The sequence below is a fragment of the Macrotis lagotis genome, chromosome X (assembly GCF_037893015.1).
Source record: "Macrotis lagotis isolate mMagLag1 chromosome X, bilby.v1.9.chrom.fasta, whole genome shotgun sequence".
NCBI classification, from domain to species: domain Eukaryota; kingdom Metazoa; phylum Chordata; class Mammalia; order Peramelemorphia; family Peramelidae; genus Macrotis; species Macrotis lagotis.
Genome location: NC_133666.1, coordinates 656,036,354 through 656,613,069, shown reverse-complemented (window position 1 = coordinate 656,613,069; position 576,716 = coordinate 656,036,354). Strand labels below are relative to the sequence as shown.

General features: G+C 44.2%; 3 protein-coding genes and 2 long non-coding RNA genes across 22 annotated transcripts; 3 read left to right on the top strand and 2 right to left on the bottom strand.

Moving 5' to 3' along the window:
- Nucleotides 1–43,043: 43,043 nt before the first annotated feature.
- LOC141497682 (uncharacterized) lies at nt 43,044–44,461 on the bottom strand. Its single transcript, XR_012471409.1, has 2 exons — nt 44,289–44,461; nt 43,044–43,256 (listed from the first exon to the last, which is right to left on the bottom strand). It is a non-coding gene; the product is annotated as an uncharacterized LOC141497682 (long non-coding RNA).
- A 64,578-nt stretch (nt 44,462–109,039) lies between these two features.
- FBRSL1 (fibrosin like 1) lies at nt 109,040–399,031 on the top strand. 15 transcript variants are annotated; one of them, XM_074205178.1, is made up of 20 exons: nt 109,040–109,564; nt 194,777–194,980; nt 237,897–238,001; nt 252,948–252,983; nt 321,258–321,287; nt 368,902–368,947; nt 374,094–374,439; nt 374,891–375,129; nt 376,721–376,938; nt 378,731–378,787; nt 380,413–380,508; nt 383,674–383,745; nt 384,208–384,237; nt 384,546–384,617; nt 387,248–387,380; nt 388,419–388,520; nt 391,859–391,936; nt 392,512–392,595; nt 393,478–393,685; nt 397,306–399,031. In XM_074205178.1, exons 1-20 carry the CDS (start codon nt 109,253–109,255, stop codon nt 398,477–398,479), a joined length of 3,642 nt encoding a protein of 1,213 aa, XP_074061279.1. In that variant the 5' UTR covers nt 109,040–109,252; the 3' UTR covers nt 398,480–399,031. The 15 variants fall into 15 exon arrangements, with proteins under 15 accessions (XP_074061279.1, XP_074061281.1, XP_074061280.1 ...); XM_074205180.1 differs by having other exon boundaries at nt 374,888–375,129; nt 378,731–378,781; XM_074205179.1 differs by having other exon boundaries at nt 374,888–375,129; nt 387,251–387,380.
- On the bottom strand, nt 259,971–261,524 carry LOC141501305 (uncharacterized). Its single transcript, XR_012472203.1, has 3 exons — nt 261,361–261,524; nt 260,852–260,938; nt 259,971–260,116 (listed from the first exon to the last, which is right to left on the bottom strand). It is a non-coding gene; the product is annotated as an uncharacterized LOC141501305 (long non-coding RNA).
- Nucleotides 399,032–468,838: 69,807 nt separating the features above from the next.
- CHFR (checkpoint with forkhead and ring finger domains) lies at nt 468,839–506,074 on the top strand. 2 transcript variants are annotated; one of them, XM_074205176.1, is made up of 17 exons: nt 468,839–468,987; nt 472,065–472,164; nt 476,321–476,430; nt 478,318–478,377; nt 478,514–478,726; nt 481,186–481,350; nt 485,132–485,291; nt 485,909–486,063; nt 486,165–486,327; nt 490,878–491,020; nt 495,445–495,567; nt 495,778–495,861; nt 496,865–496,935; nt 498,280–498,367; nt 500,469–500,576; nt 501,396–501,468; nt 502,533–506,074. In XM_074205176.1, exons 1-17 carry the CDS (start codon nt 468,888–468,890, stop codon nt 502,573–502,575), a joined length of 1,959 nt encoding a protein of 652 aa, XP_074061277.1. In that variant the 5' UTR covers nt 468,839–468,887; the 3' UTR covers nt 502,576–506,074. The 2 variants fall into 2 exon arrangements, with proteins under 2 accessions (XP_074061277.1, XP_074061276.1); XM_074205175.1 differs by having other exon boundaries at nt 481,183–481,350; nt 502,533–506,071.
- Nucleotides 506,075–506,553: 479 nt separating this feature from the next.
- On the top strand, nt 506,554–544,382 carry GOLGA3 (golgin A3). Of its 3 annotated transcripts, none has more exons than XM_074205172.1 (24): nt 506,554–506,631; nt 509,751–510,064; nt 513,051–513,293; nt 515,135–515,247; nt 516,323–517,005; nt 519,165–519,276; nt 520,081–520,387; nt 520,966–521,168; nt 524,483–524,620; nt 528,571–528,732; nt 529,146–529,514; nt 529,963–530,040; nt 530,342–530,605; nt 531,159–531,253; nt 532,768–532,984; nt 533,709–533,852; nt 534,179–534,376; nt 535,294–535,410; nt 535,701–535,840; nt 536,892–537,024; nt 537,583–537,705; nt 539,024–539,188; nt 539,983–540,143; nt 542,581–544,382. In XM_074205172.1, exons 2-24 carry the CDS (start codon nt 509,935–509,937, stop codon nt 542,786–542,788), a joined length of 4,503 nt encoding a protein of 1,500 aa, XP_074061273.1. In that variant the 5' UTR covers nt 506,554–506,631; nt 509,751–509,934; the 3' UTR covers nt 542,789–544,382. The 3 variants fall into 3 exon arrangements, with proteins under 3 accessions (XP_074061273.1, XP_074061275.1, XP_074061274.1); XM_074205174.1 differs by having other exon boundaries at nt 506,555–506,631; nt 513,051–513,170; XM_074205173.1 differs by lacking the exon at nt 506,554–506,631 and adding an exon at nt 507,112–507,235.
- Nucleotides 544,383–576,716: the final 32,334 nt, after the last annotated feature.

Sequence of the window (576,716 nt, the reverse complement as noted above, 5' to 3'; positions counted from 1 at the left end):
GGAGGGCTTCCTGCCCAGGAAAGTGAGTGAGGGCCCCCAGATGTGTGCCTGGCAGCTGGCCAATGTTGGGCATTCTGAATCAAGTTCAGACAAAACAGAAATAGAAATACAACAACACATGCCTGCTTTCTCTCTCTTGGTAGACTGCCCACAATCTTGCTATTCTTCTTCCCCAAGTATACTAATGGGGGGAGTCTGGGGAAGGAAGCTCAGCAGAGACTGGGATCTTCCTGCCCAAGGGAAATCATGCTAGGGGATCTGGAAGTGACATAAGGGGCTGGTGAGTCCAAGCCCTTCATTTTACAGCTCCAGTAACTGAGGTCCAGAATCTTGTACTCAAGGTCATAGGTATTAAGGATTATCCGATGATATCTCAGTCTCAAAGAGATCACAAGCCAACCAGTTTAACCCCTTCATTTTACAAATCAGGAAACTGAGACTAAATGATTTTAGGGGACTTTTCCCCAGAAAGCCTTACCTTATTCCTTCTATACTCCTCTGAGATTAACCCCAATTCACACTATCTGTCATCTATCTATCTATCTATCTATCTATCTATTAAGCATTATTTCTTACAGCAGCATATTGGGCAGCTAGATGGCACAGTGGATAGAGGGCATTGACCTTAGAGTCAGGAAAACCCAACCTAAGACACTTGACACTTACTAGCTGTGTGACCTTACCCTGACTGCCTTGTATCCAGGGTCATCTCTAGTCATCCTGATCCATATCTTGCCACTGAATCCAGATAGCTCTGGAGAAGAGAATGTGACTGATAACTTAGCACAGCACCTCCTCACTCAGATCCAAATCATGTGCTTGTCTCCAGTGTCGTGTCATGGTCTTCTTCGAGAACAAAGGACAAAAAAAAATCACATCAATTTCTCACATACTTCTTAAAATGTGAGCTCATTGTGGGCAGGGACTGTATTTTTTTACTTTCTTTTTATCCTCACTAACTCACTTTTTAATCCTCTATGCATGTGGTATCTAGCCCATAGATAGCTCTTAAGAAACAATTGTTGACTAACAGACCAAGGTCACGTGAGTATAAATGGCAAAGGTAAGCTTTAAAGCTATTTTCAAAGCCAATATTTTTCCCAGTCCACCATATTGGATGATAATGGAAAGAGTCCCTGTTGGTTTCTCCCCTGCCAAAGTCAGAAACGGTTAGAGTCATGACAAGATCAAGGCAGCCACCCTGTTCCCTTGATGCATTCCTACATCTTCCTCCTGACCCCCATGGCTAAGTAGTTAGGGCTTTGCCATACATCAGCCATCCACCTATAGATGATTCACCTAACATATATATATGCTTTGGTTCACCCCATCTCTATAAAGAGGAGGTTGGACCACCAGATGGTTAATAAGGATCTGTGTAAGTTTAAATTATAGGAACCCAAGCCATCCTTTGGAAAAGGCCCACCTGAGCCTGGAAATTGGAAACAATAGCAGCCATGACCTTAAGACCTCAGGCAGACAGTAAATAAACCTACCCCTACATATGTAAAGAAGCCCGAGTATGCCCAGTCCTCAAGAGAACTCTGAGTGTGGTAGTAAAGTATGTTGGACAGGGATCCAGCCTTCAAGTTGAGGAGATCTGGGTTCAAGGGTTGCCTTTGATGCATCCAGGTTGTGTGACATTTAGCAAATCACTTAGTCCCCAAGATCCCTCAGGCAGCTGGAAAAGACTTAAATTGCAGCATAATCTACCACCACTGAGGAGTTCTTCTCAGGAGACAGGCAGACAGAAATCCACATAGGTCCACAAGAAATCAGTGAAGGTCCCTACTCCCTCCCCTCCTCTTCCTCTGCTGCCATTCCTTCTGTGGGCCTGTGTCACAGGGGTTGCAGGTGAGGGCGTGGTCAACCTCTTTGCTGATGGTGGGCAGTGGTGGATCAACTCCTCCTCTGGCTGTAAACAGGTGCAGATGATGGGGTCAGGTCTGGTCTGAATGGCACAGAAAGTAAGGGGTGGGAGGTATATCAAGTCTGTGGGGAAGGGGGGAGGGAGGAAGCAGAGAGAGTTGGAATTTGGGCTGCCCCATTCTTTTGAAAACTCTTTGCAGAGCAGACATAATCAGTTTAATGGGATTAGAAGGGGTTCAAAAGTCTGTCTTCAGCGTTCTTGTTTCCATAGAAACAGGCAAGCTCAGGGCCTGGTGTTTGCTTGGGACAGACAGGAGGGTGCTTTCTTTCTATTCTCAGGTCCTGGAGTGTCTGGTGCCTTTGAAATTGGCCCATGGAGCACTGCCCCTGGTCCCAGACTCTCCTGGGGAGCTTCCCATCCAGGAAAACTGCCATTACTCAGCTAGAGTCCCCCACCCCCACCCCACACTCCAACCATTCAATTTTAATGATCATCATAAATCATCTTGGGCCCCTGATCTACAGATAAGAAGGGGCCTTGGGGAGTAGATTTATTTAATAAAAAGCAGTTAACTTTAGGATGGTCTGAAGGGGTGGGCACTAGCCCCTATAGGAGATCAGGGAAAACTGGGAGTAGAGGGTGGTGTTTAGGCCTGCATCTCCAAAGAAGAGTTCTATAAGGCAGGAAGGCATTCCAGGTGTGGAAGACCACCAAAGCCATGACAAATAGACTGGACTTGAAAGGTCATGTGATGGAAGAGAAAATGGCCAGTTTGACTGTATCCCAAAATGAGAAAGTGATGTCCAAAAAAACTGGAAAGATACGGGTGGGGTCCAGATTGGGTAGGCCTTTAAAGGCAAACAGAAGGTAATTCAACCATTGACACTGAATTGGGGTCAGATCTGTGCCTAAAGAAAATCACTTTGACAACTGTGTGAATGGATGGGAGAAGGAAGAGTCTGGACCATGATGTTTTGGATTCTTGGTCTTTCTATCTCAAACAAGACCTTGACATCAGAGAGGTGATCCATGAGAAGCAAGTAAATTGGATTTGAGTGAGGTGGGACTGTGCTAAATCATCAGACTCATTTTCTCCTCCAGATTATCTGGTTTCAATGGCCAGATATGAGTCAGGAAGACTGTAGATGGCCCCGGATGTGAGGCAGTCAGAGTAAAATGATTTGCCCAAGGTCACACAGCTACTGCCAAGTGTCTGAGGTCACATTTGAACTCAGATCCTCCCAATCCAGGGTTGGTGATATATCCACTGTGGCCCTAGCTAGATTAGAGTCAAGAAGACCAACCTTGAAACTGTTGATAATCCAAGACCGAGGTGATGAAAGGACCCAAAGTAAGGAAGGTGGTGACTGAGTGAGTGGTGAGAAGGGAGAGGATGTGAAAGATGCTGTGGAGGCTAAAACAGCCAGAGCAGCAACTGATTGAATATACAGGTTGAAGTAGAGTAAGAAGCAGGAACTAATATGGGGGTTATGAATTTAAGAGACTGGAAAATAGTGACACATTTGATTTTTTTTTTAAAAAAAAAAGGTATATCTGGAAAAGGAGAGAATGTGGGGGAAAAGATAGTGAACTTAATTTGGGAAATGTTAAATTCAAGCTGTCTCCAGGATATCTTCCTGGAAATGTCCAGTTACAAGCAATTCATTACATAGAATGCAAGATCAAGGAAGAGATTGAGGTATAGAGGCTACAGCTCTGGGCCTGGAGTCAGAAAGACCTGAGTTAAAATCTAGCTTTGATAGTTATTAGTTGTATGACCTTTGCCAAGTCACTTAACTTCTGTTTGCCTCAGTTTCCTCAACCCTAAAATAGGCATAATAAAAGCTTCTCTCTCTCCCAGGATTACTATGAGGATAATATTTGTATAGTGCTTAGCACATGTTACTATTCAGTTGTTCGGTCATATTCAATTCTTTTTTTAAAACTATTTTATTTTGAGTTTTACAATTTTCCCCCCATTCTTGCTTCCCTCCCCCCACCCCCCACAGAAGGCATTCTGTTAGTCTTTACATTGTTTCCATGCTATACAAGGCATATCCAATTCTTCACAACTGTGGACCATGGATTGTCCGTGGAGTTTTCTTGACAAAGATACTGGAGTTATTTGCCATCTGCCATTCCTTCTCCAATTATTTAAGGCACTACTATATTACTATACTATATAAGGCACTAGGTACTATATAAATGCTAGCTATCATTATAGACATCTTATTTACAGAGAGATCATAATTAAACTAAAGGAGATAATGAGCAGAGGGAGGGCCCAGGATAGAAATCCTCATCCAAGGGATGTAACATGGATAATATTCCAGTAAAAGAGATTAAAGAAATTTTACTGAAGAAAATTCAGACAGGTAGAAGTCTCAGCCAAGAGAGAGAGTATCTGGAAAGAGAAGTTGGTTTACAGCATCAGAGGAAGGGGAGAGGTCAGAGAAATGTGTGAACTGAGAAAAGATTATCAGATTTGACAATTAAGCTGTCATGGGTAATTTTAGAGAGAACAGTTTCAGGTGAGTCAAGATCAGAAGCCAGATTGCAGAGTTGAAAAGTGAGTAAAAGAATTTAGACTGGAGACTGGTAGAAAGAACCCAGATAGGGAATCGGAGGCCAGCATTCTTACCTCTACTCTGCTGGCAGCAAGTCATGGGATTGCAGGCAAGTTGGTTCCTTTGCTACCTTAGTTTATTTGGCTATAAAATTAGGGGATTAAACAGTGCATTTGAAACCAAAGCTGTGGTTGAGTCTTTTTTCAATCACATCTAACTCCTTGATCCCATTTGGGGTTTTCTTGGCAGAGATTTTGGGATCGCTTGCCACTTCCTTCTCCAGCACATTTTACAGATGAGGAAACTGAGGCAAAAAAGGGTTTAGTGACTAGACCAGGGTCACACAGGTAGGAAATGTCTGAGTCTGGATTTGAACTCAAGAAGAGGAGTCAGGCTGACTTCAGTATATCCTTCCATCCACCTTGCCACCTAGCAGCACTTGGCAAAGGATTTGGCTTCAAATTCCTGTTCAGATATTTATTTGTTTATTTGTTTATTATGACCATCTCCTCAAGTCTCTCTTCCCTCCCTCAGAAAATGAGGAAGTTAGATTAAATGATTTCTTCAGGCCCTTGCAGATCTGACATGCTTTGATTCTGGTCTGTCCATGAAGGTTGACACCTTCCCTGTAACTTAGATGTATTACAGAGCGTTCCTGTCCCCAAGGTTATGTTCCAAGGCAGGCTTGAACCAGGTCGTCCAGCTCTGAGGCCTGCCCTACATCACCCTATAACTCCATACTCCTCTTAGCCCTGATTGCCTCGCATCCAGAACCATCTCCAGTTGTCCCGATTGATATTAAGCCACTGGACCCAGATGGCTCTGGAGGAGAAACCGAGGCTGGTGGCCCAGCACAGGCCCCCTCATGGAAAATTCAATTCGCATGCATGTCATAGCATCACCTCCCTGATGTTCAGATCTCTTTTGAGATCAAAGGACAAAAAAAAAGAAATCAAAAGACAAATCTCATCATCTTTTACACGTAGTTACAGTTATCAGGCTACTTGTAGTTTCTTCCATTGCAATGTAAGTTCCCTGAGGACAGCGGCTGCTTTATGTTTATCTCTGGATCCCCTAGTAGAAAGCCTGACACATTTGGTATTGTTTGGTCCTTTCAGCCCATCTGACTCTTCATGACCCCATTTGGGGTTTTCTTGACAGAGATACTGGAATGCTTTTGCCATTTCATTCTCCAGATCATTTGACAGATAAGGAAACTGAGGCAAACAGGGTAAAGTGACATGCCCAAGGTCACATGGACAGGAAGTGTGTGAGACCAGATTTGAACAGAAGGAGTTTCCATTTCTCCCATTGACCTTTAGGGCTGAGAGATAAACCAAGGGAGTACAGGGAGTAGGGGATGGCCAGGGATTGGGAAGGTTCTGGAGGGCACTTCGGATGGAGGAGAAGCTCTTTCTAGTACTCGGTGTCCAGAGCTGCCGTGGGGAGGCCCCGGCATCTCAGGCTTTGCCAAAGGAAGGCACGGCCATTCTCCTTGATCTCATCTTCTTGCCCTAAGTCTTTGAAAGCCATCTGTGGAGATTCGTGAAGGCTGCTTGTGTTTTAAGTGAGCCACATCAGTGATCTGGACTGAACAGATGGGCTGAAAGCAAAAGGCTTATCGGGATTCAGCCGAACAGCAACACGCCCTGCTTGGAGAGCTCTGGGCTGGGGAGAGGAGGCAGCCTCTTTCCCCGCAGCCCCGGCTCTCCCAGCTGTTCCTCTCCACGGCTGCCAAGATGGCCAGGAGAGTCATGAGGCCCGGGTCCCTGGCTCCTCTCCTCTTGGGTGGCAGCCCGCTGGAGTGAAGACAATGGCTAGGTACTGCCCGCTGCTCCTGCTCCTGCTCCTGCTCCCTGGCAGGTGGCTCCTTTCCCACTCCCTGGTCATGCCCCACTTCCTCTTTGGTGGACATGAGCCAGGGCTCTGATCGGGGCCTTCTCCTCCCACCCTCCCTATTCCTTCTTCCTTGAGCATCTCGTTAAATCTCATGAGTTTAAAAATCATCTGTGGAGAGAGAGAGAGAGAGAGAGACAGAGAGAGAGAGAGAGACAGAGAGAGAGACAGAGAGAGAGACAGAGAGAGAGACAGAGAGAGAGACAGAGAGACAGAGAGAGAGACAGAGAGAGAGACAGAGAGAGAGACAGAGAGAGACAGAGAGAGACAGAGAGAGAGAAGGAGAGAGAGAGGGAGGGAGAGGAGACAGACAGAAGGAGAAAGAGGGAGAGGGAGAGCATATATTAAGCACCACTGTGCTATATTTTCAGTCCTAGCACTTTCTCACCTCCCAAGTCATCAGCCCCATAATAAACATCTCTAATTAGGTGTCCCATAGTCATTTCAAGTTCAGCAGATTCAAAAGGGAAGGAAGAGACCAAGTAAACATACACATATATGTACATAGAGTACGTATTTATTAATGTAGTATAATAACAATGCATCTCTATATACTTGTTGAGCTGGGGAGCGCAGTGGTCAGAATTGTGCTTTAGAAACACCAATTTATACATAATCTGTATATGTGTGTGGGGTGGGGTGAAATAGTAGCCCTCTCTGTTTGGGGGGAGGGAGATAGTTTAAAACCAAATGTAACAATATAAATAAAATTAAATGTTTAAAAACCTATCAGTTGGTTAGCTGTGGGGAAGATGAATTGGGGGATATAAATAATATATGTCTATAGTACACTGAATTGTCTATATGTAGGCTCATGTACACATAAGTCTATGTAAACTTATTTACGTGTGTGTATATGTAGGTATAAGTGTGTGTATATACATTTATATATATTTACATTATGTCTGTGTGTATGTATACCTCCTCCTCTTTTCCAGGCTCTCTGCTAAGTGCTTTTACAAATATTTGATCTCCACAACAACCTTGGGATTATTGTTGTTGAGTCATTTTTCAGTTGTGTTGATCTCTACATGATCCCATTTGGGATTTTCTTGGCAGAGACACTAGAGTAGTTTGCCATTTCCTTCTCCAGCTCATTTTACAGAGATTAAATGACTTGTCCAGAGTCACACTGTTAGGAAGTGCCTGAGGCTGGATTTGAACTCAGGGTTTCCGACTCCAGACCCAGGGCTCTATCTAGTGCCACCAGCTGCCTCTAAACAGAGTTCATTTTCCTCCCTCCCTAACTCCCCTTCCCAAACCCTCTCGACTCAACTTTCCCATTTCTGTGAAGGGCTCCCACATCCTTCCAAGAACCCAGGTTCTTAATTATCCTTAATTCACTCCTCTCCCTCAAACCTCACAATCAATAAATTGTCAAGTCTTATTCATTCCACCTCCATCTGTCTTTCATCTGGTCCCTTCTCTATTTATGGAATTACTTTAGTCCAGATTCATATTACCTGTTGCCTGAACTATGGCAATGATCTCCTTATTGGTCTTCTCTCACTCTCTCTCCCTCTTCAGTTCATCCTCCCCACAGCTGCCAAATTAATATTTCTAAAGCATAGTACTAACCACATCTCTCTCTAGCTCAATAAGCTCCAGTGGCTCCCTATTGCCCCCTTTTAAGGCCCTTTATCCCCTGGCTCCAGGCTGATTAGTCATTTCCACCTCCAGTCTCCTTCCTCTTGCCCTGACTATTCCATTCATGAAATAACAGTCCTTCTTCTTCTCAGTCCTGGGGTTTTTTTCTTTATTTTTTTTTCAACTTTCAACATTCATCCACTTGCAGGTTTATGTGTTCCACATTTTTCTACCACCCTTCCTTACCTCCCATGGTGGCAAACAGCCTGGAAAAATTGTACAATCATGTTTAACATTTTCTATATTAGTCGTGTAGTGAAAGAGGAATTAAAACTAAAGAGGAAAAAACCATGAGCAAAAAAAAAAAAAAAACCATAAAAGAAGTTTTAAAAAGTGACCATAATAACCTTTGCTCTACAATGAGACTCCAAAGTTTTTTCTCTGAATGTGGATGACATTTTCCATAACAGGTTTCTCAGAATTGTCTTTGATCAATGAACTGCTGGGGTTCAGTCCTTCTTGAGGTCAGTCCTGATTCCTCAAATTACTCCCCTCCCCCAAATTTTGCATATGCTTTTTTTTTAAAAATTAGTTTTATTGATATCTTCTGTATTTACATTGTCTATATTTTCCCTTCCTCTTCCCGAAAAGTGTCCCCCTTTTTTTTTCATTTTTTTTTTAACAATTAGGGTTGATCAACTTGCCCAGGATCATACAACTAGTAAGCATTTGAGGCTTGATTTGAATTCAGGTCCTCCTTACTTCAGGGTCAATGTTCCATCCACTGTGCCACCAAGTTGCCCTTCTTATACTTTGCATCCATGCTTGGAGCTCTCGTCATCTACATCTCTGACTTCCCTGGCTTCCCACCTTCTGCAAGAACACTTCCCAGTCCACCTTAATCTTTAGTGCCTTCTCTCTGAGACTGCCCCCAATTCATCTCTCAGTTTTGTTTGCAGCTGTTTGATACCTCCTTCATTAGTCTGTGAGGTCTCTGAGGGCAGGAATCCCTAGTGCTTAGTCTCTGGTACACAGTAGGCACTTAATAAATGCTGGTTGACTATTTTTATATTTACTTTTCTACTTTCCATTTACTTTTTCTAAGGGCTTCCCCCTTCCCTGGTAGAATAGAAAAAACTGAGTACAAAGCCAGCTTCAGACACTTACTGGTTGTGAGACCTGGTTAAGTGGTTTGACTTCTGCCTGCCTTAGTTTCCTCATCTGTAAGAGAGAATTAATATTGTCACTTACCTCCCAGAGTTATTATGAAGATCAAATGAGATAATTATTGTAAAATGCTTATTATAGTCCTTGGCACCAGTAAAGGTTATATAAATGTGATTATTATTATTATTACAATAATTGTCATTAAAAGCAACTAACTCACAGCTGGTGACAGATTTTATTGAAACTCCTGCTGAAATCTAAGTATGTTCTGTCTCTAGTATTTCCCTATTTGGACTAGCAAGGCCTTGGAGATAATATTTTCTGTCCCTGATGAGTGATGATGGTGATGATAGTTCCAGGGAATGTTTCCTTTTGGCCTTAATATCTCCAGTCACACTAACAAAAAACTGGCACTTGATAAAGATGCTTATTGAATTAATGATGAAGGAAGGATAGAGTTCAAATCCCACCTCAGCTACTCACTAACTCTGCAACCTTGAGAGTCACTTAGTAACTCTGGGCCTCATCCATAAAATGGAGAATATTAGTTTAATGTTCTGTCATTTTTCAGTCATGTCTGACTTTTTGTGACCCCATTTGGGGTTTTCTTGGGGTTTTCTTGGCAAGGATAATGGAGTGGTTTGTTATTTCCTTCATCAGCTCATTTTACAGATGAGGAAACTCAAGTTAAATAGGGTTAAGTGACTTGCCCAGGATCACACAGGCAGGAAATGTCTGAGGTCAAATTTGAACTCAGTGGGCTAGATGGTACAGTAGATAGAGTGCCAGACCTGTAGTCAGGAAGAATATTAGTAATAACTTGCCCTTCACAATGGTGAGAATCAAATGGGTTAAAGTATATAAAGGTTTCAAACCTTAATGTGTTATATAAATGGCCATAATTATTATAGGATCATCAATTTACTTGGAAGGGGAGACAGACAAGGAAAATGAGGCCAATGTACCCTAGCTATTTACATGTTTTGTTCCCCATTAAAATATAAGCTCCCTGAAGGCAGGGACTATTTTTACATTTCTTGCTGCCCCCAGTTCTTTTTTTTTTTTCAGGCTTTTTGGTAAGGCAAACGGGGTTAAGTGGCTTGCCCAAGGCCACACAGCTAGGTTATTATTAAGTGTCTGAGACCGGATTTGAACCCAGGTACTCCTGACTCCAGGGCCGGTGCTTTATCCACTTCGCCACCTAGCCACCCCTGCCCCCAGTTCTTAACATAGTTCTAGATTAATCAAAGTGATCAACTGAAGGTCCCAGAGATGATATGGGCCAAAATTAAGATTAAAAGCCCCCCCCCATCACTCCAAATCCACATTGCCCAAATTGGGATTCTCTCAGTCTCTCCCCTTCTTCAATCTATTCTCCACATGGCTGCCAAATTGATATTTTTTAAAGCTCAGTTCTGACTGCATCACTCCCCATCTCAATAAACTCCCTTGGCTCCCTTTTACCCTTCAGTAAAATAGAATACTGTCATTGTCGTCATCATCATCATCATTCATCACCAGGGACAGAAAATATCTCCAAGGCCTTGTTGGGCCAAACAAGGAAATGCTGAGGAGAGAATGAGATTTCAGCAGAGGTTTCAAAAAATCTGTCACCCTATTGTTATAGACAAGGTGAAGAGTTGTGAGTTAGCCGATAGAACAGTTAGGGGAATTTGGAACTAGTTGAATGACTAGACCCAAAGAGCAGTCATTAATTCATCCATGTCAGCTCTAGCAGAATGCCCCAGGGATATGTTCTTGTCCTTGCCCTCTCAACACTTTTGATCAATGATTTGAATGAAGGCATAGCTGGCAGGCCCCTCAGATTCTATGTAGATACCAAACCAAGAAGGATTATCAACATACTAGAAGACAGAATCAGGATGTTTTTTAACAGATCTCAGCAAAGGGCAGCTAAGTGGTGCAGTGGATAGAGCACCAGTCCTGGAATCAGGAGGACCTGAGTTCAAATCTAAACTCAGACACTTAATAATTATCTAGCTGTGTGGCCTTGGGCAAGCCACTTAACCCTATTGCCATAGAAAACAACAGCAACAACAAAAGATCTCAGCAAGCTGGAACAATGGCTGGACTCTAAGAAAACAAAACACACAATATTAGGGATCAATTTTTTAAAGGTTCTCCACCAAAGCCCTGCTTCAGTGTCTCCCTCTCCTTCGTCCTGGGCTCTTGAAAATTATTCCAATGGAGCATAAGGTCTGGCAGGTCCTTCTGAGGAACTGGAAAGGTTGTTCAGATCTTGCCCCTGGAGAATGGGCTGGATGTCTGTTGCCTGAAGTCCAACTTGGCTAAGTTTGGAAAGGTTCAGCCCAAGGCTGACTGCAGAGCAAAGGAATTTTCAACCACAGTAATCTTGGCTCCCATACTACCTGCTAAGTTGGAGAGAGTTTAGGACCTGCACTACTGTCAGGAGGACCCACACCAAGATCACAGATCCTTAAATCAATTGAAGTAGATGTAAATATAAAACTCTACACTAATCTATTTTTGTTAAAGAACAGTTAGCTTCCCATGTGTAGAATGGGAAGAGACGTGGTTTGTAGAGCAGAGATCATTTTACACAATATCTTAGAGATGATCCATTGTGAAAGACTAAGATAGTCCGATCAATGCAATGATCCAAGACATTTCCAAAGGATCCATGATGAAAAAGGCTGTCTACCTCTGGAGAGAGAACTGATGAACTCTGTAAATTGAAGTATAATTTTTATCATTTCCCTTCCTTTTATTGCAGTGTGGTTAATGTGAAAATATGCTTAGCATGATTTCACATAAAACTGATATCATATTGCTCACCTCAGTGTGTAAGGATGGGGCTAAAAGAGAGAGAATTTGGAAGTCAAAAAAATTTTAAGAATGTTAAAAATAAATAATTTTATTTAGAAAAGCATTTTGGTCTAATAGAACTCCTACAATTATTATAGAGCAGATGACAATGAGGGGCCTTAGGACCCCAAGTGAACTAGGGGCCCCCAAAGCCCCAAGCACAGCCAAAACCCTGCTAGACATGAGTTGACAGGAAGTAGAAATAAGAAGTTAGGTTCAGTGACCACAGACTCAATGTGAGTCATAAGTGTGACTTGGAAACCAAAAACATTATTAAGGTTTGCATTAAGAGAGACTTATCAACCATCACGTATGAACACCTAGAATGTGGAGAGGAACTGTGGCATCCTAGGGATTGATCAGGAATCAGAGTCAGGAGAATCTAGGTCAAGTCCTGTCTTGGACTCCTCCTAACAAATCACAGATCCTCTCAAGCCCGTAGGCAGCAACCAAAAGTTTGATGCTAAGTTGTGAAGAAGGTGCCTGCTTGCAGATGGTAAAGGAATTCTTCCTGGCCCCCTCCAGAATCAAAATTCCAGTTCTAGGCCCCATTCCTCTACCAAAATATGCTAGGAACCTGTAATGGGTCCTAGGAACACATGCAAGGAATGCAATCATTCCAACTCTCAAGGACCTTCCATTCTATCCAGAGAGACATGGTACCCTGACAGAAGTCTATATGGAATAAAAAGACTCTATCTTGGATTTATTCTCTTCTGGACATACTGTATGATAAAGATGATGATATCTGTCCTTCATTCTAGAAGAAAATCATGTATCAGGGAGGTGATACCATGACAAGCACATGCATTGGATTTGAGTGAGAGATTGTTGGGTTAAGTCACCAACCTCACTTTTTCCTCTGTACCCAATCTGGGTCCAGTGGCCAGGTATAGATCCAGATGACTGGAGATGGCCATAAATGTGAGGCAATCAGAGTTAGTAAGTATCTGAAGCTGAATTAGAACTCGAGTCCTCCTGACTTCAGGACTGGTGTTCTATCCGCTGAACCCCCAACTTCTCACTTAGCATCAGACATGCTGTATATGCCACAGGAGAATCAGTTGAAGGAACTAGAATATTTAACCTTATAGGAGGAGAAAATAGGGGTCTTTTATGCATTAAAATGTTATCATATCAAAGAGGGATTGAGAAGCAGTGGTGGAAGTCAAGAGAAACCAAAAAAAAAATGTTCCAAAGTAAAATCTAACCACCTCTTTCATCTCCATAAGGGACTCCATTTGGAGTGTTCTTGACAAAGATGCTGGAGTGGTTTGTCATTTTCTTATCCAGCTCATTTTATAGATGAGGAAACTGAGGCAAACATGATTAAAACTACTTTGTGACCCCATCTGGTGTTTTCTTAGCAAAGATACTGAAATGGTTTGCCATTTCCTTTTCCAGGTCATTTTGAAGATGAAGAAATGGAGGCAGAGTTAAGTGACTTGTCCAGTGTCACACAGTTAGTAGGTATATGAAGTCAGATATGAACTCAGGAGGATGTCTTCCTGATTTTAAACCTAGTGGTCTATGAAGTATGGCACCATATAGCAGACACTCTTGGTACATGGTAATCAAAATATTAGTTGACTGACTGCCTTCAGAGACTATGTGTTTACCCTCCTTGGAACCTAGATAATCACTTCTTGGTGGTGGGGTACCCCCTTGAACTAAATGATCTCAGAAGAAGCTGGATTTGGACTTGTGTCTTGGATTCTAGTCTTGCCTCTTCTACTGTAGTAATAGAAGACAAAATATTTCCTTTCCCACAGCCTCAGTTTCTCCAGGTATAAAAGGAGGGAGATGGCTCAGATGATGTCTAAAATCCTATTTAACTTTCAAGATACAAGTAGATTCGGTAGCAGGTCTTTGCCCACTCTTCCTGTCTTTTTCTAATTAATGAACTGCTTCATGGTCATGAGCACCCAGACATCTGCTGGGAAATGTTTCTCAACTGGCTCTGCACATGTTTAGCACAGCACATATTTAGTTTATTTTCATCAGTAACAATTTCTCCATCACATTCTTAAGTTTAAACAATCAATAAAATAGTAAATCAAGTACTAATTTATTATATTTACAAATTACAAAGGTATAAATGCTCACACAGAAAATTTCCAAGGAGGTCCTTGTTCCAGTATAGCCTTGTAACTACAGGATTTCCATATTAGAAAATAATGCATGTTGGTACATAAATAGCCTTCTTAACAGACTAGGTAATTTCTGAGATTCCCCTTGTGATTTAATGGGCACATCACTGGGCTCACATTCACTTATACCTTGGTTCAAATACTATTGGTAAGACTTACTGTTTGTGTAGATGTGGGAAAGGCTTTGAATCTTTCTGTGCCTTAGTTTCCTCAATTGTACAACTAAAATAACATCTATCATCCCTCTATCACAGGGCTCTTGTGAGGCTCAAATAAAATTATGTACATAACGTGTATGAAATTTGCTTAGCAAAATGTAAAGTACAATATAAACATCAGTTATTCTATCCTCTAAGTTCCTTGACAGCAGAAAGAGGTTTCTCTAAATCTAGGGCAGAACTATCTCTCCAGAGAGGGAAATCAGTAAGCACTTGTCATTCCAGCTCCTATTCTAGTCTGAAACCGATGGAACTTCAGCAAACCCAAACTGGTCCCTTTGAGAATTCCTTTTGGGAGAATGGAAGACTTGTGGTCTGGACCCATGACAGGAATGAGGAAAGATCCTAGGATTAGAATCATGGATTTGAAGTTGGAAGAGACCTTAGAGGTTTTTCTCAAAGTGTTATTTTTGAACTGGAAAGCAGATTGGCATAAGACAGGTTTAGACCAAGATTTTACACCACATACCGCAACAAATTCCAAACAGAGAAACCAAGTAAATATAAAAAGTCTCACTATAAAAAAAATTTTTTGATGAATAGAAGATTATAACTTTTTATAGTTATATACAGGGAAATGTTTCATAACTAAGCATGGAATAGAGATGATATTTTTATAGATAATTTTGATTATATAACATGAGAGTCAATGCAGCCTGAATGAAAATAAAAGTTAAGGACTGAATAGGGGAAAGCTTTGTGTTAAAAATCTCTGATAAAATCTGACATGCAAAAAACTACAGGATATTGAGATAACTCCATAAGATGAATAGCTAACTGCCAATATACAAGTAGTCCAATGATATGGGGGAAGTGTTTTCAAAAGATAAAATGTAAATTGTTGACAAACAAATAAAAATGTTAAAATTGCTAAGGGTATAATTATAACATTATCAAATAAAATTATTTAAATTACTAATGGTATAATTGAACCATTGTACCCATTGTCTGTAAGTTATCATTTCACTCATGGAACTGATAAAAAAAAGATCAAAAATGAAAAAAAAAAACACTAGTCGGGTTGTGGAAAAAATGAGCATACTAATATGCTACTGGCAAAAGCTATGACTTGGTCCAACCATTCTGGGAAGAAAAAAAGTAGACATGTGAAAACAAGTTACTAATTGTTCATATCCTTTGATCTAAAAATCTCACTACTGAGTTTATATCATCAGGACAGAAAGAAATGTCCCACATGTACCAAAATATTCACCATGGCACTATTTGTAATAGAAAACTGGAAACAAGTTTTGTTTTCATTAATTGAAGAACAGCTGAACAAATTGTGATATTGGAATGAACTTCATGAAGTGAAATATTATTTTGCTATAAGGAATTTTAAATAAGAAAAATTCAAAGAAATTTGGGAAGACTTCCATGAAGTAGAACAGAGAACAGAAAGCAGAGCAAGGAGAACAATATAAACAATGACTGCTACAATTAAAAAAAAAAATCCTCTTAGAAGGCGTAGATCCACTTAGGCAATGCTGGTTTCAGATGACTAAAGTTAATACGTTCATTCTTCTTTCCATTACAAATGCTAAATTATAAAAAATGGAAATTTACTTACACCGTCCCTGCCAATCACTAAGGTGGTTTGTTTACAATATGTTGATTTTTTTTTTTAATTGATGAACTACTAGGGGAGGAGGACTTCGTTGGGCAGTGAATAGTGTGTTAAAATGTATTAGTGGAGTAATTAATTAATTAAAATAAAAACCCAAGTGATGTTTTCAAGATTGTATGAACATGGAAGGTAAAGAAGGGACACAGTCCCCTCCCCCAAACCGTAAGGAGACCCAAAGGCCACAAATAACTGAAGTTGCTGGAGGAGAATGAGAGTTAATGAGACCTGCTACCCACAAAGGACAAAGAAGAAAAAACCCTCCCTCCCTCTTTCCTGAGGCCCCTTTGCTTCTTGGTATTTGGGGAGTTGTTATTAGTCCCATTAAGGGTTGACCCTGTGTGTGGCCCAAGACCTATTGTGTCCTCCAGAATTCTCATCCCAAGCCAGTCTCACCCAGCCCCCCCCCCCCAACCTGTCTAAACATACAAAGAGAAGGAGAGAATGGAAGCAAAGGTTCCTTTTGCCTGAAATCTCCAGATAATGAAGACAAAAGTGTGGTCTTTTTGTCCCTGTTCTGAATGATCTCCATCATTACTCCAATTCACCATTTCCCTTAGCCTGTGTAAGTAAGTACTGCTCCTGTCTCTCTATCCTTATCACAGTTGGATGTTTCTGGTGCAAGTTTCCTGTTAGAAAAGGAGAGAGGTGCAGAGGAGTGAGGAGTGAGAAGTCTGTCTCTGGATTTTCCTTTCACAAATGGAGAAACTGAGATCCATACAGGTGAAGTAACTTCCTCAGAGTTAGAAGGGCAAATGAGCCTGGCCCCTTCTGTGACTTAACGGTCCTTAAAGTCAGGGCAGCCCCAGGGTTCTCAGCAAGCAGGGATCCTTTCAAAGTCATTGCAAAATGGGTCAGGAGGAAGTTTGGTCTAGACAGAGCTAATCACAGGTTCTATTTTAGAGTGTCTAGGGTCTTCTGCAGGCCTTCAGTGTCTAAGCTCTCACCCTGCTTGACCCCTAGGACACTCACAGAGTCAGCAACTGGCTGATCTGGCTGGAAGAGGAACATCAAGATGAAATGTCTTGGAAGCAGGCCTGGTGATTTAAGAAACACAAGAAAGCTGTGATTTTCCTCCTGCAAATTTGAACTCTGTGGCACAATGGTATCTGTCTAGAGTCCCTAGCCAGGCATTTAATTTTAAAAGAAAGGGTGATGCCTTCAGTCAACTTTGTCATTGATCTCCACCCAGCCCCAAACTGGTAAAACTTCTCAAATCCCACCCTCTGACTTAAGGACCCAAGAAAGTCAGGATTGGGAAGGATTTGACCCAATCTGATCAGGATTTACTTGATATGGTCTACCCAGTGGTGCATTTGAACCAGATCTTAACTGGAGAGCTGATTGTTAAACTTCCAGAATGAGAATTCACATCTCAGAAACCCACAAATCCTACAAACCAAAGCTTGATTTATTGTTTTGTTGATTGCCCAGACTCAAGATAAGTGATGGAGAAAATAATGCAGATTAAATTTTAAACTACCCTTATTTTTTCCAGCGAACCAGTTATTAAATATTTACTAGCACACCCCTGGATAGCCTTCAAAACTGTAAGTATAGTTAAAAATTAAAGTCTGGTGCAGTGGGCTCTTAGAAATCAAGCCATAATTTTTTGGAAATAACCCCTACAGGGATATCATGTGTTACACTGTGACTATAGCTTAACAAAAATGGCTTTCCACAGTCACAGTAAAGCAGTGGAAGTATCTGTTGGTCAATTTGATTATCCCTCTTTTGGCATTCTGAGCCAAATTTCAAGGAACTAGAAAAATTTTCCAGTGTCAGCTCTAAATAAATTTCTTTTCTTTTTTTTAGGTTTTTGCAAGGCAAATGGGGTTAAGTAGTTTGCCCAAGGCCACACAGCTAGGTAATTATTAAGTGTCTGAGACCGGATTTGAACCCAGGTACTCCTGACTCCAGGGCCGGTGCTCTATCCACTACACCACCTAGCTGCCCCTCTAAATGAATTTCATCATGATCCACCATCATTTGAAATTCATCAAAAAAGTTGTCCTGGTCCAGCTGGACCCACAAGCTGTGACTCCATCATTGGCCCCCATATTGGACAAGATGAAGCAGAGCATGTGGTGGAAGGAAGGCTTGAGGCACAGGGTACATGTCCAAACCAGCCCAAATCCATGATCTTGTCCTGGACCTTCATGGTGCCACACACATATACATGCCAAAGCTCTGAACTCCTCTAACAGTCCACAGAGCCAATCATCTGGCCTTTGAAATAACATCTGAACATATTTGGTGGCCTCATCATAGAGGCATCATTCAGGGACTGGAGAATCATTATTTCATTTGAGTTCTTGACTTTTGCTTGCGTGTTTCTTGGACCCTTTGGACAGTCTGGTGAAGCCTATTAGCTAATCTCAGAATCAGGTTTTTAAATAATTATATGAAATACTAAATTTCAACTTGAGGTTAAACATGAAAATAAATATATAATTATATATATTTTTTCCCATCCAAGCTTCTGGAATCCCGGGAAATCTAGTCCATGAACCTCAGGTTCTTAAATTGATTTAGATGTCGTCTAGTCTAACTTTCTTCTTTTACAGAAGAGAACACTGGTTCCCAGAAAAGTGGTAACTGGTTCAAGGTCACATAGCTGTTAAATAAGACTTTGTTGCTGTTGACGTTTCAGTCTTATCCAGCTCCTCATGAGCCCATTTGGCAAACATACAGAAATGAATTACCATTTTCTTCTCTAGTTCATTTTATAGATGAAGAAATCAAGGCAAACAGTTTGAGTGACTTATCCAGGGTCACATAGTAAAGTGTCTGAAACTGAATTTCAACTCAGGTCTTCCTGACCACCTAGCTGCCCCAAGTGAGACTTAATTAGACTACATGTCGGATTTTAAAGGACTTGTGATGGGAAAAAAAAATTCAAATCCAGAGAAGAAACTATGGAATTTAAATAAAGACCAAAGTTTATTATCTTCAATTTTTAAAAAAATTATCTTATGCATTACATAATTTTGTTATCTCTAATGTTTTCTTCTATTTGGATATGATTCTTCTCTCATAAAATGTTCATTTTCTATCTATGTTTAGCATGGTTACAAATGTAAAGCCTATATCAGATTGCTTTGGGGGGAGGGAGGGGGAAGAGGGAAGTGAAGGAGGGGGAGGGAGAAAAAATGTAAAACTCAAAACCTTGCCAAAACCTTGCCAAAAAAAAAAACCATTGTATGTGGTTGGAAAAATAAATAAAATATTTATTTTTAGAAAATAGACTACATAGCAGAATTAGTACTTAAATGCAGAGCCTCTCATAAGAAGTATCATGGTACACTGAAAAGGAGGCTTTGGATTAAAACTCAGAAGATCTGGATTCAAATCTTACCTCTGCCACTTACTATACTACCTTTGTAACTCTGTAAGTCACTTCAATTCTCTGGGCCTTGATTTACTTATCATAAGATGAGGGACAACAGATAAGATGAACTCTGAACTCCATCTATTATCCCAACTTGAAGACCCTCCCAAACGAGGGTAGCCAGAAACCAATTCCCCTAGAGTGAACTCCTCTTGGGCTCTGTTCTTTGATCAAAGCACATCCTTTAACCCAGTCCTATAACTTGTACTGGGGCGAGTCCCGGGCCCAAAGTGATTCCCATTCAACTCACCTAGAGATGCTCCAATCAATCCTACAAGATTTTTCCCCTCTCTTTTGCTCCTTGAGATTTCATCAGCTAGCCATTTACAACTCAGCCTGTGAAGACACTCTAGCCCATCTTGTTGGTTAAGTAATGATAATAACCAGCATTTATATAACACTGTAAAATTTACAGAGCTTTTTATATATGTAGCATCCCTCTGGGCTCACTCTCCTAAACTGAACAGTGGTGATTGTTGCTTCTCTCAGGGTTCTAAGGGTAACCTGCTGAGGTAGCTGCTGTTCCTAGTTCAGTAAATTCTGAGCCCCCACCAAGGTGTTTCCCCTTAAGAATCAAACAATTGGCATTACTTGACTTTTTAGGAAAAAATTTACTAAAAATTTATAGAAAGAACAATTTATTTAAATAAAAATTAGGAGTGCACTCTCCCCTTGTACATATAAATTTGAAGTCAAATTTATAAAAAATATTAGGGAAGTTCACCATAGGGTATAGTACTGCAATAGAGGTGTCTGTTGCTCAATTGGACTGTGTTTTCACAAGGTACAGTGTCTCCAGAGGATGGATAGCTCAGTTGGTGGTGCTCCCCAAAGGTTCTCAGCTGGATGAGATAGATGGCCCATTGCTGGGGCAAGTCAATCAGGTTGCCTATCAGCCATGCTGGTTATTCACTAGGCTCAGCTGTCACTGGACTAAACCACTCAATTGCTATCCTACAATCTCTCCAAACCTCAAATTGCTCACAAGACCACTTGCCTGACCTCATCCATCTCTGGATTGCTACTCGGTCACCTCCCAACTCTCTGGCTCCATTGGACTCTGCTACTGATTCCAGTCTCTGGTGGTGCCTCTGCCAGGACCTCTGGATCTTCACAGGTCACATCCTGAACATATCCACTAGTATCAAAAAAGAATTAACTGCCAAGAAACAGTCATTTGTGTCTCCCATCAAGGTCAGGTAAGGGAAAAGGAAAACAGTCATCTTACTACTCAGCAGCTCCAACCATTTCTGCTTCCTCATCGTCACAAAGGGAGAGGCTGAGAGAAGGTAGGTGGAACCTTGAGTAAGCACACTCAATTCCTGTTCGGCAGCTACTGAGTCATCAGATTGTCTGTCTACAGATGACTAGAAGACTTTATATCATCAAATTATACCTACATGGCTAGGAAATCAAACCTCAACTTCTGTCAGATTTTCCTAACATCCCTTGGAAGGTTGTAGAATATCCTTGTATGTTCAAAGGTCAATCCACTGCCCTACATATTCCCAGATTCATTTCAGTCTCAACAAAGCTGATGTAGATATTACAAATAGTAATCTCTTCTTTATAGATGATGAAGGATCCTGAAAGATTAGGTAACTTAGCACATAGCTAGCAAGGGTCAAAGTCAAGAACTGAACAAAGATCTTGAGGTCAAGTTCAGTATACTGTCTATTAAGACAGTCTGCTTGATGAGGAAAAAATGCAAATGAATCATGGGGTGTGGGCCCCCTACAGAACACATAGCTGAGCTAAGTTTGAGCACATTAGAAAGAGTTCATAGACTCCAGGCTGAGGCTGTTTTTGCCAAATTTCAGCTCTGTGCAAATTAATGAGTCTGTGTTCTAAGGCTCTGAAAAATGGGGTTAATTATGGAAATGGCGACCCTTTCCTATGGTAGCTCAACCATGCAAAACCATAATATATCACAGAAATAGGAGGAACACTGTTTGCAGATACCCAGCAGCAAAGAATAAATAAAAATTTTTTTAAAGAAGATCCATCAACCCAAATTGAACTTCATGTAATGTAATGACATAAGCAAGATTAATTTGCCTAATCCATCATTTTGTAAGTCATTCCCTTCTGCCCCCTCACAAGCACACACATCCTCACACATTCAACCCATTCAATATTGTACTCCCCAACCGGCATGGGCAGAGGCTAACAATGAGAAATATTCATAGATTCATGGGAGCACAGATTCAAAGTTCATGGTATATATCAGAAAACTAAAGCCCAGAAAGTCTAAGCTATATGCTCAAGGTCATATCCTGGCAGTAAACGGAAAAGCTAGGAGTTTAATTTAAGACTTCTGACTCCCAACCCAACTAGATGGCACAGTGGATAGAGCACTAGATGTGGATCCAGGAAAACCTGTATTCCAATTCAGACTCAGACACTTATTAGTTGTGTGACCCTGGGCAAGTCATTTAAACCTTGATCTGGCTAGGTTTCCTAAACTGTAAAATAGGGATAATGATAATAATAATAATAATAATAACCTTACAAAGTTGTTGTGAGGATAATAATTTATAAAATGCCCAAGCATAGTACACATAGTAGGTATTTAATAAACGATTTTTCCCTTCCTTCCTCCTTTTTATTGTACCAATAAATGTAAAAAACTACACTTGGGGTAGAAGGACCACAGTGGATAGAGCACTGGCCCTGGAGTCAGGAGGACCTGAGTTCAAATCTAGCCTCAAATACTTAATAGTTACCTAGCTATGTGATCTTGGGCACTTAAACCCATTGCTTTAAATAAATAAACAAACAAACAAACAAACAAATAAATAAATAAATAAATAAATAAATAAATAATGATAGTAATAATAATAATAAAGAACTACACTTGGGCTCAAAAAATTCACAAGTACAGGATGCAGCTCATTTCTACAGGAAGTCTTCCTGACTTAGCTGTCTTCCAAAAGCTTGTTCTCTAACTCCCCGGTTATTTATTTACATTTACTCTCTATGTTCTGAAATATGTACTTGTCTCCTACTTCAGAAGGTGAGTTTTGATTGGAAGGATCATTTCTTCTTTCCATTTGTATTCTATCTATTTGTATGCCGGTGGCTGGCATATTATTGTTACTCCATCATTTCAGTCATATATGATTCTTTGTGACTTCATTTTGGGTTTTCTTGGCAAAGATACTGGAGTGGTTTGCCATTTCCTTCTCCAGCTCATTTTACAGATAAGGACACTGAGGCAAAAAGAGTTAAGTGACTTGTAAGTGTCTGAGGCTGAATTTGAACTCATGAAAATTAATCCTTCTAATTTCAAGCCTAGTGCTCTATCCATGGCATCACTTAGCTGTCCATTGTAGGCACTTCCTATATAATTATTTATTCATTGAGAAGGAAAGTATAGATAGACAGACAGACAACAGATTATGTAAGAAAAGAACTGGTGTGGAGGGAAAAGTTTTAGTCAATCCCAAACTCAACATGAGTTAAAACCAATCTGAAAAGCTAAAATAAACTAAGGCTGTATTAAAAGAAGTGAAGTATCCAAGATGGCAGAGGTAACAGTCTTCCAGTATTCTGGGGTGGGCTGACCATGTCTTCAGCAGATCTCAAAACAAAAGGTAAAAAGAATAGGGAATAGGGGAAGACTAATGCCTATTATTATACACTGAACTCCAGAAGGATTCATTAAGCGCTTATTTTATGACAAACCCTAGAAATACAAATACAAAGTCAGTCAGTTCCTACTATGAAAGAGCTCAAATGGGGAGGGGAGGGGGAAGAAGGTCAGCTGCAAGGCAGAAGAAAAACTCTACTCTTTGTACATAGAGGAAGATAAGGGTGAAGGAAGAGGGGCAACGGTGACAGGCATCCTGCACAGTCCAAATCCTTTGACAGGGAGCAAATGGATCAGGGCAGTCCATCTCATCCTAGGGTAAGACAATCTGGAGAAAAGGCTCAACAGCCCCTAGAGTCCAAGGACTGGGTCCAGGAACAGGTAGTGAACATGTCCCTCTCCAGGATGTTGGGTCATGGGGAAGAGCCCAGTCACTTGGGGCCAGGTCTTTCTCAGATCATGATCTGGCAAACAGTAGTTGTTTTATCAATGTATATTGAATTGCATTGAAATTCTGGACCCTGAAGTTTACCTGCCTGACCATCCCCTCTATTGGTCTCAGTTTCCTCATCTGTGAAATGAAGAGCTTGGGAGGGTCAGATGACATTCTCTATGGTTTCTGCCAGTTGTAAATCAACAATCCAGTGCCAGGCAGCCCAGATAGCACAAGAGCCAAGCAGAGAGCCTGTGGGTATGGCCTGTTGGGTGCTATGCATTTTTCCTGGGCATTTGGGGGTTTACTTTGTACAGTGAAGAAGAGACCTGAAAAGGGGACCAGACCATTTGGAAGGGACCAGGCTCCATCTTCTCATGAAAAAAAAAATGCCTTGCCCTTCCATTTATCACCAACCCCCTTCCACTCCATTTGTTATATCTCTGAAGCTGCCCCAGCTCTTGTCAGATGTATATCCAACTCCAGAACTCTACATTCCAGTCTGCGATGATCGATGAGGTTGGGGATTTGCATTCCACTGCCTCTGTCTATGAAGATTGGCTTTCGGCAAATGAAGCTTCCCCACGACCCTGACGAATCTCCCCAAATGATAGTCAGCTTCACACTATTCCTCATTTAGCTCTGTTCCCTGGGTGATGGAGGAGCCAACACTCTGAGCATCTGTGCAGAAAAGAGAGAACTCTCTCAATGGAGAAGACAGGATGTGGAAAAGTAATTAATAAGGAAAATCATTACCCCATCACCTCAGCTAATTAGCCCGTTTGTTGACTAAAACCCACCCACCCCAAATTAGGCAAATTGCCCGAGAAAAGTCTTGGCCCATCTCCCAAAGACCCAATCATTATCTCCAGCTGCCAGGATGTGACCCACTCCCTAGCTGGGTTTCAGCATCAGCTTAAGGAGCAAAGTTCATTATCAATTTGAAGAAAACCACCCTCTCAATTCCTAGAAGCCCTTTGAAGAATCTCAGAGCTGGAAGGTCACCTTTGAAGACATCTTAATCCACCAAGAGGCCTCCCCAACCCAACATCTCCCACCAAGGCTTTGAAGCTTTTGCTTGAATACCTCTTTAGAGACCTCAGTCTCCTTTCATAGCTTTCATGATTAGAGGATGTTAAACCTAAATTTGCTACCTTGAAAGAGGTACCATTTTCAACATGTTCTTCTCTCCAGGGCCTACCAGAAAAAAGGCAAATTTCTCTTCTGAGATAGACTAATAATATCTAAGACAGAGGCAGCTACTGAACAGAGCACTGGCCCTGGAGTCAGGAGGACCTGAGTTCAAATTCCATCTCAGACACTCATTAATGGCCTAGCTGTGTGATCCTGGGCAAGTCACTCTACTCCATTACCTTAAATAAATTTTAAAAAATATCTCAGATAAATTATCATGAACCTCCCTCCTGTTCTTGGAGTCTTATTTTCTCCAGCTACTATCTATTGAGGGTAGCTAGGTAGTGCAGTGGCCCTGGAATCAGGAGGACCTCAGTTCAAACCTAACCCCAGACACTTGATACTTATAGCTATCCTTGGGCAAGTCACTTAACCCTGACTGTGTCACATCCGGGGCCATCTCTAGTCATCTTTATCCACAGTTAGCCACTGAACCCAGATGACTCTGGAGGAGACAGTGAGACTGGTGACTTTGCACAGAACCCCCCTCACTCAAATCCAGTTCACCTGATATCACCTCTGATATCATGAGCAAACAACCACCACCACCATCCATTGCAGCTAAACTGAGCAGAGATCTCCCAGGTCAATGAAAGGTATGCTCCAGGAAAGATGCTAGGACCCCTGGAATGATAGGGATTTGATGGAGTTGAGACGCTTTCCTTGGTCTCCTATCCATTTTACAGATAAGGAAAACTGAGAGCCAGAGAAGACATGATTTACTCATGCTTGATATATTCATTCATTCATTCATTCATTCATTCAAAAGGCTAGCACATCTTATTGCAACTCCAGTGCTCCTGTTTCCAAAAACAGTGATCTTTTCTGCTGCACCAAGAAGGAAGATGAGAAGGGGTTTTCCGTACCTCACATGTGGTTCTCAATTCCCTTCTTGAATAGCCTGGTCCCTTCCAAATGGTCTGGTCCCCTTTTCAGGTCTCTTCTTCATTGTACAAAGTAAACCCCCAAATGCCCAGGAAAAATGCATAGCACCCAACAGGCTATCTATACCCATGGGCTCTCTGCTGGCTCTTGTGCTATCTGGGCTGCCTGGCACCAGATTGTTGATTTACAACTGGCAGAAACCATAGAGAATGTCATCTGACCCTCCCAAGCTCTTCATTTCACAGATGAGGAAACTGAGACCAATAGAGGGGATGGTCAGGCAGGTAAACTTCAGGGTCCAGAATTTCAATGCAATTCAATATACATTGATAAAACAACTACTGTTTGCCAGATCCTGATCTGAGAAAGACCTGGAAAAGAAAAACCTATTTCTCTTTGAGGAGTCAGGTTACTGCTTAGAGATCTGGCCTCAGAGACAGGAAGACTGGAATTCAAATCCTATCTCATATACTTATTAGATGTATGACCTTGGTCAAGTCATAATCATCATCATCAACATATACACTTTTATATAACTTTAAGGTTTGTAACGCATTTACAAATATTATCTCATTTAATCCTCATAACAACTCTGAGAAATAGTAATAATATTAATACTATTATTGGTATATTACATGTATTAATATTATATATTATATATAATTATATATTATATATTAGTAGTAGTAATAATAATAATAATAATACCATTATTATTTTTCAAAAAAGGAAACTGAGTCTGGTTTGCCCATACTCACACAGCTTGTCACGTTTCTGAGACAGGATTAAAGTTCAGGTCTAACTCTATCCAATATATGTATGAACTCTTTCAGTCTCAGTTTCCTTAGCTGTAAAAATATGGGGAAAATAATAGTTCCTACCTCTCAGGGTTGTCGTGAGGATCAAATGAGGTATTTGTAAACAGCTTTGCAAAATACTAAATGGATGGCGATGCTAACCCCAGCTCTTTCTTTACCCATTTGGAATCTGGCTCAATGTGAACTCCCAGAGGGCAGGATCAAGGCCTGTGTACTTGGCCATGGACAGGATGTTCTGGGCAGGGCAGAGAAAGATCTGGCAGCTGCAGGGCCTGGCAGACACAGCTGCGTCCTCTGAATCTGAGCCTGGCTTGGAGCACGTGGGGGGCAGGGGAAAAAGGGACCAAGAGGGAGCAGGAGCACGGTATGTCTGGAGATGGAGCTGAATTTTTTCTCATTCCTACTCCAATCCAGGAAGCCTTGGTGGCCCTGAATACAAAACAAAACCAGACCAAACCTGTGGGTTCTGGTTATTGTCAGAGAGGGACATTGGGAGTACCCTCCAGGAACTCAATGCCATCTCCTTAGATGGTAGAACCTCACCCTTCTTAAGAACCCCAGGCTTCTCAGATTGGAGCAGGAAAGGACCTTAGAGACAGTCTCATCTGACCCCCTCATTTGTCAGATAAGGAAATTAAGGGAAGTAAAGTGATTTGCCCCTTTCCCCTCTCACATAGATTGGGAACAGAAGATCCAAAATTCAAACCCAGGTCTTCCACAACCAGCACTTTTCCTAATACACCTGTTTGGATCAAGGTCCTTGTCACCCAAACAAGTGACTCTGATAAAAAGAGGCATGGTTTTGAGGCAGCAAGGTTTGGATTCCAATCTTGTCTCTCTTAATTTGTGGGATTCATCTTCTCAGTAGGCCACTTCCCTCATGACTTCAATTTTCTGATTCAAATAAATTGTTAATCAGTGTCAAATTCAATTAGAAACAGATTCCTGAGGGCAGTATTTTGACATAGAAAACCACAAATTGTATTATCTATGTGGTATTGTATTTTATTAATTTCATTAAGTATTTCCCAATCACCTTTCAATCTGGGTCAGATTTACCTTAAATCCTGATTCTAAGTTTTAACCTGAGAATCTTTAACTTGGAATCTGAGAACTTGATCTTTTAAAAAATATTTTGATAATTTCCATAGACTTGGCTTCCTTTGTAATCCTATGCATTTCATTTTATTTGTTTAAAAATATTCTGAGAAGAGATCCAGAGGCTTCCTTATCCTGTCCAGGAAGTCCATGATGCATAAGAGATTAGGAACACCTGATCCAGTGGGAGACCTCTGGATCTCAAAGGTTCCTTCCCATTCTAAGGTTCTTAGATTTTTCAATAAATATGGTGCCACTCTATGTTCTAGCTTTATTATTCTCCTCCAGGGACTCTATAATGCAGCCAAATAAGATCCCTCTCTGTCTCTTGAACATGTACAATACTTTCCCAAGTTCATGTCTTGCTCATTATTTTTTCTGTCTGGGATGTCCACCTTTTTTCCCCTCTCTATCTAGGTGGAGCAGTGGGATTTAAGACTGGACTTGGAAGCAAAAAAGACTAGAGTTCCGATTCTGCCTAAGACATTCCTTAGTTGTGTGATACAGTGCAAATCACTCTCCCACTCTCAGCCTTAGTTTTTTTCATCTAGATAATAGAAATAGAAATAGTACCTAGCAAGTGGTGTTCTGGAAGGATCAAAGGATTGAACATGTTAAATCCTTGCAAATCTTGAAGCTATATAAATTCAAGGCAATTATTGTTGTTTGCTATTAGCATCATCGTTTCCAAACCTTTGTCACTGTTGTCATTTCAGTAGTTCCCAACTCTGCATGACTCTGCCATTTTCTTGTCCAAGAAACTGGAATGGTTTGCCATTTCCTTCTCCAGCTCCTTTTACATATGAGGAAACTGAGGTGAACTGGGGCGAAGGGACTTGCCCAGGGTCACACAACTAGTAACTATCTGAGGTCTGATTTGAACTCAGGTCCTCCTGACCTCAGAGCTCAAGCTCTATCCATGGTGCCACCTAACTGCCCTACATCCAAAGTTTCAGATGCAACCTCCTCCACGATGTCTTCCCTGATCCCTTTTATCAGTATCACCTTTCCCCCTCCAAAGTCACAGTACTTTTTCCTGCTTTTCCAAAGGCCCTCGCTATGTAATATTGTCCATCACAGTTATGCCTCAGACTTTCATCTCTTACTCCCTTCTCAGACTATAAAGTTTCATGAGAACCATAATTGTACATTATAACAACTGGCATCTCCCTCAGAGTCCAGTCAAGAATTTTGCATACAAGAGGTGCTTAATAATCATTTTCTTGTTCTTTGGGATAGACAAAGAGATGGATAAATGAGAACAGAACTCCTCTGTAAAGAACAGAAAAGAATTCTTCAGCTCAAAGATACTGATATAAATTATAATAAACCTCATAGAGAAAGACAGCATGCACACACACACACACACACACAGAGAGAGAGAGAGAGAGAGAGAGAGAGAGAGAGAGAGAGAGAGAGAGAGCTGTCCATGGACTTACATGGAATCTTAGATTTTAAATTGACAGGAAGGGGCCTTAAAGGTCATGTACCCAAACTGTCTCATTTTACAAATGAAAAAACTAAGGCAAGAAAGATGAAGCACAAAGTCAATGAGATAGTAAATGGCAAAGCCACCATGTAAATCCAGGCTCTCTGACTCAAATCCTGCCTTCTTTCAGTCACCCCTCCAGTTGCCTTTGATACATTCTGGGTTAAATTGCTGAACTCTCTGTGACAAAACAAAGAAGGGAGGCTTGATTAGATAAAGGTTTTTATCAAAAAACACTAAGGATATTTGTCCTTCATTGTCGAAGAAGACCATGACAAGCACATGAATTGGGGGATGGGGGGTCTATGCTAAGTCACCAGCCTTACTTTCTCCTCTGGAGTCATCTGGGTCCTGTGACCAGATACAGATCAAGATCCTGGAGATGGTCCTGGATTGGAGCAATCACGTATGCTATGGTGGCCTCAAAAGTCAATGCAATCTTGGTTTGCATCTTCACAGTTAAGGGAGGCTTCCAGACCTGGATCAAGGACCTAACAATCCTGCTGTTCGCTGCCCAGTACAGTTCATATCTAGAGTACTGGGTTCAGGTTTCAGCAACCCAGCCCAGTTTAAGGACACTGATTCCAAAATGCTCTTTTCTCATGGACAAAGAACTGGAAACTAAAGAGGTGACCATCAATTGGGGAACGATCAAACAAATTGTGTGAACATGATGGAATATGATCATGTCATAAGAGATGAGAGAAAAAGAGATTTCAGAGAAACTCAGGAAGACTGGTATGAACTGATGCAAAGTGAAAGAACTAGAACCAGGAGAACAAGGTATATAATAACACTAAAACTGTAAAGACAAGCAACTTTAAAAAACTTAAGAGTTCAAATTAATGTAGTGACCAACTAGAGAATCTGAGGGGACCAGGAAGGATTCATGCTCCCTACCTCCCAACAGAGAGAGGTCATAATATCAAGATGAAAAATAAAATATAGCCAATGTGTGAACTGGTTTTGTTTGGCATTGCATTTTACTTACACAGGTTTTATTTTTCTATTTTCTTTTTAAAATGGGGGAGGGAGGTAGAAAAAAAGAATAAAAATGCTTTTTAATTGAAAAAAATTAGGACATTGCAATAAGCTGGAGAATATCTGGGAGAGTGAAGGACCTTAAGTCTATGTCATGCAAGGATCTTGTTGAAAGGACTAGAGATGTCCTGGAGACATTGAAAACTCAACAGTTTGTCTCCCCTCAAAACTTCCCCTCTACCAAGCTTCCTTATTTCTGTCAAGTACATCACCACTCTTCCAGTGAGCTAGGTTCACAATTTCAGTATGTCCCTGATTCTTCACCCCCTCTCTATCCCAAGTCCCTAGGTCCTTCTTTCCATTCAAAGCCACACAACCCTCATTCAGGACCTCATCTTTGCTCATCTGGACTACAGCAGTAGAACCCCTCATTAACTGGTCTTCCTCTTTCATCCTCCCTCCAATTCATCTTCCACCCAACAGTAAAAGAGAAATCATTTTCTTCAAGGGCAGGTCTGACCAAGTTGCTTTCCCTGTCAATCAACTCCAATGGTCCCGGAAGATAAAATATAAACTCTTCAGGCAGGCTTTTAAATCTCTTCAGGATTTGGTCATAAGCAATCTTTCCAGCCTCATTATCCTCTTATTGAACCCTTTGATCACACAACTGGATTTCTCTGAGTTCCTTATGCACCACACCCCATCTTCCAGTTCTGTTCTTGTCTATAATTCACACTCTCACCCTTATATTTACCTCTTAAAATCCCTATCTTCCTTCAAAACTCAAATCACTGCTTCCTACCCAAAACCTCTCCTGTACTCATCAACTTCTAGTACCCTCCCTCAGTAATGGGCTTGAATTTGACATCTCCAATTAATTTTTTCTATTATATTCTGAATACACCAATTTGTGGACCTATCCTCATCTCCCATCCCTACCCTTTGGATTGGAAGGGACTATTCATTTTTGCATCTCCAGCTCCTAGCACTTAGAAGCTGCTTTATAAATGTTTCTTGAGAACTGAAGACTCAAAGAGGTCTGAGAACTGCATTCATATATTTGAATGACTCTTCTGGTCTGGCCCTAGATGGCAGAACCAGGGAAAAAAATGGGAGGCTATGGCAAAGAGGAAAATTAAGAAAATCTTGCTAACATTGGAGCTGTCCCAGAGGCAGTGGGTTCCTCTGGTTGGCCATCAGAGTTGTGGTTGCCTACTTGTTCTCCAGCTTATTGCAATGTCCTACTGCCTATATGCTAGGGGGGGATATAGGTTGGTCTGGATGGCTGCTGAGGTTGGTCCCTTCCAACTTTCAAATTCTCCAGAAAATGAGCCCCAGCATAAACTGAGAACTAGGTCATCATTTATATATATATTGAATTCCCCGTTAGAATGTTAGCCCACTCCTTTAACTCCAACTCCAGTCCCATGGTTTTTCCCCCCCCTTCTTAGTCTCCCTAGCACTTAGTACAGTGTTTGGGCCCTGGTAAATACTTAAATAAAGGCTTCTGGACTATTTGAATGCCTTCCAAAACCCCAAATTCTATCAGCTGACCCAGAGCACACACCCTTTCAGCCCTCCCTTTTACTCCTCTCCAGAGGCTCCTTCACAGGGGGAAGTTTCAGCAAATTCATGTTCAATCAACTGTTACAAAAACAAAGTTATTTTATTGCAGAATGAGATAGCAGATACAAACTGTTCTCAGGCAGATGAATCTAATTTAGAGACACCCAGCCTCATTATTCTGTTCAGTGGGGCTCAGTGCAGCATCCTGATCCTACTCGGAAGTAAAGCTGCTCCCATTTTACTTGCTCATTTTTCTTTTTCTCCTGATCTATTGTTGGTCTGTCCCCTGTGTCTGTCTCTGTCCATTCATCCGTCCCTCTGTCTTTCTATTTCTGTTCTGTCTCTGCCTAAACATCTCAGTTTTTTCAGCCCCCAGAACCCCTCTTATCTTCTTTGGGCCTTTTATCTTCTGCAATCATACCTTTTGGGTCCTTCAGACTTCTGGCTTGTATCTCCTTCAGCTTCCCAGTGTAGGTCCACCCCTGGTTCCAGATTGAAGCTGCCCTCTCCACTGCCACAGAACACTGACTCAATGGTTCTGTTCGCTTTTGGATTCCAATCAGCATCCAGTCTCTCTTCCGACCCTTCACCAAGTAGCTTCCTCTCCAGGGGACCGTCTTTGCTGTGAAGTCTTTCATAATAGCAGCTCCCGGCAGTCAATCCGCTCCAATCAACCCATCCTTTCTCTCCCCTCCTCCCCAATCGAGTTCCAGTGCAATTGGCAGCCAGGGAGAATGTTAGCCTGGTTCTGCCAACCGCATTCTAAAGAGGTCTTGCTGTTACAGGCATCTTGTGGACTCAAATGATTATAACTGGGTTTATTTCATCAATAAAATGGGGACTACGAGCTGGGTGTTCTCAAGTGGAGACAGAGAGACTGAGATCGCCATCCAGCTAGAGCTCTGACTCAGGTGCAGTGGCTCAGATCCTAGGGTCCTAGATGTTCAGATTCTGGGAGGGACACAAGCAGCTCTGTGGTTCCAGAACCACATTTTCTCTGGCTCAGGAATAGAGGAGGGAGATCCATTAAAGACTGTGGGAAATTTTCTAGACTGAGTGTTTCTGTTCCCTCAAGTTCAGAGATACCTGAAAAAGATGTGACCAGTTTGAGGGTTCCCCTAAGATTTCTTCTTGTCCTTAAACTAAAGAAAACATGAGGCAGAAGCTATAGGGTCAAATCTCTGCTCTGCTATTTACTATCAGGGACCTTGGCCAAATCATTTAGCTTCTGGGCCTCAAACTATAAAACCAGGAGCCTGGACAGGATGGCCTCTGAGGCTCCTCCCAGTTCTAATGCCATGAGAAACTTGAAAAGTTAGACCTATGTTCAATCTAGAAAAGCTCTAGGGCAGATAATCCTTCCCCTCTTTGAAAAGGTGGAAGAATAAGGGTATATATAATGCTGAATAACATGTTAGTTTGTTTTATTTTCCCCCCTATTTTGTATTCTTTTATTATTGAAGATGACTCTCTGGGAAGGAGCTGGGGAAGAGTTCAATTAGAAAATACTGGTGATGTAAAAACAAAAAGTTGATATGTAATTGGGAAAAAAGAAATTATTAATTTTTAAAAGGGTGGCAACCATTCCCACCCCACCCCAAGTCTTAAGACAAACTTGAAAGCTACCCTCAAATATCTAAAAAGTCTTTGTATGGAAAAGAGATTAGGGTTTGCAGCAAAGATTTTGACCTAGAATTGACATTAGAGATATTAGATTGATCATTAGAGCCAATGCCTTCATTTTACAGATGAAGTAAAAGACGTTGGGGATGTCAAACAACTTGCCAGGATCATGCAAGCAGTAAATAAGAGAGGGAGAGTTCTGGTTCTTCTTCTAAAGAACTCTGCTACCTTGGTGTTATTCCAGTCCCTTATCCCAACCCATGCCCTCCTCCTTCCCCTCCCTTTCTACCCCTTTGTTCCAGGGTAGAGCCCAGAGATACTTCTATACATCATCTAAACCAGTGTGGACTGGAATCAGAGGACTTGTGTTCAAATTTCATTTCTGACGTTAACTACATGCTGGACCTCACCTAGCCCACCAGGTGGTATTGTGGATAGAATGCCAAGCCTGGAGTCAGGAAGCCCTGAGTTCGAAACCAGCCTCAGCCACTTACTAGCTGTGTGACCTGGGCAAATCCCTGAAACCCATTGGCCTCAGTTTCTTCATCTGTCAAATGAGCTGGAAAAGGAAATGACAAACAACTCCAATACCTTTGCAAGCAAACCCCAAATTGGGTCATGAAGAGCTGGACCTGATGGAAATGACCAAACAGTAAAAAAGACCATAGTTGCCTCTGCTATAATAAATGAGTTCACCTTTGGGGTCTCTTTCAACACCAGATCTGTGATACGAGGAACTGGGGCTGTCCATTAAAGACATGGGTTATGAAGAAGTGAGTTCTTCATCACTGGAAGGATGCAAGTAAAGTCTGTATGAATGATCGCCAATTAAGGCAGCCGGAGGGAATATTCCTGGACTAAGGGGAAGGTCAAGGCTAGATCCCTCAAACTCCATTCCATCTCTGAGATTCTGATGACGTTTGTCCTTCATTCCTGGGGAGGGAAGGCAAAGATCTGAGATTGAATGGGATTTGAGTGAGGGGTGTTGTGTTAAGTCACCAGTCTTATTTTCTCCTCCAGAGCCATTGGGGTCCAATGACCAGATATGGATCAGAATGACTGGAGATAACTCTGAATGTGAGGCAATAACGGCTAAGTGACTTGCCCAAGGTCACACAGTCTGGGACTAGAATTGAACTCAGGCTTTCCTGACTCCAGGGCTGGTCCTCCATCCACATCATCTTGTGATCCTTCTCAGATTCTAGGCTCTGAAATTCAACCTTACCACTGGGGGACCACTCATTCTAAGAACAATCATTATTCTCCTGCCCAGAGGTCATTTGTCCTGGCTAGCCCCCTTGCCTTCCACTGAGACTCCAGGTAGCCAGGGGTAAATGACTCTGTGGCTCTTTTCTGTCCTTTTCTCCTTGATTAGGGGCCAGCATGAGGGAACAACTGAGCCCCGCTCTTCTCTTCCCAGGCTGGAGGCGCCTGCGGCCTCAAGGGAGCAGGAGGCAGCTTCAGTCTTGGCAGACATAGAGTCTTATCTTGGCAGTGACTCATCTCTCCTCCTCTCTGTGAGGGAGGAACAAAGGCGTTCAGTGCCTGGAAGGGGTTTCTCTTTTCACCTTCTGTTTATTGACTTAAACTCCAATTTATAGTGGACTCAGAGACTGCTGGACCATCCTGTGGATGTCTGATGTCAGCCATCGAACAGTCATCGGAGAGAGGGGAAAGAGTAAGACCCTTCTTTAGCACTATAAGCTGTGGTGGCTGCTGGACAGCTGCCTGGAGCCCCTAGGAGAGGCCCTGGTCCAGCCTCAGAGTGGGGCAGAGAGGAAGGAAAGAGGCAGGAAAGATTGTCAACCTCTTAGTGATGGATGGGGAAAGTAGGGAACAGAGAGGGTAGGTCACTTATCCAAGGTCACTTGGTTCACTAGAAGGGCTTCAAAGAGGGCTTTGATCCCACCTTGGACAAGGGAGCAGCTACCAATCCCAAGAGAGTTTGGCTTCCCCTGGATGCTTTGATCCAGAGTCCCTCCCTTCCTGCCCAAGACAATAGCTTCTTTAACTCCAAAAGGTCAGTCAAATGGGCTAGGTCATGCCAGGTCAGACAGGGTGGGCTGGGTTGCACCATTCCCCATCTTCTCTTCTCCCCACATGCTGGTCTTCAGGCACTAGCTATGAGTGTGGTTCGGGGTTCTTGGCAAGAAAAACTCCCCTAAATCCAGAGTACTGTGTTGGACTGAACTATGGATTTGTTGTTTGTCCTTCATTCTTGAAGAAGACCAGGGAAGTGATGCCATGATAAGCATATGATTTGGATTTGAGTGGGGGGGGGGGTGCTGTGCCAAGTCCCCAGCCTCACTTTCTTCTCCAGAGTCATCTGGATCCAATGACCAGATATGGATTGGTTCGACTGGAGATGGCACTGGATGAGAGGTGATCAGGGTTAAGTGACTTGCCCAAGGTCACACAGCAAGTGTCTGAGGCTGGATTCAAACTCCCATAGGGGAGAGAGAGAGAGAGAGAGAGACAAAACCATGGATTTTTTTACTCAGAGCCAGTGAAAAGGAGTAAGCCCTCAGGTGAGCAAAGAGTAGAGGGCAGCCCAAGACAGAACACCTCTACCCCAAGGTACCAGCTAGGGTAGATGAGTTTCAAGATGCTTCTTTAATGTATTCTTTCAAACTGAGCAGCAGTAGGACAACAATACTGTTTGAAATCCAAAGCCCCTGCCCCTAGTTACCTTTGGAAGAGAAGGGAATAAAATGCTGGCTGTGAAATTAGGGATTGGAATGTGAGATTAGAGTTAAAGGGAGGGGACAATTATATTGCAAATATCTTAGCCCTAACTAATGATTCTCCCATTAGAAGGTGAGCACCCCAAGAGCAGGAAAGGTTTCTACCTTTCTTTGAATCCTCAAAATTTAGCCTTTTGCCTGCCAATGGTAAGTACTAATACAGACCTTTTTGATTTGACTACTGTGGACTTTAAACCCTCCTTAATACTAAACCTGGCTCTGCTCCCCTTTATCTTGGAGTCCTACTGGTCAGATGCCAGGTGCCAAGCTTCACAGAATCGAACTATCCCAGCATGCCTCGGAGGATATAGGACAAGAGATTGATCAGGTTCATTCTACGTATCGGCAGAGGAAAGACCAGGGAGCAATAAGTGGGCAAAGTTCTTAGAGATAGGCTTTCTTTATCTCCCAATTAGAACTGGTTTAAGGTCCTCATCACTGAGGACTTCCAGTAGAGACAAGATAACCACTCCTTGGTCATGTTGTGGAGGGGAGCCCTGTTCAGACATATCTCTTTAATGCTGAGATAATGTGAGTTCATAATTTCCTGATGGAGTGAAAAGATGCTGGGAGTTTTTTGTCACGGGCTCAAATCCATACTCTTTTATTGTCTCTGAGACTTGTCACTTAGTCTTTCTGTGCCTATTTCCTCATCTATAAAATGAGGAGACTGGACCAGATAACCTTCTAGCTCTAATCTATGCTCTTCTGATTCCACAGGGGCAGGGAGGGGCTGTGAGGCTTCAAGCCCCAGTGATCCCTGGACATCCTGTTTGTGACTATAAATGAGATTTTGTTATTGTTGCTGCTGTTGTTCAGTCATTTCAGTAGTGAACCTACCTGGGTTTTCCTTTTATTTTTTTGTTCTTTTGGGGGGGGGTTTTCTTGACAAAAATATCTGTCTCCCTCTTTAGATGAGAGCTTCTTGACTGAAAGGATTATTTTTTCTTTTCCATTTGTACTCATACCAGTGGCTGGAACATTGTTCAGTCATTTCAGTCATGTCTGACTCTTTATGACCCCATTTGGGATTTTCTTGGCAAAGATACTGTAGTGGGTCACCATTTCCTTCTCCAGCTCATTTTACAGATGAAGAAATTGAGGCAGACAGGTGAAGTGACTTGCCCAAGACTACTTGGCCAGCTACTAAGTGTCTGAAAGATACCGTCTCTCATTCCTATCCTACTGAGCCAGCAGAGCCTCCTATATGGGTGAAAGGAGATGGAGGAGGAAGAACACTTGGGAAGATGACCTTAGAGACAAAGAGATCCCAGGTTAGAGATGTAGGAGCTGGGGCTAGATGGTCTTGCCATTAAAGCCCATTTTCAGTCCTCATATCAGAGACTACCTTATGGGTTAAGTTCAATTCCAAAAGAAGCCCATCTGAAAGAGGTCTCACATTTTATGTAGGGGGGGTGGGGGGAGGTCCTAGAAACCTTTCCATCTGGTCTGTCTCAGGAACAAGGCAGGACAGGACCCAAAGAGAAGCAGCTCTAAAACTCCTTGAGTGATTTAAGAGGCCCCAGTTCACCGCTCTTTCAGGGTCATTTGGAACTGAGTCAGAACTGAGATGGGGCAGCCAGAACCACCATGACCTACTGTGTTTGGTGATGGATGACCTGTAGGGATTATTAGGAATGGGGGAGGAGATAATGCTCAGCACCCCTGTCTCAGCATCTCTTTTGGCTTTCCCATACTGCTAAGCTAAGGGAGAGGGGAAAAGGGGAGTGCTTCAAGGTTCCTCTCCTGAGGGTGCTACATTCTGCATGAAGCCTTCCCTGACCCCTCCAACAGAAATGACTTCTCTAGTTCCAAACTGCCTTCTCTCCTCACTTCTTCCCCACTTCTATCTCCCCTCTCCCCACATAGAACTTAGCAATTCCCATTTTTTTGGTCACTTTTCCCAGATTGCCTCTAGGTGTGGACTCTATTTTTTCTCTAAGGAACTGGGCACTTCAGAACCCCCAAACTAGGTTTTACACTTCTCTGTCTCTTCCCCACACTCCCCTACATCCTGTAGATTACAGATGTTTCTTGAATAAATGATGGGAGAGAGATCCAAGGCCTACTCAAAGTCCAGACTTTAGGGCAGAGGGAGGATACTTGGTTATTTGCCCAAGCTGGGTGAGAAATTTATCTTTAGTGCCTTCGCTCCTTAGCCCCAAGCCTAGGTCTTGGGGCCTATGCTTGGCCCCCGGCTGCCCTGCTCTTGGCCTGGAGCCCAGTCTGTACCACCCTCCTTCTTCCATCTATTTCTGTACTTATCTCCCCTTCCCCCTCTTAATCTATGATCCAATGTTCTATGACCTATTTCTTCACCGTCCCCCACCTCCATCTATTTCTGTTCCCCTAACCCTCCAGAAAAAAAAAATAATAAAGTCTATTCCCAGCAAGGGGTAAGTTGAGAATGAATCTTTCTAACAAAATGCTTCCCATTGAGCTTCATAAATTCCTCATCACAAAAGGTCTCATATTTTGAAAGGAGGGGACAAAATCTTAAACCAAGGGTGGACTTTCAAGGGGAAAAGAGATAGGAGATGCAACAGATGAATTGAAAAGAACACTTGATTTGGAGTCAGGGGACCTGAGTTCAAATCCAAATTCTACCATTTAACTACCCAAGTGACCTTGGATTTATTTCAAGTTTCATTTCAATTCTTAGAGATTCAGTTTCCTCATCTGAAAAATGACAAACACAGGGACACACAGAAACAGAAGGATTTGGGGCACTGGGGTGACTCAGTGGATAGAGAGCACCAGCCTTGGGATCAGGAGGATTGGAGTTCAAATCCAACCTCAGACACTAGTTAGGTGATCCTGAGCAATTCACTTAACCTCTATTGTCTCCAAAAAAAAAGAAACAGATTTACCAGATGGCCTAAAAGGTCATTTCTACCTCTAGGTCTCTCTTCCAATTCTAATCACTTCTAAGATCTCACTAGTAGACTGTTATCTACTTCAACAGCAGGAAGACTCCACAGGGTTATAGAAATCATTGAATCTATTATCTCATCATTGTGGGTACTCCCTCCAAACAACATAACACATCAGTGAGTGCCGAGGCAGATAGGGGAATCCAGATGTTTTCTAGTAAGCCAGACATTAAAGAGATTTGCAAAATGTGTCAAACAATTCAACATTTTTCACTAATTTTTGTTTTGTCCTAGCATTTAGCACAGTGTCTAAAGACACAATAAATGTTTAGTGATTGAACACTTTGAGAAATAGTAATTTTTCATAAAAATATGTTACTTATGTTCATCTGTTTACTGTAAAATCATCTTTAGCATATTCACTGTTATTTTTCTGTTTATGCTTATTTTTGATGAATTAACAAATACTTTTAAATTTTCATGTTTTACTTTCTAATGCAGCAAATATTGTATATATTAACAACAGGAACAAAATTTGGGTAGGGGACTCGTCAATAATTTTTTAAGAGCATGGGGCGGCTAGGTGGCACAGTGGATAGAGCACCGACCCTGGAGTCAGGAGGACCTGAGTTCAAATCTGGCCTCAGACACTTAATAATTACCTAGCTGTGTGGCCCTTGGGCCACTTAACCCCATTGCCTTGCAAAAAAACTAAAAATAATAATAATAATAATAATGTTTTAAGAGCATAATGGTTGAGAATGGCTAATTTGGGGAAACTCCAGGACAAGGAAACTCTCCCTATCTATGCAAGCCAACATTCCTCTATTAACTGTAGTGTTAGTGACTTTTGTAGAACACTGAAAGCTCAAGTGATTCACCCAGGGACCACATAACTAAAGTGACCATTGTCATCATCAGGAACTGAACCCGGGTCTCTGTCACACCTGGAGTCGGGAAGATTAATTTTCATGAGTTTAGATCCAGTCTTAGACACTTGGTAGCTGTGTAACCCTGAGCAAGTCACTTGTTTGCCTCAGTTTCCTCCTCTGTAAAATGAACTGGAGAAGGAATTTGCAAACCACTCCAATATCTTTGACAAAAAAAATTCATATGGAGTCACAAAGAATTGGAAACAACTGAAAACAATGAACAACTTCATGGCTAAAAAGCAAGCTTTCTAACACTGAAAAACAGAAGAAAAAGAAGGGAAAAAAACTGGTTCAACAGAACTAATCAAAACATCGAGCAAATCTGATGGTATAAGCAATATTCCACATCCAGAGTCCCCCACCTCTACAGAAAAGAGGAGGAATACTTTATCATCTCCTCTCTAGGTTCAAGCTTGGTTACCATAGCTACATAATATTTAGTTTCTGGTTTTTGTTCTTTCCATTTACACTACTGTTGTTATTATGCATAGTTTCCCTGAATTTACTTGCTTCCCCTCTGCATCAGTTCATATAAATCTTCCCAGGCTTCTCTTCATTCACCCCTCATTTTTATAATGCATTTCATCACATTCAAGTAACACAATTGGATTAGCTGTTTTTCCAGTCAATGGAGACCTACTTTGTTGTCAGTCCTTAGATACTACCCACACAAAAATAGACATGCCTGTGAGTGTAGACAGACATACACACACAGACACACACACACACACACACACACACACACAAAATACTGCTTTGAAAATTTGAGTAGATATGAGACCATATAAGGGATTTCAAAAGAGAACTTTAAAGTATGAAGAATCAAGAGCAAGAAATTTTTGACAGACTCTTATTCCTAGTCACACAGTGTTAAGGGAATTCAAAGAAGGTCTCAGCATTTTGAATTGTAACCTCTTTGTGGCTTGCACACATAAAGATGGACTGGAGGGAATATCCCCATGAAAAAGATAATCACTCCATTGCAGTAGTCCTTATGCCACTTCTCATAAGCAAGTCTTCATTGATAATAGTTTAACCCTTTTTTTATAAAAAATTGGATTAGTCCTGGCTTCCTCCAAGTCCTAACTAAAATCCAATCTTCTGCAGGAAATCTTCCCCAATCCCTCTTAGTTTTAGTGCCTGCCTGATCCCCATTATTTATTTTCAATTTTCCTATATATAGCTTGTTTGGAGATCATTGTTGGCACATGTCTTCCTCATTAGACCATAAGTTCCTGGAAAAACAGGGCTTGGCTTTTGCCTTTGTATCTTCAGAACTCAGGATGGTTACCTGTCACAGTGTAAGTGTTAATAAATGTTGCTCTGCGACTGCGTCCAGGAGAATTGCCTGGAGAGAGTGCCCAGAGGGACAGGGTCGGGACTTGAACCCATAACTTCTTAAGTCTGAGGACTGTATTCTATCCACTTCACCATGCAAACATTTTTACATCTACAATTGAATAGGACTTAGTGACATGGGGTAGGTGTCTCCTATCAGCACCACGTGATAATGCATAATTTGTTCCATCTTTTTTCAGTTGTGTCAGACTCTTCAGGACCCCATTTGAGGTTTTCTTTCCAAAGATACTGGAAAGGTTTGCTTTTTCCTTCTCCAGCTCATTTTACAGATGAGGTAACCAAGGCAACAGAGTGAAGTAACTTGCCCAAGGTCACACAGTTTTCTTGGCAGAGATATTAGAATAGTTTGTCATTTCCTTCTCCAGTTCATTTTACATTTGGGGAAACTGAGGCAAGTAAGGTAAAGTGACTTGCCCAAGGTCACATGGCTAGTAAACAAAAACTCATTTGAACTCAGATCTTCCTGACTTTGGACTTGGCGGTACACACTATAATACCGACTACAATAATACATAAAAGCTAGCATTTATTTCAGGCTTTAAAGTTTGCAAGCACTTTACACATGTTTACATTTCCAACAGCCTCAGGGAGTGCTGTCAGAGTTCTGCCTATTCACATCCCAGACTTTTATTTCTTTCTCCTTCCTCCCCAGGGTGACTCAGACAAAGCAGAGTAGGATCCCTTAAAATGAGAGACACAGATCCTGAGTCACTGGAAGACCTGAAAGGCATTCCCTACACCTTGCTTCTTCAGGCCTCTTCAGGGCCGGGCAGCTTGGCCAGGAGGTACCCCTGTAGGGGCTGGGTCCAGAGTAGGGGAGGAAAGAATGATGATGCTCAGGACAGGGATGCACCTAAATAGGTTGGAAGGAAGAACTCAGATCTTGGAGTCAGGAAGAGCTGAGTTCAAATCCCACCTCCGCCACTCCATAGTGTGTGGAGGAGGGTGGAGAAAGGTCATTTCATCATTCTCTGCCTCAGTTTCTTTCTCTGGGCATTGTGAATGATAATAATGGCACCTGTCTCCTCATTTGGTGGGAGGATCAAGTGAAATAATATGTGGAAAGTGGTTTGAAACTTTTATGTTAGCTAGTTATTATGTGTGGATGGGTGTTTGTGCAGAGATGGAGGAAGGCTTCAGAGGAGGAGAGAACCTGGGCAGCGGATTACAGCCAGGGAGAGGGAGGCCAGCAAGGTTACCCACTACTCATTTATACACACACACACACACACACACACACACACACACACACACACCTATTTACACTTAGATATACACACTCAAGCATGCACACACATACACTTGGGCATAAAGACTTTTGCACACTCCAGTGCACACTTTCACACACATACATTCACATGCACACTGACTCTCACACACCCATATTTGCACAGTCAATACACACTTTCATATTCACATACAGTAACACTCATTCATACACTCTTGCACATACTCCCATTTACACACACAGTCACACACACTCAACACACACTTATACACAGTAATACTCATATAAATTATGTACATACACCTGCATATACACTTGAACATGCACACACACTCAACAACATTATCTTTTCTTTTTTGGGTTTTTTTTTTGCAAGACAATGGGGTTAAGTGACTTGGCCAAGGTCACACAATTAGATCATTATTAAGCACCTGAGACTGGATTTAAACTCAGGTCCTCCTGACTCCAGAGTTGGTGCTCTATCCACTGTGCTACCTAGCTGCCATCTCAGATCAGGAGTGGAGCCTGGGATTTTGAAGTAGCTGGACACCTGTAGAATGTCTGGCTTCTCTTTGCCTGCAGGGCTCAGTTACTGGCTGCCATCTGAGCCTGGAAGAAGGAGGGCTGAGGGAAGGGGGAGTCTCTCCTCCGGCTTAAACAAGGGACAGGACATCGCAGTAACAAACAGTAGTGACCATCCATGGTGGATGATCTTCCAAGCACCAATTCTTCTAGCACCTTGATGTGTCTGACTATCCATGACCCCCTAGCACACCAGGCCCTACCATTACTTTCCTTGGTATTCAAGACCCCCTCCCAGCTTTCCAGCCTTATCTTTCCACTGCTCCACTATATCATAGGTGTCAAACCAAAGTTAGCCTCCCAAGAGGTCCACACCATTCAGAACCAGATTACAATGAGATTGGGAAACATTTAATGAAATAAATGAAAATATAGTAATCACAGTCACTCGATTTCCTATCTAATGGAGTCTGGTAAAAGATCATGCTTTGAGAGGAGAGGACTCTGACCTCCTTCATCCAAGGGTGACTTGAATATAGGTCTCACTTCTCTGCCTTGGCATCAGTTCAACTCTTTTTAGGTGAAGTAGAGTCTTCTGCATTCTGAAAGATCAGGAGAGTCAACTCGGCAAGGTCCCGAAGTGTAGGAATCATTGAATCTATGCCAGACTTGTCAGCCAATCTTTTTACTTTCCAGACTCAGCCAAAGGAAACTGAGACTCACCCAGCATTTGGAAATGAAGCTGGTGGTACCAATGCCATCCCTATCCTCCATTCAACCACTAAAGTGATTTTCCTAAAATGCGGGTTCAATCATGTCCCTCCCTACTCTGCAAAATCCAGTGGCTCCCTAGCACCAGGATCAAATATAAAATCGTTTGTTTGGCATTCAAAGCCCTTCAAAACCTAGTCCCCTTCCCTCCATCCTTTCCAGTCTTCTTACATCTTAGTCCCCTTCCCTTACTCTCTGATTCAGTAACACCAGCCTCCTGACTGTTTCTAAACAAATCCCTCTGTTTCTATGACTTCCTTTAAGGCCCAGCTAAAAGCAGCCTTCTAGAGGAAGCCTTGCCTAATGCCTCTTCTCACCAGGTGCTTTCCCTCCTTTAATGAATCCCTAGTTATCCCTTCTATAACTTACTGGTACATAGCTGTTTGCTTATTAACATCATCCCCATTAGATGGTAATGAGAGGGGGCAGCTAGGTGCACAGTGGATAGAGCACCCGCCCAGGAGTCAGGAGGACCCAAGTTCAAATCCCATCGCAGACATTTAACAATTATCTAGCTGTATGACCTTGGGCAAGTCACTTTACCCCATTGCCTTGCAAAAACCAAAAAATAAATAAATAAAACCATCTCATGAGAAAAAAAAATTGTAATGGGAATGGGCAGGGACTGTCTTTTGTCTCTTTTTGAATCCACAGAGAGTAAAAAGGGCCTAGTTAACTTGGACGTAGTAAACTTTTACTAAGTGTTTCTTGACTAACTGATCCTGTCAAGAAAACTAGACAGGAAAGAATACCAAGGAGAATGTTGATGGTAGATGAGGTCTGGCCCCAGGCAGAGTGTTACTCAGGGGCAGGATCTTCCATTAAAAAGCTAGAGTTGGTTGGGAGCCCAAACCCAAGCTTACCTGCCAGATCAACCCACACTGGGCAGACTCCTAGTCTCACAAACCATTTATGTGGTTTGGTGAGAGGCATGGTGGTTGCTGTTGACTGGGCCTTTCCAAGAGCAACAGGAGGAGGGTGCGTGAATGGCAAGGACGTTGGAGACACTTCCCATAGCGTGTGGCGATGTTGTTGCTTGTCCTTCTCCAAGACGATCGATGACATCACAGAAGTGATGTCTTGACTTGCCTGAGTTGGACTGAAGTGAGGCAGAGCTGCAAAGCCCTCCGCTTCCCTCTTTCCTTCTGCCACTATTGAGTACAGTGTCACTTCCCTGCTGGTTTATTTTTCCAACTACATGCAATGGTAGCTTTCAATAATAATTACATTTTTCTCCCTCCCTCCCCTCCTCCCCCCAACAGAAAACAATCCAACATAGGCTATACAGGTATAATCATGCTAAGCAAAGATCCATATGAGTTATATTGGAGCACACACATGTTGGATGCACCTTCCCACCATTTTCCATTATGGTCAGGGTGCTACTGTGCAGATCCCTCTGAGTAAAGAAAGACTGAACCTCACTGTACCCCAGTGGTTTCCATTTAGTAGTTCACTATTGATGTTATTTGTCCTTCATTCTAGAAGAAGACCATGACATCAGGGAGGTGAGGCCATGACATGTACATGAATTGGATTTGAATGAGGGGTACTGTGCTAAATTACCAGCCTCACTTTCTCCTCCAGAACCATCTGGTTCAGTGGTCAGATATGGATCATAATGACTGGAGATGGCCCTGGATGGGAGGTAATCAGGATTAAATGACTTCTCCAGGGTCACATGGCTAGTAAGTATCAAATGGTTGAGACTGGATTTGAACTCAGATCCTCCTGACTCTATCCACTTGCACCACTTCACTAACCCTTTGGTGATTCATGACTAGGGCCTGGAAAATATGACAACCCCAAAAGACAAGTTCTGGGGACCCCTTAACAAGTCTTAACATGCCTTGAACAATAAATAATTGCAAAATCTTGTGAGTAATAAATTACCCAGAAGGTTCACATGACATTTTTGTGGTTGTCCTTTAAAAAGGATTCTGCTTGGGGCACACCCACACTCTTCTATGACTCTCTATTCCTTTGCAGAAAAGAGATTCCTGGCTCTGTCTTCTCCAGATTCTGGTGGAAGAAAGGAATCTGGAGCATTATCCAGCCTATATCTCCTTCACAACCTCCCCCAGCAAAGTGAGGGGGCTTGGAGGGGTGCCCATAACCAGCTCCTCCAGAGCCTGAGGAAAAGCCCCAACTCCCCCAGCCTAGGTATGGCTCCATTCAGTATGGGAAAAACATATTCCTTTGGTCACAATGGGAAGTGAGTGAAGCAAGTCTCGACCAACCTCCTTAAAATGAGGTTAATGTTCTGAACTCAGTGGAGAAATGACATGTGAGCTCAGGGCGGGAAGCATCTGTGTATGTAGCCTAGCATGTAAAGCCACCTCCAGACTCTTGGGTTACAGCCGGTCAGTTCAAAATATAGACCATCCTATCATGACCTACATTCTACCTTGGTCCAGACACACAGAAATACACATACAGACCATACAGATGCACATGTAACTCTCATACACATTTACACATATATGTACAGGCTAATACATACAGAAATTCACTTTCACATTTCAAATTATATGATAAGCATGTACATATTCACACTTAAATAATTTCATTTCATAGGTCCATAGACAGGAGAACTAGATGGTACAGTGGATAAATCACCAGCCCTGGAGTCAAGAAGACCTGAATTTAAATCCAACCCCAGACACATGACCCTATGTGACCTTGGACAAGTCACTTATCCCTGATTGCCTCACAACCAGGGTCATCTCCAGTCATCCTGATTCATATCTGGTCCCTGGATCCAGATGGCTCTGGAGGAGAAAGTGAGGCTGGGGACTTAGCTCAGCACCCCCTCACTCAAAGCCAATCCACGTGCTTTCATAGCATCAATGCCCTGATGTTGTGGTCTTCAAGAATGAAGAACAAACATCATCATCATCATCATCATCATCATCAAAAGGAGGATTTAGATACAGAAGGAAGATAACAGATTATTGTTTGTATAGATGAGGCCAAAGAGATGTGACTTGTGCAAAGTAACCCAGATAGTCAGTGGCAGAGTTGAGATTCAAAGTCTAATTCTCCAATTCCAAATTCAACCTTCTTTCCCAGTCATCATGCTATACATACATAAACCCACATATAATTATACATATATATATAACATACATGCATATACTCATTGATAATGTAAACCCATCTACTAACTTTTCAAACACATATCTATGTGTAAACTGCACAGGAAGTGAATGATTCTGAAGGTCTTGGCTTTTCACCATTGAGCTATTCAGAAGCACAGCCATGGGGCCATTTAAGTCCCATCAGCCCAGTGTGTCTTTCCCCAGGTCTGGAAATGCCTCTCATCTGTTACAATTGTAAAGAAGCAGTTTTCATAACCAAAATAGGCCTTGAGAAGCCCCTGGGCAGATGGACGCCCTGAGGATGGAGCCCCAAGACACCAGCATTGCTTGTGGTCCATGACTGCCTTCCTGGGAGAGGAGAAAAAGGGGAGGGGGTGAGGTAGAGTCTATTCCTTTGCTTTGGATTTTTAAAAGATGTGTAAAAGATTGTGTCTCCAGACAGAGCTGTAAATGGAAATTATGAATGCATGGGAAAGCAATATGAAATAAGACCTCAAATAAACATTGTCATTTATGAGATGAAAATAATGCATCAATTTACTAATACAAATTCAATTGTGAAGCCATTAGCTTAGCTATTCAAAAGCCCTATGCAAGATGACCCTGGGTCAGGGCACTGTAGGGAGAGATCTCAGGATAACAATCCATGGGGAAAAGACACTTTTCATGAGGAAGGCCTATGAGGGATGGGCAGGAAAAAGAACCACCAAACCAACTGACAATTTCTCATTTTAACTAATTAGTCTATTAATTAGTCTATAATGTTGAAGGATTAAGAAGGCTATCAAAATGTAAAGATAGCAAATTGCAAAAATCTTTTAAGATCCTTTAAAATGTTTGTGGTTTCTGAATTTTGGTGCCCTGGAATAAAGCCCTACTTGCCCCGCCCTGGTTATAGCTCCATCTCCAGAAGTTTACACGGTGGCAGAAGAATCTGGGTAAAACATAAAGCTCATGCTTCCCAAGAATTCTCTTCTATTCCATTCAAGAAATATTCATTGAAAATTATCTATGTTCCAGGCGATGCACTAGGTTCCGGGGAGATAAGACAAAAATGAAGCAATACCTACCTTCAAAGAGCTTATATTCTTTTGAACATCACAGACACAAAATATACAAGGTAATTGGTTTGGGGAGAGTGCTAACAAGTTGGGAGGGAGGAGAGAGCTGAGTCTCAAAGGAAGCTGGGGATTCCAAGAAGTGGAGATGAAGAGAGACCATTCTAGGCACTGAAGATAGACTGTGCAAAAGTAAGGAGGTGGGAGACGAGCACAGTAGGACAGATTGGTTAAGATGACAAGTATGTGTGACAAGGAGTGCTATGCAATCAATCTGAAAAGAGAGACTGAAGTCTGATTGTGAAAGATTAAATGGCAAACAGTTGCTTGTTTTCTATCTTAGAAGCCAAAGAGAGCTACTAAAACTGGGGAGTTGCATTTCCACCTTAGAAATATAACATGTGGCAGTTTTATGGAGAATTGCTTGGAGAGGGGTGGGAGTGGATGTAGGGGGATCAACTGGGAGGCTATTGCAATAATCCAAGTGAGAAGTAATAAAGGTCTTAGCTGGGATGGTGCCAGTGTAGATGGAGAGAGGAAGATGTACATGAGAAATGATATGGAGTTAGAATAATAGATTGGAGCAACTAATTGGGTGTCTCTCTACAAAATTAGTTAAGTGAACTGGGCAGTTAAGCGGTATAGCGAGTAGAACATAGGATATGGAATCAGGAAAACGTGAGTTCAAATCTAGCTTCAGACAATTAGCCGAGCAAGTCAGTTTCCCTAGCTATAAAATGGGGATGATAATAATAATAATAATAACCTCCACTTCCCAGAATTGTTATGAGGATCAAATGAGATAATATTTGCATGCCTGGCCCATAATAAGCACTATATAAATGTAGGCTATTATTATTCATTGAGAAAGAGGGATGGAGGAGGTAGAGAGGTAGGTTGGGGGGTTTTTCACCCAGAAGTTTTTCCCTTTCCTTCAGATTCCCCTTTTTCTGATCTTCAGTCATAAACTGTCTGGGCTGGAAGGCTCTTCAGAGTCTCTCTTTTCCACTCTATAGCCGACAAGTGGCCATCCAGCTTTTGTTCAAAGGCCCCTTGGGAGACCCCGGTGCTGCTACCTTCTGAGCCAGCTCAGGTCCCTCTGGGATAATTCTAAGTGTAAGGTAGTTTTTTCTTATGCTGTGTAGAATGAAATCTGCTTCTTAGCAGCTTCCACACAGGGCTCCTAGTTCTGTCCTCTGAGGTCAGTCATTCAGTCAATCAACAAACAGTAAGCACCTCCTGAACCAGATACAAAAAAAGGGTAACACGAAAAGAACTGACATGGTGACAGTCTTTCCAGTCTTGGTAGTCATTATTATTAGCCAGTATTTATAAAAGACTTTAACGTCTACAAAGCACTTGACATATTTCAGCTCATTTTAGCTTCATAACAACCCTAACAGATGAGGAAACTGAGGCAGACAGTGATTAAGTGACTTGCCAGGGTTCACATGGCTAGTCAGAGTTTGAAGTTGGATTTGAATTCATGTCTTCTTGACTCCAAGCCCCAGGCTCTATCCATTGCCACAGGTAGTTGCTAGTCATGAATGAGTGTTCTCTTCTCCACAGTAAACATCCCCAATTGCTTCATTTGCTCCTTTTAACTCCATCCTTGTTACCTTCCTCTCTAGGTTCTCCAGCTAATGATGCCCTTCTTAAATGATCCTGTCCAGTTAAAAAAAGGCTGACTGAAGAATTCAGAGGAGCATGGGAAATTTTATGTGCATTAATTCAGATTAAAGCAGGCAGAACCAAATGACATGCCCAATGACTGCAAAAAGGGACATGGGAAGAAAAAAAAAGAAAAAATTGATCACTGTGTAATTATAATGACCAAGATTAGAACCAAAGAATATATGAGAAAATTCCCTTTTTTTGCAGAGGTAAGGGTTTGGAAGTTTGGAGTTTTAAAGTTCTGACCTCTTCAGTAGGTTTAAAGGCAACTCTGCACTGAGTTTGTTGTTAATATGTTGAGACCTTAAGAGGATGGATGGATTGCCTAATGGGATAGGTTAAAGCTTCCAATTCCATCCATAGTGAGAGCATGCCCCTGCATTTCCAGTCTAGGTGAGATGGGGAGATGATAGATAGATAGATAGATAGATAGATAGATAGATAGATAGATAGATAGATAGATAGATAGATAGATAGAGATAGAGAGATAGATAGACAGACAGATAGGTAGATAGGCAGATTAAATGATAGATGATAGATAGATATGGATAGACTAGACAGAAGATAGTTACATTGATAAATAAGTGAATGATACATAGATAATTGAATGGATGGTTGATTGGATAGATAGATGGACAGGCAGACAGATGGATAGACAAATGGATGGATGGATGGATGAATGGATGGATGGATGGATGGATGGATGGATGGATGGATGGATAGATGGAGGGATGGAGGGATGGATAATTGGATGAATAGACAGGTAGATAGATGGATAGATAGATGGGTGGATATGGATAGACTAGACAGAAGATAGTTACATAGATGAATGGATATATAAATAATTGAATGGATGGATGATTGGATAGATAGATAGATAGATAGATAGATAGATAAGCAGAAAAGATAGCAGGCACTAGATAGACCAGATAGTTTATAGACTGTTTAATAGATTGATAGGCAGACAGACATACATGAAAGAGAGAGGAAGGGGAGTGAGGAAGAGGAGAGAGAAGAAAGGAGAGAGAAAGAGAGCAATAAAAGGATAGAGAGGGGGAAAGACAGATATATGTGGCAGGTAAAGGAGGGAGAGGGAGGGAGAGAGACAGAGACAGAGAGAGGTAGATGTTTCTTCAGAAATGAAGAGGATATAAAAATGAAAGCTACCAATAAAAGGATTCTTAAAGTAAAAATAAACTGGGGCCCTGACCACTAAACTCAACACTCTGGTTGTGAGCTGATCAGGGCGGCACACCTTACTCCTAAATACTATGCTTCTCTTAATTATGGGCTGTCATGTTAGACTACTGATTCTTATGGAGCTTACACACACACACACACACACACACACACACACACAGTCATTCAGAGTTCGCTTTCCTCTCCTAAGAGCATCCTCATTAGATGAACTGAATGAGACTCCCAGCCTGGGCTAGGGATGCTGAAGGGGCAGTTGGGGGCAGGGTCCAGCTGGTGTTAGTAGAGGGTTATTCCCCAAACTGGCTCAGCTATACTCCTTGAAAGTCAGCCCTGAGTCTTTTGTTTTCCCCTCTGGGTGAATGGATTTCTCAATCTTGGCTTAAGTGCCTCCCATTTTCGGTTTATCGTACACTTTAGAGAACCTCCTAGCCAAACTAGTCAGTCTGAGTTCAAAACCCAGCCCTGCCACTTCCTGCCTCTCTGAGTCTTCCCTGGCAAGGGAACAAGGTCTGTCAGGTCTCTGAGTGCTGAATTCTAGGCTTGTATAGGTGGTCTGACATGGTGGAGTTGTGATTTGAACCCAAGCATCTCTTTCTTTCCACCATATCATGAGGAAAAACTTCTATTTTAGCTTCTGTTCCATTAGATAAACCCTTTACTAAGGGCTATGAGTGGGGGCAGCTAGGAGAATACAGGACTTGGAGTCAAGAAAGCCTGAGTACAAATCCAGCTTCAAATGCTTCCTGGCTGTCTGTCCCTGGGTCAGTCATATAACCGGGCCTCAGTTTCCCCCTCTATAAAATGAATTGGAGAAGGAAACTACTCCTACATCCTTGTCAAGAAAACCCCAGATGGAGTCAGATAAAACTGAACAAATGTGCACAAGGTGATTAGAGAGCTGGCACTGATTCTAGGAGGTTGGGTTCAAGTCCTGCCTCTGATACATACTGACTTTGTGATCTGGGCAAGATAGCTAATCTCTCAGGGTCCCAGGTAACTCTACAGAATTCAGTGTTGCTCCTAACTTTTCCATTTCTCAGTCTCTACATCTGCAGGCTACATATGGGCAAGGCATCCACCACCCACCCCCGCTGGCCTCCTATGATTGGAGCATTAGTCCTGCAACCCTATTTGAAGAAGCACTCATGCCACCCATGCCCCTCAAAATCCAAATCAGCTTGACTACACAGACTCCTTCTAGACCTTACCCTTTCAAGGGGTACTCCCATTCCTTTTCCATTCATTTTATGAGTTATTTTTTCCACTAGAAAGTAAGTTCCTTAAGGGCAGGGATTGTCTATCTTTTTGTTAGAATAGGAAGCTATGGGCAGCTAGGTGACTCAGTGCATAGAACACGGACCATGGAGTCAGGAGAACCTGAGTTCAAATCCACCCTCAGATACTCAATAATTACCTAGATGAGTGACCTTGGGCAAGTCACTTAACCCCATTGCTTTAAATAATTTTTTTTAAAAAAATAAAGAAATAGAACAGGCAGCTAGATGGCACAGTGGGTAGAGCATGGCCCTGAAGTCAGAATGACCTGAATTCAAATCTGGCCTCAGATACTTACTAGCTGTGTGACCTTGGACAAGTCCCTTAACCCTGATTGCCAGGACTATCATCCTGATTCATATCTGACCACTGGACTTGGAGATAAGGAAAGAGAACATTCCAGGCTCTGGTTAGGATATCCAGCATGAGGAATACACATCAATCAGCAAGCCTTTATTAAGCACTTACTGTATACCAGACATTATGCTAGGTTCAGCAAAGGAACCGGAGGAGCTTAGATTCTAATGGGGGAGACAAATAGGGGCAAAAGAATATATGGTCTATTCTCAGGATGAATACAAGATAGTTTGAGGAGGGCAGGCACTAACAATGATCAGATAATTCAACTCTCTGATTGGAAGGTGAAAGAAGAAACCAATGCCTTCCTTTAAAGAGGACAGAAACTGGCCTCTCAGATCACTCTACTCTGCATCCACATCTGGTTTCAACTTCATGTAACAACAAGTCTCCTTGCCAGATATCTCATTCCCTACCACCTTTCTGCCTCATTTTTGTGTGTAAATGGTAAATTTAGGTAAGAGGTAGGGCAATCCAATGGGGAGAGTCAGACTTCATTAGATTGTAAATGCCTTGGTAGCATAGAATGTCTTTTTTTTTCCTTTTAAATTATATCCCAGATGCCTAGCACATGTTGTTGTTCAGTCATATTCAACTGTTCATGACCCCTGTTGAAGTTTTCTTGATAGAGATACTGGAGGGATTTGCCATTTCCTTCTCCAGATCATTTTACAGATGAAGAAACTGAGGCAGATAGGGTTAAGTGACTTGCCCAGGGTCACACAGCCAATAAAGTGTCTGAGGTCAGATCTGAACTCAGGTCTTCCTGACTCCAGGCCTGGTGCTCTATCCACCCATGGGTCACCAACTGCACATAGTAGGCACTCAATGTTTGTTGGATTGGATCAGTAAAAGCCTTTTATGGAGGGAGTTAATTGAGCTGAGTTATGACAGTAACCAAGGACAACAGGAGTTAGAGGGGAAGAGGGGGCTGTTCCAGGCCTGGGGGACAACCAGTGCCAAATAGGTCAGTTTGCCTGGAATGGAAAGCACTTGGGGAGAGGTTGGAAGAGAGGATAATGGGTCATGAGCTTGAGAAGGTAGGCTGAGCCAGATTGTAAAGGGTTTTTACAGGAGCATCTGGAACCATCTCCTAGTAAGCTGATTGTTAAATTTTCAGCCAGCATTTATGCTTTGGGAAATTGGCAGGATACAAATCAAAGTTTGATATGGTTTTGTTGATTATCTGGACTTAAGAAAGTGTTGGAGAACATGAAGATTAAATTTAAAAATGTGTTCTGCTTTTGTTGTTAAACATTTCCCAGAAAATTTCTGGCTTTCAGTATTAGAGGTTTTTTTTTTTTATTTCATTCTAGAGGTAATAGGGAGCCATTGAGCTTCTAAAGCAGGGGAGTAACATGATGAAATATAACCTGACTTTCTACCTGTACCACTGAAAAGGTGGTAAATGGAGCTGAACTCATCCCTAACTGGGATCTAAGCAGTGGAAGGAGGAGATTGCCTCAATGTCCAGAAGAGCTGATTCCAAGCCCTGACCAGGTCAACATTGCTTCTAGATAGAACCAAATAGGAACACTTTATGCTTAATAAATTGCCTTATTGACAATGTGTAAATTTTGCTGAAGTTAAATGTTTACAGAGTATTCCATTGACCAGTCTCATCTCAGAGGTAGACAGAACCTCAGAGACAAGAGTGTGTAAGGCAGCATGCATTGTCAGTGTTTGCTGAATCGAATTGAATCTTGTCCATACTCCTCATATTACATAGGAGGAAGTTGAAATCCAGGTAGGAGTGGAGGTGGGGATGGGAGGGGACTTGACCAAGGTTCCACGACAAGTCATTAGCCAAGCCAGTTCTAGAGTCTGACTCTCCCCATTGGACTACACTGCCAATCTCACCTTAAATGCTTGTCACTAAAATCTTTCTCTTTTCTAAGCCTAGGAAAGGGCAGGTTTGTGTGAGAGGTGTCTCTTAGCACGCTTACTGTGTCCTTGGGTTTGCTTTCCAAGTTGGAAATATCAGGTGGTTTCCATTATTAAATATTTATCCTCCTCTTGGTTCCTGTGTCATGGAAACACCACACCAGGATGAGCAAGGAAGAGGAAACACCAAGTGGGAGGAAGGATGCTGTACCACTGGGTGGGCTGGTCTTCATTTCTGCTAAGTCCAACACCTGGGCTTCCTGTTAATTTGTAAAGGTGCAAGGTTAGCAAAGTCGGAAGGCAGGCAGCAATGCCATCCAGACCCTGGGCTCCAGGTTCATTTCTGCTATCATTTTTGGAGCTCCTAACTGGGTCTGAGTCTTAGTATCCCCTTCTGTAAAATGGGGCTCATTGCCTCTGCCTTACAGAGAAGGTAAGAAGAAAGATGAGGATGGGAGATGTGAAATCCCAACGAAATGAAGAATTCAAATGCAAACTCTGCCATCTACTCTGTCTGCCTCTGAACAAGTCACAGTCTTTTTGGTTCTCAATTTCCCCATCTGTCAAAGGAGGAAGTTAGACTAGAGGCTTTCTGGTTCAGACATAACTCTATGAAACTGAGACTTTGTGGTTTGATGCTATCGTTATCTACCAGCTCCATGAAGTCTTTCCTGATTCTTCCTCTATTCTCTCTACCCCCATTGGTTGGTGTCCTTTCTCCCAAAACTACCATCAACTAATTTTGCATAGAAACAGATATGCACACTTTTCTTCCCCATTTGAAAGGAATGTCAGCCCCCAGAATTGTTTTCTTTTTGTCACTGTCCTTGTTTCCTGACCCAGTACCTAGAACATAGTAAGCCCTTAAGAAATAAATATTTGTTGGTATATAAATTGGAGAGAACATCATCTTGGAATCAATATCAAATACCTTACCCCAACAACCCCATCCAGAAGGCAGGAGCAAAGTTGAACGTTGTCTTTCCCATGTTGCTGATTGGTCATTTGGGTTTTGTCTGACTCTTCATCACCCCATCTGGGGTTTTCTTGGCAAAGATCATGGAGTGGTTTGCCATTATCTTCTCCAGCTCATTTTTATAGCTGAGGAACTGAAGCAAACTAGATGAAGTGATTTGCCCAGGGTCACCTAGCTAGCAAGTGTCTGAAGGCAGTCTTCCCCATTTCAAGCTTAATGGTCTATTCAGGTCTTTCCCAATAGCTCAGCACAAGCTTTATAAATGGTAGGGACAAGCCCAGTACTTAGTACAGTGAGTGGCAAATAACAGGAGTTTAATAAATGCTTACTGACTGACTAGTTGGTTCAATAGGGGCTTGACTTGAAGTCAGGAAGACCTGGATTCAAATCTGCCCCAGACTGTTCCTAGGAATCCCAAGCTCCCTTTAAGATTCATTTCTGGTCTTTCTAGCACCACCATGACCTCATCAAGACCCTCCCTTGGTTTGGAACATAGGTTAGGAGTAGGAACTAGACCCACTCAATCAATGTGAATTCACTAACAGAGGGAGCTGCCAAATGAAGAACACCCACCTCCCAGTAGTGAGTCAGGAGCTTTCCCTGCAACTGAGTAAGACATTCTTAGAGAATGTCCAATAAGAAAGCAGACTTGAACCCAGGTCTTGTTGGCTTTGATTCTACCTCTCTATTCTCCATGCTTCTATAACCTTTCAAAATTAAGTACTTGGAGAATTGATCTGAATGAAAATCAGATATGCTGTTTATCAAACCTCCCTCCCAAGTGATCCATTCCTTCCAAGTACTGAGAATTCCTATGCTCCCCTGGCAATGGCAACCTACAGAGGGTCAAGGGTTGAGGAGATGAGGTGGCAGACCCCCTCCTGGCACCTCTCGGGTCTTTTGGATCCAACTTGATCAATGGTTCCTCTCTCTAGTCTGTTAGGGAGCAATCCTCCCAACAGCTCCCCAAACAGTACCAGCATCTTGGCATGGGGAATAGAATCCTAGATAAGGACCCTGAAAATCTGGTTTCAAACTCTATCTCTGTGAAATCCTAAGTGAGGCATCCTCTGAGCTTTGGTTCCCTCCTCAACAAAATAGAGGCAATGATTGGAGAGAAAGGCAATGTGCTACAGTGAATAGAGAATTGGTCTCAAGGCTTGTACATCTGGGTTCAAATGCCAGATCAAAGACAGGTACTGCTAATTTTTCAGAGCCTTGGACAAGTCTCCTAAGACTATCCATTGTAGAATCATATTTTTAGAGTTTTCTCTTCTAGGAAGTTTCTCCAAATCAGTGAAATCACAGTCCTTCGCCAGTCACTGTTCCAATTATCAGGATGATGAGGTAGTTGTGTGGCTTAAATGAGCACCACACACACACACACACACACACACAGACTTTTATGATTGTTGTTTTCAGACTCACCTTGAGAGTCACGAAGCCTACAGATTCTGGTTCTTGGTCCTTGAGATATTAGATGTTAAACCGGGTCTCCTTGGGGTGGATCATGGGTTTGTAGCCAGAGGATGTCTTGGACCTCATCTAGACTTAGCCCCTTGTTTTGCAGATGGGGAAACCAAGTATTCCCCAAGGGCCCACATGAAGGAAATGGCAGAACTGGAATTTGACACCTGGGTCCCTGACTCTTAAATCTCACTTTCTTTCCACTGTGGGTATCATGCTGGCTCTCTTAGACCCGGAGATGCCAGTGCCAGTCTGAGGCAGCTTGTCCTTTTGACTCTAATCACTAGTCATGTCAAGATGTTCAGGGTCATGTCAAGATACCCTTCCTCTCCAGATTTCTCATCCCCTGCTTAGAAGAAGGCCTTTCTCCTTTGCTCCCCCGAGGTCACATCAGGACAGAGGAGTGTGCCAGTGGAGGCAGGCAGCTCTGGCTAGGAGCCTGGGTAACGAAATCCCCCAGGGGACCGCTGGGACACCTCCAGGCCAGCACCGGATCCCATAGCAACATGGCAGAGAGCTCTGGGGCTCAGCCCAGAGAAGCCCAGCCCAACCCAGCCCAGCTCCCCAGCTCCCTCCGTATTGACATTGGCTCTGGAGCTAGGCAGCCTGTTTATCCAGAGAGACTTGGAAACAATGAGGCTGATTCTAATGCGCCAGCTGGGGAGGGGGAATGGAGGGCAGGGGCCCAGAAGGGCAGAGCAGACCCAGAGGGAGGCTTTGAATATTAATGCCTTTGCTCCCACTCCACACAGTCTGCAGGCAATTAGGACCAGGAGAAAAGGAGGAAAGCTTTCCTCCAAGCCCAAGTCTCATGACAGATTGAGCCTACAGCGAAGGAAGACTTGCAGCAAGAAGCTGAAGGAGACCTTGGGGGTCATCAAATCCAGTCTCATTCCATTCCACTTATTTTACGGGTAAACTGAGGCCAGAGAGGTCTTAACTTAGCCAATATCACTCTAGTAGAGTTCAGATCAGAAGCCAGGAACTCAGGGTAGTCACCAGTTAGGGCTGGGGTGGTAGAGCAGGTGTCTTATTAGGATATGGTGATGATTCATGGGAAATAAATAGGTCAACAAGCCAGTCAATAAACAAGAGCTGGGGATACAAAGAAAGGCAAAAAAAGATGGTCTCTGCCCTCAGGGAGCTTACAATCTAATGGAGAAGTTCATATGCAAACAACAGATAAGCAAGTTATATACAAGATAAATACCTCAGAGGAAAGGCATTAACAAACAGGAAAATCAGAGAGAGTTCTTGTAGAAGCTAGGTGTTGAAAGAAACCAGGACATAATAGAGAGACTCCTAAACTCAGCGAACAACCAGAAAAAAATGCCCAGAGTTGGGAGATGGGGAGTCTCCCTTCAAGGAACAGCCAGTGTCACTAAATCACAGAGTACCTAGAGGGAATCAGGATGGAGTTTGGGATTAGAGAAAGGTTTGGGGTACGTAGCTTGGAATGTGATCTGGGTTTAAAAAATGATTTGTTAGGGAGAAACTAGGTAGTGCAGGAGATAGAGCACTGGCCCTGGAGTCAGGAGGACCTGAGTTCAAATTCAGCCTCAGACACTTAATACTTACTTAGCTGTGTTAACTTGGGTAAGTCACTTAGCCCCATTGCCTTGCCCCCCCAAAAAAAAGATTCGTTAGCTATGATTGAATGTAAATTATAATTTAATTATAAATTTGAGATTAGAGTCAGGAGATTAAAGGTGAAGGATGAGATCACTGACAAAGACAATATTGAGACAAGAGGAGAACCGGTCACCTTGGGTCTCCCCAAGATAAAGTATCTAACTTGATTATCAAGAGAAAGAGATGGGGAGGCATGATTTCATTCAAGCAGCATTTATTCATCTCCTATTAAATACCAGGTTTATACTAGGCTGGGCTTGGGAAATGAACAAAACCAAACCAGACCCCATCCTCAAGGATTTCACCTCCTGCTTGAAAAGAAACAAGACCCACGCAATAATCCACACAAAATAGATGCCAAATAATCTGCCCAGAGACATAGGTGACATGCAGGAGTCCCATCTAGCTAATTGGCTAATCCATCTGTGCCCAAGAGACTACTTTCAATTTAATCACTGCCCAGAAGGGGTGAACGTGAGGGTTTGTCCTGTGCTAGAGTAATACATTTCAGAGACTTGGAGTCACCAGTCTGTTTTTCTGAGACTCTTCCTGCCTTGATGGAAATCTTATTCATTTCAAAGATTGGAAGCTTTCCAGGAGGATAAATGGATTGATTCCACCCATACTTTGAGAATGGAGACTCTGTAGCTGGGAGGACCCCAACTACAGGGGGTAGCTACATAAATAAGCAAAGGGCTTCCAGGCTCCTTAGGGAGAAAAGAAAAACAGGTAGAGTAGACTCGGAAGATAAAATCTGGGATATGAGGCTTTAAGTACTGAGCCAGAAGCTTGGACCAGTAATTTAGTCTACGCAGTGGGAAAGACAGGTAGGAACAGTCCCAGTTCTTACCCTCAGAGGACTCCCAGGTTGGGGGGATAAAGAGAAGATCCAAGCCGTTCCTTGGGGGCTCTTACTGTTTGGGGGAGAGACAGCCACGGGCCTTGCCCTCAGAGAGTACATAGTTTGGGATGAAAAAATGAGACCAATCTTCTGATGCATGCAGGGAGAAGATGAAGATGAAGATGGTGTTGGGAGTACAGGCAGCCTGATGAGATAGACTGTGGGCAGAAAGTAGCATGGAAACCTGGGCAGAAGAAGAAGAAAAGGAAATAAAGTGGAAAGATCACTGGCTCTAGGAGCAGAAAACTCAGCATTCAACATCCATTCTGCTGTATACTAGCTGTGAGACCCTGGCTAAACCATACAACCTATAATTGACCTTAGTTTCCTCTAAAAAATAAGGCTGATTGACTATGGCATCTAAAGTGCCTCCCTTCTTAATTCTGTGATCTTCTGCTCCTACCACCAGAGAGCTTTTTACATACCAGGTAGTTCTTTTATAGCCCCCCCCCCCTCCTACTGCCCCCTTCCTTGATGGCAACCACAGAGTATGACTTGGATCTCAGGAACTGACACTCCAGCTTCCATGGACATCCCCTTGCTGCCACCACCCAGCTCAGATGCCCTCCATTCTGAAGCCTAAAAAGGATTCTTGTAGCTTCAGCCTCCTTTGGAAACTCCCAGAAAGGCTTCCCCAACTCTTACAGGATGGCTGGGGGCAGGGGGTGGATGGGGCTAGCATCTGTTAAAAATATGTCACAGTCTCCCTGCTTGTCCTTGGAGCCCAGCCATAAGGAGGATAAGAATAGAGGATGTGTATATTGTACTTAACGATTTAAATTAAAAAAAAAAAAAAGACTTGCAATGCCTTTTACCTACATTTTTTCATTGGCACTTACAGAAACCCTTACAAGCTAGATGCTAAAGGTTTTAGAATCCTTGCTTTAAAGGGGGGAAAAACATGAACCCTGCCCTCAAGGAGCTTATAATCTTTTTTAAAATCTTTTTAAAAATTTTATTTAAGGTATGTGGTTAAGTGGCTTGCCCAAGGTCACACAGCTAGGTAATTATTAAGTGTCTGAGGTCAAATTTGAACTCAGGTCCTCCTGACTCCAGGACCAGTACTTAAATCACTGTACTACCTAGCTGCCCCCCAGAGTTTATAATCTTTAAAGCTAAAAGAGTGAAAAGTGCGAAATGGGAACCAGGAACCAGTACATGAAGTATTTCAAATGATCATAAATTTAGAGCTAGAAGGGACCTAAGAGGCCATTTAGTCTGACCCCTAATATGTAGATAGATAGATAGATAGATAGATAGATAGATAGATAGATAGATAGATGGATAGATAGATGATAGATAGATGGATAGATAGATGATAAATTAGATAGATGAAATAGATTAATAGATAAATGCTAGCTAGCTAGAGATAGATGAAAGCTAGCTAGATGAATAGAAATGGATAGATGGATAGACATAGATATGAGGACTAGATTAATAGATAAGTAGATGGTGGCTAGCAAGAGACGGACGAGAAGTAGATATGAGAAACAGATGAATAGATAAGTAAATAGATAGATGAGATAGATAGGTAGCTAACTAGATAGATTGGATAGGATAGGTGGAGGGACAGATGGATGAAAGATAGAGAATAAAGCACAAGGACATTAAGTCATTTCCCCATGTTCACACAGATAGAAACTGAGGCAGGAGCAAAATGGTGTTCTCCTTGTGCTAGTGCCCACCTACTTGGTACTATGCTGGTCTGCCTGGGTCTAGCAGTAGGTGTAAGAGAGTCTCTGAGACAATACAACCAGACAAAGGTCATACACCTTCTCAGAGACTCCTCCCATGAGGGAGAAGCTATTCTCTCCTGGGTTAGCCCCTTCCCACCTCTAAACCCCACTTGTTAAGAAGTTTTTGTTACATCAAGCTTCCACTTGTCTCCTATGATTTCCAGTTGCTCTACCCTCGGAGACCAAACAGAACAAGTCTATTTTCTCTTCCACACACAAACCTTTCAAATACTAGAATATAACAATTCTATCTTCCCCACTCCCAACTCCCATCAGCCTTCTCTTCTCCAGGTTTAATATTCCCAGTTGCTTTAACTGACCCTCATATGGCAAGATCTTTACCTACAATGGAAAAATCAGTCTTCAGACAATAGATCAATCAATCAAGCAAGGATTTGTTAAGTGTCTACTTTCTGACAGGAACCATATTAGTCAGTCATTGGAGACACACACACACACACAAAAAATGACACAATCCCTACCTCTATGGAGCTTTTACAGGAAGTCTTTGAATTCAAATTACATTTATTAAGTACCTACTAGCAAGGATGCACAGTGGATAGAGTGCTGGGCTTGGAAACAGGAAGACACTTCCTTCTTCCCCAAACAAGTCACTTAGTTCTGCCTCAGTTTCCTCATCTGTCAAATGAGCTGGAGGAGGAAATGGCAAACCACTTCAGTATCTTTGCCAAGAAAACCTCAAATGCAGTCACAAAGAGTCAGACAGCATTGAAAACAATACAGAAGGCATTGGGCTAAACTATTTCCAGCTTCCCCTTAATTCCAGTGCTTTTTCTCTTTTGATTATCTCTTATTTATCCTGACTATAGCTTTTGGTATATGTGTATATATATATATATATATATATATATATATATATATATATATATATATATATATATATAGTTGTTTGCAGGTTTTCTCTCCTATTAGACTGAGTTTCTTGACAACAGAGACTATCTTTATGCCTTTACTCGTATTTCTAATATTTAGCATAATGCTTGAGAGTTTCATAAATGCTTATTGACTGTCTAACAAGGAAGATGGTATAGATTTAAAAGTCATCTATAGATAAGTACAAAATCCATGTAAAACACTGTGTGCTCTCCAGCTGCCCCAAATCCTTCTTGAAATGTGGTACCTAGCCAAAACTGAACATATAATGATCCAGAGGTGAATGACCACAGGAGAGAATATCCAAATGTCCCAGAATCACCCTATTTAACAAAGAATTTAGTTAAAGCACAAGAGAGATGAAGTGATTATGCCCAAGGGCACCCAGGTGGTAAGTGAATGAATCCGTATTTGAACTTTGGTCTTCCTGAATCCAAACATTGCTAGAAAGGTTTGTCTCTTAACCACCATGGCTGCCATGTTCCTGATGATATTTGTCCTTTGGTTTTTTTTTTAAGGTTTTTGCAAGGCAAATGGGGTTAAGTGGCTTGCCCAAGACCACACAGCTAGGTAGACTGCATCTGAACCCAGGTACTCCTGACTCCAGGGCCAGTGCTTTATCCACTGTGCCACCTAGCCACCACTGTCCTTTGTTCTTGAAGAAGTCCATGAAAACAGGGAGATGATGCTATGATAAACCCGTGAACCAGATTTGAATGAAGGGAGTTTGTGCTAAGTCACCAGCCTCACTTTCTCCTCTGGAGCCATCTGGGTCCAGTGGCCAGATATGGATCAGGAGGACTGGAGATGGCCCTGGATGAGAGGCAGTCAGGGTTAAGTGACTTTCCCAAAGTCACACAGTAAGTGTCAAATATCTGAGGCCAGATTTGAACATCTGTCCTCCTGACTCCATGACCAGTATTCTATCCACTGTACTAGCTGCTCCTGTTATACTTTTGATATATGCTGAGCTTGCAGTCCCCTATACAACCTATTACTCAGCTATTCTCTCTTCTCCCATTTAATAAGGTTTGTGAAATGCAAAAATGAGATTTTAGAATTATCCTTATCATATTCCATGGAACAACATTTGACTCAAATGCTCTAATGTCCTCAAGATCCTTTGGAAGATTCTGATATAGCTATCTAACCCTCCTGGTCTTGCGAAATCTCCAAATCTGAGCATCTAATTAAGAGAGGCACCTTTTGCTTCTACTCTGTCCAAGGCAGCACCCAGTTGCCCAGGGCTGCGCACTATTCAGTGGGTGAGGTTACCCAGAAGTAGACAAAGGGGTTGGAGATGGAGTGCAGGATAGGTCAGAGCAACTCAACTTGGGAGAAGAGAAGCCTCAGGGGAGACTTGATAAACTGAGAAATGTCTATCTAAAAGTAGTTAAAGGGTAGTCCTGTAGAAGATGTGAATTGTTCTTTGTGGCGGAAGAGGGCAGAAGTCATAAGTGGGACTTTTGTGGAGTCAAAATTCATCTCCTTGTATGGAAAATCTGAGTCTCCTTTCAAAATTGCCTCAAAGTGGAATGTGTTACCTCACGCAGGGAGTTAGGAGGGGACACTTATCACTTGAAGGTCTCAAAGAAGATACTAAAAAATTGTTTGCCATAGATGTTGCAAAGAAGATTCCTGCCAATATATGGGTTCAACCAGTTGGCCTTCAAAGTCCCTTCAAGCTCTGTGGTTCAGTGGAAAGGACACTGACTGTGGATTTCAAGGACCCTGATTCTGAGGCTGACTAGCACATGGGCTTGTTGATTGATTAATAACTGTTGAGAACTTGGGAAAGTCCCCATGCCTCAGTTTCTTCACATGTTAAAAAAAAAAAGAGGGTTAGGGGAAACTAGGTGGCACAGTGGATAGAGTACAAATCTTGGAGTCAGTAGGACCTGAGTTCAAATCCTCCCTCAGACACTTAATAATTACGGAATTGTGTGACCTTGAGCAAGTCACCTAAATCCATTGCTTTACAAAAACAAAAACACAAAAAAGAGGGTTAGACTGGATAGTCCAGTTCTTCTAGAAGTCTATGACTCTTAACTCTGAGGGAGCTCAGTGCCCCGACTATGACCCCATCCAGACCACAAGGCCTTAATTTTCTCTTCAAGGACCTCATCAGTCCTCCCAGGTGATGAAGGAACAAGGAGCCCTAAATCAACTAGGCCAAACTGAGACCCAATGGTGAGGTTGTCAACCACCAAGTCTGGTCAGAGAAAGGGTGATCCAACCCTTCATTGCTAAGTATTCATAGGGAGAGCCTCCATCCACACCCCCACCCCCACCCTACCTCCCACTCCCCCAAGGAAGGAAAATTGGCAACAATCTTGAGCTAAAGGGCAAAAGGATTTTTTTTTTAGGCAAGAACAAACCCCATGAATGTATTTTCAGACATTTAATTATAACCCTTTCAAAGCAATAATTCCCATAACAGATGGGCATCTGTCAGTAATATCCTAACAACAGGAGACACCATGCTCCGTCTGATGTTATTAACACTGGTTATTATGTGTGTTCAAAAGTCACGGACTCCAGGAGGAATATTCATGTAAAAAAACAGAAGCTAAGCATAGCCATGGCCCAACTGAATTCAGCCAGAGAGCCAGCTTAATAACCCAACATGCTGAAATGTGTGATTTTTCCCAGAAATGTTTATACAGAGCCAGACGCACCTCTCCCCGAACTCTGGCTCGTCAGCCAGCCTGGGGATGTTTACAGGCCCCTTGGTAGAGCCTGGCAGTCTGCCTGCCCAGCCCCACACACAAAAGAAACTCAGTCTTCCCTCAGACCCATCACCTGAGACACCTGGAAGGGAGGGATTCCAATCCGCCCTGAGGGGCCTTTTATTAAACTTCTCCCATGGACCAGATTCTGTGCTAAAGGGAATGAGTACTGAGGCACACAAGTCCATGGGTCTGGGTTTGAATCCAAGTTCAGCCACTTATTAGCTATGTGACCTTGGGTGAATCACCTAAAGTCTCCAGGCTTCTATTTCCTCATCTATCTACTGAGAGGCTTAGATGATGATCTCTCAAACCCCATCTGACTACTGCAAAACTCTCCTAAAATTTCCATTTAATTTCTTAGACCATTCCATGATATATCAAAATCACAGTGGGGAGAGTCATGATGTGGAAAGGATAGATATGCATGATGTTAATTTATTGATGGAATATGTGTGTATGTAGGGAAATGTTATATATTTACATATATATGATGGTAATTTATTTCCTCCATGAAAAAAATGCTAAAAAACATAAAAGACTTGAAAGTGTCCATTGACAAAGACTTAAACAGGCAACAATAATTTATGATTACTATTATGCTGTCTCAGGAAGTTGATACTTACAATAACAAAACATGAAATATCTTGTGAGACAATTGAAACCGCGTTTCCCACTCTACTTTTGTCCATGTCAGACCAGTGTTTTGGGACTCCTCCATAGTCCTCTTCTCCTACAAGGATCCAGTTGTGGAATATCCTTCCTGCTTCTGGTCATCTCCTACTGAGGGACCCATGGGATCCTCACCTCTGGAACTAGCAAGGTTGCCTTTCTAAGAACGGACACATCCTTCTTGGGTTTGCCCTTCTTTTGTTCACCGATGGTTCCTGAAGGAGCACTGGACAAAAGAAGCAACCAGAGACCAAGACACGGGGTCAGCTAGAATATGAGCCCTCTTTACTGGACTCATAGCTACCAATAATCTCCACAAGAGTGGGGAAGGGTGTCTGTCCCTCACAAGAAATCCCAGAGGTACATGATGCTAGATTATGGGCTTAGAAGGAGAACAAGAAAAAATGAGAGTGGAATTCCTACTTGTGTAGTCTATTGAGTTGGCTGGCTTTTCCTTATTCAGTGACCTATCCTCTCTAACATAGTTTTTATTTGCTTATTCATTTATTTATTCATTCATTTATTAGGCTAACTTGACTGAAAGTCAAGTGAATGACCAGATGTCAGAAATCAATTAAGAACAGCTTCCTCTTGGCCAATCCAAAGGGAGGAGTGGTGGACCCAAGAGACAATTCACCTCTGGTTTATGCATCACCCCAAATCAACAAGACCTTTGGCACTGAGGCACGCCTATCCTCAGAAGTTTTCACACTCAATCCACCCTTGCATACCCATCCCCACACATACTCTGTGAGATGCTTTACAATTTAACTCCTTCCAATCTCCCACTCTCCTCAATCATATTTTTGGATTGGGCCCATGACTTAATTGATAGAGAGAGACCTAGGACCTGTAGAAGGATAGGGGAAGAACAGGAAGAATTTTCTCTCCCAACTCAAAACTGTACTCCTTTTGCAACTTAGAGATTTTATTGGTCAGTCAGCAAGTAAACATTTATTATGCTTGTACTATATACCTGGCAATGTTCTATGCTAAATTCTGAGGATACAAATATTTTTTTAAGGCTTTTTTTGGGATTAAGTGGCTTGCCCAAGGCCACACAGGTATTAAGTGTCTGGGGCTAGATTTGAACTCAGGTCCTCCTGACTCCAGGGCCGGTGCTCTATCCACTGCACCACTTAGCCTCCCCAGATACAAATATTTTTTAAAAGATTTTATTTATTTTGAATTTTACAATCTTTCCCCTAATCTTGCTTCCCTCCCCCCACCCCCACCCCCACAGAAGACAGTCTGTTAGTCTTTACATGATACAAATTTTTTTTTTTAAAAAAAGATTGTTCCTGCCCACAAAAGAAAGTTGAAAAGACAGTGGCCAGCAAAGGGAAAGAAACAATTCTCCACTGTGGGTGGAAGAAAGATGGAGGCATGCCCAAAAGACCAAAACTGGTAAGAAATGAAAACATGGCTCATCTAACTCAAAGAATTGGGATCTGAATCCAAATCCTCTGACCCCATATCTTCTGCTGTAGCATATCTTTATTCTAATTCAATTCAGCAAGCATGGCTTTTTAATTCTGAACTTAACAAATATAGATATGAAAATCTCCATGTATGAAGATGCCAGTGCTAATTTACCATCACTAACCCTCTTCTCCTTTCTAATTTCCTGCAGCTTCCCCTCCCCAGCCCATACCCCAATGATGTTAAATCTTTCCTTCTCATCAGTAAATATTGCCAAGCAAAACCAGTCTATACTTTCATTCTACACTTCAAGTGAGCAACTAATTGCCACAGTGGGTAGAATACCAGCCCTGAGGTTAGGAGGAACTGAGTTCAATTCAGACCTCAGATACTTAACTAGTTGTATAACCTTGAGCAAATCACTTAACTCTGATTGCCTCAAATCCAGGACCATCTTGAGGGATCCTGATTCATATCTGACCACTGAATCCAGGTGTCTTCAAAGTTGAAAGTGAGACTGGTGACTTAGCACAGCCCCCCTCACTCAGATACAATTCATAAGCAAATAATAGCATCACCTCTCTGATACCATGATCTTCTTTGAGAATGAAAGACAAACATCATTATCATCACAACCCAAGTCCATCCTGTCTCTGTCAGGAGGTAGGAAGCCTGTTTCATCATTGGTCCTTTGGAATCATGGCTATTCACAGCATAAAGCAGAATTCTTAAGTCTTCCAAAGTTGTTTTTTTTTCTTATAATGTTGACATTGTTTAAATTGTTCTCCCTGTTCTGTCTACTTCACTTTGCATTAATTCATACAAGTCTTCCCAAGTTTCTCTGAATCAATCCTTTTTATCATTTCTTTTGGCATTTCCCAGTTGCTGGATACTCCATTACTGTAGTTTCTAACTCCTTGCTCCAACATAATATACTGGAATTATTATTTTAGTATATGTGGGACCTGTCTCTTTTTTCTTTTTCTTTTATCTGATTGGAATGTAGACCTACTAGTGGTATTGTTGGGTCAAAGGGCATGCAAAGTTTACTAATTTGGGGGTGAGGGAGGAAATATAGGTCCAAATTGCTTTCCAGAATGACTGGACCAATTCACAACCCCACTCAAAGGGCATCAATGTGCCTGTCTTCTCACAACCCCTCCAACAATTGTTATCTGACAGGGACAAGATAGAACAGCAAGCCTTTACATTGCCACTCTTCTAGGCATGGTAATAAGAGACACAGAGATCAGTCTTTTGGCTATACCATGTTCCCTTATCTCCCAGGCAGTATCTTCTCTTTTCCCAAACTAAATTAACCCAACACTTCTTGTCTGCCTGTTCTTCAGTCAGGATCAGAAGCAGGATTCTAAGGGGTGTCCTAGAGTCAGCTCATCACCTGCTCAGCAGAACCAATCGTTAGAATTTCTGTGTTAACATTTTATTTTATTTTATTTTTTGGCTTTTGCAAGGTAATGGGGTTAATTGACTCAGCAAGGTCACACACTTAAGTAAGTATTAAGTATCTGAGGTCTGACTTGAACTCAGATCTCCCTGACTCCAGGACTGGGGCTCTATCCACTGTGCCACCTAGCTTCCCCCTCAGTGTTTACATTTATACCTCAGAAAAGTTGGGGCAGCTAGGTGGCACAGTGGATAGAACGCTAGCCCTCAAGTCAGGAGGACCTTAGTTCAAATCCATCCTCAGACCCTTAATAATTTCCTAGCTGTGTGACCTTGTACAAGTCACTTAACCCCATTGCTTTAAATGAATAAAACTAAAAGAAATTGACAAAAGCTGAAAATCAGGGCTTGATTTGTTGGGGTGGGGTTGGTTATCGAGACTTAAGAAAAGTATGATAAAATATCAATAATGCAAATTAAATTTAAAAATGTGTTCTGTGCAGATTTTTTTCCCCAAAAAGAGTCAGTTGTTAAATATTTACCAGTACTTCCTTGATTTGAACCCAAGTCTTCCTGTCTACTCTGTACAGTCAGCACTTAAACCAAAGAATCAATGGCTCTAGAAGACAGCACCCTTGGCTCATTCTGGCCTTGGCTCTGGACTTTCCAGATCCTGACAGTATCCCTGGGACACCCCGCTTGCTGTATTTTCAAGCTTCCAGAACATAGTTGCTTGGAGAGTTTCATAATGTTTTGAAATGCTGATGAGGTTTTAACATTAAAATTAATGACAGAGAGGCTGTGGTCTCTCCAAGAGGGAACAAGGGCTGGGTGCTTCTCCCTTGAAGAAAGAGAATGAGAATGGAGATATAAATAGAGAGGGGCTCCACTTTCCCTGACAGAATCCCTTTAATCATGGAAAATAGATTTTAAAGATTAAAGACCCCCAGCTTCAGGCAGAACCGTTTTGGAGTCATTGGGATAAGAGAAGCCTGAAGCCCTCATGTCAAGAGCAGGGAGCTGAGTAGTTCACCTTCTGAGCTGGGGTGATGGATGGGAAAGGAGGCAGGGTTGCTGCTGAGGGGGGAGTGGATGGAAGGGAGGAATAGATAGAGAAAGAGAGAAATGAAAGAGCTCCCAGGTGGCAGTTCTCCCACTGGAGGAGAATTCCTGCAGCTTAGAATAAGAACCAATCACTTTCTCCTGAGATCAATGACATCATTTCCCAAGTGAGTCAGGTCTCCCAAGGCGGGAGGTGAGCTTCCTGAGGACACAGTCTGGCTCTGTCTGTACTTTGTTTCTACCAAACTGGGAGCTGGGAACACAGTGAGCTTCAGAAACCAATTTGAATTGAATTCAAAATCTCCAAAAATCCAGACCCTCCAAGCTTTATTAGCAGGTCCAGGATGGGGGTGGGGGGAAGTGTCTGTACCCTATCAGACAGAGTAATCATTTCTACAGTCAAACCTGGCTCAACCAAATGCTTTGAACCCAACCTACTGACTAAGGTCCTAATGGATAGCTTCACCATTTCTATTCAGTTTTATTTTGTACATTTGTCTTCCTCCATTAGACTAAGTATAATTTGTATCCACAGTGGCTGGAACAATACCTGGCACATTAATAACGGTTCTCTCTCTCTCTCTCTCTCTCTCTCTCTCTCTCTCTCTCTCTCTCTCTCTCTCTTTGTCTGTCTCTGTCTCTCTCTAGATATCTAGCTATCTATGTATCTACCTATCTATCTACCCCTCTCTCTCTCTCTCTCTCTCTATATATATATATATATATATAGAGAGAGAGAGAGAGAGAGAGCTATCTACCTACCTCTCTGTCTCTCTCTCTGTCTCTTTGTCTCACTGTCTTTCTCTCTAGCTATCTAGCTATCTGTATATCTACATATCTACCTCTCTCTCTCTCTCTCTCTCTCTCTCTCTCTCTCTCTCTCTCTCTCTCCCTCCCTCCCTCTGTGTGTCTCTCTCTCCAGATATATATATATGTATATATATGTGTGTGTATATATACACACATATAGCTATCTACCTACCTCTCTGTCTCTCTCTTTCTCTGTCTCTGTCTCTCTCTAGATATCTAGCTATCTGTGTATCTACCTATCTATCTACCCCTCTCTCTCTATCTCTCTATATGTATATGTATATATATAGAGAGAGAGAGAGAGCTATCTACCTACCTCTTTCTCTGTCTCTCTGTCTCACTGTTTTTCTCTCTCTCTCTCTAGCTATCTGTATATCTACATATCTACCTATCCCTCTCCCCCCCCACTGTTTCTCTGTCTCTGTGTCTCTTCCTGTTTTTCTCTGTCTCTCTCTTTTTCTAGCTATCGGTGTATCTATCTATCTACCTACCTATCTACTTCTCTCTCTTTAGCTCCAGACAGAGATACTGGCTAAACAGTGACTTCCTGGGTCTAGCCTGACTAGTTCCCTTAGGTGGGGACCTCTGAGCTCCCAAAACAACTAAGGCCTGTGAGGTTGGGATAGAAGAATCATAAGATCATAAACTTAATGCTACAAGAGATTTTAGAGTTTGCCTAATTCAATACCCTCATTTATAGATAAGGAAACTGAGTCCTGGTGAGATTAAATTTCATATAGGTAACAAGCAACAGGTTCAGGAGTCTTAATCTGACACTGCTGCCAGGTCCCTCTCTCCACCCACATCTGGGAAGTTTCTTAGGATTTAGAGTTTAAAGGGGTCCATTTTATTTTACAGATGAGGAATAGACCTAGAGAAAAGAAATGCCAGACTCAACATCACACAGGGAATAAGTGGCAGAGCCAAAATTTCAAGTCAGGTCCCATCACCCAAATTTTAATTGTCATTGAATATTGCTTCCATGGTGATAATGATGTTAGTGGTCAAGTTGGGAATGGTGATAGTGGTAGTATTAGTAATAATTCATCATCATGATGGTAGGGGTGGTGGTGATGATGATGATACCGATGATAGTGTGGTGATGGTAATGATGATGGTGGTACTGGTGGTGGTGATAGTAATGACGATGATGGTAGTGATAAAGATGATGATGATTACTCACATCTAGAACAATGCCCTCATTTTATAGATGGGAAAAGTTCAGAGTTGTGAAGGGACTTACTCAAAGTAGTTAGTGGCACTGTCAGGATTTTTTCACACACCTCCTACAAATTCAATTTGCAATGCACTCTATATGTGTTATTTCATTTGAATTTATCCACAGCTTTATTAGTTGTGATGGTAAATTCTTCAACTTGAAAAGGCTACAAACCAAGACTAAAGAGGAGGGAGTATTGCATGATTTTTTCACAGACGATTATATACTCATTACAGCTTCTGAGACTGAGATGCAACATGATAAGGATCTATTCTCTGCTGCTTGTGCTAATTTTGGCCTAAACCAAGAAAACATGAGTTCTCCACCAGTCAGCCCCACACCATCCCTTTGTGGAATCATCAATTATAGCAAATGGAGAAATTTTGAATACTCTTCATTTACCTTGGCAGTATTCTTTCTAGGGATGTACACATTGACACTGAGGTTGATGTTCAATGTTTGAAAGGCTCAGGATGAAAGTATGGGAGAGAAGCGGTATCAGACTACCAAATTGAAAATCTACAGATCTGCTGTGTTGACTTCCTTTCTGTATGTCTGTGAAATCTGGACAGTCTACAGGCACCATGCCAGGAAACTGAATTGATTCTATTTGAATTGTCTTGGGAAGATTCTGAAGACCACCTGGCAGGAGAAGATACCCTTTCTCAAATGAAATTGTCAGCCATTCAAACTCTACTACAGAGAGCACAACTCCAATGAGTTGATCATGTTGTCTGAATGCCAAATGTATGCTTGCCAAAAAGACTATTTTATGGAGAACTCATACAGGGCAAGCCCTCACAGGGTAGTCAGAAAAAGTGGCACAGGACATTCTCAAGGTTTCTCTTAAGAACTTTGGAATTCATTGTCCAACATGGAAGACCCTGGCACAGGACAGCCCAGCATGACTTACCAAGTGAATGAAGGCTCTATGCTTTATGAGTGAAGAAGAACTGCAGGAGCTAGAAAGAGACACAAGAGACAACCCAACCAGTGGCAGAATAACCCAAGCTGGTAATGATCTGATCAGCCAGTTGAACACACTGTAACTTGACTCTAACATTGTGATGTCATGTTGGTCCTCTTCAAGAACAAAGAACAACAACCATTAGTTCTAAAGTCAATCAACTCATCAGGAAGAATTCATTGATTGCCCTTCTCAGAAGGCCCAGAGTTGTATTTTGTAGCAAAAAAAAAAAAGGAGATGCAGAGCTAATCATTGGGAAACTTACAATATTAGGAGGGATACTGAATGGGTGGTTGAGAATTGCCCCACTACCTCCTTCTGCAAGAAAAGAATGTTAACTGAAGTTCCCCTCTCTAAGAGAAAAGGTGGATCTGGCAAGTCAAATTCAAGTTTCTCTAATTCTGATTCTGCTCCTTTTTTTCAGTTTCTAACACAGGGTCATCTTCCTTTCAATCAATCAATAAGCATTTATGAAGGTCTTTCTATATGAAAATGAAATAATGCCTGCCCTCAAGGAGCTTCCATTTGATGGGGGCAACGTGAATATATATGCATCATCCAAGTATATACATGATATATATTATTTCCTTCTAATAAGAAAGATCTCCTATCTGGGGCTCCACTATAAAACATTGGGTCTCTGGTTCTCCTCTGTTCTGGATTGTTCTGTTCTGTTCATATCCAGATGTTAACTTGCCCTGGAACAGGACTTTCTGGTGTTATGCAACTCCTCACCCTCACAGACATGGAAACCCTTTCCCTAGGGGCAGGAGCAGCTGTTTCTGTCAACTGTTCATCCCTTTCTGATTAAAGTCCTTTGTCAGGGAGGGCAGAACCAGTGACTGGGAAGTTTTAGGGGTATTACTGCAGTCTAGAGCTCTCTTTCTTTCTTTCTCATATTTTCCAGAAGGGAGAGATTGTGCCTGAGGATTGAATACTACAAAAGTAGTAAAGGCCAGCAAAAGTACAGTGGACAGCAACTGAGGCACTGAGCTCAACTCTGCTAGGTTACTTCCCACCTCACCTGGGTGACTGTGAGTGGATTATTTTGCCACTCTGAGCCCCAATATCTGTAAAATGAGGGGATGGGACTAACTGCTCTATGAGTCAGTCAACAAAAATTTGCCAGACACAGGGGTAGACCTTTAAGATCCTTTCTAGGGGAGGCTAGGTGGTGAAGTGGATAGAGCACTAGCCCTGGAGTGCCTGGGTTCAAATCTGGTCTCAGACACTTAATAATTACCTAGCTGTGTGGCCTTGGGCAAGCCACTTAACCTTATTGCCTTGCAAAAACCTAAAAAAAAAAGATCCCTTCTAAATCTGAGATCCTTTTAGAAACATAAAAGACTGTGTTTAATTTGTGATATTGACCTTGAGATTTAGAAACCTTCAGAGTAGGGCAGATAATTTTGGACCATAGGAATTCAGGAAAGAACAATAGACTTAAAGTCCAAAGACTTGGGGTACAATACCAAGAAACCAAAATACCTTAGAAAAATCATTTCACATTTCTGGGCCTTCAGTTCCCTTGTCTGTAAAATGAGGAAGTTGGACTAGTTGTAATCTCAGGTTCCTGCCAGCTCTAAATCTATGATCTTCCAGCCTCTCAGAGCCCAGCCACTATCAGATTATACATTATAGACAAGATTGGCATTGTTTAGAGAGAGTTTCCTCCCCAGGAATTACTCACCCTCATGAAGTCACAGGACTCTCCCCCCAACTCTTAAAAGTACTAAGTGAAAGCTCACTGATCTGGAGTTAGCCATCTAGTCTAATCCCTTTATTTTACACAAAAGGAAAATGAGGCTCAAGAGGTCAAATGATTTATCCAAGGTGGCATAGCCCTGGATTTTACATTAGGTCCCTGAAGCAGATTCAGGAATCTTTTTAGGATTTCTCCTAGATGCCAGGGATACAAAACACATGAACAATAGCTCATACCCTCAGGGAGCTTACCTCCTGAAGGGGAAGGAGAATAATGCAACATTTTCACAGATAAGTATATACAGGATCATAGAAGGAGCAAAGAATACTAATAAATAAAGGAATCAGGAAAGGCTTTCCATGAGCAATGGTGGGAAGAAAGGGGAAGGGAGTTTTGAAGAAGGGATGCTATTTAACTGGTCAGTGCCAGAATTAGGGAGTCAGTCAGATGACTTTCACTGTCCCTGAAACCACTGAAGTCCCCACTTCTGGCTTCCAATGAGCTGTAAACCATCTTCCTGACTCTCTTTGCTGCCTAAACTCCCGAGTCCATTGAATGAGTGGGTAATTGAAAAAGAGAAGCAGAGTCTCCAAAGCCCCCAATGACTCAGAGAGATGAGTCAAATCAAGCAGACCTTTAGAGAAGTGAGTCACCGCTGAGTGGGAGACAGCTCCCAATCAGTGTTTGAAGGGCCTTGGGCAGCTCCCCCTCCCTCCTCTCTGCTCTTACCTTCTGTGCATCCACCTTCTGTTCTTCTGATTGCTTGCATTGCACATCCCAACTGGTCACTTAGCAACAGGACTAGGTCTCTCCAGGCTAGGACCAGACTTGGCCCTGCTGTCTGCTCTTAAAAATATTTTCCCCCCTTCTAGGTTGTTCTGTAAACTAGATGGAGTAATAAAATCCTACTATTTTTAAGTTGGAAGGGATCTCAGTGGACATCTAGTCTGACCCGTGACTGAAGAAGAATCCCTTCTGCTGTTTACCTTGTTTTTCAATTGGGCTGTAAGACCTCCCAGGAGGATCAATAATGGTCACTGAGCTATAGCGCTGTCCAAGGTTCCCTGACCTTATTCCCCTCACCCCTACCACACATCATGGTTCAATCAGTTCCATTTTGTTCTCTGCCCCTGAAAGTTCTGAAAGTTCTCCCCCCACTACTTACTCTGGTCCTAAATACAAACCTAAAATTAAGAATGAACAAAAGATTGTTTTATATATAATTGGGGAAATTTTTTTTTAAAGAATGAGCAAAAGACTGAAATATCATTTATCAAATACTTTCAAGGTGCCCAGCACTGTGCTAATATTTAAGGATCCAAACACAGAAAGCAAGACATTCCCAGCCTTCAAGGAGTTTGCATTTTAATGAGGCAACAATATACATAAAGGGGAGGTAGAAATAAAGGAATGTTTGGGAAATGACTTAGAGGCTTTTGGGGGAGGAAACAAAAGGCAAAAACTTGCCTATCACAGCTTAGTGTGGTTCCAGGGGCAGACTTGGAGCAATGGAGGAGGATGACTGGATTGAAGAGGAAAGGAGTTTGCAAATGGCTAGGAAATGGTTCTTAGCAAGAGTATCCCTAGATGCTGCTCCAAAATCAGTTGGGGGGGGGGGGGAAGGGGAGGGAGAAGAGGACTTGGAGGAAAGGGGAAGATGGCCAAAGTCATTATGTTTATCTTCAGGTATTTGGAAAAGGATTATTAGATGTGTTCTGCTCAGTACAAGGGCAAAACTAGAAGCCACAGTGAAAAAGAATCAGATTCATCCTGCTAACAATTGTCACTGTTGTTCAGTCACTTCGGTTGTATAGGATTATTCATGGCCCCATATGGGGTTTTCTTGGCATAGATACTGGAATGGTTTGGTATTTACTTCTCCAACTCATTGTACAGATAAGGAAACTGAGGCAAACAGGGTTAAGTTGTCTAGGGTCACACAGCTAAGAAGGCTGGATCTGAAAACATAGGAAGCTAAGTCTTACTTTCAGGCTTGGTACTGTACCCACTGTACTACCTAACTGCCCCTATCAGTTATCTCAAAATCAAATGGACAACTTTCGGAGGCTCAGGTTGGGCTAAGTAGTCTCAGACCTTTCCCCCTCTGGTCCTGAGCTTCCTGAGCCTGGAACAGTTGTCCAGGTTGTGGCTTATCCACAGACATTTTTTTATCTCAGGTCAGCATCCCTCAATCAATGCAACATAAGCATCAGTTATCATCTACTTATCTGCCAGATCCTGTGCTGCATACCAGGGAAGCAGAGACAAACATGAATATCTTAATTCTCAAGAAACTTGCAATGTAGTTGGTGAGAAGCCACTCACACCCACCTATCTCACACCCACTTCAAATGGATAGAAAGAGGTGCAAAATTGTTGGTGAATTAATCCAACCATTCTGGAGAGCAACTTGAAACAATGTTCAAAAGGCTATAAAGCTATGTATACCCTTCGATCCAGCAATACCACTGCTAGGTCTATATCCCAAAGACAAACAAAAAAATGGGAAAGGACCTAGAAGCACAACAATACTTGTAGTGTCTCTTTTTGTGGTAGCTAAGAAGTGGAAATTGAAGGGATGCCCAACAATTGGGGAATGGCTAATCAAGCTATAATATATGATTGTAACAGAATATTATTGCACTATAATGGGGCAGCTAGGTGATGCAATGGATAGAGCACCAGGTCTGGAGTCAGGAGGACCTAAGTTCAAATCTGGCCTCAGACACTGGACACTTTACTAGCTATGTGATCTTGGGCAAGTCACTTAACCTCAATGAATCCAGGGCCATCTAGAGTCATCTTGATTCATATCTGGCCTCTGGACCTAGATGACTCCAGATGATAAAGTGAGGTTGGTGACTTAATACAGTACCCCCTCATTCAAATCCAATTCACTTACTTTTCTTGGCATCACCTCTCTGATGTCATGATCTTCTTTGAGAACAAAGGACAAACCTCATCAATGTGTTTTAAGAAAAAACAAGCATGATGATTTCAGAAAAACAGAAAAATTTACATAAACTGATGCATAGTGAAGCAAATAGAACCAGGAAACACTACTATAATACAATATAATACACAATAATAGTAATATTGTTTGATGAAGAACTGCGAATGATTTAGTTATTCTCAGTAATACAATAATCCAAGGTAACCCCAAAGGACGAATGATGAAGTGTACTATCTGCCTCCAGAGAAAGAACTGATATTGTTTGAATACAAACTGAAGAATCCTTTTTTTCACTTTTTTCTTTTATTCTAGTCTTCTTACACAAAATGACTAATATGTAAATGTAATAAATAATTGCATACCTATTTCCTTCCCTCAGAGAGGGGGGGAGGAGAGGGAGAGAAAGAATTTGGAATTCAAAACTTAAAATGAAATGTTAAAAGAAAAAGAAATAGATGCAAAATAATTATGGGAATGAAGTGTGAGGGATCAGAAAAGACTTCATATATAAGGTATTGATAGAGTTAATCCTTGAAGGAAATTAGGACTTCAAAGAGGCTAAGGTGAGGAAAGAGAGAATTTACAAAACAGGGGCAAGAAGTGCAAAGACATAGAAATGAGCAATAACTAAGATGCCATTTATAAGGAAAAGGAAAAAGGTCAGTTTGACTGGACTGCAAACATGGATGAAGGAAAGTGGTGTGTGATAAGGCTGGAAAGGTTCAAAAAGGCCAAGTTGAGAAGAACTTTAAATGACAGTTTATATTGGATCCTAAAAACAATTGGGAGTTCTTGGCCTTTTAGGAAATTCTCTTTTTTTAAAGTTATTTTTTCTCTTCCTCCTACTCTTCTTCCTTCTTCTTCTATTTTTTGTTTTTTTTATTCTCCTCCTTTTCCTTCTCCTTCTCTTCCTCTTCCTCTTCTTCTTCCTCCTTTTCTCCCTTTCTTCTTCTTCCTCTTTTTCTTCTTCTTCATCTTCTTCTCCTTCTTCTTCTCCTTCTTCCCCTTCTTCTCCTTCTTCTTCTTCTCCTTCTTCTTCTTCTTCTTCTTCTTCTTCTTCTTCTTCTTCTTCTTCTTCTTCTGTCACATAGCATTGTGGATAAATATTTTGCATATATTCCTGGAACCAGGAAGGCATGGTCTCATATGCCACCTCTGACACACAGTAAGTTTGTGACCCTGTATTTGCTTTAGGCAGTTCACTAAGACAAGTTTCAGAGGTGGTTACTGATCTGAGGGAGTTTCCTCATGTATACCAATGAGATCACCCAATGAGATCCAATAGGCCTATCTTATCCCTACCCATCATCATTATCACCATCCTTTCAATCAGCCCCACCCCCACCCCATCCAGAAAACCTTTCTCCACTATCCCTGCCAGGCTGCATTCCTCCTTTGGAGCTGATCTCAAGAGTGATGTCTAAGGAAGAGGGAGCACCAGGCAGGGAGCTCAACTGTTCATTTCCCATTATTGATTCTGAAAGATCTTGATGCCTTTTAACTCTTGCAGATCCTTTGAACTCCCAATGAGACTGCTTCAGAGGAGACATTTAAGCCTGTATGATCTGAAAACCTTTTTCCAGCAAATAGGATCAATCACTAGCTCTGGAAACAAGCATCTCTGTCCACAGCAGAAGGATCCTGGCTGCTTCCATCTGAGAGGATACACAGTCTGTTCTTCCTGCTGGGTCCTGGGCTTTTGTAGCTTGAAATCAGCAACCAGATGTGGCCCCTTTGAAGCAACCAGGCACAAGAACTTTCTGCAAACAGTTATATAGTCAATAGAGAGTTCAGTTGGATGTTGAGAAAGTCTGGGTTCAAATCCCTGAACCACCTATTTCTCCTTGGATACTCTCTTCTCTGGGTTTTCATGATACTAGTCTCTCCTGATTCTCTTACTTCTCTGACAATTAGTCTTCATTCTCCTATGTAGTATGCGCTATTATTCTCATTTTCTAGAGAAGGAAAAAGAAGTTCCAAAGTGTAATAGATTGAGGGCCAGACAGTGTCAGGAAGACCTGGGTTCAAATACAGTCTCGGATTGATGTGGACTTTGAGACTCTGGACAAGTCTCTCTATAAACCTAAGTCTCAGAAGAGCAGTCAATTTGTATTTGTAGCTAGAATCTTTACACCAGGAATGCCCTAGCATGAAATGCCCTAGGGGCTGTTGATTGGCGTTGACGGAAGGAAACACATGAAATTAAAGTTCAGAGAATCTAATCAAAGGTCATACAACAAGGATTAGAACCCAGACCTCCTAGGTTCTCAGTTCAATACACAAGCCCTTTTGCAACACTGTCCCTTTGCAATAACTTTGTTGTTCCATATGAAACAGCTCTAGAGAGTGGGTTGTAATCACCCAGTCAAAGGGTTACTCAATATTCTTTATTTTCCTTTCATGAAAGACATTGATTCTTGCTATTTAGGTCCTGAGGATTTCATTGTGCTGTGATTAAAAACTAATCTGGAATGCTCTGATTGACTCACCAGAAGACATAGGGTTTCATCATTGGTTTTCAAAAGAGACAATGCCCTTTCAAATTGCCATCATCACTTTTGAAAACAAGAGAGAAACTCTCTGCTTGTTCAAAGGCTCAGTGGGGCTCAGACTGCTATTGTGGCAATGTGAATCAGACACAGAACTAGGACAGGGCTGCCATCAATTTGTCCCGGGGCAAGAAATGTCTTGGATGCCCATGGCAACCTTCTCCCCTATGACAACTGTCCAGGGGTCTTTTATCATCTGCTTCCTCCTCTTTTTAGCCTCACCTCATTCTGGGCTGGGCTTCTTCTCAGAAGGTACACCTTCTGCCCCAATTGCTCTGCTTTTCTACCATTTTACCCCCCTCAGAAGTGAAGAAGTCATGGTTATTCTGGTGTTCCCTTCCCCAGGGCCTTATCTTTCATGAACATCTCCTCATCACTATCTCCAGAATCACAGGAACTTCCTGGTATCCAGGGTGGGCTGCTCCATCATCTAATTTTTCACAGGCACAAACATTGCCAGTTACAATTCAATTGAGAGCAAATGTGGGAGAGTAGGGAAAAATATATACATCAGTAATTTGGTTGATAAATGGAAAGAGACACAGCAACCCATTAAACATAAGTGGGCATCTGTGAATATTAACAGTTTTTCTCCAAGGGAAGCTCTTCATTTCTGCTTTATGAAAGGTCTGTCACTGTCTTCCAGGCCAGGTTTCTCAGTTCCATTAAAGTTATCCCTCTGCCTTCTTCTTTTTGAGTTGGTTGGAAAGAGCTAGGAGGAATCAAAGAGGTTCTCTTGCAAAGCCTTACAGATACTTCTCAAATTCTACCAGCCTTCCCACATTTTTCAACCCTATTTGACGGATTTCCTAGACCTTTCTGCACTGACCAGGGTGCTGAATAAAGTTCCTCTGATAGCAGGACCAGTCAGTAATTTGAACATAGTGACTACAGAAGAGAGAGAAATAGACCACGGAAGAACAGTATTTTAATTTTATATTAATAACCTGGCATCCTTCTTCTCCAACTCCCAAAACGTTGTTCTCTAGAAGACAATCCTTCAGACATAAAATTACAGATGTCATAACTTCCTCTCTCTCCCAGGCTTTTGTTTTCCCATCATCCTCAATTCCTTTAAGAGATTCTCCCATGGCCTACTTGCCAGTCCCTTCAGCCTGCTCAGGTTACACATTAGTCTATCAATAGTTCAACACTTTAGTGAGACTTCAATCTCATTGGCATGTGCTGTTCCTCTAACAGAGCAGATTATCCCAACACATATAGGTGGCCAGGCTCTGTTGATTTAGGAGGTGAGGGAAGAAACCCCAGATGGTTGTTCCTGTTTCCCACTGGGGCATCAAGAACAAGATGAGGAAGTCACGGAAAATAAACAGTCACATGGAAGCCGGTTTCCTCTCTCCTGACATGATTCTATGTGCAAAGACCTCCCCTATTTGTTTCAAGGTTTGTTAAAAGATAGCTCATCCACCCAGAGTTTTAGGAATCCCAGAATGGCACAGTTGAAAGGTCATCCAGTTCAACCCATTCCTGGACAGAAATCTCTTTTATAATCTACTTTGCAGGGAGTCATTCTGCCTTTGAAGATCTCTGGAAGTTAGTAAAAACTCTCATCCCTATTCAAATACATTGAATAGTATTTCATTCTCCAATGGCCCTCCCCTGTAGATCTTTTCTTCTCCAGACTAAACATATCCAATTTTAGTTTTGTTTTGTTTTTTTGAAACTGGGTCTCTCTATCTCACTTCAGTTAGATAAGAAATGGTCATTCATGAGTCCAACCCAACAGAAAATAAACAGACCTAGTGTGGACACCCAAGTGGCTTTTTATTATTATTATTATTATATTAATAATTCTTATTAATAAGTGTTATGTATATTTCATTTTAAGGTTTTCAAAGTGCTTTTCAAATGCTATCTTATTTGATCCTCACAATAAATTTGAGAGGTAGGTGTTATTACTATGTTCATTTTACAAATGAGGAAACTAAGGCAGACAGTGGAATAAGCAACTTGTCCAAAGGAAGCAGGAGGAGAAAAGGAACAAGAATTTTTATAGTAACTATTAGACACTGTGGGCAACTAGGTGGAACAGTTGATAGTGCACTGGTCCTAGAATCAAAAGGATGAGAGTTCTAAGCCAGTCTTAGACACTTGCCACTTATTAGTTGTGCGACCTTGAGCAAGACACGTAATCCTGATTACCTCACATCCAGGGTCATCTCTAGTCATCATGATTCCTATCTGGCCACTGGACCCAGATGGCTCTGGAAGAGAAAGTGAGGCTGGGGACTTAGCATAGGACCTTCTCACTCAAATCCAATTCATGTGCTTGTCATGGTATCACCTCCTTGATGTCATGGTATTACCTCCTTGATGTCACGGTATCACCTCCTTGATGTCACGGTCTTCTTTGAGAATGAAGGATAACAACATTAGACACCAGACACTGTTTTATGTATTTTCCACAAATTCTTTTCATTTGATCCTCACAGCAACTCTGTGAGATTATAATAATAATAATATTGTTTCTCTGATTTTATAGTTAAGGAAACTGAGATAAGCAGAAGCAAAGTGACTCAAACAGCAAGTAAGAGTCTAAGGTCAGATTAGAACTCAAGTCTTTCTGACTCCAGACCAGGAACTTCTCCATTGTGCCACCTGGCTAGCTCTGCTCTAGCTTGGAAATCAAGTGATTCACCAGCTTCAATTTCCTCAGGAGGAGGGACTACAGGAGAATACCAACACATCTGGCATCTGAAGTTTTTTCACCTGAACTCAAGGCTCTTCACCATTTTAACTGTTTTGCTCTGGCCACTCTCAATATTATCTATGCCCTTCTTAAGATGTGGTTCCCAGAACTGAAGCCAGTACTCCAGATGATGTCTGAACATCATAGAAGATAGCAGAAGCATCAAGACCCCATGCCACCCAATGGGACTGGAGATCTCATTACTTTTCCTGGCTGCCATATCCCACTTTTGATTTCTATTGAGTTTGTAAGCCATGATGGATCTCGACAGTGGAACTTTTGTCTAGTAGGCTTTGAACCTGGTCTCAAAGGTGCTGCCCATTTTTAACTAAGTCACATTGTGAAAGAATGTGCCAGGACTCTCTTTCCTTCTCTCCACATAAGGGAGATCTTGGATCCAAACAGCCCCTTTTCTAGACCATTTTTCCTGTCCCAATAAGGCTCATGATCAGCCCAGAGTCTAAGCATTTAAGTTTACAGATCTGAGTATTTATTGTCCCTCATGCATGATTGATGTTTGGGTTTGTCTCTAAGGAGAACCATGTGCTAATTACTCAAGAGTAGCCCGACAATGGCTTTCCCAGCCACCACCCTGTGGTTTCTCTGCCTTCTGCCCAGGACTTGTGTTAAAGGTTAATGGGCTACATGTGGTCCTCCCTCTCAGCTCCTGTGCTGAAGGAGTCATCAGCCATATTCACAGGGCTCAGACCCTAGAAACTTGCTTTGCTGTCAGCAGCATCTCCTCCCACACCATTGCATGGATGGCCTAGTGAGTTTGCATGAAATACCCTGCCTCTCTCTGGGGGCAGATGTGGCTTTTGCTCCTGAGACTGCAGGTGTCCCCAAGCAGAGGGGATCAGGGATAACAAAATGCTCAGAGAAGTGTCCTCCACGCCCAGTCACCAAAAACAGAAAGGCAAAAGCACTTTCTTCTGCAAGGAAGCTACTCCACAGCCCTAAAGTCTCTTGGGTCCAAGAATAAATATACCCATGGAGCTCTGCACTGGCATCTGATTGGACAGTCTTGAGATCTAGAATTTCATTTCACTTGTCTGGTGAGTTCATCTAGACTGACATCTCCCTGTGGACAGGCATTGTTCTGTTTTGGGGGAAAAAAACCACACAGATAATCTAGAAAACATCAGTAGCTTTTAATTCCTGTTAGCTATAGGAGAATCAGTTGTAGGAGCTTGGAGTGTTGGCCTAGAGAAGGCAAGTCTTGAGGGGGATGGGAGAAGAGACTAGGATGCTAACTTCAAGTTTCTGAAAGCCTAGAATATGGAAGAAGTTTAGATTTGTTCTTCTGCCCCAGTGAGCAGAATTTAGAGTTCTAGAGGGAATTTACAAAGAAACAAATCTAGACTCAATTTAAATTTCTAACAGCCAGAGCTAGGCCAAAGTGGAATGAGTTCATGAAAGAGATAGTAAGTTCTCTTTCATGGGTGATTTTTTTTCCCATTCCCATTCAATTCTATTTTATTTTCACTTTCCAATTCTTTCCAGAATCTTACCCCTTCAAGAAAAACAATCCATTATACAGATATGTATAGTGATGCAAAACAAATTATAAGGGATGTCTTCAAACAGAGACTGGATAACCACTTGCCAGATATGTTGTCTAGGAGATTCTTTCCTAGGTATTGATTGGATTAAGTTAGTCTCTGAGAACTGGTGGGTGACCTTTCCTTCCAGGTCTGAAATTCTTTGCTTCTGTGAAGCTTCCTATCCATTGTGTTTACAAAGGCGAAGCAGAACCCTGCAAAAGCATCATCTCTTCTCCAATATCCCCAATGAGCAATTGTCCAACTTCTGGGTGAAGATCTCCAAGGATGGGCCTCTACCATCTTGCAGGTAGCCAATTCCATCCATTTTCAGACTACCTTCATTGTCTAAGAAGTCTCTTCTGACACCAAGTCCAAACCTACCTAGATTCTCAAAAGAGTCTCATTGATTGATTCTAGCTCATCTTTGGAGAAAAGGAAAAAAAAAACACTACTGATCATAATGATGCATGAGGTGTGGGACTCATGTGGGAAGGAAAGCAAGGGTTAAGGGGTCACAGGTCTTCCCTCCCACAGGTTCTTGTGGGCTCATTTATGGAAGTTCTTTGAGAGCAAAGCTGCATCTCAGAAGGGGGAAGGAGGGGAAGGAAGGGTATAGTCGGCTTGCTTGGTTGGCTTTGTTTATCTTGAAGGAGTTATTTAGACTCTTTGGACCCAGATTTGCTGCTGCTTTCACTCCTTGAAATTCAGGCCATGAACTTTCTTTTTTTTTTTTCTTGGCAAATATGTTGTGGGGAAGGAGGACAGAGTCTGGGATAGTTGAATGATAGAAGTGGGATACAGCAATGGAATCCTTAAGACTAAGTTTAGATACAGTGAGGGATGGGGAGGAAAGGTGGGGTAAGTACTGAATTTGAAATCAGAAGACCAGAGTTCAAATCTGGTTCTTCTATATGGCATGTCACCCCACCTCCCATTTCTGGGTCTCTGTTTCCTCCATTGGGAAATGAGGACATTGGATTATGTAACCTCTAAGATTTTTTCTAGTTCAACAACGTCTATGATTTTGTGAATATTCATGATCTGTGGCCATGGAGACCTTGACCAACATGGAAATACGGAGGAATTTCTTTCCCTCTATCAGGGAAGGTAGTAGACTCCTCATTCCTGCTTGCAGCATGGAATCCCTGCCCTGGCTGATCTCCAAAGATTCCCACCCTTGTAACCAATCACTTGGATCTTTTTGGCCTAAAGGATCTGGCAAGAAGCAGAACCAATCTCCCCAACCAGCCAGAAGGCATTCCCCAGTGGGCATCCTAGAGCAGTCCCAGCACAGCCAAAACATGCTGATTTTGTGGATGGACAGATGGACCAACAGATGGACAGACTCTTTGAATAAGATCCAGAACTGATTTAACATTCAACAAGAAAAACCTCAGCATGATGGACTAGGAAAAATATTGGACCTAGAAGTAGCAGGGTCCTGGGTTCAAATCCATCCCCTGATATTTGCTATCTGTTCTGAACTTTGTTTATTCATCCATAAAATGGTAATAATACCTAGTACCCAGAAATACTGTGAAAAATCACATAAAATGACATGTACAAAGTGCTTTTACAGACCTGAAATCACTATCTAAACATGAGTTATTATTATTCCATGTTGATAGCATGATGTTTTGAGAGGTAGCATTATACAATAGAAAGAACAGTGGCTGTGGATTTGGAGGTTCTATGTTCAAATCCCAACTCTGATACCTACCACCATATCATCTTGGCCAAGGCACTTCAGCTCCATGGACCTCAGTTTCCTCATATTTAAAATGAGAGTGTTGGGTTAGATGGCCTCTGAGATTTTTTCCAAATACAGATCTATAATTCTATGATCTATGACCCAGAACACATGCCAAAACCTCTCCCCACATGTACAAAATATTTATATCTTGGCCTCAAATCAAGAAGATTCAGCCTCAGACAACTTGCTATGTGACCCTGAACAAGTCACATCAGTACCATCTGCCTCGACTGTAAAATAGAGATCACAATAGCACCTACTTCCCAGGATCGTGAGGATCCAATGGTCCTCACACAATGAGATCCTATTTATAAAACAGTACAATGTCAGCAGATTGTGGATGTTTAATAAAGACTCCTTCCCTTCCTCTTTCCCCTAGCAGAATGTCTAGGGAACAGGGAGCATGCTTTTGTCTTTTTTTTCTATACCCAGTGTCTGACATATGTTTGGTTGATGTTCAGTCATTTTTTTAGTTTTGGGGGCTTTTTTGGCAAGGCAATAGGGTGAAATGACTTGCCCAAGGTCACATAGCTAAGTAATTATTAAATGTCTGAGGCCAGATTTGAACTCAGGTACTCTTGACTTCAGGACCAGTGTGCCACCTAGCTGCCCCCCTTTTTTTTTTTTTAATAAAAACTTCACTGGATGACAGTTGACCTCAGAAAAGGAGCAAACTATGAATTAGCACTAAGCTTTATCTCACACATCCCAGGGCTGTCTGAAACACACTTTATATGTTCCTGATGGGGATGTGGATCCAGGATGAGATGTCCTCTACCCACTCAAGGTGAGGGTTTCCCAATGCCTTCCTTCCTCCTCGGAAAGCTAACTTCCTGAGTCCATTATCTGTTACAAACAGAAGGGTTTAACCAATCTGCCTATTGATCAGAGAGAGATTAGAGTTCATCTCTTCCCCCCTGCCTCACATTGATCTGCCCCTTCCTGATGTCTGAATTCTTTGCCAGTTTTGTATGGCAGGGGGGAGGGCCCTGGGATTACTCCATCACGGGCTGCCAGCACTAGAGGATCATCTCAAGTGGTGTGATACATAGTCTCCAGGGCCTCCCGGGCCTGTTTTCGCTTACACCCACAGAGATAAACAGAACTATTTTTTGACAGAATCATGTTTGATAACACACCTGATACTTGGGCTCTGGCTGCTTCAGGAATGGGTTATGATGTGAAACTAAAAGATCTCCCTGGAAGGGCTGATGCCACAGGTCAGGGACCTTTCCTCAGGGGGCTACGGTGACAAATGGAGGATTAAGGGTAGAGACCCAGGTAGCAAGTCTAACTGTATGCTAGTACATGTTCAATGGACAAGGAAGTAAATTGACCCAGTTCAATTTAATTCTAAAAGGATTTATTAGGGGCAGCACCAGCCCTGGAGTCAGACTGTCCCCTGAGTTCAAATCCAACCTCAGATACTTAATAATTACCTAGCTGTGTGATCTTGGGCAAGTCACTTTAATCCCATTGACTTGCAAAAATAAAATGCATTTATTAAGCCCCCATCTGTGCCAAGCATAAGAGGATGAACTTGAACATCAAAAACCAAAGTGAAAATCACTCCTGCCTTTCCCCTAGGAAATGCTTCATAGAAATAGAAGGGAATCTTAATCCTGATTCCTCATACCAAAAATGACTAATCTGTAAACATGTTTAACACAAATGTGTATGCTCGCCGCTGAGGGGAGGGGAGTGGATGTACATGTATATGGATGAATGTTGAAAAACTTTCAAAACATGTATTTGAAAAAATAAAATATCCAGAAAAATTTTAAAAAAAAGAAAGAAATAGGAGTCCAGAAGCTGTGTTTAGGTGCCTTCTGCAAGTTTGGGGACTACATTCTCCACAAAAATGCCTCCCATCAGAGCTTTCCTCCAAAGTCTTATAGTATTCTGGGTTCTCAAAGGCTACCAAAGCTCTAGGTTAGTGGGATCCAATTCAAAATAGAAATGGATCCCTGTGGGCTGAATATTGACCTAGAAAATCACAGGACAACATTATCCATGATATATTATATTTTTATTTATTTAAAAAAAATTCCTAATTTCATTTTAAATTGGTTCAGAATTACAATTCCTGTAAAGTCAGAAAGGCCCTGAAAACAGACTCAGTGACAAACCAGATGCTATTAGTACCCAAGGATCAGGCAGGCTAAGTTTGGAAAGATTCATTCTCAGCTTAGGTTAACCAATTGGGGTGGGAGGGAAATGAGTTTTTTTCTCTCTGCTGAGTTCCCCTAAATTGATAATTACCAATTCTATGAGGGTTGTGGTGAGTGCCAATCTACATCTGTAGTGCATGTGCCCATACCTACAAAATAATGGATCTTTTTTTTTTAGGTTTTTGCAAGGCAAATGGGGTTCAGTGGCTTGCCCAAGGCCACAGGGCTAGGAAATTATTAAGTATTTGAGGCCGGATTTGAACTCAGGTACTCCTGATTCCAGGGCTGGCGCTCTATCCACTGCACCACCTAGCTGCCCCAATAATGGATCTTTGATTCAATCAGTTACCAAGCATTTACAAATACCTACTATGGGTCAGCCACTGGGTATATACTTTGGCATCCTGATCAGATTTTCAGATGACACCACATTGGGAGGTATGGATAACACAGTGAATATTAAAGGATCACAGCAGGCTACAGCATTGGTCTGAATATAACTCAGGGTTCAGTAGGGATGACTGTAAAGTCTTACACGTGATTCAGGAAATTGATTTGATAAATATAAGAGAGAGAGAGAGAAGGCATGGTCAGGAAGCAGTTTGCCCACAAAGATCTGGGGTTGTTTCTGTTAGTTTGCTAACTCAATGTGAGTCAATAGCATGATATGGCAGCTTACTCCTCCAGGCCTCCATCCCCTATCCCCCACAAAAAAATGCAATTTTGACCCCCATTCCAAGGGACACAGGACACAAGGGACACACTTCTAGGAAGTGATGGTCAGACTGTCCCATGGCCAACTAAGATAGCATCTGGAATATTGTTTTCAGTTCTGGGTAGCATGCTGATAAAAATGTGTAGGCAACCAAATGTGTCAAGGACCATAAGTCCATGCCATATGAGGAACTAAGGATGGTGAGCTTGGAAAAAAGGAAAAATAGGAGTGGGATGGTGGAAATGATGACTGTCTTATGGATCAGACTTGTGAAGATACTCCAGAGGAAGTTGAAGTTGGCAGTCTCAATAGACTTCCTAAGCATTAAAGCCTCCCAAAGTGGCTGTCTCATGAAGTAGTAAGTTCATCATCATCAGAGTTGGACATTCACTTCTCAGAAATGTCACTTTTTTCTGGCCAATAAGAGAATTTGTTGTGCTTAATTAAATAATTTTGTTACATGTATTTTGTTTTTCTTAAAGAAGTGAGGGAAGGTGGGTGGGGAGAGAAAAGATTTTCATTGATTGAAAAAAATGTGATCAAAAGGTATTGCAGGAGAATTCTTATTCTGGTACAAGTTAGGTGCTTTCTGACTTTGTCAGGTTATAATTTTGTTTCTGTGAAGTAAATGATCTTGTTTTACCCTTTTTTGCTTCTCCAGCACTTAGTATAGTGGCTGATACATCTTATTAAATGTTGATTGAATTGGACTTCTCTACATTGGACCTCAGTTTCTTCAAATGTAAAAATTAGATTAAGTGATCTCTCAGGTCCTTTTTAGTTTATACAGGATGATTATGACTCAGAGGAGGCTCATTGCCTTCTCAAACCCAGCAGTCTAACTGCTCCATTGGTCTGAAGACTGTTCCCTGCCTAGCAACAGAGCACAAAGATGGATGATTTATGGTTTTAAATGAAACATTGCTGATAACTCACTGGCCATTGTTGGCATTGCCTCTGGGACTTGATTCCAAAGTGTCAAAGACTTCTGAATAGCATTTTTTTCCCTCTCTTCCCCTGCTTCTCTTTCCTTTTCCCCTATAATTTGTTGCAGGAAAGATACTGCTGTTCACAAACATTAAATAAGTGGCGCATGAATAAAACTCCTGTCTTTCTCCCCCTCCCTGCCCTCATTGGAATGTCTGCTGTGAAAAGGGTTTGGGATCAGTTGGATTTCCTGGGGGTAGGTTCAGTCATTCTACAGCGATGAGACCCCTCCAATGCTACTGGAAGAGAATTATAGATTCTGCCTAAAGGGTCCTCAGTCCCACTTGTCAGAGGTCTGGTAGTTGGACTGGCATGACTAAACCTGCCCTAGCTTCTCCTCCCAGCACCTGTGGCAAGGTTCTCTCATGTTCACAAGGCCATGGGTCCAGAAACCCCCCCCACACACACACACACACACACACAGAGTCTGGAAATGTATGACCTCAGAACTGGAAATCTCCAGTGACAGTCGTGTCTACTGGTCCCAGAGTCTGCTGGTCAGGGGGATTGATTATTTCCACTGGCTAGAGTGAGCTAGTCACTCTATCAGCCAAAGAGTAAATACACAAGAAGTATGTGTTAAGATTTCATTGACTGATTCCCTCCATCCCATTTAATTTACTTTTAAAAAAATATTTTATTTATGCTTCAGTAAATGTGAATAATAATAGAACTTATTTTATGGTGCTGTTTTGAGGATCAAATAACCTTATATTTATGTAAACCTCAAAGTGCTAAATAAATGTCTTAAAAAAAACCTCAAGTATTTATTATCTACCATGTGCCAGATACTATCCTAAGCCCTTTATAGATATTATGAAAATTTATCTTCCAAACAACTTTGGGTGGGGGAGGGGGGTTGCTACTATTATTTTCATTTTATAGATGAGGAAACTGAGGCAGAAAGAAGTCAAGTGAGGCTAGAAATTCAGGTCTTCTTTACTCCAAATGCAGGGCTATGTTCACTTGGACACCAATATCAGAGTTACATCTGGATGTGTCATCCCCACCCCCAGGCTAGAATCAGTAGTTTTTTTGAACAAACAGTTAAACCAAAACAACCCACACCCTGACCTTGTCTAACTACACTTGCAACATTCTGCTCCCATAGTCCCTTCACCTTGTAACCAAGCCAAATCGTTGAAGAAAAAAAACAAACTCTACAGAGGAACTGTCTCATCTGACAGTGTACCAGAGGTGTCAAACTCAAATGGGGGCCACTAAATTATACAAAAGGATTCCTGCCAGCCAAATATTGACTTTAGAAACCACATATTAACATTATCTATGTTAATGTTCTAGGGGATTAGAGGATAGGGAGCTGGACCTGGAGAAGGGAAGACTGACTAGTCTTCCTGAGTTCAAATCTGACCCCAGACAATGACTAACTGTGTGACCCTGGGCAAGTCACTTCACCCTGTTTGTCTCATTTTCCTCATTTGTAAAATGAGTTGAAGAAGAAAGTAGCAAACTACTAGCTGTGTGACCCTAGGCAAGTCACTTTACCCTGTCCACTTCACTTTCCTCCTCTGTAAAATGAGCTAAAAAAAGAAATGGCAAACCACTCTAGTGTCTTTGCTAAGAAAATCTCAGATGGGGTCACAGAGTTGAACACGACTGATATGACTTTAACAACATTGCATTTTTCTTTGTTTTCTTTAAATATTTCCCAATTTAATTTTAATCTAGCTCATGATGCCCCAGTGTGTTTGAGGCTTCCGTTGTCCACAACATTCAGCCCTCATTGAATCCCATCTCTTTTCTGAAAGAAGGGAAATCATTAGGACAGAACCTTAGAGACCATTTAAATCCCTCTTTTCATTTTACAACTGAGGAAACTGAGACCCGGAGAGGAGAAATCAGTGGCAGTGATGGAATTTGAATAAAGAACTTCAGTCCTCCTTCCACTGGCCAGTCTTGGGATTTGACCTCTAGTCCCACACTATTTAGATAAATTTTAGAAAAGTGATTTTAACCTGGGTCCTTTAGGGTCACAAATTCAGAGCTGTCCACTATGTCAGGTTAAAAAGAAGGGGTACAGTATTGGTGTGTGAAGGGAAGAAGCGTGGAGACTAAGCAAGACATACAGAGCAGCTCCGGGTGGAGAGCTGCTACAGGGATGAGGTGATGACGCATGGAACCGAGGGGTCTGGAGTAGAGAGGCAGCAACAGCTGGAAGAACAAAGATGTATGAGCTCTAAGTTATACAAGCCCAGCTGGGGGAGCCTGAAGGCATCAGTGATGTCCACCTGGCTCCTACAGAGGAAGAGTACAGCTTGTCTATCCCAGGACACCATGGGCTGGTGGTTTTGTAGTCTTCAGCTCCAGTTGGCCCCAGTTCTGAGTGGGTTTTGCCAAGTTTCCCACAGGAGAGGGGTACTTGAATATAGAGTAGATGGCTGCTAATTCACCATCAGATAACCAAGAGGAGGTTGGGAGCTTCTTGCTTCCTTTCAGAGAAGTTTTTTCGAGAGACAGAGGGAGGATCAGGTAGTGAATTCTGGGAATGGAACCTGGGAGGGCTTCCCTGGGATGCCCAACTTCCCCATGAGGTTTCAATCACAAGAACAAAGATTTAAAATTGTGAGGGACAGGGGGCAGTTGGGTGGCACAATGGATAAAGCAGCAACCCTGGTGTCAGAAGGACCTGAGTTCAAATCTGTCCTCAAACACTTAATAATTGCCTAACTGTGTGACCTTGGGCAAGTCATTTAACTCCATTGCCTTAAATAAATAAATAAAAATTTAAATAACAAAATAAAATGGTGAGGGACCTGAGAGTCTGACAAGTTCTACACCTTCATTTTACACATGAAAAAACTGAGGTAGAGAAGGTAAATGACTTGCCTAAGGTAACACAACTAGTATCAGAGGCTAGAATGGAACTCAGAGATTCTTGACTCCAGTAGGTAATGGTCCACTGAATAGAGTGATGGATTTGGAGTTAGGAAGACCTGAATTTTAATCTTTCCCTCAGATGTTTACTAGCTGAAAGACCTTGGGCAAGTCATTTGATTTTCAGTAAAATATAGATAATACCACCTACTTCATAGGATGAGTATGAGGACCAATGAGATAATATATGTAAGTTCTTTTGAAATCCCAAGACTGGCTAATGGTACTTAAAGTATTATATTGATACTATTATTATTATTATCATCATCTATTATACTGTGCTACCTCTCAATCAACTAAAAAATATTTTGCTGTTGTTCAGACACAGTCGTGTCTGATTCTTCATGAATCCATTTGGGCTTTTCTTGGCAGTGGTTCACCATTTCCAGATTACTTATTATGCTGGGCATGGCTACAAATATAAAGGTAAGACAGTTCTAACCGTAGAGAAATGTATATTGTAAGGAAGGGGAGAGGGGAAAGAATAACACATTCACAGGCTAAGTCCTCTCTGGACTATCATTTCCCCCTACTCCCTGGTAACATTCTCAGGTTGGGTCCCCAGAGGGACAATTTCATTGGGGCTGAAAAATGCTCTGGGGATCTATCCTTCTAAAGCTATAGCTCACAGGCCCCCATATGGGCACTTTTCTTGAACAGTCAGCACAAGAAGCTTAGAACAAAGGCATTTACTGAGATGGTACAGAATGTACAATGTTAAGAAAACATTCCCCACCATTAGCCTGGAGTACATTTACTCACAGCTACATGGAGTTCATTGGAGTGAACAAATAGATAGCAGACAAATAGTACTGGGGAATGGGGGAATGGGGGTGATATTCACACATAAGAAATTCATATGATTTAGGCAACTCATTCCTCCAGCACTACAGGGCCTTTTTCCATGGTAACCTCATGCTGTTCCTATTGAATACAGCATCTTTTCAGGGCAGGTACCTCAGACGACCTCCTGATTTCTGTATTTCAATTCCTGACCATCAGGGCTAATTCTCTCTTCAATCCATAGCTGGTTTTCATATTTACTGCTAGGAATTATTTGACCCCCCCAAGGCTATCTCCTACTCCAACTCTATTTTGGTCTGTTCCCTGATGTGGTATCTCCCTCTGTCTGAGTAGCTCCCCTGCTGATGGGGGTAGAGAGAGGAGAGAAACATCCTTCCTCATTCTCCCCCTCCACCCCCAGCCCTACAAGCTTCTGGGAGATATGAGCTACACAAGCCCAGCTGGGGGAGCCTAAAGGCATCAGTGATGTCCACCAGAATACAAGGCATCCTCTTAAGAGTCCCTATTTTGCCATAGCTGACTTTCTCTGATGTCACCATCACTCTTTAGAGCTCTCTCATGCCTCGGTTACTTAGAGACTGTTTCTCCATTTTTTTTAAAAAAAAAAGAACAATCAGGGTCATGAGGAATTGCTAGTAAGCCTCTCATACCATCAAACTTGACTGAGAACCATGTTTACTATCCATTGATAAGCTTTACAACACTATTACCACTCAGCTCCTCAACTGACCCGGGAGCTGGGCAGGAGTCTTCTGATCTACTCTCCCCACTCTGTAAGTAAATCCAGACAAACCCTCTTGAAGGAGGTGAAGGGAATGGGGGATCCAAGAGACAGGGGTGAAGAGGAAGGGTATTCTAAGCATGTATGCAGAAACCGAAGTGGGAAATAAAATATTGGATGCGAGGAATAGTAAGCAAGCCAGTTTGGTGAGAGTGCAGGGAGTAAGGGGTAGTCATGTATAATTAACCTAGGAAGTTGGCCCGAGGCCAGGTTATGAAAGGTTTTAAATGCCAAACAGAAGAGTTTGTATTTGGTCCTCCGGGTAATAGGGAGCCACTGGAGCTTCATAAGTAAGAAGAGCATGATCTGCTCAGAGCTGTGCCTCAAGAATATCAATTGGGAAGCTGAGCAGAGAGAGGAGATCAGAAAGCACGGAGACTGGAGGCAGGGAGACTAATGAGGAGGCTCTTTATTTGCACATGGTAGAGGCCAGAGGTGATGGGAGCTAAAATCATGCTTTGACTTTCATTCAGAGGCTTGTCTTTGCTCAGAAATGGAGGGATGTGGGGCAACTTGGTGGTTCAGGAGATAGAGCACCGGCCCTGGAGTCAGGAGGACCTAAATTCGAATCCAGACACTTACCTAGTTATATGACCTTGAGCAAGTCACTTAACCCCATTGCCTTGCAAAAAAGAAATGGAGGGTGTTTTGAGGTCCCAGGAAGACATCCTGACTAGGAGCAGGGGTGAGAGTCTCAATACACAAGCAGAATCAGGTCTGAACAAAGCTAGCAGGATGTGTCCAGACTGAGCCTGGGATCCTATGGATAATGGGGGGGGGGGGGAAGAAGGAAAGGAAAGCCGGGGAGTCCAATCCAACAGCTTTGGCTTTTTTGTTTCAGCCCCAATCCCTACAGAAACCCTCCTATCATGCTCAGAGATGTTCCAAATTCTTTCCATGCCTCACTTCAACCAGTCAGTCAGCTGGTCATCTTTTGCCCTGCCCAGGAGGCAGGGTAGTTCACTGGAATTGTCCCAGGGAAGCCACAAAGGAGAAAACAATACTGCAGCTGTTTTGGTTAACACGCCAAACCCATACAAATCCAGAAGCCAATTCCTCAGGTTGGAAGGGAATCAGAAAGTCAAAGAGAGAGACTTGGACCTAGAAACTATATAGTAGACTAGAGAATTGGACCTAAAATCAGCAAGATCTGTGTTCAAATCCCACTTTGACACTGAATATCTGACCTTTCCTGATCCGGTCCTCTTCACCCCTTCCCCATTACTTTCCAGCTCCCTCCCCTCATTACCTTGCATATATTAAGGTGTGTATATGTTGGTTCCTTGATAGAATATCTTATATATTCTATATATTCTTACATCTTCCTGAAAACAAAAACTATATGACTATTGTCTTTGTATTCCCAGGCTACCATGTGCAGCATGGGAGACACTGGCACAGGACCGGCCAGCATGGCATGCTCTCATCAGAGAGGGTGCTATGCTCTATGAGTAAGGCAGAATTGAAATAGCTCAAAGGAAACATGAGACACCTAAGTTTAGAATAACCACCCCAGGTATGATAGAGCATTCCAAGCTCCTATTGGTCTGATCAGTCACAGTCAAATATACTAGAATTTTTCTCTAACATAGCGATTTCTTTTTGGTCTTCTTTGATGATGGAAGGACAAGAAATAAAATCAACCAAAGGCACTCAATAAATGTTTAAAGGAATTGGATTCTCATTGAGGGGATTTACTCCAGATTGGATTACAGAGTGGTTTCTGAAGACCTTCGGACTCTAAGATTCTGTGAATTAGAATGGGGGAGATAGTCTTGAGAAACCTCATGTCCAGAATGAGAGGCAAATGTTCCATTGTTTTCTGCTCTGATCCCATATGGAATATTCTATCTACTAGATCTAAATACTCCCTTTTACGGGAGCTCATTGAAAAGATGTATCAAGTCCTGCAACAGTAAGCAAGATGGCAACAGTATTGGAGTCCATGCCATACAAAGAGGACTGCTGGAGGGAAAGGGAGATTCATGGTCTGGAAGAAAGCCAACTTAGAGGAACATGGACACTGTCTTCCAGTATCTGAAGGGTAAGCATGTAGAAGAAGGAGAAGACGTCTTCTGGGTGGTTCCACAGGGCAGAATAAAGAACAGAGAGCATGAGAAACTAAAAGGAAAATTTAAGTTCATATAATCATGTCGTTGTCTTTTGTTCTCAAAGAGGACCATGACATTAGGGAGGTGTTAGAACCTACTTTCTCCTCCAGAGCCATCAGGAGGGAGGCAAGATATAGTTATAGATATAGTAGCAAGAGTACAATTGGAAATGGGCCAAGATGAGGTGGGAGACTTTGGCTTTTTCAAGTTAAGGTCTTCAACAAGTCTCTTCAGTCAATTGTTGACTGAAGCAACTCACATTCTGTGATTAGGTTTAGGTAAGAAAGGGATGCAGCAAAAATGGTCTCTTTTGCATAATCCAAAAAAAATCATATAATGCATATAATTGGATTTGAGTGGGGGAGGGGTGTGTGTGCAGAGTCACTAGCCTCACTTTCTTCTACAGGGCCATCTGGGTTCTAGTGGCCAGATATAAATCAGGATGACTGGAGATGACCCAGGATTTGAGGCAATCAGGGTAGAGTGATTTGGCCAAGGTCACACAATTTAGTAAGTGTCAAGTGTCTGAGGCCACATTTGAACTTAGGTCCTCTTGACTTCAGTGCCAGTGTTCTGTTCACTGTACCACCTAGCTGTCCTTTATTAATAAGTATGGGTTACGCTGGGAAGAAGTGACTTCCTCTTCACCATGGGTGAATAGTCCTATGCATTTGTCCCATTTGTCTTCAAGGGGCTCTTCCTGTTCAGTATGGGGTGACTGGATGGCTTCTGAGGTCCCTTCTAATTCTGAAGTTCTGTGATTCTGTATCCTAGGAAGGTCTTTCCAAGGGGAGAGATGGGAATCTTTGCCAGCCTTGGAGAAAGTACCTTCCATTGCCAAAAACTCTGCATGGTGTCTTTAGGCTTGTTGGACAGGGTCAATGACACCAGCTGGGGCTCATGGGCCATGTGCCAGTGTCTTTGGGAGTGCTGTAGGCTTCTCATGGTTTCTTCCATGACTCCCATGTCCTTCATTCTCCTGGAAGGAGGAGCCCTGGGATCAGGCTTCCACAGCAGCAGCATCATTGGACTGATCTGGTTCTGTAATAGTGCATTATTCAAAAAGTTCATGACTTCAGAAAATATCTGTGGTTAATTTAATTTTCAAATGTACAATTTTCACCATGGGGAAGATTCCTGTGTTGTATCAGCAAAAGCAGGATATTTCTGGAAGCTATATCCTTTGGGGGAATTTGAGATGAATGTCCCTAGATAACTTAGTTTTTGGGGGGGGGGGGTTTAAAATTCTCAGACACACTTGTGGCGCAGCAGGCAGATCATTGACTTGGGAGTTAGTGCCCTGGGTTCTAATCCTGGCTCTGTGGCTACCTGAATGACCTTAATGATCATTTTAACCTCTTTCTGCCTCATTTTCCTCATCTGTAAAATGAGGGGCTTGGACCAAATCCTTCTAATTTTAGCTTTAAGTTCAATAAGCAAAGGGTTCAATGATCATTTATTGGGGGACATTTTGGGGTCAGATTAGATGGTTCCTTCCAGATTATCCTGAGATTCTATGACTGAAGCTAAGTCTTTAAAATCTACACAGCAGCTTTCTTTTTCACCAATCTAGTGATTATCTTTCAGCTGATATATAGACAAGCACATGTGCAGTACCCATGAGCAGACCCCAATGCATAAGGATACATAATATGTCTAATTAGACACGCACTTTCATTGGATCCTTCACATGGAAAAGGAGTTTGACTCATTATATGTGCTGACAAAGGACAGAACTAGATTGGGTTTGTAAAAGGGAAGATTTAGCAACTCTTTCCCAATGATATGAAAATGGAAGGGGCTAAATGGGGAAGTAGGGAGCCCCTTTCCCTGGAGATATTCAAGCAAAGGTTGAATGATCACTTGTCAGGGATATCATAGAGGAGATTCTGGACTAGCTGGTTTCTGGGGTCCCTTCTAGATGAGAGCATCTGATATTCTGGCACTCAGAGAAGACTTCAGGATATCTCTATCTGTAGCAGCCACTTTGGATATCTCCAGCCTGGGGATTGGAAATTTCTTAAACTCTTGATTTCTATTTTCCCATCTATAATTACTAAAAATAAATTGATGCTTTTGTAATGTTTACAAGGTTGACAAAACACTTCCTATATAGGAGTTTTTTCAGTAATGACATATTATGATTCTCATGTAAAATGAGAATCCATCTGTAAAAGATGGAAAAACTGAGATTTAGAGGCTTACTGACTTGTCTAGGGTCACATGAGTAGCAAGGATAATGACAGGATTGTGGGTGGAGAGACAGAAGAGACCTTAGAGATCATTGAATGCAACCCCTCTATTTTATAGACAAGGAAAGTGAGACCCACAGACCCACGTTACTTGTCCAAGGTCATGCAGGTAGTAAATAAGAGAGCTGGTTTTTTTAATCTAGGTCCAACAATCCCAAATCAAGTAGCGGTCCTTCTACTAGAACACACTGTTGGATTGGAACCTGATCTCTTCTAGTCTCCAAAATGAATGCTCTTTCTACTGTTTTAACAAATAGAGGAACATTGAACTTGGGGTCAAGGGCATCTTGGTTCAAAGAACAAGTCAGTTAATTATTAGCTGTATAAACCTGGATAAATAAACTTTTTTTCCCCTTCAGCCTCACTTTTCTCATCTGTAAAATGGGGTTGACAAAAGCAAACAAAACTTGTAGTTTAGTCCTTAACTTTGAGAGTTTTTGTCCAGTTCACAAGAAGGAATATTTGCATGTTTTTTTTTTAATTTTCCAAACTCCTTTGCACCCTTGGTATTCTCCTAAGACTGAAATGGAGCCGTTTCAGTTAGTCTAACCCTTCATGATTCCATTTGGTCATCTTGGCAAAGATACTAGAATAGTTTGCTATTTCCTTCTCCAGTTCATTTTACAGATGAGGAAACTGAAGCAGAGTTAAATGATTTGCAACCTGATTTCCCCAGGGTTACTGATGTCATTTGTCCTTTGGCCATGAAGAAGACCACAACATCAGGGAGGTGCAAGTGAATTGGATTTAAGTGAGGGAGAACTATGCAAAATCACCAACCTCAGTATCTCCCCTGGACTCATGGTTAGATATGGTTTAGGACGTTAGAAACTCACAGTTAGTAAACTTCTGAGGCAGTATTTGAACTCAGGTCCTCTTGACTCCAGAGCTGACATTTCATCTGCTATGTCATCTAGCTGTCCAAGACCCTATGAGGCAGAAGATATTATTTATCCCTATTTTAAAGTTGATATAAGTTCACTGATTAATTCTAAATTACTTTGCCTTGAAATTTTAATCACCGGACCAAAGATTTAGAGATGTAAAGGACCTCTTAATGGTTTTCAAGTCCAACTCTCATTTTACCAAAAAGGAAACTGAGGCACAGGGAGGGAAAGGAACTGGATTCAAACTCAGGTCTCCCTAAGTCACTGAATTCTGGTATTCTTACTCTATGCACTCTAAATAAACATCAATTATCATTATTATACCAAGGTGCCTCTCTCACTGAGACTAGAACAATATTAGATGATTCCCAAGGATCCTTTCAACTTTTCTTTCCATGGTATACATCCAGAACAGGAAACTTAAGCTTTCCATGGAAATGTCTTGGAAAGAATCCCAGCAAAGCTGTGTTTGATCTTTCTCATCTGGGAGTCAGTCCTTTAGGCTGGGGAGCAGTTGACCCCATGGTCAACTGACCCCATGAAATGGTAGGAAGCCACTCACTGGAGCTGTCTCTGGTATATCTTGACAAAGAAGCCAGCCACAGGAAAGGTCCCTTTGAATAAGCATTTTTAAGCCAATTCAATGGAGAGTCTGGAGTGGGGAAGACTTGGGAGAGACTTCTTGGATCCCCATTGCTATGGAAAAGCTTCCAAGAGAGGGACCAAGGTGGGCAAGAGTTCTCTTGGGGTATGAAAGGGGAAGGAGGGACACATGTCATCTAATAGCTTCCAATTTTAACTAATATTTCTTATTAACTAGGGAGGCTAAACTCAATTATTTCTATTTGCAGGAGTACAAGCACTGTCAGCACCCTTGGGAAACTCTCCAGCTACCTTATCCTAGTTACAATTTCACTACTTACAAATCTTGAAGAAAAGAAAGTTCTTTTTGCCAGAGATGTGTTCATCCTGGGTGGTTTCTATCTCTCTAAAGTTGTTAGAAACTCCTAATACCAGGAGGGAGCAGGTCTTAGGCACACAACAGGCAGTTAGGGGGATAGGTAAATAGATAGGCAGTTGATAGAACACTGGCCTTGGAGTCAGAAAGATGGGAGTTCGAATCCAGTCTCAAACATTGACTAGCTGTGTGACTTTGGGCAAGTCACTCAAGCCCGATTACCTCGTATCCAGGGCCATCTCCTGTCCTCCTGATTCATCTGGTCACTGAGTCCAGTTAGCTCTGGAGGATAAAGTGAGGCTGTTAATTTAGCACAGTCTCCCCCCTCCTCCCAAATCCAATTCATGTGCTTGTCTTGGCATCACCTCCCTGATGTGGTCTTTTTTCAAGGATGAAGGACAAACATTATTATTAATAACAGTATTCAATTGGGGTCATGGGACCTAAGTTTGAATTGTATGTCTGCCATCTCCTAGTTTGTAATTTGGGGCAAGTCATCTAATCTTTCAGAGCCTTAGTTTCTTCCATCTGTAAAATAAGAGGGCAGGACTAGATGACCTCAGATCTCTTGAAGTTCTAAGTCTCTGCTCCTTGCCCATGATGATTTCATCAATGCTTTTGTCAAAGTTTCTTTTGGAGGGCACTTCTTCAGTCTTTTCTGAGGGCAATAGGGGGAAGGGAGGGAGAGGAAGGGTAGCCTTGGAAGTGTCCTTTGTCTTCATGCCTAAAAGGAGTAAAGATTCCAGTGGACTCTCCTGCTGTGTGACCTTGGACAATTACCCTCTCCCTCAGATTTTTTTAACTTTAAAATGGGGATGATGACAGTCACTAATCCCCATGGTTGCTGTGAGGATCTAAGGAGATCACATTTATTCAAGGCTGAGCAAAGTGTCTGGCTCATAGTAGGTACTTATCAATAAATCTCTCTTTCCTTTATTCCCTGCCTTCTCCCACATCTAACAGCTTACCATCTTTGAGATGGAGGAAGAAAAAAAGGTGTAAGCATTTTAGATAACCCAGTACCTCTTCCCACACAGAAAGCTTGATACATGAGTAGAGAGAGAGAATCTGCCTCTTAGCTTCCTTCTCTTTTTCAAGGTGGAACTCAGATGCCCAGGTTGTGTAAATGATAATCATATTGATAAAATATCGATACTTTACTATACTAGAAAAATGTTAATAATGTATAATAATAATTTGGGAGAAAAGAAGGAAGCCAGACTTTCACTGGCCTAGGGAACTTCTGGTATGGAAATTTCCTCTCCAGTGTAATATTCTTTAGAGCTGCTTGGAGTCCGAAGAACACGTGCATGGTCTCACAAGCTAGTGTCTATCAGAGGCAGAATTTGAACCTAGGTCATACTGACACTTGGGTTGGTTATCTATCTGTGACTTGTCAGTTCCTCTGTAATAATATCATGCTGTAAGTTTTGTAAAACCCTTTACAATCCATCTCTTTGGAGCTCCACATCCATCCTGTAAGCTATAGGTATTATTATCTCCATTTATCATCTCATTTAAAATGAGAAGGGGTCTGATGTAGATCTGTTAAAGCAAATTTAGTTGAAAAAGCCAAGGTCAGAGTGATCAGGGTGACTAAGTTCAAATCCTGGGACAAGTCACATAACTTCCCCAGGTCTCAGTTTTCTCCCCTGTAAAACAGGGGTTCTTTCTAAATCTATAGACTCTATGACTGACTTTCTCAGAGACATACAGCTCATAAATGTCAAAGTCAGGATTCCTGTTTAGATTTTCCTGACTCCAATTCCCAAGCGCTGTATTCACTGAGCGATCCTACCTGTTCCCAGGTGGCAAAGTGGAAACAGCTAGAGAACACATGACCACACCTTGCTACTGTAGACTAAATGAAATGTATAAATCCCGAGTCCCTAATGTTGCCAAAGCAAACACTTCACTTAGTGCAAAGACCATGAAGGGGGTTTGTCAGATACTCTGAGTTTATCTATTTCCTGGGAAAATGACTCTCAGCTCCCAAGCTCCTGTACTCTCCCTAAAGCGGTGAAAAGCCTATTTGAACCCAAAAGCAGCAGATGGCTTGAGGCTGATTTATGGGGTCTGATGTAGATCTGTTAAAGCAAATTTAATTCTGAATACAATTTCATGTCAATTAACTTTGTTCCTAGCCTTGTAGGAATAGCAGTGGAGGGCTTAGGCACCACAGCCAAGTGGCCAAGATTTATGGAGCAGCCTCCATGTCCTGGAAGTAGCTAATTATTTATAATGATTCCTGGGGCTTTGACAGTGATCAAAGCTGGCAGTGAAGGCCAAGCCCTGCCTGGGAGGGCAAGGGTGACCGGCAGTGTACAGGACAGCTGAGAGTTCAGGTGGCTAGGGAGGGCAAGGAGTCAACGCAATTCAATAAGTCTACAAACATTTATCAATGGAGCAGCATAGGCAGTGTGGCAATGTGGAGAGGATTAGGGAGACCGAGGCTCCAGTCCTGTCTCCTTCACATACCACCTATGTGACCATGGGTCTGTCAATTAACTCCTAAATGTCCTCAGGTATTCTCTCAAAGTTTCTAAAATTAAATAAGTGGCCAATTGCAATAGTAGAGGGAATTTCCTCAAGGAAGGTTCTTTACCCTTAAAGAAAAATTACAAAAAAAAAATGCTTTAGGCAATAGAGATGCAGAGACAAAAGTGAAATTAATCTCTGCCCTCAAGGATTTTTACAATCTCCCAGGAGGAGAGGACAACAGGTTCCTCATAAAGATTACACAAGAAAAAGCTGGAGCAAATGGATTTCTAAAAAGTATTTTGAGATTTGATGTGTATTCTAAAACCTTTGGTTCCTTTTTAATTTCATGTATTTTATTTTATGCATTTAAAAGCATCATTCTGAGAAAGAGGTCATAGGCTTCATCAGACAATGTCCAAAGGGGTTCATCATAGAAAAATGGTTAAAAAAAAGAAAAAGAAAAAAAGTTTTTGTAAGAAGTCTTTCCTGATCTCTCTTAGTGGCAGTGCCTTCTCTCTGTGATTATTTCCATTTCTTTTGCACATTGTGTTCATATAGTTGAATATATGTTGTCTCCCATGTTAGACTGTAAGCCCTTGCCTATCTGGTATATGGTAGCTGTTAGATGCTTACTAGCCTGACTTCCCTATACTAATGACTGCATCACCAAGGAAGATTTTACAAAGGAGGTGGCCCTTAAGATGAAGCCAAAAGGGTCTGAATCACTCAACAACCAATTAGTAAGCATCCATTATGTCCTAAGCCTTGTATCATAAAGAAATGGAAGAAGTTCAGACCTTGAAAAGATCACCTTCTAAGGGAAAAGGAGAAGGGAAGGCATTCTAGGGATGAGAATGACTTTTAGCCAAGGACAGAAGCGGGAGATGGAGTAACAGTTTAGGGGGTCAACTACCACTCCAGTTTGGCCAGAGGGGAAAAAGCTCCCACCCAAAGTCCTACCAGATGAGCAAATGAACAAATGCTTTGACTGTCCTACTTCACCCCAGAGCTGGAGAAGGGGTAGAGGTGCTTTGACCTGGACCCAGTTGAGGGGTCTTAGCGTCCCCTTGACAGGAGCTGAGAATGAAACCATTAACTGGATGGGAGAAAGAGATGATTAAGTTAAGTTAGAATGGGGACCATATACTATTTCTGTTTAAGATTCTCTAGTTTCTCAGGTGAATGATCTGGTATTCTATTTCAAGATTGAATGAATGATGCCTTTTTGCTCCCCAGTAACATTGCTCTTTTTCTAGCCCAATTCACACTGGTAAGGATAGGTGAGGCACAAAAAGACAGTTAAGTGGTTCAGTGAAAAGAATTCTAGAACTGCAATCAGAAAGACGTAGGTTCAGATCCTACCTGAGTGCCCTTAGTTATGTGAACCTGGATAAATCCCTTAACTATCTCATCTGTAATATGGTGATAAAAACATTTATAGTATTCATCTCACAAGTCAAAGTGTTGTTATAAAGATCAAATCCGGTCAAGTGTCTAAGGCATTTTGCAAACCATAAAACACCATATTAATATTAGTTATTATTATTTCTCCCCAAGGAAAATTAGGCAGTAGAAATTGCCAATTCCATGGCCAGGGGGCCAGGGTCTACACCTTTCTGGAAAGGGAAACATAAAGGCTGCTGAAGCTGAGGACAGGTGAGGATAGGGATACGGCAAGATGACTTAAGAATTCAGGATTGATGGGGTCAGTGTGGTCCCTAAAACACAGGACTAAAAGATCATAGGGCAAGAATTGGGGCAGAGGCCTCTGGGGTAACTGCAGAGCTTGTACAGTCCTAGGGAATTGCCTGTTTTCACATCTATCTGCTTTCATTTCCCAATCCATTATCATTCACCCAGAGTTATAATGTGATGAATATCATTGTGTGCAAAGCCATCTGATGCAGAGAAATCACTATAGCTGTGGCTTCTATTTGCAATATAAAATTGACTTGGTTGGTGAGGAGTGGGGGTGGGGGAAGACAGAAGGTGATTCATGCAATTTATCTCCAATATGGTCTCCCTGGAAGCTTGATTAATAAAACTCAGCATCCTGACTTTGATTATTTAATCAGTCCTTTGGATATATGTCCGGCAAAAGTGTGTTTAGCCACAAAGATGGGTAAACATACATTTCCTTACAGATGATAAATCATCCAGATTTCACCTTCCTCAGGGGGTTTTCAACCCAGCCCTTGGGCTGATGCTCCTCACACAGCTGCCTTGATACCACTGCCCAGAATCTGACCCATCTCCTCCAAAGGAGACCCATTAAAACAAAATCAGGTAGGGAAGTATTGTCATTGGGAGGGATTTAAGAAACTGCCAGGTCTGCTTGGTTCCCCCATCCTGGCTGGCCAGTCAATTTTGAAAAGAATAAAAGAGAACCACTGGAGAATTGGAAGTGAATATTGATGGTCTCCCCCCTGGGGAGATTCTAACAAACCCTGAAGGTAAACTACCCTAATCTTCCCTTATCTCCCTGCTAATTTCTCTCTCTTTAAGACCCTTGATCTCCTAGAGAAAAATTACTTTGGAAATTGGGTGGGAAATGAATTGTCCCTTTCCACCCAATATTAAAAAGTAATGTAACCTCTGAAGTTACCCAAGAGATTCGTTGTGGGAAAAGAAGCTAAGTGAGAATGAGAAAACCCTGACACCTGACCCCAACTCCAAGTGCTCAATCACTCCTAAAGTCTCTTCTGCTGGTGGTCATCTCCTGGAGACTAGCTGGTGTCACCATAACAATTGTTAATCTCACATAGTCCTGGACACACATTAGCTTTTTTGAGGCACAAAACAACTTGTTAGAGAGAGAGATGTTGGTCAGTATCTTCAGTTGTGTCTGATCACTTCTCAACCTCATTTGGGGTTTTCTTGGCAAACACACCAAAGCGGTTTGTCATTTCCTTCTCCAGCTCATTTGACTCATGAGGAAGCTGAGGCAAACAGGATTGACTTGTCCAGGGTCACACAGTTTTCTTGGCAAAGATACCAGAGTGGTTTATCATTTTCTTCTTCAGCTCATTTTATGAAGTAACTGGGTTCACAGGGCCAGTAAATGTCAGAGACTGGATTTGAACTCAGGTCATCCTGACCCCAGGTCTAGAGATAGTAGCTAGGAAGTCAGAAGTGGGGATTTGGACCCAGTTCCTAATGACTCACCCTTCTACCACAGTTACCTCATCTGATTGTCCTAGGTGAACATAAAGGTTAAAAGTGGGAATTAACCCCAAATCTTCCTTAAGCCAAATCTAATGGTCTAGCCTCTGATGCAGTGAAGTCAAACTCAAACAGAAACAGATCCCCTGACTGCAGCATATGTCATATTGTAATTTTTATTTATTTTGCTAAACCTTTTTCAATTACATTTTAATCTGGTTTCCTGGGGCAAATTGGAGCTCAGTGGCTAGCCCACTGGCCTGGAGTGTGACACTTCTGTTTTACTCCAGATTGTCTTTGGGTTGCCCACAGAGTCCATGACTTAGTGGGACCATCCTGGGCAAGTCATTCAACTCCCTCTGCCTCAGTTTCTTCACTTTTTAAAAAAGAAAAAGAGAGAGGAATAACTATACCAAAATTAAAGTTAAGGCAGATAAAGTTTTGCAGACTTTAAAGCAATGCAGTCATCAATTGTGTTGTGTCTCTCCTGCCTCTAGATCTCATAGTTCTTTTCTTTCCCCCTTCATAACCTTTTTAGAGGGTTTTACAAGGTATTAAAAATGAAGGAGGATGTGGAGTCACTAGAACTTTCCACTCACTCTGCAACTTTTGGCCAGAGAGAATAGCCTGAAAGTGCCATTGGGACATCCCTAGCTTCTGAACCTATCCCCACACTAGATGCCTGTCTCTACCTCATTGCTCCCTAAGCTCCTCTTTTCCCCCTAGTCCTTTGTTTTGGGGCAGTGGGCACCAGGTTCTCTGTCTCTGGGGCTCCCACCTCACAGAAGCTTTCCCACTGCTATTTGTTGGCAAAGTTTCTTCACAATGGTTCACATTTTTTTGTTTAGGTTTTTGCAAGGCAATGAGATTAAGTGACTTGCCCAAGACCACACAGTGTCTGAGGTCGGATTTGAACTCGGGTACCCCTTCTCAACTTCTTTGCTTTCCATCTTTGAATCATGGAATCCTTCATACATCCCACTTGAAGCTTTCCTCATTTCCTCTTTACCTTTCTCCTCAATGATGAAGAGCCATCCTGAGTGCTCCTTCAGGTATCCTAAGGGGAGACTGACTAGAGGGAGGAGAGCCCTTCCCAGGAGTCTAACTGCCCTGGGGCCCTAAATGTCAGGAGAAGGCCCACGTTTCCCTGACCAGAGCAAGATTCAAGTATTCTACCTAGGGATTTGACCTGGGAAGGAGGGGGGGAGAGACAGACACACAGACAGATTGGAAGAGAGGGGAAGAAGTCCGTGGAAGAGGGGGGAGAGAGGGAGAGAGGAGAGATTGGAAGGAAGAGGGGGAGAGAGGGAGAGAGGAGAGATTGGAAGGAAAAGGGGGAGAGAGGGAGAGGGAGTTTTTCCTTTTCATGGGTCCTCCACAGCCCCTTAACCTTAATGAGAGTGAAGGGGGGTGGGGAGAAAGGTTGATGGCAAATTCTACCAGGATTGGGACAGATCTTAGAGGATTTGGGACCACCAGACTGGAAGAGGGGGTGTCTAATTGGGAATCAGGCTGTTTAACAATAAGCTTAAAAAAAAGCAAACCTGAGGTCCAGTGCTGTCTTTGACACTTAGTGGTTGGGTGGCCCAAGGGCAGGTCTCCTGAGCTTTATCGATGAACTAACCTCATTTCCCCCAGCTTAATAAACAAATTCCTCCTAATAACAGCTCAGAGGAATTGCCTCCTCAGGTTGTCTTGAGGTTCCAAGGTGTTGGAGTGAGTGGGAGGTCGGAGACGGCAGGTTGGTGGAGTAGGGACTACCAGAGGCAGATTAACAGAGAGGGTGTAAGAGCTGTTCCCTCTTAGCTCCAGCTGCCATGAGGTTCCTGCTTCATTTGCAATGGATTTAGGGTGTTCTCTGATCCCAGATATTGGGCTGGGAGCCGAGGAACACCTTGGGGATCCCAGACAGGCTTTTGCGGGTGGGGGCCGGCGTCGGGGGGAGACCCTGCTTCCCAATGCAGAGCTGAAGGTTACCTCCTCACCCGAGGAGGTAAGAGGTTTTTCTTTGAGATTGAACGTCCCCGGCTCATCCAGGCCCGAGGGAAGAGGTTCTTTTCTCTAGCTGGTCCCCAACAGACGGTCAGCGAGGTCAAAACCCAGCGTCAATCCCCTCGGCTATAGGGCACCTAAGAGCCTCTGCGTCCAGGACCCTCGCCAGGGTCTCTCCTCCACCTCCCAACTAAGGCAAGGGGGCTACAGTTCTCTTGGAGGGGGTGGAGCCTAGACCTTCAGAAATGACTGTTACGCCCTGGGAGGTCAGGGCCTGGGCCACCCAAGAGGAAGGAGAGTCTGGATGGTCCTGTTACCGAGGACTCACCTGCCTGGAGGGAAGCTGCCTCGGGGGGTAGCCAGGCTCATTCCCGGGGAGGAGAGGGTTAACTCTGCGGGGTCCCCAAGAACGCTCCCTCCCCGGTGAGAGCCTGGGAGCTGTGGCGCCCCCTCCCCCCAGCTCAGTTAATGGAAAACACGGTCCCCGGAGGGGAGGGCCCTCTCCCTCCTCTGGGTCTGAGGACGCCCGGGGAAGGAGGGGCCGCCAGTGGGGGCTGCTCCCCTCCTAGTGGGTGAGGGCCGGGGAGGCTGAGGCACGCGCCCCTCTCCGACCCTCACCCCCCCCCAACCCGGGGGCGCCCCGGGTTCCCCACCGTCACGGGGGCACCCTCCGGGAGGGATGGGGCGGGGCGAAGGTGGGGGAGGGAGGTCCCCCTCTACCGAGGGGCGGGGCCACAGCGGGTTATTCCAAACACACAGGGGGGGGCCGAGATGCTTGGTTTCCAGAGGGGGCGGGGCCGCTCTTGAGTTCTGCCTAGATTTGAGGGAGGGGGTCCCCGAGACCCCGAGGTCCAGACGGTGCCAGCTTTCTCGCCGGCCTCTTTGGGGAGGTGGGGGCGGGGGCGGCAGGGGCGGGGGCTGAGACCCGGGGGAGTCGCCCACCCCCCCCGCCCTCCCACGGGGACGCTAGGAGGCGGCCCCCCGGCCCCGCCGCGCCCCCGCCCGGGCTCCCCGGCCCCCGAATAAAGTCCCTCACTTCCTTTGGTAATTACAGGCTGGCGGAAATACGTCAGTTGTTATCTGCTCCGGGCTCTGCTGCACTGTACAATTCAGGAGAGGAAATTTCCCCCTCCGCCCGCCGCCCTCCCCAGCGCCCGCCGCCGCCGCCGCTTCTGGCCCTTTAAGAGCCCGGATCCAGCCCCGCCGAGCCGCCCAGCCCCGGACCGGGGGCGTTCCGGGGGCCCCCGCGGCCCGGGAGGAGGCGTCGCGGCTGGGGGGGCGACCATGGGGAGACAGATCCCCGAGCCGCGGAGGGGAGGGCAGCCGCGCTGAGAGAGCTTCCCGTCCAGAGGCCGCTCCGGCGGGGGGGCCCGACACCCCCCCAGCCCGCCCCCCGAGGGGCTCCCGCCGCCGCCGCCCCCGAGCCGGATGAAAGTTCCCGAGAGGACCGGGGGGCAGAGGCCGAGCCGAGGCGGGGTCTGCCCAGGGCCCCCCCCAGCGGCCGTGTGACCTCGCCCCCTCGCGCCCCCCTCGCACCCCCTCCGGCCCGCGGGGCCTCGGGAGGGGCCCGAGGGCCAGGGCCGCCGGGCCAGCCCCCGGCCCCGTGCGGCCCGCGCGGCCCTCGCTCGCTACAAAGTTGCAAAGCCCCCGCGTTCCGGATGGAATTCTGTGTGGCGGCTTAGTCCCGCGGGCGGAGAGGAGGAGGGCGCGCGGGCGGGAGCGGCGCGGAGCGAGCCCGGCCAGCCCGGCCAGCCCAGCCCGCCCCGCCGCCCGGGCGCCCCGACGTGGTCCAGCCCGGGGGGAGGGGGCCTCTGCCCGGCTCTCCCGGCCCCCCGTCTGGACACCATTTCTCCGGCCGGCCGAGACTCGGACTTAGCCGCGGGCGCCTGGGGGGCCGGTTTTCCTTCCGTTTCCCAGAGCCCCGTCCCGGGGGGGCTGGAGTCAAGGTCACCGAGCGGCGCGGCCGGGGCCCCGGAGATGGACGGGAATGTCCGCCAGAGCCGCCGCTCGCGCTCCCAGAGGGACCGCGTGAGGCGCAGGGAAGCGGCCGCCCGCGAGGCCCGGAACCAGAGCCCGTCGTCCGGCTCGGACAGGGAGCCCAGCCCGGGCAAGGAGAACACCAGCCAGAACTGCGCGCTCCCCCGGGGCGCCGCGGCCGCCCTGCCCGCCACGGCCGCCCCCCGCAACGCACGCCCCCCGCGCCGCCGGCGCCGGGAGTCCAGCTCCCAGGAAGAGGAACTGATCGATGGCTTTGCCATTGCCAGCTTCAGCACCCTGGAGGCCTTGGAGGTGAGCGCGGGCGCGCGGGGGGCACGCCGAGCTCCCCCTTTTCCTCCCTCGTCCGGGGGCGCCGGCTGGAGAAGGGAGGCTGTTTACTTTCTGGCCTTGGTCCTGGGAGGGGTCGGTGCGTCGGGGAGGTGGACTCCGGAGGGCCCTCCGGAGCCGGACGGCCCCCTCCTGCGCTGGGGTGGGGGCCCCCCCACCCCGTAACACGCGGCCAGCCCGGGACCACCGGGGTCTCTAAACTTGGCCCCGGTTAGTGCAGCCGGCCGCTTCGCTGAATGTCAACACCGGCTCCCCCACCGCCCGCACCCCCGCCCCCCATCCTGGGGGGCCTGGGGAGGGGAGGACCCGAGCGTTCCTCCGATGGGTGTCTAATTGGGAATTTCCTGAAGCCTCCCTTGTGGGGCAGCGCTCCCCGCTTCGGAACCGGGGTGGGGGGGCGGAATGAATGAGGTTTTAACCAAATCCTGCCGAGGGCCGGAGCCCGGGCTTTAGGCTGGGCCACGGTCACCCGGCCCTGCTGGCACCGAAGGGTCCAGACTAATCCTTGGAGATCGCGTCGTTCGCCGAGGCCCTTTCCCTCGTGCTGCCCAATTGTTACTTTATCCGCAGCCGGGGATAGTGGGGAAATGGATACTGTGGGATGTTTTCTGGGGGATAAGATGTTGAAATGGCTGATTTCCACTCCTTCGTTCCCCCTCCCCCCACTGTGTGTGTGTGTGTGTGTGTGTGTGTGTGTGTGTGTGTGTGTGTTTAAACGAGATCAGTGGCGGGGGGGGGGGGGGACTTCTAGAAAGCCCCACTTCATGTTGACGACGGGTTTGCCAGGGGGTTAATAAGGTTGTCAAAAAATATTGCTTGGTCTGGAGAACTTCTTATGAACAATATTTGCTGAGCAAATTCGCCTCTTGTCTTAAGTAGAGAAGGAAATGAAATATTTTCTGAAGGATGACAAACCAGGGCTGGGGCTGGCCTCGACTCCTTTTGGAGTCTTGAGGTTTTTTTCCCCAGAAGGGACGGGAGGTGGGGGGAGGGTCTGGTGGTATGGGTGTGTTATCTAGGTGGGAGGAGGGGAAAGGCTGAGCCCTGTCCAGTTCCGAACCCGTGTCTGGGAGGGAATTACCTGCTCAGGTGATAGATTTCCTAGGCCCTGGGTGTTGGCTGCGGTGGGGCTCTCTGTCAGTGGGAGAGCTCCCGCTGACCTGGGCAAACTTTGCCCTTCCTCCCTGGAGCAGCTGAGGCTTGGGCCTTGGGTCTTTCCACAGTTTCTGTCTCAGTAGATTAGCAAAGGTAGATGTTTTATCTGGCAGCTTTACACACTTGGTCTCATTTGATCCTTCCCTCCTTCCCTGAGGTAGACCATAGGATCTGTATTTTTATTCCCATTTTACAGGTGAGGAAATAGCTCAGCCAAGAGAAGTGAGGTGGGGAGGAGGAGATGGGGGACTTTAATGCAGCCCCAAATCCCAGTCTGCACCTCTTCCCACTCTTTGGCTGCCACTGACTTTGGGATCTTGGGGGGGGGGGTGCTCTGTTTTTCTGATTTTCTCTTTGATGGTATTCCTGGTGTCCCTAATCTAGCAGCAGGGTCTCAGTTTCCTCCTAGGCCTGCCTGGGCCATGGCTCAGGGATCACAGGATTTAGAACTGGCCAGGATCCTAGAGAACTGGTTCTAGTCCCTTCTTTTTACATATAAGGAAACCTGGATCCAGAGAGCTTGTCATAGTCCAGGGTTTGACTCTTGATTTAGAGGGTTGGAGAAGTTCCCTGGAGGGACCAGGGGAGAGTGGGGAGTCTCTGGAACTGGTCCATGGGGGGGGGGGGGGGATTGACCTTTCTCAGACTTACCATACCCTGAACCTGTGGGATTTGCTCCCTGTTGGGGGGACTCTTCTTAGGTTGCAGTCATTTATATTTTTCTTTCCTCTGTTTGAAAGGAAGTTCCTTGAGGGCAGGGTGTGGCTTTTGGCCTCTTATTCCCATTCTCTAAGTGCCTTTTGATTGGAGAAGTAGAGTTGGGTGAGTAATCTGTTTTAGCTGTGTCATCACTTTTATATTAAGCACTTGCTGGATACCAGGCTTTTGACTAAGCACTAAGGATGATACAAAGAAAGGCAAAAGCTTTGAATTCTAAGTTTGGATCAAAATGATTTGATGATAGGCTTCCAAGGCAGACTTCCCTCCCTTTACATATGGGGACATGGAGGTCCCCAAAGATTCCCTTGAAGGGAAGGGTGGCAGGGGCTCTGATTTTTTTTTTCGGTATTGTGTGAATTGTGCTGAACCTCCTCCCTGCTAGAGCTAATAGAGTTACAGTTCATGAAGTTCTGATCTTGGAGTCCAGAAAAAAACTCTCACCCAGTTACTGGGAAACCTTTGTTCCCATAAGGCCTAGTTTTGGTTGCCATATACACTTGAGCCGTTATTATTCTCTGTTATTTTTGACTGATTATTGAATGGAAGTCAGGCTCTGAGAGGGATGCCCAGGGAGATAATATTTATCCGAGGTGTCTGGCTGGAGAGTGACATTTAAAACAGAAAGCTTCTTGGGGTTAGGGGAACCACTGATGACTAAGAATAGCCCTCCTCCTTGTCATAGCGAGAGAATTTGAAAATGCCCAAACTTCCTGTAGCCAACCAGCATCAGTAGCCTAGAGAGTAAAATTGAAGGACTTTTCACCTTGAATGCTGCCTTACTCTTTGAGTTTAGAATATAAGCTCCCTGAGGACAGGGGTCAAACAGCTTAGACTTTGACCACAGGTTTTCCCAGACTTGAGCCCAACACTTTCTCCACCACATCACACTACTTGAACATGGAGGGTTCTAGCTGACTGATTAGGAAGGTATGCTTTTTTTGTAAAGCACGGGAAAGAGAATGTCAATGTTGATTTAATTGGGATGTGCTGTTAGATGAGTAAAGGGGTATGGGGCCCTTCCAAGGAAGGGGGGGCATCATTACTATGGAGTTAGGAAGTTAGGATTTAAATTTCACCTGATCCTGAGGGAGGATCATGGCCCCCAGAACTAGACTGGTAAGATCAAAGGAGAAAATACCAAGTATTGGAAACACTTTAAAATCTTAAATTTCCTCATTCATATTAACTATTACTAGAATGGGTTAGGTGTCACTGTAATTACTACAATCAAAATTAGGGTCTTACCCCCTTCCCCAAAACACCCGGGTCCCTTTGGGAAAGCAATACAGTCTCCTTTAGGGCAGATCCAGTCTAACCCTCTCATATTACTGGAGAGAAAACTGAGGTCCTACGAAGGTTAAGTGAGTTGTCCCTCCGGGAGTAAGGATTAGAATTGGGTTCTCCCAACTCCAGGTCTTTCCATTGTCCCACACTTATTCTGATCTTTGTCATTGACCCATGGTACCTGGTTATCTGAAGTCTGTCCTTGGGCATGCCCAATGGATCATCTGTGAAAGAACATTTCCCAGATCTGAAGGCTTTGGTGACAGATGGATCATACTCCTCTGACCACAGAGATGCAGCATCCCATTAGAGGATCTCCCTTTTTTGCTAATTTTTGGAAACTCTGAGGACCTTATGTCTGGGAAAAGACTGGTGACTGACTTCCTAGGGCCTAGTTTCTTCCCCTTTTGTATGTCCTGGCCTCTGGTTATCTGCTGAAATCTTATGGATCCCTTCTCAGAATCATGATTGTAAATTCATAAAACATACTGATTTGCAAAGGAAATGAATTCTTTTGGAATTTAGTTATTAAAAAATTTTTAAAATAAAGGTCGGATTAAGAAAAAAGTCCACTGTCTCCTATTTTTCTGTCTTCTTTAATTCAACCTGAAATTTTTAAGTAGCTATCGTGCTGAGGGAGAAGGAAAATAGCAATCCTTGCCCTCAGAGATCTTACCTTCTATTTAGCCCCTTTCCCTAAGCTTGCGCTATCACCTTGGACTTCTTGGGAAGTGGTGATCTAAGGATTGGAGAAAGAGGTAGGGGAAAGGGACTGGCTACTGGTGGGCATCCCCTCCACCCCTTCTGTCTCTCCCAAAGTCCTTTGGTTTTCTTATTTGGTTCAGTCATTTTTAAGTCATCTCTTACTCTTTGTTGACCCTTTTAGGTTTTTTTGGCAAAGCTACTGAGTGGGTTGCCATTTCCCTCTCCAGTTCATTTTACAGCTGAGGAAACTGAGGCAAAGGGAGATGTGACTTGCCCAGGGTAACACAGCTAGCTTCACTATCTCCTTATGTGGAGGGATCGATATATGTGTCTGAATCCTGAAGCTTTTATCCTCAGGAATCTGTTGGTCATACTCCAAGACTTTGTGAGGAGATGAAAAACAGGAGGATCCTGGGCTGTTCTACTTGTGCCTGAGGGGGAACAAGAGGCTGGCTGGGGGGGGGGGGGGCATGCAAAAAAATGCTAGTTGTGGAATTCTGAAGTCCTGGGTTCAAATCTCAGTTTTAGCACCTGTTTGATCTTGGACAGGTAATTGACTCTTTTAGAACCTTGGTTTCTTCATCCTTCAAATGGGGAAGTTGACTTCCATAGACTCAGGGATCCATAATTGCTAAATTTAAGATCCCACAGCTGTTGATGTTGTGTTTGATACACCTTGTTGGGGGGGTGGGGGGAGGCTGAAGGTTTGTTGCTAAGAAATGGGAACTGAGGTGACTTTTGGCCTCTGCCCCACCAGTGGACTGCAGGGCCTACACTATTCCAGAAAAAGGGTTGGGCTCCCTGCCTGTCTGTGTATACAATCACACCTTGTATGTTCAGCAATTTCCATGTTTATCCATGTTCTCAGGTGCTCAGGGAATGCCTCTGAGATAGAGTTCCTCTCCTCAGCCCCACCTCCCTCAAGGCGTTTCATCTTGGAGATTTGCTGCAGATGGAGGGAGAAGTCTCTCCTGTCATTATCTTGGCCTCAGTTTGCCCTCCTGTAAAAAATGAAGACTTAGAATAGTTTCTGAGGTTTCAGACCCCCTGTGTTCTGAAGGTTCTCCCAGCTCTGCCCTTCTGTGTTCTAAGGGTCACTCCCAGCCCTTGACATTCTGTGTTCTAAAGGGCCTCCCAGTACTACAATGGTGTGTTCTAAGGGCCTCCTCAGTTCTGATATTCCCAGTTCTAAGAGCCCTCCTAACCTTGATACTCTTCTAAATATCTTTCTGGTTTTACATTTGAGTGTTCTAAGGGCCCTCCCAGTTCTGGACATTCCCAGTTTAAGAGTCCTTCTAGCCTTGATGCATGACCCTTCTAAGTTCTTTGATTGTGTCTTTTAAGAACCTTCCCAACTCTGACATTTCTAGTTCTAAGAGCCCTCCAAGCTTTGATACCCTGTTCTAAAGGCCTTTCCAATTCTACAATTGCATGTTCTAAAGGCTTTGCTGGCTCTTACCTCTTCTGTTCTAAGGACCCTTCCAGCCCTGACCTGACCTCCTCTGTTCAAAGGGCCCTTGCTCTGTACTTTGGTGATAAGGAACTATAGAAAGTGAGATCCCCTACTCCAAGTGAACCTTGGGCACCAAAAGTGAACCTTGGGTGGAGAGAGGGGAGAGGACAGGTGGGGGGGGGGGGCTGAGGAAGTTGGGTCCTTGGAGCCCCATCCTGCTGCCTGGACAGATAAACACCCATTTCGTGCAGATGAAACTGCTAATTGGGTTTGAAGCTGGTTGGGTGAATCACGGGAGAAGTATCAGATGGATGTGGAGATGGCATTTAAAGCTGCTTTGATCCTCTCCGATGTTCCTTTTAAGTAGGAGAGGCTGGCTAAAAAAGGAACTTGGTTGGAATGCTAATGAATCAAAGTCTCCAGCCCCAATTGTTTACTAGAAACTGCTCTGGATGAGCCAGATTTCTTCTTTGGGTGCCACCCTATGGAGGGGGCCAGCCCCCATAGCTTCCAAGGACTTCTGATTTTCTCTGCCCCGGGTCCAGAGCAGGGGGGGAGGGGTGCCCTAGAAGCCACTTCTGGGACTCAAGTCCCGTGGGGCCTGGCATCCTTGCCACTCTGTGGTTGAAGTCAATGGCTTTGGCATCAGCCCGACTTCAGTCTTGCTAAATAAGTGACCTGGGCCAAATCACTTAACCTCTTGGAGTTTTCTTTTCCCTGTAAAATGAGGGAAGGAGGTTGGGGTTAAGTCCCTCCCCCTCTGCTTCCAGTTCCAAATCTTTGATTTTCTTAGCTTTCTCCAGAACTGACACTGGGCTGGGAAATAATCAGTCAACATTGATTAAGCTCCCAGGTGGGAGTTCCCCCACTGTGTGAGTCCTGGGATTACAAAGCTTGCAAAAAAGACCCTGTCTTCATAGGGGTCTAGAGCAGAGAACCCTGCCTCCCTCCCTTCTTTGCCTAGGGCTGGTGGATGAGGGACTCCAGACATTGCCTATATCTGTCAGCCTTGCTTGAAATGTTAAATTTTTAGCAATAGCTCCCCCTCCAATATTTGTTATCAGAAAGGAAAGGGGAAAGGGAGAGCTGTTGGTTTTATTTATTTGCAAATGAAGGTAATAGTAAACAAAAGATGAATAAAAATTAATAAAAATGACAACAATGCTAGATCAGCTTCCTGTTGGAGAGGAGTAGCTAGAGGACCCAGTGGAGATAGTGGTCCACAAGACAGAAGAGCTGAATTCCATTTGACCCCAGATACTAATGACCTTGGGCAAGTCATTTAACCCTGATTACCTCACCTCTAGAGATGTCTGTAGTCATTCTGATTCCTAGCTGGACAATGGACTCAGATGGCTCCAGAGAAGAAAGTGAGGCTGGTAATTTAGCAAAGCACCCCCTCACTCAAATCCATTTCTTCTGCATGTCCTGGTTTTCTTAAAAAACAAAGGACAAATATTACATTATTATCCTATTGGATACTTTCAGGCCTTCGTTCTTCCTAATAGACTACCCTAGAGGAAGCAATTGAGGAGGGGGCTTGGGGAAGCAGGTCTGGCCCTACCCCATTCTCCCAGTGAGCTGCCCACCCTAGAGAGAAAATTTTGTAGCATCAGGTTCAGACCTAGTGTCTGGAAATAGGGAGAAAAACAAGACTTGGGTGGGGATGCCTGTCTGGTCCCCCTGGGATTGAATTTGAATAATAGTTTTAAAAAAATAGTTCCCCAGGTAAAGAACCTCTCTGCTTTAGACTATGAGTAAATGGGTCAGTCTCTGTCTTTTAGATCTGCACTGGAAATAACTTTGGTTAATTGAGAAGCTTCCCTGATATTCAGGGAAGACCACCAAAAAGATAAAGGTAGCCATCCCTCTTTTTCCTCTGCTTCTTCCCCGCCTGCCCCCTTTCCCCTATGAAAGTGTTAAGGTGATCAGGTGAGATGTCATTACCATCTAGAATGAGGAAATGGGAGCAGCTAGGTGGTGTAGTGGGTAGAGCACCAGTCCCAGGTTTAGGAGAATCTGAGTTCCAATTCAACCTGAGAATTGCCTCCAAAAGGGGGGGAAAAAAAGATCCAGTTATAAGATCAAAGGGTTAGAATGGGAAGGGACAGGCTCCTGGAGGGAGGGGGGCCAGGGAGGATAAGTGGATCTGAAGGGACATGGGTCATCTTTGAACCTCATAATAATAACTGGTATCTATAGTCTCAATCTTAAAGAATTTTCCTTTATTATCTCAGTTGATATTTCCACTTGATAGGTGAAGAAACTGAGCTCTCCCTGTGTTGTCTGCTTCAGTATCTGTGTTAGGGTCCAGGCCGATCCAGCCCTGGCTTGGCTGGCTCCTGCAGCTTGGGCCTCTATTAGCTTTGACCCTTGGCTCTGTGGGAGGAGAGAGATCTTTTCAGAGGTTGGCTGGGGGCCAGGGTAGGTCAGTGGGATCTCTGGCTGGGATGTTTAGATGAAGAAACTGGGAACAGACAGGAGCCCTATTTGAGAGAGGAAACAGGGAGAGCAGTTGCCCTTTTGGAGAGGCTTGAAGGCAAAATCCCCTGTAATTCCCCCAACTGCCCATTTCCCCAGTAACACTGTGTGTGTGTGTGTGTGTGAGAGAGAGAGAGAGAGAGAGAGAGAGACAGACAGACAGACAAGCTTTGCTTAGGGACATTAAAAACCCCAGTGAAACCCAGGGAAAAGTCCCCTCTATGCAGAGTAAGAATTAGTCATGGGCCAGCCCTTCTGGCAGAACTCTTAATCTCAGTTGTCTCTGGTCTTACTCTCTCTTTCCCTGCCCTATCACCTTAGTACCCTTAGGCTGCCCAGAATCCTCCCCAGACCCCTACTTGTCCTGCCCTCTCCACTTTGGGTCTCTACACCTGTTGCTTGGAAAGCACCTTGTCCTAATGACTTGGTTCCTGACTTGGAACTTCATGTATTCTTCCTCCGGGGCTAGTTCTGTTTTCACAGGTGCCTCCTTTACAGTCTCAACCCAGAGAAACTAGTCTGTTAATGGTAGAATTCCAGGCCTATCTGGGAGGGGCATGACCTTGGGGAAGGGAGGGGTGGGACCCAAGCTGCTTGATTGTGATGGACTGATACCTATTTCAGGCTCTGCAACTCAGTAATCAGGGAGGAATCCAAGGATCATAAATCTGGAGCTGGAAGGGACCCCAGAGACCATCTAGTGAAGACCAACCTCTTCACTTTATAGATGAGGAGAAATGAGGCGATTCACCCAAGGTTATCAGATATTCCCTAAGAGAGATGGCAAAATTTGAACCCAGATCCAATATGTCCTTGTTCTTTCCATTCTACCATACTGGCATACTAGATTGGACCTCAGAGAGATCATCTAGACTCCCTTGTTTTACAGATGAGGAAACAGGCCCAAGAAGTCAGTGGCTTGCCTGTGTTCCATGGCTACTTCCCAAGGCCTCTTGGCAAAGGACCTTTATTGCCAAAGGGCCTCACTCTGCCTTCCTATACAGTGTTCTGTGTGTTGTTGAGCAATGTTGGGTTGGTTTGGGTCTCCCCCAGTTAAATTTGGGGAGAAAAAGCCCTATCATTAGGGAGATCAGGAGAGACTTTCATGTAGGTGATGCTTGAATTAAATTTTCAAGATTTCTCTAAGAGATGATTCCAGACAGTAAAGGACTTTGTGAGGATGGGACATGGAACCTTATATGAGGTGAGGAGACCTGTTGGTGGGTGGAGTGGTGGCCTATAGTCTGGGAGTGATGTACATAAAGCTAGAAAAGTAGATTGTGTTATTTGATCCTAGAGGCAATAGGGGGTCACTGGGGTTTATTGAGTAGGGGAGTGATTTAGGTATTAGGGGAAACTGGCGGCTGTGAATAGGATAGATCTGAGAAGAGAGAGACTTGCGGAGTTGGGTGAGAGGTGATGAATACCGGAATCTTGACTTTGACCCATGGTCTCAGAGAAGAGGGGTCCTTGTAGGGATGACAACCCTCCAGTATTCTCAGGGGGTGCAGGAAGACCTAGGTAATTAGAGTTGGGAAGGACCTCAGGGCAGAACACAAGAGCACAGGCCCACAGGCATGGTGCCATTTGGAAGAGTTGATGCTTAGGGAACAAGACTCCTCCCTGGAGATGGAGGGAGAGAGACAGATCCTTCCTGTATTAGGGCTAGATGTCCAACCTACCTGTTGCAAGTCTCAAGTCTCTCCTCATTCCAGTCCAGTCTCCATTTACCCACCAAAGGGAGTTTCCCAAAGCTCAGGTCCAATCCTGCTAGCGCCCCCCCCCCCCCCCCCCCCCCCCCCAGTAAACTATAGTGGCTCCCTATTACCTCCAGGATAAGAAGGAGGTCAATGGAGACACTATTATTTGATCCCAGAGGCAATAGGGAGTTACTGGAGTTAATTGAGTAGGGGAGTGATGGTTTTAGGGAAAACTTTGGCAAGTACAAAATGCTCTGTTTAGCCTTCAAAACCCTTCCTCTCCCAGCATTCTCCTACCTTTCTATTCTTATCCTTTCTGCCCCACACATATTGTGATACTGGGCTCCCTGATTTTCCAGGAATAAAACACACCATTTTAAGCTCTAACTTCTAGAATTTAAATCCCATCTTCTACCAGAAGCCTCTCCCCTACTTTTCCAGGCTCTTCCCTCTTAATTATTTACTACTTCTACTGAATAATAGCTTGTTTGTATATCTTGATTTGCTTATTGTCTCCCATCTTAGATTGTGAGCTCTTTGAGCCAGGATTTGTCTTTGGCTCAGTTTGGATTCCCCGAGTTTAGCCCAGAGCCAATCATCCTGATTCCTTGGGAAAGGGATTTTCCTCAACTGAAGTGTTCTGTAATGAAATCATTAATCTGGTATCCTCACCTCATGGTACCTTTTACCTAAGTTTCTTGACTGAGGTGAGAGTGTAGAAAAGGATGTGGGAGAAGATCAAAGGAGCTGGGTGGCCTAGTGAATACAGCTCTGGATCTGAAGTCAGAATTCTCTTCCAGAGTTCAAATCTAGCCTCAGACACTTCCCGGCAGTGTGACCCTGGACAAATCACCTCATCCCATTTGCCTCATTTTCCTCATCTGTAAAATGAGCTGAGAAGGAAATGGAAAACCCCAATGGGGTCACAAAGAATCAGAATTCACAGAACAACAAAGGAGGTGATACTTCTTGCTTCACAAATAACGGGAGATTAGCAAAGCAAACCTTCATTTTCTATCCCATCAGCTGGTGCTGCCCATGCCTGGAATGCTCCCTTTTCACTCCTGCCCCTTAGCAGTGGTCCTGGCATGCTTCCTTCAAGACTCAGGCCAGATGGCACCCTTCCCCCTCCCCAGCTGCTAGATTCTTCCCCTCCATCTAGGGTAGTTATTCAGTGTATGAGAGAGTAGAGGGGCTTTGAGAGCCAAGGAGGAAGACCTGAGTTCTAGTTCCACTCTCCCTCCCTGCCTTAGTTATGTTTCACGATGTGTAGCCCTGGGTTGGTCACTGTCCCTCTTCCAGGTGCCTACCTACCCTGGCTTGAGGAATTTACCCACCTGGGTATTCCACCTCTAATGAAATCACTGGGCCAGTCTTAGTTTCTTTTATTTGAATGCCTCTCCCTTGGAATTGAATGGGATCTCCTCCTTGCCTCTCCTTCCTAGGAGACCTGGGTTCCCCTCCTCCAGGCAGGGACTTTTCCTGTTTTAAAAAAACCTTTTTTTTTTTTTCCTTCAAATCCCCTGTTGATTGATTGATTGCTTTAAGATTTGCAAAGGTCAAAGCCAACTATTGTTCTTGGAATAAATGAGGACATTCCTGAGAAAACTGGTGGAAAATTAAATGAACCAAGCTAGTTGTGAGGGGTGTGGGCTGTAGGTGGGTTTTTAATGGTCGTTATTGGTTTGGCCCCTGCAGGCCTGGGTAGGAAGGGACCTCAGTGGTCATCTCCTGACTTTCTCTGGGGAGGGAAGGGAGGTCATCCTTTTCTTGGACTGAAGAAGAGAGAGGAGGGACTGATTGTTGAACAAGCAATTAGCAGCAATTAGCACAACCTTTAAATGGGGGGGGGGTATAAGGCCCCCAGGGCTCACTTCTACCTGACCAGCTTCCCAGCTTTGCCTGTTTCTCCTGAGACTGAATGGGGAGTCAGTCAAAGTCACCATCTGGTCCCTGGGTGTTGAAGAGGGAAGGGAGGGTCTCTGGTATTCTGGAAGGGGTGGGGGTGGAGGATGGGGGGGATTACTTTTTTCCTGGTTCTGGTTCTTGCTGATTCTCTACCCCCACCTCCCCAAACTGGCATATTTTGTGATAGTAGTGAGAGCCAGCATTTATATAGCCAGATTTACTCATTAGATCTTCATAAATATCTCGATGAGCGAAGTGCTATTATTGTTATCACAGTTTTATTTAGTCCTGTCCCCCTCTTTGTGACCCCAATTGTGGTTTTTTTTGGCAGAGATTTCAAAATGGTTTGCCATGCCCTTCCAGATGAGGAAACTGGGGCAAACAAGGTTAAGTGACTTACCCTGGGTCACACAGCTGAGGCTGTATTTGAACTTGGGAAGATGACCTGGCCCTTTACCCACTTTGCTGTGTCTTCCTACAGATTTATAATATTGGGGGCAGGGGCTGTCTTCTGCTCACCCTATTCATGGAGCCAAGCTGGAGTCCCATGATAGACATGGGGCATTTTGCCCTGCTTGCCAGTGGCTGAGGGGGTGCCATTGATCTTTGGAGTCTCCAGAGGGTCTTGAACCCAGGGAACTGGCAATTTGCCTAAGTCAGTATGGAATAGTGTTTCAACCCCCTTGTCTTCTGTAACTTCAAAGGAACTGGACATATTTGACCAGGGCTGAACAAGACTGAGGGGGCAGTAATGATAACTTCTAATATTTGAAGGGCGGGAGAGTGTCTGTTGTCTCAGTCTCTGTGTCTGTTGTGTCTCTGGGTGGCTGTGTGATGCCAGTGTGTATATAAAGGAAGGATCAACCTCTGTCTTTGTGGGTCAGAGCCAAAGGAGAAGACTTGGGCTGAATGTCAGGAAAAATTTCCTAGCTTGAAGAATTGAAGTCCTTGAGAACAGTGGTTATGCAGGAAAAGAGCTTATAAAGCAAGGTCTAGAAGCTTGGTTCTAGAACCTCCCCCCCCCAAGTTGGGGATGAGATGGGCCTGGAAAGTAGGAATGAATGACAGGACCCCAAGAGCCTTTGAATGACAGATCTTTAATTGTGAGTGATGGTTGGAGACCCACGCATGGGTTTCAGAAGTTGCTCTCACCCTTGAATTCCTCATCTCTGTTATCATTTAGAGTGTGACAGGGAAGAAAAATGAAGACTTTGGTGCGGAATTAATTGAATTGCATGGGAGAGCTTGTGCTGGGCTTATTTTGAACAAAACCAGCCTGTGTGGCCTGGTTGTAAAGGCATTTTGCTGATGGGAGGGGCTGGGGAAGCTGGATGCTCGGGAGCTGATGGGACTGGGGGAGGGGGAGCTAGATGCTAGTGGAGCCTCCTCCAGAATCTGGCCTGGAATCCCCAGCTGCTGAGGGCCTGGCCCCCAGGAAGGAAGGTCACTTTCTCTCCAAAGCCTAGGGGGAGCAGATGGGAGAGTGAGGGCCATCCTCTCCTTCCTGACTCCTCTGACTGATAGGGTGGTGGCCGGAAATGCCACACCTCTCATTCCTATCCTCCCTTTTTTCTCTTTCTGTCCTCATCAAGCCCTCCGTACTCACCTGTCCCCCAGCAGAGCCTCTGTTTGCTGCAGATGAGAGTGGTTTGAATTGGAAGCTTGGTGGGCAGGGCTGCCTTTGCCCACCCCCTTCCCCTGGTACCCCAGGACCCCGTTTGCTTGGGCCCTGGGCAGCCCTTGGAGCCCATCTTCATTGCTACCTTTCTGCCTCAAGACCCGGGGGTGGGGACCACTCTGCTCCTGCCTTCTGATTTCTCCTCTGGACCACCCAAGACTGGCCTCCTGAGCCCCCAGTGGTGGTGCTGGGTTAGAAGGAAGAGAACCGGGTTCAGATCCACCCCTACCAACCCATGTGAAGGGACCAGTCCTCCAGAGCCCCTCTTCTGTTTCCAAATCTGGATCCATCCTATGACCTCTCTGATAGCAGCCTCAGGCACAATGTAGGTCTCCCCCCCCCCCCTTGTCTAGATAGACTGGCTCATCCTGGTGTCCAGACTCCTATTTGTTTGCTTAATCCTAGCTGTGACCCTCGTTATCTGTGAGCGGGCAGCTTGTTTAACCTTCTGTGCTTCCTTAGTCTATAAAAAAGGAGAGACCAGCCCTTGGCCTGCCTGCTTCCTGGGAAAGCCATTCCCAAATGGGGGAGGGGGCCTGGAAAATACATTCCCTGGAGTGGGGCTCTGGGACATCCTCTGGGGAGCATTCCTCTGAAGCCTTGAGACCTGCTCTATGGCTTTGCTTAGGAGCTGGAATGTCCCCCCGCCCCAACCCTCCCTGCTGCCTCTTGGGGCTGAAAGGAGGAAGGCCAACATTATTCATGACATCAGTGGGGATCCTGCTGACGGAAGGGGAAGGAAGGGGTCCCAGGCCTGGGAGGAACTGGGAGTAGGTTGGGGCTCTTCTCTTCTCTTGGCCACATCCCCTGCCCAAGGTCTCCCTCCCAGAGGACACTGGCCCGAGGCCTGTCCAGTCTCAGGCAGAGCCACAAGATGGGGGCCTGGCTGGGCAGGAGCCAGCTTGGAGGAGTCCCTTTCTCTGGGTTGTTGGGTAGCCCCAAGGGTTGCATTTGCTCAGCTCCCAGGGGCCTGTTGGAGCCCCAGGAGAGGTTTGCTTATCATGGGGAGCCATGGTTATGATAAAATTGGAAAGCCGAGCCCTAGGGACTGGGCTAGGGGCCAGCCTCTCCCTGGACAGGGGTATAGACCAAACGCCCCAACTTTCCAGGCGGCAAGGAGGCTCAGGATTCTCCCCCTCCCCAACTCTATATGGCTGTGACTGTTCCTTAAGAAGCAATACTTGGGACTTGAGATTTTCCTGGGACCTGCTCTTAGCCCCCTCCCACCCCCAAGCAGTGTGGTGGAATCAGTTGGCAAATAAACCTTTGTTGAAGTTTAAATTAAGAGAAGTAAATGAAAAATTACAAGTGCTCATTCTGTATTAGGGTCGGAGTCAGGAAGACTTGGGTTCCTATCCTGCCTCTTATGCTTAGTAGTCTGTGGGACCCTGGGCAAGTCCGTGACCCCCATCCTCCAGCGTCATCTGGAAAATAAAGGCTCGGGGACTCCCAGATTGCTTCTAGCCTGAATTCAGTGATCCCAGCTTCAGCTGCCCCCAGTGACTCTTCTTCATTTTCCTCCACTTCCTCCACCCCCACCCCCCACTTCAGGATAAATCTGGAGCTTGCTAGTCTTTCTTGAGTTGGGACTTTTACAGGACCATATAGCTTAGAGTTGGCCCCTCTCCCACCTCGAGAGAGGTGTGCCATTTCTTAAGATATCTTAATGAAAACCAGAGAAATGAAGTCTCTTGGCCAAGGTGTCCCCCTGTGGTCCAGTTCCAGGGCCTGGGATTCACATCCACGGCCCTTCCCATGTCCCCACTTGGCTTCCTTTTGATTCCCACCTCTTCTTTCTCCTTTTGGGACTCTGCCAGGGCGGCCCAAGGTTTTTCAAGCTTCCTCCACCCCCTCCCCGCTTTTGCAAAAGCCGGCCTCTGTAAGAGTGAGCCAGCCATCCTGCACCCACCCACTCGCCATCTAGAATTCCTAAGGCATGAGAGAGCGTTTCTTCCTGAGCTCCCATGAGCAAGGACCCCTCCCCACCTCCCCTGAACTGGAAGGGGAGCTGTGGCTTTGGGGAAGCCGGGGGTTAGGCCCTGCTGTTGGGGGGGAGTATTTGAATGAGAAGGGAAAACATCGATGGGGGGGCTTTCCCACTCCATCCCCCCACACACACACATAGCCACCCAGCTCCTCCTCCTCAGGCATAGAAACAGATGCCCAGACTTCCTCTGTTTAATCTTCATCCCAAAGACCTCCCAAAGGAACCCAGACGGCGCTTCTGCATCACTGGTACTGGGTGACTTCAGCATACGGGGGTCTGGCTGCCTGGGTGTCTGTGTGAGTGTCGCTGTGACTATGTCTGAGTATAGGAGAGAGTATGTCTATCTCTGCAGGTATCTCTGTGTCTGTATGTCTCCTTCTCTACCCCCTTCTCTCTCTCTCTCTCTCTCATATCCTTCACCCCCCACCACCGCTGCTTCATCATTGATTCATGGATTTAAGCACACCCACATGCCATCTCCAAGGTTCCCCACGACCTGCCAGGGGACATGTTGTTCCAGACTGTGATGGGGTGATGTGTCCTGGGGCTGCTTGTGGAGGTTCAGAGTTGGAACTGCCCACTTGTTCCTATGACCCAGATCTTTATCTTGTTTATGTTGACCTGGGGGTGGAGGAGGAGAGGGCAGGACTTGGGCCTTGTCCCCTTTCCCGGGTGCCCTGGTGCTTGCTTAATCCCCACTCCCCCCCCCCCATATTTCCCTGGTAATCAGCTCGGGAGGCACTCTGGCAGTAATTATAATAATAAAAAGGGCTGGAGTTTATTAAGCCTTCCCTATGTTTTTGACCTTCTGTGGACTGGACTGGGGATGGAAATGAAGACAGCCCGTCATCTAACATTGATCATTAACATTTATACAAGAGTAGCAAAGTGCTTTACAAATATCATCTCATTTGATCCTCACAACCACCCTGAGAGGTGTTTTTGTTGTAATTCAGTCATAGCCGGCTACTGTTCAGTTGTGTCTGACCCCATATGGGGTTCTCTTGGCAACGAATCTGGAGTGGTTTGTCCTTTCCTTCTCAATCATTTTGCACATGAACAGACTGAGGGAGACAGGGTGAAATGACTTGCCCAGGGTCACACGAGTTTCTGAGGTTGGGTTTGAACTGAGGGAGAGGAGTCTTCCTAACACCAGATCAGGAGCCGAGCCTTCTTGTACAGAGTGACTTGCTCAGGGTTATCCAACCAGTACATATCTGAGACTGGTATCAGGCAGAGATACACCCAAGTGTGAGGTGGTATTTTTAACAGCTGCATCTGACCTCAGTTTACTTATCTGTAAAATGAGAGGGTTGTATTTTCACTCTGAATCAGAATGATTTCCTCTAGAACTGGTCATGCCGGATTAACTTCATTTTCTTTTCTAACAGATTGCTAACTGATCAGTAATAGGCCATGAAGAGTATATACATTTGTAGTTGAAGCTCCAGAAGATAAATTCCTCTTGGGGCTAAGGATAGGGGTTCTGGAAGGCCATCATTGGGAGGCAGTGAGATCCAGGGGTAGAAAGGAGCCTCCTTTCTCAGGAAGTCAAGAGTTCTGACATCTGGAGTCAGTGTAAAACATCTTTATTCACTTTGTGATCTTATGTACTTACCTCTCACAGGACCTCAGATTTCTTCCTAAAAATAATGGTGCTTACTATTTTTATTTTTTTAAAAAAATTTTTCTAACTATGCAAAGTTAAGTTTTCTACATTCATTTTTTGGTAAGGTTCCATTTTCCCCTTCCCTCCGCCCTCCCTTTAATATCCAGTAATCTAATATAGGTAATACCTATATAACTATGTTCAACAGTTCCATATTGCAAACAAAGAATCAGAATAAAAGAAAAAACCTTGAACATATTTTAAAAATTGAAAATAGTAATCTTAGTCTGCATTCAGATTCCATGGTTTTTTCCTCTGAAAGTGGATGGTATTTTTCCATTACAAGTCCTTTAGACTTGTACTACTTGTACTACTGAGATGAGCATGTCCATCGTAGTTGATCATCACATAATATTGCTGTTAACATAGTCAGTGTTCTTCTGGTTCTGCTTACTTTACTCAGCATCAGTTCATGGAAGTTTTTCAAGGTTTTTCTCAAGCCTGGCTGTTTGTGATTTTTCACAGAACAGTAGTACTCCATCACCCGTTCATATGCCACAACCTGTTTAGCCATTCCCCAGCTGTTGGGCATCCACTCAATTTCCAATTTCTTTTACCATTACAAAAAAGAACTGTGATAAACATTGTACTTGTGAGTTCTTTCTCCTTTCTTACGTTCTCTTTGAGATACAGATTTAGTAGTGGTATTGCTAGATCAAAGGGTAGGCAGAGTTTTATTTCCCTTTGTCCATAGTTCTCTCCTGAAAGGTTGGATCAGCTCACAACTCTATCAACACAGCATTCCCACATCCCCTCCAACACTGATCATTTTCCTCTTGTCATATTGGCCAATCTGATAGATGTGAGGTGGTGCCTCAAAGTTGTTTTAAATTGCATTTTCGGGGCGGCTAGATGGCGTAGTGGATAAAGCACTGGTGTTGGAGTCAGGAGTATCTGGGTTCAAATCCTGTCTCAGACACTTAATAATTACCTAGCTGTGTGGCCTTGGGCAAGCCACTTAACCCCATTTGCCTTGCAAAAACCTAAAAAAAAAATTTCATTTTCCCTAATCATTAGTGATTTAGACTATTTTTTCATATGGCTATAGATAGCTTTAATTTCTTCATCTGAAAAGTATATATTATACAAATACTACTATTTATATATTTATCTGACAATACTGTTTATTCTGTATAGTGCCTACTATGTGGCAGGGACTGAGATGAATGCTTTATAAATGTAATCTGATCCTTACAACAATCCTGGAGCGTAGGTGCTAGTTTTATTCCTATTTTACAGTTGAAGAAACTATGATAAAAGAGTTTAAGTCATGTGCCCAAAGTCACATGGCTTAGTGAGTGTCTGAGGCAGGATTTGAACTCAAATCTTCCCAACTCCCAAGTCTTTTGCTTTGCACTTTAGCTAAGGGCTGGGGAACATCCAGCCTGTGGTCTGGGGCAACCTTGGCAACTACAGGTGGGACTCAAAATTCAATAAATCTTGGGGTTTGGGGGGAGTAAGTTAATTAAATGTTTGACCAGCTCTAACAAGCAAATGACCTAAGTATTCAGTGAAGGAGAATCATTTTTAGATTAGGAAGGATGGATTTCATATTCCCAGGGTAGGCAGAGCAAATACATAGCTGCCTTCCATGGGTGTGAGTCAACTTGGATATGATTACTTGTGTCCTGGAAGATGTTATTTAGGGGGGAAAACCCCATCAGAGATGGGAAGAGGTCTGGAAAGACTAGAGACAGGTATGGTCAGGGGGCTTTCTATTCAGGTACGGGTTCAACTAGGTCTCTTCTAACTTGGAGGCTTACAATGTGATGTAGTGGATTAGAGTATGGACCTCTACCCTAGTTCTGTAACAAGGGGAAGTGTCCAAAACTCAAATTCTGGTCTGGAAAGAAAAGGGAGAGATATGGAAAGTGAACCACTGGGCAACCCCCCAAGACGGGTCAACTCATTTTAGACACATGGTCCCGGCTGAGGCTGGAGCAGGAAACTGAGTCTGAATAAAGGAAAAAAGGGATAAGACCTTGGTGGAAGGAAGAGTTCTTGGGATGCTCAGAACCAGTGGGGTGGCTGGGAATGACTGAATACTTAAAGTAACCAAAAGCTGCCCCCTAGCCTCCATCCTTCTTTTCTTTCCCCTTGTAGCTACAGGGGATCGAAGGAAAGAGCCACATCTGTTTTAGGACCAATGAGATGATCAATTCAATAAACGGACATTTATTAAATTCCTTTTATATACAGCTTTCATTCCTTAGTTCTATAGGTAATTGAGTACTTCCTATTGAGTCCTGAACATTTGAGGTTTGGGCAAAAGACAGTTCCTACCCTCCAGGAGCTTACACTCTCGGACTGGTAGTTCTGTATCTGGTGGGTCATGTATTGAAGAAATAAAAATGTAGATCTAGTTTGGTTATTAAGTGCTGCCTCCCAAGGTTGCCAAAAGCAAATGGTTAAGTGCTTTTGTACCTGACCTTGGCTTAGTTGTCAAAAAAACAAAGACAAAAACAAAACACTCCCTGCCCTCAGGGAGCTCACCTTCCTCAGATCCATGCTGATACTCTATTAAATATTAAAAAGAGAGGAAAGAGATACAATCCAGGCCCTCCAAGACTTAACACTCTGTGGGGGATAGACCTTATGCTTAGATGAAAAGTAGATTCAAAGTCAGTACACAGATGAGTAAAATAAAGGAAAAGAGGAAGGAAGCATCAGGGAGAGCTTCCTGTGGGAAGTGGCTCTGGACCTTGACCTTTCAAAAGGGTGAGGAAAGGGTGAGCATCCTAAGCAAGAGGGTGGGGGGCTCAGCTTGTGCAGAGTCCCAGTAGGGAAGTGGCCTGAGGAATCTGGGGTACTGCCAGCTGGCTGGAGGACAGAAAGAAGGCAGAATCACCCAAGTCCCGTTTCACTTCTCCTTTATTCAATGAAGGAGAGTCATTTTTAGATTAGGAAGAATGGGTTTCATTTACCCAGGGTAGACAGAGCAAATGGATTAGCTGCCCTCCATGTATGTGAGTCAATTTGGATATGATTGCTAATCCCCTAGAAGATGTTGTTTAGGGGAAAACCCATCAAAGATGGGAAGAGGTCTGTCTGGAAAGACTAGAGATGGGTATGATCAGGTATGGGTTCAACTAGGTCTCTTCTAATTTGGAGGCTTAGTGGATTAGGGTATAGACCTTGGAATCAGAAAGATTTGAGTTTAAATCCTACCTTAGACTGTTAAAGCTGAGCCAATCATCCAATCTCAGTTCCTTTCCCGTTAAAAAGAGAGAGTTGGGACTTCATGACTTTTGAAGGTCAAGTACCTGGACCTGATGGAACTTTGGGGGACCTTGCCTTTCCAGTTTCAAGTACACATAAATACCCATACCCTTACAAATACTCCTTATTCCAAGTCCTAGGCTCTCATTTGGAGGTTAGAGGAAAAGTGAGAGGGAATAAGAATAGGGACTGTTCAGCCACTCAGTAGAGACCTGGTGTATGGACTTGAGGAATCAGAGTGGAGATTCCTTGGAAAGGGGTTGGAGCCACCCATTGAGGCTTCTGTGCCTTCTCTGACCCCTGGAGTCTTTCATGAGCCGGGCTTCACCCTTTTGGAAATGCAAGAACAGTAGCCCCTGAGATGCAAACTGAAGGCTACCAAAAAGACATCCCTCAGAATCAATAAAGAGGTTTGGGCTAAATGGAAAATCAATCTGTATCAGTGATCCTAGTTTAAATAAAATCCCTCTCCTGCTGGGTCTCACTCAGCGGCCTTGGCCCGGAGAGCCAAGAGATTGAGCTGAGCAAGACCCGTTTTCTTCTGGGGGTGTGGGTGTGATTGATTAGGTCCCTGCCTCTGCCCCTGATTAGCTGGGGGGCTTGAACGGGTCAACTCTGGTGGCTAGATCTCCAAGGAGGTGGAAATGCAGGAAGTGGAGGAGCCACAGATGCTTCAAATCCTCATTTTGTTGCCATATGATGGTGTTTTTAAACTTCTGAGCCTCAGTTTCTTTGTCTGTTAAAAAAGGAGATTAGATTAGACAAGGAGTTCTTAAACTTCCCTGGATCCCTTTTACAGAATCATCATTTTTTAAGTATAAAATAAGATACATAGGATTACAGCATAGTTTATGTGATACAATTATCAAAATATTTTTAAAAATTTTAAATGGTTTCTTCTGCTTTTTCTCTGCCTCTCACTTTCTCATTCTGATTTCTGAATAGGGGGTGACAGAGAGTAGGTGAGTCCTGGCCTTAGCTAGAACCGCCCCCCCATGGGTTTTCTGGGTTTGGAGGAGACACAAAGCATCTCTGTGTGTGCCCGACTCTCCCCATCTGTTCCTCTGTGTCCGGCTGCTCCCTCTCTGGCCCCAGCCAGAGTGAACAGTGAGCCAGAGGGATAGGATGAGGCAGTGCTGGTGATGTGACGGGACCGTGTGGTTCTGCCTGGATCTGAGCCTGCTAAAAGCCTCCTGTCCTTCGGGGCTGACTTTTCCCCTCTGAGTTGGAGATTGGAATTTCTGGGGACAGTAGGGGAATAAATCTCTGTGCTTTTGGGGAGTCCCTTTCCCCTCCATTGGAGACACATTTTGCTCCCTGGGACTCAACTGTTAAACACTTGTGACCCTCCCCTACCCCCTTAAAATTTTTTTTCTCCTCCTTGGGAAACAGAGGGATATAGATAAGAGCTAGTCTGGGGCTGTCCCTTGAAAGTACTGTGGTTTCAGGTAAAAAAGACTGACTTTATTTATGCAGAGGTTCTGGGTTCAAATCTTAGCACTGATGGTTATTACCTGTGTGATTCAGCCTTCATGGACCTCAGTTTCCTCATCTGTAAAATGAGAGGCCTGCATTAGAACCTGGATCTCTCCTGGCCTTATCCCCTTCCCCTTGAGACAAGCCACTGGTAGGAGTCGGGAGCGGGACTAAGAGTCTAGATTCTGGGTCCTAGCCAAAAAGATGGGTTGTGGATCCCCCGGGGAGGTCAGAGCACCTGCCCTCCCTTCCCTGGACAGCTGCCTCTCTGATCACTGGAATTTCAGGAAATGACTATGTTTCCTGTATGGGCCCCAAGCCTGCCCCCCCCCCCCAAGTCTGAGCATCTGCTCTGCCCACCTCCATAATCTTCTGCTCAGGGGAGGGGGCCAGCGCTCCGTCATGGTTGGGAAGCCCAGCATCAGGCTCTTGCCAAGACTTGGGAATTCCTCACACACAACAGCTTTGTCCCAGATCAAAGGGGAAAATAGCTTTGGGGTAATATAGAAGAGCCTATATTTAAAGTTTGGAGAAAAGGATCTTCAGAGGCCATTTAATGCAACTTTACCCTGAGGGTTTATAAATGAGGAAACTGAACTCCAAAGCCAGGCAAGGATTGACCCAAGTTCATACAGGTGATTCGAGGCAATTATAATGTCATCTTTGTGGTGGGCAAAGCCCTTAATAACCTTGTCCTCTCCCATCTTTCCTGCCTCTTTCCCCTTTACTCCTCCAGCCCCCTCCCCTTTCTTCATCTATTGGTATGACCCCCTTGCTTGCTGTTCATATTAAAACCCTCCATCTCCAGACTTCCAACTTTTGCGCTGGCTATCTATTACCCATGCCAGAAGAGCTCTTCCCCTCTTGGCTTCCTTCAAGCCCCAGTGAAAAGCCCTTGTTTTATCAGAAACCTTTCTCAGTACCCCTTAATCTTAGAGACTTCCCTGTATCCATTAACTCCAATTTATCCTGTATCTATCTTGTTTTCCAGAATTATTTGCTTGTTATCTCACCTCATTAATTAGATGGTGAGTTTGTAACCTTTTCCCTTATATTATCTCATCGATCATCACATTGGCTCTCTGGTAGGTAGTTATGAGTCTCATTTTACAGAGGAGGAAACTGAGGCCACCTTGGATTAAGGGTCTTGCCTAGGGTCATACAGCTAATGAGTATCTGAGGTCAGATTTGAACTGAGGTCTTTATTCCAGTGCTCTATCCATGGAGCCACTTAGCTTGCTGTTATCTGATTTTTCCTTAATTGTATTCCTCAACAATTTCCCCTTCCCTTTCACCACCCAGGTCAAATGAGATAATATTTGTAAATCACTTCTTTTGTAACAAGCTTTATAACACCTATAATGTATAACATTCTTTATAACAAAGAAAAAATAAAAGAAAAAAACGACCTGTTTAGCAAAAGCAGCCAAAGTATCAAAAAAATTCTGACAATAACTGAAGTTTTCCCTGTCCATAACCCCCACTTTCACAAAGAACCATATGAGGAAGCAAAGTACCTTCTTATGTTTTCTCTTTGGGGCCAAGCTTGGTCATTATAATTTCATAGCATTCAGTTTTGGTTATTTTATTGTTTCCATTAACCTTGTTGTAGATATCAATTCATAAAAATGTTTCTGTTAAATTGTCTTCATCTTCCTTCATAGCACCATAACATTGACCTGTGTTCATATACTAAAATTGTTTGGCCATCTCTTACCTTCTTCCTCCTTTAGAAATAAGAACAATCTTAATTATATGACTCTGACTAAGAAACTTAACTCTGATTGCATATCCGAAAAAAAAAATTGATAAAGGTCCAATGTTCCTGGAAAGGCCATAGAGTCATTGAACTAGAATTGGAAGAATTCTGTCTTTTTCTATTTTCATCCTCACACCAGAGGAAACTGAGGTGTGGTGAAATTAAGTGATTTGGACACACCTGATATGTAGAGCTGGGATTTAAACCTAGGGCAGTGCCCAAAGGCAATGAGTCTCCAATTGGAGGACCATCTCCACAGACTTAGAATGGCCATGGTGGATCTTAGAGTCAGGTGAGATAAAAACAGGTTAAACCCAGTTTCAAAAACAACTTTCTCCATTCCCTCTTATCAGACAGCATGATATAAATGAAAGGAATGTACTGGACTTGATGTTCCAAGGCTTAGGTTCAAAGGCTTTCTTTGCTCTCCGGGTGACTTTGGGAAGCTTACTTATCTGTGAAGTTGATCATAAATCATAGGACCTCAGGGACTGAGTGTGGCCAACATAAAAGGAATCTCTCCCCACTTAGTCTTTCTCCTGTATTTTCTTTAAGGTTGACATGATAGCTCACGTACTCTGCCCTCCATATCAATAGGGCATTGAGGTTATCCTGGCATCAGAATGACTGAAATGCAAGCTCAATCACATTCCTTAATGGACTTTCTGGAGGGTTCTCTCTGCACAAAACAGCAGCTAATAATGGTCTTGACTTCACCGTTATGATAATCACATCCTTAAAATGGTGGAGGAATCGAAATGGGGTGAGGGGGGAGGACTGTATTCTGCCTCTGGTTACGGGGTTAAACATGATGGAAAGCTTGGGCAGGGGAAAGGAGTGTCCACTTTGTCTTAGATTTTGTGTTCAGGACAGAGAAAACTGAACCTAGTCTACCAGGCACCTTAGATTTTGGGAGGAGAAATTTCAGAGGTTAGAGATAGGATGAGGAGGACAAAAACTAAAATTCAGTAGGACAGGCTATGAGCGGCCCAAGAGATAGGAGCTGTAAGTACTGAAGTTTAGAAATAGAAATAATTCTGATGAAGAAGAAAAGAAAGGGGCTATCTAAGAATAACCAATTTGGCTGTACAGGGCTCTCTCTAACCAACGGAGAGCTGGTGATTTATTTGTTTGTATAATGCATAGGAAAATGGAAGCCAGGACAAGTAATAGAATAAATATAGACATTAGACTAGATTGGGCTTAGAAAAGCCAAGTCTTTAGAGGAAAGCAAAGGAAACCAAAACACATACACACTAAACATATAAAGATAAATCAGGAAGATCAAACAAAGACTGGATAGGAGCTCAGGGGAAAATTAGAGATGGTGTAGAGATCTGTTTACCTGGGAACTTTAATTTTCTGAACTGAAAGTCTAATGTTTAGGCAAAAACAGAACAGGAGTAGCCAAGAGAGAAGCGGATAACTAAGATATAAATGAGGACATGGATAAGCAAACAGCTCCTACCTGTCCTTGCTTGGTTCTGATCATCAAGGCCAGATGGCTTTGGATCTCTGACCTAAACAGTTGTGGGGAAAAGGAAAGAGGTTGGGCAGTTTCCCTGAGAAAGGAAGATACTGAAATCTCTACTTCCAAAGTTGGTCTTCTTCAACTAATTCTTGGCAAAATTCTAGTACATTAAAGAGATGGTTAATGAAAATCTAGAAAAGGAAATGGTGGTGATAAGGAACCAGCTTGGCTTCTTCAAGAACAGGTCATGCCAGACTAATCTCATTTCCTTCTTTGGCAGGGAGATTAGATTGTTAGATCAGGGGAATGCTACTGTAGATGGATTTTATTTTTGATATTACTGCAAAGCTTTTGCCACAATGTCTTATGCTGTTTTTGCAAAAATCCTGGAAAGATACTCTTTAGATGTATACAGTTAGATCTCCATGTTCAAAACTTAGGTGAATGTTTGACTCCAGAGGGTAATGAATCATCCATAGTTTTTTCTGTTTTGGAAGGTCTCCAGTGGAGTATCTCAAGGATCTGTACTCAACTTTGTTCTTTTGGATATTTTGATCAAAACTTGTATAAACGCAGATAGGGCACATTTGTTAAATTTGCAGATGGTTTAATGATGGCAAGAATCCCTAGTGGATTGGACAGTAAGATCCTAAAGAGACCTTGATAGATAGAAACATTGAATCAGGAAAAAAAGGGAGAAATGTGAGTACTAAATGGAAAATTTTGCACATGGATTGAAAAAGTCAGCTTCTGTGTTGTTTTAGTTTTTTGTTTTTGCGTGTGAAAGAACTGTGGTTGGATATCCCATCCCTAAAGGAAAGAAAGGCAGGAGGCTTTTGTAGACTTCAAGCTGGGAAGTTCACAGGCTGATAAGATGGTAGGCTGCCTCCTCAGCAGGATGCTATCTAGATTTAGCTCCCTGTTCAGCTCATGTCCAGAGTATTAAGTTTTAGGGACCACACTTTTTAGGAATAACTGTTTTTGCTTTGTTTTCCTGGTATTTCACATAAGGCCTTGCCCAGATTAAATGCTTATTAATACATAGGTTTTGACTAAGTAACTGCACACACAAGCAAAATTCTGTAAAATCAAAAGAATGGTCCACACTCAGGAGATTATAATTGTTAAGTTATCCGGCCAAAGTTAGTTTTTTACTGTTGACTCCGGTTTCCTTCCTATCTCCCTCTGACTTTGTGTTCCTGCCCTGGCAAATTCTCCTTGACCCTCTCTCCACTGGCCCTAAAGAAGGGCCACCTCTTCATTTCCAGGCTACCTTTATATATCTGGTTTTCTGCACATGGCCCAGGCCAAAGATTAGGCAAAGACCAGGAGGCCACCCTCTGTACCAGCTCCTCATCCACCAGTGTCCCTGTTTATAAACAAACCAGTGTTCAAATTAGGCTTGGGAATTTTTTTAGTGTTCATTCAGAACACATAAGACCTGTCTCTAGGAATGTGAAGGGCCATCACTTAGCCTTGTTCTGCCTGGCCCCTGGGGGCAGACCCAAGAGCACAAGTGGGAAGGGTATATAAAGAAAGAGATTTAGACTTCTTGTCAAGGGTTGCATGGGGAAAGAAAGCTTCTTAATAATAGAGCCATCTTCAAGAAGAAGGACCTGTCTTCTTTTAGTGCTTAGAGCAGGAGCTGGTTAGGGAGGAGAAGGAAGAATTCTTTATTTCAGGTAGTTCTTAGTCTGAAGCCTTTGAGGTCCCTTGTAACTCTTGAAAGTCCTGCTATGGCTCATTTTAGAGAATGCCATCCACCCCACCCCCCACCTACATGATGCTAGGGGAAAAAAAGGGGGAGCTTTACTGGGAAGCTGGAGAAACTGGTTTTCAACAGAGAGTGCTTGGATCCCAGTTTCTTCATCTAGATGGGACAGGGATTGGGAGGGGATGACTTCCTTTAAATCTGTGATCTGATCTGGAAATATGGTGAGCTTGGCCCCTGTCCTTGGGGTAGAACTCATCAGGAGGACTGAATGAACTTAGGAGGTGGGAATTCAGAACCTACTTCAAATACTGAATAGCGGTGTGACCCTCAGTCTCCTCGTTTGTAAAATGAGTAGAAGTAGACCTCGATGATCTAAATTTATTTTCCTGTGTTTAAAAAGCTAGCCCTTTGGCCTTTTCTGGCTCCAGCTAAATCTGGGGTCCCATGATCTACCTGTTAACTCTTCCCCAAGTCTCCTCCAACTCCCCTAGGACATTGGAGAATTGCCCCGAGTTCCCTCTCCTCCCCAGCTCCCACCAGCCTCCCCCCTCCTCTCTTTTAAGAAAAAGCAGCCTCTTGAAATTAGAAGCATTTCAGATGTTGGCTCTGGAGCTACTTTAGCATGCACAGTTTATTTTTAGTGCAAACAATGTCAGCCAGATTTGTACTAATTGTTGGCAGCCACACGTCCCAGTCTCCCCCTGCCCGCCTCCCAAGGATGACAGGAACACAATGTTTGCTGATTGCCCGCCCCTGTTAGAATAAGTAGTCCATTAATTACAGAATCGTGGAGTGGGGAGGTGGGGAGGGGGCTTTCGGTGGTGGTGGTGGGAGGTTGGGGCTCATGGGATACCGACTCTAGCATGTTTGGTGCTGGGACTCGTAGGCCTAGGGACTGTGCCTTAGAAAGGGGTCTTGGGTTGGACAAAAGGAAAACAAGTTTTCCCTCATCTGGGGAATATCAGCAAGGGATGAATGGATCCCAGAGAGGCCACTGCAGCAGCCTTGTTCTCTTGTTCTCTCCTTCTGGTTCTGTGTCTAACCATACACCAGTCATCTGCCTCATGATGCCCTGGAGGTTCCTTTCCAAGAAGGGGAGCCCTTGGGGACCGAGTTCCCTGAGGTGGCGTGTGGCCTGGGTGCCCTTGTTCCTAGACCAGCCTGGATTTATGGTTCATAGAGAAGGATTTGAAACCTTCTCTTCTGATGTCTCAGTGGATAGAGGGGCAGACCTGGAGTCAGGAAGACTTATCTCCCTGGACAAGTCACTTCATCCTGTTTGCCTCAGTTTCCTCAGCTGTCAAATGAACCGGAAGAGGAAATGGCAAAGCGCTCTAGTATCTTTGTCATGACAGTCCTGAATAAGGTCACAGAAATGTTGGACACACAGCGGTGAACAAAAACCTCAGACTCATTCCATCATTTTCCATTGCCTTCCCAGAGTTCATTTGGGATGGGGGGGAGTTAGAGAGGGACAGGAGAGTTGAGGCGCTAGAACAAGCTTGGCTAGCTAGGGGGAATTAAAGAGTATTTCCTCGAGGAGGTGTTGTTAGATGTAGTCTCTACCTTCTTTCTAGATAAAATGACTTCTCTGGTCTCTACTTTTCATCCCTCTCTGCCCAAGAGGGTCCCTCCTCATCTGAGCTCTTATTCCTAGGCATTATGCTAGGCAGGTTAGCCAAGGACTGATTCTTAAGAAATTACTTTTGTACCCTTTGCTGTTTGCCTTCAGAGTGTGATTTGACTGAGGGCCTGTGGGATTGATATCTGGGGTGTCCAGCTCACCCTGCACACTGCTACAAAAGCGGGTTTTCCTAAAATGTCAGCCATCCTGTGATCTCTCCCCACCTCAGTAAACTCCAGTGGCTCCCCATTACCATCAAAATCCTTTGGTTCCACATTTAAAGCTCCTCTCTATGAACCTTATAATGGTTGGTTTGCCATTTTTTCCCTCAAGCCTGGGACACTCTTCCCCTCTTCGCCTCCTGAAATTTTTCCTTCTTGACTCTGAGCTCAAGGCTGCGCACCTTCATTCTGGAGGAGGCTTTCCCTGGATCCTTTCTGGACTATATCCTTCCTCTCTAAATTTTACCTTTCATTTTAAATACACTTTTGGCCTTTATATTCCCAGACCTCCGTGTTATTTCTGGTATGCAGGAAGCATTTCATAAATGTTTGTTATCAGTTAATTTTTGGGCTGTTGGATTGAGCAGGTAGAATTTTCCTAGAACTACGAAGGGCAAAACCTTTGTTCCTTCCAAATTTCAACCCATGTTTGCAAGGCCTGACCCTGGGGCTTGGATTTGGAGGATGTCTTCTCCTCTCTGAGGGTTTTCTGCATAAGGAAATGAGGAGCCCGGGCATAGTAAAACTGGGAAGAGTCCTTGCCCCCTTACTCCTTGTCAGGATCTGACTTCTCCCCCTCCTCCTCCTCCTCCACTTTTTCCATTCATGGAGAAATTGAGGTTTGGCCCATGGATAAACCAGAAATTGGTGCCTGTTACTGTGTTCATGCTATTTCAGAAAACCCACAGTTGGGAAAGGAGGGGAGCAGAAGGAAAAGGGGGGGGAGGGTAACAGATGAGGATGGAGGATTGAGAATAAGAAAATTCTCTTGCTCCCCTTTGCCCATGAATTTTGTCATATATCCCGTCCATGGTATTTAGGGGACTGAATGTACTTTTCCATAATGTAACTAGATGTTTATAAAGGAAGTTTCCTTCCTCACAACTCTGTTGAGTTGAGTAGTATAAGGATTAATCATTATCCTTCCTCAATAGTTTCAACAGCTGAGGAAACTGAGGCACAGAGAAGTGGTATTCTATTGGAAAGAATATTTAATTAGATGAGGATTGAAAGACTTAAGTCCTTGCTCCTGGCATGACCTTGGTTAATTCACTTTACTTTCTGCATCACTTATGTGGGGATGATGCAGATACCTGGAGGCTTTAACTCATCGGGATTTGGGGGATCAGATGAGAAAATGCAGGTCATGTTCCCTCCCTCCTCTTTTGAGGTTCCAATTCCCCAATATATACTGCGGTTTGGGCGTTTTGCTCCCCAAGGGGATTCTCTGAATATCTTAGGAGATGAGGAGACTGAAGTGGGAGAGGTCCCTGGTGTACCTTCCCTTTCCCCTGAGGGTAACAATCTGCTGCTTCAGAATCTCTCCAGGCCTGGCCTTCCCACCTGAGCCAAACCACTGAAGACCCCTCCCTCCCTGGCCAGGCAGCCCCCTCCCTGATGCTGATGTTTGTTCTTCATTCTCAAAGACCATGATTTCAGGGAGGCGATGCCCTGACAAGCACATAAAGTGGATTAGGCTGGAGGGGCAGTGCAGAGTCCCCAGCCTCACTTTCTCCTCCAGAGCCATCTGGGTCCAGTGGCCAGATATGCATCAGGAGGACTGGGGAGGGCCCTGCATGAGAGGCGGTCAAGGTTAAGTGACTTGTATAAGTTCACTCAGCTAGAAAGTATCCAGTGACTGAGGCTGGATTCCAACTCCATTCTCCTGATTCCAAGACCAAAACTCTATTGCCATCTAGCAGCCCCCAGACCCCTCCCTCCCTGATTGTAAGGCATGGGAGACACTGGCTCAGGACCGCCCAGCGTGGCGTGCCCTTGTCTGTGAGGGGACTGCGCTCTGTGAGGAAGGCAGAATTGAAGCAGCTCAAAGGAACCGTGACATACATAAGTTAGAGTACCCACCCAGGTGTTCACATGGACTATTTGTGCCCAACCTTTGGTAGAACATTCTGAGCTACTCACCAGCCACGGTTGGACACACTGTAAATTGTCTCAAACTTAGTGATGTCGTATTGGTCATCTTCCATAAAGAAGGACAAAAACCAACCAACCTCTCCCTGAACAGGCAGACCCCTCCCCTTCCTTCTTAAACCAGGCTGAGTGTTCACCCTTGGGCCTCCTAGGAAAGGAGCTGAGGAGCTGCCTGGGCCCAAGAGAAGGCTGCAGGCCTGTCTTCTGGCCACTGGACATGGGACCGGCTACATGGAACTCTTAACCTCCCCTCTAAGTTCCCATACTTAGGCCTGGGAAAGTGAACTGAGCTGTCTGTCAAATGACCTGACTTCTCATCTCAGCTATGAAGCTTAACAGAGCTTGGGTGACCACAAGCTCCAGCCACTTCCCCCTCTGGGCCTTGGTTTCCCTGCCTATAATGTTTTGGGAGGCTTTTTTTTTTTTTTTGAATCTCTCCAGGGTAGGCTTTCCCATCTGAGCCAAACCACTGAAGACCCCTCCCTGATGCTGATCCTACCTTCTCAAAGAAGACCACAACATCCGGGAGGTGATACATGGCAAGCATGTGAATTGGATTTGAGTGAGGGGAGATTGTGCTAAGTCACCAGTCTCACTTTTTCCTCTGGAGCCATCTGGGTCCAGTGGCCAAATATGGGTCAGGACGGCTGGAGGTAGTTCTGGATGTGAAGCAGTCGGGGTTAAGTGACTTGTCCCAGGTCACGTAGCTAGTAAGAGTCAAGTGTCTGAGGCTGGATTTGAACTCCTATCCTCCTGACGCCAAGGTCAGTACGCTATCCACTGTGCCACCTAGCTGCCCTTCTTACCAGTATAACGGGGAAAATAAGACTTCCCTTAATAGGACGCTGCAAGAAAAACTTTATAAACTTTGAAGTGTAGAAATGTAATATTATTATTATTGTTGAGTTAATTGCCTCTCCCAGAGGGGCCAATGCCACGATAAGGAAAGCTCTTCCCTTGGTAGAGGAAGGAGATGCCCGCAGGGCATTTCCCAGCATTTTCCTGGGGCTGGGCACAGGCTGACACCCTCTCAGAGTTGCCCTGCTGGGTTCTTGTGAGAGGAAGCTCTCCCAGGGGCACTCCTGCTTCCTCACTTTGCCGGCAGCCTTTCGCACATTATTGGCCCCTAATCAAGGTTTTTCTGAAACCACAATGGGATCCTGGGACATGGAGTCATTGATAAGGGGCCAGGCAGACTGAGCGTTGTGACTCAGCCTGGCCCTCTATCGCTTGGTTGCAGGGCCTGGCTCTTCTCCTGTGACCAGCTTCACCTGTTTTTAACTTGGGGACTAAAGGAGACCTTGATACGGAAATTCTAGCAAAGAGAATCTCAGAGAATTCTAGAGGTGACTCATATTTTATAGATGGGGAAACTGAGACTTGATGAGTTGAAATGTCAGACCCAAGGGCACATGGGTAGTACAAAATGGAAGATTCTAGACTGGAATCCAGATTCTCTGCCTCCAGAAGCAGTGCCTTTTATCCTCTTCCACACTCAGCCTCTTAGCTAGGGAAGACCTCAGGCCTTGTACCTCACTAAAACTTTGCTCTAAGCATCCATAGTAAGTTCTGCTTGCAAACCTTCGATGGTGGGGGGCTCACCACCTCCTAAGACTCATGGTTAGGAAGTCTTTGCTTACATTTGGTCTTCCACCACTCTTCCTGGTGCCTTCCTGGGACAACCTCATCAAACTCAAGAGATGACCACCGTGCCCCTATCTCTCTCCTGGGCCTCCCCCATCTTCAGGCTAAACACCCACACTTCTTCAGACACTTCCTAGATGTGGGATAGGAATGCTCCATCCTGGACTGGCAGAGCATCAGAGACCCTCAAGCCAGATCCCATCATTTTACAGATGAAGAGACTGAGGCTCAAGGAGAAGGACCCAGGCTCCCACTGCAAGTTGGTGTGTTCATAGTATTTCTTCCAATGTGAAATCCTAGGCTTTTGCTAATCCTTGTCTGGTCTTATGGGAACTTCATCAGGTCCTCATTCTCTTCATTTGTAAAATGGGGGTGAGGTAGGGGTTGGCTTAGCTCCCAACTCTGAGGGATCTTGGTCTAGAACCTGCTCCCTCCCCATGTATCAAACACGGTGTTGGAGGTAAGGGACGAGGCAGTGATGAACTTTGGCCTGGTCTAGGCTTTCAGCAATTGGTCCTTACGGTCAGGGAGAGTAAACAAGATCTGAGTACACAGAAAGTTAAATTCCAATATAAGGTTTAAATAAGCGTTCCAGACAGTAGCTGAAGAGCTGTCACCAGGCGCCCCATGATTAATGGGCAGATGGAGTCTGCAGACATAAGTGATACGTGTGGTAGCTAGGAGGGAGAGGGGAGGGGGCATCGCTCCAGACTGCTTAGGCCCCAGGTGGTCAGGGAACGTTCCATGGAGGAGGTGAGGTTTGAGATAGGCCTTGAAGGATGAATGGAATGGAGAGAGGCAGAGCAGAAAGAGCTGAAGGACATCGATAGGGAAGTCCCTGGGCATAGCCAAGGAACAGTGGAGGAAAGAGGAATGTTTAAGAAGGGAGCCCAGGGTGGGCAGCTCGGTGGCATAGTGGATAGTGGATGGAATGCTGACCCTGAGTTCAAATGTGGCCTCAGATATTTGGTGCCAACTATGTGACCTTGGGTGAGTCATTGCCTTACCACAAAAAAAATAAATAAAAGGTAAGTCCAGCCTAGAAAGATAAGTTGGAGACTACATTAGGGGAGATGTTGAATGCCAGGCTAAGGGGTGTTCTGTGTGTAATCTGCGAAGAGTCACCAATTACATTTTCGTAACAACAACAACAAATCATAGTTAGTATTCACATAATGCTTTAAAGTTTGGCTCTAGTTTTGTTTTTTAACTTTTTTTTTGAGGCAAGCAGGGTTAAGTGACTTGCCTAGGGTCACACAGATAGTGTCTCAGACTGATTTTGAACTCAGGTCCTCCTGACTCCAGAGCTAACACTGTCTGCTACACCACCTTGCTGACGCAGTTCCCAACACCTGCTCCATGGCGGTCTGTGTCACCTTTCACTAGGGCTCTTTTCCTCCTTTTCAAAAGGATAGTGGGAGAATCTCTCCGGCCCTTTTCAGCCTGCAGTCTGAGAGATGGAGGACGTCAGGCTTGACCGGTCTGTGTAGCAGTCGGCCTTTGCCTGTTGGTGACACAAGCCAGAGCTTCCTGGGAAGTTAGGATACACAGAACTGTTCACAGAATACTGAACTTGGAGCCAAGATTGGGTTGGGATTTTAGTCCCACTTCTGAATTCTTGGGAGTTCTGAGCTCCCTCTTCTGTCACATGAGAGAGTTGGACTAGATGAGCCCTGCTGCTCCTGGCCCAAGAGCCAGTCCCGGGGCCAGCGTTAACTCCGACTGCAGCCGGGCTCCCCTTCCTCCCCATCCTTGCCAAGGCTCTAGTTTGAACTGGCAGCCAGGCAGCTAGCTTGGGGAGGGAGGGAGATGATGGAGAAAGGGGGAGGTTGTGAATCAGTTGATTTACACTCTAGGCAAGGGACTAAAGCAGTATAAAGACCTTCATTCTGAGAAAACCCCAACCCTGATTCACTGATTCTGTTGTCCAAAGGGATGGCAGAGAATATTCTACTACACTGAACCAACCCTCCCCTTTGACCTCACTGTCACATACGAACATAAAATGCTTTAAATGAGCTGTTTGCTCAAACTGAGAAGCCTTGTAACAATGTAGGCATGGAGATGTGCAAATCATCTGCTCAATCCTTTGGTGTATCCTTGTGGAGTCAAGTCCTTACCTCTTTTTAAAAGTCTGAAATTCTGAAGTGTGCTCAGGGAGACCTGGGGTCAACTTAGCCCATATTGGATGGCAGCTTCCAGGTTCTGCTCCATCTCTACTGTTCCTAGACAAGAGAAATCCATTTTGGATCCATTGAAATCCGGGGTGGGGAAGAGGGTCTCCTAAGACCCTTTCTGTGCAATTAGCTGTGATTATCTTATCATCAGTCTTTGGGGTGAGGGAATGAAGGCTAGGTTACCACACCAAGGTGGGCTGCCTGGCCAGCCCTCACTGGGCTCTGAAATGACCCTCTTCCTAACCCCCCCCCCCCCCAGACAGCTGCACAGGCTCCTGGAGCCCTAATCCGCAGAGCCTGGTGCCGATGACAGAGCCTCTTGTCATCCTCACAGGCACATTGGATTAGGGCTTTAGCAGATGTCCCATTTCCTGCCCCCTGGGAGCTCCCTGAGCCGTGTCCTCTCCCCTTCCTGCCCCTGCAGAACAGGACAGCCGGAGAGCCAAGAGCCACAGGGCCGGGCAGGCTGATTCCCAGCAGTGGGTGGTACCCATGTTAAATATACACCTCACACGTGCGGCCCCAGCCAGTCTTCCTGGGCTACTGAATGCTTCCATAGCTATTAGGTCATCTGAGCCTAACAATAGCCCAGTGAGGCAAGCAGGAGCTGGGTGTGGTGGAAAGAACGCTGGGGATCAGGAGACCCGGTTTTGAGGCCTTGCCTTGCCAATGGATAACTCTGTGACCTTGGGGAAAGTCAGCCTCTCTGAGTCTCGGTTTCCCCATCAGTAAAATGGGGACAATAATAGTTATCTCACAGTGCCCTTCAAACCTTGGTTAAATTTGAGACTACGATTGCTCTGAGTTTCCCTGACATGGAAGACTCCCACTGATGGCAGTTCCTATTGTAACTTAGAGCCTTAGTGGGAGACTTGGCCCTTGGCCACTTATGCCAGCTCGTCCATGCCAGAGCCAGCCAGGGCTTCCAGCTTCCCAACCTGACCCCCTCTTCCTCTTGGGTTCTGCTGTATTTTTTTTTTGTTGTTGTTGTTCCATTGTACATAAGAGAACATGATAGAAGCAAAGGCCGCTCTTCCCATGAGGCATCTCAATTTGGGGATAGGCCTTCTTCACTGGGTGGCCCATGAACTTCTAAAAAACCGTCTGAGTCTATTTGATTTCTTATAATTTTGCATGTATTTAAAAATCATGATTTTAGGAAGGAATCCACTTCCCCAGACAGCCAGAGAGGTCCAGGACGCAGATAATTTTCCTTGTATGGGCGTAAAAAAGGAAATTGAGGCTCCATGGCTAGTTTGTGTCTGAGGCAGGGCCTTGGACCAGGCCTTCCCTATGGCTCCTAATCTATGCATCTCACCATGTGTGGTTTTTCAGATGAGGAAGCGAGAACTGAGAAAGATTAAATGAAGGTCACATAGCTAGGAAGTTGGGACCACAACCCAGGACCTCTGGCTGTTGGTTATATGCTCTGCACTAGCCTCCTTGCCTTTTAACTATCTGAGGTCCTCATTGTAAAGCCCTGGTGCACAGTAGGTGCTAAATAAATGATTATTTCCTTCATTCATCAGTTAAGGGAATAGAAACAAAGCAGGAAGAGAGATGCTTGGCCTTGCCTGAGAAAGTTAGCACTTTCTGTCAGGTAGTAGACATTTATGAGACACCTACTGTATGCCTAACAATTAAGAATATAAAGGAAGATAAAAGTCAGTCCCTGCTATCAAAGAGCTCAGAAGGCAGACAGCATATAAATGGATATGTGCAAATGAACTGTCCTTTATTGAACGGGAGGGATGTGTAGCATTAGGTGGTTCTGAGTTCAAATTTTTGCTCTCGACACTTGCTAGCTGTTGAATGTTGAATAAGTTATCCCACTGGAGGCTTTCATTTGGAAATCCTGGAAAATGGGCTTCCCTGAGGTTGTGTTTTTAAAGTCCAGGAGAAATGGGGGAAGTTGTTCTTCTCATTACCTGTAGGCTGGCTGCTGCCAGGGATCTGACCATGCTGCAATACCAAGCTGCATGATCCCTCTGGAAAATCAATTCACCAACAACAGTTTTTATACTTTTAGTTATTTTCAGTCAATGAAAATCTGTTTCCTTCTCTCTGTTTCTCCTTCTCTGCCCCACATGAGGAAAGAAAAGGAAAACCCTAATAACAGATCTGCATAGCCAAACGAAAACCATTTTCAATGTTGACCATGTCCAGAAAACTGATGTCTCAGGCTGTACCCCAAGCCCATCACTTCCTTTGTGAGAAGCAGGTGGTTAACAGGTGTCAGCCCAGGTCCTGTTGAATTGTGGTTGCTGTTCTGCAGTGTTGTTGTGATTATGGGGGGCTGAAGGAAGGGGAAAACATCATATATCATATGGTACCTACAATATGCCAAAGACTTGACAAATACCATCTCATTTTGGTTGTATAAGACATCAATCATTTATTAAAAGCTCCTGCTGTATGCTGGGAAATGTTATTGATAGGTGGATGGATGGTTGGATCAATGATGGATGGATGGATAAGTGGATGGATGAATAAATGTATGGATAGATAAATTATGAATAGATAAATGTGGGGATGGATGGATAAATGGACAGGTAGATGGATAAATGTGTCGATGGGTGATAGGTGATGGATGGATGAAGTTGGATGGTTAGCTGTTTGGATAGGTGAATAGCAGACGGATGGGTGGATAGTTGAAGTGGGTGAATGGATGAATGTGGGTAGGTAGATGAATATCGATGGATATGTGGGTAGATAGGGATAGTTGGGCAGCTAGATAGAAGGGAAGTGAGGTGGATAGATAGTCAGGAAGACCTGAGTTCGGATCTGGCTCCCTGAACTGAATCTCTGTTGGGCTGGAAGCTCCTTTCTCTAGTTGCATTTGCCTTGTCAAACATCTGTCTCCCCAAAGCCCTGTCTTCCACTTTAAAAACAGTCAGCAGGATTATCTGTGGCTCTTAAACATAGAGAGCAAACCCTGGTTCTTTCCCAGTCTCCGATCCAGCCTTGGGGCAAAGCCTGTCTCTAACGTTTAAGCAGCCGTGTCTCCCAGAGGCCTTGTAGAACTCAGCAGACCCGATGGGAAGCTGCGGCTCCCTTTCCTCGGGAAAGTTTGCTTTCTGAGGCATCTCCTTCCCCCCATCCCCCCACTCGGTGGTGGGCTCCAGGCCAGCTCCGGAATTAATTTTAGAGGTGACTTCCTAGTTTCCAAGTGGAAAATGTTTTTGCTCTTGTCCCTGTGCCCTAGCTGGAGAGAAAGGAGAAAAATGAAAGCTCCTGAGGCCCTGCATCTTGGGGCTGGGCCAGCCGGCCAAACTGTTTTTCTTGAGAGCTACTAGAGGCTTCTTTTTCCCCAGCCACAGCCGCGGCCACACCCACACCCACAGGAGCCAGGGCCTTGGTGGCAGTGGCAGCTGCAGCTGGCGAGTCTGACATGAGATGGGGTTGCCAGGGCTCGGCTTTCTGGGGGCTTCCTTCCCTCCAGGGGGGCTGATGGAGCAGGTGAGTTGAGCTACAAAGGGTAGGGCTGAGATTGAATAGATCTGGGGCGGTTCCCACCTTGGGAACTGGGGGCTTGGGCTGCCTCTCCCCTTCCCCTTTTTAGTCTTGGTTTCTCACAGATTGTATAGATTTCTTTTCCTCCAATGGAAATGTTCCACCTAGTTCTTTAATGAAACAGAACCCTAGTAACTATAATTCAGTTATCAGTGGATGTGGATCAGAGTGGCCACAGAACAGTCTGAGCTGCAGATGATAAGGAGCAGTTATTAAGCACCTGCTGTATGCCAGACCAAGAACCATAAGGCAGGCCCTGCCCCCCAAGGAGGTCACAGCCCAAAAATGGGGGACAACATGCAAGCAAGAGACAATTGAGATCTGTATGGATTAAATTAGGAGTCATCCACAGAAGGAAGATAGTAGTTCATTCCCAGCCCAATTTGCTTGCCCTTCCCTGTCTTTGTGAGACTTGGATTGTTTGGTTGTGTTTTGCTTTTGGACTTTGTCTTTTTTTGTGTTTTTTTTTTATTGTTGTTGTTGTCATCTTTTTAACAAGGCAGTGGGGTTAAAGTGGCTTGCCCAAGGTCACACAGCTAGGTAATTAAGTGTCTGAGGTTGGATTTGAACTCAAGTACTCCTGACTCCAGGGCTGGTGCTCTATCCAATTTGTCACCCAACCACCACTGGACTTGCGTCTGAAAAGTCTCTGCCTGCATTACATACAGCCTCTGAGATCAACCTTAACTCTTGGGCCAAGAAATTTAATTGAATTTTTGCCTGTAAACACCCGTTTATGTATTTATTGGGGGGGTTTGCAAGGCAGTGGGGTTAAGTGGCTTGCCCAAGGTCACACAGCTAGTCCGATTCTCCTGACTCCAGGGCTGGTGTTCTATCCACTGCATCACCTAGCTGCCCCCAACACCCATTTATTTAAGGAGGAGAAAAAGAATACTTTGAGGAATGAGAAGGTATTCTGTGGTCTTTACCCTTCAAATTGAGAAACTTCTTTCTGTATGAATTTAGTTTATTCTGGGCCAGAGCTGCTTCCCCTTTTGATTCTGTGACTGACTGAGGCAGAGGGTTTCCTGGGGGTTCTGGGGATGAGAGAGAGAGAGAAGACCTGTGTTCATGTGGCATCCCTTCCAGAACAGTTCCTCCCAAGGGAAGTTTATAGGCCAGAAGGATGTTTATGTCCATGTTGCTTATCAGAGATAAAAGTGGTTTGGGGTGGGGATGGACAGCCCTGTTATCAGGGGATACTCATAAATGAGTCAGTCCCCCACCCCAATTCCAAGATGGGGGTACTCTGGGTGGGGCTGGAGAAAATGGATCAGCTGTTCTGTCCCCTATATATATACAGCTTCAGCTGCCTAGCTGAGAGAGGCCAGGGAATGACAGGTGGGCAACCACAATTGGGCCCACTTTGGCCCAGGCCCAGGAACTTGGGTCATTAGTTGGTGACTGAGGGTACAAATGAGAAGAATCATAGGATAGCAGCCTTAGAGCTAAAAGAGTCCTCAGAGGTCTTCTAGGTCAACCTCCTCTTTTTACAGAAAAACAAACGGAAGATCAAAGAGGATAAGTGACTTGGCCAAGTTCACAAAGATTGTTACGTTGGACTGTTTAGAGCCCAAAGCTGAAGGAAGTAAGAAGGGGGAGGTGGTGCTTCCACTGTCACCCCCAAATTGCTGCTCTCTTCCTCTAGCTGCTTAGAGACAGCATTCTACCAGGCCCTCTTTTTTCCCCTGCTCTCTCCAAATTATTCATACTTCCCAAGGCTCCTTCTTTGGTTCCAGTGGTTTTTAGGGCCAGTTCCAAAGCCCTTCTTCACCAGGGTCAGTTCAGATTCTGGGCTGTTGTGATGGTAGCGGATCTGGGGAATGGGGAACGGGAACCCAGCCCAGCAGCAGCTGCTCCTGCAGAATCCTTAATAAACAGCATCAGAGGAAGGTGCAGAGTATGTGCAAGGGAGAGGACAAGGGAGGGCTGGGGGGGGCGGCTGTGGTGTCAGCTCTCTTTTCAAGCTGATCCCCACTTGACACCTCTGCCGTCTTCCTTTTCTGTGGTCTTGCTGCCTTCCCTGTGGGCTTCCTCTAGAGGGGCTGGGCAGTTGGGGGCCCAGTTCTAAAACCTTAGCCGAGTTTCCCATCCCCCTCAGTATATTCCCTCATCCCCCATGGGAGAGGAAGACTAGACAGGAAGAAAACAGGATACTTGCAGATGCCTTCTCTTCTCTTGGTGGGACTGGATGCAAGAGCTAAGAAGAGATCCAAGAGATCACCTCCATTGCGTGGAACTGAACTCCCCTTGGTTTATTAGATGAAGCCTAAAAAAGAGGAAGGGTTGATCCATTGCAGTATTTTGAACCCAGCCCCACTGCCACCTCTTTCCATTATATCATGTTGACTTCAGGTGGGGTACTTTTTTTGACATAAGCAGCCAGGTTCTTTAGTTTCAGACAGTGAAGCATATTTTCCGCTCTCTTAAAGATGGTCACCTCCTAGGCCAAGGAGAAGGCTTCTGCTTAGGTTCCAGAGCCCTATATTCCCCATCCCCCCCTTCCTGTCAAAAAAAGAACACAACCAACCAAACAAAAACCAAAAAACCCAAATCTCAGATGGATCCCTCCAATGATTTTGTAAGACTCTAGATATGGTTTGAGTTTCTTTTCCCTCCCTACTCAGCCCAACCCTTATTATCACCCCCAGCACCAAATAAATAAATAAAAACAAAATGAAATGAAGTTGGGTATCTTTCTGCCTTACCAGTTTGGTCTCTAATTGCAGACAATCAGCAGAAATCTCTTCCCATTTATAAGGATTAGTGTTGACTAACTGGTTTGGGGGGGGGTGGTACTCAGAATGGAATTGGCCTGGGGCAGTTCCCCTCCAATGTCAAGCCTTTAGCTGTGAGGTATGTTTATCTAATAACTTGTAGAGCATCCTCAGGATGGACCATTGGGGGTGGCTCATCTCAGGTAGAGTTGCTGCTCCATCTGGGGGGACCTGATGTCGTCATGTCATGGAGCTTTTATTAAGCTCTTAGTGTGTGCCAGGCCCTAGGTTTGGCAGGAAAAGCTCTTCTTCCCTAGGCTGAGTGCCTAAGTGATAAGCCTTTGTTCCTTCTTCCTCCTGTGCCTTCCTTTATTGCTCTAGTAATAGCTTCCTAACTGGTCTGCCTGCTTTCCAGCTCTCTTCCTCCTCAATCTGTTTTCCGCAGGGCTGCCAAAATAAACTGTCCAAGTCACCAGCCTCTCTCTTGCCCAAAAAACCTCCAGCGGCTCCCTATTACCCATCAGATCAAATGCAAGGCATCAAAGCCCTCTGCCATCTGGCCCCCATCTACCCCTCTCTAAACCCATTTGCTCTGTGTTCTTGCCAAACTAGAGGACTTAAGGTAGTCTCCATTTTTGGCAGTGACACAGGCACCCCACCTTCCTTCCGCCCCCTGCCCCTCCCCCACCATGAAGTCCCTTCCTGCCTTCATCCTCTCAGAAATCTCATTTTTGAAAACTCAGAGCTCTCAGATGTCACCTCATGGTCAATCAGTCTTCTCATCCCCTTCCCTCCTCCTCATCCTCACTATTAAGAATATTACCTAAGATTTCAAGATTTATGAAGTATTTTTACATTTATTATTCACTAGCTGCTAATGCCCCCATAACGTTGTGTATATTTGTTGCATTTTTTACCTGTATAATGAAGTTTTCCTTAGTAGAAAGGGAATAGAGCCTGCTATATTCCAGACATTCTCGCATGAAAGTACTATTAATTATTATTATTCTATTTATATATATGTAATATTATATAATAGATGACATTATATTATTATATTGAGAAAACTGAGGAAGACAAAGTGAGTTGCCCAGGGTCACACAGCTGTCTGATGTTGAATTTGAATTCAGGTCTTCTTCCTCTTTGTCCGTTAGGGTGCCACCTAGATACGATGGACTATTTTTGTCCCAGCACTAAGCTGGCACTTTGGAAATGATTTTTGGATGGTTGTCACAATAGTCCAAAGGCATCCAGAGGTGTAGATGGGATTATTACCACCACGTGACAGATAAAAGAAAATGAGGCTTAGGTCATTAAGTGACTTTCCCAGGGTCTGCTACCTAATACATTTCTGACTTCTAGTCAGACTTTATCCACAAGGCTCCAGTGTAGTTTCTCAGGTCCTATTATCTTGTTATCTCACATGTCATAAAGTGTAAAGTCATTTAAGTGACTTACCAGGGTCTCACACCTGATAGATTTCTGATTTTTAGTCAGACTTTATCCACGGTGCTCCAGTGTCGTTTCTCAGCTCCAATTACCCTGTTATCTCCACATATCATAAAGTGGTAGAATACCACTCCCTGAGTGATTAAAGATAGCACGGAGTGGTCCTGGATTTGGCACCAGGAAGAGCTGGGCTCAGTTCAGACCCGAGATACTTCAATACAACCAGCATGTATTAAACTCCTACTAGGGGCTGCTGGATGCTGCGCTAGTCAGTTGAAGACATAGAGAACAGGGATGGTCCCAGCCTCAAGTCCAGGAATAACAGAGAGGCAGAAAGGCCCCCACAACTAAAGGCTTCCCCAAGGAGGGGACTGTGGAACTGAACCCTGTAGAGCTTCCTTAATTTACAAGGCAGAGGTGAGAAATCAGAGCAGCTGAGAGGAGAATACAAAGCTGAATTTGGGGCTGTTGGGAACCCAAGGCATTGAGTCTCCCCATAGTGCTTCACCAGCCTTGGGGGAACCTCTTTCCCTGTCTTTCAGACGTGGGGACTGTGAACTGTGTCCTTGGAGGCAGGTTCTCCCCTCCTGGCCCACACCCAGAGTCATACCAGCTCCCATCTGGCTGGAGCTCTGAGGTTGCCCTGCGGTAGGTAGGTCATTGGCCTGGTGCCTGAGACTGCTGGAATGAATCCTGGGCCCTCATTGCTGGGGTAGAACTTGAAAGTATTTTTTCCTGATGGTTCAAGTTCTGGTAAAAATGAATTCTCTTTCCCTTCTCTGTTGCCCAGATGAATGAGCACCAACTTGTCATTTGATGACCATCTGAGATGTCCACGTATGTAGGATCTTGGCATCATAGAGTTGGAAGATCTCATCCAACCCCTTCTCCTTTCAGAGAGGAAATGGACTCATTAAGTGCCTACTGTGTACCAGACACCGGCGTGGGGGGTGGCACCATGATAAATATTGGGGATGCAGATAAGGAAAAAAAAGACAGTCCTTGCCCTCAGGGAGCTTACAGGGAGAAATCCAGTGCACTAAAGGAAGCTGAAAAGGTGGGAAGGGGGAGTGACAACCCAGCAGAGCTTGGAGTGAGCTGGCAGGTTCTGCAAGTTCAGGGCCTTCTACAAAGAAAGGCTTTGGGAGGAGTTTAGGTCTCATTCTTTAGCCTCCCAGTCCAACTAAATGAGGTTAGAAGGTGTAGTGTAACTAAAATTGAATCATGCAGCATGATGAGATCGTAGGTGATCAGCCTATTGGGGGGGGTATGATTGTAGAATTAGCTTGAGTAGAATGGAAAAATAGCTTATAGAAGGTTATGAAGATGAGAATTTGAACCCCCAAACCCTCTAACTTTTGACTTTGCCTTAGGTTTGGAGTCAGGAGACTTGACCTTGAAACTTAAAGGCTCTGTGACTCAGTTCTAAAATGGGGATAATAGTATTAGTACTTCTTGCCTCTTTAGAATTATTTCAAGAAAAGTGCTTTTGGATCTCTTGATCACACAGGGAAGTCTCAGGTGCCATGAGCTATTTCACATTTATAACAACTGACTTAATTGAAGATAATAACCGGTGACTTGGAGGGGATAACTGACTTGCTGGATGAACAATCTGGAGCTAAACTATCAGGAATCAAAGAATAGGCCAAATCTGTTGGGAAATGATGAAATGTAAAGTCCTGCCTAAGGGTCCAAAAAGTCAGCTCTATAAGTGCAGAATGGAGGTGACTTGTTTATAAAGTAATTCATGTGGAACAACTTCAGGGGGAAAACCCATGGTACCGTAGGCTTCCTAGGAAGGGAAAGGGAAGGAAATCAGTATTTTCTATTGTGCCTCTGTGTGCCAGAGGCCAGACTGTGTGGCTTTACAAATATTATCTCATATGAGTCAGGATTGGTGTGAAGTGTAAGCCGCAAAGACTTGGTTCTTGGCTCTGTGGAAAGGCCTGGGATCGAGGGGGGGGGTAGTTCTTGCTGCCCTCTGCCCTGACTCACTATATTTGGAGTACTGTGCCCAGGTCTGGAACACCCATAGCTCAAGCAGATCCAGAGGAGGGCATTCACCGCAGTTAGGAGTCTGGAGACCTTGCCACGGCAGGATCGGCTGACAGAAGGGAAGGCGTTTATCCTGGGGCAGCAGAGTCTTAGGCAGGGACAGGGAAGCTGTCATCAGGCCTTGGAGGGTTGCCATAGGGGAGAGGGAGAGGAATTAGCCTTGTTCTGCTTGGCTCCTGGGGAGTCCTTGGGGGAAGTTGAAAACAGGCACATTTAGGCTTGACAGGAGGAAAAACTTCCCTACTCAGCCTGATGGGTGCCAGGTCCAAGTGCCTGGGCACTGTTCCCAAATCTCCACAGAGCTGCTTGTTCAGTTGGGGCCCAGGGCAGGCAGACCCGCTCCACCCTCCCTCTGAGGGGTCCTCCCTCCCGGTGTCCTTGGGAGGTAAAATGTGTCAGAGAGGACGGGGGAGAAGTTTGGCCACTTGTCAGAATCTACAGATGACCCAGGAGAGAGAAAGGCCTTTTTCCCTGTTAGACTGGACAGGAAACTGGAAGCTTTTCTTTAAAGCAAAAAGAAAAGGGTATTGGGAGAGTCATTCTGCCTGGGGGCTCCACCTGAGCCTGCTGGTCTCTAGACTCTGGTGGGGGGGGGGTCTCCTGTTCTGGGTCTTTTTTCTCCTGATGCCCTCTCTATAGCCCTTTCTATGGCAGGAACAGCTTTAATAATTAGGAATGTTTTTGTCAGAGTAAACCATTACTGTAATTTCCGCCCTTGGCAGTGTAGTCCAGGGTGAAGAGTCATGTGGCTTTTTGGAGGTCCTGGGTTCAAAGTCTCTGTGGCCTACTTAATCTTTGCCAAGTCATTTTATTTAACAATGTTAGATGGTGTCTGAGGTCCCTTCTGGACCATGAGCTTGTACTTGGGAGGGTATCGAGGCACAATGGAAAGGGAGGGCATGGCATCTGAGGCCAGATTTGGATTTCTCCTGCCTGTGTGGCTTTGGGCAAATTACTTAATAACCTCTCTGGGCTTCAGTTTACTAGTTGGTAAATTGATAGAACCCAGCTTAATCTCCAAGGTCCCTTCTAGCTCTAAATTTATGAGCCTGTGAACCCTCCAGAGACTCATGATAAATCCTAATTTCAGGTTCTTTGGAGACTGTGGGATTCCTTGTTCCACATCTTGTAGAGCCACATAGCAACACCAGGCAGCTTTTCTAATGTCTATTTTACAGATGAGGAGACTGAGGCTGAGAGCTTGTTTCTCTTTCTCTAGGTTAAATCTCCCTAATTTGTGTGTGTGTGTGTATACATATACACACACACACACACACACACACACACATATATGGGAGAGAGCAGTTGGTTTGCTTTATCAAACCACTTTTATTGACTTTCTGGATAATCAGGAGAACTTGGCCATTTGCCAGGTGTGACTCCTTCCCCAGGGAGGCCCTGCTGGCCTCCAATCCAGCAAGAAGCAAAAAGAAGAGGGAGGGAGATCTCCAAAGCAAGATTATTAGGGAACCTTCTCTGAGTAGCAGAAGTTCTCAGGGCTGAGTCTGTCCTGCCCAGAAAATCAGCAGGATTCCACCTCCTGCAAGGAAAGATGCCAGTATGTCTTCCTGTTTGCCTTTAAAAGACCTCTAATACTGAGGCAGTGACTTGGCAAAATGTGATTTCTGCAGTAGATGTGAGTTCGAATCCAGTCTCAGACACTTGATACTCACTAGCTGTGTGATTTTGGGCAAGTCACTTAACCCAGGGCCATATCTGACATCATCACTCGCACCTTCACTTCTGCCTCCTTAGGTACCCACCCCAAGTCATTCAGAGACCCAGAGCAGCTTACTAATAACCTTTGCTCCTTGAGGGCAGGTATGATGCTGGAGGAAAAAATGAGGCTGGTGACTTAGAGCAACTCCCCTCACCCAAATCCAACTCATGTGTTTGTCATCACCTCTTGGAGAATGAAGGGCAATTCAGGAGCTGTTTTTGTTTCCCCAAAGAGCAAAGCTGCCTCCTGGATGTAATTGAGGACCCAAAGGGACCTTCCAGAAGGTTTCTCAGGGCTGGAATTTGCCCCAGTCTGTTAACTTTATCATCAGATTCAAATTCTACCTCAAGATATTCAGGAACCCTGAATTATCTTGGTTGAACCCTGGGCAAATTACTTTACCCTTGCCTGCCTCAGCTTCCTCAACTAAAAATAATACTCGGACTTATTCCCATTGAGCTGTGAGAATAAGCTGTATCTAAATGCTAACTGTCATCATCGGTAATAAACAGTTTCCCACCTGATCCTCCTCCCAGAGTGACACAGTGACCCTGAATTGTGTTGAGCCGAGAGGCGGGTGGACCACATCATCTCCCTTCCTCTTAGGTCTGGGAGGGGCCAGTCACATTTTACCTTACACACAGGTGAGACTGCCTACTCAGCAGTGTGAGAGAGGTCAGTGGTGACTCACTGGCTTGTATCCCTGGCTGACCTGCGCCACCTCACCCCTCTGCCAGTCTTAGCTTCTGACTATCCCGAAGCAGAAAGAAAGGGGGTGGGGGGAGGCATCTGGAGAGCTTAGCCTGGTTCTTGGCAAACAGTCAGCACTTATTAGATGCTTTATCTCTGCCAGGCACTGGAAAGAAAGACACAGAGAATGGAATTCCTGTCCTCTAGGAGTCTATTAGGAGGAAATCAAGAGCATTCATTCCATAAGCATTTATTAGGTCCCTATCCTTTGCACTGAACTAAGAGATGGACAAAAACCACCCGCCAAAATCATTCCTGCCCTCGAAGAGCTTACGTTCTAAAAGGCAAAGTTAAGTTTTAAGCTGCTCTGGATCTCTGAACGACTTGGGGGGGGGGGTTCCTAAGGAAGAAAAGAGTGAGTGAAGTTCCAAGATGTAGGGGTGGGGGTTTCAGATAAGCGTCGATGGAACCACAAACAACTCAACCTCACCTGGTAGGAAGAACAATCAGGGTCTCTCTGCCAAGTTCTAATTACTTTTTATCTCTCCATGGCTGGTGCCCCAGTCCAATTGGTATCTTTTATTGGCCCTGCAGAATAATACCTCAGAGTAGGACTAAAAATAGTGACATGAAAATTACTGGGGACATGAGTCCAAGGACAGCTGGGGGTGGGGGGGGGTGGCCTGGCTCCTGCTTGGAGCCTGGGATGGCCTCCAGAGAACAAAGATGATGCCTTTGTCCAGAGGGTATTTTTGCCTTTTTCAGAGCATCTCTTCAGCCTCCACCCCCAGTCTAATTCATTCATCCTAGGATAGGGATCTTAGGCAGAGTCCAGAGGAGAGAGACTGAGTAGTACTCTGTCTGGGAGTCCTAAGTGGTAAGCCCTGACTTCAAAACCTGTTCCAGCATTTTTCCTAGCTATGGAGCCTCAGACAAGTCCACTTAACCTTTTTCTTCTCTTTGAAATGAGGAGGTAGGACTAGTCTCTTCAGGCCAAATATATGATCGATCTCTCTGAATCAAAGACCTGGCTCTTCTCACCACTAAGGGTTCTTTCCTCCCTCCAAGGTCCATTTTGAGCCCTCTTCATTCCATCTCCAAGCCAGTGACTCCGGCCTCTTTCCTGTTCCTCTCAGAATTCACTCCATCTCTCAGTACCGACATGGTGACATTCCATGGGTGGAACTCCCTTCCTTCCCATCTCCACCTCTTGACTTTCTCAACTTCCTTTATGACCCTGCTGATAAAATCTCACCTTTTACAGGAAGTCTTTCCTGATCTCTCTTAATTCTAGTGCCTTTTCTCTGACAAATTTTTTTCCCTGCTTTTTCTGTATATGACTCTTGTACAAACAGTTGTTTTCCATGTTGTCTCTCCATTGTGTTTTCCTTGAAGACAGAGATTATCTTTTACCTCTTCTAGCAGTTAGTGCACCTAGTACCTACTAGGTGCCTCTTTCTTAACTCCTTTCTAGACTGAGGCATGGGGTATGATGGGTCTGGGTTGTATCTCATTCATCTTACCACCATTTCTCTTCCTCCCCCCTAATTTCAGTGAATTGAATTAATGAATATATTTCTGAATGTATGTAGCTCAATTTGACATTTATTGAAGGGATCATAGGGTTAGATATTGTGCTTCTGCCCTCCAGGAGTAGAGGTCAGAGGGAGGGATAGTACTCCTGTCCAAGGGAGCCATGCACAGAAGATGAGTATAAATTGCAAAACAAGTGCAAAATTGTTTGGGGAGTGGAAATAGAGCACTGACCACAGGGGATGGTAAACAAATACAATAATATGGGGAGCACTAAAACTTTGGGGGCAGCTTGGTGATGCAGTGAATCAAATATTGAACTTAGAAGCAGGGAGATCTGAATTCAAATTCAGCCTTGGACACTTAGTGTGACCTGGGCATGACTGAACAAGAAGAATTGGGAATAATCAGAACCAGTCTTTCGTAGGCATGATGCTTTAGCTGAGCCTTGAAAGAAAGTAAGGATTTAAAGACACCAAACCATGTTCCAGTCAAGGGGGAGAAAATGGAGGAGGGGACATAACTGTGCAAAGGAACGTCGCCTCCAAGGAACAGTATATTGTCCAGTGTGGCTAGAATGGACAAGTGATGTGTCCAGTTGTTTGTTGTTGTTTGTCCTTTGTTTCTGTCTCTTGATTTTCAGATAAAAGTGAGATAGAGCTGCACAGGGTCATCAACCTCAATTTCTCCTCCAGAATCATCAAGAGTCCAGTGACTAGACATAGGTCAGAATGACCAGTGATGACCTGTAGTGTGTTCGATAAACCCTTAATGGTAGACTGAACGGAGAACTGAAGTGATTGCATCTTATCCTCGAGACAAGAAGCCCAGGAGGGTTTTGAAGCAGCTGCTATGATGAGATCTTTGTTTAGAAAGGTTATTTTGACAGGTGCTATGAAGGATGGATTGGAGAGGGTGATGATTAGGAGACCAGGTGGGATGTAGTTAAAGCCTAAACCAGCATGGCAGCCATGTGAGTGGAGAGGGGGACGGATGTTGGGAAAGTCAACAAGATCAGTCAGCTGAGTGGATATGGGGATGAGGAAGAGGGAAGAGTTAAATGAAACCAAAAGATGTGAGCTGTAACCCCCTACTTACCCCTTAGGTAAGAAATATTAGACCAGGGAGGGTGCCTTTAATATTATAATAACAGTCATTTCTTTAGTAATAATTCTTCTTAATTTATCCAATCTTCTAACACTTTGCACTTTCCTGATGCATTTAGCATTTTCTAATTTGCATTATTATTGAAGGTGATATAGAAGAAAAAGGAACCAGAAAAGAAGTTGGACCCATCGTGGGGGGTGGGGGTGGGGGTGGGGGAGAGAATCAAGGGAGAGACCATGTATTACATTGGAATTCATACAATGCCAAGAAGACTACACACATACACACACCATACTCACTGGATGGAGCCCTTGGACCCATTGCCTTGGATTTATATGTGAGTGTCAGGGCATAGATTGAAGGGCATCTGAAGCCACCTGTTCCATCCCCCTCATTTGGCAGAAGAAGAATCAGAGACTCAGGTGGTAAATTGCCTAAGCTCATTGTTCTTTCCACTATACCAGGATACTTCTCAAAATATAGTGGCTGACATAGGGCATAATGTGAACTTGTCTTTACTGTGGACTTCCCACTTATTTGGGCAGGGACCAGATATTGACTTGAAACTCCCTGAGGGTAGAAACTGGTCTTTCTTTTTCCATTTTTGTAATTTACTTAGCATTATCTAATTCATAAATATTTGAGATGGAATGAATGAATGTGTCATTGGATGACTAGGAAGCACTCAGTGGGTTAATTCATAAATTTTATTGATTTTTTTTTGTTTTTACATAGCCTAATTTTCTGTATTTCTTTTCCACTCAAGAGAGCCATCTTTTATTTAACCCAAGACTTTAAAAAAATTAGCAGAACTGATCTGTGTGTTTGTTCAGTGTTCCACACTTGTTGACCTCTGCCAAGGAGTGGGAGGGGGAGGGCATGTCTTCTGTCCCTTCTTGGAAAGAGCAAATTTGTTCTTTATAATTTTTTAACATCTACTTTTAGATGTTGTGACATTTTCCATTTGTATTATTCTGGACATTGTATATATTGTTTTCTTGGCTCTAATTCACTCCACTGTGGATTAGTTCATATAAATCTTCCCATGCTTCCATATTTGTCTTTTCTTTCTATTTTTTTTAGAGCACAGTAATATTCCATTACATTTATGCATCAGAATTTGTCTAGCTATTCCTTAATAAATGGGCAATTTACTCTTTCTGGTTCTCAAAAGGTGCTGCCAGAAATAGTTTGGCATATAGAGAGACTTCCTTTTTATTAAGTTACTTGTCTGTCAGTGGGATCTGAGTTCTATTAGAGGAATTAGAATATTTTAGCCATTTTGTTTGCATACAGTGGCTTTCCAGAATGGTTGTACCCATTCTCAGCTCCATCAACTATGCCCTAGTATGCCTATCTTTCCACAACCCTGCCAACATTGATTGAAATCTAAATAACCATCTTTTGACATCTTTGCCACATATTGTTGAGTGTTGGTTAAAAAGGACCCTAAAGACCTTTAGCTTTAAGACCTAATGTGAAGCACTCAGAGACTAGGGGAGAGGCGTGGATAGACAAGAGTTGTCGCTTGGTCCAAGAGTTTGTCTTTCTTTTCATTATCCCATAGACCTAGTCCTACTTTGAAAACCTTTCTCTCCCACAAAGCCACTAAAAATACCTTTCTCATCTCATCAGCCTCTGCTTGTTCTGACTGGTGGTCTTGTCTTTTGTCACCCTTGTTATTCACAATTTTCTTTCCTTGTTCTCATCTTGCTGGTACCAGTGACAAAGCCAAAGGAATGCTGAACTTGTACTCGTTGTCCTACCTTGGACATTTAATGTGTATTAAATTGAACAAGTTAGTGCAGAAAAAGATGAGTTACTCTTTAGATATCCCATTTCTAATTTGGGGTTTCTGTTTTATCTTGCTTTGGGGGGGTTGATTGCCTGCACCAGTGGAAAGAAGGGAGAGGGGGCCAGTATTCATGGGAGGGGGGCAGATCTGCAAGACCAGCCCGCAGCAGGGAGACACCGGCTGCCGCTAATCTCCCCTTGCCCCCTGGGCTGGACCAAGGATGGAGAGTTACCTTTTCCAGAGCTGGTAAGCCATCGGCTTCCGAGTCACCCAGGCTGACGCTCTCACAAGTGGCCCATGGGTGGGTGTGCATCTTGCACGCGTTGGCTGCTTTTCTTCCAGCTCTGATGGGGAAGTTGGCCTCCACACACTGTTCCAGTGTTTCCTGGCAGAGTGGGGAGCCCCAGACCTGAGAGTGGGCAGGCACCTGGTCCTCAGCTCCCAAAGACGATTGTTTGACCCCCTAGCTCAAGGCCAGAGAGCATCTTGTTGAGCATGCATTTATCTCCTTTAGATGACTTGGTCAATAAATTAATACTTACAAGGAAGATGAATTAGCATTGAATCCTTTTATAAGGGAGGGGGAATAAAAGCCTTCATTATGTGATCTGGAACATTCTGTCATAGTTTAAGGCCTCAGTGAGAGATTCGGATTAGTTTCTCCAAAGTCTCTGGCCATCACTTTCCAAGTGATGAAACATGAAGCTTTTGGATCAAATGCTCTCTTCCCCAACCCCAGTCTAGGATTCTAGGAGAGAATACTGAATAATTGTCACTCAATTACCAGTAGAGAAGACAAACGCTCCTCAGGAATGCTCCCCCTGGCTTTCTGAGCCTTTTCTAAATAACATTATTTTCTAAATACATATTTCTCTCTTTCCCCTCCCCATCTTTTTTTTTTAGGTTTTTGCAAGGCAAATGGGGCTAAGTGGCTTGCCCAAGGCCACACAGCTAGGTAATTATTAAGTGTCTGAAGTCGGATTTGAACTCGGGTCCTCCTGACTCCAGGGCCGGTGCTTTATCCACTGCACCACGTAGTCGCCCCTTCCCTCCCCATCTTTTTAACCAAAATTAAAAGAGAATGAGGAGGGACAGGTAGGAGGCACAAAGGATAAAGCACTAACCCTGGAGTCAGGAGGGCCCAAGGTCAAATCCAACCTCAGACACTTAATAATTCTCTAGCTGTGTGACCTTGGGCAAGTCACTTAACCCCATTGCCTTGCCAAGAAACCCCAAAACAAGACAAAAGAGAATGGGGAAAATTAAGGCAAATAATAATAATAATGAACAGTTATAACATTATTTGCCATTTGCAATGTACTTTATATCTACTATATGATTTGCTCTTTGTACAGATGGAGAAACTGAGGTTAAATAGGTAGAGGTTAAGTGATTTAGCCAAGGTTATACAGTAAATAAGGGTCTGAGGTAGGATTTTAATTCAGGGCTTTCTGACTCCAAGGCCAGTAATCTACTCACTGAACCACCTCACTACCTCACATATCAATAAATTGAATAGTAAATATAATATTCCATAGTTGCTGTTTCTACCTTTGCATCGAAGGAAGGAATGGACCTTTTCTCAATTTCAGGACCAGCTTTGGTCATTATAACGTGAGTTTGGCAATTATGTTGTTATTGTTCCTCCCATTGACATAGTGGTAGTCATTTTGGGTATCATTTTCCTGTTTCTGATTTCATCTCTCAGCATCTGTTCTCTCAAACTCTACATCCAGCTCCCTCTTTCCACACCTGGAAAGCACTCATCTCCATCTCATCAAGTCTCTCTGCTTCCTTTAAGATGCAGCTCAGACCCTACCTTCCCAGATTCCTGATAATTCATTGCGATGTGAATATATGTGTTTATCTACTAATATATTAATTTTATATTTAGACTGTCTATTTTTTTATGTGTCCTTGTCTCTCCCCATTAGAATGCAGGCTCGTCAAGAGTAGAGATTGATCCATTCTTTGTATTTGTGTCTCCATGTTGAACTGAATTGAATTAAACTGAATTGAGGTAATGAGTGACTGCCAAGGAAAAAGGAACCTGAGAGCCTGTAGTAATCTTACATAACTACCACATAATGGGACTTAATAAGTATTTGTTGATTGACTAATTAATTTGTTTTCAGGGCTTTTTTACTTCAGAAAGCCCTGTTGTGAATAAGAATGCTTGGACTTAGCTGAAATCCTACTTTTTCTCACTGGGAATATGGTTACTTCAAAAAGCCCAAAAAGTTTTCGTAGTTTAAAGCTATAACAGGAATTGGGGGGCGGGGTGCTTATATAGCTTCTCACAGTTCCCAGCGATTAATGCCTAACAAATGAATATTGCCTGGATTTGCCAGGCTGTAGAATTTCTGAGTCAGTGGGTATGGATGCTTTCTTTGATCACTTTTGGAGCTTGGTGACACATCATTATTTCTTTGAAGTCGCCAACTTCTCCCATAAGTACCTCCAGTTAGCAGTCAGTGAGCAAGCATCCACTGTCTTCCTGTGTGATAATAGAGGAAAAGGAAAAAATGAGAGTTCTAAGAGCTCGCATTCACTTGAGTATGATCTTGAGTCTCCCTCAAGGTCCTTCACTCCCATGGCTGGGGCTTGGAGATAGACCGTCTATTCTGGAGGCTGTTGAATTGACCGTTGAGCTTCGGTCAGGTCCTACCTACCATGCTGAAATGCCTTTGGCCACTGGCCAGCGGCTGGACCTTGATGTCTGCTGTGTAAGCATCAGCCTGGCTGTATTCAGAGAAGTCAGTCCCCCCCAATGGCATTCAAAGGGGGATGAGCCGGGACAGCTCTCCAAGACTGTCTCTAAAGTTGTATGTTCAGTGTTGTTTTGGGGAAGACCCACATTCCAGCAATCCCAGCACCTTCAAGAAGGGAAGTAAGAACCTCAGCCAGTTTCTTCCATAGCAGTATCCAGAACATCGTGCTCAATCCGGAGGGAGAAGAAGCACCCACCAAAGCTGGGGTCACTAGAATAGCTTGTTCCTGGCTGTTGGTACTGGCTGTGGTGGACCTGGAATATCAGAGGGTCACCACGCCCAATATCCAGTCAGTTGACAAGTCTTGGCACTCCTCCCTCTTCAAGACATCCAACACCGGCATCGCCACCCCAGCAGCCACCATCTTGGTTGGCGCAAGCCCAGCGCCTGTTGTCGTCTAGATCAGCAGCCTCCTACTTGGATTCTCAGCTTCCAGTTTCTTCAGTTTGTCCTCCATAAATCTTCCAATTGGATCAACTAACCATGTCACTCTCTCCTGTTCCAGGGGTTCTTTGGTTTTCTAGGATAAAGTATAAAAACTCTCCTGGGGCCGGGGGAGAGTTTAAAGCACTTTATTACATAGTACTTATATTCCTCCCTGGGTCTATTTTTTACCTTACCTACCCTAAGACTCTTTGCATTCTGACCAGATGAACCTCTTAGCCATTACTGAAAGTGTTCTTAAATCTCCCACTAATGTGCCTTTGTTTCCCCCATTCTCTCCCTTTCACACCTGCCTCTAAAAATTTGGGACTTTTTCTGTTCTTGTGTCTCTTCCTCTGGGAAACTTTTCTTGATCCCTTTACTGTCTAGTTATTTGGTTCCCTCTAGTTCCTCATTTTATTACTTTGTCTAGTACATATTTAAGCTCCTTGAGAGCAGGAAATATTTTTTCAGCAGAGGGTTTTGCCCATAGTAGTCGCCTGTTGGATTGAGAAGGTGGGGAAGCACTGATGGGGAATTCCTTTTTTTCTTTTTTTCTTTTTAATTATTTGATGATTGTTATTGCTGTCTTGTTTTATTCTTTCCAGTATCCATCCTATCTGCAAATGAGGCTGGGGGCGTCTTCTCCCCTTAAAAACTTGGGTCTGAACAAAATCATTTTGTTCATTCTTTGTTATTCAGTTTTTTGGTGGTTATATATTTATTTTCCTGGCTTTACTTCTTTCACTTTGCATGTTTTCACGCTCCCCTTCATCCTCTCTCTTCTGGAACAGTAATATTTCATCATATTCATGTACTACAGTTTGCTCAGCCATTCAAAGGCATCTACTTTGTTTGCAGTTTATTGTTACCACAAAAAAAAGTGGTGATATGAGCATTTTTAGGTATACGGTCTCATTCTGTCAATGATCCCCCTTGGATTATCTGAGACAACTAAGTCAAATCGTGGGTAGAGTACTGAACTTGGGAAGAATTGAATTCTAACTTTGTGATGACATTGGCTGAGTCACTTAACCTCTCTAAGCCTCGATTTCCTCATTGGAAAAATGGGAATAATTGGTGTTCCTCGAGTAACAATCTTGAGATCAAATGATTATATTTGAAAAAGAGCTTTGCAAACCTTATTATATATGGAATGATTGGATGTCTGGTTCAAAGGGCATAGACATTTTAATTACTTGACCTGCCTAATTCAAGTTACTTTCTAGAATAATTATAACATTTGCATTAGTACCTACAGCTTTGTCCCAGAATCTCAGAGTTGGAGGAGACCTCAGAGAGCAGCGAATATACCTTTGCCCAAGATTCCTTAGACCTTGTGAGGGTGAATCCACCTGTCTCCAGGCAGCACTCTTGGTCAGTATTAAGATTAAATTTGCCTTCTTCCAATTTTTGCTTAGTTCTATCCCTGGGGGGCCAAGTAGAGCCAAGTTTAATCTTTCAGCCATTCATGTGCTTGAAGAAGCTGACAGCTTCAGCTCCCCTAGTCCCCCAGCCTCAACCTTCTCTGAACTAAATATCCCCCGCCTTCATATGGCATGAATTCCAGGCCATTTCTGCCTCCTTTACTCTCCATCTCTCAGTGTCTGATGTGCTCCCTTTACAAGTAAGGAAACAGAAGGGAGAGAAAATGAGAGACTGCAGAACGTAGACTGGATTTGAATCCTGCCTCAGAATTTGTTTCTGTAGATCCTTTCTGTGGCCCATTGCATGAGCCACTCTTCAGGGACTATGGGTTTGAATTGCTGGGTAGGGTCTGGATTCAAATCCACATTCTCTCTATTGCAAAACTGCTACCTGCCCCTTTTCCTTTCCATCTCTGTCTCCTTGTCAGACATAAAGACCCCCCCATAAATAGAAAACAATGAGATTCCTCCCTCACACCCCCATTCCCCACCTCTCCAGTGATAAGACAGACAGCCTGGGCCCACCAGGGAGGTTGGGGTCACTGGGGGTCATGGCTGGATAGAGGCCTCCCCATCCATTGTCCTTCAGGCCCCATGGAGAGAGACTGTGTGGTCATATTGAGATGGAATTAATTCCTAGGGGGGACCATTGGCTGGGCAGCTTTGCCAGAACTAGAGGAGGCATTCTTTCCTGGTCCCCAGGGGAGGCTCTGGAACGACTGGGCCTCAACCCCTAGGCCCTCCCTCCTTTCTCTTTTGAGGCCCACCCTTTTCTGGGCACCTGCAGGAGTTGAGTGGCTGGTGCTGGTAATCGGATTAAACAGGGCTGGTTGTTGCTAATCCCTAATCCTCTTCCAAAGAAAAGTACAAATCTTGCTGCATATTTCTGGTGTTTGTGTAAGGGGGACAGATTTTCTCTCCAGGGAGTTGTGGCAGATGAATTGACAGTTTGAGAGGCAGACAATTGGATCAAGACCGCAAACATGCCACTCCGGAGCTGTTTAAGTCACAATCAGGGGAGCTGTGAATTTCTAACCATGCACACCTCCCTGGGGGGGAAGGGAGGAGGGACTAGGTTGTGTGTTTGTAAACAAGGCGATGGGTCTGTGGGTTCCCACAAGGCGGCTGAGGGAAGTCTTCTGGGGCACCCGGAGCTGGGCATCTCTTAGTCCAGTGAGTTCCCTTTGTGTGTCCATTCCTCCCTCTTCCCTAAAGAACGGTGTCCTTTGGAAGAAACAGAGCTGGGAAGCCTGGAACCAGTGGTATTGTGGAGGTGACATGGCGGGGGGTGGCATGGGAAGGGAGATGCTCTCTGAATCCATGCTTTCCTTCTAAGCTCAACTCAGATTCTACCTCCTCTTTGGAAGCTTTGCATGACTTGAAGGCAATAGGGTATAATGGAGAGAACTGACCTTGGAGTCAAATCCTGACCCTGCACTTTACCTGGAGCAAGTCTTGATTTCCTCATTTATTTATAAATAACAAAATGGGGGGGGGGGGGGCATTGAGCCAGTCTACAGGCATTTCTACTTCCTTTTAAGATTCTCCCAGCTGATCCTTTACTAGCCCTTCCTCAAATCGTCATGGTACTTTGTACACTGCCCAGTCACCCTCTGCTCAGAGCAACTGGTCTTTGAAGGTAACCCAGAAGGTCAGAAACACAGAAGCCCAGGGAGGCCTAACCCTTTTTGTGTGCGACTCGACTTTTGTTGTTGTTCAGTTGTACCCAGCTCTTTCTGACCCCATTTGTGATTTTCATGGCAGATACTGGAGTGGTTTACTAGTCCCTTCCCTTGCTCATTTTACAGATGAACCGAGGCAGATAGGCTTAAGTGACTTGCCCAGGGTCACCCAGCTAGTAAATGTGTGAGGCTGGATTCTGATTCCAAGCCCAGTGACTGCTCTAGTCACTCTGTCACTCAGCTGCCTCGATGGAATTCTGTTATATTGGACTGAATTTAATCAGTGACTTAGCAACAAAGAGAAGTGAACATAGAGCTGGAAGTAGAAATAGCATGGGATTCGGATTCAGATTCTGGCTAATCTATTTCTAACCTCCATGAACTTGGGCTCTGAAACTGTTTCAGTTTTCTCTTTTCTGAAATGAGGCATTTGGTATTCCTATTCTTTAAGAACCCTGGCATCCTTAAAACCTAGGGTCCTCTTCAATTCAGGAGGCATTCATTGCTGATCAGCAGCCCAGGAGAAGGAAGGAGGTTCTTGTCCTCAAGAACCATCCATTCTCTTGGGATAAAAACCTGAAAGCAAAATGAGAAAAGAGAAAATTAGAATTTCCTAGGTTGAGGAGATATCCCTCTTAGTTGAATCATACCCAAAGAGGATTAGGGCTCCCTGAGGATTTGTTTTCCGACCTACTGGGTTACATAGACCGGGTGCTATAGGCTGAGGGTGACTGAAAACTAATTGGCCAACTATACCAGGTGGTCCTAAGCAGGATAGGAGCACACCCCCTTTAGAATGTAAGTTTCCTGAGGGCAGGAGCCTTTTCATTTTTGTCTTTTCATTGCCAGGGATTAGTGCAGAGTTTAGCACCTGGTAAGAGTTTAATAGATGCTGATTGATTATTTGGATTGTTTCCAAGGCCTCAACTAACCAAGACTGTCAGTACGCCCAATCCCATGTGTTCCACACATTGGGTGAGGAAATGAGGGCTGAACATCTGTGGGAGGACCCAGGGACGACTTGCGGGTACCTGGGGAAATCTCTCCTTTCCACCTTCTACCCAGACCTGAATAGCCTCCAGCAGACTGGATGATGAAAGGAGGTGCGCCTCTGATGCAACTCTGTCGAGTCTGCCCCTCATCATCTCTCCCAGGCCCCCGCTTCAAGGACACTTTTTGTTTCTGTGGCCCTTTAAATAAAAGCACTTTCCTCATTTCAGCATTACCTGGGAGATGCAGGCACACTGGCTTTATCATCTTCATTTTACTGCTAGAGGGAAAGTGATACTTCAACTGAATCTGGAGGTTTGAGGAAAGAGTGAATCTCAGGCTTGGCAGATAGGGGCAGGAGATGGGAAAGTGTGTGTGTATTTTAACAGGGAGAGCCACCAGTTCTGTGAGGGCCCTGCCGACGTAGGAAAGGTCCAAGGTTCAGGGCCACAGCTCCCTCCCTGAAAACAGGTGCCAGGCAAACAAGGACTCTGGCCATGGTGGCCTTGCGCCTCTTGGCTTTCATCCGCTAGGCTTGTGTCTCTTAGGATAACTGGGGCAGGGTGGTCCAATGGGAAGTGTTGCTGGGTTTGGAGGGAGGGGATCTTGGCCTCTGTGAGAGGGTACATGTTCCATAGACTCCATGAATTCAAATAGAGTTTAAAAGTAAAGAGCTGGCAAGTAAGATTGTGGATTTGGATCTGGCTTCAAATCCTACTCTGTTGGCCATGGGACCTTGAGCTGCTTCTCTACTGTTCCAGGCCTCCGTTTCTTTTGTAAAGTAAAAGGCTTGGGCTGGATGACCTCTAAAGCTCTTGCCACTCTGGATCTGTGATCCCTCCAGCTCTAAATCTATGGTCCATTGTGTTGGCTGGGCCGAGGCTGCCGTTGCCAAGGCTGTTGGGACTGCCTGGTATGCAGCTCTAACAACCAGCCTTGTACACAGTCTGTCTCCTCCCCCTCTCCCATTTGTCTTCTTTTCCCTTTTGGGGGAAAGTTCTGGCAGAAGGCAGGCCCCAGACCCCCAGGCAGCTGCTGCCTGAGCCAGGGTGAGCCTGGCCACTCATCTATTCACCCACCAAGAATCCAGCCAAGGTTTGTGGTTAGAATCACACTTTTGTTCCCAAAGCTAATGATTTGGGGGGCTTTCAAGGACTCCTTTGATGTGCTACCCGTCTCTAATGAGTCCAGTTAAGTAGCAGAACCACCAGACTACTGCTAATGTTACCTTCACCAATGACAGAACTGGAAATGGGCTGTAGCCAGCTGGGGTGCCTCACTAAAGAATACCTTTGGGATCCTATAAATACAAAATGTAAGCCTTGGGGCAAATAAGTGATGCAGTAGATAGAGAGCACTGACCCTGGAGTCGGGAAGACCTGAGTTCAAATGCAGCCTCAGATACTTTCTAGCTGAGTGACATTGGGCAAATCATTTCATCCTGATTGCCTTAAAAAAATTGTATATCTATTCTGGAGATTGGGAAGCACTTGGGGTATCACTAGTAATCGGTACTTGAAGAACTAGTAATTTTAAGACTTGAAACTAGGGTGGGAGAGCATTTTGGTCAGAGGGCATCTTGGGCAACTGCGTGGAGGTGGGAGATGGATACTGTTTGTAAGCAAGTCGTGGTTGTATTTGAACAGTTTTATACATTGTGCACTTTACAGTTATTATCTCATTTGATCCTCCTAACAACCCTGGGAGATAAGTTCTATTATGATCCCCACTTTATAGATGAGGAAATTGAGACAAAGAAAGGTTAAGTGAATTGCCCAGGTCACATGGCTGTTTAAGTGAGGCTGGATTTGAACTCAGATTTTTCTGACTTAGGCCTGGTGCTGCATCCATTGTGCTACTCAAATGCCCCCCTCTGCACTATGGACCAATGTGCCTACAAGATAGAGAGTTATATGGGGGAAAAAATGTATTTGGAGAAACAAGCTGAAAGCAGATTGTAAAGGGTTTGGGGTGGTAGGTGGATTGGAGAGGGGAGGAAGGGCTTTGAATAGGGGATCGGTCCCACAGGCCCCAAAAGGTTGAAGGCATCTCCCCTCCTGGAAGATTAGACACTCTCCCAGATTCCAAAACAGGATAGATAAGAGTGGGTGACATTGGCAGCCAGTTGGACAACGTTTTTCTAAATAACTGGGTTATCTGTGGGACAGTAAACATACTGTCCTAGAAATCCGATGTGTGTCTTATACCAGATGACCCTCAAGTTCCCTCTTAAGCTCTAACAAGTCCCTGAAAACCTTGTGTCCCAGTTGACCCCAAGCTGAACCTTCCTCAATAATTCAGCTATTAATCAGCTGGAAACCTGAAGGATTGATGGGCTGTGAGTGATTGGGAAGTTTGTGTTCCATCGATTCTGCCACCAAGCCACTCCGTAAGTGGGGGGGGGGGATCTATAAATTGATGCTCACTTCTCTCTGTGGAGGGATTGAGAACCCATTATTCCCCCTAGGCTATGGATGTGAAGGAAGTACCTACCTCCACCCCAGGGATCATGTGGCCTGGAGTCCCCATTCCTCCACCTTGGTCATCCAATCTTTGAGATCTTGTACCATGTTATGGTGGAGAACTTCTGAGCCCTGGAGAAAGGATTGACTTGCTTCCTCTTAGACAGTGAATTTTGAGAATTTATGGACTGGGAATTATGAATAGTGCTCCTGAATTTTGATCTTGCTTCTTGGAAGTTTATAGGCAGTTGGTTCCCTTTGTTTCTTATCTAATGCAGCTAGGTGGCACAGTGGACAGAGCACCGGCCCTGGAGTCACGAGGGCCTGAGTTCATATCTGGCCTCAGACACTTAATAATGATCTAACTGTATGGCCCTGGGCAAGTCATTTAACTCCATTGCCTTGCAAAAGAAAAAAGTTTAGAGACAGTATGATACACTGCTTCTGAAGTAAGCAGACCTAGATTCAGGCCCGGCCTCTGCCTTTCTACTGATAAATCCTTGAGCTTTTTTCATCTGTAAAATGATGGGTTGGAATTGGTTGTAATCATTGACTTAGGAGGTAGAGGGGTTGGATCTTAGAGACCTACTCACCTTCACTTTATTTCTTTCTTGGGGGGTTTTGTTTGTTTGTTTTGCAAGGCAGTGGGGTTAAGTGGCCTGCCCAAGGCCACACAGCTAGGTAGTTATTAAGTGTCTGAGGTCAGTGGTATTTGAACTCAGGTCCTCCTGACTCCAGGGCCAATGCTCTATCCACTGCGCCACCCAGCCACCCCACCTTCACTTTAATAAGGAACTGAGTCTTGAATTTAAGCAACCTATATAGGGTCATAGAGCTTCTTTTTGGGTCATTTAAGTAATTTCTGAATCCTTATGATCCCATTTGGGTTTGGTTTTTTTTTGGCAGAGATACTAGAATAGTTTGCCATTTCCTTCTTCAGCTCATTTGACAGATGAGGAAACCGAGACTAAGTTAAGTGACTTGTCCAGGGTCATAGAGTAAGTGTGACACATAGTAAGTATCTGAGGCCAGATTTGAAATAAGGAAAGATGAGTCTTCCTGACTCCAGGCCTGGTACTCTACCCACTGTATCATCTTGTTGCCCTTAGCAAATATCAAAGGTGGGATTTGAACCAGGTCCCAAGCCAGTGTTCTCTTACACAACTCCTCCAGATCTTCTGATCTAAAAAGTAAGCAGCAAAATTGCAACCGTCACCTTCCTAGATAATAATGACAGTAATGATAACTAGAATTTATATACTGCCTATTTTGCATCAGCATTGCACTAAATGTGTTAAAATTATTCTCATTTGACCCCCACAACAACCAGTAAGTGTTATCATCCTCATTTTTCAGAGGAAGAGTATGAGGTTAAAGGACTTGTTCAAGGTCAAACAGCTAGAATGCCCTATCCCTTCCCTTCTTTCTCTTAGTCTTCCCTTTGAGTCAGCTTATATGTAGTGATAATCCTAGATGGAACTCTTAACTAGAAGCCAGATTTATTTCATTTTCAGTCCTAGGACTTTTCTCCTGGCCTGGTTTGACCTGCCTCTGGAGCCCCCTTCACTACCCTTGGCTCGGTTCTCTGGTATTCTTTCTCGGGTAGTTGGGGCTCCCTTGAATCTATTTAGTTTACCCCTGCTGTTCTCAGAAGTGGGGTTTTTTCCCACATCGCATCGACGTGTACTTTTTTGCAGATACAATCTGACTTTTTTTTGGCAGGGCAAAGAAACTGACTTTGAATGCCAGCATCAGGGGTTTGGGCTTTATTCCACAAGTAAGGGGGCTGCTCTGCCAAGGAGGAGAGGAATGGGGGGAGTTGTACTCTCACTCCTCCCAGTCCTATTAATACTCAATCTTCCCCATCCCCAGCCTAAATGTTCCTTCTTGGGAAGGAAGGAGAAGAAGCTGGAAGTTTGGCCACCATCAGTTATTTGGCCTAAATGGAAGAAAAGGAGCAGACATAAGGGTGTCTGAGATGCCCCACCGACTTTGTAAGGAATGGGGACTGGACTTTCTGGTGGATCTGTGGAAACCTTGACTGTATATTAACCTGCTGGGTCCTCAGGGGCAGCTATCTCATCTCCTGGTGCAGGAGGCTGGCTTGATCTGGGTTCCAAACCTGCCCTGATCTCCATTCCTTCTAATGAAAAATGAAGTGATAACTTAAGGGGCTTCTTAACTTAAGGACTATGGACTTTGTGATATCAGTTGGTTCCCTTTGTTTCTTATTTAATGCATTTATAAACATGAATCTGAGAAGGGTTCTCAGGCTTTACTAACTGACTAAGAGATCCATGAAACAGAAAAGGGGAAGACTTGATGGCTCAAGACTTCTCCAGTCTGTGATCCCAAGAAACCCCATGATTTTACAGATGAGGGAACTGTGAAGTCCTGAAAAGTCAAGGGGATTTTGCCAGAATCAGGTGGTTTTAGACCCAGCACATATGATAGATGAGCCTTGGAAGGCTGAGGGTGTGTGTCTGTGTCATTCTCTGTGTGTGTACCCTCCTTATTAGCTCACTGTGAAGTCATAAGATCACAGATCTAGAGCTAAAAATGGGCCAGAGATGTTCTAGAATTCTAGATCTGCTGTGGGAAGGGACCTCCAAGACCATTAATCCATCCCACATGACAGGATTCTCCCATGGTAGATAAACCAGGGGGAGGGGAGGTGTCTTCCATCCTCTGCTTGAAGGCCATCTGTAGATAAGGAAACTGAGGCTCAGGATAAAGGAAGCCACTTGCCAGAGATCCACATAGGTTAAAGTAATGGAATTGGGTTTTGAATCCAAGTCTTCAGGCATGCAGCAAGCATTTATGAAGTGCCTACTGTCTACCAGACACTGCTAATTAGTAAGGATACCAAGAAAGGCAAAAGGCAAAAAACTAACCTGCTTAGTGGTGGAGACAACTAGCTGCAAACTGCTCTGTACAAGTTACATATAGGGTAAACTGAAGATAATTAATGGAGGGTGGACACTAGTGAGAAGGATAATCAGGAAAGGCTTTTTTTTCTAGAAGATGAATATTTGCTGCTGCTCCTCCTATTCTCCTAAAGAGCAGGTCCAACCTGGACTCTTTTGCTGCCTATTCCAGGTATCTAGGTTTGGTTTTTTTTTACCCTCCTTTCTGTCTTCTCCCCTACCTTATCCCCATTGAACTGGAGGCAGTACCCAAGGAACCTCCAAATTGACATTAATCTAGGTTGATTTGGGGATCTTTCTAGAGTCATCATATTAAATGTACCCACATAATTAACAAGGTCTGTTGGATTCAAAGTAGGAGATAAGTCAGTCTTAACCAGAGTTGCTAGTGGGTTCTGTGCCATGCTTTTCTTGGTGGTTTTGGGGGTTTGTTGTAGATGAGGAAATTCAAGGAGGCGGGTCTTAGGGAGAGGAAAAGCATGGAATGATTGGATCTGCCTAATAATTATCCACAAACCAGTCCTGAATGTGGACTCAGTTTTAATCCCTCATCTGCCTGTTTACAAATTGTTTGACCTTGACCAAACCCTTCTAAGTCTTCATCCCTTCTTAGATTCAATAGGCATTCAGTGTATCTGGTACTGGGTTGACAAAGAAAAGATGCCCTCAGGGAGTTTGAACTTTTAGACACAAACTGATGCTAAGAAAATGAGTAATAATTCCTGGAAGAGAATTTGAGTTAGGAAAGGGCAATCCTGAAAGGCTAGTATAAGAAATTGGGTACTAGAATTTGACAGAAGCCTGGGCAAAGTCACTTCACCCTGTTTACCTCAGTTTACTTATCTGTAAATTGAGCTGGAGAAGCAAATGGCAAACCTGAGCAGTATCTTTGCCAAGAGAATCCCAAATGGAGAGGACTGAAAAACGATTGAACTACACCAACAGATCTGGACTTACCTCTCCTGTTCACTATATATGTTTTATATTACCTTAGTTATTTAGATGTTTTCCCTTCTGATAGAATCTATACTTCAGACTGACACCTCTCTTATCTTAACACAGGGACTGGCCCCAAGGATTTTATTCATGTTTGTTGACAGACTCATTACTTTCTTCAAACCCAAGAGACCACCTCCTCCAGGAAACCTTTCCTAACTTTTTTTTTAATTGATCCTCCCTCCCTATTATGAAGTATTTTGCTTTCCCCCTCTACTTCCTCCTTCCCCCAAAAGAAAAACAATCTTAGAATGAAATCAAACATCACTTGTAAAAATTTGCTTTTTCCTCCTGCCTTTTTAGTCCAATTGGCAAATGAGCAGCATAATTCATCTGTGGCCTGGAATGATGATCATTGATGGAATTCTTAAGTCTTTCAGAGGTGTTTGTTTTTAACACATTTTATTGCTCCTCCAGAACTATTCTCTTTCCTCTGTGTCAGTTCATTTAAGGCTTCCTCGGTTTCTCTGAAACTGCCCTTTTAATTGGTTCTTCCCCTCCTCAGCTCTGGCAGTGCATGGAGGCCACATCCCTCATGCAGGACCTCAGTTCTAGGCTTTCTGGGCTAGGCCTTAATTCATCTAAAGGGGGGTACATTATTTCTATAACTAGACTATCTCATTCTTGCAGACAGGTCCGTGTGTTTTCTATATGCAGTCTCACACTGGGCTCAGCCCAAATTCCCTCTTTTTAGTAAATTAAAAAAAAAAGAGCAAGAAAACATTCTTCCCGCTAATACAGCGTCCCTCAGCCTCAGGATTTCTGGCCACGTAATCATCCTGCCTGCCTCCGCCTAGCATGAATCTTAGATTGGAGAAATACTGCCCGACGGTTGAGTTTCTTCTGGGAATGGAAATTGGTTATGGTGTCGGCTCAGGACATTAATCATCTCTGACCCTCAAAGTATGAAAAGTTATTGTCCTTTCACTGAAGATAAAGCATGTAATTCACAAGGATTTTTTCCGAGTGTTAAGTCAAGAGTAGAAAGCCCATATATCTGTCGCTATCGGCCCTCTCGGAGGAAGGCACGGACCCTGGAGTGGTAAATGTGTCGTTTATTCTGGGACCCAGTGGAGGCTGCATCTCAGCTCGGTGCCCGTTGGCAAATAACGCGGGGTGTATTCTGGTGCCTCACAGAGCTTTTTAGTCAATCATCTGGGAGTTACTCTAGAGTCTCTTAGGTGGTTCACTAATGTCCATTAGTAAATGATCATGGGATTATCCGGAGGTCTCTTGTAGTTTATGGTGCCCATGAGCAAATGATCTCATATTTATTCTGGGTCCTGGATGGTGGCTCAAAGTGATTCCAAGATTATCCTGGGGGTGGAGGATTGTTTGTTGTCCTTCAACCATGAGGGTTTCTTGGCAGATATGCTGGAGTGATTTGCTATCTCCTTCTCTAGCTTATTTACAGATGAGGAAGCTGGGGCAACACAAGTGATTTGCCACAACTAGTGGTTTGCTGTTTCCTTCTCCAGCCTATTTTACCAGATGAGGAAACTGAGATGAAGTGGCTTACTCAGGGTCTCATAGCTAGAATTTGCCTCAGATTGGGCTCTGGTCTCCTGACTCCAGGGCAAGCCCTCTATCTACTGGACCCTCAGCTTCCTATTAATAAATGGTGGCAGGGGCAGTTAGGTGGAGCAGTGGATAGAGCACCAGCCCTGGAGTCAGGAGGACCTGAGTTCAAATCCAGCCTCAGACACTTAATAATTACCTAGCTGTGTGACCTTGGGTAAGCCACTTAACCTCATTGCCTTGCAAAAACTAAAAGCAAATAAACAAATAAGTGGTGGCTCCTAAGATTCACTGATAAATGACTGGAGATTTACTTGGGTACCACTGAGTTTTTCTCAAGCTCCTTTGATGGTTTTCCCAAGCCTTTAATTTCTAAGTGACCCAGGGTTTGTTTGTTTTGTTTTGTTTTTTGTAGAGCACTTGGTCTGTGCCTCAGTCTCCCCCAGATTGGGAACTGCCTGAGGACAGGATCTGGTGGTGGGCCCTGAGGAAGGTTTGAGCTGCACTTGGGTGTACCTTCTATTGGACACAGACATCCTCTCCTCAGTACCACACTGGGTCTTGGGGAAACTTGCCAGAATCCGGAAACCGGCATCTGACTTTGGCCAAAGATCTAGCTACCTCTCTCCAGGCCCAGATCCTTGGCCCAGCAGGAGTTGGGGATAGGAGGAGGAGAAGGGAGAGTGGTTTACAGTGTTTATAGGAGTTTAGAATCTTGGTTGAGAAGAAAAATGCAGATGGTAATTTCATCATTAGCTCCAAATTACAGGGTAGTGACAACTTGACGAGGGGTGGGTGAAGATCACAGACTGGAGTCTCTTACATCTCTCCTCTTCTGGGGCTTGTTCCTTCTTGCTTCTGGCCTGAGCCAGGCAACCTCCGGAAGCAGCGCCAGCCAGCCAATCTAGCCAGCCTTCATGGAGGGGCTCTGCTTAGAAGGCTGGAAATGACCCATCTGAAAGAGCAGCCTTATCCTCTTGGCCTCCCCTTTCTCAGACCTCCAGGAGGAGAGACCCTGGAGGACTGACAGCAAAACACCAGCATCTTCATCATCATCATCATCCTGATTATCAGCCTTTAAAGTTTGCAAAGCAATTCATATCCTTTGTCTAATTTAGTCCTTACCTCTACCTGTAGGACCATTAGCAAGAGCTCTGAGACATTATTGTCATTATTTTTCCCCATTATTTTATTTTGCAAACCTATTAATGTTGTTGTTCAGATCCATCCCACTTTTTGAGACACCATTTGGGGTTTTCTTAGCAAAGATCCTGGAAGAGTTTGCCATTTCTTCTCCAGCTCATTTCACAGATGAGGAAACTGAGGCAAAGGAGTGAAGTGATTTGTCACATAGCTAGCAAATGTCAGAGACTGGATTTGAACTTCAGCCAATTTTCTATCTGCTGTGTCACCTGCCTCCTAAACCTCCTCCTTATCATTATTATTTTTATATTTCCTAGTAATTAGAAGTAGGATTTAAATCTGTCCACTTTTTACCATTGTGCTACCGGGTGACCATCCCATAGTCTCTGAGTTCTTAACTTTGCCTTTGCTTTGAAATACTTATATTGATGTTGGGATTTCTACCTGACCTTGAGGGCAGGGTGGGTGTTTTTTTTTTCCTTTGTTTTGGGGGTTTTTTTAAGTCTTGGGGGTCCTTATTTGCAATGAATGCTTAATAGGAGTAAAGATTTAGAGTGAGAAAGACCTCACTTTTCTTTTGAGGAAACTGAGGTTAAATGACAGTAAGATATGAAGGCAGGTTTGATCTCAGTTCTTCCTTAACTTGCTGACTTGAATGAATGACTGATTGATTAATTGGTCAGTAGATTGAAGCCATCTCCCAGGTGATGTTAGGTTTCCTGAGTAAGATGGCAGGAGGGGAAAGTCAGGGCCCAGTCCTTCAGTGCTGGGTTATAGTTGGACACCGACCCCACCCTGTAGCCTTCCTGGAATGATGCTGATTCTCTCTCTTTGTTGGATATAGCCCAAGAAGTTTGGGAGGAGCTCTGTGTGAATCTCATCTGCCCCCAGAGGAGACTGAACAGCTAAGCAATGTACCTTGTCCCTCACCAGCCATGTTCTCTCCCCATAAACTGCCAAACCAAGTCCGGAGATGTTAGTATTCATCCTGAATATGAAAATTGTCTTCAGGTACTTGGTTTGCACAGAGGAAGAAGATTAAAACTTGACTCTACTTGCATTCAATGGGCAGAATTGGATAGATTGGATACGAAATGACAGATTGAAATGCAGGAACTATATTCAGTTGGAATGAGATGCTCCCTAGTTCAATCTGTGAGCTCTTTGGGAGGGGGGACTGTCTTTTGATTCTTTATATTGCCAGTATTTGGTTTCCACAATCACTTAATCACCTAACAGACAATTAAATTTATTGACCATTTGAGGAGGTGTAAGTCTGCAAACCAAGGCTGGATATTGGGGAGCACATTCTCCAAGGATAGCCTGGACTGTTTGGTCTTTGGGGTCAGATGTCCTGAGTTCAAATTCTATCTCTGCCACTTTACTAGCTGTGTGTGTGTCTCCTTGGACCTCAGGCTCTTCCAACTATAAATGCAGGAGCCTGTTAGACCCTACTGTGTTTAAAGTGTTGAGGACATATAGAGAAAAACTATCCTCATATAGAGAAGCCTATCCTCAGGGGGTTTCTGTTCTCCTGGTAGGGATCTGCTATGTCCGGGTAATTCGAGGGCAAGGGTAGATTGGAAATTGAGAGAGAGGACCTGGTAGCCAAGTTTATCCTTGACTCCTAAATTATCATTATAGGAGGGTCCGACTAAGTGGAACTTAGGAGTCTTGGGAGATGACTCTCATTTGGAGTTGGGGCTGATAAATGACAAATTTGACCCTATTCTGGCCCACACAGACTCATGATAGAGAGGCGCCCAACTCGTGACAAGAGACCAGATTCTAGCCCCTCTTCTTTAAAGGAATACAGTCACTGCCCTCTCACCATCCTAAGGCTGCTATGGGCCTTAATTAAAGGGGATCACGAGTGGAAGCCTCATTTTGGAAGTTAAAAATGTGCTCTCATTCATTCCATCTTTACACACTTATTATTAAACACTGACTGTATGTACAGCCCAAAGTCTTCCCTTTCTTCTTTTGATGATCTATACTGGTGCTGGGAGTGGGGGGGAGGCAGCTCCACTAGAGGACTTCTGCTGGGGCACCCTGTTCCTGTTCTACCCCGAACCTTGAAACCGAAGCCAGAGCCTGTGTGGGCCAGACCTGAGGAGGCCCGGGCCCTCCCTCTCTGCCCATGACCTATTTGCCTCATGACTCTGGCCCCCAGCACAAAGGCTCTCTTCAAGCCCGGGGTGGCCGTGACAGACACAGGATTGTCCGGGCATGCTGAGAGGCAGAGAGGTGGGGCCGCTCGGGGCCTTGCCCATGGAGCCGTGGCGCCCCATTGTCCAGAGCTGGAACCCAGCCGGGCCTGGTCTCTAGGCCAAGAGAGGAGCTTTGGGTATAGGAGGCCCCAAGCCCGGAGCTGATCATGTAGTCTTTTGCCAAAGTTAACATCTTTCTGAGCCTCTTCTGGTGCCTCATGGGAAACTCTGCCTGACCCTTGCCAGGCTCCCTATTTCCCCATCCCTCCTTTGGTGGCTGATTCATTTTCTTAATGCTTCTTATTTTGGGCTAACCTCAGGTTTTTTAACTTGACATCTGCCCTTATTCTAGAAACCTGTTGTCCCCTAAGGTCATTTATCCCCTTCTCTTCGCCTTGTCATCTTCTCTCTGGTCCCTTTCCCTTTTCCCTTCTCCCTCCTCCCTTTTCCTCTCTGCTAGATTCAGGCTTGACCAGAAACCACAGCTGATGGTTCATTTCCAGGCCCACCCACAAGGCAAGGCCTCCCCCCTTCCTTTCCTCTAGGCCCCATGGATGAAAATGCCTTTTTAGAGATGTGGGCTGTAAGGCTTGGGGACTTTGAGTGGGACTGCTGGCATCCACATATAGGGATTTGGAGTCAGAAGACCTGAATTCAAATCTCAGCACTGCTACTAATTTAGTTGGGTGACCTTGAAAAGGTTTTTTAGCTTTTTCTATAGACCTGATGCAATGGACAAGCTGGCCTGTCCAGCTCTGAATCAGTGAGTGGACAGGGTCCCTGATAGACTGTCTGTGACTTGGCTAGGTTGAGGGTGGGGGGCTAATCCTGCAAACCAGAGGGACCTGTGACCAGGAGGCTTTGGACCAGCCAGGCTCCTGTTTTGGATGTGGAGAGTTTATGCACAATCACTGCTGGACTGGACCTCAGAAGCCATCTAGTCCCAACCCCGGGCATCTAGGCAGCCCAATAGATAAAGCACTAGGCCTGGAGTCAGAAAGACCTCAAGTCCTGAAACTCAAAAGTGTTCAAATCCTGCCTCAGTTTTCTCATCTGTAAAATGATATAGAGAAGAAAATGGCAAACCACTCCAACATCTCTGCCAAGAAAACCCCCAAATGAGGCCACAGAGCGTCAGATATAACTGAACAAAGACTGTAAGTCCAATCCCTGCTTCTTTATCTTAAGAGACAGGGAAACTGAGACTGAAAGGAGTTCACTTATCCCAAAACAAATGGGGAGCAAATGACAGAGATGGCTTTTGCCATCTAGATTATCTAACTTCACATCTAGTATTCTTAACTTTAATGGGATCCACATTCCCATGAGAGTGGAGGAAGCTCACAAGGTCAGCATAGTAGACCCTTATAGTATGATGTCCTGGATAGAATGATGAGATCTGGAGCCAGAAAGATTTACATTCCATTTCCATTCATTACATTCCTGCCTCTGATGCTTTATTTGCTATATGACCCTGAGTAAGTCACTTGAATTCCCTTCCTCATCTGGAGAATGGGGATAAAATGAATCCCTTCCTCTCTGGGTGATTTGTAAGTATCAAATGAGATAATATTTGCAAAGCACTTTGCAAACCACTAAGTGATTTCTAAATGCTAGCTAATAATAATGATAATGATCATAATAATACCCTTCAAGAAAAATAATACCCTTCAAGAAATTCTTCAAAGAAATAATAGCATTTCCAGAGTGAAAGGACAGAAAGAATGGGGGCAAAGAGGAAGAAGCTCTGTCCAGACTGGGCAGGAAGAGAGAGAGAAGCTCATGCTGGGGATCTCAGGTTTCTTCCAAACTCTTGGATATGTACACAGTAACCAAAGCGTTCACTACCAGTGAGTGTCTTGGCCTGAAGCTTTCCTAATGAATGTTGTTCTTTTCGTCAACCTCTCTAGTGTGCTTTAAGGGGTGGTTTCAAACATTTCCAGCCCAGATCCTATGGGGACTCAGGTCCCCACAACCAAAACAGACCCTCCCCTCTTACCCCAGCCTTGATCACCATCAGTGGGTGGCTGGTCCTGTGCTGGGTGCTTGGTCACTTTTTGATAGACTCTGTAAGTGGACGTGATTTTCCAGGGATGGCCAAAGGGAGGGCAGAGAGACTTGGCCCTGATTAGGACCGACCCAGATCCTGGGCAGTGGAGCACTGTCCCTGACCAGAGCGGAGGGGAAGAGAGTAGTAATCTTTTACCGATTTCACAGGTCAGGGTTTTGACAGGGTCACAGACTTGGTTTTCTGTTGGACGAGCCCTCACCTTTCTGTCTCTCCCAGCCTTCCAGAATCACCGGTCCTCAGAGGACCCTAAGAAGGCTTTCCCCTCCCAAATAAGTCCTTCTCTAGAACCCAAGATTCTTTGTCATCCAGCCTCTTCAGGGAGAGAGGACCATCCCAACAGCCTCCATCATATTGGCCAACTCTCAGTTTTTGAGAAATAGTCTTGCCATCAAATCTGACTTTTGCCCCTGAAGATTTTAGACTTTGCTTCTGTCTACCAATCATCTCATGGGCTCTGCCTTTTTTTAAATGACAGCCTGTCAAATAGCTGAAGACAGACAAGCCTCAAGTGTCTCCTTCCCCTGAGTTTCTCCTCTATCTCTTTTTCTTTCATTGGCATATTCTCTTCATATTTAGGTCACCCCCTTCTGGATACACTCCTGATCTGTTTCCCTTCTAAAATGTGATGGGTCACCCAGCTCTGGCTGATCTAGAACCGGACCCAATCCTCCAAATGGTTTCTGACTGGCACAAGAGAAGAACTTGGCATCTCCCTGAACCTGGTATCCTTGTCTCCGCTAATTACAATCAGGGCTTCCTTTGAGGATCCTGCTAAGAGATCTGGAGTTGCCAAGGCTGAACCCAACTCTAGACTGCTCTGTAGTTTGCAGCGAGTCAGGGGTCAGGACTGTGACCATAAGCAAACTTAGAGTGGGGGAGCAGAAAACAAGGAGGGAGAAAGCTCCGGACATAAGAAGTCCAAGGTCACATCAGTGGTAAAGATTAGAGGTGAACTTTGAACCCAATTCCACTCTATCCCACTGCTCCCTGATAAGAAGTCCAATAAGATCAGCCTGCCTGTCCATGTAATTCCCAAGATTCTAGAGCTCATTTATGTTCCTTGATCTTAGTCATTGCCTCTGGCCTCCTGACTTTCTTGTTGACAAGGAAAGTTTTCTGACCCTGAACTAAATGATGGAGATGGGAGTTCAGGTTCTAATAGACTTGGGTGAGGGATCCAGTCAACTTGCAATTCCCTCAAATTTACAAAGGGAGAAACTTAAGGGTCCCAGGAAGTCTCCAGATTTTCTTAAGATCACAAAAGCAATAATAAGGGCAATTTTTTAAAGTAGTATCCAGTGTATATTGAAAAAAAATTATTCATCTGATTTTTCTTGAACCTCCTCTGTTCTGAGTGTGTCCTTGCCTTTGAGGAAGAAGTAGGATCAAGGATATATGAGGATGTATTAAAAGGGCTCTGAACATCAGAGAGGGCCTTTCTGGCTGCAGGAATCAGAAAAAGACTTTGTGGAGGAAAGGGGGACCTCAGTGAATCCAAGGGAGTTCCTGAGGGAATGGTCCCAAGTCTTGGTTCTTCATGGGGGCTCTGACTTGATTGAAGACCACATCATATCCAAGACCCTCTCTTGTTCTTTGCCTTCCTATCCATAAAATGTTTATTGGATTAGGAGACTAGGAAAAGCTAAGGTACTAGAAAGGGTAAAACCATATAGCTGCCCTCAAGGAGCTCCCATTGTAATGGGAAAGAGAATATGTAAATAATTTGGAGTTAGGATCCTTGCTGACTCCTCAGTTTGGGAATTATCTCTTGTCACAGATCAAATTATCTCTGATCCCAGAGCCTGTAATGTAGGGCTAGAGACATGGGGGTGACCAGGCTCTTGCCCAGCATCCTAAAATATTCTAGATGTATATGGTAATCTTAGGAAGGATTAAGTGGCCAAAGCTGAGGCAGTCAGCTTGAGTTAAGCCTTAAATAGTTTCTGAGAAGGAGAAATGAAGAGAGTTCATTCTGGCCTTGGGAAACAGCCTTCACATGGGAGTGTTAGGAGGAAGAAACTAAAACCAAGAGAGATCATTACTGGGCTTAACTATTATAGTGTGGACAAAGGCATGCCATAATGTTTTTGTTGTTTGTCCTTCATTCTCAGGGACATGACATCAGGGAGGTGGTGCCATGATAGCCAAGTGAATTGTATTTGAATGGGGGGGGGGGGTCATCAGCCTCACTTTCTCCTCTAAAGCTATCTGGGTCCAGTGGCCAGATAGGAATCGGGATGCCTGGAAATGACCCTGGATGGGACTTGCCCAGGGTCACACAGGTCAGATGTCTGTCCAGTGCACCATCAAGCTGTTCCTAAGTGGCTGAGGTAGGATTTGAACCCAGTCCTCTGCCTCTTAAATCCAGTGCTCTGGTGTGCTTTTAAGTGGTTTAGATGTTCAAGACCACCACCTCTGACCTCTCCCACTTACTCCCTAGCCTGTCCTTTTCCCCTGGGGTTGTCCAAATATTGTGAGAATGCCCCAGCCCAAACCTGGACTATTTAGAGCAAGCTGTCATTAATTCAGCTAATAAATCACTAGGCCAGAAACAAGAATCTTGCAAGATTAACATCTACAATCAATAGGGAATTACAGTATGGGCTTTCACAGCCCAGACTGGGCTCAGGCAGCCCGAAATTTATGGCTAAACAAATCTGCTTATAAAAGAATGTGTTGACTGGAATTCTTTATAGATCATTCCTATTATTGTTGGATATGCATCTTGGGAAGTTTCACTCAGGAGATTTGCTGCCACCAGGCCTGGGAGCCCTCCCATGAGTGGCAGGAACCCAGACATCTTCCTGTGGACCCTGATCTTTTGAGGGGAACTTTCTCTTCTGGCTCATGAAGCAGATGGGATGGTTCCCAGTTTTACAGATGAGGAAAACTGAGCCTCAAAGGAGAAAGCTTGGCACAGGCCATATTTGGCTTGGAAGTGAATATTATCTCATTTTATTCTAATAACAGCCCTAAGGAGCAGGTATATCCAAGGGTTTTTATCTCCATTTTACAAATGGGGAAAACTATGACTCAGAGACATTAATGAACTTGCCCTTGTTTTATAGTTAAACTATGGAGGTAAGATTTACACCCGGATCTCACCCTCAAGGACCAATAGACTTCCCAGTGAAGCAGGTTTTTGGCACTTGAGTCTAACCTAGTATATTTTAGCTTATTTGATTTATCATACACTTCTAATCCTTTAAAATATTTTTGGATCCTGTCATCTCATGTGCTAGTTATTTCTTCTATCTTTGTGTCAGCTAAAAATGATCCCAAAGCTTAAAGTCTTACTATAATTTTGTAATGGTAATTATGGTTAAAAAAAACCAAACAAACAGGGCCTGTGGTTTCAAAGTACTGCTAATGGAAGGTAGATAGAAATTGAGCTGAGAGGACTTGAGTTCAAATTTAGGTGTTTCTTGACAATTGATGAACTTAGAAATATTTAGCCTGAGGAAGAGAAGCTTCAAATGAGGTAGATATGGTAGCTGCCCTCCACCATTTGAAGGGACTCAGACTTGAAAGAGGGATTAAGCTTTTCCTAATTAGCCCCAGGGAAAAGAATTTAGAAGTAAATGAATAGTAGTTTGAGAAGCAGATGCTTAGAGCTGTCCAAAGGCAGAATTGAACTGTAGTGGCTTCTGCCTTGCTTAGAGTGAAAGGCACGGGCTTTGACCAGAGGCTTGGGATATTTTATCAGGAGAAATGGGTTGGACTCCATGAGATGGCCTTTGACTGTGATTTTGTTCCTTTTGTGGGGGGGGGGGGGGACTTGGTTTTCTCACTTGTTTTATGCAGAAGCCCTCTGGCTTTAGGGAGGAATGCCCCCCAACAGTGTTAGCTGGGAATCGTCTGGGGTCAGAGGACTCACACTGTTGTTAGGGTTGCCCCCTAAATTTGAGCCAGAGACTTTCTTTGATTTAATGAATCCCTTTCGTGGGTGGACTGATGAATTTCAGAATCTGAGCATGGAAAAGACTGTTTTAGGGTAAATCCATAAGAATGGAAGCTGGCACAGGACTTAGCCCAGTAGATGCTTTCTTTTTTTTTTCTCCTTTTTTTAAGGCAATGGGGTTAAGTGACTTGCCCAAGGTCACACAGCTAGGTGATTAAGTATCTGAGGTTAGATGTGAACTCGGGTCCTCCTGAATCCAGGGCCGTGCCCTATCCACTGGGCCACCTAGCTGCCCTCCCCAGTCCATCTAGTTTATGCTATTATTCCTGAGGGGATGGATTACTCAGCTAGTCACATGGCCCAGGGGCCTATCAAGATTCCCATTCAAAGCAGAAGCTCTTTCCTCCAGTAGATGACTAATAAGTGATTATTGACTCGGATTCCCTCTGATATATACAGAAGATATTTAGTTCAACTGTCCCCCCCTTCACTTTGCATATGAGGAAACTGAGGCACAGAAGTGTAAGGCAGAACCAAGATGGGAGTCTTAAGTCACTGCAAAATAAATAAATAAACAAACAAACAAATAAATATGGTCATTGCAGTGCCCACTGTTCCACATTGCCTATGGTAGACCCTCTATTCTATATCTGAAGGTCTTTCGATGTGGGCTAGGAAGACACACAGAGGGTTCTGAGGCCCACAAACCCATTCCTTCACTCTGTAGAAATCCGGGGACTGCACAGGAGGTACACACATCCCAGGACAATGCTGCCAGGCCACCGTCAGCCTAGGCATCTTGGAGCCACATCTGGGAGAGGGAGAATGCTTACCCTTGCCCATTGGATTCCTGTGACCCTGGGCTGAAGGTAGGGTTGCCCTGTCCCTAGGTCTGTCTGTGGTGGGCGGTCAGCTCATGGCTCCTAGGGCTCCAGGGGCTGATTGCCATAGGGCTGCTTTCAACAGGCATTGGTGACAACAGGCTGTCTCTGCCTCTCTGTGAGTAAGTGTCTTTCCTGACTAAACTTTGGGCAAGAGGTAAACTTTAGATTAGGAGTCAGGATCCTTGCTGACTCCCCAGCCTGGGGTCAAGAGGACCTGGGCCTTGGATTCTGAGTCCTCTCTTGTCGCAGATCAAATTATCTCTGACCCTAGAGCCTGCATTTAAGGATAGAGACATGGGGTGTCCAGGTTCTTGCCCAGTATCCTAGAAGCTGGCTCAGCTCTTAACAGGAATCCTGAGTTGGTGCCCTACCTCCAATTTGGGGAGTAATGAAAGTGATTGACATCAAGGTCCCCAGCCCTTTCTTTTTTTAAGGTTTTTTTAAATTTTTTTTTTGTTTTGTTTTGTTTTAAGTGGCTTGCCCAAGGCCACACAGCTAGGTAATTATTAAGTGACTGAGGCTGGATTAGAACTCAGGTACTCCTGACTCCAGGGCTGAGCTCTATCCACTGCGCCACCTAGCCACCCTTCCCCAGCCCTTTCTAAAGAGAAATTCATCTTCCATCTAGTTTATGCTATTATCCATGAGGGGATGGATTACTCAGCTAGTAATATGGCCTAGGGGCCTATCAAGATTCCCATTCAAAGCAGAAGCTCCTTCCTCACCCTTTTCCTCCATCTGCCTGTGATGGTACCCTTATGAATGACAGCTCATTTACTTAGAACAGGAAAAGCCTTCTGGCTTGTCAGAACTCTGTGTAAAATAAGAGATCGTGGGCTAAAGACGCTTTGTTTTAATATAAGATTGTAGAGACTTCTTGCCAATGTGGATAATTTTGGAAATTTTAGATCTAAATCCTGCTCCTGAGAGGGTGATTCTGAATAAGTCAACTCTGGAGAGACAATTCTCTCTGACTTGTTAGTTGCAGAAACCTTGTTGATCTGCATTGGTCAAGGAGATTTCCTTGAAGAAGAAATGACTGAATAATTCCCCGTACCCCGCCCCCAACCCCCAAGAAAACTAAAAATAAAATAACCCACTTAGGGACTAGACCGGGGATTCCCAACGTCTTTTGGTCCCCTTGGCTTTCAATAAGACTTTTTGTACCTTCACCCTCATCCCATTCAATATAAAAGGAAATAAATTCTAGCCTTTTCCGTGTTTATAACAATGCAATTATAAATTATGTTCTAGTATTTTCTATATGTATGTAAATTTGTTTACATTTTTATATTGATAATATAATGGTAATATTATAGTATTATAGTGATTTACAAATAAATGGATTTTTTCATAGATAACTTTATAACTTTATTGAGCACATAATACCTTTTCTGTATCCCAAATTTGTTTAAGATGCAGCAGAGCAGTCCATTAAGTGAGTGAGACCCTCCATCCTTCTTTCTTGTCGCCCACAGCTTTCTCTTGGCAGAGCTTTTTTTGGGAGATTTCCGCATGTTGTAATCAGCTTTCAGTTGCGTATCTTGTTTTAGATTTGATTGACAGTGGTACTGAGAATCCAGATTCCCCCAGAACTGTTGTTCTAAGTAGAGTTTTAACCTTCAGAGCATGCTTAGTAATCCTAGGGTAGGTTTCTCTGAGGCTACACCAAAAAATTGCATAACCTCATTGATTAGAAATCAATTCTGAGTGTCTGGTTCTTGCAGAAATCAATTAGTTCATCATTGACTGCTAGGCTGTCATGGATTTTTTTCCCCCTAGCTTAGTATCAAGTGGACTTAACATCCACACTCCATTCATTGGGTTTGGCTCAGTAGAAATTATTCTGGTTTATACCAAGAATCCTCCTGTCCTTTCTCTCTCCAATCCAAAATGGTTTTCAATATCATTTTCTGGGATATTTAAACAGAAAAAAATGCTATTTACCCAATGCCCAGCTTTCCCTCTAGCCTCATCCCATAAGCTTTCAGATCTCCATGGGAGAAACAGACATTATATATCAAGTCCAACTCTGACCCTTGTTGTTTGTTGGCTCCCCCATTAGATTGTAAGCTCCATGAAGGCAGCAACTATCTTTGTGCCTCTTTTCGTATCCTTAGTGCTTAGCATAGGACCTGCTTAATAAATATTCATTGATTGACTGGTAGAACTTAAGCCATCTTCCCAAGGAGCAGAGCCAGGGACCATATCCAGTACTTCTAGTTACAAAAAAAGTTATTCAATAGGCATTTAATTAAGAATCTGAAAGATGCTGCAAGGAGCTAAAAATGGTCCATGCGAATACCTGGGATGGGGGTGGGCTAGGGATACCAAGACTTCTATTCTTCGATGTTTAGATTTGTCTAAGCTTTGGCTCACATTCTTCAGTCCTTCAGATGGTTTGCTCATAAACAAACTCTTCTGTGAACTAGGTATATTAGGTATTATCATTCCCATTCTACAGATAAACCAGTTGAGGTTTGGAGGAGTCAATACTAGCAATTAGCAGCAGGCATGACTATAGAATGAGAGTTGGAAGTGATCTTATAATAAGGTTGTCTAGTTCCACCCTCTCATTTTATAGGTCAGAAAACTGTTGGAGGATGTTGGAGAGGGTTAATGTCTATCCTGAGGTCCTAGGTCCCCGTTTGATCCCAGTACCTCTGCCTCCAAATTCTTCTATAACCTGTAGATATAGCTGCTTTCATTATTGTTCACACCCTGGGCCTAGGATGGCAGTGATCACACAATCAATAAGTTTTTCATAAACAAGCTCACTTGGAAAGGTCAACCATTTGGAGTTGTGGATTATCAAACTTCTGGAGTGGTCAAACAAGATGGTGCCAGGTCCAAGTTGCCTATGTAAAGGGCAGGCCGATGGTGTTAGGGTGGGTGAGGCAAGTTCTGCCTTCTTCCTAAAAAAGAGGAGGGAGCATCCTCTCAGGTTCGGGAGCAGGTGGGGAGCTGAGGGTCAAGGATGCAGGTCTGTTGTCTGAGGCCAACAACTCCCAGGGGGTGCCATCAAGCATGGTGTGGAAGTGGTTGACTAAGGGATGAAAAGAAATTTTTTTTAAAGACATCATGTGCATGCCCCATTCTTCTCTGCCAGCCAACGTCCCAGTGCTTTGCAAAAGGAAAGAACTCCCCTGTTCTTGGCTCTCTCAGAAAGAGGGCTATTTGTGTGATGGTGGTGGGGGATCCTTTTCCCTGAACTAACTGGAGAAGCCAACAGGAGCCGAGCTGCCTCCTTTTAGTGCCAGCACTGGATGCTCTAATGACCAGACCCCGGCCTCATCTCACAGGGAGGCACTGGGACTCAACAGAAGGACATCGGGGGCCATGAGGCCACACACCCCTTCCTCATCTTACAGATGAGGAAATTGAGATTCAAAAACACATCATCCATAAATAAAAGAATTACAATCTGAACCCAGATCTGTTGGTTCCAAGTCCAGTCACCTTTCTACTATATTAGGCTGGCTCCTTGAGTTTCCTTAGGGTAGGGAGAGACATGGAAAATTAGTCATCATTGATATAAGACTTCCTATATAAGCACTTTTGTTTTAATAGTATTTTTTTGCACCTTTTTAAAAACAAACATTATCTCATTTGATACAATAACCTTGCAAAGTAGATGTTAGCACCCCCATTTTTCATTGGGGAAACTAAGGCAAATAGCCATTAAGTGGTTTGCCCAGGGTCACATAGCTAGTGTCTGCAACCAGATTTAAATTTAGGTCTTCCAGAGTCTTTGAATGAATGAATGCTCATACATGGTCATTAGTCCTCCTCCACTCTTGTTGGCTAATCACTTAGACCTTCTGTTCCTTGAAATGGCAGAAAATTCCGTTTATCCTTCCCAAATAGAGGGCAGTAGACAGGGATCTGGCCTCTACCCGCTGGATCTATGGAGTTATTAGGGATGTCTAATTTGAAATAGATAACTCATGGTGGGGAAAGACAGAAAAGCATGGCTGCATTAGTCACTTCACTTAGGGACAGGAAGATACGGGTTCAAAGAATATCCACATTCACACACAGCCCCCAATGTATTTAACCATTCATTTTTCCTTTCTCAGGGAATGAAGTAGCATTGTAGTTCTACTCTATTCGATGAGATTTATGGAGCTGAGACAGCATGGTCTAGTACATAGAGCCCCAAATTTGGAGTCTGAAAGACCTGGGTTCAAATACCCCCTCAGAATTTTAGCTTCATGACTTTGGGTGAATCACTGTTGGTCTCACTTTCCTTATCTCTGACATGATGGGGTGAGACCTCCTTCCGTCCTGGAGTTTGTCACTAATATTTATAGGTCTGTCCTATGGAAGAACTATTAATCTTGTATTTGAATATTACAAGAACAAGGAGCATGATGGAGAAGGAATATTGGAATGAGGGACAACCTGTGAAAAGTTCTAACTGTCCCATATTGGGATGGAGGGCCTTGGGAGGCAGTAATCTGTGTCTGTCCTGCAGGTGGGATTTTCTTTGAAATGTTGGTTGGCCCAGAGGACCTTTAAGTTTGGAATTCTTTGATTCAGTGCTTCTGAAAAATGGAGGTGCCCAGGTGTGTGGGTGTGTCATTCAAACAATTGACCAACATTTACTTAGCTCACCTGCCCTTCCTCAGACCTTGTGCCTAGGGAGAAGACGGCCACACCCTCCAGAAGTGCCAGGCCTTCTCTCCAGTTCTGACAGGTCTCTGGGAGAGGATTATATAGACCTGGAGAAAATCCTAACTCATTTTCCATCTTCTCAGCCACTAACAGGACCGGCTTTTGGGGGTTTTTTCCCCCAAGAATTGGGGAATGAGGGACTTGGCTGTGGCCACTAAGGGTCCTGGCCCAAGTGATGCTTGGTTCTTGTTGGCCCAGAATTATGATCCCCTCTCATTCTGACGTCTCCTGTTCCTGTTTCACGTGTATCTCCACTCCAAGGTTAGCGTGGCCTTTGGCTGCCCCTGGGAAAAGGCAGTGGTCATCATAACTACATTACACTCCCTGGGTCAGACCAGCCTGGCCCTACTCTGGAGTCTTTATAAAGTGGATTCAGTCATGTTTGGACCCATCGGGGGTTTTCTTGGCAAAGACCCTTCCTTGCCCAGGATCACACAGCCAATAAAGTGTCTGAGTCTGGATTTGAATTCTGTTCTTCCGAACTCCAGATTTGGTTTTGTGTCCTTTCCTGGATATTTTTTATTATCAATATTTTTTCCATGATTACTTTCTGAATTGGAGCTCTTGTGTTAGGGCCACTTTCTTTGTATTTGTGGAAGGAGTGATCTGGCCTGCTTTGGTTCTGTTCTTATGAACCAGAGTGTGATTAATGAGCATTATATTCTTCCAGGTCCTCAGGAGCAGGGCCAGGCTGATCTGATTCAGGGAGCACCTTGAGTCGACCGCCCAGTGTCCTTTAGACTCTACCCCGGGCTTGCATTTCTCTGCCCCTGCACATAGCAGCTTCTCCCTAGTCTCTGAACTCAAGGGTTTTCTGTGAGCTCTTGGGCTGGGCTTTTCCTTGTGGATCCCCTTCCCCAAGCACCACGGGCCTCTGACTTAGCACTGTACCTGCCTGAGACATTGTAAGCGCTTAATAGGTGTTTGCCCACTTTGTTTGCCTGTTTATCTCTCGGTCTACATCTATCTGCACCCATCTATCTACTTTATCTATATCCATCTATCTTGCTACAGAATTCTATCCAGCGTTATATCCATCTATCTATCCATTGATCTCCCTCTCTCTATTTCCTGTGTGTGTGTGTGTGTTTAAAGACATATATGTACACACACATCTGTATGGATCTGGACAGTCAATGCATTTATTTTTTTCTCTGGCTTTTTTTTTTTAAATTTAAGGCAATGGGGTTAAGTGGCTTGGCCAAGGCCACACAGCTAGGCAATTATTAAGTGTCTGAAGTCATATTTGACTCCAGGGCTGGTGCTCTAATCCACTGTGCCACCTAGCCACCCCATTGTAATTTAAAATCTTAAGGAGCTTCCTGGAACTGTTCCCTTGCATGGGATCATACAGCCAGTATATGTCAGAGGTGAGACTTGAATTCTGATCTTTGAGGTCAGTTTTCTATCCATTTTCCCCCTCTCCACAACATTTTATTTAAATATTAGTGTACAAGAATATACCAGGTGGTTTCCAGAGCTGGGGGTGAGAAGACAGGAGCAGCTTGCGGGAGTAGAGGTGGGGCATCAGCATACTTCCTATGGGAGGTGGCACTTAAAGGAAGGTAGGAATTGTGGTCGGCAGAAGTGAGGGGGAAGAACCCAGTCGAGGGGTGAGGAGGAGGAAAGCAAGGAGGTCTGTTCGTGCTTCCCCAGCACACAGCAGTCACTGCTAGTTAGGGAACTGATCAATTTGGGGGATTTTCATGGGGTTTAGGATGAAGGATGATGATGATGATGAGTAAACTGAGGCAGGCCTTTCCCAGGGTCACACAGCTAAGTCTCCCAGTCTGCCGCTGTATCTACCTCCCTACCTTGCTGCCTATGGGATACTTTCTCAAGGTGCTCCCCCGGGAACAAGGGGGAAATGAGGAACCATCATCCACCCATGTCTGTTTTAGCACCTACACATTAGGATTTTGCCAAGGACACACTCGTGACCCTCTTGGTCTCTCCTTCTGGGGTTTCCACATTTGACTGTTTTTGTCGGAAGCCTATAGATGGAAGGATTAATTAGAGACGGTCACCACTGGATTTTCAGGGCCGACTCCCTGGGGCTCTCCTGCTGGGGTCTAGGGAAGTGGAACCAGAAAGTGGGGCTGAGCCTGGGAGCCCCAAGGAGGGGTTGGTTTCCTAAATTGATAGCCTGTAAGAGGAAGACATGGTTTCTGGTGGGAGTAATTATAGATTTCAGAACTTGAGCCCCAGTGACAGAAAAGGCCCAGCTTGTACTTGAGGCATGGGGATGATGAGGTCTGCAGGCTGGGACCCCCGAGTTCTGGGGGAAGGGCTCAGGGCGGGAGTGAGTGACCAGAGGGAGGCTTGGGGAGGTTCCTTCCGTCCTCCACAGCCATCCGAGGGGCACCAGAGACCGGACAGCCAAGCGGATCCAGGCCTCCCTTTGTTCATTGATTTCCTGGTTTGCTGTTCGCCCAGCTGTGACTCCAAGCCAGCTGTGGACGCTTCTGAGTGCGAGCCAGAGAAGGGAGGGCAGGGAGGGGAGCCAAGCTTGTCTGTGCCCACCCTAGGAACGTGGGGGGAGCAGCGGGTGACGGCGGTAATAACAGTGTGTGCGTGCACACACACGTGCACACACTCAAGCACGCACACACACATGCACACACACGTGTGCACGCGCACACACGCGCACACACACACAATTATCCATGAGGAGCTCAGGTCTCATGGAACTAGGACCAATCTCCAGAAAATTCTACACTCTTCATTTCATGAGAAGGTGGGATGAGGAGAAGGCAGTAACCATTTATAGAGCGTCTACTGTGTACCAGAGCTAAGCATTTTACAAAAGTGATCTCACTGCCCTGTTTCCGGTATTGTTGCTCGGATGAGCCACACTCTTCCATCAATCATCCGGGTAACACTCATTTATTAAGTACCTATTGTATGCTAGGAACTGGAGATACCAAGACCATTCTGTTCTGGGGGGAGCTAGGGAGGTAAAAGTAGATCTATACAAATATATTCCTCTGTACATCTATATAAGTGTGATCTGTCCAAAAGGATTTATTAAACATCTGATGCATGCCAGACTCCAGGGAAAGGGCTGAGGATTCAGATGCAACCATCCCTGCTATCCTAGATTAGAAATGGGAGGGATCTTAGAGAGCTGAAAGGGAAATTGAGGCTCATGACTTGACTAGGGTCACCTAACATCCTTTTATTCCCATCTAAGGCATAAGGAGTTGCTATTCAACCAGGACACGTCCACATAGAAGTTCTTATGTTCGGCTTTATTTTGTAACTTGTCCCAAAAGTCTTGGTGTGGTTTTTCTACTTTAATACCAAGACTTTTGGGGCAACTGTTATTTAAAAAACATAATTGTATCTGAAGTCCAGTTTCATGAGTCTGGTTTATCTTCATTTGCTTTTGCATATTGAGATGAGGTCTTAATGGTAGCAGCTTTCATGTGAAATAATCTTCTTTACTCAGTATATTATTTCTGTTGGATGTAATGATCATAAGAACCAGCTGTGTATCTGTCATTCATGCCTTCCCTGTTAGAATGGAAGCTCCTTGAGAGCAGGACCTGCTTCTTTGTCTTTTTACTCCCTGGACCATAATGACAGAAGCTTAAGGATTTCTTGTTGAGGAATTGATACAGAGCTAGTGGATCCATCTTCCTCATTTTATATGCGACGGACTTATGTGCCATCAGAAGTTAAACCATTTCACCCAAATCATGCAGCTGTCTGTAGCAATGTCTGTATTTGAACTCAGGTCCTCCAGAACCACTTGCCTTTATCTTTTATTTATTTATTTATTTATGCAATGCAATGCAGTGGGGTTAAGTGACTTCCCCAAGGCCACACAGCTAGGTAATAAGTGTCTGAGACCGGATTTGAACCCAGGTACTCCTGACTCCGGGGCTGGTGCGTTATCCACTGAGCCACCTAACCGCCCCATGCCTTTATCTTTTTAATAACACCCAGCATTATTTGCAAAACTTGTCAAATTCTCATCTAGATAGATACTTGGATCAAGTCACTTAACTGCTGACTCTGATCTATAAAATGGGGATAATGATCCCTTGGGGTAGGGGGGGGTGGAGATAGAAATGAGAAAGGAACAAAGGTTTATCAAGGACCTACTATGTTCCAGAAACATTGTAGGTGCTTGTTTGATTCTTATGAAGTAGGATCCCCATTTTACAATCAGGGAAACTGAGGTAGATTGGAGTTATGTGACTGGATTGGAACTCCAGTCTTCCTGACTCCAAGCTCCACATTCTGCGAGGGTGTTGTTATGAAGATCAAATACAATAATGATTTCCTATGTTTGCCAACCTTTCAATACTATCTAAACAGGACCCTTGAACCCTGGGGCCAGCTCTCTATTCTTGACTCCACCTTGTCTTCCTCTTGCTATACACATAAATGCCAGTTAAAATTTGGGGAGACTGGAGAAATTTGATTTAGATTGAAGGGATTTGGGGGTCTGCAGCAGATAGTGTCTTTCTGAAGTCTCATTGCACTCACTTATCTACCTTCTGCCTTCCTTCTCTCCTCCCCTGCAGAAGGATATGGCCCTGAAGCCTCAGGAACGCAAAGAAAAGTGGGAGCGACCGGCCAGCAAGAAGGCCCGAGAATCTGAAAACTGTCCTTCGGCTGAGCCCAATGAGAATGGACACGGCCCCCGGGACGCGGGGAACTCGGAGCGGGAGACTGAGCGGAGCAAGGAGAGAGTGAAGAAGAAGATCCCCTTCCAGCTCTCCGCTCAGGTAGGCAGGCATCCTCAATAGGGTGCAGGGATTGGGAGAGAAGGGGGGACCCTCTCTCGGGGTCCTGAGGGTGGGACAATGGGGAGAAGTCAAGGCTCTAACAGTTTGGTTGGGGCAGTTATGATGAGTCATTGAGTGCTAGGAGAATTCCTTTTGAACCTCAGGATGTGGGGGCAAAGCTGGGGAGAGAGGGGGGCACTGGGGTCGGCAGAGCCCAGGAGGAAGATTCTGCCAGTCTCCTGCACACAGTAGGCATTTAATAAATATTCATTGTACTGTAATGTATTATGTTGGGATCCCTGAATCTTGACCTCCACTTCTTCCTAACAATTTTGTGAGCTAAGCCGGAGATGGTCTGTAGAAGCAGTGACCTGTCCTCCCCCTGCAGTTTATTATCCGTGAAAGCACTTGAGTCTCATCTCTTTCTGACTGGATGGGTTCTGAGGCTCTGGGAGTCTGGAGCGTCACCAGGGTACCCTCCTCTCTCTATTCCCAGGGAGCGACTTGGTTTTCGGAGCTGGGTTAAAGATTCCTGGTCACATGTGGTAGGGGAGAGGGTTGGGTGGGGAGGGGGCTGGATTGCCGAGAAGGCATCTGTGCCCCATCTTAGAGACTTAAAACCTGAGACCCTCAGAGACCACTGTGTCCCGTGCAGACAGGGAAACTAGGGCCTGACAAGGTCATAGGATCCTAGATGGGAAGCTCGAAGGGATCCCAGAGGCCAGCTAGTCTAGCCCCTCAATTTACAGGTGAGGAAACTGAGACCCAGAGAGGTGACTCACCCAACTTCATATGGGGTAGATTTGAACCCAGCGCACTCTGCCAGGGTTTCCTTCCCATGGAGGAATTGGGGATCAATTTGAACTGCTGGCGAGTCTAAACCTCATTGGTTTCTGTAGAGCCATGGATTTGGCAGCCTTTGGGAAAGGGATGCCCTAAGGGCAGCACTGCCATCTTCCTTTTGCTGTGATTTGCTGCTGCCACCCCTCTGGGAGCTCATTGCTGGTAAATACAGAGACTGGCAGGGGTTTTACTCCTGTGCCTTTTGCCCCAGAGGGGTTCCCTTTTCTTACTGAGCCTTTAAATCAGCTCCCAACCTTAGGCACGATAGGCCAATGCCTATGTCTTTGCCCTTGCAGTGGCCAAGGGGACATTTGGGGTAATGGGCCTGGTTTTAGAAAAGTGTGGTTTCAGCTTAGGGACCTCTTAAGGAAGGGGTGACTTGCAAAGCCATGGGTTCTTGGTTCAGAGGTAAAATGCCCATGCCAACCTGGGGCTCCCTGATCTTCCCATCCAAATTGTCCATCCCAGTCAGTTAGGAGGCCCAGTAGCCACACTAAGTTTTACAGTGGAGGGATTTGAATAGTCATCAGCAACTTTTCGGAGGACTCAAAGTCAACCTTGTGACCATCAATCTCCATCTATTGGTGTTTATGTGAGCTCCTGCCCCAAATCTGTCTGGCCTCCCTTCCAAAATTTATATGGAAGTTTGTGTGTGGGGGTGGTGGCAACTCCCTGAGGATAGCGACTGCTTCATGTTTCTCCTTTTATCAGCACCTTGCATGCCTCTGACATAATGTTTGCTTTATAAAGACTTATTAAATGATTGCTCCAAGCTAAGGGTTAGTACCGACTCCCAAAGATGATGGTCTTAGGGTGCGAGGAGCTTGGAGCTAAAAACTATTCGTTAGTTAAGAGTCTGGTAGAGTGAGGCTGCTCTTGATGGAGTTCCATGGAATCCATTCCCCTCACTTTACAAGGAGGAAGCAGATAGAGCACCCAAAGAGAGGCAAGAAGATCTGAGTTTGAATCTTGATTCTGTCACTGTGTGACCCTGGGTAAGTCATTTTTTAGCCTGGAAGTAAAAATAACACTTTACCTTCCAGGATTGTGAGGATCTATAGAATTGCTTTGCAAGTCTTCCTGTTCTCTAGACATACCACAGACTACTATGTCATTGTTATTATTGCCATTATTGTTAGTGTTATTACTGTTGCAGATGAGCAAACTTGAGCGTCGATGCAAAATGGGATTTGGAACCTTGGCCTCTGACTCCAAAGTTCTTTCTCCTCTTAGATGACAGATTGTGAAACAGCAGGTTTCAAGAGGAATCTCATTTGGGACTGGAAAGACTTGTTTTTAATACCTTTGTCTGAGCTATAAATAGTACCCACACACATTCATATTTATAAAAGCATACGCATGGGTGTAGGCATCTACCTGTTTACACACACACACACAGGCACATCGGGAAATTCATGGAGTCCTGCTTCAAAGGTACCAGCGGAGAGACTGGTAGCGACTGTAGTAAGACATTCTATCCTGTGTTTGCTCAACCCAGAACAAAATGGCAAAGAATGGAAGGGTTTCTGCCTTGAAGGAGCAGACATTCATACGTTGGGGACCTGGAACCAAATTCTGTTCTGTTCCATTGTTACGTGAAAGGTGTATCATTTGAACAGGGCCAGGTGGTCAGGGCTGGGTCCAAGCTTGCTTTCTGCTCATGGCAGGACCTGGGACCAGTGATGGCACCAGGTCTCTCCTAAGAGGGGATTTTACAGTTACTGATTCATTTCCCCCGGATGACAGTGTACCATTCTAGGATACCACAGTTGGACAGACTACACCTAGACCGGGTATTAGAATTGAGGCCAGAACACCTGCATTGGACTTGCTCTGCTGCTTGTTGGCCCTGTGGCCTTGGGCCAATTGTCCCTCTTTGATCTGTACTTATCACCTCCATCTCATCACAAAACACCGTAGTAGCCCCTTGCTCTGCCATGGTTTCCTGCTGCCACTGATAGAATGTCAGATCTTGTTTTGGGGGCATTTGAAGACACTCAAAAATTGGTTCCAGCCTTTTTTCCCCTACTTATGATTCCTTCAAAGCTGAAAACTCCCAGTTAGGATACTGTCATTTTAGAGTTGATGGAGCCTGGTCTTTGGAGAGAGGTTAAAGGACTTGTGTGTGTGAGTGGAAAGATTTGATCTTTAGATAAATCTATGAATTGTTATTACCAGTACTGCTCCTATTTATTATTACTATTTTATCACCAATTCTGTCACCAACATCACCACCACCATCACCCAATCAATACCACCATTACTAGACAGTGAAACCTACTCTGCCTACTTGACTTGTTCCAATGAGGTATTTAGTGTCTGTTGAATCAATCATTTGAATGAATGAATGCATGCATGAATGCAAATGCAGCTGAACTAGATCCACTCATGTCTTTCCCATCTCTCAACCCTGTTTTAGAAAGGACAGGATGTAAGAATGCTTGCCCATGATGGTGGTGTTACTATATCATAGGAAGCTCCATTGCACAAACTGGTGATATTTCCTCCAGAAAGAAAAGACTCAGGGGAGACCTGATATTTGTTTGTTTGTTGCGAAAAATTTTGTTTTGGGGGGATAATGGAGCAGACTACTTATTTAAACTCTTTGGATGCATCCCATATCAAAATCTTGAAGTAGGGAGCACTCATAAGCATAAAGGGGGGAGAGGTCTCTTGTACTACCCTTACCCCAGTCTGTTCTTCATCTTCTCTTTAGCATTGGTTCAACTCCTTCTCTTAGTTAGAGATAGCTCCCTGTACCTTTGAGGAAAGGTCTAACTTAGTGCCCCTTGGTCCCTAAGGTCTGTCTTGAGGACCCCTTTCCACCTTCTCTTCTTCTTCCTGCCAAGGTCTAGCCTGGCCAACATCTCCTGCCTCCCATAGTCTCCGCTGAATCTGGAGACCCCCCTCACTGTGGCCTAGCCTGTGTAAGGCTCTCTCCCCAGAGGTTTAACCCTGGTGGCACCTTGCCTCGCCACATGTGTTTGTGGAGTCCCAGAACTGATCCTGGGAATCCGGAGCAGTTTCCTGATGAACCCGTTTCTGCAGCTTCTCCCCCTTCTCTCCCAGAAACTCTGGGCTCTCTTGACTTCAGCCTTGCCGAGGCAGGAATCCGGAGTGCGGTGTTTACTTTCTTCTCCTTCCTCTCCTTAGGCATTTGGCCCCAGTTCAGTCTCAGGGATTAAGTATGACTCGGTAGTCCCGGTGCCTAGAATAATACCCAGGGGGTGAGGTTTCTGTTTTTCAAACCCTTGACTGACTCTTTTTTTCAAAGGTTGGAAATAAGATCACCCTTCATTTCCATGGTGAGCCGAGTGAGCCCCATGCCTCCCTATTCTTGGGGTGGTAGGCAGGGCAAGGCCCTCCCCAAGGGCTCTCTGTCTTTGGAAAGTTTATCCTCTCCTTCTGACCCAACCCCCCAGCTCTGGATATACTCCCACTGACCATAGCTTCTAATGGGCTGCTCAGAGAGGGCTTGGGGTCCTGGTTGGATTTCTGGCTTTCAAACCAGTGACAGTGAAAGCGAAAATCTGGAGGGTGAATGGTGGCTTCAGTCTCTCTTCTTCCTCTGTACCCCCCGTCCCCAAATTCAGGGGAGATGGGAGCAGCTCCTTTGTTTCCAGGCCAGAATCCAATGGTTGGACAGTTCCAGATGTTTGCCCAGAAATGCAGCTGCTTTTCTGTTCAGTAATTCAGTCCCTCCCTCAATGACTGGGTCAGTGAGGAGTTTCTTTTGAGGAAAACAAAAGCGTCTTGTTTTGGGGCCTGCACTTTAAACCCCAGCTGGGGTTTGGGCTGCTTGGGGGGACGGGTCAGCATAGTTCCGAGGGCTGTGGGTGAATGGGAGACGTGTGCCCTCCCACACTCGAGCATGTGCACAGAAGATGCGTGTGCATCCTTGGCTCGGGACCAAGACAGGAGCATGGGCAGGTCCAAGCCAGAACAGGGGTGGGTAGGTCAGACTGGAGCCTAACGGGGTCCGCTGGCCCCTAGTGAGAAAGGGAAGTGGCCGTCAGGGATTTGAGGGTGGAGAACCTGGGTTGGAATCCCTCCTCTCACTTTTAAACTTGTGTGACCTTGGCCAAAGTTTCATTCTCCCCATCCCTTAGGGTGCCAGTTCCTTATCTGTATAGAGAGGGGGTGGGAGTAGATGATCACTGAGGTTCTTCTCTGTCTATCTCTGATCCTGTGATCCAGTGAGTGCCAGATTTGAAACTAAATGGAAAAGAGGATTGTCATGCCACCCCTTGAGTGATAGGACCTGGGTTCAGATCTTCCTACCTTCACCTTTGGTCCCTTCTCTATAAAATGGAAACAGTTTGGACTGATTGGCTTCTTAGGTCCAGCTAGACCTCATCTGATGTTCTGTCCTGTTCTTCCATATGGTGCCCATGCTGACCAGAAATACCATCTTCCTCCCCAAGATGCAGGCTCCATTCAGGCCCATAGGTCCCTGACACGTGATCCCTCCCTGGCTTGAAGGGGGGACAGCATGCACATGGGGTGTCAGTCAAGTCAGACCATGAAATCATGGGCCAGAAAATCCAGTATTGTGTTCCAGGGAATATTGTTATTTATGTTTTAAAAATGACATTTAAAATAGGAATGAGGACTCCCACCTGTGATTTCATTGGAATAAGGAACTTCTAGAAGAGGAAACTCAACTCTACCTGGTGCTAGTTGGTACCTTCTCTGTAATTTGGGTGCCCTATGATAGCTCAGGTCACTCCACCCTAGTTTGACCTTGTATGTGCATAGGCCTCTGGGAGTCCAACAATGAGAAATCAAAACTACAGAATCACAAAAGTTGAGAGTTGGAAGAAATTCCAAAAGGATTTCCACCCCCCCCACACACACACCCCATATCTGCAAGTGGCCAAGCAGCCTAGAAACCTGCCCCTGCCCCTGCCCCTCCATTTATATTTCTCCTTCATTATAGAGAGAAGCGGAGATGGGCATTTGGCTATGTCCCACAACTCCCTCAAAGCCCAATCCCATCTCGGCCCTGGCCTATCTCCATGCCTGCACTCACTTTGTCCACTCATTTGAGACAGGCATTCCTGCCTCCATTCAGCAAATATTTGTTAAGCATACCTATTGTGGACTGGCCTAGGCCCTGGCCTCCTACGGGCACCTCCCTAATTCTGGAGGCCTCAAATTCCTCACAGTGCCTCATACCAACCCATACTCTATTCAATCTGTCAAAAAAATGTCCATCTTTAAAGGAATTCCGTGTTGACTCCAACTCCACGCATTGTAGTGTCTCCCTGTTGTCTCAAAAGAGTTGTCGTGGAGTATTTCGGTCAACTCTGATTCTTTGTGTGGCCCTCATTGGGGTTTTCTCAATAGAGATGGTTTGCTATTTCCATCTCTAGCTCATTTTTATAGAGGAGGAAACTGAGGCAGACGAGTTTAAGCGACTTGCCCAGGGTCACATAGCCAGTAAGCATCTAAGACCAGATTTGGACTCATATCCTCCTCTATCCTCAGTTCCACCTAGCTGCCCTATGTCCATATAAAAGACTAATTGGACATTGAAGGTCCCTTGGATCCCAGCTCCCTCCCTTTTCATTCTAATTACACTCCACCCCATCTACCTGTTTCCTCCCATCCTAAATCCATTGTGTTATCTGTGCGTGGAGCAACTTCTCATCTTTACCTGCTGGCTCCCCTGCATCCTTCAAGCCTCAGCTTGCTGGTTTTCTCCAACTTCCACAGCCTTCCCTTCTCTGGCTGCTTGATCTTCCCTTAGAATGCAAACTCCTTGAAGGCAGGCACTTTGTATCTCTAACACTTAGGACAGTACCTACCCAATAAATATTGATATTTGTTTCTAAAGTGGATAGAGCCCTGGTCAGGAGTTAGAGGCTTGAGTTAAAATCTGGCCCACCTATTCTCTAACTCGCTGACCGTGGGACAAGTCATTTGATCTGGAGGTCTCCATCTGTCTGACAGTAAAATGGTGATCGAAATAGAGCTGTCAGGGTGGTTGTGAAGGTCAGAGGAGATGCTATTTTCAAAGTGCCCCTTGCCTCTTTCTCTGACCTTAATTTAATCTTTGCTCTTACTTTTTAATAGGAGGCTGAGGCACGACTACTAATAGCGCCTGTCATTCCCGGGGTGCAAAATTGGGCCTGTATGAGTTTTCTGGAGGAGGCTGCATCTGAGTTGGGCTGTAAAGAGCTTTAAATGGATGGAGTGGGTGATAGGAAACTCTTACAGGCCTAAGGGAGTAAGGAGTGGGCAGCTAAGGTGGTACACTGGATAGAGCACTCATCTTCCTGAGTTCAAATCTGACCTCAGACACTTACTAGATAGGTGACCTTAGCCAAGTCACTTTTCCCTATTTACCTCATCTGTAAAATGAGCTGGAGGAGGAAATAGTAAACTGTACTGTGGACACAGGAGTCTTTGCCAAGGGAATCCCCAGTGGGGTCCTGAAGAGTCAGATACAGCTGAACCACAGCACAGGCCTGAGGAACGTTGTGAAGGAAGGCATCAGTGTTCTGTTTTACCTGAGATTTAGTCCATCAACACTAGGGAATTACAGTGAATTTTTGAGCTAAGAAATAGCCAGCCCAGATCACTGTATGAGAAAGATTAGACTGGGAGCGAGTTGGAGATTAGATTGGAGAGCTGTGTGCTGAGGTCCTGAGATTGTTGAGGAGGCTGTGACATTGGTCTGGGTGCAAGGAAAGTAAGAAATGCCCCAAGGTCATGGCAGTGGGAACTGAGAATGGGCTGTGAGTTGGTAGGAATTAGCAGGCCTTGGTGCCTGATAGGATATTAGGACAGAGGAGTCCTTTGTTGTGCCTCAGTGGAGGGCCACAGATACGATACACAATACAGACCATCTGACTTGGTTTGTTTCTTTATGATTTTTCCTCCCTTCTTTTGAAGCTCCCTTTTTAAAGTAAGTCACACTTCTCAGGGATTTGGGAAGAGAGATACATGGGGAGATACAGGTGATTTTTAAAAATAAGTTATTGATATACAGTCTAAGAAGAAAGAGAGACAATAATCTTTTATTATGAGGGAAAGGAAGGGGAGTGGAAGTTAAATAACCCTAGGTTATTAAACTTGGAGGCAAGATAAATGGAGGTGCCCAGACCCAAGATTAGTGAAGTCAGAGGTGAATGGAGCAAATGAGGGAGAATGGTAATAAGCTTGGTCTTGGCAACATGGGAGCTTAGATCTCTCTAGAGCAGGGGTGGGGAAACTTTTCTGCCAATGTACAAAATTTAAAAATTAGCCTGCTATATTTGATGAAACATTTAATTAATTCACTCCTAAAAAGCACTTAGATTTATTGAATCTTAACTGCCTGTGGTTGCTAGCAGTGCCAGATCACATGATTCCTAGGGTCCACTGACTGGACATTCCCTGATCCTGGTCTAGCGATTGGAATATAGACTTAATAAATGTTGATTGATTGGTTTTAGAACTGGAAGCTGGGTGGCTAGGTGGCGCAGTGGATAGAGTACTGGCCCTGGAGTCAGGAGTTACCTGGGTTCAAATCCGGCCTCAGACACTTAATAATTACTTAGCTGTGTGGCCTTTGGGCAAGCCACTAAACCTTATTGCCTTGAAAAATCTAAAAAACAAAACTGGAAGCCATCTAGGTAGGAAGCAGAGTCTTAGTGAGCTCAAGGTCAATCCGGGTAGGAAGGGTCAGACCTGGATTTGAACCCTTGACTCTAGGCATCAAACCAGCGCTCAGCCATAGACCCCTGGATTTAGAACCAGATGGGATTGCGGGGACCATCCAATCTCACCCTCTCATTTGGCAGATGAAAAACTGAGCCTCACAGGAGTTAAGTCACTTGTCCAGTGTCCTGACAGATCCAGCAGGATTTGAACTCAGATCCTCTTAACTCTAGTCCCTTCCTCCTGTCCCTTTGCTGCCTAGTGCTTGGAGGTTGTGTGCCAGTTTGCATTCCTTCCCGGGTTTAAGAATCTTCCTAGAAGTGACAAGCTGAAGCCAGGGCTGTGAATTAGTTTTCCAAAGGAGAGAGAATGGAAGAGAGGACCTTTGGGAGAGCGTACCCCCTAGGAGGGATTGGGAAGGAGAGGAGTTGGGTTAGGAAAGTAGCAGCTTGTACTGGGGCTGGGGCAGCTGGGGGAGCAGGCAGTGGGGCACAAAGGGTGGGCATCCACATCAGAAACTACAGAAGTCAAGGAAGATGGGAATGGGCACCGGCCAACGTAACAGTTTGGGGCCATTAGTGGGCAAGGAAGCCAAGATTGTGGACTTGGGGGAGGGGAGGAACAGGATGGTGAGGAAGTAAGCCTGGAGGGATTGTCTACTTGGAGGCGTTGGCAACACCCGGGCAGGACCTGAAGCTTCAGTTACAGCCTGCACCAGACTCCAGTGTAACTGGGGAATGTTTGCAAGAGAAATAAAAAACAGAATAAAGGTGTTTGCCCTCTGTTCTCGGAGGACCAGACAAGCGGGCGAGTTTGGGTGGGGGGCTCCCCCAGAGCCTCCAGAGCCCCCCAGGCCGGGGCCGGCTTGGGGGAGGCGGTCGGGGTGAAGCGACCTGCCCAAGGTCACTGTCAGGTGCCCATCCTCCTGGTGACTACAGTAGCCACGTGATGGAGTGGGCATGGCGCTTCTCCATCCTCAGGGCCGGTGCCCTCGTGTCTGCAGTGTCGGAGAGAGAAGGGGGCAAGGCCAGGGGTGGGGGGCAAAGCTGGGGGTGAGGGGCGAGGCTGGGGGGATGAGGTCGGGGGTGAGGGGGCAAAGCTAGGGGTGAGGGGCGAGGCTGGGGGAGTGAGGCCGGTGATGAGGGGGCAAAGCTGGGGGTGAGGGGTGAGGCTGGGGGGGGATGAGGTCGGGGGTGAGGGGGCAAAGCTAGGGGTGAGGCTGGGGGGGCGAGGCCTGGGGTGAGGGAGCAAAGCTGGGGGTGAGGGGTGAGGCTGGGGGGGCGAGGCCTGGGGTGAGGGGGCAAAGCTGGGGGTGAGGGGTGAGGCTGGGGGGGCGAGGCCTGGGGTGAGGGGGCAAAGCTGGGGGTGAGGGGGCAAAGCTGGGGGTGAGGGGCGAGGCTGGAGGGGCGAGGCCGGGGGTGAGGGGGAAAAGCCGGGGGTGAGGGGCGAGGCTGGGGGGGCAAGGCCTGGGGTGAGGGGGAAAAGCTGGGGGTGAGGCTGGGGGGGCGAGGCCGGGGGTGAGGGGGCAAAGCTGGGGGTGAGGGGCGAGGCCGGGGGTGAGGGGGCGAAGGAGGGTCTGTTGGTTTGGAGGATGAAGGGGGAGGGGCGGCTTCGGCAACAAGACGGGGGGAGCAGGAGACCCCCCAGAGGCCTCACTTCCGGGGGCGCTGGGTTCCAGGGCTGCCCCCGGCCCGCCCTCCCGCCGGTGGGGGTGGGGAAGCGGGAGCCGGAGCATGCGCGCTGCGCAGCGGGGGCGGGGCGAGCTGCACCTGTCTGGCGCGGGAGCAGGTGGCCCCTCCCCCCGGGCCGGGTCTGCGGGCCCCGCGCGCCCCCTGCCGGCCGGAGCCCAGGCTGCAGCCGCCGCTCCCGAGCCCTGGCCCAGGGGGCTCCGGGCTGCCTGGGCTGCCCGGGCTGGCACCCCGAGGCTCCACCTGTGCCCGCCCCGCCCCACAGAGAAGGGAGCGGGCCGGGGTTTGCCCCCAGCGCTGTAGGCTGGAGGAGTGGCAGTGCGGACTTGTAGGCCTCGGGGGCAGCTTGTGTGCGGGGCCCCGGGGCCCGCCTCCCCGTCCTGGGCCGAGCCCAGACACACACAGCCGGCCCCCGGGGCCGAGCCTCGGGCCGGGCCGCAGCTCCCCTCTTCCCCAGCCTTGTTTCCGCGGGGGGCCGGCTGGTTGGGGGCAGCCGCCGGCCCCGGACTGAGGGCTGCCCCCCCCCGGACTGAGGGCTGCCCCCCCCCGGACTGAGGGCTGCCCCCCCCCGGACTGAGGGCTGCCCCCCCCCGGACTGAGGGCTGCCCCCCCCCGGACTGAGGGCTGCCCCCCCCCGGACTGAGGGCTGCCCCCCCCGGACTGAGGGCTGCCCCCCCCCGGACTGAGGGCTGCCCCCCCCGGACTGAGGGCTGCCCCCCCCCCCGGACTGAGGGCTGCCCCCCCCCGGACTGAGGGCTGCCCCCCCCCCGGACTGAGGGCTGCCCCCCCCCGGACTGAGGGCTGCCCCCCCCCCGGACTGAGGGCTGCCCCCCCCCCCCCGGACTGAGGGCTGCCCCCCGGGAAAGCCCTTCCTCTCGCCCTGCCTGACCGGGAGGCTGGCCTGGGCCCTCCCGGGGCGGGGCAAGGGTGGAGGGTCGGGCCGCGCCGCCCCGGGCCCACACCAGCAGCACGGAAAACAAGCAAGACCCCAAACGGACGTGAAGCCCCTGGCCGAGGGCTCCCTTCCTTGTGACCCGGGGCAGTGATGGGAAGGGGCAGAGCTGGGACCCCCAGCCCCAGAGACAAGTGAAGTGCTGGAAATGCGCCTGCGCCGGGGGGCCCTGGGGCGAGGGGGGAGGGGGAGGAAGAGCCACAAAACAGCCCCCAAAGGCTTGAAGCACCCCCTGCAGAACCGTCAGGCTTGAAGAAGGGCCTGGGAAATGGGCCTCCCTTGCTTCTTTTCAGACTGCCACTGTGGAAGGTTGTCTAGACTGCCCCGTAATTTGGTTCAACTGCCTTTTTTCCCTCTTTACCTTATTTTTTAAACGGGGGGTGGCTGGCGAGTTAAGGGGAGGGAAGCTTTCCGAAAGGGTAATGGAGACAATAGTTAACGTTTCTCTAGTTTTTCCAATTACTATTTGTTTTCACTATTTGATGAGTGTATCATCTAACTGGATAGCTGTTGAGTCAGAACTTTGCAGCACATCTTGTTAGTCAAGGACAGAGATCAAAAGAATTCTAACCCATAGCAAGGGAGCCCCGATGACCACTTGCTAGGGAGCCTGGAGAAAGGGCTTCACCTTGGCCTTGGTCATCCCATGCCCAGAGGCCATCCAGGGCACCATTACGCAGGGTCATGCGCAGTCATCTTTGGTCATCTCTTAAGACCTGGGTCTTCCTTAGCCTTGGACTTTTTTGGAAGGGGGTCAGGAAATTGGTTCTGGTGACTGAAGCCTGTACCTTCCCCCTCTAGCTATGGGAGTTGGCCTTTACCTAGGGCCAAAGGTAGCCTTCTGACCCCCTAGACCTGAGAGTCAAACCCCACCTGCCTTTCTCCTTAGTTTTTTTAGGTTTTGGGCATTTCATACAATCCCTGAATCTCAGAGAAGCCCTCAGTAGCCATCCAGGGTCCATTGGAAGACCTTCTGTGAAACTTTGTCTTCCAGCTGTCTCATTCCCCTCTACCAAATCTGGGTGTTCGGCCCTCCTGTCTTGACCCCCCCAACCTCCCTTGCCCAGCCCCCACCCTGGGGGGCCAAGCCGAGCCAAGGTTTCCTCCACTTGTCCAAGATTCTTTCCCATTCTCTCATCTTTTGACTTGTGAATAGTAAGGGGGAAGGGGCAGAATAATGAGAATGGGAGACCATCCAGGTAAGTTTAAGTCATGGGTTAATGACCTAACATTCAGGGCATAGAGCACATTTTCTGAGGTAAAACTGTGAAGTTGTCCCATTATATTTTATAATCATATTGTAGCTATCATTTAAACAAGTGAATTTCAGTGATTTATGCTGGAATCTGGACTTCTCTCTCCAATAATTCTATCTTAGTTGAAGGAAGTTGTAGGGAGGATTCCATGCTACCCTTGTCTTTGAACCACATGAGTGTCTAGCGGCAGGAAACGATCCTGGGGGTTTTAGTGGACCACAAGCCCTGTATAAGGCCATAGCCACCATGCTCAGTGCAATCCTAGGTTACATTAAGAGGAGAGAATTTCCAGAGCCTTGAGGTCATTCTCTTTGATCCTTAGTTGAAAGAGGGGGAGGGGAATTGAGGAGGGTCCACTTGCTCTTTTTTGAAAGAGCGAGTGAGAAAGAGAAATCGGATTTAGTTTCAGGGCATAGAGCAAAGCACTATGGGGATGGGAGCTGCAGGTGTAGGCTTGACAGAAGGACGGACTTCCTAGCAATTAGACAGCTGTTTGAATGAGGAGTGGGAGGCCACTAAAGGTAGTGACTTCTCCGTCAGTGGAGGTTTTTATGGCAAGATTGGAAGACTCCTCTACTAGGTTGTCTTGCCTTGGGCCGGGTTGGTCTTTGTGAGTTTTTCCAGGGAGAGGTGCCCCAAGCACCTTGGAAATCTTAAGATGACACCCCAAGAAGAGGTGAGGGACTCCTGTGCTGTTGGGTTGAGAAGTCTGGGGGCAGGTGTGGGGGTGGGACTTGTACTCCGCCGTGGCCTCTTCGTTCCAGTTTAAGCACCGTGTTGGTGCTTGTGCTCCTCCAGGTCGCCTGGGAGGGTGGTGTGGGCTGGATAACTGGAGAGCTAGCCGATACACACGGAAAGCTGCCTTTGAACTTGCGGGTGTCTGTGGGGTCTATTGTAAGATGAGGTGGGGGAGGCAGACTCAGGACTAGTTAGGCAGTAAGGGAGATTTGAGTTCCAACAGCCTCACTATGGGAACATCACTTACTTCCATTTATTTGCCTCAGTTTCCTCAAATATAAACTGGGCATAATAATACCTACTTCCCAGGGTTGTTGTAAGGATCAAATGAGTTAATATGTTTTAAATGTTTAGTATAGTGGTTCACTATAAGTTTTCTATAATTGTTCACTGCTATCATTCTCATGAGGATGATGCAGGTGGACAGATGAGACACAGTGGAGAAATCACTTGAAATCAAGATTTATCTAAGTTCAAATCCAGCCTCAGACTGCGTGACCCTGGGCAAGTCACTTCACCCTTTTTTACCTCTGTTTCCTCATCAGTAAAATGAACTGGAGAAGGAAATGGCAAACCATTCCAGGATCTTGGCCAAGAAAACCCCAAATGGCATCACAAAAGAGTGTGGAAAGTGATTGAACAAAGGACAGATAGACTCTTTGAAAGGGAGTTGGTATTTCCTACAACATTGTGGAAAAGAACTCTGGACCAGGTGTTACAAAAGCCCTGAGTTCAAATCCTACCTTAATTAGCTAGCTCTGTAACCACTGGCAACTCACTTACTAAAATCTTCTATAAAATGAGGATGCCAATATTTTGGGGACCTGCCTTGAGGACTTGTTAGAGATTTCAAAGGAGAATTATATACTATATTTTTTAGAGACTAATCTTTGATTTAATTGATACAGGGGAGGAAACAGGTGAGAATTTCTTCTCAGGTACAGAAACTTCCTCAATTGAAGCAGACCCCTCCCTGCCATTGGCCAGTCTTTGAAAATTGTCCCAATCACGGGAAGCTTTAAACGTTAGACTTTCTTCCGATCTCTTTTCTCTTGGGACTCTGAAGAGAAAGGGAACCCCGGCTTGTCCCCTAGCCAGGCAGCCTCCACCCCAACCCCACCCAGGGGTTGTTTCCTCTGTTCTCTATTCCTGTTTAGCTCAGACACACTTCTGTGAAGTGAGAACAGAGCCAGTGTGGGTGTCTAGATTGTTTCAGGAAGTCAGACTTTCTTGGTTTAAACCAAAATAGACCCAGCCACTGAAGAGTAGACTGTGGGCCTTGGGGGAGGGCAACGAAGGCCTGGATCAAGACTCGGTGATGTTTGCCAGTTCTGCCCCCCACCACACACACACACACACACACATACACAGACACACACACACACACACACACACACACACACACACACACTTCTGCCCCAGATCAGAGAGGCTTCTTCTCCCTGTCTCTCATCAGCCAGAGGGAATTTGAAGCCTGGGCTCCCTCCGCAGCTGGTGCATCTAATCCATCACAGATGTGCACTGGGATCCCTCCCCGTCTCCGGCAACATCTAAATGGAGATAAATAGGACTTAGGCAGCTATAAATAACCAGCAGTCACGCCTCTGGATGGCTGACCTCCTCTTTAGCTCCCCCAGGGCAGAGGGTCCGGGGTTAATCACACATGGGGAGACGGAGCTGCTCGGGAACCAAGGGTCAGTATTGCCGGTGCCAGGCTGCCCCGGGGAAGGAGGGTCCACGGGTAGGCGCTGCTCATGGCCTGTGGCTCACAGCTCTGTGGTCGGCGGTGAGGCGGCCACCCCAGGACAGCAGGGGACGTGGAGTCTCTAACCTGCCCTGTGCCAGGCTGCCACAGCTAGCTGCTGAGCCACAGGCCTGGAAGGGCCCCTTGAAACAAAAACCCAGCCATTCAGGCGTGAGGAAGGAGGCTCACAGGCTCTGAGTTTTGATAGAAGCCACTAGGTGGAGAGAGGAGCTACTCACCGACTGATCAGTCGGCGGGGATGGAGAAGTTGGAGCCATTCTTGTGACGTCCAGAAGAAATTCCAGGATCCCCCAAGCATGGGACCCCTTCCCCCATATTTCCTCCTCTTCCCCCAGAAATTAAAGGACTTCTGAGCTTGGGAGGGAAGCCCTGGGCTTTTCCCCAATGGGTACCACTCCAGTGATCCATACCCATGACCACTTGCAAGTTAGCCATAGACTAATCCAGATTTTTTTATCTTGTCGTCTCTTTATGAAGCTGCCCCCATCCCTCGGATCCTTTCCATTTGGACTTAAGTTATTCTCTTCAGGCTCCTCCTTCCAGCTCCTAAATGTCTGAAAAACATTTGGTGGACTTGACCTTTCTTGTACTCTGTACTCTTTGCTTTCCTTCCGTGGGATATGCTCTTTCGGAGAGTATCAAGGCTTTTCTTTGCTAGCCCGTAGCCTGTACATATTGATTCCCTTGACAGTCAGTGGAACCGGAGATTCCCACAGGTGAGGGTGCACATCAGGGATAGGAGAGAGACAACCTGTGCAGAGTCCCATTGGTCAGAGATTAAATATTAAATATTATATTGGGGAAACAGTTTTTTAGAGCGAGTGAGGCATGCAATAATTATGAAATAAACCTAGAATGAGAAACTAGAACCTGACTGCAAAAGATCTTAAAAAAAGAAGAGTGGGGTTTGGATTGATCCTACAGGTAAAGGAAACTTCTGAAGATGCTTGAGCGAGGGAGAGATGCTATCACTCCTGTGCACTAGCAGTTTGCTATTGTGAAGGATGAGAGACTAGAGTCAGGGAGACCGGTTAGGAAATTAGGAAAGTCCTTAGGGAGGCTAAACCCCTTTCCCAAGGCTATTCAATCAACTTGAGAGAGAAGTAGACATGACTAGCTGCTAAAAGGGCAGAGGGGAGCATTGATCCTGCCAGGCCAAGCTCTTCTCCTTCCTCCTCTTTTGGTTGAGCTGGGGTGTCAAGGAAAGAGAAGGAAAACTTGGCTCTAAGTCCCTGGGGAAGTAGAGAACCCTCCCAGGAAGGGTGAGACCTTCTGAAAACCTAGTTCCTCTCAGACAAGTATATATAAAGAGTCCTTGGAGGAAATCATTGGGGAACCGGCCAGTGACATGTCCTCGGGGACAGGCCACACTCACCTGGGTGAGATTCTGCAGAGCTTGGCAGAGAAGGGCTGGTCACCAGGCGGAGAGAAGAGAGTGCTTGGGGAGGCCCGGGCTCAGGGAAGTAGATCCTCCTCAGAACCCTGTCAGTCTCCTGTTTGTCCATGTTGTCTCTCCTGGGAGACGGGAGCTCTTTTCCCTTTTGTCCCATCAGTTCATAGTCCGGGGCTTAATAAGTGAGTTCATGAATGAATGAATCAGGACGGGCCTGGCATAGGAGGACCTGTGTGTGGCTGTGCATTGTTATGTGTGCGTATCCCTAGACATAGCTCTGTGTGACCACATGCATGTGTGAACCGTGTGTAAGCATGTATGGTTATACACATGGGCCGCTGTGTATCTATAGTATGTGAATGTATGAATGTCCATGAGTGGGAGGGATGGGGAGAAGGAACATATTATATTAAGATTTGTTTCCTTGGGAGGTCTCTAGAGCACCATAGGTGAGGGAATGGGAAGGATGGAGGGGAGCCAGAGAAGGGCGTCACCATGGTTTGATAGATGGCACCTGGACTAGGGAAGAGGAACTCAGGTGTCTGGTCCTCAGTGTGTCACCAGTTCACTGTGACTTCAATAGGCCAACTATCTGAGTCTCAGTTTCCTTTTCTGTAGAGTGGAAAGATTAGACTGGAGGCTTTCATCCGCTTCTGATAGCCTGTGTTCTGGGCCGTCCCAGCTCTGACATCCTGTGTTCTAAGAACCGTCTAGGTCCTGGCCAAACTGTTTTCTGAAGGCCCTTTCATCTTCAGTATCCTATCACCTACGCTCTGTAGATGGTACACCTAGAAGAGACTCCCCAAACCATCTAGTTCAGCCCCTGCATTTTAGAGGAGGGGGAACTAAGGCCCAGGGATGGGAAATACTTTGTCCAAGGTTTCTTAGGCAAGAAGCACAGGCATCATTTGAACCCGGCGCCTTCCCTTACTTGTTCCCCCTCACCATCTGTGTGCATGTGTGTCTATGCTCGTCTCTGGCCATGTCTCTCTCTGAGAGTCTCTATCTCTGGACATGTCTCGTTCCTCACCAAACCACATCACCTCCGACTTTTTCTCGTCTTCAGTCTTTGCTTGTTCCTTTCCTTCCTGGGTAAGGGGCAGGCGGAGGACAAGGGGTTTGAGGTCGGCTCCTTCTGAGGGAAGCTGGGGATGGGGTTGGGATGGTGCTTTAGATCCTCCTTGCTCTCCTGGGAAGTTTCTCCAGGTGGGACTGAACTGGTTGCCGGTGAGCTAGGACTGGCAAAGGTGGGGACTGCATCCCAGCGGGCAGGGCAAGGGTGGTGGCAGGCAGTGGGGGTGGAGGGAAACCTATTGACTCCCCTGGATCTGCCACCTCTCTGCGAGGTGTCTGCAGTCTCTTGTTGGCTGGCGCCCAGGGAGCAGGCATGCGGGCATCCATCTGGCAGACTGGCTGACGACTCTACTTCCACTCAATGGTTGGTGGAGCGCTGGTGCCACTTAGTGGGGGGAGAATTGAATTGACAGCGTATGTGTCGGGAAACCCAAGAAACAGGCCAAAGCCCGGCCCTCCTCCCGGCTGGTCGGGAGGTCTCGGAAGCAGCTGCCAGGGTGTCGGTGGGTGGGGTGTTTTGGCAGGGGCTACGGGGAAGGGGTTTTCTGGCCACAGAGTGTGTGTCAGCACCAGCTGTTCCCAATCACCCCTCCACGCCCACATACCAACACTAAAACTGTTCCTTTGTGTTCCTCAGGGAGGGAGAGGGGGTCTGCACAGCCCAGAACCACAGTGAAGAGCCCAGTCACCTCCATGTCACCAGCTGACCAGTTAGCATTTATTAAGTTCCTACTACATGCTGTATTTAGATGAAAGAAAAAGTGCTAGATTAGCTCAAAGAGACAGAGGTGGAGGTCGCACTGCTTTGTTTTTAAGGGACCCTCATATTGAAATGGCCTCTTGTGTTAGGGGTCACACAACCTCCTAGGGTCCAGCATGGGAGAGAAGACTGAAAAGCAAACAGGCCACTGTAAAAAGTTCTGGTGGTCAGACCCACCCCAAGCCAACATGGGTTTTCTTAGGGGCTGTATGAGATCCAAGTCAGAGAACTGGAAAGAGACTTCAGGGTTTACAGGGAAACTGAGGCCCATGGAGGTTGTCATGGGCTCATCGATCTGGAACCAGAAGGGAATATTGGAGGGGTGATCTAATTTAACTTAGTCATTGTACAGAAGAAGGAACTGAAGCCTTAGCGATGTAGCTAAACTTAGGGACCCAGATCTAGGGATCTTCTCCGGGGGGCAGTTGAGGTCAGAGATGGCTCTCCCAAGGTGGTACGGGCAGGTCTCCGGCTCAGAGCCAGTGCTTTCCCCTCCTTGGATGGAGGGGACGGGGCCTTGGGAACCGTTCCCCACCTGTGAGGAGGCCAGCCTCCCTGAGTCCGAGGTCCCCACTGTGAAAGTTCCCAGTTGTAAATCACCCCATGGTCAGCTGAGACCCCTATGGAGAGCCGGGGGGACCTTCTTTTGACTGTCTGGTCCAGCTTCCTCATTTGATAGATTTGGAAACTGGGGCCTGAGAGGGGGAAAGGACTGAGTTTCCTAAAGCAGCAGAGGCATTTCCTCCAACTTTAAACCCTGCCCTCTCCCTTTTGCTGGCCATATTCTCTAGGGAGCAGCTTGGAGCTAGAGATGAAGGGATGGGTACAAAGTTGGGGGAACGGGGCCAGGAAAGAAGAGTCTGAGGAACAGCTCTCAATCTAAAGTTCTGTAGTGCTCGCTCCTTGTACTCTGGGGACGCTCAGGGTAAGCCCTGGTTGGACTCCCTAGCTCCAGTGCCACTAAAGGAGACCTTCCCTTGTTTCCCCCTTTGGCAGCATCCCCCTTGGTTTCATATTTATCTGTATGCTTGTTATGTCTTTCCTGCACTGGCCCTTCGAATGTAAGCTTTCTGAGGGCAGGGATTCTTTAGTTTTTGTAAAGTGTTGTGCAGATTTTTTTAATTAGACCTAACATTTCCTTTACACCTTCTCATAGAGCCTTTCTGGCTGGAGGAGGTGAAGGAGAGAAACCGTGGACGGGTTCAGGGTCCAAAGGTGGAGCCTTGCCAGCCCATGCCAGGAGTTCCCAAGTCTAGGAGTAGAGTAGATGGTTTAAAGAGGGGCAGGGGGTTGACCCTGCCCAGGGAGGAGGGGTCAGGCTGGGGGGAAGAGAGTATAGCGTGGCTGGACCCCTTAGGGGCAATGGGATCTAGTGGGATGGCCTGCTGAACCCCCAGAGTCAAGTATTCTCCCACCTCAGAGACACTTGCTGTGTGACCCTGGCTTTAGGCTCTCTGCCTCGATTTCTTCATCTGTAAAATGGGGATAATAATGCCTACCCTGCCTGGCTTCCTGTATGGAGACCCTTGATTAGCTTTTCAAATCTTTGTGCAAAAGGCTGCTGTATTATAAAGGGGAGGGAGAGAGGGAACTGAACTTGGAGTCTGGGGGGGGGGGGTCCTAGGTTTCAATCCTGCCTCAGACATTTTAAAACTCCCCTTTCTTTCAGCCTCAGTGTCCTTTTTTTTTTTTGTAAAATACAAGGGGGGGGGGGGGTTGGACTGGATTCTTTCCCGCTGTAGAGCCTGTGACTGTAAATGGCAGCTCTGAGCTCTGGCCCTTGACCTTGGTCCATGCCCAGTCTCGGTCAGTCTATCAACAAACACTCCATAATGGGGATAGATTACGAAGAGAAACAGCCCCGCTGAGGGAGAGGCCTCTTTTTCTGGGCCACGTAGTGAGCTGTTGTTCTTCCCTATCCCCCTACACCTACCCCCCCCCCCAGTTCTATGGATTTCCTGTGGAAAAACACCCCTCATCCCAAGGAAGCCCCTGGAATCCACTGCCGAGCCAGTATTTGACTTGCTAAGGGCCAGCAGCTCCCACAGGCCGGGAACGTGTCAGAAGAAATAAATTTACCCTTTAAGAAACAGAGGGACTAGCCAGACTGGCCGGCCTTCAGCATTTTTCTTGGCTTGATGGAAACAGAACTGGTATGAGGGTGGGAGGGGTCCGACACTCTTGGCTTCACCTGAAGCCTGTCTCCAAGAGGGACAGGAACAGATGCTTGGGATCTGGGAGGGGAAGAACCTTTGGATGTCAAAGGGAACCGTGATCATCAGGGACGGCCAAAGAGAGACAGAGAGACAGACAGAAGACTGACAGCCGGGGTGATTCATTCCTGGACAGCATCTGTGTTTCATCAACATGTATAGCTCTTCCTTGGCTCCTTTAAGTGTGAAGCTGCCTTCTCTACCCCCTGGATCAGAACATTTATCAATGATCCAGGCTCTTCCACCTAGCTCAGGGATTTTTTCAAAATATGCATCTTTAACCCTAGTCATGCAGCGCTCCCTTCCCCTGAAATTCATCTTTTTTTTTTTAAACAGGTTCAAGATCAGGCCTTTTTAGCTGAGGTCCTTGAACTTTTGTTTTAGTTTTTTGATAGCTGTTTCGTAACCCTGTGGACCATACTGTTGTTCATGAGGTTTTCCTGGCAAAAAAAAAACTGGAGCAGTTTGCCATTTTTCTTCTCCAGTGGATTAAGGCAAACAGAGTTAAATGACTTACCCAGGGTCACTAAGCTAGCAAGTGCCTGAGGCTGGATTTGAATTCAGGTCCTCCTGACTCCAGACCCAGTGTTCTATCCACTGAGCCATCTAGGCTGCCTCAAGAAAGTTTAGCTGTAACTAAAGACCTGGAGATAGACAACCAAGGACCTTTAGCATCAACTCAAGGGGAAGAATTAGATTAGAGACCCTGAAGGGACCCGATGCTGATCATGGAGGGGTCTGAGAATTATGTTAAAGTCCATAAAAGAAGACTTTCAGTGCATAAAATAAAATAATCAGACACATTGGAACAACATCAACTTTTCTCAGACTTGGAGGATTCCCCACCATTCTTGGATCTTCCTAAGTCTGGTGACTCGTTTGACCCTTTGGGTTCGTTCGACACCGTCCCTTGTTTTTCCCCCTTCTCTTCTTTGCTGTTACCATTCAGTCAACAGATATCGTTAAATGCCTACTCTGTGTCAGACACTGGGCTGTATACATAACAAAGGTACAAAAGAGGCAAAAGACAATTCCTGCCCTCAAGGAACTTACTGGAGAGTTAAACATGTAGTTTTTCAAGAAATAATTCACTCCTATAGTCTGCCAGCTTCCAGAGGGCTGATACGGATTCATTTTTTTGTCAGAGTGCCTGACACCTAGTACATAATAAGTGCTTGTGGATGAACTGATTCAAGGGAAAAGAGAAAATCATAATTATTATTATTATAGTGCCTACTATGTGCAGCTTGGTGACTCAGTGAATAGAGCATAAGACCTAGAGTTAAGACCTGTGTTCAAATCCAGCCTCAGACATTTCCTAGCTATATGACCCTGGAGAAGTCACTTTATTTTATTTTATTTTTTTTTAGGTTTTTGCTTGCCCAAGGCCACACAGCTAGGTAATTATTAAGAGTCTGAGACTGGATTTGAACCCAGGTACTCCTGACTCCAGGGCCGGTGCTTTATCCACTGTGCCACCTAGCCGCCCCTTGAGAAGTCACTTTAACCTCAGTTTCCTCATTTGTAAAATGAGCTGGAGAAGTAAATGACAAATCCTCCAGTGTCTTTGCCAAGAAAATCCCAAATGGGGTCATGGAGAATCACTTGCTCATTAGATATCAATAAAAAGTTGAAGGGTTGTTCCTGGAGCAGTCAGGTCTTCCCCTTTCCTTGAAAATTCAACCCAACTCATAGTTCTTCCCTTTCCTTATGTAGATATTCCCTTAGGGCTCAGAAGCCAAGGGTTCAGACCTTTTAGAAATTGGGATTTAGGTAATGCTATGGATAGAGCACCAACTCTGGAGTCAGGAGGATCTGAGTTCTGGGTAGACAGGGGTGGATCATCTGTCAATCAATATTGATCAACAGATCAATAGTGGTCTGGTTCTTATTTCTCTGACCTGGGTATAGAACCCAATTGAGATAGGGAATGTGGGGTGGGGGTGCCTTCCCAGAGCAGTGAGGACCCTTGTCCAGTCCTAGCTGTGTTCTGAGGGGCTTCAGCAGAGGCAGGTGAGTGGCCTGTGCCGAGTCCACCACTGACCAGACGGAGAGAACCTCCTGTACATCATAACTTCTGTCTCAAGTTCTTTGCATTAAGAGAGGAGGGAATGCTTGCGTTTCACAGCAAACCACAAAATCAATCCCACCAGGCGTGGGGGACAAGATTTCTCAAGAGTTCCTGCTTCCTTCATTCAGAAACTATTTATTAAGCACCCGCTGTATGTCAAACACTAGTTCAGAACCTTACTGTATAAAGACAAAGATGGGCTTTCCCATTCCTTGAGGGCAGGAATTGTCTTTTGCCTCCTTTGTACCTTCATTAAAGTCCAGCCCAGTGTCTGACACAGAGCAGGCATTTAACAACATCTGTTGACTGAATGGCAATAGCAAAGAAGAGAATGGGGCTTTCCATTCAGTGGTGATGTATGCAGACACACAGCACCAACTAGGGATTCAAAGAACAGGCTTTTGTAGAATGTGGCCCTGAAGCTGGTCCTTGCAGGAAACTGAGGTTTGAAGAGGCAGAAGGGGGAAGATGAGAGCACATTTGAGATAGGGAGGTCTTATAAGGAACAACAAGTTAGCCAGAGTGTATTGGGGGTCCCAAGTCTCAACGAGGAGGCTGGCGATGAATGCTAGGGGAAGCATCTCGTGTTTTTATTCTCAAGGGAGTAGGGAGCCAGGGAGAAGGAGAGTAAATCTATGATGGGGAGATTTGGCCCAGGAGTGGAGCCCGGGACTGGACTGGTGGGTGGTCATTTTTCATCCAAGAAGGTAGACAGATGTTCTCCCTGAACACTGAGTCATCTCAGGGATGAGAAGAGACAGGACAATTCCGAGCTCCCTACAGGATTGAGAGATATTCCAGTAGTGAGAGCTGGGAACAGAGCACAGGTCTGGGGTGTTGGAGGGTGGGAAGAGCTTGGAAGCTCCTGGCAGGAGGAGGGGTGTGGGGGGGAGCTGGAGCTGTTGGATGTCTAAGGGGAGGGAAGTGTAGCAGTCACGAAAAAACGAGGCAGCAGGGCAGGGGGCCAGAGACTCCCGTGTTACAGTTGGCAAGACGAAGCTTCCTGACTTTTCTTGGCTGTGAGAAGAGCAGGAGGAGGATGAATAACTAAGTCTCTGAGAAAGAATGTGTCTGTGTGTTTATATGAGAGAGATAGAGAGAGAAGAGAGACAGAGAGAACTGTGTGTCTGTGTGAGCCGGGAGAGAAGAGTTCCCTAGCCTTGGCCGGGAGCCTGGAGAATGGAGGGTGTTAAGCTTGGCTCCACTTAATCCTTGGGTCAGGTGTCAATAAATAATCCGACAGCGTTGGTTCCTCCAGTTAGTGTTGGCCTAGGATCTGGATAGGCCGGGGGCCCTGTGTGGAGATGGGAGCTGGTGTCCTGTTTCTCCCTCCTGTGACCTCTCACGCTAATTCCGGGGAAAATTCCAACCAAGAACTGTCCATCGGAAGCCTCAGGGCTCTTTGTTTCTGCCCCGACTTGATGGTGGTCCACGGTGTCCGACTGCTATTGACATTGAGGATGAGTATTCTTCCCATCAGATACCAACAGATTCCAAACCACTAAGCAAAGGGCCAGGGACAGGTTGCTGCCCGGAGGGATCAGCTTGATATCCCCAGAGCCTCGTGGGACTTGGACCCACGGCTCAGGTTAGAAGAGTTGGAGATGAATTGGCTTCTCCCGGATGAGTATGTGCAGAGGCCGCCAGGCAGCCCTCCAACCTCCCAGGGGATGGATGGGGCAGGGAGCTGGGAGATGAGGATGTTTACATAAAGAGAAGAAATTAAACAGGAAAATAAAACCATTCTCAACGGGCTATTCATGCCTTTCCAGATCCTGGAAAGGGTTGTTGTTTTTTAACTCCATCTGATATGTGGCTTTTCAGGCCTGTCCTGTTTAATACTCAGAGCATTTCTCTAGCAACAATTAAAATGTTGACACCTGGCTTTGCCAATGTAGATTAAGGTCTGATTTTCAGTAATTATATGTTCTTGCCGACAGTCTACAGCAATCTTACCTTCCATGTGGGTATGATGATAACACTTAGTAATTCAATAAAAGAAATCCATTCACAGGCAATTTTTTTTGCAAGGCGATGGAGGGTTAAGTGACTTGCCCAAGGTCACACAGCTAAGTAATTATTGAGTGGCTAATGTAGGATTTGAACTCAGGTCCTCCTGACTCCAGGGCCAGTGCTCTATCTTTTGCATCTCTTAACTGACCCTTCAAAGACAATTTCCAAATGGAACATCAGGGAGCATCTGGGAGTTGACAGACCCCCAGGCTGGTGGGCCCTGCTTAGAGGGGAGGGGTCCTCCTGCCTCCTGGCAGTCATTAAGAACAGAGGTCAGGCCTCACCTGCCTAGGCTGGCCGATTGACACTGGTAAAGGAAGTCAGGCCAGTTCTGCGTCTAGGTTCCAGCAGATGGATTGGACCTGCTTTGCTCATTAAGGGGGGAAGGCAGGGTGTGCAATGCACTCCTAAGACTGAGAGCAGGGCGGCTAGGTGGTGCAGTGGATAAAGCCCCAGCCCTGGAGTCAGGAGGACCTGGGTTCAAATCCGGCCTCAGACACCTAATAATTACCTAGCTGTGTGGCCTTGGGCAAGACATTTACCCCATTTGCCTTGCAAAAAAAAAAAAAAACTAAAAAAAAAAAGACTAAGAGCAGCCTGGCCCCCTTCCCAGATGACAGAGATGGTGCTTTCCCTGGATTTCTTCCCACAGCCCACCTCTATCTCCCCCTACCCCCCACAAGTACAGGGAGGGCCTAGTTAAGTCCAATGATACCAGATATTCATTCATTCATTCCACTCACTCTTTCATTTCTTTGTTTTTTAGACATTTAAAAATACTTCATATGTTCAAGGATTTTATTAGACATGCTGTAGAGATTGTGGAGGAAAAAACTATACACTGAGCCTCTCCTCCTGTGGGTCAGTGTGATGTAATGAAATGGAATTTTGTCCCCAGAGACAGACCTGGATTCTCTGTCCCCATTTTAATTCTATTGCCTTCTCTCTGCTCATTATTTTCTATATTCAGTATACAGTTTACTATGTATATTTTTTTGCATCTTGTCTCCCTGATTACATTGGAAGCTCCTGTGGGGCAAAGACTGTCTTTTCCCTTTGTATCTTTAGAGCTTCCCACAGTGCCTGGATAGAATAGGTTCTTAATAAAGGTTTATTAGTTGATGGATTTAGTTAGAAATCCCAGTTTTGTCACTTGATAGCATTTAGATAAGTCCCCTTTTCCTTTTGTAAGCTGGACTCACTGGACTGCATGATCACTTAGGTCTAGATTTCCCAGCCAGAAATCCCATGGCATTTTAATAAATAATTGGTAAGTATAAGCCACATGGGACCCATCTCCTCCAGGAAGCCCTCCTTGATACACTCCAACAGTTTTCACATGCACCCCCCCCCCCCAGTTAATAGTAGGTTTTTGACGGGCAATGAGGTTAAATGACTAGCTCAAGGTCAGGTCCTTATTAAGTTTCTGAAACCGGATTTGAACTTAGGTCCTCCTGACTCCAGGACTGGTGCAATTAATAGTAATTTTAAAATATTTCCCTCCTCCCTCCCCAAGACAAGTAATCTGATATAGGTTAAAAATGCATAATCATGTTAAATATTTCTATATTAACTCATGCCCCCTTATGTTGCTCTAATGTGTTTGTGTTGTAGTCTTTGGTATAGTGGTTGTAAGCAGGTAGGTGGTGCAGTGGTTAGAACACTGGACTTAAAATCAAAAAGACCTGAGTTCAAATCCACCTATACATCTTTATTAGAAGTGTTACTCTAGACAAGGTACTTCTCACTGTCTCTATTTTCTCATCTATAAAATGGGGGCCTTTCAGATTTGTTATCAGGATCAAATGAGATAATATTTGTTACATAGTAGGTGTGCATTGACTCTCCCTCTCTCCCCTCCCCTTTCTTCCCTCCCTCCAATTAGGTCTTCTTGTCAAATATAATGGAATTGTTTGCCATTTCTTTCCTTCTCCAGCTCATTTTATAAGGAGGAAACGAGCACACAGTGTGTCCAAGGTCACACAGATAGTAAGTCAGGAGGACCTGAGTTCAAATTCTACATTAGCTACTTAATAATTACTTAGCTGTGTGACCTTGGGCAAGTCACTTAACCCTCTATTGCCTTGCAAAAACAAAAAAAGGCTGAATTTGAACTCACCTAACCATTTCAAAATGTACTTTTTGTCATCTGTAACAGTGTGAGACTAGATCATCCCTCAAATCCCTTATAGCTACAAATGGACAATTTTGTGACATCCTTCAAACCAAGGAGTCCCACTGTGAGAAGGATGAGCTGTGAAGGCCAGGGGCCTTGTTGCTTTGCTGGCTCCCATGTTTGCCTAGGACACCCCAAGTTGACACAACCATATATATAGATATATATGCATTTTGTTGGGAATTTGGGAACATATTGTTCCCAGTTACGTTTCCAGGTCTCTACTCCTAAGAGACCAGGGCCTCCAGTTTCCTGATGGACATCTCAACCAGGATGTCCTGGTGAGTGTCTCAAATTAATCATATCTGAAACTGAACTAGCTCTCTTCCCAGCCCCAGTGTCCCAAAGCCTATCCCACCATAGTGTTTCCCTGTTTCTACTCAGAGTAGCACTCATCTTCTGTTATGCAGCCTAGATTCTTTCCTTTGTGTCACCACATCCCCAGCCAATCAGTTGTCAAAGCTTAAGTAAGGGCATCACCTTCACAATATTTCTTGTAAGTCATCTGTATTGCCCATTATTAGACAAGTAATCTTTGGGGAGCCAGATTTTGAAATATATATATATATATATATATATATATATATATATATATATATATATATATATTTGCACATATCACATTCTCATCTCCTTGGGAATAGGAATCATTCTTTATTCTAACACCCCTGGTACCTAATTCAGAGTAAGCACTTAAATATTTGATTGATTGATAGAGGCAGCTGGATGTCACATTAAATGGATCCCTAGATCTCTCCAATCTCGACTCAGGCACTCCCTAGTTAGGTGACCCTGGATCAGTCACTCACTCTGCTTCAGTTTTCTCAACAGTAAAAGGGAATTGTAACAGCTTCCTTCCTCAGTCAAATGAGATATTTATAAAGTACTTAACACAAGCCTGGCACATTAATAAATGTTTTTCTCATTGATTGCTAATAGTCACAGACGTTCCTGGGGAGTGGGGAACCGAGTCCAGAACAGTACCTGGAGCTGTTAAATAATCCTTGTGCATTGATAATTGCTTGCTGTTTGATGGGTGGGGCCAAGAGGGCAGTGATTTTGATGAGATTGGTACCCTGAGCGGGGTGGGTGTCCTTGGGCTGGGCAAAGGGATTCCAGCAAGGGAATGGGGACTCTCTAGGGGCTCAGCTTAAGGAGCAGGCGGCAGCAAGCTTCAGACAGGGCCTGGCTCCCAGGCCTTCCCCAGCCTGGTTTTTTTTCTTGCTCATTTCCTCCTTCACAGGAACAAAGAGGCTGGTTTGAGGACTGTTGGAAAGCCTGTTCTCGGGGAAATGGGATTTTATAAATGTGACATTTTCTTCTTGAACATAAAATTGGGCTTTTCACATAGCACTATTAGAGTATAGAGCTTTAATTATGCCCTAAATCCACTCCTTTAGCCCTGGGCTCACACGATTAGCGCAGAAGCCGCGCCAAGAGAGGCTGGGCGGGGCGACGGTTCCCCCCATGTGAAACTTCATACCGTACAAATTATTAAACGCAAACCTCAGGAGGAAGATTGTAATGAAAAATTCAGCATCCTCATCAAGCCGCCTTATTTTGCTCCCTGAATCAATCCAGAAGGAAATGGGGCTAGGGCTGGTGGGGGAAGGGAGGAGTCCTGGAAAGAATATCAGCAACTGGAACAACCACTGTGGCTAGGTAATGCTGGACGAAAGAGCCTTCTTTGCCCTAGGGGGTGGAAGGCAAGGTTGGCAGAATCCACTGCCAGCTCTCTCACCAGATGCATCAGTGCCCCTCCCTCCCCACAGGCCCCTAAGAGGAGCCCCCTGGAAGAACAGGATGGCAAAGGATGATCAGTCTGTTCTGGGTATCCCCTACCCCTTGGTTCTTTGCCCCCTTCCAAGGCCCAAAGACTAGAAGATGAGCACGGGCCAACTTGGTATCATGAGGAAGGGGGGGGGATCATCCATCTAAACAAAAGCTATTCCTTTCCTTAATAAAATGATCCATTTGGGATAGGAGCAAGCTTCTCAGCTGCAGGTTCTCCATTTGCACGTATTATTGTGGTTTCTAAGTGACTATTTCTCTGGTACTTTTTGTCACTGTCTGGGTGAGTGAGCATTTCTCTGACTTGATCCCTAGATGGCTATAACCATATGATCCCTAGAGGACTCTGTCTTTGATGGGTGAAGTGTGCTTACAGCACTGGGTTAGGCTTTGTTAACGTGTAGCTTTTGAGTCGGACTGACTCTGTGATTGTATCACACAGTAGGCTTAGGGAATATGTGTACTTCTGTCCCTGCAAATGTGTATCCGTCATTGCATGTAACTTTGAATATAACAGTGTGAAATTTATGGGTATTTCAGTGACTGTGATTTTGCAAACTGGTGTGTTATGGTGTGTTTCTGTCTGGGTGTGACTTGTGCCAATCTGTCATTGTATCTTGGTGAGCTTTTCAGATAATATCTGTCATTAAGTGCATCTGATGATGGATGCTCTGGAGGTGGGATCTGGACTGAACCTAAGATTTTATGAAAACTGTGTTACTTGTACCTTCTCTACAGCTTAGAGACTTCCAGGATCATGCTGCCAGAATGGGTCAGAGGTAGACAGATGGACTCCGGTTTTTCTGCTTTTGACAGCAGCTTGTTGCCTCATGAACTGGAAATAGAAAGACCATCTCCTCCTAAAAAAAAAAAAATCCAACAACCCCTTATCCACCAGAAAGTTATATTCTTTCTAGGGAAGCAATATTTACATGGTGGCTCCAGTTTGGGATCTGGAGTCTGGAAGACTCAGGTTCTTGCTAGCTTCGTTACCCTGGGCAAGTCACTTCATCACCAACTTGCATTAGTTTCCTTTTCTGTAAAAGTAAATAATAGCACCTATCTCCCATCCAGGATAGTGGTGCAGATCAAATAATATATTATTGTAAATTCCTTAGCAAATCTCAAAGTAAATGATCAGAATAATAATTTACAGGGAGGCTAGGTGGAGCAGTGGATAGAACACCAGCCCTGGAGTCAGGAGGACATGAGTTCAAATCCAGGCCTCGGACACTTAATAATTACCTAACTCTGTGGCCTTGGGCAAGCCACTTAACCCCATTGCTTTGTAAAAACTAAAAAAAAAAAAAAAAAGAATAAGAATTCACATTGATAGAATGTTTACCATGTGCAGGCTCTATGATAATCCTCACAACAATCTTGGGAGGAGAGATACTATATTATCCCCTTTTACAGATAAGGAAACTGAGACAAATGGAGCTTAATTGATTTCACACAGTAGGAGTCTTAGGTCATCTTCCTGACTGCCATCCCAGGGCATTATCTGCTGTGCCACCTGACTGCCCATAACATATATATGTGTGTGTGTGTGTGTGTGTGTGTGTGTGTTAGCAGCAACATCATCATCATTATTGTTATTATTCTTTCATACAGTAGATAAATCTTTCGAGGAGTTTGTTCTTATATATGACTAAACTCACCTGTGACTTTATGGCATTGTGTGTATGTATGGGAATGGTATCTGGGAGTGAATATGCTTGTGTCTCAAGAAGATTGGGATAGAAACTATTATATTCGGCAAAATCCCCAAATCTCTCCATAATTCTCAGAGCCTGAGACAGACAGACTAAGTTTCAGGAAGGATGTGTCTGGGGACGATTTGGAGCTCACTCAGTTTCTATAAATATGAGAAAAGGGATTGAAAGCAACTGTTCTGTTACCTTGGAAGGGAAGGTACAGGAAGTCAATCTGAAATTGCCTTCTTGATCTTTCTTCTCCTTCCTTTCTTTTTTTCCCTTTCTCTTCCATCACCTTCTGCTCTTTCAATTCTAGCCTTCTTATGCCTTGCTCCTCTTGGTCCAGTGACCCTGGTCCCTTGCTATCTGCTTCTCACACACAATTTTTCCTAACTTCTTTTCCAAACCCAGATAAAATGGCAACCCCTACAGTAAGCCCTTCCCAATTCCCCTTAATGCTCGTGCCTTTCCTCTTGTCAGTTATCTCTGATTTATCCTGTCTTTAGCTTATTTGTTCAGAGTTGTTGGGTTGTTTTTGTGTTTTTTTTTTGTAAAATCCCTCCCCCATTTGGACTGTGAGCTTCTTGAGGGTAGGGCCTGCCTTTTATCTTTCTTTGTATCCCTTAGCACCATTATAGCCATGCTTATATGCAACCCAGGTTATTGACTGATTTTTTTCCCCTTTGCCCTTCCCCATCCGCATCTCCTTCACCTTCCTTTCCCCTTTTCCTCCCCGTCCCTTTCCTCCATTCCCGTTCCTGCGGTCTGGTCTGCTTAGACTGGTTGACTCTGCAAGCATAAACCAGAATGAAGGAGGGGAGGAGGGAACTGATGAGGAGACCAGATGGTGCCGGAATCCCCCGCGGATAGCCAGCTTGTATTTCAAACCCAAGCTCTGCTTCTCCCATTCGCTCACCACAGGCTCTGACAGATCAGAAGAAACGTTCTTAGCTTGATGCAACCGGATTCTCTTCTGGCCAAGACCGAAACATCTGGCCCCCAGCAGGGCCTCCTTCCAGAGGGCCCGGGCAGGCGTGTGTGCGCACATCTGGCCGGCTGTGCGCTCTTGTGGCAGCAGCGGCAGTGGCTGTGTCCCCCTGCAAGCCCTGCCGCCGTTGGCTTTGTCTGAGCCCAGACAGCAGACCGAGGCCAAGCCCCATCTCGGGGCCTGTGGACCTCTGAGACAAGCCTTCGAGTTAAGAACAATTTAACCTCCTCCTGTGGGGACATGTGTCTGAGAGGTGTAGAGCCTGGGTCTGGCTCAGGTAGAAACACCTCCCTGCCTGATACAGTAAAAAGGGACCTGAATTTGAAGTTTAGAATCCGAGACTCAGACCTGAGAGGGACCTTAGAGATCATCCAGTCCAACTCCCTCATTTTACATTTGAGGAAACTGAGGCCCAGGAAGGTGAGATGACTTGGCCAAGGAGGCAGCATTGCAGCTAGGCTAAAAGATGTATCATAAATACGGAACTGTAAGGGATGGTCACCACTTCCCCATGGTTGTCTCTGAGTGTTGAACTCTGTATCCTGAGACTTAACCCAGTATTTAACCACATAGAAGGAATTTAGTAAGTCTGCATTCATTCATTCATTCATCTATCTAATCCCAGGTGGAGAAAAGGGGCATATCTGAATGTCACAAAGAGAATTTGAACTCAAGTTGTCCTTTTATTATAGAGGGCTAGCTAACTATGGCGATAATATGAGGTCTGATCTAACTCCAGATAGAAGTCAGAGAAAAAGTCATTTGGCTTTCTCAACATACCATCCCCATCCTACATGAATTCCAAAGGGTAACCTCAGTGTCCCATCCAAACAAAAATACACTTTGGAATCAACATTGATGGGGAAGCAGTGCTGTCCGGTGAATTTGGATCCCAGAAGCCCCCAGATCCAAATCCAACTTCAACACTTCAGCATTGTGATTGTGAAAAAGTCATCTAACCTCTCTCTGAGCCTCAGTTTTCTTCTCTGTAAAGTGAGCGGGGGAAGGGGGCAGTGATAATATCTGTCCTACCCAACTACAGAAGTTATTTTGAGCTCAAATAAGGTAATTTGTATACCATGCCTTCATTGAAAACCTCAAAGTATAAAATAAATGTGTGCTATCCTTTCCATTATTTTAGCTCAAAGTCGAGGGTGGAGGAGAGAAAACATTCTGGGTAGAACAGATGTTGAGTATGAGGGTAGAGATTGGGAGATCCCAAAGTACATGGAACATTCTAGAGGAACAGGAATGCTGGGTTGGCAGTCAGGTCATTGACATTTCCGGGAGGACCAACTCACCAAGGACTTTTCATCCCTTTTCCGTTACTTGTGATCCCCTCACATCTGAGCCCTAGAGCTGTGAATGGGCTATCCTCATGCTCTAAGGACCGATCTAGGTGACAAGAATGTGAGTCATTTAATCCAACTTCTTTTTAGGAGTGGTTGAACTTTCCTGAATCTGCTCACTTTACACAGTCATTCTGAAGAGGGTTATAATCTTCATCAGCATTTCCCCTTCAGCTTCCTTTCCTTGTCAAGAGAGCTTTGTAACAATAAATTTGTCTAGGCACTGTGTAAGCACTTGACAAATATTATCTCCTTTGATCCTCACAACAGACCTGGGAGATAGGTGCTATTATCATCCTGGTTTTACAATCGAGGAAAACTGAGACAAACAAGTTTAAGTAACTTTTCCCAGGGTCACAAAGCTAGTACATGTCTCAGGCCACATTTGAACTCAGGATTTCCTGATTCTAGGCCCCTAAGTCTATTTACTTTTCTATCTAGCTGTCCCAAACCATTTGTTTGTCTACAGTCAAAAGAATTGTGTCTCCTTGTCATGGGAACAGAGACCAGAACTGTCTACAACAAAATGCCTGGACTCCTACCTTGTTCTTCTCCATCATTCACATGGCATTTATTAAGCTATTTCTGTGTGAGGGCAACTGGGTGCTTCAGTGGACAGAGTATTGGTCCTGGAGTCAGGAAGACCTTGGTTCAGATCTCATCACAGACAATAACTCCATGACCTTGAGCAAGTCACTTAACCTTGTTTGCCTCAGTTTCCTCATCTATCAGATGAGCTGGAGAAGGAATTGGCCGACCATTCTAGTGTCTTTGCCAAGAAAACCCCACGTGGGTTACTAATACAAAGAAATAAAGAGCTCTCATTCTAATGGGAGAGGCAACATATAAATAGAAATATACGTATTATATACGGAATTGTTAAAAAGTTATTTTTAGAGCAAAGACCTTAACAGTTGTGGGAGAGCAGAAAAAAATTTCCTTTTTTTTTTTTTTAGGTTTTTGCAAAGTAGTGGGGTTAAGTGACTTGCCCAAGGCTACACAGCTTAGGTAATTATTAAGTGTCTGAGGCTGGACTTGAACTCAGGTCCTCCTGACTCCAGGGCTGGTGCTCTATCCACTGTGCCACCTAGCTGCCCCGAAAGTTTCCTGTTGAAGGGACATTTGATCTAAATCTTAGCATGAGACACATTGTGCTTTACATCCATAACTGCAGACATAGGCAATGGCACAGACTACATTCATTTTCCTACTTCCTTTCCTTGAAATTCTCCCGTGGAAGTTCAACTCAAAGCTCTGGGCTTTCCTGACTCTTCCTTAAGCATACTTACTAGCTGTCTTCCCTTTCTCTTGGAACATGATCCATCTATCACTTCTTTCAGTCTGACTGCCACCTCTCCAAAGACATCATCTGTATCATCTTTGTACAGTTTTAACAAAAATGTTACCCTTACTCACACCTATCATGCCCTTAATTATTGCCTTTCAGTTGTCTCTGGACCTCAGAAACTATTACTTAACTCATTGCCCTACTGTATAACTAAAAGATTATTGATGTAGAAGAGATGGACCTTTGTCCTAAAGAGAAGCATCACATTGTTACATATACCAAGCCATTTGCCAAAGTCATGCCAGCCCACTCTCCTGTTTAATTCTGAGCTGTTTTTTTTTGTTGTCCACTTACCCTCTATACCAGTGAATTTGCTCTATGGGTTGGCCACCCAACCATAAACCCTATTTGGAACAATAAATATTTTTCATCCACTTGATTTTTCCTGTATGAATGATTGGATGGATTCTGTAGCATTCTGGGACTTGATGTAGTTAATACACTTTCATCCATTAAAAAGGATGTTGTCTGTAGGATCTCTATTCTTTCATTTGTCTCTGCACTGGCTGCTTTCCATGATAGCTATCATGCCATTTTATGCTTTGAGATTTATAAGCAGAAAGTCATCAAACAAGCTTATCCTTGTTGCTTCATTTTTTGAGTGGTGATGATGATAATGATGTCTAGTATCCACCATAATCTGTGCCTTTACCTATCTTATTTCCTTGGAATGAAATATAATAATAGCTGTTATTTATGTTCTGTTCTTAGGTTTGCAGAGGTCTTTTTACTCATTTGGTACTCACTACAACCCTGTGGGGTAGGTGCTATTAATGCCATTTTATAAATAAGGAAAGTGAAACCGCAGAAAGTTATGACTTGTCCAAGGTCACATAGCTAGTAAGTTGGAGAATTTAAACCCAAGTTTTCTTTCACTCCTTAGAAAATTTTTGACAGACATGTTGCCTTTATAACTTTGACACAGATGTGTTATAGAGCTTGTAATGTTCTGTTTTGCTGTACCAAATCAAAGCTATTTTATAGCCAACACATAATAAGCACAGTGGGATTTTTTTATCCCATACTCCTATCAGTTATTTGGGCAACCATAAAGATGTAGTTAGCTGTGCAGTCCTTGTGAATGCCAGCCTGTTCAGTTCTCAAACTTCATCAAACTAGTCCCAATTGCCCACGTAGATATTGTTATAAAGATTCTGTCAAGGAGTGAAAGTTGATCTGGAAGTTTGTCATTAGCTGTGTTTTCTCAGGGTTGGGTTTTTTTTTTTTTTTTTTGGTTGTTATACATGCCAAGGATTTTGGTTTTTTATTTTTCTCTCCAAAGTGATTGGTATCAGCCCCTCTTTCAAGTCTCCTGATCACCCTCTTCCCACCTCTCCCTTTCTATTTAATTGGGTCTGATCCAGCCATTAATCCCATCTTTCCTTTTGTGACCTGAATTTCTACTTCCTCATGCAAAATCCTAGAGTTAGAGAACAAATATAGCAACTTTGGTGAAGAAAATGTGTTCCGAGTTACCCCAGTTTAAATAACCTGTTATTTAGACAGTGGACGTTGTTATTCTTTCTTGTTTCAGTGATCTAACTAGAGTTGAACTCTTCCCAAGCTGTTTGTAAATTTATTTCCCTTCTTATTTTTTTTTTTGGAAGGCAATGGGGTTAAGTGGCTTGCCCAAGGCCACACAGCTAGGTAATTAAGTGTCTGAGGCTGGATTTGAAGTCATGTCCTCCTGACTCCAGGGCCGGTGCTCTATCCACTGCACCACCTAGCCATCCCCTCCTTTCTGATTCTTGAGTGAAAACTCTTTAATGTCCTTCATAACCAACTTATACAATAATAAATGAATGCAAAGCCTAAGCATTCAATGATGTGGCAATCACTCAGCCAAGTACTGAGGGATACAAAAATGAAAAGGGGAAGGCAGCTCCTGCCTTCCAGGGTCATCCTAAGATGGCATTTCTTTGCTACTATAACACCCTTTTGACAAGTATCAAGTTTGTAGTGTGCTAAAAATCTTCCCAGTCCTTTTTTTTCACTTGAATTAACATGTAACCCCATAACCCCAATAGTATATTTGGTTAAAAAAAATTTACCAGGTGTAAGACATGATATTTAATTTCACCTTATTAGATTTATCTCAATAGACCTAGCATATTGAGTTCAGAGAAGACTTCTTGGAGGAGGTTTCCCCTAAGTTGGTCTTTGAATAGAAAGAACAATTTCAACAGATGGGGACATTTGATATATGGTGCCCCTGTGAACAAAGATACAGAAAGAAGGGAAAGAAGGGTAAAAACAGTGTATGGAGAGTATATTTGGAGTAGGGAAAGACTAGTGGTAAGTAGCCTCATGAGCTGTCTATTGTAATAGTCTAGGAATGAGGTGATGGGTCTATACCAGGGTGGCATCAACGTCAGGAGAAATGGGGATATATATGAGAGCTATTGGGAAGGTTAAAATTAGTTGGTTTTGACAACAGACTGGATGGAGGGGATGAAATAGAGTGCGGAGTCGAAAATGGTATCTTGCTTATGAATCTGCAGTATTGGAAACATGATATGGTGCACAGTAAGGTTATTAATTTGATGAGCATTTAGCTAAACTAGATACTATGTTAGGGACTGTGGATACTGAGAAAATATTAAGTAGAAACTGTCCTCTAGATATTAATATTCTATGAAGGAGATTGAGAGAACCATAGACAAAACAAATGAGAGAGAAGTCTGGGAAGAGAGGTTGAGGCCCGGCTTGGGAAGAAAACTTGGACACCTTTGTATTTTATCCTCTAGATGTTGGCTTTTAAGATGACTATCATAGCATCATAGAACTTAGACTGAAAACTAGAAAGGGAACTTGAGAGTTCACCTAATCCACCTATGTCTTTTTATGGGTAAGAAAATGGAGTCCTTGAAGGTTAGATGACTTACTTGCCCATGGTCACAGCAAAGCCGAGATTCAAATCTCCGAGATCCTCCACCTTGAACAGTCCATCGCCATCTCCAAGCCACATCCATTGTCTGAGCTGCATTGCAAGGGATGGATTTGGGGTTCGGTTCTGAAAATGAGAATTCCCTTGATCAAGAATCTTGGGGTGCACAAGTCTGGTAAAGGAGCAAACAATGACCAGGGCACGTCTGCCAGCACCACTGAACTGACTAGCTGGTTGTTGTGAGCAGGGCCTTTCTGGTCCTGGACCAGAGACAAAGGGCTTCACACCTTGACCCTCTGTCAATCCACAAATCCCCACTCACAGCAAGCTTCTTTCCTTCCACTCTAAAACTCAGTAAAATGAATCAGGGATGAAAAAAAAAAAAGATTGTGGAAGAGGCCAAGCAAAGAAAATCGAATTGCAGTGTGTGAAGTGATTTCAGAAGGGGCCTGGGGAATACGTGGTCTCTAGACTGCCAAGTTAGAGCAAGTATAAAATCTACAAACAAGCCGGAGATCTGTCCCGGCTGATCTCATTATGAGGCCTGCTTGGGATAGATAAATCCTGTTAGAGTGTGTGAAGGGTTGGATTTCCAAGGGAAAACTCCCAAGTAACATGTTTAGCTCAGTTCGGCCTTGTTTTGATACATGGGCGTTTTCAGGCTTAAAGGGAGTACATTTTTAAAGGAAAAACATTTGTCTGGTCTTCAGCAAAACCAGAGGCAGTGAGGTGGCAGGATGCCCCCTTGTTCTGGAAACAGATGCTTATAATTTCAGATCTTGAGTCACTGGAGGTGATGAGTCGATGCTAGGGCCTCTTTGTCAGCCCCGATGTACCATCCCTCTCTGGGCTGCTTTCCCCTTCACCAGTCATTTTTCTAACTTTGTATTCCTATCCCTCCTTCCGTTCTTCCTTCTCTGGATTGACTTCCCCACCTAATAATAAATAATAACAAGAACTAGCATTTGCAAGGCGCCTTACGTCACATTTAATCTTCACAAGCACCCTAAGAGGTACGTGCTAGTACCCATTTTACGGACAGACAGGGAAACTCAGGTACCTTGAGATTAAATGTCGTCAGTGGTCACCGAGCTAAGTTAGTGCTGGAGTGAGGATTTGAACTCAGTTCTTACTGACCCAAAGTCCAGGATTCTTCCACTGTGCCATCTAGTCCCCTCTTTTCTTTTCCAACCAAAGGCCTTTTTCAACCTCCCCCCACCCCTCTCAGTAACAGAATTCTCTGCTTATCTTCCCTGAGTGAAATTAATGCAGATTAAGCTCATTGTCCCAGCCCCTCTGCTCCATCCTCACTGCCCTGCCATCTAGGCTCACCATGCCAGCTTTTCTCCTAAGCTCATCTTCCTCTCTCCCCCAAACTTTTTTTGCCCACGGTTTCATCTTAGATTCTTTGCTCCAATCTCTTTGTGTTGTGGGTTGGCTCTCTTGATTCTGGTGTGGCTGGGGCAGAGCCAGGTCAGGCTGTAATACCTCAGGCAGAGTATCATGGCAGACCTAAGGTTAGGCCTGGTGAGGACAGGCCATCATCAGGTCAGAGTAGACCCCATTGAATCAGTAAATTCTAAGTTTCCTCTTCTCCCCAGTGCTAAGTGCCTAGAAGCTCAGGACTTATGGGGGGGAGGAGGGGGAATTTTTCCAGAAAAGGAGATTTATTCCCAAGTCCTCAGAATACAAACCCTTCTGTCAACCCCTACTAGCCCTTTCTAGATTTAGGCCCATGTGGCTCCATTCAGGGAGGCAGACAGTAGAGCAAATGCTGCCTATGTGACCTTGGGCAAATCGCTTCACCCACATGTCCTTGGTTTCTTCATCTTTAAAAATGGGGGGGGGCAGCTAGGTGGTACAGTGGATAGAGCACCGGCCTTGGAGTCAGCAGGACCTGGGTTCAAATCCATCCTCAGACACTTAATAATTGCCTAGCTGTGTGACCTTGGGCAAGTCACTTAACCCCACTTGCCTTAAATTTTAAAAAAAGTGAAGGAATTATTAGACAAGTTCCCCTCCTGCAGTAAATCCTATGAACCTGTGGTTTTTCAGCTTCAAGTCCTCATCCTGGCATTCTTCCCAACTCAAAGTACAAGGCAGGTCATTTCATCTCTCTGTGCCTCAGTTGCTTCATCTGTCATGAGAAGGTTGAGCCAGTTAGTCTGGACTAGTCCCATGAGCTCAAATGAATGCCGATTACACATTTCTTAGGTTCTGACTGTATCTGGGCTCCTAAGAGAACATCGGTCCCTCCTGCCAGCCACCCCCTCCTCAAAGAAATAATTTTAATGATGAATGTTTCTTAACCATGTGATCAGAGCTAGCTATGTTTTTAAGAGCTGGGTCTAGGAAAATGGCCCCCGAAAATTGCACTCCCCACCCTGCCTGCCATAGCAGCTGTAGCTTCGGAGCTCGTGGAAAATGAAGGCAGATGATTCAATTTGGCCTGTGCTCCTGTGTGTGTGTTCGAGATAATGAACAAACCCATCGTGCTGGCTGAGACTGCTGCCGCCGGAGCCCAGGGGCCTCCCCGGAGGAGGCACTGTGCTTTGTTGGGTTAATGGGGGTGAGGGTCGCCCCAGAGCTCAGCACCTTTCAAAACAGCTTAAGAAAAGAATTTGTCTCCCCTGGCCCCTGGGCTCCACTCCCTACCCACTCAGACTGGAGTTCTTGATAAATCGAAGTGTGTTTATTAGTAATGACCAAGGGCCAGGACTGCCAGGAGGTTTCTGGGGCTCCGGGAGTATCTCAGCTCTCTCTGCTCAGGGAACCGTTCTCTCCCTTTGCCTTTTTCCTTCTCAGAGTCCTTCTGTCTCTGGAGCCAGGACCTTACCTGAGACTATGGGTGGCTTGAGATGTTGACAGTGGACCAGAGGATCTGGCTGCCTCTTTGTGGTTTTTCATTGTACCCCACCTTGGGTTGTGCACCATAGCAGGAAGGACAGCAAGCACCTAGTTCAATCCATACCTGAACAAGAATTCTCTTGAAGATTATGGGTTTATAGCTTAGAAGAGACCTTTGAGGTTCAGCCCCCTTCATTTTACAGTTGAGGAAATGGAGTTAATTGAGGTTAAGTGCCTCAACCATAATCACACAGGTGATCCTCAAAGACTTCCCTATCACTTCCCAAAATGTCTCATTTCACTCTAGGACAACATAATAATAAAATAATTATATTTCTATCTCTAATGAACATTTTTTGCAGGCAGTATCTCATTTGATAGGTACAGGAAGACAGGTACAGTTAATATCCCCACTTTACAGATGAGGAAACTGAGGCTGAGAGAGGTTAAAGCTGGTTGTCTAGAGTTATATACAGGATTTGAATTCAGATGTCCAGCATTCTATTCTCTAAATTCTGATGAAATGAGGAAGCTTTTCCTAAGCCCAGATTCTCCTCTCCATTACACTCCAACCCATTGATCCAGTTCTGATCTCTAGGACCAAGCAAACAAATCTACCTCTGAATCAATGAAACCCAGGTCTTCTGATTCGACCAGGCTTTCCCATTCCCCCATGTGGTCGTGGTTTGTTGTGTCCCATGTAGGTGGTGCCATGAGAGCATGATTCTAGCAGTGAAGACTTCACCAGAGCATGGTGAAGATGCTCCAGGTGCCAGCAATGATGCCACCTACTCTGGCACACATTTTAATCTGTAAAACACTTTGCACTGACTTGGTACTTCAGTCTCACCTCAGCACCCCCGTGAGGTGGGCAAAGCAGGTGGTATTTTCCCCATTTTTTTAGCCAAATGATGATGTGGAGGTTCAGTAAGCCATGAACTTCCCTGGTCCCCTAACAAGTGAGGGGCAGAGTGAGGAGCCAAACGAGGGGCTCCAGCCTCCATCACTGTTGCCAGTAACAGAGTTGGATTCCTAGAGACTCATTCATTTGTTCAAATAGCTTTTATTAAGCATCTACCACATTCAGGGCTTTCAAGGAACAGAGAGAAGCAAACCAGGCCTAGCCTTATTCTTGAGAGAAGCCAGAGGTGAGGAGAGAGGGGCATCCCAGGAATAGGAGGCACCCCCTGCGCAAAGGGAGTTAGAACGTCGTGGATCAGGAACCTCAGGTCTTCAGCCTGTAAAGGTAGACTGCAACCACAGTGGGAATTGTGTTGAAATAAATGGCAGTACAGAGTACCGACTGAGAATCAAAGGGGGGCAGCTTCATCCTAGAAACTTGGTCATGGGCCTTGCAGGATAGAGCTGTGACCCAGGATGGGCCCAGAGAATCCCTCCAGGGCCCCAGACTTGGGACTGGACATAGGTAACCTCTCCCTCTCAGGCCCAGGCCATTCCCCAGATGGTGTGGTATGGTGGAGTGAAATGAGAATGACCCAAGCCCAAGAGGGAGGCCAGGAAACCTTCTATGCCCATAGAAACTGAGGCCTTGGGGAATTGATCTCTCAGGCAGGGGATCTCAGGGCTCAGCTCCTTGGTCCATTCATTAATCCCCTGACCTGCTTTGCCTCCATTGAGAATAATTGCTTATGTATTAAAGCAGTGTGACTTGGTGGCACTGTTGAGGGCTTATACTGAGTAGATGAACACTATTTGGCAGGTGGATGGTGGATCCTCTGGCGCCATCACTACCTTTGCCTGAGTCAGGTGAGAAATGGATTGCTAAGGTCCCTTCCCAAATGTGACATTGTTCTTTTTGTTTTTTTCTCATTGATTTTTTTTCCAATTACATATAAAGATAACTTTCAACATTTCATCCTTTTGCAAGGTTTTGAGTTCTACATTTTCCTACCACCCTCCCTTCCCACCCCTCTCCCCAGGGCAGTGAGCAATCTGATACAGGTTGTACAGTTACAGTACAGTCATCTTTAACATTTTTCCATATTTTTAGTCATGTTGTGAAAGAAGAATTTGAATAAAGGGGAAAAGTAAAAACCATGGGAGAAAAGAAATTTTAAAAAAGTGAACATAGTGTGCTTTGCTCTTCATTCAGAGGCCATGGTTTTTTCTCTGGATGGAGATGGCATTTTCTATACAGCTAATATTTTTTGTTCTAAGGGCCCTTCCAGGTTTGAAATTCCATGTTCTAAGGGAAAAAAAACAAAGACATCAAAAAAATCTGCTTAGGAGATTTAGGCTGGGAGCATATGTATGTATATGTATATGTATGTATGTATATATATGTGTATATGTATGTACGTATATGTGTATGTGCGTGTGTGTGTATGTGTGTTTGTGTATATATATATATATATATATATATATATACATTTATATATATATATATCCTTTCCTTAGGAGGAGGTCCATGGGAAACCCCTCCCTCATTGTTCCCTGTGGACCACCTAGCTAGAGATACCTAAGTTGCCCAGTCACTGCTATCAAATTACCACATACTTGTTAGCCCCTGGTGTGAAATGAAAGAACTTTAAAAGGTGTCCATAAGATGGATCTGCATCCTGCATCAAAATGACTGTAAGATGTGAAGAAAAATCACAAAATAATGACAGCTTTCCTATGTGGGAACTATTAGTGATGGACTCAGCTTAGGGGAGGCCTTCAGCATCTTCTGGAATAGACTTGAGGGTCCATCCGCCTGGTGTTTGGTGGCTGGGAGGCAATTTGGGGAATGATCGTGTTGACTCTTTTTTTTGGAGGAGGGTGGAGGGAAGGGAGCTTTTGTGATCCTGGGGAGTTACTCAAGTGTTCTAGACCAGGTCCTTCAACCCAAATTAAAACAGATCCCTGGGGGCTGCACAATGACTCAGAAAACCACAAATTCCCAATATCTGTTGTATTATATTTTTATTGTTAATCTCTTTTAACTCAGTTCAGAAATCTTGTGAGTCTTGAGTTTGACATCTCTGCTCAAAGCATCTCTATAAAACTATTAAGAGAAGCTATAGAGGAAGTTTTCTTGCTTGGAAATTCCTCAGAGAAACTTCTATACTTTGAAAAAAATTAATGATGGAAAGGGGAGGAAGCAGTGGTAAGAATCACTGTCATTTTCCAGTGTTTCCTTCCCTAACCTTTTCCCTTTCTTCTAGTCTTGAGCAATTCAATATGCTTACTGCTCAGGTCCCAAAACAAAGGTCACATTCTGCATCAAAAACCTATATTGATGAGTAGGCAGACAATCCTTTGATTGGAGTGCCCTTAAAGGGTTAACCTCCTCTTCCCCATAGGCTTCTGACCTACTCTGTACACATGCACAGAAATTCTCTCTTGGGGTTGAAGACAAGGGTAAGGGGCTGGAAGGTGAGGCTGTAGCTCTGACATCTTCTCCTCCTTGTCCTCCAGATGAAGGTCCCTTCAAACAAGAGTGGCAGCAGGAACAGTGAAGAAGACAGTGTTCGCGAAGCCACCAGCTCCCAGTGGAGCAGCTCCCGGGACCAGCTCAGTGATGTAAGTCCCTCCCACCCCGGCCCCTCCTGGCCAGCACCAGGCAGTCTGGCTGGCTCCTGGGCCACTGAGCGCTCATCAGTGAGTGGCTCCTGGGATAGCGCAGAACGGGCTATTGAGAACTTACAGAAAGATGCTTCACCACTGCCACCCCCACCGCCCCCCATACCCTGGCCCCTCTCTGTTTTAGGGCTGAGGGTGGCATAGCAGTACACCAGCCCAAGGAACAAGAGACCAGGCACCAGGGGAGTGTGCCTGGAGTCCTGGAGAAGTCACCGGCAGGGCCGCCAGCTAATTCTATATGCAGGCTTTTTTTGTGTGTTAGCAATTAGCATTTTGCCTTCATTAAAACATGATTTTTTACTAATTAGGCCCTTTCCCGTTAGGAGGGATTTAAATGGAGAACAATAATCAAACCCTGGCACGAGCATGTCTGAAATATTAAATTTAACATTTCAATGGCGAGCCGCAGCAATCCCCGGGCGCGAGGTTTTCATGTTGAGTTCTATTAATGTGAAATATGCTTCATAACTAAAACCTGTCACAGGAACTGGCTCGCAGCAGCCAAATCCAATTGGACAGTTAATTTAGCTTTCAAATTGAAAACACCACCTCGCTCAGGATGCTGTGGCCCGCCTGGGAAGGGAGGAGCGGGGCGGGACCGGGGCCTGGGGTGGGGGGGGAGGCTTTGGCCCGGCCTGATGTATTTGCTATTAGAGCTCTCAGGGCCCCCTCTTGAGAGGGAGGGAGGAGAGGGAGATGTGGAAATGGCCCCCACAAATGTGTTTAAAAGCTGAAAGTATTTATTAAAAATGTCAGCAGAAAAGTGCTTCTGGCAGATTAAAGTGGGATTCTGGCTGACAGTCTGACAGGGAGTGTGATGGGGAAAATTCTCTCTCCATGTGTGGAGCCTTGAATGGGGCTTTGTAAACAACCCACGCAGAGCCGAGGAGGATGGGAGGCTCCATCCCAGCAGAGGCGAGGAGGATGGGAGGCTCCATCCCAGCAGAGGCGAGGAGGATGGGAGGCTCCATCCCAGCAGAGGCGAGGAGGATGGGAGGCTCCATCCCAGCAGAGGCGAGGAGGATGGGAGGCTCCATCCCAGCAGAGGCGAGGAGGATGGGAGGCTCCATCCCAGCAGAGGAAGGGAGGATGGGAGGCTCCATCCCAGCAGAGGCGAGGAAGATGGGAGGCTCCATCCCAGCAGAGGAAGGGAGGATGGGAGGCTCCATCCCAGCAGAGGAAGGGAGGATGGGAGGCTCCATCCCAGCAGAGGAAGGGAGGATGGGAGCCTCCATCCCAGCAGAGGTGAGGAGGATGGGAGGCTCCATCCCAGCAGAGGTGAGGAGGATGGGAGGCTCCATCCCAGCAGAGGAAGGGAGGATGGGAGGCTCCATCCCAGCAGAGGTGAGGAGGATGGGAGGCTCCATCCCAGCAGAGGCGAGGAGGATGGGAGGCTCCATCCCAGCAGAGGCGAGGAGGATGGGAGGCTCCATCCCAGCAGAGGCGAGGAGGATGGGAGGCTCCATCCCAGCAGAGGCGAGGAGGATGGGAGGCTCCATCCCAGCAGAGGTGAGGAGGATGGGAGGCTCCATCCCAGCAGAGGAAGGGAGGATGGGAGGCTCCATCCCAGCAGAGGTGAGGAGGATGGGAGGCTCCATCCCAGCAGAGGAAGGGAGGATGGGAGGCTCCATCCCAGCAGAGGTGAGGAGGATGGGAGGCTCCATCCTCCCAGCAACCAGAGGCATGAAGGGAGGAGGCCAGGGGGCACCCATGCAGTGGCTTGGGCAGGAAGTTTAGATCATCCCAGCCCTGGCCCCTGCCCACCCCCAGACAGGTGTGGGACCTGGAATCACTGCTGGGAAAAACACTGGTGCCCATTCATTCAGTCTGTGGAAGGGAAAAACTTGGGAGATGGAGCCAAGACCACCGCCCCCAAGCTGAGGTAGCTCCAGACGGCAGAGGCCAATTAGCCCATCACCAGGCAGTTGTGATCTCTGACTCTGGCCAGATACCAGGCCAGGTGCTGCAAAGATAACAGCAGTTATATAGAATTGTGCTGCTTGCAGAACACTTGGAAATCATTGCAGCCAGTAACCTTTTATGAAGCGCCTACTGTGTCCCAGATAATACAGTAACCACTAGGGAAAAGATAAAGGCAAAAACAGTTCCTCTTCTTGAAGCACTCACAATTAAATACTATATATGTTATCTTTTTTGATACTCAGGATAACATCAAAGTAGGTTTACAGATGGGGAAACTGAGGTTGAGCGGTCACAACCAGTAAGGTCTTCCCAGGTCTAAAATCTCCCCTCTAGCCAATATCCAGACTGTCCCCCTATCAAAATTATAGAGACGTTAGAAACGTTTGATAAACATCTATCCCTGTCCCCAGAAGCTTCCATTCTTTTGACCTCCCACCGCTCTTGGTCCAACAGCCCTGCAGTCCCTTCTCTAGGTTCTCCCCTCCAGCCTTCCTCCTCCTCCCTCCTTTGGCCTCTTCCTCCGGTATCTGCCCTCTATCCTTTAGCCTCTCACTCTGCTAGGTGGACCACTTTACCTTCACCATTGAGGAGTAGGTAGTTACTATAGTGTTGTGTTGTTGAATTTTTTGACTTGGCAAGGGTTTGGAGGTACCCCCCGCCCGTCTGAGCCCCAGGGACTAGCTGAGAGGGAGGAGGGTGTCTCCATGGGGCAGGGCCAGGCTGCTGTAATTTATTAGAAAATTTTTCCTCTAGAAAAGTGATTTTCTCTTTGGCTCAGAGATGTATCCCCTGGGTCCAGTGAAGTCACCCTAGCTTTTCTGCCACCTCCTCTCTCCCCTTCTCCTTCCTCCCTCCTTGAGGAGCTGGCTCAGACTCTGGGACATCCCCCCCATCTTCTAGGCTGAAGAGGTCAAGGGAGGTGTTGGTCGGGCATCTGACCCAACACGTTCCTGTTAGAGAAAGAAACTGGAGCCTCGGTCACCAAGGTCACCCAGGCGGTAAAGAGCAGAGCTGGGGATGCAAACCCATTCACCTTCTTCAAATTCAGTTTATATTTCGTGTGGCTCCACACTGAAGAAGACCTATGTGTCTGATTCTGGGCCCGATTCAGCTTTGGCTGAATGTGACTCTTGTCTTCCAGATAGGTTCTGGTAGGGCCAGGCTCCAGTGGCCAGGTAAACTGAAAATGAAGGGGTCTGAGGGAATGGGATCCTGGGGCCGGGGTGGGGGCCATCCAGTGCCCCGGGGGCAGGGGGCTGGAAAGCCAGGTACTGAGGGTCATGTCACCTCTGAGGTTGAAATTGAATTTAAGGACCGGGAAATGGTTCAGGTGAGAGGAGAGAGTAGAAAATCCACCTTCCCTGTGAGCCAGGTCTCCCTGTCTGTCTGTCTGTCTGTCTGTCTCTCTCTCTCTCTCTCTCTCTCTCTCTCTCAGGGAGGGAGCACTTCCATCACTGTGGAATTAGAGCTTCACTCAGGCATCTCTTGGGGGTCAGAGCCCTCCTTCCCACACACGCTCACAACAGAGGGGTTCAGGCGAGGCCTTACGTAGGAGGAACCACCTGAGCCATACTTTAAAGGATGCTGAGGATTCTAGGAGGCAGATGTCAGGCAGGAGCATGAGCCAAGGATCCGAGAGAGGGAGGTCTTGTTTGGGGAACAATGAGTGGGCCAGGTCAACTGGAAGATGGAGACAGGAAAAAGAGGGTAAGGAAAATGGGAACTAGATCAAAGAACTTTATCCTAGAAGTTATGCAACATGCCTGATAAGTGGTCCTGCCGTGGAACTTTGTTTGCAGAGTTCAAGGGTGAAGAGAGTCCCCTGCACCCTGCAGAGCCCCATTAACTTGAACTATTTTGGAAGTTTTTCTTGACCTCAGTCCTAAATCTGCCGTGTGTGTGTGTGTGTGTGTGTGTGTGTGTGTAGCATTTTCAGTCACATCCAATTTTAATTTACCATTTTCTTCTCTAGCTTGAGGTAAATGGGATGAAATGACTTGCCCAGAGTCACCCAGCAAGTTAAGTGTCAGGCTAGATTTGAACTCAGGAAGATGAGTCTTCCTGACTCAGGGCTGGCCAGAGAGGGAGAAGGGAGAAAGGAGGAGGAAAGTGAAGCCTGCGAGAACCCTTAGAACTCATCAAGGTGAACTGCTGTCTAGATATTCTTCCCCACCTCTTTGCTTGCCATGGTGATTTTTAAAATCTTACATAGAAGACCTTACATTCCCCCTTGATTTCATCTTAGTAGGTTAAGTCCTCTTAACTGCCGAGATCTGTGTCTTCTAATGTGTTAACTAGGGTTCCCTGACTTTTTGTCCCCTGAAACTGGACAATCATGGATAAGCATGGATATCTACACTACTGATAAAATCAATAGGGCAGACCCAACTACAGATCCTCTGGTCTCTTCACTAAAGATCTCCTACCAAATGAACATGGAGTCATCGTTAGAACTCAAGAGGTCCAGCAAACACTGGATAGCCAGCCAAACAGTCAAACCCTTCTCCCACACTCCTCATTTTACAAATGAGGAAACCAAAGTTCAGAGACATTAAGTATTTATGAATTTCAACACAGCAATAGAAGCTCTGGGGATACGAGTGGCCCCTTCTCCTCCAGGAGTTGACTGATTTTATTCTGTTTACATTTTGTTCTTACATATCCACTGTTTGGGTCAACCATACAATCAGCTGTAAACCTGCCTAATTGTGTTATTTCTTAGCTTTTGTCTCTATATGATCTCTATGAATCCCATATCAACTACTTTACTAAAAATCTAAGTAAGCCAAATCTGACATTCCTCGATCTGCCGTCTAATATTCCCATCCAAACATGAAATTAAGTTAGTCTGGCATGACTTGTTCTTGTGAAGCAATGTTGACTTTTCAGGATCTCTGCTTCCTTTTCAGAATATTATGAAACTTTCTTATTAATAATCCTTTCTCTTGCCAGGAATTAAGGACAACTTCACTGGATGGTTTGCAGATTTTTCTCTTTTCAATTTTTGTAACAGGAAAACATTGGCTCTTCTCAAGTCCTTAAGTTCTGTTGTATCTCTCCCATTCTCCAGTCTTTCAGAGGTCACTGATAGTGGTTCATCAATAACCTCTGCCAAGTTTTTTTTAATACCTTTGGATACTAATCATCCACATGTTGTTCATTTCTCAGTCATGTGTGACCCAGCCTGCGGTTTTCTTGCAAAGATACTAGAGTGGTTTGCCATTTTCTTCTGCATCTCATTTTAGAAATGAGGCAAACAGGGTTACGTGACTTATCTGGGATCACACAGCTAAGAATCTGAGGCTAGATTTGAACTCAGGTCTTCCTGACTCTGTGCCTAGATATGACTATTTCCACTACAACAACCAACTGCCCTTGATCATCCATACCTACTTATTTTGAATTTCAGGCATTTTCAGTCCAAGAATCATTCTCTCTGTTGTCTTTTATCACTTCCCATGCATACTAAACAATGGTTTCAACCCTTTTAAAATCTTTTTTTTCCCTTTAAGCTATATATTAAAAAAAAAAACAACCTAACAAACCCTTGTGGTCCCCTTAGTCTTAATTGCTGCCTCCACTCATTCTAGGTTTTAGGGGTGCTAACGCTAGACTTACCATATTGTCATATCTATCTTCCATTATCGGCCCTCTTATTTAAGAATCTTAAGTTGGCTAACTTGTCTTCTTGCTTTCATACCAATCTCTTTTTCCTAACTTCTTTTTGTTATTTATTATATTTGTTATATTTTTTTAGGTTTTAGCAAGGCAATGGAGTTAAGTGGCTTGCCCCAGGCCACTAAGCCAGGTAATTATTAAGTATCTGAGGCCGGATTTGAACTCAGGTCCTCCTGATTCCAGGGCCAGTGCTCTATCCACAGTGCCACCTTGCCCCCTCCAATAGCAATCTCTTTAGATAATCTGACTACTCTCACTGTTCTTTCTTTCAGAATTCTTTCCCTTTATGTCCTTAGAACTTAATTCTTGAGAGCATCCCAGTGTTTAAGTTTTCATTTTCATAAAGATTCATTTTTTCCTATCACCCACTGAAAAAGCAAGAAACATAAAAATTCCTGTTGAATAGAGATAGCTATATAGATATAGATATAGACACATGTCTGTCTCTGAAAAATGCCTGTGTTGGCTATTTGTGTACTCACTAAGAACATTATCTCTCTATTTGAAGATGGACAACCAGGTAGCACAGTGGAGAGAGAATTGGATAGGAGTCAAGACATTTAACTATGTGACCTTGGGCAAATCACTTAAACCTTGTCAGCCTTGGTTTCCATGTTTGTAAAAGGAATATAATAACAGCTCTGACCTCCCAGAGTTCTTGTGAGAATCAGATGATATGTTTATAAAGTATTTTTGTAAACCTTTAAAGCATAACATTAATGGTGGTAGTGGTTTCATAATGGATTTTCTAGAATGATGGTTGGTCTTGCTGAACAGGTTCTAAGTCTTTTAGAGTTGTTTATATTTGCAAAATTATTGTCATTTTATAACTTGTTCTCCTGGTTCTGCTCAGTTTGCTTTGCTTCAGTTAATACAAGTCTTCCTAAGTTTCTCTGAAATTGTCCCTTTAATTATGTCTTAAAGTAATCTTCCAATATATTCATCTACCATAGATTGTTCAGCCATTCCTCATTTCATGCGCACCTCCGCCATTTCCGGTTCTTAGCCATCTCAGAATGAGCTGCTATACATACCCAATGTCCCAAATGTTTTAGCATAATTTAAAGTTTTAATAGCTTAAGACTGCTCTAAGACTTTTGGGACACCTTATATTTTTGTATATATGGCTCCTTCATCTTGATCCTTTAATGGTGGGAGTTGGGAGGGAATTAATCACTCTGGTCTTGCTGGGTCAAAGGGTGCCCCCAGCTTTAGTCATTTTTGCTTCCCGTTGACTGAATTTGTAGTTTAGTCTGAGGTAGCACCCCTCTCTTCTGTCTAATTTGACTGACACATGCTGTCCTGAGATCTAGAGGATATGTAAGGCAACACCCAGCTTCACTTCTGTATCCCAAATTCCCTTCCAGTGTTCCCATTATTTAAATCAGGTCATAATAACAGTTCTCTCTTATTGATTCCTCTATCTTCTGGAGCATAAAATCATCATTAGGCAAGCCAGTAACTTGATTTGGACAAAGAGTGAGAACTTAACACTTGTTCCTTCCTTCCCCCACCCCATCCCATTTCCATTCCCCAGCACCACTTCATCATCTTTTTGCAAGGCTTAGGGGAGGGAGAAAGGATTCAATAAGCACTGTATGACAGACATATTTTATGTTTGTATTTATATGTCACTGTGACGTGTGTGTGTGTGTGTGTGTGTGTGTGTGTGTAGGTATATATAATATGTTTGATCATCCTTACAACTCTGGGAGGTAAATATCATTATTATCCCTCATTTTATAGATGGGGAAACTGAGGCACGGAGTGGGTCTCACAGTTAGGAATTGTCTGCCATCAGATTTCAACTCATTTCTGTCTGCAGAACCATCACCATATCCACTGCACTACTTAGCTCTATGCCTTAATTACCTACTTCTCATTTCATTTGGCTGTATCCTGGTTCCAGTCAATGCTCCCTCCTTTCAGCAGACCTTTCCTTATTCTCATTGTTGTTTAGTGTTCTTTTCTCTTCCCCAAATCACTTGGTATTGAGTTTGTCTTTATTTCATAAAACATGATTATGTACCTGTTGGTAGGGGTGTACCACCTCCCCACCAATACCACCCTGCAATGGGATGATGGATTGAAGGTCCTGAGCCTGTCCTGGAGAAGAGGAGACTAGGGTGATGAGGGGTTGTTGTCCTGCTGGGAAGGGACCAGTTCTGGGGGGGTCACTGAGAAGAGGCCAGTCAGTGCTGCTATTAGAAGGAACTTGCTGACGGTGGGAACTGTCCCAGAGTTGAAGAAGCAGAGGTCGGGAGTCATCATTCTTGCACCCTGGACCTTAGGCTCAGGTGCCCCACAGAATCCGGTTATCCTCATTAGATTTGATGGAGTTTGAGAGTCTCTCTGGCCAGACTCAGAGACGTGCCCCAGGAAGACAGTTGACCTCTCCATTGTAGAGGTCTGGGTAGTCAGGGACCATTCATCTGTGTTGGGGGTCACTGCCCTCTAGCCATCCAGACGCCATGACCCCAGACAAAGCTTTGGCCTGTTTCCCAAACAGAATTTTCTTCTGCACCCAGGGGCTGGAGAATGGGGAGCAGGGAGTGACCTCATTCTGTAAGTGTGGGGCCCTGGACCCCTACCAATTGTATTCCGGCTGTTGTGCCAGGGTCTGTGGGGCATCGGAGTCCACTAAGGCCTTTACAGGAAGGCCTCTCTCCCTGACCGGTCCCTTAACAAGGGATGGGGCTAATGGATTTTCTCCCAGACTTCATTGAATGGCTCTTCCTTCATTATCATTTAAATAGGACTGGGTTGGTGGGGCAGCCTGATAATTGGGCCGTGGTGGGGGGTGGGAGGTGTCCTGGATAATGGGGACCTGAGGGGAGGCCCTCCCGGATAATGGGGACTTTGGGGGAGGGTGGGCCATTCAGATAATTAGGGCCATGGGGGCACTCAAGGAAGACTGGGATTGGGGGGAGAGTTGCCGGGGGTAATTGTTGTGTATTCTCAATTTTGTCACCACACGATGGGAACACGGAGTAATAATTGTATGTGTTGGGGGCTGGAGAGATAGCAGGACTGGCCTAGTTAGCAGGAGCTCTGGCCTAATTGCCCGGGCCTGATGAATGAAGACGGATTCCAGGCACAGCTTGGGCTCAGTGTGAGGGCTGGGACAGAGGACCAAATTGCCAATTATGGGTCCTGGACAGGGCTGGCAGGTGGGGCCTCAGTGGGGGGCTGGGGGGCCTTGGAAGGAAAGAAAGCCTCCCCAAGGGGGGTTAGGGACTGGGGGAGGGCCTTTGGACAACAGCTGGACCGGCTGTCCCCTCCCCCAGGCTCCTGGAGAACTCTGCCAGAGGGGACAGGAGCCTTTGAGGAGCCCCAGGATGCCTGTTCCCCCTAATCTTGGAGTCATCGATGACTCTTCGACATCCCTCTCTCCCTTTCGCCGGAGGGCTGAAATGGTCCTCAGAAGCCTTCTATCCAAATCTCCTCATTAAACTTGGGGAAACTGAGGCGCTGAGCGCCTGTGGGACCTGGGCAGGTCATCAAGTCCTGTGGCTTCCTCCCCTTTTGTCACTCTCTCCACTTCTTCTGTCCTGGACTCTTAGGAAAGCATCTTTAGTGGTTCCCCAGCCTCTCCAGTCCATCCTTAAACTCTTAGTGTCACAGACTGGAACTGGAAGGGACCCCAGACACCATGCACTCTGCCCTGGACCTTAGATGTTAAGGGATTTCTAGGTCCCATGGGTAGATAAGTCAGTGTCAGAGGCACCACCTCTCTGGGGCACCTGACACTGGGGATGCCCTCCTAAGATAATGCATCCTCCCCTAGGAAAAATGAGAAGGCCGGCCTCAGCGGACTCTGATTTCTCTTCCAGCTCCAGTCCATTCTCATTTCCGTCCTTCCCCCGAGTCTTGTCCTGGGCCTCCTACCTCTGGAAAATCCTCCAGGAGTTTAGTGTTGGCCAAGGACCTGCTTCCCTGACGTCAAAAACGGCTGCCCATTCTGGTCACTGTGCAAGATGCTGGGTGCCGCCCACTGCCATAAATTTTCTATTTTGCCTTTGAGAGAAATATTCCGGGAATAGGCAGCTTTCCTCCCAGGCAGGGGCCAGACCCCTGGCATCTCTCAGAATTATTCCACACATAAAATGCAATGAATCAGATGCCGCTGGGCTGAGCTAGCACAAGCTCTAGTTTCCCACTGGGGAAGGTCCAGAAAATCTTTTACCCTGTCCTTGGACTGACCAGCAAGGCTGGGCAGGCTTTAGTTATCAAGCATAGGGACACAACTGTGAACTTGGAAGCAGAAAGTCCTGGGTTCAGATTCTGGTGCCAGCAATTTTATGACCCCATGTCAAAATCATTCCTTCAACTTATGCTAGGATTTGGAGGATACAAAGGCAAAAATGAGCAGTCTCTGCCTTAATGGTGCTTACAATCTTATGAGAAACTAAATGTGCACAGAATATTAAATGTAAAGAAATACAAAATAGATTTAAAAAGTCATTAAGGAATTGAGGATACTCAGGGGGGATCAGGATAGGAGGTGACATTTGAGCTAATCTTTGGAGGGAGCCAGGGATTCAAGACTTGTATGAACAATTCAGGGATGTTCTTTTGGCTCCTCAGTTTCCACAGCTGTCAAGTGGAAATAATAATAACACCTGTCTTAACCAGGAGATTGTGAGGATCAAATAGTATAATGTAGGAAAGGTTTGAACAGAGATCATGCTCTAAAAGGTTGATGACTTGATTGTTCCTGATCGTCACCTTTGATTCATCAGTATAAGGTATACAAAGATTCAGTGGGGCAGTGCTTCTTAATCATTTTGTGTGTCCCAGGCCCCTTTGGTGTAAGTCAGAAATTTCTCTTTAGCTTTATATAGTATTAAGAGAATTGTCTGGGCACTTGATAGGTAAAAGGTAAAAAAAAAAAAAACAGGTAAAAGATGTACCTGTAGTTCCCACAGTCCAATCAGAGGCAGGATTTTGACTTCAAGTCCACTTGATTCTGAGGCTGAATCTCTTTTTGTCCAAGCCCTCTCTCATCATCATCATCATCATCATCATCATCGATCAGTTCAAGAAAAGAAACTTTAGTGTGACACTGGGGCTACTGCAGTATTCACACGAATCCATCATCTCATTGATTTTAAGGATTTGAAGCCACCAGTGCCAGCACAGCTTGTGTGACTCTCATCCAGGCCATCCTATCAGCTCACCCCAGGTGGTCCCACCTGTGCTGTTTTCCTGGAGCTCTCTTCTGACCAGTCACAGTGGGGTGCCCTCGCTGTACCTCTCTGCCTCTTACCCGATGGCTGGCCCATCTTCTCTTCCCATAACACATTTCCCGGATGACAGCTTTCATTCTTGTTCTTTTCACGTTCCTTGTTGGTTATGGCTGCCTCCCTTCTGTGGGATCTTCATTTTCAATTCTGGGTCAGCTCTTGCTTTCCATGTTTTATATACAAAGACAAAAGCAAATGAGTCCCTGCCCTCAATGAGTTGGTATTCTACTGCAGAGTAGAGCGAATACAGCGTTCCTCAGATTGAATTTTGTCTATCTTTTTAATTAGGACAGGTAGGTGATGCAGTGGCTAGAACGCTGAACCCAGAGTCAGACACTTACCAGCTGTGTGACCGTAGATAAGTCATTTCTCCCTGTTTGCTTCAGTTTCCTCATCTGTAAAATGAGCTGGAGAAGGAAATGGCAAAACCACTCCAGTATTTTTTCCAGGAAAACTCCAAATGGGGTCACAAAGAAAACTGAAATCAGCAACAACAACAATCTTTTCAATTTTTACACATACATACAGCCCTGAGTGAATGGGTCCAAAAAAATGTAGGGGCTAGTGGGGGGTGGGGGATTGAAAGGAAATGAATGAAACCCAACTCTCAGCAGGACTAAGGAATCAATGAGGCAGTTCAGAGCTGGGCTTTGACTGTTCCAAAGAAACACACCCCTCCTGCCTTCCCCACCTCCCTCCAGAGCTTCTCCTCTGAAAAGGGCCTTCTGTCTGCCCGGGGAAGACAGGGCCTCTCCCCAAGAGCCTGGATCCTCCCAGAGGACCGGTCATTAGCAAACAGCCCCAAAGACATTCACTTCTCCTTGGCTCATAGTTGCTGCCCCTTGGGTTCCCCCCAACCCTTTCCCTATTTGTTTATATCTTCTGCTGACTGTGGAGTCAGATCTGTCAATCCATAAGCATTTCTTCAGCTTTTACTTGGATAGCTAGGGTAGAGAGGGCAAGGGACCCCTGAGTTCAAATCTAGCCTCAGACACTCTTAGCAACTTGGGGCGAATCTGTCTGTTTCAGTTTCGTCCTCTGTAAAATGGGGGAAATAACAGCATTGACCTAATCAAATTTTAGTGAACTTCAGGGCTATAGCATCATCATCATTCAGAAATACTTAAAGTATAATTACTTTTCCTTAAAGTAACTTGCATTTAAGTGCTATATCATCATGATCATTATTTTATTTTAGTTTTAGTTTTTGCAAGGTAGTGGGGCTAAATGACTTGCCCAAAGTCACACAGCTAGGTAACAGTTAAGTGTCTGAGGTCATATTTGAACTCAGGTCCTCCTGACTCCAGGACCGGGGCTCTATCCACTGTGCCACCTAGCCTCCCCCATCACCGTCATTGTTGCATGCTAGCCACTGGAAATTCAGAAGTACCTTAAAGTAACTTACATTTTCTAGGGGGAGGCATCTAAGCTCTCAGAGTTCAGAAGATAACCACCTCTTTTTCCAGACGAGGAGCCTGAGATCCAGAGAGGACCACAGATTTGGAATCTCATAGAGGAAGCATAGGATGATTGATTTAAAGCTCAAGAAAGAGGTCATGGGGCAGCTAGGTGGTGCAGTGGATAGAGCACCGGCTCTGGAGACAGGAGGACCTGAGTTCAAATCTGGTCTCAGACACTTAATAATGACCTAGCTGTGTGGCCTTGGGCAAGACACTTAACCCCATTTGCCTTGCAAAAAAAAAACTAAAAAAAAAAGAAAAGAAAGAGGTCATCTAGTGGAGGCCTTAGCAATTCATTAACCCGCCCCAAGGTTCATATCTCTAAAGCAGTGGAGCCAGAATTTTAACCAAGGTCCGTTTTCTCTAGGTCTGCAGCTCTTTCCACAGCCCCATCCTGTCAATGCCTTTCCTTTCCCTTTAGAGCCAGGGATTTTGTACATGTCCCTTTAAATAAAAAAAAAGTTTTACATAACACTAAGACCTTGTTAATATTCAGGAGAGGTGGCCAGCTATTGCAGGCTGAAATCCAAATTGGAGGGGCCATATGAGAAAGTGAGAGCCCTGGAATTTCTAGGTCAGGTCTGGAGACAGTGGAGATGGGGGCTTTATTTGAGGTGGGAGGAAACTCCATCCCTGGTCTATTTGGTCCCATTCCTCCAGCTCCCCATTCTCTCTTCACTCCAGCCCCATCCCTAGTTCTCATCTCCAATTCTAATAGGTAGAAACCACAAGGAACTTGTGATTTGGGGAGGGGGCAGTTTCCACTTGGGAGAGGGTCCAGACAAGTATCTACCCTTTATTTATTTCCAGCCCTGGAGAGGTTTGGCAGTGAGCTCAACCTAGCATTACCTCACCCATCCCTCTCCTTCCTACGCCCCCCAACCCTCACCCCGGGCTGTTCCATCTGGATCCCCCCCTCCCCATCTCTGTTTTTCAATTCAAAAAGCCATTTCTTAAAAGGTCTATTCCTCAGGGCATTCTTTTATACTTTTGAGTTGGATGTCTGCAAAATTATGGTCCAGGAATTATATCTAGCCTACAGCTTGTTTTTAGGAGCTAAGAATGTTTTTAAAGACAATAAAAACCATTTATAAGTCAGTGAGCCAAAGCATTTGTGTGCTGACCCCTGCTCTTGAGTGATGATTAGACCCATAGAATTGCAGCATTTCACATTTGGAAGAGGTAGCTTTGGCCATATGATCCAACCCATCCATGTACAAAAATGAATCTCCTTTGGGGCACTGACTTTTGCTTGCAAATATCCAAGGATGGGATCCTATTATCCTATTATCCCCATCGTGTTCTTTGGTATGACTAATTAGAGGGAAATTTTTCCCAACATCAAGATTATATTTGCTGCTTTTCATCTTCCCCTGATAACTCCCACTTTGACCTATGGTTCTGATGATAATAGCCATCAGAATAGATGATGATGTGTTCCTTCATTCTTTTGAGAAAGAAGTAGGGGCCTATGGTGCATGTCCTAGGATTTGGCAACTGTGTGGGTTGTTTTCTTTTGTCTGAAAGGGAATGGTTGGGTCACAGCGTCTAACCATAAATTACTTTAATCGCAAAAGGTGTAAATAAGACAATAATAAAATTTTCCCATAAAAAGGGGAGGCAGTTGGTTGGGATACCAAGGTGAAACAATACCATCTCTCCCCTCAGAGAGCTTTTAATTTAAGGTTGTGTGTTTACTAATACAAGAAAAAAAACATAGCTGTATGATAAAGAATAGAACGTCCGGAGTGTCCCCAAAGTCTTGGTGCAGTGTTGAGCTGTTAAAGTATAGAAACTGAGGAAAAATTAATCAGTTTAAGGTTTAATAACTTAAAACTGCCTCGGGACCTTGGGGATGCCCTGAATAAGGGTGTATAGGAAGACCAAGACTTATATAAAGTCAAGGCATAATATAAATACTTTCAAGAGGATGGAAGATAAGAGAATTATGGATCTGGAACTAGAAGGGGCCTCAGAGCTCATCAGATCACCCTCCTTCCCATTTTCCAGATGAGTTACCTGAGGCCCATGTTAAGGGTGCCTACAGAATTTGAACCCAGATCCTCAAATCTCTTCACTATGCTAAACTACCACTCCTCCCAGAAATGGAGAGTTTAGTGCCAGCAGATAGTGTGTGTGTGAAGGGGATAATGTGAAATAAGGTTGGAAGGGTTGGGCCAGGTGGGAGAGAGCCTCAGGTGCCGTGCCCAGAGGTTGTATTTTGCCTTATGGGCAGTAGGGAGCCATGGAAGGTTATTGAACAGAGAAGGGACACAGACCCAGTGTTCTGGGAGAGCGTTCAAGCTGAGATATCTAGAAGCGAGGGGCTTTGAGAGCAGTAGTTCCTGAAATCCTTCAGCCAGGGCTTGGGCCATTTCAAGAGTTCAACTTTGCAAGCGTTTATTCAGCCCCCGTTAGATAAGCTGGCAACTAGGATTGCAAAGACAAAGCCAAGACCCCTCCCCTCAAAGAGCTTACATTCTAACAGAATGTTCTAACAGAAACTTAGACCTTTCCAATTCTGCTATTTCCTGTGGTATGACCTGCCTATCATTGACTGGCTGTCCTTCCTCCCACAGAGCTCTGCGCAAGCTTTCTCAGGACGAGGCTATTCCGTAAGTCACTTAATACCTCTTTGTGTCTTTCTGTTTTTGATCATTGCAATCTAGAAAACTAAGGAATGATGGGGAAATTGGGGAGGGGTGGTGGAGAGGGCCTGGGCTGCTCAGGAGCACTCACCTGTGTTGGTGGCGTTCGCAGACTAGCTTCCTTCGCCGCTTGTACAAGGTGACCAGAGGTGTCCTTTGGTGTGGATGTGGGCAGGGAGCATACCCCAAGGATATTGATCTGATTTTAACCTATACAGAACCTGAGCTTATAAGGTAGGAAAAGGATGAGGCCATGTCCTTGTTCAGGTCGCCATCTGCCTCACCTCCAACCCAGCTTCTCCCTCTCTCAGTTTCTCTCCTGGACCTGGCTCTCTCCTAGTTCCCATTTCCATCGCCTTTGGAGCCAAGTGGCAAATTTCCAAGGAATTTTTCACCTTGAAAAGCATCTTGGCCAAGTGTGATTTGACGTCCACCAGATATATTTTAGGTGGTCATCAAATGTATGTCAGCTGCTTGCGTAATGTGTGTCTGAGCTCTCCCTAAGAACACATCTGCCCATAACAGTGGGATCTGGGGAAAGTGTTCTTTTTCTCCAGCAGCTCTTTCCCAGAACACTTTTGAATCACAGTGGGGACTGGGTCAGCGGGGGTTAGATATGGCTATTTGTTCTGAATCAGAATAGGAGAGGATCAGCGCTGTGGCCCGGGGCCTCCACTTCATATGAACTGGACGATATTTCCTATCTATCTCCAGAGGTCAAAGATGGGGAGAAAGTTGGGGGTTCATAAGGAGGAAAGGATTGATCGCTTTTGTATGCTCTGTCACAAAAACACCCGCTCCAAAATGTACACCCTGAGTCCAGTACCTCTCTCTGGTAGGAGGTGGTGCTGTCTTTCATTGTAGTCCTCTGGAATCATGGTTGGCCTAGCCTGTCTCAATGAGATTAACTCTTTGAAAATTGTTCACTTTTACCTTCGTGTTGTGAGTGATAGTAGGTTGACACAGAAATTGTTCCTCCTCCCTAGAATGCTTCTCTCTGTTAGAATGAGCTCCCCAGGGGCACAAGAACTCAGACTGGAAGGGCCACTGCTCCCCTCCTCACTCTTACTGGGCTCTCATCTGAGGAACTGAGAACATTTTAAATGACCCAGTCAGTTTTGTTACGATGCTGGAAGCATTTGTCCTTGAAACATCTTAGTCCTACAAGATGAATTGAAATTGAGAGTAATCTTGATTCTGGATGCTTGATTCCCTAGCCCTGGTTATCCTGACCAGAACCAAGGGCCAGACTGACCATGGACAGGTACCATGACAAGCCAAACTTCAGGCCACAGGCCAATGTAGAATGCAACAAACTAGGTTCCCTGAGGGCTTAGAGTTTTCATTTGGTAGGGTTACTTGGAATCTAGATGGCGGGGAGGCAGCAGAGCTGGAGAATCAGTTTGGGGAAGATCAGCTGTAACCTTATGGACCTCTTCCAGCTCAGCAACCTGAATCAGTGAAGGGGTTGAGGGATGTGAAGAAAGACCTAGTCCTGTTGTTAGAATGGACAGACCTTCCTTGGCCAGTCTTTGCTCTTTTACATGTTTTCTCTCCGTCTCTCTCCCTCCCGCCCTCCCTGCATTTGCCCAGTCCTTGCCGTCCTATGTTCTTTTGTTAACTGCCGGCCTTCATGCATACTCACAGACCAGCTCTTAGCAATAGAGAGCCTGGGAATTCAAACCTCTGCAGGCCGTATTGGGGATGACCGGTGGGCCATAACACAGAGACAGTTCTTTCCTCACATTCAAGCACACTCACACTTAGGGATACAAAGATATATGTGTTCTTGCTCTTCAGATTTCTCCCCTGCAAATGATTCAGTTGTCATTCGGGTAACTCCTTTCAAAGGGAAGGTGACCTCCAACCTCCCTGATTGTTCTTTTTTTTCTTCTTCTCTCTCCTTTTTTACCTTTCCCATCTCCTTTCTTCTTAGCTCTCCCTCCTCTCCCTTCCCCCCTCCTAATCCTCTCTACTTCCCCTCTTCTTCCTCTCTTTCCTTCTCCCTTGACTTTCTTTTCTTCTTTCTTACATCTCTTCCCCCAGATCTGCTTCCCATTAAACAGTATCCTGCTTCTAATTAGGTTGAAAAGTGCCTATAAATTTTCCCTGGTTGCCTTGTCCATAAATAGACTTGGGCCTGGCTGACTAACTAACTGGCTAGTTTTCCTAGGGCTGAGTCAGTGGCCCTGGTTTGGGGTGCCAGGGGGTTTTGTGGTACCCCACTGTTTTTATGGCCAGAAATCACAATGGGATGACAATTCATACCATCCTCTTTCCCTAGTGCTTCCTGAAACCCTCCTCTGGTTCTCCCTGTTCAGTTTTATTTTGTCTTCTCTTCTTCTCTACAAGTGACTGTCGTCTTCTGGTTAGGCCAGGGACCAAGAGAGGAACCCCAAGGTCAAAGCTGGGCCCTCAGCGAGGTGCTGCTCTTTTTGCTGTCTCCAGCCGCAGCTCCCAAGGCCTGTCGTTCATTTTCTTCAGGAGTCATTCCAGGAACCTCCCTTGCTTTCCTCTCTCCTCTCTTGGTGGATAAATCCCACAGAAATACCTTGCCTTTGTTTCCACCCAATTTCAACACTGATGGCTCCAACTCTGGAGCAATCTGATGGAAAATTCCAGCCTAAGGAAGGGATTAAAGCTGGGTTTGCCTGTTTTGCTGCTGTGTTCAGGCCTACTGAAGGCCACAGAAGTCCATCCTTGGACTTCTGAGGAATCTTCATTGACCTTCCCCCAAAGTCCCCCACCCCTGCTCTTTGAAGCAGGGCCACTATAAACAACAGGCAACTGAATTTGTAATAGTCCTTGTCGGATCCATAACCTTGGTTTTGTTTTTCAGAAGGGAAAAATGTTCAGTCAGTCAGTGAACCAAACAGTATTTTTTTTGCTATGATACAAAAATAGTCGAATAACAGACTAATGTGGGACACAAAATATGTTATAAAGGTAAATTAGCTTCTAACAGAACTCTGTCAGCAATCAGGATAATGGAGTGGTTGACTCCATTTAACCAGAATTTCTGTGTTAATGGTAGTATCCCATTGTAGAAGGACCTGACATAACTTATTTCCTCAAGTCCTAACTGAAATTCCACCTTCTACCAGGAACTGCTCCTGGTCTTCTTTAAATCCGATACATTTCCTCATTTGATTATTTTGTGTCTGTCTTTTTGTACTTGATTGTTTGAATGTTGTCTTCCCCATTAGTGCCTGAGGGCTTTGAGGACAAAGATTGTCTTTTGCCTTTTTATCTTGCCAGAGTATATGGCACATAGTAGGAGTTTAATGTTTTTTGAGTGACTCAGTGGTCCTGATGAAAAGTTTAAGACTAATACATTTCAGGGGCAGCTAGGTGGTGCAGCGGATAGAGCACCGGCCCTGGAGTCAGGAGGACCTGAGTTCAAATCCAACCTCAGACACTTAATAATTACCTAGCTGTGTGGCCTTGGGCAAGTCACTTAACCCCACTTGCCCTGCAAAAAATCTAAAAAAAAAAGTAATACATTTCAAACACCCCAGTTCCTCTTAGGTCCATACTGCCCCTTTCAGGTTGGAGTCTCCAGTCTCCTCACGTTTAAGAGACACCCTGGAAATTATAATGGACCCCCTGTCTCCCAAAATAGTAGGATAAGGACAGGCATAGGCCACAGTGAGAAAGTGTGGAAGCTTTTGGTGGCTCTCTGGTCTCAGCTGCAGTGGCCAACAGGACAGTAGGGTCATTGCTTCCAAAATTTCCTCTTTAGCCTCAGACAATTGATAATTACCTATCTATGTGACCTTGACCAAGTCACTGAACCCCATTGCCTTGCAAAATAAAAAGAAAAAAAAGAAAAACAGAATTTCCTCTGTAGGGTTTGCATTTGTCTCCCATATTAGCACGAGCACTATAGATAGATGACCCCAAAGGGGGCACTTGACTATCACCAATATAATTGGTATTGGTCCTCCCTGCCCTCCTTTGTTCTTCAGAAGGAATACCAGTCACTCCTGCTTCTGATGTCACAGCTATCTAATGAATACTGACTGTATTGGTATTGATGCTAACTGGAAATTGTCCCCTGGCCTGATGGGCTTTTTGAAAACACTGGCCCCTGTGGACATCTCCCCTACATGTCTATGAGCTGCCTTCTCTTCTAAGGTTGGCACTAAAGTCCATCCCAGCTGACTAGGAATGGAAGAAGGGAGGATGGAGCACCCTCTGTCACATAGTCATCCAGCATGCCTATTTGACCCATCATGGTCACACAATCATAGGGCTAGAAAACTCCTCTGAGATGGGATAATCTATCTATGGAGTCACAAGGCATGAATTCAAATCCTGATCATCACTACCTCTCTAGGCCTCAATTTCTTCCTCTCTACAAACGAGGTGACTTCTAAAGTCCTTTTCCATAATTGGCATCAGGGTGTTCTAAGTTCAGATCTTACCTTATACACTCTAAATCCTTGTGACCCTGACCAAATCAGTTAACTTCTCTCAACCTCAGTTTTCCTACATCTAAAATGAGAATAATAGCATTATCCTCCAAGAATTGTTATGAGACTTAAATAAGATAATGTCCATTAAGCATTTTGCAAACCTTAAAACAATGTATGTTTTAGCTCTTGTTAATTTTAAGTTTTGAATTCTGAATTTGCCCTTCCCGTACCTCCCCCTCTCTCTAAGATGGTAAACCATCAGTTATAGGTTATATATAGGCAGTTAAGTAAAACATTTCCATACCAGTCATTTTGTATAAGAAGATATGAATAAAAGAAAAAATGAAAGGAAGAAACTAAAAATTGGTATACTTCAGATTCTTCAATATGAGTTCTTTCTCTGGAGGGTGGGGTATAGTATGATAGTAGATTTCATCATTATCCTTTGGGTTTGTCTTGGATCATTGTATTCTAAGAATGGCCAAGTCATTCATAGTTCTTTATTGAACAATATTGCTGTTACTGTGTACCACAGTCTCCAGTTTCTGCTCACTTCACTTTGCATCTGTTCATATAAATGTTTCCAGGCTTTTCTAAAATGCTTCTGCTTGTCATTTTTTTTATAGCACAATAGTATTCCATTACCATCATATACCACAGTTGTTTAACCATTCCCTAATTGATGGCATCCCTTCAATTTCCAATTCTTAGCATCACAAAAAGAACAAAATAAAGTTTTCTAAGAACAGAGACTTTTTTCTTTTTAGATTTTTATTTCCAGTCTAGTTCCTTGCGTTTAATTTAAAAAACAAAAAAATCCAACCTGTGATTTCATTCCTGGCAAGGGATTACTTATAAAAATCAGCCCCTTCTCTGAAATTTAGCAAGTTAGCTGGTACTGAGAGGCTGTAGGGTCCTATAACTAGAACAAGAGAGGAGGAAACTGATGGATGAGGTGACTTAGTGTCACCAAAGGTGAGAGATGGGACTTGGCCCCGGGCCTTCCTGCCATTCCCCCCTCACCCCCCACCCCCTTCCCATTAGCCAGGTGGCTGACAAGTGACCGTTCAATTCAGCTTTTGATTGAAGACCCTTGGTGATTGGAAGCCCACTCTATGCTGAGGCAGCTTGTTTGGCCTAAAAGTTTCCCTCTTCCCTTAGACACAGTTCCAACATCCCCAGTATCTTCCTTTTACCAGATTAAACATCTCCAATGCTTTCACCTGGTGGGGTATCCAAAGCCACCCCTTGATACTCTTCTTCAGAAGCCTGGTGCAGGTTTTCTTATTTCTCTTATTTCAGTCTCAATATTCTGAATTTTATGTCTTTCCTATTAGGTCAAAGCTATTTCTGCTTTGCGGCTATAAGACCTGCCCTGTTACCCGACCCCTACTCCAGCCTGGCAGGGTGGGGAGGGGGCTGTGTCCCTTTATCCCTTAATAAGAGAGAATCCCTTCCCCACCATGCTGCCCCCAGCCTCCCAGGTGCAGCCTCTGCCCGGTCCTCCCTCCCTCCCGGCCCTCCCTCCCTCCCGGCCCTCCCTCCCTCCCGGCCCTCCCTCCCTCCCGGCCCTCCCTCCCCCCTGGTCCTCCCTCCCTCCCGGCCCTCCCTCCCCCTGGTCCTCCCTCCCTCCGCCTGGTCCTCCCTCCGACCTGGTCCTCCCTCCCCCCGCCTGGCCCTCCCTCCCCTCCGCCTGGCCCTCCCTCCCCCCCCGCCTGGCCCTCCCTCCCCTCCCGCCTGGTCCTCCCTCCCTCCCGCCTGGTCCTCCCTCCCTCCCGCCTGGTCCTCCCTCCCTCCGCCTGGTCCTCCCTCCCTCTGCCTGGCCCTCCCCCCGACCTGGTCCTCCCTCCCCCCGACCTGGTCCTCCCTCCACCTGGTCCCCCCCACTACTCAAATGAGTAACAGAAGCAGATGGCCCAGCAGGAGGCCATCAGAAACAGTGACAGCCCCGGCCTCTCCCTGGAGGTTGAAACCGCTTTACACAGGGCCCCAGGGGCCTGTCCAACTGAAAGGATGATTTGTCTGGCCCCGTGTGTGGCCTCCCGAGCCCTGCTCACTGCCCACCTCCTGACTGTTCCCCTCACTTCCTCCCATGACTCCTGATTTCCCACCCTGGCCCCAGGGCCCTCTCCTGCCCCCCCACCTTGACCCACTGGCTGACCCTTCACTGTGTCTGCTGCTGCCCATCTCCTCCTTGGTCCTCTGATGACTCCACTGGCTGTAGATTCACATGCCCTCTCCTCCCCTCCACCTTATAGGCAGGTCTTAACTCAGGATTGTCTCCAGGGAAAACTAGGGCCAAGCTTCTGGCCTTCTCAGGAGATCAACCAGCCATCAGGTGCATTGGGCCCTTCAGGACAGCCACTTAGGCTCCCCCACCAATCACCATCTTCCATTTGTCCTTCTTCCATCACTGAACCTTGCCTGTTGGTAAAGAGAGAGGAGACCATCCTCTTTGAAGACCACCCTCATCCTTCTTAAGATATCTTGGGTCTGGGGCAGCCTCTAGAGACTATCTAAAGCCCAATGCTGCTGTTTTACTGAGAAGGAAACCGAGGCTTAGAGAGAGAGGAATTTTTCAATTTTATCACCATTCATTTACTGGTCTCTCCGTGGCTGAGCATCTCATCCTTCACTGGCTCGTTCCTCATTGTCCCTTGGACTCTGAAGCTCCCATCTCTGCTAAGGAAGGTATTAGGAAATTCATGGTACCATCAAAGAGAGAGGGAACTTCTGCAGCCTACACTCCAAGAAAATTGCAAGGGATAGTTCTTAAGGTTTGTAAAATCTTTTATCTCATTTGACCCAACTATGATGAGGAAACTGAGGCACACAGATTTAAGTCATTTGCCTAGGGTCACATAGCTTTAAGGATCTAAGGCAGTATTCGAACTCAGGACTTAATGACTCCAAGACCAGCTCTCTGTCCCCTGTATTGCCTGTGTCTCTAGTACCACTTCCATGACTGCACTGGGTTCTAGGCTGCTCTCTTAGAATCCTCACCTGTTCTTCCCACATGTAATAAACTGCTTGATTGTAAAATGGCTTGACTCCAGTTCTGAGAATCTCAAGGACACACTGTTGTTTGACACATTTTTTATGTTTGGCTTTTTTTGATTCTAATGGGTTTCACCACAGCTCCTGAGCTCCTGTCGCCTCAACCCCAAGGTTCAGCCCCACAAGATGGGGCTCTTCTCCCACTACTGTTTAGTTACCTTCAAATTGCTTCTCAGGGATTTGGGGTGATAGATTTGTCCTCTTTGTCCCATAGATACTCAAGTCTCTTTCTCCCTCTCCCCTACTCCCTGTCTCTTCCTCTGTCTCTCCCTCCTTTCTCCCTCTCCCTTCCTCTTTGTTCTCTCTCCCTCTCCTGCTCCTCCTTCTTCTCCCTTTGTTCTGTCTCTGTTCTATCTTTACCTGTTCTGTCTCTTGTCCTCCTTTGCTCTCCCTTCTCTCTCCCTCTCTGTCGTCTTTTTTTCTCTGTCTTCACAATCAATTTTCATTCTGTCAAAAAGTTTACAAGCTCCATTTGTGAACCAGAACAATTCAGTTTAGTTCATCAAGCATGTATTAATTGCCTACTCTATGCAAGACATGCTGTCAAGTCATCAATGTCATATAAATCATTCAATAAACATTTATTCAAAAACAAAGGCAAATTGAGTTCTTGCCCTCAGGGTGCTTACATTCGAATAGGGACACAGCATAAAAAAAAATAGGCACAAACACATAGTCTAAAAGTAACTGTGGAGAGTATAGGTCTAAGACTTGGAAGGGAGGAGTGGGAGAGCTCTAATATCTTTTTATATCCAAATAAAGAATTGTACTAATTTTTAGTATACCTGACATTTTTCAAACACAGAGCATTGTATCTTATTTGACTCTCACACTAACTTAGATTGGTCAAGCAAGCCATTATTACATACCTATTTTAGCCTATTATGATTTCTATTTTCCTGTGCAGAAAATATGAGGTCCATGGAGTTTCAGTGACTTGACCTTGGCCATGATACCACTAGTAGCTGTCCAAGGTGGTAATACAGCCACCCTCCAAAAGGGTAGAGGCCTCCCTATTGCACAGCAGCCAGGATTTGGGGGGGGGAGGCTTTCCTTTCCTTGTTCTGCCATACTCGCTACAGGAAACATGGGGCTCTGAGGGACTCTAATTTACTAGCAAACAGTTATCAGAGGACAAGCCTCTGGGCATAGACTAGATACCAGAGATGGAGTAACAAGAAAACATTGGAGCTTGGCAAGCAGCCGATGTTGGAAGAGCCCCCATGGGGCCTGCAGGCTGACAGCTGAGAGACCTTGGGACCAGAGAACCTGAAGACCTCAGTATCTCAGCCCCCCTCCCCGCCAGATGAAGGAGCCTCTATCCATCACTTTCCCAGTTTAGGGAGTAGCCTGGCACAGTGGAAAAATCACTGGCTTTAGAGTTGAGGGCCTGGCTTCAAATTCCACATCTTACAGTTGCTACCTGTGTGACCTCAGACACGCAATTGAAGTCCTCAGTTACCCAGGGCAGTGGTGGGTGGTGTGGGTACATCTATCAAAGAGCCAGTGTTTATTTAGTGCTTTCATTGTGAGGAGCACTGACCTCAGTGTACTGGGATTCAAAATCACAAATAATCCTTCTTTCAGGAAAGGGAACACTCAGGATTATATGAATAATTGTTTTTGTTTTATTGGGGTTGAATCAGGTGCTCCCCAAGACCTCATGGGTCAAGAGTGGGCACACTGGTGGGGAAGGAACTTCCAGGCCTCTTTAGGATTAATCAACCATGGTTGGGATTTCTCCCGGGTTCCCATGTTTAGTGGGGGGGTGCCATTGAGGACTAATGAGGGAGAAGGTTGAGAACCTGCCCAGCATCTGACCACATGTCATGATCTGTCCCTTGGAGTGGCATGACAGTCACAGCCAGACCCACGGGTGTTATGAAAGCCCACCACCAATGCAAGGAGCCAGCATCCAGAGCAGCTGGTACAGTTCCGGCAGGCAATGCCAAAATCTCTCTGCTGGCAAGGTTCCTCTATTTGTACTTAACTGGCGGTGTGTGCTCAGCAGTGACCTAAGCCATGACCTGGACCCACACAGACATCACGTGCCCCCTTCCCCACATAGTCGTCCCAGCACCAACACAACGAAGGAGATCCCAGACCAACCCTGCCACCTTCATAGCTGATCCAAGCTTTGTCGGATTTCTCAAGCTTTTAGTTACTTCTCATTCACCAGGTTTTTGTGTCTCTGTGTGTGTCTGTCCATCTGTCTTTTGGTTGTTCACTTGTAATCCCACCAAATAGGTGTTCTTATATCTAGAACAACATAGTAGGAGTTTGATATTAATTGATGATTGATTCATTTGCCTAGATTTTAGTAAATCGCTAAAAACATTCTCCCATTATTCTTATGGGAAAGATGAAGGATGTCATTTGTTGGTGGATTCCAGTCCTCCTGAGTGGTTATTGTTTCAGTATTACCTTAGACAGACTAAACAGATGGACAAGTTGGGCCCCAGTTAAGCATGCAGAGTGAGCCGACTCGCCTCTGGGAAATTTCCAAGTTCCCCCTTATGACCCCAAATTAAAGGCTTCATCTTTCTAATATCAGTATTCTACTGGTATGGTTATCTGACTCTGAGACATGCAGTTCTACCATCTCTGGAGAATTAAAAATGTGTATCAGACGGGGGAAATGGAGAGGTTGTGAGTGGACTACAGGACTGATAAGGAGAGCTGGGAAAGAGCGTAAGATAGGAGAAATGTATATTCAATGAAGAAAAGCTGGCGGGGGGAGGACTGGGGCTCTGCGTAACTCTGGATTCCTATGAAATATCATTGATTATGTCAAGGGAAAGTGAGGAAGGTCATAGTACATTGGAGGATCTCCTTGGGGTAAGCTCATTTGGAAGGAAATGGGCAGGATTCTCATGGGTCAAGATCAGCGTTTTTGGATGGCATAGCTGAGTCATTGATGTAATAGGTTTATTGGAGTCTTGTATAATTATAATTAATAATAATAATAATTGGGGCAGCTAGGTGGCGCAGTGGATGGGGGGGGGCGGCTAGGTGGTGCAGTGGATAGAGCACCAGCCCTGGGGTCCAGGAGTCCCTGAGTTCAAATCCAGTGTCAGACACTTAATAATTACCTAACTGTGGCCTTGGGCAAGCCACCTAACCCCATTGCCTTGCAAATAATAATAATAATAACAATAATGATAGTCTTTCTGGAGTGATTTAAGGTTTGCAGAGTGTTTTAAAAATCTGAGTTTCACAGTAACCCTGGAAGGGAGCTGCTGTAATCACCTCCATTTTACAGATGAGGAAACTGAGGCAAGTAGCAGTTAAGTGACTTGCTCAAGGTCTGAGGATTTGAACTGAGATTTTCCTGACACCACTGCCTCACTGCTTCACTAGAATGAATAGCATTTATGAAGCCTGTACTGTGTATAAAAAGCACCTCTATAATAGAAAAGTAAGGCAATCAAGAAACCCATAATCTAATGGGGGCCTTTGGGTCTGAGGTTCCCTGAATCAGTTTTCTTCACTGTAGCATTCCTCCCCAGCTGGAATTATCTCCTGAACTTTTACTATAGAGATCCCTTCCCCAGGCAAGGGACAGACTTATCAGGAACTTGCCTAGGTGAAGCACCAGAGATGCCTGGCCACAGAATTTGCAGAGGAAAGCCCTTACCATACGCAAATTCCCAAGGGTGGGATGAATACTTCATTTTCCTGATGCATTTCCTTAGCAAATTCTGCTCTGTATCTTTCATGCAAAGTGTGGGCTGCTATTCTTGGGCCTGGTGGGGAGGAGGCAGAGAGAGGTGAGGAGGCCTTCTCCAATGGCAGAAATAGCATCCCTAAGATCTCAAGGTTCAGACAGCCCCTGAGCCCCCTGAAGAACTATTTTCAACCCAGTGGTGACAGCGAAACTTCCCCACAGTTGGGTTGTCACCATCTATGTCTTCAGACTCTATGTTCTTGAACTTGGGGTTCTTTCTTGGAGAACCCAGACTCAGCACCCCTTGCAGAATGCTCCTAACTATCCCTGTGATTTCTGCTTTGTTCCCTACCTACCCAGTGGCTTTTGACCACTGACCAGTCAAGTGAGGGTAAGAACCAACAGTCTGTGTGCCAACGTGAAGGAAGGAAGAAGGCAAATAGATAAAAAGAAGGAAGCAGACAAATAGATATATGGATAAATAGATGATAGATGATACACATTTTAGACAAGCAAACAGATAAATGGATCAAGAGACCAAACAAAAAGACCAAGCAGGGAAGGAAGGAAGGAAGGAAGATTGTTCAAGCACTGTGAATACAAATAGAGAAGCCAAATAGTCTTCGCACCCTAGGAGCTCACCAACTAATGGGGAAACACTAGAAGTCAGTTGGAAAGGTCCCTTGCTCCTCAGGGGGCAGTAACAAAGGAGAGGAGAATGCTATTTCCACAGATAACAATCCATTCCTGCCTAGAACTTTGATAGCCAGAATGCTCTTTTCTGGGACTTCAGTAGTTGTGACTTAAAGCGACAATGTCCTAATTGCATCTCCACCATGGCCATTCCCTCCAGATGGCAACAGGACCAGCTGTAGTCTTGCCAATGCCTCTGTTTTGGGGTTCTTGATCTTAGCTACCCATTGACAATGGTGGATTGGGATTAGCTATTGCTACTTTAACCCTGGGCAGGCCAGACCACTCCCCCGAGAGCCTCAGTTTCCTCCTGTGTAATATGGGGGGTGCTAATGTCAAAAATGAGAGTAAGCTGCTGTCCCTCACAATCCCTCCCTCCTTCACTCCCTGGACTCCTTGAAGGAAGCCTTCAAGCCCAAGGCAGGGAGAGATTCGGCTCACCCCTTCTCTCCTGGGGACCCTCATTTGATCCCTCCTCTGGTCTTTATTTCTTTCTCCCTTAAGTCTGAGGAAGAAAGTTAATGACATCATAAAGCTGGGGACTCTATAAAAGCCTCTGATTTACAGTCTGTGATCTGAGCCTGTCCTGAGGCTGCCCATTAAGGGGGAGGACAGACAACGAGGGCCGCCTGCAGCTTTCGGATCCCTGGCCCCTTATTTATGGCCAGATTACAGGGTTTGGGTGTGCACCATAAATCAAACAACTTATCTTTATAGTGCATGTAATTAACCCTTTAATTATTGCCTTCCTGCCAGAGCTGGGAGGAGCTCGTTAGGAGAGTAATCAAAGGCACATGGCTTAGGGTTAGGAGTCATTAGTTTTTTTTCTTTTCTTCCTGATTAATTTTTTGGGGGGAAATGGAAAAAAAGTCTTATTTGGTGTCTCGATGTGGGGGTGGGGCTAGAATCATTGGGGCACTGATTGGTCACTGGGAATGTCCATCCTTAACTATGCCCCTCAGACCTCTTCAGCTGCTCTATCCTCCCTTGGGGAAAGGATGATAGATCAGGAGATGACGGAGAGCCTCAAACATCCCTCTGCAGCCCCATGACCTAAAGCTTCTTTGGTCTTGGCCTCTGTGACCTCAACTTAAATGACCTCAGCCTTCCATGACCTCTGCCTTTAGGACCACTCTGATTCCCAAGGGCTCCTGGCAGGGACAGCTCCCTTGCCTGTTTCTCCTCTTCATTGTTAACCACCATCGGGTTCCCCTTTTCTCTCTAATCCCCCTTGTCTTCCCCCAGCCTGGCCCCTTAAAGACATCAAGCCTGTCCAGAGTTATGACCCAAACAGTATACTAAAAGGGAAGCATGGTGAAGCCAATGAGTAGGGGAGAGGAGCTCAGAAACACAGAATCATAGGGTTAGTTATCCAAGCCAACCTGTATAAAAGAATATCCTGCTACCACTATATGGTAAGCCCCTGCTTGAAGACCTCCCCCGACTGGGATGCTACCCCTACTCTTAATTCCTCTCTGAGATCATGTTTCTTCATGACTATTTTTGGTATGGGTGAAGGGCTGCGTAATTAGTCAGGAAGACCCGAGTACAAATCTAGTCTTGGACATTTGCTAGCTGGGTCACCCTGACTTCACTCAGCTTCAGTTCCCTCCTCTGTTAAATGGGGCTAATAATAACTTAGACCTCATAGGATTGTTGTAAGGATAAAATGAGATATTTTTTAAGCTCTGAGCAAACCTTAATTTTAAGCACTTCTAAAACCCTTTCTAATGTTCAATCTATGATCATCTTTTGTGTGTTTTATAACACTTTGTTAGTGGAAGTTTTGACTTTACCTGTGCTATCTGAATCCTAATCCTACCTTCAATCTTAAATCTACATTTAAGAGGGCAATCCTAATCCTATCTACATTTAAGAGGGCATTTTCTGTTTTTTAGCTGTCTGCCTGTGCTTCCTGGTTCTGAGAGCAATTAGGGATCCTAGCATGGCTCCAGGGGTTGCCCATCCTAAGTGACCCTACCCAGGTAGCTAAGAAATGATTGGTATTCACCTGTCATTCCAATTAAATATTATTAGAAAAACTGGAAACCCAGTAACATGGTATGTGTCTCTGGCTGCTATGCGTAAGAGATGAAACATGGGGCAGCAGCATATTTTGGTGGGCATAAATAGATCATTGATAGAGATTGGCCATGGGGTAAAGAGAGAGACCATTTTCAAAGCCAAGGAGAGGCCATGAGTCAAGGGTAGGCTTTGATGGGGTAGTGATATGGCAGGTCTATCTAGGAACATTGATAGGGCCAAGATTTACTCTTGATTTGATTTATTTGGACTGGTCACTTTATTTGTGTGGAGAACTCTCTGCTCATCTGGTAAATCTTAGAGAACTATCTGGGAAGTTGAGAGTTTAAGTGACTTGCCTATGGCCATTTGGCCAGTAGGGGTCAAAGACAGGCCTCAGACCCATATTTTTAACCTTGGTGGTGGGAATAAACCAGAGACTGGGGATGGACCACTGGCAGAATGAGGCTTGTACTTTGGGCAGGGGAGATCCTTCAACTCAAGTTCATGGGTGTAGGCTAAGTCAGGTTGGACCATTGGACTTAGCAGGGATGGATCACTAGCCAAACAAACAATCCACAAGCTATGAGCTAAAGCTTCCACCCAAACCTAATCCCTGACAGAACAAGCCTCGCATTGGTCCTTCTGGCTTGTTGCCATGGTGATGAGATGACCATCTCTTGAGAGCTGGTCTTAGAACGACACCAGCCCCCTCGACTGCATATGGCACCATCTCCTCCCTGGTTTCTTTGAGTTGAGACACCCCCCCCCCAATTCTGAGCAGACTGAACCTGGGGTGGGGGTGGGGAGAAGGAAGGATGTGACATCCTTCCCACAAGGGCGCTCCTCATGCAGGTAGCCCCTCCCGACCTTGAGCTGCTGGGAAATTAGCGTATTCCATAAAAATAAAATTACCAGGAGTAATCGTTTGCTGCGTTTAGAAATTAACTGCTTTACAGACACTTGGTGAAGATTTAAGGACTTGGTGTCCCTTCCCCGGGACTTAATTCCTGCTCCGTATCATAAAAAATTATATAACTTTATATCATCCCAATAAAACAATACTTTCCGGAACCCAGTATATTATAAATGGTCACAGAAAAACCCACTGCACAGAATTGCTGCGGTCTACTCTGCCAAGCACTTCCCAAGGTGGCAAAGAACCCCTCCCCTGGCCCTTGATGCCTTTGGACACGCGGGGACCATAGGTCTTTGGGAGACCTTCCAGAACATCAGATGTGGAGATGGCATCCCAGTCTCAAACACTGCCTCTGATGCTTAAGTCGCTCTCACCTTGAACCAAGCACTAGGTCTCCTCTCTTCCTCTGTCTCTGTTTCTCTCTCTGTCTCTTTTCCTCCATATCTTTCTCCTCTTTCTTTCTCTGTCTCTCCCTCTTGTCTTTCTCCCTCTATATATCGCTGTCTCTCTCCTCTGTTTCTGTCTCTTTTCCTTTCTCCCTCCCTCAGTTTCCCCTTCTACAAAATAAGGCAGTGGGATTAAGTGACTTCTAATGTCTCTTCCAGTTCTAGAGGTAGGAACCATTGTGGGGGAGTGTGGTGTGGGAAGGGTCTGCTCAAAATTTAGGTGCCTGTTTTCTACTCATTAAAATGAGAGGTTCCCTTCATATTCCCCACTAGACTTCTGGGAAGCATTACAGTGTGGTGGAAAGGACCTCAGATTTAGGCCTTATTTTAAAATGAATATTGACTTTGATGAGAAATGCCCAACATTTGGGTCTTGGGAGACAAGACACTTTCGGGTGGTCTCTGCCAGTCCATTGGGTGTTCACTTCTGGGCACCACACTCTAGGAGTTTGCAGAGGAGGGCTGCCAGAACAGTGAAATGACTCAAATCCTTGCTATCATGAAAGCCCCATTGAAAGAGTTGGGAGTGTTTTTTCTGATGAGGTCTGGTGGGTTAGGGTAGGGGTATGATAGTGGACCTCAAATCTTTGAAGAGTGATTTCATTGTTTGATCCCATAGGGCATAACCAAGAACCAGGCCAGGGCAAGTGACAAGGAGACAGATTTATTTGATCAGAGACAATTTCCTAATGAATTAGAGTTGTCCAGATCCAGTCTCTTGATGGAGGAGTGGGATTTCTCACTTATTCGGGTTATTATACTAGGGGTTGCTCTTCATGTATATGTTGGGGTAGATAATTCTGAGGTCTCCACCATCTCTAAAATGCAGCTATTATCTCATGAGATGTCCCCTGGGGGGTCCCTTGTGGCTAAAAATCTGTGATCTTGTGAACCGTATCCTGCTTCTGAACCAGTAAATTCCCCATCAGTGTCTGGCCCCAGGGGAGAGGCATTTTTCTTGGGCAATATCACCCACTGTTGGCCTGACCAGCATCTCCAAGAGCTTCCAAAGGAATATGGCCGCAGGGTTCCCACCCTTCTTGGCTTTTTGCAAAGCCTGTGTTAGGAAGTAAGAATGTTTTATCTCCAAGAACAAACGCTCTCATTTTTCTTTATCCTGAGGAAGAAACCCATAATTAGCCTACCAGCTGCTTACAGCCAGGCTCCTTTGGAATTCAGACCTGGGAGGGGGGGGTGGAGCTGAGAGCCGAGGAGCAGGGCCAGGAGCTGGTCCCTCCCGGTAGGTGTCACGGTGCTTAGAATGCCAGGCCTGGAGTCAGGAAGAACTAAGTTCAAATCCTCCTTCAGACATTTAACAACTTTAGCAGCTTGTGAGCCCCTGCACACAATTTCTCTGTGCCTCAATATCCTTATGAGTTGAAAAGAGGAATAATTCTAGCACTTGATGCAAAATGTCATTGCAAGGATCCAATGCAAACCTTCAGGTGCTTTCTCTCCCACTCTCTCATAGATAGATAGACATGTACACATAAAATCTCTCAATACATATATACCTATATGCATTTATACATACCTACCCTAGTTATAATTAGTGCCATCCAGGAGCCCCTAAGAAGCTCCAGTATAGAGGTGCTCGTTCAGTGGATATCCTCCAGGAGAAGCTCCCTGGACCCTGGGAAGGACATTGCTGTATGAGTAAGGCCTTGTCAGAGGATCATACATTGAGAACCAGAAGGAACCACATAGCTACTTTCATCTAGACCTACATTTTTTCAGAAAAGGAAACTCAGTCACAGAGAATTTCAGTGATTGGACCATGAGTACACAGATGGAACCAGTGATTGAGCTGGCCTGGAACCCCAGTTCTTTTAATGCCAAATGTGGGCCTCTCTCCACTTTACAACAGTGACCTGGCATGGATCTCCAGTATCACAGAAGCTTAGATATAGGAGACCATTCTAATTAAGGCTAATAGGTTCCCTATTACTTCCAGGACTAAGGCTTTCCTAACCCTCTCTGAACAAGAACCCTTTCTACAGCATTCCCTACAGATTATTCTTTTTTTTATTAAAGATTTTATTTATTTTGAGTTTTACAATTTTTCCCCTAATCTTACTTCCCTCCCCCCACCCCCCACCCCCACAGCAGGCAGTTTGTCAGTTTTTACATTGTTTCCATGGTAAACATTGATCCAAATTGAGTGTGATGAGAGAGAAATCATATCCTTAAGGAAGAAACATGAAGTATAAGAGAAAGCAAGATCAGACAATAAGATCTCAGGGGTTTTTTTTTTTCCTAAATTTAAGGTAATAGTCCTTGGTCTTTGTTCAAACTCCACAGCTCTTTCTCTGGATACAGAAGGTATTCTCCATTGCAGACAGCCCCAAATTGCCCCTGATGCACTGATGGAATGAGCGAGTCCATCAAGGTTGATCATCACCCCCGTGTTGCTGTTAGGGTGTACAGTGTTTTGCTGGTTCTGCTCATCTCACTCAGCATCAGTTCATGCAAATCCCTCCAGGCTTCCCTGAATTCCCAGCCCTCCTGGTTTCTAATAGAACAATACTGTTCCATGACATACATATACCACAGTTTGCTAAGCCATTCTTCAATTGAAGGACATTTATTTGATTTCCAATTTTTTGCCACCACAAACAGGGCTGCTATGAATTATTTTTGTACAAGTGTTGTTTTTACCCTTTTTCATCATCTCTTCAGGGTATAGACCGAGGAGTGGTAGGCTGGATCAAAGGGTACGCACATTTTTTTTTACAAATAATGTTTTTTATACATTAATAAAATATTCTTGTTTAAGAGTAAACAAAATACCTCCTCCCCCCAAAAATATAGATTTACTTGAGCACTAAAGGGGAGTGAAAAAATTAAAATTAAAAAAAATAATAGTAATAATTGTAGGTATGGCCAGGTGGCGCAATGAACGGAGCAGCAGCCCTGGAGCCAGGAGCACCTGAGCCCATATCTGGCCCCATATACCCAACAATCACCCAGCCGTGTGACATGAAAGCCACCTGATCCCCACTGCCCTGAAAAAAAACAAAAAAAAAGAAAAAAAGACCCAAAATAAAATAGTAATAATAGTAGGAGTGGCTGGGTGGCGGACAGAGCATTGGCCCTTGAGCCAGGAGCACCCAGGTCCAAATCCGGCCTCAGACACTCAACAATCACCCCGCTATGCAGCCCCAGGCAGGCCACCCAGCCCCATTTGCCCTGCACCCCCTCCCAAATAATAATAATAAAAATGTGCTCCAACACCAACAACTCTGTCACAGATGGATCACGTTCTTTATGATAAATCCATCACAAAAATTACTTCCATATTTTTCCACCGTTGCCATTGCTGATCGCAACTCCCTCCTTTCGTATTTCTCCACTACCATGTACTATATTTTCTCTCTCCTTTCACTCTGACTGCTGTAGGGTCGCTGAGTGGTGCAGCAGACAGATCCCCGGTCCTGGGGCCAAGAGGCCCCAAGCCCTTTAGGCCCAGCATCCACCTGGCCCTATGGTCCTGGACAGGCCATCCAATCCCAGCCCCTTGCAAGAAGTAAAAAAGAAAATGTTCTAACTGACCACTCCCCCCCCAGGGTCCATCTTCTCCATCACTCACATCCCCCCCTTCCCCTTCTCTCCTTCTTACTCCAGATGTCTATACCCCATTGAGTAAATATGCTGTTTCCTCTCCTAGCCACCTCTGATGAGAGCAAAGATTCCCTCATTCCCCCTTGTCTTCCCCTACCGATTATTCTCACAAAACCTCAGGCAGAAGATGCCTGGAGCAACCTGACCAGGAATCCTCCGCTTTATCCCCTCCCGAGTGGTCATCCACCTACTGCTTAAATCCTACCAGGAGCAGGAAGCTCAGTGGGTTTAAATTGTTAGCAGGTCTAGCTTGAGAAGACTGCTAGGATAGAGTACTGGGCTTGGAGTCGCGAAAACTCATCCTCCTGAGTTCAAATCTGGCTTCAGACAGTTAGTTGGATGACTTTGGGAAAGTCACTTCACCCTGTTTGCCTCAGTTGGTCATCTATAAAATGAAATGGCAAACCACTCCAGTATCTTTACCAAGAAAACCCCAAATGGGGTCATGAAGAGTCAGGCACAACTTAACAATTTTAACAAAGCCAAAAGACAGTGAACTGAACTCATCCTGCCATTCTGTCCATCAAGACAGACCCCATCTCAAATCCAGTCTCAGACACTTAATTACCTAGCTGTGTGGCCTTGGGCAAGCCACTTAACCCGGTTTGCCTTGCAAAAAAACTAAAAAAAAAAAAAGATAGACCCCAAGTGCTCATAGTCACTGTGCTAAGAACTGGAGCTACAAATAGAAGCGATTAGAATGGTCCCTTCCCTCCAGAAGCTTCCACTCCAATGGGGGAGATGGGGAGCCACACATAAATCAACCAACAAGCATAATTAAAAACATGGTCACTATCCAGGTAATAGCAATGCAACAAAGGGCAGAAGTTCATCTCCCACTTAAGGAGCTGATAGTCTGTAAAATGGTGCCCTCCAAGTGATTTTGGTCACTGAAGCTTTGGTCCTGCTTCAGCTCCTGATGCCCAATGACACAGGTGTTTTTGGTGATTTCATCTGCTATTCTAATAACCTAAATGCAGGTTAATTCTGGCAGGATTTACTGGCGGTGGATGCGTTTCTAGCGCAAGTCCCCCCCCATCCCCTACTCCCACGCCCATCCGGAAGCGAAATGCTTCCTCCCCAACAGCTCATGAGATTCTCTTTAGCACCATAAAATTAGTTAGAAAGTAATTTTCTTAATTTGGTTCCTTGCAACCAAATAAATGAAAACCCATCTTCAGCCGAAGCCAGGGGATTTAGAGTTTTCCTTTATTAAGGAGAAATGAGTGTCTATAAACTCAGGACGAGGCTGGGGAAAGAGGAAGATTAACCCAGTAATAGGCCTTGAAGCCCTGAGAGCCTGGAGATGTTAGCTTGCGGGAGAGGGGAGGGGAAGGTTTTGTAGGAGATTGTGGGGTGGACCTGAGGAGAGAAAGATGTGAAGAGCTAGGAAGAAGGATGTAATTGAATTGCACTGCCCAGACCTTGGCAGGAATATAAGGTTCAGCCCTGAGCACCCCAGTTTAAAATGGTGACCACAATGATTAGGAAAATCCAGGTGAAAGGGCCCAGGATAGAAAATATATATATATATATATATATATTCCCTACTTTAATGGTATTTTTTTTAATTTATTGAAGGCAATGGGGTTAAGTGGCTTGCCCAAGATCACACAGCTAGGCAATTATTAAGTGTCTGAGGTCACATTTGAACACAGATCCTCCTGACTCCAGGGCCAGTTCTCTATCCACTGAGCCACTGCTCCTCATTCCCCACTTTAGTCCATCTTCCACTGCTACCATTTGGAATTTTCCTCACACATAAGTTGGCAATGTCGCCATCATCCTCAATCAGTGAACTCTATTGGCTCACTATTAGCTCCTGGTTTGATATAAAATCCTCTGTTTCAGCATTTCCCCACTAGAATCCCTCATTAGACTGGAGCTCCATGAGGACAGGAACTGTATGGCTCTCAGATCTGGGCATTAGAGATACAGACAACACTACCATCACCATGGTGGCAGTGGATCCATCTAACCATCCCCAGCCAACACCTTGGAAGCGTCTGCCCTGTAGTGCCAGATTTTCACCCAGGTCAATGAAGATTAGGTGGCCATGGCCAAGCTCTGTGGTATAGAAGGCAGAGCTTCAGACTTTTCATCCAGAAACCTTGGGTTCAAATCTAGTCTCAGACCATTTTTAGGAGCCCCACCCTGGAACCTGGCTGAACTCTGCCAGATGCTGAGGGATGCTTTAGTCTCTGCTCAGAGACAGTCACCTATAACTGAGGGGGATGGTGTTAACAAACTGCCTTGAAATATCTTTGGGAGCATGTTATATACTCTTATATAATAAAATCTCATTGACAGAGCACCATAAGGTCAACAGAAAACTTTACATAAAATATCTCAGTTGATTATATAAAGCATACCACTCTTAAAGTATAGTAGAATTTTATTATTGCTGTGGTTATTTTAGTCTGGTGTTTTGAAAAGAGCTAATTGCATGACCTTGCGCCTGTTATTTCCCTTCTGGATCTCATTTAAACATCAGTTAAACGAGGAGGCTGTGCTCTTTGGTCTTGGAGACCCTTTCCATATCTGAACAGCTATGAGTGGGTGACTTTGTGGATGGCACCAGGTGTCTGGGGGAGCTGACCTGCTTCCTCCCCAAGGATGGTGATGGGCTTGGCCTCAGGCAGACCCTAGAAGGCCTGCTGACTTTCCCAGTGTTCCCTCATCTCTGGGGATGTAATTAACTGATTCCCTTGATTGCCTGCAGGGAAATTTTTTAAAATTGACTTAAATTTGTTTATATTGCATACTGAAAATTTCATAAAGTGTTTGCTGTCTGGTGGTTGGAGTCCCCTTCCCCCTTCCTGGTGTGGCCCTTGACTTTCCTTTCTTTTCATGATTGCAACAATACTTGAGAATGCATAGGACCCTCCATGGATAGGGACCCGGTTGTCTAAAACCCATCAGACCCCTGGAGGGACATATGGGCTTTAGGGGGACATCAAAGCTCTTGGTCATGTCTGTGTGTGTGAGGGTGGAATGGGGAGGAGCACAATAAAGAGCATTGACTTTGGTTCTCAGAGACCATGAGTTGGAATTCTGCCTCTGACAAGTATTACCTGTGTGACCTTGGGCAAGTCACTTAAAACTACTTCTGCCTCAGTTTCCCCAACTGTAAAATGAAGGGGTTGGACTTGCTTGCTCTTCTCCAACCCACCCCTAACCCATTTTTTTAAGTTTGGTTTCTTGCTTTTTTTTTTTTTGCAAGGTTAAATGACTTGCCCGAGACCACACAGCTAGGTAATTATTAAGTGTCTGCAGCCCCATTTGAACTCAGGTCCTCCTGACTCCAGGGCTGGTGCTCTATTCACTGCGCCACCTAGCTGCCCCGGCCCTGACCCACTCTTCTGTGTCCATAACCCCCATCTTATACACCTGCCGTGTGTGTGTGTGTGTGTGTGTGTGTGTGTGTGTGTGTGTGTTCACAGACACATTCTTCATCCCCCATATTCCACATGCTCTGTATTCTTACTTTATAACCCTGAACCTCATTTTGTCTCCCTCACTGGGAGACACACTGGAACCCAGCTGGGCTGTGTCTTATTCTAAGTGATCCTTTAGCCTCTGATCAGAGACAGTCAACCAAGCAAGTAAACCTTTACTAAAGTACCAACTTACTGGTAGGAAATCTACAGGAGGCATGTTGGTTAGTTGGAATCAGAAAGAAGTAGATTTGAATCTTGCCTCAGACATTAGCTGTATGACCTGGATTAGATCGTCGCTTTGTGACTCAGTTTCCTCATCTGTAAAATGGGGAGTGGTAATGCCTTCATCCCAAGATTGTCGTAAAATACTTGATAAAACTTCTAGACCTCTTGCTATCTTCCTTTAAAACTTAGAGATTTCTATAAAACATACAGATTTCTATCAGTTCTATCTTCCTTAAAACTTATAGACTTCTATCAGCACTACCTTCCATTTTCTTCAACCAATTAATACTTATTAAGTGCCTACTATATGTCAGCCTACTGAGGGTGGGGAGACAAAGACAAGAATTAAAGCATTGCTTTTCAAAAACTTGCATTCTATTAGGGGGAAGTGACATCTCAGAATATACACATGTATATGGAGTGTCAGGTCCTGGTTTTAGGGCAGTAGCCCCTGGGGGGAGGAGGGAGGTTCTGGGAAGCCCTCATGTGGGTGACTATGCCAGAGTGGAGCTTTGATGGAGACTGGGCAGAGGGAGGGACTGAGGTAAAGAAGAGGTGCATCCAGGAGGGGGAACAGCATGTGCAAAGATAGGGAGAGAGGAAATGGAAGGCCAGTGTGGGAAAGGCAAAAGGAATTGGCCTGAAGAGAGTCCTATGTAACAAGTCTGGCTTTGGAAGTGATTTCCTTTTTTCTTTGAAGAACAACCTAGACCAGGAAGAAACCGAGGCTGCTGGATCTTGCATGTGCCCTGCCCTGCTCCTCGTGCATCTCCTCCTCACCAAGGGCTTGGGATGCTCCAAGACCACCACCTTCTACAGAGACTCCAGCATGCTTTATGGATCGCTCTGCTCTGTCTGTCCCTAGATCTCAGGGTCTCCCACAGTCCAGACCCCTCCGGTCCAGACCCCTCCGGTCCAGACCCCTCCGCACACTCTCTCTTTACTGCATTAGGCAGGGGTGTGTGGATGGAGAAGGAGCAGACAAGTGAGTAGGGATTGCAAGTCCCCTGATTTCACAGATTTTTGCTATCCCCTCACACAGCCAGGCAGGGGCCACCCCATTCTTTACCTCAACAACATCTCAATACTCTCTTAGCCATCTCTTAATTTTTTTTCCCACCTACTGCAGCTTCAATCACTTGTACCTCAGAGGCGTTATGTAAATGGCGGAGGTACTTGGCATTTGAGGGTGGGTGCATTTAACTGTGGACCTCAGCCTGGGGTTGCAATAGAAATTCAGATATTTGGAGTTGTGGATGTGAGAGGATTATGAAGAGAAATACTGGAAGGGTCTTGTCTTTGAAAAGCGTGTTGCTGAAGGAAACAGAATTAGTCTTTGACCTGACCTTGCTTAACATGAGCCGCTCACCACATTGCTGAGAAAACTGGATTAATTCAGGATCAGAAGTCCCCAAGTTAAAATCCCATCTCTGATGTGGTGTGAATTCACATCAGTAAGAAATAGATGATCTCCTGGGATCTTCATGAGGACCCCAACTGGAACTGGAATCCACTACCCAAGAAAGGAGACCCTGCCCCGGTGGAAGGTCATTGTAAGATTATCCCTACTATTAAAATCTCCAAGAGGAGTGGGACAGAGAAGTTTGATGGAAGAAACTCAAAATCAGAGAGCCTTAGGTTTAAATCTTAACCATGACACCAGCTACAGGAATGTCAGAAAATGCTTGACCTTGCTTCATCTTTAAAATGGCATTAATGTTTAGATTGCTTTCCTCTTAGGGTTTTTGTAAACCTAAAAAGTCTGCTATGATCAATCAATCCTCATCAAGTATTTATTAAGAGCTTACTTATGTACTAAGGGTTGTACAACGTGCTGGACACCAAGGTGATCACCCTTCAGGGAGTTGGCTCTCTATTTCTGTTCAGGCTTGGTTGGATTATGCAATGGAGAGAGATGCCACAGTTTTCTGGCTGACAGTACATAAATTATCTCTCACTTGGCAGCTTACTTGTCCAAACCCCCAAATGACCAAGTGACTGAGAGACTATTTCCATGAAGTCCTAAATAGTGCTGAATTCTCTCTAAGGTTCACCTTTATTCTTAAAACCTTTTGTTTTGGTTCTAAGATTTCTTTCCAAAGAAACAGAAGAGGGCTATGTATGAAAGTACATCTCTCTATTATATAAATATATTTATATTTAAGTATGTTATAAAAATATATAACGATAAAAATCCAACATGCCACATCCAAAATGACCTGTTTGTCATGTTTATTTTCTTCTAGACTTCTGTTCTTTTTTTCTGTATTTAAAAAAAAATGGGGGGGGCACTATAGCTAACTCCCTTCTGTTCCCCATATCACCCTCTCCTCAAGCAAAGTACAATCCTTGTAACAAATAATCATATTCAAACTAAAGAAATACATACATTTGCTGTGTCCAAAAAGTTGTGTCTGTTTTGCATGTTGGCTTCTTGACTTATCTGTCATGAAGTGCACAGCAGACTTTTTCCATTGATCTTCTGGCCTTTTCTTTCATTCTAATAGAGCCCCTTTTTCTTCCTAGCATGGTGAGGTGTAGGAGAAGAGGGAGCTGAGGAGGAAGTTTCTATTTGGGCTAGAGGAGACGTCACCCATTCTTGGAAGCAGGTGGTTTTCCCAGACTATTGTCCCCATAGCACAGAAATTTAGACTCCCCTTTAGCCCTTCAGCATCACAGAAACAGCTTAGCATCCAGTCAACAAACACTGAGTTTTACCCTTCCTCTTGACTCTGCCTGAATTCATCTAAAGGCGATGACATTACTTGCCCTGTGTGCACTGATCACTAGTTATAGCTCTGCGGTCCTTGCTGCAGTGCTGCAGTTGCTATCCCTAGATCTCCTTGGAGTGCATCTGTTCCTCATTTGCGTGACCATCCTCTCATGTCATTCACAGCTTCTCAGGCATGGCCTCCGGCCTTGGAGTTTTGTTATTCGTAATCACAGGCTCTGTTTGGTCTTCGCTCGGCTAGGCTCCCCTGTATTTGTACACCACACACACACACACACACACACACACACACACACACACCTCCCCCTCGGCAGGGAGAAATAATGGTCCTGATGAGCTCTTATCTTTTTGTCACACTCCTTCCAGTGAGGGAGACAAATTGATTTATGTCTGTGGCATCCCGGGCCTGATAGTGCCATAATTTACCACTAACTGTGGCTTTGACACAATAGTTTTGTAACCAATACATAATGCATTTTGCTCTGCTCAATACAATCCTTTCCTCCACCTCCATCGCTTTTTGAGTTAATGGACTGGGACTCCTTCAGTGCATCGGCATCTATACCGGTGAGTGGAGAGCGAGCCCACTTGTTCCTCTGGCTCCCAGCTCAGCTCCCGGGCTGGGAGTCACCTTGGAAAGAACCTAGGTCTCTTGGGAAAATCTACCTTGATTTGGCTGACAGACCCCGCTATAAAGTCATGGAATTACTGAATGTCAAAGCCTAAAAGAGGGTGTCCTGCCCAGCTCAGGTCTGACCTCTACATTCCCCTGTAGAGATGGAGATTTCATTTCCCATAAGACCAAGGTCTTCTTTCCATGTAGGACAAAGTCTTCTTTTATATCTAGTCTAAATTTCCTCTCTGTAATTGTCAGAAATCATGGGGTCTCATAGGTGGCAGGGTCCTGAGAAACCATCCTGTCCAACCCTTAATTAACAAAACCCATTGCTACTAACCCACTAAGAGGTCACATAACCTTGCCCCATTAGTTCCCTAAGCTGCCCATTCTCTCTAATTAGCCCCAGGGCCAATATCCCTCTATCCAGACCAAGTCCAAGCCTTAGTCTTGTCCCTAGTTTGGGACCTCTGGGAGCAAGCAGAACAGGGGCCCTCTGTGTGATGGTCATTCAGATACTCTAAGGGGCATCTTCCCAAGCCTCCTTTCCCAGAAAAACATCTCTGGGGCCTTAAACTGATCCTCCTTTAGCCCCTTTGCCACATCTTCATAGTGACTGCCTTTGCCCACCCCTATCACCCTCCCCTGGGTTCCTTCCAGCATATTGACTTTCTCCTGCCATGAAAGAGGGTACCACAAGCCTTCCACTCCCAAATGGGAGCAGCCAGAGAGACATGTAGGGAGGGTCAACCAAGTTAACACATGGATGAGGCTTGACAAACCCAAAAACATTATGTAAACACTGGCTAACATTGTGTGGTGTGGTCTGATGTGGTAATACGACATCCAGACGATGAGCATTATTAAGTGCCTGCTGCATATCACACCCTGTACTAAGATTGAGAATATATAAAAAAAGGCAAGACAGTCTTAGCCCTCCAAGAGCTTACGATCTAGTGGAGGAGAAAAGGAAGCAAACGGGTACATAATGAACAACTCACTTAGCTGTGATCAAAGAATGTGATGCCTTTATCGCTGAGGACAACACAGACAAATAAGAACTGACCTCTGCCTTCATAGGCATGGTTAGAGCACTGGGTCTGGGGTCAGGAAGCCCTGGGTTCAAATCTGGCTTCAGACTCTTCCAGATTGAATGACCTTGGGCAACTCACTTCACCTCTCTGCTTCAGTTTCCTCAACTGGGGGTGATAAAAGTAGCTGCCTCCCATGGTTGTGAAGATCAAATGAGATATTTGGAAAATGCTTTACTGGGTGCTAATAAAAATATATGTGTCATGCACATACACATGTATACAAACATCCATGGTATACACATATATGCCCATGCTACCACATGTGTTGTGTTCAGACACTCCATTACCAGTTAGAAGATGATATGGTGCCTAAGAGTAGGGCATGCCTTGAGTTCAGATGGGGGAGCAGTCCCTTCACAGTCAAGGAATGTGGGGAAACTTCACAAAAAGATAACTACTCCCTTAATTTTCCAATTGAAGAACCTTAGACCCTTAGACCAGGGTCTCCTAGGTAGGAAGTAACAAAACCGGAATTCAAACTCTAACTTGAAATCCAAATGAATTTGCACTGCCTTTCCAAAGACCAGTGTGGGTCAAGGATTCCAACTTTGCCAATGAACAATCTGCAGAAGTCAATGTTCCACCCATATTCTAGGCTGCCAATACCAGTATTCTTTCTCTTGTCACAAAATTTCTCAATGACCCAAATAGCAAAGGTCAAGGATATCCCAAACATCCCCACTCTCAAGAGTTCTTGGTTACAGAGAAATCTTTAGATTTCTCTACGCCGTTTTTGGGAAATCATTTTTATTCTCAGCTTGCTAGTTGTACCTCAGGTCTAATTTATTGTCTTTGCTCACCTGTTATAGTCAGAGTAATGGCTTCCTTATATTTGACCCAAAGTAAAGAAAAGACCCATTGTCCACCCCTGGAGAACTATCTCTAAGCTAGTCAAAACACTCTGTTTTGCCTATTTCTTGTGCTCAAGGACAATACTAATGACTAGAGTAATTGAGTAATGGCTAAAAATCATTGGATAGTAAGAACCAAGAGAGAATGAATGACTCTGCCCTGGAGATGGAGGCCCCCCACACCTCCTGGCAAGGCAAAACCAAGTTAGCATGGAGGGGGCCTCCTAGGAAGTAGAAACAAATACCACTCCTTGGAGGGATAAACTGTCCTTCTCTACCATTCAACCATCATTTCCTTGGGACATGAAAAAAGCTCTTCATGATGCTTCTCTGTCCAATTCTCCCTCCCACCTAATTAGCAATCTCTCCTTCAAATATACCTTATTACTTAACCTGCACAAATTTGGTTTCTCCTGGAGAACCCTTGTTGGTCACCCATACAGATCCATAGGCTTTGCAAAACCATTAACCATGAACCACCATCATTTACTCCAAAATCTGGGGTCCAGGGAGTAACTGGATCATGGGGTCTTAGAATTAGCCTGTCAGGGATCTTAAAAGTTATTTAAGCTTCTTCATTTATTGTTCAGGAAACTGAGGCTCAGTTATATTGTTAGCTAGTATCTGAGACACTTTGAACTTGGGATTTCCTCACCCTGTGACTAGCACTCTTAAGCCTCTTGGCTCCCTTGAAAGAAAACAGTTTGACCATGTATGGACATGAACCCTCAATCTTTTTTGACCTGAAAACAGAGAGGGGCAGTGAGGAGCAAGGGAAGGAAATTACATCCACCAATCAAAATTGGTCCAAGCTCCTTCAGTCCCAGGATGTCAAAACTGGTATTGGAGATTATCATGCCCGGCCCTCCTATTTTACAGACAGAATTCAAAGGGAATGGGACTTTCCCAGAGCATCATTCATGCAGGGATGCCAATTTGGAGGAAAGCTTGCATTCAACCTTGTGCATTAGGGAGGGAAATTCTAATTAAAGCCTTAGCCAACGGAAGTCATTTCTTCTATTGGTCTCATTCATCAAACCTCCAAATGCTTGTTGGTAACCCTTGTGGGCTTCCTTCCTTCCTTGACGGAAACCGTGACCCGAGGCAAAGACTGGGGAATCCTGAGACACTAGAGCCCGCCTGGTCATGCCAGGCCCCGCCCTTCAGGATGTGACCGAGAAGGGAGTGTCATCTGCCTAGGCCAGGCATAAGCATGAGACCTAAGCAGCTTCATCACAGAATCTCCAAAGGACCCTACAGCATTAGCCAACAATTCGTCTTGTGTGGGTAGATCCAGGGGTGGAGGGTGGAGGTAGCAGGACCATCAAAGGCATCCCAGGATGCTTCAATTAGTTCTTAATAATTACAGGGATAGGCCCAACATCATACCCTCCACTACTTTCCCCCTGGATTTTCCTAATTCAGACTCTTAGGGTCAAACAGAAGAAAGTTAGTTTAGGATTGTGGATTTGGAGCTAGAAAGGACATTTGAGGTCACCTAGACAGTGGTTCTTGTTCTGGATTGACAGGCTTTTATAGTAAAGGTCCTTGGAGAGATTTCAAGGATCCATGAACTTGAATGGGGAAAAAAAATTAGATTTATTTTCACTCACCTGTCATTTAAATGCATTATTTCTTTCTATTTCGAATTTTTGGAAAAATATTCTTCCAAGAAAGAGTCTGTAGTTTCACCAGATTGCAAAATGGGTCCATGACACAAAAAGAAGTTAAGAGCCTCTGATACTTCCAAGTCAGGAAACTGAGGCCAGGGAGGTTCAGTGACTTGAGATTAAAATTTAGGACTTGCAGTTAAGTGGTGCAGTGGATAGAGCGGCAACCCTGAGTTCAAATGTGACCTCAGACACTTAATAATTACCTAACTATGTGACCTTGGGCAAGTCACTTAAACTGTTTACCCTTTGCCTTGCCAAAAAAAAAAAAAGGAGAACTTAGATCCTTTGACTCAACATTGGGAATTGAGGTGATGAAGTGGATAGAAGGCTTGATTTAGAGTCAGGAAAACCTGGATTCAAATCCTGCCTCTGATATTATTTACCTATGTGATCCTGGGCAGGTCACACAATTCTCAGCCTGTTTGCTCATCTGGAAATTGAGGCTACCTCCCAGAATTTGGGGGGGAATCAAATGGAGTAAAGCCAATGCATAAGTGCTAATCAGTTATTGTTATTCTTCCCAGTGTCTCTTCTCTGTGATCTAGCTTTATATACTTGACGACCGCTCAGATGCCTCCATCTCCCTAGCTTTTTTTTTTCTTCTTTGGACTAAACCTCTTTTTTCCTTCCACTATGCTGATTTCTCATATGATATAATATTGAGGACAAAACCTAAGTTCAGATCCCTCATTCAGCTAGTTACTTTCTGTATGACCATGGACAAATCACTTTACTTTTATCTGAACCTTTATTTCCTCTTCTGTAAAATAAGGTATCCTTTCCAACTCAAAATCTATCATTTTACGAAACTCATTTGCTTTCCTGTATACATGTACTTTAGTATATTTTGTAAATTTAGCAGTTTTTTTGTTCATAGAGGTGATTTGGTGAATAGAGCACTGAGCCTTGAATTCAAATGTTGAATTCGAATGTTTCCATGTTGTGTGATCCTAGACAAGTCACTTAACTGTTGTCTGCCTCAGTTTCCCCATGTGTAAAATGGGGATTCTCTCAAGGTTGTTGTGAGGATCAATTGCGATGTATTGATATCCTACTCAGCACAAGGCTTGGTGTATATAGTAGGTATTTAATAAATGCCTGTTCTTTTCTCCTTCTGGAAGATGGCCCCCAAAAGTGAACAGAATACCCCCGCAGGGAACCGACCAGGGTCCTGATCTGCAGTGTGGCAGAGGTTTCTCCGAGAGTATTGAGACACTGTATATGCCCCACCATCCACTGGTTTTTTTTATCTACGTTGTTGGAAGCCAAGGTTAGTTGTCCTGATTTCCAGTGTGGACTTTGTAGAACTAGTTATCTTCCCATTTCCAGGTGCTTTGATAGGTAGGACATGATTATGTTCCTATGGAAGGACCCTAAGAGGGCAAGAAAACCCTCCATACCTTAGACCTCAGAAAAATCTTGGATCCCTTGTGTTTCCAAGGAAGAATTGGGGAAGACCTAATCCCCTGTTGGAAAGGGAGGTCTGGCCAAAGAAGGATTCTGAAGGTCCTGGCAGCCTCATGATCCCAGGCAAGGAATCAGAAGGACTGAATATTCCTGTTTTTTTTCAGTGAAGGGTTTGGAAGCCCCAAATTGTCTTATCTTTTGAAGCAAAGACCTTGGAGGCCCTGAAACCCTGAAGTTTTTAAAGGAAGGTTCAGAAGGCTCCAACATTCTCTTGTCTCTGGGGAGGATTCAGGAGGTTCCCCTATCTTCTTGTCTCCAGGGGAGGATTCAGAAGGCTCCGATATTCTCCTGTCTCCGGGGAAGGTTCAGAAGGCTCTGACATCTTCTTGTCTCCAGGGGAGGATTCAGGAGGCTCCAACATCCTTTTGTCTCCAGGGGAGGATTCTGGAGGCTCCCAAATCGTCTTGACTCTAGGGGAGAATCAAGAGACCTGGATGTTACTGTTTTCTGGGATCAGGCCAGTGACAGACCAGGCACAGGACAGCCAAGTGTGCTGTCTAATAAGGTTGTATAATTCTGATATAACAGCCCAGCTCTGTTGTACTATTAAAGCTTTAAAATATTAATGCTCGTTAATGGCATCGCTCAGCCATTTTATATGATTAGTTTTACGCCTCTCCTGGGCTGGCAGGAAGGGGCGTTTTTAATGAAATGTTCCCTGCTCGCCTGACCCGCCCGCCGCGTGCTCAGAGGCCGCTTTTACGAGGCAGGTTTACAGCGTCCATTACTCTGCTCCCTGAGCTGTGCCGCCGTCCTCGCTGCTGCAGTAATTTCTAGAGAAGAGATAAAAATAAGTCAGAGCGTTCTCCACGCGCAGGGGAGCCCAAGCTCAGGCTCTGACCTTTACATTGTCATACCCGGATTGATCACGGCGCCAGCAGGAGGTGGTGTCAGGCCTGCGGTGTTGCTGGAGGAGGCCAAGGAGGGTCTGTCCTGGAAGGCCGGTAGCCCTGTGCCTTGGGGGCGGGGGCAGGGATGGAGAGGGAAAGGAGGACGAGGAGGTGATTAGAACAGTCTGAGAAGCCTGGGGTTGCCCCTGAGCCCAAGCCCCCAAAGAGGTTCTCATACAGCAATGGAAATATGACTGATAGAGCAGGTGTATTGGGTGCCCGTGTGTGTGTAGCTGTACATATGTATATTTATGTCTATCTATATCCGTTTCAGTGAATATGGCAAAGAGTGACTACGTGTAGATTCCTCTGTATGGAGGTTGTTTGTTCTGAGAATCCCCTCCAAATTATGGAGATGTTTCTTACCTGAGCAAGGTTCTGTGGGGACATCCCCTAGAGGTTCTTAATCTTTTTTGTGTCCCTCCAGCAATCTGGTAAAGTCTTTGGGATAGAAGGTTTTTAAAAAAAAAAAAAGCACAAAATAAAATGAAAAGAATTACAAAGGAAACCAGTTGTATGAAATAGTTATCAAAGTGAGTTGTTCTCAAGTTCTCAAGTCACCAGGTTAAGAACCCCTTTGTGTGAGAGTTGGAGGGGCAGTCTGGTATAATAGGCTGGGTATAAATCTTGTATTTAGGAACTTTGCTTTCCTCAAAAGTCAATGACCTTTTCTTCATCTTCATTCTCTAACACCTCTCTGTGGCTTCTGACACACAGCATCACTCTCTCCTCGTTGGTCCTCTCTTCTCTAGGTTTTCAGGACACCCCTCTCTCCTGTTTCTCCTCCTAGCAATCAGAATACTCTTCTCTGCTTCCATTGCTGGGTCTTCCTCCAGGTCGTATCTATTTACTATGTATGAAATCCTGTAAAATGAATAAGTAACACAGCAAACACACACACACACACACACACACACACACACACACACAGAAAGTATCAGCTGGCATGTATACAAATAAACATTTATATCCACAGAAACATACATTGCATTTACTGATACACAGATCTATCCATACATATGCTCAGAAAAACATGACTACTCAGATCCCCTACCCACAATCTCTCTCTCTCTCTCTCTCTCTCACACACACACACACACACACACACACACACACACTCAGTTTTCACTTTTCACAGGTCTTTTGATAGGCTATGGGAGTCTTTGGTGATTTTGGCCATCATGAATCAGCTTGTCCAAAAAATGTGTCACAAACCCTCAACTTAGCTCAAGTACCCAATATGTTGAATTGCTCAGGAGTTTTCAACTTTTGCTATATCCTGGACTTACCATCCAGGGAAGCCTATCACCCTTCTCAGAATCATGTCTTATTTAGTACACTCTGAATAGAAAGAAAGGCTAAATTTCAGTTAGACCTTGACAAGAATAATGATAAAATTTCTTCTCTCCCCCACCCCACCCTAGTACTCAGACCCTCTAAAATCTTTACTTTAGATTCAGAAAACCTTGTCTAAAAAGAAGATAAAAAGCAGCTTTTTATCTTATAGATCAAACTTTGGGGTTTAATGAGAAACACCCCACACCCATCAGAATGACCCATGACTCTTGACTGCTTCCTTGAACTGCCTCAGTCTTTAGCCACCCTTGCTATTTATCATATGTCTTCTCTAACTTTTTCTAAAATCTAAGTTAGTTAATGAGCTTCCTGTTTATGCACATGGTGTTATTTTAGGAAGAGCTCTTACACCAGGATCAAAGAAATGATTCAGATCCCACTCTGATAACTTAGTACTTTTGTGACCTCAAATGTAAAATGAAGGGAGTGACCTAAACTCCCTTCTAGTTGTAAGCATACGATCCTGTTTGTGAATTCCTTCTTTTATTGTCTCCAGATATTCATTGATTTAAAATGTACCTTTTTACGATGACTCTCCTTAAAGAATTTTAGTCCATGGAACCTTATAGATCCTTTTTCTGAATCTTTGAAATTAACTCACCCAAAACCTGTCATAAATGTCAGACTTCCCTTTCTCACACTCTAAGATTGAGCAGCTACTTGAACCCAAGGTTCCCATCATCCCATCATTTGCACCTCAACAAACAATGCCTCTCTCTTGATGAGAATAAGAGAAGTTCCCCATGCTGATGATTCCATGACCTTTTCAAGAATGAAATTATTAAGGCAACTCAAGAAATTACTAGCTACCCTGCTTTTAAGAGGGAGGAGAAGGGAAGACAGAGACTTGTCATTTTTAGTTCAAGATATTTTGGTCATATGTCTCATTGGAGCATGAAAGTGACTCTAGATTCTTGAAGACTAGACCAGTATGGAGCCTAAGCCTTGAGAGTTGTCACAAATCAACCTCCTCTTTATTTCTATGTCCAAGAACCATCCTACCCACAGACAGAGAGGTTGACCATTAAGATGACAGATTCTTTGTCTGAAATACCTAGTGAAACAGATAAGATTACAAATGGACCTCCAGCCCTGTACAATTGTCACCTGCCTTTGCAGTGATGGCAACAGAAAGGGAAGGGATGACTTCATCTGAGACCATCTACCATTGTTAATTTTTGAGGGGGTTTTTTTGTGTGTGCTTGTAGGAAATGATCTTTTACACTATAAGCATGAACCATGCCCTTATAGTAGGATTCTGGCTATAAGTGGCAGCAGAAGAAATAAAATAGTGACTGCTAAATAGAAAGCATTAGAAGGGTCGTGGATTGGGAGCTGGAAGGACACTTATCGAGGACATGATGTCCAATCCAGTCATTTCACAGTTAGGAGTCAGAGTCAGGCAATGGAAAAAAACAATAGGTTTTGAAATCACGGGGCCAAGTTAGGAGTGAATAAAGAATTTTTTCTACTCCTTTATTGCTTTGGGTGCCCATGGGTTACAAGAGAAATATCATTTCATGGTACAAGTGATCACTATGCCTCACAGCATTCCTAATAAGATTGAGTAAGGGACCTCCACAAAGGGAGTCATGGAGTATGTTCCCTCAAAGTGTTTGATATTTATTAACCATGGAAAAGTAAAGGACTTCTCATCCTGAGTGACATAAAGATAAGCTTTAGGAAGATTGACCAAAAATTCAAAAATTGGAAAATATGTTTGTGGTTCAGAAATGAAAGGGGTCAGGGGCTTATAGGTTGAAAAAATGTAAGCAACTCCTTCCCCACCTCCACTTCCCCATTGCACAAAAAGTAGGAGCTGTCTTTGTCTTCTTATTGTCTAGTACTATGTCTTTCACATAATGGCACTCGATAGTTCTTGGCAAATTTAAATTAAATTGAGAACCCGCCCAGTTAGAGTTCAGAAATATTTTCTTCAACATGAGAGATTGGAGGCACTGAAATTGGTGAGCACTGAATCTCATCATCTAAAAACAAGGAGGAGATGGTATCACCATAGGAATCACTATAGAATTAATGGGATATATAGTCAAAGGTGGGGGGTAAAGATGAAGATGCTTGTGAAGTTACACTAACTCCACTACCAACTTATTTAACTGAGCTGCTGTGGCTGAACAGGAAAATGGATAAAAGCACCAACATTGATGATTACCATTTTTGGGAGGAGTTTGACTCACCTAAAACAGTTGCCTAAATCAGCAAAATTTTGGCAGAGTGGAGAGACATGCAGCCAAGCACTAAAATACAGGTATTATTACTGGGGCAGCTAGGTGACCCAGTGGATAGTCAGGAGGACCTGAATTCCAATGTAGCTGTGTAACCTTGGGCAAGTCACTTAAACCTATTGCCCCCCCCAACAAACAAATAAATTAATTAATCAAATAGGATACAGATATCATCTGTTAACTATTACAGAGGAAAGTGAGCAAAAACCAGAGTAATGTCACCTCAGAAAAGTGGAAAAGAGTAAACAGTGAATCTTCAAAAAGCTTGAAATGAGACTCGGCTAAGCCAGATCATTCCCTAGAGTCAATGAAGCTGGATGGAGGCCAACAGAGAGATGTGAATTGGATCAGATCTGCCACTATTATCAGTAGTGACATTATCATCATCAGTGAGTGACATTGAAACTGTGAAATGAAGCTGGACTTGACTGAAGAGGGAGAAAAGCCGTGCTGCAGGGGATACAGCTAGAAAGACACTTGGGGATTAATTTTAAAGTTCACCTTAAAGGAACATAAAAGATAATGGAACAGATTTTTCCAAAAAGTCATTAGTTTCTATTTTCCATCTCTGTATAGTCTTGATGAGATTTTTTTTTTGTAAATACAGGGCCAATTTAGGAATTTGCTTTAGTTGGTGGTGCATATTTGTTTTAGGGAATTTTGCTTTTCTTTTTTTCCATTCCATTGAGGAAGGATTATTTCCATTATTTTTTTAATTAAAAAATCAGTTTAAATAAAAAGAAAAACATTTCTATGTACTTAACAGAGGAATTCAGGATGGAAAAAATTAGAAGAGTCAAGTAGACATTAAAGGAAACCATTTGCCCTGAATCCTATACACTTGTGACCCCCTTCTCTATTACATAGACCCCCTTAGAATTGAACTCAACACAAGCAGCCAGGCTGACAGGGCATCCTCCCCAGCAGTGAGTGGCTCAGGTAAGGGGAAGCTGGAGGCAACCAGATTCCCTCCCAGCTATGCCTGTGGGAGATAGATTGTGGCTCCAGGTGTTTTACACAACTTTTCATTTAGCTTGTAAACAAGCCACCAAAATCCTTTCCCAGGATGATGAAAGACCCACATTGACAGTTATGAGACGTAGGAAGTTGCCTGGTACTCCCAGGGGAGGGACAGCAGTGTCTACCTACATCCAGCCTGGGTTCCAGGGCATTGGAGCCTTAGGCTGGTATCTCGGGTAGTCTGGGGCCTGGCACCAGGATCCAACATTCTATCATTAGCATCTAGGAGGGTCCGCTGGTCCTGGTGTCTACCCATTTAAATTACAGGAGCTAATATATTCAGAGCTGGGGTCCAGTGTCAAAGACTGGTGATGTTCAGCAGCCACTATTGCATGTGAGTTATCTTTCCTCTTCTCCAGGAAGAGAAGCAGCATGGGGTTGTTGATGCAAGGGCCAGAGAGTTGAGAAGACCCAGGTTCAGTTCTACCTCCAACACATGATGTGGCTGTGTCACCCTGGGCAAGTTACCTCTCTGAGTTACAGAGTAGATGCTGGCCTTTCTTGGAACGGGGAGCTTCCTTATCAAAGATTTCCTGTAACAATAAAATCATGGGTCCCATCTGGGGGGGGGGGGATTTTTTTTTTTAAACAACAAGAACCAAGTTCCATCCTAACCAAAACCAGTATGAGACATGCACAACCACGTGTGTGCTTCTCTGCATTGAGGCCACTATCTGGTGGCCTCTGAATTCTCAGAAATAGTCACCTCAAAAGCTGGTGTCGCACCCACCGGCCTCACAACGGGTCTCCTTCCTCTGTCTAGGGAAGACAAAGGAAGCACTGACCAGGGAGCTCAGAGTCTTAGGGAGAAAGAGGAGCAGGTTCAGGTTCTGCTTTCAGAGAGCTTCCACTATTGGGGGGACAGAGGAAGGAAAAGCCCCTGTGCTCTCCATATAAAGGTAGGGCAGGTTTCACATTAAAAAAAAAAGATAAGTGACTTGGATTCAGAAAAACCTGGGGTTCAAATTTTTTAAGATTTCACAAGTTGTGTGGCCATGGACAAGAGACTTCACCTCTGTTTGCCTTGATATACTTCATCTGTAAAATGGAATATTCCTCAATGGAATGATTGTGTTTGTTTTTGGATCTGCCTGGGTGTACATGTGTGGCTGCATGTGTACATGTGTGTGTGATTGTACATATTTTTGTTTTTCTGCATAGGTGATTGTATCTAAGTCTCTTCCTTAGCATTGCTGTGTCTTGGGTGTGAAAATGGTTTTACCCTATTTTGAAAGATAATCATTGTGATCCAGAGAAGGGTTTGCTAGCCTTGAATCCTTCCTTGTAATGCTCATGTACTTGTGAAATTGGATTCATTATGGGTGCTAATGGATGTGATAACCTGCACCTTGTGTTGAAGTATACCCGTGTGATCAGAGATGCCGACTGGGTCTTCCAGAACATCTGTTCCCAGTGCTGACATGAAGAATATATGCACAAGCAGGAAATTGGCTTTTTACCCACATCAAGGCCTCCAAATCAGAGATAGACTATGAAGCTAGGATGGATATGGTGATCCTAGTCATTGTGGGACCATTGGACAAACTCTGCAGATTGTTCCAGGGCCAGACTGAATCAGAATGTGGACAAGTTAGATTTTGACTAGGACTGAAACCCAGAGGTATGCTCTTTCACGAGAGACCTCCACTTTCTCAGTGTGGGTATGCTTGGGGATTAGCCAGAGTTCACCATTAGCCTGGAGATTAGCTAGAGATATCCATCAGTGTGGGCATTGGAGGAGATGGTGGTCAGTTTAAGGTGAGAGTGTGGAGATTGTCATTTGTCCGTTGTTCTTGAACAACAGGGAGGTGATGCCATGACAACAAGCAGTGAATTGGATTTGAGCGAGGGGATGCCAATGGCCAGATGTTAATCAAGATGACCAGAGATGATCCTGGATGCAAGGCAATCAGGGTTAAATGACTTGCCCAAGGTTACACAGCTGTGGCAAGTGTCTGAGTGTGGATTTGAACTCAGGTCCTCCTGACTCCAGAGCTGGTGTTCTATCTACTGCACCCACCTAGCTTGTGTAGGGATTTGGTTGGAAATGTAGATTACTGTGAGGATTGGCTTTAGATGTTAGCAAGTTTGAGAATTGCCCAGAAACAGTACTAAAAATGGACCTAGGTCTGCAGTATTGGTCAATCGATATAGGGATTACCTCCAGAGACAGTGGCCAATGTGAGAATTAGACAGATAGACTGGTCAATATGATGACTGGCCAGATATAGTGATTAGAGTCAGGACTGAATACCAAAGACATTGATCAGCATGGGAATTCATCAGAACCTGGTCATTATGGAGGCTGGATCTGTATAGCGCCAGTATAAAAAGCAGCCCAACACAGTAGTTGGGGACATTATCCAGGCAGTGTCAGAATTGACCTGGATAGTGGCCCTCATTCGGTGTTACTGTCCTTGGGTGTTAGAGGGTTAGATCCACCCCTAGTTTTGTGCTTAAGACACCCCCTCCCCCAGCATGGCCCTGGGATCCTTCTACCCTTCCCCCATCTCCCAGGCAGGCCTGACACTATCATAAAGGTGTACCCAGGTGGCTGTTTGAGGCTCCTCCTGAGAGATGATTAGAGCCAGATGAGTCTGAACACAGCCCCTTTTGTTAAGGAAACAAAGGCTAGTAATTGGACTCACGTGGAGGGAGGAGCCACTTAGCATAGCCCAGTAACCAGAACAGTCTGTGCAGGGGTTTGGTCAGTTGAGTGGTTCCTTATTGCTGGGCGGGCAGACCATCTTGGACCAGCTCAGCCCAAACCCATATAGGGAGGCACAAACCCAGGATGGATTCACATCAGTCTCAAAACAGACAGGAAGTCATCAGCAGGGATGAGATGGTGAAAGTTCACTCAGGTCTTCAGGGGAAAACGTGAAATCTATGAGTGATTTCTATCCATTTACTTCTCCTGCCCAGCGTGGGGGTCAGTCCTGACCCATTCATCATCCTCAAACTTTTGTGCGACCTCCACAGCCTCTAGGGGCACTTGGCACAAAAAGCAGATGTGAACGGGTGGTTCTCACCCTGGACCTAGCCTGCAGAGGGTTTTTCTGGTTGCTGGTAGGGGACTGGGAGATGCTACTTTCTATAGACCGATGGTCAACAGCACCTCCGCATACTGGAGCAGGTGGCCAGGCCCCAAGCATAGGTCGGTCAAGTTCAGCAAAGCACTGGCAGAGCTCCCCATGATGAACATACAGGGGGGGTGCTGAGTCTTCAGGAGAGGGAGAGGAGAAGCTGAGGGTCAAGGTCCAAGATGAAAAGAGATCCACCCATTATCAGAAGAAGGGTTTAGATGGAGAAGAAAAACACAGACTTATGCGTGGGAAGGGTCTTCGAGAACAAGGGAGAGAGATCCTCTGTGCAGGATAATGCTTAAACCTTGGGGAAATGGATGGATGGATGATTCCTTCAACACCAGTGATATCAGAAATGGCCAGTGATAGATGCCCAGCTGTGAAAAAGGAAGATGGAGAAAGACGCCATGACCAGGTTCTCCAGAGCAGCCACCTTGCTGCCCGCTGCCGCTGGGCGGCTGGGGCTGCGATTGCTAGTCTCAAACCAAAATTCAATTATGCAGTGCAGGCAGGGTTTGCTGTGACACAGAGGGTTAGAAATTAATGTTAACACTGTTTCTGGTTAAGACTTTTTGTGTTGATAAATAATTCATAAGGCAGTTAGCTCTCTGAGGCTGACAACCCAAGGATGTATTAATACAGTCGACTCTGCGAAAGGTCAGCCCTGTACGGGGGAGCATCTCAGCCATCTTTTATTCATTTCCTGACACAGACTCATTAATTATTACCGTCCTGGAAGGGCTACACGGGAGGAGCGCTAATGAGAAAAAGGATATTGGGTTGGAGATCTGACACTCACTCTTTGAAACGACTTCTAAAAATCAGAACAATGCTGAGCTCTCGGCCAGGCCAGGCCGGCTCTTCCAGACAGAGACCCTCTCTCTAATGGGGACCAGATGGCAGCCGCTCCATCCGGCTTGGTTTGGAGACGCTCCCTGCTTGAGGGGTAGGGGGATGGCGATTCTAGGGAAAGTTGTCTGGCCCCAGGACCGTGGATGAGGACCAGGTGTCCAGGCAGCAGGAGAGAGGCTCGATGATGCTTCCCTGCCCTGGGGCATTCCCAGGGGTCCCCAGAGGTGGGGAGCAGGACACAGATGGCTCAGAGAGGGGAGCACGGCTGGGCCTCTCTTGTCTGTTTTCTGTGCAGATGGCAGAAACTCTTTTGGAAAGTTAGCTGTAAACCCTGAACTATCCCAGAACCAGGGAAGCCTTGCTAATTAGCTCCCTTAAATGGGGCTCCCTTGCTGTCTTCAGTGCCTGGGACAGGAAGATGGTCACTCACATATAGTCTTTGACCAGTCACTTCAGTTCATGAGATCATTGACTGAAAGCTGGGAAAGACCTCAGAGGTCATCCAGCCCAATTCTGTAATTTTATAGATGATGACTTTTAAGTCTGTCAGCAAGCATTATTAAGCCCCTACTATAACCAGTGTCTGGGGACACAAAGAGACAAAAGACAGGCCTTACCCTCAGGGAGCTTACAATCTAAAGAGGGAGGAAACAAGCAGGCAGAGATCTGGTCAAGATATACAGATTATCTCATTTGATAAATTGTGAAAATTGAGGTGAAAAGAGTGGCCCAAGGGTAAGGAAGAGCTCCAGAGGGGAGGAGCCACCTCAGAAGTCCTTCCCCTAGCCTTCAGGTAATTTCCCAGAAATCTTGCTCTTATCAATAGTCCTGACCTGTGACTCCATTATGAGAGGGAGCTCCAAATGAAGAAAACCATACAATTTCTGAGAACACTGTCTACAAAATAGTTTTCTGATAGTGTCTCTGAGGCAGGGGGAGGTTAAGGGGCTTACTGAGTGCCAGCCAGGACTTGAATCTAAGTCCTACCTGACTCTTTCTCCATTACATCATAAAAGCCTAGAAGTTGGGAAGGGGGTGTACCTCAGCCATAGAGAGCCCCAAAGATATGTTTGACATAGGATGACTCACTATGGATTCTGGAGACCCTTGAGAACTAGCCTCTGTTCTGGACCTCTGGGGAGTCAGAGGAGACTCTAGGTCCTTGTGAAAGATTCTTCCAGAAGGGATGACAAGATCCACATTTCCCTAGGGAGGATTTTTCCCTATTCTTTACATGGGGAGCAGCTAGGTGGCACAGTGGATAGAGAACCAACCCTGGAGTCAGAAGGACCTAAGTTCAAACCCAGCCTCAGACACTTAGCTGTATGAACTTGGGCAAGTCATTTAACCCCATTGCCTTGCCCTTCCCCCCCTAAAAAAGGACCTATTTAGATGGGTGGGGGTTCTAAGTTCTCCCCATCTAGCCTGAGCTATTACCAGCTATCACCACCCAGTAGCTCTGGAAATGATTTCAGGGGGGTGGCAGGTGATGTCTAAGGAAATAATCATGTGAGATCCCCTCCTGCCTTGGGACCCCCATCCTTTTCTCCACTCCTCCAAGCCAGAGGCTCAGGGCGTACAGAGGCCCACTAGGGCCAAAGACTTACACACATCCACATGTAACAAAACACCACATCGCTGTATGTGTACCACTCACTACAGCTGTGTATAAATTTGTTTAATGGGTCTCTAACTCACCATCAGACTCATAAAGGCAGCCACTGTACAGGCTATTAGGCGGCAGTAACTTAATTGCTCGTTAATTGGGTAATTAGTGCTTTGTTTTGCTTTAAAGCCTAAACACTCATAAAAAGTGAATTAGCTGAGTAAACAAGAATGGAATTTTCATGATATGCTGTCCTAGCAATTGTGCATAATTAATCAGCCTTTGATTATGATTCCTGTCCTGTCCTGGACCACTGGGTCAAGTTTGGGGTGGGAGGGAGCAAGAAGGAGGGCAGGGAGACAGAATAGTCCTAGGAGAGTGGGGCAAGGTCCAGGAGGGCTTCCTGGCTGTCATTGGTCAAAATTGGAGGATTGGGGCATCAGCTCTTTAGAAGACATCTAGTTCAACCCTCTTCTTATACAGATGAGGAAACCGAGGCCCCAGGAGGTAAACTGATTCTCCCACCCCCCAGGTTAAGTCGTAGAGATGGGACTAGATCCTTGGTCCTTTAAAAACAAATACATTGGGGAAAAGTGATGGACCTGGGTTCATATTCATATCACCTTAGGCAAGTCATTTCCTCTCCCTGGACCTGAATTTCTTCATCTCTAATGGTGACCCAGTGAATAGAGCCCTGGACTTAGACTCAGGAAGACCTGAGGTCAAGTATGAGCTCAGATACTTATAAGTTGGGCACAAGTCATTTAACCTCTGCCTCAGTTTCCTCACCTGTAAACTGAAAGAAGTGCACCCACCTCCCAGAATTGTTGTGACACAGGTAGTACAGAGCTCAATACATAATAAACTCCTAATAAATGTTTGTCAATCTATCCATCCATCCATCATCTCCATCCATCCATCATATATCTACCTACCTATTTATCTTTTCATCCATCCATCTATTATCTATCTTCTTGTTTATCTTTCTGTCCATCCATCCATCTATCTATCCATCCATTTATCATGGATCTGTCTATCTATCCATCCACCCATACATAAAGAAAAAGTGACAAGTTTGGAATTGTAGGACTGGGATTAAATTCCCTCTCTGCTCTTATTACCTGTTTATTTTGGCCAGATCACTTTACCTGTCTCTTGCCCTCAGTTTCCTCAACTGTAAAATGAGAAGTTGAATGACATGGCCTCTAGGGTCTTTGACCCCATGAATTTGTGAGGTGAGAAGACTCCATCACAGAGCTGACTCTCTTTCCACGTTAAGATTCTACAGTCCTGGGCCAGGGTCTAGTGGGAAGAATCTCTGCTATCGTCACTGCGCCCCTGCTCTTGGAGAGTCCTCCAGTGGACTTTTTGTGATGGAGAGGTGTTGGATACATGCTTAGCCTAGCACTCACTTCTCATGGGCTTGATGAATTGATCTAGGTTTAATTTCTGTGTTATCTTTGCAGGAGTCAAAGAAAGGAAAAGAGCATAAAGTCAGGGGTCCTTACCTGCCTCAGGTTCAGCCACCTTGTGTTTCCTTATCTTTCAAATGAGCAGGTTAGATTAAATGGTCATATATTTAACACTAGGAAAGGACCTTGGGGATTCTTTGACAGATGAGGAAACTGAGCTGAAGCAGGTAAAGGACACTCGGGTAGAAGTTAGGAGAAGTATTTAGCTGGGACAGTCCATCTCTCTACTACTGCTGTCTTGGTAGGCGTTCTGCCTCCCGTTCTTGTCCCTAGGAAGCATGCATCTTTCCTGGAACAGATGGGTCCCAGGGGCTCTCATTTCTGCCTGGGTCATGGAGTCCAAGACTCCCTAACATGTCCTCATATGACCCCATGTGAACTTGGACAAGCCATTGAATTGAGCTCCTCCATTTTCTCAGTTTTCTCATCTGTAAATGAGAGGGTAGACTGAGGTCCCTCAGAACTGAAGATCCAGGATCCTGGGGAGGAAGGAGATGGGGCTGGACCCCTGACTCAGGACCAAGGAGCCCAAAAATCCACCATCTGAGGGAAGGCCTGAAATCCTTTAGTCTCAGAAAAAGGAACACAACAGCTGTACTAGTAAAGAAAAGCTGACGGGTAGAAATTTAAAAGTCAGTGACCCACAGGAAGCCTTCCGAGTATTATTGGATCGTGCCCAGGATCAAAAAGACCAGGCTCTGGAAACAGCTCCCTGCGGTGTGTTAACTGGCAGTTACAGGAGGCATCCCAGGGAAAGAGACGTCTTTGAAAGCCTGGAGCATGACGAGGACGGAGAAGCCCCCCGAGTGCAGCAGCTGAGACCAAGCCGGACTCTCTGGGCTCGGTAAAATGTTTAAAAGAGAATCCTAGACTCAGAGGAGTGTCTGCTGAAAGGGCACCTAGGCCAAGCTTGGAACTTTACAGCTAGGGAAGGTGAGACTTGGAGAAGCAACAAGATGTCAATGCCAGGGTCAGATAGACCTTGGATCTCTAGCACTGCCATCTAGGCTAGCCAGCTGCCCCATTTTACACATGAGGAAACTGAGGCCCCAAAGATAGAATGACTTGCCTGGGGTTAGACTGGTAAGGGCACAGCCAATATTCAAACCAAGGGCCTCTGGCTCTATCCCCCTTTCTTCTTTACAATACTTGCATTGGTTGGATTACAGCAAACATTTTGTTCTCAACACCTCTTTACACTCTTAAAAATTATTGAAGCCTCCCCAAAGAGCATTTGTTTATCTGGGTCATATCTGTTGATCTTTTACCAAATCAGAAATTGAAGTGTCTATTAGTACTATAATGAAGATAGTTTTGATCTCATAGACTTCCTAAAAGAGTCTCATAGACTTTTAGGTACCCCTATGGGTCCCCAGAATCACAATTATAGGATTATATCTATATTGAGTGGGAAGGGACTTCAGAAGCCATTTAGTTCAACTGTTCAACAGATGAAGGAACTGAGCCTAGAGAGTATAGTGATTTGCTCAGGATTTAACAGGTAATAATTGTCAGAGGTTAGAAGACCCAGGTCTTCTGCCTGATTGTCAGGGATAGGGAGCTCTGAGGGATGCTAAGGAACTGGATGATGGCCCTAGGGAATCTTTGACTTTGCCCTGTGAGCTTTAAAAACTGATCCCAGAATTGGAAATTCTAAATCTATTTTGATCACTGATCCAGGAAAGAAACCAAAGAATCAGTAAGGATGGTCTCCTGACAATGGGGACCCACATGCTCATCCCACTAAAAAAGGCAAACGCAGAAGACATGGAGAAAAAAATAAAAAAATATTCTCCTACTCAGGTGACCCTGTCTCTCTTAGGCATGGGTCTCAGAATCACACAGTATCCCCAATACTTGATCATCCAACCTTACAGTGAAGGGAGGAGCCCATTATTCCCTTGCCAGGCAGCCTTTTGGATTGAAGAAATATTACCCCACCTGTAGACTAAATCTGTGTCACTGTAACATTCTGACCCCCTTATTCTAGAATCTTGTTCTTTCTGACTTTGGGGGGCCACTCCTAAGTTACAATTCACCAATTCAGTTCAACATTTATCTAGTATCTTCTCTGAACAGTTCCTTCCCTGATGGAGCTTCCTGGGAAGATATAATGTGATATGTGAATGTATATAAAACTGAGAAAGGAAGAAAGTAATAAAGGGGAATTGGATGGGAGAGGATGTTAGCAACCAGAGAGGCCTTGGGTTGGAGGTGGCAACTGAATTATATGCTCTGAGGGAAACTTGGGACTTGATGGTGTAGGTGAAGGTGAGGAAGGTGTGCATTCCAGAGATGAGAAACCCTCTGTGCTTTTAAAAGTAGATGACCATGACTTGGGATCAACTAGGCCACCATTTTTAAAGGAATGAGGAGTGTAGGGAATAATAGAGTGTAATGGAAAGAATGGCAGCTATGTGGTACAGTGGATAGGAGGCTGGGAGTCGGGAAGGCATGAGTTCAAATCCAACTACAGATATCATTAGCTATATCCCTGGACAAGTCACTTAACCTTGTTTGCCTCGTTTTACTCATCTGTAAATAAACTGGAGAAGGAAATGGCAAGTCAATCCTGTATCTTTGCCAAGAAAATTGCCTATAGGGTCACAAAGAATTGGACACAACCGAAACAACTAAACAACAATGGGAATAATATAGAATAAATAATTAAGAATACTACAGAATAACTAATGGGAAAATATAGAACAATATTGGAAATAGAGAACCAAGCCAGATTAAGGGGAGCTTTAAATGTCAGACTAAGACATTCTCCAGGTTAAAGGTCCCTTTTTCCTTCAAATGACCTTTACAGGGCATGGTCTTCATCATTTGACTGTCTTGCTTGTTCCTTCCTTCCCTCATCAAGCTCTGTTTTTAGATGAAGGAAGAGAGTGAAGATAAGATACATGCAAATTTAGGGAGAGATAAAAGGTCAGACCAGATACAAAAATCTTGAATGAGGTTTTTTAAAAGAGAAACAAAATCAGTGTTTCTCTCCTTAACAAGGAGTCAAAAAGCATTCGCACCTTTAGTTAGAAGACTACTTAGGAATTAGAACTAGAAGAGACCTGAGAGAACCTCCAGCATCATCCTTCCATTGAGGGAGTAGAGTCCAAAGGAGTAGCCAGGTTATATGGCTGATCAACAATAGAGTTCATATTCAAAGCCTAATTCTGTAATGCGCCCAAGCTAGGGGTCTTCCCATTGCTACTAGTTCATTGAGAAAGGAGACTCTCCTATGTGCCTCCCCAACTAGAATCCTGGGACTGGAGAGACCTTGGATATGATCCCCAATTGTTTTTATATTCCTGTATTCAGAAGATGAAAAGCAATTTGGGTGTCAGAGGACCTAAGTCCTCTGACATCTTACTATCTCTGTTTCCTTGATTTAAGTCCCTTAGCTTCCTTGAGTCCCGGTAATCTCATCAGTAAAATGGTGGAGGGTATTAGACTTGATGGCTCTCTGTGATCCTATAAAGCCTCCATTCCTCCCATTTACCAGACAGCCTGCGTTCCATATTATTCATATTGGTTACCATCCAATCTGTATTGACAGTACCCACATTTAGGGTTCGAGTGAGATAGTATTGCTAGAGCACAACAGTGCCCAACACATCGTAGGTATGGTGTAAACACTTCTTTCCTCCCCAATTCGAGCACCCACCCAATACCAGCTTTAAAATCGAAAGGCCCTGGGTTCAAATCCTGTGCACACTGGCTGTATGACCTTGAGCATGTCACTTAAGCTCTTGGCATCTCTAGTGCTGTCCTACATTGAAAGGAGTTTTCTTCACCCTTTTGTTCCCCAAACCAGTGAAATAACAGCCTCAGTCCCTATTTCTCTCTCTTTGTTATTATTAGGGATATTAACCCTCTCCCCATGCAGCTCACCTGCATTTGGACCCTCCAGGCCCTCCCAGCCTCCCCTTGGAAGAGCAAAAGAGGAGGAGGAGGAGGAGGAGGAGGGAGAGGGAGAGAACTTGGGCCGAAAACATGCTCAGCTCTGTTTGAGTAGCGCTAATTTATATGACTTAGGTGGGCGTAAAAGGATGAGAAATGACCTTTTCAACATGACTCCAGATATAAAAACGATCTTACAATCTTATTATCATGAGAACATTTCGCCCGGTATTAAGCTCCATAAATTACCTTTTCCCCAAGCTAGTAACCCTGTGTCCCCTGGGGGCCAGTGGCAGAGGAGATGCCTGCTCCTGGCTCCTTATTTTAGCTGAATTGCTTAATTGGTGTGTGCTCTCCATCCCCGATTGAGTATTTGGAGCACAAATGAAGGTTAGAACCTTTGCGCTAGTTATCGACTGAAGGAAAATTGATTCACGCTCAAGAGTGCAGTTGGGAGAGAGGACTCGTGATTCTCCCCAGGAAGGAGGGCACCGGCTCATTTCTCGAGCCTCCCACCCCCCCACCCCCAATATTTCTCGCAAAGGTCAGGCCAGCTGAGCAAAATTTGTAAAACTCTGAACCATTGTTCAGGAACCCAAGATTATGTTGCCATAGGGAGTCCTGGGAGTGAATAAATCAGAGGGGGGGTAGACGGGGCCACCCCCTCCTTCTTTATTTGCACTGCTGTACCCACATACACACATATGTTCAGAACATTTGGGTTGGGCTCACAGATGGAGGGGTATTGAATCAGCTGGGTTCAAATCTGATTGTTGCTAAATTCTGATCTTTCACTTCTATGGACCTCTTTTTCTCATTTTTAAAATGAGAGATTAAAACATGACTATGAGTGGAAACTGGTTTTGTTTTTTCTTTGTACCCCTAGGACTTGGGCACATTGGCCAGTCTATAGTGGGCACTTAATAGCTTGTTGATTGGTTACATAGTTCTTATTCTCTTCTTTTTTTATTTAATTTTATTTTAAGGCAATGGGGTTGCCCAAAGTCACACAGCTAGACAATTATTAAGTGTCTGAGGGCAGACTTGAACTCAGGTCCTCCTGACTCCAGGGCCAGTGCTCTATCCACTGCACCACCTAGCTGCCCCAGTTACATAGTTCTTAATATATGATTGATGATGGAAGGGAAGAAGAAAGGAAGGAAAGAAAGGAGAAATAAGGCAGCTCCCAGATGGCGGGGTAAAGGCGGGGACTCGCCCGAGCTCTCCTCCAGACTTCTCCAAATACTTTTAAATAATAACTCTAAACAAATTCTAGAATGGCAGAAAGTACAAAAAGAGAATATTCCAACCTAAAGCAAGGTAGAAGGTCGTAGGAAAGGTCTCTTGCAACAGGGTGAGAAAGAAACATAATCCAGTGCCAGTCTTGCCAGCACAGACCAGACACCAAAAGAACGTGGAGCAGACCTCGGACCACTGGATCAGAGTCAGAGGTGGCAGTCACCAGACCTCTTCAGCCCATAGACAGTAAAGGGATAGGACAGAGGTCTGAAGATTTACAAGGTTTCCTTTGTTGATACTATTGCAATGCCTATACTCAGATCTGGGTGTGAGAGTCACAATCCCAGGGTAAGGAGGACCACAACGACCCTGGTCACAGTTCCAGGTTTGAAAAGAGTGTTTCGTGGTCACTCAACAAACACAGGACCATACAATAGAGTAAGAAACACATCTCTCCCTAGAGACTACCACCTTGGAAGAGTCAAAATCTTACACATTGCTGGGGTTATCTCTGAAAACAGCTGCACAGTGCTCCCTCCTCTTGGGAAGGAGAGCCCTACTTTTAGCAGCAAGTTTAAATTCAAGAAAGAGATGGAAAATGGAAAAAAAACCAACAGAAAAAAATTCTGTCCATAGAAAGTTACTATGATGACAAGGAAGATCAAATCATACTCTCAGTAGATGACAATAGTCAAAATTCCTGTATACAAAGCTTCAAATTAAAATACAAATTGTTCTCAGATCGTGGAATTACTCAAAAAAAGATTTTATTATGTAAGAGAGAGAAAAAATTAGGAAGCGATGGAAGTAAATCATGAAGAAAGTGTCATCAGACTGATAATGGAGACACAAAATAGTAATGAAGAAAATAACATCTTAAAATACAGAATAGGACAAATGGTAAAAGAGGCACAACACTCCAGTGAAGAGAAGAATGCCTCAAAAAGCAGAATTGACCAAATGGGAAAAGATATATATTCCTTAAGAAGTAGAATTGACCAGATGAAAAAGGAGGCACAAAAGCTTATTGAAAAAATAATTCCTTTAAAGTTAGAATTGGACAAATGGAAACTAATGACTTTATGAGACATCAAGAAACAATGGGGAAAAAAGTCAAAGGAATGAAAAATTAGAAGAAACTGTGAAATATCTCAGTGGAAAAACAACTGACCTGGGAAATAGATCAAGGAGATATAATTTAAGAATTATTCGACTATCTAAAATTTATGATTTAAAAAAAAGCTGTAGACATCATCTTTCAAGAAATTATCAAGGAAAACTGTTCTGATATTCCAGAACCAGAGGGTAAAATAGAAATTAAAAGAATTACCTCCTGAAAGAGATCCTAAAATGTTGTTATAGCCAAATTCCAGCCCTCCAAGATCAAGGAGAAAAATGCTGCAAGCAGCCAAAAAAAATTCAAATATCATAGAAGATAACACAAGATTTAGCATCTTCTAAATTACAAGATTGGAGAGCTTGGAATATGATATTCCACAGAGCAAAAGAGCTAGGATTACAACCAAGAATCACCTTCCCAACAAAACTGAGTATAATCCTTCAGGGGAAAAATGGACATTCACTGAAATAGAGAACTGTCAAACATTCTTAGCAAAAAGATCAGAGCTAAATAGAAAATTTGTATTGCAAATACAAGGTGAAAAGAAGCATATAAAAAGTAAACCAGAAAGAGAAATCATAAAGGATTTGATAAGGTTAAACATTTTATATTCCTACATGGGAAAATGATAAGTCCTTTAAACTTTCTCATTATTAGGGCAGTTAGGAGTATACATAGAAAGCAGAGGTGTGAGTTGAATGTGATGATATGATTATTTTTTTAAAAAATGAAATTTCAAGATGGAAAAAATAGAATGAAGTGGGAGAAAGGGAAAGAGAGAAGTAGAATGGGATAAATTATCTGACATAGAAAAGGCAGAAAGGGGTAAATGGGGAAACTGGGAAGGGGGTGGAACATGTGAACCTTATTTTCATTGGAATTGCCTCAGAGGGATTAATATATATATACACTCAGTTGGCTGTAGATATCTTTCTTACCATACAGGAAAGTAGAAAGGGAAGGGGATAAGAGAAAAGGGGAGTAAAGGGGGACTGATAGAAGGGCAGTTTGGGGGAGATAAATGTCTGAAGCAAGATACTTTGGAGAATAGACAGAAAAAGGAGAAAATAGGTTGGTAATCATGATTATGAAAAAAATTGCAATGAGTTTCTCTGATAAAGACTTCCTTTTAACATAGAACACTGAGTCAAATTTATAGAAATAAGAGCTATTCCTCAACTGATAAATGGTCAAAGCATATGAGGACAGTTTTCAGACAAAGTAATCAAAGCCATCTATAGTCATATGAAAAAAAAGATTTAAATCACTTGATGAGATGCAAATTAAAATAACTGATCTACTACCTCACACCTATCAGATTGCTCAAGATGACCAGAAAAGGAAAATGACAAAATATTAGAGGGGATATGTAAAATTAAAGTATTAATGTATTATTGGTGATGTTGTGTACTAATTTAACCATTCTAGAGAGCAATTTGAACTATGCCTAAAGGACTAAAGCATGTATACCCATTGATTAAGCAGTATCACTACTATGTCTATACCCAAAGTGTACAAAAATATTTATAGCAGCTCTCTGAGTGGTGACAAAGAATTGATGGAATGTCCCATCAATTGGGGAATGGCTAAACAAGTTGTATGTGATTGTGATGTAGTACTGTTGTACTTTTAAGAAATGATGAACAGAGGGGCAGCTAGGTGGTGCAGGGGATAGAGCACTGGCCTTGGAGTCAGGAGTACCTGAGTTCAAATCCAGCCTCAGACACTTAATTACCTAGCTGTGTGGCCTTGGGCAAGCCACTTAACCCCCCATTGCCTTGAAAAATCTAAAAAAAGAAAGAAAGAAAGAAAGAAAGAAAGAAAGAAATGATGAGCAGGACACTCGCAGAAAAACTTGAAAAAATAAGGGAGGAGGGAAGACTGTATATTACTGCTTTCTGGTCACAGATCTCTAAATGACTATCACACCCAATTACTCACTCATGAGTTTGGGAGTCTCTTCCAGCTCTAAATCTATGATAACTGCCAATTATTTCTAATTTCCACCTTTTTTTTTTAATCAGAATTTACTGTCCATCCATACAAATAGATGTTGGAAGCCTAGCTTTGATGCTGTTCCTGCCCTGGGCTGACCCATCCCCTGGTCCTTGGTCTCAGCATCCAAGTATGCCTGGACAAAACAGAACTTTGTGCTCAAGGCTTCTGGTCTGAGAATTAGACAAGAGAGGCAGGAGCCTATGTAGGGATCCTTAGGGCCAGACCTGGCTTTAGCATGGCAAATGAAACAAATTTTACTTCTGGCTCACTCCAAGCCACTTTACTTTCTGTATATTCACAGTTTCCCAGTTTGAGCCTTCTTGCTTCAGACTTCACCTTCATACTATAAATCCCCAAGGCCCCTTATAGAGATTATAAATTCTGGGGCTGTTTCCCATTCCCTTTATTCCCACTTAATGAGTTGGCTCCATTAGGGTATCCTACACATTTGCTTCCTCATAGTTGTCTGGGGCTAAGAGGCTGGATTTCCAGGAGGGCCTGATTCTGAGGTTCCCAAAGAGGCATCCCTGTCCCCATCTGCTCCCTTCTGTCCTCCATCATCAGACTTAGACCCAGTTTCTTTCCTTAGCAGATATTCTCTGGCTTAGAAGTGACCTTGCTTCCTAGCAGGGCTTATCTATGCATGGAGCTCCTCAGACGCTTTAAAAGGGAAAGAGATTTTCGATGTGACAATTTTGCTGAACAACACTCCTCCTGGCCGAGCAGTAAGCCTCAAACAAGTTGGAGTGGGAAGGAGAGGCAACCTTCAGTGTTTAGGATTGCTGATATTCCCAAAGTCCAACCCTGATCCTCTGGTGCACATCCCTCTCCGACCAAAATGTTCCACACTTTCCAACTGTCCTGGACTTTTATGTGGCCTCCCAGCACACTCCCAAGTCATTGGCTCACGACATGGAAACCAGACCCTTTAATTTGCGAATTTACCTTGGTCTAACAACACTTCTGTAGGATCAAATAAAATAGCATATGAGAAGTATTTTGCAAACCTTAAAATGTCACATAAATGCCAGCAGTTCTCTTGGAGTACGGCCTTCTATGGTCTACATCTCCTGGAAAGAGCCCAAAATTTGGAATCAAAGGGTTTGGTTCAAATCTTTACTTTTTATATAACCTTGGGAAGATCACTGCTGAACCTCAGATCCTTGTCAGCAAAATGGAGATTTCCAGTTCTAAAGTCAGTGTCCTGTGATCCTATGATGCAGATATTAGCTTAGCCTAGCTCATGGCCTCCAATCCCAACCTTTAATTACTACTACTATTGAACAATAGATTCTCATCTGATAGATCTGCTTACAAGATTGCTTGTTGCTCCAAGGTAGGAGAGAGATGGGATAGGCTGGGAAGAAAAAGAGACTGAACTTGTTCCCAGGGGCTTTTCCCCTATTCCCAATAGGATCTAATAAGTCATTTCACCCACTGGCACCAATATGCCTTCTACTGGGTCTTCCTTGAAACCCTCTAGGGTATATTCTGCCTTGTCTCTCCTGTTTCTTCAGCAACATTCTTCTACAATTTTTGTTGCTTTTGTTAAAACATACCTTTACAATGCAAGCTGAAAGAACCTAGAGTAGGGAAGGGCCCAAAGAGCCTATGATTTGATCACAGAAAATCACCCCAGTGGAGCATTCATTCCACAGTGCAGTGCCCCCCAGGAGTCCTCTTGAAGGGTCTCTTGGAGTCTGATTTTGAAAGCCAGGAATCAAGTGACAGAGACACTGGTTCAAGGCCCTCTGTTTCCACCCTCCCCTCCAGTCCTGCCCTTCTTGGACTCTGAGCTTTGTCACCTTCCAAGACACAGAAGAGCTGAAATATTGTACTGGGAAACTGAATCCCAAAGGGAAGGTTTTCCCATCTCATGAATTTTTCATGTCTTTGTTTGAAAAATCCCCGGCTGACCATTGCCTCTAAAGCTGAGTAATTAACACTCATCCTGTGAAAAGGAAAGGAAGATGAGGCTTGTACTTATTGGGGCTTAATAGCTGTTTGGATTTTTTTTTTTAATCTGGGACTTGGGGGGGGTTGGTAAATTCCTTTCATTTCCCCCCCTCTCTTCCCCAACATAAACCTTCCGGACTGGCTTTGACAGGGAAGGCAGGTAGGAAGATCCCAACAAGAAGGCCTTTCTCCGTGGCTCAGTAAAGTGAGAGGATCAAAGGATTTTGATCTGAGGACTTTGGAAAGCACCTCTCTAAGAGGAAACCATTAAAGGGTCCAGAGAGCGTAAGAGAGAGGAGAGAGACTTGTCCAGAGTCACACAAGAAATGAATAAAAGAGTTTAAATTCAGATTTCAGCTTCCATTCCCTCTTCCTGGGTTCTTTCTTTTTCTCAAGAGTAGAATAGGAAGAGACTATTGTGTGTGAATCCTGGCTCTGCCACATACTCCCTCTGTGACCTGAGACAAGGTATTTGACTCCTCTGGGTCTGTTAACATCATTTGTAAAATGAAGGGGTTGAACTCTTCAATAGTCTTTGAGGCTTCTCCCAACTCTCAGTCTGTGACCCCGTGATTCTTTTCTTTGGAACAGGACTTCAGGCTTCTCCAAGTTAGTTGGGTTAGATGCTAACTTAGATCAGAAGGAGCCAACTTTTTCTTGTCCATAGGGCCCAGGGTCCTACCCCTCAAGTTTCTGCTCTGTTCTTGGCTAAGAACGGACCCTCAATTCTTCCCCCCTTCTCTTTCCACTCCCCTGCCTCCGTTCCAGCTGCATAAAGGCCAGGAGATTAGGGTCAGCCTAGACATGCTTCTGTGAGGAACCCAACACAGGCAAAGCTAATCCTGACTGCTGGGTAAGACACTGGAATCCAAGTGTCTTCTCTGAGGCTTTTACTCCAGTGAGAACAGAGCCATGTTGGGAGACTTCCAGAAGCTGAGAAGCTAGGAGTAAAGGGAGAAGCTGGGTTAGAGAGGGAGGGCAGGCCAGGCCAACCAGACAACAAACATTTATTAGGAACTTTCTTTGTGCCGGTTTCTAGGGATCCAACAAAAGTCCTTTCCCTCTCCCAAAGTCCCACAATCTTTGCCCTCAAGTATCTCACATTCTAACACAGGAGACAATATGTCATTGTCAACAACCTAGGAAGTAGGTGCTACGATGATCCCCATTTTACAGCTCAGGTGAGGGAAAGTAACCTATCTAGGGTCAAACAGGCTGGATTTGAACTCACATCTTCCCCACTCCAGGCTGAGTACTCTACCCACTGCACCATCAGCGACATCTTTAGAAAGAGTTACTGCTTGTAGAGACAGCAGAGAGCTCAAAGTTGCAGGGGTCCCCATAATGGGAGGCCCGTTCCTTCCCCTTTGTGAGCCACATCTGTCTTTGCTCTGAAAGGATTCTTCCTCCCCATAGGAAATGGAAGGTCCAGGTCCCAGGGTCTTGTCCCCTTCCACACTGGGCATCTCTACCCATACTGGGGCAAGGATCTCCCTGCACTTCTAGATCCCACCAGGATCCCGTTCCCCCTTCCAGCATGTCATGGCTTTCCCACCTATCGTGTAAATTTATGTCACACCTCTTCCCAAACGGAGATGTACTCCTTCAGTGCTCCTCCAGGTCCTTTCCCTGTCCTTTATTGGAATCTTTACTTCCCCCAGTCCCTCGCAAGGATTGTGTCCTCTCTATATCCAGTAGGGGTTCATACCCTTCCACAAAAGGGGTCTCTATCCCTCACCTTTCTCTTGCAAGTATCTATTCCTGTACCTTCAAATTATTTAGGAGGTGTCTGTCCTTCCTAGGAGTGGTCTTTCAACCTTATATAAGAGCAGGGGGAGAGTTCTGTGCTCCCCTTGAATCCTATTTTCCTCTGTAATGCAGACTTTTCACGAAGGGATCTCTATCCACAGTGGGTTTGGGAGTAGGGGATGCTGGATCCTTTCCTCTTCCACCGACAGGGTCTGTACCCCCCCCCCCCGCAGCCATTTGTCCACATTTGCTGGCAGTCTCTGGCCAGGGCCCCCCAAGCCCGAGGCCCCCACCCATCCACCCCAGTAGGCATCTGTGTCATCACTCCCCTTCAGCAGGCCTTGGAGGTGGGGCCCAGACCAGAGGGAGGGCCTCCCCCCAATCCCTGCCATTTTGAAGGTCGTCTTGCCAACAGCAAGACAGATGTGAGGGTTTCTTTCTCCCCCACCTCTTACTCTGATTAATTGCCTCATTCAATTCCGACTATTGCAGTTAAACATTAATTCAGCAGGACTTAATAACGTATTCATTTATGACCCTGCCTGCTCGGGCTGACAATGATGGGCTGTTTTTGTTAATTATAGGGATCCATGAGCCCCGTCCTCTACACGCTCGCACTGACGGAAAACACAGCTCTGGCACACGCGTGGTCTTTGATGTCAGATAAATCAAACCTCCCCAAGGAGCTGGCTACAGGGCGAAATATTTCTTCCTAAATATTTTCCACCAAATGCGTCTTCCTGCCGACGCTGCCACATTGGTTTAAGAAACAATCCAGGGAGATTTGTCAAGGGGCTTGGGGGTGGGGGAGAGCAGTGTCTTGCCCGGATTTGCCAGCATGATTGCCCTGGTCCCCTGGTAGGACTGGAGGAAAAAGCCCCTTCCTCCTAGATGAGAGAAGGCCTTTGTCTCCTTCCGGCACTAATTAGAACTCTCTCTAATTAGAAGGTTTTCTAAGCAGCCTGGGGATTCTTGGGTGAGGAGTTCAAGGGAAGGGGTTCACTCACAAAGAGTCTCTGGCCTCACAGCCCTAAAGTAGCAGGCAGGCATCACTGCCTTGGCTGGAGTGCGACCCACCTTACGCTGGAGACATCAGTCGCCCCATCTCTGAGTGGTGCTGATGTCCAGGGCCTTCCCTGAACAGGGAATGCACTTGCCTAAGTCCCAAAGGGGCGGAGGTGAGAGTGCCAGTCTTAACGGGCACATGTCCCATGGAGTGTCGTTCTGCATTTCCCTGAGGCCAGATCACCCACCACTAAAAATGACAGCTTAATAGGGATTGCACTTTCCACCTCGCGGCTTTTGCCGCGTTAATTAAGCGGGAAGCATCCGGATTGGTGGTGCCTTCCATGGCTCTGCTGGGAGGCACTCTATTTCTGTCTTGAGCTGTCTCGGCAGATGGGGGGGAGCAAAGCACTGGCATGCGTCCCCCCCCCCATTCCCAGTGATGTGTCGCCCTCCTTCCCAGGCTTAGACCAAATCGAGAAGCATGGCACCTTCTGTTAGCCACGCCCAGCCTGTACCTCTGAGAATCACTGTACTAAAACATCACCTTATAGGGAAAACTAGAGTCGAGAAGACCTGAATTCAAAACCTACCTGAGGTATTGAATAGCTGGGTTGGCTTTGAACAAATCACTTAGCCTTTATTCACCTCATCTACCTTATCTATAAAGTAGCCCCTATCAGCCAAGGCTGTTGCTGAGTATGAAATGAGATCATGGTTGGTTAGGTCAGATTAATAAATTCCTGTTTTTCTCCCTTCTACGGGACCCAGACTGAGGGATAGATATCCATCTCTGCTGATTCTCCTGGTGTCTTATTAGTAAGGTAGTTTAGGAGTTCTGCCTTGAAATATGATAGTTCTGTCTTTTTAAGAGTTTCCAAGAACTACTGACTGGCTATCTTTGTTACCTCCAAGCTGAGTTCAAAGATGCTATGACCTGCACAGGATCTATATATCATAACACATATATATTATATATATATATATTAACAATATGTTGTATTATAGATGCTCAATAATTAAGATAGTTATAGATAGAATATCATATATTAACATAATAACATGGTTATTATGTAAATAAAATAATAGTCATATAGATATAGTTTTCATATATTATGATATAACATGCTTGTTTATGTTATATTTTACACGTATTACATTATAGTTTATATAATTTTGTTTCATATATTATATGATATGAATACAATATAAAATGTATCAGGATATAGAAATATTAAAAATAACCTCCCTTGTAGTTTCATCTTGTCAGGTTCCTTAGGGCTCTTTGAACTTCATCTCAAAAAGAAAGAAAAGAAACAAACTGGATTTAGAATCAAGATGACCAGTGTTTAAAGGCTGACATAACTCTTTTATTACTTGTGTGACACTGGAAAAGTCATTTAACCTCTGGATCTAAATTTCCTGAAAAACGGAGGAAATTAAGTCAATTGGATTCTTCAGGTCCGTTTAAATTGTCATTCTATTCTAGATGGGAATCCCTAAACAATAATACTAATAATTATTATTCATAATTGATGTTCAATTATTTCAGACATTTTGGGGGGATTTTCTTAGCAAAGATACTGGAGTTGTTTGCCATCTCTTCTCCAGCTTATTTTACAGATAAGGAAACTGAGGCATACCAGGTTTAAATGACTTGCCCAGGGTCACACTGCTCATAAATACCCGAAGAAAGATTTGAACTCAGGAAGATGAGTCTTCCTGACTTTAGCCCTAAAACTGTCCACTGTATCACCTTGCATTGTTGTTGTTATCAGGATATATCATTATTATTATTAGACAAGGCAACAGAAGCCACTTCTTAGTCATTACTGCTAGCTTTAAAAACTAAATACCTACCAAGAAATTCCCCGGGGGCCAGGATTCCACATCACAAAGACACAGTCTTTCGTGGATAAACAACAAACAAATATAGATCTCCCAACATTACTGCCAACTCGACCAGCAAAGTGTGTCCTGGAGCCAGAACATTCTCAAAGACCAAACCATTTCCTTCAAACTCCTGACCATTACATCAATCCATAAAAACAAGCTAATGGCATTTTTAATACGTGCTCCCACACTAGCCACTCATAATCTCTGAGATAACATGAACCAAATATCTTTTCAGATACAAAGACCTTGCAGACATCTGAAGGCTAGCCCACAGACTAGGAACATCCTTATCCTCCTATCTACTGCTGCTTCTGCTGACCCTAGGAAGAACTCAGTGACCCCCTCACAGATGAACTTTCATCTCAATGCTTTTACGGTCCTACGATGGTTAGCCCACTCAGTAGCTCCTTGAACATCAAATCTAAAAGAATGATAGGATAGCAACCTGTCCCAGGACCTGTTCTGTCTTGTTGAAAAAAGATAAGGACATGATCATAGTGATTTTTAAAATAGCTGACATTTATGTAGCTCTTCAAGAATTGGAAAGAGTATTTTTTAATACAGAGTATCATGGAAAAGAGCTGAAAAGAGAGCCATCTAACCCAACTCCTTCATTTGCAAATGAGAGAACTGAGGCAACATCACAAGTATAAGCCAGGGAAAATGTAGTTTTGTTGTCTGACTCGTGATGACAACACGAGCCATGGGATGCCAATACTATTCATTGGGTTTTCTTGGCAAAGATACTGGAGTGGTTTGCCATTTCCTTTTCCAGGAGTTCAGTGACTTACCTAATTTACAAAATGCACAAGGAAGAACTTGCCTACCTGACTCCAACAATTCTCCTATTCTTCCTCCTATGCTTTGCTGAGCTCTGCCATATGATAGGATAGTTTCACCTAATTATCTCATTATTCTGTCCATGATAAACTACTGGAGATCATCCCATTCACTTTAGTGAAAGCAGTAGCCTGAGGCCAGGGGAGTTGGTCTTCTGGCTTTTAAAGTTTCTCCCGTCTTCTATCCATCCTTCTCTCAGCTGACAAAGGGATTTTCCTAAAGCCCAGTTCTTAGTAGATGATACCCCTATTCATTAAACTTCAGTTTGTCCTGATTTTTCTCTAGGATCAAATATAAATTCCTTGTCTTGACTTTAAAAGCCCTTCCAACCTGCCTACCTCCAGTGTACCTTTCCAGTCTTCTTAACACCTGTTCCCTTCCCATACTCAAAATGGACTTCTTGCTGTTTCCATCTCCTATCTCCATGAGGTTGCTTTGATTGTCTGCAGTGCTTTCCCTCCTTACCTCATGTTCCTAGATCCTTTGATTCTTCAAAATGCAGCTCAAATATCACCTTTCTTGGGCTGATTCTCATCTAATGCTTCTCCAAAAAAAAATACCTTGAATTTATTTTGTATATAATTTATTTTTACTAACAAATGTACACGTTTTCTCTCTTGATATGATGGAAGATCAAGGATTGCTTGATTTCTTTTTTCATTTCCCCCTGCATGTGGTTTGCACTTGTTGACTAGTGGTTTTATTGATTAAGGAGAAATGCATACAAATGACTCCTTGTGAAACCCCTTTTTAGTGAGGCAGTTGCCTTGTTGTCTCTAAATTCTCCAAAGCACAGCTCAGGGAACCTGGACATAGGCTGGCATTCATCCACTCTGGAAGTAACGTCCATCCCAAGAAACAAGTCCTCTCTTCGGTATTCTGCATTAGCTTACGATTTTTTGCCTAATCTTCTCAGTCGTCTGAGCTGCTCATGACCCATTTCACAATCAAGGATAGATGGTATAGACATTTCTGGAGTTAGGTGAATTCAGAATAACTTCAATGACCAGAAGTGAGGGGTAATCATTAATAGTTCAGTGTCACCTTGAAGGGAAGTCATGGGTCAAGTACCTTATAGATCTATCAATCTAGAGATTTCTGCTCTCCAGCATGTATATCAGTCACTCGGATCAAATTTATTGATGTGAAATTGGGAGGGATAGTGCTTTTCATTGAGTGACAGAAAAGTATCTTAACAGGTTAGCACATTGAGCCAAATCTAGTAACGGATGAAATCCAACAGGAAGAAATGTAAAATCCTACCTTTATGATTAAAAAAAATCAATATCATCTATAAGTATAAGTGGAAGAAAATGGAGCGTTCTTGTTGTTGTGTCTGACTTTTTGTTTCTGCAAGGACCATACCTTACAAATACCGGCCATGGGATTTTCTTGGCAGAGATACTAGAATGGTTTACCTTTTCCTCTTCCAGTGAATTAAGGCACAAAGAGATTAAATGGCAGGGTCACATAGCTTTTAAGTGTCTGAGACTGGATTTGAACTTGGTTTTTCTTGACACCAAATCCAGTGCTCTATCCATTGAGTCATCTAACTGCCTAGTTTAGATATGTACCTAGGGAACAGTAAAAGAGATATTGGAATTTTAGATTTCTGCTTTCCCAGATTACAGTAACAAGAGAAATATAAGAGGCCTCACCATCCTTGACCTTGAGCAGATTATATTTTGACTATTATGGTTACCATATTTCAAGGCCAATTGACCAACTGGAGCATGAAGTAGGATATTGAAGGAACTTGAGATCTGGCTACATGAAAGCCAGAACAAGCTAGGGACTTCTACTTTGAAGAAGAAAAAAAGGGAAGGCATAATAATTGTCATCTTATTTCTGAAGGGCTGCTGGAGGGAAAGAGTATTTGATTTCTTCTTCACCTCAAGGGGCAGAAAATTGGGTGGAATGAGTAGAAATTTCAGGGAAAATTTCAGGATTTTGGTTTAATACTAAGAAAAAAAAATCTAACAATGAGAGCCATCCCAAGAAGAAATGCCTTTGGAGGTAGTAGATCCCCCTTGACCAGAGCCTGGATATAACCCCTTGTATGGGTGTTGTAGACTCTTGTGGGAGAATGGTTTGGACTAGATGGCCTAACAGTCTGTGTAGTGAGGGAGGAAGGAGAGGTGGCCACCTACTCCTCTGGAATCAGGAGTTGTCATCCTCAACAACTGACATACTTCTTGTATTACTGACAGCTCATGGTTCATCCCTTCCTTCTTCTTAGATAATACCAAGCTTTCTGCTGTCCAAACTAACTTATCCACGATTTCAGATGGCTCCTTTTATGGAAGCTCCTTGCCATATATATGCTCTCTGTATCCTTATCTCTGTTCTGAACTTAGGAACTTGGATGTAGAATTGGGAAAGATTGTAGAATGTTAGAATTGGGAGACCCTTAGAACATAGGATGTCAGAGCTGGGGGGACCCTGAGAACAGGGGAATGATAGAACTAAGAAGGCTCTTAAAACACAGGATGTTGGAGCTGGGAGGGCCCTGAGAACACAGAATGTCAGAATTAGGAGGGCCCTTAAAACAACAGGTCCAGATTGTTTATTTTACAAGGGAGAAAATTCCTCATTTTCAAATGAGAAAATAGTTAAGGCCTTATAGGGGTAAGTGATAAACTTGGGATGCAGATCCTGGGTCCCACTCTATCTCTCAGAGTTCAACATTATCTTTCTGCACTGTGAATTGGGACCCTGGCCAGGTCCCATCTGATCTGGATGACTCAATTTATTGCATGTATTAAGCATTTATTAAATACCCACTGTTTATCATGCACCATAAACAGCATCATCTGGGATGTCCTGGGCAAGAATTATCTAGCCTAGAGTAGATCCTGTTGGTCCTTTTCCTCTGAACCCACTGGGCCCACAGGCCAAGGACCCTCTCCCCTGCCAATCAAGGACTGTCTCCTATATCACTGATCACTAAATTGGAAATGGTGTTTTACGGCAGCAATAAAGGAATGGTACAGCGTGAGGTACGTTTTTATACAACTCTATGAACTTTGTCATTGAAAACATTATAGCCTTGAATGTGAGAGCGCGGTGGAAGGCAATATAATTTGATTACCGATATTAATCACATAGAGTACAACATATAAAACCAGTAATGCATAAGTCTGACTGGAGCCAGAGAACCCTCATGTGCATCTCAGGGAGATTTATTCTCAGTAATATAATTCATTTGACATGAAAGTATCATAATTGCAGTTGCTAGGAAGACTTTTTTTTTCTTTTAAGGAAAAAGTAGCCCCAAATTCAAGAGTAGCATGTTCTTTACCTAGCTCCTCTTCTGCACTCCAAAACGGACAATTGGCTGAGTTCACTGTCACAGGATTGTAGTCCTTGAGTTGGAAGCAGCCCCTCAGGTAGTTTAGTCAGCTATTGTTTTATTCACGGCAGAACCGAGGTCCATAGAGAGGAATGGGTTTATCAAGGTCACAAGAGCCAGAGTCAGAATTGGAACCCAGATCTTGGTACCCAGATCTAGCACTGATCTTACTACATTATTTGGACCCACTTTTCATAAACCAGCCAAACTGAGAAGTTTGGTTGGAGTGTTGGGAGGCTAGGTGTTTGTATCCCTTACAGGTGTCCCCTCCCATCCCATCCCCCCCCCCCCCCCAGGGGTCTCCTGTCATAGTACATTCAGAAAAAGTCAGTAAGAAAGATTAAATTAGATTCAAATCAAGTCCTGGTGCTTATTACCTTTGTGACCTTGGGCAAGTCGCTTCATCTATCTGTGCCTTAGTTTACTGCTCTATAAAATGGGTGGGAATCACCTGGACTACCTTTCCTCTGAGATTTCTTCCTGCTCTGGGCTTGAGATCTTATAATTAGGTGATTTGGGGGTGCTGAGTTCTGCGAGTATGTCCATGTATTACTTTGGTTTGGGGGGGGTCACCTTTTGAGCCTCTGATCTCATCACTTTAACCCTAAACTCTTTCACACTTACCTGCAGTCCCTCAATTTGGGCACTTCCTTGAGCCAGGCATATTACAGCCCATCCCTACATTCTCATCCCTACCTATAAGACCACCTGTCTGTTTCTTCTCACAGCTTCAGAGGGGGGAGGAAACTTAGGCCTTAGTGTAATATTTAGATCTTAGATCTTAGATTGATTCTTATTGCAACAATCATTCAGTACAATTATTTTCTAAGCTCTTCCATTGTTTCTGGCACTGTACCAAACGCTGAAAATAGAAAGATAAAAATGAAATTGATTTCCATTATCATTTGATCAGACAAGCATTTTGGGTCTGGTACTGCGCTAAATGGTGGAACCACATTTCATCCCCAAAGGATCTCCCCTTGCCTTCAGGGAGTTTACATTCTGTTAGTCAATCAACAAGCATTTACACACTGGCACAGGGCTACAGAGCTGTAAATGAGACAGCCCCAACCCTCAAGGAGCTTGCATTTCTTCAAAGGAGACACTGGAGAGACACATACATAAGTAAAAAATCAAAAGAGTATAAATTCAAAATGGCAGGAAAGGAAGGAGGCGAAGTACTAATGGCAGGAAGGGTAAGTCTAGTCCAGACGAACTGGTTTACTCTTGTGAAAAGCCAGGAATCTTCAGAGAAAGCAGGTGAAGAGAGACTCCCTCCTAGCCACAGTGGGGGGGAGAAGTCATCCACTAGGATGTAGCTGGAGCGGCAGTCACCCATGACTGGTTTCCCCTCCTTTTGTGAAAACAGGAACTTGATGATGATAGACTCAGCCTGTCGAGTGACCTGTTTCAGAACCTATAGTAATCACATGCATATGTATGTATGTAGATGTAAATTCAGGCTGGCACATCCGTGTGTTTGCACACATAAAGCCTTTTGTCTAGGTGGTTTCAGAGGCTCACGCTGTGTCTTTCACATAGTAGGTGCCTAATGAACCTTGGTTTAATTGAATTGAAACGTGTGCTTACATACACATACAGATATATATGTAGACTGATCTCATGTGTCCTAGTGGATAGGCGTTCCTGGATCCACCACATGCATCCACATGCATGACCACCAGAACACGCATGATCACATGCATTAAGTTTTGGGGGTGGTTGTGATTTTACAGTCAGTGACATTTTCAGAAGACATTTGAGCTGCACGTCTCCTCTCCCCCACCCCCTTCCTGGCACGCTCTAACGGGCTCAGCTCTGACTAATATTCCATGTTTCACTCACCAAATAATCAAGCCGTGTTCAACTCCTTCCTAGTACAGTGTTCTCTGAATTATTGAGGGTGTTTGATGTCAGTTAGCATCTGCGACAGAGGCCTCGAGCTCTGAGAGGAGAAGGAGGAGCCCCCTCCCCCATCCTCCCCTGCTTTACTGAGAAGACACAGCCCAGGCTCCCTCTCACTGCCCTTCCAGCCCACCTAGCTGGCCTTGCCCAACAGATTTCACCCATATTTTTGTGCCTATTTCTCTAAGCTTCAGTCTCTGAAGCTCTCTTGTCTCCCTAACCTCACCCTTATTCTTTATCCCTTATTCTCTCATCCAGGGCCATCTTCTTTTCTGTTATCCTCATCCTTATCTGGCCACTGGACCCAGATGACTCTGGGGGAGAACCTCCTCACTCAAAGCCCCTTCACTTGCCTGCCCTGGCATCACTCCCTGATGTCATGGTCTTCTTTGAGAACGAAGGATAAACATCAAAATCACCTTTTTCTCCCTGTTGGGGCTTATTGACCCTAAAAGAAAAATAGCCCCAGAGTTGCTTTTGTCATTCCTTTTGTAAACCACCACCAACCCCTTTCCTTCCCCCTCCTACGTCTGAGTCAAAGCTCTGATTGGGGCAAGGTGATTGATCCTTTGTCTCAAAGTAAAAAAGTTAGAGTGCCCTGCCTCCATGGTAGTGGCCTCATTCTCAGGGTTTAAAGATGGGCTCCCCAATATAGTCACACGTAACTCTTTGCTCAGCTCTCACCATCTTTGTCAACCTTGGGTTCTCTGTTGTTCTCATCCTTATCTGGCCAATGGACCCAGATGACTCTGAGGGAGAGCCCCCTCACTCAAATCCAATTCACTTGTCTGACATGGCATCACCTCCCTGATGTCATGGTCTTCTTTGAGAGTGAAGGACAAATATCATCATCACCTTTTTCTGCCAACATCTGAAACCCAAAGATTTGAATCTTACCATTTTCTTTCTGTTCCCTTCATGGCCAACCCACTCATAGTTTAATATCTCCTGCTTTCATTTCTCAAACCATCCACCATTTGGGACAAAATTTTACCAGTCTCAGTTCACCTCAAGTGGATATATTTGATGTACCTACAAATATTCACATCCATAAGGAGGAAGGTGAAATATTTGGGTACTAGGAACAGGCAGCCACACTTTATCACCAAAACTCTTTACTTCTTAAAACTGTACCTCTGAAAACTGATTTTTCCTTATCCTCCATCATCTTCCTGTGTCTGTTCAACTTTCTCCTCCCTGAACTCTGAGTTACTGAATTCAATAGCAGACTCAGGCATTTGATTATCCATCCTACACTGAGGCCTGGGAGATAAAGTCTCAGAGGGTAGCAGTTATATTGCCTTTGTCTTTGTATGTGCACACAGATAGACACATATTTTGCAACCACCCATTCACCTTCACTTTGGAGATAAGGGAACATGTTTCAAACCCTCCCTACCTCATTTCACCTAGATTGGGAAGCAGGTGAAAGATTTTCTTTTTCAGACTCAGAGGTCCAATCATCTCCAATAACTCCATCTAACTTGATTTAGCCTCCTACCAATTCCTAATTTCTTATTGTTTTTAGCTGTTATTGCATATCCAAACAAAACCCAAGGCCATTGTGTGTGGTGGGGACACCTCTTTATAGCCCTGGGGTTGGAGAACTCAGTCACCTCCAATGCTTGGAGAGGGGTGTATTGGGAGATATTCTCTGCCACTGAAGGCCAGCCTTCCTACACTAAGATCCTACCTTCTACCATAATCCTTTCTCAACTTCTCTTCATTCCAGTTTCTTCCCTCCATTGTTTCCTATTGATTCTGCCCATAGCTTGCTTTGTCTGTTTTCATTTTGTCTCCCCAGTTAGATTGTAAGCTCCTTGAGGGCAGGGACTAAGTTTTGCCACTTTTTGTGAGATCATAGTGGCTAGGATATTAATAAATGTTTATGGATTGATTGGGCAGGAAAATGTCTTTAAAAGCAAATTTCTAAGGGTATTGTAACCAAGCCAGAAAAAGGGGTGGCCTAAGTTAGTTCTGAGCTGCAGGAGCCCAAGCCAGGATGTGAAGCACTGTCATGCAAAGGGCGATGAGCCATGTTCTGGGGCGCTCCAGAGGACAGAACCAGGGTGGAGCAACTAGAATGGCCCAGAGTGGACTGGACAGCAGGTTCCTCCGCCACCCCACCCCCCGATCTTAAAACAAAGGCCGAGTGATTGGATGGGGTGGGGGGACTACTCCATTACTGAAGTGATTCTTGGTTAAATGTGGATGAGTTGAATTAAATGTTCTTGGTTTCCCTTCCACCTCTGAGATCCAGAAGATCAACCCTCTGGGTTGGGGCATGTGGGCAATGGATGTGTGCCTATGGCTTCATCCCCTGAACCTTGATCCTGTGCCCAGACCACCCTACCCCACCCCACCCCCCATGTTCTTCCCCAGGGCCTGGCTTCTGAACATGGACCTAATGAACTCAAAAAGAAATGAAATGATAGGACTTGGGGACTGTTCCCTTGAGACTTGAAGGATCTCATAAATTCAGTCTTTGAGTATACTCCGACTATCTGGGCAGCATGAGAGAGGGGTTCCATGATCTGTATTGTTGAAATAAATGTCTAAACTACTGTCATAGATGGGATTCATTGGAGTGATTGTCAGACACCATTTGAGATACTAGGGACAAAGAGACAAAAATGAAGCGGTCCCTGCCCTCAAGGGGCTTACATTCTATCAAGGAGATATGATCCTATTTAGAATAGGACCTAGGAGACAGCCCCATAGCATCTATCCCTCTGCCATCATTATAGACCCTTGCAGCTCTTTGGAGGTTTTCAGAAAGAAGGCCAACCAACCAGCCATTCATGCTAGGCCAAATAGTTATAGACCAAAAAAGTAGCCTGATAATTAGTGGTTAGCAAAATGGCTTTACAGTTTATAAAAAACAAAAACCTGGGTTCAAGTTTCAACTGTGATATTTTTTTTCAGGCCCTGTGACTTGGCAAGGCACAGAAATTCTCACTCTGAGACTCTTACTTGCAAAATTTGTCTTCTGCTTCGGTTAAAAGGGAATTTCCTCCTCACTGGAAGTTCCCTACCCTAAAAAAAATCTTCAAAATGAATAAGGTTTTTATTCAGTGGGTTTTAGAGTGCACACACAGAGATACTTACATACATACATACATGTCTAACTAGAGGCACCCTTTAGGAAGGGTCACTTGATGACGAATTTAGGGCAAAAGACTCACCTGGGACCTAGTCCCCAGAGATCCAGGTTGATGGGTGACAGTTGGGTGGTTTTGTCCATGGGGATATTGCTTCCTCTTTCTAGTCACTAATCAGAGGGGGGGACCCCGGGCTGACATCCAGCTAACCAGAATGGTTCTTCATCCATCTGAATGGTTGGTTCCCATCTCTCCCTCTTTCCAGTGGCAGCTCTGGTGCCTTCCTTTCTCACACTGTCCATTTGAAGTTGAGTTGCCAGTGGTTCCTTGACAGAGGAGGTACCTCTACTAATTCCCAGACAGCTCACTCAGTGGTACCAGGACCAATCACAGCCAGTGCCATCTGTGATTTAACCGTGTCTTGGAATGCCCGGCTCAACCACCTTTCATCCTGCACCCCCAGCACATCCCCTGTCTACCATTTCCCAGGATTTCAAAAGCAGACATATTTGCTTTTCTTCCTGAACATGAGATTTCCATTAGCAATCAGGCAGGAATGGGTAGGGCAGACTAGGAGGATCAAGGTGTGTATTTTGTGTTCCCGAAGTAGGTGGTAACAAGAGACAGCAAGGATGTTAAATAATGATTTAAGAGTTTCATTTTAAAAGCTTTTTTTTTAACATGAAGTTTTCTCTCTTTCTCTCATCCACAGTGTGACAGCGAGAGTGATATTGATGATAAGGTAAGATTTGAGTTTTTCCCCAGAACCTTCCTAGTTGAATGGAAAGAAACATCCTTTCTCATGAGCCCTCTCATGCTGACTCCCACCCAGTCCCCAGCCCAGAGATGGGATTTTCTCTTCCTTGGGCTCAAAGGACACCTCCCTGGGTTATCTTTCCTGGGGGTTTATTGGCCCTCAGTCCTCATAGGGGTCTTGCTTACTCCTCCTTAGCTTTTCCAGAGAGGGAATGCAACCTTTGGGTTCTTGGCAAAAGCCCCTAAAAGGAAAAGAATCAGAGAAGTAAGGAACAGGATAATCTCTGCTTCTCTTGTCTGTGTATTCTCTTCCCATACCCACCCCCCAATCCCTTTACCATGGGTCACCCAGAGATCTCAGCAACACACCTTGAGTCCCCACAGGGAGGGTGATGTACCTTCTCTTTGTCAGAGAATGGCAACAGTGGATTTCCACAGTGATGGTTTGCTCTCATGCCCTAGGATCTGAAAGAGGGCCAGTCCTTGTGTACATAGAGAAGGCGGGAAGTGACAGGGTGGACCATGTGTGTCTTTGGGAAGGAATATGTTTGGATATCCTCTGTGGGTGGGGGACATTATATGGGTGGATGGTAGAACTGTTGATTGGTGGCTTTTCTGACCATGGAACAAGAAGAAACACCAGACACCACCCTTTCTCCGAGAGAAAATTTTCCCTTCCCTCTCTGGACACCATAGGTCGGTCCCCAAGCATTCCTTAGACACCATGTGGGCCAGGCTAAGGTACTTTTGAAGGTCCTGAGGCTACCCTAATTTGGTGTGGCTTTTCTAAAACCTATTCCCAAGGAAGAAGCCAGGATGCAGAGGGTATAGAATTTGGGAAAAACAAACCAGCCACAACTCACTTTATAGGTACTTCAGGTTACTCCATGGCAGACATGAGTAAGGAGACATAAGAAAGGAGGTGAGAAGGCACATACCAAACCCAGCTGCCCTGTCACCTCGGTGGTAAGGGGAGGGGAGAGGCATCCATCACAGGGTGTGGGGCAGAGCCCTGGGTGCTGACAGACCAGCGCCGGGCAGACCACCAGCGAGTCCCCTGGATGAAGCTGTAAGTGACGTGTGGCCATATTGGGCAGACTCGCCATTAACGACATTCTAAATTGCCCCGGCGCCCAGGCGAGCGGCGTTTCCCACCAGACTGACGTTTGCTACATTGGGTTTGACTTCACCTTGTAGTGGAGAAATTGAAATCTGAACTACATTGATTAGCTTTCCGAGTGCACAATCGGAGGTTACCTTATGAGGAAGCAGCTATGAGCTGGGCAGTCCCCATGGGGGAGTGGGGGTGGAGAGGTGAGCAAACCACATCCACCTGCGCAGCTCTGACTTTGCCGGGGCCTGAGGCAGAGCAGGGACCCAGGCTGACTGCCAAACCCAGTGATTCCCTGGGTCTACTTCAAATCCAATGTCCTCTCCATTGTACCATTCTGCTTCCAATGTGGAAGCCCTGGCTCGAAATGAGGAATACCTGGATTGAAATGTTGTCCTCACTATTTATTTGCTAACTGGTTGCCTAAAGACCAATCACCTAACCTTTCAGCCTCAGATACTCACCGGCTGGGTAAGTCACTTAACTTCTTCCTGCGTCTGTTTTCTCCTCCATAAAATAGGGATTAATAACAGCACCTACTTCTCAGTATTGTTTTGAAGATCCAGTGGGATATTTGTAAACCACTTAGCTCAGGGCCTGGAACATATAGCTAATATAATTAAATGCATTTTGTATAGTGCCACATAACAATATAGAAGTGTTTTCATTGTGGTGGTTTAGTCATTTCAGTCACATCCAACTCTTTTGACCCCATTTGGGGTTTTCTTGGCAGATCCTGGAGTAGTTTGCCATTTCCTTCTCTAGTGCATCTGACAGATAAGGAAACCGAGGCAAACAGGTTGAAATGACTTGCCCAGGGTCACCCAGCTAGTAAATGTCTCCTCGACTTGCACTCTGTGCACTTAATTCCATATAAATACTAGCTAGTATTATTTAATGAGGAAATATTTGCAAAGAGCTTAGCATACCATCTGGCAAATAGTAAGAACTTCATAAAATGCTTGTTTGCTGCCTAGCTTCCCTCAAGGCTTAGCTCAGGTACCACCTCCTTTCTTACTCTCTGGCTGTTGGGGCTTCCCTCCCTCCAATACATCTTCTGTTTATGTATTATAATAATAATAATAACAGTGGTAATAAATAGCCAACATTTAATAGCATTCCCAGGTTTTTGAAGTGCTTTGCATCCATGTTCATTTGAGCCTACCAGCGTTTAGTTATCCTATGGAGGTTATCCCCATTTAACAGATAAGACAGACCCGGATGGGGTAAACCGTTTGCCCAGGGTCACACAGCCAGCATCCAAAGTGAGATGTGGTCCAGGTCTTCCTAACTTGCAACCAAGAAGCCTTCATCCCTTAATTCTCTCTCCCTCCTCAAATAACCAAAGATGGATGTTAAAATCTTAGATCCCCTACCACCACTACCCTACCCCATAAAGATCTTTGAGCACAGGGGTTGGGTTGTTTGGGGGGGAGGGTTTTGTTTGGCCATTTCATTTCTAACCCCTGAGAGTCAAGCTGGCAAAGTAGACAGAGAGCTGGGCCAGGAAGATCTATATTCAAGACTTAAGCTCCGACATCTCCTGGGGGCTCTGTGACCCTATACAGGGCCTTTAACTTCTGAGTGGCCAGGAAACCTTCCAATGCAGAAAAGGGGTGGCCTGAGGTGATAGCAGGAATTTCCTTCATAGACTGGCAATATCCCAGAGTCAAGCCCATCCCCATCACTAAGGGTCTTCCAGTATGGTTTTTTTTCTTTGCAAGGCAATGGGGTTAAGTGGCTTGCCCAAGGCCACACAGCTAGGTAATTATTAAGGTCAGATTTGAACTCATGCCTCCTGACTCTAGGGCTGGTGCTCTATCCACGATACCTCTAGCTACCCCAGGGCCTTACAATATGGTAAATATTTAACAAATGTTTGTTGAAGCAGTGACTTTGTGAGCCCCCAGTCTCCCCCCCCCCCCATTCTGGATGCCTTCAGACCTAATCATTCAGGGCAAGAAGAATGGGAACTATGCTTTGCCAAGGGCAGGAGGGAGGGCTGGGCTTCCCTCAGTTTCCGGCATCATTCTCTTCCCTGGCAGTTCCTGTGATATGCTGTCCATGCACTATAAACATTGTTACTGAAAATATATACTTCCTTTTAATAGCAACTGCAGCATTAACAGATAAGCAATTACCGTTCATTTTCAGGAACTATAAAGTCCTCATTAATTCAAGATTTATGTAGTCAGAGCATTTAGCCCAGGAATAACACCACCGAGAATTGGTTTATACACATGTAATGACGGGGCTTACGGCTCACTTTAGCCAACATTTCCATAATAGAGGGTTATAAACCATCGAGGCTGGCTCCTTCGATGTCTCCTTCCTACCTGGGCTGTTCTGCTTCAGGCCCCGGAACCCAGCTACCTGGCCAGGGGTCAAGCCCCCCCATGAGGTCAGCTCCCTGGGAGCCAGCCCCACTTCTTGGCTCCGTCTAGAATGGCAGTTGGAAGCTGTGGGGGGACATCCTGTGCTCTGCCCGGCCCCAAAGAGAGCTTGTCAGGCCAGTCCCTCCCCTTTCCGGGCCAACCTCCTGGCTACTGCTCCTCCTGATGAGAGAGAGATAGGAGGGAGGAACGGAGGTAGAGAGAAGGGGGGAAAGAGAGAGAGATGGTGTGGAGAGGGAGGGAGGGAGAGAAAAGGAAAAGAGAAAGAAAAAGATGGTGATGAAGACAGGGAGGGAGGAAAAGAGAAGGGAGGGAAAGAAAAAGATGGTGATGAAGACAGGGAGGGAGGAAAAGGAAAAGAGAAGGGAGGGAAAGAAAAAGATGGTGATGAAGGGGAGGGAGGAAAAGGAAAAGAGAAGGGAGGGAGAAGGGAAGGAAAGAAAGAGACATGGTGATGAGAAGGAGGAAGGTAAAGAAAAGAGGGGAGAGAGAGAAGGGGAAGGGAAAAAGAGAGATAGAGGGATTCCATGGCTTTGTGTTCCGGATTTAATGAGCCATCCCTTCCACTCCCTCCTTGTGAGGCCACACTGCTCCCTCGGCATCTTTAACTCCTGCTGGAGGAGGGGGTAGGGCAATGGCTCTGGATTGACAGGCCACAGGCACGGAGGCAGGGCTACCCGCCGGACCCCTTGCTGAGACTGCTGCCAACCTCCATGAGGTTCACTCTCTGATTGTACTATCACTGCCTCCTCCCATCCCCAGAGTGCTCTATGCTTCCTTGGTGATTCTCCCCCCCCCCCACAACCTCAAATTATACCATTTCTTCACCCCGGGAAGCTGACTTCTCTGCATGGCCCACCCCCTACTACCCTTAAGGTCACTGCCTTTTTACGCCAGAGAACAAGACCAGCTTGGCCCTGTCCGGGTCAATGAGCAGTGAATTCCTTGGCCAAAAGATTTGCCCTTAGTAGATAAGCAGAGAAGGTGGCACAAGTGTTAGGCTGCTTTGTTTTGTTTTTTAAACAGCTCTGCTAAGAAGGTCAGTCAGTCCACATATGTGCTGGGCAATATGCTAAGGTTGCAATAACAGCAAAAAAAAAATCTAGTCCCTGCTCTCGTGGGGAGGGGGAAACAACATGGGAACAACTAGGTATCAGCTAATTGTTGAAAAGCCCCTCAAAGAGCTTAAATTCTTTTTTTCAGGAAACTACATAGGTCATGAAATTAAAGAGTAGGGGTGAGAGGGACCAGTGAGAATCAAGGCTAGGGCTAAGTGAGGAGTCTTCCTAATAAGGGATTCAACGTCTCAGACATAGCCATAGCATCCAGTTTTTTTTAAAAGCTTGAAAAATGAATCTTGGCGTGTGATCTTTTCAGTAGAAGTTTAAAACCAGGATAAATTGGATGTATATAATATATTATGTTATGAATATAAATACAATAGTACAACTATAAATTGGGTGTGTTTTAACTCGAATTATTTCAAAGTAGTTTTAAACTCTATTATCAGAACTCTGCACTTTTCCTAATCAAATTTAGTTGACATTGGCCAGCATTAATCACCTTCAATATGGGGCAAACTAACCTGGGAGTCAGAAAATTTGGGTTCACACCCCCTCCCTCCCTGCCCTGCATGAGGCCCTTTACCTTATCTGCTCTAAGCAACATCCCAAGATTAGAAGTAGGAGAGCAAGTACCAGTCTATGCCAAAAGAGGGATTTTCCTCATCCTGTAAATCCCCCATACCAAAAAAAAATCATTGGTGCTGGTGCTAGATCACTGGGAAAAATTTAAGTAAAACATTCCTTGGCCTCACAAAGTTGCCTTTCTATGGAAAGGGGGATAGTGAGGGAGAGAAAAAAGTAAAAAAAATAAATCATGTACAAAATAACCGTTAGGAGTAGAGCCCTAACCACTAGGGAAATCCCAGTCTCTCGCAGGATGTTCTAAGCCTTAAAGAGAGCTAGGTCTTGTTTTTTTTCCTGTGAATCATATTTTTGTGTACTAGATATTCTAAAACTGGGACCCATCTGTACTTACACAAGTGAGAACACTGTTGTCAAGGTCCGGTCTGAAACCCTATGTGACTTAGAGATTTACGACCAAGGCATCACCATGCTGGAGATGAATTCTCCACCAAACTTTGTGGGACTGACCTAGGAGGAAGAATCTCACCAGGCAAATACGTATAGTGGGCAGAATCCCATAAGAATGCCACAGGATAGAATTGTGCCCCATTTGGGAAGACAGAGACCTCAGAATGCTCATCAGTCAAGACCAGGAAGGAGTTCACTAGTTGGAGGCAACCAATTGCCTTGGTTTTAATCTATTATTCTTGCCTATGACCTATTTGGCTCTGTTTGCTTTTTCTCCTTTTAAAGGACTACAATTGATGTCAGCACTCTCTAAATTGGGCTCCCTCTTAATTTGGCATCCTGAGACAAAGCCTTAGTCACTCCAGCCTAGTTGCAGTCTGTGCGTTGCTCTCACTATGGCCAGGCTGGCCCCTGCCCACCGATCTCAGGGCTGCCTCACTCACAGCTCTTTTCAGCATGTTGGGAAGCTCTGCTCACCCCGTCATCTCCAATAATCAACAGCCCACCCGCCGACACTTTGACAGACTTAATGGTTTTTTATACAAAAATGGACAGACTTAATGTTTCAACTGTAGCAATCATCCGTCCTGATCTCTTTAATGAAATTAGATTAAGCGCACCTGGGAAAATGCTGAGACGGCACATTGCCTTCATCACCTCCTTTAATTTAAAACCAATTTGCGGGGAAAATACTCTGTGAAGCCCAAGGCTGCTTGGAGAGAGACAGAGGAGGAGGGCAGGGAGGGATTTCTGAAATCTGTCTGGATGGCTGCTGGCAGTGTTAATTCCTCTCCCTGCTGCGCTGTGAAATATTAACAGCCTTAAGGAACAGATTGGGGAGTTTAGAGACTCGCTGCCATGTGGCTACCTCAGCACCAACCCACCCACTGCCTTTCTTCAGCAGAAGAGAAACAAAAACAGAAATCTTAAGAGGCGGGATCCTTTAGAGGCCTGGGAGCCCAGTCGGTCCAACCTCAACTCCCTCCCCTTGCCATGGATGGGAACAGCTTCAGCTCTCCTCGCAGACTCCCCGCAATGGCATCCACCATTGTTGCCGAGATCTCTGCTGGGCGGGCTGGCTCTCCCTTCTGCAAGGATTGGCCAGGGGATGTCTTCCCAACCAGTTCAGTTCAATATACCAAGTATTCATTAATCACCTGTTAAAATCTAGGTGCTCTGGTTGCAAAAGTAAAACTGAAAAGCCCCTCAGAGAGCTTACATTCTTTTTTTTCCCCCGGGAAACAACACAGACCATGGAATTCAAGAGTTAGGGGTAAGAGTGACCAGTGAGAATCAAAGCTAGGGTAACTGGGAAGAATCTTCCCAATAAGGGATGGCCATAGCATCATCAATTTTTTTTTTAAAGCTTGAACAAGGAATCTTAACATGTGATTCATGCAGTCACCCTTCTCACCCGGGCTGGACCCATAGTTTTTAGGGGGTCTTTGAACTTGAGCCAAAAAAATTAACTGCTTTATTTTCATGAACTTCTTAACTGAAATTTAGCATTCTGTTCAATTATTTTAAAACATGATTCTGAGAAGGGATCCTTAGGCATCAGTAGTCTTTCAAAGGAATCTCTATAGCCTTCTTTTCCATACACATCCACAAAGCCACACACACACACACACACACACACACACACTTAAAAGAACTTGGAAATTATGTTGCCCCCATAAATGAGGTAGCTGTTATCTTAGAAAAGATCATAAAGAGAGGTCTTGAATCAACCACTACTAAGATTTTGTGTGCTGGCCACTAGGGATATAAAAACAGAAATGAAATAGTTACCGCCCTCAAGGAGCTTCCATTCTTAAAGAAAACAACATATTCCCAGAAAGAAAATAATTACAACTCTGGCTAGAAAGTCTTGCTGACCCCCTATCCTTCTTTCCTCTCACACTGGGTTCTCTGGCTTGTGGGTGTTTTCCAAGTTTCTGCTCCCATTCCCCCATCTCCTTATACATAGCTCCTGGTCTAGTCATCTTTGAAGACCAGAGGTCACTGGAGTTGGGTTGGTGGGAAAAGGATTTCTAGAATAAGAGGACTAGTTAGACTTTCCCAATTTGGAAACCCTGGAGCCTGGGTGGGGTGTTTAGGGTAGGGAACTTGAGATGAGAAGTCTGTAGGAAATAAGGTTAGAGAAAAGGATGGTTGGAGCCAGGTGTGAGGGGTCTTGGATTCACCACCAAATTACATTCAACACATTTTGGCTTTGTGACCCTGGGCAAGATGATCCATAACCTCTCAGTGCCATGGACAATGTTGTAAGAGCCTTAAATTATAGAAGACATGCTGATCTGCATTGGAAAAGGGAATTTCCTCACCAGGACTTCCTTGCAATAAGCTCAGAAAAATCAAAAGTAAATTTATATATCATCTTTGAACTTCACAAGAGCTGTGGGGGGAACAGGTGCTGTCATTTATCTCCATTTCACAAATGAGAAAAATTAAAATAATTTGCCCTGGACTCTAAGTAAGGAGGATTTGAATTCAGATCTTTTTGATTCTCAGGAATAGCTCTCTATCCACTAGTTGCTTCTGATGGTCTATGAAATAGAGAAAGCCCATATACAGTATTACAGCTATGGTTTCAATGACATAGCTCCATCCTCCAGTGATGCTGACACTCATACATTCTCCAGGGATGCAGGTCGAAGCCCATCATATCTCCCTCCTCCTGTGCAGATAGCTATGCAGCTCAACAATGGCAGCAGCTCAGCTCACTGGTATTGTGTGCTGAAGTTTAACCAGTTCTGATTCCAGGGACACTGTTAGAGGGAGGGAGGGAGACTAGACATTATTAATCTTCTGTCTACAGATCAAGAATCTGAGTCTTAAACAGAGGTCTAACAGGTGACATGACTTACCCAAGGTCTCAGTTTGTAAATGACAGGATCAAAATTAAAGCCCAGTGGGGCAGCTAGGTGGGGCAGCGGATAGAGCACCGGCCCTGGATTCAGGAGTACCTGAGTTCAAATCCGGTCTCAGACACTTAATAATTACCTAGCCGTGTGGCCTTGAGCAAGCCACTTAACCCCATTGCCTTGCAAAAACCTAAAAAAATAAAGCCCAGGTAGTCTGAAACCACTTAAAAATCTGGAATCATAGAATCCTAGGTCTGGAGTCCCAAGAGTGAGCTGGAACCACCTAGTCCAACTCTGTCATCCTGCAGAAAATGAAATCAAAGCCCAGAAGTCAAATTCATGGAATCCTGGCCCTAGATCTGGAAGACTTTAGAAACTGTGGAGGTATAATGGTCTCATTTAACAGATAAGAAAAACTAAGGATCAGAGAGCCAGCCTTCCCAAAATCCCATTGCCATGATAGAATTTGAACCCTGCTCCTCTCATTCCAGAGCCTTCTCTCTTTCCATTATGTCAGACAGGGTCCCTTCTCAAGGCCATGCCAAGGCAGGAATGAACAGATAAGGATCTGCACCTGTCAGGTCTGAGGAGGGAAGGAGAACTCTTGGCTAACTGTAGGAATCTCTGAAGACTTCACAGAATAGGGACCTAGAAGAATGGTCAAGACATTGCCACCCCTGAGCATGGAATGGAAAGTGGTCACCTTTAACTGGCAGGCCAGATGGCAAAGCAGGCGATGTTGGACAGAGGCTGGATAAGTTGTGGAGAGCCTTGAATGCTGAGACAGACAGCACATACTTCTTTTATTGGGTGCTTTTAAAAGGAGGACAGAGAATGTGATGGGAGCTTTCAGGTGTATGTATGAGAAGCAGGGAAGCCTCCAGGGTATTTCCAAACTTAGAAGGAAATGAAGCTGCTTTGCACAGAGTAGAGAGGAAGGAAAACTTGCAGAGAGATTGAGAGGAGAGAAATCCACAGAACTTGGAAAATTATTTGTAGAGGGCATTTTTGTTCTAGTAGGGTTTAAGCTAAGATGATCTCTGAGCCAGCTTGGAAATTGTTACTAGATATGGGATGGTCTACTGCAGGATGGTAGAACCATAGAGGGGGCAGAGTTGAGATTCTCTGTAATAGGAAGTTCTCCTTTTTCCATGGTCTCATAGAATTTTTTTTTTAAGCTTGTAGGGCCCTTGAAGATAATCTCATTTCACAGATGAATTCAGTTTGGGATCCTTGGAGCCTGAGGTGGCCTGAACCTTCCCTCCTCTCTCCCTTCCCCCTAATAGCAGATTAGAAACAGCTAGTCAGAGCAAGGAGGGGGCTGTCAGAAGCAGGCACATGGACCTGAAAAGTCAAATTTTGTTTTCTCTTTTTGTGGGCTACATAGAAGAGGGATGCCCGAGAATCAACTGTTGAAAGACTCCCATCCCAGATGTCACTTGAGGAAGGGGAGGATATTTAGACTTTTTTTTCCCCTGAAGCCTGAGTAAAGGAGACCTTTTCTTGTCATCTGTCCCCACTCCAACTTGAGAGTAGGGACTATCTTTTGTCTTTCTCTGTCTGGCATGTAGTAGGCGCTTAATAAATATTTGTTGTCCTTTGACCTGGCTAAACTCTAAGCCCTCTCCTCCCTTTCTACTAATCATTGAACCCCCTTTATGTCCTGGGTCCTGCTTGAATCCTTAGCAAACAGTTGTTGTAGCATATTGATTCAAAGAGATTTGACTAAGACACTGCCCTGTCCCCTCACCTGCTTCATAACAGACTGGAGACATCCAAGAAGTTTATTAGAATAGATTTAGAGGGCAGAAGGGCAGCTAGGTGGCACAATGTATAAAACACCAGGAGGACTTGAGTCCAAAGCCAACCCTAGAAACTTGATACTTAATAGTTACGTGACCCCATTTGTCCTTTAAAAAAAATTAAAAATAAAAAAATAGCAACGGGGGCAGCTAGGTGGCCCAGTGGATAGAGCACTGGCCCTGGAGTCAGGAAGACCTGAGTTCAAATTCAGCCTCAGACACTTAATTACTTAGCTGCGTGTCCTTGGGCAAGTCACTTAATACCCAAAAAAAGCCAACAACAGCAAAACAGAAATCAGATTTAGAGGTCAGAGGACCTTCTTATACTTACTACCTGGGATACTTGAGTAAGTCTTCCTTTTAAAATGAAAAGGGGTCAGAGCCAGATGACTTCTAGCCCTGGGCCTATGAACCTTTGCAGATTGTTCCTGCTGAGAATTCCATCCTCTTCCCAAACAGCCGGGCAGACAGATAGACAGGCTGACAGTCCTGAAATGTTTGGCATCGCCTGCTGAGGCCAGTTTGGGAAGCTTTGTTTCAGGCCAGGCCTCTGACTGCTGCTGGCGGCCCCAGGGAGCCCCCCCACCCAGAGCCTAGGGGGTGACAGCTAATCTGGGAAGCCCCGTAAAGAGCCCCCGCTCCATCCCAGGCTTGTCAGAGGATTCGTTCCACAGCTGCAGGGGAAGGAGAGGTGTAAACTGCCAAGAACCATCTTAATGACGGCTGGAGCAGGAGCCAGATGCCAGATGGCAGCCTCCGCTGTGGCTGTGGTTGGTATTTAACTGCGTTTTTATTGGAAAAATATGGGGTGAAAAATTGTGTGGGACTCATTAGGCGGCCTGCTGCGATTGTGACCGGCCTGCCAGTCTGCTCGGGGCTTGGGGCCAAGCAGTCTCTTAAGCCTTAGCTACAGCAGCCCCCAACCCTGGAGGAGAAACTTTTCTTCTTCCTCTTCCTCACTGTACTCACCTCTCCTTTACTCCCTTGCTTCCTCCTCTTATTTTTCTCTTTCCCCTCTTCCTCCCCAGAGTACCTCCCATCCCTCCCTTTTCCTCTCCCATCCCAGCTCCAGCCAAGACAGAGGCTGATTTCATCCAAAAGCTCCAGCCTCAGTCAGAGGCCTCCTGGACCCCCCAGGGGAAAAAAAACACCTGATTAGGCCTTTGTAGCCCCAGCCCTGCCCTGCCTGCCCCCCTCTCTCTCTGCCCCCTCGCAGCCCATGCTCTGCCCTGGGGCCCATTGGGCCTGGCTCTAACCATACCAGCTTGGCCCCAGGCCTACTTAGCCTTACATTCACTTCTGGTCCTCCCCTCTCCTTCCATTTCCTACTCTTTCCCCCCCACACCTTCTCCTCTGAGTCCAGGCTACAGAGGAGTTTCATTTTCCTCTTCCTGCATATAAACTAAAAATATTGAGTGTAAGACCTTGGGAGGAGAGACTTGCTCTTTTTTCTCTGGTGCAAAGACATCTAGGAGATGCCTTTGATTTCCTTCTCTCCCCCCAACCACTATCAGTTGGCCCTTAAAGACCAAAAGATAAGAGGGAAGGAACATTGCCTGGTGGGCTTTTCTCTACCAGCTTTTGTGGAATCTTAAAGCTAGAGAAGGGAGGCCTCCTCCCCATGTGCTACTGCTCTTGAGAGAGAAACAAAAGTACAGAACTCCTCTTCCTAGCCTAGGCAGGTTGGACTCGGGGAACAGGGTCATTGACTTCCCTGGGTGAGAGGAGAGACAGAGCAAGAAACACTTGGCCCAATCTTTCTAAGGAGGATTTGAAAACAAATGGAAATTCACTCCTGTGTAATACGGGCCATGGATGACCAAAAGGTCCATCCTCCTCCAAAGAAGCCACCGACAGACCTGGAAGAACAAAAGTTCCTTGAGGCAGGAGCTGATTCATTTTTGTTTTGTTTTTAGGGTTTTTTTTTTTCCTTCAAGGCAAATGGGGGTAAGTGGCTTGCCCAAAGCCACACAGCTAGGTAATTATTAAGTGTCTAAGGCAGGATTTGAACTCAGGTACTCCTGACTCCAGGGCTGGTGCTCTACCCACTATGCCACCTAGCTGCCCTGAGCTGATTCATTTTTGTCTTTGTCTTTCCAGAACCTTATTGAGTATCTGAAGCATAGTAGGCACTTCATAAATGATTGCTGAGTTCAATAAGAAACCTCTAAGAGCCCATCTTAGCCTAGATCCAAACACTGACCCAAGATGAAGCTTGAAAGTCGTTCCTGTCTTCCTCTCTTGATTGGTTTCTTATTTCTCATCTCTCTCTCTCTCTCTCTCTCTCTCTCTCTCTCTCTCTCTCTCTCTCCCTCTCTCTCCCTCTCTCTCCCTCTCTCTCCCTCTTCCCCTCCCCCCTTTCATATAATTATAATACTGGAGCTCTCTCTCACCCAAGCCCCTCCGTTTTCATTTAGAAACAAACCCAAAGAGCGTCAGAGCCTGGTAGTAAACTGCCCTCTTTGTCCCCCCATGTATCTCTCAGCTCCATGAGACAGTGCCCTCATTTGTAGCCGATCTAGACCCAAGTGGCTGTCAGGTTCCTGGGTCCTGGGCCCACTACCTTCCCCAGGAAGTGGCCCCACTGGGGGTCCAGGAGGCCTCCCCAATAGCAGGAAGCAGATAGCGTGCTAGGGCCTCCTTGGGGCTGACACAGGCAGGTTTGGGAGATTTCTGCCTTTTAGAGGTAATTTCTTTTCTTTCTCTAGTGTGTGGGTGTGAATCACGACTGTTTCTCTGCTTAGCCCTGGAAATGCTCAGCTCAAACAGCCAAGTTTTCTCCCTTTGAAGGAGCTTTTCTGAGCTGTGAACTGTGTGAGCTTTCTAAAGAGCATCCATGTCTCATCCCACAGCTGCCTCGCAGAAAACACACATACACACACTCATTGAACATGCCTTCTTACATACACACACATATACACACAACCTGACTCCCTGCACATATATTCACACTTCATCTTTATACACACTCACTCACTCACACACAATCTGCCTTTTCATCCAAATCCTTATCACCTTCCTATCCATGCACATCCACAAAGCAATACACACCATCATCCATCAGTCCATCACCACCTGCTGGAGGGGGGCACCCATCCAAGGAGTCTGGGTCCCTAGAGAGACAACCAGAGACATGGAGAGATGAGTGTTTTTAGGATCATTGGCATTTTTTTCCAAAGGGAAATGGGAACAAAGACTCAGGGAGCACCAGTGCCCCTTAACCTCCCCTGACTGGAAGACCTGCCTCCTTGGTGTGTATCACTGAGTGATGATCTCCTCAGCCTTGGCCCGCTGTGACCTCTGGTCACCAGAACCACCCCCACCAGCCCGCCTGGCAGGTCCAGACATGAGCATTCCACTTTTATCCTCTCATCCAGTTGTGACCCCAGGCTGTGACCCCTCAGCAGCTATCACAGACAGACAGCTGGCCTTGCTGTCTAAAGCCTCCTGTCTCTTTCTCAGGGGACAGAAGGTCTAAAAAAAAAATCTACTTCTAGGGAAGGGGACAGGTTTTGCCTCCACTTCCCTTTTTGATCTAGAAAGAATTAGCAGATGGCTTTTGTTGAAGGTTACTTTTTAGAACTGATCTGGATCACAGATGAGCACATGGGGATCCATGCAGTAGATGAGGCACTGTGAGCCACCTAGGACCTGGGAGTTAAGAACACAGAGGTCGTGTCTCAGCTGCCAGGAGTCTGACCTTGTTGAAATCTCTCTGGGTCTATTGTTAAGGGAAAGAGCATTTGTTTTATAGTTGGAAGATCTGGGGTCTGGATCCAAGCTTGGCTAGACAGCAGCATACAGTGAGTGGAAGGAGAACTGGATTTATAGTCAGATTTGCAGGTTCAAATCCAAGATCTTCAGGGCCTTCTATGTGCTAGTCATTGTACTTGGGACCCTTGAAGTTCTCATTCTGTGATCTCGATTCTAGGCTTGAACAGAATGGAAGAAGCTTTTAATGAGTACTTGCTATACCATACTGTTGGGAATGCAAATAGAAAATGGAGGTAGCCCTTGTTCACAAGGAATGTTCTCCTCCTCTTGCGGGGGGAAGGGGAACATTTCTAGGAAGATTCATCATGGATGGAAAGACCCAGTGATCCTTGGAGCTCAACAGCAGAGTTGATGGCAAGACCTAGAGGTCTCTTAGTTGGGAAGGGGAGACCATAGTGGGCCTAGGTAAGTAGGGCTTCACTATGGGTAGCTGGCTGATAAAATCCATGTAGTGGGTGAAATTGGAGAGCATGAGGAACCTTGAATTCAAGGAGCAGGGGTTGGAGAATCTACTCCTCTCCTACAGAATTGTCCTTTATAGTAAAGGCCATCTGGGTCAAGGCAGGACTGGGGAGGCTCTGCAAGTAGGAGGGTTGCCCACTCGACTTCCAAAGAGCCCTGGTTGGTTCAACTGTGCTCATTCTTGGATGGTAAGGGGTCTGAACTGTCGCATCCTCGGCTCAGGAGAGAAATGAGATGCGTGCACACGGGCTTTAGTCATAACTAACCTCTCACCCAGACTTTCTCGAGCAGCTCTTCAACACTGAATGGGAGGGTCAGACCAGGCAGGTAGCCTCCTTTGGGGTAGGCTGAGGCCATCCTCCGGTCTCCTTTCCTATCTGCTTGCTTCCCCTCCCCCTCCCCTTTGCCTGCTTCCCCTTCCCCCCTTGCATCCTTCTTCCACTGCTATGAAACATCAGGGGCTCCTCGTGCTGAGCCTGGCTCGTTTGCCAACACAGCCTTAGCCGGGGCCTCTGGGGGACAGCCGATTATAGAGGAGCCCCGGAGGCCCAAAGCAGCAAGAGGAGAGAGGGCTCTGCAGATGGCTTAATGGACTCATTTGTAACCACCACAAGAGCAGGGAGATGAGCTGTTGCCACGTTTTAATTTGACAGCCAGAAGCAGGGTGAGGGCCCCTTAGCTCAACTCCTCCCCTATTGTCACTAAAATCCCCAGCCACTTCTTTCACCTCCTTCTCCACCATACCCACTTACTGAGGCTGGAGATGAGCTGGGGGAAGGGCGGGGTGGGAGAAACTGGGGGGAATATACGTGTTGGGGTGCTCAGCCTTGACTAGCGGGATACTCACTGCCACTTCGGAGGAGGCAGGGATATGTTTCATCATCCCAGGGCTGAGAACTATCTCTCCCCTCTCCCCATCCCCACTTTTAGGATCAAAAGGTGAGAGAGGAAAGGACCCCAACCCAGAAGGCTGAGACTACCCCCACCCCCATCTAACCAGAGGTGCTCCTGAAGCAAAAGACAAAAACCAAACAGTCCCTGCCCTCACAGTGCTTTCATTCTATGGGGGGCGGGGAGAACAGTGCCCAGAAGACTAAATACACATGCTTACCAAATAAATATAGTCATTTTGGAGTTTGGAAGGAGGTACTGGCAGCTTGGAGAGGCCTCAGGCTGAGATTTGAAGGGAGGCTGGATGTTCCAAGCATCAGGAGCCTCTTGTACAAAAGCACAGAGTTGGAGATGGGATGGTGTGTGTGAGGAATGACTGGAAGGGCAGTTGGGTCCTTAATAACTAGAGTGGAGAGAAAATAGGATACTCTCTCTAAGGTACTGGATTTGGATTTGAAAGACCTGGATTCAAATTCTGTCTCAGAAAAGTATCACAGTAAATTCTCATTCTGTGATCTCAATTCTAAGCTGGAACAGAATTGGCCTTGGAGTCAGGAGAACGGGAGACGCTTGACTCTTACTTTGTGACCTTGGGGCAAGTCACTTAACCCAGATTGCCTTGAATCCAGGGCCATCTCCAGTCATCCTGATCCAAATCTGGACCTCAGATGCTCTAGAGAAGACAGGCTGGTGATTTAGCACAGCCCCCCCCCCCCCCAATCCAGTTCACAGGCTTGTCATGGCATCACCTCTCAGTTGTCCTGATGTCACAGTCTTTTTCACAAAGGACAGACATCATCATTATGACTCTGGGTCTTGCCTTTTCTTAGCCTCAGTTGCCTCATCTGTAAAATGGACTAGATGATTTCACTTGATGGTGTCTGAAGCCCCTTTCAGCTTTAAATCAGTGATCCTAATTAAACTGGACTGGACTCTGGTTTCTGCTCCAGGCTCTTGGCTGGACTCTGGGCCCCAGGCTCTGGGCTCCAGGCTGTTGGCTAAACTGGCTGTTTCTCCACTCAGACCTTGGGGGACGTGAAGCAGCAGAGATTATTAGTGACAGCCGGACACTTTAACACTCAGAGAAGAAGTTTGATTTAATAGGGTCCCTGTCATTTACCATTTGTCTGTGGGTCCCAAGAGAGTACCCACTGAACAACTGCTTTGTCCCCAGAGTGCTTTTTTTTGGTTCATTTTGTCTTAATCCTGGCCACAGATTGTGGGTCTCGGGGCACCTTGGCCAGCAGGAGGGAGGGGCAGGTAGGAGCTAGTTGCCGGCTGCCCGTCGCCTGCAGGCCTTTGGGTTGTTCATGGATGTCAGCCCTGCTGCCAGTCATGGTAGTGGCTCATAAATAGGAAATTAATCCTGGGACTGTTGACAGTGCTGGGGCTACTCCCTTACCCTAAGGTGGTGTCCATCTGTGTCAGTCAGGAGTGAATAGAGGCCAGGACTTAGAGGTGAAGGGTAAGCTGGGCTTCCATTGGCTAGTTGGGGGAGTGGGGACTCAGTGCTTACTCAGGGGTAGGAAAGGATAAACTGAATTTGGAGGTTGGCTTCTCCTGCATAGAGGAAATAGGGAAAGGAAAACCCTAATGTGTGAACTTTATCTAGTAAAAGAGATACTTTTGGCTCAGACTCAGACATGTTAGCACAGATGCAAAGAAAAAAAAAACATGAATTCACACATTCAAAGAAATGGAGGTGCCATGCCCCCATTTACCCTCATTCTTGTTTCTGACAATCAGAAGGAAAAGGCCCCTGTGTTTCTTCTCTGAGGATCTTCTCCAAGATGGGAACAGCCTGGTAGACACAGGACATTGCACCCACCGCCCCACACACACACACCTCCCTAGCACTATCCTCTTCTTGTCCTTCACCTCTTATTCTTCAAGTCATTAAATTCTTTTTTTTTTTTTTTTGCAAGGCAAATGGGGTTAAGTGGCTTGCCCAAGGCCACACAGCTAGGTCATTATTAAGTGTCTGAGACCGGATTTGAACCCAGGTACTCCTGACTCCAAGGCCAGTGCTTTATCCACTGCGCCACCTAGCCCACCCCCATTACATTCTTCTTGAAGGCTTTCTGTCATCATGCCCATCATGCTTGTTATACTGAAGGGAAGATGTCAGACAAAGAAGGAGCCTACCCTCTGAGAGCTTAGAATCTTGGGAGGCAGAAGGAGAATAGACCTAGGGTCATATATTCTGAGAGCTTTGTGTATGGGATTACCAGAAAAGGAACGGACATAACTCCTGCTCTGAAGGAGGTTGTGGTCTGGGAGTCTGAAGGAGATGAAGAGCACCCCAGCTCCTGCCATCACACAAGCACCTATTCAACAAGGAATTATAAGCAATGGGTCCTGGATTCTTGGTGTTCAACATCAAAGAAAGCTTCCCTTTTGGGGAGCTAACATTCTGTCAGAGGAGAATGTGCACCCACAGAAAAGTGGGTGATGGAGATAAGAAAAGACCTCATGGGAGGTAGAATGTTAAAGGTAGATAGGAGCCCTAAGACATGGAGATGAGAAGGGAAGGCATTCCAGGTATGCCTAGGCAAGTCCTGAATGTGAAAGTTGGATTAAAATATTGAGGAATAGCTCACAGTTGGGAGTATGGAGGAGGGAAGGATTCAGAGGGACATCCCAGGAGATGAGCATTCTTGTATCCAAAAAAGACTCAAAGGGTAGCAGAAGACAATGTATGGTTGCATTGTTTGTTTATGGATTATATATGGATTATGGATTATAAATTCCAAAAAGGGAACCAGGTTTTGGGGAAGATGATGAGCAAAAAGAAAGACAGCAGAGGACAAAACCTTGGGAACTGTCTCTGTCTTTAGAGAACAGAATGAAAAAGAGCTACTAAAAAAAAAATAAAGGAACTATGATCAGGGGAATAGTAGGAGAACCAACATATGGCAGCATCACCCAGAAACCAAGAAAGGAAAGAGTATCTAGAATGATGTGATATATGACTGTTGAGTGCTTTGCAAAAATCCAGAACCATAATCCTAGATCTTTGTGAAGCATCCAATGATCATATATTCTGGGCTAGAAAGGACCTTAGAGGTCATCCATTCTCAACTCCTTTTCTTTACAGATGAAATGAGGCCAAGGACTGAAAAAGCCCATGGGATTTTTTGGCTAAAAAGTCACTGGTGACTTAGCCTACCTATCCAGTTCAGTGGGGAAAAAAATGATAGATTTGGGACCCGAGGGCCTGAATTGATATACTGGCTCTGCCACTTAGCAACAGTATGACATTGGGTAAATCACTGACCCTCTCTGCCATATTGTCTCCCAGACTATAAAATTGAGGCCATTGCATTCAATGATCTTTCTTCCTTCTCTCAGCTGAATCTAGAACAGTCACTTTCACTACTAACCCTCCCCCCAATTTGATTAGCACAAAAAGTTTTCCCAAGTACAAGGGGCACAGAGTTGGAGTTTTCTTCCCCTCTCCTACTCACCCCTAAAGTCAAAGGACCAATAGATCTTCCTAAATGTTTAGATTCCTCACCCTATGACCACAATGGTCGCTCTCACAATAGAATTGGAGGGGTACCATTAGGAAACCCTTAAATCTGCCAGAGAAAGTCTTCATAGACAGGGAGAGAGGACACAAAGCCAGCTGCAGAGAGATGGAAAAAGAGACAAAATCATCAAACCTCTTGAGTTGGAAGGGACCTCACAGACCATCTCATATCAACCATACCTGAGCAGAAATCCTCTGGACAACATCCCTGACAAAAGGGAGTCATCCAGAATCCACTTGACCTCTAACAAATGGGCACATGCTATCTCTTGAGAAAACCTATTTCGCTCTTGGAAAGCTCAATTGTTTGGAAATTTATCCTTATATCAGTCTGAAAAAAAATCTGCCTCTCTGTAATTTCCTGGAAGTCCTATTTCTGCCCTCTGGAAGCAGGCAGAGGAAATCCTGCAACTATTTCAATAAAGCAATCATCCCTCTCCCTTGGTCTTCTCTTTTCTAGGCTAACACCAGCTTTTTTAATCAATCTTCTTCAAAGCCTTTCTATAAACCCATCTTATCAATGTCCTTTCTAAAATCTAGGAGAGCAAGGCAATTATCATTATTATTATTACCCCAGTAATAATAATTGGCATTTATAGATTTGTATTATTTGTGAAGTTCTTTACCTGTACTGTCTGAACTCATACTAGTCATGCAACATTGACTCTTATTGTTAGGGTTGAGTTGATTCAGTTGTGTCTTCATGACCCCATGTTTAGTTTTCTTGGCAAAGATCCTGGAGTGGGTTGCCATTTTATTCTTCAGCTCATTTTACAGATGAGGAAACTGAAACCCACAGAGTTAACTGACTTGCCCAGGGTCACAGAGCCAGTAAATGTCTGAGATCAGATTTGAACTCAGGAATATGAGTTCAGACTGGACACTATCCACCATGGTGACACCCATGCCCACACCGTAAGTACTATTAGATATTCTTGTCTTGCTTTCACAGATAAGGAAACTGAGACTCATATTGTTTAAGTGACTTCTCTTTGCCCTTGGTCACAAGACTATAGAGAAGAGGGGTTTGAATCTAGACTTTCCTGAATTGCCACATCTTAGTATTATTATTATTATTATCATCCCCTGCCACCTCACTCTGCCTCTGCTTTTTCTTTAGAAATTAAACCTAAGTACATTAGAAATTATTGACTTCCAGTGTCAACTAATATTGTTCTTATCCACCAGACTCCTTCATGATTTTTTTATATGAATTACTATCTAATAGCCAGGTATCCCCCTCCCATATTCATGGAGTTGTAGAATAATCCTTTATATTTATTTCTGTTAAATTTCACTTTATTAAATGAAATCAATTAATATGACAGACCAAATATGCCTTACAAACCAAAAAGCACTATACAACTGTCAGCTGTTACTGCTGCCACCAACACCACCACTACCACTATTGGCTACTACTACTTCAAGATTTGATATATTCTAACAGTTAGCTACTTCTCCCACCTCTATATTCCCTGAAGATTCAGTTAATTGGCAATCTCTCCTATCCATTATACATGTACAGGATCTCTGGAACTTTTTACTGGACATTCATCCATCCAAGTTGACATTGAGCCATTCGTTATTCTATTCATTTGGCATGGTCATCCAGCTACTTCAGAATTCATCCAATTCTGCCAATGTCTCCATCTTGAACACAAAAATGTCATCAGTGACTTTGTCAGATACTATGTTGAAATGCCCATATACTTTGTCCATGCCTTTCCCTTTATCTGCCAGTTTGGTAACCCTGTCATTAAAGGAAATAAGGTTAATAAGACTATGGCCTGTCCTTGATAAAATTGAGTCTGGTTCATTGCGATCAATGCTTTTGAGTTTTTGGGTGTTCATGAATCATCTCTTGAATGCATTTTTGAATTTTTATAGGGATCTGAGCCTGTCATTTAAAGAATCAATCCTCTTAGTTTCTTTAGAAAATTGGAGTTTTCTTTGCCTATCTCCAGTCATGCAGCTCCTCTCCTATTCTTTATAGTTTTCCAAAGATCATTGATAGTACTTGAGTAGACAATTGTGAAAGTTCATACAGTATGCTGACCAGCCAGGCATGGTGACTTGAAGTCATTGAAGCTACTTAGGTAGCTTTTTTTAACCTTCTCCTCATTTAATGTCACTTTTCAATTTTCCTGTAAATTATTTAATCCTTCATAAGTTAAGGAGTGTTCACCTTGGAAAAGAAAGCAACAAAATTCAGATTCTCTCAGTCATCCATTATCATTGCCCCATCCATGGGAGCAGCTGGGTAGCTTCTCTTCTGTAAACTTCCTCTTGTCCCAAGTATAGCTTTAGACAAAAAAAAAATTTTTTTAATTGTTTTCCTTAGGGGCAGCTAGGTGGCGTAGTGGATAAAGCACCGGCCTTGGAGTCAGGAGTACCTGGGTTCAAATCCGGTCTTAGACACTTAATAATGACCTAGCTGTGTGGCCTTGGGCAAGCCACTTAACCCTATTGTCTTGTAAAAAAAAAAAATTCATCTTTAGATTCTGCTTATATTGGGCTTTCACTCCCTTAATGCTGTTGTTACACAACTGTCCCACTCTTTCTATTCATTTTCAGTTATCTGTCCTTCCTTCTATCTTCTACACCTACCTTTTTAAGATCTGAGTCAGGGATTCCCCTATGTGGTCACATCTGTCTCTGGCTTCCCCTTTTCTTCCTCGTTTAGAATCATTGACTTTTGTGCCATCAGTTTTGTTTTGAGAGCTTTCTATCCCTCTTGGGACAGCTTCCCCAGAATCTGAAGCCTGGCCGCCTTATCTAGCCTTTCTCTAAAATCATTTTAAATTCATTCTCCATAAGTATAGAGTATGCATTAGGTCCTTTCCCTCCTAATCTGTTTTAAAATAGAGAAAAAGGAAAGAAGTCAAAGAACGGGAGACAGAGACCTAGACAAACAAGGGAGATCAAGAAAGACAGATTTGGCAAAAGGAGCATTAAAGGTAGAGCCAAAGTTTGCAGCAAATTAGGGAGGTGGGGAGGGTCATTCAGCAGGATTTTGTTGGGCCTTGTGCCCAGACCTCCATTGGAGACATCTGCTAGTTGACTGGGAAACAAAGATGAGTGGTTATTGCCATAAGCTGGAATTTGTTGTTTTGGGTCCTAGGGAAGTCAGAGCTAAACTGGATGAACAGAAACTTGAGAGAAGCAAGGCTAATACCTGGGAATGTGATGGTTGGGCCCCAAAACAGCCCTTATATTTCCTCCCTTCCCTGAATAGCCCTGAGGGTCAGGACACAATTTCATTCAAGTGTAGTCACTGAGTGTCCACCTTCCCCAAGGAATCCTCTAACCAGCTGATCCCCTGGTCCTTGCACATCACTTCCTAAACCAGAATGGTCAGGGGTCACCCCCTGAGCTGACCCCACTCCCCAGAGTCCATTCCAGTGAAAGAAAACAGCTTCATCTTGAGTAGACCCTCCCCAGACCAACAGTAGGTCAAGGAATGGGGGAGGCGAAACCATAAACCGTGAACTGTGACATCTAATAGCACTCACACCCTCAGCCACACGCCATCTAGTCATTTACCTTCTGCTTACAGAGTGCCAAGGAGGGGGAACTCACTTCCACCTTGAGTTTGGTGAGTTCTGAGTATTAGGAAATACTTGCTTACATTTAACCAAAATTAGCAGTTTCCACCCATAGTTCTTTGGGAGATAAAACAAGCTGACTGTGGGGTCAGGGGACCTGGGTTCAAATTCTATCTCTGCCTCTGATTACTTATCTGGATTTGGGCTTTTGTTTTTGGCCTCTGTTTTCTCATCGTTAAATTTAGGGTTTGAACCAGATCCCTTTCAGCTCTACTTCTCTGATCCTAAACTTGATCTATCTTAAGAACAATAACCCTTCAGAAATATGAAGGCCGTGATCATTTACACACACACACACACACACACACACACACACACACACACACGATACAGGGACTAGTGGGAGAGGGCATATTTTTAATTCTAGATTTTGATTATTAATGAATGGGGAGAGACATTTATATTTCTAGTTTTTGATTACTGATCTTCAGTGAAGGATTCTTCTAGGATAAAGATGGTGAAAGAGGGCACAAATTGGTTTTGTGCCCAAGAGTACCATGATTCTGTGGCCAGACAGGACTACCAAAGGACATTGCTCCGATTGACTCAATACAGTTCAGCAGCCGTTTATTTACTATCTACTTTATGGGAGGGATTGTCCTGGGAGCTAGGGATAGTTACAAAGACAAAAAACAAAAAGAGCATCCCTTCCCTCAAGAAACTTTCATTCTAATGAAGAAATCGATAAGTATATACAACATAAATGCAAAGAGACTTTTTTGGGGGGAGTAAGCATACTAATCTTTGGTAATCTGGAATGAAAGATGGGAGGGAAAAGTATATGAGAATCATTTGAAAGAACTGGGGGAAATGCTAAGGATAATGGGACATAATCATCATCTTCAAGTAACAGGGCTGCGATGGAGAATTTTTGTGTCTGGAACCTTCAGTACCATCGGGGGAAAATGTTTGGAAGTGCTAAGAGACCACTTTGGGCTAGGAATGACTTAACAATGAGAGTCATCCAGAAGTCAAGAGAGTCTAGAGACCATGAGTTCCCCCTTCCTTTGAGTCTGCAAGCAGAGGTCAGAAGAGAGGTTGGAAGACCACATGTGAACTCAGCTATAGTGGGGATTCCTTTTAATTATCAGCTGGACTAGATGGATTCCCTTTCAGCGCTTAAATTCTCAGATTCTGTATAGTGGAAAAGGCATTGGATTTGAACCTCAACTGTATTCCTTGCTTCCTTAGTGACTGTGGTCAAATCTCTTCAGCTCTCAAAAGCTCAGTTTACTTATCTGTCAAAGGTACCTTCAAGTCCCTTCCAGCTCTTAAGTAGGATCCCAAGAGCAGAAGACATGTTCCTCTGCTGTCACCCTGGCTTCCTTTCCAACTGAGAAGGAAAACAGACATTCCCCTTCTCCCAATCCAAATTTCAGTGACATCATACTAGGATTCCCGAGCCTCAGCCTCAGCCTGGGATCTTGGCAATCTCGGTAGATGAGAGAAAGGGGGCTGGGCTCCCATCTGGCCGGGCATCTGTTTTTAGGGAAGACAGGAATCCAGTCACACACTCCTCTTCCCTCCCCCACTCTAATCTTGTGTGCCTCTGCCCCCCACCCCCTTCGGTTGAGAAGAGAAGCTCAGCCTGTGTTCTTTGTGCCCCTCTTGGTGACGCTCCAACATCTGGTACCCACCTATGCCACTCACAAGAATCCAGGGTTGGGATGGCTTGAGTTGAGACAGGATGGGCCCAGATGAACTGAGCTGATCCGCTCTGAAGGAACCAGTCTTTTCAGACCAAGTGAGAGTAGACAGGCAAGCAAATGGAAAACATGGGGAGCTCAATTAGAGCTGAAAAATTCACTGCATCCCTCTGCAGCTTTGTTCATATATTTTTGTGCTTCCTAATTGGATAAACCTGTAACGAGCATTAGAAAAATGTTGGTTTTCTAATGAATATGCGGATCTCCCCTAGTGTTTCCAATTAGCCAGAGTCTCTAAAATGGGCCTTTTCTTCCTTGGGAGAAGGGGGTGAGTGAATCTAGTTAATTTGGGATCTAGCCTCCTAGTGCCTCCTCAGCAGCTGCCAGGTCATTATTCTGGTTGTGCAGGAGAGCATGTGGACACACACACACACACACACAATGTCGGTCACACAGTCACTCCCACTGACAGCCACATTCTCAGTCACCCATACACACACACACACACACAGTTGTACACAGTTTTACAGAACCACACTTCCATTGTCTCACGTAAGACACGTACATACAGCCACACTCACTATCTCCTGAAAACTTGTGTACACACTCACACACCATTTCTCATCTCTTTAGAGCCCAGTCATATTTCACAGATGTCTATTCACACACATTCACAAGAATACGTAGTCATATTTACACATTCATCCTGCTCATGCATAAACACACAATTTCACACAGTCAAATAGTTTGGTTGGTGTTTTATTCTTTTTTTTATAAAGTCACACTCAGACATTTCACACAAACATTTGCAGTCACATATGCTGAGAGAGAGATGTAGTCATCTCCCCACAAAGTAATTATTTTGGGGTCCTTCCCCATGCCCTTATTCTCTCCCCCCCTTAGCCCAAACAGTTCTGGTTGGCATCAATGCCAAAGATGTTGGCTTGTAACTTAGAAAAATTCTCTTGTGCCTTTTGTTAGAGTTTGTCTTGGAAAAGGCAGGATCCATGAGCCTGGTAATGAAAGGTCAGTGGTTTTCAAAATAGCTCAAAGGCCCCAAACCCCTAGACCAGGTGGGTTTTTATTTGTGTTGGCTCTAGAACATGTCAGACAGCTTTTTACTTAGAGGTGGAAAAAGCCAATATCCGCTGTCCTGCAGGGTTTTTCCCACCTCATCTCCCATCTCGTGTCTGTCTAGGACACTGTCACTTTTAGTCTCCGTTACTAATCTTCCATCTGCCCTCTCTATTCAGCGCTATTCTGGCTTAAACTTCTTCGAATGGGGGATGGGGAGGGGTAGAGACTAAACATATTGGTCTTTCTTCGAGCTGCCAAAGATAGCAGAAGAGAGTGTGTGTTCTAATGCCACAATATTGCCAAGGCCCCTAATGTAATAGTGCAGCCACATTCCATAACGCGATGGGGCAACCACTGGTAACTGGCCCAGTGTTGCATACAATGAATCGTTGTGTCGGCCTCTTGCGTGGCCAAGCCATAAGGCAGACTTTCAGTTGATGAGGAAGATTAGCTTCCTGGTAGACCCCCAGGCTTATACCCACTCCTGGTGACCCCAGAAGCCCTCCGCTTGCCTCTCCTTTCCTCTCCCCCCAGCAGTGACATCCACCACCGGCACCCCCCCCCCTTTTGTAGTGATGACAAATGGAGCTTTAATGCTGTTTGGTGAACCACTGTATCGATATTATAGATGAATGTACTTCTGAGTACCACTATTAAGTCCCAAAATGGATTATATATATTTGGTTTAGAAACCTAATATTTAATATTAGTATACTCTCCAGTGGCTGGCATGATATCTCTTGATAATCTATTCCCAACCCATTTCTTTTTAGATTTCTAACCTCATTAAATCTTTCCTATTGGTTATTTTCTATTCTAAACAAAATTAAAGACGTACCGTCTTCAGGTTTTAAAGAGTCTCATTTTATTCCCAAACTGGGTAGAAAACACAGAGATAAACATTCTTCCCGATGATGAATTTTAAACTGCTTTTCCCGTCAACTGCAATTGCTAACCACATGGAGGGTTGTAGCCGCCTGAGGAAGCCACAGTCAATGATGCTTGAAATGGTGTTTGTTGTAGGTGATCAAGCCCTCCCATGGTGGATCGGCTCCCATTTGGGGATTGGGAAGGAAGGGGGGAGTCATGGGTTGTTGGGATACAGGGACGGCCTCAGTTACCACTTTTACCATTAGTGAGTGGATAGAAGGTTGGATTGTGGGGTCAGAAAGACGTGGCTTTAAGCCCTGCCTGAGACACTTAATAGGTAGGTATGAGACTTAAGCTCTCAGGGCCTGTTTCATCTTTAAAACGAGTGGGGTTGGACTAGCTGTTCTCTGAGCAGGACTAAGCCTATGAGCCTCTGAGTCAGGAAGACTTGTGTTTCGAACCCTGCCTCCGTTACTAGCTATGTAACTTTGCTATGTGGGCAAGCCTCAGTACCCTCTGCTATCAAATAGTCATGATAATACTTGGGTTGCTTTGACACTCCGATGTGAGCTAGCATACAAAGCATGCAGCAGCCCTTAAATAACAGCTGCCGTTGGTGGTACTTAGGGTAATCATTGCTCTGGAATCAGAGCCATCCCTTGAGGGTCTCCACCCTGGTCTGGTGACCTTTGCTCTATTCTCTCTGCTTCTGCAGACTAAAGTCTTCCTTTGTCCCTGTGGTCTGACCAAGAGCCAGGATGACATGGCGCTGCCCAATGGGGAACTGGTGAAAAAATATTTCTCTGTTCTTGGGTTTTCCTGGACCTAGAGGAAAGATGCAGAATGTAGTCCTTAATGGCATTCACAGTTCAGGAAGGGGATGGGACAGAAACCCAAATAGCTATATCAAAATGCTCCAGGGAACAAGAGATCTGACAGATTTGAACGTTTTTCTCTAATCATGTTGGTCTCTACCCATCTTCCCTGGAAACTTCTACCTATGCCCTCCTATAATGGGGCACGGGAGTCCTTGACCCGTTTGCCTCCTGTTCCTTCATCTGAAAAATGAGCTGGAACAGGAAATGGCAAACTACTCCAGTCTCCCTGCCAAGAAAACCCCAAATGGAGTCAAGAAGAGTCAAATGTGATGGAAGCGAATGAACAGGCTGAGTGACTGTTTCTTAACCTCGTAATATGTGCTTATCGCTGGAGAAGAACATAACCCCTGCTCTCAAGGTGTTTGCACTCTAATTGGGAAAGATAAAATACGTAGGAGGGTCCATATAGCTTCATTGATTTTGAGTGAGAAGACACTATCAAGGTTAAGTCCAACCTTTCATTTCACATAATAAGGAAATTGAGGCACATAAAGGTTAAGTGACTTGCCCAGAGTCTCATAGTTGTTAAGTGTCTGAGACAGAATTTGAACCCAGGCCTTTCTGTCCATTATATGTTGCTAGACCTAACAGATTTTTAAATCCGAAGTCCAGTCCCCTACAGGAGAGGTGCCTGGAAGAAAAAAAAGTAGTGAACTATGATAATCATGGGACCAAGGTCAGAGTTCCCCATGCTGTAAATCAGGAGGACCTAATGCCTAGGCCAGAGAGCAGATTGGGTAGGGCTATGGGTTGGTCTGCCCTGAAGCTCTTAAATTGACTCCCAGAGTTATAAAATTTGTAACCAGAAGAGAATTCATTTCTCACTTTACAGGTGAGGGAACTGAGGCTCAGCAAAGTTCAATGATGTATTATTTGAAACCAACTCTCCCTGATACTGGGTCCAATACCCTAACAGATCAGGCCATCTTGATTGTAAATGGAGGGGAGTGAAGAAGACTTGTATCATTTGATGCCAAGAAGGCAGAGCTAATCAAATAGGCAGGAAAATCTCCCTAATCATCATAGCCACCAACAGTGGACCATTGTATGACAAGGACTAACTAGATGGCCTTTAGGATCCAACCCGGACCAGAAAGAATTGAGTATGAATCCTAGCATTGTATGAACTTAGAAAAGTGACTTCTCGCTTGCCTCATTTGCAAAATGAGGATATCATCACTTGTCTTGCTTGCTTACTCAGCCACTGGGCACCCAGGCTGATCCTGGCAGATCCAGATAAAGAAAAGATTCTTCATGCTCTCTCTTGGACCCCCCCCCTTCCCTTTATGTTTGAAGGGGTTGCCATCCCTGAAAGCTTATCTCAGATATCTATTAAGTCCCTCATTTAAAGCTTCTTGAAGACAGGAACTATATCACTTTTGTCCCTACTAGGTAGCCCAAAGTTTGCTTGGGCCTTAGTAAATAAATCCTTGCTAATTGATTGAGAGTAGTAGGTATACAGACCAGCTTTCAAGAAGACAGCTCGCACAGTCCAATTTAAGATTTAGGGATGGGAAGAAGAGACCATACCCAATACCCAGACAGCTTTGATACAAGTATGAGATGATGAGAAATACATACAGGAAAGGAAATGGCTGGCAGCCACCACCTAGCTCCTTTCTCCCACCTAATTCTCTTCCCTCCCTTAGCTCCCCAGCCTGTCATTTCAATTTCTTAAATTGGAGGTAGTGAGGGATTAGAACCTTTCCTTGGTCTCCAGTGCCATCCTGCTATGGAGCCAAACACTCCCTTTCTGCCTCCCCTCCTCCCACTCTCACACTTGGGGACTGAATGGATTGCTCTCCCAGGGGATGTTGCCTGCCCCTAGGCTGGCAGCCAGCATCATCCTCCGAGACTGATTATCCTCAGCTTGCACTAACATTAGATCCCTAGGCCCAGGATAAGGGGCACCTAGGGCAGGCTGGCATGTGTTGTGATAACCCCTCTGGGGTGTACTGTGCTTTCACAAAGTGCTTGCCTGAGCTCAGAAAATATATCCGATTTGGAAAGTAGCTCATAGGCTACATCTAGTCTAGTCAAACCTGTAGCCGAACCAGAATTCCACCCCCACCCCAGGCCCAATAAATTACTTAGAGCTGAAAGAGTCTTTGGAAGTCACCTATCCCAGTGCTGGCAAACCCAAATAAGAAAGGTAAGGGGGCTGCCGCAATATCATTCACAAGGATCCCTGCAGTCTGTCTTGACTTTGAAAGCCATGTGTTAACAATTTTTTGTTGTTATTGAGTCATGTCAGTCTTGTCCAACTCTCTGAGATGCCATTAAGGGTTTTCTTGGCAGAGAAACTTAAGTAGTTTGCCATTTCCTTCTCCAGGTCATTTGAGGAAACTGAGGCAAATATGGTGAAGTGACCTGCCCAGGGCCACACAGCTAGGAGGAATTTGAGGCAGGATTTGAACTGGGTCCTCTTGACTCCAGGCCTGGTACTCCATCCACTGCACTACCCTAGTTGTCCCATCTATATTCTATTACATTTTTATTTTGTTAAATATTTCACAATTAAATTTTAATCTAGTTCAGTTGCACCTAAGAGTGTTGTAAGCCACAATTACACCAGGGGGTTCCCATGTTTGACACCTGATCTGCTCTAATATCCTTCCCCCAATTTCTAGATGAGAAAGCTGAGGCCTAGAGGGGGAAGATGACTCTCCCAGGGTCACACAGCTAGTGAGACAAGGTCGTAATGCAGGTCTTTCTGAGCACTTCAGATCATCTAAGGTAGTAGGTGGTCAAGCTGAAACTGTGTCTGGGCTCCTCTCCAAATCCCCTCTAAATTTACTGTGTGAGTTGCACCCCTCTGCCTCTGATAGAGGCACCCCCACCTAGAGCAAGCTTTGCAGAGATTTGCCAACCTTTATTTCTTCTGAACCTTGAAATAGTTGAGCAAAGGAGGTAGGCCAGGTATCACTCCCCATTGCATAGATGAGAAACCTGCAGTTCAGACTACTGAAGTGACTCTCTGACCTCCTCTGTCCCGAGGTAACAGGTGGAGGAACTTCTGGAATCCAAGTGGGGGTCTCCTCCTTCATTCATTCAGTTGTTATTTGTGTAAATACTAACGGCTTGTAAATAGCTCTAAGTGACACAGGCCCTGCTTTCAGGCATCTTAGAAACCAGTGGGGGCAAGGAGAAGGCACAAATAACTGTGAATCCAGAGAGAACAAGATAATTACAAGGGAGAGGCCCAGGCAGAGTGCTGTGAGAAACCTGAGGAGGTCGAAATCATCACTCCTGCCTTTCTCTGGAGGGGGAGTGTGACAGGGAAGGCCACCTGGAAAGAAAAGGGAACTTCCATGGAGGGAAATGATAGGATGGGCAGAACTCATTCCAAAATGAGAGAATGGCAGCCGTCAGGAATGGCTGGAACTGAAAGCAAATGAAGAGGAACAATGAGAAGTGGGGGGAGAGAAAGCACCTACTGTGTGCCAGAAGCTCTGCCATACTCTGAGGGGAGGGAAATTTTGGATCTGTGGAAGGTACTGGATGTCGGCATCTGGAGTTCATACTTTATTCTGAAGGCATTGGGCAGCTTCTGAAGGTTTCTGAGAAAGATTAGAGTGGTGCTTTAGGGAAAGGTTATTTTTACAGCTGTGAGAAGAATGGATTGGAGGGGCTGGAACCTGGAGGCAAGGAGGCTGCCAGTTAGCAGGCTATTATATATCGTAGATTAGGTGAAAAAAGAGGGAGGGATACATATGAACAAAAAATATATTTCTAGCAACTTAGCCCGATGGCAAAGAATTGTTCATTAAGGGAACGCCCATCAATTAGGAAATGGCTAAGATACAGTATATGAAATATTATTGTTCTATAAGAAATCATGAGCAGTTGGATTTCAGAAAAACCTGGAAAGACTTACATGAACTGATGCTAAGTGAAGTGAGCAGGAGACCATTGTACACAGTAGCAGCAACCTTGTGTGAGGATCAGCTATTAGAGAACTAGCGCTTCTCAGCAATATGGTGATCAAAGTCAGATCTAAAAGACTGGTGATGAAAAATGCTATCCACTTCCAGAGAAAGAGCTATGGAGTCTGAATGCATACTATTTTCACTTTTTTATTTGTTTTTTACTTTTCCTTTCTTGTGGGTTTTCTTCCTTTTGTTTTGATTCTTTTTTTCACAACATGACTAATAGGGAAATATGCTTAACATGATTGTGCATGTACAGCTTACAAAATGAAAGAGGGGAGACAGGCTGAGTATGTGGAGGTTGTAGTAGGAGCTGAAAGGAAAAAGTTGTATGTAAAGAAGAGATAGAGAGGGCGGCTAGGTGGTGCAGTGGATAAAGCACCGGCCCTGGAGTCAGGAGGACCTGGGTTCAAGTCCGGTCTGAGACACTTAATCGTTGCCTTGGGCAAGCCACTTAACCCCCACTGCCTTGCAAAAGGGGGGGGGGAGACAGAAATAAGTGGTAAAACCAATGAGGGGAAAAAAAGTAAGATGACAAAGTTGTAAACCTAGGTGACTAGGAAGGTGATGGTGCCATTAGGAAAATCAGGGAGGGCAAGAGCAAAGAGAACCAAGGCAGGAAACCTGTTTCTACTGCTCTGATCTCCATCACAACCTTGGGAAGTAGGTGCTGTTTTTATCATCCTCCTGTTACAGTTGGGGACACGGAATCAGACAACTGGCCCGTCTGCCTCACTCCATCTCTAGCATCTTCTGGTCAGCTCCCAGGCTCGCAGAGCCTTCCCTCCCTGCACGATCCGGTGGTCCTTATCTTTTCCGCCTCCCCACCCTCCCGACGGAATGTAAATTCCTTGAGATTAGGGTCCTTTGTCCCTATTAACAGATAGGTGTTAATGAGTGTTTGGGGAATTAAGGGGAGCCCCTCTTGGCCTGGCCTGGAGCAGCCGGGCGCAGGTTTATCTGGAGGCCAGGGCTTGTTTGAGGCAAATAGTGAGAGAAGCGTACTGCTGGAGTCACTGAGGCCGGAGGGCTGGCGTGGAGGACGGGTGGCAGTGCCAGGGCACAGGGCAGTGCCAGGGCACAGGGCAGGCCAGGCGAGGCCGGGGCTGCCCAAGTCCCTGCAGCCTTGAACCCAGAGGAAGGGGGCTGTGCCCGCCTGCAGCCCTCCGGGCCCCCGGAGGGGAGGGCCGAGCGTTTCTGGGGGAGTCTTGTCCCAAGGGGCCCGGCCCGTTCCCGCTTCCCCGCCTCTCTCCCGCTGCCCCAGCCGGGGTGGGGGAGGGGAGGGGGCGGGGCCGGCGGGCGCCCGGAGCGCGGGGGGCGGGGCGGGGCGGGGCCTCCGCGGCGGGGGCGGGGCCCGCCCGGGCGCAGGCGCGCTGCGAGCCGCCCCGCCGGCGGCGCATCCGTGCGTCTTGGCTGGATTAGTCGAGCCTGCGGGAGCCGAGCCCGCCCGCCCGCCCGCGCCGCAGCCCCGCTGCCCCGCTCCGTGTCCAGCCGCCCGGCCTGCGCGCCGGCCCCCGGAGCCGCGGAGCCCCGCCAGCGCCCGGCCAGGGCCATGGCCCCCGCGCCCTAGCGCCGCCGCCGGCCCCAGCCCGAGGATGCGCGCCCCGCGCCCCCGGACCCTGGGCTAGGGAGCGGGGGAGGGGCCGCGGCGCGCCCCGAGCCCCTGTGGAGCTGCCGCCCGAGCTCGGACCCGGCCCCGGCCGCGGAGCAGGCCCGGCGCAGCGGTGAGTGCGGGCGGGGGCGCCCCGGGCCGAGCCCATGCAGAGCCGGAGCCCGGGGGCGCGGGGGTGCGGGGGAGCCGCCCCCCGGAACGGGGCCCCGGGCCCACGTGCGGCCGCCTTTGTGCCAGCCCGGGGCCGGGGGGGTCTGCGCCGCTTCCCGGGGGCCCCGGACACAAAGCCTGCCCGCCCCGCCGCCGGGCCCGGGGGCCTGCGGGGACCCCCTCGGCCTGGGGCTGGGGCTGGGGCGACCTTCGCGACCCCTTGACCTTTGGCCCCGCCCGCCACCTGCCCGGTCCGAGGTGGGGCAGCCCGGGGCAGAGGGCCCGGCGCGGGGTCTGCCGGCTGCGCCCCGCGAAGCGCTTGGGACCCCCGACAGACAGACAGACGGACGGACAGAAACTTGTCTTTCCGGGACCCCGGGAACCGGCCGAGCGGGGTTCGGCGGCGCCGGCCCGGCCGGAGGCAGAGCGCCCCGGGGCGCTGCCCGGGACTGGTCTCCCGGGGCCCGGGGGGCACCTATTGTCTCAGCCCGCCGATGCCCCTGGGATCTGGGCCGCGGGCCCGGCAGACTGTGCCAGCCCCCCTCCGCCTTGGCCGGGGCCCCGAGAAGCCCTCGGAGCCCCCAGGTGCCCCGTGCCCCGGACCCCCCGGGGAGACCCTGGCCGAGCTGGGGCCGGCGGCCGCCCGCGCCGATCCCGAGGCACGGCCAGCCCTGGGCGTGTGTGCCAGGAGAGCGGGCAGGGCAGGGGGCATGATGGCGGACCTCCTCGGGGCAGCCCTCCGCCAGGGAGTTTTCCCAGGATGATGGGCTCCACCTGGCGGCACCGAGGGCCGCTGCGGATGCGGGCCGTGCGGCCTCGGGGGCCGGCTCCGAGATGGAAGAAAGTAAGCCAGAGGCTTCCCTGCCACAAAGAGCTTGGGGGGCTCGCTGCTTGGCCGGCCGGCCTGGGCCCCGGGACCGCCCGGCCTGGGCCCCCGGACCCACCCGGCCTGGGCCCCGGGACCGCCCGGCCTGGGCCCCCGGACCCACCCGGCCTGGGCCCCCGGACCCCCCGGCCTGGGCCCCGGGACTGCCCGGCCAGCCTCTGATCCTTTGTCTTCCCGGTCAGTGCGCTTCAGCCCCGTCCGGCTGGCTCCGGGGTGTAATTCCGGAGGGATGTTGGCCAGTTGTGGGGCTTTGGAGCACAGCGATCAGACCTTCCTGCAGTCGGAACATAGGGTCCCCTGTTTTCTGTATGGGAGCAGCCGCTACTGTTTGCTTTGACTCTTCCCTGAAAGGAGAGCACCCCAGGTGTACTTGGGACCGGGTGGATATCCAGAGAAAACTCTTTAGGGGATTTATTTGCGTAGGTGAAAAGAGTTCTCCTGTCTGGCAAAGAGGAGCCAGGGCTCTGAATTCCTAGCATGCTCCCTGTGAAGTCACTCATTGTCCAGCCGCACAGAACTCCTCTGGGATGCGGGGGCAAGAACTGTGAGACCTTTAAGCCAAACCGTCCTCATTTGGGTCGTCTCATTTCAACTTCACACCAGGGTCATCCCACACACTGACCATGGACCAGTCACTTGAACTTTGACCCTGCTATCTAGAACTGGCTACCCTTACTTAGAATAAAGGATCTTGCCCCCTAGTATCCTTCCTTGCCTTTTATACTAGAGTCTGGAGTTCCTTTCTCCTGGAAATGTCATGAGAAAGCCCCACAAAGTGGCATTATTCATATGTCCCTGAGCTCATTCGTTTTATCTGCAGCTGTGATGATAAGGCAGGCCGGGCTTGGCCAGGCCGATAAGATGCCTGTTGTTAAAAGTTCCTGCAGATCTGGGTAGGTTAGAGCCCCTCCCTGAGCTGGAAGCTAATGAAGATTTTAATGGGGAGACCTCTCAGGGATTAGAGAAGCTCTTTTATCTCCCCTGGATGCTGTCACTCCCACAGCTCTGAGCCATCTGGGACTACAGGATTTGGGGGGGGGGGGGATCCATCCTGCTGGCAACAGCTCAGCTGTAGCATCTTCTCTGAGAGTCTAAATACAAAGAGGTCTTCCTCCTAGAATCTTAGAATGGAATATCGTACCCAGCCGGTGACTCTTGAGCCTCTGATAGATCACCTTCAATACTGGGGTGAAACAACAACCTCCAGATAGTCCCATTCCACCTTGTGCGCCTGCTTCTGCCCGCTGGGGCCATCTTCCACACAACAGACCCTCAACCTATTAAAAGCAGATGCTAATTAGAGTTCCTCCCTTGCCCGAGTCTTCTCTAGGCTAACTATCCTCTGTTCTTTCTACCAACCCCAGTGGCATTCTATTCACCTCAGTAAGCATTAGCTGCTTGTAAAGACCAGGCCTAGAAAGATAAAAACTGGATGGTCTGCACTCAATTTTTATTCTTCTGGGAGAGGGCAGCTGGAACCCTCTGCTCTTCTGGTCACCCTTTTCTGGGAGCTATCCAGCTTTTCAATACCCTTCCTGAAATACCATTTTCAGACCAAGCATAGCACTCTAAATGAGGTCGGACCAGGGCAGAGTGCATCGGGACTATCACTTCCTTATTCCTGGAAGCCAGGCCCCTCTCAAGATAACATTGGCTTTGTTCCTTCGAGAAGCCTTGCTGGGCTGCCAAATCGTCTGAACCGCACCAGCTCACGTTACATCATACCTGACCTTGTACACCATCTGCCTATTCAATCTCTTCCCCCTCCCCCCCCCCATCAGAATGTGAGCTCCTCATGGGCCCAGGCTGGCTTCTCTCCTGCCGGCCCCCCGCTGCCTCACCCCAGCTCTGATGAGGAGGACTTGCTGGTTTCCTGGCTGGGGTCAGTAAGTCAGGACTGGACCCCGTGTAGAATGAGTGTCTCCCAGTGTGATCTCTGCTGAGCCCTTTGAAGTTGAACACAAAAACCAGAGAGCAGTTCCACAAAGAAAAGGCAAATCTGAAACCTCAGATTGTGGTCAGATCAGGAGCCATCTCTTAGCAGGAGAAAAGTGAGGAAGTGGTCCCTGTCCAGCCTAGATGGGATGGAAGGGATGAAGAGGGCCATTGATCTTGGATTGAAACAGGAGGGCTTGGTGAAAGGGAGGATCTGGTAGAATTTACCAAGTCAATACAATGGCATTGCCAGAGAGATGAGCCCTTTGGAGCTGAAGAAAGGCCTCACAGTTTTACTGGTCTCTGGGGGAAATGACTCAAAGCTCCTTGGGGGAAAAAGACTGGTTGGTTGTGGGGTTTGTGTGACCAGGGCACTGACTTGAAATGACTTGTCCAGCATCTACCAGCTAGACAGTGGCCTGGGTGAGATTCAAACCCAAGTCTTCTGACTCCACATCTATTTTCCATTGTTCCTCACTGCTTCTGAGTGTGTTTGACCAAGGACAGATCTGAGTATTCACAGAGGCCTAAAGTAAGAACAACCTTTAAAGGGTCTGGTTTCCAGGGCTAACCAGATGAGGCTAAACTTATGGACAGGGTCCTTGATGGCCAAACTCTTTCCAGAAGAGCCAGAGCCAAACTTCTGGGCCCTGAGAAATCGGTGTCTGGCTCACCCCATCCTCCTGCTAGTCTGGAATCTGGACACAGACACAATGACCCACGACCAAGTCTAAACCATCAGATGGAGACTGAAGAAGGGAGAGACCTTCCTATGGGTCCTGTGACTGAACTCAGCTGTCATCACAATTAGAGACATTATTTCTCTCACACTTTATATCCATTACCTGATATAACTCTGTGACATAGGGACTGCTTCCCACCTTTTATAGATCAGAAAACAGAAGTTTTAGGAAGGAGATAATTACTTACACAGGGTTGTATAACTAACTAGTATCAGAGAGTCGACTGGTGCACTTCTGACTTCCCTTCTCCCCTCCTAAGTCTTCTCCATGTTCCCACCTCAGAGTCCTTGGATAGGGCATGGGGACAGGACAAAGTGAGCTCTGTGCTTATGTTGGAGCAAGGGGAAGAGAAGGAAATAGTCATTTACTGTGGGCTACGTGCTTTATAGTATCATCTCATTTACTACTCACAGTCACAGGGAGTAGGGACTATTCTGGTCCTCATTTTACAGTTGAGAAAACTCAAGTGTAAGACAAATGTCTGGAGCTGGATTTTAACTTTGGACTGAATGGAGGCAGGGAGAGCAAAGCTTCCCGAGGCCCTTTACTCCTCTGGGATCAGGACCCACCTTTTCTGTCTTGGGTGCCTCACTTGTCATCTGTAAGCCCTTGAAGCATTAAGGTCTTAATTAGTGATAATGATTCATTCCAGGGGTTGGAGCTGGCTTTCCAGTAGGACAGGTCGTACAAATAAATGTTAGTAGAAAGCTAGCTAGGCATAGTGCTTGAGGAAGAATCAGGAAAGCTCTCAGTTCAAATCCTGACTTAGAAACATTTACTAGCTGGGTTACCCTGAATAGATTATAGGGCTTCTCTGACCCTCACTCTCTTCCTTGATAATGTAGAAATTTTTAAAACCTACTGATCCTAGAGTTGTGGTTAAGACTCAAATGAGATTGTTTAAGTAAAATTTTCTGGGGGACTTGTTGAAAGGGAGAATTTACCATTATTCCATTTTGCAAAACAAGAGACATAGGTGTAGAGAGAGAAAGTTACTTTCTCAAAGGCACACAGTACTAACTGGTGCTAGATCCCTGATCTTCGGATGCCAGTATTCTTTTCTCTGGATTCCATCTTCCCTCTCTAAGGAATATTTGCCTTCCTCAAGATAGCCCAGCTCTGACCCCTGCAGAGTATGGCACAGGGGCAGCCGAGGGTGATGTGTGTCGAAGAAGGTGAATGTCACTGATAGATTATAGGTCGATGGAGTCGAGATTGTTGGGGCTAGAAGAAATCTTAGCATCTTCTCCCATCTTGAGGGCAGGAGACTCAAAGTGACTTACCCAAGGTCACATTGAGAGCATCCACAGCAGAGTTGGGTTCTTGGAGTGTGAATTCAGTGCTCTTTTTCCACTTGCCAAGCTATTGTCTAGTAGGTGCCCAGCTGGCACAGACCAACACAGAGGCCTCCCCTCATCTATATACTTCCCTTAAGTTTGCCAAATTCATCTTCCTAAAGGCCCAGGTCACTCCCCTGCTCAGAAATTCTCAATGGCTCCCAGTTGCCTCTAGGATGAAGGACCAAGTCCTTAGCTTGGCGTTCAAAACTCTCCCCAGTCTGGAACTTTCCTCTGTTTATTCTCTATTCCAGTTAAATTGATCTTGGTCCTCATGCCTAAAATCTGTTTCCTCCTTACATGGGTTTCTCTGAAGACTCAGCTCAAGCGTTCCTTCCCTCGTCCCTCCACTGGGTAAAGCTAGTGAACTCTCTAGTGATCTCAGTCCCCTGGAGATGAGTTCCCAGAGGGCAGGGACCATTTCATTTCTGTCCTGGTAGCCCCAGGGCCCAGTGGGGTTGGTAAATGTATGACAGAATTAATTAGTTGAGTTTCTAGGACATCATAGTGCAGGTGTCCTGAACTTGGGAGAGAAGTTGAGGTTAGAGCTAAAGATCTGGAAGTCATCCCCAGAAGTGAGCATCCACCCACTCTCTACCCTTTGACTCTTCCTCTACTCCCCAGAAGCATTAGAGACCCCAGGAAGGCTCTGGAAGCTCTAAAGTAAGACTTGGCCAGGGTTAGAGGTTTAAACCCTAAGATTCTCTTAGATGGAAGATCTGAACCTCCAAAGTCATAGATTTAGAGCTAAAAGGGTCTTTTAAATCCAAACCCCTCCCTGGAAGGAAGGGGGAAGGAGGAAATTGAAGCACGGAGAGGTCACAATGTCTGATACTGAATTTGAACGCAGGTCTTCCTGCCACCAAGCCCATTGTTGTGTCTATTTTGCCACATGGCTGCACATCTTGGCCTTTGTCGGACAGCCTTGTACTCTAGGCACTGTGCTGAGTGATGGGGATACCAATCAGTTAGCAAGATAGTCCCCTCTGGGGTGGCTAGGTGGCACTAGCCCTGGAGTCAGGAGGACCTGAGTTCAAATCCAGCCTCAGATGCTTAATAATTACCTAGCTGTGTGGTCTTGGATGCCACTCAACCCCACTGCCTTGCAAAAACCTAAAAAAAAAAAAAGATAGTCCCCTCTGGAAGCTTACCTTCTATTGGGAAAAAGCCATATGTAAAGAGGAGCTGTGAGGTGGAGTTGAAAAGAATTGAGTTGCTTGGGTCAGCCCTGAGAAGATGGGGGTCCCTCTTGAGGTCATCCCTGTCTGCATCCTCCCAAGTGTGGGCAGGGGAGCAGAAGCTGACTCCCAGAGGCAGCCACCCGAGGCACATCCTCCCCGATATGGGGGATGAGAGGTAGGGGAGCTTGGCTGGCAGTAAAGGTCACCCCATTGAGTCAAGCTGTCCCCAGAGGCTCTTTGCTCGTTATCAGCCCAATGACCCTGCCTCTGCTCAGAGAGATAAGTAGAAGGAACACTTCTCAATTCTGATTCCAGGCCTGGCTTCATTTCATTAATCCTGGGCATGGTGGGTTCCCTGGCACCAGATGCCAGAGGGGCAGGACTATGGAGGGCTAACAGAGAGGAACAAGTCCTAATCTTTCCCACTTGCAGAATCTCTGATGCTTTGCAGTCCTTATGGGAAGGGCAGGGAGAGACTGGAATGCTTCTTTCCCTTGTACTCTCTTCTTGGGTCATGCTCCATGCTGTCAACCACTGGATCAGAGGAGCAGAGGGTGGACATCACTAGCATTCTGCTGCAGCATGACACAGGGGACTGTGTGTTGACCTGTCATTTCCAGCCCTGAGAGCTGACCTTGAAACATGTCCTTTAACCTTCTTGAGCCTCAGTTTCCTCATCTGTAAAATGAGGGGATTATTGGGTTAGTTGGCCCCAGCACCCATCACATAGTGTTGTCCCTTCCAGCTCTAGGATCATAGGATCCAAGTTTTGGAGCCAGAAGAGACCTTAGAAACAACGGAGTCTAACACTTTAATTATACAGAAGGGGAAACTGAGGCCTGATAGAGGAAGCAATTCATTTACTATCACCAGGCTGGTAGTCAGGACTTCCTTGGACACAAAGTCCAAACCTTCATCCACTGTGCTAGACCCTGGAAATCCAAATTACTCTTCCATGGCTAAGGAAAGGCAGAGCTATTTGGAGCAGCCCCTATCATAAGAAAGCTCTAGCTCATCTAGCTCTCTTATTTTACAGATGAGAGAACTGGGGCCCTGACAGAATGAGAGGCTTGCCCAGGGTCACAGAGATAGCAGATATAGCAAGGTTGGAATTTGAAATTCGTGGTTAATGTCCTGCCCGCCTCCCCAGGCTACTGGTCCCCAGATGAGTTCTCTTCATCTTCTAGTCAACCAGGATGATGCTTGTTGATATTAAGAGCCGATTTTTGTATAGTTCAAGAAAGTTTACAGGCACCATGTGTAATATCTCATTGATTCATCAACAAGTTATGATGAAGGCTATTATTGTTAGGTCTTCACTCTTCACTGAAGCCTAGGAAAAATCACTTGCAGCTAATGACTTGAACCCAGATCTCGCTTGATTTTAACCCAGTGACCTTTTAGCCGTAGCCAGAGGAGCTAACACCACAGCCCCACGGCTAAACCATCCGTCCCAGAACCTGCCTGACAGCCCCCCAAGCTGGGCTGTGGACCAGGCCCCTCCCTTCCCTTGCCCTCCCTCAAGTTGGACTCTTGGGGCCTGGCTGATGGCCTGCTGGGAGACACTAGACTGTGACAGAGAAACTGTCTCCTTCGTTAGCCGTCTTTGCTTCCCTCTGAGTAATTAAGGCTTCACAGATGTGAGAACATCTGTTCATCTGAGCTCCAGTCCTTCCAGGGGTTGGGCTAGCATTTCTGACCCTGGTAGCAAATGCTGTGTCGTTGATGTGTAGTGGAGAAGGGATGAAGTCTGAACTGAATCCTCCGCAGGGTTTGGAAAGAAAAAGAGGGGCCTAAGGGAGCGGATGAGAGGACCTTGGGAGCTTAGCTAGCCTCTCTCCAAAAGAGGCTCCCTTGTCTCATAATCTGGATTATTCAGCTCGTTGGGTCTTCCTCTTTTTTAGTTTGGGTAGTCATTGCTTGCAGAGGGCAAAGAAGAGTTTCAGATTTCTAGAGCTGGCGGACACCTTATAAATCAACTACCCGTTTCATCATATAGTTTGGAAGACAGGCTCAGGGAATATGGAATAATAGCCAGGAGACATTGGGCCAAGAGACGTAGACCTGAGTTCAAATCCAGCTTCAGAGGCTAGCATTGGATCAGTTTCCTCAACTGTAAAAAGAAGATAACAGCATTTCTCTTACTTCAAAGAGTTATTATGAGGATCAAATAAGATAATATTTCCTGAGTATTTAGTGTAGTGTCTGGCTTGACAGATTTGCTTATTCTCTTCTCTCATCCTATTCCCTATGGGAATCAATGCCTCTTTCTAGGAGTCAACTCATCTTTCAGTAGTCAGCATTTCTCAAGGTGACTTGGAGGATGAGGTTGGTAGTCAAAATGTTGTGTCCAGTAAAATCTATGGAGTTGGATGCTCCTTAGGAATTATCAGTCAGAGGATCACAGATTCAATCAATCAGCAATCAGATCAGGGAATTCTGGGAGGGAACTTTGGAAGCCAGTTGGTTCAGCCCTGTCATTTACAGATGAGGAATCAGAAAGCAGACGACTTATCCACACTCTCAGCAGCTAGAGGCAAAGCTGAGGCTTAAACCTACTCCTTTAGTTCAGTAGAAATTGGACTGTTTTCATTGCCTGTCCACTTGACAGCTCCCCACCATCTGCTTGTGACGCCCCCTGAGCCTCTCTTGGTTCATCCATAGAATGGAGATCATAACTTTGCCCTCTCCTCCTTGGGCTTGTTTTAAGCTGGAGCTTTATGAACCAAGCTTTGTATAAATATGATGGACAATTCCTGGCTCTTTGTCTCCACCTCCAGGGTAAACCGTCTTTCCACTCCCCTGTCTGGTATATACCTGTTTGTATAAATGAAAACTCCTTGAGGGCAAGGGACTGTTTTTGCTTTTCTTTTGTCTATTTTGTGCCCAACCCAACTCCATTAATAAATGTTAATCAACAAACTGATTGAAGTGTCTGAGCCCTGGCTGTTCCGTGCACCAGAGCTGGAGCATCCATAAGCTAGGGTTTCTGTGGGCATGGCTCAGTGTCTGCACCTGTCTGAGAAGGGCAGACAGAAACTGGGCCTGGGGAGGCCCTGGCTGCCATCAGGACCAAACCAGAGAAAAGCCCCGGGTGAGAAGGGAGACTCTTACCCCCAACACTGGTCCCTAGGGAGGAAGGCCTGGCCAAAAGAATCCAAGTCCCTTCTGCCACCCAGCGCCTTTCCTTGAGGGGCAGCTCTCATCCAAGAGCCCACATAGCCTCATTAATACAAATTTCCCTGAGCTTTTCATTTCAGGCCTTAGTGAGGTCCAGTGGTTGAACCAGGACTGGTAGTAAAAGAAAAATGAAGTAATTGAGCTGTTCTTGAGCTAGTGGGGGTGGGGGAGCCACGAGTCAGGAAGGAGAGAGAACAGGACACCCCAAACCTTTGGGGACCCTCCGGCTCCAGCTCGGCTGGAACCTTGCAGAAAAAGTTCCTGCAGTGGTTTTAATTTGGCAGTTTCTTTTGTAAACAAACAAAGGAGGCCTCGGGTGGCTGGAGAGAGGGATAATAGGAACCTGGTTGGGGAAAAGAATTGAAGTGGGGGAATGTGTCCCCAGAGCCTAGTAATTGGGAAAATGCACACGCCGGCCTGGTTTGCCTTGTGGGGGCCCTGTTTGAGGATCAGTGGCACCTGACTTAGCTAGCTGTAGCCTGGGGGTGGGCGGGGGCACTGCCTGCAGAACGCTGTACCTCAGGGCTCACAACTATGGTTATTCTTGAACAGGCGGGTGCCTGGAGACCTGCCCTGTGGAGGGACCACAAGGATGGGGTTGATGTAGGCCTTTCTCTGCTTGTCCTGCTGTGTGTTTCTGAATGTAGACAGGCCCTATATGTACATGCATATTTGGACAGGACAGCTAGGTGATTAATTGATGAATAGATCAGGAATCAGGATCTGAATTCGAATCTAGACTCAGATGCTAGTAACATCAGCCTGGACATATCACCCTGGGCAAGTCACTTTAACTTCTGTTTGCTAAAAGTTTCCTCCTCTATAAAATGGAGACCATAATCTCCCTGGATTGTTGTTGTGAAGATCAAATGAAAAATAGTTGTGCTTAAATATTTGTAGCCAATGTAGGCACGTTGTCAGTACTGTATAAATGTTAGTGGTGATGATGTGTGTGGGGGGGGTCACACCTAGCATACCTGTCTATATTTTATTGAGTATGAGTATCCTTCTTCAGCATCTCTGTGATGTCATCCCATAGGCAGTCCTAGGGTGGCACATTGGAGAGCTTCTAGGATGAGTGATTTTGCTTTTGGAAGGAATAGTAGTTTAGGGGGTATAGATTTGGGGTATAGGTCCTTCTTTGGCTGGTTTCTGGATAGGCTGTCGTCTCCTAATACATGAAGGAGAATCATCGTGAGGCCTGTGCAGCCTCCCAAGCTGGGCTGCAGCCCCATGTGAATGAATGCACATGTTCTTGCCTACATATGAATGGATTCTCTCACATCTCTCACATCCTTGCAGGCTACTTGAGCATAGGGCCGTCGCCCCTTCCCCTTTAGGAAGTCCGGTGGGGAACTGAAACTCAGGCCTGGGGGGGGGGGGGGATTTATACCTATACACAAACTCTATCTCTGTCTCTCTCCCTCTCTCTTCTTCTCTGTTACCAAAGGCAACTTACTCTCATGATCCCTTCCTCTAGATCCGTGATCTTTGATTTCTTCCCAAAAAATCAGCAAGCATTTATCCAGAATCTGTTGTGTATCACATACTGTGCTTATGATCCAGACTTAACATGAGCATGAACAACTCTACATCTGCACCCCTATCTTCTCCTAATTTCCTAAACTCTCCCCATCCCCCTCCCAACCCACGTCTAACAAGTACCTCCATGAACTCTTCTAGCCACCTCCCTCCTGGGGGACCTGGGTTCAGGAAAGAAATCATCCTACACTTAACCCCCTCCTCCCAGCATGTGCGTGCGTGCACGTGCACACGCGCGCGCACACACACACACACACACACACACACACACACACACACCCCTGTTTTCTCATCATAAAATGGGAGGGGTGGACTTCTCTAGCCCTCTTGAGGTCCCTTTCACTCCAAGGCCTGTGAACTCCTCAATCCCCACCTTTCTCTCATGGGGTTTGTCAGAACTTGGTCCAGTTCCTGGTTCTCTGGATTAACTGTGGTCTTTATAAACTGTCACTTGGGGTTCATCAATCCCTGCACGCAGCCCAGCAGGGCATGATGCATGTTTTTCTCATCCCAGCTCCAAAGTGCCCTTGGGGTTCTTGTTACATGATGCCAGTGACTCAGTGAAAGAAGTTGAGCTGGGGGGGGGGGTGGCCTTCCAGGGAGATAAGAGGCAAGGCATTCTCTTGCCTAACCCTCTCCCCTCAAGTTCCAAACCTGTATCTCTACCTTGCCTGCAGGATGCTGTCATTTGGGTGTCCCCTGGCAGTATAAAAACACCCCATGGCTAATGATCCAAGATCTGGGGTTCTCCCAGCCCTATTACTTCTTTGCTCAAGAACCTACAGTGGCTCCCCATTGCCTCCTGGATAAAATATCAACTTCTGTTTGTCATGATCTTACTCCAGCTTACCTTTCTAGACTTATTAAAATAACAACAACAACAACAATAATAATAATGACACTAAATAGCTATCATTTACATAGAGCTTTAAGTTCTGCACAGTACTTTACAAATACAACATTTGGATCCTTACAGCAGCCCTGAAGGTATGTACTGAGATTCTGCCCATTTTACAGATGACACGCTTAGGTGGAGTGAGTTGCCCAGAGTCACATAACTGGTAGGGTTTTGCAGCCAGGTCATCCTGGTCCAGTGCTCTACTAACTGCCACTAAGCTGCCTAGTATGATCAGTTGTTATTTTTTCCTCCCATACTCTTCCTTCAATCTCTGTTGTGTTGTCTGTAAAGTGGGGGTGCTAACAACATAAGATTGATGTGGGAGAAACCTATTAGGTTTATATAGCCTAAGTAGTTGAACTCTTTCTGTATGGGCAGCCTTGGACAAATCACTTAAACTTTGGTCCTCAGTATCCTCATCTGTAAAATGGGTTGAACCAGATGTTTCCTGGGATCCCTCCCATCTCTAAATCTAGGATCTTGTAATAATATAAACTATTTTATATAAATAATATAATTTAATATATGATTAATAATAGAACCATCTCTAAAAGCTATAGAAATCTCATCATTGTTACTGCCCTTTTTGTGTTTTGCTGAATGAAATCACAACCCAGTGTTGTAAACTGATCAGTTCCCAAGTCACTAATAAATCTGCCTTGTTAGCCAGTGTGTGAACCCCTTGATTGTTGTCCCAGTAAAACCAGGCCACAGTGGTTCCGAGTCCCATCCCCATCTCTCCCTGCTTGGAAGCTGTGATTCTCTATCCCATACTCATTTGTGCCCCCCTGGTATTGGCTAATGCTTAGCTTCTGCCTCCATTTTGAAGCCTACATCACATCTGCTAATAATGTAGAGTGGCCATCAAACTTGTTAGGCCCTTCAGTCACAGAATTTAGATTTGGAAGGAACCTCAGCACCCAACTCCTTCAACCCCTATGGGAAAGAAACCCCATCTATGACATACCTGCCCATCCTGCGCTTGAAAACCCAAGGAAGGGGAAGCCCACTGCCTCCGAGAGTAATCCATTATACTGCAGGACTGCTCTTATGAGACAAGCTATAACTTCCACCCTTTGGAACCAAGCAAAACAGGTCCAATCCCTTTTCTGCATCCAGTTAGTTAGTTAATCCAGTTAGTTAGATGTCTATTCTTAATGAAAAACCCTAGTGGTGACAAGCTGGTGACTTATCTCTAGCTCTGAACTTGGGTATGTCCTGAAGGATGATAGCCTGACTCTCCTACAAGATCCCAGGTCCCTGGATTGCTATTTAGGAACTATGGGGCAAAGGGCAAGTCTTTGTGACTTGTCTCCAGCCAATACCTAGGCTGACCTTGGACCTCAGCTGTCTTTTGATATATGAGAGAAAACCCCAGCTTTGATGTCAGATCCTTGCTCTGCTATGATCCATGGCTTGCAGAATGAATGTGGGCATATTTGACAGTTGAAGGTGACTGGGTCTAGTCTGAGATTTGTTCATTCAGAAAAATAATGGGGGGCTGTCTACTTTCTCATATCCTGTGTTTTACTCCAGGCAGGTCATAGAAGACATTACCTTTCTGAATGGTGTATAACATTAACCAAAGCTGAGCTGCCTTCTCTCCCCTAAAGCTCCCCTGCTTCTACTCTTGGTCACACTTTCTCCTGTTTAGAGTGGTAGAAAGAAATAGTCTTAGATAGAGACCTTTAAACTACTTTCCCATTCCAGCCTTTATCTGTCATCTTTTCAAGCTTGTAGTGATAACATCAGCCAGGGAATTCCATTTTAGGAAAGCTCTAGACAAGCTCGAGCAGGTAGAGGAAGGCAGCCAAGATGTGAAAGCATTGTAAAAACCTGCCATATGTAGAGTGGGCTTAAGGAACCCAGGAAGAGAAGCGCCTGGATAGGGAGAGAAGATGAAATCAGTCTTCATTTATCTCAAGGACCATCAGGTGAACAAGAGATGATAAATTTGTTCCCTTTGGCTCCTTTGGGCAAAACTAGAAACACTTGGGGGAATTATAAGAAAGCAGATTTCAGTTTTATATAAGTTAAACTTTTCTACTGGAAAGAGTTTTGGAATAAGCTAGTCTAAATGTAATGAGCTCCCCATCCATCATTGGAGATATCCAAGCAAAGTCTGGCTATAGAAAGCTTCTGATTCTGGATGGGAGAGGGTCCAGCTTAAATGCTAAGGGCCTACTACCCTACTCTTGAGATTCTGTGACTTTAAGATTTTATTTAAGGCAATGGGCTTAAAGTGACTTGCCCAAGGCCACACAGCTAGGCAATTATTAAGTGTCTGAGGCCGAATTTGAACTCGGGTACTCTTGACTTCAGAGCCGGTGCTCTATCCACTGCGCCACCTAGCTGCCCTGAGGTTTCTGTCCAAACAGAATTGAGGAGTCTCCCCAGTGCTGTTGATGACTCTAAAGGAAAGCAGGGGAGGAGAGAATTTCACAAGATTTGGTTTAGAAACTGGGCCACCATCTGACTGGTTGCTTGGGGTGAAGAGGAGGAAACAGAATCCCCCACTCCTTCCACCTGCATCTGTGATGTTGGAGGTGGGGGGGAGATATTGACACCAAGACTCCCATGGTTGGATAGAAGATATCTTTGGGCCACCAAGTCCATACTCTTGCCCAAGAGTAGCATGAAACTTCCAAATTGTTTCTCCTGCTAGACTGTACACTCTGGAAGGCAAGGAGTTTCAGTTCTTATGTGTTTTGTTTTTTAATTTTTACATCCCCAGTGTCTTATGCATGAGGACATTTAATAAATGCTTATTAATTGACTCGGAGCTAAGCAACTGTGCTGTTTATGATCAGTTTTGGAAGACTCCCTGGAACAAGGCAAACAGATTATGAATGGGGAGGGACAGAGTTGTCACAACTGAGTTTATTCAATTTATTCACTGTATATGGGGAAGAGGGGCCATTGGGTGTGTTCCCACCAGTGTGGACCATTCCATAGGGTCTTTTGCAGACCTAGAAGGATCCACATGAGGAAATAGGGATGTTGGTAGACTTTTCCTTAGGTGACACATGGTCTTTTCTTCCCCAGAGAACACAGAGGCTCAGACCAGGCCTTCAGACTCTGAGCCTTCTCCTATCACACCCCAGGAAGTAATGGGGGAAAGCCTGGAGTCAGAGGAGGGCATAGGATGATGGATTCAAAGACCCATGAAAGCACTCTAACATTTCCTCCTTCCTGTGTTTCAGGCCTCCATAGGCTCCGAGAAACTCTTCGCTCCAGCAGCTAGTAAAGGTAAGAGATGTCACATACCCCTGCCTCACCCCATCCTGGGAGGTCCCAGGGTGGCCATCTCCATTTGTCCCACTGAGCCTTGAGGTTTTGCCTTTTCCTGGAGAGGGTTGTTGCTTCTATCCAACAGGACTTTTTTGAGTCCCAGGACAGAGAAAGGTAAAAGCAAACAACCCTGTCAAAGCCTCTAGAATGAATTGGAGCAATACCACCAGAGATCCAGCCTGTTTAATTATTCATCAGGAGTGCGCCAGCTAAAATTGGTTTTTGATTTAAAGCATCCAGGCATCAGATGTGTTGAGGGAGGTAGTACCAGATGGGAAGCAGCGGAGGGGCATCAAGGGGAAAGATTTGTGTGTGTGTACACACAGAGGTTCATTCATCTCACCTGTACCTAGGTTAGCCCAGTTACCTGCATTGCCCCCAAAGATTCCAACCCAGTTTAATTGCATTTTCAGTAACTAAGAGGCATGAGCTCTGCCCTTTTTATTTACAACCCTGGGTTACAGAACTAGTTGTGGATAGGGGAGAGGTGAGGTTTGGGTTTGTCCTCCCAGGACTCATTCTCTGCTGGTAGGAACTGTCTGACCTGCTTTTTACATGCTATCCTACCATAATTACCTAGGATACCCTTCTACATTAATTGTTATTGGGGAGAAGATGTAGGTAAAAGGAGACCTGGTCCTCTCTTACCATATGGCATAAGTCCCTGCCCCCATCAGAGCCTTCTTGGTGAACTTTGCTGTAGCTAATTAAAAACCTAAATTAAAATAAGCATTTCATTCATTTTTTTTTCCTTAAGAGAAGGCAGAGCTACTGGGTTCTCTTGTTATCTATATCAGGAATCGTCATACTAGAAAGTACAGAACATGGCTAATGGAGAATGGATACCATATAAGTAAAGAGACAGTAGGAGAGCACCTGGCTGCCTTGGATCATTTCCCATCCCCAGTCTCAGATGAACTGCTTAGATATGGCAAATGAAAGAACTACCCCGAGGCCTAGAGGAGGGCAGGTGCGGCCTTGATTTAAAAAAGAGAAAGAACAGAGTCTGCATATGCTAGGCCAGTGGGGTTGACTTCAGTTATTTGAAAAATTCTAGAACATACTATTGAAGTGATGGTTAGTGAACATGGAGAAAAAGAAGTGATGGTCACAAAGAGCCAACCCAGCTTCATCTGAGACAGGTCATGCCAGGATAACCTTGTTTCTCTTTTTGGATGAGGATAATAGACTAGCAGGTCATGGGAAAGCTATATGTACAATTTTTAGAGGTAGTAGCAAAGCTTTTGAGCAAAGTTTTACATAGTGTTTGAATAGATGGGATAGAGGGATGTGGCCTGGATGACTGTTCATTTGAATGGCTAACTGCAGAGAGTGATTCTTTGTCTGTTTAAAAGGTCTGCAATGAAGTGCCCTTGGGGGGGGGTTGCCTTTGGGATTGTACTGTTCAGCATTTTTCTTTTCAAAATTGGTATTTCTTAGTTGGCATCCTTATCAATATAAGAGGTCACACAAAACTGGGAGGGAAAACACATGGGAAGGCAGATGAAGGATCAGAAAGAATCTCAACAGCCTAAGATGCTGGGCTGATAATTATCAGAACAAATGCAAAGTCTATCTGTTGGTTCAAGATATCAGTTTAGAAAGTACAAGATGGAAGAAATATGGTGAGAGAGCAGTTTGAAAACAAAATGAGGGGCTTAATGGACTATGAGCCAAAAAAAAGCTCATTACAGTCTAGGGAGCCATTTAAGAGAGAGGCATCCCAAGTAGGAATAGGGAACCTCTGTCCATGTGGAATGAGTTTTCTGGATGCCACATTTTAGGAAGGATATAGAACTGGAGAAGAAGTATACAGAGGAAGTTAAGTAGGATGTTAGTAAGGATCACTTGAAGACTATAGAAGAGAAGATGATGGGGAGGGAGTATTCATTCTGTCTTCAATGATTTGAAAACCCATCATGTGGTTGAGAGATTATCCTTGTTCCCAGAGGTTAAAACTAAGAACGGTTGGTCAAAGGTGCTGAGGTGTATAGCTGTTGGTTCAATTTAAGAAGGGGGGGAAGACTTTAAAAAGAACTAGAACATCTCAAAGGATGATGTACTGCCTGAGTAGTGTTAGCTTTCCCTAGCTAGAGAGCTAGCATGGGATTGGACAACCAGATGGCATCTAAGGTCCCTACCAACTACAAGACTCTCATTGGCACACTAGGGCAGCCAGGTGGGTACTGGACCTAGAGTCTAGAAGACCTGGACTTCAATCCTGCCTCAGACATTTACCAACTATGGGCAAGTCACTTCACCTCTGCCTCAGTTTTCTCATTTATAAAATGAAATAATAATAGCACCTACCTTGGAGTTATTGTGAGAGCCAAATGAGTTGATATTTATAAAGTGCTTTGTTAAACCTTAAAGCACAAGTAAATGTTAGTTTTGGGTTTATCTCAGCATAGGAGTTACAGCACTCCTTGAGGCAGTTTGAGTAGAAGGAGGATCTTTAGGCATATTGTCTCTAAGGAGTGTTTTAAGAATGCCAAACTTTGCCTAGTTTGTGTTGGGCTAAATGGCAGAGGGTCTTGAATCCCAACAGGAATATTCTCTCAGGCAGTAGGAAGCATGGGAGATTCTTGAGCAAGGGAGTTTGCATAGAAACACTTTGTGGAAGCTGGGTCTGGCAGCCAATCTGGAGGTTGGATTTGACTTCTTCTCCTTCCCCTTTCTGCTCACCAATCCCATATGCAAAGACAACTGAAATTTAATTGGAAACAGTGGCAACAGGATTGGAAGAAATAGAAGATTGCAAGGAAAGGAACAGGTTTCTTAGGAGGAGGATGAATTCATTTGAGGGACTGGTGGGAGAAAAGGTGGACTTATGGACCACAGCTTTCTGGGAGGGAGGGAGTCTTGGGACAGGAGCAGTCAATATAAAGATAATTTGCTTAGAAATTAGGATTGAAACCAAAAGTGTGGATGTTAGGAAGATGAAAGTGTAAATGTAGAGAAAGAAGACAGCACCTTGGAAAGCCCATGCTGGTTAAGTGGGGTAGAGAGGAGAAACCTGGGAAGGGGTCAGAGAGGTAGAGGAAGAGCCACCAAAGAAAACCATGTCCTGAAGCCAAGAGCAGAGTACCCAGAAAGAGGGAATAGCTGGGGACAGCTAGGGGGCACAGGGGATAGAGCACTGGCCCTGGAGTCAGGAGGACCCGAGTTCAAATTTGATCTCAGACACTTGATACTCACCAACTGTGTGACCTTGGGCAAGTCACTTAACCCCATTGCCTTGCCAAAAAAAAGAGGGACTAGGTGTCATAAGGTTACAAAAAAAGTCCAAGGATTTGGTTTTAGGAAGTAGTTCTGTATAATAGGTTGGGGTTCAGAAAGACAGACCCCACCAGATCAAATCCCTCAAAACACTGAAAAAAGTCTTTTTCTTTGATCTTTTATGAGTCCCCATTTCCTCATCAGTCAGATGAAGGGGTCAGACCAGAGCCTTGTAGCTCTCAATCTGTGTTCCTATGATTGTACACCTAAGGGACTTGATTTCCATACCTGTAAAATGAGGGCGGTGGGTTTTGTGGTCTCTGGGGTACCTTCCAGCACTAAATCTGCAAGCCAATCTATTTTGTACTCCACCAGCCCCAGGAAGTGGGGGTTCAGACTCAATTAGTGGGATCTTGAAGTGAGAGGAGAAAGCAGATTAAAAGGATTGGGATCACTAGGTAGAAGCTTAGGACAGTGCTCCAGAGACCAGTAAAGCTGTGAGGAGCCAGACTGGGTCTGGGCAGGAGAAATCTGTCATGGGCAGAGAGAGGCCAGAGGGATCCGGAGAAGGGTGAGCACAGACTAAGGAAGGCTGACTTGGGTCACATCACTCCCCTTCATGCACTCCAGAGTCAAGGTCTTTCTCCAAGAGGGTCTGGGGTCCGTGCCCACTTCTCATAATCCCTAATATGGGTGATAGTTCCACTCTGGGGTCACTTACTGATTAAGTAAAGCCCACCAGCTCAACCAGGTCTCCAGGCTATTAGGGACCCCCTAGTCATTTCTTCCTCTGATAGAGTAGGGGATCCCTGAGTGGATTAGCAAAAGATCAGTAGGTTTGAATTCAGGGAACCTGAGTTGAAAACCCCATCTCCCAGTGACTGCCTGTGTGACCTTGGGCAGAGAGAGTAGCTCTCTGCCATTTTGAAGTCTCCCTTGACCATGCCGGCTGGCTGCTACCCGTCCCTCCTCTGAACTTACCGTGGGACTATTTTTACCAGTTTGTCCATTAACATTTGACTCTTAAGACCTTCTTGGTCCAGGCCCAGACCAGGATCTAGGAAAAGAAGCAAAGGGGCCCTGGGCTCGGGTCTCCAGGCCAGACTGACTCCAATCCTGGATCTAGGAAGCTGGAAAGGTGCCTGGTGGGAGCATTCCTCAGCCCCTCCCTCAGGACCCATTTGGTCTTCCTTTACATCCCTTCTAATTAACTTGCTTCTTGTGGTCGTTTAGAAGCTGCACGTTTCTCAAAACAGTAAAACAATTTTGAGAGAAATATGGAAGACAGCAATGCTTTTTTTTTTTTTTTAGATTTTTGCAAGGCAAACGGGGTTAAGTGGCTTGCCCAAGGCCACACAGCTAGGGAATGATTAAGTGTCTGAGACCGGATTTGAACCCAGGTCCTCCTGACTCCGGGGCTGGTGCTTTATCCACTGCGCCACCTAGCCGCCCTGACAGCAGTGATTTTTAAAAGCAAGTACAGGCCCCGGAGTCAGGAGGACCTGGGTTCAAATGTGACCTCAGACACTTAATCATTCCCTAGCTGTGTGGCCTTGGGCAAGCCGTTTAACCCCATTGCCTTGCAAAAGCTAAAAAAAAAAAAGCAAGTTCAGGGTCTCAGAGAGCCCAGGGGTGGGGGGAGTCCAGCACCTAGCCTAACTACCCCCACCCTGCCCCCCAGCTTCCCCCAATAATCTTTCACTGCACCCCAACCCCCAGGGTCCCCATGGCAGTCTGCTGTGATTCATTGTGCTAAGGGCTTGGATCCCGTGTCCCTGTGCTTTCCCAGGAGACTTTGTCCTCCTCGTGAGGCTGGGATTGGGGTCCCTGTATGCTCCATTCTGGGGTCAAGCCACGGTGGCTCACCCTCTTGTCTCCCTTCCAGGTTTCTCGCTGAGTGAGAAGCCCGAGGCAAAGGCTCCTGTTGGGCCTAAGGTCTCAGGGCTGGAGCGGAGCCGGGAGCTGAGCACCGACACCCCGTTTCTGCCGCCTGTGCCCAGTCCCCCAACCCCCACAGTCACCACAGTTCCTATAGGCCCCCCCTCCAGCACCCGAGCCAGCCCCTTGGTGAAGAAGGAGGCCCCTCCCCCACCCCGCCTCACTCCACAGCCTCAGCAACTGCAGCCTGCACCCCCACAGCCCCGGGCCCCACCCCCAGCACACGTGGGGCCCCCTCTGGGCACCTACCCCAGCCACCCCCCGGCCACACACAACGGCCTGCACAGCCTCAGGTAAGGTTGGCATCCTCATCTGGGGAGGGACCTCAGGGTGGGGGGACTGGCCTACCATGGGGAAAGCAGACCCGGGACAGGATAGCAGGGGGAGGGCTGGGTCAGGGCGGTAGGGGGTGGGGGGTCAGCCCCATTTCAGGGTCCAGTGAACTAACTTGTCTTTCCTTTGTCTCCATGGCCTCCTCCCTGACTCGGGCATCTCCTGTCTCTTTCCCTCTTCATCCTTCCCCTTCACCCTCTTACTGCCTCTTCTCTCAACTGTCCCGTTCCCCCATCCTTGTTCTTCTCTCCTCTGTCCGCTTCCCACCACTTTCTTGGCCTCTATCCATCCCAACCTCTCTGTCCCCATCTCTTTCTCCTTCCACCCTCCATCTCTCCATCTTTGTTCCTCACTCTTTGACCTTTTCCCCTCCCCATCCCTCTGTCCTTTCCCCTCCCGTCCCCCCAGCAGGAGCAGCAGCGCCAGCAGCGCAGCCAGCCTCGGCCTTCCCAAGCACGTGGCACTGTCCCCCCACGGGCCGGGCCCAGCCCTGCCTCTGTCCATCTCCAACCTTGCTACCTCGCACTTTGCGCTCCGTTCCCAAGCTCAGCATCAGCACCACGCGGCGGCCATGTTTGCTGCCCCCCCCACGCTGCCCCCTCCCCCGTCGCTCCCCACCAACAGCCTGGTTATCCCCGGACACCCAGCCGGTATGTCCCCAGGGAGCCCCCCGCAAAGATGGGCAGTTAGAGGGCTGGCAGATCCTAAACCTGATATGGGGGGAGGACTTACCCATAGAGACTGGCCCGTCCTCCATGGACGGTTCCCCTGACCAGGGTCCCTGGCTGGCTGGCCTTGAACTGGGTCAGAGACTAGGAAGAGATCCAAAGCCTAGTTTTTAGGGCTGGAGAGTACCTCTGATATCATCTCATCTGAACCCCTTCCCCGCCCCCCCCATTTTATAGATGAGGAAACGGAGGCCCAGAGAAGGGTCAGAACTGAGATCTATGTCCTCAGACTCTAACCCAGTCTTTCTGCTCCCGGAATCTTTCCCCCCGAATCACCAATACTTCACACATGCACACAACCCTAGCAGTCAGAGACTAGCGTGGGGCTTTGCTTGTGAGGAGTCCCTCAGAGGCAGGCAGTCTGAGAAAGACACTGACCCCAGCAGCCAGGAACCTCTCCCTGCACCTGGGGCTGCCGGGAGAGAGCTCCCAGGTAAAGAAGTCAGAGGAGGATTTCTCCCCCAGTGATGATCTGTGTTGGTCCTGGTTTGGGATGGTGAACTAGTTAGTACGTGTTGTATCATCCTGGCAGGGGAGGGGTAAGGGATACCTGGACAGGTGAACTTGGTTTTGTTTTTACCCAGATGAGGATCTGTGGGGGAAGTTAAGAGTTCTTTCACTAGGTTGTGGGTCCCAGAGCTCCCCTCTTCTGAATAGAGAACCTGAGGGAGTGCTGGGAGTATCAGGGGGTCCATGTTTCTTGGGACAAGAGCTGTCCCTAGAAACCTTTCCTGAAGGAACAACTTCCCGGGGGGATGGGCTTGTTGGGGAGCCCGTTCTGGGGCGGGTTCAAGAAGCCTTTTATTCCCCAAAGGAGAAGGAGCTTTCAAAGTTTAAATTAGCTCTTTACCCAGAAGAGGGAGATCCCAGCAGGGCTCCCCCCTGAGTTGGGGAATCTCAGGGAAAATTGTTAACTGCCTTGGAAGAGTAAAGAAAGGGGGAAAGGGGAGGGAGGCCACACCCCAAGCCCCACCCAACATGTCAGCAAAGATACCTGTATGCCAAGCGTTGGAAGGGGCGGGTGGGGGGGTCTCTGTGGCAGTGCACCTCCCTGGGTGAGCAATGTCATTGGCAGCTCATTCCTTGGGGTAGAGGGCCTGGCTGGGGGGCTCTCCCTCGAGGGGCAGGCAGAGGGCCATTCTGGGGGGTCCTCCCTCGAGGGGCAGGCAGAGGGCCATTCTGGGGGGTCCAGGGGAGCCCTCTCGGGGGCGGGGCGGGGGAGGACGGCCCTTGTTTTCTGCTGGGATGACTCATGGTGTTCTCTCTTGTCTTTAGATACCAGCCTGTTGATTTCATTCAACCAACCAATCATGTATTGCCAGCCTCATTCGGGGATTCTGATTGGTACTTTGTCACAGGCATCCCTCTTACCTCCACCCTTGAGTCCTCACGTAGAAAACACCCACAGCATGGCCTGCCGAAACAGGGAGTGCCAGGTGAATATCTGCCCCCCGCCCGCCCGCCGGGACTCACGGCCGACGCCTCTGTGTCTCTCTCTCTTTTTCTCTTGTAGATCACGAGCTGCTCAGGAAAGAGCTGAACACGCGTTTTCTGGTCCAGAGCTCGGAGCGGCCCGCGGCCTCAGGGGGCCCGGGCTCGCCACTGCGGGCGGAGTTCCATCAGCACCAACACACACACCAGCACATACACCAATACACATTCGCCCCCTTCCCTCCCGGCCCGGCCTCGACGCCGCCGCTCCTCTCGCCCTCCGCGCCTGCCCCCGCCCCGGTGCGTAGCGGCAAGCCCCCTGAGCGCCAGGGGGAGAGCGAAGGAAGGGAGGGCGAGCCGGGACCAGGAGGGAGGTGGGGAGGAGCTGGCTGGCCCAAAAGCCAGACTCCGAGGGGTCCAGGCACATGCAGACACGGACACACACACACACATTCATACACACACATTGACACACAAGGGTGTCCAGTGGGACTGCCCTTGGCCCCTCCATCCTTCCTCCCATCCTCCCTGCCTGGTGTGACCCAATCCTGCGGCTCTGTTCACACACCTTTTCTTGCAGCCTGGTCCAGCAAGAGACACACTCTCTCCCTCACACACACAGACACACATAGATACACACACACTCATACACATGCACATGCTTTGTTGGGTGGGGCCTTGGATTTCAGCCTCTTCTCTTTTTTTCCCCTTTGGTTTTCCTTCTCAGAGGCAGCTGGTGGTGGGCGGTCCCTCAGACTCTGAGGGTCTCTCTGTATGTTAGTGGCACCAGAGCAATGCTTTCTCCTGCTGCCCCCCTTTTGTCCTTGGCTGCTTGGACCCTAGTTATATGTGCGCTTCATGTCCTCTGTTGCTGTGTCCTCAGACCTGGTCCTCGAGGCTGTCTCTTCTTTTCTCCATCAGTGTGTCCCTAGAAGGGCTGTTGGGAAGGTGATTCTGAGGCTCAAGCTTTTCCTTCCTCTGCTGTGGCCTGATTAACACTATTTCACCCTGTCTCCAGGGCCAGTGGACATCTTTCTGTCTGTCTCTTTCAAGCGCCATGCCTATAGCTCCTTCCTTTTTCCTATGTCCACAACCCAAGGTTATGATTCCCCAGTCCCTGTGATCATGACTACTAACATTATTCTCACACACACAAACATACAAGTTCCTTGACTTGGAAATATGGTTCCCTCGGCTGTCATCAGATGGCCTTAGATTATGTGGTTCTCATGGCCTCTGTGTCCAGAGGACATGCCTCCTAGCTCCTGCACCCTTCAGTGTGATGATTCTTTGGGCTTTAGAATATAGTATAGGGGAGTGGGGGTGTCAAAGTATTGATTTGGGATCAGGCCTAGGTTTCAAGTCCTGGCCCACTGTGACCATAAAGCAAGCCAGTCAAACTCTGAGCTTTGCTTTCCCCCCTTGTAAAATGGAGGGGGCTGGGCTAGATGACCCCTAAGGGTCCTTTCTAGTTCTAAATCTATCATCTTGGCACTGCTGGCAGCTGATAAAGGGGCACCCACTCTTGCTACTCTTGTTTCTAAGTGAGTTTTAGTGTTTAACATTCTCCCCACATATATATAAACACAAAATGTTCTAGTAGCTCAAATTTTTTTTAACTCTATGTTAAATGTTCCAGAGAAACTCAGAATATAGCACCACGTGGGCTTACAATCTGGATCTTATCCATGGTTCCTGCCTGATGGGGGCCTGCCCCAGGGAGCAGTCCTAGCACCATCGATTAGTGGCAGAGGAGGGTCCACATTGTTGCTTTCTTGTCTTGAACTGGGACCAGTGTGGGGTAATGACCCACTGTTATCCTGGTGGTAGTCCTGTGACCTTTGTATCCCAGAAAACAGAACCACCTAAAGCTATGGGGCTAGCTTGGGCCTGAAGCGCTGGCATAGATCTTTCTTGGGAAATTTGGCCGGGGTGGGGGTCAGGTCACAGAGTGAGCAGCCAGAGCCATTTTCCCTGGGGAAGTTGGTCTTGTGGCCCCTGATTGCTCACTGATAGTGTGTTGGGGATGAAAAAGAGCGGGGACATCCATGCTGGGGGAGGGGCCTCATGTTTTCTCTCTTTTTCCTTCTAGTTTGACAAATACGCGCCCAAGCTGGACAGTCCCTACTTCCGACATTCCAACGTGAGTGTGAGTGTCCATCAACCTCTAGAACTCTCTGTGTGCAGTGTATGCAGCCCTTTCCCAGTTCTGTATTTACATTATTCCTTGCCCCACTGTGCCCATAGACTTTGCCTAATGTCTGCCATCATTGTGCCCTGCCCTGTGTGTCTGCCATCTTTGTCCCCTGCCCTGTGTGTCTGCCATCTTTGTCCCCTGCCCTGTGTGTCTGCCATCTTTGTCCCCTGCCCTGTGTGTCTGCCATCTTTGTCCCCTGCCCTGTGTGTTTACCATCTTTGTCCCCTGCCCTGTGTGTCTGCCATCTTTGTCCCCTGCCCTGTGTGTTTACCATCTTTGTCCCCTGCCCTGTGTGTTTACCATCTTTGTCCCCTGCCTTGTGTGTCTGCCACTTTTGCTTCTTGGGGCTGTTATTTACTGTCTTATCTACTTGTCAGCTTTAGTGGCTAAGAATGTCTTTTCCAGTGAAGACAGACTCCCCCACCAACCCTCTTACACCCAACCCATAGAGTTGCCTGGTGCCACAGCCACCCTTTGCAAAAGCCCAGGTTTTTGTAAGACTCTTTTGCAGGGAACTACATAACTTTGTGGGCACTCACTGAGCAGGGTTTCAGGGTAGAAGATACCTAAAGCTTCTCAGGCTAGGCAGGGTAGAGACTCCAAGGCATTGTAGCCCTAGAGGGTGTTGGGCAGGAGAGCAGGAATAGTCGTATCTGACTCTTATCTTTAGCTGCTGGGGGAGCTCATCTCCCAGTTCTGTTTTCCTGAGAGACCTGGGGTTTTCCAAGTCAGCAGGCCTAGTATATGCAGGGCCCACGGGCCTCTGTGATCGGGGTCCCCTGGACCTGCTGCTGCTGCTGCACTTAGGACTGGTTTCTCTCACTCCTGCCCTTTGTGCTGGTCAATAGCTTGTGGCTGATGTCTTCGTGCCTCTACTGCAGCCAACTGAGCAGGATAATCAGGTGTTGGATGGTGGTCTTGGTAAAGTTGTCACCGCATGTGCGTGTGTGTGTGTGTGTGTGTGTGTGTGCGCGCGCCTGCATCTGTCTGATCTCAGGAAGCTACCATGCTGGTCCAAGGTGGGTCTGAGCCCACTTCAGTGCCTGGGGCTGCTCTGTAGAGCGACTCTAGCCTGTGATGCTTGGACCTTATAGGGGATGCACCTTCACAGGAGTAGCTCCTGGCCTTCCTCCCACCATCCTTTTTTTCTTCAGCCACTGTAGTAAAGGGAAAGGAATAAGCATTTTTAAACTTAGCACCTACTATTTGCCAGAATTCTGTTAAGCACTTTCAAACTATCTTCATTTGATCCTTACAACCCTGCAAAGTGGGGAAACTGAGGCAAACAGAAGGAAAGTGACTTGCCCAAGGTCCCACAGCTAGGAAAGTGTCTGAGGTTGGATTTGAACCAGATCTCCCTGACTCCAGTGCTGTGTGCACAGTGGCAGCCCCAGTTGCCTCTTAAGGGTCCTTGGAGGGGTGGGCCTGACAGCTGAGTTTGCTTTTTTTCCCCCTGGAGGTACAGCCTGGGGGTTTCTGGCCTGGCCACCAGGCCTGTTCCCCCTCTTCTGTCCTCCTGGCATTCTTGTCTTAACTATGACCTAAACCAAACTTCTCTTCTCTTCTTGTCTTTACAGTTCTTTCCATCCTACCCTCCTGCCATGCCCGGAATGGCCCCCTTGCTTGCCCACTCAGGCCCCTTTGGGTCCCTACAGGGAGCCTTCCAGCCCAAGGTACCAGCTGCCCTGGGGGTGGGACTGAGGGAGGGCAGGGGCATGTCCTGGGGACTTGTGGCCATGCCCATGCCTATGCCTATGGGGGCTGCATGCAATCTACTTGACCTGGACACCCCCTCTGAGCCGACTTTCTAGTCGAGCTCCTTCCTGCCCTCCAGATGGCAAGGTGTCTGATGTACTTAGAGCTACACGGCTATGACCCAAAAAAGCATGGGCTGGTCTAGAGCTGGGCATCCCAGTGTGTAACTTGGCTGTAAGTGATTATGAACCATCATCAGAAAGAGTGTTCAGGAAATGAACCCTTACCATCTCCAGCCCACTTGTCACCCTTGGGGAGGAAGGAAGAAATTTGTAGCCAATGTTGTAATGTAGCCAGGCAAGGCCCACCATCCCCATGGGGCTCCTTCTCTTGCCTGTTGTAACCTCAGCATCAGCATGGCCACAGAGCTCCCCAGCTGGGGCTTGATACCATAGCTAACAGACTTTTTCAGAGGTCCTTTAGATCTGAAAGGTGCCAAAGGCTGGATTGGATGGCCTCAGCATAGGCAGAAACATCCAAGAAACTTCCCTTGTTGTCTCGAGTCTAGAGTGCAGTCTTTTTTTGGGGGGGGGGGTGTTGTTTGTTTTTTAACCACAACAGACCCAGTAGAAAGTGGAGGGAGTCTCTGCCCCCCTTCTAGAAATCAAGCTCTGAACCCCCACCCCAAGACAACACCTCTCTCCCTCTCTGGCATCATTTGAAAGGCTTAGGCTAAGATCATCCTGCTGGACAATCTATGTAGCTTGATGAAACCCAAATCTGTAACTAGGAATCTTCACCCATCTGCCCCAAAGCCAGCTCTGCTTGTCATGAAGGTCCAACAAGTACCAAGACCTCAAGCATGTAGGAGAGGATTACACTGGCATTTTTGGCTTTCCTTGAAATTAATCCAACCAACCAGAAGGCCCCAGAATAGTTTCAGAACCTTCACCCATCCTTTGTTTTCCCTGAAACATTTCAGGATCTTCCCTCTGCCTTTCCTAGATGAATGAGCATAGGGTGTGATGGACTTGGAAGCAATGTGAACAGTTAATCTCTAAGAATTTAATTGAGTCATACCCCACCTTGAGAGAGAAAGGATAGCATGACATTTATAATGCCAGCTGACTCTAGGAGGCAGAACCCTGTTCCTAACCTGGGGAGCCACATTTCAAATCTTCCAAAAGGAGAGAGCATCCTATATTTACCAGAGGAAGAAGGTGCCAACCAAACTCATTGAGATTGTCACATATCATTTTTTCCCCTTCGAGATCAGAAAAGGCAGAAGATTTCATGTCTGTTTATACATTGGGGAAACAGACTGTCGGGGGATCACAGTATAGTATGTGAAGTATCAGAAGAACCCAGCCCACTTTGCTTCTGGTTTCTTTTATGGATAGTTTTCTGCATTGAGAAGGTTGGAAGCAAAAAACCATTCAGTGTTGATCAAAGAAGATTGTGGCTTTCTCTTGTTTGCCTTATCGAGATCTCGTCTAGGAGAACAGCCAGGCCCGTGGGGCCTTGCTCAGGTCAGAGGCCTAGCCAAGCATTTCTGTGTTGTTCCACAGACTTTAGAAACCCTCCTGAGTTACACCAAGTCTTAAGCTTAGCACTCAGGATGATTTATGGAGCCTGCCCACCATTGGGAAGAACTCCCCTTGGTTACTGTCTCAAGGAGGCAGAAGGAGAAGCAGACCCAGAAGCCATCTCACCAAAGTCAGACAGGAGACCAAATTCACATCTAAGCCAGCTTGGGAACTGAATTGGTGTACCAGGGCAGAGGCTGTGTCCCCTTCTGAATCTGACCTTTTCGACCCGTGTCCATAAAGGTCCCGAAACTGGGGATTCAGAATCCGGTCATGAAGCCTTGTCAGATATTAGAGCCCTGAGTAGTACTGCAAACGGCTGCAGACTCTCTCCTTCCAGAAGACATCCACTACTCGGAAATCACAGAAGCCCAAGAGCTGGAAGGGTGACGTCTTTAAGGGGTCATCTAGACCTGCCCGCCCTTTGAGACCAATGGTCATTGAGTTTTTGCTGAAGACAGCCAAATATGGGAGTTTCAAGACATCCCAGCACTAGTATTCCTTCCTGATGGCCCTTTGGAGATGCCCAGGCTCTCTTCCCACCAGGGACAGGTGCTCCCATACTTATAGTCCCTGGCACACTCTGAATGCCTAATCCTTTTGGGAAGATGGCAGGGTAAAGCTGGTACTGGCTGAAGTCTCCATCCTCTCTCCCTTTGCTAGAGGCCCAGGATCACTGTGCCCCCTCCCCTTGGTCTAGCATGGACTTGTAATGATGTATCATTTTGAAACTTTTGCAAGAAAGGTACATGTGTATGTGTGATTGTGTGTGTGTGTGTACGAGTATCTGTGTGTGTGTCTGTGTACACACACCTATGAAGAGTGCACTTGCATACGGTTGCCTAGAATCATAGCTGGAGAGCTCAGGGATGGCCCAGGTCTGCAACCTCATTTTACAGATAAGAATGATGATCAGGGTCACATGGGTTGAAAGTGGCCAAGCTGAGGTTCACACCCAGATCTGCTGGCATCATGGGCCACCAAAGAGCTGTAGAGAGAACTTAGCAGTTCTAAGGCGTCCTCTGCCTTGAACATTTGCTTGCAAGGGTGACTTGTGTTTGGCAGGACTAGTGAAGAGGATGCTGGGAACCTCATTTCTTCCCCCTCTACCAACATCCCTGATTGGCATTTAAAATCATCTCTGATTCAATCACTCAACAATTATTATTAAAGAGCTACCATTGATGTGCCAGTCACTGAAGGATAGAAAGACAAAACTGAACAGTCAGTGCCTGCCCTCCAGGAGCTTCCCTTCTATGAGAAGAGAAAGTATTATACATAGGAGTACATCCTCGTTCTATTCAAAGTCAATAATACTAAGTAGTTATTTCTTTTCCCCAATCTGGAAGGATTTCTGGAAAAGGTGGTACTTGAGCTGAATCACATACCAACCCAAGCCTGGAGATACAGGAAATTCCCTATTGGATTGCAGGTCTCCATGTCTGCTTTAAAAATGTCTTGCAAGATGGGAGCTGGCCCAAATGCATAGTGTAGCTAGGATCTCCCTTTAACCAGCTTGCTCCTGACTTTTTCCTCTGCTTTCTCTCTCCATCTCAGACATCAAACCCCATCGATGTAGCGAGTCGGCCAAGCACTGTCCATCACGCCCTCCTACAGAAAACCCCAGGGGTAGGTACCTGAGTCTCTTTTTGATCTACTCTTTCACAACAGCTAATAGGGAACTATATTAAACCCATGTACAATTTATACCATATTGTTTGTGGCCAAAAGGAGGGTGGTAGAAAAATTATGGAACTCATAACCTCGCAGTTGGGTAAATGTTGGGGTAACTGAAAAATAAAATACAATAAAGTGTATAAAACCCTTTTCCCCAAGGTCTAGAATGTATTCTCCCACCTCCTGCCCACTTTTGTATTGAGTCCATCTCCTGTTACATGAAATGCCATAGAGGGTAGTGAAAGGAACCTGGGATCTCCTGGGTCAGGCTACAGCCTGTCGCCTCCAAGACAGATCCCAGAGTACCAAGACCCCAGACATTCTGGTCCTCTGCCACCTTCTCTGTTCCTGCATCCCTCCATCCAAAGGGGGCTGTAGAAATAATAATCCTTTTACATTCTCTCTTGGTCACAGGTAACTGACCCCTACAGGACACAAGTCAGGGTAAGTGAGAGAAAGGGTATCTGTGTGTTTGTCTTGTGTGTGTAAAGTCATCCAGCAGATCCTTAGGGAGTAGAGTGTTAGAAAACCCAGGGGAACAAACATTGGCCTGCATGGGCCTGGATCCCTTTAACAGCTGGACCTGGGCCTCTAGTAGTACTATCTCTGGCCACAGCTGCCACCCCCAGATTTCCATTGAGTCATTTCCCCAGAAATCCAAGCCAAATCTCAGGGAAGAAGGGGGAGAGGGTGAGACCAGGAATTCTACCTAGCCTGCGCTTCCAACCAATGGTTTTTGTCTCTCATTGCAGAAACCAGGAAAATGGTGCGCTGTGCATGTCCAAATCGCCTGGCAAATCTACCATCACCAGCAGAAGATCAAGGTGAGCTTCCCTGTGCCCCCTCCAAAAGAGTCCTCCTAGCCAAGCCCAGGCCTATCAGAGGGTTCTGACCTGCAAGGTAGGGGTCACCAAAATTCCCTCAGGGCCTGATTACTCTTATGTGTAATGCTTTCTCTTCTGCTAGAAGGGAAGCTCCTGGAGGGCAGAGACCATTCAATTTTATCTTTTTTATCCTTCAGTGGATGAATGTGGCTGTATGAGAGAGGAAGGGGAAAGGGAGGGAAGAGGGAAGGAGCCAGCCACAAGCTTTTATGAGCACCTCCAATGTGTCAATCTTCTTAAAAGAGAACCCAGAAGAAGCAGTTGGGAAGAACCAGACTGGGCCAATACAAAGTTTAAGTCACTGTTCTCACCCTGGGAAGAACTGTCCCAAGTCAGCCAAATCAGGTCCATAAATGAGTGTTTATATGTGTATGAGAACCCAGCTGTTTCAGGGAAGATGTCAGAAGAAGGCAGTTTGTGACAGGAAAGGCATTCTGAGGTGAAGAAGTAGGGCGTTGCTGGGGGTCCTTGACCAGAGGTGGGAAGTCATAAGACTTAGTCAGAAAGAGATTGGGATTTGGACTAGGGGGCCCTGCTCCATGAGTGTCTCTGTGACCCCTGGAGCCTCAGTTTCTTCCTTTGTTCAAGGGAGGGGAGAAGGTCTATTCATACTCTGTAGAGATGGAGATGGAGGAAAGTCCTATGGGTTTCTTGATTGCAAAAGCATTTATTGATGACATTGAAGAAAGCAACTTCATTAGAGTAATGAGAAGAGATTCTAGGTGCTCAAAGTCTGAGGTCACAGAATGGAGAGGGAGTGAAGGCAAGAAATGTCACCAAAGAAAGAGGGATAGAGGGGTCAAGGCACAGGTCTCTAAAAACTAAGCCTTGTGCCAATATGCTCTTTTTTAGGTTTTTGCAAGGCAAATGGGGTTAAATGGCTTTCCCAAGGCCACACAGCTAGGTAATTATTAGTGTCTGAGGCCAGATTTGAACCCAGGTACTCCTGACTCCAGGGCTGGTGCTTTATCCACTGCGCCACCTAGCCGCCCCAATGCCAGTATGATCTTATTGGATCCTCATAATTCTAATGAGGGCTCTTAGGATCCCCATTTTACATATAGGGTATTGAAGGAGACAGGTGAAGTGATTTTCCCAGAGTTTCACTTTCAGGAAGTCTCTGATGTTGGATTTGAACCCAGGAATTCCTGGCTCCAGATCCAATGCGTTATCCACTGAGCCACCTAGGCACCTATGGGGGCAGGGTTCAGGGGAATCGGTTCAGCAAAAGCAACAACACACTGACCTTTTCTTATGACCTGTGCAGTCAGTATACCACAGTTGTAATCCCCGCCCCCCATCTCTTCAAAAAAGGAGCTTTTTAGGACTGGCCATATCAAAGCATGTTTATAGGAAGAAGGAAAAGAGCCAGTGGAGAGGGCGAAATGGGTGGTGTTAGAGATCTGTTTTCAAAACAAGATTGGTTAACAAAGCATCATCCTGGGGAAGACAGGTTGAGGAGAGGGAGACATTCCATCCACAGGGAAGGGGGGGGTGATCATCTTAGAAACACAGATTAAAACATTTTTCTCATCACCTCAAAAGCACCATCAGACACCTCTTTTACATTCTTCATCAGGAGCAGCTTTTCCCAGAAAGAGAGGCTTAAAGGGAAAGGAGAGCAGCAAGAAGAACTAGACTGAGTTCAGACAGCTGATGTCATAACTTGAGCTCTCTATGTAGAGTGGAAAGGGCCTTGCATTTTAAGTCAAACGACCTGGGTGGAGATCTCAGCACAACTATTGGCCTCCTATAAGACCTCAGGAAAGTCAGAGACATCCTTCCAAAACAAGGGTGACCTCCCCTGGTCCTCGGTGGATTAAGCTGTAAAAGGACTTTGACCTACAAGTCTGTGATTTTAGGTTTTTCCTAGTGTACTATTGGTCTTTCACTTTCAACCCATGGAAGTATGTGAAACAGGATCTGTGAGCCTCTTATTTCCTCCTTTGTACATGGAAGGTTTTTGTGACTCTAGATTAGGGACTCTTGGGTGGGGAGAGGAGGCCAGAACCAGAGGAAGATCATAGAGACCAGTGTAGACAGAAGGGAACAGACAGATATGACAAGGAAGGAAGGAATGACTAACTGTCCTTTTGGAGAGGCTTGGGAAGTGACATGGGGAGGGGGAGAAGCAACACTTAGGTCTCTTATCCCAATGAGAGAAGGGATTAGGGCTGGGAATAAGGAAGACAAGGCACCAAATAGAAAAGTTAGGGTGTGTCTGTCAGCCCACTGTTCCATGGTGGAAAGCTCTTCTGTGTCTACCACATCTGGAAGGCTCTAAAATCCCACTGTTGTCATTTCTGAACTCCCCACCGAATGCTCACTCCTTTTCTTTTCAGCTGTGTACTCATTTACATGTTGTCTTTCCCAGCAGACTATGAGCTCCTTGAGGGCAGGATCTGTTTGGCTTTTCCCTGTGTCCCCAGACAAATTTCTAGCATATAATAGGTCCTTAATAAAAATGTTTGTTGAACAACCAACTGACTGACCAATTGGCCTAGGGGAGCAGAGCAAGGACTTTGCCCAAAGAACATCCCATCTAACAGATATCCCATGTGTCTTTGTAGCAGATGCACCTGGATCCCCACAAGCTGGAAATTGGTGGCAAACTGGACCTCTTTAGCCGTCCACCTGCCCCAGGGGTCTTTCCTGGGTTCCATTATCCCCAGGACCTAGCCAGACCACTTTTCTCAACCACAGGTAAGAGATACTAGTGGGGACTTGTCTGTCAGTTATTTCTATTGCCTGTGTTATAGCCCTCAAAAGCTTTTGCTTAGAGGGCTCAGTTTAGCGGGTGGAGGTCCCACTGTCCAAGGAGGGCAATGTTTAGTTTTTGTTCTCATTCAGCCCCCTCCCTGTTAAAAATTCGTGGTGGAAACATCAGGAAAATGTGTCTTCTGTGGTTCTTTGGGATACCTGATAGGCCTCACAGAAAGGTTGAAATTGCATCCTAGTGATAGAAAGGACCCAGGGGTCAGGCCAGAGAACTGCCTGGCTGAGCTCAGAGTCTTGTTCTTTGGCCATCTTCATGACCATGAGCCTCCTGGTTGGGGGGCTTGTGTATTTAGTCTGATTGGATGCTCTTGGCTTCAGCAAGCACTCCTGGGGGTGGAGGGGGTGGACTTGATCCCTTGCCCAAGGATTTCTCCAGCTTGGGATTTGTGTCCAGAGTGGTGAGACAGGAGGGAACAGGCCGTGCATCCTTGGGCCAGCAGCCAGAGCCCAGCTGGAGGCAGAAGGAGCCAAGAGGTCAAATGGCCTGGTGCCAGCTGTGGAGCCGGCCAAGGAAGCTGCTGAGATCACTTCATTTCACTCAGTGGGGGTCAGGGCTCAAATCCTGAAGCAGCCAAGCCTTCTAGCTGGGCAGTCTGACTGAAGGCAGTGGGGGCTGGGCAGACTCAGAGGGCAGGTGGGCAGCAAACAAACTAACCAGCCCTCTGCCAAGTCAGCTCCTAGTCAGAGCCTGCAAAGGACTGGGAGGCTGAGGGGGAGAAACAAGAGGCCAGAACAGATCTCCCCAAGAAGCCAGCGGGAAACTGTTCAGGCAAGCTGCCCCAGGTCGCTCTGAAAGGAGGACCAGGTGATGGGTATGATGTTTGAGGCTGTGAGACCAGCACGCCAACCAATTGAACAAGCTTAGGGTCCTGTCCCAGGGGTCCTAGGGTACCAATGGGGACAAATGACAAGGAGGAGGCAAATTGAGATTCAGTGCTAAGGAATAGTTTATTTTACCATTAGAACTGTCCCGGAGTGGAATGGGCTGCTGCCCGTGGGCCATCAGGACTCCCTCACTGGGCTCTTCTCAGGGATGTGAGAGACGGAAGCTGTGTTCAGATACAGGTGAGACGAGATGCCTTCTGGAGGTCCCTGCTCTCCAGATCTAAAAATTAGGTGATTCGAGAGCCAGGGTTTGAGTGTTTGAGCCACATGGCTCAGTGGATAGCACACTTAAGTCTGGAGTCAGGCAGATGTGAGTTCAGATTGACCTCAGTCACTTATTAACTGTGGGATCTTGGGCAAGTCATTTATCCTGTTTGTCTCAGTTTCCTCTACTGTAAAATGAGAGTTATAATAGAACCTCTCCCCCAGGCAGTTATGAGGATCAAATGAGATATTTGAGCCTAGCCCTTAATAAGACTATATAAACACTAGTTATCATTATTATTAACATGACTATGGGCAAGTTGTAGGAGCAGGGGATTCTGAGTTATAAAGGACTTGAGGGATATTTCTAATCTGGTCCCTCATTTTACAGATGGGAGATAGAGATTACCAAGAGGTCAAGTGATGTGACACTTCCTCTGAGCCTCAGTTTCCTTGTTCATAAAATGGGAATAACCCTGACCTTGTTTATGCCACAAAGGAAACTCTTTCATAAGTCTTGAAGTGCCATGGAAACGTGAGCTGTTTTTATCTCAGTCCGGGCAAAAGCTGATAATGTGTAGACACTGAAAGCTGCCCCTCACCCCACCCTCCAACCCTCTGAGCTCATTTGACCAGAATTTCTCTCCTCCTTAGTCCTCAGAAGAACAGTCTCCCTGTTGCTCCCCTCCCCTCCTGTCACTGAAGGGAGGTCTCTGTAAAGGCTTTTTTTCTTAGCACAAAACAATAGAATCCAAAAGCTAGAAGCGACCTTTGAGAACCTCTCATTAGTAATGGCAGGGAAACAGGCAGGGGGTAAATTTGCCAAACATGTGAGAAAGTGAAAAGAATCCTGGAGAGCCTCCCAAGCCATTCTTCCCACTCTTCCTTGGCATGCCCAGAGTTCTTTCTCAACTCCCTGAATCTACCCTTCATCAATTATGGGCTGCAGGAATTGCAGGGGACTTGAAAGGTCAACACATCAACCCCCTTTCCTGTTACAGATGAGGAGCCCGAGTCCCACGGAATAACCCAGCACCTCACAAACAAAGCATGATTCAAACACAGGTCTTTTGACTGTTCTTTTAATTATCCAAATAGCTGTTGGAACTTTCTGGTACTCAGTCCCTCTCTTTCTTTCTCTCTCCCTCCCACCCTTCACTCTCCTGTCCTCCCTTCCCCCTCAACTTGCCTTAGGTTTAATTCTGGGGGAATCAGAATTCTGTTCTGGATCTGATTCCCATCATCAAGGTGATACTGCTCATGTTGAAAGCCATGTGGCTACACCAGCTTAGACGTTGAACTATGTTAAAAGGAAAGACAGGTCAGCCCTATATGACACACATCTTAGATTTTAGGAGCACATTCTACAGAGGATTTGAGAAAAACAAAGCTCCAGATCTCTGGGAGGATGGGATGTTTTTTGGTGCACAATAAGAGGCTTCAGAGTTTCTTTCCAACTCTAGGTCTAGAGTCCTATGGGGGGTCCCTGATCCCATTGCTTAAAGGTGGACAGGGAAAAGATGACCAGTAACAGAGCAGTGTCTAGGCAGAACAGCTCAACTCTTATTACTTTGCTCCTGACTTCTCAGCCAAGGAGTAGACTTTTGGACTGAAAAAGATGGAAATCCCCTAAAATGACTGTTGAGATAAGTAGAGAAATATCAAGAACCCATTTAGCTAACTACCCTTGGGTTGAAGTTACCAGGCCCATATAAAGTGCTCTTGCTCACAATATTGGGAGAAGAGTGGACTTGATGGTCATCTTTGAAAGACCATGGAGAATGAGGGTACTTGAGGACTAGAGAAAGGCAGCTGTCCTGGTTTTCAAAAAAAGGGAAGAAAATGGAATCTCCCAACCTTGGATCAGTGAGCTTCATCCCAATTCTATGTGTTATTAAAAGGATGACTAGAGAGCATCCAGAAAAAAAGAAGTCATTGTGACTTCAACAACAGGCTGTGCTGGGATCATATGATTCTCACAACAACCCTGGGAGCCAAGTGCTGTATTTTAAACCCCATTTTACTGATGGGGAGACTGAGGCAAATGGGGGTTGGAGGGGTTAAGTGACACACCCAGGGTCACACAGCTAGTAAGTGTCTGTGATGAGATTTGAACTCACATCCTCCTGATTCTGGTCACAGTGCCCCATCCACTGCACCCCCTAGCTACCCTTAGATGGAGATCTCCATGGGAGTGTCCCAGGGGTTCTGTGCTCAACCTTGTACTGTTTCACAGTTGTTAATCTGTGACTTGGCTAGAAGAACATATAGCCAGTTTATTAATTTTGCAGGTGACACAAACAAGGGAGGGATAAGCAACTGGGTGAGAGGGAAACAAAAATATTGAACTGAATCTAAAAGTTGAAATTTACTTGTGGTGATTGTTATTCAGTCATTTCGGTTTCTGTGTCCCCATTTGGGTTTTCCTGACAGAGATACTAGAGTGGTTGCCCCTTTCCTTCTCTGCCTCATTTTACAGAAGAGAAAAACTAGGGCAAACATGGTAAAGTGACTTGCTCAGGGTCACCCAGCTAGTGTCAGAGGCCAAGCTTGAACTGATATCTTCCTAACTCTGGGCCTGGCACTCTAACCACTGTGCCATTTAGCTGCCCCAAAATTTAATAAGGACAAATGTAAAATCTTTCTTTTTTCAAAATTTAGTAGGAATAAGTGCAAAGTCTTTCACTTGGATTATCATGTCTAGATGGTGGTTCTTCTGAAAAAGCAACGGGGATGTTAGTTGACTGCAGGTGCAATATGAGTCAATAGTGTGATGTGGCCACTGGGAAAGCCAAAAAAAGAGAGAGAGAGAGAGGAATGGTGGGATTTTTAATTTAGTTTAAACAAAATTGTATAGCTATTTCATTTTTATGTTGCCTCCATTCCCCAATGTGGTCCCTCATCCACTTGTCTAGGAGTGAGAAAGGAATTCATGTAGACTCCATTATGGGGCAGACACTGCTGTGCTAAGACTTTACAGATGATTTCATTTGCTCCTCAGTTGATATAGGAGCCCAAAGAACTTTGTAGACAAAAGAATAGTGACTTACAGCTTGTCTCACCTCATTCATCTGTCTGAATCCCATTTGGAAAGATTGGAAGTATAGGATAGAGGTCAGGGACTGAACTTTTAACCCTATCATCCCCTGACCTCACTGGGCCTCAGTTTTCTCTTTTGTAAAATGAAGAGACTGGTAGAAGACCTGGGAGGGTCCTGCCCACTTCAAATTGCTGCCTCTGGGTTTCTGGGGTATCTCTTTTTTTGGCAATAGCCTCTGTCTGATTGGAGCCTCTCCTCCCTTTTCCTTCCCCAGGCACTGCCCATGCAGCCACCACCCCATTTGGCCCCTCCCCCCATCACAGCAGCTTCCTGCCCACTAGCCACCTGACAGGTGAGTGGATGTGTGTAAGCCCAGCGAACAGGCGGTGGACAGGTAGGCTTATCGGAGGACCCCAGGAGGAGAGCTTTAAAGGAAGGTCCAAATGAGCTGAGGTGGATTTCAGAAAGAAGCAGGTATTCCTGCTAGAGGAAGAGCAGAATAAGCCTGGTCGATAACAAGTGTTTGTTAAGGATCTACCTAATGAGGGCTTACAAAACCAAACATGAAATAGTCCCTGCCCTCAAGGAGCTTCCATCTAATTGTGGTAGCTACCTTGTTGGGCAAGCATCTGCTGGGTGTGTGGCAATGTCCTAGGTGCTGAAGACAACATAGAATAAAACGGTGGCTCTGTTGGCCCCCACACGATGACCAGTGATGTTCCAAGGATGCCCCCCAGTGACCAGAGAACAGGGATGTCTCTAGCAGCTCCTTTCCTTAGAACCCCAGTGTTCCTGTCCTGACTGGAACAAATGCATACCTTGGGGGTGGTAAGGGAGTGACCGAGTAGTCCAAAGCCAGGCCAGGCCTTCTGCTCTGAGCTAGACTGTGCATGCAGATCCTGAATCTCCAAGCCTTTGCCTCTGCAGACCCCTTCAGCAGATCCAACACCTTCAGTGGCCTCGGTAACCTGGGAAGCAACGCCTTCGGAGGCCTGGGCAGCCATGCACTGGGTGAGTCTGGGTGTGGGAGAGGGAACCAGGCCCCAATTTAGTTCATGTCAGTGAGCATTAAGCCCAATAACATACCATGCTCAGGAAAGAATAACAATCATGATAAAAGGCAATGGAGTTGATATTTTTCTTCGATGCTTAAAGATAAAAGATAAAAAACAGAAAAAGGAAAAAGCCCATCCCTGTCCTCAAGGAACATCATTGCATTCTACTGCAGAGACCTAGGACAGAGCTAAGAGTGATTTGGAGAAAGCCACAAAGGGGCCAATGGTTGTCAGCCAAATCCCTGACCATTTGAGCTCCTCCCAAAGTGAGACAAGCTGCCTTAGGAAGTAGTGAGATTTCCCCTCCTTGGAGATTTTCAGAGAGAGTCTGGATGACCATATCTCAAAGATTCTAGATCGGATGGAAGAGACCTAAGTACCCAGCTAGTCTTGCCCCCATTTTGCTGATGAGATGATGAATGCCCCATAGAAACAAGGGTAGGATTTGACCCCCAGCTGTGTTATTTCCACCACACAGACCATTGTCTCTCAGGGCTCTATCTGCCCACATCTATAATTTTGTGACTCAGATCTTAGTACCAGTATTTACTAACTATGTGATCTGGGCAGCCTGAAAATCCTAGGATTTGGAGTTAGAAAGAATCAAAGGGGTTATTCTAATCCATCACAGTCATAGATTAGAAAACTAAGGCAAAGATGAAGCTTGTCTATTCTATTATCTTTGCGGGGAAGAGGAAAGCCAGGCCTTTGCCTGGGTTCTAGGCACCTCTTTCCCCATGGCCATCTTGGCTTGTACTATGTCTCCCATTCAAGGTCTCCAAACCAATCCCTCTCTCCAAGGCTCCATGACTAACTCTGTGCTGTTTCTCCCATCTAGCTCATAATAGCATCTTTGCTCACAAGGAAACCCCAACCCTGCAGAGCTTTAACAACTCCCACGAACCTTGGAACCGGCTGCACCGCACGCCACCCTCCTTCCCAACACCTCCACAGTGGCCCAAGCCTGGGGACCCAGAGCGAAGCTCATCCCTAAGCAACCATGACCGAGACCGTGACCCTGAGAAGGGCAAAGAGGAACGAGATCGGTGAGTGTCTGGTCTGAACTAGACTTCACTCTGCCCTCCCCTCACCCACTCTCATCCCCAGTGACTCAGTTTTGCCCCTGTGGGACCTGAACAAAGCATGTCATAGTCTTTGGGGATACAGTGACAAAAATAAAGACATCCCTACCCTCAAAAAGTTTAGTTGGGCAGAAAAATGTAATAATTTATGTCTCCAGGGCAACCTAGCCCTCTCAGTAGCCTAGACTGACCACTCAGCCCCTCATTGTCTCAGCAGTCCTTTGCCTCCATTATAATCATAATTGTTATTTGTAGAATATTTTAAGACCAGCAAAGCATTGGTACAGCTATTTGAACCTCACAAAGAGCTGGAAGGTATGAGAACTTGGCTCGTTATTGTCCCCATTTTATGGGGTTAATATCAGAAAAGTGAGGCTCAGAGACACTGTGGCTAGTACATAGCCACAATGAAAGATCCAATTCAAACACTGCCTAGCATGGAGAGGCAGCTGTGCCTACTCGAAGCATGCCAGGATGAATAACATATGTCCTTTCAGAGACTAGTGTCACATTCTTTTGGGCACCAGAGACCTCTCTCCATACACTGATGCCCTTTGGACAATGGAAATATAATTTCTCTAGGGCAGCCCATACAGCTGCCAATGCTATCATTTCATATTCTGTTGGGAGAGGGAGAAAGGGAGTTGCAGGAGAGTCAAATATCCAGAGAGAGAAATAAAGCAGAGTGTTCTGTGACCCACTCCCCTGCCTGTCCCCAATCCTAGGCAAGCCTATGAGCACTTAGATATTATTGGAAGCTATTTGGTGCCCAGCTCTAGGCATTTTGGAGCTGAGGAAAGAAAAAGTCAGAAGATTTAGCTTAAAAGCTAGAAGGGTCCTTAGAGCTCATTGACACTTGAGAAAGCTAAGAGCCAGAGATAAAACAACTTGGGCACAGTCATGCTGAGGTGGTGTTGCGATGTACACTCCTCCTCACTAGAGTCCTGTGCTCTGTCCACTCAGAGCATCCAAAAGACAGGGCAGGAACTTGGAGACCTCACTCTATAGAATTTGTTTGAAGGGCTGTCCTGTGATAGAAGGATTCAACCTGGCCCCAGAAGGCAAGCTAAGAAAAATATGCAGAAGCTTCAGAAGGGTCTGGTTCAGTTCAACAAAAGGAAAAAGTTGTCACTGTGAGAGCTGTCCAAAGAAGAGCCTGCGCCCCTTTGAAAAGGGTACAAGTTCCTGGAGGACCTTTGATGGGGATGTTGATGGAGGGCAGGCACAATTCTTGTTCAGTAGCACTAGGGTCCCCCACCATGTGGAAATTCTTTAAGAGCAGAGAAAGACTAGATTCTGATTGGACTGATCAGGGAGGTCTTTCCAGAAGAGACAAGACTTGAGCTGTTCCTTCAGGACACCGTGGTGGGGGGGGGGGGGGGCCTCAAAGCATTTCAAGAGGGGAAAATATGAGTAAGAGAATGCTGAAACTGGTCTGTACAGATAAAAGGTGAAGCAGTTAACCTTTCCAAGCAGGGAGGGGGAGCTTTGGAGGATTCTATAGGTGTGTAGCTTGAATAGAGTAGGGAGAAAGCTGGCTTTGTGGGCCTTGAAAGTCAAGATGGAAAGTTTATAGATAGTCAATCAGCAAGCATTTATTAAGTGCCAGTTGTATGCTAAGAGGCCTACATGAAACAGTCCCTGCCCTTAAGAGGTTTACATTCTATCAGAGAACACATGTATACCAATGAAATGTGTAAATTGAAGGGAGTTACTAAGGAAAAGGAGGCTGGGGCAAGTTGGTAATGTGTTCTGATGCCATATGACAAGAGCTATGGAGCCAATGAATGTTGGAAACCAGAGAGGAGTGATGGAGGGCTCCAGACTCTGCTTTAGAGATTAGTTCAGCAGCTGTTTTGAAGGGTGGATTGGAGACCACAAAAGAAATCACTACAAAGAGGCCTGGGCAGAACTGATAATGGCCTGGAATCAGGTGGAAGAAGTGAGAATAGAAAGGAGAAGAGGGGAGGAAGATGTGTAGTTGGAGATAGGATCAGCAAGACTTGGAAGCTAATTAGATTCCAAGGGGGAAGAGAAGGGTCAGAAATGACTCTCAGTTCCTGGACCTTGGTGCCTGGAATCCCACCCCTGCCAGCAATAGAAAGAAGAAACCTGAGAGAGGGCGGGTTCTGGAGGAAAACTAATTAGGTCTATGTTGAGATGATGGGCTGTCCAGGTGAAAGTGCCAAAAGGGAGGGGAGTAGGCATGTGAGCAGAGATCAGAGGTAGGTTGCAGAATCAGGAGTTCTTTGTGTAGAGGTCCTAGTCTAACCCCTGGGATTGAATTAGTCCCTGAGAAAGAAGTTGGGGAGAGTCAGAATAGATGGTCCCTTAGCTTCCTTCTGAGAAGCAGAGGGCCAGAGTGGCAAGAGCTTTGGAATCTGGAAGGCTAGAGTTCATGGCCATGGGCCAAGTCACACGATCTCAAGGGAGGGCTTTTCTATTAACGGAATTGCCAAGACCCATGTGTCTTGGGAGAGGGGAATGGTGGACAGGTAGGTTCTTCCATCTTCTAAGAGTATATTAGAAAGTAGAATAGCAAGGAAAGAACCTTGGGAATCAGTGACAGCTAGCAAAAAGAAAAGGGTCAATTAAAGAGAGACAGAAAAAAAACTAGCACAGCATCTTTATTGTCAAATGAAGAGAACATTAGCTGGTCAGAAACCACCTTCTCTGCCAAGTACAGAAGAGAAGCAGAATTGTTTAAAAACCAGAAATGCCCTGGTGCTGCAGGGAGGTGAAGAAAAAAAAGTGTGGATTTGTTTGTTGGCTCCCTAGAAAGAAAAGGGTGACCTGGTAGGTGGAGTGAGGCCACATGGGGAGGCAAGAAGCTCCAGGGGAGAATCCTGGCTCAGACACTGGCTGAGTAGGGGGCACTTACCCTGGAGACTCTGGGCAAGTTGATGATCCCCTCTGCTGCCACCCCTGGCCAGTAGAACGATTAGACTAGATGAGAGAAGTTCATATGTTGACACTGTGAGCCAAGACAGGTTCAGTGGATGGTGATGATTGAGGAGTAAGTACTCTAGAAGACCCCCAACAGGAGAGAGTATGGACTGACATCTGGGCAGTGTAGTGTCTCCCCGCTGCCCTCTCTGCCTTCTCTTCCTCATCCAATATGATAGAGGAAAAGGTCAAAAGGGAGTAAGCATCTAAGATGCTGGCTGTGTTTAACCTTGGGCGGATGGCTCTCATGGGGTCTCACAACAATCTGAGAGATAGGCGGGTTTAGTGACTGGCTTTGAGTTCAGGTCTTCTCGGCTCCTGTGCTTCCGCTTCAGTTGGGCCGAGTGGGAATGGTTGGCCTGAAGGGCCGGGCTCGGGAAGGGAATGAGGGTTTGGGGGAGTTCTCAGAGCTTACTGGTGCTTTGGGGGCACCCGAGTAGAGGCTGGGGAGTCAAGTAGGAAGGAGGTGCCCCCGGTCAGCGGCCTCATCTAGGGATGCCCAGTGTGCAGGCGCCCCCTGCCCACCCAGTGACCCCCAAGGCTCCACAGGTTGGGCGGGGGGCAGCACCCTCAAGCCGTCCCCGGGGAGGGCGGGGAGCCGGGAGCCCCAGCCCCTGGCAAGGCCTTTGTCTCCGCAGGGACCTCATGGACAAGGGCCGCCACTCGAGCCGCTCCTCCCCGGCCTCGGCCCCCGTGACCCACCCGATCAGCAACCTCATCCGCAGCAGCAGCCAGAGCTCGGAGCCCCCGCGGCCCCCTGGCCCAGCCGAGCCCCCCGACCGGCCCGAGCACAAGGTCAAGGAGAGCCGCTCCCCTGCCAAGGAGGCCCCGGGCCCAGAGAAGCGGCCCCCAGAGGATGGGGCAAAGCCGGCTGTGCAGTCCGTGTCCCCCTACGGCAAGGCCGGCCCGGCTGAGGGCCTCAAGCCGGCCCCGGCCAAGGAGGCAGAGCGGCCCCCCGAGCCGGGCGACCCGGCCAAGGCCAAGGGCGACGTCAAGGTGAAGGAGGAACGCAAGGAGGAGGGCGAGGTGCTGCTGGTGGGCACCGAGCCGCCCCGCGAGCCCCCCGGGCCGCACGCGCTGCCCCTGGCCCACGCGCTGGCGGGCGCCGTGCCCTTGGCCGTGGGTGGCGTGGGCGTGCTGGAGCGGGCACGCGTGATGACGCCGCTGATGGGCGTGAGCCCGCTGCCCGCCCGCGAGCGCCTGCCACCGCCGCCCACCTTCTCGTGGGAGCCGCTGCGCGACCCGCTGCGTGATGCCTACCGCGGCCTGGAGCTGCCCCGCGGTGTGGACCTGCCCCGCGGCCTGGAGCTGCCCCGCGGCGTGGACCTGCCCCGTGGCCTGGAGCTGCCCCGCCGCCTGGACCTGCAGCTGCGGCCCGACGCGCTGCACCGCCTGCCGCCCGCCGCCTTGTACGAGCCCGAGCGGCCGGGCTACCGCGACCGCGAGCCACACGACTACAGCCCCGAGAGCCTGCTGGAGGCGCGGCGCGAGCAGCAGGAGCGCGAGCGGGAGCGGCTGCGCGAGGAGCTGGAGCGGGCACGGGCACACCACCTGCACGCGCCCGGCCTGGAGCCGCTGCCGCACGTGCCACCCTTCGTGCCACACCTGGCCGGCGTGGCCTACCCCAGACTCAGCCCCTCGGCCAGCGGCCTGCACAACGGGCTGCTGGGCCCAGCCGGCCTGAGCGCGCCGCCGCCGCTGGTGCCCGCGGGCACACGTGCCGCCTCCCCGCGCAGGACTACGCCCCTGCCCGCCGCCGAGGCCCGGGACTACTCGCCCTCGCGCAACCCCAAGGAGGTAGAGGCGCGGTAGTGGCCCGGCCAGGGCCGCGGGCCACGCGGGACTTCCTTCCGAAATGCACTGCTGTAACTTTTTTATGTAAATTTGTAGAAGCACAGTTCCATAAATCCGGGGGGTTATACAAACTTTGCGACACAAAGGGTGTGTAGCCGGGGAGTGAGTAGATAGCAGATCCTGGTGATTGGGGTTCGGGCACAGAGGGGGCTAGGCCAGGCCGCCACGCGACATCCTTTGTACATTGTTTTTCCCAAATGTGAGAAGCGTTTTTAATGCATTTGTATTTTTTTTTAATTTTGTGCTCTTGACTCGCTTTACAAAAAACGGAACTCGCTTTTCTTTGTTGTTCTTAGTTCAATTTGCCGTTCAGAAGTCCTCAGCTTGTTACTGAGATTATTCCCAGGGTTTCTTAAAGTCTTATTTATGGAGAAAACTGTTATTTCATACAGCGCACTGTGAGGCTCCCAGACAAGACCACCTGGTCCTTCCCTCCCCTTGGTACTTTGGAACCGAAGTTACAGATATATATTAAAATAATTATTAATAATAATAATGTACAAAACCGTTTGTTTTTTGCCTTATTATATTATGCAGCAATCTAAGAGGGATTTTTTTTTGACTTTTTGTTTAAAACAGAAACCAAGGAAACAATTGTAAATATCCTATTAATATAAATGTAAAACATGGAACTCTTAACATGAGTAGACTTTCTCAAAGAAAAATGGTTTCTAGAACCACTCTGGTTATTTGTTAAATAACAAGGCTACAAAACTCCTCCTCCATGGCTCAGAAACAGTCTCTAAAGGTAAAGGTGGCATCTCTGACTTCGCCTCTGCCAGAGCTCCAGGGTGGGTCTCATTGGGTGATTGCTAGGGAAGAGCAGGGGGGCAGTTTCCAAAACGCAGGCACCTTACCGTACCCCAAAGCAACTTGTGGCATTGAAAAGGGGACAGAAAAGTCCCAGGAAGAGAAAGATTTTTGCTTCTCCTACACATAGAGATGGGCTGGTATGGGTCAGGAAGGGATATGATAGAATGGGGGGGGCAGGGAGCAGAGATACTCCTCTAAGGATAGGGGTGTCCTTGCTTGAGCAGAGAGGAAGGCAGGAGGGACTAGCAGAAACTATTCTCTATGGACCTTTATGCTAATTGTGCAGTGTTCTTACTGGAGACAGTAATCAAGACAAGTAGAATTTTAGGAGTGCTCAACAACAAAAAAGTCTACTGGTTTGTTTGGGTTTTTTAAAAAATTAAAGGCAGAAGAAATTCTGATATATTCTCTCTAGTACATTGAAGACCATCAGCTGTTTGTTTCCGTGTGGTCCTTTTGGCCTTGGCCTCTATGGCATGACTTGATTTTGGTTTCCAGTTTTACTTTCGTGCATATATATATAAATATACACACACACATATATATATATGTCACCATGTTTTCCTTGCTGTACACCCTCCTTATGTGTTTATTTTCCAATGCCCATGTTTTATATAGACATATCTCTCTCCTGGGTGCTTCACCCTCGTTAATCCTGCCATTCACTGCTGTTTTCTTTCCTCAACGCTGTATTCTCCATCCCCATCTTCCCCACCACGACCCCCTGTAATTTTAAACTTTCCGTTTCCTTGTAGATCAATGAAGATAAATACAACATTGATTTTGGATGAAAAGATGGTTGAGTGTTTCTGTGTCTTAGCTTCGGCCTGGTTTACCCTGAGGCTAATGGCTTATCGACAGATGTGCTCAGCCAGAGCTTTTCAGGGGATGGGGTGGGGAATGAGGGATGGGGCACCGGGAAAGACTGACCAGCCCTGCACTGCAGAAGAGGAGGAAGACTTTGACCTGCAAAGGCTTAGCTCATCCAAGTAGAGCCCATCTGCTTTGGGGCAGAAGTTCACAGTGAATTCATGCAGGACACAGTCCTTTATGGGTCCCCCTAGCCCAGCCACATTGTGACACCCTGGTCAGCAAGAAAACCTTGATGAATGATTGGTTCCATGAAAAGGTTTAGTAGGCCCCAGATGGCTTCGGAAGCCAGACTTTCATTGTCATTTACAATAATTGTTATTTGTGTGATGCCCACCGAGTGCCAAGAGCAGAGATCAGCACCCTATCCAGTCTCCTTGATCATGGATAGAACCCACTAAGTAGAAACTCTTAACCTGGGGTCCACCTTCTACGCACAGCCCTGTTTCAGGGCTGCTGGGCCCCTCGGCCCCTCTCATCTACTGGGCAAAATAGTGTCATCCAAACTGAAAGTTGGGTGAGGTCCTTGGGGCTTCATTAGGTTTTCAAGAAAAATAGTTGCAAGCAACATCAATACTTTAAAACTTCCTCTTCCAGATAAAATATCATGGATTTGAAACTGGTTGGAATCTTGAACATCTAATCCAGTTTCAACCCCTATCCCCCCGCCCCATTTTACAGCGGAAACAGGCTCAAAAAAAAAGAGTGATTTACCTGAATTCACAAAGCTGATCAGAATTCAAACTCGTGGCTTTAAATTAAGTTCTCACTAATAATCTCTTGCTGACTCCAGACTCGTCGCTTCAGAGTTTTGACCAAATGACCTCACACTTGGAAAAGAAAAGCATGCTTTAGTTTGAGATGTAAGCCACCTCCTGCTCTTATAGGCCAAAATCTATGAGGGAGAGCAAATTTGGGAGGTGGGGAGAGTGTATTTCTTGTGAGCAGAACTAATTTTGGTGTGGATGTGGTGCTTGCCTATGGGTGTATGGATATGCATAGTGGGAAGTACCAGAGCTGGGATTTGACACTAGTTCTCTAACTACAATTTCCTTCCACTAAGATATCATAGTTAACATTACTAAGGCCAAAGAAGGGCTGGTTTGGTGAGGTAACTGTGTCATTGGAGGGAGACTGCCCTTGGGGAAATGGGGAGGTCCATTGAGAAGACCCCATACCCTCCAATTGTCCCAGGCCTCTTGGGGAAAAGAAAAGTAGGAAGAAAAGAGGCTGATTCATAGGAAGAAAAGAGGCTGATTCAAGAGTATCCCATTCAGAGGGCAAGAACCACCGCATAGGACAGGGCAAAAGATCCCTATGGCCACTGCTGACCAGAAGCAAGGAGTTCCTTACGACCAGTCCTCCCTCTCCAGTGGGAAGCATGTTGCCACAAGAATGCATCCTGCCAAGAGAGGGGCCCGTTACATGAATCTCCAGATCTCAGAGTTGAGAACAATTACAGAGGCGATCTAGTTTAAACTAGACTAAACAAAATTGGCGCCTCTGGGATAACATTTCACGAAATGCATGAGAGATCGTCCAGTGCACTGAACAGCATTGGGGTGGGAGCTGGTGAAGCCTGGGTTCAAGGCCTGTTTCTAGCACATACTGTCTGACCTCTCTAAGACCTAAAGTGCAGGGAAAGTACCAATCTGGATTGGGAAGGGGAATTTCCACAACCAGGAGAACCCTATGTCAGTGAAAATAAAGAGAACGAATACAAGAGGGAAGGGATTAGGCAGACCTCTATGCTATTAATGCAGGCTAATATCACAATAAGTGTGACATTATAGTAACCAGGAAGATCTGGGTTCAAGTCCCACCAATTCCCACCATGCAGCTGGTATTCTAGATATCCTAAACTTACACAGTACATTCTATCCCTGGCCAAGTCTTTGGACTTCACTTTTAACTGCTTCCTCATATAATTTGCAGAGAAGATGCTAATTTGCAATGGTTGAAGGAATTCTTAGAGAGTGAAAGCAAGGGGGGAAGATCACTTTCTTGGCTATCTGCTTCTAACAGCATGTAGAGGAAAATGAGGGATGAAAATTACAGAGATACATAGAGGTACAACAAAAGAAATTTTGGAGGATGCCTGTACATTTTGGACTAGGTGCCATCTGTTCTCTCCTAATTCTAAGACTGAGGCTGTACGATCTCTCAGAACTCCCAAAGCTCGCCTTTAGGGAAGCAGCAAAGCCTTGCTTAAAATACACACACACACACACACACAGATTATATCGAGATAGCCTCTGTTAGCTTCTCTGGAGATCTCATTGAGCTGAAAATTGTTGGAAAAGACTGAAAAAGAAGAAGGGAAAGGGAAGGAAAGGAAAGAGGGAGGAGGTGGGAAAAGATGTTATTTCTCTCTCCATCTTATGAAGTCTAATGGCTACTGGTTAAAGATGGAGTTTAGGTTCTGGTATCCTCTAACCCAGCCTCATGCCCTCACTCAGAATTTATTGGGCTAGATTTGTATTAAATTTCCATTCCTCCTCCCCTAATCTCCATCTCGTCTTCTCTAGGCTAAACCTACCAGTTCCTTGAATGAGTCAATTCAATGTCCTTCACTATCCCAGTCATCCTTTAAACTGTGATGCCTAGAATGAACACAATACTCCAGATACGGGCTGAGGGAGAGGCCATTGCCTCCTTCGTCTTACAATTGGGGGGAAGGGGATCTGGGTATCCATGCAGTGGCTATTGTAGTGTTTTACAATTGATAAATCTGGTTCTTCTACTGATTATGAATGCCAGTTGCATTGATAGCTCCTGTTTAATTCACTTCTTGGATCTTCTTGCTACCAGAAGAAGGTACAACACCCACTAATGAGTGGGTGAGGACCTCAAGCCTGGGCCACTTGCCCACTCAGAGAAGTCCACCTCCCATACTTCCTGGAGGAGCCCAAATCCCCAGAAACACAAAACAACTTTTCAGAATATTATGACACTCTCTGGCCTACTAGAAGTAAGAACAGAAAAGGGGAAACATAAAGTTCTTTTCTGGGCAACCCTGGTTGTGTCTATCAGATCTGTGTTCCAGTTTGAGGACCAAAAAGAGTACCTATCATGAGTGATGGAGAGGACTTATTGGTTACCCTCATTCCTCATTCTGGAGGGCAGAGGAAAAAGAAGTGGTATGTGGAGGAGCTCTGAGTTTGGCAAAGTTGGAGTCACCCAAGATGTTCTGTCTGAGGACAGACCCTTTTTCCCTTCCCAAGGGGCCAGTTAAGCTTCACAAGAATATGGGAAGGGGGTGCCAACCAGCCCTGGAGTCAGGAGGACCCGAGTACAAATCTGACCTCTGACTTTAATCCACACTTAGCTGCATGACCTTGGGCATGTCACTAAAACAAAAGAAAAAAAAAAAATATATATATATATATATATATATATATATATATATATATATATATATATATATATACACACATGTGGGAGAGGGAGTCTGAGATTGTCCCAGAAGGGTCCCCAGCTTTGTGAAAAGGGTTCACCAATATACTTTTGATATAGGAAAACAAAAAAAAAAATGTATGGAAAGCTAATGTCCCCAACACCACTTAACTATACATACTATTTAACCTAGCTATACCACTATAAAATCTATAGAACGCAAAGAGATCAAAGAAGAAAAAGACCCATGTGAACAAAAATACTCATAGCATCTTTTTTGTAGCAACAAATCATCTTGTGCCTTAAGAAATAAGCCATTTCAGAGACACTCGAGAAGACCTGAATAAACTGTCAGAATAAAACAGAACCAGGACATGTCTTGCAATAGCTATAACGTTGCCAAGATAAACAATATCATAAAACTTAAGAACTCAAACCAGCTACTCCTCCAGAGGACAATGATGAAGCCAGCTACACACCTACTGAGGAGCGGATGCGGACCTCAGAAGCATGGTGAGACAGGCCTCTTTCTTTTGGTTGACTAAACATGATTGTTATAGAGGTTTTCTTTTTTTTTTTCTCAATGGGAGGGAAGAAGAGAGGGTATAGAAAAAAGGCAGCTTCCACCCCCCAAAAAGAGAGGAAAAAAGAAACCTCCTTTTCAAAAAATACACAGAAGAAAAAAACAGAATCGCAGGAAAGTACAACAACTTTCAAAGTTACATGTTAAATGTACTTTACATTTTAAAAGGTAAGATGAGGAATAGCTAGGTGGTATAGTAGCCAGAGCACCAGCCCTGGAGGAAGGAGAACCCAAGTTCAAATCCAACCTCAGATACTTACTGTGTGACCCTGGACAAGTCATTTAACCCTGATTACCTCCAAAAAAAAAGAAAAGTGAGCTTATATACATGAGAGAGCCACAATTTTGTTTATAATCCTATTTTTCTATTTTACTATGTATATGGAAATGTCCATTTTATTCAGTGTTTGATAAGTCCAGGTTATACAAAAATAGATTTTTTAAAATAAAAGACTAAAAAAAAATAAAATAAAAGACTAGAAGCTAGAAAGGACCTCATTGATCATGTAATCCAAACCCTTTATTTTATAAGGAAGGAAAATGAGGTTTAGGAGGAGAAAAAGAGACTTCTCCAAGGTTTCACAGTAAGGAGTAAGAAGTAGTATTCTTCCAACACAATATTCTTCCCATTACAACACTGATATAAATTGGTAAATTCCTCCTACAGCTTCCACTTTGAAAAGGAGTTTAGACTTGTTGCCCTTCATTCCCCTCCTGGCTGTGCTTCTGATTTGCTGGACTCTTAATACTATGCCCCAGGCGGGAATCATCATCTCCACCCCCTGCATGCACACTATGCCTTTCCTGCTTCCTTTTTTGTGTTTTCTTCCCCAGTTAAAATGTAAGCACCTCGAGGGCAGGTCTTTTTGCTTATATTTGCATTAGTACAGTGCCTGGACATAACATTTAATGGTTGACCCCCCAAGGCTGTCTTAAATCAAGGACCCGAAGAATTGATCTTAATGCTCATTCCTAAGGCTAGTTCTTGAACCCAGGACTGGAACCTGGCTCCTAAGGCTTGGTCATCTGAACCTGGTACCCTTAATCAATATGACCCTCTTGTCCCTTTCCCAAGAAAGGACGCAGAATTTTGAGCCTTATGTATGTGGACTGTCGTAAGAATAATGATGAGATTGGTTGTTAACCTATAACACTGAGTTTGCCAATAACTTTCCATATTTTGTCATGAGAGAGAAAATGGTACGATGGAAAGAAAACTGGCTCTGGAGTCTCTGACATTTTATTACCTGTTTGACCTTGCATAAAGCACAATCTTCCTAAGCCTCAGTTTCCTCACCTGTAAAATAAAAAGGATGGACTCTGGGATTTCTTCAGGTTTTAAGTCTATGATTCTATGGTCTCACAATTACCTTTTAAATAAATATTTCTGGGGGTGGCTAGGTTGCACAGTGGATAGAGCACCGGCCCTAGAATCCGGAGTACCTGAGTTCAAATCCAGCCTCAGACACTTACTAATTACCTAGCTGTGTGGCCTTAGGCAAGCCATTTAACCCCATTGCCTTGCAAAAAAAAAAATCTAAAAAAAAAACTCTTACAACTCTAAATCCATAATAAACTTTATAAAAAAAAGAAAGAAATATTTCTGGTATTACTAGTACCTCTTTGTAGATAAACTGTAAATATAGATATGTGAAATAGATACACACATTATATAGACATTTATGTTCATATGAAATGGACTATATAAATATATGTGTATGTGAAATAAGACTTAATATACATATATGTATAGTTGCATAGATATGAAATGGACCTCAAAAAGCTATTTGACCTCTCAATGATTATACAATGAATGCATTTCAGAGGCTGTATTCAAAGCTTTCTCTTCTAGCTAAGTGGTACAGTGCATAGAGTAGTTAACCTGAAGTCAGGAAGGTATGAGTTCAAATTTGACCCTATATGCTTCACCTGGGCTAATAACTGCTGTCTTGGTTTCCCAGTTTGTACAATGGGAGTTGTGAAAAACAAATGAAAAAATATTTGTAAAACCAAATGTTATACATTATCATTACTATTGTTATTATTTTCCTGATTTTTAAGACTAACGTTCCTTTTAATATCCTGGCTGCCTCTCAAAATTAATAATGAGCTCACTTTTCATGTTTGCAAAGCTCTTTCCTTACAACAGTGCCATGAGGGATGCAGGAAAGTATTATCATCCTCATTTTACAGATGAGAAAATTGAACCTCTGAATCCTCAAATCAATTTCCCATGATAAGGCTGCTAATAAATAACCTGAGGCAGGATTTCAACCCTTCTCCTGCCACTGATGCTCTCTGTCCTATGCACCACACAAGCCTACCCACCCAACCCCTTCCCCGATTGGAGGAACCCTGAGTGAGGCTCATGGATGTAAGGCAGGCAGTAATCATTTATTAAGCACTTACCATGTGCTAGATGCTGCACTAAACATTGCGAATTCAAATATTAGCAAAAAGAAAGATAGTCGTGCCCTCAAGAGGCTTACAGACTAACAAAGGAAGACAGCACACACACACACACACACACACACACACACACACACACACACACAAAAGGAAGCTGAAAGGAGAAGGGCTGTAGAGGACGGATATATAAGTATCCACTCCAGAACAGGGTATTGGAGTCAGGAAAATCAGAAGCACAACCTGGAGGGGAACGAAAGTTGGTTAAACCTGGGCTCCTTCAAAAATGGAGGCTCTGGGAGGAATTCACTAATTATTCCAATGGTATGATGAAAAAAAAGCAACTCAGTGGATAGAGTGCCAGACCAGAAGCCAGGAAGACCTGAGTTCAAATCTAGCCTCAGACTCTTGGCAAGTCATTTAATACTGTTTGCCTCCATTTCCTCATTTGTAAAATGACCTAGAGAAGGAAATAGTAAACCACTCCAGTAAAAGAAAATCCTAGATGTGGTCTCAAAGCTTTGAAAACAACTGAACAGCAAAATCTTTTATTTTCACTTAGAGTGGGAAGCCACAATATTTTTTAACCTACTTTTTTTTCCTGTAATGGAAAGAGCACCAAACTGTGGTCAGAAGATCTGGGTTCAAATCCCCTCTCTGATGTTTATTGTACAACCTTAAAGATGACACTTTTCTCCCTCTGTATTTCATTTTCCTTTCCTCTTAACCCAAAGGTTTGGATTAGATGCCCACTAAGACCTCTCCTAGAATTGGTAATATGATCAGAAGAAGCCAATGCCAGAGAGGACAGCTGAACAGAGTAAAAATAAAGCTGGGTATTGGACATTAAACCCACACAATCACATGGGTGTGCCAGTAATTGTGACTATGGTTCTATTGCCTGGCTAATCAGTTCTCTGGTCAGCTGAGGACCCTGGAGAGCAGAGACTTGGTGGGAGGAAGGAAGAACCTCATTGCCCTTGAAGACACAGCGGTTGATGTTTCCTGGGATGGCTGAACCTCTCTATAGAGAGGGGAGGGGGTAGCTCACAGAGTGCCAGAGCTGGAATGACAAAAAGACCACCTTATCCACAGGGTTCTGCCCTTGGCCTTTCTCTCTAAATACTTTCCCCTAAACAATCTCCTTTCTTCCCATGGAATCAACTTGGCACAGATAGCTCCCAAATGGACAGCTCTGGTCCTGACCTCTCTTCTGGGCTCCTGACTCACATCTCCAGCTACAACACATCTCATCTTGTATGTCTCACCAGCATCCCCTTAGGGAGGTGCATGGTATAGCAGAAAGTGTGATAGCTTTGGAATCCAAGCATCTTAGTTCCAATCTCTCTCTGCCATGACCTTGAACATTTTCATTCTGCAGCCTCACTTTCCCCATCTGTGAAGGGACTGGGCCAAAATGATCTCTTAAGATCCCTTGTGACTCTAAATCTTTTATCTAAAACAAAGATTATTCTTTCTTCCTCTAATATTGATGTGCTTCCAACTTCATTATTTCTACTGAGAGTATTGCTGACCTTTCAGGCACCTTTAGTCATTTTGACTCTGTATTCTCCCTCACCGCCTACATCCAACTAGTTACTCAACCCCTCCAGTTCTACTTCCATGAGGTGGCTCCCACCATCTTCCTTTTCTCTTCACATTACCACTCTCCAAGTTCAAATGCAACCCTTACTAGCTGTGTGATTCTGGGCAAGTCACTTAACTGTTGCCTACCTCAGTTTCCCCAACTGTAAAATGGAGATCATGATAACACTTCTCAGAGTCACAGCCAGTATAAAATAATCAATATAAAGTGCTCTGTGAACCTTGGAGATTATATCTATATCTATATCTATATATATATATATATATATATATATATATATAGTCACTATTTTTAATGAAATGTTCTGGTTCTGCTCACTTTACTCAGCATCAGTTCATGCAAGTCTTTCCAGAATTTTCTGAAGTCTCCATCACACTCATATACCATATTTTGGACAGGCCATTTTCCAATTGATGGGCATCCCCTCATTTTCCACTTCTTTGCCACTACAAAAAGAGTTAACTTCTTCACAATCCCTGGACAAATCTCTAGAATTGTTGCATTCTCCAATTATAGTTAACCTAAGCGCTTAATAAATGTTCATTGACTGACTGCTAAGGGAGTTTCCTCAGCAGATTGAAATTCCTTCAGATTTAAATAGTTTCCCCATCATGAAATCACAAAAGTTGCTCTGCTCCTTACTATCTGTGTGACACTGAGCCAATCATTCCCCCTTATGGAGAGACAATTTCCTCATCTGGATGATCCCTGGTGTCTCTTCCAGCTCTTGACTTGAGGATTCTATGAACCTTTGCAGCTCTTATGACCAATAACATTGAAATTAGGAATAAGGCAAAAGAAAAGATGGAAAGACAGAAGGTCAGGATCCAGGACACTAAATGGTCTCTGAAGTCTTTCTCTATTCTATATCTGTTGTCTTAAGACACGCTAGCCATGTTGGGTAGAAACCCATAGAGTGGCTGTTACAACTTCATTCTTTACTGCTTAACAAGTCAACTCCTCCCTTTGCCCCCATCAACTCCTGCCTTCCCTTTCAGTAAAAAATCTTGACTTCTACTTTCCTTAAAAAAAAAATTGGGGGAAGCTAGGTGGCACAGTGGATTGAGCACTGGCCCTGAGTTCAAATGTGTCTTCAGACACTTAACAATTACCTAGCTGTGTGACCATGGCAAGTCACTTGACCCCATTGTCTTTCAAAAAAAAGGCATTTGAAACCACATCCATATAAATTCTAGTTTATCCTGCCTATAGCTTGTTTGTACATAGCTGTATGCTGTTTTCTTCCATTAGACCAAGAGTTCCTTGAGGGCAGGAACTGATTTTTACCTTTCTTTGTATTCCAAAGTGCTTGGCACACTTCAGTCATGTATGACTCTACATGACCCCATTTGGGGTTTTATTGGTAGAGGCATTAGAGAGATTTGCCATTTCCTTCTTCAGTTCATTTTACAGATAAGGAAACTGAGGCAAATAGGGTTAAGTAAGACTTGACCAGAATCACAGTTACTAAATTTCTGAAGCCAAGATTTGAACTGGTCTTCCTGATTCAAGCCTAGATACTCTATCTACTGTACCACCTAACTGCCTCCTTTAGTACATAGTAAACTTTTAATAAATGTTTATTGACTAACTGACCATGCTATCCTCAATTCCTTCCTTCTTTCTTCTATCCTGTGAGAAAAAGATGACTCTTCTCCTTCCTAAGGTGAACTCCCCCCACACACTTTGGAATCCTTGATCCTATCCTTTCCCAACTCTTCCAGATTATTCTCTTTACTTTTCCTCTTTCTCTACTTCACCTTCTTAGTTCCCTGTTGCCTACAAACATGTACATGTTTTCCCCATTTTTATTAAAAAAAAAACAACCTTCATTTGACCTTACTACTCCCTCAAGATATTATAAATTGTCTTTTCTGCCATTCATAGCCAAATTCAAAACTGTCATCTATACTTGATACCTCTTTTTCCCCACCATCCTCTTATGTCTTAACCTCTGATAATCTAGCTTCTGACCCTATCACTAGCCTGAAATTGTCCACTCCAAGGTACTATCAGTTCTCATCATCTTTAATTTATCTGTAGTTTTTGACACCATTGAGCTATCAATCAGCATTTATTATTTATGTTCTATGTGCCAGGCTAGTTCTGGGAATGCACATACAAGCAGAAAGAAAAATAGTGACTGCCCTCAAGAGTCTTATATTCTAGAGGGGAAAGACAAACTTTAAAAGGAATCTGATAAGGGGATGAAGAAAGGTAGGTGCCTAGTTCAGAGGCTTGATAGAGAAAATCTGGAGTGTATCCTGGAGAGAAATGATACATGAGTGACCTGGACCTCCTTCTAAGCACAAAGATTCTGAAAGAATTCTAGGGCTAGGGTGAACTTTCAGATCCAGAAGAGATTTCTGGATTAGGATGGAAAAAAGTCCAGAGTGCAGCCAGAAAAGGAATAAGGATTACCACCTCCTCCTGAATATTTTTTCCTATCTTGATATTGTTCTCTTCTCTTCCTTCTTTTCCCCCCCCTCTACTTCCCTCTTCCTATATGCTAGATGGGGTAACTCTGGGCCTTCTCTCTTCTCTCTCTCTCTCTCTCTCTCTCTCTCTCTCTCTCTCTCTCTCTCTCTCTCTCCCCTTTTTATTTGGTGATCTCATTGTTTCTAAAAGGATTCTATTATTACCTCTGTACACCCACACCTCCACCCTAAATCCCTTATATTCATCAACTGCCTACTGGTCTTCTCTACATAGATAACATCTCATACACAACAGGTCTAAAACAGAATTCATTTTCCACCCTAAAATCACCCCTCCTCCTATTTGTGTTGAAGATGATACCATCCTTCCCATCACCCAAGTTCACAGCATTGGACTCACCCTTAGCTTTTCTCTCTTCTCCCTCTAAATCCAATCAGTTGTCAAGATTGAGCCTTTCTCCACAAACTTTCTTGCATCCATCCTCTTATCTCCATTCGCATGGCCATTCCCGGCGTTCAAGCCCTCCTCCATGAAATGAACTACCATAATTTCCTTCATATTGGTCTCTTTGCTTCCATTCTCTTCTCTACTACATTAAAATGCTGACCATGTCATTCCTTTGCCCCAAAATCTCAAGTAGCTCCCAAGGATTAAAAAAAAAAAGTTTTATTCCTTAGCCTGGCATTTAAATCTTTCCACAATGAGTCTTACCTATTTTTCCAGAAATAATCTCTTATTCTCTTTCACATATTCATGACTCTAACCAAATTGTACTCCAATATGTTCCCAGAACTCAATATTCCAATCTCCTACCTTGTTGCCTTTATATACACAAGTTATTTTCCAATTCTTTATAACTTTATAGTTCCTGCTTGGAACTTCTCTGATTTCCACCATGCCCCAAGAAACCTACTGGGCAAGCTTCATCCTGTAAGATCAAAGCTGCCTTAGTATTCGCATTTCATCACTACCTCTGATTGGAAAATGGAGCCATAAACTCCCAAACCTCATTTAAGGTGGGGGCAGGGTTATTTTTTAGTAGGCTTTCCAATAGATATTTTCTATCCTCATTCATAATATCTATAATTATATCTATGTAAATAGATACAGATATTCTATATCTCTTTAAGAACCAAATGGAATTGGTGGAGTTGTCAGTTTTAACTTTAGATTTGGAGAGACAGGTCAAAAGAAAGACTTGAGAGAAGCTGAAAAGGTCTTTTTATTATCATAGCTAGAGAAGAGTTGAAGACAGAGAAATAAAGGAAATAGTTTCCCAGAGGTACTATTGTAATTTTTATCTTGTGAAAAGAATGAAGATGATTCTTACAAAGAGACTTTATTTGGTATAGTGTTCTCCAAAGTCATCTGTATTTAGAATGAGGGTTTGAGGTGACTCTAGCCGTGATCTTTCTCATAGGTAAAATATAGTAAATTATATCTTCATTTTATTTGTCTTATTATTAAATTTATATTTTGTAACTTTAATCTTTATTTAACCCTAGGAGATTCAGGAACATAGAAAGTATGAAAAACTGCTATTAGGAAAACTGGATGTCTCCAGTTTAAATAAATAAATAATGTTTAAATAAATAAATGATGAACTGGGGTGAGGGCTCAGAACTTAATTGATTAAGGAAGGAAGAAAATAAAGCATTTGCATAGTTCCTACTATGAGCCAGACTCTTCATAAAAATGATCTCATTTGGTCCTCACAACTTCATCAAGCAGTTCTACAATTATCCCCCTTTCTAGTTAAGGAAACTGGGACAAAGAGAGATAAAGTGACCCAGGGTCATGCAGTCATTGAGTAAATATCTGAGGCCAGATTTTGAACTCAGGTCTTTTTGACTCCAAGCCCAAATCTATAGCCATTTCTCTGAGATATACTGAAAATTATATTAATGAGGCAATATACAAACATCATCATGGATTACCCCAGTATTGGGGATGATACAATTAAAGGTGGGAGTGTGTCAAGTGTGCTGTATACACCAAAACCATAATCCTGTTACATACAACACAAATTCCCCTTCACTTCTATCTCTCTCAGAAGCCTCCAAGGTCAGTTCAGTCATCTTCTGTGAATTCCCATATCCCCCGCCCCATATATTTTCCTTTCTGTATATATGTTGAAACCTTCTAATATGGTTCTATGAGGAAAGGGACATTATTTCCTTATCACTGAGCATGGCGCCATGCTCATTAAGGAATGGTTACTGAATTTAACTGGACTGGATACTACACCATATGCATACCAACTGAAGAGAAGATTGACTGAAGAGATCGATACCAATCATTTGGAAGAAGCATAGTCTTTTCCTGCTTGGCTCTGGAATCTAAGGCCTAGATAATAATGTATAGAAATGTCACTGATATGTAGAAAGTTCACTAGAACTGAGTTGAGAAGGAAAATAGGCAGCCAGCCCTCAGAAGCAGTAGATTTCTCCTCGATGGAAGAGTCAGTCAAAACTGGAGAGGTGCCCCTGGCGATTACCACAGTGAAGATTCTCACTCTGTGCAACTGGGCTGGCCACATGGTTAGAATACCAAATGGACACTAGTCAAAAAGGCTATTTTAGGGAGACTCACACACATTTCAAAGGGGATCAGAAAAACATGATACCTGGAAACCCTGAAGGTCTCTCAAGAACTTTGGTATTGGGGCAGCTAGGTGGTGCACTGGATAGAACACCGGCCCTGGAGTCAGCAGTACCTGGGTTCAAATCCAGCCTCAGACACTTAATAATTACCTAGCTGTGTGGCCTTGGGCAAGCCACTTACCCCTATTGCCTTGCAAAAACCTAAAAAAAAAAAAAAGAACTTTGGTATTGATTATATAGCATGGGAAACATTGGCCGGACCACCCAGCATGGTATGCCCTCATCAGAGAGGGCACTGAGCTCTATAAGCAAGACAGAACTGAAGCAGTTCAAAGGAAATGTGACATTCATAAGTTTAGAAAACCCACCCCAGGTGTTCACTTGGACTATTTGTGCCTGACCTGTGGTAGAGCATTCTGAGCTCACATTGGTCTGATCAGTCACAATAGACACACTGTAATCTATCTTTAACATATTAATGTCATTTTGGTCATTTTCAATAATGAAGGACAAGAACCAACCAGTTCCTCACCAATTCTACTCTCCTGTGGCTAATGGTCCCCTAAGGGAGCATGCTTCTAGATGATGGGAGAAGGGCTCTCTTGAGAAAGATGTTGCCTTGGGAATTGTATTTCTTGGGATGGGATGATACTTTCTCGAAGACAATTTTCTTTCATGGATCATGCTCCTCTGAGATTTGGCATGGAGTTTTCATATAAACAATACAGCCTCTATGGTAACTGAGGTAGCTCAGCAGTAATTCATCTAAAAATCTCATTTTAATAATCTCAAAGGTTAGTGTACATCAAAACAGCTAAAGTCTCTAATGTGATCTTAAACTGCCTTAAGAAGTTCCTAATATTTCCTTCCTAGCCCATGATTTTCTTCTTTTCCCCCTTAGTCCTAATTTCTCATACAGAAAATGACTGATGAACATAAATTTACATGTACAACATTCACTAGACTGTTCATTGCTGAGGGGAGGGAGAAGGGAGGATGGAAGAAAATTGTGTAACTTATAAATATGCAAGTGGATGAATGTTGAAGAACTTTCATAATGTGTACTTGGAAAAATTAAATATCAATTAAAAAAAGTTCCAGAATGAGAGCAGGAGGGAGAGGTTGGTAAAAGCCTCTCCATACTCTGCTCCAATCAGAGTTTTCATGTTCAGTCCTGGGTATCATATTTTAGCAGGGATATTGGAGAGTGAACAGAGGAGGGTGACCAGATTGGTGAGGGGTCTCGAAATCCCACCATTTGGAGAACATTTGAAAGAAGTGATCTTTTGCCTGGAAAAAGAGAAAACATAGGAGACTGTTTTATGATGGTGGAAGGGACTGGTTTGTGGAAGAAAGATTAGATTTTTCTTCCTGCTTGCCCCCAAGGAACAGAGCCTGGAACAAAAGTTGGAGAGAAGCAAATTGGGTTTTCCAAAGCTACTAACCCCAACCCTAATTGCTACAGCCTTTCCTCAGTGTTCTCATCCTTTTTAACTGCTCTTCAGTCTTTGACATTGTCAATCAACTTCTCTTCCTTGATGCTCTCTTCTCTCTGGGTTTTCAGGACCTGTCTTGGTTCTTAGTGGAAAAAGTATTTATTGAAAACTTAAGTGTGCCAGTACTGAAGAAACAGATAGAAAAGGGAGGATAGTCTGTTCCTAAGGACTTCACTTTCCATGGAAGTGGGGGAGGTTTAGAGTCGACCAAAATTGGAATGAGATGACTCAAGAAGCAGTTTCCTTTGCTGGAGAGCAAAATTAAACGTTAGGTAGGGCCGTCATGGATGGTTTTCCGTTTGCACTCAGTAACTAGGAAGAGGCCTTTAGAATCTGAGATTCTGATTCCTACCTTCCCTTCTAACACCTTCTGGGTCCTTCTCCTCTTGCCTAAATAGAGAAGCCAAGACCTTTGTAAGATGGAAGAAAACCTACCAGTCAGGAATGCTCTGGCCCCCTAGGCTCTTCCAGGCTAGGGGTGGAAATGTGCCGAGGAGGCCCAGAGCACCTGGAGGCTTCAGCCAGGGAAGTCAACAGCCCTTTGTCCTACAGCCTCTCCAGACAGGGCCCTGCCAAAATCCGAGCCTGGGACTTCACTAATGAATGGGTTTAATTGTCTGCCAAGCCCCAGTCCAGTCCAAACTAACAAATTAAAGTTTATGACCCTGCGGTCTCATTTACAACAGGATAATGCTGAAACCTGACTCTGTGAGGGCCTGAGAGAAGAGAGAAAATCCCGGCTACTTGGTCCAGGAAAAGCCGACACCCTGTTAATAGGGAAACCGGCTGGTTCTTTGGCTCTGGAAACCCCCTCCGGTCCTCTGTCTTCACAACCAGACAGGCCACCGATGCCTGGTGATTGAAAAGATCTCTAAGCCAACTCTCCTGATTTCCCACCCCAGCCCTGGCTCGGATGGGGGATGATTTTGTTCTCATTCCTATATACTTACCTGTGTGTTCTCCCTCCTCCTCCTCCTCGGGTAAAGTAGAATCTTCCTAAAGCACGATGCTGATCAAGTTACCATGCTCAAGAAGTTTCAGGGGAGGGGCGGCTAGGCGGCACGGTGGATAGAGCACCGGTCCTGGAGTCAGGAGGACCTGAGTTCAAATCCGGCCTCTGACACTTAATAATTGCCTAGCTGTGTGGCCTTGGGCAAGTCACTTAGTCCTACTGCCTAGTTAAAAAAAAAGGAAAAAAGAAGAAATTTTAGGGGTTCCCAACTCCTCCAAGACTAGACATTTAAATACCATCATGATCTGGCCCTGACATACTTTTCCAGGGTCTTTTGTGTAGGCTCTACTGACTGTCTCTTGGCTCCTGGCATTTTCTCTGGCTGTTCCTCATGTCTGAAACACTCTCCCTCCTCTGCTCCAATAACTGACCTCCACTCTGGTTGCTTCTTCTTTTTCTATCAGGGTTAAGTGACTTGACCAAGCTCACACAACTAATAAGTGGGCCCATGTTCTATTGATTTCTTTCTTTCTTCTTCTTCTTCTTCTCCTTCTCCTTCTCCTTCTTCTTTCTTCGTTTTGGTTTTTGCAAGGCAATGGGGTTAAGTGACTTGCCCAAGGTCACACAGTCAGGCAATTATTAAGTGTCTGAGATAATTTGAACTTGGGCCCTCTATTTGCTATACCTCCTAGCTGCCTTCCTAACTTCTTTTAATGTTTGTCCTTCAGTTTCAAAGAAAGTAGGTCATGCCATGACAAACCCATGATTTGTATTTGAGTGGGGGGGGTGCTGTGCTATGTCACCAGCCTCAATTTCTCCTCCAGAGCCATCTCCTCCAGAGCCATCAAAACAGCTAAAGTCTCTAATGTGATCTTAAACTGCCTTAAGAAGTTCCTAATATTTCCTTCCTAGCCCATGATTTTCTTGCTTTTTTCCTTAGTCCTAATTTCTCATACAGAAAATGACTAATATGTAAACTTGTTAAACATAAATTTACATGTACAACATTCACTAGACTGTTCATTGCTGAGGGAAGGGAGAAGGGAGGATGGAAGAAAATTGTGTAACTTATAAATATGCAAGTAGGTGAATGTTGAAAAACTTTCATAATGTGTACTTGGAAAAATTAAATATCAATTAAAAAAAGTTCCAGAATGAGAGCAGGAGGGAGGGGGGTGGTAAAAGCCTCTCCATACTCTGCTCCAATCAGAGTTTTCATGTTCAGTCCTGGGTATCATATTTTAGCAGGGATATTAGAGAGTGAACAGAGGAGTGTGACCAGATTGGTGAGGGGGCTTGAAAAATCACACCATTTAGGGAACATTTGAAAGACTGAGTCCAGGGGCCAGATATGAATCAGGTTCACTGGAGATGGCCCAGGTTTTGAGGTAATCAGGCTTAAGTGACTTGCCCAAAGTCACGCAACTAGTAAGTGTCAAGTCTGAAACTGAATTCAAACTCCCATCCTCCCAACTCCAAGGCCAGTGCTCTATTCACTGTGCCACCTAGCTGACTTTTTTTAAGTTCCCATCTAAAATCCTATCACCTACAGAAAATCTTCTCCAAACCCTTTTAATTCCAGTGTCTTCTCTCTGCTGATTAATTCCTATTTAGCCTGTATAGAGCTTATAGAGCTTGCCTTGTATGGATTTGTTTGCAAGTAATCTCCCCACATTAGATTGTAAGCTCCTTGAAAGTAGGGACTGTCTTTGGCCTCTTTTTGTATCTCTGGTGCTTAGCACAGTGCCTGGGAATGCTGAATTAACATTTATTGATTAGTCATTCTCTGGAGTTTATCTATTGCTCCATTCCTAATCTCCATACCTTCACACAGGCTGTCCCATAAGCTGGGATAAGTGGAGTGAAGAGTTCTAATTCAGCCTCAGACACCAACTATAGGACCCTCAGCAAGTCACTGAATGTCTCTTTGCCTGTTTCTCTTCTATAAAATGGGGGTAATAACAATACCTGTCTCCTAGGGTAATTGGGTTTTTTTTTTTTTAGGGGTTTTTTTTTCTCCTAGGGTAATTGGGAAGCTCAAATGAGTCAAAAACTGTAAGGTACTTAGCTCAGGGCCTTGCAAATAAACATTAGCCATTATTATGCAATTCTTTTGAACCTTGGGTCATAGATCATTTCTTTTTTTAAAAAAAATTTTATTGCATATACCAGGCTTTATTGATTAAGATGGTAGTATGGAAAGAGGAAAGGACAAAATGGTCTATATTCTTGTTCAATAAGTGAACTTTTCCATTTCTTTCTTGGTTATTCGTATTCTTCAAATGCATGCTTAGACAGTTTAAAACCCAAATAAATTTCTCAAATCAAGAAAAACATAATCTCAAGTCAAGGAAAGGGTATCAGTGATCATTTTTGAAGAGAGGCCTTTCCTTTCCAGTCAGATTCCTATAGTTACTTTTGTTCATACCCTCCTCCTCAAATTCCCTAGTATATCCTTAGCTCTGTACATCCTGTAGCTGTACATCCTGGGAGAATGTAACCTCCATGAAGGCAGGTACTGATTTGTTTGGGGGAGTTTCCCCAATTTTTCTTAGTATTCTCAGAATTCAGCACACAGTTGGCCTATGGTAGGTAGGCTTGCTCATTGGATTGGATTGAAGTGAATGGTTCTGTTACAATCCTGGAAGACCTTGACCTGTGACTGTGACAAGGGCTGCCCACCCCCCCACCCCCAAGGTCAGAAGCAGACTGCTTCAAGCAGGCCTTCCTTAGGGAAGATCTAAGCCCTGTGTGTGAAGGACAAACTCATCTTTCACCCGAGGCTTTTATCTGCAGACTCTAATGTCTGTCATTACCTCCCCACCAGCAGCCAGAATTCCCCTTAGAGCCTCCATCTCTCATAAATTATTAATTATTTTAAATGAATGCAGCTGCTGGAGAACCTCAGCCCATGCTGCCTGTAACATCTCGCCCTCCAGGCTCCTCTCCCTAGCAGTTGTTTTCTGTGGCTCTGTTCCTCTCTCCCTCAGGTTGGAGCCAAACTGCTGCACCCCCCTCCAAAGCTGAACACACCCCCATTGCCCGGCAGAGAGACTGTGTGTGGCCATGTGGGAAGGAACTGACTTTGGAATTAGGAAGGCCTGGGTTCAGATCCTTCCTCTATTACTTACTAACCCAGTGGGGGTGGGCAAGCCACTCGGGGTCGTAACTAGGGAGAGGCCAAGGGTCTTTGGCAGGTGTGGGAAATTCAGAAGAGGAGAGAAGAAAAAGAGGAAGAGGAGGAGAAGATGAAGGGAAAGAAGAGGGAGAAAGAGGAGGAAAAGAAGATGGACGAGAAGATGAAGAAAAGGAGGAGGAGGAGGAGAAAAAAGGAAATGAGGAAGAAGAGAAGAAAAAGAAAAAGGAAGAGAAGGAGGAGGAGGAGGAGATCAAGGATGAAGTTGAAGACAAAATGTAGGATCAATATTCATATGATGTTTTATAGTTTACAAAGCACTTTCTATATGCTATCTCATTTTATCCTCAGAACAATACTATGAAGTAGGTGTCATTATTGTCCCCAATTTACAAATGAAAAAACTGAGGCTGATAGAGTTTAAATGACATGCCCATGGGTCACATAGCTAATAAGTGTCTGAGGTAGGATTTGAACTCAGGTCTTCCTCACCCCAAATCCAACACTAGATCCACTACTCCAGAGGTCCCCAACACTCCTAGATTAGAATGTAATTGGAAAATAGTTAACAAAAAACAAAAACACTATAAAATATAGATAACATTTTAAAATTAAATCAATACATGACCCACAAGGTGTCCTTATGTATGGTTTAGTGGCCTCTGTCTCTCTGAATTTGACACCAATGCACCTACTCCCCCACCATGAGGTTCAAATGAAATCTTTTGTAAAATGTTTAACATAATTTATAAAATAGCCATTAAATAAATACTCTTTACCTTCTGAATCCAGAGAAAATATTATGGAGTTTGAACAAAGACCAAGGACTATTACCTTTAATTTAGAAAAAAAAAAACTGATATCTTATCATGTAATCTTGCTATCTTTTATAGTTTATTTTTCTTCCATAAGGATATGATTTCTCTCTCATCAAAAAACAATTTGGATCAATGTATACCATGGAAACAACATAAAGACTAACAGACTGTCTTCTGTGGGGGGTGGGGAGAGGGAAGCGAGATTAGGGGGAAAATCGTAAAACTCAAAATAAACAAAATCTTTAAAAGGAAAAAATATACTTATTCTCTTCCCTTCCCCAAGACACATTTCCTTCACCTCCCTCCAGTAACTTACAAAGCTTTTGGCATTCCTGAGGTACACTAAGAGGCTCATATTCCATTGAAAGGGGTCTCCAGGATCACCTAATCCAATTTTCTCATTTTCTCATTCTCTCTTACAGATGAGGCAACTGAGGTCCAGAGAGATAAGTCTCTTTCTCTGAGTCAGAGTCAGGTTCTCCAGTTCTGTAGCCTGGGCTGTTTCCCTGCAGTGGTATGAGGGGCTGATTTAAATCCTGACTATGTGATCTTGGCAGGGTCATTTTTCTCTCTGGACCTCAGTTCTCACAAAATCCAGAGTTCCTTCAAGTTCTAAATCTAAGATCCTGTGATCACATGTGGGACTGTAGTGAACCATGTCAAGAGGTGGCCTCCAAAACCTATAGTTCTGATAGGGGTAGAGACTCCCAAGGAAATAACTAGTCTAAACCTGAAACAGCCTTGGGAGGAGGGGGGTGTAGAGAAATCATTCATCTTGGAATCCCAAGACCTGGATTTGCCAATAGCTGGACATTTGCTATGTGATCTGACCAAGTTTTGCGTGATCCTGAGCCAATCATGTTATCTTTCATGAAACTCAGTTTCCTCATCTGTAAGAAGGATATATAATTCTTGGAACATAATAATGAATAACAAAAAGGATTCTGGGGGAAAATCAGAAGAAATCAGTTCCTACTATTAGTTTGAACTTATATGAATCCCTTCCTTCTCCAAGGTCTCAGTTTTCTCATCTGCAAAATGAAAGCATTTGATGCAATGACCTTTCAGAACCCCACCAACTCTAACAATTGATAAATCTAATAATAACAACCACTGATGTTTACCTACTATTTTAAGGTTTAGCTGTGTAATTATTCATTATTTCATTTGCTTCCCACAAGAACCCACCCTCAGTCCAGGTAAATACTATTATTACCCTCATTTATAACTTGGGGAAATAGCTTTCAAGAAAGTTAAGAGATTTCAGAAGTCATCTAGTCCATTCCATAACTGAGAAGGAATCTCTGGTCCTGGTGATTGGGACATTGGTCTGTCCCTTCAGTTCCTCGACCCTATTCTTGCTCTCCATTATTTTTCAGAAATCACCTACAATGATCGAAGTATCACATTTTTTCAAAGCCCTTCACAGGTAACACATTCACACCCAATGACATGAACTTATTAAGGACAGCTAAATGCTCTCCTCACTTTTCTTGAGTTTCAACTTCATATTCAACCATCTTTCCTAAACTGAAAATCATTCTCCTTTGGTAGAGAAAACAGAAGCAAAAGAAGAGGATTGAGTAATACTTCCTTTCTTTCATGTCATGTCCTCCTCCCAACCACCCTGACCAGAAGTTAGTATATAGTTTCATAACTAGCCTTGCCATGGATGTGGAATAGTGGACACACAAAGACTCATAGAACCTTAAAGTTAGAAGCAACATTCTTGGAGTCTCTGAGATACCCAGAATTCGTGGATTATATACCAGAAGTGGTCATCCAGCATTTGTTTGAAGAACTCCAATAATAGGTTCACTTGCTACTTCTGGAGGTGGCTTAATCCATGATCAGATAATTCACTATTAAGTTTTTTTCCTTTCATCAAGCCTAAAGGTGATTCTTTGTAGCATCTAAGAGAAAACTTATAGTGACTAGAGTTCTCATTCCAAGCACCAACCAGACCTGCCCAATCTTTACTTCCTTGATCAGATAAGAAGGTATTCAGAATGGTACAGTCATAGAGATTATGGAGATAAAGCCCTTTATTTAGTTTTATAAATATATATATATCACTCTGTATGTTCATATATACATATATAAGCTAATATATATAAATATAAATGTATACTATATAAATATTCTGTTATTATTTAACTGGCTATAATTTATTAATATATTATATTAGAAATGTATCTACATATAATACACATATGAGCTATTTTATAAATATAAAATATATTGATATTAATGTTATTAATTATTTAACTGTTTATTAATTTATTAATATGCTGTATTAATTTATGGTTGCATTATATTATATTCATATGTATTATATGAATATATTCATAATATATTCATTTTATAGTGTATGTTATATTCACATGTAATGCTATATATTTATTTATATATGTATTATATATGACATATTTATTTATATAATACCCCATCTATGTGTATTTATATATTTATGATTCATATATTCATTCATATACATATCAACAGGGCTAGGTGTCGCAGTAGATAGAGTACTGGTCTTGGAGTCAGGAGGATGTGAGTTCAAATGTGACCTCATACACTTGACACTAACTGTGTGATCTTGGCTAAGTCACTTAACCCTGATTGTCTCACATCCAGGGTCATCTCCAATTGTTCTGATTCATTTCTGGACACTGGATCTGGATGGTTCTAGAGTAGAAAGTGAGGCTGGTGACTTAGTACAGCACCCTCTCACTCAAATCCAGTTCATGTACTTGTCATGGCATCACTTCCTTGATGTCTTGGTCTTCTTTGAGAACATCATCATCATCATCATCATCATCCTTACACACAATACACGCATACATACATATAAGTAAACATACATGCACATGCACACACATAAATATATATTTATAAGCTATTATTACTGGATAGACTATGGACAAGTCACTTCCCCCTCTTTAAGACTCAGCTTCTTCCCTTGTAAAATGAGAGGATTGGAGTTCATAGATTCTAAGATTCCTCCCAGTTTTTTCATCCTTTGAGGTGAATCTTCAGGGACTTGGCTCGTTTTTCTGCAAACAGACAGCTTCATGTGGCCTGACCCGAGTCCCTGACAGCAACCGACCAAGGAAGAGGAAAAACAATAAACAAAGGAGAAACCAGACCTCTCTGGACAGATGTTTCCCTTCATCCTGCCGTGGGGAAGGAGAGGTAGTTGGTCCCACATCACCTTCCTCTCCCCAAACCCAAACATCACTGTGGCTGCGGTGGGGAGCTGAGGCCTGGCCTTCCCCACAGATGTAACTCATTGGCCTCGTCTTCTGTGGGGGAAGCCAGAGTCTGCTTGGCCCATGGTTTGGTTGCCCCCTCCTCCTCCTCCTGCTGCTCTGGCCATAGCCCCAAATGAAAGGATTTCCTGGCCTCCAGTCATTCCTGTAGTGCAGGGCCTCAGTCTGGCTCTGTTTGGATAATGCACACTCCAGGACTCTGAGGGCCTTAGGTACACAGGGACAAACCGGACTCTTCCTGCTGTTTGCTCAGGTCCGGCAGGACAGGCCGGGCCGATTGGAGACCAGGCTCTAGGCAGACTCTCGCTCATCAGTCAGAGGCAATTAGACATGTACACACCAGTAATAACAGCAATATTTCTCCATTCATGGCGCCTTCCACCCGCAGACCTCAGGAAGCACGCCTTCCCCTCCCATCAAAGTGGGGAAATGTGGGGAGGAAGGCTAAGAATTGACCTTAAAGGGCCCGAGCTCAGGAACTGTAGCCCCAGATCCGGTTCCAGTGAGCTGTAGATAGGCATTCAGGGACTGGCGGCTTTTGAACCAATGGGCCACTTCTCTCATCCTCCCCAAATTGGCAATACCAATGCCACATATTAGGAGATGATTCAGCTCGGGAGCAGTAAGAGCCATGGCCCTGAAGTCAGCAGAACTTGAGCTCAAATCCACCTCAACAATCATCTTTCATCCAGGGCCATCACCAGTCATCCCCAGAGGAGCCAGTGAGGCTGATGACTTAGCACAACATCCCCTCACTCAAATTCAATTCACATACATTTCATGTCATCACTTTGGGAATGAAGGACAAACATCATCATCATCACTGTCTTATGACCAATGTGTCTTCCTGCCATCCCCAAACATCCCATGCTTCCATCACCTTGTGCAGATAAACAACCTTTTAATTTTATTGTTTTGTGAGGCAATCAGGGTTAAATGACTTGTCTGGGGTCACACAGTTAGTAGACAACCTTTTCTTTTGATTTTTTTTGGGGGGGGGGTTGGACAAGGCAATGAATGGGGTTAAGTGTTAGATAATTTTTACATGTCTAAGGTCAGATTTGAACTAAGGTCCTCCTGACTCCAGGGCTGGCTGGTGCTATATCCATTGTGCCACTTAGCTGCCCCAAGACAACCTTTTCTTGAAGGAAGAGTTCAGAAATTCACATTCACAGGATTCACTCCACAAGTCAGAATCTAATTGTAAGACAAATCAATATTCTTAAAACATAAGTCAGATGATGACACTGTGGCTCAAGAATCTTCAGAGGTTCTCTGTTGCTTTTAAGCAATAAATAAAATAGGAAATTCTTTCTCTGATTTTTAAAGACCTTCACAGTCTGACTCCAATCCATCTTTCTAAGCTGATTCCAATGATTTCCTCCTCCCCCACCACCACCACCTCACCCCCCACCCCCCACCATGGACTTTATATTTCAGAAAGACAGTCCAATTTTCTTTTCTACACAATAGTCAATCCTCTGCCTCTGTACCTTTGTCCAGGCTAGCCTGATTCCTGTAGGATACCTCCTCCTCCTCCTCAACTCCCCCTCTTAGGAGCCCTAGCTCCCTTCAAGCTCTTCTCAAGGGGCACCTTCTTCAAGAGATCTTCCCTGATTCTCCCCTAATCGGTTGTTAGGAACAAATATGTTATATTTACTTCTCTGTGCATTTGTTGCTTCTTCTCAATAAAAAAACTAAACTTCCTGAAGTCAGGGAGTATGTTTCATTTTGTCTTTGTATCCACAGTCTCTAGTATGGTGTCCTGCTTAATAAATATTTGTTGAATTGAATTGTCATCACTGGTCATTGTGCGCATAGTTACAGTGGGCACTAGACTCCAGTTTCCTCTGCAAGCAGTCTCTCCCACCAGTCCTCCTTGCCCAGGTGAGGTTCTGGGGCCATCCTTGACTTGAAACACACTGTTTTGCTCATTCTCTCGCCTCTGGAACACAAGACCTGCACCAATAAGTAGAAACATATGTATCACTCTTATTTCCTCTTTTTCTCACCCAACAATCACTCTTCAGTCTAATTCATCCAAATACACCCTGATGGTAAACCCCAGGTCTTCTTCCATGCCCCTTGGATGGTGTGATCCTATTCCAGTCTTGTCAGCCAACAAGTATTTATTAAACACTTCCTATGTAGAGATCTGAGCATTTATTTAACACCATGCCCTACCTCGAGAAGCTCACAATCTAGCAGAGCCAACATAAAAATATTGTTAAATATGAGATATATTCACCTGTATGAATATTCATATGTAATGTGCCCCCCCATATCTTGGTCCTCTTTGAGATCAAATAACCAACAATAGCAACAGAGTAGATGGAAAAGGGAAGGCACAAGAAGTTGAGAGAAGACAGGAAAAGATCTGGGGTAGAAATAAGCCTATTAAATTTTGTTGTTGTTCGGTCACATCTGACTCTTCATGACCCCATTTGGGATTTCCTTGGCAAAGATCCTAGAGTGGTTTGGCATTTCTTTTCTCCAGATCATTTTACAGATGAGGAAACTGAGACAAACAGGGTTGTGATTTGCCCAGGGTCACGTAGCCAGTTAAGTATGTGAGAGTGGATTTGAACTCAGGAAGATGAGTCTTCAGACTCCAGGTCCAGCCCTCTATACTCTATGGCACCATGGAGCTGCCCACATTCTTAGCTTTTCCTCTTCTCATTCCATTCAAACTGCCCTAGTGGTTGTTTCTCACCCAAGGCTGGTCAGTACCTCATCACTGGCTTTCCCTCATTTGTCCGGAATGCTCTCCCTCTTTACTTCCAGCTTTGAGAATGCCTGACTTCTTCCAAGACTCTACTTTCTGTAGGAAGCTTTTCCTGGTATCTCAAACACTAGTCTTGCCTTCTAAGATATACTCCCATTTGCTCTTAATCGATTAAATCTCAATGTTAGAGCCTTCCTCTGAGATGATCTCCAATTTATCTTATGCATAGCTTGTTCTTACGTGATTTTTTGCATGTTTATTCCCCCCATTGAATTATGAGTTTCTTGAGAGCAGGGACTTTTTTGGACCTTTCTATGTATCCCCAGAGCTTTATGTGGAGGAAATGGATAAAAACTTCATCCTGTGAGGTGGAGATAGGGGAAGAGGGGAAAGAAGGGAAAAAACCTCTTTTCCCCCATTAAAAAAATATGCTTAGAAGTCAAAGAAATGGAACTTCAGACAAAGTTGTTTACGTCAAGACAAACCCTTAGCCTGTCTTATGAGCCCAGTGACTATTCCAAAGGAGGTCACCATTGTCTTAGAGATCTGCCCCACCAGGGTATTCTGTTGACATTCATTACAGAAAAAAATCCCCACTGAAGCAAACCAGATCTTTGTAACTCCTGAGACCCCAAGGTTAAGACAATATCTCTCAAATCACCCGAGACCCTGTCTCTATCGCTCAATGTCCCCAATAAGGCCAGGGACTTGAGCAGTCTCACCTGATCAGTGCCTTTGGCCACCTGCCCTGAGTCTACATATCTCCTTTGATTCAGTTCATTGTTATCTACCTGGGGATTGATTAGCCATCATCTAATGTTAAGGAAGCTTTTTATCTTCCTCCTGATTTATTGATCTCCAGTCAAACAGACCAAGGGAAGGAGGAATTATTCTCCTAGAGGATCTCCAGACTTATGAGTTGAGGAATGACTCAACTTAATCCAGTGTCTGCATAGTAGGTGCTTGATAAATATTTGCTCTCTATTTATGACCCTATTTGAGGTTTTCTTGGCAGAGATAGTGGAGCGGTTTGGCATTTCCTTCTCCAGTACAATTTACAGATGAGAAAACTGAGGCAAACAAGGTTAAAACTTCTTTGTGGTTCCATTTGGGGTTCTCTTATCAAAGGTACCTGAGTGGTTTACCATTTTCTTTTTCAGCTCGTTTTACATATGAAGAAACTGAGGCAAACAGAATGCTTAATAAATTATTTCATTATTATTTTGTGACTTTTTAGATTTTTCAAAAAGGTCAAACTTTCTAATTGGGCTATTTTTGAGGGGAGATTGTGAGGTGGGTGTTATACCCATTTTACAGATGAGGAAAATGAGACTGAGTCGTTAAGTGAACTCTTTTTTTCATGATCACATGAGTAAAAATAGCCACTAGTATTCAGACTCATGTGGTCGCATAGCTAGCTAGTGTCTGAGGCAGGATCTGAACTTAGAAAGATGAGTCTTTCTGACCCCAGCCCCAACACTCTATGCATTATGGCGCTGCCTAGTTATCTCCCTTGTTTTCCACTAGGTCTCTTATATTTTGAAAACTTTTCATTCCAAGCAATTTGAAAATTATGAGTATTTTAAATATTCTTGAATTGTTCTGGACTGATATTATGTTCTGGTTGTGGTCAACAGTTTTTGGCTGTGACAGTATCCTGATCAGGAGACTTTGTTTAAATTCTTAAAGATACTTTAAGGTAGAGTGGCTAGGTGGTGCAAGATAGAGCACAGGCCCTGGAGTCAGGAGGACCTGAGTTCAAATCCCACCTCAGACACTTAATTACCTAGCTGTGTGGCCTTAGGCAAGCCACTTAACCCCATTTGCCTTGCAAAAAAAAAACCAAACTCTAAAAAAAAGATACTTTAAGGTATGTATTCATCTATGGCGATTTGTCATCTATCAATCCATGGATGATAGCACATATCTGATGTGTAACTCACTAACTACCGTATCATGTCCTAGTATTCAGGAGGTGATGATGATGGTTGTCCTTCATTCTCCAAAAAGACCATGACATCAGGGAGGTGACACCATGGCATGTACCTGGATTGGATTTGAGTGAAGGGGGCAGGGGGGTGGACTGGGTACAAAGTCACCAGCCTCACTATCTCCTCCAGAGTCATCTGGGTCCAATGGACAGATATGAGTCAGGTCGACTAGTATCTGGGGCCAGATTTGTGCTCAGGTGCTACTGACTTCAGGGCAGGTGACTCCCCACCTAGAGTTACACTGAAAGTAAATGAGATAATATTTGTAAAGTGTTTTATTTATTTACATTTATACAAAGTGTTTTGTAGACCTTAAATAAAACCTCTGACTTGTAAACTGAAATCTCCTATATTTGCCTCTTTCTATTAGAATGTGAAGTCCCTGAGAAAAGAAACTGTCTTTCTGTCTGTATCCTCAGGGAAGAGTATAGTGCTTCATGACTAGTGGGTGGTTAATAAACGCTTTCTCATTCACTAGCATTGTTCTGTTTGGTCCAGGAGGATGAAACAAACAGCAATGGGTAGAAACTGCAGAGAAGCAGTCTTCTTTTTATCAGGGAAAACTCCCTGAGAATAATCAGATCTGCTCAAAATGAACTCCATGGACCATAATAGGTCCCCCATCTCTGGAAACCTCAATCCAGGTCTGGGAGGTCCTTTGTCAGGTAGACTGGAGTGAGGATTCTTATTCAACAGCTAGGGAGACGAGATTAGATGGTCCTCTGAGGCAGTAGGCCAGCACAATGAGTCAGGACCACGTGAGTCTAAATACTAGTGACTATTTTTACTCATTGTGTGATCATGAACAAAGAGGTCACTTAATGACTCTTAGTCTCATTTTCCTCATCTACAAAATGGTTATAATACCCACCTCACAATTTCCCCCCAAAAATAGCCCAATTAGGTTTGACCTTCTTGAAAACCTAAAAAAGTCACAAAATGATAATAAAATAATTTATTAAGCATTCTCTTTTGTTCCCCCCCACAAGATTGTTGTGAAGATCAAATGAGATACATATATAAAATGTTTGAGGCCTTAAAAATTATAAAATGTATATGTATTATACGTTATAGGATATATAGTATATGTTATAAATATGTATGCATTATATATCATCATATTATACTCTTGTGTCATATATTATACAATATAGATATATATATGCTGTTATATGTTATATAATATAAATATGGATGCATTATATTTTATTATATTATGCTGTTGTGTTATATATATTATACAACAGAAATATATATGCATTATATAACATATTATGCTGTAGTTATAGGTTATATATATTACATAAACATGTCTTATATATTATGTTGTTATATCATGTTTTAAATATATGCATTATAAACATACTGTTGTATTAATATGTCACGTAATACAAATATATATGGATTACATAACATTATATTATGCTGTTGTATCTTATTATCACTATAAATATATGCATTATATAATAAATTATTTTATGTTGATGTTTTATATAATGAAATATATGCATAATCCACAAGCTCTCTCTTACTCATCCACCACCACCAAGGTAGACATGAGATCCCAAGGGCCCCTATGGGGGAAAGAAAGGTAAAGAATACTGTTAGGGTGGAAAAGTAGAGGTAAGGAAACGAGAGGCCTTTACAGATGAGGAAACTGAGGCTGAGGAAGGCTGCCTGTCTTGCCTGGTTCTCACATCTAGAAGCATCTTCCCAAGGAGCAGGCCCATTTCAGAGCAGCTTGCTCTTGGTTTTGTGAGAAGGCTTTTCCCCTTCACACTCTCCTTAAGCAAGCATCAAATTCTTCCTCCTGCCAACAAACACCAGAGGCCACAACTGTGATCTCTACCCCGCTTCCAGCCCTGACAGTCTCCTGGCAAGAGAACAGCATTCAGAAAGGCGAGTTTTAAACCCTGGTTCCATTTTTCCTCAGCTCTCCTTCCATCCCCAATGGGTTTCAGCACACACACCAAAATCCCACTCTGAGCCTTGGGCCGGAAATAGCCTATTTCCAGGGGCCAAAATATACAAAAGTCTCATGTGTCTCCTCAGAAAGAAAATGCAGAAAGAGGCCGTGTCCGTGCCGGCAAACGTGTCTCCAATTTACCGTTCTCTCTTCTCTCTCTCTCTCTCGGGGGGGGGGGGGGGGGGGGGTGGCTGATCTGGAATTCTCCTGGCATTTTGCAGGCCATAAAAGTGGGGAAAGAAAAAACTTCCCCCTGAATTTCCTGAAAGCAAAGCTTTGTCAGGGTCTGCCTCCCTGGGAGCCCAAAGCGGGGGTCTCGCCAAACCTGGACGGAGGAGCCCTGACAGAAGCCTAGGAGAAAGGCTCCTTTCTCAGGAGTCCCTCAGAGCCAAACCTCGTGATAGAAAGAGTCCCAGATATGGGGTCACAAGTCTAGCCAAGACTCTCTAGCCCTCCTCTCTTCCTGTCTGTACAATAATGAGACTCAATGATCTCTAAGCTCTCCTCCAATGGAACTGTCTCTATTGGTGAAGTTTCTTGGCAGGACATGTCTCTCGGGTTGGGCCCTGAAGAAGAAGAGAGATTTGGAGGAGAGGGACATCGGTCCCCACTTTCCAGGTGGTACACAGGCCAGACATTAATTAGAGCAATAATTGGTATAAAGTCCTTTGAGATTCACAAAACATTTCATATACTAGCATGGTGCTTGGATCACTTACTAGATGATCATTGATTATCTCATTTGAGCCTTATGATAACCCTGTAAAGTTAAATTTTACAGTAATCATTATTATTCCTATGCTATTTGACAACTGGGGAAACTGAGGTCTGTGGCTATTTAGTCGTTTCCTGACTCTAAGATTCCATTTCAGGTTTTCTTGGCAAAGATACAGGATGAGTTTGCCATTTTTTTCTCCAGCTCATTTTATGGGTGAAGAAACTGAGGACAAAGAAGGTTAAGTGACTTGCTCAGAGTCACACAGTTAATAAGTGTCTGAGATCAGATTTGAACTCATGTCTTCCTGACTCCAGGCCTGGCACTCTATCTACTGTATCAACTAGCTGCCCTTGTAAACTGAGGTTAAAAGAGGTTAAATTGGGGCAGCTAGGTGGTACAGTGGATATAGCACTGGCCCTGGAGTCAGGAGGACCTGAGTTCAAATCCAACCTCAGATACTTAATACTTACTTAACTGTGTGACCTTGGGCAAGTCACTTAACCCCATTGCCTCACCAAATAAATTAAAAAATAAATAAAAATAAAAAAGAGATTAAATTGCTAGCAAGTGTCTGGTGGAGGATTTAAATCTAGATCTTTCTGACTTTAACAGGCAAATGAAAAAATATAATAGATAGAACCCTGGGCCTGAGTTCAAATCAAGCCTCAGATGTTTAACAGCTGTGTAGCCTGGGCAAGTCATTTAACCTCTGTTTGCCTCAATTTCCTCAACTGTAAAATGGGAATAATAATAATACCTTCCTGGGTTATTGAGAGGATCAGATGAAAAGATATTTGTAAAGTACTTAACACAATGTGTAGCACAATGTCTAGTAGGAACTTTTTCCCTTCCTTCAAATTCCAGTCATATAGAAAATGAGCCTGGAGTGCATGAGGAGCATCGAAGAGTCTAGTTATAGCAAAGGGAAGCATTGGAAAGAGAGAGAGATGAACTTGGGCCCAGGGCCATCTGGTAGAAGATATTCACTGCCAGATTGAGAAGGTTGAACGATCAAGAGACTTGATTCTGCACGGCAATCATTGGTTACATAGACACATGGAGTGGAATTTTATCTGTGGCATTCATGTGAAGGTCTGCTAAAGCAGTTGACTTGAGGTCTTTCCCCTATGAACATCCAATCACTTTACTTACAGGAAACCAGAGTTGTTCTAAGCCACCTAAAAAAACAAACCTGAACTTCAGCCTATATATTTTCCCCTGAAGTTAAAAGGTCTGATTGAGCTCCAGCACCAATTACTCTCAGCTGGTGTTATCCCTGTTTATTGGCAAGACTGCCTTTCAAGTCTTCCTTCCTGAAGCTGGGAAAATTCTCCCAATTATTCAGATGATCTACCCACCGAAATATCATATGTTGCGTATAGCATCTGTGTCTATGGAGCATATGGTGTGCATGGTGTGTACTCCAACATGAACACAGATCTGAGATCTCCTCCAGGTGGGCATTCCCTCCAATGGTACAAATTGCAACCCATCCATATCCATCCATCCTGAGGGAGGACTCTCTGCCATAGTGTCCCATAAATGCTCCATGGAGTGGGGTAGTGCTTTCCCCCACTATTTTCTTAACCCGCCCCTCACTCCAGCCACATAAGGGGCCCCCCAGTTACACAATTTTCCTCATTATATTCATACATATATATATATATATATATAAAATATATATTATATTCTTCCAGAGGCCATAGAGACATTCAATTAGCAAAGCTTCCCAATGCTGTGACCAGATTAGAATGTAACTAGGAGATGTTTAACAAAATAAATAAAAATTCAATAAAGCATTGTGATTTTCTAAATCAATCTAGGCAGGCAGGGGTGTGTTTCTATTTGCCACTCCTGCTTTACCCCTATGCATTATATATAAAATCACAGGATAGGAAAGGATAGTATAGAATAAAATAAGATACATTTTGTATGATACAGCAAAATTACAAGTAACCCAAAGGTCAATGGAAAAAGACATAGAATCATAGGTTTAAAGCTGTTTAAAGTTTTAAAGATGACTTTAGAGGTAATCTGTTCTGACTTCATTTAACAGATGAGAAAACTGAGGCTCAAAGAATTGAATGACTGAGCCAACAATCAATGTGATACAAGGGAGGAAAAATTCATAAGCCTTTATTAGCCATTTAATATGGGCCTAGCTGGGTAGATAGTAGGCAGAGCACTAATCCTGGAGTCAAGAAGAAATGGGTTCAAATCCACCTCAGACACCCTGAGAGATAGGTGCTATTACCATCTTTATTTTACAGATGAAGAAATTAAAGCAGACAATAGGTAAGTCATACAGCTTGGAAGTGTCTGAGATAGATTTGAACTCAGGTCTTCCCCGAGTCCAGGCTCAGTGCTTGATCTACTGTGCCACCAGCTGCCTACAAAAGTAGCCATCAGCAAAACCAAGATTCTAACCTAGGTTCTCTTATTCCAAATCCAGTATCAGATTGGAGAGGGGCTGGAAGCTATGAGGAGTGGAGCTTAGACTTTGGCAGAAATGGAGTAATAAATGCTTGAAATGACTTTTGCTTTGGGGTCCAGATCATGGACCAAAGATTTTCAAAGACTGCCCCACCAAGGGGGTTTTATTCATATTTATGTCCAGGTTGAACTAGATAGGAAAGTCTTTTTCCATCTCTGAAGTTCTTTTATAGCATATTCGAGAAGTGATGATATGTAAGAAACTATACAGTAGAAAAAGGAGTGTGTTATAATGAATGAGAAATAGCAGACAGATGGTCTATGTCCTATAGGAATGATGTTAAAAGAACCAGAGGAAAGCATCTGGCCCATCGGATGGAACTCCATGGTGAACTTATTAAAAGATATGGATACAAATAGCATAGAACGGAAAGAGTAACAACCCAAATCAGTAGAAGAAAGCCACAGATTAATCAAAGTAAGTTGATATTTCATGTGCGTGACTGTAGGTGTGTCTCAGGCAAGGTTAGGACATAGACTGACTTTTCCAAAATTCCTGGGACCAAAGAACATTTGTTCATCAGAGAAAGTTCCCATGAGATTGTGTGTACTTGAGCTATTGGCTGAATGTGTCAATAGGAGATGATGAAAAGTGGATTCCAGGGAAGAGACAGGGTCTAAGCAAGAGATGTCTGGGGCTGTGCTGGCAGTATCAAAGGAACCGGAGAAGTCTGCCATGTTCCTGAGACCCCCCAAAAGCAAGGAAAGATGTCCTCCCAAGGTGGAGAAGTTAGCCAGAACACCAGGATGTCTTCAAGTTGTTATGCACAAGTGCCTATAATGCATACTTCTATTTGCATCGTTCCAATTTCAGAGAACAAAGACTTTGCCAAAAGACATTTTCCCATTTCAGAGACCTGAGTCTCGAAGCAGCTGTTTTTCTCAGGCTACTTTTATAGAATTCAACAATGAAATTGTAATCATTCAGGAATAAGTGTTTAGATTTATCTCTTTCTTTGTTTTACAATTCTCTTATAACTTAGTTTACTTTTCTGAAGTACAGTGCTTGACTGGTTTGCTAGTCAGGTCCAAGCTGAATTTAGATGACCTTTAGAAGGGTCTAGAAAACTGGATAGGAGCTCAAAATAGATGAGGCTATTTATAACTGAGACTGGATTTGGAATCAGAAAGACAGATTCAAGAGACTGATCTGAAGCCTTGGCCAGTTATTACGAAATTGAGGGTCAAGACGTCAGAGGAGAATGAAGTGACAGGAGGGCATCAGTTGTTGAGCTGGGAGACTATTGATTGGAAAAGAGCTGAACTGTTTTGCCATTTGAACTGATTGCTCTCCAACACCATCTGCAATTGGAAAGAAGGCTTCCCAGAGATGCCTGGTTGCTCCCTATTGCCTCCTCTAGTCTTAGATGTCGAACCAGAAGAGGAATGGTTTTGCATCTATTTTTTATGACTGAGAGCGAATCAGACAAAACAAAATATTGTTAAGTAAAGAACACTGACCAGAGTCAGCCCAAGAAACTTTATAGTTCTCTAACTTAAGGGGATTACTTGTTACAATAGCATAACATTTTCTCCAGTACCCTGTTAAGGGTGGCTGTGAATTTAAAGAGCTTGTCACTACTTCATTGATTTGAGAGGAGAAGAAGAACAGATATGTCATGGGAAAGTGAAGAGAGCTAGAAGGGGGACTGATAATAGAGAAGTAGTTTTGTGGTGCAAATTGTCCCTGAGGAAACAGAGAACTTTAAGATCTGTAGTCCAAGGTTGTGGATTGCCTCAAGCATATGATGAGATAGAGTGACCTAGATGAATGGGTGGTGAAATTGTGACTATTCCTACTCTGTTCTTTTATTGAGTAACTATTATATGGTGATTATTCTTGTTTTTATTTTATTGTTAAGTAGGATGTATTATGCTTAAGAGTTAATGGTGTTGGGGTGGCCAGGTGGTGCAGTAGATAGAGCACCAGCCCTGGAGTCAAGAGGACCTGAATTCAAATCCGACCTCAGACATTTAATAATTACCTAGCTGTGTGGCCTTGGGCAAATCATTTAACTCCATTGCCTTGCAAAAACCTAAAAAAAAGAGAGTTAATGGTGTCATCTCTCAATTCCTTTGGTCATGAAAATAGGAAGAGTCACTACACACATTTTCAGACTTTTTTGTTATAATAATCAGTTTTAATGATTTTTTCCTCTTTTTCATTCTTTCAAAAATATTCTTTGTTACAAGGAAGGGGACAGCTATTAGGAGAAATTTAGGCAATATAACAAGGAAATCAATAACATTTTATTCTTAAATTAAAAATGAATTAATAGTGACATGATAAATAGTTTTGTGTAAGTTTTGTGTAAGGGAGACATTCTACTTGGTTCTCAGGAGCTGGAGGGGCAGGTAAAAACATATCCTGCCACACCTGGGTTATCTTTAAGACCCTAAGAGAAAATCTGAGATATAACTGCATGATGATCGTTCTTCTCTGGAAACCCCCAACCTTTTGATAGTTAGGCATATTAGGATCTGAATGAGGGCAAGAATGAAGATTATACCACACCCTGGGTGAGATAGGTTTTGCACACATACACAGATACATGTGTATGCACTGATACATGGATGATGATGATGGTGATGATGATAATCAGGGGAGGTGATATGACAAACATATGAATTAAATTTGAGTGAGGAGCTGCTGTGCTAAGTCACCAGCTTCACTTTCTCCTCCAGTGTCATCTGGGTCCAGTGGACAGATAGGAATCAGGAGGACTGAAGATGGCCCTGGATGCAAGGCAATCAGGTTAAGTGACTTGCCCAAAGTCACACAGCTAGGAAGTGTCAAGTATCTGAGGTTGGATCTGAACTCTCACTTCCCTGACTCCCAGGTCAGTGCTCTATCCACTGCACTACCTAGCTGCCATAATGTATACACATATGCATTACATATACATGTGTGTAATGTGTATATATAAAGGATATTACAATATATACAGATGAATGCTAAGTTTAGCATTGATTCAATGTGTATTGTATCAATATACGCAGGATATGATTGTGAATGTGTACACATTGCATGTGTTATCTATCCACAGATAACATGTGCATAGTGCGGTGGGTAAAGCCCCAACCCTGGAGTCAGAAAGACCTGAGTTCAAATGTGACCTCAGATACTTGCCGCTTCCTAGCTGTGTGACCTTGGGCAAATCATTTAATCCTGATTGCCTCGCATCCAGAGCCATCTCCAGTCGCCCTGATTCATATCTGGTCACTGGACCCAGCCGGAGAGGAGAAAGTGAGTCAGGTGACTTAGCACAGCTCCCTTCACTCAAATCCAATTCACGTGTCATGGCATCACTTCCCTGATGTCATGATCTTCTTTGAGAACGAAGGACAAACATCATCATTACATATAACATACACGGGTAAGACATATTTTTAGGTTTCTTGCATGGCTGAGCACTGTGCCATTTGCTCTCTCTCTCTCTCTCTCTCTCTCTCTCTCTCTCTCTAATGGTGCTGTTGTTTTGATGGGCACCCCGTGGTCCTAATGCTATTAGCAGACGCTTTATGCCTTTACCACATGTAGGGAGTCTAACCTGTACTTTCTTTTCCCATTTTCAACTTTGGCAGAGTATTAAAAGGGACTTTCACCACATTTTAAAAGGCGATATTTAAAGCTTGGTCTTATGCAGCCAAAGTAGAGTGGGGACAATGCTGTTTCGAAGACCCTAATCTACCCACATGAGGCCAAGGAATTCAGCCTTGTCAAGTCCTTGAAGACTCCCTGGCTTCCCAGAGCTTTGTTTTCCCAGTTGCAGGCTTAATGACTACAGATGTATTCCCCTGCACAAAATCCATTTCTTGGGAAGCTCTTCTTTCCCTATCAGATGAATTGCCCATATTTAATCCACTCCATCCCCACTCCCCCACCCCCACCTCAGTATTTGTCAGGAAAATGCAAGGGGTGGGGGAAGAGACACAAGATCTGTCTTCCAGTATTGGAAAGACTGTCCTGTGGTGTTCTGCTTGGCCCCGAGAGCAAATCTGACAACAATGGAGGGAAGGTGCCAAGGGGCAGACCAATTCAATCACAATTAGACCTATGCAATAGTGGAATGGACAGCATCAGGAAGTGGTCGTTTCCCTCTCCCCAGCAGTTGATCTCTGAGCAAAGAATGGCTGAAGAACCACTTCTCCAGGATGCTGGAGGGGGCATTGGCATTCCCCTTGAACCAGCTGGCCTCTGAAAGACCCTTTCAAAGAGTCTGAGAGCCTGTGATTGATTCAGTGGGAAACTAGCCATATTCCTTTTGACTTAGTAAAATTATGAGGAGATGGCTGGATTGTATGAGCAATGAACTCAAAAGGTTGTGCAAGCATGAACAATTCAAACATTACACCACTTAATCTGATGCATATTTATTGTTATGCATAATCATTTCGGGACTGCATGGTAATTAGGCATAAATGGTAAGCAGCTCAGGGGAAAATGACTGTAATTAGCATTTCTTTTACATTCAGCCAAACCCAATTTTTACAGTTTTTCTCATGTGCTTTATTGGTTCTCGAGATGCTCTAATCAGCATCAGACACCGCCTCCTTCACAGGGCTGTTGTGGGAAAGTACTCGATTCACTTTAAAGCGCACTATAAAAATGTGACTTATTGTTAGTAATAATAAATAGATGGTTTCCCCTGATATTTCCTGTACAGTTGAGCACTGAGCTCGTGCACCATCGTGTGACATGTAGTCATGGACTGCACGTACATGTCATCATGTTCATTTGTTCAATAAGCATATATTAAGTATTTACAATGCACTAGGATCCAAAGAGAAAAACAGGGAGTTTCTACCTTCAGGGAGTTTCCATTCCACAGGAGGGCAGGGAATAAAGAAATAATATACTATATGGAAAACACTAAGAGAGGGGAGAACACTAAGAAGGGAGAAATCATTGAAGGCTTCCTAGAAAAGGCAACATCTGAGCTGAGGATATGGAAGGAAGATGGATTGTGAAAGGCAGAGATGAGGAAGAGGAAGGAAGGCATTCTAGGGAGATTAGTGACCCTGAAGTGGTGAGGATTGCTTAGATTATAGAACTGATCAAGAGCAGGCTAAATGAAAGAAAGCTGGAAAGGTTGGTCAAATGCAGATTATGGAAGCCTTAAATGCCAGATGAAAGAGGGTCTATTTTATTCTCTAGCCATTCTTGCCCAGTAGAGTTCCATTGATTATCCTTTCCTAAGGACATGAAGCCTAACCTCCATAGAAACTCCAAACAATGCACAATCTCACCTTGGTGAACCACCAAACAAAACATATCCTCCATGGAGACCCCAACAGCTCCCAGTCCTATAGAAAGTATACACCCTGCCTCCTATATCTAATATCCTATAAAAAGATTTGCTCTCCCCACTGCTAGAGTCTACTTGGATCTAGCCCACCATTCCTTCCTTCAATAAAGAACCTTGCATCCACTTCCATTGATAGTGCCATCTTCCTTTTTTACCAAGGGTTCACCCTTTGACCTTCCAGGTATCTATGTTGAACTTGGAGTCAGAAAGACCTTGGTTCAATTTTTACCTCTGACACTTACTAGATTTGAGGCCTTGTGACTCAGTTTCCTTACCTGAAAAATGAGGGATAAGACTCAATGGCTTCTAAGGTCCCTTCCAGCTCTAAATCTGTGGTCTTATGATTCCTATGATAATTCCCAAGAACACGGGCCTTATTTTTGACCCTTGGCAAATGGACTGAATTATTCTTTCATACTCCATCAAGGAGATAGCCTCAGTTCTCTCAATGGGGATAGCCATACCTTACTTATATAGAAGCTTAGTCAGGTTTCTTCTTGTCATTTCAATTTAGATATTCTGACTCATATTCCTATTTTGAACCCACTGGCTCACATACATCTCACGATGCAGTGGAATCCATGACTCAAACCTAGCTGTGGAAGACGAGGTTGAGAAACCTGATTTGTCTTGGGGCCAGATCACTGAAACCCTTGATGGCAGGTTAAGAGGTCTGTACATTCTTCTGTAGGGAGCCACTGAAGAGTTGTTAATAAGGGAAAGACATGTGAAAAAGAAAGGCAGAATACTTAAGAAGGTTATAATAAAGGTACTGGATAATAAAGGAAGAGCAAAAACCACTTTGGTGGAACAGTGTCCCAACAGGGAGAATTCTGGATTCTGGAAGAAAATGCCGGCCTGTTTTTCTGACACTATAGCAATTCCTCTTCAACTAGTCATGCTAAAAATAGTAAACAAGATGCTTCTTCAGGCTGAAGCATGGTGGAATTTCAGAGCCCCCCCCCCCCATGTCCTGATCTGCTCAACAATGCTTTTTTTGTCATCCTGTTTTCTTCTTCCTTCATCTTCTTCTTTTCCTCCTCCTTCCCCCTTTCTCTTCATTCTTCTCTCCTCATCTTCTTTTTTTTTAATTTTTATTTAAGACAATGGAGTTAAGTGACTTGCCCAAGGTCACACAGCTAGGCAATCATTAAGTGTCTGAGGTCAGATTTGAACTCAGGTCCTCCTGACTCCAAGGTCAGTGCTCTATCCACTATATCACCTAGCTGCTCTCCCTCTCCTCTTCTTCCTCCCCCTTTCTTCTTCCTATTCTCTTCCTCTTTCTCTTCTTTATCTCCTTTCTCCTCCTCTTCTTCCTCCTCCTCATCCTCATTCTTTCTCCTCTTTCTCCTATATTGTGTCCAGATCTCCCTTTTGTCCAAAACCTCTCGCCATCTCATATATACTTTTCAATTTAAATAAATATTGGTTAAGCACCGCATGTCTGGCTCTGAGGAGACACAGATGGGCATGGATGGACACAGTCTTTGTCTTTTAGGAGCTCACATTCTGCCCCCGGGGTTAAAAAAATATGCACAGATGCAACTATGTTTAAGGTAATTAGAGAAACAATACAGAATCAAATTTTTCAAGCTGGGTGGACCTTGGAAATTACTGAATCCATTCCAACCTCTTCACTTTGCAAATGAGAAAACTGGATCAGGGGAAGGATAAGTAACATGCCCAAGGTCACACAACTCCAAAGGCACCTGGGAAGGAACCTAGGAGGGCTCCAAGTCCCTCCTCTCTCCCACTACACTGTTCTGCAGAGCTATAGCACCTCCATAAATCAGGAAGGGTTTCCAGGTATATGTGGCTCCTGTGTTGATCTTTGATGATAAGAAAAGGATTAGTGGAGATGAGAACAGAATTCATTGTATGAGTGCAAGTTAAAGGCATTCTCCCCTCTCCCCTTAAAAAACAACAATATTTTAATACTTTTCTTTACAATGTTTGTGACCTATTAATGTCACCCCACTCCTCCTTCAGAATCCTAATTTGTAACACAAAGGAATTGCTATACCAAACAAATTAACATAGAGATCATATCTGACTGGGTATCCAACATTCCACATTGATAGTCCACCACTTTTCAAAGAAGGGAAGGGGAAGATGTTTCATCATCAGTTGGGTCATCTTTAATTTGTGTATGACCTACAGAATCTTGTCCTTGAATTGGAATAAGGGAAAAAAAGGTGATTTCCTCTGACTTCTCAGCTTAGGCCAGGGACAAAACAGAGTTTGATGTTATCTTTGAAGATACAAAGAGTGATGCTAGTAGAGTTGGGCAAGATCAGAATTGGGGGAGGAAAGGAGAAAGGGAAAGAGAGAGACTGAAACAGAGAGAGATAGAGAAGGAGATTTACCAAGAGAGAGAAAGAAACAGAGAGAGAGAGAGAGAGACAGAGAGACAGAGAGAGACAGAGATCAAAACAGAAAATCTAGAATCAAAGAAAGAAAGAGGGACAGATCAAGAGAGAGCAACAACGAGAGAGAAAAATCAAAAGAAAAAAATGAAAAGAGAGAGAGACAGAGGGAAAGAGATCAAGAGAAAGACAAATACAGAGAAAGAGAAACAAAGAACAAAAAAAAGACAGACCAAAGGAAAAGGACAAAGAGAGACAAAGACCAAGAGAAATAAAGACAAGAGATGAGACAGAAAGATATATGTATCTGAGAAAGAGAGAGAGAAAGACAGAGAGAAAATGAAAGACCAAGAGACAGATAGGAGAGAGGGACAAAGAAAGAGAAATTCCAAGAGAGAAAGCATAAGAGAACTAGAGAATGAGAGAGAGACAGTGAGACATACACAGAGAAAAAAATTGAGGGGGAGGGAGAGACCAAGAAGGGGAGAGATCAAGATAAACAGAGACAGCAAGGCAGAGGGAAGGAGTTTCTATGAATCAGAGCATTTTCTTGGCAACCAGATGAGGTCTTGGCTTGGCTCCCACCTCCAGCAGGCCCTGCCAGCCCTGCCCCATTGTAAGTCTCCTTGCCCTTAGGATAGAAGACTTTACCTCTCCCAACCCCATCCATTGCCTCTCAAGAGTTGTGCACTTAGGGGTCACTGATTAAGGCCTGGGTGACAGATGGCTTAGGTTTTATAAGCTATTATAGCTGAAAGGGGCCCTTGAGGTCATCCAGTCTACCCTCTTGTTATACAAATGGAGAAAATGAGGCCAGAGATGAGCCGAGGTCTCTCAGCAAAGGAGCAGAGTCAGGACCTGAGTCCAGGCCTCCTGGCTCTCAGACCAGCATTCTTTCCTTTCTGCCCCAAACAGCCTTTATAAGCCACAAAGTTCTTTCACACCCATGATGTCATTGGAGCCTCCCAACATCCCTGTTAGGTAGATAGAGCAAGCTAATTATTAGCCTCATTTTACTGTTGGGAGGCAGCCAGATCCAAAATACTGCTCCAGTGGGGTTTGGAGACCGTTTTCAGACGGTCCTCTCATTGCTCCCTTTACATTACAGATAAATAAACTAGAACTGGGGAGGATGGAGGAGGGGGAGGAGACGGACAAGCATATGTTCCAGACACTGTGCTAAGAGTTTTATAAATATTTTCTAATTCATTTCTCACAACAACTCTGAGGTTTTTGTTGTTCACTTGCTCTCAGTTGTGTCCAACTCTTCATGACCCCATTCGGGGATTTCTTGGCAGAAATGCTGGAACAATGTGCCATTTATTTCTCCAGTTCATTTTACAAATGAGGAAATTGAGGCAAACAGGGTTAAGTGACTTGCCCAGGGTCACACAGCTAGTAAGCATCTGAGACCAGATTTTTACTCAAGGCAACCAGGTGATACAGTGGATGGAGGAGTCAGAATGATTCTCCTTTGTGACTTCCAAGTCTCCATCTTCCCTCACCAAGACAGCTTGATGGTCTCTCTCCTCATCTCAAATTCTATTCCCCTTTGAGGAGAAGACTCTCTTCAGCCTCTTCCTGTGACTCATCCTTAATAATAGTTCATTATAATAGCTAACATTTATATAGGCTCTAAAGTTGGCTGCACTTTACAAACATTATCATATTGGATTCTCATAGTCTTGGGAGGTAGGAGCTATTATTATCCACATTTTACAAATGAGGAAAATGAGGCAAAGGGAAATTAAATGACTTGCCCAGGATCACAAAGCTAGTAAGCATAATTACAAATCAGTTTTATGATTCCAGTGGGCAGGTGGAGTAGAGTCAATTTCTAGACATAAAACAAATGGTACCAATAAATATTTTTTTTGAAGAGAACACACACTATGTCCCAGATTGATCCTGTTTGGCCTGAGATCAAGTTGCTCTGTGTGTTTTGGATGACTTCTGCAAAGTTGGTTCCCCCAAACCCTCTCGCTAACACAAACCTACATAGGCAGGCATGCCAACCACCATTTTCCCAGAGTCTGCAAGTACAGTCTTGGGGGAGCTTGCCCCAGACACAGGCAGAAACTCTCTGGGTCTCTTTAGAAGCTGGGAAGCTTTATCTTAACTGAAGAACTGCCCTGCAGGCTTATCACTGCTTATTAATGTCAAGGTTTAAAAGTCTGTTCTGGTAAACAAGCCAGAACAGGACAAATAGGCTTCCAGGATGCCAAGGACCTTCCCAAACTATACCAAAGCCAGAGCCTTGTAATATCAAAGATGAGAGGTAGCAAGGGATCCCCAAATGGGAAATAAATCAAAGAAGAATCAGATCATACAAAATGACAAATTTGAACAATTTAGAAAAATAGGGGCAAATTTGTAAAGAATTGGTGTAATGACAGAACCAGGCCTGGTGACTAAAAGGATCTAAGTCAAGGCTTCTTAACCTGGGCCAGTGGGTTTGCAGCATCTAGATGGAAATCCTGTGCTCCAAACGTGACCAGACCAAGACAGGGACAAGGTACTAGTTCCTCCTTTTGCTTTATAAATATCATCTCACTTGTTCTTCATAATAATCTCCATTTTACAGATGATAATATAATGATTAATAATAATAGCCAACAATTATTTAGCACTTACTATTTTTTCAAACACTGTACTAATTACAAATATTCTTCCATTTGATCCTCACAAAAACCCTAGAAGACAGGTACCATTATTATCCACATTTTGACAGATGAGGAAAGTGAGGAAAAGAGGCTTAAATGACTTGCCCTGAGTCACATTGCTAGTTAAGTGTCTGAACCTGGATTTGAACTCAGAAAGATGGATCTTTCTGACTTGCAGCCCAAAACGCTCTCCTGTGACACTCTATCCACTAAGAATCTCTAGCTTCTTTCAAAGTTCAGATTAGGGGCAGCTAGGTGGTGCAGTGGATAGAGCACCGGCCTTGGAGTCAGGAGTACCTGAGTTCAAATCCAACCTCAGACACTTAATACTTAAATACCTAGCCGTGTGGCCTTGGGCAAGCCACTTAACCCCATTGCCTTGAAAAATCTAAAAAAAACAAAAAACAAACAAAAAAGTTCAGATTAAATATTATAGAATAGGCCTAGACTGGAGCCCTCAATTGTTAGGCTCTTTCTTCCTGCTTCACTCTCCCCAATTACTTTGTCTAAATTTTGTTTACTTCTCTATTCTGTTAAAGGATCTCACCATTCTTTCAGTCTTCCAGATTTTCAGCTCCTCACTGACATTCACCCACAGTTCAAATCCACTGCCAGATCTTATCTTTCTATCTTCAACAACATCATAGCTCATCATTGCATTTCTCTCCACTCACATAGTCACACCTGGAGCAGGCCTTCATCACTTCATTCATTAACAAGGGTAGAAAGAAAAATGGCAGATGGTGGAAGAGATCCAAGGCTAAGGCTTGGGGTGGCACAATCAGAGACTGACTAAGGGGCAAGAGTATCAAGAGGACAGAGTAGAGTTGAACTGGTTCACTGAGGAATCAAGGTGGAGAAGGAAAGTGTAATCAGGACTGGGGTGATGACCTTGGAAAGAACTGAGGAACTGCAGGATTGGAAAATACAGTGAAGATAAAGAGCAGGTTTGGGGTTGCAAGGTGGATGGAAAGATGGGATGCTAATAGATTGAATCAAATAAAGAAAGTTTGGAGTTCCTGAACAGAGAAATGGAATATTTGTAGGCATTGGCACACAATTATTCATTCCTTGCTTGAAACTTCCTAAGACTCAGAGCTCAACTACATCCCAAGGTAGTCCCTCCTACATTGGGATGGTTCCATTTGTGAGCAAAATTTTCTTTATATCAAGTATTTTGATATGCATCCTTTTTCTGGCAAATCAATGAACACCTATGTGCCTCATTTCTTCATCTTTAAAATGAGAAAGTTAGACTAGTTGCCCTCCCAGGTCCCTTCCAGTTCTAAAACTATGCTTCCAACCAAACAGCCAAGTGGTACAATAGAAATATCCCTGACCCTGAAGTCAGGAAGATCTAACCTCAACAGATGGTGTGACCCTGGGCAAGTTATTTAACCTAGGTCAGCCTCAGTCTCTTTATCTGTAAAATGAAGTTTATAGTATTTCCAAACAGGGTTGTAATAAGGATCAAATGAGATAATATGTACATGATGCTTTGCAAACTCTAAAGTCCTCTATAAATGGTATCTAGAGAAAGCATTTAATAAATATATTATCTACCTCTCTAAGATCCCTTCCAGTTCTAAAATCCTAAGACATTTCTCACACAGACCATTCTATAGAGAAGTTGACTCTATGCCTCCCTTAATCATCATCCAGACAGTACCCATCAAAAGGATCCTCTCACTTCATTGTCTTATCGCTAATGCAGAGGTTCTTATGTGTGTGTGTGTGTGTGTGTGTGTGTGTGTGTGTGTCCTGGTCTCTTTTGGCAGTCTGGTGAAAGCCCCAGATTCCTTCTCCGAATCATATTTTTAAATGCATAAAATTGCATACAGAGGAGATCAATTATGTCAAAATGTAGTTATCCATATACTTTTAAAAACCAATTCCGATTAGGAACCCCTACTCAAATTCTTTCTTTTTTTTCCCTTTCTTTCTTATTTTATTGTAAGAATTTACATGGTGCTAAGGGATCCAAAGGCAAAAATGAAACCTCCTCAATGGCCATACACACTCTATGATGTATTATACACATTGCATGACGTTGCTCCTCAGGTAGTCAAGAGTCACAAAGACCAATGGAAGAACAGTGTGGATCAAGGGAAAGAGCCTGGGATGTGGAGTCAGGGAATGGGTTCACTTCCCAGCTCTGCCACTCACTAGCTGTCCAACTTCAAACAAGTAGCATTCTTGCTCTGGGCCTCAGTTTCCTTCTTTGTAAAAGGAGGGGCTGGTCACAGATGGTCCCTGGGATCTCTTCTCATTTACACAGCTAGATAACAGTTATCAGAAGGGAAGAAACCAAAGCCAGCGGTTCTGCTGAAATCGAGGTTTGAGATTCTAATTGCTAACTTTCATCTTTTACCAGCATCAATAATACATGCTACCCAGCCCACATGTTCTTTCACCACCACAGTTATTAAAGCAATAAAGCAATATCAGAGGGGTGGTTACTAGGAGCTAATAGCACCTCTGGGGGATTAGCAACACCCAGGAGACATCTTAATCTTATATATAAAAAAAAGTCCACCCCCCACCTCCTACCCTCCCATCTTTTCATATGAGTTCATTTTTTTTTTGTCTATGAACAGCCATTTCTCTTCTGAATGCCCTCTGGGAATGAAGGACCATGAGTTTATTGGGAGTTGTTCTGCCATCAGAAGAAAGAAGACTGAATTTTTGGGATCCAGAATTCAAATCCCATCTCCATTGTTCCCTCCTACTGGTGTGACCTTGGGGAAGTTCTCTCTGGGCCTTATTGGTTAAATCACTTTCCTGTTGCCATTCCCTCCAAATCCATGAGACCATGGATAAAAAAAGCCAAGCCCTCTCGGAACCCCGGCAAACAGCCTCTTCTTCACCCGATGAACTGCCCAATGAATTCCCTCCTTTCCTCTCCATCTCTTGCTCTGGTCATTGAAATTCTATCAGCAAAACCACTAGTCTTGAGAAAAAAAAAGAATTATCTCCTATTGTTCAACTCACAGTCTTTGTGACAATGTGATCACCATTCCTTCATATTAGGGCTGATGTCTTAGACATCTTTTGTTACTTGTATTCCTAGTGCTTAGCAAGGGGTTTGGCATGTAGTAGGTGTTTAATAAATATTTTTCATTCCTTCTTTCATCTATAAAATGAGGAGGTTTGAACTATACTTGGAATCAGTTAGACCTAAGTTCAGATCCCACCAAGGATGCTTCCTATCGTTCCGATTCTGAACCAAGTCACCTAATTTTGTGCTTCAGGTTCTCCATCTGTAAATTAGGGAATAGGTGAACTTGACCTTTAAGGTCCCTTCTAGTTCTATTATAAGATCATAGGTTTAAAGTAGGAAGGGACTGTCAAGGTCATTTAATCCATAAACATATACACACCATTTTATAGAGGGAGCTGAGACCCTGGCTACTGGAGGTGCTTGCTGAGGTCACATAGCTTGCAATCACTTTACATACACAATCTCATTTGCTTTTCTGGAAGACATCATAAGATGGGCTATTATTATTATATTATTGTATTGTTATTAATATTTTAGAGAAGAGGAAATTAAGTCATGGAAAGGTTAAGTAATTTGTCTATAACCCTATAGCAAGTAAGGGTCAGAAATAGGATTTGAACCCAGATCTAGGTCTATCATTCTATCCATACCCCTAAGCTATAGGAGTGACAGAGCTGACATTCAAACCCAGGCTCTTGAACTGCAAAACCAACCCTTTTTTCCTGCTCTAAGCTTGACATTGTGAACTAAATCTGAGAATTTATAAAGTGAGGCAAGAAACAGCCCCAATGAAGGGGGTGGGGTGCAGTAGCAAGGTGGTGACCCCAACACCAATCTGCTTTCTAACCAGTTTACGGGATTTCTCTTGGAATCAAGCCTGGCCTCCCATTCATTCACTAATCCATCCATTCACTCCAACTATTTTAAAGAATTCGCTACAAAGGCCCACACTAGGCCCTGAGGAAGACACAATGATTATTAAGACATCCCCCCCTCCTACTTCCCAGAGCCAGATGGTAAGGGTGAGGGCTAGATAATTGAGGGAAGGGGGTTCATCTACATGTCCAATTGTAGGTCAGATAGAGAGCAGTGTAGGAGAAGAGTCAGCTTCATAATGGAAGGAACTCCAGGTCTGGAGACAGAGGACCTGGATTCAAATTCTAACTTTGCCCCTTACCAACTGGGTGACCTTGCAAGTCATTTAATGTTCCCTCATTTCCTTCATCTGCCAAATGAGGTTTTGGTCAAGATGAGGTCCCTTCTAACTTGGAATCTTTGATCCTCTGTGAAGGAAAAGTCAAATTTGGGAGGTTTGTCTCTTCTAGCTCTGTTACAAAATTATAGGTTTAAAGTGGGAAAGGATTGTCAAAGTTATTTAATCCACAATCACACATACCGTTTTCCAGAGGAAGCTGAGACCCTGGCTGTTGGAAGTGCTTGCTGAGGTCACACAACAATAATAATAAATGCCATTTCTATAACTTACAATCACTTTACATTCACAATACACACATCATTACATACATATTACGGGGTTTTCTTGGCAAAAATAATGGAAAGGTTTTGGTTTTCTACTCCTGTTCATTTTACAGATGAGGAAACTGAGGCAAGTAGGGTGAAGTGACTTGTCCCAGGTCATACAGGTAATAAGTGTTTCAGGCTGGATTTGAACTTAGGTCTTTCTGATTCCAGGTTCCCTGTACCTCTGTGCCACCTAGCTGTTTTCGGTGGCTACTATTAACCCCATTTTACAGGTGAGAAAATAAAACAGAGGTTAAGCGATTTTACTAGAGTCACACAGTTAGTATGTGATTGAATTTGAATTCAGGTCTTTCTGACTCCAAGTTCCTCCCCTGTACCACCTGACTACTTTATGCTTAGGTTAGAACTTTTAGTTTTCTAAGTCTTTTAACCACATTATTTCATCCAATATAGCAACCAGTTATTAACCTCCTGGAATTGGAGGATGGGGAATAAACATTAATATAATACCTACTATGGGGCAGCTAGGTGGCCCTGGAGTCAGGAGTACCTGAGTTCAAATCCAGCCTCAGACACTTAATTCCTAGCTGTATGGCCTTGGGCAAGCCACTTAACCCCATTGCCTAATACCTACTATTCTTCAGGCACAGCTAAGTGATTTATAAATATTATCTGCTCCATAGAGAAGTAACATGTTACAGAGGTTTTGAAATCAAAGGACCTGGGTTCATATTTGTCACTGACACTACCTATGTGATTTTAGGCATTGCTTTGAGACTCAGTTTCCTCATCTGTCAAATGAGGGGGTTGGGCTCAACAGTCTCTGAGGTTTGCTCCAGATCTCCATCCACTGAATGTACCAGATTCTGAAGTTCCAGAGACATAAGAGTCCCTACCCTCAAGGAGGCTGAAAGAATATGATGCATGCATAGGTGAGTAAGTATATACAATAGCACTTGAAGGAGGAGGGAATGAGTATTGCCCGCTTAGGCAATCAGGAGGATTTCCGCAAAAGATGGAGCATAGAAGTTGAAGGATCTAAGCATCCTAAGAGGAGGAGGGTAGAGGGATGTCCATTTCAGAGCAGCAGGGCAGCCTGAAGTAACCAAAGCAAGGAACAGGAGCTATTCACCTTAATAACAAGGAGATTTTTTGTCTATAGTACAATATATATAAAGAGCAGAAAGCTTGGAATAGCCATCTGAAAGCCAGATTATAAAGGACTTCAAATGTCAAGCTGATGAGTCTGTATTTTATCCTGGAAGCACCTCTGAAAGTTTTTGAGTGGAGGAGTGATGAGGTCATACCCGGGCTTCAAGAAGATGATTTTGGTAAAAGGTCCAGAAAAGAGAAAAGAGACTGGAAACTGAGTCCAAATAGAAGATTGATGTGCTTAGACCAGGGGAGAGATGATAAACCACATGAGTAGAGAGAATGAGACAGATGTGAAACATAATATAGAAGTCAAATCAACTACACTTGGCAACTGATTTAATATGGGAAATGGAGGAGAAGAAAGAATCAAGGATGATGGTGAAGTAAGTGGGATTGGTGAGAGGAGGGTAATGCTCTTGATAGAAGAAGGGAAGTTTGGAGAAAAGGTGGGCAGAGGAAGAAAGAGAGCTGTGGTTTTGGACATCTTGAGATGCCAATGATACATCCAACTCAAGACGTCTAACCTGTAATTGCCTAGAGTTTGGTAGAGTGATAGATGAAGATTGGATCTATAGTTCTGGGAGCCATCATAGGAGCTGATCAAAGTCACCAGCGGAAAAGAGGGGCCGGGGTAGAACTTTTGGAAATGACAGGAAGGGGGATAGATAATCCTGCAAAAGAGACTGAGAAGGAACTTTCAGACAGGTATGACATGGGATCATACTTCAAGTGTTAGAAGACAATTCAGACACCATCTTGTCCAACCCCTTCTCTTAATAGCTGGGAAAATGGAAGCCCAGGAATGAGATTTTCAACCAAAATGGTTGACTTCCTTACCAGGACATCCAGTTTAAGCAACTAACCCAAGTTCACTCTCTCACTCAACTGATAAACTAGTAGGATCTAGAAAGAAACCTTGAAAGTTATTTAATCCAGCCCCCATCACTGAACCAATGAGGCTCATCAATTCACCCAAGGCCATACAGATATTAGGCTTGGAACTCAATTCCACTGAATCTGGAATCAACACTCTGTCCACTGCTAGGAACCTCATGACTCTGTAGAGCAGGTTCTACCATCTTTGGTTTTTATTTTTTGAATAAATACCCTGGGGCATGAAGATTCAAAAAAAATTAAGGTCCAAGAGGAGGAAGGGAAGAGAGTGACAATCAAGGTCACCCAGCTGATAAGAGTCAAAGATGGAATCTGAAGCCAGCTGATGCAGTGCTTAGCCACTCCAACACATTGGCCCCTTGGAGCATCTTCATTGTACACACCCCCTTCCTAGGAAAGCATAGCTTTTATCTGCTATGCCACGAGGCAGCCTGTACCATCTCCTACCCTCTCTTCTCAGCCTTCACAGCAGTCAGTTCCCTCCCCTGCCAATCTCTTTTGTCTTGTCACTCCAACCCTGAGATTTCTGTTTGCTTAATCCTTTCCACTGGGACTTAAGCCTGAGCTATCCATTTAGCAATGGGGGAGCCATGAAGTTATCAAGTTCATTCAAGATTATTATACTCCTACAATTTTCAGGTTTTTTTATGTTTTTTCCCTCTCATGGCTATTTTCCCTTTTGTTCTGATTCTTCTTTCACAACATGACTTATAAGGAAATATGTTTGGCATAGTTATATATGTATAACCTGTGTCAGATTACTTGCTGCAAGGGGAGGGGGGAAAGAAAAGGACGGAGGGAGAAAAATATGGAATTCAAAATCTTATCAAAAAATGAATGTTGAAAACTATCTGCAGATAGTTGGAAAAAATGAATACTTTTTTTTAAAAAAAAAAGATAATTTGTACAAAAAAGAGTTAATTTCATCTTTTTTTCTCTCAGGATGATTAAGTCACACCTTCCCCCACTATCAACTAGATCAGCAGGGGAAAGCCTGGCCTCTCTTCAATTCTTGGGGGCATCCTGGCATCCTGGCATCCTGCAAAAGAAGCAGGAACCTGAGGGCTCCCCTGACTGGGCAGAGGAGAGCTTTCACAAGAGCCAAGTTTCTTTTTTAGCTTCCTTGTTTCAGAGGATGCCAATATGAATGTTATAAAAGAGAGAGGCTTAAAACCAACGCCCAGGGAAGTGTTTTTGGTGTAACTAAAAAAAAAAAAAACCCTCAAAATCCTTTCCTATCAGGGAGCCATCCTTGACCACATCTAATTAGTAATTTCTTATGTTGATCAGCTTACTTTGACATTTTAAAAGTGATTTCCCCACTTTTACAAACAAGGAAACTAAACCTCATAAAATAATTCACATTCAGATAGTACAGTAGGGCACCTTGGACAACAAGGTGTGCAGTGTTGTTGCTGGTGTGTTGGTGTATTAGAGCCCAAGTTTAGAGCTTCCTTACTATATAACTGAGCAAAGCTATTAACATCTCTCAGCCTCAGTTTCCTCATTTCTTTTTTTTTGCAAGGCAAATGGGGTTAAGCGGCTTGCCCAAGGCCACACAGCTAGGTAATTATTAAGTGTCTGAGACTGGATTTGAACCCAGGTACTCCTGACTCCAGGGCCAGTGCTTTATCTACTGAGCCACCTAGCCGCCCCAGTTTCCTCATTTCTAATATGAGATTAATTTATAGCACCCACCTCCCAGGGGTGTTGTAAGATTCAAATAGAATTATCCCCCAATTAGAAGATGGGGTTTCTTGAAGGCAGGGACCCAATTTAGTCTCTTTTCTGTATCCCCAATCTTAGCATGGTGCCCTGCTACATTATTAGCACTTAGTCAATATTTTTTGACTGATTTTTTTTGACTGACTGGCCAACCTTTGCAACTTGACCTATATTAGAATTCTATATTAATGAAATGTTTCATTTCTGTCTTTGTATCCCCCATGCTTTGCATACTTACTTCATAAATAGGTGTTTAATAAATGTCTATTGATCATTTGATCATGAGATCATAAATTTTTAAAGCTAGAATCTTCTGTTTCACAGATAGGGAAACTGAGGCTTACTTAAGGGCTCTGTAGTCAGTAAGTAGACAAGCTGAGACTTCACCCCAAATCCAGCCTCCCAATCTGTCTCTTTTCCCATCATATTGTTTGATCTTATTTCATATTCAATTCAACTAGCACTTATTAAGTCCCTACTGTATGGCAGGCACTGTGGGTGTGGATACAAAAACATAAAACTCTTCCTGGTTCTCAAAGAACCTTCTACTAGGAAGAAATAACATGCACACAGATAAGTAAACACAAAATATACATAAGTTTATGTACCAACAGTAAGAACCGCAGAATATGATCCTCACAATTTCTCTTTGTCTCCATTTCCTCAGCTAAAAAAAAAAATGAGGGAGTTGGTGACTTGTGATGTTCCTTTCCAGTCTGAAATCTATACTCTCTATGAACAACCTGTGAGATAGGTAGCATGGTAGTTGCTTGACAGAGAGAACTCAAATCCAGGCACATCCAAGTTCTCCAAATCCAAATCCAGGATTCCTTCCTTAATAAACGTTTGTTGATTGATCCTGCCCATTTTATAGATGAGGAAGCAAGGACTAAAGTCAGATCCTATGATCTTAAAAATCCTGTAGTCCTTGCCTTTAGACCAAGCTGTGTCTGGTAACATGTGGAGCCAAGATGGTACCTCCTTAGGCCCTCCCAGAATCTTTCCAGGTAGCTGAGGATTGGGAGCTGAATCAATAAAGATCAAAGAATGATCAGTTTCCCTGATGGGACAAATCCTTTCACCAATCAGACCACACTCAGTCTAAAATTTAGTCTTGGAAGGATTTCTGAACCTCCTTGAGTGTCAGGGGTTTTCCTGATTCCAAGTCCATCAATGGGCTCACTTTTCCTTGGAAAACAAAGATAAAAGGAAAACCTAAAGAGATAGAACCAATCTTGTAGATGGGGACCCTTCTAGAAGTTAGTCCTTAGGTTATCCAACAATCAGGGGCCGAGATTACAAGCAGATGTGCACGTGTGTGTCCTAAGTTCTTTGAGGGGAGGAGGGTGCTATTGATTTATTGTAAGCATACATCAGTACAGCTGCCTGCCTGGAGACCTCTGGGGCTTCCCTGTCAGAGATCAGACAAATTCTGTTTGCAAAGGGGGAGCTTCTACGGTGGTCAGGGAGAGAGGCAGATAATGGAACCCACCAGGCTTCCTCTTTTCACACATTCTCCATCAAACAACCCGAAGGTTTATGAAGCGGTACCCTCAGCAGGGAGAGAGAACACACTGCCAGAGAATAGCACATTGCTGCTGCTGCTGGTGGGAATAAGGATGAGCTGAGAGGATGGAGAGGAGGAGGGGAGATTGCCAGCCACCTGCCTGCCTACTCACAAGTCTTTCTGATAAACAGCCCTGTCCTGGACGGTGATCCTAAAGACCAACATTGCCATCTAGCGGCCAGGATTCAAAAGGAAGGCCTGGACGGTGCTACTCACTGAACAATGACCACGCTGGCCATCTGGAGTGACCACAGGAATGGAAGAATGATTAGATTCTTGTCTCAGTTCGTGGCGTCATCCCCAGCCTTGGTGTCTTCCTGAGGAGAGAGAGAAAATGAAGGAAACAGGAGAAAGAAGAGTAGGAAAAGATGGGTGATAGGAAAGCAAGTAACAAAGGAAAATTGGACCGGTTCCTAAGCCAGAGGAAAGTCATGGCCCTCCTCAAGAAGAGTTCTCAAGTCAGCTAGCCTCAGCATTCAGCTTCTGGTCTTTGGTCAGCTCCCTCTTATCTCCAGTTACACCATTCTTGCCTACTGCCTACTACCTCTTAGCTTGATCTTTGGTTACTCTGTCCTGGTTTACTGGATACCTGAACCTCACTTAGTCATCCTAAATTGCCATTCTCCCACACCTTGCCCAACTCCCTAGCAAGATATCTATTATAGCTTTTAAGCTTGTCCACTAGAAGTTGATGAAATACAAAGGCTTCTGGAGGATTTAGTTCCCCAAATCAAATATGGCATCCATTCACTGAACCCATCCTTCTACAGAAGTAATACCACTAAACTTCTACTGGTCTATTCTATATCCATTGGTCTTTATGGAAATTTTTTTCTTTTTTAATTTGATATTTTATTTTTCTCCAATAACATATAAAAAACAATTTTCAGCATTTGTTTTTTAAAATTTTGACTTCCAAATTCTCTCCCTCCATGCCCCTCATTTAGAAATCAAGCTATCTGATATAGGTTATACATGTATAGTCATGCAAAAGTGTATAATCATTGCAATATTAGTCGTGTTGTGAAAGAAAACACAATTAGAAAACCAAAAATAAAGAAATATTTTAAAAAATATGCTTCAATTTGCATCCAAACTCCATCAAAGGCAGAATGACTACTTGGACCATATTTAGGAAAAGAACTTTTAATGATCCCACTGCCCACTCAATCTGAATTTTGTAAAACCATGGAATCTTATGAGAACCTAGAGGTTATCCAGTGTGCCTACCAGTCAGATCATGATTCCTTTCTAAAGGATCCTTGACAGGTAACTATTTTGACTTTATTTGGATTCCTCAGTGACAAGGAACTCAATGTCTCATATAATCATGACATAGTTTCCTGTCCTCTTATCTTCCTGACCACCTTTCTCTAAATGTTCCCTAGTTTGTCAATGTTTTCTCTTACAATTTGGTAATCATAATTGAGCCCAGTATCCCTAATATGGACTAAACAAAACAAAAGAAGTCATTCAGAATATTGGAATGAGCAATCAATCTCAAGTCAGAGGGACCTGAGTTCAAATCCCATCTCTGTCACTCTCTGCCTCTGTGATCTTGGATAGATCTTTCTGTCCATTTTCTCATCAGTAAAATGAGGGAAGTGGTTCTAGTTATTCTCTGAGGTCCTGTTCAGTTCTACATCTATGATCCTAAGAACAATATTACTACCTGAGTTTGATCTTTATCCTGGTCCTAAGAGTTGAAGAGGCACAGCTGAAAAAAGGCAGGAAGCCATCCCTGCCAAGAACATCAGGCTGTGAGAGATCCAAGGCATTCCCACATAAAATGGGGATCAAAAGGACAAAAGAAATCAGAGTCCTTCACTAATCAATCAATCAACAAGCACATGCTGAATGTTGGGGACACAAAGGCAAAAATGAAACACTCTCTGCCCTTATATTCTAATGGTATACAAGCAAGTGGAATGTTCTGTCCTTTTAACATGCTGCCCATTCATGTGAAACAGTTTCTCACTAAAAAAGGGTGGAAAAATTAATCTTATGTCAAGAAAATAGAATTAAATCAACTGATAAGAAAGTGAGGGGCAGCTAGGTGGTACAGTACATAGAGCACCGGCCCTGGAGTCAGAAGGACCTGAGTTTGAATCCAACCTCAGACACTTAATAATTACCTAGCTGTGTGACCTTGGGCAAGTCATTTAACCCCATTGTCTTACAAAAAAAGAAAGCGAGATATTATCTCTTCTAAAGTTGAACAATTTGGAATTGGAAATAGGAATAGGAAAAGAACTCTTTGGTTTAATAAAAACAGCTAAAATCTGCAAGGAAAGAAATATAGGGCAGCTAGGTGGTGCAGTGGATAGAGCACTGGCCCTAGAGTCAGGAGCACCTGAGTCCAAATCCGGCCTCAGACACTTAATAATTACCCAGCTGTGTGGCCTTGGGCAAGCCACTTAACCCCCATTGCCTTGAAAAAAAATAAAAAATAATAAAAAAGGAAATATAGTTTTCATAAGGTTTATGAGCAGTATTGATCAGCAAATTAGATATAATATATATATAAATATAAGGATATAAGGTAATGCCTCTTTTATATGGAATAAGTTGGATGGTTTAAAAGGTCAGAGAAATAACTTTTATTTATTAAAAACTGATAAAGTGTGAATAAGAAAAAAAGCCATTTCCAAGGATACAAGATGTGAAAGAGGACCATTTTGAGAATTTTATAACTGATGATGAAGAATTTTATGTTCCCTCAGCTCATTTGTATATAACTGTTTTAAAACTTAAGGGTATAAAACATACCAAATGCAAAATCATATTATAGTTTAAACATGAAAGGGTGATTAAATAAGGACTGTTGGTTTCATAGGGGGATTTTGTGGAGTTTTAACTTTCTAAGTGAAAGATGAGTAGCAGGGGATTCTGATTAAGCCATTCAATTAGTTGGTAGGAGTTCTGATGAAGAAAATGAAGAACCTGGGAAAAGAGTCAGCAGGGAGCCAAACAACAGCTCAGTAGGAGCTATTTGTAGAAACCAAAAGTCATTTACTTCTTTGAAAGAAAGCTGGAGTCACACCTGCTCTCCAAAACCACTCAGAGTATAAAACAGGTGATGCCACCCAGATGCACCTGTTTGCTCTCTGCTGCCCTCTCCTGCTTGAGAGAGAAAAGCAGATTCCTTCCACAATTTAGGAAAAATTGATGGAATTCTATTTGGAGGACATACTCTTGGTGCATGAAAAGATGACTGGATGTGTTTGCCTTATCCACAGAGTTAACCCAAGTTCTTTTGCCTTGGGCACCAACTGGAAGATGGTGAAAGAAGAGCTGGATGATGTGGTCTGAATGACTCAGCCAGTCTAATGGGCTTTGAAAATCTTGGATTAAAAGGTTAACATTTTTCCATTCCCTTTTTAAGGGTGGTTGTTGTCATCGAAAGAACTTGTAAATCCTTTATGGCTTCAAGAATAGAAGATTTATCTGGTTAAATGGCAGTGAGCAGTTAGGACAGAAGCAGCTTTGTGTGGTGTAAATATTTTTGAGATGACTCAACAACAACAAAGACTGTAATCCGTAGTTTTACATTATCAGAACAAATGATTTTTACTCACTCATGTGTTTGTCTGCTAGGTTTCTAGAAGTATTTGCCCATTTTCCTCAATCAATACTGAGTGCATTAGTGGAAGAGTATGAACCAGGATTATGTGTGAATTGTGATATATTTATTATGTAAGAGATTATTTCTTTTGTCCTATTGCTAAGTCAATGTCATGGTTGAGATTTAAACATACCTTATTGGAAGTCACTGATTTCAAAGCCAATATCTTCTGGCTATCCAGCCCAGATTGGGCACATAGTCCTCCTAATGGCCACCTTCTTCTGATAATCCAACTGTCTTAATAATCACCTTTAATTCTCTCAACATGGAAGGATTGAATAAAGCCCTTATGCACTGTATCAAGACTGGCAATTTTTGATTCCTGTCTCTATTTGGATTATTTAATTAACAAGTACTAACAAGCCATCGAGGAAAAAGAAAAAGAATAAGAATGAGATCTTAAGCCTGAAGCTGCAGCTGCAACAGCAGAGGCTAAAGACCTCCTTATCCTTCTCTGTATCACCAGGTATAAAACCTCAAGACCACAGGGTGACAAGATGTGCTTTTATTTTTAAAAACCAGACCATCTGAAGAAAAACTGATACCAGCTAAAACATCACCACAGGCTCTTCCTCCTAAGGGTATAGTAGGGTTTTTTGTTTTTTTTAAGAGGGCAGTTTTTCCCCTGTTGTCTGCCTCTCCAATAGGGGTCATGAACATTGTGGAGACTTGTTATCTTATTGAGATCCTGATGCCACCTCCAGTTGTCCTGATCCATATCTGACCCCCTGGACCCAAATGGCTCCAGATGAGAAAGTGAGACTGATAATTTAGCATATTGCACCCCTTCATTCCAATTCACTTGCATGTCAAGGCATCACCTTCCTGGTTTCATGATCCTCTTTAAGAATGAAGGACAACTTCAATTGGGGAACGGCTTAGCAAACTGTGGTATATGTATGTCATGGAACACTATTGTTCTATTAGAAACCAGGAGGGACGGGATTTCAGGGAAGCCTGGAGGGATTTGCATGAACTGATGCTGAGCGAGATGAGCAGAACCAGAAAAACACTGTACACCCTAACAGCAACATGGGGTGATGTTCAACCTTGAAGGACTCGCTCCTTCCATCAGTGCAACAATCAGGAACAATATTGGGCTGTCTGCAAAGAAGAGTGCCATCTGTATCCAGATAAGGAGCTGTGGAATTTGAACAAAATGCAAGGACTATTCCCTTTAATTTAGAAAAAAACCCAGATATCTTATTGTCTGATCTTGTTACCTCTGAGACTTCTATTCTCTTCTTTAAGGACATGATTTCTCTCTCATCACACCCAAATTGGATCAAGGTACAACATGGAAACAAAGTAAAGACTGACAGAGTGCTTTCCGTGGGGGGTAGGGGTGGGGGGGGGGGAGGGAAGCAAGATGGGGGGAAAATTGTAAAACTCAAATAATATCTTTAATAAAAATAAATTTTAAAAAAAAGAATGAAGGACAAAGAGGGGCGGCTGGGTGGTGCAGTGGATAAAGTACCAGCCCTGGAGTCAGGAGTACCTGGGTTCAAATTCAGTCTCAGACACTTAATAATTACCCAGCTGTGTGGCCTTGGGCAAGCCACTTAACCCCACTGCCTTGCAAAAAAAAAAACCCTAAAAAAAAAAAAAGAATGAAGGACAAGGGGCAGCTAGGTGGCACAGTGGATAAAGCACTGGCCCTGGAGTCAGGAGGACCTGAGTGCAAATCTAATCTCAGATGTTTAATAATTACCTAGCTGTGTGACCTTGGGCAAGACACTTAACCCCATTGCCTCACCAAAACAAACAAACAAAAGAATGACGAACAAACAATAATAACCACCTATATAGGAATCCCCTGCCTGTCAACACCAACCAAGAAATAGTTCGTTCAACCTCTTAAATGCAGAAGATTCCCTCTAAGACTCACACATGCATCTTGGAATCACTTACAGGAAGAAAAAGGAAACACAGCAGAATTAACAGCCAACAACTCCAAGGTACAGGTTCAGTTCAGTTCACTTTGCTAGGAGTTTGTATTGGCTGCCATCTAGCCTGTCTCCGAGGCTCCATAATCGTGACTGATTTTTTTTGATCCGAAAGACATCTTTGCATTTATTCCTTTTAAATTTCATCTTATTGAACTGAACTCAAAGTTCTACCCTCATCCAACAAATTAAACCAAACATGGGGTAAATCTCCAAATTTGTACCATTTATATCTAAATAAGTGAGAAGGAAAAAAACTTTAAAAAATCAAATCAAAAGACTGAAAAACCTACAATACATTTGATTAACATCTCCTCCTGAATCAGTCCGTGCATTTAGTTTTTGTTCAGTCATTTCAGTCATTTATGACTCTTCATGATCCTATTTAAGGTTTTCTTGGTAAAGATTTAGAGTGGTTTGACATTTTCTTCTCTGCTCATTTTATAGATGAGGAAACTGAGGCAAAGCAGGGTAAAGTAATTTGTCCAAGATAACACAACTCAAGTGTCTGAGACCAAATTTCAAATCAGGAAGACGAATCTTCTTGTCTTTAGGTCCTGCACTCTACCCACTGAGCAACCTAGCTACATTTATTGGCTTTGTGTACTGAGATACTTTCCTTCAATTTCCCTCGCCCATTATTCTGTACCTTATGTTAATTTAATTATATGTATATCTTTGATGTTGATAACTCCATAAAATATAAGCTTCTTGAGAGCAGAAACTTTTCTTCCTTCTTTTATTCTTCTTTCCTAATCAGTTACCAGCTTCTAAACCATGCCCCCTCAACAGCTGATTCTTGTGGGAACTTTCCTCATTCTGTTGCTTCCTCTCCCTGGAAGTGCCAGGTCTCATATTTATACTACCAGCTCATTCACTAAATCTCTCCAAAGTCCATCCCTGTTTCTCCCTTTGGTGAGCTACCATTTTGTGGCTAGACCAGGGCTGGCTCATCTTCATTCCCCTCCCGTTCCTCACCTCCTCTGGACTTCAAAAATGTTTATTTCCACACCATCACCTCCCAACCTCATTCAGTTTGTTTTTGTATGTTCAGTACTTAACACAGTGGAGCACACAGTAGGACTTAATGCTTCTTTCCTTCCTTTTTAGACCATGTCTAATACATAGTACATCCTTAACAAAAGGCTTTTGAATTTGCCTTCCACTAGGCAAAAATACTTTAATATGAAAAGCTTTGAATGACAAACAGAGCATTTTCTGTTTGCTACTGGAGACAATATGGAGCCACTGAAATTTATTGAATAAGATGCAGCATGGTTAAACCTGAAATTTAGGAAAATAACATTGAACTGAAGGAAAAATAATCTGGAGTGGTGAGAGATTTGAGACAGGCAGACCCACCAGCAGCAATTGCAAGAGTCTAGGTGTGGGCTGATAAGGACCACAGAGGGATATCAGTATCAGAAGAGGGGAAGGGACAAATTCGAAAGATGTGGCAGATGTAAAATCAACAGGCCTTGGTAACAGCTTTGCTATGGATAGAGACATAGAGATAGATATGGAGAGAAAGAGAGGAATGTAAGATGACTCCTGGGTTGGGAGTCTGAGGAACTAGGAGGATGGTGTTACTCTCTACAGTTTTAGGAAAGGTAGAAATAGGGTAAGATTGAGGGGGAAAAACAGATGCTCAATAAATATACGCTGAAATTAATTGAACTAAATGAATATATCTCTAATATTTTAAGGCATGTCAATAGGAGAAAACAATTTGATCAACATATTTTCTTTACAGTGACTTAAAATTATATTTAATTTTTTCAATGAACAAAAATCTACTTTCTCTACCTACATTCTGCTTTACCTACTTTTAGAAAAAAACAAAATTTTAAAACAAATATGCAGAATCAAGCAAATCAAATCCCCACATTTGACCATGTCTAAAATATATGTCTCATTCTGCACCCTAAGTTCATCTGTGTTTACAGTTGTAATAACAGAGTTTTCTATTCCTCTCGATAATGTTTTTGAGTCATTTTCCAAGCTTTAAGCAACATGCTGTATTCTGTGAGCATCTTCTGGCATCTCAGTCACTCATCTTCTAGAGGCAGGTAACATGAGGACTTTGTCTCTGGTGTTGATCACAGGTCCCCAAAAGCAAGCAAAGTGTCAGAAATATCCTGGGCCCTCTTGAATGGATGCTTCTATCCCAGCTGCTATCCATCTGTCTTATGCAAAAAGATCCTCTTGCCAAACCTGTCAGAGAGGAGTTCTGAGAGTCCCCGTCTGTCCTGAAACTCTGAGAGAACATTACTAACAGACAACAGAGGCAACAAATTTAGCTTGATCAAACTCTGACCTCTAATGTGAGTAAGGACAGAAAAAGGCAGTTCTGTAATAACGTACAAGAGAAATTGAGAGCCCAAATTAGATCCAGGAGGAAGAGTATTCTGCAAGTGCAACTGAGTTTTTATCTTCTCTTGTCTTCATTCTGACACTACATTAAGGAGGCTGACATCCAATGTCCCCGGTGGTCCAAATCCAATTTTGAGCCAAATGGAAAAGATCAGCTTCTGAAGACGGGGAATGAATTGGTTCTGCCAGAAGAAAAATTAACCCTGAAACAAGTTTATCTCCAGTCAGTCTCTTAGGATAACTGCCTAGTGGCTGTTTAAAAGGTCTGTTGTTCTGATTTTATTTCTTTTCTATGCTGAGAGAATTCAGAGATTGAAATGGCCAAGCTGTAGAAGCATATATACCCTCTTTATATGCTCTACTTAGATCTTATGTGACTCAAGTCAAAATTAGTTAGAATTTAGACCGCATGTTCCCAAATAGCTCTTTTATACAATGCCTAATGCTTAAGCCACAATCCATAAAAGACCAAACCAAGATGGGAGCCCATTTGCCATTTCAATTTCCATTGTCTTGTAGTGGAGATTTGGGGAAGTGGGGGTTAGAGTAGACTGTAGCCTTGAGCCAGGGTCCAACCCAGGTTTTTATGTTTTTACCTCTCATCTAGAGAGCAAAAAGGTCACATTCTCCATTTAGATCATTTTCTGGTACTAGTGTAGACTGTAAACTCTGGCAGGTATAACCAGTCAGAGAAGTTTCAAGTCCAGATTTGTCTGTTTTCTGAGGACCAATTTCTCCAAGATCAGAAGGGTTCTATCCCCAAGGAGGCTAGAAGGTGATGAATTTTCCAGACACAAAAACTCTCAGAGTCTCTCTACTAAGTAGAAGAGAAGTCGCAATCTGCCTTGAGCAGAGAGAGAACTCACACCAGTGAAATCATAACTTCTTGAAATGTTGAAGAAGACTAATTTTGTTTTGTATTTCCTAAAGGCTCCTCAAAAATCATGCATTGGATCAAGAAATATTATATGCTTTTGTCTGCTGAATGGTCAAGTTCAGAAAAGCTCCTCTCCAGGCTTACTGCAGGAGGATGAATTTATGAGCCAAAGAAACACTTAGGATTGATGATGTGAAAGGTCTTGGTCAGATCTACAAATGTTGTATACAGACCTCTGTTCTGTTCCTGGCATTTCTCCTGGAGTTGTCAGCAGCAAACACCATATAGACTGTTCCTCTATCCTTTCTGAAGCCACACTGGCTCTCAGGGAGGTGACCATTTCCAGGTGAAGGATCAGTCTAATGAGAAGGACTCTGGCCAAGAATCTTATGAGCAAAGACTAAAAGAGAAATACCCCCTGTGATTGTCACAGGACAATCTATTCCCTTTACCTTTCTAGAGCTAGACAATGGAGGCATCCTTGAATTCTTGTGAGATAACCTCTTCATACCATGTAACCTGGAAAAGTTCAGTCAGTTTTTGGATGAGCAATGGACCCCCACCTTGTAGATCTCAGCTGGAAAAGAATCAGCACCAGGTGCTTTGCCACTTGAAAGGATCCTAATGAAATTCAAAACCTCTTCTGCTGTTGGAACTTCAGCTAGGGACTGATTGACTTCAACTTGAGGTAAATGGTCAATAGCTTCTACATTGTATTGATGATGGTCTGTTAAGAACACAATGTGTGTGTTCAGCCCATCTCTCTAGGATTATGTCTCTATCGTTAATCAATTTAAATCCATCAGCACTACTTGCACCATAGGTCTTTGGCCTATAAAGAGCCTTTAGGGCATCATAAAAGCATCTTGGTTTCTTACTGTCTGCATAAAACTGATTTCATCTGCTTTCTTACTGAGCCAAGAGCTCTGCATCTTTCTAAGCTTCACTTGTACTTTATTCTTTTTTTTAGGTTTTTTGTAAGGCAAATAGGGTTAAGTGGCTTTCCCAAGGCCACACAGCTAGGTAATTATTAAGTGTCTGAGACCGGATTTGAACCCAGATACTCCTGACTCCAAGGCCAGTGCTTTATCCACTACGCCACCTAGCCGCCCCCCCCCCCCTTTTTTTAAGGTTTTTTTGTACTTTATTCTTGATGGAATTAAATGTTGCCTTCTAGGAAAGGGATGAACTATCCTGCTGTTAACCCTGTGGAGTTCTCATTTTTTCATTTAGCAGCTTCTATATTTCCCCATAATTTTCATCTAACCAGTCTTGATGTTTGTGAGTGTTCTGGCTCAGATGAGCAAATGCAGTACTGTACATCAGAGCTCTGAAAGCTACCCACTCTTTTTCTGCTCCACTATTGCCAACTGTGTGTTGGTTCAGTTTTTCCTCTAAGTTAGCCACAAACTCTTTAGGCACAGAGAGAGACACTCTGTTCCCTTGACATTAATTCTTCTAGTAGTCATTTTGTCTTAGGGCTCCCATATTGGCTGAATGTGAAAGGATGAGTCTGTGATCAGTTCAGCACTCTGTGCCACACATTACCTTTGTCACTCTCACATCCTGACTCTTCTCCTTATGATCATATAGTCTAGAGGGAATGTTGGTGCAGGATCTTCTGTTTGAAAATGATTGTGCCCTCAATGCAATCCCTGAAGCTGAGATACAACAAAGTAGGGATCGCGATATTCTCTGCTGCTTGTGCTCATTTTGGTCTAACAATTAGCACCAAGAAAACCCAGGTGTTCCATCAGTCAGCACCACACCATCCATGTGTGGAACCATGGATTACAGCAAATGGAGAAGTTTTAAAACTGTGGAAAAGGTCCCTTACCTTGGCAGTGTCCTTTCCAAGGAAGTACATGTTGACAATGAGGTTGACATACACATTGTCAGAGTTAGCTTAGTATTTGGGAAGCCCCGAAAGAAAGTGTGGGAGAGAAGAGGTATTAGACTAACTACCAAACTGAAGGTCTACAGAGCTATTGTACTGACCTCACTGCTATATGCCTGTGAAACTTGCACAGTCTACCAGCAAAATTTCAGGAAACTGAATTGCTTCCATTTAAATTGTCTTAGGAAGATTCTGAAGATCACCTGGCAGTCCTTTCTTAAGTTAAACTGCCTAGCATGCCAACATAACTACAGAGAATGCAACTGCAATGGTTGGGACATGTTAGTGATGCAAAGGAAAGATAAAGAGAATTGTGAATGTAACAGAGAGAATTTGGGTGGAGATGTAAATTGACTCGAGATTTATATTGACTTAAGAATTATGATTATCACAGAATTTTAATCTTAAAAGCTGCTTGGATGGAGACCCTCCCCATTCTTGATTCGTATCCTGATCTCCTTAGGCTTTACCCTCTACCTAATTCCTGGTCCAATATAGGGAAAGGGAGTTCACCTTCTCTGGATGAGAGGTAAGACATAAAAACCTGGATTGGACCCTGGCTCAAGGCCGCAGGCTTCACTAACCGTGGTACAGCCAATGCTGCTTGGCTATTCTTTTATCTCTCATGCTCTCTCTCTCTCTCTCTCTCTCTCTAGTCCTTCCTATGTCTTGTAACCTTTTTAAAAAATTTTTGTTTTATTTTCATCCATGCTTTCCTGAATAATGATTCCTTATAGGCAGAACTGAACCCAAGTAGCCAACGGCTATATTAGAAGCTAGAAGTGCTCTTGCCAAAAAAAAAACTATTTTATGGAGAACTCACACAGGACAAGCACTCACAAGGGAGTCAGAAGAAATGCTATCATCAAGAAACCCTGAAGGTCTTTCAAGAACTCTGGAATTGATTGTGCATAATGGGAGACACTGGCACAGGACTGCCCAGCATGGCCTGCCCTCATCATAGAGGGTGCTGTGCTCTATGAAGACAGAAGAATTGAAGCAGCTCAAAGAATATATGACATACTTAAGTTTAGAGTACCCACCCTAGGTGTTCACATAGACCATTTGTGCCAGAGCTGTGGTAGAGCATTCTGAGCTTGTATTGGTCTGATCAGTCACTATACTGTAATTTGTCTCAAACATAATAATGTCATTTTGGTCTTCTTTGATAACAAAGGACAAGAACCAACTGACATGCTAAATGTATTAGGCATTATGCTAAGTACTGGGGATATAAAGAGAGGAAAAAAATAATCTCTGCCCTCAAGGAGCTTACAATCTAATGGGGAGACATTCTGATTATACAGTGTTCAGTTCTGTTCTGTTTTTTCATTTACAATATTGTATACATTTACTGTAGTCACAGTTTTCCTGGTTTTGCTTCCATCACTCTTCATCAATTCTTATGTCTCCCCAAGATTCTTTGAATTCTTCATATTCTTTTTTTTTCCTACAGCCAGTAAGATTCCTTTTCTTTATTTGTTTTGCAAGGCAATAGGGTTAAGTGACTTGTCCAAAGTCACTTAATTATTAAATGTCTGAGGCCGTATTTGAACTCGGGTCCTCCTGACTTCAGGACTGGTGCTCTATCCACTAACCTACTTCACTGCCCCTTAAGCCAGTAATATTCTATTATTTTCATGGGGTAGCAAGAAAATAGTAATAAAAGGGGGGGCAGCTAGGTGGCACAGTGGATAAAGCACCGGCCCTGGAGTCAGGAGTACCTGGGTTCAAATCCGGCCTCAGACACTTAATAATTACCTAGCTGTGTGGCCTTGGGCAAGCCACTTAACCCCACTGCCTTGCAAAAACCTAAAAAAAAAAATAGTAATAAACATCAATTCTGCAATGCCTGTCTATCCAAGTGTGAATGACAAATTGAGATAGGTAGGATATTTATGTATCCTTCATGTATTTATAGAGACATACTGTCAAGATTATCTGCCCAAGAATCTCCTTCTGGGAGACTACTTAATCCTGCAAATATCCACTAGAGAAAAATTAGCATTTTTGTCTTCTTTTGTTTTAGACTGTAATTAGGTAGTCCTTTACTAATAGGAAAACCAGTTATCTGGTTAAATAGTTAAACCAGTTTAAAAGTTAAACCAATATCTCTGAGATAACTTTTGCATGATTGAACAGCATTACTATATATATTTTTTAAGGTTTTTTGCAAGGCAATGGGGTTAAGTGGCTTGCCCAAGGCCACACAGCTAGGTAATTATTAAGTGTCTGAGGCCGGATTTGAACTCAGGTACTCCTGACTCCAGGGCCGGTGCTCTATCTACTGCACCCCGATTTTTAAGGTGAAAGGTGATACGAACAGTCTAAATGTTGAATTCCTAGAATACTGGTACCTAGAATGCCTTGTGAGAGCTCATCCTTATTATTTTTTTCTTACTTTGCTTTTAAGTAGGCTTACACTGGGCCTTATCATGACATGAATCCAAATATCTTCTCTGAAATCTTTTCAGCCCACAGGTCCATAAGAGATTGCCTAATGGTCTAGAAATCCAGAGTAATCAACTTCAAGAGCTTCATCTCTTTGGGGGAGTCCCATAACTTTTTGAAACCTTTATGAGGTTATTTGATTTCCATTTAAGCTAGCCTGTTGTGCTAGTGAGGCATGAATTTAGATCTTTGATTGGAGTGATAGACCTATATGCTGTAGGGGTCCTCTAAAGGAATTTCAGGTTCCCTTTGTCTGTGTTTCAGGAATCCAGAAGGATTTTCATCCAGGACAGTTTGGTTTCTCAGCTGATGGGTAAAGGGAATGACTTCCAATGATAGTGCCATGACTCAGAACACCATGTGTTCTGGGAATTCTCTAAGAATCTTTCTAAGGAGGGAAGATTTGATTTTCTTCTCTTTATTGTTTATTTCTTGCAAGCATCAAGGCAAGTAACCTATGAGAAATCTGCAAAATGATGTCAACTGCTTAGACATGGGTTTGGGCAAGAGGGACCTCTTAGAAAGAGAGGGATAGAACTAGCATCTCTCACCTTCCTGGACCCAGCAGGCCTTTGTTGTCACATAATTAGAGCCTATATGAATGTTATAAAATGATGTTTCCTAAAGTATGTATCATATATTTGGAGGATGAAAGTAATTGCTAAACTCAATAGCCATGGTAGGCTTCTACTTTCATTAATTTCTGGAATGTTTAAGTATGCCAATTAGTCAATAAATATTTAATAAGTGTGTCTCAGACACTGTGCTAAAAACTGAGTGTACCAAAAGAAGCAAAAGGAACTAAAGGAGCTCACAATCTAATGCTATACAGAGTTCCTGCATCAGGGATAAGCATTTTAAAGGATAATGCTTAAGCTTCACTGGGTGAATGAGAAAGAGCTATCCAAAATTTGAGAAGACTTTATGATACAGTTGGTTTTCTGGGTACAGCAAATGTTTAGCTAAAGGGGAGAGAATATGGGAATAGGAAAAAAGTTGGTCTCTAAGAAATGCATGGAATACATATGGGGGAGTAAGGTGCAAGAAGACTGGAAAGGTAAGAGGTGGCTAGGTTATAAAGATCTGAATGACGGAGCAATTTTGTGTTTGATCTAGAAGGCAACAGGGAGCTACAGTGGAGTTTATTGAGTAGGGGGGTGACAAGGGCAGCTTTTACAAAGGCAGGGAGATAGGAGGCAGAATGTCTTATAAGAGGAAAAATAGAAGTCTAGTTTAGCTAGGCTAGACTGCCCCTGGATTATTGGAATAGCTGGTGAGTCTCCCTGACATACAATTCTCTCCCCAGTCTAGTGATCTTCCTGAAGTACAGGCCTCACCATCTTACCCCCCATGCAGTAATAATAGGGCTCCTTGACACTTTCGGGATCAAATGTAAGATTCTGTTTGGCATTTAAAGTCTTTTATAACCTCCCACCTCTCACCTTTCCCACTTTGTACAGGAAGTCTTTCTCAAGCTTTCTTAATTCTAGTGCCTTTCCTCTGTTGATTTTCTCCAATTTATCATATATCTATATAGATAAAACATGTACAAATAAGCTGTAAGAAATATATAGATATATAGATATATATAACATGTACAAATAAGCTATATATACATGTGTATATATATAATGTAGAGAGAGAGAGAGAGTGTGTGAGAGAAAACTTATTTGCACATGTTATTTACATATATCTCCTCTATTAGAATGGAAGCTATTTGGGAGTGGGTATGTTTTGTTTTTCTTTGTAGTCTCAAAGTGCCTAATCAGACAATAAATTTTAATATTAATCATATCATTATTATTACAAAATTGTGTTAGATAACATTAATTATATAATTACATATTCTATAATAATATATCACCAATATAATTTCTCCATTATGTACTAATATTATTATATATAATTATGTGTGGGGATAATTATATATTTATGTAATTGTTGTAATACTAATCATAATATACAATGAATGATTACATAGCATATTCATGCTATATGATTACATTTTATTATATTGACTGTATTTTTAGCTTTAATTATGCATTCTATATAACGTGATGCATAATTCTCCACACCTACATATAATTTGCGGTAATTCTATGCCGCTATTTCATACACAATTTGCACGCTCTATTGTCATCTATAATACAACGACTACAAGAAGCCCGGGGAGGTAGGCCGGTGGGGCCGGATGGGGCAGATGGTCATGAACTTTGTCCGTGGCTCCCGGGCCTGTGCTTTGGGCTCCGGGGTGGGGGGGGACAGAAGGGCTCTGCCCCCATCCAAAATGGCCGCCGCCACGGCTTCAGCGCGGTGGAGCCCGGCGAACAAAGCGAGGAAGAGGCTTGCCCGGAACAAAGATGGCGCCCCGCGCCCCCTTCCGCCCGGACTCCCCGCCTCCCGGCCGCTCGTCTCTATGGCCGTCTCCGAGGCCTTCCAGCCGCCGCGCTCCCTTTCGGCCTCCGGAGGGCGAGGGCCGCCGAGCGCGGCCGGAGCGCATCCGCTGAGGGGCCGGCGATGTCCGCGGCCCGCGGAGCGGCCAGAGCCCGGGCCCGAAGCGCAGGCCGCGCCGCCCGGGCCCGGCGGGAGCCCCGAAGCGGCCCGCCGGCCCGAGCCCGGGGCGCAGGCGCGCCGCCCGGCGCAGGCGCAGGCGCAGACGCAGCCGCCCTCCCCGACGCAGCCTCGGCGCAGCGAGGCCGGGCCGGGGCCGGAGCCGGGGCTGGCGGCGCGGCCGCGGCCGGAGCGGAGCCCCATGGAGCGGCCCTGGGGGCGGCTGATCCGCCTGGGCGCCGCCGAGGGCGAGTCCCCGGTGCTGCTGCGGAAGAAGGAGTGCACGGTGGGCCGCCGGAGAGGTGAGGCCGGGCGCGGGCAGCCGCCTCCGCCCGCCCGCAGCGGCGCACACGGCGGCCCTCCGGCCTCCGGGCGCGCGTCGGGGCGCACGAGCCGCAAAGGAGCGGGGCAGCGGCCCGGGAGAGCCGAGGGCAAGGGGGGCCCGCGCCGGAGCAGGGCCGGGAAGCCGCGCGTCCGGCCGCCGCGTCCGCACCTGCGTGGCGGCTCAAACCCGGCCCGGGGAGGGCGCCGGCCCGGGGAGGGCACCGGGGAGGGCGCCGGCCCGGGGAGGGCACCGGGGAGGGCGCCGGCCCGGGGAGGGCACCGGGGAGGGCGCCGGCCCGGGGAGGGCACCGGGGAGGGCGCCGGCCCGGGGAGGGCACCGGGGAGGGCACGGGGAGGGCGCCGGCCCGGGGAGGGCACGGGGAGGGCGCCGGCCCTGGAGGCAAATCCGGCCTCGGGCACTTCATTACGGCCTCGCTGCGTGGCCCCGGCAAGCCTCAGCCCCGCTGCCTGGCAAAAACTTAAAAAGAAATGAAATAAATAGTTCTCCCACTTTGGCCTCTCATGCTCCTCCCCGATTGACAGGGAGTTCACTCGCGGACCAGTGAAACTGTGTGTTGGGAATTGCTGGTGCCAGTGTGATGCATGAAAGCACCCGCTGCCCAGGAATCCCCAGGTCGGGCTCTAAGTCTGTAAAGAAGCAACTGCCGGAGGAGAATGCCAGGCTACCGGAAGCAGGAAGATGAGGAAGCTGAGCCATTGGCACCCCTGGGTTAGGTGTGAAGGAGGAAGTTTGTCCCCTTAAACATTCAGCCTAGTTAACTAGTCTTCCGAAATCCATTGCTCCCAACGTCTTTTTTTTTTTTTTTTTAGTTTTTTGCAAGGCCGTGGGGTTAAGTGGGCACAGGACTAGGTCATTATTAAGTGTCTGAGGCCGGATTTGAACTCGGCTACTCCTGACTCCAGGGCCGGTGCTGCACCACCTAGCCGCCCCTGCTTCCAATATCTTAACCAATAAACCATAGGCCAATGACAGTGATTACAGAATCATCACTCACCAATCACAAGTATTTATTGCTAAATATCTCTACTTGCAAGAAGCCTACATTCTAGCAAGGGAAACAAGAACACATTTGGAATAAATAGAAAATTAAATGTAAGGGAATTGGGGAGGGAAAACATAAATAGCTGAGAAGATCAAGAAAGATTCCATGCAGAAGATGATGCTTGAGCTGCTACTTAAAAGGAGACAGACAGACAGACAGACAGACAGGCCTAGGTCAGAAGGAAGCCTTTTCTAGATGAGGACACCCAGGGCCAAAGTACATCTATGAGAGGTAGAAGCTTGTGTGCCAGTTTAACTGGTTCTTGGGATAGCCCAGGACACTGGAAAGATAGGGTGGGGCCGGGTCTTGCAGGGCAGACTCTGCCAAACTCTGCCTGGGCCAGCAGAACCAGATTAAAAAGTACTTGGGCGGGGGGCAGCTAGGTGGCACAGTGGATAAAGCACCGGCCCTGGAGTCAGGAGGACCTGGATTCAAATCCACACTCAGACACTTAATAATGACCTAGCTGTGTGGCCTTGGGCAAGCCACTTAACCCCATTGCCTTGCAAAAACATTAAAAAAAAAGTACTTGGGAAAATATTTAACAAAATAAAAATTCAATAGAACATAGATGATGTGTATTCATGGTTTTCTATTTGAGTTGACACCATTGTCTTAGGACTTTAAAAGTTCATTGGACCAGTTTATCCAAGAGGCAACAGGAAATCATTGCAATTAATTGAGGAGGGAGTACTTATCTCTGCTTACTTTGACAACTGAGTGAAGGATAAATTGGAAAAGGGAAAGACCATAAAGCAGGACAACCCCTTAGGAGCTCGTTGTAGTGAGGTGAAGAGTGAGAAGTCCTGAAGGCAGGTAGTGGTTGGATGCTTGGAGAAAAGAAGGCAGATGAAAAAAGATCAAGAGAGAAACAGCAGTGCTGGCTATTGATTGAATATATGAGACGAGAGTGTGAGAAACCTAGGATCTAGAGGAAGTTGAATTCACAGTGAATCATTGTTCATGTGATACAGCCAAATACTAGATCCCTGCAGAGCATACCAGGGATGGTAAGTTTGTGATGGAGTCCTAACTAACCTCTGAAGACTTGTAGTCCTCTTGGGGAATGACCACATTTCTCTTGACTTGACATGGCATTGTCAGAAAACCACCAGGTGACCCGTCTGCTTCAAAGGGACAAGTTTTGAACTCCCTAAACCCAGTGCTCTTCCCACATATAACTTGTTGTCTGAAGGAGAGGAAGGGACAAAAGTAGGACATCAGTTGAACTGCCTGCCGTCCTCATAAGGGCGGTGTGATAGACAAGCTCTCTTCTTGAGATATGTTTAGGGACTGACTTAGAAAGGTGACTGGTAGAATTTTGAGTTGTGTTCAGCCCCATTTCCAAATAACTTCAAAATCAGTCTCGCATTTTCTTCGAAAATAATCAAACTTTAAGGGGCAGCTAGGTGGCACAGTGAATAGAACACCAGCCTTGGAGTCAGGAGTACCTGGGTTCAAATCTGGCCTCAGACACTTAATAATTACCTAGCCGTGTGGCCTTGATCAAGCCACTTAGCCCCATTGCCTTGAAAAAAAAATCTAAAAAAAAAAAGAAAATAATCTAACTTTGTCTTAACATTTTAAAGGGAAAAATTTGTTGAATATTGATTGGCCCTAGAAAAGTTGAATATTTATTATGGTTTATCTTAATTTTTTAACAGTTTTATGTTCATTAACTGGTTTGAATTTTATGTGATCATTTTGTTATAGCTGGATTTAATAGAGTTAAAATTTGGGGTTTTAAACCAGAAGTAAAAAATTCAAGGCTAGCTTAAAAAACTAAATAACACTAAACTTTTTTACTTTTTTTACTTTACTATGAACTGTTTGGTTTGAATAAAAAGGTTTTCCTAAATCCCATTGCTTTAGACTCACCTACCTCAACTAAGACAACCAAAAAATTGGTTTTGTGCGAAAACTTTAAATTATTCTTTTATAATTAATGGTGAACACAACTTTCCTCTGACCCCTAAAAATTTTTATTGCAGGTTGTGACCTTTCATTCCCTGGCAATAAATTGGTGTCTGGAGATCATTGTAAAATAGTGGTGGATGAAGAATCTGGTCAGGTTTCTCTAGAGGATACCAGGTGAGCTCCACCCCCCCCCCCCAAAAACTCTTAGCCTATTTTACCAGTGTAGGTTCTAGGGTATAGTTTAAAAATGGGTGCACTCTGTGTGGACATTAAGAACGGAAAGGGAATTCTGTAATTTCTTATTTAGAGGACTTCTGATTTATCTTCTGAGAGTAAAATTTTTTTGTCCTATCATATAATGCCTATTTCATATGGTTTATGAAGTGAACTTTCAGGATGAGGGCAGTCATGAAGCTTTGGGGCCTGGCAGGTGCCTTAAAACAAAAATTCTATCAGAAATATTGATTGCAAGGATTCCAGTGGAGCTTTTTAAGGAAGCATAGATCTAGCCCTGTCATTGCTACTCAAAAGCTTTCAGAGACACTGTTGTGCACAGGATAAAAGGCAAATGCCTTAACTGAGGAATTTTGATTCCTTCACAGTTTGACTCCCAATCCCCTCTTTACAACCTTATTTTGCATTATTCTCTTTACCCACACTATAGTGTTTGACTCTGTATATAGTCAGTGACACCAGAGTACTGTCTATTCCCAGTTGAAGGGCATCCCTTTGGTTTCCTGTTCTTTGTCACCACCAAAGGAGTCACTATAAATATTTTTCTATATACAAAACCATTTTCTCTTTATTTGATCTCTTTATAGAGATCTCTTTATAGAACTGGGTCAAAGGATATGCACAAACATTGTGTGTTGATCAACTGTGATAGACTTTTTCTGAGCCATACAGTCATCAAAGACTATTCTAAAAAACTTGTAATGGAAAATGCCATACTCATTCAGAGAAAGAACATTGGAGTCTGGGTGCAGATCAAAACAAATTATTTTATTTTTTTTTAATTTGTCTTTTGTTTTTTCTTGCCAGTGGTTTTTCCCTTTTGTTATGATTCTCTTACAACATGACTAATATGGAACTAAGTGTAACATTGTTGTGCTTGTATAATCTATATCAGATTGCTTGCTATCTTGGTGGGGAGGGAAGAAGGAAGAAAAATTTGTAACTCAAAATTTTATAAAATTGAGTGTTGAAAACTATATGTGATTGTAAGAAAATGAAATACTATTAAAATTAAAAAAAAAACAAAGGATAGGCACGGTTTTTTTTAACACCTCAGCTTTTCAGACATAGATGCAGTTGTTTTCCAGAATGATTGGACCAGTTCACAGCTCCACCAGCAGAACAGTAAATTACCAGTTTTCCCACATCCCTTCCAGCATTTGTCATTTTCCTTTTTTTCACTTTAGCTAATCTGATAGGTGTGAGATAGTACCTCACAGTAGTTTTAATTTGTATTTTTCTAATTATTCATAATTTAGAGCATTTTTTTCATAAGTCTATTGATTTGGCTTGGATTCCTTCTGAAAATGGCTTCAACATATCTTTTAACCTTGTAAATTTGACTCAGTTCCTTAATATCTTAAAAATGAGAACTTTCTCAGAGAAATTTGCTGCAAAGACTTTTCCCCCAGCTTCCTTCTTTTCTTCTAATTTTAACATTCACTATTTTTATTTTGAGTTTCAAATTCTTTCCCTCCCACTCTTCCCCCATTGAGAAAACAAGTAATATGAGAACCATTGAGGAGACAGAGTCATATAAAACAAAATTCTATATTAGCTCCTCATTTGCACAAATTGGTTTTGTGCAAAAACTTTAAAATTTTATGACCATTTTCTAATTTATCCTCGCTCTATAGATCTGAGAGGTAATTTTTTCTTCGCTCCACTTATTTGCTTTATATTATCATTTTGTATGTATAAGTCATCTACCTGTTTCAAGCATAACTTTTGAGTTTATATGGTAGGTAACATGGGTCCATCTCTAGTTTCTACCAGATGACATTCCTGTTCCCCAGCAGTTTTTGTTGCAGTGAGTTCTTGCTCCTCATTGCCAGGATCTTTGGGTTTATCAAACACTAGGTTATTTTGCTCATTTGCTTTTGACTCAGATGTCCCTAATCTGTTCTATTGATAGGCCATTCTTATTTCTTATCTAGGACCAGATTATTTTGATGATTATAACTTTTAACATAATTTTAGCTATTACTAGCTGATTTTTCTATAACACCTCCTGTGTTTCTGTCACTGCACTAAGCACTTTAGAAATATTACCTTATTTGATCCTTACAATAAATTTATGAGGGAGATGCTGTGATTCTCCCCATTTTACAGAAGAGGAAGCTGAGGCTGGATTTGAACTTCTCTTCTTGACTCAGGGCCTCTCACTCTACCCACTGCACCAGCTCCTTGCCTGCAGTGTAATTTGAATTTTAGTAATGCTAGACCCAGTTTTTTCTTTTTTTTTCTCTTGAAATTTTTTATCTTTTGTTCCTCTAGATAAATTTTGTTAATTATTTTTTTCTAACTTAATAGAGTAATCCTTTGGTAGTTTGTCATGGCACTGAAAAAGTAAATTACTGTAGGGAGTATTGCCATTTTTATTGTATTGGCTTAGCTCAGAAACTGGCTTTGAAGTAACTGCCTTCAGAAAGTCCAGGGCTCTGTCAGCATCACCCAGTCCCTGAGATTGCCTATGATGAGCAATATGTGGTGTGAAGGGTGCCAAGCAGGAAGCACAGCTGGGGAGGAAAGGGAAAACTTCCATTGATTTCTCGGCTGTTTGGTGACAGGACATTAGCTATGACTTGGAGAGCTCTGGCAAGGTAAGAATTGTCCTTACTTCTCTCCATGTGTGTGCCTGCTCCTCAGAGGAGCAACAAGACACCATCCTGATGGGTAACCCACCACTCAGACTGAGGGGGGGTGGCACAGGACTCAGGTCAGAGAAGAATGTTTACAGTGTACTTGGAGAGAACCCACTTCTCTGGTGGGGGGCCAGGCTGCTGTCTCCATTGTTCTTGTCTCCTGGTCAGCCAAAGTTTCTTTCTCCTCTGGGAATCCAAATAGTTGGCCTGGCCTCTTGATTTTATCCACACAGTCCCTCTTGGTTATTAAATCCCTTCTACTCCTGAAGCTCCTGCCCTCATCCAGACCCCATTTTATCTTAGCTGGATTTGTATTATCATTTCCTAAGTCATCTCCCTGCTTCAAACCAGCTGTCAGGTCATCCTTCCCAAAAACCTCACCATGTGTCACTGGGGTGCAGAGAACACCAAAGAGCAGGCTGCCAGAGCCTGGCCACTTGTCCAGCTCTGCTCCTCCCCTGCTGTGTGACTGGGCAGGCTATGTAAGCCTCTGTCTCTCAGTTTCCTCAGTCACTTTCCTTGCATCTGCTCTTTAGAGAGTGCTGATATGACTCTTATGTCCATGTTGTCTCCCCCATTAAAGTGTGAACTCATTGAGGACAGGGACACTTTTTTAAAAATCTTTTCTCTGTGTCCTCCATTGATAACCTACCTCAAGGTTAGCTACCTCCATTCAGAAGGACATTTGTGCTGAGCCTGTTGAAAGGGGGAGGAGATGGTTTTGCAAGGAGGGCCAGGAAAAGATCAGAAGCAGAAAAGCTCAAACTGATGAGGGAGGGTTCATCCCCAATGTCTGCTTTATCAGCTGGGCAGGAAGAAAGGTAGAGGAGGGTAAGAGTTTTGAGGAAGTTGACATTTTGAATTGATAGGTTTATTTTGGCTATGGAGAGTCAGTAATAGAAGAATAGCAAAAAAATGTTTTCAAGAAAGTAGTTAGGAAATACTACATAGGGGTGGCTAGGTGGTGTAGTGGATAAAGCACCAGCCCTGGAGTCAGGAGTACCTGGGTTCAAATCTGGTCTCAGACACTTAATTACCTAGCTGTGTGGCCTTGGGCAAGCCACTTAACCCTGTTTGCCTTGCAAAAAAAACAAACCTAAAAAAAAGGAAATACTACATATATGATTTCTCCAGGTATTGGTTTGTAACCTATAAACTATTCACTTTTTGTAAAACTATATCAGATTACTCGCTGTCATGGGGAGGGAGAAAAATGTAGAACTCAAAATTTACAATTTATAATTTACAGAAAATGTTGAAAACTCTCTTTACCTGTAATTCCAAAAAAAATTTAAATTTAAATGGCCAAAAAAACTCATTTATGTTGTTTTAATTTTCTAGTGTAACTAGGAATGCCAGTTGACAGCTTGCATCACAAAATTTAATTCCCAAATGTAACCTTCATATTGGTTTTTGATGTTTCTCTAATGGTATTTTTATTCTCATTACAGCACTAATGGAACAGTAATTAATAAAGTGAGGATTGTGAAGAAGCAGTCATATGCTTTACACACAGGAGATGTCATCTATGTGGTTTACAGGAAGAACGAGCCAGAGCACAGTAAGGGAATTGTGCTTCAGGGAAGCCTTGGAGCCAGGGGGCTGATCCTGTGGCAGGGATGGCTAAGGAGGGACCCAAAGGCAGCCAAGACACGAGTCACACTCTGCATTGTCCAACCATGTCGGCAGCCAGCCATTAATAGCGTTTCTTCAACATGGTAGTGCTCCTGAACTCCTTGGCACCAGGGACTCTGAGATCTAGTTCTTGCTCTGCTTTGGTGACCTTGGGCACTTTTTGTGATTCTTTGCTCTCTCTTTAGGAAAGGTGATCTTGACCAGTTGAAATTTAGGCCCAAAAGAGAGTTAAAACTAATTTGACTTTAATCTATTAGATCTATTAGGTGGTGTGCTTCAGCAACCGGTCTTAATTCAGTCACTATTTTATTGGCTCCCTGGAGAAGAGAATAGAGGCCCTGATGATCAGATCTATGAATTTATACTACCTGATAACTAGACTTGATGATACTCTCTAAAATAAGTATAAAATATATGTGACTTGTAGATTTTGGTAAATGGTTCCCCCAAAGAAATATATCCCAATAGGTACAAGCACAAGATATTACTTGTGGGGACAACAGAAACATATATTAAAAGGAAAAGGACTAGTTAGGCATGAGTCCAAAAGATGATGATCTCAGGAATTCTAATGGGCCACAAGCTGAATCTGTTTAATAATATTATAAATCCAAAATGATTCAGAGGCTCGTTAAAGGGAATATGACCTATAAAGACCAAGAAATGAACCTCCCATTATCCCTCCCAGATGTGGTGAAATAGAACTTTGGGTTTAGAGTCAGAAGGCCTTGGTTCAAACTCTGGTTCAGACTTTGCTCTGCCACCCCTCTACTCTGTGATCTAGGGACCTGGCCTCCTGACTGGTCCTCCCATCTCTCAGCTCCAAGCATTTTCTTTGACTCTCTCCCTATCCTTCCTCCTCTCCATTGCCTGGCATCTGTCAAGCCTCAACTCAAGACTCTTCAGCATGAAACCTTTCCTAGGCCTCTTTCAGCTTAGTACCTTCCCTCCATCTTTATCCCTTCCTGTTTCCCCCATTAGATTAGGAGTTCCTCAAGGGTGGGACCTGGCTCAGAGTAAGCTCCTAACCAGTGGGGATTGACTGACTGGTTCTTACCACATGCTCAGCACTGGGGATTATAAAGGAAAAGATCATGACAGTCCAAGAGCTTCTAATTAGGGGACAGAATGCTGGGAAGGTATAATCACCCATAGGTGCCAAGGCAGAACTGGTGGGGAGCTCAGGGTCCCTGCAGTATATTCTTGGGGAAGAGTCCAGGGAGTCCCTTGGGAAACAAATCATTCCACTGTACAGTGACCCTCCTTTTGCCACCAAGGCCTACATTTGTGCAATACCAGTAGCCATGGGTGTTTTTGATCTCACCACTGTCTATCTTCTCCTATTCTAATTCCATCCATACTAGCCTCTGGCTCATTCTTTGCAATTGATATAGCCTAGATGATTTGGGATGTTTTGGTTTTTTGGCTTCATATCTTTTGAATTTTGACAGAGGCAGAAATCTGGTTTGGAAATGATCTCTGAAAGTCTTCTTTCCTGGAAATTGAAAATTTAACAATAAATATAGCAATTTACAATAACTCCTAGATTGGAAAATTTGGTGGGGCTTTGAAAGAGGTAGGAAGCAGGGGCAGCTAGGTGGCGCAGTGGATAGAACACTAGCCCTGGAGTCAGGAGGACCTGAGTTCAAATCTGGTCTCATGTGACCTTGGGTAAATCACTTAATCCCACTGCCTTGACAAAAAAAAAGGGGGGGTAGAAAGCAGAGAGGAAAATGATTAACTTTTCCCTCTAAAAATTGGTTTTTTTCCAGACTTTTTCTAGTACTTTCTGACCATTTCTTCTCTTTTTTAGATGTTGCATATCTCTATGAATCTTTGAAAGCAAAGCCAGGCATCTCCCCAGAACTCATTGGTAAGTAAAACTTGAAAAAGAAGACGGGGTGAAAAGCTTGGAAGCTTCATCTCTGTAGAATTCTTTCAAATCATCATTTGACTGAAGTTGCAGCCTTTTGTGCCTGACTCCTCCACATGGTTTCTTCTGGTTACAGAGGCGACTGGAGAAAATGTGTGCAACGTGACCAAAGATACCTCAGGTTCAGAAGAAAATGATGATACCCAGGTCATGCCCTCCTTGCCCAATGATCAGTCTTGCTTTGAGGAACCACAGCCATCTACATCTACGTCTGACCTCTTTAATCCATCCTCTACCTCTCTCCTGGAGTCTGCTCCTGCTGAGCGGGAGCACCCTTCTAGACCTGGTGGTGAGCTCTTGATTTGGGGGGGATTGGGGGCATACCAATGGCATCACCTAACATCTCCCCTATCATGAAGGATTTTTCTGAGCAGGTGAAGGTATTGTTAGGCATCATTCTCACCCTCCAACCTTTTAAGACATGTGTTTTTTTTTTCCTCTGTGGGCAGTGAAATGCTCCTGGAATTTAAGCTGCTTGAGATTCACAGGCTCTGTCTATGTACAGGATGTCCCAAAAAAGTTTTAATAGTTTACGACTCTACCAAGACCTTTGGGATACCCTTGATTTGTCATAATGGTTATACTGCTAAGAAAGAGGCCCATTCTTCCTTTGAGGTGGAGGGGAGACAATACACCATGTGTCTCACAGAGAAGATGGACGAAAATGGACTGTCTTGTCTGAGGAACCTGGAGCAACTCAGTGGGGCTGCTCAGGTTTAGAACAGTTTCAGTTTCGCTTTGCTTTATACATGGTGGTAATGTTTATGGATGGCCTTGAATTCTAAGCCTCTACAAGACAAGAAACACGTTTCCCTTTAGAGAAATAATTATTTCTTTCCTATGTTAATAGCCAGTTAATAAATTAGGACTAAAAATTTTCCCCCTACTTTTTCTCTTTTAGAAATCAACTTCTCTTAGCTATTCAGACAGCCCTGGAAGAAGCACTCAACTGGGGAAGTTTAGATTTAATCCAAAAGTAGAGAAATTTTAGTTTAGGTGAACTGGTGAATTCCAGCCCATTGTGTTGAAATTAGACAAGAGTGTGTAGAAGTGGATTTCCTCTTTGGTCCAGGTTATCTTAGACAGGATGATATGAGGATAGAGAAGTCTCTTTGGCCCAAACTGGGTGATCATTAGAATAAGTTTCTCATTACAGCATTCATTCTCTCGTTACTTGTTAACCAGAAGTGATTTCCGCCCTCAGGTGCACCCCCAGAAGTCTTGGGGCAGCTAGGTGGTCAGTGGATAGAGCACTGGCCTTGGAGCCTGGAGGACCTGAGTTCAAATCTGGACTTGGACACTTAATAATGGCCCAGCTGTGTGATATTGGACAAGTCACTTAACCCATTTGCCCTGCAAAAAAAACATAAACCCAAAACAAAGACTTTAGAAGTCTTGAAGGTTCCACAGGTTAGGACTACTTGATACCCAGAGAAACAAATGAGCCCATTTTGTTGACTACTTGCTAGCTGTACTTAATAAAATTGATTACAATTTACTCAGAAACTCTGTCTCTTGGAAATTTTCACTTTCCCCATGCTCTTCTTTTGTGTCCTCCATAGATCTTTTTATGGTGTTGAACACATAGTACTTACTGGATGTGTGACCCAAAGAGCCGTTCTGTGGTGAAATACAGAACTCATCAAAGTGAGCTTTTGTTCTTTCTGATGTCAGTCGGCTTTTGACATTTGCTTGATCCATGAGAGTAATAATAATAATAATAATAATTTTTAAAATATAATGCTTCAACAAGCATCATACATCTCTATAAGACAGGCGGTGCTAATGTTATTCCATTTTATATGGATGAAACAGTTTGAACAATGTGTCCTTGATTCCACTGATAATTATTGTCTGAGATAGAATGGGCCTCCAAGTCAAGATGACTAATTTTGTAGTAGACTTGTTTTGATCAAATGCAGTCTTATGTTAAAATATTAAGGTAATAATTGCTTGTGTTCATTTTCCCTCCTAACAGATCTCTGAAGTGGATAGATCTGTTATTTCCATTTTCTAGTTAAAGAAGTTGAAGTTAAAAGAAGCTAATTAATTTGCTCAAGGTTACACAGATAGTTTAAAAAAAAAAGATCAGGGAACAGATAATAAAAGAACGATCAGGGATTTTAATCCAGTCTTCTAACTCAAAAGTTGAGTGCCCTAATGACGCTATGCCAGGTAATTCATTGAGTTCAGTTTTGCAATTCAGCACAATTCCTGATAAGATGTGACTGTCTGAAAAATATCACTGACCAAGTCTGAAATTCACAGAACAAATGTAGCTTCTGGAGGTGATTTTCCAACATATCCTCTATCTTATGTTGCAAAAAGAACCAGTTAAGAAACTTTTATCCAGCTGTTCCGACTCTCTTTTAAATTTGCATAGAAAGTAGCAATCCTACCTTTCTGACTTGCTTTTATTCGACCCCAGCAGATAGCTTTCAACTAAGGAGCATCCCATGAATGTGCTTATATGTGTGTGCATGCTTTTGTGGAATATATTTGGTATTCATAACTAGTTTTTTTAATTAGTGTGTGTGAGCTACATCTGTCAGTACAGCTTGTTTCCTACCCTGGTTTGGGCCACATGATCCCTAAGGCCTCTGTCTCTGATCTGAGGGCCAGAAATACCTGGCAGCTGGCCAGATTAGAGCAAACATGTCCCTTTTGGGCTCTTGGGTATAGTAGTTCATGTAAAATGATTCTTCCTGATTTGTCTTCGTTTGCTCTATTCTTCCTCTTTCCTAGAAGCCAGGTGTGTAAGCACATCACCTGAAGCTCACTGTCAGTTTCCTACACATGATGAAACCTCCAGCTTCTTATCAACTCCCCTGGACAAAGAGGGCACTTCAGCTTTTCTGTCCAAACCTCAGGATTGGGAAGACTTGGGACCTGCTAAAAAGAAAATGAAAGGAGGTTAGGAGATCACATTTTGGTTTTTTATATTATTATAGACTTATTCTATTAATCATCAACAAATACATTCAGCTATTTAAATAAGAATAAAAAAAAGATTGGACATGAAACTAAAATGATCTTTAGTTCTAGTCTTAAGCAATTTTTAATGTGTGTATTATTTTAAACAAAATGGAAAAAAGTCTTGTTTTCTTCTGTGGCTTCTGAAACTTTTTTCTTTTTATTTTTCTAGGTTTTGTTAATATTTAGCATCTATATTGTTTACAGAGTTGCAGTCATGTGTATATTATTATTATAGTTCTGCTTTCATTATTTTTAGTCACTTGACAGAAATCTTCCCACATTTTATTATATTCAGTTCAACAAGTTTTTAATTAAGTACCTACTAAGTTACTTTATTCTAGTTTTCATATTAGTTATTTCTTCTGACATAATTCCGTCAATTCATGTTTGTTCATTTCTTAATCATTGAATACTTAAGCTATTTCCAGTTTTTTGTTGATGTTGATAATACTATTGGAAACATTTTTAAATAGAAAGGTCTTATTTTTCTTCTCAAAATGCTTGTTTTTCACTTTTAATTTAGTTTTATTTATTTTTAGGTCTGCATTCTCTGCCATCAATCTTCCCCCTCACATTACTTCCATTGAAAAAGCATGAAAAACGTTTGCAACCAAGCAAAAGAGTTTCCCACATTGGCCATGTATAAAACAAAATAAAATGTCTTTATCTGCTCTCTGAGTCCCCCACCACTCTCTGGAGACAGGTAGAATGCTTCATCATGAATCCTCTGGAATTCTGATTGTTCACTATAGTGATCAGAATTCTTAAGTCTTTCAAAGTTGTTTGTCTTTATGATATTGTTGTTATTGAAGAAAATGTTCTCATTCTCATACTACATTAGTCCATATGGATCTTCCCAAAGTTTTCCTGAAAGTAAGTCCCTCATCATTTCTTACAGCATAATAGAAATTCCTCACATTGATAAAACTTAACTTGCTCAGGTTTTCCCCAATTAATGGCTATTGATAACTTGAATTTTTTCTTCTGAAAACTACCTATTCATATCCTTTGACTGTTAATTAATTGGCAAATAGCCCTTTATTGTTAATTTGACTCAGTTCCCTATGTATCTTAGAAATGAGACCTTTTTTCAGAGAGATTTGCTACAAAGATTTTCTCCAGTTTCCTTCTTCTAATTTTAACTAAATTGGTTTTGCACATACACAAACTTTTTAATTTAATGTAATGAAAGTTGCCTATTTGATCACTTTTAAATCAACCTCTTTATATCTTGTTTGGTCATGGACTCTTCCCTATCCTCACATCTGACCAGTATTTTCTTCCATGCTCCTTTAATTTATTTATGATGTTAACCTTTATGTCTAAATCAGGGACTCAAAAATTTTGAGTTTATTTTGGTATAAAATGTGAGATATGGTATATGCCTAGTTTCTGTCAGACTGATTTCCAGTTTTCTGAGTTGTTTTTGTCAAACAGTGAGTTCTTGCCCTCCTTTTTTGGGATTTTTGAGTTTATCAGTTCTGAAGCTGCTGTGCTCATTTGCTTCTGAAAACTGTGTACCTAATCGGTTCCACTGATCAGCTAAAGCTATGTACTAGCCAGTACTAAATTGTTTTGATGTAATTATGGCTTTTTAGTTTAGTTGAGATCCCCTTTATTTCTTTTTTAATTGATTCTTTTGATGTTTTTGACCTTTTGTTCCTCCAAATGAATTTTACTAATTTTTTTCTAGCTCTTTAAAATATATTTTGGTAGTTTTATTGGATGTCACTGAATAAGTGGATTAATTTAGGTATTATTTTAATTTTTATTTCATTGACTTGGTCTACCAATAAGCAATTACTATTTCTTCAATTAATCGATTTGTTTATTTATAATATATAATTATATATAAATTATAATAAATATCTATTAAGTGCCTGCTCTGTGCCTGACACTGGGTTGAAGAATACAAATATGAAAAAAGATAGTCTCTGCCCTCAAGGGTTAGGAGAAAAATTTGGTCCAGCTGATAAATTGAGAAAGTCCCCAAGTGTATGTAACCTCCACAAAGTCTGGGTTGAGAAACTCTTATCTCTTCATTTGACTCCCACCTAATCTTAACAATTTCATAAAATTAACTTTTTTTTGGACACATCATTCTTTTCATTTATGTTGTAGCTAACTGTGTTGATAGTTTTCTTGGCTCTTCTTTCCTCTGCATCATTGCACACACCATTTCTTACTGTACAGTAAAGTTCCATTATATTGATGTACCCCAGTTTGTTTAGCCATTTCCCAGTTTTTGGACATCAACTTATTTTCAATTCTTATTTATCACCAAAAGTTACTATAAATATTTTGGAGTAAAGATGGACCTTTTTATCTATCAGTGGCTTCCTTGGGGTATAAACCCTGCAGGAGAGTCTCTTGTTCAAAGGGTAGAGACATTTTACTCACTTTATTTCTGTAATTTCAAATTGCTTTTCCAAAATGATTATTCCATTATTCCAACAACAATGTATTAGTATACCTATCTTCCCACAAACCTTCCAACATTTGACTATTATCATTTTGCCAATTTTTAGATTTGTTTTCATGTACAAATCTCTTATTATTAGTGATTATTTTTTCATGTGGTTGTGAATTTTCAAATTTCTTTTGAGAACTGTTTATGTCCTTTGACCATTTATCTGTTGGAGTTAGTCTTGAAAATATTTAGTAATTGTTTGTTTCTTGGATACCAAACCATTATCAGGGAAATTTGATAAAAAGATTTTTCCCATTTTAACATTTCCCTTCTTTTCCATGATGCCTTAATGTTTTATCTATGTGGAAGCTTTTCAGTTCTCTCTTTTGCTATAAACAAAGTATTATATTCCTTCAGCTACTTTATTTTTTTTTTTTCAAAGGTGGCATGTCCCCACTAACTCTCTTTTCCTTAACCCTGATGCTTTTCCCTTTAGGGTTTTGTTTATTGATTCTTTTTCCTCTCCTGCTTTTATCATTTGTTCCCACTTTTTTTCCCTCTTAGTTAGATTCCCCTTACACCTCCTCTTCAGCTAGGCCTGTTCATTCCTTGTTAAATTTTGTGTGTAGGGGTGTGTGGTTGTGCAGGGGGAGGGATCCTGTTCCAAAAAAGGATTTCTCTCACTCTCTTCATTATCCATCTTCTCTTTTTATTTTTTAGGTTTTTTTTTTTTGCAAGGCAAATGGGGTTAAGTGGCTTGCCCAAGGCCACACAGCTAGGTAATTATTAAGTGTCTGAGACTGGATTTGAACCCAGGTACTCCTGACTCCAAGGCTGGTGCTTTATCCACTACGCCACCTAGCCACCCCTGTCCATCTTCTCTTTCTGTTTACTCTAGGTGCTCCTACTCTGATTCAGGACCCCTGGCTATCTGGTCTGTCTGTCTTCTCTATATTTTTCATGCAGTCAGAACTTCCCAGGGATCCATTCTGGGCTCTCTCTTCTAGGCCCTTTTCTATTCTGCCTCACTCCTAGAATAGTGCCCATTATTGTAGGTGACCCTGCTCCATGATGGCCACTCCCTTACCATGGCCTTCTTGCATAGCTCCCCACCACTGATGGATTCCTTTTCTTGTGGATTTTTTTTTTTTTACATTTGTCTTGAAATCTCTTCCCTGTGTCCATGCTCTCCAGTCCTCCCACAGCCTACATTCTTCTCTGGACTTTTTAGATCCCTCAGGTCAGCACAGCTCACACAGTCACCCAGGAGTCAAGGTGTGTCCTCTCACTGCCCTTCCTCTCTTCTAGATGGGGACACTCCTCTGAGTCTTCAGTTGCTTGTCGCAGAGCAGTGTAAGAACAGCCGGGCTGTTCCTGAGGAAGTGAAAGCGGCCAGTATGAAGCCAGACAAGATGGAGGAAACCCTCACCTGCATCATCTGTCAGGAGTTACTGCATGACTGCGTGAGGTAGGTTGCCACTGTGGCATTGAGAAGAAAGGGAAAGGGGAAAGGGGATCTGGGACAGCAGGGATGAGGTCTGGAATTAGGAGGACCTGAGTTCAAATGTGACACTGGGCACTTACTAGCTGTGTGACCCTGGGCAAGTCACTTAACCCTGGCTGCCTCACATCCAGGGCCATCTCTAGTCTCCTAATTCAAATCTGGCCCCTGGACTCAGATGGCTCTGGAAGAGAAAGTGAGACTGGTGACTTAGCACTGCTCCTCCTCACTCAAATTCAGTTCATTTCATTGTCATGGCATCTTAAATTGGTGAGTAGGACTTATATTTTTGTGTTTCTATTGAATAATCAGTTTGAGAATCTTAACCCTATTCATTAGATAAGCATCTCATTATTTCTTATCTGTCCAACAGAGTGTGGGCAGACCCCCTCTGTGTTAGGTTCTGGGGTGGGCCCTGGGCCCCAGGAGGCTCCCAGCTCTGGGCAAACCCCTTAGAGATGGGGCAGGCCAGCCAGGTGAAAGGTCCTGTTCAGACCCCCTAGCCAGGGTAGAGGAGAGCTGGGGTTGGCCATGGTCCTGCCAGGCTCTGGCCTGTGTGAATGAGCTGTTGTGTTTGTGTTTAGCCTGCAGCCCTGCATGCACACCTTCTGTGCCGCTTGCTATTCAGGTTGGATGGAGCGATCCTCCCTGTGTCCCACCTGCCGGTGCCCAGTAGAACGCATCTGCAAAAACCACATCCTGAACAACCTCGTGGAGGCCTATCTTCTGCAGCACCCAGGCAAGTGCAGGGCAGCTCAGGCATGGGAGTCTGGCACTCCAGCCTCTGTGGGCATATCTGGACCGCCTTTGTCTCTGAGCAAGATTTCTCTTGAACCCTAGATAAGAGCCGCAGTGAAGAGGATGTGCGCAGCATGGATGCCAGAAACAAAATCACACAGGACATGCTGCAGCCAAAAGTTAGAAGGTCCTTTTCCGATGAAGAAGGAAGTTCCGAGGACCTATTGGAATTGTCTGATGTGGACAGTGACTCTTCAGATATCAGGTGACTCCCCTCCCTGCTCGGCACTCTCAGTGGACTTTGTGATCTTCCCCATGCTGACCAGCAGTAATTGGGGTGGGGGGAAGGGCTTTGACATATGGTTGTTTTTATTTTGTTTTGTTTTGCTTTTTTTTTTTCCACAAAAAGTTGTTCATTTCCTTTTTGAATTAGTCACAAAATAATAAGAATTGGAATTGGAAATAACCTTTGAGGTCAGCTCTACAAACCAACCCCCCTCTCCCCCGCCTGTTGCAGGCACCTCTTCTCAGCAGCCCCTGGCAGCTACTCATCCTAACTTTGTTAGAAACTTCCAGTGACAAACAACCACCACTTTCCAAGGCAAGACATAAAATTGGAACAAATTGTGGTTGAGCGATTTGGCCAAAGTCATACAGCTAGTAAACATCTGAGGCTGGAGTTGAACTCAGGTCAATCTGAGCACTCTGTCCAGTTTTTTCTTTAGTTTAGCCACAGTCTGCTTCCTCACAACTTCCATTCACTGGGCCTTTGGGTACCAATTCTGTTCTCTCAAGCCAGCCAGGATATCACAGTGAGAAGCCCATAAAAAGACGATTAGCATGTCTCACCCACATTTTCTTCCCCCTGTTCTTTTCCCTTTTTATCATACTGGACACTTTCAGACCCTTCACCATCCCAGTCCTGCAGCTTCAGTTTGTCAGCATTCCTCTTTAAGATACGATATCTAGAACAGAGTTCACCAAATGCTGGCAGTGTGAGCAGTGTGACAGTCTGCTTTGGGACATCATGCTTTTTTGCCAATTCAGCCTAAGATTGTATTAATTTTTTTGAGACATCATTTTACCCACTTGACTCATATTGCACTTAGGGTGAAGTAAAACCTATTTATTGTTGTTGTTAAATCTTAAGTCACTCCCATCCTGGACTTGGGCAGCTTACTTTTGGAACCTCAAGTACAGGACTTTTATATTTATTTCAAGGTTATGGGGTTTTGTGGATGCAGTGCTTGACCCACTGGTGTAGATCTCAACCTGTGTTCATTTTAGGAATCTTTGAGAGTTGGCTGAAAAAAGCATTTCCTAAAATCTAACCTGGTGATGTTCCATTCTGGTTCTTGCTAGGCTGGCCCTTGTACAATAGCCATACATAGAGCCATCATGATAGCACAGGTCTGGAATCAGGAGGACCTGAGTTCAAATGTGACCTTAGATACTGGACACTTACTAGCTGTGTGACCCTGGGCAAGTCACTTAACCCTGACTGCCTCACATCTAGGGCCATCTCTAGTCTCCCAATTCAAATCTGGCCACCAGACCCAGATGGCTCTGGAAGAGAAAGTGAGGCTGGTGACTTAGCACAGCACCCCCTCACTCAAATTCAGTTCATTTGATTGTCATGGCATCTCAAATTGATGAGTTAGGACTTAACATTTTTGTAAACTTGTGCCAGTTCCTCTTGTATTGAATAACCAGTTTGATTCATTAGTAACTATATGTTGAAGATGAGGCAAGACAACCTTTCATTTTATCCTGCCCTCCTAAGAGTACAGTCTGTTTGAATAGAAAACATTGATAACAAAGTGAGTTAGCCAGTGTAGTATTTATTCTGAGGTATCCTGACCCAACCAAACATATTGGGCATCATAAACCTTGGAAACTCGATCTTAATGAAATCCATATCACTTCATGCTGCTTTGCCATGTTCTGTGGTGATACCTGTGAGTGTATATATGCACTTTCAATTGATATAACCCTGTGCAGTTCATATCTATATCTTCCTTTGAATTCTTCATAAAGGATCTGCTGATGTTCTAGGTCTTTTAATATTTCACACTGACCAATTGTCTCTGTGCTGGAATTGGTTAGTTCATTTGGCTATTCATTGACAGTTTGGAGGGTCTAGTATGCCATCTTGGATACTCTGCTACCAAATGTGATTAGGGAGGAAAAAGGTCATTGTGCCCTTGAGAACCTTACAATCAAACAGTGGAGGCAAGATGATAAAATCCGGTAGCCTGTTCTACTTAGGTCTTCCTGTAATGCCCTATCATGGCAAAGATGTGCTCCTTAGTTCTTCAAGCCAAACCCAGGAAAAAACAAACTCCAGCAGTTCCTACCAATGTAGAAAGATCTGGCATTTTACTTAAATGTCTCTTCCTTGGTCAGTTAAATTCAAGGAGGCTCATTATCAGGATGGCCACTGGCCACAGGCTGCAGAACTTTTCAGCCACAGCAACTCTAGTAAGAAGGGGTTCCAGTCTGTATCCTAGAGGGAATATAATTCACGCCAAAGAAACTATTGGATTTTTGAGCTATTAAAGTAGATAGACCCTTTCGGACAAAAGAAACAAGATACAAAAATATAAGGAATGAAAAGTATGTTAGGATGTTGCTCAGTGTCTAGTGTGTTCCTTGGGTGTGGACAGAACAAGAAAGGAAAGTGGAGAATTATGGGCTAATGGGGGGTTTTGAACAGCACAATCAGAAGTTAACTTTTAATGCAGCCATAAGTAGAGTGTCATTTGAGAAGCATGAGAAAGAATGATCGAATAGAGCTTGAACCCCAAGAGGCAACAGAAAGAAGTGATTTTACAGTAGAGAAGATTCACCACATGATAATGACCACTTGTAGAGGAACAAAGGTCTTAGATGTGATGTCAGGAAGCAGAAGGCAAATCCAACCAAGGTTGCAGAGGAGGAAGCAGATGGGATTTTCATGTTACCTCCATGTGAAGTCCAAAAGACGGGCCAGTACAGACTCTGCTATCCTAGGTCTGAATTTCAAGGTACAGAAAAGGAATCATTTCTTTCTTGTTGTTGTTGTTCCACCTGGACTTCCATGTTGTTTGTTTCTCCCTCCCCTAGAGAAGCCCAACATTTGATATAGTTGTGAATGTGAAGAGCATCTTCCTTCATAGCTCAGTCTTCAGTCTTGCTGTTCCTGTCTACAACGTTTTGCTCATTTTCCTCTGCATTATGTCATGAAAGTCTTCCCATGCTATTCTAAAGCAACCTGCTCATCATTTCTTACAACCCAGCCATGCTGCATCACAAATTAGAACACGTCTTAGATTCTCCCTCTCCAGCTGAGAGTCCATTTCTATCCATAGCACTCAGGTCTGTGGGCTCCTAACTGCCTCCCTGCTCCCCAAGACTTCAGCGTTAGTTCTGTTCTGAGAATACATGATAAGTCCAGACACCCCACCTTTCCAGAGCTTTTCAGGTTGGGGTTGCATGACTTAGTTAGGTTTGGATCTAAGGACTTCTATACAGAGGGAAACAGTGGATCACGGGATCATAGGTGGGAGGGTCCTCAGGGTCCTCAAGTCAGGAAACACCTGCTCTGGGCCAGCACTGATAAGGGCTGGAAACCCAAAGAAAAGCACTGCTGTCAAGGAGCTTAGAATCTGTCTAATGGTGAGACAACATGAAAGCAGTTATGTGGAAACACATATGGACAGGATACACTGGAGATAATCTCACTTAGGAAGGCTCTAAGATTAAGAAGGACTGGAAGAAGCTCCTTGCAAAAGGTGAGATTTTAGCCAAGACCTGAAAGAAGCCAGGAGACAGATGAGGAGGGAGAGAATTCCTGTCATGAGGATGAGATGGCCAATGAAAATTCCCTGAGAAGTGGGAATAATGTATCTTGTTTATGGAACAGGAAGCAGACCCTTGTCACTGAGTCATTGAGGTCATTGAGAAACAGCAGGAAGGGAGGTATAAGAAGACCAAGAAGGTAGGAAGGGGCCAGTTATGTGAAGGACTCTAGATGCCACACAAGAGATTACATTTGATTCCAGACATCATAGAGAGTCGCTGGAGTTGACTTAGTAAGAGAGTGGCCTGGCCCAACCTGTGCTGTAGGAAGGTCACTTGGGCAGCCAAATGGAGGATGGACTGGAGACAGGAAGACCAGATTTCAGGCATCTGTGGTGATGAGAGTCTGCTTCAGGATGATGAAAGGATCCAAGGAGAGAAAGGTAGAAGAGACAGAACTGAAGCAGCTGATTTGATAGTGGTGATGGAGAGTGGAGGGACCCTCAACAGTTTATAGGGAAAGAAGTTAGGGAGAGGGTAAGAATTGGGTAGCAGGTGTCTATGGGACGTTTACTTCTAGATATCTATTAGGTAGATTAGAGTTTTTGAGATAGCCTAGGAGAGATGGTCAGACTATCCAGGAGACCACATAGGAAGGGAGTCCAGAGGGCGAAGAGGGCCCAGGATGGAACCGTGTGGAGTGTGGAAGGTTCCATCATAGTTAGCAGGTGTGACATGGAGAAAACCTCTCTAGAGACAGGAAGCTGAGGTACCTGGAGGTGAAGATTTGCCCAAGGTCACAGAGATGGTATTTGAATCCTGGTCTTCTGACTTGAACACCAGTGTTTCTCCACCGTCCTACAGAAGCCCCTCACAAATGCTCCATCCTCCGCAGAGTAGGCCAGAGAGAGGCAGAGTTCATTGAGGTCAGGACTTCTCTGAATGGTGGTCATTGGAGGTGTTTTTATTCCTCCATCCCCCTCATCACCAGTGATCGGGGAGCTTGAGGTCGACTGAATGCTGTCTGTCTTTCAGCCAGCCGTATGTCATATGTCGACAGTGCCCTGGTTATAGAAGGCAAGGGGTGCAACCTGTCCCCTGCCTGCTGCCCGAGAACCAAGGAGGCACCGTGGAGGCCCCTGGAGATGCCCCCTCCACGTCCGCCAGCTTTCCTGCAGGTGAGTGACATTGGAGGAGCCCCCTGAGGCTCAGAAGGTGCTGCCCCTGGTGCAGAGGCAGGAACACTCCCATTTCTGTGGTATCATGAGAGGCGAGAAGAGGGCTGGATTTGGAGTCACTGCCCTTGGTTTGAGTCCCCGCTTGGTCATTTGTCAGCTGTGGGACTGTGGCCAAGTCATTTTGTCCTTTTGAGTTTCATTTTCCTCATCTGTAAAATGGGGATAATGACACTAACACTGCCTCAGTGTTGTGGAGGAAGCGTTCAGAAATGTGGGCTGCTAGAGGCCCACAGGGAGGGGGATGTCATAAAAGTGGATTTTCCAGAAAAATTATGCTTTTCCTTTAAAGTTCTAAAACATTTTTTAGTCTGACAGTTTTAATGGAAATCTTTCTAAAATATATTTTATACTTCTTTGCCTTCATAAAGAGGGTAGACTGGCTCTAAATCCTAGGATCTAATTCAACCAACTCTTGACGACCTGACCCAGTTCTGTGTCTGCTTTTTCATTTTCTGTTTTCTTCAGTTTGTCAGCTCTCACCCCTCACAGCTGTTGTGTGGTTTCCATCACAGTCCCTCCCTATCCCTTCCAGTTTGCTGTTTCTGATCTGCTTTGGGCATATAAATTAACCTATGGTCTTTGTTTAATCCACAATCCCTTTGGGTGGGGATGAGGGGAATAAGAGAGAACTGCCACCAAACCCAGTTTTGACCTTTCTGGGACTCAAAAAGTTACAGATCCTTCAAACTTGGTAAGAAGGAATACCCTCTTCTTCCTTCATTAAAGTTCCCTAAAAACAAAGATGATGGGAGCTTGTTCAGGGAAGGAGTACTCAGACCATAAGGATAAATAATGCTTGGGTGAATAGTTAACAAAACACATAAAGAAATTACTGAATAGTTAGTTCTCTAATTCTTAATTAATTTTTTTTTAACTTTTGGAAAGTCTTTCTTCTATTTTAACCACTTATTACCTAGTCTCTTTTCCTCCAACATCTGTCCTTCGGAAAGTATAAGGGTGGAGATAGAAGAAGGTCCTAGAATCCAGATCAGAATTCAGTTGAAGGCAACAAACATGCAGTCCCTATCATGTGGAGAGCACTGTGCTGGGCCTGGGGGAGAGAGAACATGGAGACAGACATGGTTCCTGCCCAGGTAGGACTTAAGAGTCCAGTGGGGCCTGTGACACACGAAGGACTGTGCAACAGATATCTAACAGAGGACTAAAGAAGGGGAAGGGGAGTAGGGACAAGAGAAAGGTCATTCGGGTTGATATTGGCAGCAGCAACAGTGAGAAGGGGGCCTGCATCAGAGGGCATTCCTGGCCTAAGAATTAACTTGAGCAGAGGCACAGTGGTAGGAAAAGCCCAGGACATGTGTTGTAATAATAATAATACCCATAACTGGCGTTTATAATAGCAATTTAAGGTTAATAGTTAACACATAATCTCATTTGCTCCTCATTAGAGACCTGTGAGGCAGCTACTACAGGTGTTATTGTCCCCATTTTACAGATGAGGAAACTGAGTCTCAGAGAGGTTAAATGACTTGCCCACAGTCATACAGCTAGTAAATATCAGAGGTGGGATTCGAATCCAGGTCTCTTCTGACTCCAATTCCAGCACTCTTTCCACTGTGCCGTTCTATGCAGGGGATGGTAAGTAGTCCAGTTGGGCAAAGCTGAGATTGTCTAAGGGGAATCCCATGAGTTGAGAATGTGGAGGGCCTGAAACAGTAGAATAAGGAGGCTAAACCTGATTCCATAGAGAAGAGGGAGCTGTCAAGAGTTGGGGCAAAGGAGGAACAGGTACATCAAGAATAAGAATCTTGCAGGTGGGGAGAAGTCCACATCAGAAATGTACATTGTGAGGCGGGTGGAAAGGAAGGCCACTGGTGCCAGTGAGACTGCTAGGGTGGAGGAAGGGTCTGAGTGTGGAAAGGGAGGAGTTGGAATAGAAAGAGAGAATAACAAGGTTTCACAGATAAAAAACTGAGTAAATGTAATGGTATTGATCAGAAAAACTGAAAAGGCACTCTTTGGGGAGGTGAAGAATTATTGAGCCTGCTGAGATAGAGAAAAGAAGATAGGGCCAAGGACATAATGCTTCAAAACACTCACTTTAAGTGGTGGAGAATGTAAACCAAAATAAGGCTGGAAGGCAACCTAGACAGCAGGTCTGACTGAGGTAGACCGGGCTGTTCTCTTCTTCCCTGAAATATTTCTCTACAGGTTGGGAAAGCAGAAAGCCAGACTAGTTAAGAATAAGTGGGACACATGTCTAGTTGGAAGGCTAAGGACTTTGCCCTCAAGGCAAAGTGTTTTATATTAGTACTGTTGCTTTGTGACAGCTCTTCACATCATAAGTACTCTCTTGCCCTAGGTAGACTTGCCTGTCCTTTTCTAGGTAGAATTTTGCTAGGAATTGCTAGAATTTGCAAGGAATCAGAGTCAGGACATTTTCCCTTCTCCACACCTACAGAACCTCTCCTATTCTCCATGATCTTCTATCAAGGGCATCAGAGCTTCAATTATAATCTCCCTACCTTTCTTGGGTGTCACCCATCTAATGGTCATCTCCATTCTCCTACTAACTAGAAAGTGATTGTTCTTCCTGGCAAGAGAATGAGCAAAAATACATATTGAGCAATTCTCCCTTCCTTTCTTCTACATCAGGCAATTCTTTGATCTTTTTCTCCAGGAAAGTTTGAAAAATAATACTTTGCTGTTGTTAACTTTCCTCACCAGCCTTTAGCTCATGTAGAACTTTCACGTGTTGTTCCAGAATTATGTCACATTCACATTTATTCTCTGTAACTTGCCCTTGCTACTATCATTTTACAAATTTTTTTTTATTCCCTATAATTTTTAAGTTTTCCACTCCTACCAGGCCAACTTCCCCTTTAGAATTAAAGTTCATATTTTCTTCAAACCTTTTGAAATATGCTTGATTGCTATCTTTCTGAAGTTTTCTACTACAAATTCTAAAACACCATGGCTATAACCTCCACCCAAAAGTTCCCATCATTTCCATTTTCAGCAACCATTTCTTCCTTCTTGTTGACAGTCAGATTAGGACTAGGACTTCTCACTGGTTCCTTCACATTTTTACCAGCCCTTATATAAGGTGTACTCCATCCCTGACCAAAAGCCTATCATTCTTGTATTATTATAAACTGTGGTCAAGTAATTTTTGTCTTATCTTCAGAAACTACCTTCTGAATCAACTGCTCCCTTCCCATGAGTGTTTGTCTTCTATTGACAACAGTTAGGAAGACCCCACTTACACCCCCATTTAAGGGCTTCCGTTTCTCAGCCAAGACCCAGCAGCAGCAGCAGAGGCCCCCTGGCAAGATTTCCAGAGGGAGGTCCCAGTCCATTGGCTGTTAAGGTCCTCTTTCACATGGCAGATGCAGGACACCACCAGCTCTCTCCCGACCCCCACTAATCTTTCCCTCCAAACCTTCTTGGGTGGCTTCTCCCTCCACTCTGCCTGCTCAGCCTGTGGTCCTCGTTCCCTTTTGCTTCCTCCATCTCCTAATACCTTTTAATTTCACATTGAGGCTCTTCTTTTTTTGTTTTTTGTTTCTGAAAGGACTACTTCATTCTGCCTTAACTAGAGAGTGGAGAGGTGATCTTGGACCCTTTTCCCTTCCCTCCTGGGAGGAGATCAGCCCACTCTCTTAGCATGAGTTGACAAGGATTTGGCTGAGGCAGAAGGACAAACATTTCTGCAGGTCCTGGAGCACTCTCAGGCTTCTCGTGCCTGCTTTGTGTATGCAGTAAGGCCCCCAGATATGTTAGGGAAGGCCCAAAATGGGACTCTGGGGCTTACCATGTGGGCCTGGATGCTTGCAGAATGTGAACGGCTTCTCTCCCAGTTCCACAGATATTTTTCCATATTTGAAGGGGGAAAGTATCATAACTTGGCAGGAATAACAATGTACAATTTTTTTTTTTTTTTTTTTTTTTTTTTTTGGTTTGTAACTTAATTTTCGAACCGTTCTTTCCTTTACGTAGGCCAGGAGAATAACTCCTCCTATTTAGATGATGAGAAACAGATTTCTGGATCTTCAGTTAAGCAAACATTTATGATTAAGCACTTTTATATAAAGGATGGTGTTAAGTGCTTGGGACAGAGATAGGTAAGACATAGTTGCTGCTCCGAAGCAGCTTATAATCTGTGAGGACAGAAAGTCAGCTCTCAGTGCTTGGAGAGGCGCAAGGGTTAAGGAAGCTGTGGGAGGGGGAGCTCTTGAGAGGCAGAACCCAGTGCCTTGGAGGAAGAGGAGGAGGAGACGGGGATCCAGAGCTGAGGAGAAGGCTGACTGGAGAAGAGAGCAGGCACGTGGTCCAAAGACAGGGCTGTCTTAGGGGCTTCCTAGGCCTGATCTTGTGCTCAACCCTGACTCTGGTCTGTGATCCAGCCGCCCAGGACTATGTGTGCCCCTCCCAAGGAAGTCACGCCATATGCACTTGCTGCTTCCAGCCCATGCCCGACCGACGAGCCGAGCGGGAGCAGAACCCGCACGTCGTTGCCCCGCAGCAGTGTAAGTGAGTCCCCCTCCATGTAGACTGTTGCTCTCGGGGAAGGGGCTTGGAAGGACGGGCCCGAGCTTCCCCCCAGCCTTTACCTGTAGTCCTAGAGCCCAAGGAGCCCTGCTTGGCCCAGCCCTCAGGTGTCGTGCAGATGCCTGGGTTCGGCCAGCACTAGCCCCACTCGGGGGGTGTCTGATGTGTGTTTCCTTTGTGTCCCACAGGCACCGTGTGCTCACAGCCCTTCTGCCACCTGTACTGGGGCTGTACTCGGACAGGCTGCTCGGGCTGCCTGGCTCCATTCTGCGGTAATGACCGAGCTGAGGAGTCCCTCCATCACCCAGGAGTGGGCTTTTCCTTTGTGTATTTTTCTCTGTGAGCTTGAGGGTATCGTCAGTCATTCCATACACATTTATTAAGCCCCAGACGTATGTGCCCAGGATTGGGCTGATGTGAAGAAAGGTAAAAGACAGTCCCTGCCCTCAAGGAGTTCACAGTCTTAACCAGAAAGCATGCAAGAACCATGTGTAAATAAGCTTCAGACAGGATAGACGAGAGAATGGCAGGGAAGGCATGAGAACTGAGAGGGTGGGAAGGGTCTCCCTGAAGTCAGGAGGGGTGAGGAAGGACAGGGATACGTCTGTCTCCAAGTAGGACTCCCACTTTCATCTCTTCCCCTTGTTGCACTGTCTACTATGTAGTGTGGTGATGACCCTGGATTCTTGAAGGTATCTCTCTGCTCAGTTTAAGTGTAGGCCAAGCCTTCTAGAACCATCCCAGGGGCAAGGAACCCATCTAGCTATGTTCAGAGAGACTTGTCTCTGGGTTTGATGCAAAGCAGTTCTCCAAAATCACCCACTGAGACCCCACTGACAAATTTAAAAACCTCAGTATTAAAATCATCTATTAGAATGATAGGTTTGTCAGAAATCAGGGCCAGGTCTAAAATGAACTTTAAAAGTTCATATTAAAGTGAAGTTCCATTTGTTGGGGTTTTTTTTGGGTTTTTTTTTTTTTTTTTGGAAAAACACAGCACCAGAAGTGATTATAAATGGGATACAATTTTCAGACCTTCACAGCTGAGGAAAGTCTGAGAGGGGCCTCAAAGGGCTCACATTTTAGAGGGAAAGGGTCAGGGGATTTGTGGGGTTTTTTGGTTTGGCTTGGGGCTCCCCCCCCCCATTATCCTTCTGGCACAAGTTTTATCCTGTGACTGTTCTGTCCACAATGATTGGGAAATGACTTGTCTTCTGTCTTAGGGGAGCAATAATTTTAAGCTATTTCATAATATATTTTCTCCCTTCTCAACAGAGATAAATCTTGGTGAAAAATGTTTAGATGGTGTTCTAAACAACAACAACTATGAATCAGATATTCTAAAGGTATTACTTTATTTTAAAAGTAAAAGTAGCATGATGTGAAAAGTAAAAAGTACTTGGCAGTCACCACCACAGAACACAGACGGTAGCTCTACCTCGATGAAGCCCTATAGAGACCTGTCACTTCTTTAGCAACTAGCCTTCTCCACTTGGGTCTCCAGAAGATTTCTCAATCACTCTAGCCTGAAAATGACATTGCTAAATTCTAACCATTTGTATTTGCTAATAAGTAAATGAAAACAGCAGCCAGACTTTATTTTGTGTCCCTTGATCTTAAGGAAGAACTGTAAAGGTAGTTTCTCAGAAGGCTAATTTGGAATTCTCATACCTGGATGAAATGTGGGGTTTTAATAAGACAATCTCAACTCTTAAAGATTCATCTTTAGATTCTTTTAAGGGCCAAAAGCATGCTGATCCTCCCAGACTCCTATTAAAGGCAAAAAAAAAAAAAAGTTTTCAATCACCCACTATTCAATAATACAACATCCTGTTTTCCAAAGGAAGCATGTTATTAGAAATCTGATTGCTTTCTAATAAAGGGTATTCACCTTAAACACAGCTTATACCAGAGATCTGTTGCTGTTTACAATGTAAATTATAAGGAGGATGTCATTAAGGCAGTGGCATAGGGATCAATTGTGCCCATTTTACAAATAAAACAGCTTGAAAAGTCACCTAGCAGTTGGGAGTTTGAGGCAGGATTCACCCTCAGGACCCGTTCTGACTTCAGGTCCAACTATTTGGTAACTCTTGGGGGTTTTTTCCTACTTTAAAATTTTTTTTTTTAATTGAAGGCAAATGGGTTAAAGTGACTTGCCCAAGGACACAAAGCTAGCAGTTATTAAGTGTCTGAGGTCAGATTTGACCTCAGGTCCTCCTGACTCCAGGAGGCCACCTAGGTGCCCCATATGGTAATTTTTTTAGCATGACTGGTTCATTTAGCTGGACAAGAATACAAAACCTTCACTGGCAACTCAGAAGAGCCAGGAGATCCCTGAGCTTTCCAAACATCTACTTGTACTTTGTCCAGCCCAGGCTGCAGAAAAGGAGGTTCACTTCATTCATTACTGTTGTGACATGTCTGGAAGACATGTGAACTTGAGCTTTAGCCTCCGAGGCTGCTGCCATGAACGTCCACAGTCTGGGCCCTTGGTCAGTTAGAGCTGTGGCCACCACCACCACCCCCCAACACAGGCACGTTACCACATTGTTTTGGAGCCGTCCAGTCAGCTTTTTACTTGCTCTTTTGCTTCTCCCCCCTCCTCTCCCTCTGTCCTTCCCTTCCTCTGTCTCCTCCCCTTTTCGTCTCCCCCTCTCATGTAACAGACTTTTCCTATCTCCCTTCAGAATTACCTAACATCCCGGAACTTGACGTGGAAGAATGTGTTACATGAAAGTTTGCTGGCTCTTCAGAGGGGACTCTTTCTCTTGTCAGGTGAGCTGCTCATTCTTGGGTCCTAACCTCATTAGGAAGGATGGTACGTATTCAGGGAATCCCCTGGCTTCTGCACTCAACTCCTTGTAAGAGGCATCAGGCATATCTGGGCTGGCCTCTGTCCCCAGGAATGTTTAAAAATCTTCCACATAGCCCCTGGCAGGGAACATCCGGATGCAGACAGTGCTCGTAGAAGGAGCACAACCCAAGAGGAGGTGGGGCTAGGTTAGCTCTGTGAGGTCCATCCGTTGATGAGTGCAAACAGTATGCTGAAGTCATCTGGTCCCTGCTCTGCTGGGCCCCAGACCCACGCGTGGAGGTATACTGTGCGTGGAGGCTGTAGGGGCAGCTGCATCCTCCCACTTGTCCAATCAATTAGCGTGCCAGTTATGAAGTATCCTTTGAGTGGGGTTGGTTCATGTGGTGTCAGAGTGCTTGTGACCCTGGGCATTTCAGTCTCTCCAGTCTTCCTTAGGTCCCCCATCTATAGAATGAGTTGTTGTGAGCATCACATGAGGTAAAGAGTGCAAAACACAGCAGCTCTCGGTGTTGGTTGTTATCATTACTATGAAGTGACAGCCGTGGTGTTTGGGGCTGGAGCAGAGACAAAAATGACACAGACCTGCCCTTGAAGAGTGTGGGTTCTGTAGGAGGTGACTTGGAAAGAGACAGAGGGATCCACCAAGGGGTATGCACAAGAGCGGGAGTGGGAGTATGGCCAGCAGTCAGGGCTCTGTGCAGAAAACCTCCAGGAGGGGAGAGGAAGGCTGTGAAGAGAAGCAGGTGGCACTCAGAAGTGTAGGGAGGGGCTTCCCAATGCCAAAGAGGATTCTGTTTTTGCTCTTGGAGCCAATGGGAACCCACCATGGAGCTTGTCAACAGGACCACACTTCGCTCAGGGAGTATCACAGAGTGAGGACTGGAGAAGAGAGGCAAGAAGGAGGGATATCAATGAGGAGGCCACTGGTGGGAGGTGATGGGGCTGTGGGAGTGGAGCCCAGGCCGTGGAGGTGGAGGTAGCCAACAGGTTGTGGAGTGAGGAGGGGGTCCTCCACAGGGAAAGAGGAATTCCTAAGAAAGAGCTTCAGGGTGGGAAAAGTGAGTTGTTTTTGATGCTGTCTGTTTGAAATTGTCCATTTTGCCGGCCATGGTGCTGGCCACCTCCTGCCCTTCTTGTGTCCCTTCATACTCTCATCTCAGGCTTCCTCTACCATCCCCAGTTCTGAGATGCTTATTGATGAGACTTGTCCTTGATCCACTGGGCCAAGAAGGCAGAGAGATGGCATCTTGATCCCCACTGCTCACTCCACCAACCATTCTTCTCCTGCCATTACTCCCAAGTGTCTGAGGCCAGATTTGATCTCAGGTCCTTCCGACTCCAGGGCCTATACTCTGTCCATTGTACCACCTAGCTGCCCCTTGTTGCTTAACTTTGACAATGTGTTGTCTCTGCCCACTCTGTGTGGCCCTCTCCACTCTCTTCTCAGCCCTTCATGTTGGTCTTTGCTTTTACTAAGTCCAGTGAGATAGTCAGGCGGCACAGTAGAGGGTACACTGAGCCCAACGGGTCAAGAAGATGTGAATTCAAGTCTGGTATCAAATACTTTCTAGCTATGTGAAGTCACCTCATGTGTAAAATAGGGATAACCATTAGTACCTGCTCTCCCAGGCCTCTTGGGAGAATCAAATGAGATGCATAGGAATGCTGTACAAATGTTAACATCATTACTAAAAACTGCTTTTTTCAAATAATAAAAGCTGCTTTAATATCGAACTTTAACATTTACATAGGATTTTACAGATACTATCTCATTTCACCCTTACAAGAACCCTGGAACAGAAAGGGTTGTTAGTCTCCCCATTTTAGAGATGAAGAAACAGGCCGGGGTTAAGTCACATGCTCAGGGTCCCACCTGACTGAGGCTAGATAGGAACTTGGGTCTCCTGGCTCCAAGCTCGGGGCTTCCTTAGCCATGATGCTGCATGCTCTTGAGTACAAGCCCCCTGAGAGCCATTGAGTCAGTACTGTTAGCAAGGCAGTGGGTGCTTTGTGAAGCATCACATTGTGTCACATTGTGAATTATAAAGATTCCTTTTCTAGATTACAGAATTACTGGGAACACTGTGCTGTGTTACTGCTGTGGCCTACGCAACTTTCGAGAGCTGACATACCAGTACAGACAAAATATCCCTGCTTCAGAACTACCAGGTGAGATTTGCCTCTGGGCAATACAATTGGCTTGTCTTCTTTTTTAAGAGCTACTTATCAAAGTGAAATGATCACAGGAGTAAATTGTATACAGTAACAGAACAGCAATATTGTACAATGACGGTGACGTAGCCATTCTCAGTAACACGAGACAATTCCAAAGGATCTATGATGACAAAAAAACTAAGAACAGTCTCAATGCATATTGAAGCATACTTTTTATTTTTCTTAGTTTTTTTGGTCTATGTTTCTTCTACATCATGACTTAGGTGGAAATGTTTTGTGTGACTACACATGTATAATCTATATCAGATTGCTTACTTAGTCTCAACAATGTGGAGCGGGGGAAGAGGAAAGGAATTTGGAACACAAAAATTGAAAAAATTAAGATTGTTTTTAACATGAAATTGGGGGGATAAAATATTTTTTAAAAAAAAAAAAGCTATTCAGCTATGTTCCTATTTCCTGGACTGCAAGAAGACCAGGACCAAGCTAGCTATAAAAAAAAAAAAAGGCTTGCAGCTCTGAGGCTATAAAGAGTAGTGAAGAATCACCTTTAATGGCAGCTCCAGCCAAGAGACATGTAAAAGACTTAATCCATATCAATACCAGTAGAAATGGTGTTTTTCAATAAAGACATCGTTTTGGGAATGAGATAGTTTCTATTATCGAGACTTGGTAAAATATTTTCACAACCATTTGATGAAATTCCCTTGGAATCCCAGACCCAAGTTGTTTCCCATGCTAATGTTCTCCATAACCCCTTCTCTTGCTTTGTTTACCACCACCATGAAGTAGAATCTTTGGCCTCTTTTTCAGGGACTGTAACAGCTCGTCCTGATTGCTACTGGGGGCGCAATTGCCGAACTCAGGTTAAAGCACACCATGCCATGTGAGTGACAGAGTTCATGGAATGTGTATGGGGAGGGGGGCATGGGGTACTGACATCAAGAGACATCTAAGGATTTGTTTTCTAAAATAAGAGGATTTGGAATGAAATTGGTGGAAGGTACCATTTATTAGAGAGAAAAACTGGGATGAAAAAAAACTTTAGTAAAAGTGAGTGAAAAATCAATAGAAAAACTGTTGAGAATTTCAACTTACCTTCACACATAGTTTCTGAAGAGAAAATATTTTTGGCAACAAATTTCATGTGACCTAATTCATAAGTGGTCTAATATTTAGGAAAATGATTCCAACTTGAAAGCAGCTGTCTAAGCTTTTTATAGCTATTTACTGTTGCCTACCTACTTCAGCTTCAATCTTAGTTTTAGAGTGGCGCTGAGTTCTCTTCATCTCTTCATCTTTGGCAGCAAGCCCCAGGTGGGAAGAGTAGGGACTTGTAGAAAAGGACAACTGCCTTGAAACCATCTAGGAAGGGCTTAAGAGGACCTCCGGTTTTTCCACACAAAGTGGAAAGGGCAAGAATGAACTATTTAATCTATAGTAAAGATCAATGGAAGAAATATAATTTGCTTCTCAAATTTTATAATGGATCTCTAGCAAATTTTTAAGGAACACATGTTTTATTTATATATAAGGACACCTATGAGGATAAGGCTTTAAGAGTGGGAGTAGAGAGGTGGGCAACAGCTTTGGGTTGTTGGACTAGTGATTTGAACAGAGAACTATTTTGTCTTCAGATCCCCTGTCCCTTTCACTGCACCCATCCCATCTGTGTCTTTCTGGAAGTAAGGACAGAATTAGTTTATCTTAATTCAAGGGGAAGTAGCCAGATAAGTGATTGCTGGAGAAGTCTGGGTTAGTTACTGCTGCTCTCTGTCCATAGACACTTCTAGAAAGCTTCTGGAAACTTGACTTTCATGTCCTCAGCTCTAGAAACTGAAGGAAGAGGGTATGATGAGGCCCTCCCCAGCCAGGTGTTTGTGAGCTATCAGAGTTCTTCTGTGTCAGTGTGTGGTGACTTGTGTAACTTGAAATTGTTTCTTTTTGCAGGAAATTCAATCATATTTGTGAACAAACACGCTTCAAGAACTAAGCCTTGAAGTATTGAAAGTTTTGGATATTTGTATGTAAAAAAAAAAATTTTAAGACCTCAAATATGGAACATAAATTTTTCAGGGCATTTTTTAAGTTCCCTCTTGGAGGGGAGTTAAATATTTCTGCATCAGGTACTGGTGTGATTTTTTTTTTTAATTTTGTAGAGCTTTATACTTGAGTAAGACCTTTTTAAATAACCTGATGAGCACTTCATTGTGTCCATCAGATATGCCATCCCTGTACTGGCGGCAGCAGCAGACCAGAAGACATACTCAGGAAAGGCATCAAAGGTCATTGGGATGTCCTGAGGTTGTTTGTTGTGCATCAGGTTGGGCGAAAGCCCTTATTGACAGAAAAAAAAATTCACCACCACCCCCTTTCCCCCCATTGGTCGAGATGACAGCCTCATTTTGTTTTTTCTGCCTTCACCAAAATGGTTTGTTAGATCAGGAATTCCTTTTTACCAATATTTCATATGGCAAAAAAGAGAGATAAGCATTAATCTAATACACTGTTTCCTTGTTGCTTAAGAAAAAGAAGCAAATGTTTACAGCCCATAGGGCATGCCTAGTGCTTTGCTGTAGGAAAAACAGTTCGACTCATATACGTATGTGTGTGTGTGAGTGCGTGTGTTCTAGGTTAGTCAGTCTGGTGCTTTTCATTCTGTATTAGAATCCAATCTCACAAGCAGCACAAATAACATTCTGTATCATTTATAGGCCAGTTAGACATTGGGAGACTGTCTTGTGTAAAGGAACCACTCTGTGTCTGTGGACCTTTGCAATCCCACATAAGTCCAAAACAGTGCCACGAGCACAGATTTCCTCATTAATCCACTGGGACTCTTAGCGCCCAAGGGAGGGACCGGTTGGCAGCACAGAGCTGATTTTTTAATGAGAAACAAATGTTTGCCCCAAGAGAGATGGCCTTCCATGTGGTTTAGGTTTGTTTGACCATCAAAAACAGGAATTTTAAGTCAGAAATATTTTTCATTGAGCATTGTAGATGGGTATCTTCTTAACAGCATTTTCTCTGGAACTGGCTTCAGCAAATAGTTAAGTTGTGCCTATTGTGCCAGGCTTTGGGCCACTCCTGGGGGTCACAAAAACAAAAATTGGAAACATCTGCTGTTGAGGAGCTTTCAGTGGCACCTGTACTTAACTCCTTGGCAAGGTGAGAAAAGAATCAATTCCAGACCCTTCCTCAGCAAGCATCAGTGGTAGGACTTAACTCTTGTCTGAATCTGCTTGGATTCACTAGAGCAGTTAACCAAACCAAGTTACCTCTATAGCTCCTGCATTTTAATTCTACTTCATGTTTTTTGGCCAAATTCATACCTTAGTGAAAAGGACACAGGACACAATACTCCCCATCAGATCTTAGAGAATGAAGGGGAGGGACAAAGACAGTTCGTGTTCTGTTCTGCTGTTTTTTTTTAGCATCCTGAATCGGGTACTCCCTTATGCTACTTTAAGCACTGACTATAGAGTACAATCCCAGAGATGATGGTCTAGGTCTTCACACTGGACTACGTCCAAGTCATTGTCTCCCTCTTCAGAAATCCCAGACAGTGTCTTATGTGCACCTATTTGCAGCTTCCTCCATACCAGTAGACAAATCTTATATGGAGCCTGTTTCCTGCTTGCCCTGGTATCTTCTGCATTGGAATTAAAATTTTATCTGGAATAATGCTTGAAATGTTGTTGTATTGTAAAGCATATGTTTTCACTCCTTTGTTTTAAATAACTCAAACTCCTGTTTTATCAATAATCATTTGCCTGAAAACTGCAAGTTACTGTCTCTTCTCAGGAATATCATATCTTTTCGGTGTAGCCTTTGTTAATGGAAGATGAATCCTTTCTGCTGAAGTGCAGAAATGTGCTTAGTGTTTCCTTCTCTCTCCCTTTTATACCAATATGATTTTTCAGAGAAATTTATTGCTAAGCTGGGAATTCGTGTGACCAGTTTGCTGATGTTTCCACCACTAATGAAGAATGAATGTTGGCATCCTACCTAAAGCTAATTTTTGTTTGGGGTTTTTCCTAAAAGTTGACTTTTGGGTCCTGGGGTCACCATCCACTTGCCACCTCAGATTGGTTCTCAGAGCTTCCTTAGGTCACATCATACTCTCCCCACTTCTCTTTCTTAGAACATATAAATCTGCTTTTCTTTGTAGAAGGTTGAAGTGAGTACAATGGAACTAAAGCTTTTCCAGTGGGACAAAAGCTTTGGATCTGAAAGGAGAACCCAGAACCTAAACTGAGACAATTTTTCTTTTAAGTGACTTTAATAATCTAGAGTAAGTAGTAGTATTGACAAGACTCCTTTCTAAAACACTGTCCAATTTTCCTTAAATGTGATCATTTCGGCACAGCAGACCTGTTAGTGTCTGTCAAGTACAGTCAGCTTTATGATGGCCTGCCCAAGGCAAGCCTTGCCCCACAAAAATCCAGATCATGGCTATGGATTTGCTACATGAGAGCTTTGCTTCTTCCAGCACCTCTGTGGTTTCCCTCATGCTACAAAGCCCTCCTTCTGAGGAAGAAAAGCAACCTACCTTAAATATCGTCTGTGTCTTTCTTTCATTCGTAGGTTTTTTTTTTTCCTTTGCACTGATGGCTGTCAAACATTACTGAACAGAATTTATTAGTATCTAAGGCTTTGACTTCAACCTTATTCTGCAGGCCATGCCATGCCGGACACCTGCTGCTCGTTTGTCATTGGAGAAGCAGATGTCTTACTAGCCATTTGTCAACAAGATTTAGCTCTGGAAAAGGACCCTGCCCCACCCCCACTAGGTGAGGGGACAAAACTCCGGAGAGAGAAGGCTAGGGTCAGAGCCAAGTAACAGCTGGGGGTCAAACGGGGGTCCGCGGGCTCTGGAGCCTTTTGTTCTTCCTCTTCCTCGCTATGAAATACCTCCTCCCTGCAAGGCGGTTGCAGGCGGTGCCTCCCTCCTGCTGTTGACAACCAGGTGTGGCACCTGAATCTGCTCCTCGGACAAAGGAAAGGAACAAAGCATTCGTTCTTCCGGGCACTTCCTCACCGTTAGCCGGAGGATTCAGTCCTAGGATTTAGCAGTCCCTGTCCTTTCATTTCCAGGTGAGAAAACAGACCCGAAGAAGGGAAATAATAGATTGATTGGATCGTTTTGAAAAGCAGTTGAACCACCCGTTAATTCTTTCTCAGATTCCAATGTTTTCAGACCTCAATTCGATCTCCCCCTCTGGACCCAGGCTTCAGATTCACTATTACCTACTGTAAAAGGAAGTCGCTTCAACAGGCCCTGATTAAATCTGTACTAGGTGGTGCAGTGGACAGAGCACCGGCCCTGGGTTCCAATGCGGCCTCAGACAATAATGCCCTGGCCGTGTGGCCTTGGGCAAGCCACTTAACCCCACCGCCTTGCAAAAACCTAAAAACACCGTGTACCAGGTGCCAGGTCCCGTCCCAGTCAGCCTTCGTTCCCCTTCCTCCTTCGCAGTTCAGCCCAGCCGGGCGCTGTTCGCCACTTGTATCCCCGTCCCCATCGCCCACGGGCGGCCGCGCCGCGCCGATGCCACCCACGTCCGCGGCCCTGAACCCCCAACCCGGCCCCACCGAGTGCGGCCGAGGCCCCCCACCGGGCCGCCCGGCCCTCGACCGGCTCACCGCCGCCCGCGCCCGAGCCTGCCTGCTTCCGCCGGAAACCGAACTGCCAGCGCCTTCCGGTCCGGCTCCGGGGAGGGGGCGCCCGGCTCTCGGCGACTTCCGGAAGGAGCGGAAGTCGTGCCGCCCCTTAGAGCGCCCCCCGGAAACGCGCGCCGCCGCGGGGTCCGGGCCGCCCCTTCCCGGGCGCTGGGGAGCTCCGACTCCGGCGCCTTTGGGCCCGCGAGAGACGCGGAGATCGGAGCGCTTCGAAGCCGCAGCCCCGCCCCCCGGAGCCCCTTCCGCCGGAAGTCCCCCGAGGAGAAATGCTTCCGGAGGGACGCGGAAACGTGTGGCACCGGCCCGCCCCGCCCCGCCCGCGGCACAGCCACGTCTCGGCCGGAGGAGCCGCCGGAGCCGCCGCCGGGTGAGGACAGCGCCGGGCCCGGGAGGGAGGGCAGCCCCGGCGCTGCGGCCTCTGCTCGGGGCCGCGCCCGGCCTGGGAGCCGCGGACCGGCCCCGGGCCCCGGCCTCCGTGCCGTGGGGCGGGGGCGGCCCCCGGGGGCGTGACAGACGGGGGACACTGAGGCGGGCGGCGCGCGGGACTTGCCCAAGGTCACCACGGGCCTCGGCCGGGGCGCCCGAATTCGAACTCGGGTCTCGCCGGGCCCCTCCCCCCGCGGTGCTATTTACGCCGCGGGCCCCGGGCCGGCCTTCCGGGTGCGGGGCCAGTGCCGGGCCGGCGCCCCATTTCTGCCCCGCCGGCCCCCGCCGCGCGCAGCCGGCCCCCCGGCTGGGCCTTACAGGCCTCGGCACTTGCCCCGGGCGGCAGGGCCGCACGGCTCCCGCTCACCCGGTGCCCGGGCCGGGCCTGCGCCGGGGCCTCCGCTCCGGGCCGCTGCTCCGCCCGCCGCCACGCCTCCTCCTTAAAAAGAGAAATTGCTTCTAAAAGATGAACCGTGGTTTGTGTTTCATACAGCCTGGCTGCCTCGGATCCAATCTTTGTTATGTTTGTAGTCATGTTTTTCCCGGTAAAGTAATATCCAATTTTGTTATTAATCGGTGAACTAGTTTTACTTAGTAAATGTATCTTCCTGTACTGATTGCTTTTGGTGGAGATCCCGCCAGCAGGAACTTGGACAAGTCATGGGTTAAATTTAAGTGCACATGACCTGGAGCTCTAAGCACAGACTGGATTGAAGTTATGATTCTTCCTGACAAGTAGATGAGGGGGAAATGTCCATGCTCGCTTAGCGCCGCTGCATTTGAGCATGGCCCATTCTTTTGAAAACTGTGTAATTGAAAAAAAAAATACTGTTGACGTAAAAAAAATCCATCACCACTAACCAAGTATTTCTGATGCCTGAAGCAAATCTAAATTTAGTCTGCCAGAGGTTTAGAATATAGATAGGCTCCGTCAAGTGTCAAGCCCTATTGGTCACTTTAATTTTCAGGAGAAAAAGTGTATCCGGTTTTAATATCAGCCATCCCCTTTCTCAAATGGATGCCACTATTAAGACCAGCTGGATAAAAGAGAGAATCTGTTTCCTTTGCTGGAGATAAAAAATCCAAAGCCCTTGATTTATGATTGTGAAAGCACTTTGTAACTTTAAAAAGCTCTATAAATCAAATCTGACAACTTCATCAATATTTAAGCACCTACTGTGTGTTTGCTGAACTGTACTAAGCCCTTGGGAGAAGCAAATTTTAGATAAGACATGTCCCTGTTCTTGCAGAGTGGTGGACAGCTATGATACAAATAAAGAAATAATACCAAAGAATAAACAGTAAATGCAGGAGATGTCCATAGTAAGTAATAATTAGGGAGACAAGGGGTTGCTCCAGAAAAGACTTCCTGGAAGAAGTGACATTTGAATCAGAGCAAGAGTTTAACTGGCTATGTGTCAGCATTAGGGGAAAGAACTGAGGGTATCCTGTCTGGACAGAGGGAGGCTAATACATCTTAAAAGGACAGCAGCCAAAAGGGCCAGCCTATGCAAGGGCCACTGAACAAGACCATTTGACTGGAACAGAGGGTCCACAGAGAGTGGTGGTCTGAAATAAGACTGCAGATGAGACCATATCAGCAGTGTAATATGGACTTCCCTCAAGCAATAGGAAGCCTTTGGGTGTCTAATGAAGATAACAAGGATGTTTTAGATCTGGGAATCTGATGGAAATTTTTACTCTCCTAGTCCTAGTGGAATGGAAAAGAGGGTATGGACACAAGAGATTTTGCATCCATATAACTTGATGACCAGATTCTACTAGGGGCAGCTAAATGACAGTATGAATAGAACACTGGGCCTGGGGTCAAGGTAAACCTGAGTTCAAATGGAGCCTCAAACATTTACTCATGTTTGCTTTAATCCATCAAAAAAAGAAATGGCAAATTACAACACTATCTTTGCCAAAAAAAAAAAACCCATAGACAGTATGCTCCGCAGAGTTATGAAGAGTTGGGCATGACTGAACCTAGATAGGTGAGGTTGAGGAGAGAGAGAAGTGTCCCAAAATTTTGAATACAGAAAATTGAATGAATTATAGTGCCACTATAGGAGTTTGAGAAAAAATAAGCAAGTTCATGTTTTCTGTTTGTGTTCTTTATGAAATGGAAATGAAACTTATTCAGTAGGTTTTTTTCAGGCTTAATAGTAGTGTTTTATGGTAGGAATGATATTGAATGTAACATCCTTTTAATCTTTTGTCCTTTTGGCTATTCCTCTTCAAAAATAAAAATGGGGACAGACTATGTGGCTCAGTGGATAGAGAGCACCAGCCCCGGAGTCAGGAGGACCTGAGTTCAAATCTGGAAACAGACACTTAATAATTACCTAGCTGTGTGGCCTTGGGCAAGCCACTTAACCCCATTGCCTTGCAAAAACCTTTTAAAAGAAAGAAGGAAGGAAGGAAGGAAGGAAGGAAGGAAGGAAGGAAGGAAGGAAAAATGCTAAATAGCTTCTCTGTGTAGTTTAACTCATCCCAGGAGCCCTAAGTGTTCATTTTGAAAATGTTCTCCCCACTCCTCCCTTTTGTTTCTGTCTGAAAGGGCTCCAAGCTTCAGGCCCTTCCTCCTCTTTCTACTAACCTCTCTCCACTATCCCTCTTCACTTCTTTTATACCACAGGCCAGGTAAGGCAAATCACTTAACGTCAAACTTCAGTTTCCTCATCTCTAAAATATCTGCAGTGATTACTCAGAGGACCACTGGAAAGGATCCAGTGTGATCTTAGACTTACTCTACTTTCTGGTAAAGTGCTTTGTACAATCTCAGTTCTTTACTCTTTTCTATTTATTGTCTTAGGTGGTATTTGTACTCATGGCCCCTCCCTTAGCTAGTGGTAAGCTCCTTGAGGTCAGGAACTGGGTCTGTTTTCAATTTTGTAGCCCACTACCGAGCACAGCGTCTTGAAGGTACAGTAAGTGCTTAGCACATATAGTGATGCTTAATCATATTCCTTGCATCAAACAAAATCTCACCCACATAGCTTGGAAGTGGTGTTTTCCTGAGAGTGAGGCCTGGGATAATGTCCTGTTTGGTTGCAGGCTGCCTCCTTCACTTCCTGGGTTCCCAACGTCTGACCAACGCCAGCCAGCAGATGGAAACGTTTGCACTGTGTTTTTGAATGGATTTTGACTACTTCTGATGGAGGGGGGAAAGCCAGATTTTGCTCTGGGCTGATTCCTAAGCTCCTGTTTGCCCCACGACTGTCTGGACTCCCAAGCTACCATGGACTCTTCCCCTGCTGAGCAAGGTGGCCTGTTGGAGAGCAGGTCTATCAATGGCATCCCCGAACATACTGCGACTCTGCTGAATCACATAGGCAATCAGAATCAAGCCGAAAGTGGGGAAACTCATTGTAAGTCCTTAATGGTAAAGTGCCATCTGAGCCCACTGATGTTAATTACTAAACTGTTTGGATAATGGTTACTTAAATTCAGAGTTGTTTCTGGTGACAATAATGTATTCCTGTTGTTTTAGTAAGGCTTTTCTCTAGAGATAATGAAATTTCACTGTTTATTGAAATGTTTTACTATTTTATGGAAGCAAAAATTGAAATTCAGATAGTAGGAATTCCAAGAATTTAATTCTTTAAGTAATGAAATTAAGCAGTCACATTATTCTTGATTGTTAATTTTAAAGCTCTTCATTCAAGAGGTCTTATGGGAGGAGGAAAAATAGTGAGTCCCTCTCACTTTAAAATTTCAGTGTTTTTAGGAATCTTAGCTATTTTCCTTTTTTGATGTTTTGTGTGTGTGTGTGTGTGTGTATTAAGCAAAATATGAACCATCCAGAATAGGCAATTCCTGGAATTTTGAACCAACCTTCAATGTTTTTTGTTTGTCCTTATGATGCCCTGATTCTGTGGATATAGATCTAGGAAAAGTAGAAATGCTGTGTGACCACATTCTAGTCACAAAATTGAGACTAAAATTAGTTGAAAATACTTTTTGTTTTTAATTTGCCTTTGTGGTTTTGTTAACTTGGTTATCAAATTCTTAATGAGGGACCATAGAAGAATGATTAATCTCTATTTTCAAATGTTAAAATTTAATTGAACTACTATTCTTTACAGAATGTATTGCAAAGTTGAGTAATATTAATCCAGCCGAGGTATTGTCTATTTTTTTAATCTACCTTTGAAGAATTGAAGTGTACTAATATGCCAAGTGTAATAAGAGAATAAACTGAGCTTCCTTCCTACGTCAGCCACTGAATCAGCTCTTTGACCTCATCTGTGTGAGGAAAGGGCTTTGCAAATCTTAAGGCTCAAAAAAAAAGGAAAAAAACCTTAAGCCTCGGTGTGAGTTATTATCTTATCAAAACACTCATTCTTTTTCCATTTCTTTTAAGAAGGCATTTAAGCACTTAAAACTGGATAATTATTGCTTAAACATAAAGCAGTTACTGGTGACAGTATATTGGTCTATATTAAGATTTTTTCTCTAAAGATAATGAAATCCTGTTGTTTGTTGTATAAATCAACAAAAATGAAATTTTAAGGGGTCGCTAGGTGGCATAGTGGATAAAGCACTGGCCCTGGTGGCGTCAGGAGTACCTGGGTTCAAATCCGGTCTCAGACACTTAATAATTACCTAGCTGTGTGGCCTTGGGCAAGCCACTTAACCCCGTTTGCCTTGCAAAAACCTAAAAAAAAATGAAATTTTAAGCACAGATGGGTAGAAATTTTGTGTTATTTGGTAGCATAAAAGGTGAAATTCTCAGCTCCTCTTTCCACAGAAAGTGTAAAAGGATTAATGAACCCTATAAATTTCTTAATTTGATTATAGTTGCTTGACTTTTAAAAGGATGACTTTGATTTATGCAGAAGTTTATTTTTAAATGAAGTGAAATTCACTTAATATAAACTTATAAGTCCTCCTCTAATTTTGACACCACAGACTCACCTTAACATAGGGGCACAGGAATGCTTGCCTGTGTACATTTTTATAATGAGATCTTAGCCTCACTTGGCTAAGATTTTCTCGTGAATGCATAAATTTTTAAAAATTTCTCAATCACTTTGCACATGTCAGTATATCTAAAACACAAATTTTTATTTCAGAGTCAAAACCAACCATTGAAGAAGTGATACTTTAAATATATTCTTATATGTCCCATAGTTATTGGGTATAAAAATAGTCTATAAGTTGTTTGAGGAAAATAGTCTGTTGTCTGTATGTCTCTGTCTGTCTGTATTAACTGGCCAGACAAACCTTCCAACATGTTTTCCAACTCCAAATTTCTGATGAATTAATTTGGTATATGTATCCATGATTGTTAATTTAGAAGGTTGGTTGACAAATCTCTTGGTCTAATCTCATTTTTGCCAATATTTTGTGGATCATAAATAGTCTTTGCTAAAATGGGATAAAACTTGTGCTTTAAAAGTGAATTGGGGTGGGGGGGCAGCTAGGTGGTGTAGTGGATAAAGCACCGGCCTTGGAGTGAGGAGTACCTGGGCTCAAATCCGGTCTCAGACGCTTAATAATTACCTAGCTGTGTGGCCTTGGGCAAGCCACTTAACCCCATTGCCCTGAAAAATCTTTAAAAAAAAAAAAAAGATGAATTGAATGGATTGGTTTGGTTTGCTTGATGACATTTGGAGGGGGGAGGTTAATAAGCATTTCAACAAGAATAGGAACTCATAGGGGGCTGTTAGGTGGTGCAGTGGATAGAGTATCAGCCCTGGAGTCAGGAGGACCTGAGTTCAAATGCAGCCTCAGACATTTAAAAATTGCCTAGCTGTGTAGCCTTGAGCAAATCACTAAACCCCACTGCCTTGCCAAAAAAAGAAAAGAATAGGAACTCATTTGACATGCCCTGTACCTGATTAAAGACTGATAGACTGTATGATGGTAGTTATGTTTTCAGTGCTTCAGAGATTGATGATTTAGTTGATTTGGGTTAACCCTTTAATGGCACAGCTCACAATCTTGCTTTCAGTCTGGGGCTGACCTTCAAGACTCACTGTGAATCAAAAGTCAAATGATCCAGGGTTAGTCTTATGGGAGTAAATCTTCCAAGTCCGAGCTCTGAGACCTGTCCTTAGGCACCAAACATAGAGGTTGTCACTGTCTGCTTTTAGCTGCTGGATTCTATATTTCCATTTGCTAGTATAAAGCAAAGAAAATTTAGTAGTATTTCTAATAGACTTAATTTACTTAAATAAACAGAACTCTTTTTAAAAAGCAATTAGCAAGATGTGAGCCTGCTTGTGTCCCTTCAACTTTGAATCAGTTCCTGCTAACTTTTAAGTTGAATGTGATTAAAAAATGGGTGGAGGCAAGAGAATTTCCTCATGAAAATACTAGAGTATCCCAAAAGTGCTTTTTTTTTTCCAGGTGCCAGTATTAATGTTCACCAAGTGTCATTTGAAGGAGGAAACATGGAAGTGCCCAGCAAAGGGGATGTCTGTCAGAATGGACCCATCACCCGACCATTTGGTCCTGATCCATCTCCAGGTGTGGCTGGTTTCCATGACAACCTAAGGAAGTCTCAGGGATCTAGTGCTGAGGGCGTAGTTCTTAGAAAAGAAGCTTTGCAGTCTCTCAAACTCAGTCTTCCTATGCAAGAAACTCATTTGTGTAAGCATCTGTTTACTGTGGTGACCCTTCTCTCCTCTGCTGCATAAAGCTTGCACTCTTTTAAAAGACTTCACATGCTACCTGAGAAAGCATTTTAACTTTCATTGAGGTACCTGGGGTGGATGGGTGGGGGAATAACAGTCTCTTTTTTTTAATCCTATTTTAATTGCTTTTCTAAGATCACATTTGTAAAATGCTTGTTTATTGTTGACTATGTGGAGTTTTTTTATTTACCACATTGGCCTGACTATAGAAGATTTTTTAAAAAACATCATTCGATATATGTGATATGGACTGTACTGCCTTCACTTCCCAACTAAAGGAATCATTTTCTGTTCATGCAAGCACTATGGTTTTTGTCTCACCGCAGAATTATTAGGAAACTATTCTTTGGGCTTGCTTTTTGTGCAGGAAGCATTGACTGGAGCTAGGCTGACTCCTGTAGAAGTATGCCACTGAACTCACCTGTCATAGATCCTGTCTAGCCTAACAAAGCTGACAGATGAATTCTAAAAGTTCCTTGGATATTGGGGATTGATTTAAATCTTCACTAGTATTCAGTATTTCAAAGATCAGTGCTTTGGTTAAGAGGAATACTTCTTCCAACAGCCCAGATCAAAGGTCTTGCATATCTTAGAATAGTCTTTGTGTTGCTGGGGCAGATAGCAAGCCTCTCTGTACTTAACAAGGCTAATCCCTTGGACAGTGGCCATAAAGTGTCGTCCCTAGGCCCACTCTTGCTGTCTTTTAACAACAAGAACAAACCACTCAAAGTGTTTGGAAAGAGCATCCGCCATTTCTTTAAAATGTCATTTTGTTCCAGTATCACTTCTTTAACAGGGTTTGTCCTCTTCCTACTGGGGGTGGGGGTGAGGGGCTCTACTATAATTCACAAAAATGAGAGGAAAAGTCACAAGTTGATTGAGACAATAAAATAACCTTGCACGTCTACAACATCATGTCCATGTCTCACAACAACAAAAAACCTGTATGTTTATATGAAGACTGTTGTCTCTACAGACTCATGCTGTTAGAGAATTGTTTTCCCCTCGTGCCGTCATAGAATTTTTCATGACTATATTCCCAGGATTACTCACAGGCCATTAAGAGAACCACAAAATTGGTCCTCTAGGCCTTCTCTTATAGGCAGGTGCTGCCTTTGCTATTCTCTGCATCTGACTCTAATGTGGTGGTCAGTTTGTAGTCCAGTTACTGAAATATTGTGTCCAATTTGTACAAAGATTTATAAATGCTGACTGAACACCACACAAATCATCTCATAAACAACTTATCCTTACAGGGATTCAAGTAAATCAGGTGTCAAATAATATTTCTCACATATAAAAGTTCAACCATAAGAGATCAGTTTTTTGCAATAGAATGCTGTGGTGCCTCCATGCATTCTTCTTGTGTTAGCTACTGGGAGTCTGTAAGCAGTGATCCTGAAGCAAAGATGATGAGGTGCTGATAACTCCTTTAAGATTCTTTTATGGGTCAGAGAATGTCCAGAAAGAGATTGCAGATAGAAACCATGGACTTTGAGCTTTATTTAGTTTTTTCATTGTTGTTGTTATTATCATTATTATTATTGTGAATGGCGTCTTGGTCACCTCATCATCATTGCTATATTGCTACTTGAATGCAGTCATTAACGTGCTCCCTGGGATGGCCGCAGACCCTCATCTGTCCCATGCTTTGTGCTGTCCTTCATATGATGCCTGCTGTCTTGTGGCCAATGTCACTCTGCAAAGCGGAGGAATAAATCTACTCTCTCTGGCTTTTGTTCTCTGAATTTTATAGGTGCTGTATTTATGATTTAAAGAGATTTTGATGTACTCTAGGTTCAACTGAATCTTCACTTCCCTTGGAAAAAGAAGAGCAGATTCGACTTCAAGCTCGAAGACGACTAGAAGAACAGCTCAAACAGTATCGAGTGAAAAGACATCAGGAGAGAGTAAGAATGTTGTCAGCTAATGCAAAGTGTGATTGAAATGAGCTAGAGCCTTGAAGGGCTGGCCAGCTGCTTGCTGGAATTAGAGAGTCTCTGAGCAGGGAGGGGCCTTACAAATCATGTGGCACAGCCCATGACTGAGGACAGTGTCCTTCAGCCTGGGCACCCAATCCATTGGCACAACCCCAGGTCCCAGGCTTTAGGCTACACACTAAGCTCTCTGAAGAGCTTATGTTTTTCACATAAACTGTGTCTTGCTGCTCCTTTCCTGGCTTGTGCTCACGTGTTGATTGTTTGGCCCTAAATAGAGGACTTTTATCTCAGTTCTCTTTCATCTCATTGATGTTCCATTCTCTCAGTCTGTTAAGATCTTTTTAGATCCTAGTTCTTCCATCTCTTCTGTTGCTCCCCAGTTTCATGTCATCTTTAGATTTGATCCAGTGTATTCTCTGTTAATATAATAGATGCCAGGTCATTGATAAAACTGAAATAATACAGGGACAGGGACAGATTCTAAAGACCACCTTCCAAGTTGACACCAACTCCCTAATGACTCATCTTTGGGTCCTGGTCATTTAGCTGGATCTTCCTCCATCACCTTGTCCTCCCATCTGACACCCCCCCCCCCCAAGGCTATCATGAAAGGATGTAAGATCTAGGGGTCTCACCTCCTGACTCTCAGTGAGTCCCTCTTCCCTTTCCAGGTCCTCAGAAACATTCTTCTTGCTTTTGCTGAATATCTTTTGTCTAGGAATCAGGTTCAGAGGGCTGGCAAGCTGCTGACCTCACCCTGTGACCTTTTTCCGGTACTGAGAGTCCCTTCCCCTTGTCCCCTTTATTGTCCTCCTTCTAAGACCTTGGCTGGCTACAGGTGGTACACTGTTTGCAGCTGCAGTAGCTTCAGAAGGAGGTCAGGTGGTGTTTGGGACAGTGATGAGCTGTGCTCTGTGAGGGTGGATGAGGACCTCTCCCCTTCCCATCTCACATACACAGGCAAAGTCACTCCAAGAGGAAGGGAGCAGGAAGAAAAATGGCTTTTCATTTTAAACATACTGTTTGTTTTTGTCCTTTTCTTTAGTCTAATCAGCCTGCATCTAAAAACCGACCTACCAGCACACTGGATCCTGAGCTCATGTTTAACCCAGAAACCTTACCAAGAGCCAGCCCGGTGGCCATGACAAAAGAATATTCCTTCCTCCGAACCAGTGTCCCTCGGGGACCGAAAGTAGGCAGTTTAGGACTTCCAGCACATTCAAAGGAGAAAAAAAGTTCCAAATCAAGCAAAATCCGCTCTCTGGCAGATTACAGAACTGAAGATTCTGACTCTGGAATTTCCAGTGGAACCTTTCTGACCCCTGATTCAGCCAGGGCCTCCCTGCATCAGAACCGAAGCAGCTTGACATCAGTGGTATCTGAAATCAGCCTGACCCCTGAAGCGGATGATCGCCTGGAGACTTCTTCAGTGGCAGGAGACAGTGTCTCCGAACTCGATGGTAGCGAAGTAGGCCTGAAGCTGGATGGCAATGATAGTGATAGCTCATCTTACAGCAGTGTCTCTGGCAGAGGAACGTACGGAGTGTTGGGCATGGTGGGCAGGCAGGCAACTTCCTACCTGGTCGATGGCCAGGAGATGAGTCCTGATTCAATGGGGCAGTTTCCTTCTATCCGAGATGTCCTGCAGGCCGCGGCAGCTGAGCATCACCAGCCTGAACCCGATGTCAATGGGGAGGCACAAAGTCGCAGAGACAGCATTTCCAGCAGGTAAGACCTAGGTCCCTGGAGGCTCTGCTCACTCTGGTGGAATTGGGCCAGCCCCTGAGCCAGAACCCAGGGGACAAAGCCGAGTGAAGGCTCCTCACCACCCAAAGGATGACTTGACTCACTGCTTTGTCACTTTTTCAAAAGAAATGGAAAAGCATTTTCCTAAAAAGATCACAGGATCTGGATCTTAAACATTAGAGATGATCTAGTCCAATCCTCAGATTTTACGGGGGGGGGGGTACAGGGAGGGGCATCATTTGGGCAGGGTCCCACAGGTTGTAAGCAGAGGTAGGATTTGAACTGGGTCTTCTGAAGTAGTAGATCTCCCCTGGTTTGTGCCATCCCAGCACCTCAGCTCATTGGGCCCCTGCATCACCTTTGGCTCAGCACCTAGTACTGGCTCTTGGGATCAAGTTCAGATTCCCTGACTGGATGTTCACGGCCTCACTGTCTTGGCCTCAAATAATGCTTTTTCTATCTTTAACTCGACAACTTGCCATTTCTCAAACAAACCTTAGTCCATGTTTTTAAAACATTTAAACCTATCTTCTGTCCCCTATTAGACTGGCAGGGCAAGGCAAGGCTTCTCTCTTAGTTTTCTCTGTATTTCTCTCAACACCCCTAGTAGCCCACATTTCTATTGTCAGCCTTTCAGAGCCTGGGGGAAAGAATCTAATATTGAGGAAGCACTTTCCCTCCTGGAACCTGTGGAGCTAAGAGTCATGATAGATTTCCATTTTACAAATTAGAAAAGTAAGACTAAGAACTGGGGAGATTGACACAGGGCCAGAACTCTAATTGGAGCTGGTCCTTGGCACATTCTGCACGTGTGGAGGTTTCTTGGATTAGGATGGTAGATGTAAGCTGTCCACAACCAGGACGGGACCACAGCAAGTTTGTCCAGCTTCTTCATGTGGAAGATGAGGAGACCCGGGCCAGAGAGTGCAATGATAGCTTGTCTGGGCCCCCCCCACGGGTCAGTCACAGCACTGGGCCTCCAATGGCTCTCCTCCCCCAGGACAGGACCAAGTGGGGCTTTGCAGCAGCTGGGGAGGCTCGATCAGAATTTCATTTATTTATTCATTCATTCATTCATTTTGTGAGGCAAAAGGGGTTAAGTGACATACCCAAAGCCACACAGGTAATTATTAAGTGTCTGAGGCCGGATTTGAACTCAGGTACTCCTGACTCCAGGGCTGCTGCTCTATCCACTGTGCCATCTAGCCACCCACCAGAATTTCATTTTCAAGTAGGGACATATATATACATAGCTTAAACAGGAGTCATTGGCTTGGCAGTAGTAGATTATTCTTAGAGATGTTATGTTCTATCTACTAGGGTATGACAGGCTCAGGGGAGCAGCCAAGCCAGGGAGAAACTCCCTCCTGTGTCATTTGATTTGTTTCTCTGATCTTCAGACTCTTCCCCATGTGATAGTGGATTTGGTAGAGGTTTCCTCCAGGAGTCATCACTGTGCCTCTTCTTATTTCCTTATAATCCTTTGTGGAGAGAGAGAAAACACATGTTCTATCCATATAAATGCAATTATCTTTAGATATGATTATTTCTTTAAATACACATTTACCTTTAGGTGCCATCCCATTTCTGTAAGGGTGACCAACCCACTGAAGGGGCAGAGGCAGAGTCAGTGCAGCTCTGCCAGCATCTGATGGGTGACCTCAGAGTAGTTCATGAGACACCAGCCCAGCCCTCTGCTACCTCCAGCAGCCTCCATCTTCCTCCCCTCCCCTGAGGCCCTCCCCACCAGCCCCCTAGAGAATTGCAGCAACTTTCAGCAGACCCCTGTCCTCTGCTGCCCCAGGCCATGTCTATTTACCTGGGCACTGATTGGGGCACCAGCCCCAAACTTCTCGTGGCTGCCTCTAAGTCTGCCGAGCAGTCTCCTGCCCCTGCTTTCAGGCCCAGCCCCTCCTCTAAGAAGTCCTCTAGACTATAGAGCCACCTCTCTTTGTGTTCCTCCAGTCCCACTCCAGGGTGCCTGGACTGAAGTGCTGTTTTGTTTCCTAGTTGTTGATGGTGCTCCTGGGGCCAAGGACCCTGCCTTCTCTAAACTGAGTCTGTGGCGCAGAGCTGTGTTGTGTGATAATGTTGATACTTACTGGCCGGCCTCCCTCTGAAAGCATGTCCTTGCCTTTCAGCATTTCCATGGAGAGCTCTATTGCCGGGACTCACGATGAAGTGCTGCAAGTCCTTAAAGAAAAGATGAGACTTGAAGGGCAGCTGGAGGCCTTGTCTTTAGAGGCTAGCCAGGTAACCATCCACCTTTAGTCTGCCCATGTTACATTTCCAATTCAGCCGAAGCTTATCAGAAGGATTTGTCGCTGACTTAACTACCTCACTAGCTGAAAGGAGCTAACATGCCAAGGGGGCTGAATGGGGTCTGAAAACAAAATCGCTTCAAGACATTAAGCATTTGCCAGAGGGACCTGGGGATACAAAGAGCCTCCCAGCTTCTTCTCCCCCCCCCCCCCCCCGAAAATCTCATCCCTCAAGGAGTTAAGGCCTTTTATGGGGATGCAGCAAGTACAGATTTATTTAGAGGAGCAAGACTCTTGTACCGAGATAGTTGATTCCTACTGAATATTTTTGTGGGGGGGAAATGTGAATGCAGTGCCTCTTTGGTCCAGGAGGAGTGGTGAACTGCATCAGTGCAACTCCTTGGGCTCTTTTCTCCTGTACTGTGGAGTGAGCTGCTCTAGGAGTACATGGGTTCCTCTTGTTTCAAGGCAGAAGGCTTGGAGGGAGGGGGCTGCACCAGACAGCCTGCAAGGCCTGCCTGCCTTCCACCTCTGAGAATATTATGAACTTGTGTTGTCCCTTTGCATCATTCTCCCCAGGCCCAGCACGGGCAAGTCATCCAAGGATAAAAGTTGAAAGGGCTGTTTCCTCCACAGTTCACTCTCATCTCTTAGCAGGCTCTTGGGGCAGTACGACATGATTTACCTGGTTCACAGTACCTTCCTGGAGACAAGCCTTGATTTAGATGTCCTGTTCATAAGAAGCCACTGTTGTTTTCTAAAATGGTAATATTTTATTATTTGGGAAATGTTTCAGGCCCTTAAAGAGAAGACCGAGCTGCAAGCCCAGCTTGCAGCCTTGGACACCAAGCTCCAGGCCCAAGTGGAGCAGAGCCGAAGCAGCCAGCAGAAGCAGGACTCACTGAGTTCTGAAGTGGACACCCTGAAGCAGTCCTGCTGGGACCTGGAACGGGCGATGACTGACCTACAGAACACCCTGGAGGCAAAGAATGCCAGCCTAGCATCCTCCAACAACGATCTGCAAGTGGCCGAGGAACAGTACCAGAGACTCATGGGAAAGGTGGAGGACATGCAAAAAAACATCCTCAGCAAGGACAACACAGGTAGCCTTCAGCATTTGATGGCTTTTTTAGTTATTTAATCATCAGGAATTCATGAAGCGTTTACTGTGGGTTGGACCCTGAGACTGCAAAGCCACACATAAGTTAAGAGTCAGAGGCAGAATTAGAGCCTGGCTCTTCCTGACCCCCCCCCCCCCCCCCCCCAGGCCAGCAGCAGTCATCTACCAGGCTACCTCGGAGGCTCCTGGTTAGAGCCTGCTCAGCAGCATTTTCTAATGCATTATCTCATTTCCCGTTTTGGGGAATCTTAGAATATGAGGAAGGCATTCTAACCAGGCCTCAGTCTAGTATGTGGCCCTCCTGTGGGGACCCAGGCACATGGACATGCACAAAGGCTCCTTCCCAAGCCTGGGCAGGAGCCATGCATGGCCTTCAGTTGTAGCAAACACCAGCCCAAACTAAGGTTTGCTGGTGATCAAGGGTTGTTATGGGCCTGTTCAGATAGATGCTGTCTTGCCCACATTTGGGCATATGTTTCTGTTGAGTAGGAAGATGTTATTAGAATTCTGACATTTCAAGGGAGAAAGCTGATGTTGACCTTGGCATTGGCTTGATTCTAGTGCATGACCTTCGGCAGCAAATGACGGCCTTACAGAACCAACTCCAGCAAGTCCAACTAGAGCGCAGCACACTGACAAGCAGGCTCCAGGCCTCCCAAACCGAGATCACATCCCTGCAGAAGGTCCGGCAATGGTACCAGCAGCAACTGGCTCTGGCCCAGGAGGCCCGGGTCAGGCTGCAGAGCGAGATGGCCCACATCCAGGTAGGCCTTTCCACCAACTATCCAGCACACACATGCACCAGCACTGATGGCTCTGAATCATTACTTGTTTTGTTTTTTACTTTTTTTAAAACTATAATTTTTTTTTATATTGTATTCATTTATTTTTCCAACTACATACAATGTTAGTTTTCAACAATGATTTTTTTTTTTTGGCAAGGTTTTGAGTCTTACATTTTTTCTCCCCCCTTCAATCTAATATAGGTTGTACATGTACATTTTAATCATGTTGTGAAAGAAGAATTAAATAGAAACAGGGGAAAATATACATAAGACAGCTTTTTAAAATTGAAATTTAGTAAGCTTTGGTCTGTATTTAAACACCATAGTTCCTTCTCTGGATGTGGATGGCATTTTCATCACAAGTCCTTAAAATTGGTTTTGATTATTGTGCTGCTAAAATGAATAAGTTCATCATAGCTGACCATCTTCCAGTTTTGCTGTCAGTGTGAACAGTGTTCTTCTACTTCTGCTCATTTCACTCAGCATTGATTCATGCAAGTCTTTTCAGGCATTTCTAAAGTCCTTTCCCTCATGAATTCTCATAGAACAATGGTGTTCCATCACATCCCTATAGCACAATTGTTCGATCATTCCCCAATTGATGGACATCCCCTCAATTTCCCATTCTTTACCACTACAAAAAGAACTGCTATAAATATTTTTGCACATGTATATTCTTCACCCTTTTTTGTGATCTCTTTGGGATACAGACTTAGTAGTGTAAGTGCCCTTTGAGTGTAGTTCCAAATTATTCTCCAGAAAGACTGAATCAGTTCACAATTCCACCAAACAATGAATTTTTTCTCCCGTTTTCCCAACATTGATCATTTTTATTTTTAGTCATATTGACCAATCTAAGAAGTGTGAAGTAGTAGCTCTGATTCAAGAACCTTGTTGAGTTTTGTATTTGCACCAAGTACCTTATTGCACGTTCACAATCATGAGTCTTCAGTTACATTACATGGAGTAAGTATCAACAAATCTGTGATCAATTCTGAAGCACACTTTCCCCAAGTAGGTTGTGTTTTTATTTTGGGGTTTTAATTTTTATTGGTTTTTTTTGTTTTGTTTTGTTTTTTCTAACTTAGATCTATTAGTAAACCAAACAATTTATACTTTCCAATACTAATAAATTTCTGCCAGGGAATGATTTAAACTGTAATTCCTGAGTTTCTTTACTATTCTTCCCAACTGTGGTTTGCAGACAATTAGTCTTTTTATTCACATATAAAATGTATTTTTTGGTCTCGAAGGCTTAGTTCTTTGCTCAGCTAGGTCAGTAAGCAGAGTCCCTTTGTGGTCATAGCACTATAGTAGGAAGAATCATGACAAGCCTGCTTTCTGTAGTGCTTTTATAGGACTCAGATTTTTTTTGTACTTTATCATTTTCGATCCACTGTTGGGACTCCCAAGAGTCATTCTCAAACTAGAATCCATAACAGGACCGTAGAGTTAAGAGTTTTTCAATATTGACGAAGGGATCTGATCACACACCTAGCATCCCTGTTGTGAGAGAGGCTCCAGCCAGGGCATTGCTTGGGTCTGGGGGTTCTGAGTTGTGGTTGGGCATCTGCACTAAATACAGCATAAGTTGGGGAATCCCTGGGAGCCAGGGAACTGGTAGGCTGCTAGCAAGGGGTAAACTAGTTCAGGTCAGAAATGGAGCCTGTCAATTAGCAGTGGAGCCACCCTGCCCTGGCTACCTGGGCCAGAGAGACTTAGTCTTAAAAATAGTTGAAAGACACCTTGGAAGTTATTACTTTTACAGTTCCCCACACCATGAAGAAGAGCTCCTACACATTTATCATCTAGCCCCTGCTTGAGCTTGAACACTTCAGGTGAACTAGTCACAACCAGGAGGCCATATGGCATGGTAGGTGAGAAGACCGCTACCCCTTCCCAAAGAGGTGATTTTAACTTCTAGAGTTGCATCTGCCTCATAATTGTTGTTAGCACCATACAAGGTAACAGACGTGGAGGGTACGTTGTAAAACATAGCATGTAGATGACTGGATATAGTTACATTTCTATGTATTTGTGTTGCGTGTTAGCATTTAACAAACAAGTCTATTGCAATTTTGATAGTTCTGTTATTAACTCCTTGATTGACCTGAAATCAAACTTCCAATGACTTCTACTCATTAGTCTTAGCTCTACCTTTTGGAGGCTTTTCTAGAGCAGGTCTTGAAATACATGAAGGCAGCAATTGTGTCTCCTTCCAAGGCTCCCCACCAGTTCTTTCTCTTTTCTGACATGCTTTCCAGACTCTTGACCATCCTGATTGCCACCTTCTGAGGCACTCTGATTTGTATGGGATGTTACCTCTAAAACTGGACACAACACTACTACTGCAAAGTATCCTGGAGCTCTTAATGCTCACAGCCCTGAAGCCTTTGGAACATTTAAGTTTGGGGTCACCCCATTAGATTGTTGATGGAATAAGTCTTATTTCCATCCTGTTCTTAATTTTTTATATTAAATATGAAACTTTATATTTATCCTTTTTTTAATTTCATTTGATTATTTTAGTCTCTAAGAAGGTACTAACCTACATCAGGAGAAGGAGCTTCTCTTTCTGATGAAATCACCAGTCCAATGCCTATTAATAGTTGATTCTAATCAGATTGGATTCTTTCATTGAATAGAATACTGCTCCCTCTTAGCTTTGTATCATCTACAGAGTTTTCTAAACATGCCGCTGGATAAAATGTGAGATAGAACAAGGTCCTGAGACAAGTTCCTATAATTGCCCTCCAGGTTTCCATCAATCCATCTCTCAAGAACAATGATAATTGATCTCCATAAAGCCCTTTACACCACACCAAGCATTTGTTATGCAATTCTTATTCAATCCTTACAACAACCCTGGAAGGAAGATAGGATGGTTTCCATTTTGCAGGTAACCCAAAATAGATCTTGAAGATTAAGTGAATATCACAGGGTTAATAATTGGCAACACCAAAATTCAAACCCAGCTCCAGAAAAATACTCCCATCACAATCACTTCTAAATCAGCCATCTTTAGCCAGATGGGCACCTAATTAAATTCCCACCAATCAGAAGCAGAAAGTCAGGATTCATTCTTATATTTTGGGGATGCATTCTTCCAAAAACAGCTAACCACTCAGATTGTCTTTAGTCTGCGTCTCTCTGTTCTGGATTACTTAGAGCTGATTATGTCCTAATAAGAATAATAGGTAGAAATGGTTCAAACCGCAATGAAAGGGTCTCTTTGTGATTTGTGAATTTAGTAACTTTTGCACTAAAGATTCTCTCTCTTTTTTTCTTCCAAGGTCGGACAGATGACCCAGGCAGGCATTCTTGAGCACCTTAAACTTGAGAATGTGTCCTTGTCCCACCAGTTGACAGAGACTCAACAGAGATCCATCAAGGAAAAGGAACGGATTGCCGTACAGCTACAAAACATAGAGGTGAGAAGCTGGTCACATTTTGAGTTTCCATCATTGTTTAGTCACAGAATCAAGGAAGAAATAAAGCTCTCTTCTAAGGAGTAATCAGTTGTTAAGCCACCTGAATTCTGACACTGTCACCATTGCCACCTCTCTTATCTCAATGTTCTTTGTGGTTCCAATCTGCTTCTCTGTTATCTGGGCTGGTGCTGAGCCCCCCATTGCCTCTCCCCATCTCAAACTGTGCACTCTTTATCCCCACCCTCTCCACCCTTCAGTGTTCTATGTATAAAGAACTCTTCCTTGAGTGGGGTTGCAGGACTTGAGCCTCAGCATCCCATTAGAGGGGATGATCTCCTAAAAAGTGTTTTTATGTACTGCAGTTATCATCCAGCTTGGGGAATAGAGTCACATAGCTGTGGAAATGACTTTTATCTGTTTGAGTTAGAGGAAATACAAGAGATTCCAGGGATTCAGGGGATCCCTTTAGAGTCAAGTCTTAGATGCCGTGTCATGTCCTGTCTTGAGCACAGTTTCTAATCTCATTTTGTCTCCCTAAGAGAGATGACTTTGATGGTCTCTTCACATCTGCCACAGAAGGGTAGAGATGCATGCCAGAAAACTTAACTTCCCCTAATAAACTCCATTTTTTGGGAGGTCACACTCATGAGTTTAATCCAGTTCAAGGATTCCTGACCTAGGATCCATGAACTTAAGTTTTGTTTTTCTTTTTAGCATTTTGATTATTATATTTTAATGTAATTGGTTTCCCTTGTAATCTCATGTATTTTATTTCCACATCTGAAAAGGAATTTGGAGACTTCTTCAGCACCATAAGGTTCTTGGACACAGGGAGGGTTAAGAAAAATTGCTCTAGGGGGCAGTTAGGTGACACAGTGGATAAAGCACTGGCCCTGGAGTCAGGAGTACCTAGGTTCAAATCCGGTCTCAGACACTTAATAATTACCTAGCTGTGTGGCCTTGGGCAAGCCACTTAACCCCATTTGCCTTGCAAAAAAAAAAAAACCTAAAAAAATTGCTCTAAATCTTTCCAGGGCCTATTTTAATTTTCAGTATTTACTGCCAATTCTCCTTATCTTTCTATACTCCTACAGCTCTATTTCCCCCCTCAGAAAGTACCCGATCATTATGTATTTCATTCATATTAAGCCCCTGTTTGTCCTGGCCATACCTGCCAGGATTCTGCAAGTTGCAAATCCCCCTTAATGCATCTGTTCTGTTAAGAGTATGGATACAAGGGCAGCTAGGTGGCTCAGTGGATAGAGCACAAACCCTGAAGTTGGGAAGACCTGAGTTCAAATTTGACCTCAAACACTTAAAAATTACCTAGCTGTGTGACCCTGGGCAAGTCGTGTAACCCCACTACCTTGCAAAAACCAAAAAAGAAATAAAAAGAGTACAGATTGGGGCGGCTAGGTGGTGCAGTGGATAGAGCACCAGCCCTGGAGTCAAGAGTACCTGAGTTCAAATCTGGCCTCAGACACTTAATTACCTAGCTGTGTGGCCTTGGCAAGCCACTTAACCCTACTGCCTTGTTTAAAAAAAAAAAAAAAGTACAGATACAGCTGTGCCTTTATGCATGGGAAGAATAATTTCATGTATATCTTTCAACTTCTGTCATTTCTGAACCATAGACTTCCCTGTCCTAGTTCATGCCCTCATCCCCTCTCCCCCAGACTATCACCTGCAATAGCTCTGGTGTGGGTCTGGACATGAATCCAAGAGTCAAGTCAGGTAGAAATACATACCCAAACACAAAAGGTTGGGAAGTGAAAATCTACCAACTTTATTTTTGGAAACTCAGACTTTTTATAGCAAAAACTTATCACAGGAATGGCTGTTTAAAGGAGACCCAGTTTTACAATTTCCAGGGTAAATTTACAATATTTGTTCTAAGAAATCTGCATACTTCTCCATCAAAAAAATCTTTTACAACCACCTCCCAGAGCCACAGATTATCCTAGGTCAGGGTTCACTGGTGAGCCAGCAGATCCCTACAGTGAGCAATAATCCATACTTATCTTTGATGAAGAAGATCACCAAGGATATGTAAATATCACTTCCTGGGGCTGGCCCTCTACACCAGACCATAGGCATAACCTGGAACAAGGACTCCTGTCTCATTTGGCTCCTCCCTGTTCAAGCTCCCTCTTACAGCCTCTATTATCCTGGCTGGAGACTTCCCCCACTAGCAGCTCCCTGACATGATCCTCACATATACCAAAGGATCATGGGGAGAGCCAGGGGCTCTCCTTGTACAAAAGGACTAGTCAGCTGACAGAAAAATGAGAATAACCTCCTCCCACCCCAAACTTTGAGCAAGAAAAACCTAAAAAAAAAAAAGGAGACTTTTGTTTGTAGATGTTCTGTCTTACTAATGTAAACCCCTTCAGAGCAGAGACTGGTTGGTCTGTTGGAGCCACATAGCCTTGAATGTAGTAGTTGGGGGGGGTTTTAGGCTTTTTTTGCAAGGCAGTGGGGTTAAGTGGTTTGCCCAGGGCCACACAGCTAGGTAATTATTGTGTCCCAGGCTGCATTTGAACTCAGGTATTCCTGGCTCGAGGGCCAGTGCGGTATCCACTGTGCCACCTAGCCAACCCCATGTAGTAGTTGTTTAGTCATTTTAATTGAATTGAATGTCTTCCTGTTTCCAACATCTGTACTGATTAACTGATTATCACCAGCATTTTTATTGGGTTTTCTGGGAATTAAAACACATTAGGTTGACTCTGTAGGAAGTTTGTATTTTTTCCTATAGTCCTTTCCTGGTTTGTCAGAGATGTCAGAATCATTTGTATTTTGTATCCTTAAGAAATTTGTGGCCAGGGGCAGCTAGGTGGCTCAGTGGATAAAGCACCAGCCCTGGAGTCAGGAATACCTGGGTTCAAATCCGGTCTCAGACATTTAATAATTACCTACTGTGTGACCTTGGGCAAGCCACTTAACCCCATTTGCCCTTGCAAAAAAACCTTAAAAAAAAAAAGAAATTTTGTGGCCCCTACCCCTTCTCACCTTTTCTGTTTTTCTGTCTTTTGAGATGTCCTTGAGATCTTTATCAGTTGGAATTTTACTACTTGGAATAATTTTACCTGCCTGGTGTCATTTACAAATCATCTATAAAAATATATAAGATTGAGTCTGACACTGGTCCCCAGGGGAGCATATCATTAGCACCACTTCATCCAGAAGATCATCTTTATTTCTGTCTCTTCACAATGCTTATTGTCTGCATTCCTTTAAGCAGATGTGTGAGGTGTGGGTTGGTGATTTTTTTGTTGTTGTTGTTGATGGTGTTCGACAATCTCTGGTGTAGAAATCGTCAACCATTCAAACAAGTATTTCTAGAGCCTCCACTGAGAGTCCAGTGTTGTCTAGAGAAAGATATACAGGAGAAATCCTTGGTGCTGACCAATACATTATGTCATTTGCTATCCTTTTATCCATACACTCAAGAGAATTCAAAGAGATTAATGAGATGATTTCCTTATTAAAAAAAATCATGTTGACTTGTGCTTATACCCAGATTTGTTTATGGACCCACTTGTCCTGCCTTTTTCTATTGATTTGACTTGCCAATTCTAAAAATGAATGAGACACACACACCCCCCCCCCCCAATCTGGAGTTTCAGGAGCTTGTCTTATGAATGAGCCCAGCTTTATAATTCTACCTATAGATGCCTGTGGCACTTGAATATATGCTTTTTGGTCCCAGTGACATATCCTGGGGATGTCTGGTGAGGTTTTGTTTTAGAGAAAAATATGTTTATTTTCATGTAAGTTAGAATACATTCATCTTTTTTCATTCCTTTCTCATTGTTCTCGTTTGAAAGGCAAAAATGCCCCCCCGGGTGGTGTGCTTGTAGGTTCTGATATTTGCTCAGCCTTGACCGGGTGAGGCCAGAGGGGTCACATTGTCTTGTGTGTAACCTTCTCCTGGCTCTCACATCTAGGCGGACATGCTGGACCAGGAAGCAGCATTTATTCAGATCCAAGAAGCTAAGTCCCTGGTGGAGGAAGACTTGCAGAGGAAGCTGGAGGAGTTTGAAGATGAGAAGGAACACCTTCAAAAGATGGCTGATTCCGCCACATCCTTGGAACAGCAACTTCAGCAGGTGAGGGCATGGACAAGGCCAGACGCCAGAGAGGGACAGCAATACTTTTGCTCACTGGAGTAGTTTTTTATTTTAATTTAAAACTAAAACTGCAAAGTTGATTGCCCCCTATGTAATGCGGGGAGAGGGCCATCCTTCAGTCTAGAAGACCTAGGTTCAAATCTTGCCTCCAGCATAAGCATAATCATGGGCAAGTCATCTAATCTCGTGAGGACCCCAGACATTCTATTATAGTTACCAGTGAGCTGAATAAAGCTTTATTCACACAGTCGTTTCTCTCCCCTCCCTGCCCCCCCACTGAGAACCAAAAAATTAGACTTAAGGCAGCATGTACTCAAATTTGACATGATAGCCACTAGGGCAGGCAGGTGTGTGGTTGTGTAGCAGAGACTCATGGTGTTGATTTCCTCCAGGTAAAGCTGACTTTGCACCAGCGAGACCTACAGCTGGATGCCCTGCAGCAGGAGCACCTGGACCTCATGAAGCAACTCACCCTGAACCAGGAGACACTGCATACCCGGGAGCAGACCCTCAGTGAGCTGCAGACACGCTACGAGGAGCTGCAGGCCCGGCTGGAGGAGCTCCAGGGAGATGCCGCTGCCAAAGATGACACGATTCAGTTTCTGCAGAATGAGAAGATCGTCCTGGAGGTGGCGCTGCAGACCGCCCAGGCAGGCAAAGAGGAGTTTGACCGTGGCTCTCAGCAGTTAGAGGAGGATGCAGATGCCACCTCAGAACTCTTGGAGCAGCTGAGGCAGGAGATTGCCATCAAGTGCAGCCAGGTAAGCAGGAAGGCCCTGAGTTTGGCTCCGTGTACTGGGCTTGGGGGGGGGGGGGGGTCACCCAAGAATCATCGGCGGTCGAGATCCCAGGGGCAGTGATCAACTTGAGAGGATGGGCCAGAGTTCAGGGAGGCTAGTGCAGGGGCCTGTCATAGAGACCACAGCATCACTTGGGCCGTATGGCCTCTGGTCCAGGATCCGTCTGTTACCAGCAATGTCTTTTTAGGCAGATTAGCTTTTCTTTCACCAATTATTAAATATGTGTAGCTATGGATAGAATCAGAGAAACATGGAGTGAATTTGTACCACTTGCCCTTTGAGAGTATTGTCAGACTGGCGCCCCGGGGAATAGGACAAGCTAGATGGGCTTTAAGATTTCTCTTTTCATACCTAAACAGACTCTTGGTGGTTCTTTGGGGCTAGTTTTACAGACTATTTTCTGTCACAGGTGGAAAACTTGCAGCAAGAAAGCATTGCTTTGAAAAAACAGACTCAAAAAGTAAAGGAGCAGTTTCTTCAACAAAAGGTAGAGTGATGCTCCTCATCATTTGTTTCAAATCAAAGTAAGATAAGAAAATTCATTTTGATATAATGCACTATGTAGACAGAAGCAATACCTTTTAGCTGATCACAAAATCACCTTTAACCCTTGACTTGATTGGTTTTCTTAAAATATATTTATAAACTTTATCACAAGTTCTCCCCTAAAAAAAGTTGTTTACAGAGCTTGAGCGTGGAAGCTATTGAAACAAGGGGTTTTAAGGAAGAAAAGATGCCTGCCATACCCTGTTCTACGAACAGTCTATAATTCTAGTATGTCCTAGTAGGTGATGGTGGAAGCATATCGGAGGGATGCAAGTTCCAAGGACCAGCTGATCAGCGAATTGAAAGCAACAAAGAAAAGACTGGACTCAGAGATGAGAAATCTGAGGCAGGAATTAATCAAGCTTCAGGGTGAAAAGAAGTCAGTGGAAGTAGAACATTCCAGATTACAAAAGGAAGTGTCCCATGTTCAACAGCAAATGACTGACCTCGAAGGACAGCTCCAGCTGGTGCAGAAAGAACGAGACGAAATGGAGACACAGTTACAGGTGCATCCATATAGTGCTGCCGGATCATTAGGCTACCAGGAGGTCTTCCACAAAGTATTCAATTCCTTGGCTCCTCCAAACTCTTATTTTAAGAATGGATCCAGGGGTGGGGCTCTCCACACATCAGGTAGCAAGTGTCCATAGAGGAAAAACTTCAAGATCTGAGACAGTCACAGCAGCCCCCAAATAAGGTTTTGTCAGCTGTGTTTATATAGGTGTCCTTGTGCCCACCAGGGTATCTGGAGTCATGACATTCATCCCAGGTAGAAGATCACAGTCAAAATAGCATTTCCTAGGGGTGGCTAGGTGGTGCAGTGGATAAAGCACCGGCCCAGGAGTCAGGAGTACCTGGGTTCAAATCCAACCTCAGACACTTAACAATTACCTAGCTGTGTGGCCTTGGGCAAGCCACTTAGCCCCATTTGCCTTGCAAAAACCTAAAAAAAAAAAAAAATAGCATTTCCTACCATGAAACAAACTATTGGAGAGCAAGGTGAAAGATGGTTCCTTTCCAAACTTCTGACATTGTTTTTCCATCTCTCTCATTTTCCAGTCTTTGAAATTTGATAGAGAACAGTTGACATCTCTTACAGAGGTGAATGAGGTATTGAAACAACAAGTAGAACAAATGCAACTAGAAGCCAGAAAGTAAGTATGCCCGAGTGTGATGACTTAGCTCAGCAGCACCCATTGTCAGGGTCATACATTCGCAGAAGTTTAGATAAACACATGCTAGCATTCATGTGGGTATGCTTTACATACCTATATATGGTCAGATACCTCTGCCTATCCATTGAGATAGATACAGATATATACACATACATATATGTATGTATAGTTATCCATATAGAAATAGACATACATAGATATGTGTTTAAATGCTTTGATGATTCTGCAATCTCATGTATAAAAATCCTTTCTTCCATAAGTATAAAATCTCATACTAAATGTATCTTCTCATTCCATAGACATCTCTTTTATATAAACTTCCATGAATGAGAATATTCTTTTCTTCAGAATTTTGTTTTTTAAATATTTTGTAGATGCCATTACAGCCATTGGGCTTCTTTTCTTTAATTGTGCAAGCATCAAGTTCTGCTCATGCTTCTGAAATATATACATGTACTTGTGAACAAGGAAAAAAGTTTACAAGCCCACCAAACTTTTATTAACCTATTCCTCTGCCCAGGATATACACAAATACTAAAATTAAATCGGCATTTTTATATTATTACTCTGAGTTGATTTCTGTTTGTCAAGAACCAGTATGGGCATGGTCCACCTTTTAAAAAACCCAAGGTGGGATATTCCAGGTTGGCATATTGGACAAACTGGGGACAAACTGTTACTACATTGTGAAAAGTTACACAGCTCTACAAAAGGAATCAATTCAGAATCCCTTGTAAATGAGAAGCTTCCCTGGCACCCTTAAAAGTTGGGTCCATTGGGACAGCTAGTTGGCTCAGTAGATACAGCACCAACCCTGGAGTCAGGAGGACCTGAATTAAAATCCAGTCTCAGACACAATAATTACCTAGCTGTGTAACCTTGGGCAAGTCACTTAACCTCACTATCTTGCCAAAAAAAGTTGGGTTTATCTTGCAAAAAATCTTTTTGCCCCTGTCTTTCTATTTCACAAAATGGCAGACTATAACCTGTGGGTAGAAATGGCAGAAGTGCTCCAGACCTTATCTTTTTGCTTTCAAATCATGCTTTTTAATCAGAGAATGGCATAGAAGCGATTTTATCTCTCTAACCCCTTATTTTTTAGTTGAGGACTGAAAAGGGCAATTGACTTGGCCAACTCCTATCATACTATCCAGTAGAAATGCCTGAAATGGAATGAGAGGATCCTAGTTCATATTCTTTCTCTCTCTCTCTCTCTCTCTCTCTGTCAGTTATTTCTTTTATTTCTATTGTAACATAACTTTTTTTAAATTTTGATTTCTGAATTCTGTTGAATTTCTCATTTCTATTCCATCCAATTTAGAAGTCAAGAAATGTGATATTGTCACCTCCTAACTGGAACCATAACCTGTATCATATTGTGACATGAGTTAGCTTTAAACTCTGCAGTTATATGAATTTAATCGTTTCTATTTCATTTCAGTGTTTGACATTTTTTGGATTTTTTTCCTTTTTCCTTCTTTACTGTATTCCAGAGCCATTACAGAACAAAAACAGAAGATGAAGCGATTGGGTTCAGATCTGACCAGTGCCCAGAAAGAGATGAAAGCCAAACATAAAGCCTATGAGAACGCAGTGGGCATCCTAAGCCGCCGCCTCCAGGAAGCCCTCAGTGCCAAAGAATCCTCAGAGGCAGAATTAACCAAACTCAGAGCCCAGGTCACAGATGGAGGAAACAACCAAGCTCTAAATGTAGGTCCATGTGTCATCCCCCCCCCCCCCCCCCCCCCATGGAGGTGTGACTCAGAGTGCCAGTATAGGAGGAGAATCAATCACCTCCCTTTTTTCAGTTGTTAAAGGAGGGTGGTGGGTCATGAGATCTTTCAAATACCTTTCAGCACCAAAGATCCTTCTTTATTAGAAAGATCGAGAACTTAGTGGTAGATAAATTACAGAGTCAGAGAAAAGATCTTCAATTGTGGGCATACATTTTCTCATTAGTTGTTTATAAGACAAGACTCAAAACAGCCACTTGAATGTCCCATAGCCTTTATTACTTAAGAGTTCTCTGTGTTGGGTTGACCATACATTCAACAGTCTCTGCTGTCCCATGGCCCATAAGGGGGGCTTTTGCCAACCTTAAAATGTTTGTAACATATAGCATAGGCCCATCCTATTTTCTGATTTCAAAACTCTCTTTCACCAATTGAGTACAAAAATGGTGTCCCATGATTTCATTTGTTACAATATTAAAATGTACATGATTTGGGTAAATAAAGTCAAACCCCTTCTAAATAAAACTTCTAAGAAAATATATTAAAATATTTGCTTTGTTTAGGAAACTTATATAAGTGACCAAAACCAAGTCCTGCCCCTTAAAACCACCATTACTCAAAGAGCAGTCAATAATGCCATGTGGTGTGGTGTGATTGTGGTCATGTGCCCTCCTGACTGAAACTGCCCCCTCTATCATCAGGAACGAATCCAAGTCCTGGAACTGGAGCTACAGACTGTTGGTCACAGTAAGATGGTGCTAGAGAAGGAGCTTCAGGAAATCATCTCCCTGACCAGTCAAGAGTTGGAAGAGTACAGGGAGAAGGTCCTCGAGCTGGAAGATGAGGTAGTCATCTCGGCTTTCTCTTGAGATGCCGCAGGGATAGAGAGTGGGGAGCAGCAGGAAAGACAAGAGCTTGTCTGGATGCTATAGTAATGCACTGGGTGGTGATGGTAGTTATGATGGTTTAAACTGCTTCCTCGGAATCTTGTGGGCTGCTGTCGTGCTTTCATATTGCAGGCTGTTTAGGACATCTGGAACATACTCTGTTGGCATGGTCTATCCCCCTACAGTCTCTTCTGTAGGATATCTATTCATCTGATTATTTTATTCACAACAATGCACAACCAGCTCAGATCACAGTGGCCCTTTCTTATGATTTTTTTCCCCAGCTCCAAGAATCCAGAGGCTTTAGGAAGAAGATAAAGCGTCTTGAAGAGTTAAATAAGAAGTTGACTCTTGAATTAGAGCATGAGCGGGGAAAACTGACAGGTCTGGGACAGTCCAATGCAGCCTTACGGGACCACAACAGTATCCTCGAAACTGCATTAGCCAAGAGGGAGGCAGATTTAGTGCAGCTGAACCTGCAGGTATCTGGAGCCTGGTGCTGGGGGGTTGATTTTCAGGATCGTAAATTCAAAACACATCTTTTTTTTTTTTTTTTTTGCAAGGCAAATGGGGTTAAGTGGCTTGCCCAAGGCCACACAGCTAGGTATTAAGTGTCTGAGACCGGATTTGAACCCAGGTACTCCTGACTCCAGGGCCAGTGCTTTATCCACTGCACCACCTAGCCACCCTCAAAACACATCTCTCTTGAAGAAAAGTTAGGGTGAAAGAATATGACAGCCAGCCACAAGCAGAACTGCTGTTTCTTCCTATCTAGCCTGAATAAGATAGAATTTCCACAGTGGAAATGAAAACATTTCTCCATGCTTTATACAGCGGTGGTTTAATTGGTCATTTTACTCAAAAAGGTTTTCTTAAGGCATAATTTTAACCTCTAGACAAATCAAGATAGTTACCACATGGTTTTTGATTTTGGTTTTCTTTTGTTTTGGGGGGGGGAGTAGAAGTTGTTATGTCTTGGTTATTCCTGAGGGTTCCCACTTAGCTTCTTTGGGGGTTTCCCCAAAGTTTCCCCATACTTCCCATATGGGGGACTAGGCAAGAGAATCCAATAAAGACCGCTGTTGCCTGTCCAGAGCCTTCTTTGGGGGACCTGACTGGATGCCCCAACAGTAAAGAATAACATATCTTCATCCTGCAAACTGAGGAGTGAATTTTTAATAGTTTCTCTGAGACAGCGTCTTGGTCTCTTCCCAGGGACTCAGACCACTGTGTCTTTAAGTCTTACATCACAGAGTGTCCAGGGTCCTGCATGCAGCCCCCTGCCAGAGGTCCCTCTGTGGCAATGCTCTCACGTGCCCACAGCCCTGGTTTTTATATTGATTGAGGTCCCCCGATACTTGAAATGGCAGTGCGCAACCCACATCCTCCTGTGGTCTAGGTTCAGGCTGTTCTACAGCGCAAAGAGGAGGAAGATCGGCAGATGAAGCAGCTCGTTCACACCTTACAGACTGCGCTGGAGAAGGAAAAGGCCAAAGTGCGAAGCCTCAAGGAGCAGGTGTGTGTGTGTGTGTGTGTGTGTGTGCGCGCGCGCGCGCGCGCACGCATACATCCCACCACCCTACCCCCACCCCACTTCTCCTGGGCCCAGGTAGGCTTGGCCAGATCTAGAAATAAATAACAGATAGGAGTGGCAAAAGCCCTTTCTCAGACACTTTCTAGGATTACAATTAAAAAGTCCTTTTGTCTACTCCAGAAGTAAAAAGGTCTGTTGAAATGCTTGTTTATTTCACAGAAAATGCACCTTAATTTGTTTCTTGGCCCGTCTCTTGTTTCCTTTTGTAATAGGTGGCCGCTGCCAAGGCTGAAGCTGGACACAACCGCCGTCATTTCCGAGCCGCAGCCTTGGAGCTCAGTGAGGTGAAAAAGGAACTGCAGGCCAAGGAGCAGCTTGTCCAGAAGCTCCAAGCAGAGGCAGACAGCCTACAGTGAGTAGTCAGGGGACCTAAGTTCAAGTGTAACCCTAGGCACTTCCTGGCCATGTGATGACCCTGGTCAAAGCCTGGACTCTGCACACCTCCATTTTCTCAGCTATAAGATGGGGGTGACAACTGCTCCTGCTCCAAAAGAGCTATTGTGAGAGGATCCCATGAGATGAGAATAGTTGAGTGCCCAACATAGAGGATGAGTCTGATAAGGGTTAGCCATCTGTCAGAGCAATATTTCAGCATCTCAGTGTCTCCTGCAGTCTGAAAGCCAGAGGCACAGAGCAGGGTGGCCTGTCAGGGCCTAATCATTAGTAGGGCAGACTTCCCTGGTTTAGCCATGTTTGCCCTTGGATTGGGCTCTTGGGTAGGATGAGGAATTGTAGCATAGGTTCAGTTTGGCCCACTTTTGGGGGGCACTCCACCAGTCGCTTTTTAACTGATTTAATGAATAAACTAAGTTTATGCCAGCACACAGGCTTCAAGCTAGCTAGCAAGTGTGTAATAAATCACCCTGAAAATAGAGCTGGCAAATGCAACCAGTACAGGTGGCACATGGTCAGGATAATCAACCAGTCTCCTCACAAGTACCTCCTTATTAGGTCTATACAACCAGCTTGCGTCCTTACCTATTTCTTGGAGTCTGTGTGTTTATAAATTAATGGTGGAGGGGCGACTAGGTGGTGCGGTGGATAGAGAACTGGCCCTGGAGTCAGGAGGACCTGAGTTCAAATCCAGCCTCAGACACTTAATAATTACCTAGCTGTGCAACCTTGGGCAAGCCACTTAACCCCAATGCCTTGCAAAAAAAAACCCTTATAATTAATTGATTGAGTGATTGATTGATTGATTGATTAATGGTGGTATCGTTCAGGCCAACAAAACTCTGGGAACATCATTGTGAGCACTATTTTTTGTCTTACATACGAGACCATCTAATTGTTGAGTAAAAAAAAAGAACCAGAACACGGGCAGATTCTACCACTTTCATACTGAATTGAGAGACTTTTACAGATCAGCACAGAATTCTTGTTATCACCATTTCCATCCCTAGGGCACAGGAAGGAAAACATTGCCAAGAAGTGTCCCAGTTTCAACAAGAGTTGGCAGAAGCTCGGGCTCAGCTGCAGCTTTTGCAGAAGCAGCTGGATGAACAACTGGACAAACAGCCTGTTGAAAACCAAGAGGTAGGGGCGGCTAGGTGGCATAGTGGCTAAAGCACTGGCCTTGGAGTCAGGAGTACCTGGGTTCAAATCTGGCCTCAGACACTTAATAATTACCTAGCTGTGTGGCCTTGGGCAAGCCACTTAACCACGTTTGCCTTGAAAAAACCTAAAAAAAAAAAAACCAATAGGTAAAAACCTTAAAGGGCTGTGTAATTAAACAGCCAAAATCAGGAAGCTGTTGGGTCCTGCTGATTACATTAGCCTGTTATTAAATGAGTCAATAGATTGTTGAACTTTAAAAATGGAATGAGGTAAGGGACAGCAAGGTGGCACAGTAGATAGAGCACCAACCCTGGAGTCAGGAGTACCTGAATTCAAATCGGGTCTCAGACACTTAATAATTACCTAGCTGTGTGACCTTGGGCAAGTCACTTAACCCCATTGCCTTCAAAAAAAATGGAATGAGGTGTCATTTACAGCAGACGGACAGATCAGTCCTTAGGAATTTGTCATTTCTAATGGATTAACAAAACTGTCTTTCAACAATGTTCTGCCTTGCTTCCTATACTCATCCTTCAGCTTGAAGATCTCAAATGGGAGATAAGTCAAAAAGAGAGAGAAATCCAAAGCCTGAAGCAGCAGGTGGATCTAACGGAGCAGCACAGTCAGAAGGAAGTAGAAGGAATCCAGTTGGCATTGCAGGTAGCTGAGGCATCCTGTGGGACCCCAAGGGAGGGGATCTGGCTAGGGGCTCCAGAAGAGATGTTTTTAGGTGGAGCGGTGGATAGTGCTCTGATCTTGGAGTCAGGAGGTTAGGAGGTCAAATCGAACCTCAGGTGCTTGATACTTACTAGCTGTGTGACCCTTGAGCAAATCACTTAACCCTGACTGGCTGGTATCCTGGACTGTCTCCATTTGTCCTAGTTCATATCTGGCCATTGGACCTAGATGGCTTTGAAGGAGAAAATGGGGCTGGTGACTTAGCATAGCCCCCCCCCCCCATCTGTTTGTCATGACATCATTTCCTGTGATGTCGAGAATGAAGGACAAACATTATTAATAGAAGAAAACAGTGGCAATACTGAGCAGCCTCATGCATGGGCTTGATAAATGTCCTTCTGAGTGATTAATCCAGACTGTCCCTGTAGAAGGGAAAAGCATTCTGCGACAATTTAGACTGCTCACCTCTAAATAAATGACTTTTCAGGCAGGCAGAGTAAAGTGAAAATTTGATTTCATGGGAATAGTCGGACTTCTGCTCCAGGATGGCCCGAGCATGTGAGAGTCCCATCACTGGTCTTTGGTCGAAGGCTGTTTTCATCAGGACCATTTTCCTCCTTTGAAAATGGATTGGGGGGGGGGGGGCTAGGGTGGCGCAGTGGATAAAGCACAGACCCTGGAGTTAGGAGTACCTGCGTTCAAATCTGGTTTCAGACACTTAATAATTACCTAGCTGTGTGGCCTTGGGCAAGCCACTTAACCCCATTTTCCTTGCAAAAAAAAAAAAAACCTTAAAAAAAAGAAAATGGATATTGGGGAATTGTGTTTAAGTTCTTTATTTCAGAAAACCCAATTGGCCAAGTGGCTGAAGATGTGGCTCCAAAGCCTCCCGAGGCATCCTGATCCTGCTGGCTTTGTGAGTCCTTGGCTCTGGGCAGCTGGCACAGACTTAGCAGATAAGCAATCCCAGTGCAAAGGAAATCACTGCCATAATCCTCCATTGTTATTCCTCTTGGTGCTGGCATTCAGCCAGTGAGAACTGCCCTAGTGCCGCTACTCCAACTGAAAGAGAGAGTTCTGAATGGGCCTATGGGTAGCCCTGTAGCCTGTAGAGCAGGGACTCACCCTTGGTGTAGAGAGTGAAGCCAGCCCCCCTCTCCTTCTCGCCTCAGGAGGAAGGGAGGGGCCCAAGGAAGAAAATACTTATGCCAGGAAAGTCAGGCCTGCCTCAGCACTTTGGGAATAGTTCAGCTTCTGATTTTCCACACTAGCTGAAAAACACTCACTCTTCTCTCTCCAGAATATTAAAAGTGAGCTGGAGCTGGCCCGGGAAGATCTTTCAATGACCCAGAAAGATAAATTCACCCTTCAGGCTAAGGTGACAGAGCTGAAAAACAGCATGAAGACACTACTGCAGCAAAACCAGCAACTGAAGTTGGACCTGAAGCATGGCAAAATGAAGAAGGTAGTACCCCGCATGCTGAGCTTCTGCAGAGGGCAGAAGAGGGTCCCACCCCCAGAATGGGCCACAGGCTCTTGCTGCATGGCCTCAGCCAGCAGAATTGGGTCCCCCTAATTGCTGCTTTGTGTTTCATTAATGCTAAAATGTCTTATGTGGAAGTGGTTATGATGGAAAGATCCTCCAGCCACATCTGGAGCATATTCCTGTCACCCGATGGCAGTGGGCACACCCATCTGATTCATCCAGGTGACAGGCCCTGAGATTCATTCAAAAGACAGGGTATGAGGGCAGCCCAGTTCAGAAAGCAGCTCCTGAGGCTGAGGGTCCCCAACATCATTGGTTTAGGCTCAAGGCAGGCCTGGGCCCACTCTGCAGGGTCTCTTCCTGCTGTGTCATTATAGTTCATATGTCTAAGAAGTGAATCACTGTAAAAATCAGTGTCCCACTGGGATAAATAATATTTCCTTATGATGCCCAAGGCAAACCTTTATGGAAAACTCTTATCTTCTGGTTCTTATCTAAGGGGGGTTGTATTTCAGATCACAAGTTTTACTTATGAGTTCCTCCATGTAAAGTGCTTTGCAGACCTTAAAATGAGCTTAAAATGCTAGTTATTACTTGGGGGACATCCAGACATGGGTATTGTCCCTGCTGAATTTGCTCTCCTGGCTGTACCTGAGTCACAGTATGCAGAAATTTATACACCTGTATTCACCTTCTCCCTCTCTCCTCTTCTTTCCTTCTCTCTACCCCCACAGGTAATGTAAGTCAGCACTGATGACATGTTTGTTTTTCAGAGGAAGGAACTGAAGGGAGAGACTAATTCTAACCCTGTGACTCCCGTGAAAATCCCAGACTGCCCTGTCCCTGCCTCCCTCCTAGAGGAGCTGCTCAAACCCCCGCCGACTGTGAGCAAGGAGCCTCTCAAGAACCTGAACAGTTGTCTCCAGCAGCTGAAGTAGGATCTTTTTGTGTAGTTTTTAGTAAAGAAAACTAAATCCTTTAGGGATATATATATATCATTCATCAAATGGCCAACAAATGAATCTGCCAGCCTAAAAAGCTCCTTTTGTTGCATCTCCCAGATTAACAGGATTTGAGTTGGCTCAAGGACCCTCTCTCCTGATTCATACCTGAACAAGACTCCCCTTGTGCACATCCCCAACAAGGAACAATCTCCCAGCCTCTCTAGGAGGCCTCATCTCTCAGAGCAGCCCTTTTGGTTTTGGTTTTTCCTCTCCTCCATTATTGAATACCTTCTGTGTGTACCCAGGATTCAGGAAAGTGGCTATTCACAATTTAGGATATAAAATACATATAATAGAGAAAATTAGATATATTTAAGTTTTGTAGGGATTCAAAATAAAGGAGTCTGAATTGGACCCTGCTCAAAGGATTTTGGATTCTACTCTGCAGAGATTGCAAGTAAGGGCTTCTGAACAAGGGGGAATAGGAATCAAGCAAAGCCAACCCATATAAGATCAGCTAGCCGCTGCCTTGAGGAGAGAGAGACTTTGTTAATCAGCACCCAGAGGTAGAGCCAGGTGGTCACCCTCGCCCTCTCTGCCTTCTCAGTAGTCCTCCATTCTTCCTATGTAGTTCAGGTCCATTTTAGACCATGTATCTTTGCCATGAAAACCCCAATGGGGTTGCAAGGAGTCAGACACAACTGACGACCACCATCTTATTTCACCACAGTCCTCCATCATTAAATTTGGTCACTTTTCTTTGTTTTTGTCAATTTGGTAGATGCTTTTGAATAGTTTCAATTTGCATTTCTTTGATTATTAGGAAAGTTGGACAAAGAGAAAAGCTTTTAGTTTTTAATTTCAAAAGTTTTCAAATGTCTAAAAAGTAGAATAGCTAGGTGACGCAGTGGATGGAGCACCAGACCTGGAGTCAGGAGGGCCTGAGTTCAAATCTGGCCTTAAGCACTTGATTACCTACCCCATTGCCTTGCAAAAAAAACCAAAAACAAAAAAATGTCTAGAAAGTTCTTAACTTGGAGCAGCTAGTAGATAGTGGATAGAGCATCAGCCCTGGAGTCAGGAGGACCTGAGTTCAAATCCAGCCTTGGACACTTAATAATTCTCTAGCTGTGTGACCTTGGACCAGTCACTCAACCTCATTGCCTTGGGGGAGGAACTTTTTTAAAAAGTTCTTAACTACATTGAAGAGAGGAAGACAAAACAAAGGTCAAGATTACTGTTCCAGGTGGACACTTTAATTGGCAGCAAAGAGGAAGCACTTCTTATTTCTGTTTTATTTTCTTTACCAAGGGGAATTCTCTTTGGACTTAAGAAAATAAAGCCTAAGATAAGTAAGGAGAGATAGGAGGGCACCTGAATGCCATCGATGCTTTCAAGTCACCAGGTACAGATTAACTCTCAAGATATTGGGAAAGAACAAGGCGGATGTCATTGGTGAAGCCACAAACAGTGACCTGGGGAAAATCATAGAGCCTAGGAGAGAACTCAAGTAAGTAGGGCAAATGTCCTAATCTTCCAAAAAGGGAAGAGAATGAAGGCTGCACATGATAGGATGATGAATTTGACTTCTATCATTAAATTAAATCTCTACTGCTGAGAAATTGTAGGTCATATTATTAAAGCTCAAAAAGGAAGTGGTGGTCAGGAAGGACCAGCACCTTTGATATTCTTCCCAAAGTCAGACCCTACTCATTTCGTTTCTGTGTTTATCAGAGTTATTAGTCTCAGAAAGGGGAATGCTAGAGTTATCATTTACTTAAATTTTAACATCATTTGACCAAGTTTCACAGACTGTCCTTTCAGAAAAAAAAAAAGCAATTTGGATTAGAAGGTAATACAGTGAGATGGATTTAGAACTAGATGAAGGATGAGATTTGAACTCATGAAGAGGAGGCTTCCTGACTTTCAGCCCAGTGCTCTATTCACTCTCCTTTTAATGGAAAACTAGGTGGTGCCATGGATAGACTCCCAACCCTAGAGTCAGGAGGATCTAAGTTCACATCTGGCCTCAGATACTTAACCTAGCTGTGTGACCTTGGGATAAGTTACTTAACCCTGATTGCCTCACATCCAGAGCCATCTCCAGTTATCCAGATCTATATCTGGTCTCTGGTCCCAGATGGTTCTGGAGGTAGAAAGTGAGGCTGGTAACTTGTCATGGCATCACCTTCTTCAAGTTGTGGTCTTCTTTGAAAATGAAGGACAAACATCACTTCATATTAGTATATGGTTTGAAGGTCCAAATTTATTTTCAGCCACATCCAGTTCTTAAGGAGGTATTTGTTTGCTTTAGAACCTTTCTTAAATGTGGTAGAAAATTATTATGCTTCTTCCTAATGTTCCTAGATTGTCTTTTTTTGACACAATCAGTATTTATTTCTTTTACATATTTCCTTTCCTTAAAAGGCAGGAAATGGATAGTCTTCAGCGCCAAATGGAAGAACACACAATCACGGTACATGAATCGATGTCTTCGTGGACTCAGATGGAGGGCCACTTAATGGACCTTTCGGTTACCTGCCCTCCTGCTGTCCCTAAGGAACTTGAGAATGCCAGCATTGACCGAAAGGAACAGAACCACCCTGCCTACACCCAACGAATGTTGGAACAATGACCTCGAGCTGCTCCCTGGGTCTCTTCTTGTCTAATGTGTGAAGGATTATTGTTTTTATCACCCTTATTTATTTGACTGTGTATTTGATGTTTTTCTGTGAATTACAGTTTTGAGTTCTCCTTTTGCCTATGAGGGTACAAGAGAGTGATGGCAAAGGACCAGAGAAGTAACCTATTATTCTTGGGCCATGCTTAATACATGATTCCTGTGACACGATCCTACTTCCTACCAAAGCAACTCAAGTCTCCAATGGGATCTTGTCTCTTAACTTTTCTGAATGGGAGTCTGGGTCCGTTTTGAGGAATGATGTGTCAGGACAAAATTCTGAGAGATCCTCTTGGCTAACTGTCAAGAAGGAAATTTTAGAATTGTTGCCATTGAGGGAGTCATCTGGCCTGGCATTCTTGCTCCATGTCTCACTTTTCTTCTCATCTTGGTGGAAGGCTTTATTTCCCAACAGGGAAGAAAACACTTATTTTGCACCTTCTACTTTATTTTTTAAACACATACATCCTATAGTTGGATGTCTATAAATAGTAAAAATCATATAATTGTTACAAAATACCCTTATATAATTTAAAAATTACTTGGATTGTCTTTTTTTGTTCTTTTTGTCTCTTGTTGCCATGTTTAATTCTGCTGTTAGAAAATCTTGTACATAGAATATTTAGGGAAGCTGACCAGTACAGGTAAGGCTTTTAGAAAAATAATTATTTTATTTACTATACCTTTCAAACACAAAAATGCCTATATGAAAGGGTTTGGGGTAGGGTTTTTTTTTCCCCATCACCTTCCTTTGTTGACTGTTTGCAAAATGCACAGAGCTTCACTTTCAGTGGAAGCATTGGCACAGACACAGCCTCCAGCTCCCTTGCCAAAGCACTGCAGTTGATGGGGGGAGGAATTTGGGGGCTGTCACCAGGATGTTCAGAAAGACCTGGATTCTGCCAAAGTAGAGGAAAAGGGGGAATTGGGGAGGTGAGAGCATGAATGGGAGGAAGGAAAAGGAAAGAGAAAGATGGAAAGAGGTTGGTAATGGATAGGGTGCTCTAGTTTGGCTAGCCTCTGACTTAGGTTCCTAGAATCTTCCAGCCAGGTCAGAGATAGATAGCAAGGATCTCCCCCCTCTCACCTTTGACTCTGATGGCCTGAGATTTTAACCTCAAACTGACACAAGGTGAGAGTTGGTGCAGCCATCAAGAGAAAAAACACTCCTTGCAGATTGGACTTTACAAACATTTTAGGTTCATTTACAAAAAAAAAAAAAGTGCCCTTTTAGTCTCTTTCCTGCTTAGAAATTACTGTTTCTGATGGAGATGAATTGAAAAAATTAAACCCCACTAACAGGGCAGTCTTTTGATTGTCTTTCCTGGTTACTTGTGAAACCCTAGCATACTTTTATTTACAAACTGGGCACCCTGGATAGGCCACACTTCAACTCCACATCATTACACCCAAACTAAAACCATCAGAATGATGGATCGGGATGCTAGCAGTTTGTGAACTTTGGGTTTGGTTTTGCTTATTTTGCAAAGAAAAATCTAGGGGGGAAATTGCAATAAGTGATGGGAGATTTTTGTGTTTGTAAACTTTAGGGGAGGGAGGGAGGGAATAATACATGAATGGGGCTCTCTGATGCCTATTATGCAGAAAAACTGGCCTGAAAATGAGGTTATGAAGTGTTACTGATCAGTCCAGGTATGCTCATGTTTAACTCTATATATGACAAGTATAATTACTCCCATAGGGAAAACAGTATGGTCTTAAACCCTTCTTGTATTGTTCAAGCTGCCTCTTAAATTGTGTTGCAAGAGGACATAAAAATACCCTATTGTTAGTTGATAAGGTTAAGATAACATTAATGTTAAATGCACTCAGTGATGCTAGGAAAAAAAAAATACTCCCATCCAATGTTGCCATTTCTAAAGAATTGTCATTTGTGTGAGGGTGATCCTTTTGCCATCCTGGAAAATCATCTTTGCCAACAAAAGCTGCAGTGTCCCCTTGCTAGCCTCGGATGACACTAGGTGCAACTGATCTCCTCATACCTGTCTCTGCCCCAAGCTGCATGGGGTGCTCCCTAGCAAGGTGTGGTTGGAGTTCACTTTTCCACAAAGGAAGAGAAGCTTGGTTAGTTGTTAGAATGTTGGTTGGCTGAAGTCAGACTTCTTTTGCTCATCTTCATCTTCTTTCTACTCTTATTTTCACATTCATTCCTTCTCTCGCTCCCCGTCCCACCTTGAGGAACACAGTAATTTTCTTGACTCTCTGCAATGTGTTTATCCCAAATCCCTAGCCAGTCTCCTCCCTTCTGGCTCAGAGAATTCACAGGGTTGAGTGTTTTAGCTCTGAATGCAATTCTCTAGATGCGGGGCCAGCTGCTGGCAGGGGCTGAGGGGGTAAGGGGAGGCTCAAGGTTGCTTGACTTTCCTCTCTTTCTTGCCCTCCCAGCTGCTGGGGCTTAGCGCTTTTTTTACCCCCTTTCCCTTTCTCCCCCAGGTACCTGGGATGTCCTAGGCTGGGGATATAAATCTGAGGCCTCTCAGTGTCCACTCAGACACTGCCATTAGGCTTCCCCAAGAAGTCACTTTAAAGAGGAAAACTGGTGCCTCCATAACCTATGAGATAATCTCCAAGTTGCCTACTTCGAATTTGCTGAGGGTTTCTTTACCTGCAAGTGACTCTGCTTCCTGTGGCTGTCTCTCTGTCTTACCTCCCCCAGCCAGTGTCTAGTGAACGAAGAGCTAGGGAAGCTGCTGTTTGTTCAAAACTGACTGGTGAGTCAACACATAGAGAGAAAGCAGGGATACTTCCTTTATCAAGCGAAGACTCCACATCTAATCTCCTTGTAGATGTCTGTAATGAATGTGGTGTTCAGTCCTGAAGGGAATTATTATGTAGTCTTCCAGTTTGTTCCAAGATATTTTGGGCAACCTGGTGGTCATTATTTCTTCTTTGGTACACAACATCTCCAAGAAATATTGTGGATCTTATAGATTCATAAAATCGTTCTTCCCTCTGGAGGGTGTGACAGTAGATTTTTATCTTGTCATAGGATGCAAAAGTGGATATTGTTATGGTTGGTACAGATTTAGGTCCAAATTGTAAAGAGGTTCCCCAAGAAAGATGCCCCAAGGTACACATCATGACAATTGGGTAGCACTTGGTGAGGCATACCATATTGTTCAACTGACAGTATTCATGTTCTGTACAGGTGACATTTCCCTGTTAAAAGCTATAACAAATCAAACTTAAGACCTATAGATTGGCTCTGGCTATGTATGACCTTTCATACATAAGTGCTAAAAAAATATCTTGGAGCAGTGTCATAGGATGAAACCATCCAGTTATTAAAAAGAGATGTCCTGGAGCTTCACTTTAGCCAGGAATTGGGTGTAGGCCCAAGAGTCTCATGCCTTCCTTATCCAAGGCAGGTTTGTGAGTGGAGGGATCAGAAGCACTTTGTTATAACATGGTCTCATCTTAACTGTGGTCCCATAGAATGAGCCCAAAGATAGCAATACAGGGAGGCTTTTAGTACTCTGAATGGTTTTCAGTTATCTAATCAAATATTCATTAGCAAATCAAAATAAGCTTCACTTACATGCAAAAAAATTCATATAAATTTATTCAAATTTGTTCATCAGGTTGGGGCTCTTTTTTGGTGGAATAATTTGAGAAAAAAATGACACCATGTACAATGGATGATTATCTTATACAGCATGCTCATTAAAAAAGGTTTAAGTGTGCATAGGAATTCCTAAGTTTTGTGCAATAAACTATTTTTGGTAAAGGGTTTCATATTTATTTTGGGGGGATTCATTATAATATTTAAGTACAGTTTGTCTCTTATGGGGGGGTATGTTTTCCCCCTCATAAAAAATGTTAAATGCTCAATAACAGTTTTGCTGTCATGCTATTAGTTTTCAAAATGCTTTTAAAATTATTTTTTTCTGTTCCATTTAAATGACTAAAGCAAAACAATCTTGTTCTTACTTCTTTCGTCTGCAGCCTCTTTGAGTAGTTTTGATGGTTCGAGCCAACAAAAAATAAGATAGTAAGAATTTACAAGTATCCACTGAATTAGTTTAGGAAGTATCACCAAACACATCCAACATGGCAGAAGTAGGAGCAGTGGGTTTAAGTTGCCCTAAATGCTTTGAAGATAGAACCATACAGAAAGGAAATGAGTTCCCCTGAGACACATCCAGTCCCTCACCCCAGACAGAGGTTGTCCAGTAAAAGTTGGATAACTGGAGTGGCTAGTAGCACAGTGAATAGAGCACCAGCCCTGGAGTCAGGAGTCCCTGAGTTCAAATCCTGCCTCAGACACTTAATGCCTAGCTGTGTGGCCTTGGGCAAGCCAATCAACCCCATAGCCTTGCAAAAAAGCCTAAAAAGAAAAAAAAGTTGGATAACTCCCTGCTTAGGATATTGTCCAGAGGAGTCTTGCTAATAGAGAATTTAGAGTGGGGGCCTCAGAAACCCTTCCATCTCTTAAGATTCCATGGATTTTTTATCTAAGATTAAACGAGCTATTGTTTTTCTTGCATCCCCATAGACAAAAAATACCAGATGAAGAGGGGGGGGCTCACTAGCAAATGGGGGCCTCAGAAAAGGTCCTAACTGGCAAACCTCACATCTTCATGGGGTGCCTTCAATTGTTTCAATGGACATTTCTTGGACTTCATCTACTTTTGACCATCCGTCCCCTCCTGCATTCTCTCGGGTTTTGTTTTTATTATATTATCATCCATAGACCAGACCACATTAGACCTATGCCCTATGTTCTTTATCTTCTCCCAGTGCTTTTATTGGTGCCATGCCATTGAAGCAGCTGGTGGGACAATGGAAAGAGAATTGAGCCTAGAATCCAGAAAACCTGAGTTGAGTTCACTTCACCTGTTTGCCTCAGTTGCTTTCATTGTAAAATGGGAATAATAAATAGCATATACTAAGCAGGTTGTTTGTGAGAATCATGTAATACTGTACTTAACAGTGCCTGGCCTATGGCTTCTAAAAATCTATGGTGTATGCCCCACCCTCTGTCCTGAACTGACTCTAGGACCTTAGGAAGCAGAAATTTAAATTGAAAAAAAAAACAGAAACAGATTCAAATCCCACTTGTGATCTTATTTGGATCCCCATTGGTAAGATCATTCCATTTCTCTGAACTTCGGGCTCTCCATATACAAAATGATGAGGTTGAGCTTTAAGGACTCCTAAGGTCCATTCTGGAACCTGGAATCTGCCTGGATGCTATAAACATCAAAAATTCAAGTTTTACAGCAACTCATCTGTACGCCAAAGCCACCTTCCTTCTGAACTTCCCTATTTTCATTAAAGACACTTAAATGCTTCCACTCACCCAGATCAACAAATCTGAAATCAACTTCTAAACACTTCATCATCCATATTCAATCAATGGCTGAATTCTGTCAGTTTTGCCTCCCAAACACCCTCTATCTCCATCCCCTTCTACTCCACTCCCAACTGCCACCTTCACCCTTGGACTAGCAATGATTTCCTAATTGGTCTTAGTGTCTCCTCCATACAACTGCCAAATGTCCCCTAAAGCATGCAAGGAGCTGCCTATATCCTTGCTCTAAATCAAAAAGCTCCCTCTGGTGGCCCCAGCCAAGGCAAAATACAAATGCAGTTTTTCACCCTCTACTTAAAGAGTTTATCTCTAGACTGATTACTTATTGTTCTCCCTCATACTCTTGTTCCAGCCAAGCTGGCTTACTTGCTGTTCCCCTTGTGATATTCCAAGTCAATTGAACAGACAAAACACAGTCCCTGCCTTCAAGGAGCTTTCCAGTCTAATGGGAGAGACAACACACCAACGATATGCAAGCAAAATGCCTACAAGAAAATTTGGAGATCAACAAACAAAAGGTACTAGAAGTAAGAAACCTCAAAGCCTCATAAAACATGGGATTTTAGTTGGGACCCGGAAGATGTCAAGGAATCCAAGAGGAAGGAGAAAATTCTACGTAAAGGAGTATGAATGCACAGTATAAATGGAATTAGGAGATGAAGTATGAAGAATAGCAAAGAGGCCCATGTCGCTAGAGGTAGGGAGTGAAGTATAAGACTGGGAAGGTAGGAAACAGGTTATGAAGACCAAATTTTATCTTTGATTCTGAATCTCATACAAAGCCACTTGAAGTTATTGATTGGGGTGAGGGGATATTGCAATAATCCAAGTATGAGATGATGATGGTGGGGACACTGAATTCAATAGGTAACAGACATGATAAGGAGATTGAGAGTGAGAAGTCTTAGTTGTAAACCTCAGTAATGAAGGATGGTGGCACCCACCACAGTAAAAAGTAAGTGAGGAAGAAGAGAGGAGAAAAGAAAAAAAATTCAGTTTTGGATATGTGATTTGGGGATTTCCACCTTCCCTTTCACTTTTTTTTTAAGGTTTTTGCAAGGCAAATGGAGTTAAGTGGCTTGCCCAAGGCCACACAGCTAGGTAATTATTATTAAGTGTCTGAGACCGGATTTGAACCCAGGTACTCCTGACTCCAGGGTCGGTGCTCTATCCACTGCACCACCTAGCTGCCCCCCTTTCACTTCTTAATGAAACCCCTAGTTCTTTCAAGGTTCATCTCAAATATCCCTCCTTTTTAAGGCCATTTCTGATTCCTCCAACTGTCAATGTCCTCCAAATCACTATGTATTAATTTTCTGAGTATATTCTGTACTTATCTCTGAACATGGAATCCCGTTAGAATGTAAATTCCTACATCATTTTGCATCTGTGTCCTTAACTTCTACCACATAGGTGTTTAAAAGATGCTAATTAGTTGATTGGCTAAAAGTTTTATGTTTTGTTTTTTGGTGTGGGAGCATGTCTCCTCCCCAACTTTGAAAAGCTAAATGAGGGTCCAAGCTTTGTTGAAAATAGTGTGACCAGCCCTAGAATCAGAAGTACCTGAGTTCAAATTTGGCCTCAGATACTTAATAATAACCTAGCTGTGTAGCCTTGGGCAAGTCACTTAACCCCATTTGCCTTGCAAAAACCTAAAAAAAAAATAATGTGACCAAGGGGTAGCCTGGAGAAGACAATAGAAGACAGAATTACAGTCAGTAAATAGTTGATGGTTGAAGAAAAACTAAACTAGGACCAGTTGGGGAAACTTAAAAGAGGAGCAGAATTTGACTTGATATATGGGAGAGATGAAATGGAATTTATTCATGTCTTCAAGAAAGGAACTAGAATTGAATGACCACTTGGTGGCGGGCTTCTATAGAGAATGTGTGCTTCAGGTCAAGATCTAGTCTATGAAGTGGAATTTAGAGTTAGGGAGGCAACTAAATGGCGCAGGGGATAGCTCCCTGGCACTGAAGTCATGAGGATCTGAGTTCAAATCTAATCTCAGACAATTATTAGCTGTTGATTGCCTGGAATCTAGAGCTATCTCCAGTCTTCTGGACCCAGATGCCTCTGGAAGAGAAAGTATATCTGGTGACTTAGCATGGCATCCTCAATTCCAATTCATATGCCTGTCATGACATCACTTCCTTGATGACATGGTCTTTGAAAACTAAGGACAAAAATCATCAGTCTATGAAGCAGAGACTTGTGTGAACCTTTAAAAGTTTAGGGTTAAGGGGGGGGTGGAGCCAAGATGGCGCAGGAAGGCAGCATTTCCCAGAAAGTTCTAGCCCCCAAAACTCCAAATGCCAACAAATTATGACTCTAGCCAAAACTTAGAGGGGCAGAACCCACAGAAAGACTGAGTGATAATTTTCACAGTCCAAGATAACTCAGAAGTTCCATGAGAAAGGTATGTTTCACCAGACCAGGGGTTGGAAAAAAGGCACAGCCGAAGTGTAGCCTAGCCCAGCCCAGCCCAGCCCAGAGATCACCTGCAATAGCTTGAAGGGGCCATGAGAGAACTCTGCTATACCAGAATGAGTGTGGAATGAGGAGCAACAGCCAAAGAACCTGCAATGAGAATCAGAGGAAACCAGCCTGCACCTCCAGAGCACAGCCCACAGATGGTAAGGGGGTCAGGGGAGACTGGAGAAATCTCTGCTCTCCCTGGGGCAGGACTCTGCTGTTTGCCCAGATCCAGATTGCAGTTTGGTCTTCCATACTAAGAGATGAGATGATGAGAGTGAAGGTTCCCTCATTCCCCCTCACCTTCCCTCCTTCCATATCATTGCAAAAGCTCATTACAAAAAAAAAATCTTTTATATGAAATATCTTAGCCTATTCCACCTACATTTCTCTTTTAGTCCTCACAGCTCCAGGGCAGAGGGGAGTGCCTGTGGTCATCTACATATCAAAGCACAGACAAGAGAGCATGTGCCCTTGGAGGAATAAAGGTCCCAGTGGGGTGTACCAAAACAAACCCTAAAGCAGGTGTCCCAAAAATACTCAAAAGCTCAGGAAGCACCCCAAAACCAGGCACAGGCTGGAAAAATGAGTAAACAGAGAAAAAGAAGAACACCATTGAGAAATACATTTTCTATGATCCCAAGAATCCTCCTCAATCTGAAGATGAGGAAGTACAAGCTCCTGCAACTAAAGACTCCATGAAAAACAGAAGTTGGACTCAGGCTATAACAGAGTTCAAAAAAGATTTTGAAAATGATGTAAGGGAGATAGAAGAAAAATTGGGAAAAGAAATGAGAGAGATGCAGGAAAAACATGAAAAGGAAGTCAGCAGCTTCGTCAAGGAGATCCAAAAAAATGCTGAAGAAAATAACATGTTAAAAACCAGCATAGGTCAAATGGATAAAACAGTTCAAAAAGTTACTGAGGGAGGTTGGCTAGGTGGCTCAGTGGATAGAGCACTGGCCCTGGAGTCAGGAGGACCTGAGTTCAAAGCCAGCCTCAGACAATAATTACCTAGCTGTGTGACCTTGGGCAAGCCACTTAACCCCATTTGCCTTGCAAAAAAAAAACAAACTAAAAAAAAGTTATTGAGGAGAAGAATGCTTTAAAAAGCAGAATTGGCCAGATAGAAAAAGAGATAAGAAAGCTCTCTGAGGAAAACAAATCCTTCAGCTATAGAATGGAACTAAAGGAAGCTGATGACTTTATAAGAGGTCAAGACATAATACTTCAACAACAAAAGAATGAACAATTAGAAGAAAATGTAAAACATCTCATTGAAAAAACAACTGATCTGGAAACAGATTCAGGAAAGATAATTTTAAAAATTATTGGGATACCTGAAAGTCATGAACAGGAAAAGAGCCTTGACCTCATTTTTAAAGAAATCCTACAAGAAAATTGCCCTGATTTCCTAGAAGCAGAGGGCAAAATAAAAATTGAGAGAATCCACTGATCTCACCCGGAAAATGATCCAAAAAAAAAAAAAAAACAACCCCCAGGAATATTATAGCCAAGTTCCAGAACTCCCAAGTCAAAGAGAAAATATTACAAGCAGCCAGAAGGACACAATTCATATCATGGAGCTGCAGTCAGGATCACACAGGACTTAGCAGCAACTACATTAAGGGCCCTTAGGACTGGGAATATAATATTCCAGAAGACAAAAGAGCTTGGAATGCAACCAAGAATCAACTACCCAGCAAAACTGAACATCCTTTTCTGTGGGAACACAGGCTATTCTAACGGACCACCACCTGGCAGGAGCTGGCTTGCTGCCCTGAGAGATGCACTGGAGTCCTTGGTAGATGGACATTCTGCCCCACAGCCCAAGGGCACAAGACACAGCTGTGTTTTACCACTTCCCCCCCAACATACCCCCTTATCCTGTAACACAAGACATTGTACATACACCCCGTTTGTGCATACCCCCATTACTTCATTATTCTTTGTTCTGCCCTGGAAAGCCTAACAGTATATATGTAATAGCTAAGCAGTAATAATATTGAGCTGGAGGCATAAGGCAGTGGTGGCTTGACTCCTTATTCTCAGCTCCCCTCCGGGAAGGAGGTCATCACTGTGGGCCCCAAGGTGAAGCAAGCCACAACACTCTTCCAGGGGAAAGATGGGCTTTCAATGAACCAGGGGAATTTCAAATGTTCCTATTGAAATGACCAGAGCTGAACAGAAAGTTTGACCTTCAAGTACAAGACTTGGGTGAAGCAGAGAGTGGAGGAGAAGGGTAAAATATGAGGGACTTAATGATGATGAACTACATGTACTCCCACATAGAAAAATGATGCTGATAATACTCATATGAAACTTCTCAGTTAATAGAGTAGTTAGAAGGAGCTTTTACAGATGAAGCACAGGAGAGAGCTGAATTTGAAGATATAATATATTGTGAAAATGGAGTTAATAGCTAAAAGGGAAATGTACTAGGAGTAAGAGAAAGGAGAGGTGGAATAGGCAAAGATGTTTCATATAAAAGAGATTTTTTTTTTGCAATTGATATGGAAAGGAGAAGGCAAGGGCAATGAGGGAACCTTCAGTCTCATCAGAAATGGCTCAGAGAGGAAACAGCATATACACTCAATAGGGTATAGACATCTAGAGTAAAAAGGAGAGAAGGGGGATAGGGGAAGGGGGGATGTGGGTGATAGAGGAGAGGGTAGACCATAGGAGATAACAGTTAGATATAACACATTTTTTTTTACTTTTTTTCAAGGTGCTGGAATTGGTGGCCTGTCTGGGACCATGGGGCCAGGTGGTTGCTGGGTCTCTGGGGTGGGATGTAGGCTTGGGGCCTCTTGGCCCCAGGGCCGATGCTCTTGTCTGCTGCATCACTCAACTACCCTACAGCACATTTTAGAAGAGGGACAGAGTGAAAGGAGAGAGAAAATATAATAGATGGTAGTGGGGAAGAATGGGTGGAGGGATTTACAATCAGCAACAGCAACTGTGGAAACATATGGAAGTAACTTCTGCAATGGACTTATCATCAAGAATGTAATCCACCTAAGACAGAGTTTATTGTATCAGAACACAGACTGAAACACATTTTTTCTCTTTTATTTTATTTCTCATGAGGTTCTATATTTTTGTGGGGGAGGGGTAATTATGTTTACTTTTAAACAAGAATATTTTAGTAATGTATAAAGTCATATTAACAAAAAAAACCAGGAGGGATGGGAATTCAGGGAAACCTGGAAGGATTTACATGAACTGATGTTGAGTGAAATGAGCAGAACAAGAAAAATATTGTACACCCTACAGCAACAGGGGTTGACAATCATACTTGATAGACTTACTCATTCCATCAGTACAACAATTAGGGACAGTTCTGGGCTATCTGTGATGGAGAATACCATCTGTATACAGAGAAAGAATTGTGGAGTTGGAACAAAGACCAAAGACCATTACCTTCAATTTAGAAAAAAAAACTTGTCATCTTATTATGCAGTTTTGCTATCTCTTATACTTTAGTTTTCTTCCTTAAGAATATGATTTCTCCAGTGTAAAGACTAACAGACTGCCTTCTGTGTGTGTGTGGGGGGGGGGGGGGGAGAAGCAAGAGTAGGGGGAAAATTGTAAAAAATTCAAAATAAAAAAAATACCTCCCCCACTGAGCATCAAGATGAGGTGAGACTGACCACCCTTCAGTTGTGGTCAATAAATGATAAATCTAATAAATATTCTCTCCTTTAAAAAATAATAAAAATATCATCATAATATATAATAGCTAATAAAAAAGGATATGATTTCTCTGTCATCACATTCAACTTAGATCAGTGCATACCATGGAAACAATGTAAAGACTAACAGACTACCTTTTGTGGGGATGGGGGGAGGGAAGCAACAATAGGGGTAAATTTGTAAAACTCAAAATAAAATTTTTCATTAAAAAAAAGAAAATCAAGGGAGATAGAGGAAAAATTAGGAAGAGAAATGAGAGTGATGTGGGAAAATCATGAAAACAGAGTCAGCAACTTTATTGATGGAGATGCCGAAAACTGCTGAAGAAAATAATAACTTTTGGGGGCCGCTAGGTGGTGTAGTGGATAAAGCACTGGCCCTGGAGTCAGGAGTACCTGGGTTCAAATCTGGTCTCAGACACTTAATAATTACCTAGCTGTGTGGCCTTGGGCAAGCCACTTAACCCTGTTTGCCTTGCAAAAACCTAAAAAAAAAATAACAATTTTTAAAACCAATTTAGGTCAAATGTAAAAAGCAGTCCAAAAGGTCTATGAGGAGGAAAATGCCTTAAAAGGAAGAATTGGACAAATGGAAAAGGAAATACAAAAAACTCTCTGAAGAAAATAATTCCTTCAAATGTAGAATGGAGCTAAGGGAAGCTGATGACTGTGAGAAATCAAGAAGCAATGAAACAAAACCAAAGGAACGAAAAACAAGAAAATGTGAAAGATCTCATTGGAAAAACAACTGACCTGGAAAACAGATCCAGAAGATATAACTTAAAAATTATTGGACTACCTGAAAGTCATGAGCAAAAAAAAAAGTCTATTTTCAAGAAATTATCCAGGAAAACTGTCTTGTTATCCTAGAAGCAGAGGGTAAAATAGAAATTGAAAGAATCTACCAATCAACTCCTGAAAGAGATCACCAAATGAAAACTGTCAGGGATATTATTGCCAAATTTCAGAACTCCCAAGTCAAGGAGAAAATACTGCAAGCACCCAAAAAGAAACAATTCAAATGGAGCTACAGTCAGGATAACACAAGATTTAATAGCTTCTACACTAAGGGATCATAGGGCTTAGAATATGATATTCCAGGAGGCCAAAAAAACAAGAATCCCCAGCAAAACATCTTTTGGGGGAAAAGGTGAATATTTAAAGAAATAAGGGAACTTTCAAACTTTCCTGTTGAAATGACCAAAGCTGAAGAAAAAATTAGATCTTCAAGTACAGGACTCAGGTGAAGCATAGAAAGGGTGGATGGGAAAAGCAAATTATGAGGAATTTAATGATGTTGAATTACTTATATTTGGAAAGATGGATACTGATAACTCATATGAACCTTCTAATTAATTGGGGCAGTTAGAAGGAGCATATATAGACAAGGCAGAGGAGGGAGTTGAATTTGAAGGTATAATATGTTTAAAAAATGGAGTTAATAGGCGAGAAAGGAATGTACTGGGTGAAAGGGAAAGAAGAGGTAGAATGGGCTAAGTTATTTCATATAAAAGAGGCCACAAAAAAAACTTTCACAGTGGAGCGGAAGAGGAGGAAGGTGAGGGGGAATGAATGAGCCTTACCCTCATTGGAACTGGCTATAGAAATTGGATATAGAAATCTGTCTTACCCTAGAGGAAAATAGAGTAAGGGAAGGGAGAAGGGGGGGAGGGAGGAAAGGTACTAGTTTATAGAAAGGAGGGGAAATTGTGGGAGAGGATAGTCAAATGCAACACACTTTTAAGAAGGGAGAGGGTGAAAGGAGAGAGGGAATAGAATAGTGGGGGTGGGGGAATAGGATGAAGTGATATATAGCTAGCAATGGCAAATGTGGGAGAAAAAATATTGAAACAAGTTTCTCTGATTAAAGACTTCATTTCTCAACCATAAAGAACTGAATCAAATTTATAAAAAATAAGAACCTCAGGGGTGGATGGGTGTCACAGTGGATAGAGCACTGGCCTTGGAGTCAGGAGTACCTGAGTTCAAATTCGGCCTCAGACACACCTAGCCGTGTGGCCTTGGGCAAGCCACTTAACCCCATTGCCTTGCAAAAAATAAAAAATAAAAAACTAAAAAAAAAAAATAAGAGCCTCAAAGTGTGGTCAAGAGACAACAACAATTTTCAGATGAAGTTATCAATGCAATCTTTTTAAATTTTTTTTAATTGTCCTACCTCACTATTGATAGGAGAAATCCAGGTTGGAACAATTCTGACATACTACCTTATACTTATTGGATTCACCAATAGAACAGAAGGAGAAAATGACAAATGTTGGAAGGGATGTAGGGAAATTGAGATATTGAGACCCAATTGGAGGAGTTGTGAAATGATTCAATAATTCTGTGGAGGGGCAGCTAGGTGGCATAGTGGATAAAGCACCGGCCCTGGAGTCAGGAGTACCTGGGTTCAAATCCGGTCTCAGACACTTAATAATTACCTAGCTGTGTGGCCTTGGGCAAGCCACTTAACCCCATTGCCTTGCAAAAACCTAAAAAATAATAATAATAATAATAATTCTGTGGAGCCATGTGGAACTATTCCCAAAGTGCCATATAACCATGCCTACCCTTTGACCTAGCAAGGCCACTGCTATGTCCATATTCCAGAAGAGATGAAATATGGAAAGAAAAGAACCAAATGTATAGGAATATTTATAGCAGCTCTCTTCTGATGGTGGGAAGTTGGAGATTGAGGGAAGGCCCAACAGTTGGGGAATGGTTGAACAAATGGTGCTATGTGATTGAGATGAAATGTTGTTCTTTTGTGAGAGATGATGAGCAGGATGCTCTCAGTAAAAAACCTACATGAGCAGATGCAATGGGAAATATACCTTATACAAAATAACAGCAATACTGCAGCAATGCTATGACCCAAGAGAACTCTGAAGGCCTTTTGAAGGCAAATGCTATTCATCTCACGAACAGAGCTGATGATGTCTGATACAGACTGAAGCATATTTTTTTTCCACTTCATTTTTCTTGGAGTTTCTCTTTTTTTGTGGAGGGGGGAGGGGGTTATGTTTACTTTCACATCATGACTATTGTAGTAATGTTTAAATAAAGAAGACATGACGACAGGGAGATGAATGGTGCAGCCACAAAGATCAAGGTTCTTGGAAGTAAAAAAACTCAAAACTAGCCCTGGAAGTGGGAAAACTCAGAATTTTTATTTCACAAGCCTGCAAAGTTCAGGATTACACTTTTTTCACTGGAGAAACAATAAGTTGCTTGAGGACAGGCTGAAAAACAAAGGTCTTGGCAAGAATGACTGGGGGGAAGAGAGAAAGGAAAACAGCCAATAAAAAAATGGCTGGAGTAGAGGGAAACATGGGCCAAACTTTTATAGTCTTGCCCATTTCTTTTTTTGTTTGTTTGTTTGTGTTTTGCAAGGCAATGCAGTTAAGTAGTTTGCCCAAAGTCACACAACTAAGTAATTATTAAGTGTCTGAGGCTAGATTTGAACTCAGGTCCTCTTGATTACAGGATCGGTGCTCTATCCACTGTACCGCCTAACTGCCCCCATCTTGCCCACTTCTGGTACAGGAAAGAATCATAAAGAAGTGGGTAAATGAGGGACCCCTCTAAGTGATGGAGTCATGTACCCACTTTGCAAGACTGAGAGGCAAGAAGCTGGAGGAAGGGTAGAGGGATGGGCTGGGGTTGCACTTACCTTGGTGAATTTATATTGAATTTATATTGAACAATGACGTTACATTGACCAATTGAAGGGGATTTGAATCTGATTAGGGCCCATGCTACAGAGGAAACCCTCAGAATAACCCTCACAAATAACATTTTCTTGACATTTAAAAATTAGATTGATATTTCTCTAATACATAAATATACAGGACTAAAGTCAGGTTTTTATTAAGCAAGCACAATGGACTAACAAAACACTGGGAATACAAATGTAAGCCAAAAGTATTGTTCTTGAGAATCTTAGCTTCCTGTACACCTCACAACAACACTGGGGGATGATCAACGTTGATGGACTTAGCTCTTCTCCTCAATATAGCCATCAAAGGCCATTCTAAAAGACCTGTGATGGAAAATGCCATCCACAGATAGAGAAAGAACTATGGTATCCAAATGCAGATCAAAGCAGACTTTCACATTTTTAATTTTATTTTTTGTTCTTCCCTTCTCAGGGTTTTTCCCTTTTTGTCTTGATTCTTCTTTCATAGCATGACCTAATATGAAAACATATATTACATGATTGTACATATAACATATCAGATTATATCAGTTTTTTTTTTTAAGATGAGGGAACCAAGATCCACAGAAGTGAATAAGGACTTGCCCAAAGTCACAAAGGTAGTGACAGAAGCAAGATTTGACTTGAAATCTTCAGTGAGAGACAGAAGTGATAGTCATGGGATTATACTACAGATCACTTGGACAAAAGGAGGAATTATTTGCTATCCTTCCTAGATGCCTGTGCCTGATAAATATCACCCAAACCAATGACAGAAATGTTAACTTTTAAAATAAGAGTTCTCAATCTTTTTTTGTTTCCTGAACCACTTTGGCAGTCTTTGTATGCCTTCTCAGAATCGTGTCTTTAGATGAATTAAAATAAAATACAAAGGAAACCAATTATATTGAAATACAGCGCTTAATATATTATTTATTTATATGTATACACACATACCTATATATATATATAAACATTCATCCTATCTCTATACATATATACATGTATTATATATACAATCTATATATATGAATCACTAATGTGTAAAATAAAATACAAAGATTATAACAAGAAACCAATTTTGTTGAAATATATATATATATTATATATACATACATATATATATGTAAAATCTTGTTCAAAGACCTCTCTGGTAAAAAATAAAAATGCTATTAAGAAAGAAGAAATAGGGGGTGGCTAGGTGGCACAGTGGGTAGAGCACCAGTGTTGGAGTTAGGAGTACCTGAGTTCAAATCCGACCTCAGACACTTAATAATTACCTAGCCATGTGGCCTTGGGCAAGCCACTTAACCCCATTGCCTTGAAAAATCTTAAAAAAGAAGAAGAAATAATCTGAGTCTTATCATCTAAAAGCATCTATTGACTGATTTCTAAGATTGAATACAAAGGCATTACTCAAATCTATGAGAATTAAAGCACTATTTCTTTTTTCTTTTTTCCATAAATGTTATTTAAGTTACAAATCATAATCATTTTTATTTCTAAGTTCTTCCTCCACTATCAGGTCCTCTCTCCAGGCACTAAAACATTTATTTATTTATTCATTCACAGTTCTTACTCATCAGCCAAATTCTCAGTCACCAGGCAAAAGCAAGCAAACAAACAACAAACAACCAATAACTTTAACATTACTAAAAAATATACTTACCATGAAAGCTAAATATATTGAGCTCAAAGACAGGACAAGAAACCTTAACACCATGTGATGGAAATAATAGAAGAAACCATCTCAGAACTTCTGAACATAGAAAATGAAATTCCACAAGAAAGAATTCCTGCCTCTAAAAACAAGACATAAAAATCTAAGACACACCGTGTTTAAATTTAGCAATTCAATTCAGAAATAAGTTCTGTGAGCAAACAAGAGAAAGACCTTCAAATACAAACTCAAAGACTATTCTGCACCCACAAGAAAACATAGGAGAGAATGGAATAGTGTGTGTGCGCTGAAGAGCAATAGCACTCAGGATGCATCCTAGGATGATCCACCCCACATATCTGATCTTATATTTAAAAAAAAGATGAATGTTTAGTAATAAAAAGACATTTGAAACATTTTTAGAAAGAAAACTAAAACCGAAGAGATTATTTGCTTCTTGAACATCCCAAATAATTGAAATACAGGAATGAATGAATGAATGAATGCAGCAGCCAAGGAAAGCGATAGCAGCAGATTAGTAGAGAGACTAGTAAGAAATTTCTTTCTAAAGATAAGTAGAGGGTAGGGATAGGAATTCAGGGAAGCCTGGAAGGATTTTTCATAAACTGATGCTGAGCAAGATGAGCAGAACCAGAAGAACATTGTACGCCCTAACAGCAACATGGAAGTGATGATCAACCTTGATGGACTTGCTTATACCAAAAGGACAACAATCATGGACAATCTTGAGATATCTGTGATGGAGAATGCCATCTGTATCCAGAGAAAGAATTGTGGAGTTTGAACAAAGACTACCTTCAATTTTTAAAAAAAATGTTATCTTATTATGAAATTCTGCTATATCACATCCTATATATTTCTTCCTTATGGATATGATTTCTCTCTCATAACATTCAACTTAGATCAATGCATACTATGGGAATGATGTAAAGACTAACAAACTAACTTCTGTGGGGGGGTGGAAAGAAGCAAGATCGGGGAAAATGTAAAACTCAAATACATAAAACCTTTCTAAAATTAAAGAAAAAGATAAGTAGAGGGGTAGAATTAGGAGGATCTGAGTTCAAATCTACTTGACTGGGATAGGGTAGAAGTATATGACCATATTAAATGAGAAAAAATGGGTGGAAATAGATTTATTGGACTTCTAGGCAGAGTAGGCCCCCTGCTAGGGCCCCTGAGATAATGGGATACCCTTTTTTCTATGCCAGTCAAGTCTGGCTGTTTTTTATAAAGTTCTTATCTTAATCTAGCAGGAATAGATAGTGGGGGAAGGGAACAAGGAACCTGGACCTAGAAAATCTCATGCTGATTCATGCAAGTTGAGGAGAGGGAAGATACAAATACAAAAAAGACTTTAATTGAAAGGGAAAAACAAATATAGTTTTTAATTCTCTTTGTAATTGCTTTTTAATTAGGCATGAGACATTGTGGAAATCTTTTAAATCAAGTAGTTTTCAATCATGGAAAGATCTATATATTATATTATATTATTCAAATATGATAGCTTAAACTAATCAGAATGGTATATATAACATTGTAACCTGAGTTTTAAGAGAAAATACACTATTTTTCCATCAGATCATTATTATGAGTCACTCCTGAGGGCAGAAGACAATTCTTTTCCTGTGACTGGTGACATATGAACTGCAGGCAGATTTGGTGCTCTTACATATCAATAACCCAAACAGGGAACAATAATTTGACTATTCCAGTTCATTATAATATTAATTCTTTCATCAACTGTTAACCAATCAAAGTTGATTCTCACCTACTGAGAACTCTTCCAAAGGTATATGAACTTTAAGAGACCTCCATAAGGGGTCTTTGGTTTACAAGAGAAAGGTAAATAACCATCTTTTTATTATTCACTAGCTATAATTAATAAAATGATTAATTATCCAGAAATTATATCTTTCAGTCTTTTCATGTATCATTCTGGGCTTAAACCCCAAGAAAGCTATCAATAAAAAACTAAAGTCCCCACAGCCTAAAATATTTTTAGCAACACTCTCTGTATCTATCGGCAGATGTTTATTAATTAGAAAATGGATAAATTGTGGTACATGAATGTAGTGAAATATTACTGTACTATAAGTATGGAAAGATCTCTATGAAGTGAAACAGAATAAAGTAAGCAGAGACAAGAAAATGATGGTTGTTCGGTCATTTTCAGTCATATACAGAGTTGTTTTCATGTTATCTCTTTCAATGGACTGCAAGTTCCCTGAGGATGGATGCTTTTCTTTGTGTCTATAGCACTTAAGGACAGTGCCTGCCATACAGTAGGCACTTTAAATGTTCATTGATTGGCTGATGCCATGTAAATCCTTTAAAGATGTTATATACTTCAATGTCTCATTATGATATGTGGTGATCCTGGGTTCTTGAACTTTATGCCAATAGATAACAAGCTCTGTTTGGTTCTACGATGCTGGAAAGCCTTTGAGCATAGGCACCATAATGTACCATTTATGTTGTCCATGGGTCAACCTAATTAAGTTTAGAGAGATTTATTCCCTATGTATAGGTGATTATAGAAGTTCCGTATATATATGTGTGTGTGTGTGTGTGTGTGTGTGTGTGTGTGTAATAATAAAAAGTTAAGTTATACATGAAGTTTTGTTTTCTAAAATCTTATCTAGAAACCTATAGGTGGAAGATATCATTAAAGATATCTACCGAGAGCTTAATGAGGCAAAAATATTTATAGAAATCACACAAAGAATTATAAAATTTTTGTGGTCAACCAATCAGGTTGCATATTAGTAAATAAAGATGTCATTGATTACGTTTTTTTTCATTGATTACTTTTTGAGCCTCTTACTCATCCATGAGATCTGTACTATCTCAGAACTAGGAACTGAGGCTATGAACTTAATCCCCTTCTCTTCCCCAGAGATGGAAGTGGTATAAAGGTAGAGAGTAGGATTATGCCTCTCATGGGCTATGAATTTTGTATATTTGTGACTATACTTTTGAATAGATATTTTTTGCAAATGATAGTACAACTGTTAGTAGTTAAGTGGAACTGGGGTACAGAGGACCCTATGAGCTATAATTAGGGAACTAATAAACTTAAGACTCATTCTTTCCCCCATACCTCTGAAAGATATCAGAGAAATGTGAGTAGGGGTGTGTGGGACAAATGCCACTTAAATAAATTTTGGAGATCTCTCAAGGTATGAAGAGAAGGCTTTATTCCTTTCTCAAGAAATGGGCCACAATCAATTAGAGAGATTGAGGCAAAAGAAAAAGGCCCAAAAATCACATTTATCCTAACTCAATCCCCGCCCCAACTGACCCACCCTCATTAATGAGGAATGTGGTCTTACAATCTAAACAGGAAAACTACCCTAGGGAAAGGGGCATAGACTTCAAACAAAGCAAACTAATCTAGGGAAAAGAACATAAAATTCAAACCAAAACCAAGTTATCTCTTTAGTCCCAGGAATTGAATGACTCTCCAGACATCAACAGATAAGATGAAGTCAGTTGACTCTTCAACAATATCCCAGAAGTTTGCTTTGTCAAGGAAGGAGGGGCACATAGTTAACCAAATTCAATCTATAATATTTTACTGAAGAAATCTCAGAATTTTATCCCATTCAATCCCTCCTCTTTTATTTTAATAAGATTTCTTCACATTTCTGAATTGTTAAGTCTAAATAACAACTCCCTGATCACCTCCTTACTTCCCAGAGACCCTTTTAGATAAGCCCTATAATCACCATGACAATAGGTACATTTCCAAAGTTGCTGTACCTCCTTCCACTGCAAGTTGTTTTTATACCAAAGTCTTTAGAAAGGTCTTCCCACCTCCAAAATTGATCAAACTAAATTCCTGATTTTGTGTCATTGTATCAATTCCAAAAATAGCTAATATACTGAGTGATGTTCCTTAAATTATTTTTCTTGCAAATGGCCATTTCTGCACTTTCCTTGCAAGTCCATACTAACTCACAATCAGTTTTCCTTAATAAATACCCCAGTTTGCACATCTTTACAAAGGATCCAGGTACCATCATTAATCTCACATGAGTCTGAGGCCACCTATCTCTAAATTGTACAATCCAGAATATATGCACCCTGCTTCTGGACATATTCAGACATATTCTACTCCCCAGGTAAATATCCTGGCCAGTCAGTTATAAACAATAGTCACTCTGAACTGACTCAGTCATATGCCACTGGTGTTTCTCTCCTCTGGATCAGAATCCTGTGCCACAGTGCACCTCTGCTCAGGAACTGAGAATCTAGGTCAGACCCAGGGGTACTGCCACCCACTAATCTCTCTTTCTCTCTCAATAGAGCACATTTTCACCCTGCCTCCCCTCTTCCTTTCCATAAGGAGAAGGGCATAAGTAGGGGTGTCACCCTTACAGAGTCAAGGGGAAGTTACAGATAAAATATGTACACATAGGTGACAGATGGTGGAGATGGAACTGGTTCAGTGTCTCTCCTCTCTTCTCTTCTCTTCTCTTCTCTTTTCTCTTCTCTTCTCCCTTGGAGGCATCCAATGTCCTTCAGCATCCTCTGAATCTGTTCCAAAAAGTCCTCTCCAGCTCTGGTGACTACTTGTCTTCTGGTAAAGAAACAGCTTAACATCTTAATTCAGTTCAAAACGCATGTCTTCCATCACAAAACAATGAGATTCTGGAGCTTATTACAATTTACATTTTGCCTTACTGCCATATTGACACACATACTTCACTTTTAACACTTTTAACTTCCATTAGTATTTTACCACATGAACAAACTCACAAGCTTGTAACATATACATTCAACAGTCATCTTTGTTCTAAGAGTACCCAAAATCTGGTTTAAAAATAAAACAATTTTAACCTTTGTTCCTATTACAGTGACTCAAACATCCTTAACCAAAATGATTTTTTCCCAAATATTCCCATATTTTCCTTTTCCTGGTGTACTTATCTAACTCACATTCCTTTCCTTAAACTAGTATTTGAAACTGTAATTATCCTAAGAATTTCCCATTCTTCTCCTTACCTAAATATCCCCTCTAACACAAAAACTAAGGAAACTTAATTCCTATCCTAGCATGTAGCTGATAGCAGGTGTCAGAGCCAGACACCTAACCCATCTCTGGCTATTAGATCCAATTCACCTAATACATTTTTAGTTTGCTTAGTAACTAACTATAAAGATGCAGGACATTAAAGGAAAATTCCTTTACAGATATAAGCATTGAATGTCAGTGTCCAGGCAGGTCACGTGGGTAAGTCAAATGTCTTAGGCCAGATTTATTCTTCCTGGTGAGATATTATCCAAATGTCATTTTGGGGAAATCCAGTCAAAGGGGTCCAACCTCAGCCATACTGAGAAGTTGCCCCTTCGGCTGCCCATCCCTGTCACCTGATATCCTTGACCCACTGCCTTCCTTGGCTCCAAGAACATAACCTTTACCCAGTACCATTTCTTTTTGTTGACCATCCTGGTATCTGACATAAGAGAAAATCAATTAAAAGTCCTGTGATCTAAAATAATTGTTTTACCTAGTTAGAACTTCCAGTGAATACATTTCACTAAATTCTAATTATAATCTTAATGGAGTCCCAATTAACGAAAGCCCTATCTAAAGCTCTGAGTATCCTTCCTGGGTCTCTGCCTAAAACCAAATATTCTAACTATGACTGTTCCTACAAGCCTATCTCCTACCTCTTACTAGAGACATCTCTTTGTCTGAAATCATATCTACTCTATCTGTATATAAAGATGGTACATCAGATTCCCCTTGGCTAGAGAAACCGCCTTCTAGTCTGTTGTATCTTACAACAAATAAATGCTGCCTTTGTCCAGGAGATTGAATAGAGAAATATCAAATTATTTTGTGTTTATCTTTCCCATATTATATAGTGCTTTTACTTCAAATCAAACAACCACTGCTTTGGAATATACATCTATAGATCCAAAATATTCCCAATTCATACATATGTGATATGTGTGTATATATATATGTGTGTGTGTGTGTGTGTGTGTGTGTGTATGTATTTAGAACCTTTTATACATAAACTTGTTTACCTACTAACCATCCTCAGCATACAAATAGTTATTTTTGTTTTGGCAAGGCAATTGGTGTTAAGTGACTTGCCCAAGGTCACACAGCTAGACAATCACTAAGTATCTGAGGCCTGACCTGAACCCAGGTCTCCTGACTCCAGGGCCAGTGCTCTAACTACTGCAACACCCAGCTGCCCCCTAACATACAAATTACTTTTCAGAATTCTTTAAAACCATTAAAACATCTTAGGTAGCTTTGAATTTCCAACATTCATTATTAATTTCATTATAACAGAACAGCAATAAGAGTAACAGAGTAACACACAAATTACTAGATTTTTTTTAAAGCAATCCTTCCATTATTACATTATTCATGAACTCACAGATCTATCCCAGAAAGGGTCATACTTTTTCGTATTTTCCTTATTGCCCTTCAAAGCAATCACATTAATCCCAGGCTTTAACAATACAGTATTTAAATAACATATTCACAACAGATAGCTAATTATTGCAAATATAATATCTTTGAGGTTACAAAAGAATCACATAACTGATAAAAACATCTTATTCATCAATAAGTTACCTTATAATAAGGCCCACCTTTGCAATTTGTTCAGAGCCCCTATCAGCTGTCTGCAGTAAGAGAGAAGTCCACATTCTTGACTTCTTTAAAATTAAACATACATTATTAATATACATTAAACATTAAGATTCTTATTTAAACATCTCATTTCCTTTAGAACAAGAGCAAAATGAATATCCCTTGTTCTTTACACTTTTGTCTCTTTACCCAAATTCTCAGAATCCAATCTCACACAAGACACATTTAAACCCCAATGTAATTACAATTCAACTAACTTCCCAACAGCTTAATTTGATAAAAACTTTAGAGTACCTTATATGGAGAATCCAGCACTCACATTCCAAAAGCTCTATCCAAAATAAAAATACAATTGTTAGCATTATTCAACATTAAAACCAATTAGCTTTTTTCCCATAAGAAATCAGTAAACATCCTTGATAACCTAGGGATTTCTCTTCTTAGTTAACCCAGTACCATTTTCCCTTAACCCAAAGGTGTTACAATAGAGTTTTAAAATCCAAAACTCCTTGCAAAAGTTACCATAGTGTTAAAACAACAGTTTAATCCCAAACTAATTTAACAATCTAGGTTATTTAATTCCTCCCATTCTGCACAAATTGTCAGAATATTACAACACTAGTATCCCTCTTTTAAAACCCTCAGCATGCTTTCCAAAACTCTAGTTCAGAAACTTAAAAAAAACAATTCGAGTTATCACTCAGGCCACATGGCCAGCAGATATTCATTAAAGTGATTTCCTTTCAATAAAGGAGTCTCAACCCCTGGATCTTAGATATTTTTTTTTCCAATCACATATCCCACCTGTGGCGGGATCTCTTTCCCTTTAAGGCTTCTCTTCTGTCTATCCCCTTTCTCTCCATGGGTGGGTGGGCTCTCAGGTGGACTCAGTCTAGGGTTCAAGTCTTAACAAGATGATGGATGGGATTGAGCCCACCACATGTCCAACCCACCACCCCTTCCCCAACCCAGGGAGAAAGTATGGAATCTTTCCCAGACACTCCTAAGGATAAAAAATCTTTCTTCAATCTTCCCCTTAAAGGTTCTTTCTTCTCTTAAACGCTTCTAAACTCTCCCCAAACCACAGCTTTTCTCTTTAAGAAACCCCCTCCCTTCCCTTAACTCTGCACAGCTACCAGTGAGGGAGGGGCTGATTTCCACGTGGGGGGGCACACTGCACAACCACTTTCTTCTCCCCTTACGATGATGTGTAAGCCACTTTACAAAGTTCCCAAAATTCATCTTTGGAATATACAAAGTCAAACCCGCTCAAACCTTCTGTCTACATGCTCCAACCCATTTCCATACTTACTTCCTTTTCATTAGCTCCTCTTGACTTTAATTCATACTATTCTGAACTAGAATCACATAGCTTATCCAGCTATAGAAACCACAGAGAGGATTCCATCCCCAGCTTTTAATAGTTAGCATTTCTTGATTATAACTGCTAAAACCCTGGAAAAGGCAAACAGTCATCCAAAAATCCCTTAGCCTAATCAGAATATTCCCAGTCCCTCCCCCCCTTTCTTCAAATAGAGTAAAGCTGAATAACTTTTATAGAAGGACAATCCTTTCTGGGGGGGAGCATGGTTGATCTTGTATTCTTAAATCCTTACATGTCCCACAATTTTCTGTAATAACCAACATTACCAGAATCTAAACTGATAAACTCCTGAAGCTTTGTTACCATAGCATTCTGGGAAAAGATGAACTATTTAGTTTCTCTTATACTGGCATGTCTTGGTAACCACATTATATACTTTAGGATTAAACTGACTCTCTAACAACCTCTTTTTTTAAAATTAAAATAGCATTTCTTTCTATGATAATATTAACTATCTCTTTCTTGTTTCTTTTTATTTCAAAATAAGGTCCCTTTGAACATTTATTTTACTAATTCTTCCTGAAGTAACTCTCTCTTAGTCCTTTTTTCTAAAAGAGAGTGGGGGAAAACATTCTAGCACCTCAGAATCATGGAGAACTGGGAAGAGAAGGGAACATAAACAGGGAAGGGGGGGGGGCCTTCTCATAATGGTAGAATAACAGGGTGAGTAGTTTGGCCTCCATAATCCATTCCTTTTTAATCAAAATAAAAGTCCCTCTTTAAAGTGCTCAAGAGACAACCTAGGAGTGAGGAGGGAGGTATCATTATCTATTGTAAAACAGGCAGAAATCAGGATCAAGGGAAGAGCCAGAGAGTTAGATAAACATTGCCTAAACGTCCAAAACAAAATGAGGCTACCCAAGGAACTCTTTAGGGGAACTTGCCAACTCCTCCTTTCCCTGTTTAACAAATCATACAAGTAAATAGACATTCTAAACACATTAAGACAGACAAGGCACAAACACAGATCACACAAAAACACAACAGAATTTTCCAAATTGACAATTTCAAAACACAAGCCAATGGCAAATTCCTGATGTCTCAGGAATGCAGAGAGGGCTCTCCCTCCCAAAGGCAGACCAAATTCATTACAATACTTACTTACTTTTCCTTTATATTTTAGTCTTATTTACCTGATTTGCTGCAGGGTCCTTCCCATTTTAAATATTGACAGAGACCTCTCAGGATCAAGTGCCCTTAGATCCAAGTCCCTTAGGCCCAAACCGGAAGGGGTCACCCCCAACCCTCAGTCATCCAAATGGACCATTCAGGAATCTAGTGCCCTCAGATTCCAAGGTCTAGGCTTACCGTCTTTTGGGTCTCTGTGCACAAAGTTTGAAGACTGTTCTTTGTTCTCACTGATGTCAGGTTCCTGCCACAGATTTGCTGATCTCTTCCTATAGAGTCTCTCTGCTTTCTGGTCATTTGCACAGAGGGGAAACCAAGGCTTCCCAGAAAATGACAAACTGCCAGAATTTGTGTCAACAGCGCTGTTTTGCCAAGTTCTGGGAAGCCAAGGTCCCCAATGGGCATGCTATTCTGAACGATCCCCCAAACTGTGTGGGACAAATGCCACTTAAATAAATTTCAGAGATCTCTCAAGGTATGAAAAGAAGGCTTTATTCCTTTCTCAAGAAATGGGCTACAATCAATTAGAGAGATTGAGGCAAAAGAAAAAGGCCCAAGAATCACATTTATCCTAACTCGATCCCCCCCCAACTGACCCACCCTCATTAATGAGTCTTACAATCTAAACACAAAAACTATCCTAGGGAAAGGGGCATAGACTTCAAACAAAGCAAACTAATCTAGGGAAAAGAGCATAAAATTTAAACCAAAACCAGATTATCTCTTTAGTCCCAGGAATTGAATGATTTTCCAGACATCAACAGATAAGGTGAGGTCAGTTGACTTTGTCAAGGGAGGAGGGGCACGTAGTTAACCAAATTCAATCTATAATGTTTTAATGAAGAAATCTCAGAACTTTATCCCACTCACTCTGAAATCGAAGAAAGAAAGACAAAGCCAACTCTTCCCAGCACAGAAGCCAGTACTGAAGGAGAGGAAGATTTTAGCCCCACTACCTAAGCAGTGATATGGGTAATAAACATGGTCAGGTAAAGCCTTTGATCTATGGGACTTGGAGCATCTCTCATGGAGCTTTGGTTCAGTGGGAAAAAACATAAGTGAATGAGGATCAACAATCCATTGGAAGTGTGAACCTGACCAGGTCCACAGGAGATATTCCAGTCCAAAATAGGTTATTCTGATCAACTCTACAGTAAGTTGTGAACCCTAAAACTGAAAACCTTAAAATATAGTGTTAAAATAAAATGAAAGAAAATATAAGTCAGACAAAAAGGTTTATTCTCTAGAATTTACTGTAAACCTATTGGTCCAAGATGATCTCCCAGAACTGAAACGGAAATATTTTTTTTCAAAAACAAAGCATAGGAGAACTCATTAACTCTTTGGTGTTCTGACAATGAAGACTGCACAATCTTAAATTGTAGAAGTGCTCCTCAGAGATTATGATCCTTATCCAATACTATCTGATGAATTGTTATCTTGTCCTGGACTTTAAGCATCTTGGGATCAGGATAACTTTTCCAACATCCTGATCATCTTCTTCCCAAGTTTGTATTTAAAATAGGGGGAAATACCCACAGATCTTGTCTTCTCACCTAGTGGCAAAGGTGACTGTTATTTTTTATCAGGAACATAGTTGTAAAAAACATTACTATTATTATCATTACACTTTGATAAAGTATAATAGATACCTCAGAATTAAAATTTAACATCTTAACCAGGCTTCATCCTCCTGGGAGACAGGCATATTTTTGTGAGACTTGGTTCCCATCAGGCAAGAATAAGACTTGGCAATACTCTTAAGAAATTGTTCTAGGCATGCAATAGCTATGACCACTTTCCCAGACTCTAGTCCCAAAGTTCAAATTGCCTGGGAAGAATATCCAGCTTCATAGAATGCTGTTACTAAAAATAAAACATCTAAAATTTAACACATCTTCCCCACCAAGTTTATTTCCTCTTTCCTCCAACCACTCTCTTTAAAATTAGCTCCTTCTCTTTTTTCCTCTTAATTATATAGCCTTATTAGATAGATAGATAAAATGGATAGATAGATAAATAGATAGATCATATATCAGCTACTGCTGGGAAGTGTAGTTTTTTCCAGGAGGAGAAGCTAAGGATGGTTAGGTCCAGAAGGTAAGTCAGACAAGGCAAGTCAAGAATACTGCTAACCCAGTCGACTATGATCTAGAACAGCTAGAGCCTTGCTTGGCTTTCTGATAGGTGATCAGATCTTTTAAAGAGTGGATAGATCCTATTAGCTTTGAAGGTGTTTACCTCCAGGTGCTCTGGGGTCCAATGTATTTTCCCACTTCCCATTCCACCTCCCCTTCCCCCAACTCCCATTCACTTTCTGATGAACTATCATCACTTACCCTAGTAAAGTTTTGAACATTTTTTTCCCTCTTATGTCAAAGACAAAGTTTTGTTCTGAGTGTTTTTGATTGATAGTGGAATGGTTAAAAAGAGGGAAATGCAGTGTCTTGAAACTATTTTTTCCAGAGTATGCAAGTAGCTAAGAAAAGATTTGTTCCCTTGCCTGAGAGTTCTGAGGTTACTGAATTCCATGAATATTTGGCTTAACTAGTTCCCTGAAATAGAAGGCAGAAAGGACAAATATGAGCAATTGTCCTAGATTTTAAAGGAAAAGAAATATGAAATTATATTCAACTTTCTGTTAAGTCAAGTGGGATCTTACCATTCTCTTAATCACCTAGACTTGAAATAATCCTTCCTTCACCTTTCCCCATTTTTTTCCAGTCACTCTCAAATTCTCTCTTCTTTGATTCAGAATATCTTTGGTAACCAGTTTTACTATTCACATAGAATGTAAACTCTCTGAGGGCAAGAACTATTTTGTTTTTATCTGTCTTTGTTTCCCTAACAACTAGCACTATGACATAAATAACAATTTTTAAACTTTTAACGAGGGGAGGCTAGATGGCAGGTGGCACAGTGGATAGAACACTCAGGAGTACCTGAGTTCCAATCTGGCCTCAGACACTTAATCATTCCCTAGCTGTGTGGCCTTGGGCAAGCCACTTATCCCCATTTGCCTTGCAAAAAAAAAAACTATTAAAATTTTAATGAATTGAATTACCATTTCCTCTCCATCCCCAGTTGTGCTTCTAATCTCTTTTTGCCTAGATGCATAATTATTCTCCTGAATTATGCTACCAAATCAATCAATCTCCAGAAAATACTGTTTTGATTGAATCACTGCTTTCCTCATACACTTTCAGTGGTTTGTTTGTGCCCAGAGAATATAGCTCAGATTCAAAATAAATGTTTTTTGAAACTCCTAACTTGGCATTCAAGGATCTATACAACTAAACCTCATTAATCACAGTTTTCAGAATTAAAAGAAATCTTGAAGGGCAACTAGGTGGCACAGTGGATAGAGCACCGGCCCTGGAGTCAGGAGGACCTGAGTTCCAATCTGACCTCAGACACTTAATAATTACCTAGCTGTGTGGCCTTGGGCAAGCCACTTAACCCCATTGCCTTGCAAAAAACCTAAAGAAAAAGAGTCAATCTTTTTATTAATTCATTCACACGTTCTCAAATCTAGAACTAAAACACATTCCATTTTTTCCCTTTATCAGCTATACCCTGTGCCTAGACTGCTCTCTCAAGATTTCTTTTAGTTGTTTTTATTTTTAGTTTTTATTTTTTTTTTTTTGCAAGGCAATGGGGTTAAGTGGCTTGCCCAAGGCCACACAGCTAGGTAATTATTAAGTGTCTGAGGTCAGATTGGAACTCAGGTCCTCCTGACTCCAGGGCCAGTGCTCTATCCACTGCGCCACCTAGCCACCCAAAGATTGGCTCTTGATCCAATAGTGTTTAGAGACAAAAAACATTTATTTGGTTAAGGTAAAAAAGTAAAGGTTTTAAACAGTAAAGGAGACTTAGTTAAGTGAAGAGAGAAGGTTAGTAGAATTGGCCAATCAGCAGCAGTGGCATAGGAAAGAAATTAAGGATGGTTAGATGGATGTTGCAACAGGGCTAATAGCAGCAGCAATCCAGAAAGGGTAAAGGCAAAGTTTATATAGGGGAGCAGTTCATGGGTACCTGCTGGGAAAGGAGTAAGAGAGGAGTTGGGGAAAGAATTGAGGTAATTCCCATTATCTCAGTAGATTAATATCTCAGGACCCTTTTTCTGTAGGAAAACCTTTGGGGTCAGTTTGGAAAGGAGCTGAAATATTTAAATCTTAGGACCCTTTTCGTTGGGTAGCTTTTTGGTATTTAGCTTCTAGGTGGCCCACAGTAGGAACTATTTATCTAGATAACAATGGGATGAAATCAGACCTCCATAGGATATACAAGTCCAACACAGAAGGAAATGATAGTTGGCATAACATTTTTTCCTAACCGGGGTAAACTGGTAAAATGTCTCCAAAAATGGAAAACACCCTTTTATACCTGATCTGCATTATTAACATTTTTCTACATCCTTTACTCAAATTTGGACAATTAACAAATACATTTTGAATATTGGTCATGATTTGAGGCATTTGCTGTTTTCTGGGGCTGTCAATATTCATGCTGAAAATTGGCTAAACAACTTTTCCAAGCAGGAACAAATTGACTTCAGCATGCCTCCCCATTGGGGCCAACACATACTGAAAAAAAGACTCTACTGGGACACACCCAAGAGTTCCCAACTTCTACTTGAAGATCTTCAGTAAAACCCACACCTAGAAGTAGCTCATTCTACTTTTGAATAGTTCTAATTACAAAGGAGTTAATCCAAATCTGGCTCTTTCTAATTTCCATTTTAACTAAACAAATCTAGTCCCTCTTCCATATGGCAGGCTTATAGACGACACAATGGACAGTGCTGGTCCTGGAGGCCAGAGGATCTAAGTCACTTCACCCTGAATTCCTCACATTCAGGGCAATCTCTGCTCTTCCCAATTCATATTGGGCCACTGGACTCAGCTCTAGAGAAGACGGTGAGACTGTCTCCAATCTAATTCACTTCCTTGTCATGACATCATCTCCCCGATGTCATGGTCTTTTTCAAGAATAAATGACAGGGGCAGCTAGGTGGCACAGTGGATAGAGCACCAGCCCTGGAGTCAGGAGGACCCAAGTTCAAATCTGACCTCAGACACTTAATAATTACCTAGCTGAACCCCATTTGCCTTGCAAAATAACTTAAAAAAAAAGAAAAAGTTATATATATAGAATAAATGGGGAAATAGCCAATGTAAGGTACTAGAATTAAGAGAAGTCAGGAAAGATTTCCTGTAGAAGATGCAATTCTAGTTGGGACATAAGGGAATCCAGGATAGACAATGAGCAGAAATGAGGAGGGACAGTATTCCAGACTTAGGAAATAGAGAAAATGCTCTGAACCAAGAGGAGAGTGTGTTGTTTGTTGCCAGAGACCAGTGTCACTTGACCAAAGAGTATGTATTAGACAGTAAGGTGTGAAAAGACCAGAAAGAGAGAAGAATGCAAGGTTATAAGAAAGACACTGAATACCAGATAGGATTTTATATTAGATCCAGGAAGCAATAGAGAGCCACTGCAGTTTATTGAGAAGGGGAGATGACATGGTTATTCTTGTTCTTTAAGAAAATTATTTTATGTAGAACTTATAAATTTGCAAATGGATGAATGTTGAAAACTACCTTTGTAATTGGAAAAAAGAAAAGAAAAGAATAAAGAAAAAAATATTCAAGAAAGTTAAAGAGGGAGTTGATTTGCCAATATAGTACCCTGTATATGTGAAAAATGGCAGCCATTTATGTACAGGTTCTGGGAATATTTGTCATCTGATTCAATTCATTATTATTTAACTGGCTATCCTGTTTTAATTATGTTGGATGCTTTTTGTTAAAAAAAAAAAAAGAAAATCATTTTAATGGCAAAAGTTTTTGGAGGATTGACTAAAATGGGGAGAGACTTGAGGCAGGTAGATTCACCAGCAGGCTATTGCAACAATCCAGGCAAGAGATGATGATGAGGACCTGTCCTAGAGGGGAGCAGTGTCAGAAGAAAGAAGGAATGTAATTGAGAGATATTCAAAGGTCAAACTGACAGATCTTGGTAATAGCATAACTATAGGGGTGAGAAAGAGAGTGAGAAGTCCAAGATGACTACTAGGATATGAGTCTGAGAGTCTGAGAGGATGGTTTTATCCTCTGTGGAACCATTTTATAGGAGTGGGGGAAGGTTTTTGGGAGAAAGATAATGAGTTCCATTTTGGACATGTTGAATTTAAGATGTTGCCTGGGCATCCAATTTGAGGTATCTGAAAGGCATTCAGAGATACAAGATTGGAGGTCAATAGAGAAAGGCAGATTGGAGCAGAAAAGGTAGATTTGGGAATCATCAGCACATAAACGATTATCATTGAAGGCTTGTCCCATTACTGACCACATGAACTCATTAACTTTCCTTTTTCTTTGCTTTCTTTCTCTTTGTCACTGCTTATAGAATTGCTTCTGCCATTTTGCTCAGCTAGTGTCTCCATCAAAAGATTCCTATCAGATCTTCCTAGTTCTTCATTCTCCTAAGCCAACTTGTTCTGCATATAACTATTTCCTGAACAAATATTTTCCCATATAGATCTAGCCATGTCAACTCCCTGGCTCAAGAATCTTTAATCTATTGCTCCCCAAATAAAATTCAAAAACTTTTGCTTGCATTTTAGGAGCCTTTACAATGTGCCACCATCCAGTCTTTCAAATCCATGTCTCATTGCTTCTCTTCTTGCACTCTACATTTAAGCTAAATAGATCTACTTTTTCTCTTCCCTAAAATATGCAAGCCATCTCCCACCTCTGTGCATTTGCTCATACTATTTCTAATGCTTAGAATGCCATCCCTCTCCCTTTCTTCTTGTTGAATTCTTCTCCATCCTTTAAAGCCTAAAGCAAAGTCTACCTTCAACCAACCATCCCCCCCATTAGTTATTAATAACTAATGACCTTTCTCTTTGAATTTCACATAGTTCTTTGTTTTCTACCACTAGGTACTCATTATTTAATATTATATAGTATCTCTGTCTGTCTTGGTGTCTGTAATAATCCATAAAACCTGGAGCCTTATGACTCACTTATGGTGCTCTGCCTCCACTCTGGACGCAGAGCATTCTTCTTCTCCTCGACTCTCATACCTATCTTGTGTTTATAGTCCCCATTTGGTTCAGGCAGTCTGCTCACAGCAGTCAAACCTAGGATGTTTCTAACAGTAACATCAGAAAAGGAAAATCAACCAAACTCTCCAAGTGAGAATCCATTCATTCTCCTTATGCTTGACTTTCTAGCCAAATGGGCCTCCTTGGTGGATCCTCATACATACATACATTGTGTTCCCCTTTATGTACCTCAAGCCTCAGATAATGAATGATCCTCCTGTGGTGTGATTACTGGTCAGTAGAAATGACAAAGTTCTGAGTGTGATTTGTTCATTAGTAAGGCTGGGGGTTGTTTAATCATTTTTCTGACTTTAACTCTATTTGGGATTTTTGGGCCATTTCTTTCTCCAGCTTATTTTACAGATGAAGACACTGAGGGCAAACAAGTTTAAGTGAATTGTCTAGGTCACGCAGCTAGTAAGAATCTGAGGTCAGATTCAACAGCAGGATGATGAGTCTTTCTGACTCCAGGCCTACTACTCTATCCATTGGACCACCTAGATGCTCATTTCTATCTATGAGACCCCAAATATTTATAATATAGGGCTCAAGGCTCTCCTTCAGTGGTTCAGAATAAAAGTTATTTTCTTCAACGATTGCTCTAAAGGGGAGGGTAACATTTAGCTAACCCTCAGTTAGTTTGGCTCCTGGGTACACAAATAACAATTGTGGACAATCTTGTCAAACAACTCCCTGGCAAAACTGGAAGCAAAGACCTTGGAAGTTGTATTTCTTCATGCTGGGAATAGAGG

Excerpts from the sequence above, each read along its gene's own strand:
- FBRSL1 (XM_074205177.1), top strand. The coding sequence starts at position 109,253 with ATGGACGGGAATGTCCGCCAGAGCCGCCGCTCGCGCTCCCAGAGGGAC. Across the intron at positions 194,981-237,896 it reads CCTTCCAGCTCTCCGCTCAG|ATGAAGGTCCCTTCAAACAA; the intron begins GTAGGCAGGCAT and ends CTTGTCCTCCAG. Across the intron at positions 388,521-391,858 it reads GAAGCTGTGTTCAGATACAG|GCACTGCCCATGCAGCCACC; the intron begins GTGAGACGAGAT and ends TTCCTTCCCCAG.
- CHFR (XM_074205175.1), top strand. The coding sequence starts at position 468,888 with ATGGAGCGGCCCTGGGGGCGGCTGATCCGCCTGGGCGCCGCCGAGGGC. Across the intron at positions 468,988-472,064 it reads CACGGTGGGCCGCCGGAGAG|GTTGTGACCTTTCATTCCCT; the intron begins GTGAGGCCGGGC and ends TTTTTATTGCAG. Across the intron at positions 501,469-502,532 it reads GTTAAAGCACACCATGCCAT|GAAATTCAATCATATTTGTG; the intron begins GTGAGTGACAGA and ends TTCTTTTTGCAG.
- GOLGA3 (XM_074205172.1), top strand. The coding sequence starts at position 509,935 with ATGGACTCTTCCCCTGCTGAGCAAGGTGGCCTGTTGGAGAGCAGGTCT. Across the intron at positions 528,733-529,145 it reads TGGAACAGCAACTTCAGCAG|GTAAAGCTGACTTTGCACCA; the intron begins GTGAGGGCATGG and ends GATTTCCTCCAG. Across the intron at positions 533,853-534,178 it reads TCCTCGAGCTGGAAGATGAG|CTCCAAGAATCCAGAGGCTT; the intron begins GTAGTCATCTCG and ends TTTTTTCCCCAG.